A 576716-nucleotide genomic window follows, 5' to 3' on the forward strand; every position below is an offset into this window, starting at 1 on the left:
TACACAAAAATAGGTAGATGGGCGTTTCAATAAAAAGGGTTTATTGAACAGTCTTATTTCTCGGGCAAGAGATATGAGCTGCTACAATCGAAAGACAGAATGCGAAGTATAATACTTACAGCGTTAGCAGTAAGATAAAATAATACTGCAATAACATGGTTTGTAGCTATGACATATATTCATAAAAATACATACATAAATAACACAGGCTAAAATGTGAATATTCATCTGGTGCTTCTAAATAGTTCTACCCCAGTGTACCTAACCTAAGTAGAAGGTAAGAAGTAGGTGCTAGTTTCTAAAGTATAGCTAGCTATAGTTTAGTTTTGCAAGAGTTGCCATGAGTCCCTCTAGGTTCTAGTCTGCTCCTTACCTTAGAATGAGAGAGGTTGAAATCTCATTCCGGGTCTCGATCTCTAACACCCCGCAAGGGGAGTCAGAAACACTGGTGCTGGATTCTCTGCAAGGAGAAGGACAGCGCCTGGTCAGTGCATCAGGCGGGGACTCCAATTCCTTCTGAACTTGCAGTGGCGAGCCGCGTAGTTGTGCTGTGAAAGTAGGCAGCCGAACCATCATTTGCCATGGCAAGTGAAGGTATATTTATACCTCAAAGGTGTTTAGGAAGGCCAGTATCAACGTAAAAGTTAGGCAGAGGAACATCATGAATGAACCCCTAAGGAATAGATGTTCATGTATAATAAATGAGTTCTTGGAGAAATCATAATCCAAGTAAGGGGAAGTCCTAAAGGCTTATGAGTCTGGTTTTCCAAAAACTCGTTGTGACGTGGATGGACGGATGTAGGTGACCATGCCTGTATTTGGTTAGCATGGATAATGCCTAAATAATTGTTGGCTTTCTATGCCTTAATAAGGGCAATGTGAATTGTGCCTATATAAAGGCATAAATCGGGAAACCTATATACAGTATCTAAATCAACACACAACACCCACTCCAGTTTTGTACGAACGACATTACTAAATCCTAAACATGTTAAACATATCTAAAATAGAGTTTTGCATGATTTGCTAAAACGTGTCTGAAAACATGTTTCTAAAAATGCATATATATATGCACATGATGAAATGGCTCATAAATACAGAAGAAAAAAGGGCCGAAACCATTTCATGTCAGATTACATAAATCAATTTTTTATTGACAAGGTGACATATTGTCTCTGGAGGTTATTCAAACAATTCTGTTCTCTATGAATAGTTCTACTATAATCGGATTACTGTGCCAAAAATGTTAAATACAAATTCGGAGAAAAAAAATTAATCATAGGAAAAAAGTTCCAAAGTTAGTTTTGAAATATGAAGGTCAGATTCAGAGTCTTCCCGGTACACTGTGTGCCAAATCAAAAGTCAGTGTTCAGGCTTGGAAAAAACACGAAATCTATTTCTGTAGACAAAAAGTCATCTACCGTTGTAGGTGAGAGTTGGAATACCTTGTTTAGAAGATTACCAGCACATATATGTGAACTATCGCCTTCAGGATTGGAAGCATCAGCAATGTTCATATCCGAGGTTACCTATGTGCCTGTTGACTCCTCCCATTCCTCAACAGTAGCAATTTGCGTCAGTGAGAACTCAATGAATGCCGTCATCAGGATTGGTAGCCGTTGGGGACAATACAGAGCATGGGCTGTTACAGGGTCCAGCAGAGTAACGACATCCGTAGGCATGACTGATGGGAGTGTTAGACAAATGTCTAGCATGCATCCTTCACCGCAAAGCAGGCAGCGTAGAAAAGGTAAGATGCAATCTTACCAGATTGGTCTGAATGACAGAAGCTATGGTATTTAATTCTAGTAGACGAGGTAAACCCTCAATTTGGATGATGCGCTCACAACACTTCATCTCCAGTAGAGCTCTCTCCACGGCGAATTGAGTGTTGCTGGTGATTTGGCTTGCTATATTATAGCAATAGGAATAAAAACAGGATCCCTGCAACAAGTGCTAAAAGTAGCGGCAGTCTGCCAAACACAGAGTGCACAAAGTTTGGAATGATTCCGAGGACTGCTTGAAAAGGTGCTAACAGTCCTCGACACACCTTCCTAAATACGTGTACAATACCACTCGTATCAGACATGTTTAAGATACGTCCCAACATTTCGGAGAAATGTATAGGGCAGTTTGTATTTAAAAGGGCATGAATCTCGGCAGAAGTCCTTGCGACTTGTAGATCATAGGTTTCTTTGGCCGAGGTCAGTGGCACTGTTTGTTGCAAAAGAAGGGCTTTCATTCTGCTTAGAGTATCAATTTGTATAGAAGAGATGTTCAGTGAAGGCCGTAAAGGCGACTCCCTGACTGTCTCTATTTGTGGAAACAAGACTTGCATACAGCAGGTGACCTGGATGTAACCGTTACTAGATATGGGATACCTGGCAACATGCCACAGCAGCTGTGATCATTCAGCATAATGTAACTTCCATTCAAAAGTTGGCCAAAAATTGGATTAATCACTGCAGCTGGTGAGCCTTGCAGGTGACAGGATAAGTTTGTAGTGGAACTGTCACAGGCCCAGTGTAAGTTAATACCCTAACATAGGAGAGAACTGCTTAGTGCGTTTTTTACAGTTAGTACAGCTAAGAAACACTTCATGCCCCCCACTCCAACATCTGTGTGTGTAAGGTAAATCCCAGGATGTCTTCATGTATTCTTTACCCAAAATTTCAAATTTGCCTGCTGGTATACATTTTAGGCAATACTGAAAATGGAAAGTTGTAGCAGGCAGAGTAATTTTACCATGTATGATCCACTCAGTCGCTGGTTTCTCTGCCACTGTGAATGGTAATTTTTCCAGTTTATCAATGCTCGGCACCATATATTTTGCTACCCTTTGTGCCAGTTTGATCTGTTTATCAGTGAGATTGAATTCTGAAAACAGTGACGTAGTGCTAATTAAACGCCAAGGCACAGAGCCTGCATGCAGGTTTTCTAGCGTCCAGCCTATTAGCATGATAGAAAGTAATTGAGACTGACCATGTTGCAACATGACTAAGTCTTGTTCCATAATGTCTATGGCAGAAGACACAATGCTGTCCAATGACTATATCCTGGACGACAGAGTCGTTAACCCATTGTCTACTACAGCAAGAGATTTCTCTAAATTAATACAATCATATATGAAACGTTTTCGACACGGTTTTCTTGGTCCTAACAAGAATTTCCTAAGGTCTGCGCCTTCTTTAAGTGAAGATAATGTTGTTTTACATCCTCTAGTGTAGTTCCCTGTGGCCAATCAAGGCATAGTTTCCCTACACTGTATGTTGTTACTACCCCTGGATGCTGTCTTTGAACATATCTTGGGTCTGGCCTATTGATAGTAAGACCCTGTGTTTTGTTCTGGAATCGATCTTGACAGTTGTTTGTGTATATGGGCCAGAGCAACCATTTGTTACAATCTGGATCTGATCTGCTGTGATGCAAAATAGTATGTACATCGACCTCCCCCTGTGTAGTGCTATTACTTGCAGGTGCAGGTATGGGAGGAGTGTTCATGTCTTTGATCTTTGCTATCCCAAAGCAAGACGTTCATTGGACAGTGTCATTCAAAAACATTATTTGCTCAGGGATGATACAGGCTCTAAACAAAGCTTCTACCCCCTGCACTTGCCAATTGTTAGAAGTCGGCCTCAGGGGAGGGCAGGAAGTGTACCTGACCACCCTGGGACCCACCTCCCTAGGTACGAAGACGAGCACTGGAGGGAGACTTCTCAGGGGGAGAGTCTCGAATCTAGGATCGTACACACTACACAAGCACAACACGACAAAGAGACACCACACCATAGCTTCTTAAGAACGTTTCTTTATCTCGTGATTCAAGGGATCTTTATGATCAGAGAAAGCTGGTAGTTACAAGTGGAGGAAGAGCTCAAAGAGTCTCAGTCAGAGTCAGTGTCAATGTCGTTGCGTATCCGGCGCACAGCTCTCAATCCTCGAGCCGGGGGATACGGGGCGATCTTTCAGGGTCCAGCCGGACCAGAAGAGTCAGGGAGCAGCGAGTCACTCAGCAAGGCTCCAGCAAGATGTTGCAGGTCTTACGATCTTCAGGGGAGCCACGAGTCACTCAGCAGGGCTCAGATGTTCCAAAGTTGCAGGGGAGCCACGAGTCACTCAGCAGGGCTCAAGCACAATGTCGGAGGTCTTACGATCTTCAGGGGAGCCGCGAGTCACTCAGCAGGGCTCAGATGTTCCAAGGTTGCAGGGGAGCCGCGAGTCACTCAGCAGGGCACAGGTGGTTCCAGCAGAAGTCCTTCTCTGCCAAACGAGCCACGACCACGTCAGCAGGGCTCTCGTTGTTCAATAATCGAATCTCTTGATCGTTCCGGAGCAACCCCAGTTAAAGGACTGCTCCTCTTTGATCTCCGGAGTTCAGGTCTGCAGGGGACTTGGCACCTGGGGGCCGCTTGTTGGGGTTTCCTGCCACGCGGCCCTTTGATCCATTCAGGTTGGTTTTGGGAGGAGTCCCAGACACACAGCAGGCATGGAGCCAGCTGGCTCGCAGATCCGAGGAAGTTGGCTGTCGAGGCGGATCGCTGGGTGAACACCCGGGTCCCCAGGGGCCCCATTGGGGATTCTCCCAGCACCAATCAAGGACCACCCCGCCAGAGGGGAGGGGGAAACCAAGGAGGACCCAGGGACGCCCAGTCTGGTCCCCAGCGTAGCCCCCCCCCCGAGAAACTCACCGCCTAATTTCCCCACACCTCCACCCGCCACTACCGGTCCCCCGGGTAGGCCCCACAAGGTAACCATCACATGTTTTAGATGTCAGAAGCCCGGTCAATACGCCAGTGATCCCCTGTGCCCCATGGCCCCACGTATCCCTACCACCACTCCCCCGGCCAGTCAGATAGCGAATATAGCCCTAGGGGAAGAGTTTGAGGACACCGAGGAATGGGAACCTGCTGCCATGGCTTTAGTATCCCTGGGAGATAGGGAGATGGTCCCCGGGAACACCCTGCCCCCCAACACTGAGAAGTACCGCCAGTCCGTCATCCTGAATGGCCACCGAGTGGAGGCCCTCCGTGACACCGGAGCCAGCATCACAGGTGTCCTTAGCCATTTAGTGCGAGAAGACCAGATCCTCCCCAATATCCTGTGTCCTGTAATTTCAGCAGATAACACGGAGAGCTTGTGTAAGGTAGCCCTGATTCCATTTGAATGGGAAGGAGTAGCAGGTAAATTAAAAGTAGCAGTCCGGACCTCCCAACCTGTTGACTGCCTCCTGGGGAACGACCTGGAAAGTTCTCCATGGAAGGAGGTCGAGCGCCGCACCCACCTTGGTATGATGGGTCTTCCTGAGTGGGTGTGCGCCACCACCCGATCTATGGCAGCCCGACTGCCCCCCGACAGAGAAACCGAGGACGACCCAGCCAGCCTTCGCCCTGTAGGATGGCGACCGGGCCGATCCAACCGAGGCCTCCGACCTCTTCCCACGAGGAGAGGAGGTCACTAACGACGAAGCCATACACCCAGACCCCGCACAGATCACCGAGCTGGGTGATCTGCCCGAATTGGCGCAGTGGCGCCACGAGGGGGGCCCCTCCCGAGAGGAGTTCTGCCGGGAACAAGCTACATGTCCTTCCCTGGTCGGACCACGGCAACAGGCCGCAGCCCAGGTGGCGGGCAACCAATCTGGAACCCACTGGCTGTACTGGGAGAATGACCTCCTTTACAGCGAGCAGAAGTCAGCGGAGCTAGGGTCAGCCCTGGTGCTGGTGGTACCCCTATGCTTCTGCAACTTCCTCCTGTGTTTGGCCCACGATGTATCCCTGGCGGGCCACTTGGGCCAAGACAAAACGTATAGCCGCCTGGTTACGCACTTCTATTGGCCCAAGATGAAAACGGACGTAGAGGCCCACTGCAAGTCCTGTCCCACGTGCCAGGCTAGTGGAAAAAGTGGAGGAAAGCGCAAGGCTCCCCTCCAACCATTTCCCGTCGTCAGTACCCCCTTTGAACGGGTCGGAATTGACATTGTGGGGCCACTGGACCCCAAGACATCTCAAGGTCAACGCTTCATCCTTGTCCTAGTGGACCATGCCACTCGATACCCGGAAGCCATCCCCCTACGTACCGTCACGGCCCCCGTGGTGGGCCGGGCGCTGATGGGAATCTTTTCCCGAGTAGGATTTCCCCGAGAAGTCGTGAGCGACCGCGGGACGAACTTTATCTCCCGGTACATGACATCCCTTTGGCAGCAATGTGGAGTGTCCTATCGGTTCACCACTCCGTACCACCCCCAAGGAAATGGCCTAGTAGAGCGGTTCAACCGGACTCTAAAGGGGATGATCATGGGCCTAGAGGAGCTCCTCCGGCGTAAGTGGGACGTCCTGCTCCCCTGCCTCTTCTTCGCCTACCGGGAAGTTCCCCAGAAATCCTTGGGGTTTAGCCCGTTCAAATTACTGTACGGACACCCTGTCCGGGGGCCCCTCAGCCTAGTCCGAGAGGGTTGGGAGACGGCCCCCAGCGACCCTCCTCAGGAGGTGTTCCGATACATTCTGACCCTCCGAAATCAGCCTAGGAAGTTCCGAGAACTGGCCGAAGCCAACCTGGAGGCGAGCCAGGAAGAAATGAAGCACTGGTACGACCAGAATGCCACTCTGGTCGAGTTCCAGCCAGGTCAGCAGGTAAGGGTCATGGCCCCAGTAAAACCGTGCGCCCTTCAAGATAAGTGGACAGGGCCCTTCAAAGTGATCGAGCGGAAAAGCCAAGTCACATACTTGGTGGACGTCCATTCCCCCCGGAATCCCCTGCAGGTCCTGCACGTGAACCGCCTCAGGCCTCCCTTCGTGCGGACGGAGTTGAGCCTGCTGCTGGCCACAGATGACGGGGCAGAAGAGGAAACGGAGCCTCTCCCTGACCTCCTGTGCAGCAAAGAAAAAGATGGCTCAGTGGAAGGAGTGAACCTCTCTCCCTCCCTCACTCCCCAGCAACTCGAAGACTGCCGCCAGCTCTTCGGGCAGTTCTCAGACCTGTTCTCTCTCGTCCCCAAGGTAACCGACTGGTGTGTCCACGACGTGGACACCGGAGACAGCCCGCCACAGAGCCTACCGAGTACCCGATCGAGTCCGGTCCTGCATCCAGGCCGAGGTCTCGAAAATGTTGTCCTTGGGGGTGGTCGAACCCTCAGATAGCCCCTGGGCCAGTCCAGTGGTGCTGGTCCCGAAAGCCGCTGCCCCTGGTGTCGCCTCTGAACTGAGGTTCTGCGTGGACTACTGGGGGCTCAATGTAGTCACCCGAGCAGACGCTCACCCAATTCCCCGCACAGATGAGCTTATTGACCGCCTCGGGTCAGCTCATTTCCTCAGCACCTTCGATTTGACCTGCGGATACTGGCAAATTGTGCTCACAGAGGGAGCCAAGGAGCGGTCCGCCTTCTCCACCCCGGACGGACATTATCGCTTTCACGTGATGCCCTCCTGGATGAAAAACGCCCCGGCCACTTTTCAAAGACTGGTAAACAAAGTCCTGGCCGGGCTGGAAGAGTTCAGCGCCGCATATCTGGACGATATCGCGGTATTCAGTTCAGGATGGAGCGAGCACCTCCGGCACCTCCGGAGAGTGTTGATGGCCCTGCTCCAGGCAGGCATCACAGCGAAGGCTAGCAAATGTCAGATCGGGCAAGGATCGGTGGTCTACCTGGGGCACCAGGTCGGAAGTGGGCATGTCGCCCCTCTGCAGCCTAAAATCGACGCCATCCAAGCCTGGGAACCCCCCACCACCCAAACAGAGGTTCGGGCCTTTCTGGGCCTCACCGGTTACTGCCGGAGGTTCATCCGAGGGTACGGCAGCCTCGTAGGTCCCCTCACAGAACTAACGTCCAAAAAACAATTTGTCTACAAAACAATTTGTAGACAAATGTTCCCATAGCATGAGGTAAGTTAATTCTTCCATGGTGGTCACTTTGCTGCCCTTGACCCACCCGTCGAAGGCTCTGCTGAAAAAGTTCCCGTACTCTACCCAGGTGGTGCCAGGAATGTTTTTGCAGTCCCGGAACCGCTGGCGGTACATTTCTAGGGTGAGGCCGTTCCTTTGTCAGGAGGGCCTCCTTCATGTGGCTGAAGGAAGTCTGCTCGGAAGACGGGAGATCGAGCAGGGTGTCTCTCCCCTCGCTCAGGAATCGACCCCACAATCCGGCCCCCAAATCCTTCTGTGGGACTCGGTGGGAGGTCATGGCAACTTCGTAGGCCTTGAACAATTGCTGGATATCGTCATTTTTTTAATACTCTTTGACCACATCCTTGGGGATGTGGACCTTCGGCTCGGCCGGGAGGACGGTCTCTCGGTTCCCCAGGGGCCGGTTTTCTTCGGTCCTCGCCTTGACTTTGAGCTCCTTCAAGCTTCGCTCGTGTTCCAGCTGAAGTTTCCTCCCTTCATGCTCCCGCTGAAGTTTCTTCTCTTCTAGTTCTCCTTGTACCTTCATTTGCTCGACCGCAAGTTTCTTTTCTGCTAATTTTAGTTCGCCTTCGATCTTTAGTTTTGCTAGCTCGAGCTCATGGTGGCGACTTCTTTCTCGATCTTGGAGCGCTTCTGGGGATAGGCCCCCGTCTAGTACAGAGCTTCGTACCGGGCTGCTGCCGTTTTCTGTCTGGGGGAGTCCCGGTCTGTCGGGCTGCGCCGCTGCTCCTTCTGTGCGGGGGGCTCCGGACTCTATCCAAGCTTTTAATGCTTTCTGCAGGTCTTCTTTTGTGTTGAGGCCAGTGGTAGCGATTCCTAGTTCTTTGTGCGTGTAGTCCTCTAGTTGTTCCACACGGAATGCCGTACTTGCGTCAGCTTCAATGATACTCATGGTGGTTTCTTCTGTTGTCTTTGCTTGGTAGTGCGTTGGTCGTGTACTGTACGATCTCTAGATTGAGGCTCGTATCCAGTCGCTTGCCACCAATGTTAGAAGTCGGCCTCAGGGGAGGGCAGGAAGTGTACCTGGCCACCCTGGGACCCACCTCCCTAGGTACGAAGACGAGCACTGGAGGGAGACTTCTCAGGGGGAGAGTCTCGAATCTAGAATCTTACACACTACACAAGCACCACACGACAAAGAGATACCACGCCGTAGCTTCTTAAGAACATTTCTTTATCTCGTGATTCAAGGGATCTTTATGATCAGAGAAAGCTGGTAGTAACAAGTGGAGCAAGAGCTCAAAGAGTCTCGGTCAGGGTAGGGGTAGCGGGACAGTCTTATAGGATCAGTGTCAATGTCGTTGCGTATCCAGCGCACAGCTCTCAATCCTCGAGCCGGGGGATACGGGGCGATCTTTCAGGGTCCAGCCGGACCAGAAGAGTCAGGGAACCGCGAGTCACTCAGCAAGGCTCCAGCAAGATGTCGGAGGTCTTACGATCTTCAGGGGAGCCGCGATTCACTCAGCAGGGCTCAGATGTTCCAAAGTTGCAGGGGAGCCGCGAGTCACTCAGCAGGGCTCAAGCACGATGTCGGAGGTCTTACGATCTTCAGGGGAGCCGCGAGTCACTCAGCAGGGCTCAGATGTTCCAAGGTTGCAGGGGAGCCGTGAGTCACTCAGTACGGCTCAGGTGGTTCCAGCAGAAGTCCTTCTCTGCCAAACGAGCTGCGACCACGTCAGCAGGGCTCTCGTTGTTCCAGAATCGAATCTCTCGATCGTTCCGGAGCAACCCCAGTTATAGGACTGCTCCTCTTTGATCTCCGGAGTTCAGGTCTGCAGGGGACTTGGCACCTGGGGGCCGCTTGTTGGGGTTTCCTGCCACGCGGCCCTTTGATCCATTCAGGTTGGTTTCGGGAGGAGTTCCAGACATACAGCAGGCGTGGAGCCAGCCCTCCGGGGACCGGAGGGGTGATCGAAACCCACTTCTCGAGGAGATGTCGGAGGTGTGATGGATACTGCTCCTCCCTCTCTCACTCGCGGGGAGCGCTCTGTCCTCCCGCCAGGGTGGCGCCTCTCGGCCTAGGCCGCGCTGGCTCGGGTGGCTATGTTAGGTGCCGGAAAGTGGGCACACAGGGCCTATGGGCCGGGAAGATGGAGGCACGGGCTGGGAAGTCCGGGAATGGTCAGGCCTAACCTGGAGGGAAGGGTGGGCTGGGTCGGGGGACTCAGGGGTCTGTCGTGGTGTAAGCTTGGAAGGGTGTTGCTACGGGTCAGGGAGGACCACGCCACGAGGCCGGGTCTAACACCAATCATTTGTACCTCAGACAGATTTGTGTCAATGTTGTCTTTCCAAAAGTCAAACCCCTGTCTAGACAGTTGGGCAATAAAGACTGCAGAATAAATCTGTTTTGTATTGGTTAACATATTCTTCGTTCCTGTTTTGTTCACATTTTTAAAGTAAAATGTTTCTGGATTTGACGAGTTGAACCCTGAAAAATATGGTAACTTCATTGCAAATGTTTTTGAGCTACCCTTTGGAGGTGTAGGACAATGTTCCTATTGGTTATACATAAATACATTTCTAGGTGATACACTTTTATGCAAGAAATGATTACCATAAGGGTTATAACAATATAGCTGTTCATAGTCTGATGAACACTCTAAGTATTCATGATTACTGAATGCTGCAGACATTTCTAGATCAGACATCATGTTATTAACAGTCTCGAAGTCCCAATCATCAGAAAAGGTACTAGAGGTAATAAAGTCCCTTAATGAAATTTTAAAGAAGTGTGGAATCTTTAAAAGTTCAGACGGCCCAAAAATGTCATATTTGGTTTTGTCCCAAACTATACCATCTGGTATAGGAACGGCTGTGATATTTACTGCTGACAAGTCTCTTGCTTCACAACAGGATGATTTGTGTGGATGCAGAAGTAAGTTCACTCTTTTACTTTCTGTGTCCATTTGAATCTATTTTCCATTTATCAGCATACCCATTGTCATTACCAGAGCTAGTGAAAGAAGAAAGAAAAACATTCCCAAAACAATCCAATGTTCAATCCATGGTGAAACCAGGGTAGTCTTTTTCAGGTGATGAAAAAAGTCTGTTGCTTGTTCTTCGAAGGTTCTTTGTACTGGCGTCATTTCAGGTTCTCTGGGATCCCAGAAAACGTATCAAAGTTAATGAAATAGCCAGAGGCAGTTCTGTCAATGGTTGAAATTGCATCCGGATTTGTTGAAATCGCTGGAACTGGTTGATCACTTGTTACTTCGTTGTAGACAGGTGTTTCAGGACAAACTGTTATTTGGGTCTCAAGAGGGATAAGTTCCATAGCAGTGCTGCTCAGTCCTTCATTTCTCACTGTAGAATCTCCTAAGGTGATGAGTCTCATTTTGAACCTCTTAGATTGTAGCTAGAGGAGTGTGCCTGATACATTTTTCGGGGTCCACTTGGCCTACTGCTTAGCATCAGCCACATAGTGTGGTTTGATCAGGTCGATGGACACAAATCTTTTCTCCTTTTTATCAGCAAGGGGAGGCAAAAGTACTGTTCTTGATCCATGGATTGTTAGGACAGGTACCAGTTTTCTGCAAGAAGGCCCAAATTCCTTCTTTTCTGTGATCTTTTCTCTGACTAGATCCCCAAGCTTTGGGATCCAGACAGGCCTTGCAGGAATGGCCGGATTTTTCCCAGTCGTGGTTGGCTTCAGGAACACGTTCCTTTGTTTCGATCTTAGTTCATTTAAGTCCTTTAAAACAGCCAAACAATCTTTGATATCAAATTCCTTATTTTCCACCACTGTGCCTTGCATATCAAGGTCCGGTACAAACATTCTAGTCACAAATAGGACCTCATATGTAGTGATACCCCCTCGGGAATTTCTTGGCAAATTATTTAATGAGGGTTGGACCCCATAAAGATGTTTCACCCACCCATCACCCGAGCCTAATACCCTAGCTGTTAAAGACTGCTTCATGTCCAGGTTTTTTCTTTCCACAACAGAATTTCCCTCAGGATGGAATGGAGAAGAATACCGCAATGCTACTCCAAACTAGCCATGGCTTCTTTGTAAGCTCCAGAGCTAAACTCATGGCCCTTGCCAGAGTGTAGTGTGCCTATTGCGTATATGCCGATAAAGACTCATACATCTTTTATAACAGTTCGCGCATCAGCCATATCCACAGGAGCCTTGAGCACAAATCCACTTCAACCATGATATATTTATTGTTACCATCCCTTTGTAAGGGACCACAGTGGTCCAGGTAAACACAAGCTAATGGTTTATCTGAGATTAACAGGGGCGTCTGCGCAGGACGTTTCACAGTAGAGACTTTCATCTTCTGGCATATTTGACAGTCCAAAACATAGTTTCTGGTCTGTTTCCTAATGCCTGACCACCAGAATCTCTGTTTTAATAACGACAATGTGGCGGAAACAACTGCATGAGCATAGACAAGTCCTTCTTTTGCTGCTAGGATTAGTCCTAATCTATGTTCCATGTTTGGAATTACCCTATCCCCCACTCCAAGGATTCGAGCAAACGGAACATTGTTCGTATCAATTATATACGAGTATTTGAGTGGAAACTTTTTAGGTAACGCTGCACCGCTGCCTTTGCTTGAAGGATTGACAGCCAGTATTATTTCACTGTCTATTTTCGTTTTTGAACAGGTGATTGCAGCTACGGAAGCCGTTTGCGCAGCCCCCTTCGTGGCTTCAGCAGCCAATGAATTCCCTTCAATGTGAACGCCATCACGTTGATGACTCAGCGTGTGTATCACATGAGTGTTTTGTAGTCCGTCTCGCAACAGAACTACTTGTTCCCAAAGCGTTTTGTGCTTGGTTGTACCACCTTTTGCATCTTTGAAACCATTTTGAAGCCTATTCTGTAAATATTCATTATAAGATTGAACACAGTAAAAAGAATCGCACACTATGAGTGTGGGGAATTCGCGATCCATATTTTCAAGTGCCATTATGAATGCCTGTAGTTCAGCTCGCTGAGCTGTACAATCGCCTAGAGATTGCGTTTATGGGACCTATGGTCTGAATTTGCCATCGCGAATACAACCTTTAATGATCATGCAAGCTGCACTATAAGCATGTTTACCATCCGTAGCGGGTTGTGCAGACCTGTCAGTATAAATTATAAATTTGTACTTGTCAAGAGGGAGAATTTCAGTAGGCAGAGGACATTCGTGTTCATATTGCAGGAATGCTTGTGTTTTCAAATAAGGATCAAAAACATATTTAACATAAGTTGCAGCAAGAGAATTAACCCATTGTATCCATTTCGTATGTAAAGCTTTTGCACTTGGAATGTTCGCTTTTGTAACTGCCTCTAAGGCTGGTAGGGGGGTCATAACCATAATGCATTTCCCCTGTGCTAGGTCTCTTTCTTTTGTTACAGCGCTTTGAACTGCTGTCAGAATTTTTTCTGTTGAAGTAAATGTAATTTCTGCTTTTGTGTACAAATGTTATTTGTATGCAATCGGTACTTTTTCACCTTCATTAAAAGTTTAGTAGGTGAATCCGCATTGACCCGGAATGATTCGGAGATTCGGATCACTAAGTTGCATACGTTTACGCATGTTTGTAAGTGTTTTGTCGCTAACATGTCAGCGTGAAGTGAAAGCAAAATTTCCGTGTGGTCTTGTGTCCAATGTATGATTTTAAAATCAGGTTTGATTAGTTCGTAGAGAAGTTTAACCCTTTCTGCATAATTTAGAATGTAAGTTCTTCCAAAATTCAGGAAACCTAGAATTGACTATGTTTTTCTGCGTTTTTGGAGGTTGAAGCAGCGCACATTTTTCTAAAAAGTTGGCTGCCAGGCTTTTGCCTTCACTTGAAATTTCATATCCTAGGAAACGGACATTGAGGTGGGCAATTCTTGATTCCTTGAAATTGAATATGTAGCCCTCAGAGGCGAAGCCAAGTATAATGGTGTTCATCCTGTTCAAGTGCCTATCCAGGTCATCGTCTGTCAGATAGATATCATCAATGAATGAAGTGGTATGCACACCATTTTTTTCTCTCTATATTCGACTGCAACCGAATTTGTATCATTTACTTTTGCCTTTGCGTGCAAACTGGATTGTGCCTCACCATCATGCACTTTGCATAAACAACAGCGATAGGGAGCGCGAACGCCACGCTCCACTCCAAAATGCACTGCAGTTATAGGATACTCGATCCAAACCCATATTAATCCATTTGTCCATCTTAAATGTTAATCCGTGCTTTAATCAAAAAATGTTTTATCTAGTTTTTCACTTTTTCTTGCGCTCATTATCCACATATATAACCAATTGCGTTTTTTGGAAACTTTACGTATCAACATGCGCCAATCCAGGCTTCTTTGTGAATACGAATCCGACACAACAAGTAGTTCCAAGCAGCTTCTTTATTCATAACCCAATGCATTTCGGGCAATTTTTTGCCCTTCGTCTGGGGTAGCTGAAAATTACAAAGAAGTCCATTAATATTAATAACCTCCCTTCAATTTGAATTAATACATGTAGCATAGCTCGACTCTAACAACTTGTTTACAGATGCATTGTATTATTTAAGTTACCAAGTTCACAACCTTCGATGCCTTAGGTTACTTATTTTGCTTCAAGAAACATAATTAAAACCAGGATGAATTTAAATGCCAATGTAACATGCTGAGTTCTGTTATTTGGTTGTATATTAAGTTACCAAGTTCACAACCTTCGATGCCTTAGGTTACTTATTTTGCTTCAAGAAACATAATTAAAACCAGGATGAATTTAAATGCCAATGTAACATGCTGAGTTCTGTTATTTGGTTGTATATTCATGGTTACACAAAATATAATACCAGGTATTTTTCGAAGAGTATTGAACTCTCACTATTTCTTAGTGTTTAACATGTTCATATGCTCAATAAAAGCCAAATGCTTTCTTCATCAGGCAAAAGTAAATGATACAAATTCGGTTGCAGTCGAATATAGAGAGAAAAAAATGGTGTGCATACCACTTCATTCATTGTTTATAAATATATCGCCATACGTTGGTTTTGCACCCGAGGACTAAAATGTTGAAATTTCTAAAGAACTGACCGCGAGCAAAAGCCACATACAATTTAACAGCAAGTTCCTGGCAGTGTGGAATAAAGAGGTCGCTTGAAAGGACAAACACATGGAGTGCAGAAGATGGACTTATGACTTTAATACATATATTGTAACTGAGAGGAAATAATGCATGTTGGGATTAGTAGTTTACAAGAAACATAGGGCGTGTTAAACACACTTTTTATTGGTAGCACCTGTAGGGTGGAGCCTTCATTAGGCCGACGGCTTAGCTGTTAGTGGGAGAGCTCGTTTTTCGAAGCTTGGACTCATTCCTGTCTTGGGAGGATAAGAACACGAGAGCAGGTATGCTCGGCGCATTGATAAGAGTGGGGTAGATAAATGTTATGATGAAGAAAGCATTTGGCTTTTATTGAGCATATGAACATGTTAAACACTAAGAAATAGTGAGAGTTCAATACTCTTCGAAAAATACCTGGTATTATATTTTGTGTAACCATGAATATACAACCAAATAACAGAACTCAGCATGTTACATTGGCATTTAAATTCATCCTGGTTTTAATTATGTTTCTTGAAGCAAAATAAGTAACCTAAGGCATCGAAGGTTGTGAACTTGGTAACTTAAATAATACAATGCATCTGTAAACAAGTTGTTAGAGTCGAGCTATGCTACATGTATTAATTCAAATTGAAGGGAGGTTATTAATATTAATGGACTTCTTTGTAATTTTCAGCTACCCCAGACGAAGGGCAAAAAATTGCCCGAAATGCATTGGGTTATGAATAAAGAAGCTGCTTGGAACTACTTGTTGTGTCGGATTCGTATTCACAAAGAAGCCTGGATTGGCGCATGTTGATACGTAAAGTTTCCAAAAAACGCAATTGGTTATATATGTGGATAATGAGCGCAAGAAAAAGTGAAAAACTAGATAAAACATTTTTTGATTAAAGCACGGATTAACATTTAAGATGGACAAATGGATTAATATGGGTTTGGATCGAGTATCCTATAACTGCAGTGCATTTTGGAGTGGAGCGTGGCGTTCGCGCTCCCTATCGCTGTTGAGATAGATATCATCGACATATGACAATGCTTCGTCATCATAAATTTGTAGTAACTCTGATACGCTTGCTGAGAATAACCCCAGGCTATTCTTGAACCCTTGAGGGAGTCGACAGAAGTAACCTTGGGTCCCCATTATAAGCTGTCAAATACCTACTTGCAATGTTTTGACAAAAGAACCCGTTAGAAATATCTAATGTGGTTTTATATTTCCCCATTATTGAGAAAGCTGTCAAATACCTACTTTCATTTTTTTATGCACAATATTATTCTTTAATGCTGTACTGTGTGCATTTTGCACTGCAAATGTTTTAGAACAAAAGTTTAGGTGTCTGTAATCCAAAACTAGACAATATATATTGTCTTGTTTGGAAACAGGAAACAAAAGATTGTTTATTGATGAGGTGCATGTTTCAATCACCCCTTGGTATTCAAGTTGATCTAAGATCTCACTGACCTGTTTTTTAGCTTCTTGCTTAATTGAATACTGCCTTTGTGCAGTTAGTTGATTTTTAACTGGATTTTCTGGTGAGGTGAGTCCTCATCCCATCCTATATGATTTTTATATAATGCTGGGGCTTGAGCCACTGCCCATTTCCTGGCATAAGTATATTTTAAATGTACTGGAACATGGTTGGAGAAGGCTGGCATAATGATGTCTTCAAAAAGAATCAATGACCAAGTATCATCTTAGATGGGCCAACCATAATAAGATTAACAGTTCGGTTTGTGATTATAATCCGACTGACTAACAACAATCAGCCTCCACCTGCTGCGTTTCTTGTGGTATTCCTTCATAAGTTCATCAATTTATAAATATTTCCTTCCATCGCGTCTGTAAACAAACCGGCGCCTTTAAGACGATGATGTGATCACGTTGGACACGTGATCGGCAGCACCGCCTCACACGCATTCCGCACTACCTGTGTTTTAAACCAGCGGCTCCAGTACCGCGGTTGTTGATACGGGCGGCGGATGTGGCTGTCGTAGGTTTTCCAGCGGGGAGCCGTTTGGAAACTAGTAAGTTTATCTCCACTTTTAGCAACAACAGTCCATTATTGTGTTATTAGCGGTTCTGAGATGATAGAAAAACTCATTCCCGTTGTTTTCACGTTATTTCCAAACGTGAAGATTTCCTCCTGCCGCTACGCCCATGGGGCTCACTAAACCATGATATGATGTAAGTGTCTGGCCGATTTTTCCTCTTTTGGAGTGTACTGTGCCCTAGATGCTCTTTGTGAAGGTGTTTCTGGTGTTATCACTTTAGTTTCCAAACCATATAGATGGTTCGTTGAGCACTGTTTTTATGTAAACACTTACTTTTAGTGGGTATCCTACGCACAACGGACAAAGTTAAGACGTTGTTTGAAATGCTGCATGCACAATAGTTACATTACAAGCATGTTTTTTCCTACTAATAGTTTGAAAGAAATTTTTTTTCTCAAAGCGCACGTAACATGGTCTCAGTAGGCGCATGCACATGATCAGAGACTACCAATGTAGATGTATCTTTTCAAGGGCTTGTAATGTGGACGCCTTTGTGTATTTGTTTATTCTTACAGATTTTTTCCGTTTCTCCTATAATGAGGAGTTAATTGAAATTGGGGAAGAATTTCCTAAAGGAGCTTCGACAACTGCAGGTCGTATTGTTCCTTGTAACCACTCTTTAGGTCTGAGCGCTTTAGGGTGTTCCGACCATCGAGCGGTATTGTATTTTACTTCTTGGTCCTGACGAATGCTGAGCTGAGTTATTGGTCAATAAGCAGAAACATGTTGACCGTATTTTATCACTTTTCTTTTTCTTCTTTCACATAATCAAGGGACTCATTGGTTCAAATTTGCACAACCTCTTAGTAGTCCTGAAAAATAATCACGTTTTTCAAACATTGGTTTTAATAGAGTTAGAGCTACCCTCTCATTAAAATAGTCTTGAGGAGTAGTCCACACTCTTTTTAACGCACTTTCACTTTTCCTAGCAACTAAGGAGGACCCGATGAAGACAACTGGCTACCAGCGTTAAGCTGGGGCCTGAAGGTCTTTTTAGCTAGATCTCTGAGCACGTGCACTCTATTTTTCCTACTGGAATAACAATCCTTTTCTAAGGTTTAGAAGTATTTTGAAAATAATGTTTCTTGTCTACTGCATCTGATGTTTATATTAACACTCTTGTTGTTTGGTATATTCAAAAAGAATCCACATCAAGATTTTGTGAGAGTGGTCCCTACAATGGTGGGGAGCACACTGTGTTTTTTTAATACCCCTCAAACACCAAAAGGACACTTGGTGTCATTCTTCATCATTGGGGTCTTCGTACCCCTCTACGGGATGCGCGTGCTACTGACCAGCACTTTTATAATTTGGCTATGTGTGGTGCGTGTGGGGTTTCAGTGTGTTTAAGTGAGTGGTGGGTTCTGAAAAGTGGCAAAGTGAGGTTAAAAAGTACTTGGCACGTGAGGTCTACAAAAACTTTAATGGGCCCCTGTCCTGGTATTGTTAAAAGGGTGAGTGTGAGGTATTTTGTATGTTAATGTACAACGCCTCGTGTGTGCGTCGTCGACATGTTTCGAAGATAGGCTTCTTCTTCAGGACGGGGTGCACAGATCCCCACCTTACTCACGTCCCTCGAAAATTTTAGATTGTTTACAGAAAAGTGATATTATGCTAAAACAGGCTAGTATGTGCCTATTTGTCTGTTCCAAAGTTTCCTCAATGAGAACCTGAAAAGAAGGACAAAAAAACACAAAAGGAGAATATTTTTGGTATTATCGTTGTAATATCCAGAAGTGCAGGTTCAGTGACCTAAAAAATGTGAGGGCTACAACTGCTAGACATAATATGTCATCCTATTGTGGTGGTGTGCCCTGTAAAAAAGAACACATACAAGACACACACAGCATATAACATAAAACACACGCTCTAGTCCATAAACCTGTATGTTTTGATGAATCTTATCTTATTAATCATTTCGAAACAATTGTGAGCATGCTTGCTGCCAAAGTGCTGGTTGGCACCATGAGCCTCCAAACGGTGGGGTTGAAGTGCTATTTGCACCCTGCAAAAATAAGGTATACTGCTCACTCTGTATGAATGCCTCGTATTTACTTACTTCTGGTGGTGGCAATCGAGATTGCTTAATGGATAGTTATACTCACTGCTACAGGACAATTTCTGCGCCTTGCTTTCCCCGACCGCGGCTCCGCTGGTAGTGAAAAGAGCCCGGTATCTGAGCCTTAAATACCCTCATCAATTGCCGTGAATTGTTTTCTTAATTGGTCAAAAACCAGGAAAAAGTTTTGGGCCATATAAGGCCTTTCCGGGCTGCCAGTAAAATCATTGCTGCCTCCTGTCTAGTGTGGTGAATGTGGCGCATGCACCGTGCATGATGCGGTTATTACGCATGTGCTTACCTAATGACAAGGTGTCTCGGGTCCTGCGCATGCGCGTGAGGATCCCGCAGCACAGCACTCGCGGAGTGCTCGTTGTTGACAAAGGCAAATCGTTACTGCACCACATGGTATCTGTTTGATGTTGGCAAAGTCAATGTGAAGCGCTCACGAGCTTCATTAAAATGTGCTAGATCACTAGAAACAGAGGTATAGTTATTAAATGGTCAATACAAATAAGCCAATTTATTGCCTCTTATGAGGTTGTAATGGATACTAGTCATAGAGAGATTCTCCAGAGATATATCAAATACAGGGAAAGGTCACAGCGATGTGCTCAATCTAATGCACAGGGTTCAGACTTATGGGGGTGTAAGATTTGTACAAATAGTCTAAAGAAGTAATTTTTCATGTGCATATTATTATGGTTCGATGTGTATGAGCTAAATTACAGTGGAGCTGTGCAGATGGCTGGTTATCAGCACAGACACCTAGAGGTACTGGTATCAGTGTTATATAGTCTCGTATCAAAGCGGTAGGGGGCAAAGTTAATTCAGATGACCCCACAGTATATCGTTGTTTAGGCCAATCATGTGAGTGCCTAGCCGGAACACCCAGCATTGCTCTTTTTCAAAAAGTCCTTGCTCAGATGGTAAGTGATCAATTATGGTCCAGTGTTGGTCGTTTACAAAGTGCATTTCATTCAGAAAGTGTGTCAACATCTTAGTTGTGCTTTTCTTGCACCTTACATTGCTCTTATTCTCACTGATCCTAGTTTTGACTGGTCTTGTTGTCATTCCGATATATTCAAGGCCACAAGGACACGTAATCATGTATACAACATGTTTACTTTTGCAGTTTGTGAATTTTCTTTGGTCCCACGTTGTTCCGTTCCTAAATTCCAGATGATGCAAAAAAGTGGGCATCAATCTTACAGATACCAAAGAGGGGGCCAAAGACAACAAAAACCTTTCTACCCCAGACAAAGGGGATGGAGAGGCTATCAAGGCCCACCCTTGTACCAAACGTACCAAGGTCAACCAGCATTCCAACAATACCAGTATGGACCACCACCCATGGGACTTCACTATCAACCATGGGCTCCTGAATATGAAGGCAGTTTCTACAGGCCACAGCCATTTTTAGGGTCACGTCCTGGAGGGGCAGGAGCAAGACGGACAACAATGTAACATGGCAAGAAGGGGACCAAGAGTATCCCTGAGTGTCAACCAGAAGCATGACAGGCGCCCTCCAGAACCAACCAGCAGGAGGGGGACCTAGTAGTCAATATAACCCCATGGGCACTCTCAGACATAGAAAAGGCAGTCATTAATAAAGGCCTAGGCTTTGTACCTATAAACAAACTGGATGCTTTCAAACTCCATGTCGAAATGCAGGGTTTTGTGAGAAAAATCAAGCTACAAACGTTCTTTCAAAACAAAGAAGACACCTCCGTACCCACTGACACAGGACTAAAACCGAAATCAACTTTCACCCCCGATGCAGACTTGCCAGTTGAAGTACTCACTTTTGAAAAAGCAGTAATGACTGATTTGAAAAAACTGAACACGACCAATATGAATGTGTTCCACAACACCAGCAATGTAAAACAAGAAGCCATAAAACAACTCGCAAGTAACAAAGACATTATCATAAAGCCTGCTGACAAAGGCAGAGCTATTGTTGTGCAGACAGCTACTGCCTACAATCACGAATGTTTGAGACTCTAGGCAGATACGAGGAATTACACTGTCCTACAAGAGAACCCCACAGAGGTAATTCGTATCAAGATATCAGGAATGATGGAGGAAGCCTTGGCCCATAACTGGTTATCAAAATAAGAGGCAGATTTCCTGATCCAGAAGACACCCAAGACACCGTACTTTTACACCATCCCGAAAATACACAAAGACCTGGACAAACCTCCAGGGAGGCCAATTGTTTCGGGCATCGGTTCCATTTTGGAACCTCAATCCCGATTTGCAGATGCCTTTCTACGCCCCCTGGTACAAGCCACTGACACATACCTGAAAGACACTAAAGCGGTACTCCAATTGTTACAGAACTTACCTTTTGACCCTTCAACCCAGCTGCTACTGAGTTTGGCTGTGGAGAGCCTGTATACCAGCCTACCCCATGATGAAACACTCTACATCATTGAGGAAGTTTTGTTCTCCACTCCATGGAAATATCAAACACCTAGAGGGGTGGTTCTTGAGTGGATTTCCATCGCCCTAACAAACAACTTTTGTGAATATGAAAATACACTATACTTACAGAGCCACGGTACCAGCATGGGGAGCACTTTCGCTCCGAGCCTGGCGGGTCTCTACATCCACCACCTAGAGACACACAAAATCCTTCACGAAAATAACCCCTTCAGAATCAACATTTGTACGTGGAGGCGTTACATAGATGACATTTTTGTCATCTGGGAAGGGGACATGCACTCTGTGACAAAGTTCATGGAGTGGCTCAACACACAGAATGCTTTTCTGAAATTTTCTAGCTCTGTCTCACATGAAATGCTGGTGTTCCTTTATCTAAACATCTATCCAGAAGGTGATTTTCTAAAAACCACCACCCACTTTAAACCTACCGCGAGAAACTGTCTCCTTAGGTATGACCGTTTTCACCCACGACACCTTCGTGACAACCTACCGTATGGCCAATTTCTCCGCCTCAGGAGAAATTGTTCTGAGGTGGGTGATTATAAGACACAAGCGGCAGACCTCAAATGCAAACTCCAACAGAGAAATTATCATGCCCCTGTAATCAACAAAGCCATGAAGAGAGCCAGGAACAACAGAGAGGCTCTCCTGGAAGAAAAAGTGCAGAAGAAGCCAAATAAAAGACCCATTTGTGTGACCACCTACAATACACATTCCAATGAAATCTCAAAAATCATAAATAAACATTGGCGTACTTTAGTGTGTAGTGACCTGGATTTTGAGAAACCCCTCTTTGCATATAAGCGAGGTAGAAATCTTAAAGACATTCTAGTCCATACCCGCCCTCAAAAAAAGCATCAAGAGCAACCCACGTTACACGGGATACAGGGTCATCACCCCGGTGGTAATTGTAGCAGTTGCCACTTAACAAAGAAAAGCAGGCACCTGGAATTTAGAAACGGAACCACGTGGGGCCAAAGAAAATTCGCAAACTGCAATAGTAAACATGTCATATACATGATTACGTGTCCTTGTGGCCTTGAATATATCGGAATGACAACAAGACCAGTCAAAACCAGGATCAGTGAGCATAAGAGCAATGTAAGGTGCAAGAAAAGCACAACTAAGATGTTGACACACTTTCGGAATGAAATGCACTTTGTAAACGACCTACCTTGGACCATAATTGAACAACTACCATCTGAGCAAGGCCTTTTTGAAAAAGAGCAACGCTGGTTGTTCCAGCTGGGTACCCACGTGATTGGCCTAAACGACGATATACCGTGGGGTCAGCTGAATTAACTTTGTCCCCTACCTGCTTTGATACAAGACTATATAACATTGATACCAGTACCTCTAGGTGTCTGTGCTGATAACCAACCATCTGCACAGCTCCACTGTAATTTAGCCCATATACATCGAACCATAATAATATGCACATGAAAAATGACTTCTTTAGACTATTTGTATAAATCTTACACCCCCAAGTCTGAACCCTGTGCATTAGATTGAGCACATCGCTGCCACCTTTAACTGTATTTGATATATCTTGGAAGAATCTCTCTATGACAAATATCCATTACGACCCAAAGGAGGCAATAAATTGGCCAATTTTTATTGACAATTTAATAACTATACCTCTGTTTCTAGTGATGATCTAGCACATTTTAATGAAGCTCATGAGCGCTTCACATTGACTTTGCCAACATCAAACAGATACCATGTGTTGCAGTAACAATTTGCCATTGTCAACAACGAGCACTCCGCGAGTGCTGTGCCGGGGTATCCTCACGCGCATGTACAGGACCCGAGACACCTTGTCATTAGGTTAGCACATGCGTAATAAATGCATCACGCATGGCGCATGCGGCGCATTCACCACACTAGACAGGAAGCAGCAATGATTGTACCTGCAGCCCGGAAAGGCCTTATATAGCCCACAACTTTTTTCCGGTTTTTGATCAATTAAGAAAACAATTCACAGTGATTGATGGGGGTATTTAAGGTTCAGATACCGGGCTCTTTTCACTACCAGCAGAGCTGCAGTCGGGGGAAGCAAGGCGCAGAAATTGTCCTATAGCAGTGAGTATGACTATCCATAAGCTACCTCGGTTGCCACCACCAGAAGTAAGTAAATACCAGGCATTCATACAGAGTGAGCAGTATACCTTATTTTTGCAGGGTGCAAATAGCACTTCAACCCCACCGTTTGGAGGTTCATGGTGCCAACCAGCACTTTGGCAGCAAGTATGCTCACAATTGTTTCAAAATGATTAATAAGATAAGATTAATCAAAATCCTATAGGTTTATGGACTAGAGCAGTGGTTTCCAAACTTTTGACTCCTGAGGACCCCCATTGAGCCACCAGTGGAAGCCGGGGACCCCCAAGCAATTTGTAGGATTTAAATTTCAAACAATAAAACAGTAATTCAGAAAAAATTGACACACGTGTACACACAAAACAAATACTCAAATTACTAATGATTTAGGGGCATATTTACAAGCCCCTATCACCATGGGAACATCACTTTTTGAGATGTTACCGTGGCGATAGGGGCTTTGCCTTATGTACAAGGCAACGTTAAGCCACTTAAAGTGGCTTAATGGTGCCTTGTAAATAAGACCCCCTTTCACCCAATGCTTAGCGTGAAAAGGGTGGGCAGTGGGTGTTGCGATGGGCGTTTCCCCTGCAACACCCATTGATTTTGACGCTGCCCCCGATTTACAAGAGCAGCATAAATGGGAAGCAGCGCCAAAATTAAGACCAGGGAAAACCTGGTCTGAACTTGGCGAAACAAGGAGAAATGCTTCATTTCTCTTTGTTTTTGCAAAACACCTTGGATTGTTTATGTTCAGGAAGGTGACCCTTCCTGCACATCAACAACCTTTAAAAAAAGGAAATGTTGTAACTTCCATGTGTGCTGCATTAGGCAGCACACATAGAAGTGACAAAATTACATTTGAAGATTGTTTATGTGCAGGAAGGGGGACCTTCCTGTACGGTAAACAACCGTTACAACGCAACTATTACAACAAACTACTTTTACAACGCAACTACTACAACGCAGGATCCATTACAACAAATGCCTTCACAACGCATGACATTACATCGCAGATGCTATTACAACGCATGCTATTACAACGTAAGTATAGGTAAGTTTATCTTTTTTTTAAACATTTATTTAATTTTAAAAAAAATATTTAATTAATTTAATAAATATTAAAAATAAATTAAATACATTAATTTAAGTAATTTTAAAAAGTATGAGTATAGGAGTATATGTTTTGGGGTACTGAGGTATATGTTTTGGGGTATTTTAAGCGTTAAGATATAGTTTTGGGTTATGGGGTACAGGGGTAGTTTTAGGGTTTAGGGATAGGTTTGGGTTTTGGGGTACAGGGGTATTTTTAGGGTTCAGGGCTAGGTTTGGGTTTTGGGGTACAGGGGTATTTTTAGGGTTCAGGGCTAGGTTTGGGTTATGGGGTACAGGGGTATTTTTAGGGTTCAGGGCTAGGTTTGGGTTATGGGGTACAGGGGTATTTTTAGGGTTATGGGGTAGGTTTGGGTTATGGGGTACAGGGGTAGCTTTAGGGTTTAGGGATAGGTTTGGGTTTTGGGGTACAGGGGCATTTATGGGTTCAGTTTTAAAAAATAGTACTTTAAATAAATTAAATTAATTAATTTAAGTAATTTTAATATTTTTTTTAAAAAGTTCTTAAAAAAAAAAGTAATTTTTACCCTTACACTATCTTGCAATTGCCCTACTATTACACCCCCCTGGAGTTAGAATAGTAATTTTTACCCCTACATTATCTTGCAATTACCCTACTATTACTCCCCCCTGGAGTTAGAATATTATTTTAAAACAACTACACTATTTTTAAAATATATATATATATATATATATATATATATATATATATATATATATATATATATATATATATATATTTAAAACACCTACACTATTTTTAAATAATATATATTTACAAATACATTAATAAAAAATTAATTTAATAAATAAAAATAATAAATATTTATTTTTTCCTTTTGAAAAAAAATTATATACTTACCTATACTAACATTGTAATGGCATGCGTTGTAATAGCATCTGCGATGTAATGTCATGTGTTGTAAAGGCATTCGTTGTAAAGGATCCCGCGTTTTAAAAATTGCGTTGTAATGGTATGCGTTGTTAAAGTATGCGTTGTAACGTCATACATCCTTCCTGTACATAAACAATCTTCCCCTGTTAAGTGTAGCGCCAGCACTGGGGAAACGCAGGGCTGCACCATATTCTTGTAAATATGGTGCAGCCCTGCGTTTCTGAAGTGGCGAAGTGTGCTGTTAAGCCAAGGAGGCTAGTGACACTATCCGCCACTTCTGTTGTATTTTATATTGAAAGAATTTGCAAGAAAACAAAAAAAGTTAATGGGAAGGTTGGTGCTGCATATCCGTGACTTTTCAGTGGTTGCCTTTATTTCGCAGTACAAGGCTCCAGCTCCTGCCCGGTAATTGAGCCTGACCCCTACAAAGGGGGCTTTGGGAGGCTCTCCCCTTAAGAAATTTAGGAAATAATGGTGCATTCTACAACAGATTTATCATTATATATTGAATGGTATTAGCTTTTAAAGAATAGTAAATGAAGATCTGACTATGCACAAGAATGCGACAATCTTTCTGGGGGTTCTTCAATGATTCTCCCACTATCACCCTCCAACAGTGCCTTTCATCGCTCCATAGCCTCTCTGTCATATGTATTTCATTTTTTATAGCATCTCTCATACCATTGTAGGATGTCAGAGCACTTTACATCACACACATGTAGAGGCAATGAATCATATGTGTCAATCAGTGTAGAGAAAATGTTACATAAGGCAAAGGGGACTACAAGGTGTAGAATTCACATGTAATTCATACTGGTAGGTATTTTTAAAGAGTGCTGGTCTGGAGAAGCACAAAGTCAGGATTCAGAACATAGCACAGTGGTTAGCATTGGCTTTAACAATAAAAATGTATTTCAACCCAAATAAACCTTTTTAGAAGCATCAGGATAATGAAAGACTGAGAAAAAACATAAGTCACTAACTTGTACTTGCAGTTTGCAAGCAGCTGTTTGATGACAGTTTCCATATAAAATACTGTTTTTGAAAATGCATGATACAAGTTCTTTGCAGTAGGCATATTAGCCCTCTGTGCTACATTAGTTCAGTAAAAGCTGCCACTGGACAAAACTCTATTGTCTCTCCAGCAGGGACATTAATCACGGTTGTTATCTTGACACTTTTATTGTTCTTTGAACACAGCTAATTAAACAAGATACTTTGCAGTGCTTTTAAAACTGCTGCCTGCGGACCCCCTGGGAATGTGTCAGGGACCCCTGGGGGTCCGCGGACCACAGTTTGGGAAACACTGGACTAGAGCGTGTGTTGTATGTTATATGTTGTGTGTGTCTTGTCTGTGCTCTTTTTTACAGGGCGCACCACCACAATAGGATGATATATTATGTCTAGCAGTTGTAGCCCTCACATTTTTTAGGTCACTGAACCTGCACTTCTGGATATTACAACGATAATACCAAAAATATTCTCCTTTTGTGTTCTTTTTGTCTTTCTTTTCAGGTACTCATTGAGGAAACTTTGGAACAGACAAGTAGGCACATACTAGCCTTTTTTAGCTTAATATCACTTTTCTGTAAACAATCCAAAATTTTCGAGGGACGTGAGTAAGGTGGAGATCTGTGCACCCCGTCCTGAAGAAGAAGCCCGGCTTCGAAACATGTCGACGACGCACACACGAGGTGCTGTACATTAACATACAAAATACCTCATACTCACCCTTTTAACAGTACCAGCACGGGGGCCCATTAAAGTTTTTGTAGACCTCACGTGCCACGTACATTTTAACCTCACTTTGTCACTTTTCAGAACCCACCACTCACTTAAACACACTGAAACCCCACACGCACCACATATAGCCAAATTATAAAAGTGCTCCCGTGTAGTCGCTGGTCAGCAGCACGCCGCATCCCGTAGAGGGGTGCGAAGACCCCAATGATGAAGCATGACACCAAGGGTCCTTTTGGTGTGTGAAGGGTATTAAAAGAACACAGTGTGCTCCCCGCCATTGTAGAGACCACTCTTACAAAATCTTGATGTGGATTCTTTTTGTTTAATTAATTCTGTAAAGGGAGAATGGATCCACTTTTTCTCTCCTCTCCCCTGTTGTTATATCTATATATAATGATGTCTTTGCCATGTGGGCACTTCTTGACAAATTCTGGTGGCCAGTCCCGTTCCACTTGAAGTATATCATAACCCTTCGAAAGTCGCTCCCAAAAGAGTGCTTTCACTTTTCTTGGTATGTCTCCCTCCATCCGGAGTGTTATTTCATATAACTTATGTGGAGAACTGAGGTTTTGTTTTTTTATTCTGAACGTGTTGATTGTCTTTCTACTTCACGCATTCTTCCTTGTGGTCTGACTGTCCTCTTCTTTCGGATGTCTGGCGCTATCTGAAAAGTATGAGAGGAACGTGTATCAGTATCTTGATACCTGTTGAGTTTTCTCAAATTATCCCTATTCCTGAGGTTGTACATTCTTTCAGAGGGCTCCTTTTGAGGAGACCTAACTCGGGATTGAGAACGTTTCTCTTTTGAATGTTGTTTGCTATTATCCCACTTCTTTTTAGAAAAGGTAGGATTGTGTTTAATAGAGTCCTTCTCAGGACTTTCAGACAGGTGCGGTTTAACTGGTTCCCACCCAAACTGTTTCTGCCTAATTCTTCATAGGATTTTTCAATTATTCTGGCTAATTCTTGTGGTTGTTCTGTTACTTGAAATTCCCTTAATTTCTGGCGGATCGCCACTGATGCTGCTTCTCCTTCGATATTAGATAATATTATTGTTGAGACCTGGTCGAAATTTTTCAGTAACTTCACACCCAAATTCAGAGCAGGCTCTGCCCCTTATTCGTTTTGAATCTGTTTCAGGACATCAGGTATTATTGCCATAGACGGAACACCATGTGTTTTAGTGTAGATGGCAGCAAAGACGGTGCCCCAAGTGGTGCAGTCTTCCAGATGCGGTGTGATCCCCATTGGTAAACAGATTGTTAGAATTCTGTGTTTCTAATAAGGGCTAGTATTAGGAAATACTGCTTCGATTTGAGTAATTTTGTGAGCTATCCAGAATGGAATTTGTTCACATTTTGTGGGCATTTTACCACTGACTGTGTGTAAAGTCTGTGGAGTGATTTTTAGTGGTTTCCCCTGGTGAGAGGTTTGTTGTAGAATAACTATTGGTGGTTGGACTGTGAAAGTCTGCATGACATATTGGACCAGTTATCTGTAGATTTTGATTAACTCTTTGAGTTGAGCAAGTAATTCATCATTTGACATTTCTTCGATGTCAGGATGAGGTGTGTAACCTCCTAAAATCAGCCATGTTGCTCCTGGTCTACCTAGTGGACCGAGCCTGGTAATGTAATTTAAATGTTTTAGGGCGCCTTACAACCAGAGCTCATCCTCCTGATATGCGAGTGGAATTTCAACATCCTCTAAAGGAATATATTCCTCAATGGATTATCTTCTTTGTAGAAGTGAAACAGTTTAGTTACTGGATGTGATTCGGGGAATACTATCCATGAGTATAATACCTCTGTCTGGTGAGATTCATGTGCCTCTATTACAAAACGTGCTCTACCACCTCTTGGTTTTAGGCCATGTTTTATAAGTTTTAGAGTGATGGCTCTCCTTAAATTTGGAGGAATGATTATAGTATTCTCATCGGTTTCATTAAAACCTGTAAAATTGAAAGCTGCTTCGGCTGGAATAGCCGCAGCTCTACCGGTTTCGGTGTGATTCTCGTTATTAGACATTGTTTATTGAAAAATGCAGAGCAAGTTTCAAGGGAACAAAGATAAGGTGTACAATATTTTGGAACACTGTATCCTTCAAAGTTGAACAAACCAAACAGCTAATACATAGGACTTTCATCTACTCAGCTATGGCGGATATTATCCCAACCCACTCCAGATATCTTATGGAGTATTATGAGTAGAGGGTCTCTGAGAAAAGCACGACTGAGTTACTTCAGCATCTAGCGTTAAATTAGTGCTTTACCAAACCATTGGGCACCATGTAGTGTAGTTCCTATATCCCTGATAGGCTCTGGGCATTGGAACAATATACACTATAGATTTGACTTAGGACTGAGGTCAGTATGTCTCTATCGAGTACATTAAACTTAAATACTTGTGTGTGCCAGCTAGCTCAGAGGTCACTAGAAACTTCTCGAATGAACAAGAAGGGATTAGTCTCTGACAACCGAATAAACATGACAACTTTGTTTCCCTTAGAATTGGAACAGTTCTTCTCAGAATCGTGGAAACAATAGATAACAGTTTCACTCAGTCAATCGTGCATTCTTAGTTTCTACAGAGTTACACAGCAATAGGTAGATGGGCGTTTCAATGAAAAGGGTTTTTTGAACAGACTTATTACTTGTGCAAGAGATATGAGCTGCTACAATCGAAAGACAGAATGCAAAGTATAATACGTACAGCGTTAGCAGTAAGATAAAATAATACTGCAATAGCATGGTTTGTAGCTATGACATATACTCATAAAAATACATACATAAATATCACAGGCTAAAATGTGAATACTCATCTGGTGCTTCTAAATAGTTCTACCCCAGTGTACCTAACCTAAGTGTAGTACGAGGTAAGAAGTAGGTGCTGTTTTCTAAAGTATAGCTAGCTATAGTTTAGTTTTGCCAAGAGTACCTCTAGGTTCCAGTCTGCTCCATACCTTAGAATGAGAGAGGTTGGAATCTCTTTCTGGTTCTCGATCTCTGACACCCCACAAGGGGAATCAGAAACACTGGAGCTGAATTCTGTGCAAGGAGGATGACAGCGTCTGGTCAGTGTGTCAGGCGGGGACTCTAATTCCTTCCGAACTGGCTGCGGCGAGCCGCGGAGCTGTGCAAGTAGCCAGCCGAACAGTCATTTGCCATGGCAAGTAAAGGTATATTTTTACCTCAAAGGTGTTTTGGAATGCCAGTATTGACGTAAAAGTCGGGCAGAGGAACATCATGAGTAAACGCCTAAGGAATAGATGTTCATGCATAATAAACAAATTCTTGGAGAAATCAATAATCCAAGCAAGAGGAAGTCCTAAAGGCTTAAGAGTCTGGTTTTCCAAGAACTTGTGACGTGGGTGGACGGATGTAGGTGACCATGCCTGTAGTTGGTTAGCATGGATAATGCCTAAATAAGGGTTGGATTTCTATGCCTAAATAAGGGCAATGTGAATTGTGCCTATATAAGGGCATAAATCGGGAAACCTGTATACGGTATCTAAATCGACACACAACAGTTCCTCACCACCAAACCACTCAACATTATCTGCCGTCTCACACCGAGTCTTGACAGACAGTCCACAAGAATGTTATTAGAACCTGGTAAGTATGAGATGTCAAAGTTAAATTCTTGTAGGGCCACAACTCATTACTGTATCCTGTGAGAGACAAAGTCAATGCCTTTCTTGGACAAGACCTCCTGGAGGGGCTTGTGGTCAGTATGAATTTTGAACCTTTTCGCCCACAAAAACTTCCTCAGCTTGTGCACTACCCAGAACACACCCAAGCCCTCCGTCTCCACAACCGAATAGTTGCACATAGCACCCCTCAAGGGCCTAGGGACGAAAACATGGTCTTATCCTCCCCATCAATCTTCTGCAAAAGAAAAGCTCTTTGAAGCTCGCGTCAGTCATAAGATAAGATACCTTTGTGGGGTCAAAACTTCCCAGTCAAGGTGCTTCATTAAGGTGTTTCTTGATGCATTCAAAACTCCTCCTCACAGCCCTTGGACCAAATAAATGCATGTGAGACCTAAAAAGACCAGGTTTTCCCTGCAAAGTTTGTAAAGAACTTATGATAGAACGGGGCATGCAAATTGTAAATCGTGTTTACTAATGACACCTTGGGTTTGATGCCTGCAGCAGACACAAAATGTCCAAGGTATTCCATCTCCTTGACATTAAACTTTCATTTGTTTTCCCTAAGGCTGAGGTCAGCATCATACAGCTGCTTCAATGCTGACCTCCGCCTGCCATCGTACTGTTCAAGATCGACATCAAAGTTAAGTACATCATCTTGGCACACCTTGACACCCTGAAGGCCTCCAAGAATGCCCTCCATCGCCCTCTGAAAAACAGAGGCCAAGGAAATCAGTCTAAAGGGCATTCTCAGAAACCTAAAGGTGCCATTGTGTGTCACGAACGGGGTGAGGTCCTGAGAAGAGGGATAAAGCCTGACCTGGTGACAGGCAGAGGTCAAATCCAAGGAAGAAAACAGGTTAGCGCCTTCAAGCGAACACAACATCTCAGTTATTTTGGGTAAAGTGTAGTGGTCAACAATGACTGCTTTGTGGAGATCCCTGAAGTCCTCACAGAGTCTGGCCTCTCTATTGGCTTTGCAGGCCATAACAACTGAAGAGACCCACTCTGTTGCCTCCAGTTGAATGATGCCCTTGGTCAAGAGCTTGTTCAATTCAACTTTCATGCTTTCCCTTACTAACAGGGGTACATTCTGGACCTTGGCTATTTTGGGAACAGCATTAGATTTGACTCTTATCCAATGTACATAATTTTTGAGACAACCCAATTCACCAACAAGGACCTCAGAAAATTCCTTGATCCAGTCTCGATTAGCATCATCATCCACTTTAACTGGCAGCAGTTCCTTTAAGCAGACCAAGGGGTTCTCATTGGGGTCAAGGAAGATGTGTAAGTCACATTGATGGAGCCAATTTATGAGTGAGTCCCCCTTTATTGAGGCATAGATTTTACCAGGGATGATTCTACCCTTGAAGTCGATCGTGTTCGAGAAATAACCCAGCAAATCAATAGTCACCCCACCATACCCTTTTGGTCTAATGACTGGCTTCAATAGCGTGGCTTCCCCCAGCAAACTACACTCATAGAATGTCTTGGGGAACAGCGTAATTTTGGCCCCAGAGTCAAAGAGCATGCTCAAGGGGGCATTGTTAATCAACACTAGCTCCTGGGGACCATCACTAGCATTCCCTGTGATTTGGAGGATCTTAATTTCTTCCACATCCTCCTCATTAAGATCATGTTCTCTGACTTTCTTATGTTCCTTGTCCATTCAACAGCACTTAGAGACATGACCTTTTCTCCCACATGTTTTGCACGTGGCCTTCCAGCCTCGGCAATCTTTAAAGTTGGCCATGTGGCCAGGGTTGCCACACCTGAAGCAATTCCCTTGAAAAAAATAATGGTGTTAAAAGGCTTTAAACGGGGCGGGCCAAGATGGCGGAGTGAGCAGACGTGTATCGCCACAACTCCTGCCAACGGCCCTGCTTCAGCACCGGTTCCGACGCCTCTGTACCCGCATTGTGGGTCTCTGGATTGTCGGAACCGACCACTTAGCAGAGCGGACCCGGTGTGCGTGGCGGAGGCGCGACGGTGCGGGACAACTGCGGACCCGAAGGCGCGAGGTGCCCTTCCCCACTCCGACCTGAAGACGAGGCCGACCTCGTGTAGGACGCGGCCGAGCGGGGAGCCCCATGCCTCGGCGATTCGGTGTAGCCTGAGGCGGGTGCCGTCAACGATCACCAAGAAGCGGCACCGAGGCCCGCAGCAGCGGTGGAGGCTCTCGGGCAGACGGCGGCGCTGAGCGGTCGGCCCGCAGGCGGCGGAGTTGGGCAGGGACGCCGCAGGGCCCAGAGGTCGGAAGAGGCTTGCAGCAGGAGAGGCGGCCGGAGGCGGGAGCCGACCCCGGGAGCCGCGAGTGGCGGAGTGGTGAGTCCCAAGCCTGAGCAGTGTGTGGGGACCCAGGGCAGAGAGCTCCCTCGGCGGGCATACCGGCCCGGTGGTTGCTGGGGCCCCTAGACAGAGTCAACCCTGGCGGAGGCCCAGCTGACATCGGAGGGCCTTGGTGGGCAGCAGTGAATAGGGGCACAAAGCTGGTTCCTGCCGGGGCAAGTTGACTTTCTTCACGCCGAGAGGCGCCCGCCCCTGCACGGCAGCAGGAAGTGTCCCTGGCATCTGATGTTGGTGTGATGCGGCGCAAAGGGGACTCCCACGGACACTAAGAGAGGTGGCGGCTTGGATCCTAAGAAAAGGTGAGGCCCGCCTGCGCGGAGCAGGGGGAGCGGTCTGCAGCAGAGCCTACCGGGCGCGAACCTGCGACAGACCGCGCACGGAACGATCCAAGACGGGGGAGCTCTTGCGGGGGTGACTGGAAAGAACACGCCGGCCCTGTGGGGACCCAGCACCAGTCCAGTGCCACAGTGAAGGTCTGCATATACCGGGGAGGCACACGGAGACCGAAACGCCTGGTGTTAAGGGCGCCGGAGAAGCGGGATGTCGACAGCCAGGCCTCCTTGAGGCAAAACAGTGAAGGAACTGTTCGCTAAAACACAGACCCCCCACCGAAAGACGCAGGGGCTCCGGCACCAAAGAAGATGGACCAGGCCTCTGACAGCGGGACGGAACCCATCACGAAGGCCTTTCTGAAGTCCCTCTTTGCGTCCCTGCGGGATGATATCCAGACTTTTAAGACGGAGTTCCCCAGCGAAATTCGGGAGGTACGGCGCAAGATGAATGGCATAGGGGAGATGGTGGCAGACCTAGAAACCAAAAGTGACAACAGAGACACGGAACTCGCAGCCCAGAAGCAGAAGATCATCCGGCTACACGACCAGCAGGTAGATCTACAGCTCCACCTGGAGGACTTAGAAAATCGCTCTAGACGCCATAACATTCGCATTCACAATGTGACCACGTCCGATGCCACCCAAGATGCGTTTCGCTTCGCTAAGGAGCTTTTCAACCACGTGCTGGGGCGGCCGCTGGACTCTCATCTACAGCTGGATAGAGCTCAGAGGGCTGGAGCGCCCCCCCTGGACATTTTGGTGTGCGTTCAAGACTATCGTACCAAAGAGGAGATACTACAGAAAGCGCGCCAGAAACACCCGATAGCATTCCACATCCCGCTGTTATTCCAGGACCTGGCAGCGCTCACGCTACACAAGCGCCGACTCTTCAAACCATTCACGACTTATCTGCAGCAGAACAACATTCCATACAGCTGGGGCCATCCCTTTCGCCTCGTTTTCAGACTGGAAAATAAGCAATACCAGCTTCGCTCGGTCTCGGAGGCCTGCACGCTGTTAGGGATCGAGAAGCCCGAGGACGAAGCCGAGGCCCAGGGATCCGCGCCAGAAACAGATGGGAGAAAATCGCAGTGGAGCCATCAGCGACGACAGAAACAAGTCAAGAAACCCCCGGCGACGGAGATCGCAGCAGGTCAGCGCGCCGCAGTGGATGCAGTGGCCACGGAAAACGGCACCGGTTCCACGGGATGAGAGACCCGTTGACGCCTAATGACCCGGTTGTCCGTTCTGGCCGCATGGCCGTTGGCGGGAAGGCACTCCCGAACAGACTAGTAAGACTACCTTACACTTACCTTTTCTTCTTCTTTTCATCCCTGGATGAGAGACAATGACAATTTGCAGTTGTTGGGGGGGGGAGTTAGGGGTGGGGAGGGAAACTGGTCCATGGTTCGATTACTGGTATTGACAACACTAGGTCAAGAGGCTGGAGTTACGACGCAGAGGCAAGTTGGGGGTTATCGGCCCCGGCCACTCCAGGGCTACACAAGGGGCAGGGAGTGGGGTGGAACCTCTAGATGAAGGGCGATGAGCTGCTTATCCTCACACTGAACGTCCGCGGCCTTAATAACCCCACTAAGCGCAAGGCGATCCTACTCCAGCTAGAACAGTCCGGAGCGGACATATGCCTCTTACAGGAAACACACCTTCTGACCAAAGATTGTCATAGGCTGATGTCCTGTAAATTTCCCCATCAATTTTTCTCCTCATGCCCGGATAAGAAAGCGGGAGTTGCGATCTTAGTGGCACAAAAGTTCAGGGGCAAAGTGTTGGGGAAGTTGGCTGAGACCAAGGGGCGCCTGCTAGTCTACAGATTTGCAGTAGGCGACAGGACACTCACGATAGGTTCGATATACTGGCCCAATGACAGTCAGGAACACTTTCTTCATAGAGCACTCACGGACGTCACTGACACCACTGATCATCACATAGTTTTGGGCGGGGATCTAAATTTAGTTTTCGACAACACATTAGATAGATCCTGTCAACGCACTACACAGGTGGGGGCACTTACTACAGCGGGCAAAGTCAGAATGCGGGACTTGGGATTAACAGACCTTTGGCGCGAGCTGCATCCTGGTGAGAGAGATTACACGCACTTCTCAGCTGCACACCAAACATATGCACGGCTTGACTACCTGCTAGTTTCCACCGCCACAAAATCGCTCGCCATTAGTGCCGGCATAGGAACTGCCTCACTCTCCGATCATGCCCCGGTTAAGGTCGTCCTCTCCATGCCTGACACCCAACGCCCAAGCAGGATTTGGAGACTCGCTGCTGCAGAGAATGGTCCGCGCTGAAAGCAGTTCTCAGGGTGAATTCATATCACTCTCAACTGCAGAAAATGCAGAACGTCAGGTTAAGAGAGAAGAACTTACACGGCAGACTAGAGAGTTAGAACAGATGCACAGGAGGACGGGGGCCCCGAGAATATGGCGGCAGTTAAAAGCGGTCAGACAACAGCTCGCAGCAATCGACCTAGATAGAGCAGAGTATGCAGCTCTACGATTGCGCCACGCTTATTATACGGGCGGGGACAGGTGTGGGCGCCTGCTGGCACACAAACTTTGCGAGGTCACGCAGCGCAGAGAGGTGCGAGAGATAAGAAGGGGTGATGGTATCACGGTAGACGGAAGCCAAGCCATAGCGGAAGCCCTCAGTACATTCTACGCAGACTTGTACACGGCCGACCCTACTTGCTCGGAGACGGAGACAGAGACTAAGTTTCTGGCAGGTGTCCCCCTGCCGGAGTTGACGCAGGAACAAATAGACTGCTTGGAAAAAGACATCCGACCAGAGGAGGTAATCTCCGCCATCTCCCGGCTCAAATTAGGCAAGACCCCGGGACCAGACGGTTTTCCGGAAAGCTTTTATAAGACATTCTGCAGCCAAATAGCCCCGCTACTCGGTCGACGAGTCTTTACCTCTTCCGCTGAAGAGGGTGCGATACATAGGGATCTATTGGAGGCGTCAATCGTAGTGATACCTAAGCCGGGTAAGGATCCGGTTGACTGCGGAGCATATAGACCAATCTCCCTCTTGAACGTCGACCTCAAGCTATATACAGGGATCCTCGCCTCCCGGCTAGGACCGTATATGGGGGGGCCGATCGATCCGGACCAATCCGGATTTATTCCGGAGCGCCAGACTTCGGATAACACTAAACGGGCCTTTCACCTCCTAGAAAAAGCCGCGCGGACTGAGGGTGAATACATGATGCTGACCATTGACGCCGAAAAGGCATTTGATAGAGTACATTGGCCCTACTTGGAGAAGGTGTTACCAAAAGCAGGGATAGGGCCTAAATTCCGAAATAGAGTGTTCAATTGCTATAAATTTCCGACAGCAACAGTCCGAGTCAATGGGTGCACGTCTCCCCGATTTGATATCGAACGCGGCACCAGGCAAGGCTGTCCATTGTCCCCTCTCTTGTTCGCCCTATATATGGAGCCTCTTGCACACCTCCTGCGCACCGACCCGGAGGTGCAGGGTATAAAATTTGGGGGCGGCATCCACACCGTCAGCCTATACGCTGACGATGTGTTGATTTCCCTTGCGAAGCCCCGAGCTCCTTGCCGGCGTGCATTGCGGTCCTGGAGAGATTCGGCAGCGTCTCTGGCTTCAAAGTCAACATGACCAAATCGGTGGCCCTCGACCTCTCCCTGGACCCCTCTACGCGCACTCATTTACAGGCACTGTTCCCCATACCGTGGACGACGGACACGGTCCCATACTTAGGGATTCAATTAGCACCCTCCCTTAAGACCTCAGTAGACGTCAACTACACTAAGCTGCGACAGAAAATCAGAAACGAGCTGCGATGGAAATATTATCCGCTGTCCTGGCTGGGTAGAGTGGCGGCAGTTAAGATGACAAATCTTCCCCAAGTTCTATACCTCTTCCGAACGATCCCTCTTGCACCACCTCGAGGCTGGATAAAACAGACGCAGCCAGACTTGTCACAATTAAAATGGAACAGGCGGAAACCCCGTCTGAAGCGCCAGATCGCCATGCTGGCACCAGAACAAGGCGGAATCGGGATACCAGACATAGCGACATATTTTCAAGCATCCCAGCTCCGTTTTCTAGTGGAATGGGTCAGATGGGAATCTGGGAAACACTGGTTGTTTCAGGATCAGGCTGTAGCGGGACGGACCCTGCAGGAAATCCCCTTTATGAGACGAGAACATAGGCCTCCCAATCTCTAAGCATCCCTCATCACGCGGGTTCCCCTGGAGATTTTGGACAGAGTGGGGATTAGTCAGGAATTCAGCACCCACCCTTCCCCCCTTACGCCCATCATAGGGAATCCGGAATTCCACCCAGGGTTGGATGAGAAGTCGTTTGCGCGCTGGAGGCCTGCCGGTTGTCGGGCTCTCCACCACGTCTACGACTCAGAAGGGGTGATTCCCTTCCAGCAATTTCGACAGGAATTTGACCTGCCGGAGACGGAAAGGCTCCGTTACTTCCAGGTTAGGCATTGGGCGCTCAACACTGCAGTGAGGTCGGAGGCGAATAGGCACCTGACCAAATTCGAACGCTGGCTGATCTCCCGCACCAATGACAAACAACTGATCTCAGACCTCTATAAGATGCTCATGCAGAAACACAAATACACGTATAATGCGGGCAGGGTGCGCTGGGATCGGGAGCTGGGGAGAACCCTGATGCACAAGGAGTGGGAGGGAGTCTACTATAGAGCACAACACTTGGCCTACCACATGGGCCTCACTGACACACTCACTAAAATCGCGTCCTACTGGTATTACACCCCCGAACGCCTGTACGAAATGGATAGCAAACAAGATCCTCACTGCTGGCGTGGTTGCGGTCAGATTGGCGCATGTACTTTGGGACTGCCCACTTCTACAGGAATACTGGAGCTAGATATTAGGGGAGGTAGACACACACTTTGAAACAGACATTCCACGCTTCCCCGCATACGTGCTTGTAGGTTGCCTAACGCACTGACCTACCCACTGAAATCAACGAGAGGACGATTGATAGCGATCGCACTGGGGTCAGCGGTACAGAGCATAGTGGCGCACTGGCGATCTAAACATGTCCCCACATATCAGGGATGGCTACATCACCTGTGGTTGGTTCTGGGCATGGAGAAATTGTCTCTATCAAGAGTGGGGGAGGGAGCGCGTTATGCGAAATTGTGGAAGCCATTCTTGTCCTTACTGGCGTCTGAGTTCACAGAGTTGACCTGTCCCAAGCACCTCCGGCTGTTGAGACTGACAGATACCGGAACGGAGCCAAAATCACAGTGACCTGCCAGTGAAGACTTTGTAGGCCCTAGGCGGGGGCACAAGTGGACCATGGACCATGAGAGGGAGGGTGGACAGAGTTTGGGGAGGGGGTGAAGATGGGAGGGGGGGACAGGGGTTCGGGCTCGAGATAAGTTGAGACTGTCTACGATAAGTCCTTCCTTCCTTTCTTTTCTGTTTTGTTCTGAGTTGGTTATTGAACTTTTAGGATGGGGGTCTTCAGGTGGCCGATAAGCCGTAAATGCACATGATAGCGCTTGAAGAAGGAGTGCTGGACATTCAGCGGCAGTAATGCAAGATGTCAAGACTACTAGCCTTTCAGCGGGAGGGGGAGCAGCAAGACCTAGGGAAGCGCACCATCCACGTTATGTTTAAGACGCGGCCGGCCCTGGTTGGGTTGTAGGCGGCTTGCTGTGTATAAGTTTGCTTGCTCATAACGTGATCAGGATTTGGGTATTCCTCAACACTGCTTAGCGGGTCTGCTCCCAGACGGTTTTGTTATTTTCAAGTGTCAATTTTGTATTGCCACCTGTTGTACCTTCAATAAACATATGTAATACTAAAAGACTTTAAAGTGGTGCTCGGCTTGGGTTTAACAGATCTATCCATTACCATTTTAACCTTAGTACTCTCCTTCTTATCACCTGAGAGTACTTGCGTATGATGTCAACACAAGCCTTAGAATGCGTGTGACTTTTGGCTATTGTGAGAATCTCTTGAAGTGATGGTGTGACTTTTTGACATAAGGCATCTCTCGTTTTGTCAAGGGTGCATCCCAACATGAACTGATCCCCTAAGCGCTCCTCCAAAGCTGCACCAAAATTACAGGTGGAGGCGAACTTGCGCAGGACAGTTATGTACTGCTCAACTGACCCATCTTGCCTTTGCATCCTTCTATCGAAGTGATAACATTCAAGAATAGTACTCACTTTGGGGAGGTAGTGCAAATCCAACTATTTTATGCAGATTTCGTATTCATCAAGTGTAGCGGAGTCACTATCAGGGAGTTCAGGAAGGTGTTTGAAGACTTCTTGCCCCTCAGACCCTAAGCAAGGCATTAAAAGTGAGGTTTTCCTCTCTGCGCTTAAGGAACTACCACAGACACGAGCGTAGTGTGTAAATAGCTTCTTGCACTTCAGCAAGGGGAGCGGAGGATCACCTGGAGATGTTAAAAAGAAGGTTGGGGCAGTAGCATTCTGCATGATGCACGTTTTATGTTAGAAACTGATTTCCACTTGAGAGTGAACCTCAGGGTAAACAGCTTGTAGTGGATAAAACCACACATTTTCCAGCCAACAAATGTATCACTCCTCTCAGTGAATGAATCCTTGAGCAGCTGTGCGCAAGTAAGAAACTGTAATTAGCTGTGCACTCCAGCGATATGAACAAAACCAAACATAGTACAGGCAAAGAGCTGTGCGCATCAGCAAATGAGGTTTGCGCTGAAGGCTCATTAAAGTGTGGCCCAATCAGCTGTGCGCATCAGCGGAACAATGCGCAGTGCAAACAAAGCTGTGCACCACCAGCGACTGAACTTTGGGCAGCTGGGCGCTTTGAAGTGTGACATGATCAGCTGTGCACATCAGCGGTGAAAATGACGTGACCGTTGATAGAACAGCTGTGCGTAGGGAGAATGACGTATTGCAGTGCAAGTAAAGCTGTGCGCATCAGCGCGCTTTGAAGAATGACCTGATCAGCTGTGCGCATCAGCGGTGAAAATGATGTGAGCATTGCTAGAACAGTTGTGCGTAGGGAGAATGACACGTTGCAATGCAAGTAAAGCTGTGCGCATCAGTGACTGAACCTTTGGTAAGTGTGCGCTCTGAAGGGTGACTTGATCAGCTGCACGCATCAGCAGTGAATATGATGTGAGCATTGCTAGAACAGCTATGCGCAGAATGGCAGACGCCTTGCTTGGAGGTGGATCCCCTTCCTTAAATGGGGTTTGCAGCTCCCAAGATGGCCGCCCGTAACGTGACAACGTTGTGTGTAGACAACAACATTCAGGTTGACTTTGTACACCCAAGATAGCCACTGGTGAGATACAGGCACGTTCGTGCGGAGAGCGAGCGTGTGCAAGCACGAGCATGCACTACCCAATGCGCCTAGGACATCTTGTGCGAGTAAGGCTTCATCGCACGGCAAGGGCCGCCCCCAAAAGGTAACCAAAGGGTGGAGAAACAAGCAACCAGCCTCCGCAGGCAAGTCTACTGGCAAGCCTCAGGCAGGTCCACTGCAGGCCCACTTCCTCCTTTCTTGGCAGGCTTGAGTAACCTTCTTGCTTGAAGAGAGGTTAGGCCGACAGGCAGCTTCAGGTGGCCGGCTCTAGGAACAGGGAGCGAGGAGCCGAAACCCAACTCTGGGAGATGCCGAAGGGCAACCTGGAACCTCAAAGTACTGTAAGGTAGGAATCAAATCTTTTGTTTTCCATTAGCTTGAAATCTTTGGGATCTCTTGTAGCAGGTTCAGCGTAGGTAACTCATCGCCAAAATGTGGAAGTGCGTCCCGCCATAAAGCACAGTAGATAGCGAGGTGAGAACAAATAGGTTTTATTGAAGTTACACAGCCACAAAACCCCATCCAGCAACCAGCTGAGGCTAACTGACAAATCATCCCATTCTAGCCCACTGCCTGGCAACCATCCCCACATTCCAGAACATGAGGATCCAGGACATCACACACACTAGCTACACAAAATGTCTGTTCTGCCACATGCCACCATGGGTGGTAGACATGGATGACAAAGAACATATACAGGCCAATTGCAAAAACACAGCACACTGGCTACACAAAAAGGCCACCTTGCCTCCAAGGGTGAAGGCATGGACAACAAAGAACACATGCATGCTTATGGCAAAAGTAGAGCACACAGGTTATGCAAAATGGAAGCCCTGCCACACGGCCACCAACGGCGAAGGCATGGGCACCAAAGAATACATGGAGGACTATTGGCAAAAGCAAACTTACTACACTAAATGTCTACCAGTCACATGTTCACAGCACCAAGCAAGAAGACATGAACAACAAAGAAAACATGGAGGCCAATGACAAAAGCACACAGGCTACAATAAATGGCTGCCCTGCCACATGGAATGGATAACTAAGTAGACCTAGAAGAAAGGCAAGATGATGGCCTATTGAAAGCACAGAGACACTAGCCACACAAAAACTGACACTTGGTCAGCTAAGAAAGGAGACATGGTAAACAATTAATTCAGCAATGCCAAATACGAAAATAAACACACTTTAAAAAATCATCAACACACAACATCTCAAGGCATCTAAAATGACCCCACCAAAATACACTGTAACACTACCTTAAAACGTAAAATACAAAAAGAAAAAAAAACATATTGAATTTAATTCAAGGCTATCCATAAATCAACAGATGTTTAAAATATATATAGCACAGAAAATGTTTTTTAATATACACCCAATACTAGACTAGGCACCATGAGCAAAATACTGCACAATTCACACACAAGAAAATGGAGGAAAAGTACTTTTAAACCAGGTACCCCAGCACTACAAAAACTTTGCTAAACTTTTCCCCTAGAAAACAAGCAAAAAAGTGAATGCAAAATAGCCCCATACTGCAACTCCAGGCCACCCACAATCACATTTAAAAATTTAGGAAAAAAACAAAAAAAGGTAAAACAATGCTGTTGCATGCCCTCCATCAACAAAACAAACTTATCCAGAAGGTCTTTAACTATCTTCCTTTATCACAAAAAAAATCTTAAAATCCAACGCTATATGCAAGGATTGATGACAGACAGCAATCCACTCCCCTCCAAATTCAAATGAAAAGTGACCAAACAATGGACAGAAACCTTTTAGGGGTTAACTGATGCACCTGGTCCTTAAACCAACAAAGAAGAGATTGGCACGGAAGCTGAAATATCAAAATAATGCATTTATTAACCTTACATGAGGGAGACTGCGTCATACAGTACCCTCAGGCCGCTGTATGAGACAGTCTAAAGAGTACAGAGAACAGGGACCTTTTTTGGCCAGTTTATTGCTGAGTTAGCATGAAGACACAAATACAAATAAGGATACATAAGAATCGCTTAGTCAACAGAGCGGGAGGAGAGACTAAACTGCTTACATCAGTAAGAATAGCCTGATAGTTATATACTAGAACAGGGGTATTGACAGCTACAGGTCTTTCTGAGCATGTGCTCGGCTCAGTGCTGAAGAAGTTAACTATATCACATGACACAAGCAGAATACGAGGGCAGTCAACAGTTAAGAGGGAGAAAGCACATGGTGAGCACATGGCTAACTAAAATGGCTGCCAGGAACACAATGGCTTCAGCTCATGCTAACAGCGATTCCTGCAAACTTTAACAGACAGTCCTTTTAGCATGAGCTAAAGACATTCCTATGATCTAGAAGGAACATACAAACTATTTTGCACATTTATTCTCATAAATTCATCAATATCCTAATCCATTTCTAGGTGGGCATTTACATTATAAACATTTTAATAAGCGGGGATATATTAGGTATAAGCAGGAGCACATAGGGAACAGAGCATTGGGTCATAATTAACACACAGGTTTCAGGTGAGCACATATCTAATAAAAAAACATTTTCAATAGACTTTTTCAGTGTACCTTTTATGAGGGCTAGAGTATCAATTAATATACTTAGGAAGAGGGCAAAGAAGAATTTCGCAATTGTTTAGCAAAATGTTTCTCTTGCAGAATAAACATTATTCCTAATGCAAATATTAAAGAAAATACAAGGATTATTACAAACACTATCTTGGCTGCATGGGACCAGGAGGACCACACAGGGCCATAGGAATTAGGACGAGGAGCCGCAAAGGGCTGCTCCTCCTCAAAAATGGGACGACCAAAGGGATACATTGCTAACAAAAAGAAGTCCTTGGCAAATTGAAGCTGCTGTACAACCAGCCACAGGGGTGTCTTTTCCCTGTGCTGTCTGAGCCTCACAGACAGGCTCTTGTTGTTCCCATGGTGGTGCTGCACAACTCGCAACTCAAAAAAACAATCACAGCCCAGTTTGAGAAGAAAAAGTCTTTCTTTCAGGATAGGGCAATCACCTTCCGGGGCAAGTAACCTCAACGATCCTGTCCAGTCTCTCAGGCATTGCACCAGTTTTCTTTACTTTAATCTAACAGGCACCAGAGACACAGCACCTGTACCCTAAACTCAAGTCATTCCCTAACTCCTGTGTTGCTCCGCTGGCACACTGCTCTTTTGTTGGGGCCACAGATTGTACCCAGTATGCCCAGGCATTCCTTGATCAACAAACAAAGGCGCAGACTTGCATTCACTTTGGGACCAGGATTCAAAGCGTAATGCTGGGATCTCTGCAGCAACCCTTGTTTCAAATGGGGTCACCTCCAGCAAAAGCCTCCTTGCCGTCCTTGTCAGTCTGTGACTCTCTCAGCTGGGCATCAAAAACTGGATCCACGACTTCTCCATTTGGATTTGTAACCCCGTCTTTCGCCCAAGACAGTGGCAGGGGTACACACTTTACATCACAGTGCTTCCGGCCTTCACTGAGGTCCTAGTTGCCAGCGACGCCTGTGCTGGTTACCTTCACCTTGGCTTCAAGCTGGACTGGTGCTGATTCCCCAGACTGGATCTGATGTCAGGGCCCCTCTGGCAATGGTTGTAAGGCAGCAAATACCTATTGGTGGATAGAACAAAAGGTCTTTAGACAAGGCATGCAAATAATCAACATAGAGGATAGTCTCAGAATACTTCCTTAGTCTTGGGGTGCCCCATTTATCAGCAAGGCACCCAAGAACCACTTCATTTATCTGAGAGTAAAAAAAAAACACCCCAGACCTATTGACAAGTATAAAAAAACTTTGGTGAACTGACAAGAGTAAAACGTTACATGAATTGATTCATTTCTCCCAATCCCCAAGCAGCCAAGGAAGTCTGTGTTTATTTACTAAATTCTTGAGGATAAAAGAAAAACAATACAGACATACTCTAAATCCTTACATTTGTGTATTCCTATATTATTCATCTGAAGAACCTCAAGAAAGGGAATTCTTAGAACAACTTTTGTGCTTCTTCTCTTAACACGCTTGTGTTTCATAAGTCATAACTTTTCACTACTTGTACAGTACGGCAGACACTTCTAAAATGATTTTTCTTTCATAAAAACAACTACATTGCATGCTTAGGACCATGCTCTCATGTGATAGGCACAGCTGGAAAATCTAAAACTGCTAATTTATTAGGGATTCTTATTACATACATAACTAAAAAAAAAATTTCAACATGGAAGGTACATGAATTTCGCCAGCAGAACATGTTATGACAAGCAAACTCCTATAAAACAATATTTTCCTTTCAAAAATGTTTGCTGAGTATCACATTGGCGTCTTTCCTGCATTCTACTTTTCAGATCCAGACTATGCAACATCATTTTCAAAGGGAAAAACCCTATTCACCAGCTCTAATAAGGGCTGTCAGATTATTTACACAGACTAACTAATAAAAGACTAGAAATACCCTTGCAAACCTGTATATAGCATGAGAATAACAAACAATAATGGTGTTATCACCTGAAAATATTAGAACAAAAACTACCCACATCTAGTTCCCCTTAAAGGTCAAATAAGGCGAACAGCAACCTAGACTACTCAAACAGTATTACTGAATAGCCAAATAAATTTCTCATGGCCGTTTACTAGACAGCTTTAGACAGGCTCAAGTGGGAGAGTGAGAAAAAGAGAGAAAACATAAATGTGCTTACCCTTAATTTAACCAGGAGCTAACCTTCTTTCCCCCATTTCGACAGTAGGATCCCTGAAACAGGTTTACCTTCTGTCAACACTATCTACCCCTATTTTTTGCAGCTGGACACAAACAAACTTGTAGGAGGTAAATAGCACATTGAGCTAGCTAGAAAACATTAATAACCAACTACTAATTCCTTTAGCAATTGTACTAGTGTAACATGAGAGCACATGAATGTAAACTGAATTCCATTGCTTCCTTATTGTAGCTCTTGCACAGTAATCTTTAAACTAAAACATTAGTGCTATATACATGGCAGAGCAATTCTCTGCATATGACCTACAAACGCTACTATCCCTTGATAATGTTATTCAATAGGATAAACCCCACCTGCATATCTCCTGCACTTGCATTATATCTCAAGAAAACAGTGATATCCCCATGGGTTCCTAACAGAATATGCAATATGTTCTGTAGCTAATGTTACCTAAAATATTACTTCTAGTGCTTTACCCTGCAGTCTGATAATCAGGATATTTAATTAATACAAAGAAATCAGTTGATTAAACTACTCTTCAACAATACAAGCTTCCATAGTGTAATGTGGAAAACACATACTGTCACAGTGGCTCCCTGCATGGAAATTGCACGTTTAGTAGGGCTGGTTAGTTCTAAAAACAGACCTTGGCCTCTGACCCTTAAATCTGTTGTCCCCTGACTGAGAAGGGCTACGCCATGCAGACTTTCCATTCAAAGCAACTATGGAGAATCACAGCTGAAAGGCAGTCCTGTTTCGTACCTGTTTGCTAATAATTTAAAGGTAGGATAATAACTTCTGCTGGTTTCTTTATGCTTATTTTCATTTGTGTGCAGTGTGTGGTAGGCTTTCTAGCAGCATAGAGGTCAGCAGTTTGTTTTGTGCTTGCATGTGTGCATTACTGTAGCTTGAGATCAGTTTGAAAACTGCCCTGGGTGGCAGAACTGCTTTGAAAAAGTAAATGTTGCCCAAATTCGACTTTGGTGGTGGAGGCACAAAAAATGAATAACCTACAATGTTTTGGCATATTAGTGACCCCCAGGGTCTCCCCTAGATATCCCAGTAATGGGGGATCAGAAATGTATAAGATACACCCTTATAAAGTAAGTTTTTGTACGCCTGGGTAAAGTGAAATTTCGCATTGCACTCCCCACAGTGTGGTAAAGTGCCGCTCAAATTCAATTTTGATGCTAGGAGCATATATATTATGCACAGTATGATTAATAAAGATCAAAAACGATTTTAGTGCAATTATTTTTAATTGAAATGTTTTTTTTTTCATATAGTCAAAATTCTTTTTTTCGTAATGATCACCAAGCCTTTTGATATTTCCACATATGAAAATAAAGCCTCATTCCTTTCCTTTCGCCTTTAAATGTATTTATTTATAACACTAAGCACAGAAGCTTTACTGAAACATGAAAAGCCTGCGTCACTTTTTAAAATACAGTCATTATTTTCCCATCAGATCCACGGATGTGCTTATAAAAAAGGCAACAAGAAAGAAAATCCCTACTTTTAATCTCGTCTCTGTTATCCAAAATAATGAAACTGTCTTTTTTAACTTTTAAAATCAGCGATCTTTAATGCACGCCTTCATACCATGTTTGCACTAACTTAAGATCTAGTTGACCCTTCATTTTTCCTCTGTGGCCTGAGGTCAGGAATAGTCATGTGTTATTTACTTAGCTGTGCTCTGACTAGCAAGCATCAATTTCCACACCTTTCTCAGGAGAAAAACCCTTTGCTGTATTGTAATGTCCTGAAAAAGTTTAATCTCCGTTTGTTGTGTCAGACAGCTTCTTCTCAGTGAGACAGCTTAAACACAGCTGTTTGAAAGCTGTTTTTCTGGTGCTGAAATATGCGCACGGTGTCAGTTTTTTTAAAAGTCAGGCATTTCAAGCCAGTCAAAATCTATCATTTTGTAATGTCGTGTTTATTTCAGGAGCAACCAATTCACTCAGATGATATGAATGCCTTTTTAACATTAATATACAAGGATAAATGCTGTAATATTTTGTATGGAGTCCTAGTTATGCAAACCACACAATTTCATTTTTTCTTCCTTTCTATGAGGCCTATTTTATTCCTATTGAATGTGAATTCTAATTTTGTGCTTTACCACTGTAGCGACTTAATAATGAAAGGTTAACACATCTATACTCTGTTACTACTTTATTGTTAATAGTAGTGTGTAGCTACCTACCATATGCTATATTTTTAATTTCAAAGTGTTATTTCCCCAATGGCACCTGCAGAACACAAATGACAACAACAAACCAAATTGAGCTCATTCCAAACATTTTCAACAAGCAGGGCTACACATTCATAACACACAACACAGTGCCCTTAAGGCTAGTCATTCTTACACAAAAAACCTAGTCTACTTACTGAAACAAGTACTTTCAAGCATGTCAGTCCACAACCACATATAACAACAAAAAACAATTAACCCACAAATCAACACTTAGGACAAAAACAAGAGACAGCCCACAAACTGTACTCAAACCAAACCATTTTTAAATACCAATTGGAAGTCATATTTAGAAAAAGAGCTCTAAAAAAAGCACAGAGATTAAACCAAGAGAAATAGACAGCCAAAATTCTGCCATATTTAAAAAAACAGGTGCAAGCCTCAGACCTTTTTCAAAAATACACTAAATTACTAGTTTGGCTGGCAGAACACTCAAAAGCGCTCTGCATATCACCACTTATGAATCTTACTAAATGCACAGATCCGGATCTTTTGTATAGATATATTTGGTTCCATGGTGAGCTAGTCACCGTGGTAGAAATACCTTTTTTCCTTTAGCTGAACCTATTGAGGTGTCCCCCTCTAGGGGGGTCCGCTGAGTACTTTCTAAATCCATATTGGTACCTCCAAGACAGAAACACTTTCTACAAAGTGTGCTAGAAACAGGCATGCCAAAAATATTGTAGCATATACAATATAATTCACCAAGTGACACTTAACACAATGTGTGCCGTTCAAATTTTCAAAATTTAGAGAATAATCTCATTACCTGCCCTCATTTGCTACAGCAAACAATCAAACAAACAACATTTTGACCAAGTCATTCCAAAAGGTGTTGCTACAGCAACCCTACCAAACCAAAGTCTCCAGCCTACAACTGCCAAGTTCTGAATGACCTAACGATCGTTTTAAAATACTCACGCCAAAGAAGTTCTCAGTCGGTAGCGGCAAACACTGGGGGGGGGAGGGTCAGAGGGGAAAAAAACAGAAACACATGGGTCTGCAAAGAAAAAGAATTGTGCGCAGGGTACCTCCTCAGTAGATTCCTGTCCTGTCCTCCTCAGTAGATTCCTGTCTTCCGTCAAGGCCACTCCCTTGAATAGCCGATTCTCCAATGAGCCCCACATACGGGCGCCAATTTGTAGAAATAAAAACTTTTTAAGGGGTTCACTGATGCACCTGGTCCTCAAACCAACAAAAAAGAGATTGGCACGGAAGCTGTAATATCAAAATAATGCATTTATTACCTCACACGTCATACAGTACCCTCAGACCACTTTATGAGACAGTACAAGGAATACAGAGAATAGGGACCTTTTATGGCCAGTTTATTGCTGAGGTAGCATGAAGACTCAAAAAGAGGCAGTACAAGTGTGCACACAAATACATATAAGGATACATAAGAATCGCTTAGTCAACAGAGTGGGAGGAGAGACTAAACTGCTTATATGAGAAAAGCATTACAGTTACATACTAGAAACAGGGGTATTGACCGCTACAGGTCTTTCTGAGCATGTGCAAGGCTCAGGCTCAGTGCTGAAGGAGTTAACTATATCACACGACACATGCAGAATACACGGGCAGTTAACAGTGAAGAGGGAGCAAGCACATGGCTAACTAAACTGGCTGCCAAGAACAAAATGGCTTTAGCTCATGCCAACAGCGATTCCTGCAAACTTTAACACCAGTGGGAGGAGCCTTCTGGAAAGGAAGATGAAGTTGGAGTTTCTGTGATACTTCCTTACTGTTGAAAAAAAGAGTGAAATAAAAAAATGTGTTTCATGCAAAAAAAAAAAAAAAACTACCTGACCCACCTGTTTGGGTAGAACACCTACTCAAAAAACTATTTCGAGTTGATTTTGTTGCTTCACTAGTCGAGAATCTACTTGAAAAACAGCACTCTGACCCTGATCTCTCCCAAGGACCAGAAAATGGGCAGTTGGTGCCAAATCTCACTCCCCAGCTCACTTGCTGGAGCCTTGTGTTATTCACATTGTAAGCGCGCTGCTTGTTTGGGGAAAAAAGAATTCTGCCATGCAGCAACTGGCAGAATGTGGGCAGAACTTGGTGTGGGTAAGATTAAGATGGAGTTGCCAAATTCCTCCAATTCCGCGAGTGGAATTAAAAATTCTACCCAGGCCAAATCTTGATTAAAGCTCAGTTGTTGGCTCACTATTTTGCATCGAGGGCCTTTCTAGCATTCTGTGACCCACAGGTTATTTCCTAGAAAATGACTATACAGCTACTTTACATTCAATAGAGTACTACCAAATTCTGTTCGCCAAATGTTCACAGTCAATGTTTCTCAGCCATATAAACTTGATGGGGTGCACACTCCGAATTGCAGGTGTTCTAATGGAAAAAGCACAGATTGAGATGATGCACTAACTGTCGCTAGTTCAGGCAACCCTGTCTCTTTTGCTACACCGCCAGTTGGCTGTCATGCCAGTGGCTCCACAAAGACACTTCCAGCAGTCATTTGGAAAGGATCTTCCTCCTGCAATTTGATGAGCTGGTGTAATTATTTAAGTGAAACAAAGGTAGAGCCAGAACAGAACATCTACACATCTTTCCTTATACCAGTCTCTGACTTGAGCAGTCTTTACTTTTCAGGTGATACTGGCAAGTGAGCAATGACCTCTCCTCCATTGGACTTGACTCAGCAATTGAGCAAGGACATGGGGACCCTTGGAACTTTTCAGTCTTCTCAGCACTTTCCCACAATTCTCTGCTGCCTCTGGGCGGCTCCCCACTCTGGGCCCAGCTACTGGGTTCTCATCCATAGGTATTCAGACTCCTGTAAGAGAAGGCAACAATTCTTTTTCAGGAGGCAGAAAACTGCTAAAATCAGTTTAAAACAAAGCGTTTCTTCCAGCAAGGTTTACAGAAACAAGGTGATTTGCGCTCATCTTTGGGAGACTGGCTATTAGCAATGGCAGTCTTTTAATACAGCAGCTGCTCGCCGACGACACAGAAGCAGCTCTAATTGGAAATAAATGGAGAAAGTTGGGACCACTTTTGTACTGTATTTTCAGACAAAGGGTTGTGGATCAGTTAAAGTGTCCTCTGCCGCACAGACAGGTTCTTTGTGAAAGGTGGTTGTTCCTCACAGCAGATAGTGACCATGCTGGGTCCAAGATGGTGTACCAACAACATGGGCGCGTAAGTGAAACTCTGGACCGGACTCTCTTCAGCTTTCCAGGATTGCCACTCAAAGCAAAACAAGGACCCGGCTCTCAGAAAATTCACTCTCACTAGCAACTGTCTCCTCCACAGGCAGACAGATTCCTGCAGAACCAGGCTTTCTCCTCTCACCAGACAGGCATTGCCCATGGTCACTGAAAGACCCACAGCTTCTTCCCCCAAGGCTTGCAGAAATCAGTTCCACTCACCCCTGGGAGGTAAGCTAACACCTTAACAGTATGGGAACACAGCAGTTCTTAATGGGAAGTGAAGCAGCTCGAACTGGAACACAATCTGGAGGTTTCAGACCCACTTTTCCAAGAGACAATGTGGATCCACTCTCTGAGATTAGAAACTAATTTGGCCAGATTTCATTAACAGCTGATATTTTCTTTGCAGCACAGGGAGGTTATTTGTGCGAGAAGATTGCCCCTCACAGCAGATATTGATGATGCTGGCTCCAAGAAGGAATATCCACATCATGGGTGCAAACTTTAACTTCTGCTCAAAGGAAAACAAAAGATCCAAGCTCTCCAAAGAAAGTTCTCTTTCACTAGCTACTGTCTCGGATTCACAGCCATTTCTCCACCATTAGCCAAATGGCAGTTTTCAGGAAGGACTAATCAGCATTCTCATTCTAAGAAGGTGACCCAGAGGTTCTAAAGGTAGACTGGTTTCTGTTTCTCTGGTCTTCTGTATCTCGAGATACACCCACCTCCTCAGGAATGCAGATAATACATGTCCGCTGTATTGAGGCAGTTTGGCAACCTTCATTATGTGCCATTTCAGGCAAGGGGCTTTCCAAAATGGGCCCCACTGGTAACAGCATTTACATAAGCTTGAAGACAATAAGGTGTCTTGCTACCACACAGGTATAAGTTATTGATATTTCAACAGGGAAGTCAGAGCAGGGTCTGCCCATAAGACCCAAGTGACATTTAATTCGAGCAGGCATTGCACTAATATGCTCTTGTCCAATTAAAAAGGCTGTTCAGCTACTGATCACTAAAAAACATGGTGCGCTGCCACCAACAGTCCATGTGCATGGCCACATACCAAGACGATAGTTTTGTGCCCAGAAGGGGTGAACGTTTGGCACCCCTCTATGCCCACAGAGCCAGGCTCTGGGCCTCAATGTCAATTTGGGGCTGAAGCCTGCACTACACTCGCAGTATTTTGTGTGTGCTGAGATCAAAATAAAGTCAGGATTCCAGAATTCCTTGCAGTTGAATCTCTCGGGATAGGGCTACATGCCCTTTACATGCAGGGCGACAGTCCCATTCCAACAGATGGCTCTCCCAGATCAGACTTCCCAGACTCATGCTTCACTTTTTGAGAAGTCTGGTCACCGGATTTGCAGAAGGGTGGGAAAGTCCATCTGCATTCTCATGCTGCAGACTCAATTTATGTTCTACAGTAAAATCTAGGCCTTGCAATGATAGACCATCTCAGCAACTTTGATTTTTGTTCATAATTGCCATCAACCACTTGTGTCTCGTGGACCACCTAGACCACAAACTTGGTACCAAACAAGGAAGGCCAGACCGTCCTTGGGCATTGCATAGCACTCCTTTCAACACCGGCTCAATTCTGTTCCCTATGACATAGTCTGTTAATGATAAATGCCACTGGCAGCTCTCTGCCCTAGTCATCGAGGTGAGCCAGGAGTGCTCCAAACTCCACTGTCTGAGACATCAGCAGGACAAGGATGGGTTGACTGTAGTCAAGCTCATTCTGTACAGGTGCATTTCATAGTGCCCCCTTCAGGTAGTTATAGGCCTTCTGACACTCCGTAGACCAGATATGTTTCTTGGGCTGTTTCGTGGACTTCACAGCTATCAAGGGCGCAACTATGGTTCCATAGGTGGCCACAAAGTTCCTTTAACTGCGAGCCTTAGGGAGGCTCCCACACCACTGCAAAAATCACCTCTGAGATCTCCTACTACAAACACAGAATGTATCTTGGCATACAACTGATTGGAACTTCTACTTACACACCCAATGCCCAAGAGAGCACTGCCCCCGCCTGGCACATGGTTGCCTTGTTGTACAATTTTACCCCGCGTATCATTACCAACACATGTTCTAGGTGCTCCTTCCATGAATTACTGAACACAACGATATTGTCCAAGAAAGCAATGCTGAATTCTTCTGGCTTGAACAAAAGACAGTTCACCAGTAACTAAAATATGTCAAGTATGTTCTTAATACCAAAAGATGTTACCTTAAATTAAGACAGTGTGGGAAGTTGGCCAGTCATATGCTGTCCACTAATTAAAGTGGGCACCTTGCACCAGTACAAACAACCCTTATGATGATTTAAGAGGTCAAAGACAACCTTAGAAAGCCATCCAAATGGTAGCTGTGGAGAGCAGCCTTCAGGCTTAGTCTTGAAGGAGTGTTAAGCAACTTGTTTTACCTGAATGCAACCTTATAGTATTGGTTAAATGAAAGGAGAACCACACAGTAATTATAAAAATATGTATTTATTGATATAACACTATCTAATACGGAGATCATCACAAAGCACACAATATTTAAGCACCGCAATGATAGTAAATAGCACTAATACACAGTGGGCCCCGGGGTGTGACAAAACCATATACTAAGAAAGTGGTATAAGAACCATGACTCGAGTCAAGACAGTGTCAAGAGGATGTAGAATTGCTGGGACCACAAGCAACCGCCCAAGGTAAGTAGATAGGGACCCCACGGAGGACGGGTGCAGTGTGGGAACACAATCGCATGCTTTGTACAACTCTATGTGAAAGTCACGGTTGGAGTTTTAGGACCTGTCCCAGTGGACTTCGAAGAAACCTGGGAAGATTCTGAAGTTCCTTCGTAACCTTCCTTAACGAAGGCGAGAAGGCTGTGCACTAGGTAATCAATCCGATGTTCAAAGAAACTAAAAACCACTCCCTTCTGTAGAATTTCCCTTTAGTTGAATAAATAGGCATGGTAGAAAAAGATCCCATTATTTTCTGACATTCTGCGGCACAGTTTGTCTTGTACTATTAAGGACCTTTCCACCAAACTGTTGGTTTGTAGAAGTGGTAGGTAATAGCAGCTTGAACGCACATCTTTTTGGTTAGAATCATTTTTTTTTTAAATGGGTCCATTAGTTTTGGAAAATTAAACACTAGAAAAGAATCCCAGGAGGGAGCTCACTACTAAACTAGCAGTTGTGGGCATCAGAGATATTGCTTAAATTAATCTCAGCCACTGGTAATTACATGGGGCTGCACACCTTCTTGTTTCTCTTTTACCCACCATATCAACTCAGACAGGGCCCATCCATTTACAAATCCCCCTTGGTCTTACTCTATGTAGAACAGTGGTGTCTCAACTGCCACACCAGGTCCTTTCTGAACCAAAACAGAAGTAACCCCGGACCAGATCCAGCCTATCTGGACCTCTTCAAAGGGGTACATCTAGGTTTCAATAGCACAGTGAGCATATGCATTGCACTGAGAAATGCAAAAAAGCGATGGGAAGAATGCTTGAATTAATCTCAGCCACTAGTAATTACTTGGGGCTGCATACCAGTCTTGTTTTTTGCTCACCATGCCACCTGCGCGTCGGTAGGCGTCGTCGTGCGGCTCCATGTGCGTCGTTGGTACCGGGATGACGTCGCTGGAGCTACTTAGACGCGCCAACACGTCAGTTCTGTACACGACTTCCCGCGCCAGGACTGCAGAGACATGTAAGATACTGACCACTAGTGCCTTGAAACTATGGCCCTGAAAGGGAAGACCTTAACCCTAGAAATGAGTTCGCAGAACGGGGAGGATAGGTGGGGCAGTAAGGAATCTATCACTACTAATGTTTCTTATAGATATATCGTTACCAAAGGTAAGTAGCTTGTGAATCTGAAAGAAACAGGTAGTGATAGATTCCTTACCTTAGAATAGGTACCTCAGCAATACCAACACCGGTGGTGGGTCTGCGAACCAAGATCACACCAGAAAGTCCTGGAGAACAGAACAGCCAAAGAAGCCGTCTCTCCGGACTTGGTTGTCCAGGCAGTAATGCATGGTAAACGTGTGTAGCGAGGCCCACATAGCTGCCTGGCAGATGTCATGCAAGGGGACTCCCCGTCCCAAAGCAGTAGAGGCTGCCGTCGCACTGGTAGAATGGGCACGTAGCCCCACCGGAGGCTCCTTTTTAGCCAATGAATAACAAGCCTTAATGCACAGAACGACCCATTGAGAGATGGCCCGCTTGTGCATGCCCCGGCCAGACCTTTCTTGGCGCCCACGTAGCCAACAAAGAGCTGGTCATCCACCCGGAACTGTTATGTGCTGTTGAGGTAGAATGAGCGTGCACGTTTTGGGTCCAGACGGTGGAGCCTCTCTTCCTCTTTTGAGGGATGCGGAGACGGAAAGAAGGTGAGCAAAGTGATGGTCTTCCCCATGTGAAAAGCAGTGACAACCTTTGGCAGAAAAGATGGACGAGTCCTTAGAACAACTTTGTCCGATGGACAGAGAGAAAAGGCAGTTTAGAAGAAAGAGCCTGGAGCTCACTCACTCTTCTGGTAGAGGTGATGGCAACCAGGAAACCAGTCTTTAAAGTGAGAAGACAAAGAGGACAGTTGTGAAGTGGCTCAAAGGGAGAATACATCAGATAGGTCAGAACCAGGTTCAAGTCCCACTGAGGCATTATGCAAGGAACAGGACGAAAAAGATGAGTAATGTATTTTAAGAATCTATTTACAACAGGGGACTTGAAAAGGGAAGGCTGATCTGGAAGCCATTAAAAAAGGCTGAAATGGCCAAGAGATATCCCTTGACAGAAAGATTTAACAATTGCGAAAATAGATTTTTGATCCTGTTGAGCATTTGTTAATTGCTATTAATAATAGTTATTTTTTGCTAATTTGATTTGCAGGTGAGAGGATTCGAGGGCCGGCCTGAATTGGGCTAGCTATTCTGTTTCATAAGCTCTTCTCCACCTCCGTTCCTGATATTTACAGTGCAGATGGTGGTCAGCTAGTGCCTGCGTGTACCAAGGGGCTGAGGCCTTGGGAATGTGTTTTCTTTCTAGTTGGACTGTGAGGGCAAATTTGTCACCCACTTGGTAATCCAGGAATTAAAATGCTGGGCATCTTCAGTAGTGCCAAATCGGGATTAGTTATCACCTTGGTCCATTTAAGAATCACTGAAGGAATGGTTGTTGGGGGGTAAGGGGGAAGGCTAGCACTAGGAATTAGTTGGACTTGAATCAGCAGTTGGATATTATTGCGGCTGGACTCAGAAGTTGGTCTGACTCCAGGCATTTTGAGGACCTTCTCTTTATTCTCTCACATTTCCAGCGGTCCCTCTGGGACACTCCTCACATGAGGCTCAACAGTTGGGTTCCCCCACCATAGACAGCAGGACTCCAGCAGGACCCGACTCACTCCTCTCTCCTTTTAGCAGGAAAACAGCTCTCAAAGTCACTGACAGACCCACAGCTTTGTGTAGCACGGCCTGCCGAAACCAGGAAATGACACTATCGTCTTTGGAACTTAGGCTATCAATGATACCAATCCTGGAACACAGCAGCTATTCTCATTTGGGTTGAAAAGCATCTCAACATGGAACTAAGTAGAACTAAGTGGAACCAAGTGAGAAAGTTTGGGGCCTAATTTTACATTATTTTCAGGGAGGGAATATAGAGCAACAGTCTAGATTTAGAAACAGATTTTTTCCATAGATTCATTTTCCATCTGCAGTGCCTTCAGGTTCTTCTTGCAATGTTATGTTTCCTTGCAGCAGATAGTGATGATGCTAGCTCAAAGCAGGAGTATCTCCCACGAAAATGGCACAATAAGAGTGAAGGTCTGCATCTGTCTCTCATCGGTCATCCAAGATGCCACTAAATGGAAAACAAGGGCCAGGCTCTCTCCAGAAACTTTTCTTTTACTAACTACCTCTGTTGACTCACTTCCCTATCCCTTCACATTACTCCAACACTAACCAAATGACAATGCTCAAGAAGGACTAATTAGGAACGCATTGCGGAAAAAGATACACCAACTTTCTAAAGGTATTACCGGTCACCAACTCCTTCAAACGTCTGTGTCCAGGGTTTCACTCTCCTCTTTAACGGAGGCAATACTCATCCACTGTTTGGGAGAGGTTTCAAAAACTATCTTGTGCCATGTCAGACCAAGAGCAATCAACAAAAGATCCCACTGGAAACAGCATACATGGGCATCTGCAAACATATTGAGCCCTGCTAAGAAACATGCACATGTACTTGGGATTATCACAGGGATGTCATAGTAGGGTCTGGTCATGAAACCCAGGTGGAACTTAACTTGAGTGGGTCTGTAGGCATCACACTCCCATGCTAAAACTAGTTAAAAAATAAAAAGGCTTGTTCAGCTTATGATCACTAAAGACATGGTACTCTGTCACCACTATTCATTGCACATGGCTAGGAACACAGACAGTAGTCTTGGGCCCAGCCAGGGGTATGCTTTTGGTTGCCCTCCATGACCTCAAAGCCAGACACTAGGCCCCAATGTCAATTCTGAGCCGAGGCATGATGCCTATGTGCAGAGGCCAAAATAAAGTCAAGATACCAGACTGACATGCAATCGGGTGTGCGGAGAAGGGGTACATATCTTTTATCATACAGAGGAACATTATTGTCCTAAGAGAAACTTTCACATACACTGGAATTTACACAAAGCTTTTTGTAACAAATCTATAACAATTTTAGAGAGTGGAAACAGTTAATTTAAAAGTATTTTTATTTATGTTTTATTTAGCGCTGGCCTGCCCGGGGGTATCGGAGCGCTTTGCAACAGTTTTTGTGCAAGTGTCATTCAGTAGAGCAGTATTATGCATATTGGTTCGGAAGTCCAAGTGTGATGAGCAGCATTGAGTTAGTACTTGAGTCCTGAGATAACCTCATTGAGTGCACGTTGTCTTGGGTTGACCCTCCTAGGGGGGGGGGGGGGGGAGGGGGGGGGAGAACCAGTAGGGGTCAAATAGCAAGGAGGAGGTAGGTCTTAGTAATACAATGTCTGGGCACGACGGCGAGCAGGAATTTGTGTTTTCGGCGGCAGCTATCCATTCGGGAAGGAGGAGTCAAGGAAGAGGACTTTTAGGTGTTATTTAATTTTGTGAAGGACGAGATCGTCCTAATGCTGACTGGGATGGAGTTCCATATTTTGGGCGCGTTTCTGGCAAAGGACCGCGCGGCAGTTTTTTGTTTGCGTGTTTTCATAGGGATGAGTAGTAAGGTGCTGGAGCTCCTGAGGTTTGTCTGACCAGCCCTCTTGAGTTTAGCAGCCACATACTCAGGTTTTCCTGTGTGCAGAGTTTTGTGCGTGAGGCAGGCAGTTCTGAAGCTGGCACGTAATTTGATTGGGAGCCATTTTAGTTCTGTGAGTGCTGGTGAAATGTGATTGTATTTCCTAATTCCAGTGACCATTCTGGCTGCGGCGTTGAGAGTAGTTTTGAGGGGAGCTAAGTTGGATTTTATTGTACCAGTGAGGGTGGCATTCCCATAGTAGAGTCTGGATAGCACCAGTGATTGGCAGGGCCGTTCCTAGCCATGGGCGGTATGGGCAGCTGCCCAGGGCCTCGTGCTGAGGGGGGGCCCCTCCGCAGGCCCCGCAGTTGCGGGCAGCGCCAGCCCAGCGAGAATAAATAAATTGGCAGCAGTGCCAGCGGGAATACATAAATTATAATCATGGGCAGGAGCAATAAGCGCTGCTACACTCTCGTCGAGCTCGCGCAGGGCAGTAAAAGTAAGGCATGGAAGGAGGTCGGGAAAAACACTGTCTGCGACTGCGCAAGCACCGCATGCACCGTGACGCATGCACCCCACCACCTAGCTTGGTGGTGGTGGTGGTGACGTGACGCCGGCCGGCCTTGCTCATGAGTGACTGACAGTGGGTCCCAGGGCCATCAATCTGGTAGCGCGCGAAAGGCCCTGGGCATGATTTTATGGCCAGCCCCTGCTCAGCGCTTTATCCAGGGCTACTCTGCAGTGTGAGATCTGAGGTGTATGACCAGGACCGACGAGAAGCACTAAAGTGCAAGTATAAAATCGAGAAATGTCCCCCTGGCCTAGAGACCCGGATTGCCTGACCTGGACGTCATGTGCAGCGTGAATCTCTGCAGACACGTCATCTCCTCTCGTCGACCTAAGCTGCCATTTCCTCCCAGAATTATCATGTTAATAGCAGCCAGGACACCCCCTTCACACACTAATCCTCTCCCAAATTATCCGCCGCTCCTGCTGAGACACCTGCAAGCAGTGGGGGTGGGTGGGGGCATCCTGAAAGGGGGTACACAACAGAAAGGGGGTAATTGAGAGCAGAGCCTGGGGTTCAATGCCATTTCCCGGGGGAACGCCCGCCCACTGGCCCTTCCTTTCCCGAAGGCGGAGAACCAACATATACCGCCCATACCACCATTGCTACACGTGTATGAGGGTCTTTTACCAAGGGTCATCCCAGTTAGAACTGTACCCAGGTTATACAGGACAAGTGATCCTCCCTCCCCCCTCTTGATTAGAAACACACATTAATATATTCATTTAATCTCCAACAAAGATACTGGTATAAATCATGGAATGGTGCCCTTGCGAGCACATTGCTAACCCATAATCAACAATAATCAATAGCACTAGACTAACCACTACGCTTGGATTCCAGAACAGAGTTTTTTCCCAATTAAAAACGCTTCAACACCTCTTCAGGGGAAGAAAGCACGACATGAATACACTTGCAATACAGTACGATAACCAAAGCATTCTGTTTGTGCTCTCTTCACTACTTTTTCTGAACAGAATTCATATCTGCTTGTTGTGAATTAATTTCTAATTCTGCATATTAATCAAATCAATAAAACATATTTATTTACATCATTGGCCTTTAAACAACACAACACAACATTTATATTCATTACATTACGCTATATAAATAACTTATAAAACATTATTTTTTATAAGAAGAGAGCAAATACATATATAATGGTAAATTCCATCTAAAAGAGCATAAACAACTACCCATGTAAAATACATTTTCCAGTAATGGTGAGTTAAATAAGTGTCACCACTCACCGCAGTCTCGTCCAGAGAGAGCTGAGTTGCTTTCCCTCGAGACGATTTCTAGTGCAGGCCTGTGCCCTCTCTGGTGCTCAACTCCTCTCTGGGATGTGTTGAGTGGTACCTTCGGGTCACACAGCCATAGCTACCTCGAACAACATGAAGTACAATGAGCTAGAGCGGCCTGCCGAAGATCACACAAAGTGTGTGCATGCCACAATAACATCTAGCTCGCTCGTCTAAATGCCACAGACCCAGGGTGGTAATTTCAGGATTACATGATGCCAGCGAGGGATCGGGGGTGAATAGGAACTCTACCCATCGACCAGTGATGCCCAGCTTCCACACGTGACAAAGGCTTGGGAGATTTCTCCAGCCGGTGTTTTTGCATCGGGAAAGGATACGGTATCCGGGCCCAAGAGAGGAAGAGACAGCACAAGCTGCAAGACGGAGAAGCGAGCGACGAGAAGCGCCCTTCCTGCTAACCTCCTGGAGCCCGTTTGAAAAGCTAAATATTTAACGCTTGAGAGGTCCAATTTTGACCTTCTTCTAAGAGTAGACATTAGTCACTCTTCACACAGAACTCACCTGGTCCTGAAGAAAGCCCTACCGACCTTAACAGGCGACCCCTGGCTGAAACATGTCGACCATTGTTTAAACACCAGAGGATGGAATATGTATGAGTCCTAATTACTTCTATAAACATATTCTGCCATACCCAAACCTACAATCCAATCCCGGACAATAAAGTGCATTTTTCCTGGCATGATTGGATTGTTTTTATAGATTCACTCACACATCACCCACTAGCACTAATCACTACTGTTTTTAACCTAGGGTGTTTTCCTCCAGGTGGAGGGTGCATACCAACTGACCCCATGATTCTGCACAAACGTGTAAACGAAGGCGGAGAACCAACATATACCGCCCATACCACCATTGCTACACGTGTATGAGGGTCTTTTACCAAGGGTCATCCCAGTTAGAACTGTACCCAGGTTATACAGGACAAGTGATCCTCCCTCCCCCCTCTTGATTAGAAATATTTGGAGCCAAGGAACTTGGTGGGATCACAAGCTTTCCTTCTCCCCAATCTTGATTGATATATATTAATGTGTGACCATTAGTAGAGGGACAGAGGGGGTCTGCTCTTTTATTTTTCTTGGACCCCAAAAAGCCCTCAGTTCGCCAAATTGAAGTCAGTAAACCAGCAACCTCCATGGATTATGCCTTGGTTTAAAAGTATAATTTTTAGTGTGAACCCTTAAGAGTATATTGAACTTCCACAACAATATTTTTCCAAGAGCTGGTTACAGTGTCCCACAGAGGGAATCCACATGTGGGTTGTCACATCCACCAGGATGGAAACAACCCGAAGAAGAACCTACCTCCTGTACTGCAATCTCTCGCTTCTGACAGAAGACACTACTCGCTGAGCACCTGGACTGCCAAGCGCCCAAAAACCAGCTGTATGGATCTGTGAGCTAAATGCTTGCTGCTCCCAAATGCGGTGTTCTAAAGATCATGACTCATTTCCAGCGTGGAAGATTCAGCCTTTCACCGGTCTGAGGTGGGGAAATTGTTGGTTTCTCTTACCCATAAATTGGAAAATTGCACCATATGTTATTGATTGCACTTAGAAACAGCAAAAAAGTCGCATTTATTGCTTTATAAAAATGAGTGATTATTATTTATTTAGCAAATGCACCCCACATGCTTAACTTGCGGCTCTGTCCACACCTATAAACGGGAGAAGCCAAGGAGCCCACTTACTAGAGACTAAGGGGCAGATTTACAAGCCCCTTGAGCCTCTTTTACGCCACTGTTGCGTCACTTTCTGTGATGTCACTTAGAGGGGCCTCACATCTTCCCTTTCGCCCGGGGCCTCAGAAGGCCTAGGACCGGCACTGATGATTGGGTGGCTTGTTTGAGTTCTTTGGTTGTGATGAATGGTTTTACTTTGTTGAGTTGCTTCAGATTGACAAAGGCACTCTTTGCAGAGTTCTTGATGTGTTTGGCCATGTCGAGTTTTGAGTCTAGGGTGATTCCTCATGATTTTACGGAGTTGGTCAGAATGCGATTGCCGTTGAGAGCATCCAAAGCTTTTAGCCATTCTCAAATTTGAGGGGTCTCTTCTTTGTTGGAGATGAGGAGGATCTCAGTTAAGACTTGGTTGAATTTTAAGTGGTTAAGAGACAGCCAATGTTGGATTTCTTTTAGTGTCATTTAGTCTGTGAATGTCATCGATGGAGGTGGTTTCTAGATAGATCTGGGTGTCATCTGCATATAGGTGAAAGGGATGTTGGCTTTTTAGGTCGAGCCTAGACGAAAGCAAAAGCAAAGCTTTTGCTGTCTAGGGCGACAACTTATGTTATCATTCTGGGGGGAATGTGGACAGCAGACTGACACGCGCTTCTCCTGCCGGAGATTTTACCTTGTGGGCGTGCATGGCGCTGTGCCCCTCTCGTGCCTTTTGATTGTGGCTAATACAGTCTAACTGTGTGCTTTTGTCGGGGTAAGGTAAGAAATTATATTGGCTAACAAAAAACGGGCGTGGATCAGACAACACAACTGGTCTTGCAACACAGCTATGAGACCTCGCCAGTGTCCACACTAAGTTTGCTTCTAAAAGCAGCAGACCCTCCCTTGAGTCACAATCACGCCAAACCATGCGTGCACGGATGAGGATAAACAATGCGCCAGTAACATCCTCTGAGAGCCGCCCACCCAGGGACTGTTGCACCCACTGGCCGAGCCTGGCTGCAACCAGAAACCAAAGGCGAAACTACAGAACAGATAAGCAGCCACCAGAACAAACACAGGAAGGAAAAACATGGCCAGCGACGGCCAAACCCTGGGACACCTGCAGGGGCACCATAACAACCGGCAACTGGGAGCGGCGCAGCCCTGAGCCATGGGGATCGGCTCTGGGTATTGAGGATAGCAGAGAGGGCGAGCGGGATGAGGAAAGCGTGGCTGACGGGGGCGAGGGGAACACAGACATTAACTTTACATCTGCCTTCATGGCCAGGTGCAGCGTGGGATGGGTGCAGTTAAAAAAAAAAGTTATGGGGAGCTTCAGCCGTGGGACCCCACATCGGTGAACGGGTCTGGAGTTTGACCACTCTCTGTACCACCTTCCTTGTCGGCAGCGCTACTCGCTTTGTGTGGGGTTGCGCACCAGCACCAATCGCCCGCGGCTCCTGCCAGGTCACCCATTGAGCGCTCGGACTCACCGACTTCAACCAGCAGCAAAGCGGCCGAGGGCAGCAGATGGGCTGGGATCCCCATACCACAGGCGGCGGCTGGAACGAGAAGCAGGGGCAGGCGACCGATCCGCATACTCGCTCCCAAGCGGCCGCTGCCAACTCCAACAACAGGATAGCCTGAGGCGGCAGCAGCAGGTGAAGGCGCGTCACTTCCGGTCGGACAGCTAGGGATGAGGCGTGCACGAGCAGGAGCAGCTCTGAGCTCCCGTGTGTGGGAAGCGACTCCGCGCCCGCGCCCATGCCCTCTGGTAACTTTATGTTGCCTCGCATGAAAGGCATTTCTGTCCTCTTTTCGACTCGCCGGTTTCAGCCGGGTAGTGAACACTGAGCGAAGACTATCTATCACGTCTCCCAAATTCACACGGATTTAACAACAACGGGGCTTGAGAAGGACAGAGAATATGATTTTTTTTTTCCCAGCACATTTATTAGGAACAATCTGCTATGTTCTCTGGTTTCGTTAAAGAGAGTGCACAGAATGTGTTCCCACTTGAGCTTTTTTTTTTCTTCATTTCTTGGAGGGGGAGTTATTAACTGTTAACACCCATTTTTTTCACCTGCCCCTTTTTAATTTGTCGATTTCTTTTATTTAGATAACTTTGATAACACTTTCACGTTGAACAAGTATGTAAGCACTTTGGAGATATCAATTTAACCAAAACAAAAGGACACGTAACCGCTCGAGCTATTGGGGTGGCCATTACGCAGTTATTTTTTGGCGCTGTCCTCCCCAGTATCCTCCTCCATGAACTCCCTCACCACCACTTTCCATAGCCTCTCTCTCTGCCGTACGTTTTTTTAACATAGAGTTACCTGAGCTTTAAGTGGGCCGGGTCCTGCCTGTGCTCAGCACCTGCTGTTCTTAATTTTTGCCCTCACCCTCGGTGAAAACAAAAATCTTAACTCTGCAGCAGTGCCACCCTTCCCCTTTAATGTAACTTAAAAGAGACTCCTTATAGTTGTTTCAGAGTCTCATGTCAGATCTTAAGCATTTTCAAAGTTATATGTAATCAGGCCGTGTTTGGTGCTTATTTATCATATGCAGCTAACAACCATTGACCAAGCCAATAATCCACAAGTAAACCATGTTTGGCTTTAAAATTGTGAGTCTCCCGCTTGAATCGGGTCTATTGGCATGTATGGATGAGGCAAAACGGCAACTAGACAAAATTCAGAACTCTCACTATTAGGCACATTAATCATCAGAGTTATCTTGATAATTTTTATTACATGATGCACAAGGAAGATCATGTGCTGTGAAAACAAAAATAATTTTTAAACACAGCGCTCTCCACCAACGTCAACGACAGGTGTGGCTGCACCAGTCCCACCCCACTAAAGTGAGTCCTGCTCCCAGCAATTGGGCAAGACAAGCATTTCCAGAAATGGGGTGAGAGTTAAACTCCTAACCATTATATGAGGGAAACGATCTATGTAAGTGGTGGGGTGTTGGACTTCCCAAAATTCCAGCAAGCAAAACAATTTAACAGATTTTTTGTAGAAGATTTAAGGGTGAGTAGACTCCTACCCTGAGAATTTTTTGAAACTTTTGGGATCAAATCTGCTAAACTGCCGCAGTCCCTTATGGGCATTCAGGAAATATTCCAATACTTTCACGGTGAACTATGGAAGCCTGGCCTTTCCTAGGAGCAGATCTCATTTTTATGGCTCGCCTGGCGTTGCAGCACAAAGCGTTGCCGCTAGCGAGCCTTATGGTCATTGTGTTGCCTCCTCAAGTGGTACAGACCGGTGCACGAGCAGACACCGGTCTGTGAACGCGCGAACCGCAGGGAACGCCAACGTGCACGCTCACGGCGTCACGCTCCTGCCCTCCTGCGTCTCTTCCAAGGCGCGGTCCAGGCCGACTTGTTTGGGTTGTAGTCGTCAGAGAAGGATGAAAGCGCGGGCGCGAAGCGGGCCGTCAGATGCCGCACGTCCCGCACCGTGGTCATGGAGAGGAAGGGCAGGCTCCACTGCAGGCTTCAGAGCGACGTCAGTTAGGCTGTATTTAACCCTTGTTTAAGCTTGTTTTTACACTGCACTTATGAGCAGAGTACAGCAAAAACACTTCACAAAATGGATAAACGCAATTTTAAATATCCCCTACGCGCCATGGGGTAGATAGATGTGTGTGCATATTTGTTTATGAATCCTCTGGGCTTTGCATGGGCGGGTGTGCTCGCAGGACTTATGCAAGCGACCGACACATTTCCCGCCTCATGCAATAAGTGGCGAAGCTGGTGGTGTAGGAAGCTGGCGATTGTATCTATTCATCTATCGCAGTGTGTCTCCGGTGCATAGCTCAGCCAGCATTTCCAGTGGACTTTTGTTAAAACCCTAACAGGTTAAGGACTGCGCCCCCGCAAACACCCTTCTTACAGGTGATAGAGAAGCTGGACGCCCGATATCAATCATAAAACATCCATTCGGTATCAGTACGAGTGCAGGCGGACACCATGTAGTATATTTTAATCTTGTGTCAGAGCGCACAGTAAACGTATGTTTTTATAGTTGCCATCACTTCAGTGTATGCAAGTGTAATAAAATGGTCTGTAGCCGAGTAGTATTGATTGATGATGGTTTATTGATGGATTTCAAGGTTAAATCATGTAATCATTCAAGTATCATTCAAGTCTCTCCTAAGCCCCACCAGGAGCAGCTCTCTTGCTACTCAGCCCTCTCTTCCAATTGTCATCCATCCACCAGGCACACCACACATTCCATATTACCTCACACACTCAACATTCTACCATTCACCCAGATAGGCTGAGTAGCAAGACAGGTTAATTAGAAAGGCACATGGTATCACCACCTTCCCCCTTAGAAGGAACAAACAAATGAACAGTGTAAAAATGAGAATGGTCATTCTACAATTAAACTTGCATTGAAAAACTTAACTATCATAAAACATAAAAGTATACAATGCGACCACCCCTTCCCCCTTTACAGGTAAAACAGAAATGGATTGATAATACATATTTTCGCAAAAAAAAAAAATTCAGAAGATGTAAGGAAAGGGATTCACCGTTACTCACACAACATGCCAGTTGGCCAGACCAGCAAAGTGAAAGAAACGGAGAAGTCACAATTAAAATACGCGAAAAAGAAAATCACCAAAAAGTACTCAAATTATAATTCCTATAAAGTGACGTGTGCACAACGTACACTAAATAGGAATATGTTGATGAAATAGATGAGTCACGTGCATAGAACAGAAATAAATATAAAATTTGTTTGAACAAATTTGTGACAGTCATAAGCATATATGCTAACGTGTAGCATTTAACTACAAACAATACATATGTGTATAGCATTGAACTTACTATACACATTAGCAAATTAACTTTAGTATGCTATATTTTAACTATTAACAATACATGTGTATAGCATTTAACTTACTATACAAATTAGCAAATTAACTTTAGTATGCTATTTTTAAAATGTATGTAATAATCTTGAGGAATAGCAAAGTAACTTTAGAATGCTACATTAATAACCTTCTAGAATACAATACTTAATATACAAATTAGCAAATTAACTTTAGTATGCTATTTCTAAAATGTATGTAATAAAAGTTGGTAGCAGGAACCATTCATTTCCTAAGACGAAGACGTAAATTGAACTTCCATTTGTCTATTGAGCTCGGGACTTTTTCTCTGGTACCATCCTTATTTAATAATTCATTAATGACTGATTCATGCCCAGGTTCTGTTTTCCTCCTCTTGTTCCCCTTCCCTGAAGGTAGTAGGGAGGCAGCATGAATATTGATTAAGTCCTTGACGCTCCATTGTACCAACCAGGTAGCGCTGCACTGTAAGTAGGCAGGGACTGGCATACTTAAGATGTATGCGGGCATGGACTGGCACGTCCTATGTTGAGGGCGACTGGTGGTAGGTCACTGGTGGGGCTAACTAAGGGGTGCAAGTAAAGTTCAAATAGCTTGAAAAATTATTTTTTCTTACTTGAAAATCTTGATCATGAAGTTTCATGGAGATCCTTGAAGTGGCAAGCCGTGTAGGTAAGTCCAAAACGTCGCCAAATGTAATAAAATGATCTGTAGCCGAGTAGTATTGATTGATGATGGTTTATTGATGGATTTCAAGGTTAAATCATGTAATCATTCAAGTATCATTCAAGTCTCTCCTAAGCCCCACCAGGAGCAGCTCTCTTGCTACTCAGCCCTCTCTTCCAACTGTCATCCATCCACCAGGCACACCACACATTCCATATTACCTCACACACTCAATATTCTACCATTCACCCAGATAGGCTCAGTAGCAAAACAGGTTAATTAGAAAGGCACATGGTATCAAAACCAGGATACTACAGCAAGCATCTAAATTGTCCACCTTTCAAAGTGTAGCTATGATCCCTGTAGTGTGAAAATCTGGTCCATCATGAACTTTACCTTGAGGGGCAGTGGGCTTGGCACGCGTTGCGGACACGGCTCACAGCAGGACACAGACCTGTGTGTTTTTTCCTAACTAAAACTGTCGCTTTACGCCACGGTCAAAGCTATGGCCTCCGAGGCGTTACACAATGACATGGAAGGGAACAACTACAGTGGCCCTTGGTGTGGTATTTTACCTGGACTGTCCCTCCCAGTATATTCCTCCGTTTACTGTCCCTCCTTAATTACTCTGAATTCCCAAAGCAAACACGCCGCTCATTGTGCCGCAGATAGCGCGTGCTGCAAACAGCCCCCTCCCCTGTGGAATGTCTTTGACCCGAACGATGGATTCCTCTGAATAGAAAAACAAGGTTCTAGCGGGGGCGTCATTCCTCCTGCTGCCGCCACGAGCATCTACAAAAACAAGGCAGGCTGGAATAATAAACAGCGCGCCATGAATGGCACTTGTAAAAGGAGCCGCTCAGCGGGGCAGAGGCGCTTATTGCATCCCAGCGGGAAGCGCTGCTCGATTTAAACACCGGACCACCAGACATTCTGACAAAATGTCTGCGCCAGGGACAATCTGAGGTTCACGTACATTGTTAACCTGCGTCCTCCATAAAGCCTGTAGCATTGCTAGCTTTTTGTATCCTATCCTATGCTGATTTAGAGGCAGATGTATATTCAATGACGGCACACGAAACAAGAATAGAACTTGGCATGTATATACACTGTCAAATGCAAACTGGGTGCTCACAGTAAATGTAAATACGTTAGTTGAACCCTTTAAATAAGTCCACAGCAAGTTTTGCCCTACATGCCCCACATTTTCTCAATTGGAATAGTTGCCTTTCATTTGTTATGTTCACCTTGGCAGGGATATGGTAGGTATACAATATACTAAGGTGATGTCCCTTCCCACAGGCCTGGACATATGGTTGCCTTTCAGGTTAGAATGATAGAGAGCGGGAACACCCAACATTTCAAACAAGGCTAGAACGGTTTTTTGAGTGTATTATTAGGGTGCCAACAACAAGAACTGTTCACAAGCCAAACAACTTAAGTCCCTAGGCATCCTCAATTAGGAGCATCTTGCTTTTCCTATTTGAGAACGGTATGCAGCATCATGCTGGTTGACATTTTGTTATTGTTATGTAGACATCCGCGGGCGGAATTATAGCTCAATGGTAGACAAATAATGCAGCATATTATGTTCGCTTTTCTTGCCTCTGTTCCCTGATTGTGCCCATTTTCTTGCCTCTTCTTGCTCTGTTCCCTCATTGTGATTGTTTTTCTGGCGTCTGTTCCCTCGTTGTGATTGCTTTTCTAGCGTCTGTTCCCTTGTTGTGCTTGCTTTTCTGCCCTCTGTTCCCTCGTTGTGCTTGCTTTTCTGCCCCCTGTTCCCTTGTTGTGCTTGCTTTTCTGCCCCCCCCTGTTAACTCCTTGTGCTTGCTTTTCTGCTCACTGTTCCCTCGTTGTGCTTGCTTTTCTGCTCCCGGTTCCCTCGTTATGCTTGCTTTTCTGCCCCCCCCTGTTCCCTCATGGTGCTTGCTTTTCTGCCACCCCTGTTCCCTCGTTGTGCTTGCTTTTCTGCCCCCCGTTCCCTCGTTGTGCTTGCTTTTCTTCCCCCTGGTCCCTCGTTATGCTTGCGTTTCTGCCCCCGTTTCCTCGTTGTGCTTGCTTCTCTGCCCCCTGTTCCCTCGTTGTGCTTGCTTTTCTGCCCCCAGTCCCTCGTTGTGCTTGCTTTTTTGCCCCCCCAGTTCCCTCGTTGTGCTTGCTTTTCTGCCCCCCGGATCCCTCGTTGTGCTTGCTTTTCTGCCCCCGTTCCCTCGTTGTGCTTGCTTTTCTGCCCCCGTTCCCTCGTGCTTGCTGTTGTGCCCCCTGTTCCCTCGTTGTGCTTGCTTTTCTGCCCCCCACGTTCCCTCGTTGTGCTTGCTTTTCTGCTCCCGCTGTTTCCTCGTTGTGATTGTTTTTCTGACCTCTGTTCCCTGTATGTGTCTCTGTGTGTGTGTGTGTGTGGCTGTGTCTGTGTGTGTGGGGTGGGGGGGCTCTGTGTGTGTGTGTGTGTGGGGGGGCGGTTTGTGTGGCTCTCTGTGAGTGTGTGGCTCTGTGTATGTGTGTGTGGCTCTGTGTATGTGTGTGTGGCTCTGTGTATGTGTGTGTGGCTCTGTGTGTGTGTGTGTGTGGCTCTGTGTGTGTGTGGCTCTGTGTGTGGCTTTCTCTGTGTGGGGTTCTCTGTGTGTGGGGGGTTCTGTGTGTTTGTGTGGGGCTGTGTGTGTGTTTGTGGCTGTATGTGTGGCTGTGTGTGTGGCTGGCTGTGTGTGTGGCTCTGTGTATGTGTGTGTGTGGCTCTGTGTATGTGTGTGTGGCTCTGTGTGTGTGGCTCTGTGTGTGGCTTTCTCTGTGTGGGGTTCTCTGTGTGTGGGGGGTTCTGTGTGTGTGGCTGTGTGTGTGGCTCTGTGTGTGTGTCTGGCTGTGTGTGTGGCTCTGTGTGTGTGTGTGTGTGTGTGTGGCTCTGTGTGTGTGTGAGTGTGTGTGTGTGAGTGTGTGTGTGTGAGTGTGTGTGAGCAAAAGCAATAGGTCTCGCATTTGCGAGAGATAAAGCTATTGACATTGTAAATGATAATGCCATTTATTTATCTGTTTTCAAAACCAACACATAAATAAAAATGTTGTCATTTACAATGCCAATAGCTCTAACTTTGGCAAGGGCGAGAACGTTGCATTGTAAATGCTTGTTTAAGTAAGGTTGTGAGGGTTCCATGTATATGTTGAACAGTTGAGGTGAGAGCACTAAACCTTGGGGACGCCCCTGCTGACGGGGTGTAGGTCGGAGGTAGTTTTTTTTTTAATATCCTTTGTGAGCAGCTGTGTAAGGAGGAGAACCTGCGTAGGACCATCTCATCAGCACCTACCCTTTCTTGTAAAGCCTTGATGAGAAGCTGGTGATCAACCGTGTCAAAGGCTGCCGATCGATCCAGGAGAATGAGGAGGCAACATTGGTCGGTATCAATGGATTTATGGATGTCGTCTGTGATGTTAAGGATTGAGGTCTTGGTGCTATAGCCTTTTCTGAAACCAGATTGGCTGGGATCAAGAAGGTTGATGCGGTCCATATGCTGATCATCAATAACAAAGGGTATGGCTCTTAAGCAGCGAGGCTGAGCACTTTTAAACCAACAACCACAAAGCATTGCCAATACTGCTACTTATTCAAATTCAAATTTGAAAAGATGTGCTGATCAACCATCACTTCATTTTTAAGCTCATTTGTAGCTTTTATTTTTACATCAAACCTGTTTTTTTCTCAAACTTTCTCAATATAAACAATGCATTAACACTGTACCCACAAAATACTGTACAAAAAGTATATAACAATAAAAAATCTACTTGTATTCAACAGTTCTCACCATCCCACTCGTTCCACATTCATACATCCCATACTCATGACAAATAATAATAATACACTTTACATACTACAAACCAAACATTATTGCTTTACAAAAATCTTCCTTTTGTTAGAAAAAGTGACTATACAATTTTTACAAAATGTCTTCATTTGATAAACCAATTAATTTGGATGAATCCGATTACATAAACATGCATTTTACACCAAGCAAATGTGTGGTTACTCCAATGGTCTACGCGTTTCAAACCCCCTTGATTGAGGTGCTCTAATCAGGACCAAACCTCACTAGAAAAAACACAAAAGACAAAATTCAAAAAGTGACCTTAAACTGACTTTGAAATAGCCCCATCAGTCTTCCAGTCTGCACTGGCTTACCTCTACGTGAATTCAAAACGGATGCCATAAATGAATCGTTAGGGGAGTCTAATGGCCAACAGAACCAAGGAAGGAGAAAAAGGTGAAAGGAGAAATGACCGTCCTGTCCTTAAACATTTATTTATTATTTATTTAAGAAGCTTATAGAGCGCACAGCTACCCCCAAAGGGGGTGTCCCGGCGCTACAGAGTACATGTCAAACAGAAAGAGCGCTACAGAGTACATGTCAAACAGAAAGGGAAGGCTGTTTTAAGGGATAGTGAACAGCCAGGTCTTGAGTTTACGGCGGAACACTTGCTCCGACTCAATGAACCTAAGATCCAGTGGGAGGCTGTTCCAAAACTTGGGAGCAGCCACTCCAAACGTTCTGCCCCCGCTCCTGGCGCGACAAAATCTGGGTACCACCAGGAGACGTAGGCTGTTTGATCTCAACGATCTGACAGATAGAGATAATTTGAGTCTTTTACTAAGATAAAGAGGGGGCTGATCCGTTAATAGCATGGAAGGCAAGGATCAGAACTTTAAACTGGATATGACGGGAGATGGGGAGCCAGTGCAGTTCTTTCCGATAAGCTGCTACAGAATGGCGGAGAGGAATATTTCCGTTTAGTCTATCCAGCTGCATTCTGAACAACTTGTAGCCTTTCAATAAGGTAGAGGGGGGCGCCGGCATAGAGACTGTTGGCATAATCTAGATGCGACGTGATCATGGCCTGGACAACAGTCTTACGGGAGTCCAGAGGAAGATAAGGAAAGATCTTCCTGATCATGCGCAGTTTGCCGAAGCAGGCAGATGTAACTTTATTGATCTGGGCTTTACAGGACATGGTATTATCAAATTGGAAGCCCAGATTGCGGGCTGACTGGACTGGAATTGGAGGGGGGTTCAGAACGGTAGGCCACCACAGGGTAGCAGGAGGGGCCGCATTTTGGTTAAAGAACAGAACCTACATTTTGTCAGTGTTCAAAACCAGATGGTTGGAAGCCATCCAAAGCAGATGGTGCCAAGGCAGTTGCGAAAGTTGGAGAAGTGGGAGTCAGAGTGGTCTCTAAAAGTAAAAATAAGCTGCGTATCATCAGCGTACGAGACCACCCTGACCCCCCACGACTCAACTACCCTGGCAAGCGGGCCTAGATAGACATTAAACGAAAGAGGGCTCAAGGCCGAGCCCTGAGGCACTCCACACAGGAGAGGTTTATCATCTGATTCAAAGGGCCGAAGAAGTACCCTCTGCGTCCTCCCTGTAAGGAACGATCTGATCTAGGTCAGTACAGTGCTTCAGATCCCCAGCTGCTGCAGACGATCCAGTAGTATATCGTGGGACACCGTATCGAAAGCGGCGGACAGGTCGAGGAGGACCAACATGGCCTCCTCACCCTTGTCCACACACTCACAAATCGTCTCCGATACCTCTAGCAGTGCAGTCTCAGTGCTAAAGCCAGTTCTAAATCCCGACTGGGAGTCATGCAGCAGCGGGTTAGTTTCTAGGTAATAGGCCAATTGCCTCTGAACTACCTTTTCCAGGATCTTAGCAGGTTTAGGAAGAAGGGATATCGGGCGGTAGTTACAAAATTGTGAGGGATCCGCATCCGATTTTTTTAGAATGGGGACCTGCATAGCCTGTTTCCACACTGAGGGGAACTGACCCCGGCTTAAAGAGGAGTTCCATATGGAAAGGAGAGGGCTAGTTAAAACCGGGGCAAGATTAGCCATCACTTTGGCGGGGACTGGATCCAATGGTGACCCTGAACTAACCTGACCAAGTAATTTCGTGGCAGTATCAAGCGTAAGCTCTTCAAAGGAATTAAATGAGCATTGCTGAGAGTCAAACTCAGCGGTCAGAGGGGGGGACAGTACTGGTTCAAATGAGGAAGATAACAATGATTTTATCCTGGAAAAAATCAGAGAGCCTGTTGCAGAGGGCCTGGCTAGGAGAGCTCTGGGCCTTCATGGCAGGGGGATTCACAAAGTCCTTCACTATCATGAAGAGAGTTTTGGTGGAATTCTCAGCCTTTTTAATTAGCTGTGAGAAGTAATCTCTCATTGTGGACCGTTTTAGCTTTTGGAATTTATTCAAGGCAGACTTATATACTGTTTTAGACTCAGGATCATAGGACTGCCGCCATTTACGTTCAAGTTGTTGGCATCGACTCTTTTCCTCCCGCAACGTGGGAGAGAACCAAGGAGCAGAGGGTCGGGATCTAGCGGAAGTGATAGGGGTTAGTGGGGAGATAACATCAAGTGCGGCGGTCAGAGCGGAATTATATCTAACCACTTCCTCATTGAGATCTAAAGAAGGATCGAACTGATAAGAGGAAAAGGGATCAATGGTGACACAGGTGACTTTAGGCCATTTTCGTCCATTCTCTCTATTCAGAGAAGAAAGGGGGGGAAGGGAAGGGATGGTAATTTCAAAAGGAAGGAGAGAATGGTCAGACCAGGTAAGGGGCAGTGCAGGAAGAGAGGTAACACAAGGATGATTCATAAATATAAGGTCAAGGGTATGACCAGCTATGTGTGTCAGGCCCTTAACTAATTGGGACAAAATTAATCCTTGCAAGGTTTCAGTTAAAAGGGACGCTTGAGTGCAGGAAGGGTTGTCAACATGTAAGTTAAAATCTAACACCGTAAAATAAGCGTGTCTTAGGGAGAAATCGGCTATTGCGTCAAACAGAGTGGTAAGTGAAGAAGTGGAGGCAGTAAGGGGATTATATACCAGGATACCAGCTAAAATAGTGGTAGCGGAATCCAAGATCGTGAAATACATAGCTTCAATAAGCCCTAGATTAGTGAGTTTCTTAACGGTTAGGTTAAGATGTGATTTTAAAATAACAGCAAGGCCCCCTCCAGTTTTGTTGTGGTCACGATGGATACCCACCGATCGATAGCCAGAGGGAGTGGCCAAGTGTATATCAGGTTTGGAAGTATCTTTAAGCCACGTTTCAGTAAGGAATAGGATCTCCCAATCCTGAGTGTCAAGAGATAGCCATATATCATTGGCGTGGCGTGGCGCGGCAGGGAGCGACAGTTGACTAGAGCCGCCTTTAACAACCTAGGGGGAATCTGGGGTTTAGTGACCTTCAATGAAGGAGGACACTGATTCCAAAGGGGGGCAATCGCGAATTTACACGAGGAGCAGTTATAAGGGAGATCCTCTAAACTAAGAGGACAACAACAGACACCTGGGGAGCAGCTGCCTTGTCTGAGCTGAAGAAGCTGAGTATTAGTCCAAGTAATTTTCGTGGGTCAGGGGGACCGGCGCTAGGCGCGGGCCAGGCGAGGACGGGCGCAGACGGGCTTGCCTTAGGAGCGCTACCCTACCTCCCCCCAAATGGCGGCTTAGCGTTCTACCAGCCCGCGTCAGCGCTGCAATCGGCTGCGCCGGGGGTGAGAGCCCAGTGCCTGAGTCCTGAAACGAAGTAGTCTCGTCAGGAACAGTAAAGTAAGCAGTGACACAGTTTTAAAAAAGCTCCGGTAAAATATGTACAATTTTTAAAATACACGCGTTAATCTCGGCAATATTCGCTAGAAATGAGGGAAAGGTGGAAGATGCCCCCGGCTTCCGCCTCAGGGGAGAGAGACAAGTAATCTGTCTAATGTCAGCAATAAGCGCCTTAACATGAACATGGAACATTCAATTGTATTGCACCAGTGCGCATAACTTACATCTTATTTCAAAATGCCGCTCTTAATGATTCTGCTTCATCGATGGCGCAGGGTCAGAGTAATTCTATATGGGGAAATCAAGGGTGCTGCCATTAGCGGGTTAGTCTAAGGTATGTCCTTTTATCACCATTGGCTATTGCGGAGGTTTCTTACCTTGCCCGTCGTGCTCCGAGATCGGGACCTCTGTAATCTCCGTAAAAATAGTTTCCACTGGTGCTCTGAAAAACAGAAGGGTGGAATATCAATATCTCTGTTTTGAAAATGCCCGTATACTGTGACGAAGAAGGCAAGGGACAGAGTTTACTCCCGAGTGTCTCACCTTACTATTGCGCGAATCTGTTCCGGTTGTTCTGGCCAATGAATGTGCCTGCATTGTCTTACGCTACTTCCCTTGTTTAAGGCTTGAATGTCTATAGCTAATGGCGCTGGGATTTGTAGTTTCACTGCGAAATAGGCGCCATCCTAGCGATATAAAGCCTGTATTCAGATCTTTGGCTGACTACTTACAAACTATTATGACCTGGATCTCGGCTTCACTTTACTTTTGATTATGGACCCTGCATGACCCTACAGTGTTCCGTATGAGCGCAGTTGAAAAAGCGGGGCTCCCCGCGCTTGTCCCTCTGGGATATGTAGTTTCTTCACGCAATTCCGTCATCAATTTGTCACTGTTTGCCCAGTATTCGAATCTGGAGGCAATTATTAAATTATTCAAGCTGCATGCCGCAAGCATTATTCTCCATAGTTTTGAAATATATGGAGTGGAGACTGATCCATGTCTCACGATGTATTATCCTAAATTCCCACTATAACATACTACATCGAGCCAAAGATGTGATCTCATAAAGGTTGTTGCCTGATTACTGCAGAAAAACGGTCTTATAATTTATATAGTTCCGAAATTTAATTTAGTCCTGACACTGCTGTGTCAAATTTTACGATCAATAAAGCTTCTCTTCTTGATAGTTTCTGTTCTCGGTCTCCTCCTCGAGGATCTGTTTCCACATTTGAAATTTCTGTCCAGCGGAGGTCTTTTTCCGTGTGTAGTTTTTTAACCCAATGATTTAAGAGAGGTGCCGTTTCCACATTTTTTCTGATACAGGATTTATGCTGGCTAATTCTCTGGCATATTTCTTGGCTTGTTTTTCCAATATATAACATCCACAGGGGCATGTTATTCCATATACTACAAATTTTGTTTTGCAGTTGGAGAAGGTTTTGTGTTTCCAATGTATTCCTCTGTGGGTGAATAATGAGCCTTCAACTGTTGTCACAACAGGCACATGTGCCACATTAATGATGGCCCTTAACCGGTGTTAATCCCATTAGTTGTCTCAATGTAGGTTTTGGTTCCCCTTTCACCGCCACTCTTACAATATAGTTTGATATACAGTTCTCTTTTTTAAAAGCAAATAAGGGAGCCGTAGTAAATTCCTAATCCAGGTTTTTAAGGAGGTGCCAGTTTTGATTGATCACTTTTTTAATTTATTGGAGTCTGGGCAGAATGTGGTTACGCAAAGTTGGCGTTGTGATGATGACTTTTTCTTTCTTTCCAGCAGGGTCTCACGTGGAGTCCACCAGGCATGCTTCCTAGACCAATTTTCTTGGATATCCGCGGGCTCTCAATTTCCGTTAAGCCAGTGCAGACTGGAAGACTGGTGCGGCTACTTCAAAGTCAGCTTAAGGTCACTTTTTGACTTGTCTTTTTTCTAGTGAGGTTTGGTCCTGATGAGAACCCCTCAATCAAGGGGGTTTGAAACACGTGAACCATTGGAGTAACCAAACATTTGCTTGGTGTAAATTGCATGTTTGTGTAATCTGATTCATCCAAATTAATTGGTTTATCAAATGAAATATTTTGTAAAAATTGTATAGTCACTTTTTCTAACAAAAAGATTTTGTAAAGCAATAATGTTTGGTTTGTAGTATGTGAGTGTATTATTATTTGTCATGAGTATGGGATGTACGAATGTGGAACGAGTGGGATGGTGAGAACTGTTGAATGAATACAAGTAGATTTTTTATTGTTATAAAACGTATGTACAGTATTTTGTGGGTACGGTGTTAATGCATTGTTTATATTGAGAAATTTTGGAAAAAAACAGGTTTGATGTAAAAATAAAAGCTACAAATGAGCTTAAAGATAAAGTGATGGTTGGTCCGCACATCTTTCCAAATTTGAATAAGTAGCAGTATTGGCAATTCTTTGTGGTTGTTGGTCCATGTGCTGAGTCAGTTGTAGGAGGACGCATTTTCAAGAAATTTGGGTAGGAGGGGGAGATTGAAGACAGGTCTGAAGTTATTCAGTTCCTTGGAGTCAAGGCCAGTAGTGGCAAACACTTGGCCAACTTTGAGGCATTCAGGTATGATGCCGGTTCTCAGGTAGCGGTTTATGATCTAGCACCAGAACGGGGCTATGGAGAGTTTCAGTATTTTGGTCAATTGGGTGGGTATCGGGTCAAGGACGTGAGGCGGGTTTGGAGGTGGAGATCAGTTTCAGGATCTCGGTTTCCGAGATGGGGTAGAAGGACTTCCAGGTTTTCATGGGGCGCTTGACCGTGATGTCTACTGTCACTGGGGGAAAGCTTTTGCAGATGGGGTTGACGTTGATATCCAATGAGAGCTCAATCTCAGTGAGTTTTTCTCGAAGTCTTCGCACAAGTCCTTGGAGGCCTGTAGAGAGGATTCCGAGGGCTTGAAGGTTTGTTGTCTGATGATTTTGAACAGTTTGTTAGGCCTGTTTTTTGCGTTGTCAAAGGCGGTGCAGAAGAAGGTGGATTTTTTGCTGATGTGTTTTTTGTTTCCTTCGGGCTTCTTTGAGTTGTTCGTGTAGGCTTGTGGAGGGGTTGCTCCTCCATAGTATTTCTGTAGCTCTTAGTTGTCTCCTTCGTTGTTAATGTTCGTGTTGAACCAAGAACTGGATGCAATGTTCCTGGCTTTTCTTTGTTTCAAGGGGGCTACTTGATCTAGAATGGATGTCATGTTTGTGCTGTAGTGGGCGGCGAGTTCTGTTGTGGATAGATCATCTGTGGAGGCAGTGAGGAGAGAGTTAACCCTTTCCTTAAGGTCAGTCATTTTAATCTGAGTAAGGTTTCTAGTCCATTTGGGAGGTTCTTGGGTCGGGAGTTTAAGTGTAATCGGTTAAGTGAGGTGGAATAGGATTAAGTGGTGGTTGGACCAATCCACAGGCAGGGTGTGGTCTATCGTGACTGTGTCGTATTGGGCCATAATGGCATCTATGATTGCTCCTCTGTCATGAGTATCCTCTGAGCAGTGTTGTGTAAGGTCGTTGCTGTGTAGCACCTCATTCAGGTTCTGGATTAGCAGGTTGTTTTCTTCGTTCCAGTGTAGAGGTCGCCCGGAATTCAATTGTTCAGGTCTCTGAGAGAGCAGTGGATAATCAGGTCGGACAGGTGTTCAGTGAATGTGGAGGTGTTTCTTGAGGGGTGGTAAATAAGGTGGCAGATTAGTGTTTTGTTGTTGCTAGGGTTGATGTTGGCGGCTAGGCACTCAAAGGTGTTGTAGTTGAAGGAGTCTATTTCCGTACCAGAAATATTGTTTTTGTGGATGATTGTTATGCCTCCACCTCTTTGGTCTTTTCTATTTTTGTTGGTGATTACAAAGCCAGGAGGGAGAAGAGTATCCATGAGTGGTAAGGAGTCATTTATCCATGTCTCAGTGATGAATGTCTATGTCGTGGGTGAGGATGGATTCCGCTAGCTTTGTGGCATGCTTGGTGGCTGATCTGCAGTTTATGTGCATGCAGTTGGTAGGGGACGTCTCTGTTATGGGTTTGTTCGTTCGGGTGACCGTGGGGATGATAGTGCGGGTGGCCGGGGGTCTAGGAGATTTTGGGGGGGCCTGTTCTCTTCCCAGTCCGGTGATCACCTGGATTTTGGATTGGAGGGTGGCAGTAGTAGGATTGTCGAACAAGGAAGCAAGATCTGCCGCTTCACTAGCAGGCATTGCATCTCTATTTCTTTTGGGTCTCTGTGTCTGATTAGAGGGGGGTAGAGATCCATCCCGCGTGGGGAGACTTGAAGGCCTCTGTTGAGTGGGGAAGGAGGGGATATGGTGAGGCTTTTGGGGCACGGCAAGGTTGGTTAGGATTTCACTAAGACCCTGGATTATGGTTGCTATCTGGCTTTCAAGCAGGGTGAGCCCCTGCCCAGCTCTACGTCGGTGGGGGTGTTCTGCGTGGGTAGGTTAAACCTGGGGGGCAGGGGGGGGAAGAGCCTAATGTTGTTAAGTTGCCATTTTTTGAGTGAGCTGACTGTGTGGGTTCTAGGCGGGGCCACGGGTGTCGCGTTGAAGAGTGGGTGTTACATTGCATATGGGTCTGGGGAGGTGGTTGTGAGTCACAGACTGTTAAAGTCGTTCGAAGTGGGTTGGGGGATGGAGAGCAGGGGGCGGGTGGGGGTAGTTGCTGGAGGGGGTAGAGGGGTCTTGTTCTCTCTGGTAGTGGAGAAGTGTGGCTCACTGGTTAGAGCGGCAGACTCTGAAGCAGAGATCAGGCCCGGGACCAGGGTTCAAGTCCCGACGCGGCAGGGTCTTGGGCTCAATGTCCACGGACTCGATAATTCTCACCGTGGCGCATACTCTAATCCTGGGTCCCAGGCTGCAACTCTGGGCAATAGCTTGCTTAATCTCCACAATGGCCCCAACAACACTGGGATGCCTGGCTTCACCTTGGGGTGCTCGGAGGGGCATCTCACAGGGAGAGCCAGGAAGGGTTCCACAGCGTTATACAGCGCCGGGATGCCCCGTTGCTGGGGCAGCTGTGCGCTTTACAAGTATACTACATTTACATTTACATTTAGTGTTGGTGAGGATGTCTCTTGGTCGGGAGGTAGGAGTTGTTACTAGGGTGCACCGAAGTGGTGGGTGAGTTCTGTTGGCAGGCCAGGTTGGGCAGGGGAATAGTGCGTGAGAAGGGGCAGTCCAGAGAGACGGGAAGAGGACTCTAGATTGTCATCGTTGGCTTGTATCAGGACTGTGCCATTGGAGTAGATGGTCACTGTAGTGTTCCCATTTCGTCTAGTGCGGTTAGAGGCTGAGAATGTGAGGTTTTAAGTGGGTCCCAGAGGAGGGGTTGGTGTAGGCAGACGTGGCAGATGGCATTGTGACTAGGTAGAACGGGGGACCGGGACCCTATTGGGAAAAAAGGAATAGTGTTTCCGAAGCCGTCCTTTGAGGGTAAAGTGCGAGTAGTAGAGAGATTCGTGCTGTTGCTCTAGGGCTGGTCATTGACTCCCTGGAGCATACGAATGGGGGTTACTCCTAGGAGGCCATTAAATGTTGAGGTATCGAGGGTCAGGCAATGGGCAGATACAAAATGGCATTCATGAAGGTGAAGGTTAGTGCGGCCATTTTTGAGTCGGGCCCCGAGATCTCCGACTCCCGCTGTTGAGGCAGCTCTGGTGTGAAGCTGTTACACTTTCGGGGGGCTATTGCATTATCCTAAGAGATCGGAGATCTAATGGTTAGATCTTTCCCGTTAAATACACGAAGATTCAGCCAGTGGGAGGATGATAATGCTGCCATATTGGGGACAGGCACCAGGAGCCATGTCCTGGGATGCCATTAGATTGGAGCAGCGCAGCTGAGAAGTTTGATCCTTTACCAGGGGGCTATAGTGGAGACCTAGCCCGTTGTTCAGTGAGGTTGTTAGTAGCAGTTTGTGCAGGTATTTCCTCAATTGGTTCGCACGGGGCAATCCGCTATTTTAAAGTCAAGCGTTGGGACTCAAGAGCATTACTAGCTCTGTATCGAGGGTGAGAGATCCCAAGCCTAGTCACAGGGTTCTGAGCAGCTCTTTCCTGGTTCCGTTGCACCGGAGTAATCCCTTTCTTAGCATTTGCGTGGGTCCTCACAGATGATAGTTTCTACAGGTATTTCCTGTTCGTTCACGCAAGTCAGTCCGCCATTTTAAGGTCAGGCGTTTCTACCTTGTTGCCGCGAGCATGAGACCCCCCCCAAAAGGCTAAACACCGGGCTCTGTGCGGCTCTTCCTCAGGTTCCGTTGCACCAGTGAGTAACCCCTATCCACGGTACTCACCTATGTAGATTAGAGGTAGATTAAGAGGTCTCTGTGGGAGCAGAGGGCTGGTGCTTTTGAAGTGAGGGGGCTTTTAAGTCGGCCCACAACATAAATATAGTCATTAAACATTTTTTTAACAGCCACGATTAGCGAGAGTGCCTTTGTTCCACGTTTCACCATCCATAATTTTTTGTCAACCCTGGTTTTAGAACTCAATTGAGTTTTTTCCAGCTTATACATAGAACACAGATTATATATATATATATATATATATATATATATATATATATATATATATATATATATATATATATATATATATATATATATATATATATATATATTCACAGAAAAAACCATAGGTTTTACACACGTTATAGTTAGGAAGTAGCATTTAAAAAACCTATGAAATTCACTGAAAAAACCATAGGTTTGACACATGTTATAGTTAGCTGGAAATTTTACTGACATAAAACCAATGAAATTCCACGTTATAGTTAGTTGGACTCACTATAACTTGCGCGTGCAATGCACTGCTGATGACGTCACATATTACATCACTCATGACATGGTCAGTGACATCACTCATGACATCACTGATGACACCATCCTTGTGACATAGTGACAGACCTCCTTTCACTGTAATGTAACCCTTGAAACACATATTCAAAAATAGAAACTGAAATTTAAAAAAAAATGCAGATACCCATATCAGTTACAACAAGTAATTCAGTAATTCCACCATCTATATACACATCCACTCATACATATACTCACTCATCATATGAAGTGATACACCTATACATCCTGTTACACACCGACAATCATCGAAAAGTTACTCACACACATAGTCACACGTGCAAATAAACTATTGAACATCCATTTATTTGAATATAGAGTTATACACACACTTCCACCTTACTTCTATTGAAATGACACATATTTATTCTCTTAAACAATCACTTATAGAAACACATACTTATTTAAACAGGAACTCTTTCAATCTCTTACTCTCACATATACTCACTTATATACATCAATATTCACATATACTAGATTAAAACATATGTCGTTACTGATAAAGACACTAGTGAGACAGTCATTCACTCACTAACAAACACATATACACACTCATCCACCCATACACTCCTGCACATATGCTGTCTTCAAAACACATACAGAGAGTCAGTCACTCATGCATCTTTGTGCTAAGTAATACCCCCACCAAACCATATAGACACTCATACTGATACTAAGAGAAACATCTAATAACCCATATACATACGCATGTAGCTACTTACCAACACATGTAGCCACTTATACACAAAGTGAAACACTAATATATATATTTAAATATTTAAACATTACTCACTAATATTTATTTTTCAGAAAGACACATATTCACTGGATGGTGTCATCAGTGATGTCATGAGTGATGTCACTGACCATGTCATGAGTGATGTAATATGTGACGTCATCAGCAGTGCATTGCACGCGCAAGGTATAGTGAGTCCAACTAACTATAACGTGGAATTTCATTGGTTTTATGTCAGTAACATTTCCAGCTAACTATAACGTGTGTAAAACCTATGGTTTTTTTCTGTGAATTTCATTGGTTTTTAAAATGCTAATTCAGAAAAATGTCGTGTATGCAACCTATACTTTTGGCAATAAAGTTCTGGCAATATTTTTTTCGAAAACAAGCCGTTTTCTTCACTGTTCAAGTTGCATAGAGACTCCTTGTAAAGCAATACAGAATTCGAAAGTCTGTACCTTGCCTTTTTTTAAACACATTAAAATTTGTCTGTGAATAAAAATAGCCTTACTAAACTTTCGTGCGCGACCCGGTGTGCGCACTCTCGGCAACAGTTGTCAATAAAATGGATAGCGCATTTCCAGGCTTTCGTGCGCGACCGAGTGCGCGCACCGGCCTATATATTTCGTAAAAACCTTGCGATTTGAACTTATTGAATTTCTTCATACACCCCTCAAAGAACTTATAGTACGTCAAAGAGACTGTACCTAGACTTCTTTTTTATTCTTATGAAACTTTTCAGTAAATGGAGCCGAATGTCTTTTTAAACTTTCGTGCGTTACCGGTTGTACACACCTTGGTATTTTTTTTAGAAATATAAAACGTTTCATACTTTAACAATTGTGTGCTTAAATCCAGCTCAGAAGATATACAAAATCAGGATGGTAGTTGGTTCAACCCGGACCGTTTATTAGAGGTAGATCGTCCGACTCCACCGGAGGACACCCCTAATAAAAAGGACATATATATAAAATGCGGACTAGCCGCTGTATCGTGCTAGCAAACTATAACATATAAATCGCTAGAAAAAACAAAAGGAATCGAGCAAAATCAGTAGGCCACTGATGAGATCTTTTTTTGACCTCGCTAAAATAGAAAAATTAGGAACAACCCCTCATGAGAAATATGAAACTAGTGAGAGGAACCGAGCTCGACGCCATGATGGCTGCAAGACAGCTCGGCTCCGCCGCCCACCCCACCCAAAATAACGACAAATATTATAAAGATACACAACACACCATCAAATTAACAGGGTAAAACGTTTTATTAAATAACTATTTACATGGCAGCCTACTGCAACATGAAAACAACACTTTCAATTGGTTCTTAATAGTTTCAATTCTGGAATTTACACGCAGCACTCCACCCACTTCCCTCACTATCTTTTCTACTCTCAAGAGAGAGCAACGTCCTACATCTTTCGGAAGACTTTGGTGAAATGGCTACCGTATCTCATTCATCTTCCGAATGTGACCAAAATGATCGACTACCTTTAATAAGAAAAAAATAAATCTTTCATCTGGCAATTTTTCACTTATCCTGAAGATCAAAAGAAAGTGAATGCACCAAAAGTAACCTGCACGATATGTGACTTGGTTCTCTCAAGAAGAAATCCAGCAAAAAAATATTCCTTTTCCATACATACCATGGTGCGGCATGTCAAACAAGTGCACCCTCTGCAATTTGCAGAGGCAACGACAAGAGCCCTGGCCACGCTATTACCATTAGAGGTGGCCAGCACATCTTCTGATCGACGACCTGTATCTCCATCGAGTGCAGAGATGGACTTCAGATATTTAACTATATATGGTCTATAACCTATGGATTTTTCAGTGATTTTCTTTGGTTTTTTAATAGCAAATATCAAAAGCTTTTTTGTGGAAAATGACTAAAATTAGGTATACATAAGCGGCGTTCATTTATGTTCACCACAGCCATTGTTAAAAGTAAAGTGAAAGTCGCGAAACAGTGGCCACGCCATCTAGTCCCTTTTAGGCCCCATCATGCACGTAAGTAACAGCCATTTTCTGTGTCATGGCCTCTCTGCCCACTACCAATAGCCTATGATTGTTCGAAATTGGTTCTCTTTGGGTCATTCTCTGTTCACAAATAAGCATAAAGTCGCAATACTCTGTTTAGTTTTTGCAGATAGTGAAGGATAGGAAGTGCACACTTTTGTCCCCTTTGTAACCCGTCATGCCTATCTCTGCCCCGTTTGTTGGTAGTTGGTTCAACCCGGACCGTTTATTAGAGGTAGATCGTCCGACTCCACCGGAGGACCCCCCTAATAAAAAGGACATATATATCAAATGCGGACTATCCGCTGTATCGTGCTAGCAAACTATAACATATAAATCGTTAGAAAAAACATGAAACTAGAGAGAGGAACCGAGCTCGACGCCATGATGGCTGCAAGACAGCTCGGCTCCGCCGCCCACCCCGCCCAAAATAACGACAAACACTATGCAAATATTATAAATATATACAACACACCAGCAAAGTAACAGGATAAAACGTTTTATTAAATAACTATTTACATGGCAGCCTACTGCAACATGAAAACAACACTTCTAATTGCTTTTTAGTAGTTTCAATTCTGAAATTGAACACCCAGTACATCCAGAGGTCATGTCCGACAAGTTGTGTGGGGGGATGCCTTGCTAATGCCGCCACCCCCACCACCTTCTGTAGGAAGGACTCTGGATATGCTGGGTCCCTGAGAGGCTTCGATGTCCCTGCCTTGCACAAATGTCATAAGTTCTGGATGTTGAGAGCCATACTTCAGGGTCCGACAAGTTGTGTGGGGGGATGCCTTGCTAATGCCGCCACCCCCACCACCTTCTGTAGGAAGGACTCTGGATATACTTGGTCCCTGAGAGGCTTCGATGTCCCTGCCTTGCACAAATGTCATAAGTTCTGAATGTTGAGTGCCATACTTCAGGGTCCAAGAAACGCAGACTCAGAGGGGGCGCTTGGCTCCTGCCCCCTCCCCAAGTCTTGTTCCCCTGGTATGGCCTGAGATCGCCCCTGACATAGGCGGCCGGCTCCCGGGGTCAGGCGGAACTTCTTGCCTTTTGATGCCTCTTCCATTCTGGACCTTGTCCCACAATCCGTTTGACCTGAAGACACGTCCTGCGGTGCCCTGGTCCGACCATCACATATACCTGCGCCAGGAGACGGCGTGGGGTGCACTGGAAGGGAGAGGCGGCGCGAACGAGCATCTCCCACCTCACCAGGTGGAGGTTTCTTAGCTACACCCCAGCGCTTCACTTGGCCAGCTGAGTTCTGCCTGCTCCTGCAGCACAGTGCCTCGCTCGGCCAGCTGAATTACGCCTGCTCTTGCCATTACACCGTCTCACCCGCCATCCGGCTGAATTGCACCCACTCTTCCGATACAGCGACAGGCGGCTGCCACGGAGCTCAGGAAATGGCGGTCGGCTCCACAGACTTGGGCCTGGCCTGCAAGGATGGCTCTGGGCAACCCTGGAACTCGGACGCTTGACTGCTAGGGCATGAGCCCCATTCCCAAAAGCGTCCCCTCAGCCTTGAAGATTCTACAAGAGTCACCGAGGCCCCCGACTCCTGCAGACTTCCGGTGGGGAGCGACTGCCATGATTGCTCGCGGAATGGCCACGACGTAGCCACGGGGTGCTCTCATGCTGACGCCAGCTTCAGTCTGAAACATCCAGAAACACTGTAGACTACCAATTCGATCAGTTCCGGTGGAGCCCCAACGACGTATCGCGTTGTTGCGTAATCCGTCATATGACGCGCCGCGTTAGCGCACCCGGAAGTGCTCCGGTGCGCGAGGCGCGAAGCGCAGCTTCCCGGAAGCAATGCGGAGCGCGTAACGTAAGCATTTACATTTCAGTTGGTTCTCCCTCACAATATTTTCAATGTCACATAAAAGTCACCCATCACCCACTGCCATCTCTGGCTGTTTCCATGGTAACACCTCATTCTGCACCTGGCTGAAGGCATAGGTCAAAAGTTCATATCTCAACGTTCTACAGCAAAGTAACAACACTGTTTTCCCTCCAGAAACACCTGCCAATCCACAGCTCTGTTACATGTCTCTTTTTTTCACACCCAATAGTACTTTTCGTTTAACATAAACATTAACATGCAACGTACTGTTCAATCTCCACTTCTTACAATCAACCAATCATTTTTATTTTTTAAACCACACCCAGCCTCTTCCTTTTTCTTTATTTAGAATTTCAACTTCTAACTACCATTCCACTTCCAGAACCGATCGGAGGACGACTACAAATCCCTTGAAAATGAAGGTCTGGCTAATAGGACACAGTTATATTCACTGGAGTGAAAAATATGCAGTAAGCAGACGAATTTGCAACCTCAGCTTACCAAATGTACACATAACATGGATTTCCAAAAGAGGATTGAAATGTCACCAATTGATTCCATTGGTGAAAACTTTTATGCATCTCCCAGAACCAGACCTTATAATTGTGCACTGTGGTGGGAACGATCTAGGCACAATCACTGGGGTAGGTCTGGAAATGCTTCTAAAAGACACCTTTCGACAATTGATGACACTTTTTCCTCGATCTGCCTTGGTATATTCCAATATATGCCAAAGACAGAAATGGAATTGGTCCAATCAACATTGTGCACAATTTGAGAAAGCAAGGAGACATGTAAATAAATCTGTTTCTGCGTTCCTCAGAGATTATAGCATGGGTTCTATTTACCACAACAACTTGCGATACCACATGCAAGACGTCTATAGGAGAGACGGTGTTCATTTCACGAATGAGGGAAACAGAATCTTCCTCTGCAACATCAGGCTCTGCATCGGTACTTACTTATAAATGCAGAAAACACTCAATTAACACAAGGGCTCTTTTCAGAGCCACCTTATATCTAAGCACTCAAACTTCTGATTTATCTCCATTTTCACACTCTTGTAAAAAGGTGTGCGCGACCGAGTGCGCGCACCACGCAACTTTAAAAAAAATATATATATATATATTTTCGCCTTTAGGGGCCTTACTGCACACCCTGAGAAAACCTACGCAGCAAAACAATCTCTACCTTCTCCCCTTTCCATATTCCAACGCTTTGAAATCAACAATATATTTACTCGCAATGACAAAATGGCGGTCAACACTTCCTGATTTCCTTCGAATCGAACGTTAACAGACGTCACGCAGCAAAATTCCGCTCGCGCGCGCAGCCGTTTGGGTGCGCGCACGTGTGCGCGCGTATAGATATATAATTGACTTTAACTTTAATTTCCTCAGCAACTACTGAACGGATTTACACCATTCCAAAAAAAGCGTAATCTGCGAGCCGGACTGTACAGTTTTGGCAAATTTCTTATAAATCCATTCACCCGTTCGACCTGTAGCCGAGTCTAAAGGTCCTATGGAAAATAACATGGAGAAAACACGTTTTGGGACCCCCCTTTTATCTCAGCCCCCACTTGACCAATCCCCCCCAAACTTTTAGGGAAGGAGCACAGCGGACCGAGCCATCTTCTTTGAGAAATTCGCTAAGATTCTTCAACCAGGGCCAAAGTTATTCCAAATAGAATATTGAGGATTTCCTATGGAAACTAGGACCTAACTATAACTACCTACTGGCGACCGCCAGTAGGTAATATATATATATATATATATATATATATATATATTCACTGAAAAAAACATAGGTTTGACACCAGTTATAGTTAGCTGGAAATTTTACTGACATAAAACCAATGAAATTCCACGTTATAGTTAGTTGGACTCACTATAACTTGCGCGTGTAATGCACTGCTGATGACATTACATATTACATCACTCATGACATGGTCAGTGACATCACTTATGACACCATCCAGTGAATATGTGTCTTTCTAAAAAATAAATATGTTTTATATATGTATATGTAAAGGTCGAGGGAAGAATAAATGTTTAAATTATTGTCTTAATGAATGTTTTTTTCAAAAAGAAATGATTGGATAACTGGCTTATTAAGTGTATCTTAGTGAATACATATATTAGCGAGTAATGTTTAAATATTTGATTATATGTATCAGTGTTTCACTTTGTGAATAACTGGTTGCATGGATTGATGAGTACCTACATGTGTAGGTATTTGGGTTCTTAGATGTTTTTTTAGTATCAGTATGAGTGTTTCTATGGTTTTATGGGGGTGTTACTAATCACATAGATGCATGAATGACTAACTCTTTTTGTATGTGTTTAGAAGACACCATATGTGCAGGACTGTATGGGTGGTTGAGTGTGTATAGTTTTATATGCAAATAAATGGATGTTCAATAGTTTATTTGCATGTGTGAGTATGTGTGTGAGTTACTTTTGGATGATTGTCGGTGTGTTACAGGATTTATAGGTGTATCACTACATATGATGAGTGAGTATATGTATGAGTGACTATATAGAACTGTTGGTAAATGAGAGAATGTGTATATAGATGGTGGAATTACTGAATTGGTTGTTGTAACTGGTATGGGTATCTCCATTTTTTTGAAAATGTTAATTTCTATTTTCCAATATGTGTTTTAAGGGTTACCTTACACTGAAAGGAGGTCTGTCACTCTGTCACAAAGATGGTGTCATCAGTGATGTCATGAGTGATGTAATATGTAATGTCATCAGCAGTGCATTACACGCGCAAGTTATAGTGAGTCCAACTAACTATAACGTGGAATTTCATTGGTTTTATGTCAGTAAAATTTCCAGCTAACTATAACATGTGTCAAACCTATGGTTTTTTCAGTGAATTTCATAGGTTTTTCAAATGCTACTTCCTAACTATAACGTGTGTAAAACCTATGGTTTTTTCAGTGAATTTCATAGTTTTTTTGAATGCTAGTTCCTAAGTATGTAATCACGTTCTTAACTAGATAGTATCACCGCCTACACGTCCTGAGAAGCGCATGTAAAGTCATGTGACTTGAAAACAAGACTTCCAATTGGTTCTTAGTAGTTTCTGTTCTGGAATTTACACGCAGCACTCCACCCACTTTCCTCACAATCTTTTCTACTCTCAAGAGACAACAACGTCGAGCATCTTCCGGAAGACTTTGCTGAAATGGCTGCCCTACCAGATTCATCTTCCGAATCTGAAGGAAATGAGCGACCACCGTTAAGAAGAAAAAAGGAATCTTTCATTTGGCAATTTTTCACTTATCCTGAAGATCAAAAGAAAGTGAATGCGCCAAAAGTAACCTGCACGATATGCAATTCGGAGCTCTCAAGGGGAAATCCAAATAGAAATTCCTTTTCTATACACACCATGCTGCGGCATGTTAAACAAAGGCACGCTGAGCATTATGCAAAAGCATCGACAAGAGCCCTGGCCACGCTATTACCATCAGAGGTGCCCAGCACATCTTCTGGTGGACGACCTGTATCTCCATCGAGTGCTGAGATGGACTTGAGACCATATCTTGCGAAGGTGCACATGAAATGCAACGAGTGTGGAGAAATTCTTTTGTACGGAGAGCAGAGCCTCGTTCTTATTCAACTCAAAATTGAAAGTCATAAATGCCCCAAGAAAAGATAAATTTCTTTACTTCATTTTCATACTATTACAGACTGAAAAATGTAGTAGCAACTTTAAGAAATCGAAAGCATTATAACACTTCTTTCCCCCCCCCCAAAAAAAAAAAAAAGTTCTTTTCAGAACTAACTCTTTCTACCAAAACGTGCTCCAAGAGCATATTATGAGATATTTTTTCGCTGCTTTATTGTAGTGCGCGACCGGGTGCGCGCACCCTCCTATCGCGTACAGGACCTGACACTCCCATGTGAAGTCATGTGACTTCTAAACAACACTTGTAATTGGTTCTTGGTAGTTTCTATTCTGCAATTTACACGCAGCACTCCACCCACTACCATCACTTTCTTTTCTACTGTCAAGAGACAACAACGTCGAACATCTTCCCGAAGACTTCGGTACAATGGCTACCGTTCCGCATTCATCTTCCGAATCTGATGAAAATGAGCGACCACCTTTGACAAGAAAAACGGAGGCCACGCTATTACCATCAGAAGTAATCAACACATCTTCCGGTGGACGACCTGTATCTCCATCGAGTGCTGAGATGGACTTGAGACCATATCTGGCGAACGTGCACATGAAATGCACAAACTGTGGAGAACTTCTTGTATACGGAGAGCAAAGCTTTACTCTAATTAAACAAATAATTGAGAGTCATAAATGCTCCAAGAAAAGTTAAATTTCTTCACTTTATTTGGATAGTATGACATACTGAAAAATGTCGTCGCAACTTTAAGAAATCAAAAGCATCATAACACTTGTTTCCAAAAAAAAAAAAAAAAAAAAGTTCTTTTCAGAACTAACTCTTTGTACCAAAACAAGCTTGAAGAGCATAGTAGCTGATATTTTCTCGCCGCTTTCTTATAGTGCGCGACCGGGTGTGCGCACCCACCTATCTCGTTGAGACACGCATGTGCAGTCATGTGACTTGAAAACAACACTTCCAATTGGTTCTTACTAGTTTCTATTCTGCAATTTACACGGAACACTCCACCCACTTCCCTAGAAAACCAGTTTATCGTAAAACTTTTAAAGCCTCCTCTTATGAAATATTCGACATCAATCACATAGCAGAGTACTAAATAGCACTATATACACTCCGTCCCTTAATTATAAGAGACGTATTGCTATGTAAAAGCAACTTTTGTTTTCCAAGATAATGTAAAATGCTGAGCCTATTACATAATTTTTTTTCACATATATGTTACTAGTCTCCTTCGAGTACTAACACCGTAGAAAATACCACCAATAGCGGTGATATTTTTTACACCGAGAACGGGCGATTTCTATCGCTTACAGCCCTTACAATTATAAAGTTTCATTTCCTAAGTCTCTGATCTCCAACTGTGCAACGTAGGTCCCCTGTGTGTCGCAATAAGGTCCATAAACAAAAACTACAGAGCCAGCATTATAAACATACACAGAACCACAAAACGACAAGAGCCACCATGCTAATATATATGCTTAATATAATAAACCTCTGAGAATAAATACATATTTCCGTGGCAGCCCATAACACAAATGTGGCGTCCTCTGACTCTGCTCCATTACCAAACACCGTAACTCCCCGCCCCCCTCACTTTTCACTAAACTCCGCACTCCACCCCAGCCGAACCCCCTATTACAAACCCCCAACCTACCCTCCCTGCCCAAACCCACCATGAACCTCAAACCGCCCCTAGAAAACTTATAAGACACAGGATTACTAAAACTCAAAGAATACGCAACAGGCACATAATGTAAATAGTACATAAAGGCACATATTTTTTCCAAAATACTATTTAAAAACATGTTCTATTTTTAATAAATCTATCATGCATCTGACCCTCTAGAACTGCTTTCAAAACGTGAACTATAAACCTCTACTTTTCATTTTCAAACCATACACTTTCTTCTGACCCTCTAGAACTGCTTTCAAAACGAACTATAAACCTCTACTTTTCATTTTCAAACCATACACTTTCAATTACATTATTTTTTTTACACAATTCATGTAATGTTACAAACCTTTTCTAAAATACACCAGTCCGTATCATTTATAAGGATTTATTTTCAGTCTTCATCAGTGACACTTTCTTCACATATAATAGAAATCACTGTAACTTTTTAAACGACAATGCTAACGCGGTAAAAATAACCCTTCATTTGCTTTCCTTTAAGAATGCACACTATGTACCCCACGCATGCGTTTCTTAATCTTTGTATTTGGCAGCGAATACCGACCTTGAATCGGAAGACATGAACAAGATCGCCATTGTCACATTTAAAACTGAACGTTGCATCTGCTCACACACATATCTTTCACTAAGCTAACATTCACAGAAAACAGCATTGATGTAAAAAAAAATTGACCTTGCTTTACAACTCCCTCAAATCACTCCCTTATTTTTTAACGCATCCTCCAGTTAAAAAAAAGCTACTTTTTTAATAACCACTAAGCAATATATAAGTGACTAAACTCTTAGAAAATGTATCAAGTCATTCTGCTTCTCTCCACTGCATAGCCGGCGACCTAATTCTGTGGAGTTGCTATACAACCAGCGGTGCTGCGCCGTTTCCTTTACCATCTTGGGAAATTCAAAATGGATGTCCCTCCTGCCTTCGCAAACGAGCCGGGCCACTTATAACTATTTTGCCAGAGGATGCTTGACTACTACGGCATCTTACCACTCTCGACTTTGAATGCATCATATTGATTATCATTTCGATATTCGTATTTCACCTGTGTGCAGCCTGTATTTCATTGCCTGAGCTGTGATTTCACGTGGGCCCTGGATTTATGTCTCTGCAATTTAGTACCTCCTGAACCGAATTACAATCACCTCATGAATCCGTTACTTGATCATGAACAGCTTTGTTACAACGGAGGGTTTATGGCCTTTGCAGCGATACAAGGAGTTCTGGGTCATTGGAATATATTCGCAGCGGCGCAAGATTTCCTAACAGAGAGCTACATCGAAAACCCACCGAGCTGCCCAATGATGGTAAAAGACGCTCCAATAATGACAGATCATGAATGCTCCTTTGATCTTCTCAATTGGATGGCTGACATGTTTTCAGATGATAACAGTGATTTCATGTTAGAGGCACTTGCTGCATACTTTGCCTACACAATGGACAATTAACTCTTCCCTAACAGCGAGCTACATCGAAAACCCACCGACCTGCACTCTAATGGTAAAAGAGGCTCCGATTATAAGAGATTATCAGTACTGCTTTACTCTTTTCCATTGGATAGCTGACATAATTTCAAATGATAAAACTGATTTCCTGTTACAAGCAGAAACTACCTATTTTGCCTAAACAATGCTTCAATAACTCTCAAACAACCCATTGACGTCCTCATTTCTTTTGGTTTTCTATATTCTTCACGTTATTTTCCATATTTTCTTTTGAAGAACAGACCTATTTGCTTTACTAACAATGGACATTATGATTTCGTGTTGTTTGACAGCTGATTCATAAAGTAATGATGTATAACCACTTGCATTTTCATATATCGTTCCTAAACTGAAAGGCCACAAACCTTCTTCCATTTATTAAAATATAATATACTTCCTTATAAGACTGTACAATGTTTTTTTCCAACTATATTCATTTTTCTTCAACTATAGCGTTTGTATTCCATGTACTACTGACAATACCAATTACTGTGTTTTTTGCAATTTCTGTACTCAGATTACATAATGATTTGCCTTTAAAATAGTACATTTCTAAATAAACATTTCAAATATTCACGGTTTCTCTTTTAATCCATAATCTCAACTGAAATGATTTCATATTGAAAAACTATTCATGGGTTCCACATAACCTTAACTGTAGACACTGAGGACCTTATTTATGAAGACCTTCCGCCGCCGGGGCCTCATTTTTTAAAATGGGAAAAAGTAACGCACCGGTGGCGCAACTCCTTCATAAATAAAGTCCTGAATGTTTTCTTTTCTCAACCTCACTAACTGATACTAGAACCTGCAAGCCAATTACGGCCCGTGAACTCTTTCTTAGTAGGTCGCGCACCTTAAACACAGTTATACCACTGTTAACATTTTTTTTTTACTGTTACTAAGCACCGACACAGTTCCGCTTTACTCAGAGTTAATCACTGCTCCCACGCTTCTACAGGCCAGACGCTATGTCGTATTTCTCTCCTTATCACCCTTTCATCTCCACAATAACAAACAGTTGTCCTCCAGCCACCAGAGAACAGACTCAGATGCAGAGGCACCAAAGAGTGAACCCATCACCAACTGCCATCTCCGGCTGTTTCCATGGTAACACCTCATTCTGCACCTTGCTGAAGGCAGAGGTCAAAAGTTCATGTCTCAACGTTCTACAGCTAACTAATAACACTATTTTCCCTCCAGAAACACCTGCCAATCCACAACTCTGTTACATGTCTTGTTTTTTCACACCCAATAGTACTTTTCGTTTAACATAAACATTAACATGCAATGTACTGTTCAATCTCCACTTCTTACAATCAACCAATCATTTTTATTTTTTAAACCGCACCCAGCCTCTTCCTTTTTCTTTATTTAGAATTTCAACTTCTAACTACCATTCCACTTCCAGAACCGATCGGAGGACGACTAGAAATCCCTTGAAAATGAAGGTCTGGCTAATAGGACACAGTTATATTCACTGGAGTGAAAAATATGCAGTAAGCAGGCGAATTTGCAACCTCAGCTTACCAAATGTACACATAACATGGATTTCCAAAAGAGGATTGAAATGTCACCAATTGATTCCATTGGTGAAAACTTTTATGCATCTCCCAGAACCAGACCTTATAATTGTGCACTGTGGTGGGAACGATCTAGGCACAATCACTGGGGTAGGTCTGGAAATGCTTCTAAAAGACACCTTTCGACAATTGATGACACTTTTTCCTCGATCTGCCTTGGTATATTCCAATATATGCCAAAGACAGAAATGGAATTGGTCCAATCACCATTGTGCACAATTTGAGAAAGCAAGGAGACATGTAAATAAATCTGTTTCTGCGTTCCTCAGAGATTATAGCATGGGTTCTATTTACCACAACAACTTGCGCTACCACATGCAAGACGTCTATAGGAGAGACGGTGTTCATTTCACGAATGAGGGAAACAGAATCTTCCTCTGCAACATCAGGCTCTGCTTCGGTACTTACTTATAAATGCAGAAAACACTCAATTAACACAAGGGCTCTTTTCAGAGCCACCTTATATCTAAGCACTCAAACTTCTGATTTACCTCCATTTTCACACTCTTGTAAATAGGTGTGCGCGACCGGGTGCGCGCACCCCGTATTTTTTTTTCGGGGAAAAATTATATCTTTTCGCGTTTAAGGGTCTTACTGCACACCCTGAGAAAACCTACGCATCAAGACAATCTCTACCTTCTCCCCTTTCCATGTTTAAACGCTTTGAAATGAACAATATATTTACTCGCAGTGACAAAATGGCGGACAAAACTTCCTGATTTCCTTCGAATCGAACGTTAACAGACGTCACGCAGCAAAAAAAAAATCCGCGCACGCGTGCGCGCCTATAGATATATAATTGACTTTAACTTTAATTTTCTCAACAACTACTGAACGGATTTACACCATTCCAAAAAAAGCGTAATCTGCGAACAAGACTCTACAGTTTTGGCAAATTTCTTATAAATTCATTCACCCGTTCGAACTGTAGCCGAGTCTAAAGGTCCTATGGAAAATAACATTGAGAAAACACGTTTTGGGACCCCCCTTATATCTCAGCCCCCACTTGACCAATCCCCCCCAAACTTTCAGGGAAGGAGTGCAGCGAACCTAGCCATCTTCTTTGAGAAATTCGCAAAGACTCATCCACCAGGGCCAAAGTTATTCTAAATAGAATGTTGAGGATTTCCTATGGAAAACAATCCTAACTATAACTACCTACTGGCGACCGCCAGTAGGTAATATATCTATATATATATATATATATATCTATATATATATATATTCAATGAAAAAACCATAGGTTATAGACCATATATAGTTAGGGATTTGCATTTACAAAACCTTATTTTACTCACACAAAACCATTGAAATTCCATATATAGTTAGTTGCACTAACTATATATCGCGCACCCGCAATCCACTGCTGATGATGTCACATATTACATCATTCATGACATGGTCAGTGACATCACTGATGACATCACTGATGACATCTCAAATGACATCACTGATGACATCATCTAGTGTCTGTGTGTTTTTGTAAAGTTTAAATATGTTTTACATATTGAAGAATGAGTGGATGTATGGAAGACTGAGTGTGTGTGTGGCTGGCTGGGAGGTGTGTGACTCTGTGCATATCAATGTGTACTTGTATCAGTGATTGTATAAGAGAGTAAGTATGTGGTAGTATATGTGTGAAAAGTATGGTGTTCTGTGTTTAACTGTATAGATGAGGAAATCGAAGTGTGATTGATTCTTCACAGGACTGACTAGGTGTATGAGTGCATATGATAGTGTTGTAATAATGAGTGACTGTATGTATGAGTGATTGTATGGGTGAATGAGTGAATGTGTGTGTAGACGTAGTAATCAGTGAGTGCGTATGTATTAACTGGTATTGGTGTGTCATGATGTCATCAGTGATGTCATTTGAGATGTCATCAGTGATGTCATCAGTGATGTCATCAGTGATGTCATCAGTGATGTCACTGAAGTATGGTGTTCTGTGTTTAACTGTATAGATGAGGAAATGGAAGTGTGATTGATTCTTTACAGGACTGACTAGGTGTGTGAGTAACTCCATGGATGAGTGGCAGTGTGTGAGTGTCTGCATAGGTGTATGAGTGCATATGATAGTGTTGTAATAATGAGTGACTGTATGTATGAGTGATTGCATGGGTGAATGAGTGAATGTGTGTGTAGACGTAGGAATCAGTGAGTGCGTATGTAGTAACTGGTATTGGTGTGTCATGATATCATCAGTGATGTCATTTGAGATGTCATCAGTGATGTCATCAGTGATGTCATTTGACATGTCATCAGTGATGTCATTTGAGATGTCATCAGTGATGTCATCAGTGATGTCATTTGAGATGTCATCAGTGATGTCATCAGTGATGTCACTGACCATGTCATGAATGATGTAATATGTGACATCATCAGCAGTGGATTGCGGGTGCGCGATATATAGTTAGTGCAACTAACTATATATGGAATTTCAATGGTTTTGTGTGAGTAAAATAAGGTTTTGTAAATGCAAATCCCTAACTATATATGGTCTATAACCTATGGTTTTTTCATTGAATTTCAATGGTTTTTTAAATGCAAATTTCTAACTATATATGGTCTATAACCTATGGTTTTTTCGGTGAATTTCATTGGTTTTTTAAAAGCTAACATCTGTAGCTGTAAAATGTATTATTCTTTAAATCCCAAAATATATTTAGATATTTATTGATAATTTTTTTTTAAATATTTTTTTCTTCGCTTCTAGTTCGCGAACCGGGAAGCTTTCCGTTAGCTCATCTTGATGCCGCGATCTAGTCCGCGAACCGGTCAACGTTACGTTAGCGGAACAGTGACGCGTCGCGGAAGCGCGACGTATCACGTTATCGCGTAATGCGTCTAATGACGCGTCGCGTTAGCGCTCCCGAAAGTACTCGGGACCGCGAACCGGAAGCGATCTGGGACGCGGCGCGCGCCGCGTAACGTAAGCGGAACAGGTCATGTGACTTGTTTATAAAACTTCTCATTGGTTCATTTCACTTTTGGTTTCCAAATGATGTATGACTAGGTCATGTGACCTAAAAATAACACTTTTCATTGGCTCAGAACTATTGTTTTCCCCAAATCATGTAAACCCCTCCTTATTTCCTCACTCTGACTTTCATCTTGGTGAGAGAAAGACCATTTATCTGAAGTTCCACAATGGCTTCCATTCTTGCTGCAGCTGGTGCACCCCCACCACCACCTCCACCTCCTCATAAGAAAAGAGGACCACCTAGTCAAATTATGACTAACAGAGAGGAGGAAGATGAGCAAGAAGAAGAAGAGGACAGAGAGGAACAACAATTTGTCGAAGAGTTGCCCCGGGTTTCTAAACGAAAAACCAGTTTCATCTGGCAGTTTTTCACCATCCCTCCTGGATCAAAGAAAGTGAATGCAAAATATGCCACCTGCCTCATCTGTGATCACAGATTGTCGAGAGGCACAGAAAAGAAGTACAGTATGGGGAACTATACAATGCATCGTCACATGAGCAGGTGGCATCCCTTGAACTACAGTCGGGCTGAGTTAAGGGATCTTGAAGACAATCCGACGGCAACTCCTGTGGCAAGATCTACATCCACATTGTCTTTGACGGGAAGAGAGGCACAAGAGACTGTGCCAAACATCCAACCCAACTTCCAGCATATGAAGTTATCTTGTATTTACTGTGGTGCTATGTTGTCATATGGCAACATGAGTGTCAACCTGATGAACATTGCATTTGAAAATCATAAATGCCCTAATGCACCCAAAAAGTAATTTATTTTTTTTGCTCCAGTTGAGCCGTTTTGAAAGCCTGTTTTTTGTTGTCTCCCCTCCATAAAAAACACAAAAAAAACATAAAACAGTTCTAAAAATACAAAAAAATCAAAAAATGTTCAAAAAAAAAAAAAATATATAAAACAACAAAAACAAAAAAAAACAGTTCTTTTCAGAACTACCTCCCCTTTCAAACAAAATTGCTAGAATGTTTATCACTCTGGCAAGCTCTATTTCTTTTAGTTCGCTTCAAGTTCGCTGACCGGTTCGCGAACTTTAAGCGAACTAAAAAAATATTTTTTTAAAAAAAAGAAGAGTTAGTATAAGGGAAGTAAACAGAGAATAATGTAAAAAGAAAGACAGCTAGAGAGAGTAAATGAGAGATAGTGTCAATGACATCATCAGCAGTGCATTGCGGGTAAAAAGAGAGGAAAACATTTACCTTATAATTCTTGTTACCTTTTTTAAATATTTTTTCATACTTTCAATCTGTAAAACAAAGAACAAACATTTCAAAAAATATTAAAACATGTATTTAAAAATTAGAAAAGACAAGGGAAAAGGTTCAAAAACAAACAGTTTTTCAACAACTTTGACATTTACAGAAGTCTCTGCTTCTCTACGTCCCCTACACAATCCTAAAGATATATATTCGACAGAAACTGTATCTTGATGTTGCTGAACTGGAGCCTATTTTGGAACATGATGTTTTTCTTGCACTGCTAATGTCTCACAATAGTGATGCAATAGCAGCGCAAAAAAGATGTAAAGCCATCATAAAATTGTGTCTAACATTGTAAATGATTGTTTTAGGATGCAAATAAGATGTGTGCTTTCAAGAGCTTTCTTTGAGGTGAGGCCTCTTTTCTTTTTAAAAAAAAACACTACCCAGAAGTACAGCACTCTAAGCATTAAAATTGATATTTACAGAACTCAGCTTACCCATATGTACCACACATTTCTAAATGTATATCATAAGTACAAAAGGCATAACATTAATTATACATGTTAAATGGTTTATTTTTGCTGTTCTCAGAATGTATCAAATTTCACTTAAATCAGTGACTTGAAGGTATTCATCATGCAACAGCGGGGAAAAAAAAACACAATCAAAATGACTGTGTTTAAAAAACCCATACAACCTAAGAAATCTGATTTCAAAACTCCTTAAAATTAACTTACTTTCAATGACGTCGAACGATCTCCTATGAACAGCATCCACTCTGTTGTGCTACAAATATTTTCAGCCCGCCACTTTCTGAAAGAAAACCTCCATCGATACGTGAAATATGTTACATAGAAAAAAAACTTCTCTCATTATATCACATGTTTCCACTAGGCCAAATCATGTTGCCGCGATTCGCAAGTCTTGTAATTCTTCCAATCAAATCCCGACATTTTCTATTTTCGCAACTTTCAAAAATAAAATATTTGAGATTATTTTCACAATCCTGGACTACTAATATCTTACTCTTCTTTGTCACTCATGTTCTCCTTTTCCTATGACACTAATACTGCTTACTATGAAGCAGACTTACTTGCATCAGGTTTATATAGTTGGATTTTTAATCGAGACAGCATTGCAGACTTACATTCCCTCTACTTAAAATTTTGGTTTTAAAAACACCAGGTAAGAATTTTTAAGGTCAAACGGCAATTTTTTTTTGAAAGTTACAACAGAATCATTACAGAATGACCAGCCGTTTCCAGACTTTAAGTAAGCTGTATAATGTCCTGATGTTGTTGATGGACCATCGTGATAGATAATTGCTACAGTAACAAAAGTCCTCCCTGATATTGACAGCTGAGAAGCCACAAATTTTTATATTAAAGTTGACAATTTTGATCCATCAGGCCTACATCGTTGCATCATTAAAATGACATACTGGCCATATCTACGTATAAATAATGTTGACATCATATCACATTTACATTGGCTACACTCCATGTTGTGATCCGCTGCATTTACTAGCTTATTAAAGGACACTGATTTACTGTCTGGCAAAGTTAAATATATAAATCTTTCTGAGTCTACACTAGTAGTACTTGATACCATACAGTTCTCGCAGTCATGCTGCCATTGATAAGAAAGCCCAAACAGTTGATCTACATCTACACCCTCATCTTGCAATATATCAAGCATATACATTAAAAACTCCTGACAATCTTGCTGATTATTTTCAGAGAAGTCTGTTTGACCTGAACATTCATCTAACAGATAACGAACTTCAGACACACTTTCTACTTTTGTTCGATCAGTGCTACATTTCTCTAACACAGAATTCAACAAGCAGCATAAACTTTGTTCTGAATTGAACACAATCTGTTCTTTTAAACTCTCTAGTGAAAAGAGAACATTAACAACGACATTTGCATAGCAGTTGACACCAGAACTGTTTTCAAATTGAAAACCAACAATCTCTTCAACAGTATCCACTTTCTTTCTGCTAACAACTTTCGGTTCATTGACTTTTAGTCTTTTTGCAACAACCTCCCTACTATTACTGCTATTTCTACGTTTCCGGCCTACCACACGTTTCTCAAACAAAGGATATTGAGGCAAATGTGGCGCATACTCTCTTCTTAACCTATTGTATTCCTTAACACAATCTAGATCCGCACAAATGTTTGTGACATCACAGTCAATCAAGTACAATCCCGATAAAGTTCTAACTCGTGACAATGCCACATATGCCATACCCTCCTTGAACACTGAACTGCCAATATTCACCAATGCACAGTCTACACTTAAACCTTGCGATTTATGGATTGTCACCGCATATGCCAAGCAAACAGGAAACTGTTTACGGCGAACATATAAGTCTTTAACAAGCAAAAACCTAGCAGAACAATGAGCAATTCTCTGTACTTCCTCAATGCCATCAAATTTAATTCTTAAGAATTCTATTCCATCTCTATTTCTGTATTTCTCAAAATCAACAACATTACCCATTGATCCATTTACCAGACCTCTTTCTACATGTAAATTCCGTCTCAAAATGATTCGGCAATTTAAACACACATTCAGAGTCTTTTCAAAACCCGCTGTCTTAGATATAGTCTTCTCTAATGAATCCAATTTTGATTTCAAATTGTCTGACAAAATAATAGTTGATCCCATATGCTCTAATTTGTCGATAGCTTCAAGTTTCACAATCTCTTGCTTTTCTAAATTCAACATTTTGTTGTTGAAGATGGCACATTCTGCAAGAGTTGGCATGAGACATATCCCGGATTTCTTCTCAGTAATTTTCTGAAAAATATTCTCAGGCACAATCTCTTGTTTGGGATATAAATTTGACACTAATCGTGCATTTAAAGCTTCTTTCCCATGCTCGGTCACTTTTCCAATTCTAATATCTTGTAGAATATTCTTGTAATCTTCATCCTTTGCCTGACGCATATTTTGATGCAGTTCTGCATAATTGAAGTTTAACCATATATTGACGTTGCCAATGCTCCCTAGGCACTTCCTGGTATCTTCATGCGTGAGTATTTTGAACACAGGTTGACCTTTTACTGGTGTCAGCTGTAGAAGATCTCCGAAAACAATGATGTGTTTCCCACCAAATAAGACATCATATTCAGTTTTAAGTACTTCTTGCATTCTCAAATGCACAAAGGCAAGCATGACATTGGAAACCATGCTTACTTCGTCAATGATAAGTAGTTTCATTTTCCTCAAAACTCTTGAAACTTCACAGCAAGCATCTCCAGATAACTTGTTGTATTGTAATTTGTTGTCATGCTCCACCGGCAGCATCAGTAGACGATGCAAAGTAATACCTTTAATATTATGTGCTGCCAGTCCAGTAGGAGCGGTGACAACACAAGACAGCGATGACTCAGTCCTTTCCTGCAAATAACAAGAGATTGCTTTAATGAGGAAACTCTTTCCAGTTCCCGCTTCTCCACTCACGTACAGTCGGACAGGCTTCAACGACGTACATGAGCACTCTTTCTTCTCATGACTTAATCCGTGCTCAATTTCCTTGGTAACTTCATCATATATTTTCCTCTGCTCAACGTTGAGTTGTTTTTCCAAGTCTTGTAAGTTAACTGAATCCTCCTGAGCATGTGCCATGGCTCTTTCTACTTCATTCATAGCAGTGGCAGCTTCATTTTCGATAATAGGTCCTCCAAGTGGATCTTGACTCAATGAAACAGAACTCTGACTGTCCTGAGAACTGTCTCTGGCAATCTCGGCTGCAATCGTTGCTTCCTGCTCAATTTCCAAAGTTAGCATTTCTTGATATCTAGAAAAAGCAGGACATTCTATGGACTCCTTGGCTGCATTGAAAGTCTTCGTAACAGAGGAAATCTCCAAGCAGTTCCTCTTCTGCACGCCAAGGCTTGAAAAGTTGCAAAAGTGCTAAATAGAAAAACTCCTTTTTTTCTGGAGATTCGCCACGCAATTTTCGATGGTTTACTAATTGGCATTTTCTTTGCTTGACCAGGCATCCCTCACTTCCAATTACAGCATACACTCCTTTCTCAATATCTTCTTTGATGTTCCTCTTGAATATATAATTTTGGAGAACCTCATATAGACAAACATTCTCAAGGTGACTGCTTCGATTTGGATAATATGTATCCAACATGTTGGTCTTCAAAATGTCGGTACTGTTTGGTTCCTTTTCTGCCAAATACTCAATTTCCCGAACAGGTTTTAGAACTCGATTTCGCGTTGCAGCAAGACCAAGACTCGCCCAAACGAGACTCCTGGATTTGGCATAGAGACTTGCTGAAGACAATCGATCAGAACATTCGTAAGCTCCGATTTCTCGATGCGACAACATCTTCAGACTGAAACTGTACAACTTCTTGCTGAGGCTCTTTTCATGGGAAATGTCCTCCCACATATCCTTCAGTTCGGTCTTTTCTTTTTTGGTGATGTAAGATGTCACATACCGAGCCACAGCCATACAGTTGTCAGCCACAAACTGTATATCCATGTTGGCATTCCACGTGGACAAAATCACTGGGTTGTAGTCATTGATGTACTTGGACTCTTCGTTCCTTTTCAAATTGTATGTATTCTTGGGTGATTTCCTCGTCACATTATGTCGCAGCGAAGACATCAAACTGTTCACTCTTCCTTTAGAAATCACCGGTCGTGGAAAGTTGAAACGACATTTGGTGTAAAACTTGTCCTTGTTTCTGAATTTACGACGACAGTACTTTCCACAACGATGGCTTTGGAAACGTAGAACTTGTTCTCTTAGACTTTTCTTCTCCGTTGCGTTTGGAACAGCACACGTAGAATACTGTTCGATGAAATTCATCACTAAGTCATCCGGATCTGTTCCAAATTTAGGTGCATCCTTGATCCACAGCAACATATGTATATGAGGGGCACCTCTTGCTTGGTACTCCTTTCTCCAGAAGAAATCCAACACCTCTCCAAGAGGTGGATTCTTTTTATTTGTGATGAAAGACATCATAGCTTCAAATCTATGATTGAAGTACCTGCATACATTCACAGGATCCAAAGAACACAGTTCTCCAGGTGTCTTGAATTCAATGTTTTCAATATTTCCATTTGCCTCTCGTAGAAATTCAAGTAAGTCTTCCCACCCATACTCGGCACAGCTCAGAGTGAGGAACCATGTTGGAGTTCCTAAGTTCCTCAGCATACATTTTAAATCACCATGACGACGGTACCAGTACTCATTAGTACCACGCTGACACGCCATGAGATTAATTAAGTGAGAATCCAAAATACTGTCTTGGACATTGACTTTATGCATAAAGTCACTTGCCGAGATGTTTCGCATGTGTATACCACTTTTTAAGATGTGGTTCACTGCATATGACAGTCCAGACAGATCGCTTTCAAACAGGAGATGAAACAAATAGGGAATGCATTGCCGAAACCTAGGATCTTCTGCATACAATCGTAAAGTCCGGTATTCAGACGCAGGAATTTGATGAGGTCGCTCATCATATCTTCCTCCTTGACCTGTGGGAAATAGCTGTGGGAAACACCGAGCTTCCAAACTTTCCTCCCAAACACTAATGGGACTCCCTTTGGCTTGTTTCATTTGAAACAACTCAATAGCATTCCCCATGACTTCCTTGGAATGCAAAGGATGAACACTATAATGTTCATATATTTCTTCACTTTTAGAGGCCTCTACTTTCTCAATTTGGCCTGCACACAAATCGCTATCCTCTTCATCACTTACTTCCTCTTCTGCAACATATACATTCTTATAGTACTTATTATTTTTCTTCAAATACACTGTTGCCTTTTTGACTTTCCTAACATCCACTAAATCTTGCCATATTTTCTTATTCTTTGTCGGAACCCCATTAACCAAGATAACCAGAGGTTCCTCTTCCACTTTTTCTATTCCAATTGTGTTAATGTTTTTCTTCAAATCTAGAGGCAAATAAACAACTCTTCCCTTTAATCCTCTCTGTAAATCTGCTGGAGGCAACTTCCCTGTCTTTGGCTCCATTCTTACAATAGCCTGAAAGGGATGGATACTTTGAATCAAAATAGATTCATAAGTATTTAAATCCTTCAATTCAGAAGGAATCTCAACCAATTCCAGATTATTATGAACTGCCCTAGCAGGCATCTGGTTTTGGTTTAATTTATTACAACAATAAGTACACACACGTTGATCCGATCCCAAATCAAAATAATTTTCTACCATCAAGTATGTGGCTAAATCCTTCCATTCACTATTATTTTCCCTTTCACTTTTTGCATATAAATCCACTACCTTAGTCTGATTCTTATAATAAGTGCGTCGACAACATACACAAGTGAAATTAGGCCTCTCACTTGATTTCATCTGAAACGTGGCAATTTCCTTCTGAAAATTATCTGTACTGGAAACCTGTACATTATCTTCCACATTACCCTCTACTTCAGGGTCAATTTGAACATTCTCATCTATACTACCAAAGTAACAAAACTCAATTTCTTCACAAAGATTCTTCACATCTATTTCAGAACCATGCAAAAGAGCAGCACATAACTGTTTAAGCATAACTGCTGGACTCTTAGCATAATACAACATTCTCACTAATTTTCTCACTTTATTATGATGCACTGCTAGCATCCTGAAATGATGAAAAACACTCTGGCATACTCTCCTGGAAAGACAAGCCAGCGAATGACCACGGAAACCTGTCATTTGTCTCACTCTGCAAGGATCTAAATCTTGCAACAACTTCATTTTCTGCTTCAAACTTTTCTTATTAAATGTCCGTATAAAATCACAAAGCAAATTGATGGAAACCTGTCGCACACTGCAAATAGAACTACACTTCCAAATGTACACAGGACCCTTAGGACGTCTTCCTAAAACCTCATCACTTAGCGCCTCTTCTGTCTCTGTTGTCACAAGTTGTTCTTTTTCAACTGGACAACCATCCTTCACTTCATAAGCTCGACCACTGATGTCAACTGCATGCACCAAATCATTATCCTGAAAATAAGTCTCCTCATTAAAAAATGCCTCAGAACTTGAACTATGCATCCATTCTCCGGAAAAAACTTCACAAAAGTTAGTACGATTTACTACTCTCTTCCATCTACTTTTTGTTTTGAAATCAGAAATTACCTTGCTTAGTTTCCTAATTCTATTGATTACCAAAATAAACAACTTTCGCTTAATTTCAAAAGCATGATCAATAATTTTCTCTACATTTTTCTTCTTCCTATAAAATGCCGCTTTCTGTTGGCCTTTCTTTTTAATATTTTTCAATAAATTAACTAATATCCTATTACGGAACATTCGAGTTCGAATGTCCCTAAACTGTTGTTTCCTTCTACTATCATGCACAGAGTTATCTCTTCCTCTACCAGTAACATTTGTGATGGGTCTCTCCTTTCCATTTAAATTATTTTTCTTTTTGTGAACTGAAACATTTTTTTGAGCAAAATTTTTTTTACTACAAATATTTCTTAAGAATGATTTCGTGCTCTTACCCGGACCTTTCTTGGTGTTTTGACAAGTATTTGGGGAAGAGGACTGCTGCAATAAAACATCATCCTGCTGTCTTTGACGTTTTCTAGCCTTTCGTATTCGACTTCTGGAAGGCATTTACCAAACTATGAAAGAATCTGCAGTTGAACCTGTGGAAAAATATAATATAAAATGTTATTAACCACTATTACCAAACAGTAAATAAATAACAGTCATCTAAAACTTAATGCCGTACTAATTATTTAACATAGCAAATATTTGCCACCAGCACTGCATCACAAAAATGACACTCAATGGTACAAAACAGGCATACAACACTCATAAATCACTCCCTAATATTTTAGATCATTAATTCAGGATGACGATAAGATGTAGCCTATCTAAAGATTTGTTTAGGCCCTGATCTTTAGACTGGGGTGAATGTGTGTCATTGATCCACATTCAGTCCATCACCTGTTTTGTTTATTAGAGGTGAGGCCAACACATGGTTGCAGATAAGATTTTCACTGAAAAAAACCAAGGTAAAAAAACATGTGAAGACCTACCAATGAAGTAAATCATTAAATGAAAACCAATACATTTCTGGAAATATGCACTACTAGTGCTTCATAAGATGTTTTGGGTCACATTTATAAGTTATTTGAGTATCTAGTATGCTATTTTACGTTCTTCATGGTGCAAATTTATTGTAAATATACTCCCACCTGCGGTTGGCAAATTTAGATTTTGATTATGGGAGTTAGATAGGCATGTTAATAATTTCCCAAAAATGGTGTATAACCCCAAACAACCTTTGAAGCAAATGCTTTTAGCCATGTTATCCACCTCCCATTGGATAACATGGCTAGGAAGTGCTTGCAAATGTGATAAAAAAAGGCCGCAATGCATGAATATCGCAGAAAAATCAGCGATATTCATGCATTTTCCAGCAAATGCTCTTAGCCATGTTATCCACTTCCTATTAAATAACATGGCTAAGAACTGCTCAGGGCCCCATGAGGAACGCTTTCCATTTAAAAAGGGAAAAATAACATCAAAGACACTAAAATGCCTTCTAAATATGAACCCAAACAACCCATGAAGCAATGTGAAAAAAAACTGCCGCAATGCATGAATATAGCAGAAAAGTCAGCGATATTCATGCATTTTCCAGCAAATGCTCTTAGCCATGTTATCCACTTCCAATTAAATAACATGGCTAAGAACTGCTCAGGGCCCCATGAGGAACGCTTTCCATTTAAAAAGGGAAAAATAACATCAAAGACACTAAAATGCCTTTTAAATATGAACCCAAACAACCTATGAAGCAATGTGAAAAAAAACGGCCACAATGCATGAATATAGCAGAAAAATCAGCGATATTCATGCATTTTCCAGCAAATGCTCTTAGCCATGTTATCCACTTCCTATTAAATAACATGGCTAAGAACTGCTCAGGGCCCCATGAGGAACGCTTTCCATTTAAAAAGGGAAAAATAACATCAAAGACACTAAAATGCCTTCTAAATATGAACCCAAACAACCCATGAAGCAATGTGAAAAAAAACTGCCGCAATGCATGAATATAGCAGAAAAGTCAGCGATATTCATGCATTTTCCAGCAAATGCTCTTAGCCATGTTATCCACTTCCTATTAAATAACATGGCTAAGAACTGCTCAGGGCCCCATGAGGAACGCTTTCCATTTAAAAAGGGAAAAATAACATCAAAGACACTAAAATGCCTTCTAAATATGAACCCAAACAACCCATGAAGCAATGTGAAAAAAAACTGCCGCAATGCATGAATATAGCAGAAAAGTCAGCGATATTCATGTATTTTCCAGCAAATGCTCTTAGCCATGTTATCCACTTCCAATTAAATAACATGGCTAAGAACTGCTCAGGGCCCCATGAGGAACGCTTTCCATTTAAAAAGGGAAAAATAACATCAAAGACACTAAAATGCCTTCTAAATATGAACCCAAACAACCTATGAAGCAATGTGAAAAAAAACGGCCACAATGCATGAATATAGCAGAAAAATCAGCGATATTCATGCATTTTCCAGCAAATGCTCTTAGCCATGTTATCCACTTCCTATTAAATAACATGGCTAAGAACTGCTCAGGGCCCCATGAGGAACGCTTTCCATTTAAGAAGGGAAAAATAACATCAAAGACACTAAAATGCCTTCTAAATATGACCCCAAACAACCTATGAAGCTCTAACAGTACATATCCTGAAATTTAATTCATTTCAAAATTCGTTTTTAAACACAGCATATAAATCAATTGTATACCTGCATTCATGAAGAAATGACTAAAAATGTCCTTGAGACACATGAAAGTGTTTTCTGCAATTCCCTAGCACCATTTTTGGGACACTATTAATATGGCTAGGTAACTCCCATAATCAAAATCTAAATTTGCCAAGCACAAGTGGGAGCGTATTTACAAGACACTTGCCCCATGAGGAACACTTTACATTTTAAAAGGCGAACATAACATCTTAGACACTCAAATACCTTATAAATATGGCCCAAAACAACCTATGAAGCTCTAGCAGTACATATCCAGAAATGTAATTGATTTCTTAAATCGTTTTTAAATGCAACATATCTGTTTCAGCTTACATAACAGACCATGAAATGGGCTCCATGTATCACAATATCTTGTGTTACTGCATGCCAGAATGTTACACCAAATATGCAATTACAATTCCTCTATGAAACTAATTCTATTAGTATATCACTAGAGACAAAACCACATTTTGTAAACACAGCTTTTTTCATCATTTTCTCCTTAAATCATACTATTCTCTATCTAAATTAAATAAATCTTTTCTCACCTTAGCAAATATTTTTTGAGTTTTGAAAACAGTCTCAGAAATACACCAAATTGTCTTCAGCAGAAGAAAAAGGATGCACTCCAAAGGCTGCAGCTATTGAAAGCACAGAAATACAGATATTCATTGCACATATCTCTCATATTAGCCAATCATTCCTCTTCCCTCACTTTTTTCAAATCAAAACCCTTCCCCCCTCTGCCCTGTCTGCCTTGTTTCCATAGCAACGACCTCCTGGAAGACCTCACATGTTTGCAAATTCACACAACAATGTTTCAATTGAACTCTGAACTCTCAGTGCACCTGCGTATCCAGTGCAATCTTTCATTAAATGTTTTTTCCTTGACCATTCAAATTACATCTTTCAAGGAACACATCCATGCACCCTAACTTTCTGTTTTCAGAAATGGAAATGCACCAATCACTGCTAATGAATCATTAGCATTGGAAATCCACAGTTTTTTTTCTTTAGAAACTCCTACTGTTTCAACTGCCCTTTCATTACCACACTTCATCTGACTGCAGCCCAACCTTCACCCACCATGTTTAAGGTCTGGATTGTTGGACATAGTTACATCCACTGGGCTCAAAGGTATGCTGAGAGCAGAAATTTACCTAACCTCAATTTACAAGATGTGGAAATTAAGTGGTTGGGCCAAAGAGGATTAAAATGTCACCAATTGATACCATTGGTGAAAACCTTTATGCATTTGCCAAAACCTGACCTGTTAATAGTGCACTGTGGAGGTAATGATTTGGGCACTTTGACAGGGGTAGGTCTGGAAATGCTTTTAAAGGACACCTTTGAGCAATTAATGGCACTTTTTCCTCAAACTGCCTTGGTATATTCCAATATATGCCAAAGACAGAAATGGAGGTGGTCCAACCAATTTTGTCCACAAATTGAGAAAGCGAGGAAGCATGTAAACAAATCTGTTTCAGCTTACATGAGAGACCATGGAATGGGCTCTCTTTACAACAATAACTTGCGTTACTACATGCAAGATATCTACAGAGGAGATGGAGTTCACTTCTCAGATGAGGGCAACAGAATTTTCATTCTGAATTTAAGACTGTGCATTGGTACCTACTTATAAGTACCTAAATGTACCATAAACCCAAAAGCTCTTCTCAGAGCTACCCTACATCTGATCACTCACAATTATTATTTTTCTCTAACTTTTTTCACTAATTTTCCACAAAATTCGCTCCCCGGAGCGCTACCCGGTTCGCTAACCGAAAGCTAACCTCGCGGAATTTTTTTAAAAAAAGTTTTTTTTTCCGCACATATAAGCCTCCTCAGCCATGCTCAGAAAACCTAGGGGGTCAAGATAAGTCTACCATGACCCCTTCTACCCATTCTAAACATTATTTGCCCTCCATCTTGTATCTTAATGCGACCGAAACACAAAATGGTGGATTCCCGTGACGCTTAAGGTTCGCTAACCGGGCAGCTTCCCGGAAAGCGGTCCAAAAAAAAGGTGGGAAAGTAATTTACATAAAAACGACTAGAGACACTCTCACCAAATATACATTAGCTCATACTACATAACAATCCCTTCCATTCTCACAAATTTCATTGAAATTTCATTTAGCCATTTAGCCTGTAGACCTCTCCAAATACCGTGAGGTAAATTACTTCACAAAACACATCTGAAGTGTTGGAATTGACAACCAATGAAAATGTTACTTTCATTTTCTACTTTTATTACCTGACATTTGATTGGTTATATACCTGTATATATATAAAGGGAGAGAAGGAAACACAGCCATTTTGACTACTACTTGTTGTATATATCATTTAGAATATCAATAATAACATCAACTTGTTTCTAAAGGTAAGTTGTTATTTTTAAAACTGAAGTATATTGTGCACTATAAGTAAATATGGTAAACTTTTTCAGATAGTTATATACTATCCCTCTGTAAGAGTTAGACATTGAGAAAGGCTTCTTTATTATAATTATGGACTGATTTAGGTTTCTGTGGTATAATTATAAATTTACTTAGGCTTCTTCACAGGCACTTTTTAATAGTACTAATTCACGCCTGAAACCATACAGTGCCCATAGATTACTTCTCTGGTATAAACTCACAAATGCCTGTCTGAACTTAAACCCAACAGTGCCCTATCTCTACTGATATATTTATTTTTTATGCAAATTACAGCAATAAAATGGAAGGTGAGCAGAATGTTTCCTTCGAAATTGTTCTGGAGACCAACACAGAAAAAGAAATTGAGGACAATGATGACTCTGATTTCATGGATCAATCACGGGACCATGAATTAGTTCAATGTGTGGAATCAGTGGATCATTTACTTCATTATGATGACGGTCAAATGTTTGAACTTATGTTCACTGAACAAGAACACATATCAGACAGTGAAATGCTAGACGTTCTAGTAAATTTCGAAAAACAATCCGAAAAATAAAATTATATGTAATATTAAAAAATTGTTTGAGTCTTTAATCATTTTTATATGTAATTCATAAAGTAGTTAAATGTAAGAAATGTTATTAAATTTTGAAACACAATCACAACAATAAAAAATTGCTGAAAAAATAAAAATATTAAAAAAAAATCAACAAAACCAACAAATAATTAACATACAGTATTAGAAAAGTCTTTCATTCTTTTATCCATAAAGTTCGCTGCCCAGAACGCTTTCCGGTTCGCGAACTTGGCGCTTACCACGCAAAAAAAAAATTTTTAATTTTTTTTTTTTGGACCCTCCTAGGCCCTTTTAAAACCTCCACATAAAACCTAGGGGGTCAACGAGGATCTACTATGCCCCCTTATGGTAATTTCCCCCTTTGTTTTGGCCTCCTCTTGTCTCTCGATCCTACCGAGAGACAAGATGGCGTCCGCTCCGGACTGTTTAGAATGTTGACAGACACCGGAGAGCCAATCAGCTTTCTGCGCGCAAAGTTCCGATAAGCGAAAAGTAAGCGGACCGGATCGCTGCCCAGAGCGCTGTTACAGATATATATCTTGGTTTGAACGTTAATTTCTCAAAAACTACTGGAGCACATATATTGAGACCTAGCAAAGGCACATCGGGCTAACAGTCCCTACAATTTTGCCAAGTTTCGTGAAAATCCATTCAGCCGTTTGGGCTAAAAGTGAGTCCAACCGCCCTATGGAAATTAACATGGGAAAAACGCGTTTTGGGACCCCCCTTTTTTCTCGGCCCCCCCTCCACAAAACCCCCCCAAATTTTCAAGGGCTGCTCAGAAACAAAATGTGCCATTTTCCTGAAAATTTCAGCCAATTCCGTCCACAAACGCAAAAGTTATTAGGCATAGAATTTTCAGAAATCCCATAGGGAAAAAATCCTAACTATATATACCTACTGGCGACCGCCAGTAGGTAATATATATATATATATATATATATATATATATATATATATTCACTGAAAAAAACATAGGTTATAGACCATATATAGTTAGGAATTAGCATTTACAAAACCATGAAAATTCAATGAAAAAACCATGGGTTATAGAACATATATAGTTAGGGATTAGCATTTACAAAACCCTATTTTACTCACACAAAACCAATGAAATTCCATATATAGTTAGTTGCACTAACTATATATCGCGCACCCGCAATCCACTGCTGATGATGTCACATATTACATCATTCATGACATGGTCAGTGACATCACTGATGACATCACTGATGACAACATCCAGTGACTGTATGTTTCTGTTCATAAAATATGTCTTACATATTGAAGAATGAGTGGATGTATAAGTGTCTGGATGAAGGATTTAGTAGGTGCATGACTGACTGTATGAGTGAGTGATTAAATGTGTCTCACTGAGTGCATGGGTTAGTGACTAAACTGTCTTAATTTGTGCATCATTATGTCTGTTGTTCTGTAAACTGTTGCATGTGTTGATAAGTAGCTATATGAGTAACTATATGGGTTATTGATTGGTTGCCCAAGTGTTTGTATGGGAGACTGAGTGTGTGTGTGTGTGGGTGGCTGGGAGGTGTATGACTTTGTGCATAGATGTGTGAGCAGTTGATTCACTAGATGTATGGTTTCAAAAGTGCATGTGGAAACAGCTGTATGGGCGGTTGACTGTGTGCATGAGTGTATTGGTGAGTGAATGGATATCTCAGTGCTACATGTCAAAGTAAGTACATATGTAAAACACAGTACATGTGAGAGTTGACATATATAAATAACTGTGCATAAGAGCCAGTGAATGTGTGAGTGGCTGTATGGATCATTGTGAACTTGTATCAGGGATTGTATAAGAGAGTAAATATGTGTTAGTATATGTTTGAATAAGTAAAGTTTGTATAACTGTATAGTTGAGGAAATGGAGGTGTGATTGATTCTTTGTATGACTGACTAGGTGTGTGAGTAACTCCATGGATGAGTGACAGTCTGTGAGTGTCTGTTTACACTGATTGTATCTAAGGTTATATTAGAGTCTGAAGAGGTTCATCGTATTATCACATGAATGATATCATCAGTGATGTGATCAGTAATGTCAAATGAGATGTCATCAGTGATGTCATTTGAGATGTCATCAGTGATGTCACTGACCATGTCATGAATGATGTAATATGTGACATCATCAGCAGTGGATTGCGGGTGCGCGATATATAGTTAGTGCAACTAACTATATATGGAATTTCATTGGTTTTGTGTGAGTAAAATAAGGTTTTGTAAATGCTAATTCCTAACTATATATGGTCTATAACCTATGGTTTTTTCAGTGAATTTCATTGGTTTTTTAAAAGCTAATATCTGTAGCTGTAAAATGTATTCTTCTTTAAATCTTAAAATATATTTTACATGTTTTTTATACAATTTTTTTAAATTTTTTTTTGTTTCGCTCCCAGTCCGCGAACCGGTTAGCTTCCCGTTAGCTCAATTTGGAGCCGCGACTCGGTTCGCGAACCGGTAAACGTTCCGTTTGCGTAACTGTTACGTTAGCATGACGTTTTGCGTTGTCGCGTAATAAGTCATTTGACGCGCCAAGTTAGCGGACCCGGAAGCGGACCGGAAAGCGGAGCAAAGCGCAAAACGTAAACACAGCAGGTCATGTGACTCGGTAATAACACTTTTCATTGGTTCATTTCACTTTTGGTTTCCTAATGATGTAATACTAGGTCATGTGATCTAAAATTAACACTTTTCATTGGTTTAGAACTTTTGCTTTTCCCAAATGATGAAAACCCCTCCTTCTTTCCTCACTCTGACTTTCATCTTGGTGAGAGAAAGACCCTTTATTAACATTGAGATATGGCTTCATTAGTAGCTTCAGCTAGTTCTAACGCACCACCTCCACCAGATCCAAGGAAGAGAGGACCACCTGATGAAGTAATTATACAACAAGAAGAGGAAAAACAGGAAGAGGAGGAAGAGCAGGAAGAGCCACTGTTTTTGCCAGAGGAGCCCAGGAGGTATAATCGGAAGGAGAACTACATTTGGCAATTTTTCAAATTTCCTGAGGGCCAAAAAAAAGTAAATGCACGCTACGTGTTTTGCCGTATATGCAATGATAGACTGTCCAGGGGGACTGATAAAAAATACAGTTACGGCAACTACACTATGCATCGGCATATGAGTAGGTGGCATCCAAACAACTATAGTGCTGCCCAGCTACGTGATGAGCAACAAAATCCCCCTGCGATGGCCAGAAGGTCGGTTGTTCAAGAAGTGACGGGACCAGAGGCAAGGGAGATGGTCCCAAACATACAAATGAAGTTTGGGGAAGTGAAGCAAGTGTGCGTGCGCTGTAATCAACTCATTTGCTACCGAGAAAGTAGCATTACTCTAATTATCAAAGCTATTGATAATCATGTTTGCCCGAAACGCCCCAAACAATAAATTCTTCTTTTTTTTGTTGCTCCTGTTGAGCCCTTTTCAATGAATCGTTTTTGTTTCCCCCTCCCCCAAAAAAACAAAAAAATATCAAAATGTTCTGAAAAATAATAAAAAAAATTAAAACAACAAAAACAAAAAAAAAGTTCTTTTCAGAACTACCTCCCCATTATAAAAAAATTGGTAGAATTTTTGGAACTCTGCCAACCTCTATTTCTTTTAGTTCGCTTCCCGGTTCGCACTCCGGTACGCGAACCGGGAGCGAATCAAAACATTTTTTTTTTAAAAAGAACAGTAAGTATAAGGGAAGGAAACAGACAGTTATGTTAAAAGAAAGACAGCTATAGGGAGTAAACAAAAGATACTGTTACCCGCAATCCACTGCTGATCATGTCACATATTACATCATTCTTAACATGGTCAATGACATCATCAGCAGTGGATTGCGAGTAACAGTATCTTTTGTTTACTTCCTATAGCTGTCTTTCTTGTAACATAACTGTCTGTTTCCTTCCCTTATACTTACTGTTCTTGTTTTAAAAACATTTTTGAGATCAATCAGAAACAGTAACATTAATAGAGACAGAGTGAGTGAACAAGAGTGAAGAAGTATGAGAAGAGAGGGACTGAGAAAAATAGTGGAAGGAGTAGAATAATTAAGTAATAGAGAAAGGAATGAGGGAAGTAGCAAACGCAGGAAAGTAAGGATTAAAGAAATGAAGTAGTAGAACTAATAGAAGTTAAATGTGATAGATTAAATGATTGATTCAGGATGACGATAAGGTGAGGCCTCTCCAAAAGTTTGTTTAAGGTGAGGCCTACTCAGGGTTGCATATCAAATTTATGCTTGTTGAAGAATACAGAGGAGATAATACATGTGAAGGCCTACCATTGAAGTAAAACATGTCCACTTCACTCTTGAACAACGGCCTGATCTCTTCTGTGTCCATAGACAAACCTAAACTTCATCTGCACAATGTCATTCGTAAACTTAGAAAACACAAGTAATGTAATTGAAAAACGTGGAGTTTCTTTTGCTCATTTCACAATCACATCACCTGTGTTGCCTTTGCTTAGGTATCTCATAGTGCAGATGTAGTCCAGCATAAAAAAACAGTACCCAGAAGTGCAGCCGTGTATGCATTAACTTTGATATTTACAGAAGCCTCAGTTTCTCCATGTCTACCTCACATTTCTAAATGTATATCATAAGTACAAAAAGTAGAACATTAATTATACATGTTAAATGGGTTTTTTTTGCTGTTCTCAGAATGTATCAAATTTCACTTAAATCAGTGACTTGAAGGTATTCATCATGTAACAGCGGGGAAAAAAAACACAATCAAAATGATTGTGTTTAAAAAACCCATACAACTTTAGAAATTTGAATTCAAAACTCCTTAAAATTAACTTACTTTCCATAACGTCGAAGGATGTCCTATGAACAGCGAACACTCTGTTGTGCTATTAATATTTTCAGCCCGCCACTTTCTGAAAGAAAACCTCCATCGTTTTGAAAAATATGTTACATAAAATAGAAGACTTCTCACATTCTACCACATGTTTCCACATGGCCAAATCATGTTGCAGCGATTTACAACTCTTGTAATTCTTGTAATCAAATCCCGTCATTTTCTATTTTCGCAACTTTCAAAAAGAAAACATGTAAGATTACTTTCACAATCCTGGACTACTAATATCTTACCCTTCTTGCTCACTCATGTTCTACTTTTCCTATGACACTGATACTGCTTGCTATGAAGCAGACTTACTTGCATCAGGTTTATATAGTTGGATTTTTAAAATGACATTATAATTAAAAGCTTTGGACCAATAATCTAGACAGCATTGCAGACTTACATTCCCTCTACTTCATGAACCTTTTGCAATTCCTCAGAGCAAATCCCAAGATTTTTTCCTTAAAATTTTGGTTTTAAAAACACCAGGTAAGAATTTTTAAGGTCAAACGGCAATTTTTATTTGAAAGTTACAACAGAATTGTTGCAGAATGACCAGCCGTTTCTAGACTTTAAATAAGCTGTGTAATGTCCTGATGTTGTTGAAGGACCATTGTGATAGATAATTGCTACAGTTACAAAAGTCCTTCCTGATATTGACAGCTGCGAAGCAACAACATTTTTTATTAAAGTTGACAATTTTGATCCATCAGGCCTACATCGTTGGATCATTAAAATGACATACTGGCCATATCTTCGTATAAATAATGTTGACATCATTTCAGATTTACATTGGCTACACTCCATGTTGTGATCAGCTGCTTTTACTAGCTTATTAAAGGAGACTGATTTACTGTCTGGCAAAGTTAAATATATAAATCTTTCAGAGTCTACACTAGTAGTACTTGATAATGTACAGTTCTCGCAGTCATGCTGCCATTGATAAGAAAGCCCAAACAGGTGATCTACATCTACACCCTCATCTTGCAATACATCAAGCATATACATTAAAAACTCCTGACAATCCTGCTGATTATTTTCAGAGAAGTCTGTTTGACCTGAACATTCATCTAACAGATAACGAACTTCAGACACACTTTCTACTTTTGTTCGATCAGTGCTACATTTCTCTAACACAGAATTCAACAAACAGCATAAACTTTGTTCCGAATTGAACACAATCTGTTCTTTTAAAGTCTCTAGTGAAAAGAGAACATTAACCACTACATTTGCATAGCAGTTGACACCAGAACTGTTTTCAAATTGAAAACCGACAACATCTTCAACAGAATCCGTTTTCTTTCTGCTTACAATTTTCGGTTCATCGACTTTTGGGATTTTTGCTACAACCTCCCTACTATTACTGATATTTCTTCGTTTACGGCCTACCACACGTTTCTCAAACAAAGGATATTGAGGCAAATGTGGCGCATACTCTCTTCTTAACCTATTGTATTCCTTAACACAATCTAGATCCGCACAAATGTTTGTGACATCACAATCAATCAAGTACAATCCCGATAAAGTTCTAACTCGTGACAATGCCACATATGCCATACCCTCTTTGAACACAGAACTGCCAATATTCACCAATGCACTATCAACACTTAAACCTTGCGATTTATGGATTGTCACCGCATATGCCAAGCAAACAGGAAACTGTTTACGGCGAACATATAAGTCTTTAACAAGCAAAAACCTAGCAGAACAACGACCAATTAGCTGTACTTCCTCAATGCCATCAAATTTAATTTTTAAAAATTCAATACCATCTCTACTTCTGTATTTCTCAAAATCAACAACATTACCCATTGATCCATTTACCAGACCTCTTTCAACATGTAAATTCCTTCTCAAAATGATTCGGCTATTTAAACACACATTCAAAGTCTTTTCAAAACCCGCTGTTTTAGATATAGTCTTCTCTAATGAATCCAATTTTGATTTCAAATTCTCAGACAAAATAATTGTTGATCCCATATGCTCTATTCTGTCAATAGCTTCAAGTTTCACAATCTCTTGCTTTTCTAAATTCAACATTTTGTTGTTGAAGATGGCACATTCTGCAAGAGTTGGCATCAAACATATTCCGGATTTCTTCTCAGTAATTTTCTGAAAAATATTCTCAGGCACAACGTCTTGTTCTGGATATAAATTTGACAGTAATCGTGCATTTAAAGCTTCTTTCCCATGCTCGGTCACTTTTCCAATTCTAATATCTTGTAGAATATTCTTGTAATCTTCATCCTTTGCCTGACGCATATTTTCATGCAGTTCAGCATAATTGAAGTTTAACCATATATTGACGTTGCCAATGCTCCCTAGGCACTTCCTGGTATCTTCATGAGTGAGTATTTTGAACACAGGTTGTCCTTTTACTGGTGTCAGCTGCAGAAGATCTCCGAAAACAATGATGTGTTTGCCACCAAATAACACATCATACTCAGTTTTAAGAACTTCTTGCATTCTCAAATGCACAAAGGCAAGCATGACATTGGAAACCATGCTTACTTCGTCAATGATAAGAAGTTTCATTTTCCTCAAGACTCTTGAAACTTCACAACAAGCATCCCCAGATAACTTGTGGTATTGTAATTTGTTGTCATGCTCCACTGGCAGCATCAGTAGACGATGCAAAGTAATACCTTTAATGTTATGTGCTGCCAGTCCAGTAGGAGCGGTAACAACACAAGACAGCGATGACTCAGTCCTTTCCTGCAAATAACAAGAAATTGCTTTAATAAGGAAACTTTTTCCAGTTCCCGCTTCTCCACTCACGTACAGTCGGACAGGCTTCCACGACGTACATGAGCACTCTTTCTTCTCATGACTTAATCCATGATCAATTTGCTTGGTAACTTCGTCATATATTTTCCTCTGCTCAACGTTGAGTTGTTTTTCCAAGTCTTCTAAGTTAACCGCATCCTCCTGAGCATGTGCCATGGCTCTTTCCACTTCATTCATAGCAGTGGCAGCTTCATTTTCGATAATAGGTCCTCCTAGTGGATCCTGACTCAATGAAACAGAACTCTGACTGTCCTGAGAACTGTCTCTGGCAATCTCGGCTGCAATCGTTGCTTCCTGCTCAATTTCCAAAGTCAACATTGCTTGATATTTGGGAAAAGCAGGACATTCTATGGTCTCCTTGGCTCAGTGAAAGAGTCTTCGTAACAGAGGAAATCTCCAAGCAGTTCCTCTTCTGCACGCCAAGGCTTGAAAAGTTGCAAAAGTGCTAAATAGAAAAACTCCTTTTTTTCTGGAGATTCGCCACTCAATTTTCAATGGTTTACCAAGTGGCATTTTCTTTGCTTGACCAGACATCCCTCACTTCCAATTACAGCATACACTCCTTTCTCAATATCCTCTTTGATGTTCCTCTTGAATATGTAATTTTGTAGAACATCATATAGACAAACATTCTCAAGGTGACTGCTTCGATTTGGATAATATGTATCCAACATGTTGGTCTTCAAAATGTCGGTACTGTTTGGCTCCTTTTCCACCAAATACTCAATTTCCCGGACAGGTTTTAGAACTCGATTTCACGTTGCAGCAAGACCAAGACTCGCCCGAACGATACTCCTAGATTTGGCATAGAGACTTGCTGAAGACAACCGGTCAGAACATTCGTAAGCTCAGATTTCTCGATGCGACAACATCTTCAAACTGAAACTGTACAACTTCTTGCTGAGGCTTTTTTCATGGGAAATATCCTCCCACATATCCTTCAATTCTGTCTTTTCTTTTTTGGTGATGTAAGATGTCACATACCGAGCCACAGCCATACAGTTGTCAGCCACAAACTGTATATCCATGTTAGCATTCCACACGGACAAAATCACTGGGTTGTAGTCGTTGATGTACTTGGACTCTTCGTTCCTTTTCAAATTGTATGTATTTTTGGGTGATTTCCTTGTTACATTATGTCGCAGAGAAGACATCAAACTGTAAACTCTTCCTTTAGAAATCACCGGTCGTGGAAAGTTGAAACGACATTTGGTGTAGAACTTGTCCTTGTTTCTGAATTTACAATGACAGTACTTTCCACGACGATGGCTTTGGAAACGTAGAACTTGTTCTCTTAGGCTTTTCTTCTCCGTTGCGTTTGGAACAGCACACGTAGAATACTGTTCTATGAAATTCATCACTAAGTCATCCGGATCTGTTCCAAATTTAGGTGCATCCTTGATCCACAGCAACATATGTATATGAGGAGCACCTCTTGCTTGGTACTCCTTTCTCCAGAAGAAATCCAACACCTCTCCAAGAGGTGGATTCTTCTTATTTGTGATGAAAGACATCATAGCTTCAAATCTATGATTGAAGTACCTGCATACATTCACTGGATCCAAAAAACACAGTTCTCCAGGTGTCTTGAATTCAATGTTTTCAATATTTCCATTTGCCTCTCGTAGAAATTCAAGTAAGTCTTCCCACCCATACTCGGCACAGCTCAGAGTGAGGAACCATGTTGGAGTTCCTAAGTTCCTCAGCATACATTTTAAATCACCATGACGACGGTACCAGTACTCATTAGTACCACGCTGACACGCCATGAGATTAATTAGGTGAGAATCCAAAATACTGTCTTGGACATTGACTTTATGCATAAAGTCACTTGCCGAGATGTTTCGCATCTGTATACCACTTTTTAAGATGTGGTTCACTGCATATGACAGTCCAGACAGATCGCTTTCAAACAGGAGATGAAACAAATAGGGAATGCATTGACGAAACCTAGGATCTTCTGCATACAATCGTAAAGTCCGGTATTCAGACGCAGGAATTTGATGAGGTCGCTCATCATATCTTCCTCCTTGACCTGTTGGAAATAGCTGTGGGAAACACCGAGCTTCCACACTTTCCTCCCAAACACTAATGGGACTCCCTTTGGCTTGTTTCATTTGAAACAACTCAATAGCATTCCCCATGACTTCCTTGGAATGCAAAGGATGAACACTATAATGTTCATGTATTTCTTCACTTTTAGAGGCCTCTACTTTCTCAATTTGGCCAGCACACAAATCGCTATCCTCTTCATCACTTACTTCCTCTTCTGCAACATATACATTCTTATAGTACTTATTATTTTTCTTCAAATACAATGTTGCCTTTTTGACTTTCCTAACATCCACTAAATCTCTCCATATGGGGGCGTGGCCGAGCGCGAAGCGAGATGGCCGCTTAGGCTGTGAGCTCCGCTCGCCACGGCATTAATCCTGGAAATTATCCTGCCTTCCCCGCTTGCACCAGCTTGGCTCTGATCTTCTACGGCGTCGGAAGGTCCGGGGAGTAACTGGCTGAAACCCTGGGGCTCGACGAGACCGGCATCCCCCTTCTCCGCTCTCTGCCGCTTGAGCCGTGACGGAGTCGGGCAGCTGACCGAGGGGCCGGATGCGGACGCCGGCTGTCGATGGTACCGGAGACCGCGGCTGTGCAGGCCAGGACGTCCGGAGGTCCAACATGCTTTAGATGGCATTGGAGCTAAACAGATGAGCGCGGAGACCGAGCGCAACACCAGAAACGAACGCACACATTGAGGAGTCCACTATATCGGCTTGTGAGGTCGTCCCTTTGTTCTCGAAGCTGCTTGTACAGCTTAATGACTCGGAGGTGGGACGCCATTTTGGAGCGGACTTTGCGTTGTGTAACTTGTTTGTTGGAGCAAGCCCTGTGCTTTGTGTGTCCTGGATCTCAGTGGTACGGGGATCGGTAATCCTACTGTCTATCCTGAGCATCACGTCCCCGTACCATGAAGCGCGACTATTGCTTGCGTCTCTCATGGAATGCTCGAAGTTTAAGTGCCCTGCCTGCGGCCGTGGTGGACATGGTGAAATGTATCCCACGACTATGTGCTTTGCCGGCCCCTGTTTGATGCATCCCCTAGGAGCTATTTGGCTGGGGGGCACCGCGTCAACATCTGGCGCGGTCTTGTGAGGGCGCTACTTTGCGGGGGGATGCGCTTAGTCTAGCCTCGCGTGATGGAGCCCTCGATTCAACGCATCCTGATTGCATTGCACTCCCTCCGTGCTGCTTGTGTAAGGGGAGCTGCAGACCTTGGTAGACGGCTGGACGCCATTATAGCTTCGCCGATGGATGGGAACCCTGCTGATCGGACGGTGAGTGGGGCCACAGACAGCGCCATGCAGGAGATTGGAAAAGTGACTATGCCTTCACGGGTGGTCCTGTTGGGGACCCTGGCCAGCAATGGAGGCGGCTTTGGGCTGGCCGACTGCTTGAATGTGACTTTGGGACTTGGACCTGAGCTGCAGGCGGATCGCTTTCACAGAACGGCTCCTATGACCATCGAATCTGATTTGCCCTTATTGTGTCGCGACTTGGTGAGGTGGCCTGGCCTTTTGCTGATGTTCTTACACGTTTGGAAAGATTGTTTCCTCAGCCGCTGGATGGGGAGATCACCCGTGCGGCCGGTTCTGCCTTGTTTGCCTTGCCACCCTGATCTTTTGAAGTACTGTATTACTAACTTCCAGTGGCCACGCTTAGATGGAAGGGTCAAAATGGGTCAGGGGTGACCCCTTCTTCTGTGTTACAAGGACGGATCCTCGGACGTCTGGTGTGCTGACCTTGCTTACTGCTTTATGTAGCGGCGCCGCTATTGCCTGTTAACGAACTTGCTTAACTATGATCGACCCTGAGCTTTTGTGCGAGTGTGGAGATCCAGTGGCTACGTATCAACGGACGGTTCGAGCTGAGACAGGGGTGAATCCTCCCTCTATATATCGCAGGACAGATGCCCGGACACCCATCAGGATGTGGACGCTTTGCTGACCTATACTACGACGCCGCCATTGCTTGTCGACCTGTTAGTCTGTTTGTGATCGAGCCTGAGCTGTTTTGTGCGGGTGGGGTGGGGCGGGAGTCTGGTTGTGTTGACTTTCCCCCTTCTTTTCCCTTATGTGGGTATCTCTGGGCGGACAGGCACGTTAGTTGGGGGGGAGGGCCGTAGCCTCTTCGACGTGCAGGGTGGGGGGGACTGGGGCTTGATTTTCGTTTCTTTTTGTTTCTATGGCCTCTTTTTTCTTGTTCTTTCTCTTGTTTCTCTTTTTCTTTCTCATATGACTTGGGTCAGACGGGGGTCAGGGTTCGGTTCTTTCCGGGACGATTTTTGCGTTTTGTGTCTATGTCTTTATTGCATGGTTTATTGATTCTATGGCTAAGATATCGATTTTAATGCATAGTTACTGAATGATTGCATATTTTGCTTTTCCTTCCCTCCTATACTTCTGCTTGAGGGCGCATATCCTGCCTACGAATTGTCCCACGTAATATATGCCTTTTTGTAGGTCGTCTGATCCTTTCATTGATGCTATATAATGAACCCTCTTACATCCTAGTATACCATAGACAAGCTAGTCCGTAACACCTGAGTTGATATGTTGATAACTGGAGCGATATGCACTTCCGCGCTAGTGTAACCTGCTTGTAATGACCTATGCCAGTAGTTTGATAACGCTGTTTTACTTGTGGATACCCTGCTATGTGGCTCGCCATTTCAGCTACCCGGTCTGACTTTAGGATGATTCGCCAAAATTACAAAATGAAACCCTCTTTATCCTTTTCCAGTGGTTTCTTGCCAGTACATCGTAGTGTTGTTTTTTCTGTCATTTATTGCAGCACAAGATACCTTGGAATGTTTTACAGTGTCATAGCGGCCGGCCCGCAGTGGTTGTAGGCAGACACTGTGTACTATGTTTACGATAAATAAAGGTTTTAAAAAAAATAAAAATAAAAATCTTGCCATATTTTCTTATTCTTTGTCGGAACCCCATTAACCAAGATAACCAGAGGTTCCTCTTCCACTTTTTCTACTCCAATTGTGTTAATGTTTTTGTTCAAATCTAGAGGCAAATAAACAACTCTTCCCTTTAATCCTCTCTGTAAATCTGATGGAGGCAACTTCCCTGTCTTTGGCTCCATTCTTACAATAGCCTGAAAGGGATGGATACTTTGAATCAAAATAGATTCATAAGTATTTAAATCCTTCAATTCAGAAGGAATCTCAACCAATTCCAGATTATTATGAACCGCCCTAGCAGGCATCTGGTTTTGGTTCAAATTGTTACAACAATAAGTACACACACGTTGATCCGATCCCAAATCAAAATCATTTTCTACCATCAAGTATGTGGCGAAATCCTTCCATTCACTATTATTTTCCCTTTCACATTTTGCATATAAATCCACTAACTTAGTCTGATTCTTGTAATAAGTGCGTCGACAACACACACAAGTGAAATTAGGCCTCTCACTTGATTTCATCTGAAACGTGGCAATTTCCTTCTGAAATTTATCTGTACTGGAAACCTGTACATTATCTTCAACATTACCCTCTACTTCTGGGTCAATTTGAACATTCTCATCTTTACTTCCAAAGTAACAAAACTCAATTTCTTCACAAATATTCTTGACATCTATTTCAGAACCATGCAAAAGAGCAGCACATAATTGTTTAAGCATAATTGCTGGACTCTTAGCATGATACAACATTCTCACTAATTTCCTCACTTTATTATGATGCACTGCTAGCATCCTGAAATGATGAAAAACACTCTGGCATACTCTCCTGGAAAGACAAGCCAGTGAATGACCACGCAAACCTGTCATTTGTCTCACTCTGCAAGGATCTAATTCTTGCAACAACTTCATTTTCTGCTTCAAACTTTTCTTATTAAATGTCCGTACAAAATCCCAAAGCAAATTGATGGAATCCTGTCGCACACTGCAAATAGAACTACACTTCCAAATGTACACAGGACCTTTAGGACGTCTTTCTAAAACCTCATTACCTAACACGTCTTCTATCTCTGTTGTCACAAGTTTTTCTTTTTCAACTGGACAACCATCCTTCACTTCATAAGCTCGACCACTGGTGTCAACTGCAAACACCAAATCATTATCCTGAAAATAACTCTCCTCATTAAAAAATGCCTCACAACTTGAACTATGCATCCATTCTCCGGAAAAAACTTCACAAAAGTTACTACGATTAACTACTCTCTTCCATCTACTATTTAATTTGAAATCAGAAATTACCTTGTTTAGTGTCCTAATTCTATTGATTACCAAAATAAACAACTTTTGCTTAATTTCGAAAGCATGATCAATAATTTTCTCTACATTTTTTTTTTCTTATAAAATGCCACTTTGTTGGCCTTTCTTAATGTTTTTTAATAAATTAACTATTATCCTGTTGCGGAACATTCGTTTTCGAATGTCCCTAAACTGTTGTTTCCTTCTACTATCATGCACAGAGTTATCTCTTGCTCTAGCAGTAACATTTTTGATTGGTCTTTCCTTTCCATTTAAATTGCTTCTCTTTTTCTGGACTGAAACATTTTTTGTTGAAATACTTTTTTTACTACAAATATTTCTTATGAATGATTTCGTGCTCTTACCCGGAGCTTTCTTGGTGATTTCACAAGTTTTTTTGGGAGAGGACTGCTGCAATAATAGATGATCCTGCAGTCTTTGACGTTTTCTAGCCTTTCTAATTCGATTCTTAGTTGGCATTTTTCAAATTTTGAAATGATCTGCAGTTGAATCTGTGGAAAAATATAATAAAAAATGTTATTAACCACTATTACCAAACAGTAAATCAATAACAGTCATCAAAAACTTAATGCCCTACTTATTATTTAACATAGCAAATCTTTTGCACCACCAATGCGTCACAAAAGTGACACACAGTGGTACAAAACAGGCATACATCTATCATAAATCTCTCCCTAACATTTTAAATGATTGATTCAGGATGACGATAAGGTGTGGCCTATCTAGAGGTTTGTTTGGGCCCAGATGTTTGGACTGGGGTGAATGTGTGACATTGATCCACATTCGGTCCATCACCTGTTTTGTTTGTTTGAGGTGAGGCCAACACACGGTTGCAGATGAGATTTTCGCTTGTTGAAGAAAACAAAGGAGATTATACATGTGAAGGCCTACCAATGAAGTAAGTCATGTCCACTTCACTCTTGAACAAAGGGCAGACCTCTTTTGAATCTGTGGTCAGACCTAAACTTCATCTGCACAATGCCATTCATAAACGTAGGAAACACTAGTGATGTAATTGAAAAATGTGGAGTTTCTTTTCCTCATTTCAGAATTACATCACCTGTGCTTCCTCATTGACTTAAAATGTCCTTAATACACATGAAAGCGTTTTTTTTTTTATTGCCCTTGCACCATTTTTGGGTCATTTTTAACATGGCTATGTAACTCCCATAATCAAAATCTAAATTTGCCAAGCACAGGTGGGAGCATATTTACAAGAAACTTGCCCCATGCAGAAAGCTCTTCAATTTAAATGGGAAAAATAACATCATAGACACTCAAATGCCTTTTAAATATGCCCCAAACAACCTATGAAGCTCTAGCAGTACATATCCAGAAATGTAATTGATTTCAAAAAAAGTTTTTGAACACAACATATAAATCAATTGTATACCTACATTCAAGATGAAATGACTGAAAATGTCCTTGAGACACATAAAAGCGTTTTTTTTGATTGCCCTTGCACCATCTTTGGGTCATTTTTAACATGGCTATGTAACTCCCATAATCAAAAACAAAATTTGCCAAGCACAGGTGGGAGCGTATTTACAAGAAAGTTGCCCCATGGAGAAAGCTCTTCAATTAAAATGGAAAAAATAACATCATAGACACTCAAATGCCTTTTAAATATGCTCCAAACAACCTATAAAGCTCTAGCAGTACATATCCAGAAATGTAATTGATTTCAAAAAATCGTTTTTAAACACAACATATAAATCAATTGTATACCTACATTCAGTTGGAAATGACTGAAAATGTCCTTAAGACACATGAAAGCGTTTTTTTGAATGCCCTTGCACCATTTTTGGGACATTTTTAACATGGCTAAGTAACTCCCATAATCAAAATCTAAATTTGCCAAGCACAGGTGGGAGCATATTTACAATAAACTTGCCCCATGAAGTACGCTTTCCATTTAAAAAGGGAAAAATAACATCATAGACACTCAAATGCCTTATAAATATGACCCAAACAACCTATGAAGCTCTAGCAGAACATAACCAGAAATGTAATTGATTTCAAAAAACGTTTATGAACACAACATATAAATCAATTGCATACCTACATTCAGTTGGAAATGTCTGAAAATGTCCTTAAGACACATGAAAGCGTTTTTTTGAATGCCCTTGCACCATTTTTGGAACATTTTTAACATGGCTATGTAACTCCCATAATCAAAATCTAAATTTACCAAGCACAGGTGGGAGCGTATTTACAAGAAACTAGCCCCATGAAGAAAGCTCTTCAATTAAAATGGGAACAATAACATCAGAGACACTCAAATGCAAAATTAAAAAAAAAAATGTTTTTTCCCCGCACATATGGTCCTCCTCAGCCACCCTCAGAAAACCTAGGGGGTCAAGATACATCTACCGTGTCCCCTTCTACCCATTCTGAACATTATTTGCCCTCCATCTTGTATCTTGATTCGACCGAAACACAAAATGGTGGACTCCCGTAACGCTGCTGGTTCGCGGACCGAGACGCTTACCGGGAAGCGGTCCAATAAAAAAGGTGGGAAAGTAATTCACAGAAAAACGACTGGAAACACTCTCACCAAATATACATTAGATCATACTACATAACAATCCCATTCATTTTCACAAATTTGATTGAAATTCCATTTAGCCATTATGCCTGTAGACCTCTCTAAATACCGTGAGGTAAATTACTTCACAAAACACATCTAATGTGTTGGAATTGACAACCAATGAAAATGTTACTTTCATTTTCTACTTTTATTACCTGACATTTGATTGGTTATATACCTGAATATATATAAAGGAAGAGAAGGAAACACAGCCATTTTGACTGCTATTTCTTGTTGTACATTACAATTCAATTATCACTAAACTCTTCAACTTGATTGTAAAGGTAAGTTGATAGTTTTAAAACTGAAGTATATTGTGCACTATAAGTTAATATGGTAAACTTTTTCTGATAGTTATATACTATCCCTCTGTAGTAGTTATAGATTTAGATAGACTTCTCTGTTATAGTTATGGATGGAGTTAGGCTTCTCTTGGTTAAATCACAGACACTTTTTTATATTCCTACTTTCACTCTGATACTATACACTGCCAAAAGATAAATTCACTGATAAAAACTGCCTATCTAAAATTAATCCCAACAGTGCCCTATCTCTACTAATATATATATTTTTTTATCCAAATTTCAGGCAAAATGGAAGGCGAACAAAAAATTTTATTTAAAATTGTCCTGCAAGAGAGCAGCCAAGAAAACATTAATCAAAATGAAAATGAATTTATGGATGAAAGTAGAGACCAGGAACTACTGCAATGTGTGGAAGCAGTAGATAACCTCCTTAAAAATGAGGACATTTTATACCCTCAAAGACTTCAAAGTATATTCAATGAGAATTATGAAATTTCTGACACTGAAATGTTAGAAAGTTTAATTATGAAACACAAACACAATTAAAAAAAATGCTTAAAAAATAAAGAAAATAAAAAATAATCAACAAAAACAACAAACAATTAACATACAGTATTTGAAAAGTCTATCATTCTTTTTTCCTTATTGTACGCTGCCCAGAACGCTTTCCGGTTCGCGGACTGGGCGCTCCCCAGGCAAAAAAAAAATAAATATTTTTTTTTTGCCCTGCTGGGCCTTTTTAAAACCTCCACATAAAACCTAGGGGGTCAACGATATCTACTATGCCCCCTTATGGTAATTTCCCCCTTTGTTTTGGCCTCCTCTTGTCTCTCGATCCTACCGAGAGACAAGATGGCGGCCGCTCCAGACTGTTTAGAATGTTGACAGACACCGGAGAGCCAATCAGCTTCGCATCGCAAAGCTCCGTTACGCGAAAAGTACGCGAACCGGAGCGCTACCCGGAGCGCTGTTACAGATATATATTTTATTTTGAACGTTAATTTCTCAAAATCCACTAAAGCACATATATTGAGACCTAGCAAAGGCACATCGGGTTAACAGTCCCTACAATTTTGCCAAGTTTCGTGCAAATCCATTCAGCCGTTCGTGCTAAAAGTGAGGCCAACCGCCCTATGGAAAAATGAATGGGAAAAACGCGTTTTGGGACCCCCCTTTTTTCTTTGCCCCCCTTGACGAAACCCCCCCAAATTTTCAGGGGCTGCTCAGAAACAAAATGTGCCATTTTCCTGAAAATTTCAGCCGATTCCGTCCACAAACGCCAAAGTTATTAGACATAGAATTTTCAAAAATCCCATAGGGAAAAAATCCTAACTATATATACCTACTGGCGACCGCCAGTAGGTAATATATATATATATATATATATTCAATGAAAAAACCATTGGTTTTAGGCCATATATAGTTAGGGATTTGCATTTAGAAAACCTTATTTTACTCGCATAAAACCATTGAAATTCCATATATAGTTATAAGCGCTAACTATATATCGCGCACCCGCAATCCACTGCTGATGATGTCACATATTACATCATTCATGACATGGTTAGTGACATCACTGATGACATCACTGATGACATCTCAAATGACATCACTGATGACATCACTGATTACAACATCCAGTGACTGTATGTTTCTGTAAAGTTAAAATATGTTTTACATATTGAAGAATGAGTGGATATATAAGTGTCTGGATGAAGGATTTAGTAGGTGCATGACTGACTGTATGAGTGAGTGATTAAATGTGTCTCACTGAGTGCATGGGTTAGTGACTAAACTGTTTTAATTTGTGCATCATTATATCTGTTGTTCTACAAACTGCTGCATATGTTGATCAGTAGCTATATGAGTAACTGTATGGGTTATTGATTGGTTGTCCAAGTATTTGTATGGGAAACTGAGTGTGTGTGTATGGGTGGCTGGGAGGTGTGTGACTCTGTACATAGATGTGTGAGTAGTTGATTCACTATATGTATAGATTCAAAAGTGCATGTGGAAACAGCTGTATGGGCGGTTGACTGTCCATGAGTGTATTAGTGAGTGAATGGATATCTCAGTGCTACATGTCAAATTAAGTACATATGTAAAACACAGTACATGTGAGAGTTGACATCTATAAATAACTGTGCATAAGAGCCAGTGAATGTGTGAGTGGCTGTATGGATCATTGTGAACATGTATCAGAGATTGTATAAGAGAGTGAAGTAAATATGTGTTAGTATATGTTTGAATAAGTAAGGTGTGTATAACTGTATAGTTGAGAAAATGGAGGTGTGATTGATTTTTGGCATAACTGACTAGGTGTGTGAGTAACTCCATGGATGAGTGACTGTCTGTTTACACTGATTGTATCTAAGGTTATATTAGAGTCTGAAGAGGTTCATGGTATTATCACATGAATGATATCATCAGTGATGTGATCAGTCATGTCAAATGAGATGTTATCAGTGATGTCATCAGTGATGTCATTTGAGATGTCATCAGTGATGTCACTAACCATGTCATGAATGATGTAATATGTGACATCATCAGCAGTGGATTGCGGGTGCGCGATATATAGTTAGCGCTTATAACTATATATGGAATTTCAATGGTTTTATGCGAGTAAAATAAGGTTTTCTAAATGCAAATCCCTAACTATATATGGCCTAAAACCAATGGTTTTTTCATTGAATTTTCAAGGTTTTGTAAATGCAAATTCCTAACTATATATGGACTATAACCTATGGTTTTTTCTGTGAATTTCAATGGTTTTTTAATAGCAAATATCAAAAGCTGTCAAATGTCAAGTACGTGATAGGTAAAAACGTTTTCGTGTTTATGCACGCTGATGTGCTTTGAACGCTGCCCCCCCCCCACTCCCCTCTTTTCTTTTAGTAGTACTCTCTCTTTGCAGATAGTGAACGGTAGTTAACGCAGACCTTTACCCCTGTTGTAATCCGTCGTACCTGCTTGTCTCTCCATTTGATTGATTATTATCCAAGCATTTACTGTTTTACAATTGGTTCTCTTTGGATCATTCTCTATTTACAAACAAGCACAAAGTCGCAATACTCTGTTTAGTCTTTGCAGATAGTGAAAAATCATGTAAAAAAATAAAATTAATCGAGCAAAATCAGTAGACCACTAATTCGATCTCTTTTTGACCTCGGTAAAATACAAACATTAGGAATAACCCTTCATGAGAAATACGAAAATAGTGAAATGAACTGAGCTCCACACCATGAGGGCTGCAAAACAGCTCGACTCCGCCACCCACACCGCCCAAAATAACGACAAACCCTATGCAAATATTATAAATATACACAACACACCAGCAAAGAAACAGAGTAAAACATTTTATTAAATAACTATTTACATAACTATTTTATACTTTTTATTGCCCGATCCGGCTAGCTCAATCGATCGAGCATGAAACTCATGCACTGATAACAAGCGTTGAGAGTTTGTAGAATGATGGCTTCAGATTTTCCACATACGGTGTAGTGGCGCGAACTGGCAGGGGGCGTTTGGATTCTACCCCTTCTCCAAGTAAGATTTTCATACGTGAATGTTCGTTCATGCTTTTTGTCCCCGAGTTGCTTCCATGTCACTGCCTTACATAAATGGCATAAGTCCTGGTTGTTGAGTGCCATACTTCAGAGTTCTAAGCAGCTCTTGTAGCACTGTTTAAACCTTATTTGCACCTGCTGCAGCTTCACTATTCAAAGTAAGTGGGGTCCATTTGTGGACCTGACTGCATTGGAAAACAATGTGATACGGTGCCTCCCTAAACCGCTTGACGGAGGCCCCCGAGGGGCGGTGAGATGGCGCGGACTGAGAGGGGGCGCTTGGCTCCTGCCCCCTCCCCAAGTCGTGTTGCCCTGGTGAGGCCTGAGATCGCCCCCGGCATAGGCGGCCGGCTCCCGGCGGAATTTTTTCCCTTTTGAAGAATCTTCCATTCTGGACCTTGTCCCACAATCCGTTTGACCTGAAGACACGCTGTCGTGGGGCGCCCCTTTACCGTTTTAGTTGCCATTCCGCCCGCTTTTGGTACTCTGTGCCTCTTCCGCCATTCAGCTGTTTACCGCCCGCTCTTGCGACTACAACGTCTCGCTCACCATGTAGTTGAGTTGCTCCCGCTCTTAAGATTTAACCGAACTTTTTGGACTGCTGAAAGCGGTTGTATTCCGACCGCTGGTTGGTGGAGACATTTTGACTATATTCTGGACCTGCATTGTCGCGTAATGCGTCATATGACGCGACGCGTTAGCGCACCCGGAAGTGCTCCGGTGCGCAAGGCGCAGCTTCCCGGAAACGATCCAGAGCGCGCCGCGCAGCGCGTAACGTAAGCATAACAGGTCATGTGACTTGTTAATAAAACTTTTCATTGGTTCATTTTACTTTTCTTTTCCTAATTATGTAAGACTAGGTCATGTGACCTAAAAATAACACTTTTCATTGGATTAAAACATTTTTCTTCCCAAACGATGAAAGCCCCACCTTGTTTCTGGATGTTTCAGACTGAAGCTGGCGTCACCATGAGAGCACCACCATCTCGTAGCTCCGTCGTGGCCATTCCGCAAGCAATCATGGCAGCCGCTCCCCACCGGAAGCCTGCGGGAGTCGACGGCCCCCAAGACTTTTGTACAATCTTCAAGGCTGAGGGGACGCTTTCGAGAATGGAACCCAAGCCCTGGCAGACAAGCGTCCGAGTTCCAAGGTGTCCCAGGGCCATTTTACTGGACCAGGCCCAAATCCGAAGAGCCGACCGCCATTTTAAGAGTCCTGTGGAAGCCGCCTATCGCTGCACTGCAAGAGTGGGAGCAACTCAACTACATGGTGAGCGAGACGCTGTAGCTGTAAGAGCGGGCGCTAAACAGCTGAATGGCGGAAAAGGCACAGTGTAGCAAAAGCGGGCGGAATGGCGACTGAAACGATAAAGGGGCGCCCCACTACAGCAGACAAGCCTCCGCCATGTGCTTCAAAACTGCATATGTATCTCGTGATATCAAGGTTGGGCAACCAGTACACAACAAGCAGTTACGAGTCCCATTTACACCGGCGCCATTTTGGGCGCGGCCGGGCAGGTCCAGGATCTACTGAAATATAACAAATGAGGCTGACGTCTCTGAAGCAGTTGACGAACAGCAGGACATAGCAAATAAACATGAACTCTCTAAAGCTGTTAACTCACTGCAGGACAAAACAAGTGAACCTGAAACCTCTGGAATAATTGTCGCTCAAAAGAACAACACACAAAACTCTGTAGAGCCTGAAGAAAAAAAAACAGAAGGGCACTGTAGTTTCAGACACACTTAACACTAATGACTAAACAAAGATATCGTCTGTTTATGAAGCAGTTATCATCTTGACAGAATTGACAAAGAAGTGTACAGACACCAATGCTATTAAGAAACACAAGGAAATCCTAACGCATCAGCATTCTCAGAAGAGGTTGACACAGATAACATCTTAAGGAACAAAGAAAGACCTGTTCACTCTTGACACCCCAGGTGCTGTGTATGTTGCACTATAGTGCTGCATCGAGAAAACGGGCAACCCTATTGATGTGGATTTTTCATTATTGATTATTGTAAAGAAATGGCGACTCCCCCCTTTAGCAGATTAGCTAAATGTTTACGTAATTTAGGCATAAAAGTTATATTATTGTTGTTGTTGTTGTTATCGTTATAGTTCTGGTTAATTTCAAAAAATGGTTAAATATATTTACAGTTTTTGTTGCGTTCGTTATATTTAAATGTTAATAAAGTTTTAAAATCTAACTTTGTTGGAGTACTATATATGTTTAAAAAAATCGGGTGAATGGGGCCTTGAATCGGGTTATTGTCATGTGTGGGCTTTGCAAGTGTACTGCTACAAGATCGGACATTTCAAACTCAAATGCACGTTCTTTTTCTTACCTTTCCGAAGCATGGAGCGCAATAGCAGGCAGAGAAAGGGTGATGCACGTGTTGAACACTGCCTGGCCTGCAAATTGCTGGCAGTGCCCCCCCGCCCGCTCCTGAAAGAGGGCACACACACACCGCCGCCCCGAGTACTTCACAAATCTTTAAAAGACCATGCGCTTGTTCATGAGGCTTAAATGGTTTATCACCCCTTCTAGAACCCCTGCATCGACCCTCTGACGTTTCCTGGAAGAATTAGCACGTAACACAATACCAAGCCCTGTCAGCTGAAACCCCCGAGAAATCATGGGGCATATTATCAAGGGGGTTTATTTCCGCTTTTTTGGCTTTAAAAGCCCAAAAAAAAAGAGATAAAATTATCTCCCTATTACCAAGCTGTCGCTAACACCAGTTAGTGACAGCTAAAAGGAGATAGCGACCATCTTGGGCCCCGCTTTGCATATCAGTGATATTTATCACTAATGACATGCAAAGTGGGCGTGCCAAGATTTTAGCGACTGGAAACAGTCCCTAACCATCGCTATCTCCTATTACCAACTTTTGGAGATATTCGCGCTAAGCGCGAATATCTCCAAAACCTAACACCTGCCCTGAGCAGTTTTAGCCATGTTATCCAATGGGAAGTGGATAACATGGCTAAAAGCATTTGCTGGATAATGCATGAATATCGCTGACTTTTCAACGATATTCATGCATTGCGGCCGTTTTTTATCGCATTTGCGATAAACCTCGCTAATAGCAAGGTTTATGTGCGATAAAATTCGCCGAAGTGCGGCGATAATTTTTGTCTCTAAACAAGTTAGAGACAAAAATTACCGCTAGTTGTTGGTAATATGCCCCCGGGTTTTTCCTTGCAGGAATCGGGAAGCGAAAGACTAGCACTGAAATCAGTAGTCTCACGCCTGAATCGGGAGGGTTGGCATGTCTGGATACTCTACAGCTGGGGCCATAAACTACATCCGCAGGGCTAGGTGATAGCCTAGGTCCGGCCTGGACAATCGGACACAGAGGAAGAGGAGTGTCAGAGGGTGCGGTAGTGAATAGGGTGAAAAGGAGGTGTCGGGCGGGCACAGGGTGTGATTCTCAGAGAAGAGCAGCGCAGATGGGGGGGAAGTATATGGCCCATGCATGAGAGAGAGAGCGGGGGTGACCAGTGCGTGGGGGAGAGGCTTGCGAGGGTGGGGAGCCATGCTGAGGATCGGCGGCGTGCAGAGAGTGGCCCTGGTCAAGGCATCTAAAATGGCTGCCGTGCACGACAAAATTGTGGCATTGGACAAAAACGCAAGATGGCGCAGACAATGTTTATCAATAAGGATTCATTTATAACAAAATATTTACTCGCAGTGACAAAATGGTGGTCAACACTTCCTGATTTCCATCGAATCGAACGTTAACAAACGTCACGCAGCAAAAAAAAAAAAAAAAAAAAGCTCACGCACAGAGCAGTTTTTAGCCATGTTATCCAATGGAAGGTGGATAACATGGCTAAGAGCATTTGCTGGATAATGCATGAATATCGCTGACTTTTCAGCGATATTCATGCATTGTGGCCGATGTGCGGCGATAATTTTTGTCTCTAAACAATTAAAACGAAGCACAAAATGGCGAATTCCCGTTTTGCTACCAGTTTGCGGCCCAGTTCGCGGCCCGTGAAGCGCTTCTACCGTGAAAAATCATTTTTTTTTTTATTTTCCCCACGGGACCCTTTAATAACCCCAACAACATTCCTAGGGGGTCAAGAGGGGTATACCTTGCCCCCTTTCAATAAATTCCCCCTTCGTTTTTCACCTCTTCTTCTCTCCCGATCCTACCGAGAGATAAGATGGCGGCCGCTCCGGACTGTTTAGAATGTTGACAGACACCGGAGAGCCAATCAGCTTTCTGCACGCAAAGTTCCGTTTCGCGAAAAGTAAGCGGACCGGAGCGCAGCCCGGAGCGCTGTTACAGATATATATCTTGTTTTGAACGTTAATTTCTGAAAAAATACTGGAGCACATATATTGAGACCTAGCAAAGGCACATCGGGCTAACAGTCCCTACAATTTTGCCAAGTTTCGTGCAAATCCATTCAGCCGTTCGAGCTAAAAGTGAGTCCAACCGCCCTATGGAAAACTCAATGTTAAAAACGCGTTTTGGGACCCCCCTTTTTCTCAGCCCCCCTTGACGAAACCCCCCCAAATTTTCAGGGGCTGCTCAGAAACAAAATGTGCCATTTTCCTGAAAATTTCAGCCGATTCCGTCCACAAACGCCAAAGTTATTAGACATAGAATTTTCAAAAATACCATAGGGAATTAATCCTAACTATATATACCTACTGGCGATAGCCAGTAGGTAATATATATATATATATATATATATATATATATATATATATATATATATATATATATATATATATATATATATATATATATATATATATTGGAAGAACTAAATTGAATTATAAAACCAGCAGGACTTCTCTAACATTCATTCCTAAATTATTTCTTCTGACAATGACGCACTGATTTTTCCATCTGGGTTGAAATGTTTTACTACATTTGAGTGGCTTTAAGAAAACCGCTGGTTCATTCTAAAGACCACCAACAAACAAAATCATTCACAGTTGGGTCTTCTATTAATTCAGGTAAAATCTTAATCCTTAAAATTTTTTTCATGATTTATTCCAATGCACTCATTTGTACTGAGCCATTCACTTTGTTCCAAATTCTTTTGAGATTGCATATTGAATTATTTTGTGAATTGAAAGGAAAATGCTACTTACCAGTATGTATCTGTTCTTGGGATGTAGAGCTGCAAATTCACAAACTGTGCATAGATCGCCATCTGGTGTTGGGATCGGATGTTTGCAGTTTGTGTTGTCCTGGAAAAGTCTTTGGAAATCACGAGATTGATGATTCCTCCTTTGGACCATAGAGCGCATGGGCATCGGCTCCATCTTCAGATTGTTTTTTCGTCAGTGAGGGAAATGATGGAGTTTCGTGAGAAACAGAAAATATGCCCATGTATGCTGTATCTAAATAAGATAATCCTGGAACAGATAAAGGCAGGTGGGCGTGTGTGAATCTGCAGCTCTACATGCCAAGAACAGTTGCATACTGGTAAGTAGCATTTTCCGTTCGAGGCATATGAGCTGCAGATCACACACTGTGCATGGATTGTATAGAAGTACTCCACTCTAGCTGCAACTACCAGTATCTGTTGCAGTTGTTTGAAATAGTGTTTAAAGTACAGCCTGGCCCTCACTAGCCTGTTGCTTTGCTTGCACGCACATCTATACAATAATGTTTTGTGAATGTGTGTGGTGTAGACCATGTAGCTGCTTTGCAGATGTCATCTAAGGGAATGTTCCCTAAGAAAGCCATTGAAGCCCCAATTTTTTTCTAGTAGAGTGGGCTTTAGGGGGAATAGATAATGTACGTTTTGCTTATTGATGGGAAATTTGTATGCATTTAACAATCCACCTTGCAATTCCAGCTTTTGAGATAGGATGACCTTTATGTGGTGGTGAGGATACAAAAAGTTGTTGAGTTTTGCGAAAAGGTTTTGTTCTGTCAATATAATAAAGGAGTGCTCTTTTTACGACTAGGGTATGAAGAACTCTTTCTGCGACTGTTTGTGGTTGCGAGAGAAATATTGGCAACTCTACAGATTGTTTGAGATGAAAGGGAAAAATAACTTTAGGAAGGAATTTGGTTTTTTTCCTGAGAACCACTTTGTTATGCTGGAGTTGTAAAAATGGTTCTTGAATAGTAAGTGCTTGAATCTTATTGACTCTTTTAAGGGACGTAATGGCTACTAGGAAAGCAACTTTCCATCCGAGAAACTGTAATTCACATTTGTGCAAGGGTTCGAATGGAGGACCCATTAGTCTTGTGAGGACAATATATATTTTTTTTTTGGGGGGTTCAAATCTGCTTTATTGTGTGAGACGAAGTGCAATACACAGCTTGTTTTGCCCACAACCCGGAGGCCGGCAGCAGAATGGAATGGTCAGTACACAGTCATGTAGCCAGCATCCTTGGGGCCCGGCGGCGCGTCATACATACATGGTAAACTTGTTCCGCAGCTGGTGGTGTAGGACAAGCAAGGATGAGCAGCAGTTGAACAGAGTTTTTTTCGAGAGAAGATTCTCCCCGTTTTGTTGAAGGTCAGAACAGTAAACAAAACACCCTAACTAGGTAGCAACGAAGAGGCAGTTCATGACTGTGTAGTAGGATAGGTGATAGTGTTCTGGCGTGGCAATCCAGGCAAGCAGAGGTGTGTATGATATCTCGTGTCCAGGACACCTGCCCTAACACAAAAGAAACCAACAAGGGCCGGTTGTAGGAAGGTGTATAAAGCCCTGGAATGTCGCCCGCTGAAGATGTATGAGCGTGCAGTGGGTATGGGATAGAGTATGCATGTACAGAGAGGGGGGAGCGATGGGCTGGCCAAGGCGGGACAGTCTGAAATGTCAGTGACCGCCCAGGGGTACAGGGGGGGCACGAACGAGGGAACCCAGTTAGCCCAGTAGTAACTTCAGGTTAGGTCTAGAAGAGAGCCCAGGGTCTTAAGTTATGACAAGCTGACTTTCCGACTGAGCGCTGTCGTCCGGGCGTGTGAGCAGATAGCGCACCAACGGATCCCAGATGTCACCGGGACGACACGAGGGAGGCAGCAGTTCAGCGAAAGTAGTATGCTGATCTTGGCAGTATATCAAATCTGTAAGCCAGTCCTTGAATTTGGGCGCCCTTCCTCTGCCCCATCGGCACGCGACACGCCGCTTGGCCAAGAGCAGGGCAGTGTCAATGAATTTCCTGCAACCTCTAGGCATCTGCATCGTATACCCGAGGAGGGCCATCAAAGGGTCCGTAGGGACCACCTCCCCCACCATCTCAGCAAGAGCCTCCGTCACTTGCCGTCAGTAGCGAGCCACCTGGGGACATTCCCACGCCAGATGAAGAAAATCAGCATGGTCGGCACGACAGCGCTCACATCGGTCATCATCCGTCAGTCCGAATCTACGTTTCCGCACCGGCGTGTAGTACACCCGCTGAAGGAATTTATAGTGGATAATTTTCAATCTGCTACTGGCAGAGATGCGGGAAGTGAGTGCACAGCAATGGTGCCATTGGTCGTCTGACACATCAGTTGCAAGCTCAGCAGACCAGCGCAGTCTAGCATTGGATTCCGGTTCTGGAGCAGCACTGCGGATTTGACGGTAGAGTCCAGAGACCAAGTGTGTCCCGTCCTGCGATCCTAATAGGAAGTATAGTGGAGGCAGGACCTCGGGCTCATCAGGGTAGTCGGGTAAGATGTCCCTCATCCCCGCACGCAAACGAATGTAATAAAAGAGCTCAAGGGGGGTACGCTCGTGTGTTTTGAAAAACAGGTCTACCGATTTGAAGTGACCCTCATGAAACAAATCACCCCAGCAAGTGACATGTAGTTTATCACAGAGATGTCGGAAACCCGCTTCCGATAATAGGGTAAGTTTTGGGTGATAGGCAAGCGGTAACCTGGGTGAGTAGAGCAATGGGCACGACAAACTTAGTTATGCGGCGCCACGCATCCAAGGTGCAGGAAACTGAGGTATTCGGCGTGGTTATGGACGCCTCAGGACAGTGCATCAGTCCATTGAGCGGGAGTGGGTGCACGATCCAGTGTTCTACCGCTATGTGCGGCATGAAGGGGGTAGGAGTCATGCAGTGGTAGGCGAAGTGCGCCTATGCGCACTGGTAGTATGCCTCAAAATCAGGGACATCAAAACCTCCCCTGTCATAGGGAAGGGTCAGCGTCGACCATTTTAGCCGGGGGCTCTTGCCTCCCCAGAAAAGCCTGCGCAACTCCGTTCGGAGCGTCTTGAAGAAGAAGGCGCCAGGGAAATAGGGAATATTGAGGAAAAGGTACAGAAAGCGGGGTAGAATCATCATTTTTATGAGCGAAGCTCTCCCGGCCATGGAAAGTGGCAGCGTGATCCATCTGTCGACGGAGGCAGTTAATTTGGTTATGGCCACTCCATAATTGGATCGCAGTGTCTCGTCCCTATCGCAAGAGATGCGGATTCCCAAATAACGAAGATCCGCACAACACCACTCCAATGGGTAATCGAGGGGGAAGTCACGTACCGCATCTGTTAGGGGGGGAAATTGCGACTTGGCCCAGTTGATGTGGACTCCTGACACCCCGCCAAATAGAATAAATTCCCGAAGTAGGGGATTGAGATGTGTCTCAGGATATTTAACGTACAGCGTGATGTCATCCGCATAAAGGGATACGACAATTTGCCGCTGCAGGCACTGCACTGCACCAGTTCGATGCAGCTGTCGTAAGCAACAGGCGAGAGGTTCAACCGCAATGGCAAATAACAGGCGAGAGAGCGGGCATCCCTGACGGGTGCCTCTTGTGAGTGCAATAGGTTGTGACAGGCGTCCGTTAATTAGCACCCTAGCCGTGGGATCCGTGTATAGAAGGCGGACCCAAGACAGAAACAATGTAGGGAACCCCATGCTGGCAAGGACCGAAAAGAGTAAGGCCATTCGATCGAGTCGAACGCCTTGGTGGCATCGAGGAATACAGCTGCCACAGGAGTGTCAGGGTGAACCGTGCGGAGCAAGGAGAAGAGGGTGCGAAGGTTATGGGACGTAGATCTGCCCGCTACAAAGCCAGACTGGTCAGGCAATACAAGTCTAGTCATTAATAGCGATAGCCGGGTGGCCAGTACCTTAGCAAGTATTTTGACATCGCAGTTTAAGAGGGAGAGTGGACGGTAAGAATCGCATGATGTGGGATCTTTATCTGGTTTTAAGAGGGAGGTGATCACTACATCGCGCATAGAACAGGGAAGTACCCCGTCAGCAAGGGATTCCGTAAACACCTCGCGGAGCACCGGTGCCATAATGTCGATGTAGGCCTTGTAAAACTCGGCCGGTATGCCATCGAGTCCTGGAGCCTTGCCATTCTTGAGGGACATGATGGCCTTGCGTACCTCATCGAGCTCAAAAGGCGCCGCAAGAAATTCCCTGTCCCCATCACTGACCCAGCATAACACCACATCGCTGAGGTATGCAGCATATGGCGCGTCTGTCTCTGCCGTAGAAGTGTAAAGTGAGGAGTAGTGTGCTGTGAATGTGTTCAGTATAGCATCCGAGTCCCTGACAGTGGTGCCGGAGGCATCAATGAGTTCTAATATGGTATGATGCACCCGTGAGGGTTGCGTGAGTGTAGCAAGCACCTTCCCGGGCCTATCACCTTCACAGTATTTACGGGCTGTCCAATGTTTGCCCCGGTATTTCGCCTCCCTGGCAGCCTCCTCCTCATACCTTGACAGTGTCTCCCTAAAGGTAGCATGCAGTTCTGGGTCAGTGTCTGATATCATGCAGAGTTCCAGAGCCCGCAGTTCCTTTTCCAGTGTGGTAATCGAATGTAAGATATCACGTAGTATCCCGTGGCTCTTAGATATGCAGTACCCCCTGATAGTGACCTTAAACGCCTCCCATATGTGTTCGACTGATTCAACCGACCCCTTATTTCTAGGAAAGAAATACGCTATCTCCTCCCCAAGCTCAGTGCGAAACAGGTTGTCAAGAAGTACGTCAGGGCGTAGTCTCCATTGCGGTCGCGGAGTGTCCCACCCAGGAGTACGGAACCGCAAAAGCACAGGGCCGTGATCAGAATAGGTTCTTGGCAGATGATTCACTCCCACCAGCCCCGCAGCGATATCCCTGGTGACCAAGAAGTAATCCAGGCGTGCCCATGTCCCGGTATGAGAAGTGAAGTGTGTACCCTCCCTTCTATGAGGATGCAAGTGTCTCCAGGCATCTAAAAGACCACCCTCCTCCACAACTCCTTCCAATGCCTCCCTGGCCCTAGGCTTATAGGAGCCAACCCCATCCGCTCTGTCTAAGGAGGGCACCAGCGTTAGGTTGAAATCCCCACCCCAAACTATGTGTCGTGCCCCAACAGCCACAATCTTACCCCATAGAGTGGTAAAAAAGGCAGGTGAATCAACATTTGGTGCATATATGGACACAAACAGGTATAGATCACAGCCTATTCTGCCCCACAGCAGAGCATAACGGCCCTCTCTGTCTGCCACTTCCCCAAATCTTTGAAAAGGCACATTTCGGGCGACGAGAATTGCCACACCTCTTGCATAAGTCGAATAAGAGGAAAAAGTACGGTGTCCGGCCCATCTTTTCGCAAAAGTGGCGCTGCTCTGTGCGGGCAGATGTGTCTCCTGCAACATGGCAACCTGTATATGATGTCTATCGAGGTAGGCAATAACATTTCGGCATTTCTTAGCATTATTCAATCCCCGAACATTCCAAGATAAGCATGTCAGTTGTGCAGTCGCATTCAAAGCAGCCATGGACAGAGCAACAATGAATATGGTAGTGCCCGAGAGGGCCGCATAGTGTAACCACCCCCGCCCTGCCAGTGCCAAAGCATAAACCAGGTTATTGCACATATACACAGTCTAGTCAATGAAAGCCTCTCAAAGCCCATCCTCCCCCCACCCACCCCAGCATCCCAATCATGCCAGTGGCAGCATAGCCCCCCCCCAGGAGCCTCCCCTCCCCCCTTCTCCCCCCAACTGTAGTAGTATGAACAACAATAACAGCAACAGGTCCATGGGGATCACCCAGTAGGGGTAAAACATAGAGTGCGCACAGCCACTTCCCGGTCCTTAGCTCCAGAACTGTACCGCCCTCGGTGGAGATTAGGGCCGAGAAAGTGGTCCTTGGTATACGTTACCACAGGGGTGTAGAGTCCATGCAGGTCCATCGTTCATAAATCACCCCAACGTCCGAAGTCCGAGCCGCTGGGTGAGTACTAGCTGACGTAGAGAAGACTGGACTCGTAGTGCATATGGACAGCTAGTCGTCGTGTGGCACTGGTGATAGGTCGGCATCTTCCTGCTCATCTGCAGCAGCATCGTCTGCCCTGCGTGCCCTTCGTATCGATTTTAGGAAGTCCTCTACTTTTTGCGGGTTGGTGAAAAATCTTTGCTTACCCTGATGGGTCACTCGAAGCTTCGCAGGGTACAAGAGAGCATAGTCTATCTGGGCCTCCCGTAACTTTTTCTTCACCAGCAGAAACTTGCGCCGTTCATCCAGAACCATCGGCGTGAAGTCTGGGTAGACGGAGAAGGTAACCCCGTTATACTGCAGCGATCTTTGAGTCCGGGCCGCTCTGAGGGCAGTGTCGCGATCACGGTAGTTCAAGAGCCGAGCAATGATGGGCCTTGGTGGAAGGCCAGGCTTAGGCACAGGCGCCAAGGAGCGGTGGGCCCTCTCCACAATAAATTGAGGCGAGAAAGCATCCTCCCCGATCGAGCCTCTGAGCAATTTTTCAGCGTACAGTTCAATCCTACCCGTATCTGTGGACTCCGGCACATTGGTGATGCGCATGTTGTTCCGGCGGCTGCGTGATTCCAAGTCCTCGTTCTTTGCCGCTATAATCCGGAGAAAATTATCCTTCCTGGCCAGTTGCGCCGTATGGGTCGAGGCGACATCGGTGTTATCGGATATTCGCTGCTCCGCAGTCGGGATTCGCTCCTCATGGCGGTCGACCTTGTGTACCAAAGCATCCAGCCGGGCCGTGACACCGTCCACCTTCTCAACGACAGTAGCGAAACCCTGTCTCATCTCCTGAATCAGGTTGGTAAGGTCCACATCGTTAGTAGGAGGTAGAGTAGCTTGCGGAGAAGATGCGCTAGGCCCAGGATTCATCTGCGTCGATTTGGCGCCTTTTTTCACGCTGTCGAAGCTCAGCTTAGGTTGGCGATTCTCACTCCGTCCCATGGCGGTGTCCGGCCACGGCTTCCAGGCCGTGGAGCAGAGTGGTAGTATAGCCTGCGTCCGTGGGATATATGAGCACAGTCCACCCAGAGAGGGCACAGCTGTCAGCGGGCAGGAGAAAGCAAACGTGGAGCTGCCAAAGGGACTGTAAGGGGGGCGCAGTCTGTAAGCAGTGCCACGCGTCTTCCAAGCGCTATAATGGTGAGGGGGTCCAGCAGCCAACGGCAGGTGAGTGTGGTATTAGACGCTCCCGGCCCAGTGCCGGCAGGGAAGCGGCCTGGATATGAGTTGCCACTGCAGTTAGCAGGATCCAAACCAGTAGGGCAAGGGATGGCAATTCCCCACTAGGTAGTGCGCTGCAAAGGGTTGCGGCACTCAGGGGGTCAGTCCAGGGACTCTCCGCGTGGCAGCCACGCACCCACAAAGCAGGCGACAGCTTTCCCCACTCTTCAGCCAGAGCGAGGGCTTCACTTCGGCAGATGCGGCGCGTAATGGCGGCGCCGGGTGCGAAGGGGCCAGTCCTAATCCCCGGTCAGTGGGCCCGACAGCTTGCGCTGCTCAGACCAGGACCGTCAGCAGGCGGAGGGTCGGCGCGATAGCTCGGGGGGCCGCTCGGACCTGCAGGTCCCTCCGCCGTGTGGGGAGCAGATCCTTCCTCAGCGCCAATAACGGGAGCCAGCAGCAGCGGGGGGGGCTCTCGCGGCAGAGAACGGCAGCCGCTTACCTCTGTTTGGGCCCCCCCGCGATGTCCCCGCAGGATATCAGTGGCGGCGTTGATCTGCGGCCTAAGGCCTCGTGGCAGTCCCCAGGGTCCCGTGAGCAGCAGCGGCCGGCCACACGCTCACGGCAGCTCCAGAGCGAGTACCGGGCAGGATTTCAGCAGCTCGTAACTCCGGCCCCGGAGCACGCAGAACCTTCAGAGTTGGGTCGATTGTCGACAACGATGACCTGAAGCAGGGTCCAAAATGTGGAGGCGATACAGCACCCCGTGGCGCAGGATTTATTAAGGATTATCTACCAAGGAGCGGGAGCTACGCACCTAGGCAGCCATTCCGCAAGTGCGCCCTCTAGCGCCCCCTTGTGAGGACAATATTTAAATTCCACACAAGTGAGGGTGGTGCTCTGGGTGGAATTATTCTTTTGAGCCCCTGCTTTGATGGCAGGTACTTTGAATAGTGACAAATGTTCTGTTTTGTAAGTAAGCTGCTATAGCAGCGAGGTGTAATCTAATATATATGTATGCTAGGTTAGACCTTTGGAGATGTAGCGGGTAACCTTTGATGTGTTGGATTGACACATCGAAGGGATTGATGTTGTTATTGTTCCAGTATAAAACAAATCATTTCCACTTGGCTGCATAGCAAGCCCTAGTGGAAGGGCGTCTAGCTTCTCTGATAACATTCATGCAATCAGGAGGAAGGTTAAGGTAGCCAAACTCTAGGTCGAGCTGTGCCGGATCTGGGTGTCTGATCTCTCCATGGCTCTGTGTTAGGCGTGGGGAGAGGTGTAGCTTTTGGTGCAGGACTACAGATAATTCCAGAAATGTGGTGCACCACGGTTGTCTGGCCCATGTTGGAGCAACTAGGATGAGAGTCAGTGAGTGTTGTTGCGATTTGGGCACCACCAGTGGAATGAGTGGGAGAGGCAGAAAAGCGAACGCAAATCTGCCTGACCAATTCATCCATTTTGCATTGCCTGTTGGACAATGGGTGTGGATACCTGGCGGCGAAGCTTGGGTATTTGGCGTTTTCTTGGGTGGCGAAGAGATCTATCTCTACGTGCCCCCACAACTGAAAAAATGGTTGAAGAACTTGTGGATGAAGTACCCACTCGTGAGTGTTGCGTTTGACGACTTAACATATCTGCTATGCTGTTCTGTACTCCCGGAACGTGGTGGGCTAGGAGAAAAATGTTCTGAGGAAAAACCCATCTCCATATGCTTTGTGCTAGCTGGGAGAGGTGCAGAGTGTGTCCCGCCTTGTTTCTGTATGTAATACACTGCGGTCATATTGTCTGTGCACACTAGGACAGCTTTGCCCAGAATGTGTTTCTGGAACAACTTCAATCCTAGGAATATGGCTAGGAACTCTAGGTGATTGATGTGGAGCAACCTTTGTAGGGGTGTTCACGTGCCCTGTAGTACGAGTTACTTACCTTCGGTAACAATATATCTGATCGAGACTATTCTAGCCGCAGATTCCTTAGTGGAGAATTATCCCCAGGTGTGAGACTGGATCCGGAAAAGTTTCTGTCACAGCATCCCTGCATGCTGGGGGCGGCATCACGCGACTGCGCCACAACGCGGAGCCATCAGACAATACTGTGGGAGTATAGGAACAGTGTGCGAAAGAGCAGAATAAAAGGAATGGTAACAAACAACACCATAAGGAGCAGTGTCAACACTGCAGTACTCAAAGGCAGGGAAAAGAAGAAAGAACAGAGAACAGCCCTGAACAGCCACCCTGCCAGTATGTAGACAGCTCCCCCTGGAGACAAGGAACACAGGTAAAAATGTCATGACAACAGGTAGCAGGACTACAACCCCAACCAAAAACAATAAAGGGGAACCAGTTCAAGACAAACAAGGAACGACAAACCTCCAAGACAACCCAATCACAGAGTGTGACAACCCCTGTTGGACAGGCCCCAGAAACGGGCTCGCTCCCTCCCCGCATGACAGAGCCAGGGCACCGACCCTCCAGCAGCTACCCACAGAAGTCACCCGTGACCTGTCCCACACGGGATCCCTGCCCCCGAACATCTCTGTATCACTGGCCCGGGCCACCGCCAGCACCCTTGCCCGGGCCCAGCCACCATCTTGGACACTGCACCACGAGGCCGCGTGGCCTCAGCTCGACCCTAACCCTGGGCCTGGCCAGGCCCCGACATCCCGGCACCACCATCCACCCAGGAGGTGAACGGACCACTTGGCAGGTCAATGGGAGAGAGGAGCGTTGATGGCTCTCCCCCGCCAGGTGCCGATCGCCCCCAGCCTCCCCGGGCGCTGGCTCCACCCCCCTGCTGGGTGTCTGGACTCCCTCATCCCGGACCTCCCGACCTCCAAATGCGAGGGTCCGGACATCAAAGGGCGCCAGACCTATAACTGGGGCAGCTCCAGAGCAGGAAGGCAGTTGTATCCTGGAGTCGAGAGACACCTAGAAGAACTCATCCTTGACGGACTGTTGGCGCTGCCGAAGCCCTGCCTTGCGAACTGTCGTCCTGCCTGCTGGCGGTGCCGCGGCCTTCTGCAACCTTTATCCTCGTCGGGACCTGCTGGCGCTGCCGCGGCCCGTTGCAACCACCATCTTTGTCGGGACCTGCTGGCGCTGCCGCGGCCCGGTACCATCTACGATCTCCTCGGGACCTGCTGACGCTGCCGCGGCCCGACCTCCTAGAACACCGAGCTCGAGGATTGTGAGCTACCATCATTTCATCCACTACCAGTTGGTAATAAGACTGTCCCGCTACCCCCCTTTCCTTCCAAGAGACTAGAACCGAGGGGACCCCTGCGTCCAGACCTCCTTGTACCATACTACCGTACTTCAAGATTTGCTTATAAAGAACGTTAAACCTTATCTTTGTGTGGTGTCCATCTGTGGGGGGGAAGTTACTTGTCTGTACGATCGCTGGAGACGGCTCTCCCCGGAGACCTCTCCCCCTGTCCTCGGCCGACCCTCCAGGTCCCGTCTAACAACCCCTCAAAAGGAACAAAGGGCAGAGGTACAGGCAGATGACCCCAACGTAGAGGTTAGCAGAGGGGCCAGAACCCGTAATAATAAAGGGGGGGAAGGAGGGTAGGGAAGAGATTGAAGGTAAGCCTCAATCGTGGAGCATCCAGGGCAGAAGGGCACAGACGTACCTATAAACCCATCCTCCAATGTGCCAAAAGAGGAAAGGAACAAGAAACAGTATGAATCATCCTGTCAAAAAGAGCAAAACAATGCACTCACAGAAGACATAGCCACCCACCAGGAGGCGAATGCAGAAGACCAAATCACAGGTCCTCGTAGAACGGGGAGGAAGGGCGGGCCGTGAATCTGTGGCTAGAATCGTCTCAACCAGATACATTGTTACCGAAGGTAAGTAACTCGTTAATCTGATAGAGACTACTAGCCGCAGATTCCTTAACGTAGAACAGATACCCTAGCCATACCCACGGGGAAGGAGGGTCTGGGAGAGGATCCCACCAGCCTGGACATAACAGAGAGTCCCACTGGGGATGAGTCAAACAGATCGGGCGAGGAGCCCTGTCCCCCCAGGCAAGGGGAACCCCTACAGTCAGAACACCACCGACCCCTAGGGGAATGCGGGAAGAAGAAAAGCAGAGGAAGCCCATGTGCACACTCAGAGGAAATAAGGGCAAGGCAAGAGGAGGCCAAAGCACCCCACGCCCATAAAAGGCAACAGAACCTCCATTCAAGGCCAAAGCAAGGTAGAGAAAGATCAACCTAGAGACTCCAAGGAGACGCAGTAGAAAGAAAGCAACCCCCCCACCCCCCAAATAGGAACACACCCCACGAAGAGGGCAGCTGAGCCTTCCACAGCCAGAAGTGAATAGACCAGATAGAACAGCGCCGACAGCGATAGAGCAGGCGGAAGCAGAAAGAGTAGCCTGGGGGCACCCAGGAAGACCGGGCAGGCTGTGCCTGAAAGGGAGGAACACAAAATCCATCTCAGCCCCCAGGACAGAGAGCAGGAAGGAGAAGAAGGTCCCGGCCACACCTCAGGGAGGGGCCCGCACACACAACACAAAAAAAAGTGGAACCAGAGCCATGACGCCAGGCCGCAGACAGCAGGTCACACCAGGCTAACAGTGCAGCGACCCCGGAGAACGATACCAGGGGCACCACCAAAGGCATTCCAGACCAACAATATGGGAATTGCACCTGCAACTTACTAAAACGCCAAGGAGAGCAGACGCCCGAAGGAGATCACAACTCCCAAGCACAGAACAAACCATATACCAGCTACCACTACCCCACATAAGGTATGTTAAGTCCCAAGACATGGGAACCCCCTTAGGAAGAAACTTTCGCAGCAGAGGAAAACAGAAAGAACCACGGGACACCCCGCCCCGCAGAAGGCTTGTCAAGCAGCCAAAGAGAAAAAACAGAAGGCCTAATCTCAGGGCCAACCTCGTGCAGATAACCCAAACAAAAACACAGTCAAGAAGGCCGGCCAGCAGCCAACAGAACCAGGCCCAACAAGAGGATTTAAATGCACATAAAGCACACAGATCATACAACCGGGGTGACCCGCCCCAACGAAAGAACAGCTCCCAAAAACCAGATCAACTCACAGGTCACTGAGGGGGGAAAAGAAGGCGGAGGAGACCGAAACCCCGCCAGGAACCTCTGAATGGCCGAATCTGCCGGGGCGTGGAACAAAAGAGTGCCATCGAAGGGAAGATCTACCAGCCGCTCCCAAACATTTTCCGAGAACACACTGTCCCGAAGCCAAGCATGGCAGCAAAGGGCAACCGAAGAAGCCATGGCACGACCAAGCACCTCTGAGATCTCCAGAGCGGAGCGAAGAATAAACGCCGCCAGCTCCCGGCCATCTAACGCATGGTGCCGCAAATCAACACCAGCACGCTGCTGAGAAGCGGCAGAGCCAAGGGACTCCGCAGAGTCCCAAAAGCAAGAGGTTTTCCCTAGCCAACACACAGTGTTAAGGGCCCGCAGCCCCTGATCGAATTGAACATATTGCGCCCCCAAGAGTCCAGCCAGCGGGCCTCCCGTGATGGCGGAGACAACAGTGGCGGCAGGGAGGGAAAGGCAGTCTGCAAAAGGGGGCTTCTGGCAGAGGGGTGGAGGAAAAGACACACCGGGTCACGCGGTGCTGGAAGGTGCCGGCGCATAAGGTGTTGGGGTACCGGATCCCCCGTGGCTTGCCCCCATCAGAGAAGAATGGAGCAAACCCTCAAAGGGAAGCAGCAGCTCCCTACCACCAGAGCCCTGGTGGAGAACTTCCAGAAGATGATCCGTGGGGAAATGGGCAGCCGGATCACCCATGCTCAAAATTCCCACAGCCATGGAAACAGCGCGAGCGAAGGCCGCACCCGCCTCCGTGGGGCCCTGCGGTGGGGAAAGCAGCTCCTCCCTAGAACAATGGCTGCAAGCTAAGGCGGCCATCCCCTAAGCCAACAGGAGTGGGGAAAGGTCAGGTCCGGAAAGGAGGAAGAGGGGCCGAGGAGTGGGGGACCTGTGGCGAGAAGTCGTCTTTTGATGATGTCGGGGAAAAAGCCAAGACAAGGTGGCCCGCCTCCGGCGAGGACGACATCAGCAGGTGCCGAACCTCTGGGGAAGAGGAGGCATCTTTAGAAGAGTCCACGACCAGACGCCTGTCCGGTGCGTAGAGTCCGCAACCTGAGGCAGGACGTCATCGTCATCCAGCACCAAAGGAGATGCCGGACAGGTCTCTGCCACATCACACGGCGCAGGAGACCGGAGCCGGGGCGGCTAAGGGACGGCGCCGACTCAACCTCCGAGGCAGCCGTCTGTGTGGAGGGACGAGAGGGACCTGGGGAGTGACAAGGAGTACCCCGCCAACCTCTACCCATGAGGGCACGAGGGACACGCCGACCCCTGTGGCGCCGCCAGAGCCAACTCTACCTCTGACGAGGCAGTCACCTGTATGGAGGGACGAGAGGGGTCTGGGGAGGGATGAGGGGTTCCCCCGCCAGCCTCGACCCATGATGGGACAAGGGGGGTCCGCCGACCCCTGTGGCGCCGCCAGGGCAAGCAGTCGCCAGCGCCGTAGCGGCAACACCTCGGCCTCAGACAAGATCGCTGCCTGTCCAAAGGGCTGAGAGAGGCTCGGGGATGTGACCCAAGCCCTGGCGACCTCCCGCGACACCACAGTGACTCCGCAGGAGTTTGCGGCGAAGCAGAGGCACCGTGATCCAAAGGAGGGACCCTCGAAGGGCCACACCCCAACAGCACCACATCCTCATAGCCAGGTGGCGCCGGAGCGGATGGCCCCACACACTGCAAGGGATCCGCTGACGTCCCAGGAGGGGGGAAGGAGGAGGAGAAGCTAGCGAGGCCTGCAAAGCCGCTGCATGTGTCTCCATTTGGGCTCTTGATGCCCCTGCACCGGGAAATGGTGGATGGGGGATAATACGCAGGATTGCATCACCCGCGGAGAGCCCAAACCTCCAACAGGCTGGAAACCAGCCCTCGGGACAAACTGCAACACTTACCGACAGGTGAGCGGCCTCCTGCGGCTTAGGAGAGGGACGAGGACGACTGCTTCGAGAACCTTCCGCAGAAGCTGATCGAGGTCATGAGGCCGATCTGCCAGAATTTTTATCCGGCGCTCCCGCCACGACTTCAACCGCTGACAGCCTCGCAATACACCAGATCTGTCAGCTGACCTTGAGCTTAGTTCAACTGTTGTGCTAAACATTCCTGTAGGGGACGCATCTGGAGTCTTGCGTTGGGTACTATGAATATGCAAGAGGCCAACATCCCTATTAGTTGCATGAACACTTGAGCTGTAAGAGTGTTGCGGCTGAGATTTTGTGACAAGGCTAAGTATGCTTGCTATCCTGGCTGGACTGTGATATGGAAGTGCATTTGAGATATTTATTGTAGCCCCGAGGTATTGTATGTGGGACGGTTGTAGGTGAGACTTTGGGTGGTTTATGGTAAACCCCAAGTCGTGAAGCAGTTGGATTGTAGCGCGAGTGTGTTGTACGCACTGGTTGTATGACTTTGCTTTTATGAGCCAGTCGTCTAGGTAGGGGTAGACATGAATATGCTGCCTTCTTAGGGGAGCTGCAACTACTGCTAGACACTTGGTGAAGACTCTGGGTGCTGTGGTGACTCCGAATGGGAGTACCTTGAATTGATAATGCTGACCGTCCCCTACAAACCTGAGATATTTCCTGTGAGGTGTGAATAGGAATTTGAAAGTAGGCGTCCTTGATATCTAGGGAGGCAAGGTAATCGCCTTGTGCGTGCAAAGGAAGGACCTGTTGAAGCGTGACCAGTGAAAGTGGTCTGATTGTATGTACAGGTTTAGGGGTCTGAGGTCTAGGATGGGTCTCAGAGAGAAGTCCTTCTTTGGAATGAGGAAGTACAGGGAGTAAACTCGTGTGTTTTGCTGAAGCAGGGGTAACAATGGCCTAGCCACTCCTCCCAACCTGCCCGCCCCCAACCAGGCATACCCTTCTTCTGCTTTCTCGCAGTGCAAAAAGCAGAAAAGTAAAATGCTATTCATACAATTTTTTGTTTCTGCTTCTCGGAGTGCGAGAAAGCAGTGAGGCAACGCCCACGTGGAGGACCCTCCCTTCAATAGTGATAAATTGTATCAACTGCTTGTATAAGCACGTTTTAACTGTGCTCCACTGAACCACATGTTGGTTAGAAAACTGAAGTGTTATGTTGCCAAATGCCTACAAAAAAAGCTGATTTGTACAGCTCGGGCGATCTCTCTGCCACACCAGGCAGTACCTTCTTTAAAAAAAAACCAGCAGACAGCTGTTCTGTATTCCTAGTATTATAACCCGCTTCTGAGGGCTATACAGATTTGTATGGGCTTATAAAATAGGAGAGAGACAGTAACGGCTGGTACAGCTTACACTAGAAGGGCTATAATGCTATTAGAACATTCCACCTTCTAAAGATAGAATGTTTCAAGTTAAACCGAGAACTAGATGCATGCACTGGATGGAGTGTTGGAGAAGAGCTATACCAGACATTATTGGCCCCCAACCATTCTACTCTCTTCAATGGAGTTCCCAACAGTTCAATGTCCTAAATCCAGCATTACAGCCTGTTGCTGAAGAGATATATTGGTTGTTAAAGGCCTGTAGGACAAGTCATAGGCGAACACCACAGCCAAGGGCCTATAAAGAAGGAGAGCATCTTCAACAGCTGGTATAGCCCTAGGTACAATACCTACAAGGCTATTAGAACATTCCACACACAGAATTTTCCAAATTAAAATGGGAGTAAAAGAAAGATATTGGAAAGTCTGAACTGCAGGTCTATAACAGCTATTATTGGACCAAGTCGCTCTAATGTCCTCAATGGAGACATCAACATTTCCATGTTGCAGTCTACTATACATCACTTAACGGTGGACAAATGTTCTGGACATGTAATGTAGTACCGGACTTACCTGAACATGCTTAACTGCTTCAATGCTTCTGTCGGCCAACGGCCGTCGCGAGCACTACTTCCGTAGTGCTGCACACGTCCGTTGGCTGCCGCGGCCCCGCCCACTCCTCTAAACCGCCACGGAATTGCCGCTGCAGTTAAGCGGTTAAACCTGTGAGTTTTCAAAAATGAATGTACTATAGCCTAGTTGCTATTTAAAAGAAAAAAAGCATCAGTACCAATGGTCAACACCACACTGTGAAAATACATTTATGAAACGAATGTGCACAGATTTCAAGGGAAACTTTTCCACCCAACCTCTTCTTTAAAATTCAGTTTTTATTTCAAAACAGACAAAAAGCTCATGCACTCAATAAGGAGTGACAGCTTAGAAACAAGAAACAATGCAAATAACAAACTATCTCCATTTTTCAGTGTAAAAAATATAAAACAGAGTTAAGAAAAGTAATACAAACGTGTTTTAGTAATACAATTTGGGGAATTGTTACCTTGAAATAAATCTACAGTGCTAAAAAAAAAAGGGGGATTAGTTATTCAACAAAGCCAGCAAATGACAAAGCCCCACACACTAAAATTTCAAGCTTAAAGAACATTTTGGATGTGCGTTGCAGATTATTTTGGCAGTGATGATTTAAAAACAGCAACAATTGCAAAACTTATACTTTTTTCCACTTCTAATTAAGAAACTTGCTTCTCCCGCCCAACTGAAGAAATCAAGATGTAAGCATGCAATGTAAAAAGATAGTCAATTCTGGTTTATTCACAAGTCATTCCATTCTCGTATGTAGGAAAGATATGTTACAGTTAAAACTAACACCGCTTGCTGGGTCGTGATTAGGAGCATCTCCACTTTGGGTGTTTCGATCACACATCTGCGAAAACATGCTGTAGCTCCCAAAAATGTTGTAGGACTATTACTACAAAATCCACTAGTGCGATTTGTGAAATGGTTCAAGTTGCCACAAAACTTAAAATAACTTCCAAATCACCTCAAACAATTAGACTCAACATTTACCAATGTCTCTATAAAGCAAAATATTGTTTACTCATGTGCATGTGAGAGTCGGTGGAGGGCCAGCCACATGGGAGCATTTCTGAAGTAGGAAAAGATATGTGTGAAATATCCAATGTAAGGGAGAGACTTCTACTTTAAATATATCCAAAACTGCAGGTTGAAAGACCTGCATTGCTAGCAAGTATGGGTACTAGACAAGTAAAAACGAACATTCTATGAAGACCTATGTTTGTCTGGGGATACAGGGTTCCAACGTGAAACATTTAAAGAATTGAGAATGAATTATTAGTCTTAACAACCCTATTTTTGTTCAGTTAAAGTAAGTAGTCAAAACACAAAATATGATGCTTGAAATATTGACTGAAACTAGGCACTGAAAAGATGAATTCAAATCTCAAGATGTTTAAGTAAATTAAAGAGTTAACTTTACCATAAGTGTGCAATTTTAACCACCAACAAAGTTTGGATTAGTCCTGCCTGGTAGTAGCACTGTGGTCTCTCCCTTTGAATGTGTACATACAGTCATGGACCCCAATGTTGAATATTGATTTATTGCTTTAAGTTTTTTTGGGAAGATTACTTTAGTTTTGATCCTGCCTCTTATTAACTGTGAAGATTGGCATTGCAGTGATGGAAACATGAGCTTTCAGAAAACAACCTGTAAGACCAGTTGACAGAGCTTTTTTGGATATTGTTAAGACAGGATAGCTCAGCATGGTTTCAATCATATGGCTTAAAAGTAGCCTATAGATTTCCGCAGCATGTTTTAACTACATTATCTTTCTTACTGGATCATTGGTTTCTCTTTTCTCAAGGAGGTCAGTTCCTTGGTCAAAAAATAAAGGCAAGTTGTTGGTTAATAACAAAAGAAACATTACATTTATTAACAGACTGACTGTTGCCTCAATGAGAAACATAATATGTGTCCCATCTGTATAAGTGAGGCCAACTCTTTAACAAAGAAAAATAGCCAAGATCTGCATAAGAATATAAGAAAAAAATCATTGGGTGAATGATCCACTGTTTGTTCAATTTGAAGGATGCATAATGAACCTAAAAACAGCCCTTATGTGAAAAGGGGAAGGCAAATTACAACGTGTCTCATTGTGAAATACTCTGGAAAGGGGTTGTAACCAATGGAATACAGCAGGAGAAGCTAATTTGCTCCATACACTGATGGCAAAATCTATTTTCTGGATCTTCAAAAGAATGTTCAAACAGTACAACTATGATCTTGTTCATTAACACCTTAGTGTAAGGACAAAGTAACAAGTCTAAATGTACAGCGAGAGGATAGACACCATCTCTCCCCTTCAAACTGGTGGGCGTTACATGGATTTCTCAAACAGTCTGTGCATTTTTTCAATTCTCTGCTTGCTTCACATAACATAGTTCCCAAAGACTAACTGCAAAGATCACAGCATGCTCAGAAAACATTACTAATGCACCCTCAAACAGAGCTGTGGTTACTTAAAAGAGGTCTGCAGAAGAATAACAATTGATGCTCACACCAAGCTTTCATTTTAAACTTTAAAGATTCTGCAGTTAACAACGAAAGAGCTGATTCTAGGTAAATGGGCTAAGAATGCGGATTATGGTCCATCATTGTCAGATTCTGACTCTCTAAAGGACCAACACTTAAGGAAACTGCAAAGAATAAGCAAGTCTTGTCAAATGAAATTTGTGTAAAAGTAGTTTAAAAAACTGTGGATAATATGCAGAAATTCAAGCTGTAACGTGAAGACAAAAACTACTAAATGCAGCAGGGTGCAGCCTGCAGCTTATGAGTCAAGAAAGATTGAGAAACAAGCCCATTATTTTACATAACTTTCATGCAAATGTAATTGAAAATCTAAATAACGCTAAAAGAAAAATATACAAATTCAGTTAGTATGAGGGCAAGAACATAGGAGCAAATCTGCAGCGAACGAGAGACAGAGAAGGTGCTTGACACAACAGAAAACTCAAGCCATTGACATTCAAAAGCAGGGACAAGATGGAAAAGGACTTTCTCAACACTAGAGATGTGTCTGAGGAGTCACTTTCCGCTCTTCCAAGTACACCGAGGACTCTTCATCTCCTTTCCTACTATTTTTATGACTGAATGATGTATCAACTGCAGAGAAAAAAGGCAAGATTTTCTATTGCTATTCTTTCCTACCACAAAACGAAAATATGTTAAAATGGCTTCCTCCGACGCACAATTTCGTGGAAGAAAATATAAGGTCCGTGCATGTGGCAAATCTAATAAGAAACTCGTAAACCTGTTTTCCACATGTACATCCCTTAGTAAGAAATGTGTTTCTGGGCAATTTGACGCTAAATCTGCAGATGTGTGAGGTTGCAAAACAACAGTGTAAGCTAAACGTGATTTCTTACACCCTTTGCTCCTATCATGCGAAGTCAAGCTATGAAAACGAATATCACTTAGGGAATGAGATTCATAATTTTTGGAATGACAGAGGGGCAGAGCAGATTCTTTAAGAAAATAAGGTAAGTAATCTGGAAAAAGCTAAGATTTACAGGTGTGGAATGTTTGTATGTAGGTTTAGATGAGAGCATCAAGTGCTCAAGCTTTGTTTAATCACTTTTGGTCCATAACGCGACACCATGAAGGGCTCCGCAAAAAGATTGATTGAAATACATTGGATACATTATACAGTTTAGCAAACATTAAAGTGGTCATATTTTATTTAATAAAAAAAGGATAAATATACCGTCAGCACAAACAACAATAATGAAACACCCGTGCATTGTACTGCATCCTGGAATGGTCGGATCCGACTGGAAGAATAAACCCTACTTCAGATGTGTGCCTCATGGTATCTGGATCCCAAATTCACAGCACAACAGGTTTGAAAATAGATGGAGAAAATGATTTAACTCTCCCATATAATGCATATTTACATTTGAGCCTTGGACACTTCTGACAATGTTATTATATGGCAGTGTAATGCAAAATAAGATTGCTTAAACAAGAAACACCTGACAGGTTTATACACTGCTAGAGATAATGTTCTTTTGGAATGACTACGAGGGGTACCATGAAGGAAAAGTGAACAACCACCACTTATAGAACTTCTGGTAAAAATAAGAAATAATTTTCTGACTTTAAAAATCAAACTCTATGGTATTCATACATGCATCAAACACAGTTAGCAATGCCATTGAGGAGGTTATGCACAGGAAAGGTAAAAGGCATATAAACCGCAACAGTGAAGAAACGAACACAAACACATAAGCTGAACATTACAGCCATAACCCTAGCAGCTAAAAAAATTCGAGGCTCTCATTTTATAATTCGAATCCCAATCCCAGACTATGCAAGTAAAACGTCACTAATATAAAAAAACAAAGGTTTGGATTGGGAATTGAAAGGAACAGGAAGCCTCAATGAATAGGCCTGAGAAACAAGAGTTGCAGAGAGAATATGCCAAGATTGGTAGGTACAATAAACCTTGCTTACAATCAGTCCCCAGCATTGAATCTCAACTTTTATCATGTGCATCATATATGCACTGTTGTTTTTACTCCATAAACGCCAATGCCACCAGGTGAAGGAAAATAGATAAGATGCTGTGAATACTGTATAACTACCTGCAAGTTTAGCTTACAACATGATGAAGTAAATAGAGGTTGTAGGAAATCAGAACTTGCATCCAGTAAATGAAGGTGAACTCGTAAATAAAAATAGAAAAACTGCTGCAAGTGTTCCTGAAAAAACTGCTGCAAGTGTTCCTGCATGTAGCACTGTGGAAATGATGAAGTCACAAACCTTTATTGACCTGGACAACCCACAAAGAACGGCTGCACGGACTGTGCCAACCAGCTCAAGCTGCAAAGCACTAAATACCTGGAATAGGTAACCAGCAGACGCCTACAGGAGACCCAAGTAACAGATGTAAAAATGCCAAGTGTTTGAATCCTGTTTTGCTCACTCTGGTATTTCAGGCCATGATGGGTTCCTTGGTCTGAACCCTATCATAGCGATCTCTATACTAAGTACACCAACAGGAGCCACAATGTCTATGCAGGAATAGCACAAATCAATCTTCAGTGATCCTAGAGAAATTATTCATCTGCAATAGAAGAACGCAGAAAACAGACGTTTTGGCAAATCGAGCAGCTTTTCGTGCGATTTCAGTCAAACATGTTTAAACAGAATTGCGAACGGTGGTAAGATACAACTTTTTCATTCCTATAAATATAAACTATTTACAAAGCTGTAGAGAAAAAGTAAACAACGCAATTATAAACCTCCCTCCCCAATTACCCAATATAAACATGTCGCAAACATTTAGTAAAACACTTAAATAAGCAGGTGAATTCACTCTGGATATTCAAAATAACTGCCATTTCTGAAATTTTGTGATATTCATTAGGCAACAGAAACAGGCGTCCTTCAAGTGATAGAATCATCAAATGCTGATTACACCTCTAAGTAACCTGGACCCAGAAGGAGCGATGATCATCCATACAGGGAGGTCTCTTTCGACAAAAAGATTTAGAATACATTTCAAACTCTCATTTGCTTCCTGCACTTTTCGATGGTCTTTTAAGTCAAATAGTCCTGGAGAAACCGCTGGAAGAAATAGGTTTGGCAATCAAGAAACAGTTGGCCATTAGAAAATGAAGTTAAATGGATTCAATTGTAAAACGAAGAAGATATTCTAGCATACCTGATGACATATTACAGACTGAGGTGCCCTATCATATAAAACAATCTTTCACCTTTTAGAATATACTTGGCATTCTGACCATTTCTTTAAAATTCTTCCAAATTAGATACCATCAAAAACATTTTAAATGTCTTATGACTACTAAACCACTACATGTCAATACTTTAGGATGAGTGACGTTCTACTATCGACAGGAAGGATATCCTGCAAGGCCAAAGAAAGAAAATCAAGCAACATTTGACAGCTAAACAGGTACAGCAGAGATCTGTATTAGATGACCACGGTAAACAGTAATGATCATAAACCGCTTATCGGAGGCAGGCACATCAAAACATGAAAAATCTCAACATTATAACATTGAAAAGCACACTTGTTCCACAACATTCACGGCCGCCTTCTGCAGATATATCATATCAGAAAACCTTTCCGCAATGGTGGCATATCTTCCACTGCTGAGGAACTGATGTGGAAGTATTTCCTGCAGGAAGTTTGTGATGCCTCGATCTGTTTGTGAAGCTTTAGACAGACTCTCGCAGCGCTGTTCTTTCTGCAGTAATTATGTTGAGTACTGAAATATTAGTAACCCCTTTGTAGAATACTGCTGCCATATTTGTATTACAAGGGCTGCTCCAACTTTAAGGGGATCGTCTTCAACAAAGTGAAAAAAGCAGGGAGTTCAATATTTCCATTATTTCATATTCTCAGGGCATTTCGTAGCATTCTTTCACAGGAATAAATGATGGGGGAGTAGTACACAGCTTGAGTGAAGTCTATTTCAAGTAAGTGGTTTCTTTTCCTGGAGCAGAGGTGGGAAGTAGAGACATGTTTAATGGAGCAAGGTGTAATCCATGGACCAGTGCACTTAAACCTTGCTCATGGTGAAGAAACATCTTTGTAGACCAGTAAGATAACAATGTCTGATATGAACCATCAAATGTGGAAGCCAGCTTTTACTGCATCAATATCGGACATGAGAGTCCTAGCAAGGAAAATTCCAAAAATCTGAAAAGCAAGAAACAAGACAACTAATTAATACCGACAGGCATACAGTATGGTTTAATCACATAATAAAATTAGTGGAAGATGTTAAGTAATCAAACTGTTCACTGTAGATCTAATACAGTTGTCCATTTGACACAATTGTGGGCTCATCAGATTATATCATCTCAAAGTCGCAGAGTAGAAGCTAATTTTATATGTCCAATTTTCTAAGGGATGATCAAAAAAAATGCCTCTTCGCATTAAATCTCTGATCTCCTTTGCAGCCAGCCGAGTGACCTCAAGAAAGATTTGAGTGCACACATCCCAACACCCTGCAGATCATGGTACTAGAAGTGGGAGCTTGTCCTAACTCTCCTTCCTGACCACGCCATTCCCCAAACAAAAACAACCCTGCTGTCAGTGCTACACAATATGGTATCCGCAAAGACGATTGCTTTAAATGTGTAATTTTCTAGGAACTAATGGTGGCTCACCTAGAACCCAAACTTCAGATATTACAACATACTGCAACACTCAGCAGACATGACAATGTGAGAAGGATTTTGTTACTTACCCTGTAAGCATCTAATCTTGGCATGCAGTGCTGAGGATTCACATGCTTTGCATACTCCTGGCATCTAGTGTTGGGTTCAGATGTGTGCAAGTTGCTTTTCTTTCTTGGTGAAAATGTGCATGGGCATAGACTTCATTGTTAGATTGTTTTCCCGCCGTGAGTGAGAATGGAGTATAATTATCAGTAAAAAGTTGTTCATGCATGTGAAAGCGTAAATAGCAACTGCAACAATCATAGGTGTCCGGGGAAGAGGTGAATGGGCGCATGCTAATCTACAGAACTACATACCAAGAACAGAAGTTTACAGTGTAAGTAACAATCAGTTTGAGGCATGTGTGGTTGTGGATACACATGATTTGCGAAGACTGTATAGAAGTGCTCTCCAAAGCGGTGACTTGTTGGCGTACTAGAACATCCACACAATAGTGGTTAGTTTAAATGTGTGGTGAAGACCATGTAGCTGCTTTACATATGCCAGCTATTGCGAAGTTGCCCAAGAAATCCATAGAAGCCCCTATTTTGTAAGTAGAGTGCGCTGTAAGGGGTAAAGACAAAGTTAGTATAGCTTTGACATAGCATGTCTGAATACATTTAACGATCCATCTGGAAATACCCGGTTTAGAAATGGGTTTCTTTTATGAGGGGGTGCAAAAGCAACAAAGGTGTTTAGTTTTGCAAAAGTCTTTGGATCAGTCACTAGAATACATTAATGCTCTTTTGACATCTAGTGTACGAAGAGCTCTTTTTGCCACAGAATCTGATTAAAGGAAGAAAACCAATAGTTTAACCAATTGGTTATGGTGGAAAGGGGACACTACCTTTGGAAGGAATTTTGGGTTGGTACGAAGAACCACCCTATCCCTATGTAGTTGGAAAAAAGGTTCTTCTACAGTTATTGCTTGGAACTCACTGACACGCCTTAGTGACGTGATGGCAATTAAGGAAGCTACATTTCAAGATAGAAATTGGAGGGAGCAATCGTGTAATGGTTCAAAGGGTGGACCAATAAGTCTTGTGATAACAATATTGAATTTCTACATGGGTGCAGGTGGGACTCTGGGTGGGATTACTCTTTTAAGGTCTTCCATGAATGCCTTAATAACTGGCACTTTGAACAAGGATAAGGGTTGCCTATTTTGTAGATAGGCAGCCACTGCTGCAAGATATACATGCATGGAAGTATAAGCAAGGTCAGAGTGCTGTGAACGCAGAAGGTAACAAATGTTTGTACAGAAGCATTGAATGGGTCAATATTTGGTTACAGCAGTAAAAAACAAATCTTTTCCACTTGGCTGCATAGCAAGCTCTAGTGGTAGGTTTATGTGCTTCCTTAAGAATGGTCATACATTCTGGTGGCAAATTTAAGTATCCGAATTCCAGGACTTCGGCAGCCAAATCTCAAGGTTTAGCTCCTTTGGGTTTGGATGCAAGGTTATGCCATGGTTCTGAGTGAGGAGATCCGGGTTGAGGTGCAGCTTCTAGTGTGGAACTACTGAGAGATCGAGTAGTGTAGTGAATCACGGTTTACGAGCCCAGGTGGGGGCCACCAGAATGAGGGTTAGAGACGTTTGCCTGAGCTTCTGAACCAGAAACAGAAGAAGATGAAGATGAAGAGGCAGAAAGGCATAGGCAAATATCCCTGAACAACTCATCCATAGAGCACTTTGGATTGGGGTTATGGTTTGGGCATTTTGTGTTCTGTGCTGTCGCAAAGAGTTCTATTTGTGGAAACAATCATTTGTGGGAGATGGACTTGAGGGTGGAGTTCCTACTCGTGGACTTGTTGACGCATCCTGCTGATGAGGTCGGCAAAATAAGATTTTCAGCTAACAGATGGATTTTGTGATGTATTGCCGAAAGGTCTGAGAGGCACAATATCTGTAGAATGTGCTCCCCTATTTTTTGTACATAGTACATGGGTGTCATTTAATCCGTTCAGACTAGGAAAAGTCTGCCTATGAGGGGATGTAGAAACTCTTTCAACACTAGGTGCAAAGCTTGAGGTAGTTCATATGGAGATTCTGGTATTTGGTGTTCCAGAGACCCTTAACTGTTACATGTTGTAAATGCTCACCACACCCTGTGTGGCATGAGTCGGTTAGAACGATCTGTGGATCAGGATCAATGACCAGCTGCCTTTTAACAGGTTCTGTGTTCCACCACTGCAGAGAGTGATGGGAACGGCTCTCTATAAACACTAGATAGTCAAGCCGACCCTGTGAGTAAGTCCTCTGTTGTGCAAAAAATTCTTGTAGAGGACGAATGTTCAGTCTTGCATGAGGCACTATAGCGATGCATGATGCATCATTCCCAAAGGACGCATGAGAGTTTTGAAATTTCAAGTATTGATTGGTTTGAAACTGTGGCAGCAATGTTTGAAAATTTCGAATTTTGGCACCATTTGGATAGGCTAAACCTAATTGAGTTTTGAGTTTAGCGACTGGATATGGCTGCAGCTGTGAAGATTGAAGATGGGAATTTTGGACATGAACAGTGAACCCCAATTGATGTAAGAGGTGTATGGTAATCTGAGTGTCTTGACAACACAGAAGGTATGCATGGGCTGTGATAAGCCAGTCGTCTAGATACAGGAAGACATGAAAGTCCTGTCTGCGTAAATGAGCTGCTACCACTGCTAAGCATTTGGTGAACACACTGGGTCAGTGGTTATTCGGAATGGAAGTACCTTGAATTTATAATGTTTTCCTGCTATTACAACCTGGAGGTAGTTGTGATATGCTGGGTGAATGGGGATGTGAAAGTAAGCGTCCTTTAAGTCTAGTGCTGACATTAAGTTGCCTTGCTGTAGAAGTGGAAGCACCCGTTGAAGTGTGACAAGATGGAAGTGCTCCGATAGTATGTAGTGATTTAGAGGCCGTAGATATAAAATTGGCTGTTGGGAACCGTCCATTTAGAGAATAAGAAAGTACAGGGAGTAAAACCCTGACCCTTGATGTGATAAAGGAACTGGCTCTATAGCTCCTTTGAGTAACTTGCACTTCTTGTTTGAGCAGTTGGTGATGATTCAGAGAGCCTGTGGGTGCGAAGTGGAGTACTGAGAGGAGTGATGGTGAGCTCCATTTAATTACCATGTTGGATAATGTCCGATGTTATGGACTGCCAGATAGGGATAAAATGCTGCAATCGACCACAGGCAGGTATAGAATGATCTGGGTAAGGAGAAGCAAGTCACTGCTTGTTATCAGAAAGGGCATTATGCGTGGATGTACCTTTGCCTCGACCTTTTAAGCTATTACCTCTATAGTTGCCTCTGAAATACACTCCACATGGAGAGGTGTGAATCTGAGATCTGAAGGAGGATGACGAGATATCTGTAGATGCCGCTTTGGTACCTGCTCTGTAAGAGGAGCGACTAAACGTACCAGGAGTGGGGGGTTTGGGAGCGCCACCATGGATCTGACAGCCTCAGTGTCCCTGTTCATCTTTTCCAAAGCCTCATCTACCGGTGGGCCGAAGAGGTGCTCTTTAGCTAAAGGGAAATTAAGTAATGTCTGTTGGACTTCTGGCTTAAAACCAGAGATATGCTGCCAGGCAGAGTACAGTGCGCATCTAATGGAAGAATTGGAAATTAACTTCCTTTCCTGAACTAGCACCTGCTGTTTTTTTATGTTCCTCTGTGAGGTATTGGAGGAGTTCCTTCATTTCGTCCGAGTGAGCTCAATCATATCTAGCCAATAACCCTTGTGTGTTTGCAATCTGCCAATGATTAGCAGACTGTGCAGCAACAGGTTTGCCTCATGCATCATTAAGTTTTGATTCCTTATCAACAGGACGGCGTTAGGAATAGTTTATGAATTATCCCATTTACAAGCATTTGAGACAACTAGGGAGTCATGTAGAAGCTGTCCCCTAATAAAATTGTGTCAAATAGTGCGGCCTTATATTCTTTTATCTACCCTAGGGGAAATAATGTGAGCCTGTGCAGGATCTTTAAAGATATCTGCAAGGCACATCATGCCTTTGAGCATTGGAAGCAACAGAGAAGCTCTGTGTGTGGTACACAATGTCACCCGAGCAATTAGTTACTGAGCAATACGTTTTTGATATGAGGTAGTATCAGGAGGTGAGGTGAGGGTTTGGCAGGGTATAGATCTGGATCCCCTGGGGGTCTACTTCGTAATCCTGCAAAGGGTCTGGTGGCCGTGGTGCACCATAAGTGTCATTATGCCCCCCCCCCCATCCCCACCTGGGTCTGTATGTGGAGATCTCAGAGGTGCAATATTAAAGGGATCATGTGGTGAGCGAGGTGCAGAAGGTGCAGGTGGTGGTATTGGAGATGGAGAAGTAGGTAGAATAGGTTGCAGGGGACCAGTAGCCTTGTCTTTTTTTCTTTTTGTTCATAGGCACTGGCAAATCAATGGTGTCTTGAAGAGAAGATTGCCACTTTGAAGAAAAAGGCACTGATGCAGTCTTTACAATAAGGCAGGCAGTATCACAATGGATATGGATCAATTTGTTTGGGATAGAGTCTCTCTTGCATGGTTTCTAAAATAGGCTCTGGAGTGGATTTTGTTTTCGCTACCTAAGGTTTCGGAGCCAAACCGATTTTGGTTTTCCAAAACGGAGTGGTCGGAGCCAAAGAGGTTAGAGTCTCAGCGCAGAACCGGAAGGCTTTGGACATGCATTCAGTGTCGAGGACGGGGAAGCTGAAGCTCTGTACCAAACATAGCCAGATGGAAATGGTGGCCTGGAAGCCTTGTGTTAGGTGGAAACACAACGTTTTGGTGTGGGAAGGTGAGGGGTAGGGGTTTGGGTACTCATGACACCGACTCAGCGGTTTGATTAAAATGACCGGTAGGCTTCACAGTCTTTTTCCCTGTGCTTGGGGATAAGCACAGGTTGAAGACCTGGGGAAGTAAGTTCGTGGGTACTTAGAGTGGCAAAGGGGGCAGAATCGAAACGGAGTCCGTCCCATTAGCAGAGTATCATCGATGGAGCAGAGTGAGGGTAAAGGCGTGGAATGCATCCATTCGACAAATGAAAGTCTTCCAAACTTCGATATGCAAGAAATGGAACGCATTTGAAAAACAATACAGACAAGGGTAAGAGTGGATTACGCACAAAAAGGATCCCGAAAACGGTCTCGAACAGGAGTGCAGTAATACCCGTCTGAACCCAACGGCAGAAAGAACACAAGCGAACAATTGAGTTGATGCCCATTTCACCAAGAGGAGGTGTTGCAGGGATTCTGCACATAAACATAACTATGCGCAGGAAACCAGGACCTCGGTAGATAGTGGTGTACCAACCTATCGCACAAGTTACTACTTGTGTAACGATATATCTATAAGAGACATTAGTTAGTGATAGATTTCTTACCTTAGAATATCCCCAGGCGTCAGACTGAATCTGGAAAACTTTCGTCAGCAGTCCCCCTGCGCGTCGATAGGCGTCGTCGTATGGCTCCGCGTGCGTCGTTCGTGTCGTATTCTCCGAGATGACGTCACTGGAGCAACATAGACACGCCGACGCGCGCTGTCAGTTCTATACACAACTTTCCGCGACAGCAAAGCAGAGCCATGTAAGATACTGATCACTGGTGCATAGAAACTAGGGCCCGAAGGATGACCGTAACCCCAGTAATCAGTTTGCAGAACAGGGAGGATGGGTGGAGCAGTAAGGAATCTATCACTAGACACGTTAGTGATAGATTCCTTACCTTAGAATAGATACCCCAGCAATACCAACCCCGGTGGTGGGTCTGCGAATAAGATTACACCAGAAAGTCACAGAGAACAGAACGGCCAAAGAAGCCGTCCCTCCGGACCAGACTGTCAAGGCAATAATACTTTGTAAAGGTGTGCAGTGAAGCCCACGTGGCAACCTGACAGATGTCCTGCAGGGGGACACCATGTCCCAATGCTGTAGTGGCTGCTGTTGCCCTGGTAGAATGGGCGCGCAGCCCCACCAGAGGTTCCTTTTTAGCCATAGAATAACGGGCCTTGATACACAAGACGACCCAGCGGGAGATAGCCCTCTTGTGAACAGCCCGGCCATTCTTGGCACCTACGTAGCCAACAAAGAGCTGGTCATCCACCCGGAATGCTTGTGTGCGATTCAGGTAAAAGGAGAGCGCACGTTTTGGGGTCCAGACGGTGGAGCCACTTTTCCTGTCTGGAAGGATATGGAAGCGGAAAGAAAGTGGGCAAAGTGATAGTCTGCCCAATGTGGAAGGCCGTGACAACCTTTGACAAGAAGGAAGGACGAGTGCAAAGCACAACCTTGTCCGGATGAACCGACAGAAAAGAAAGCTTACAAGAAAGAGTCTGAAGCTCACTCACTCTCCTGGCCGAGGACATAGCCACCAGGAAGGCAGCTTTCAAAGTCAGAAGACGTAAGGGACAATTATGAAGCGGCTTAAAGGGAGCGCACATGAGGTTGGTCAAAACAAGATTCAAGTCCCACTGAGGCATTATGAAAGGAACAGGAGGGAACATATGTGTAATGCCTTTTATGAATCTCAGTATAACAGAGGACTTGAAAAGAGAAGGCTGATCTGGAAGCCTCAGAAAGGCTGAAATGGCCGAAAGGTTGCCCTTAATAGTGCCCAGAGCAGAGCCCTGCCGGGCCAGAGAAAGAAGGAACAAAAGGACCTCAGAAAGAGGGACACAAAGGGGATCCACAGTCTTGGCTGTGCACCACCTGCAGGCGTATACCGATTTAGTGGAGGGACGCCTGGCTGCCAGAATGACATCACAGACTTTCGGAGGCAAGTCAAATGGAATCAACTGTCGCCGCTCAATCTCCACACATGTAGGCGGAGACTGGGCTGGTTCGGGTGGAGAACCGTCCCCCGAGTTAGTCCGCCCTGGCGTTCAAAGAACCTGCAAGGTGTTGAACCGTCAAGGAAATGCCATAACATTCCAGCCATGTCCAGAGGCGCAGAGCCTCCTGACATAGGGTCCAGAACCCCCCCCCCCCCGCCCTGTTTGTTGCAATACCACATGGTGGTGGTGTTGTCCGTGAACACCTGCACTATCTTTCCCCTGAAAGAGGGGAGGAATGCCTTCAGTGCAAGAAAAATCGCCCGAAGCTCCAGAAGGTTTATATGGAGCCGGGACTCCGCCGGAGACCAGAGGCCTCTGATCTCTGCCTCTCCCATGTGGCCGCCCCAACCCTGGAGGGACACATCTGTCACCACTGTGTGCTCCGGTTGGGGAAGGGAGAGTGAACTACTGCTGACCCAATGCTGATTCGTGAGCCACCACTGCAATTGTTGTGCAGCGCCCTCCGAGATCTGGAAGTAATCGGACAGGTTTCCCTGATGCTGCGCCCACTGGAACTTCAGGTCCCACTGCAGAGCCCGCATATGCCACCTGGCATGGGTGGTTAGCAGGATGCAGTAGGCCATGAGTCCCAGCAGCCTCAAGGTCTTCCTGACCAAAACCCAGGACAAGGGCTGAAAGATCAGAATCATAGCACGAATGTCCTGGACTCGCTGTTCGGGAGGATAAATCCAAAACTGCGCCATGTCCAGAACTGCTCCGATGAAGAGGAGCTTCTGAGAGAGAATCAGGTGCGACTTCGGCACGTTGATGGAAAATCTCAGCAAATGCAGAAGGTCGGCCGTAGTCTGGAGGTGGGCTACGACTGTCTGAGGAGAGCCCGCCTTGAACAACCAGTCGTCGAGATAGGGGAAGACTGAAACCCCTCATCTGCGCAGATGAGCTGCGATCACCACCATCACCTTCTTGAACACCCGAGGGGCGCTGGTAAGGCCAAAGGGGAGCAAGGGGAACTGAAAATGGTCCTGGCCCACTGTGAATCGTAGGTAACGCCGATGGGCCGGCAGGACGGGAATATGAAAATAAGCATCCTGCAGGACCAATGCCACCATCCAGTCGTGTGGATCGAGGGCAGACAAGACCTGGGCCAGAGTGAGCATCTTGAACTTCTCCTTTCGGAGGAAGCGACTAACGTTCCGAAGGTCTAACATGGGACGTAGACCCTTGTCCTTCTTTGGAACCAAGAAGTAGTGGGAGTAACAACCACGACCTACTTCTGGAGTCGAAACGCGCTTGATGGCCTCCTTGGCCAAGAGGGCCGCAACTTCCTGTTGGAGAAGTGCCTAATGATCCCCCGACATGCGATGGAACTGCGGTGGCATGGCTGGGGGTAGACTCCAAGAGGAGGGGGCTAACCCCTTCAAATAATCTCCAGAACCCACCTGTCTGATGTAATGGTGCGCTAGTGGGGGAGGTGATGACGAATTCTGCCTCCCACTGGCGTCTGGTGGGCTTGAAAGGCCTAGAGACTTGGCAGTGGCCTGGGAGTCCTTAAAACGCTCCAATGTGGAATACGCCTTATCACCAAAGAGGCTGGTGTCAAAGGGCATGTTCATCAAAGTATTCTGGACACCTGCAGAAAAGCCAGTCGTCCTCAACCAGGCATGACGACATAACACCACCGATGTGGAATTTGCTCTATCCAGCGAATCAGCGGTATCAAGACCACAACGTATAATGAACTTGGCCGCATCTCTCACCTCCATAAGAGCTTGGGAGAGAATTGTCCGAGTCTCCTCTGGACACTGAGGTAGCACCTGCTAAACTGCATCCCATATAGAATGGAAATTGCGGCCCAACAGACAGGCAGTGTTTACAGACTGCAGTCCGGGAACTTGAGGAAGAATACATGCACTCCCAGGAAGAACTGACAGCAAAAGGAAACAGTAATGCCCCGATTTGGCATCAAGGAAGAATACAAGTCATCCAGTCACAATTATGGTAAGGATAATGTTACTTACCCAGTAAGCACCTGTTTTGGGCATGTAGAGCTGTAGATTCACATGCTTTGCATACTCCTGCCATCCATTGTTGGGTCCAGATGCTTGCAAGTTGTTTTCGTCTTCAAAGAAGTCTTTCCAGTCACAAGGTAAGGTGACTCCTTCTTTGGGTAATAGTGTGCATGGTCATCGACCAATGTTAGATAGTTTTCCTGCAAAAGGGTGAGAATGGAGTGCGTAAGTGTAGAATAGAGAGGTCATGCGTATGTATGCAAGTTAGGAAGAACTGCAACAACTACAGGTGTCCGGAGAGGTGGGTGGGCGTTTGTGAATCTACAGCTCTACATGCCAAGAACAGATGCTTACTGCATAACTATCTGTTCGAGGCATGTGTGCTGCAGATACACATGCTTTGCATAGATTATAAAGCAGTATGCTACCAAAGCGGTGGCTCTCCTGTGGGTGATGCAGTTGTTTGAAATAGCGTCTTAAGCACTGCCTGGCCTACATTAGCTTGTTGTCTTGCTATCACATCTACACAGTAGTGTTTAGTAAAAGTGTGTGGTGTATACGATGTAGCTACTTTACAAAGGTCAGCTAGAGGAATGATACCTAAAAAGGCCATAGTAGCCCCTATCTTGCATCTAGAATGCGCTCTATGGGTATGGACAAAGTTCTTTTGGCTTTTACATAGCATATTTGAATGCATTTCACAATCCATCTTGAAATGCCTGATTTAGAGATGGGATTGCCTTTGTGAGGTGGCGTAAAATGCAACAAATGGTTGTTTGGTTTTTGCGAATATCTTTGGTCCTTTCTATGCATTATAATAAAGCTCTTCTAAAGTCTTGCGTATGTAGAGCTGTTTCTGCCACTGAATGCGGTTGAGGAACAAAACACAGATAATTCAACTGACTGGTTAATATGAAAAGCAGAAACCACTTTGGAAAGGAATTTTGGATTGGTGCGAATAACTCCTATCTTTGTGGAGTTGAAAAAAAGGTTCTTCCAGGGTTAAAGCTTGTTGCTAACCAACTCTCCTCAACGAAATGATAGCAATGAGGAAAGCCTCTTTCCATGAGAGAAACTGTAGAAGACATTTATGTAAGGGATCCAAGGGTGGATCCATAAGTCATGTAAGGACAATGTTAAGATTCCACACTGGCGCGGGTGGAACCCTTGGTGGTATAACTCTTTTTAAACCTTCCATGAAGCTTTGAATACTGGAATTTTGAAACAAGAGATAAATGCTGTCTGTTTTGAAAATATGCAGCCACTGCTGCAAGGTATACAAAAATAGATGAGTAAGCCTACCCTGTTAGCTGTAAATGCAACAGGTAACAGATAATATTTTGTAAAGAAAAGTCTAGCGGATTGATCTTGTTGTTATTAGAATAGATAAATCTTTTCCACTTTGCTACACAGCAAGCTCTGGTAGTAAGCTTTCTTGTTTCTTTTAAAATATTCATACATTGTGGTGGTGGATATAAATAAACAAACTATGACTTCAGGAGCCAAAGCTCTAGATTGAGCTCCTTGGGGTTTTAGATGTCTGATTTCTCCAAGGCTCTGAGTGAGGAGACTGAAGGTGAGATGTAGTTTTTGATGTGGAACCACTGATAGTTCTAACAGGGTGGTGTACCAAGGTTGATGAGCCCATGTGGGGGCTACTAGAATCAGTGTGAGTGATGTTTGCATGAGCTTCTGAACTAACAATGGAAGTAATAGGAGAGGTGGAAAAGCGTAGGTAAATATCTCTGACCAACTCATCCATAGGGCATTGCATTTGGATAGAGGGCGTGGGAACCTGGATGCGAAGTCTGGCCATTTTGCCTTGTTTACTGTTGCAAAAATAGATCTATTTGTGGAAATCTCCAGTGTTCGAAGCAGGGTAGAGGAACTTGCGGATGAAGTTCCCACTCGTGAACTTGCTGCCTTTGTCTGCTGAGTAGGTCGGCGATGTGATTGTTTGAGATAGATCTTGTGATGTATTGCCCAGTTCCAAATGTTTTGTAAGAGGTGCAACAGTTGGAGAGTGTATGTTCCTCCTTGTTTTTGTACATAGTACATTGCTGTCATGTTGTCTGTGTGGACTAGGACAACCTTGCTATCAGGTGAGTTTGAAAAGCTTTGATGTCTAGGAACACTGCCAGAAGTTCTAGGTAGGTGATATGGAGATTTTTTGTAATTGTCGCTCCACAGACCCTGGATTGTGTAATGTTGGAGATGGGCACCCCAACCAGTGAGAGATGCGTCTGCTGTTATCACTGGCTGTGGAATAGGGTCTATGAAATGCCGTCCTTTTGATACATTTTGTGGGTTCAGCCACTACAGAGAGTGATGGGTACGGCTGCTTACCAACACTAGATTGGTTAATTGACCCTGTGATTGATTTCACTGGCTCGCTAGACACTCTTATAAGGGATGCATGTGAAGCCTTGCATGAGGTACGATTGCGATGCAAGATGCCATCATTCAAAGCAGTTGCAGGAAAACTCTGGATGGTAATGTTCGATTGGGTTGAAACAGTAGTACAAAGACAGAATCTTGTGAATTCTAGCTGCACTGGGAGAGGCTAGAGCTTTCAGAGTGTTCATAGTAGCTCCTAGATAAGACTGCATCCGTGCAGGGCACAGGTGAGACTTTTGTGCATTGATGGTAAAGTCCAATTGATGAAGAAAGTGTATTGTTGCCATAATGTGTTGCAGACAACTTTGGTAAGCGCTGGCTTTCATGAGCCAGTCGTCTAGGTAGGGAAAGACATGAATATATAGTCTTCTGAGTTGAGCGGCTTCTACTGCCAGACATTTGGTAAACACTCTGGGAGCAGTGGTGACTCCGAACAGAAGTACTTTGAACTGGTAACGTTTGCCTGCTTTGACAAATATGAGGTATTTGCAATGAGCTGGATGAATTGGAATGGTCAAGTACGCGTCTTAAGTCTACAGTAGACATAAAATCGCCTTGCTATAAAAGAGGAAGTACTTGTTGAAGGTTCACCATGTGAAAGTGCCTTGGCAGTATCTATCGGTTCAACTCTGAGATCTAGAATAGGTCTTAACCAGCCATCCTTTTTGGGGATCAGAAAGTAAAGAGAATAGACCCTGATCCGACGCTGTTGACTTGGACGCTTCCTGGTAAAAGGAGCGCCAAAAGGGACCTCTGTTTGAAAGAGACTGAAGTGCTCTCATAGATTTGGCAACTTCAGTGTCGAAAAGATGTTGCTTATCAAAAGGTGTATTTAAAATGAATTGTTGGACTTCAGGTATAAACCTGAATATCCGTAAATAGGTATGCCTTCTGAGTAAGATGCTAATATTTAGCTTCCTTGCTGCGGTGTCAGCAGCATCTAGAGCTCACCTTATGGCAGTGTTTGAAATGTATTTCCCTTCCTGGACTAAGTCTTGAGCTTTGGCTTTATGCCCCTCTGGGAGATATTGTAGTAATTGCTCCATTTTGTCCCAGTGCGCTTGTTCTTATCTGGCTAGAAGGCCCTGCATGTTAGCAATGCGCCAGTGAAGCCGCTTGTGCAGCTACACGTTTGCCAGAAGCATCAATGAGTTTTGATTCTTTATTTGGGGGAGGAGAACCCCCCAAAGTATGAGAATTAGCTTGCTTGAGCGAATTAGATACTACCAAAGAATCAAGTGGTAAGTAGCCTTTAATAAATACTGGATCTGCTGGGGAAGGTTTATATTTATGGTCTACTCTAGGAGTGAGGCTTCGTGCATGTACAGGGCCTTTAAAATGTTTGCCTGCATGCCTCATCATACCTTTCAGCATAGGGAGTGTCTGGCTCGACCTGTGTGTGGATCCTGAAGTCTCAAATAGAAAATCTGCCTCCAAGCATTCTTTGTGGAGCTCCACCCCATGGTATGGTGCAGCCCGGGCAATAAGTTCTTGGGAAGAGAAATTGTCATCAGGTGGAGATGGCTTAGCAGGGTAAAGGTTAGGATAATTATCCATTGGAGGGTCAATTGTATAATCCGGCCATGGACAGTATTGTCTTTGCTATGGTGAGATAATGGAGAGTGATGAGGTGTGATGTGTTAAGGATGTAAAGTTGGGGAAGAGGAGAAGATGGTAGTGGATGGAAAGGGCTTGTAACAACATTTTTCATTACCAAAGGGATTTTATTATGACTGTTGTCATCGGGAAACTTGTGCTTGGATGGCGTCTTGGCGTGAATATGTCCTGTGTCAGGATTAATATAGTGTTTCTTTTGCTTGGGATCCGATTTGGACGGTATAATGTCTTTTTTCAGATCCGAAGGCGCTGAAGGGACTTCTTTGGTTTCCGGCACCGAAGGTTTCAGAGCAGAGATGGAATGACCTTTCAGCACAGAAGATTATATCTCGGAAAGTTGTTTGCTGCTTTTTGGTGTTTAAGGTTTTGGTCCCAAACCAACTTTGTGCTTGGAACTGAAAGGTTTGGGCTCTGAAATGGATTTGGGCCAACTTGGTACCAAGCCAGAAGGCTTGACAGTATGTTTCAGTGCCGCTCCGAGAGGCAGAGTGTCAGAAACATTGTCTGTCTCGGTGCCGACCTTGGCCAGAAGGTGGAGGTGGTGCAGAAGCTTAGATTTTTTAGGGATGGGTTGACGGGGCTAGGGGTCTCCTGTACTCATGTCACCCTGTTCCTTGCAGCACATCATTGATGTCGAGGTCTATCTCCAACTCTGATTCGGAGTCCGACAGGTCGAAGACCTATTCTTCGCGGCCGCTGTTGGCTCTGGGTCATCTTGCTCTGAGTCTTCACAGAAGATATTCTCCATGTCTTCTATATGATGGCGCTGCAACTACCGATGTCGAGCCCAACGATCACAGAGTTTTCTTTGATCAAAACGAATTGCATGCATTGCAGTCTTGTTCTCTGTGCTCTGGTGAAAAGCACAAGTTACACTCCTGGTGCAAGTTGGTATGCTGGTACTTGGTGTGGCACCAGGGGCAGAATTTGAATTGAGTCCGGTCCATCGGCGAAGTGCAGGACCAACGCGGTTAGGCCAGAAGGCCGCTCACAAAACTTTCCGATGGTAAATTTAGATTTTGTTGAACGAATCGAAAAGCGGAGAAGTGGAAAACTCATTCGAAACAACACCGTCTAGGATAGAGAGGATTGCGCACCGAGAGGAACCCGAGGAACAATTTCGAACTGGAGAACAGCAATACACATCTGAACCCAATGGTGGAAATAAACAATCTAACAATGGAGTCTATGACCATGCGCACAATTACCGAAAGGAGGAGTCACCTTACCTCGTGACTGGAAAAACGTCTTCGAAGACAAAAAAAAACTAGCAAACATCCGGACCCAACACTAGATGGCAGGAGTATGCAAAGCATGTGTATCTACAGCACACATGCCTCGAAAGTTATGCTCCAGGGGATGGACACACAAGAAAAGGAAGGAAAGGCATTGAATAAGAGTCGAGCAAATGAGACTGTCAAGGCCGTCAACCATGGAAAGCAAGGAGCGGACCAAAACACCACTCCAAGTTTTAGACTGTATACAACAGTTATTCGACATCAGAAAGCAAATAGCATAATGTCAGTGAGACCATACAATCGCCATTACTTATATACATTTTTGAGCTGCCCACAAATGTTGCCACCTGGAATGTAGTACGTTTCTGAGGACAGATAAATCATTTCCGGGTCACGATTGGAAGAAAAGCAAGGGAAGAGAGGAGGCTACAGTGCAGCTATTAACATGGCCCTTAAAGCCATTCCTCAATTGTTGGGATTAGTTCTCCAGAAAGGGCACCTGATTGGACACTAGGAGGAAGGAAAGGCTTATTGAGTAGCATATTTCATGGCTTTCTCCAGTGGTTCTGAAGCAAAGTCACTGTGATCCGCCAACGCATCAAATATGAACATACAGAAGAAAGAAAAAAACACTTAACAGACCCAAAGGTAAATGAATTGTAAAAGGTATAATCTAGCTAAGGTTTGAAGAGGCGCTCTAGAGAGCTGCAGCAAGAGGACACACAGGAGGTGAAGCCGATGGCAGTGCATGCATGACATCTCCCGTCTTTAATGTTTTAGCCTTGCAAAAGCCTTAAGAGGAGTTCTTATCTTCCTTTTCCTATAGTGGGACAAGGAGATGTTGTTCTTTATGCATAATAGACCACAATGTCTTAATATTATCATCAAGCACCAGAGAGACATCACATATTCGTTGAACTGCCATTTTCATTAATTGTTACAACGGTTTGTCCTGTATTCAATAGATACTTGAAACGCTCTGTGTTCTTTATCATGTTGTTAGAAAACATTCACACGAATCCAGCAGTGACTTCCCAAGAGGAAATTGTAAATTGTGGTCCAGCTAATTTAAACAATGTTCCTTTCGCAGCAATTCTTTGCATTTTGAACTCGTCACAAAAATGAAGAAAGATGCTGAAAAGCTTCAAGCCAGCTAATTTCAGATTAACTTCTTCATAATTTTATGAAATGCAGAGTTATCGGGGAAATTGAGTTCTTTCAATTTCAAAATGTCAGAATATGCACAGTGGCAACTGTAGCACAAGTTACTTACATTCGGTAACAATATATCTGTAAGAAACAGTAGTTCGTATTAGATTCCATACCTTAGAATATCCCCAGGCATCAGACTGGATCAAAAAACCTTTGACAGCAGTACCCTTGCGCATCGGTAGGCGTCATCTGCAGCTCCGCGTCATTTGTCGGGATGACGTCGCCAGAGTACTTACACGCCGCCCTCGCACGCTGACGTCAGTTATTATACCCAGCTTTTTCGCACCAGAAACGCAGAGCCATGATAAAAACTAACACAGGTGCCATGAAACTAGGGCCCTGAATGGGGATGACCTTAACCCTAGATATCGGTTCGCAGAACGGGGAGGATGGGTGGGGCGGTAAGGAATCTAATACGAACTACTGTTTCTTACAGATATATAGTTACCGAAGGTAAGCAACTTGTGCATCTGAAAGAAACAGCTTAGTATTTGATTCCTTACCTTAGAATAGATACCCCAGCAATACCAACCCCAGTGGTGGGTCTGCAAACCAATGATCACACCAGAAAGTCCTGGAGAACGGAACGGCTGAAAAAGCCATCTCTCCGGACTTGGCCGTCCAGGCAGTAGTGTCTTGCGAACGTGTGCAGCGAGGCCCACGTAGCTGCCTGACAGATGTCCTGCAAGGGGACTCCCCGACCCAGGGCAGTAGTAGCCGCCGTGGCCCGAGTGGAATGGGCACGTAGCCCCACAGGAGGCTCCTTTCTAGCCAGAGAGTAACAAGCCTTGATGCACAAGACGAGAAATGGTCCGTTTGTGCAACGCCCGTCCCTTCGTAGCACCCACATAACCAGCAAAGAGTTGGTCATCCACCCGAAACTGGCATGTGCGATCCAAATAGAATGAGAGCGCACGTTTTGGGTCCAGTCGGTGGACCCGCTATTCCTCTTTCGAGGGATGCGGAAGCGGAAAGAAGGTGGGCAAGGTGATGTACTGCCCAATGTGGAAGGCTGTGACTACCTTGGGGAGGAAAGAGGGTCGCGTCCGCAACACAACTTTGTCCTGATGGACAGAAAGGAAAGGAGGTTTAGAAGAAAGGGCCTGGAGCTCACTCACCCTCCTGGCAGAGGTGATGGGAACCAGGAATGCAGTCTTCACGGTAAGGAGACGAAGAGGACAGTTATGAAGTGGCTCGAAGGAGCGCACATCAGATACGTCAGAACAAGGTTCAAGTCCCACTGAAGCATCACAAAAGGAACAGGAGGAAACATGTGAGTGATGCCCTTCAAAAACCTATTTACAACTGGGGACTTGAACAAAGAGGGCTGATCAGGGAGCCTTAAGAAGGCGGAAATGGCCGAGCGGTAGCCCTTCAGAGTGCCCAGAGCAGAGCCCTACTGGGCAAGAGAAAGAAGAAAAAGAAGAAGCTCTAAAAGAGGGGCAGAAAGGGGATCCACAGCCTTTGCTGTGCAGCATCCCACAAATTTGTTCCACCTGCAGGCGTATACCGATTTTGTGGAGGGACGCCTGGCTGCCAGAATCACATTACAGACTTCAGGAGGCAAGTCAAATGGCCTCAACTGTCGCCGCTCAATCTCCACGCATGTAAGTGGAGACTGGACAGGTTCGGGTGGAGGACCGCCCCCTGCTGCTGTGACAGAAGGTCCTCCTGAAGGGGGAAGACTAATCTGGAGATTGGCAGACATGCTGAGTAGCCCGGGATACCAGTATCTTCGTGCCCAGTCCGGAGCCACAAGCATGACTTGGGCCCGGTCGCGCCTGATCTTCAGCAGTCTGGGCAGAAGTGGTATAGGCGGAAAGGCGTACAACAGACAGCAACTCCACTCGCGACGAAAAGCGTCTCCGAGCGAGTGCCGCCTTGGAAATTCCAACGCGCAGAACTGATGATATTGCGCGTTCTTTTCTGTGGCGAATAGATCTAACCAAGGCTCTCCCCACTGCTGAAAGATGCCTTGCGCCTTTTCAAAGTTCAGACGCCATTCGTGATCCATCACCGACGGCTGAGTTAGTCTGCCCTGGCCTTCGGGGAACCTGCCAGGTGTTGAACCACCAGGGTCACGCCCTGATGTTCCAGCCATTGCCAGAGGCGCAGAGCCTCCTGGCACAGGGTCCACGACCCCACCCGCCCTGTTTGTTGCAGTACCACATGGCAGTGGTGTTGTCCGTGAACACCTGCACTACACTCCCCCGGACAGAGGGGAGGAATGCCTTTAGTGCAAGCCGGATCGCCCGCAGCTTCAGAAGGTTAATGTGGAGCCGGGACTCCACCGGAGACCAGAGGCCTCTGATCTCCGCCTCTCCGATGTGGCCCCCCAGCCCTGGAGGGACGCGTCCGTCACAACTACGTGCTCCGGTTGGGAGAGGGATCTGCCGCTGACCCAATCGCGGTCCGTGAGCCACCACTGCAGCTGTCTTGCAGTGCCCTCCGAGATCAAGACATGGTCGGACAAGTTGCCCTGATGCTGGACCCACTGAAACTTCAAGTCCCACTGCAGAGCCCGCATCCGCCACCTGGCGTGATGCACCAGAAGGATGCAGGAGGCCATCAGCCCCAGAAGCCGCAGCGTCAACCTGACAGAGACTAGGGATAACGGCTGAAAGATCGAAATCAGAGCCTGAATAACCCGGACCCGCTGTTCGGGAGGATAAAGCCGAAACTGCGCAGAGTCTAGAACCGCTCCGATGAAGAGGAGCTTCTGAGAGGGACACAGGTGTGACTTCGGCACATTGATGGAGAACCCCAGCAGGTGCAGGACGTCGGCCGTAGTCTGGAGGTGGCTGACTACTGTCTGGGTCGAGCCCGCCTTCAACAACCAGTCGTCGAGGTAGGGGGGAAGACAAACCCCTAACCTGCGCAGATGAGCTGCGACCTCCGCCATCACTTTCGTGAACACCTGAGGGGGGCTGGTAAGGCCGAAGGGGAGCACGGTAAACTGAAAGTGCTCGTGGCCTACTGTGAACCGCAGGTAGCGCCGGTGGGCCGTCAGGACGGGGATGTGGAAATAAGGGTCCTGCAAGTCCAACGCTACCATCCAGTCTTCCGGGTCCAGGGCAGCTAAGACCTGAGCCAGTGTCAGCATCTTGAACTTCTCCTTCCGGAGGAAACCGTTGACGTTCCGCAGGTCCAAGATAGGGCGTAGGCCCCCTTTGCCCTTCTTGGGGACCAGGAAGTAGTGGGAGTACCAATCACACCCTACTCCTGGCCCAGAAACGCGCTTGATGTTCCCCTTGGCTAAGAGGGCCGTAACTTCCTCTCGCAAAAGATTCAAGTGATCCCCCTATACGCAGTGGTACTGTGGTGGCATGGCTGGAGGGGTCGCTTCGAAGGGGAGGGCTTTGAGGCGGATGCTGCGGGGGTGGATGTGAACTGGCCTCGCCGTTGACCCCGGGCACCGCCACGGCGGTTACCACATCCGCCACTACGCTGGATGTTAGTCTGCGGCCCGTGGCTGGCAGGACGTGTGGGGGCGCCCCTTCCTTGGCCACGAAAGGAGCTAAAGGCAGCTGTTTGCTGGCGCAGGGCCGACAGGCCCAAGGACTTGGCCGTAGCCCTGGAGCCCTTAAAGCGCACTGTCTGCCTTGTCACCAAAAAGGCGACGGCCAGCAAACAGCATGTCCATAAGGGTGTTTTGGACATCAGCCGAAAAGTTGGTGGATCTCAGCCAGGCGTGGTGACGAATGGCCACAGTCGTTGCCATTGCTCTGCCCAGCGAGTTCGTTGTATCCAGCCCACATAGGATGGAATACCGTGCTGCATCTCGACCGTCCGCAAGGGCTTGGGCGAGTTTAGTCAGGGCCTCCTCCGGACATTGTGGCACCACGTCTGCGACCGTGCCCCATAGAGAGTGGGTATAACGGCCCAAGAGGCACGAGGTGTTAACTGACCGCAACCCCAAACTCAGTGAGGAGAACATCTTCTTACCATACTGTTAGTACCTCTTGGATTCCCGATCGGGGAGAGCCGTCGGGAATGTGGTCTGGGAGTTGGAGGCCTGTCTGACCAGGCTCTCGGGAGTGGGGTGGGTGGACAAGAAGCAAGGGTTGCCCGGAGCCGGGCGGTGGTGGCTGGCCACGTTCCAATCTACAGGGGGACCTGTAGCGGGCCTGGACCAGGTGCCCAGAAGAACATCAGACAAGGCCTCATTAAAGGGCAACATAGGCTCCGAAGAGCTTGCTTGCGGTTTAAGGAACTCAGTGAGGAGGTTAGTCCTCACGGCCACGACGGGGAGTTCAAGGGATAAGGCCTTGGCCGCCCGCGTCAACAACACACTATAGGCAGCCCCCTCCTCCGAAGCCAAGGCAGGAGGGGAGACAAAATCAGTGTCTGGCGAAGTGTCCAACCCACTGGCATCCCCTAGCTCACCTGCCCAGTCCTGATAAGACTGGCACTCACGTGCCAGAGGGTCTTCAGACCCCTCCTAATCCGCCTCGCCACCCATCTCCTGGTACTCAGGGTAAAATGATGGGGCCAGATCATAGAAGACAAAGTCTTCTCTCAACGTCGAATGCGGCGTCGAGCGGCTCCGCTCCAGCGTCGGAACCGGGTCGAGGGGGGGACCGGGGACATCGTCGTCCATGGACGGCGACGGCGAGGTCGTAAGGTCGACCAGCGACGACCCGGATCCGGATCCACCAGGGCCCTGCGGCTTCGGGACTGAAGTCTCTGATGGCGCCGAAGCACCGACGGCGCCGGGGTCGAAGCACCCAGCCTGCTTGGGCTCTCAGTCAGGCTCGATTGGCCTGAAGGCGCTGCGGAACCCGACGGAAGAGTGAGTGACCTCACGGCCGCGAGGAACACGTCGATCTCCTCCGGCTTTGCGTTCTGCCGAGGGACCGGCAGGTATGGAGCAGGCCTCGGCTCCGGCAGTGGGCGGTGTCGCCCGAACCCCCGACCGCATCGCGCGAGCGACGGGGGAAGTCGGAAGAGCGATGTTGCCTCTTCGACTTCTTGCGCCTCTTACCTGAGGACTTGGAGCTCGAGGAGTGGTGTCGACCCTCCGAGCCGTTGTGACTCCGGCCCCGCTACCTGTCCCTCGACTCTTTTCAGATCGATACCTCAAACGGCTCGGGCCGACTGCCTGAGCCAGAGGCGCTTGCGGGACCGCTCCCGCCTAGACTTGGACGTCAAGGCCTGGCAGTCGGGGCACGACTTATCGGGGTCGGGCCCCAGGCAATGAAGACACAGTTGATGGGGGTCGGTAACCGACATCGGTCGGTTGCAGTCGATGCAGGGCTTGAATCCGGGCATCCCTACCAGCACCGTCTGAGTCGTTCAACTTCGAATAAAGATCAAAAATGATCGAAAAAGTTTAGCAAAAAATTGACTAAGAGTACCACTTTTTCCGGATCGGTGCTTGCTGGTGCGGAAAAAATAGGAACTGACGTCAGCGCGCGTACTCCGGCGACGTCATCCCGGCGCCAATGACGGAGGCGGAGCCGCAGACGACGCCTACCAACGCGCAAGGATACTGCTACGCAACAATTTCCGGATCCAGTCTGACTCCTGGGGATATTCTAAGGTAAGGAATCTAATACTAACCTGTTTCTTTCAGATATATCAGTTGACAATACAAGCGAACTGGTCTACAGATTAAATTCTACGAAGATAGCTGGATATTTCCAAATATTAATACATTCATTCATTCATAACAGTCCACTGACCTGTAATAATGAGATTCCGAGGAAGACTCCAGCCACAATGTAGATGTTTCTTGGCAACCAGCCCTCGAGAACAGGAATACATCCTTTTTCATAAATTGGAGTACTTCTCGCTATGCTAGTAATGCCCTTCAGAAAGAAATAAACAAATAATTTTCTTTGTTTACTGTTTTAGTTTCAATTTGCAGGAAAACGCACAACATAAGAAGCAAATTGTGATACAGTCACTATTGCCAACATTATTACTTACAACTTGCGGTTATGATAGAGCGTTGAACATACAATACATGTTATCATTGTCTGCAATCAGTCTTACAGTTGAACAAATGCATTTTCAGTGCTTTATTGATAAAGGCAACTTGACTTTCACACTACATTTTGCTTAGGTGCCTTTGAAATAAAAACAAACGCACAGTCATATTATTTGAAGAAATTTGTGTACTTTCCCCAGTTCCTCTGTAAATTCTGCATATATAAATGAGCCCCTGTACCGCAACACTTGAGGCTGTTTGTGAATATCCAGAGCTACACTGGCAGCTGCTCTGACTCCTTTAAAATTCTTAAGAAAGAACAGAAAATGACATGCATTGGCCAATAACAGAGCCTTAAGTTGCGATACACAGAAGTCAAACCACTGATCCTTTATGGGTTCTGGAGTAGCGTGCTACTTGCCGAAAAAACGCTTTGCCGCCTCGTCAGGGGTAGTAAGCGTTATAAAAATGCAATTACAATACAATACATTTAAAAAAGTGGCATTGATAATTCAGTGCCTCTGTAAGACAGGCCGGCCCACATGCAACTCACAAGGCCCATCAGAGGATTGGGCGGCAAACACCCAGCATATTTTCACAAAGGCTTGCTGGCTTCTGGTGTCAGAGTATCATCTAGATATGCAACGTCATTACATGCAGTGTAATTAGTCCTGAAATGTTGTGTACAGTGTGGCATGCTACCCTATGGAATGCTCATCTCTCAAAAAGGTGATGCAGGCTGAAACTATTAAAATCCAGCAAATGCCTCCCTTAGAGACACTACAAGCAGGAAAATGGGAATCCCAGCCCCAGTCGGTTAGCTAGAATGTACCAAACACAGCAAAGCAAACCTTGAATCTGCACCTGTGGAGGTCATGCGGTGGAAACCCCTTTCCCAATAAGAACACGATATAACACCCCCCATTATAGAGTAGCATGTAAATGTTGCATTTTCTCCAGTCTATCTCTCGGTTTGCAGCACAAGGCCAGAACCAGTACTAGTGGATCTCAGAGATCACAAACATATGGGACATATACTCACAGGCAATCTAGCGTCATATCCACACTGCGTGTTCAGAACACTTTGCTGAAATAGAAAATTCACACGAGTAGGTTATATTTCCACAGTGCTCAATTCTCAAGCAACAGAGAGGACTTTCAAAGATTACTCAAACAAACTCTATACTGGAAGTAATTTTAAAGACAGTTTATGTTATTTTGAAAGAAAATCAACAAGCAGCATTGCAGGAATTCAATGGTACCACAATGTAAAGGACACACTTTAAGAGTGTATGTGAAAAATGTAATAAAAACCTAATGCATGGGAGGGAAGGTGTGAGAGAGAAAGGCTGACAGCATTACTTTGTTTTAAAATAATAGGCTTGTATGGGTGCAGCGAGTTTTATATGAGTTTGCCGTTTTCAAATTATGAATAAAAAAAACACAATTAAAACGTGTTTTATTAAAGCCACTGCATGAACGATGCAGACAACCATAAAATAACTAAATAATGAGGAAAAGGGAATTTAGGTCTTGTGCCGTAAAAATCCGTTATTTGGTGCCAAAAATTGGAATCCAAATCAGTGATGGCTTCTCCGCTAAGGCGGAGGAGCGTCACCTTACTGCTTTTTAGCAGTGAAATAAAGGAAAAATAAAACGATAACTGGACATTTTCATCATTTTATTTCTTCCTGCTGCAGCATCTTTGCAGGGCGGGGCTGCCCCGACGATAGGAGCAGGGGGAGTGGTGAGCACACTTTGCAAGTGTGCATGAATGTTTGGCCGGCCTTCTTGGCCGGCCAAACATTCATGCGCACTTTACATGTTCTCCATCCAGGCTGTATTGGGTGGAGAACATGCCCAGGCTCCCACTGCGGGTCTGAGCACCGAACCACGGCGCTCAGACCAATCACAATGCCCATTGCAGCAATGTGATTGCTTATGGGGAGCCTGGGTGGCCTTCCTGTTCCAGGCCGGAACGAGGGACTACAGAGTAGAGATGCAGCAAGAAGGTACTTTTTTTTCCTTTACACTCGCTTTTACCCAGTTAGCCACCATCCAAACTGTGCCAGCCACCACTGATCCAAATGCAGCCAGTTTTCAGTGATAAACATTTCAAAGTCCTTCGACTGATCAGAGTTTTAAAACAGTGGTGTTAAGAGAGTTCATTTCAAGCATCACAAGATCTGTGTCTGGGGTTATTTTACAATCTGTTATACTGACAGAGCCCAGCCTGGCAGTCAGAGTACAAGTATAAAAAATATTGAGTCATACTTATCACATATTGCTAAATCGAAACCTGGCTTTGCATTACAGTAGGCGTCTAACATAATTTAGGCGTCCAATAAATAAGTAATGCTGTGAATGTAATTTGAGAGAACAACAAATCTGCGGAGCTAAAAGCACAAGTTACTACTTGTGTAACGATATATCTGTAAGAGACATTAGTTAATGATAGATTCCTTACCTTAGAATATCCCCAGGCGTCAGACTGGATCCTGAAACTTTTGCGTAGCAGTACCCTTGCGCGTCGGTAGGCGTCGTCTGCGGCTCCGCGTCCGTCGTCGGCGTCGTGATGACGTCGTCGGAGTACTTAGACGCCGCATCCGCGTGCTGACGTCAGTTCTTAGACACAGCTTTTCCGCGCCAGAAGCGCAGAGCCATGCCAAAAACCAACACTGGTGCCATGAAACTAGGGCCCTGAAAGGGGATGACCTTAACCCTAGATATCGGTTCGCAGAACGGGGAGGATAGGTGGGTCGGTAAGGAATCTATCACTAACTAATGTCTCTTACAGATATATCGTTACACAAGTAGTAACTTGTGCATCTGAAAGAAACACGTTAGTGATAGATTCCTTACCTTACAATAGATACCCTAGCAATACCAACCCCGTGGTGGTGGGTCTGCGAACCAATAATCACACCAGAAAGTCCTGGAGGACGGAACGGCCAAAGTAGCCATCCCCCGGGACTTGACTGTCCGGGCAATAATGTCGCGCAAACGTGTGCAGCGAGGCCCACGTAGCCGCCTGGCAAATGTCCTGCAAGGGCACACAGCGGCCCAAGGCAGTTGTAGTGGCTGTGGCTCGAGTGGAATGAGCCCTCAGCCCAACAGGGGGTTCCTTCTTAGCCAAGTAGTAACACCCCTGGATGCACAAGATGATCCACCGGGAGATGGTCCGTTTGTGCACCGCTTTCCCTTTATTAGCGCCCGCGTATCCAACAAAGAGTTGATCATCCACCCGGAACTGTTGTGTGCGATTCAAATAAAATGAGCGCACGTTTTGGGTCCAGACGGTGGAGCCTCTCTTCCTCTCTTGAGGGGTGCGGAGGCGGACAGAAGGTGGGCAAGGTGATGGATTGCCCAATGTGGAAGGCCGTGACTACCTTGGGTAGGAAGGAGGGCCTCGTTCGTAACACAACCTTGTCCGGATGGACTGAAAGGAAAGGAGGCTTACAAGATAGAGCCTGGAACTCACTCACTCTCCTGGCAGAGGTGATGGCTACCAGGAAGGCAGTCTTCAAAGACAGAAGGCGAAGAGGACAGTTGGAAGTGGCTCAAAGGGAGCCCACATCAGAAATGTAAGAACCAGGTTCAAGTCCCACTGAGGCATCACAAAGGGAACAGGAGGGAAGGTATGAGTGATGCCCTTCAGGAATCGATTAACGATAGGGGACTTGAACAAAGAAGGTTGATCAGGCAGCCTCAGAAAGGCTGAAAGAGCTGAAAGATAGCCCTTGACAGTGCCCAGAGCAGAGCCCTGCCGGGCAAGAGAGAAGAAAGAGGAGAACCTCAGAAAGAGGGGCATTAAGGGGATCCACAGCCTTTGCTGTGCACCATGCCACAAATTTATTCCACCTGCAGGCGTATACCAACTTTGTGGAGGGACGCCTCGCTGCCAGAATGTTACAGACTTCAGGAGGCAAGTCAAATGGCCTCAACTGTCGCCGCTCAATCTCCAAGCATAGAGGTGGAGACTGGACAAGTTCGGGTGGAGGACCGTCCCCTGCTGCTGCGACAGAAGGTCCTCCTGAAGAGGCAGACGAACTGGGGGATCGACTGACATACTGAGTAGCTCGGGATACCAGTACCTTTGTGCCCAGTCCGGAGCCACAAGGATGACTTGTGCCCGGTCGCGCTTGATCTTCTTCAGCACTCTGGGCAGAAGTGGTATAGGCAGAAAGGCGTATAACAGACCGCAACTCCACTCATGACGAAAATCATCTCCGAGCGAGTGCCGCCTTGGAAATTCCAACGCGCAGAACTGATGACATTGCGCGTTCTCTTCGGTGGCGAATAGATCTAACCAAGGCTTTCCCCACTGCTGAAAGAGACCTTGCGCCACGTCCGAGTTCAGACGCCATTCGTGATCCATCATGCACCGGCGGCTGAGTTCGTCCGCCCTGGCGTTCAGAGAACCTGCCAGGTGTTGAACCATCAGTGTCACGCTCTGATGTTCCAGCCATTGCCAGAGGCGCAGAGCCTCCTGGCAGAGGGTCCACGACCCCACCCCGCCCTGTTTGTTGCAGTACCACATGGCGGTGGTGTTGTCCGTGAACACTTGCACTACACTCCCTCGGACAGACGGGAGGAATGCCTTCAGTGCTAGATGAATCGCCCGCAGCTCCAAAAGGTTGATATGGAGCCGGGACTCCGCCGGAGACCAGAGGCCTCTGATCTCCGTCTCTCCCATGTGGCCTCCCCAGCCCTGGAGGGACGAGTCTGTCACAACTACGTGCTCCGGTTGGGGAAGGGAGAGGGATCTGCCGTTGACCTAATCGCGGTCCGTGAGCCACCACTGCAGTTGTCTCACAGTGCCCTCCGAGATCAGGACATGGTCGGACAGGTTGCCCTGATGCTGGGCCCACTGAAACTTCAGGTCCTACTGCAGAGCCCGCATCCGCCACCGCGCGTGATGCCACAGAAGGATGCAGGAAGCCATCAGCCCCAGAAGCCGCAGCGTCAACCTGACCGAAACCCGGATAAAGGCCGGAAGATTGGAATCAAAGCCTGTATATCCCGAACCCGCTGTTCGGGCGGGTAAACCCGAAACTGCGCTGAGTCGAGAACCGCTCCGATGAAAAGGAGCTTCTGAGAGGGACACAGGTGTGACTTCGGCACATTGATAGAGAACCCCAGCTGGTGAAGGAGATCCGCCGTAGTCTGGAGGTGGCTGACGACTGTCTGGGGCGAGCCCGCCTTCAACAACCAGTCGTCGAGGTAGGGGAAGACTGAGACCCCCAACCTGCGCAGATGAGCTGCGACCACCGCCATCACCTTTGAGAACACCCGTGGGGCGCTGGTAAGGCCGAAGGGGAGCACGGTAAACTGAAAGTGCTAGTGGCCTACCGTGAACCGCAGGTAACGCCGGCAGGACGGGGATGTGGAAATAAGTGTCCTGCAAGTCCAACGCTACCATCCAGTCTCCTGGGTCTAGGGCAGCTAAGACCTGAGCTAGTTGAACTTCTCCTTCTGGAGGAAGCCGTTGACAGTTCCTCAGAACCAAGATAGGGCGTAGGCCCCCTTTGCCCTTCTTGGGTACCAGAAAGTAGTGGGAGTAGCAACCACGTCCTACTTCTGGCCCAGGAACGCGCTCGATGGCCCCCTTGGCCAAGAGGGCCGAAACTTCCTCCTGCAGGAGCCGCAAGTGATCCCCCGATACGCTGTGGTGTTGCGGTGGCATGGCTTGAGGAGTCGTCTCGAAGGGGAGGTAGTAGCCCCTCCGGACGATCTGCAGCACCCACCTGTCCGAAGTGACAGTGCGCCAGTGAGAGTGGTGATGGCGAACCCTGCCTCCCACCGGCGTCACATGGGCCGAAAAGCAAGAACTAGGAGGGTTTAGAGGCGTATGCTGCGGGGGAAGGTGTGGACTGACTTCGCCTGTTTCCCCAACCGCCTCCACGGTGGTTTCCACGGCTGCCACCGCGCTGGATGGTAGTCTGCGGCGAGTGGCTGGCGGCATGTGTGGGGACACCCCTTCCTTGGCCACGAAAGGAGCGAAAGGCACCCGTTTGCTGGCGCGGGCCGAGAGGCCCAAGTACTTGGCCATAGCCCTGGAGTCCTTAAAGCGCGCAAGCGCGTGGTCTGCCTTGTCGCCAAAGAGGCGACGGCCATCGAACGGCATGTCCATCAGAGAGTTCTGGACATCTGCCGAAAAATTGGCGGATCTCAGCCAGGCGTGGCGTCTCACCGCCACCGTCGTAGCCATCGCTCTGCCCAGCGAGTCGGTAGTATCCAGCCCACACCTGATCGAATACTTGGCTGCATCCCGGCCCTCCACAAGGGCTTGGCCGAGTTTGGCCCGTACCTCCAATGGGCACTCTGGCAGCACCTCGGCCACCGTCTCCCACAGAGAGTGGGTGTAGCGGCCCAAGAGGCATGCGGTGTTGGAAGACCGCAGTCCCAAACTAAGGGAGGAGAATATCTTTTTACCATAATTCTCATACCTCTTGGATTCCCTATCCGGGGGGGGCCGACGGGAATGCGGTCTGGGAATTAGAGACCTGGATGACCAGACTCTCGGGGGTGGGGTGGGAGGACAGGAAACATGGGTCGCCCGGAGCCGGGCGGTGGCGTCTGGCCACGTTCGTATCTACGGGCAAACCCGTAGCGGGCCTGGACCAAGTGCCCAAAAGAACGTCGGTCAAGGCCTCATTAAAGGGCAGCAGAGGCTCGTCTGAGCATGACTGCGGTTTAAGGACCTCTGTGAGGAGGTTAGTCCTCACGGCCGCGACGGGGAGCTCAATACCCAAGGCCTTGGCAGCCCTTGTCAACACCACACTATAGGTAACCCCCTCCTCCGAAGCCACGGTAGGAGGGGAGACAAAACCAGTGTCTGGAGAGGTGTCCAGGCCACTGGCCTCCCCAAGGTCTCCTGCCCAGTCCTCATGAGACTGACACTGCCTGGACAGAGGGTCCTCAGACGCCTCCCAATCCTCCCCTTCACCCATCTCCTGAGACTCAGGGTCGTAATTGAATGGGTTCGGTTCATAGAAGTGGAAATCTCCAAACGGCGTCGGTTGCGGCGCCCAGCGGCGCCGCCCCAACGTCTGAACCGAGTGAAAGGAGGGATCGGGGACGGCGTCGGAGGCTAAACCTGATGGTCCGACGCCGGGGGGAGGGTCGTAAGGTCCACCGGTGACGATCCAGAGCCTGCGGCGCTGGGCCCGAAGGCACCGGCGGTGTGGGGATCGTGGGGCCCTGCGGCGCCGGCCGCGTCGGGGTCGAATCCCCCGACCCGCTAGGGCCCCTAGACGGGTCCGCTGGGCCCGAAGGCGTCGCGGAGCCCGTCGGAGGAGAAAGGGACCTCATGGCCATGAGGAAGCGCTCAATCTCCTCCGGCGTCGCGTCCTGCCCAGGGACCGGAGGGTGTGGGGTGGGACAAGACGCCCGTGACCCCCGAAGGAGCCCCGTGGGCGGTGTCACCCGAACCCCCCCAGGCGCGTCGGGGGGAGTCAGAAGAGCGATGATGCCTCTTCGACTTCTTGTGTTTCTTACCCGACGACTTGGACCCAGAGGAGTGGTGCCGACTCCAGGAGCTGTGACGGCTCCGTCCCCGCGACCTGTCCCTCGACCTCCCGTGGGACCGGGATCTCACTCGGTGCGGGGGCCGACTGCCGGAGTTCGAGCCGCCTGCGGGACCGCTCCCGCCTGGCTTTCCTCGAAAGGGCCAGATAGTCGGGGCAGGCCTCGTCGTCGTGGTCGACGCCTAGACAAGTCAGGCACAGGCGGTGAGGGTCCGTGACCGACATCGTGCGGTCGCACTCCTCACAGTGCTTAAACCCAGGCATCCCTACGGCACCGATCGGAGTCGTTAGACTACGAGAAATGATCAAAAATTGATCCAAAAAGTTAGTCAAAAATTGACTTGGGTAACTACTCTTTCCAGATCTGCGCTGGGTGGCGCGGAAAAAAGAAGAACTGACGTCAGCACGCGGAGGCGGCGTCTAAGTTCTCCGACGACGTCATCACGGCGCCGACGACGGACGCGGAGCCGCAGACAACGCCTACCGACGCGCAAGGGTACTGCTACGCAAAAGTTTCCGGATCCAGTCTGACGCCTGGGGATATTCTAAGGTAAGGAATCTATCACTAACGTGTCTCTTTCAGATCTAACTATGCAATTATGTTGTTTTAGTTCACTAGACACAACCACTTGCATAGCAATAGTATGTATCCGGGCTACTGCTAATGCAAAGCACTGTTGCAAACGTACAGGCTGCTATCAACTCTATGGCTTCCGACAATGTAAACTTAACATCATTAAACAGGATAATGTGGCGGCAAATGTGAAATTTATGAACGAGCTAGGCACTCTAGGAGCTTCAGGAAATGTTGGATTGCTGTGTAAAAAGGACAATGCTGCGATATGGCAATACTGGTGCTGTGTATGTGGCAATGTTAACATTACACCCCACTTTCAGTACTGAGCTGATAAACCTTGTTATATAAAAGATAATGGTACCCATGGGCTAACATCAATACACTGTGGCACCTGTACAAAGCCACATTCCTGTAAATTTTCGAATGCTGAGGACCATCGTTGAAAGAACTTGTGGTTTTAATCGGTAGCCTTTGTTTACAGTGACAGAACATATACATTTTTGCTGATGTCTTTTTGTTACATCAGACCACAAAACAACTACATAGAACAATTGACATATTTAGCTGTATACTGAATCTGCTTTCAGTATCTATGCTTTGTGGAAGCGATACTGTTGCTGCCTTGTCAGCTATAGAGGATAACAGATTCATTAGAAGACGTCTACATTTTACAGGGATCGATGAACATTCCCTATTTTATAGATTCTTGAAGCAAAATTAAGGTTTTTTTATCATTCATATTGAAAGGATTAAATTACATGAGATAACGAAGATGCTATCATAGTTCAAACTAATTAAATATTATGAGATTTAGAACTACAAAAACATGACCTGGCAAATACTGGGCTGTAAAATTGTATCAGTCATACAACAGATTGAGTTAAATGAAAAAGTCCAAAATGCCCATGGCCTATCTCTGTTTTTCACTTCGAACAAGGATTCATGTTGTTCTACCTTTAAATAATGTCAGCGAGCATTCACTAAGGGGCATAGTCTACAATGCGGTGTTAGTAAACCTTTGCTGCAAAGATGCATCTGTCTGCCAATCCAATTATGTAATCTGCCACATTTTTGACATGCTGTGCAACTTCATGCATGGCACATTCGCTAGCATCTGTTGCGAAGCAGTTCTCCAATGACTTGAGCTGGTTCAGCCCCTGGCTATATATGTATATTTTGTTTTTCGGAGCGAAGTCAACTACAGATTAGACTGAAAATCACATTACAAAACTGCATAAGAGTTGCTGATTTCCAGAGGAAAACAGGTACTCCAGGGTGTTACTGTGCTGCACAGTGTCAGCAGTGCGAAAGTAAAACCCCCAGCCTCCACAGACCATAGTTTATATTAGATAAGAAACCCACAAATGGCTGCCTTTTTAGGTGCATGGTTTATCATGCTGAATGTCAACACAACAGAAACTTTAAAGTGTCCTTTAAAAAAACGGCATCCTCCCTGTGTTTCAAATTTTATGGAGGTGTAAGCATGGACTGCATACCAGAGACTAAATTAGCTCTCTATGAGCGAGAGGTAAAGGGATTATTTATGTATTTCTATCCTGGCTTTGGCGTGTTGCCTCCAAGCGGTGCTCGTAGGCAGCGCTATGCATCCATAGTAAGATTTGAATACCAGCAATTCCCTTATGTTGCAACGTTTCCGCAGAGCTACATAATCAGGTTGAAGGTAATCATAAGCAACAGTTCCAGGGTTGGAATGCCCTTTTGAATCTGTGGAAACCAACTAACTTTTATGTTTTGAGGGTTTTCACCAACTCTTCTCTAATATTTTCACATACTGAGAAATTTTGGCAATTTACTCCTGACAATGGCAGACATAAAACTTCTTCCATGGTTGGGAAAGAAGTGGTTGGAGGGAGAGTGAACTTGCAACCACTCAGATTTGCGCATGAGCAAATCTACACCTGCATATTTGCTCATGCTAAAATGCAGTTCACAAATATTTTCTAGGAGTACTATTTCTTGGCCTACTTCTGTAAAGTCTTTTGAATTCACAAAAGCTGTATATTTGTACTTAATTCAAGGACATGGGTGTACTTACGAGACTTTATTCAACCCCTTCGCCACGGGGTAATTCCCCCACGGCGCAGGGGGGGGGGGGGGGAGGGGCGCGGCGCTCGTGACAAGCCCAGCTCGTCATGAGGCACAGTGGAGCTGTGCTCTAATGACTAGCTGGGCTCGTCACAACTTTGCCCACTGATTGATTCTCCCGCACAGGCGGGGAATCAATAGCGCATCGGCGGAACGGGACCCTTATGACGAGCCCAGCTCGTCATGAGCACAGTTCCACTGTGTGTATATACAACAAGAGAGGAAGGGAAAGACGGCTACTCTCCTACCCCTTATTTAAATGACTGTCATCAACAAAAGAGCGCCCAAGGAACACCCGTGAAAAACCCTATCTCGCAATGAAAACAAGGTAAATAAACTACCAAAAAAAGTGAATGGTCAATTAATTTATATGAAGGGAAAAAAAGGGGAAAATTAATTATTTTCTAAAAGAACCCTCACTCACCCTAGAGGTGACATGCTTCATCGTTGGGTTTGTTCACAGGGGGGCTGGCTATCCCCTCCTGTGTGCTACCACGCCTGCAAGTGCAGCGGAGCTGGTATGTGTGAAAGTAGTGATCAGTGCAAAAAGTGTGTGTTTAAAAGATCACAACCGTGCCTCAACAGACTTTATTAGGGGCCAGTTGTTCACATTAAAATTGGTGTAGTCGCTGTATTTTTTAATTTTTGTCCAGGAATATCAAAAAGTGACTGGTCAACATGTTTCTGCTGTAAAAGCTAAAGTCAGCTCAGCTTTCTTCAGGACCAAATTTAAAATAGAAAACAATCCTACGGGGGTCCAAGCACGCTAAGGCCTGCCCACACCGTTAGGAAATGAAAAATGAGGGTAGATAACAAATTATACTCTCCTCAGGATAACTCACGGTTTACCCATCCATCCAACTCCTGTTATTCACCAGGCGTTGTATCTGTAAGTAAAGTGACATTTCAAATCTTATTACATATGCCCTTCTAAATTGTATGACCATTACTCAACATGTATGAACATATTTACTCTATTCATATGTTGAACATCCGCTCTCCCCGTCATTAGTCCCCAGGGAAACTATATTAGCGATGTATACATTGTTATACAGCACCCATAGTGTTAATTCCATATTCCCTACACTCATTAATGAGGAATATATTCTTTTATGTCAAACACAAAAGTTTTCTTTTTTACAAGTGATTCATATCAACAGTAAGTATGGAAATCAGACAAGGGGGGTTTTAAAAATCCATCAGTAGTTACTGTGTAGTTCAGAAAAGATTTTAGCATTTCTTAAAGGATACAGCAAACTTACAGTGTTATTTTATGTGAACCGCTTCATGGGCTCAAAGGGATAGGCAGATCTTCACTCGTTGTCAGTATCTGTTTAAACCCAAAAGTGAACTATTCCGTTTTGGCATAGATTTCCTTCTTTATGCAAAAAATCAACGCACACAAATATTAAGTGTTGTCACTCCCTCGAGTGACCCATTCCATAGTATAGATTACTCACTTCAGACCGCGAGTCTCGCCGCCTCTGTACCTAATCGGTTGCTCCCAATGGCCTGGAACGCGATGTTACTGCGTTTCCAGTCCGTTAATGTTGATTCCGTGAAAAGAGCGTGTGACGTCACGCATCACGGAACGTAAACACCCCACCTGACCGGTAGTGCTTGCCGTGATGGTGTATAACGAAATTTATTAACAGAACTGATTTTTGAATTAGTTAGTTATTTATCTCTTTACTCAGACCTGTTTTAGCCGGGATTTTATGCGTTCTTCCGTTAGTCTGGCGATCGTAACGCGGAAATGGTGCAGGTTGGAATTATTAACCCACTTCCGCCTGATTCAAACAACTAGACCGCTAACCTTTGGGCAATTGGGTTGTATTGTACATTTAGGCTAGAATTTGATAATCATGCAATATATGCAATGGGCTCGGAGTTTCTATATATTGCAACCCTGAATATTTCTCTTTGGATGATGCATATATGTACATATGTGTTTCCAGTTTTAATTATGTGTACATATGTGTTTCCAGTTTTAATTAGCAACGCTGGATATTTCTCTCAGGGTGTAAGACAGTGGGGTACCCGTCATGTGTAGCTAGCTAGGTGTTTTCAGTTTTTACAATGTGATCACAGAACATGTGTCACCGTAAAATATTACCCCACGGGATCTCATCATTCAATCCCACGCGGTGGGAAGACAATCGGTGTATCCACCTTTGTTCCAGTTCGAACAGCCTTTGTTCATTGGCCCCTACCAGATGTTCTATGATGGTCCAATGGAAACTGTCCTGAGAATGTTTGTGCTCTTGGAAGTGTGATGTCATTTTGGTGTTGTTTTTCCCACAGCGTATGCTGCTTCTATGTTCACACATACGCAGTTTCACCATTCTCTTCGTCATTCCCACATATTTCAGATCACATGGGCAAGTTATTAAATATACCACATTGGTAGTGTTACAATTTGTGTGGGTTCTTTGTTCCCAAACTTTGTTGGGTTCGAGAGTCAGAGTCTTTGAAGGGCTCGTGAGCGGACAGACACTACAATTACCACAGGGGTAGTGGCCTGTCACAGGTGGTAACCCCCACATGTTCAGGACACTTTGAGTGGGCTCCTGTCTTTTCTTGGGGCGAGTATGAACTAGGGCGTCCTTTAAGCTCCTAGCTCTTTTATAGGAGAACAAAGGTTTCTCCCAGTTACAGGAATTGGATGTCAATATCCTCCAGTGTTTTGAAATGCTGCGTGCTACCATATTTGAAGCTGTGTTAAATGTTGTCACACAGGTGAGTGGTACTTCCTTATTCTCAGTCCGGGGTTTATCCTCCAGAAGAGCATCACGGTTTTGATTTTGAGCCCTTTTATTGCTGGTTGTCAGGAGCTGTGTAGGGTATCCCCTCACTTGCATTTTTCCTGTTAGCTCCTTAGCCTGAGTTCTATAGTCTTGTATGTCTGAGCAGTTCCTCCGAATTCGAAGAAACTGCCCAAAAGGCAAATTCTCCCTTAGTGGGCGTGGGTGGAAGCTGGTATAGTGTAACCAATTGTTCTTGCTGGTAGGTTTGTAGTGTGTTTTGGTTCTTAGTTCATTTCCTACCCTCTGAATGGTCACATCAAGGAAAACTACAGTCGAGTCACTGTGTTCATGGGTGAATTTTAGATTCATATCCAGCTCGTTGACCCATCTGTAGAATGAGCTCAGTCGTTCCTCATCTCCTCTCCAAATTAATAGCACATCGTCTATGTACCTTTGCCATAGAACGATGTTTTCTTGAAAGGGGTTTTCAGCTGGCAAAATGTGTGTCTTTTCAAAATTGTAAACGTACAACCCCGCTACGCTTATACACCTCCCACAAAAGTGGATTACAGTTCGGAGACCTCCGATGACTCCCAATCGAGGGGTTCTAGCACAGGAAGTGGAGGTAAGAAAAATAAAGGGAGAGGTAGAGGGAGAGGTATGTTTAAGCCATATTAGCAACCTTACCAACAAAGTGGTCCACGTTTCCACAATGCCTTTCCCCCTCAGACTCCATTTCCCCCAATGATGGGCTGGAATCAACCCTTTGGTCAAATACAACCGCCATTTTTTCACCAACCAATGTTTCAGCCGCCTTTTTTAGGGAGAGGCCGGGGCTCCAGGGGCAAACGGAAGGGACAGAATCAGGTACACTGGGAACAGACAGACTCAGTGGGCGACCACACGAGAAGCAAAACTGCAGACCAGAGGGCGGGTCCAAGCAACCAGAGAGTTTAATAACTAACCTCACTGATGTTGCGCTAACTGAGGAAGAAAAAAGTGTCTTAGAAAAAGGTCTAGGTTTTGTTCCGACTCCCACCCTGGATATTTTCAAATTACGGTGTGAGCTGACTGAGTTTTTTCGTAAGTTAAGACTCAAAAGTTTCTTTGAGAAACAAATTAGTGACAACAGCCAAAGGGAACAAAGTGATACCGGTTTCAGAATAAAATCTACTTTTCAACCACCACCATATAGTGTTCCACCAGAAATATTGGCTTTCGAACAAGCCGTGGTTAAAGAGATTGAGTCCTTAGCACCACCTAATCCCTACAAAAATCTAACTTCGGGAGAGTTTAAGGCAATAAGATCACTGCAGAACAACACCGAAATAGTCATAAAGAGTGCAGATAAGGGTGGGGGTGTAGTCATCCAAGACAAAAAAGCCTATGACCTGGAATGTAGAAGCCTGTTAAACAATGAAACAAACTATATCTTGCTGAGAGAAGACCCTACTGAAAGTCTCAGATCAGAAATCATCGAATTAGTCACTTCAGCTGAATTTGAAGGTCTGATTACGAAACAGGAAGCCGATTTCCTCACAACATCGGAAAGAAAAATTCCCTATTTCTATACCCTCCCCAAAACACACTAAGGGATTCTTCCACCCCCGGGAAGACCTATTGTCTCTGGTCTGGGTTCCCTGTTGGAACCCCTATCCAAGTACTGTGATTTCTTTTTAAGACCAATAGTGGAATCAACCAGTACATACATCAAGGATACAAAGAGTTTATTGATGATGTTGAGATCAATAACTTTACCAGAAGGACAATGCTTCCTAGCCACATTGGACATAGAAAGCCTTTATACTTGCATTCCGCAAGATGCGACCATAGAGGTAATTACCCACACACTTGACAACAGCTCCTGGGATTACAGTACATCTAAATCCTTTGTGGTGGAATGTGCCTCTTTGGCTCTCAAAAGGAACTTTTTCCAATATGAAGACCGGCTTTATTTACAGGCTACCGGAACTTCAATGGGGAGCACCTTCGCTCCTAGCGTAGCGGGGTTGTACGTTTACAATTTTGAAAAGACACATTTTGCCAGCTGAAAACCCCTTTCAAGAAAACATCGTTCTATGGCAAAGGTACATAGACTATGTGCTATTAATTTGGAGAGGAGATGAGGAACGACTGAGCTCATTCTACAGATGGGTCAACGAGCTGGATATGAATCTAAAATTCACCCATGAACACAGTGACTCGACTGTAGTTTTCCTTGATGTGACCATTCAGAGGGTAGGAAATGAACTAAGAACCAAAACACACTACAAACCTACCAGCAAGAACAATTTGTTACACTATACCAGCATCCACCCACGCCCACTAAGGGAGAATTTGCCTTTTGGGCAGTTTCTTCGAATTCGGAGGAACTGCTCAGACATACAAGACTATAGAACTCAGGCTAAGGAGCTAACAGGAAAAATGCAAGTGAGGGGATGTCCTACACAGCTCCTGACAACCAGCAATAAAAGAGCTCGAAATCAAAACTGTGATGCTCTTCTGGAGGATAAACCCCGGACTGAGAATAAGGAGGTACCACTCACCTGTGTGACAACATTTAACACAGCTTCAAATATGGTAGCACGCAGCATTTCAAAACACTGGAGGATATTGACATCCAATTCCTGTAACTGGGAGAAACCTTTGTTCTCCTATAAAAGAGCTAGGAGCTTAAAGGACGCCCTAGTTCATACTCGCCCCAAGAAAAGACAGGAGCCCACTCAAAGTGTCCTGAACATGTGGGGGTTACCACCTGTGACCGGCCACTACCCCTGTGGGAATTGTAGTGTCTGTCCGCTCACGAGCCCTTCAAAGACTCTGACTCTCGAACCCAACAAAGTTTGGGAACAAAGAACCCACACAAATTGTAACACTACCAACGTGGTATATTTAATAACTTGCCCATGTGATCTGAAATATGTGGGAATGACGAAGAGAATGGTGAAACTGTGTATGTGTGAACATAGAAGCAGCATACGCTGTGGGAAAAACAACACCAAAATGACATCACACTTCCAAGAGCACAAACATTCTCAGGACAGTTTCCATTGGACCATCATAGAACATCTGGTAGGGGCCAATGAACAAAGGCTGTTCGAACTGGAACAAAGGTGGATACACCGATTGTCTTCCCACCGCGTGGGATTGAATGATGAGATCCCGTGGGGTAATATTTTACGGTGGCACATGTTCTGTGATCACATTGTAAAAACTGAAAACACCTAGCTAGCTACACATGACGGGTACCCCACTTTCTTACACCCTGAGAGAAATATCCAGCGTTGCTAATTAAAACTGGAAACACATATGTACACAATTAAAACTGGAAACACATATGTACATATATGCATCATCCAAAGAGAAATATTCAGGGTTGTAATATATAGAAACTCCGAGCCCATTGCATATATTGCATGATTATCAAATTCTAGCCTAAATGTACAATACAACCCGATTGCCCAAAGGTTAGCGGTCTAGTTGTTTGAATCAGGCGTAAGTGGGTTAATAATTCCAACCTGCACCATTTCCGCGTTACGATCGCCAGACTAACGGAAGAACGCATAAAATCCCGGCTAAAACAGGTCTGAGTAAAGAGATAAATAACTAACGAATTCAAAAATCAGTTCTGTTAATAAATTTCGTTATACACCATCACGGCAATCACTACCGGTCAGGTGGGGTGTTTACGTTCCGTGACGCGTGAAGTCACACGCTCTTCTCACGGAATCAACATTAACGGACGGGAAACGCGGTAATATCGCGTTCCGGGCCATTGGGAGCAACCGATTAGGTACAGAGGCGGCGAGACTCGCGGTCTGAAGTGAGTAATCTATACTATGGAATGGGTCACTCGAGGGAGTGACAACCCTTAATATTTGTGTGCGTTGTTTTTTGCATAAAGAAGGAATTCTATGCCAAAACTGAATAGTTCACTTTTGGGTTTAAACAGATACTGACAACGAGTGAAGATCTGCCTATCCCTTTGAGCCCATGAAGCGGTTCACATAAAATAACACTGTAAGTTTGCTGTATCCTTTAAGAAATGCTAAAATCTTTTCTGAACTACACAGTAACTACTGATGGATTTTTAAAACCCCCCTTGTCTGATTTCCATACTTACTGTTGATATGAATCACTTGTAAAAAAGAAAACTTTTGTGTTTGACATAAAAGAATATATTCCTCATTAATGAGTGTAGGGAATATGGAATTAACACTATGGGTGCTGTATAACAATGTATACATCGCTAATATAGTTTCCCTGGGGACTAATGACGGGGAGAGCGGATGTTCAACATATGAATAGAGTAAATATGTTCATACATGTTGAGTAATGGTCATACAATTTAGAAGGGCATATGTAATAAGATTTGAAATGTCACTTTACTTACAGATACAACGCCTGGTGAATAACAGGAGTTGGATGGATGGGTAAACCGTGAGTTATCCTGAGGAGAGTATAATTTGTTATCTACCCTCATTTTTCATTTCCTAACGGTGTGGGCAGGCCTTAGCGTGCTTGGACCCCCGTAGGATTGTTTTCTATTTTAAATTTGGTCCTGAAGAAAGCTGAGCTGACTTTAGCTTTTACAGCAGAAACATGTTGACCAGTCACTTTTTGATATTCCTGGACAAAAATTAAAAAATCCAGCGACTACACCAATATGAATGTGAACAACTGGCCCCTAATAAAGTCTGTTGAGGCACGGTTGTGATCTTTTAAACACACACTTTTTGCACTGATCACTACTTTCACACATACCAGCTCCGCTGCACTTGCAGGCGTGGTAGCACACAGGAGGGGATAGCCAGCCCCCCTGTGAACAAACCCAATGATGAAGCATGTCACCTCTAGGGTGAGTGAGGGTTCTTTTAGAAAATAATTAATTTACCCCTTTTTTTCCCTTCATATAAATTAATTGACCATTCACTTTTTTGGGTAGTTTATTTACCTTGTTTTCATTGCGAGATAGGGTTTTTCACGGGTGTTCCTTGGGCGCTCTTTTGTTGATGACAGTCACAGTTCCACTGTGCCTCATGACGAGCTGGGCTCGTCAAAGGCATGGAATGGGTTAATAATTGGGCTCCTAATTAGGTTGGGCGTTAACCATGACCTTTTGTGTTTATTACAATTGTGTCGGTCTCACTATCGGCTGGTTACCTTTAGTGTGACAGCACATTCTGTTTTTCACAAGGAACATATCGTCACACAGTCAGTGCCAGGAACTACTGTGGCAAAGTGGGCTTTTTGAAACCAAAACAGTTTTTGCTTTTGCCAATGTTTGTCATAATGGTGAGGGCCTGGCAGCTCCCACAAAAGCTTTACAAAAACCATGCCTAAACAAGTCGCGAGTTGAAAAAAAACAAAAGGCTGACCAACAATTTCAGATCTATTTGGCTTTACCACTGCTAGTTTATTTTTTCCATAATCTTGTTATAACAGGTTACACTGACATTCCATTATGAATATTTTAGGGAAATACTAGCATACATCAACACATTTTACTATATGATGCTACATAGAAATGGCACCTAAATTTTTACAGTTGTTTAGCAAAATGTTTTTGCTTTTTTTAATGAACATTTTATTCTGAAAGCAAAGAATCATCAATCTTGCTTTCAAGCTTCTGCAAATATTTGCATCTAATCAGAGTGCATTCTGGGAGCATTATAAATAGCCTCATATTGCTAAACGTGTGTACATATTTTTATACTGGAACCAGTGTCATTAATGTAGTCTGAGCTTACAACATTGACTAAGAGCCGTCCATCTAATAATAAAGGCTTTGCACTAATGAACCATAAATACATGTTTGAACAGCCTTATCACATAGACACTAATATTACCTTAACTGCAGTCAATGCCTTTCCCTGATCCATAATGTGATACTGTAAACTGGTAGCCATACAGTTGGGCCTACTTGTCCCAAGGACAAAATACACATGAAAATGTGTTGCCCTTGACCCCAGACAATATGTACTGGGCGTGGGTGTATAGAACAGTGCTTAATTTGTAAAATATAAAGTGCAGGTGCTCAAATTTTTCTTTAGGAGGCCACACCCACTTTTCCGGCTCCGCCCACTTCTTCCAGAGGCGGCACCCACTTCCTTTATTGGTTCCACCCACATCCACAAGCCTCAACACATCATAGCCACCTCCTCACGTCTTGAGTTCCACAAGAAACTGAAGACCCAGCTCTTCACATAAGCACCTAAGAGACCTCACACCTACACACACTCCTGCCCAAGTGCCTGGATACCCTCTCGGGTGATTGGTGTGATGCACAAATCAATATATCATAACATAATATAACATATTGGAAGCCTATGATAACAACTAAAAAGTGAGCCAAATTAGAGAATGTAATTTATTCTCCAAATGCAGCTTTAGGAAAGCTCATTGGAGGACTTGAGGCAGCTTTGCAAACTAAGTAGAATGTGCTTGTACTGTGCTGTTTAAAAGATAGGAAGGGGTGAAGGAAGGAATACATTAAAGAAGGTAGCAACAAATGCATGCAGTAACAAGAGTACTGGAGTGAGGACATATATGAGTAACGGCTGAAAGGAGGAGAAAATAAGAAAAGAATGTGAAATGAAGAAATGAAGGAATAGAGGGTGAAAGGAAGTGAATGATGTGTGATGAATGAATAGAAAGAAGAAAGGAAAGGAGCAAGATAAGCATAAGGAGGGGTTGATGATAAGAAAGGAGAACATTAAAGAAGAGGTGAAGTAAGGAACAGAAAATAAAGAAAGTAAGGAAAGAATGGATGAAGAGGAATAAATGCACCAACAAAGGAAGGATGGGGAATGAATGAGGGTGGAAGGAAGCAAGAATGGAATGAGGGTGTAAGGAAGCAAGCAGGGAAAGGAGGCATGGCTGAAGGTGCTGAGGAAGAGAAAAAGGGAAAAGAAAATGATGGGACGAAGGAAAGAAAAGAGGTCAGGGGAATGGATACAAGTATGAAAGGTACTGGGTTAAGGAGGGACAGAGAATGACAGTGTAATATTGCAAAGAAATTGAAAAACAAAAGATTAAAATACATTTGTGTGCTTAACATACCATGTATGTTTGCAAAGCATATATTCACTAAAGGGAGCCTTGACCCAGAATTTAAAATGTTGTTATCCAGCTCATAGGCACACATTTTATCGACCTCAGAAAGATGAAAGACTGAGTTGCATACCAAGATTACAATTTATGACAACAAATACTGATTCCTGGAGTGGATATAAAGAAATGCACAAAAAGGAAAAACATAAAAGGGAGAGTGATGAAGGAGATGTCTGAAGGTAAAGATAGATACGGTAGACAAAGAATGTGAAGAGACGTGAGGAAAACAGAGATAGGGAGTGGAAGACTGGGGTGGAACATTATGGGAATGAAAAAAGGAAAGAGGAGAAAGGGAAGAAGAGCAGTCAGAAGTGAGCTGCGTGAAAAGAGAGTGCAAGGGAAAGATGAGAAGGTGAAAAATGATAAGCAGTTAATGAGGGGAGGTGGTGCTTAAGAGGAAACGTGGAAGTAGGGCAGAAAGTGAAAGAAGAATGGAAAGAAGGGAAGGAGTAAGGTGTGAAGGGTAGGAAGACAAGAAGATACTGAGGAACAGCAAGAAAAAAGTACACCTCTGCTTTATTAAAAATAAAGTAATTAATTATGTAAAGTTGAGAGGTGACAGGGCTGTATCGTTCCTGTCCTGCCTCATGAATGCATAGATGTGCTGTCCAAGACACACAATAGCGATTTAGGGCACCATATCACTGAGTGGCAAGCTGGGGGTTTGCCATTTGCACATTTACTGTGAGAGCACAAGCCATTATTAGTTCTAAGGCCTAGTGAACACGGTGCTCCCACCTTCAGGCTGATCCTGCCACCAATTTAAGGCATGATCTGTGCATTGCTTCTTGGCCAGAGCAATCCAGTCCCCGGAAGGACGACTCTAGGAGAGCCAACATCGAGGCCAAGCTCCCAAAGGCTGCAGATTTGGGGGTCCCAAACCTCGTGCCAACCAGGGGCTGGTAAAGTTAACAGGCTCGTGATCTTGACCATGCAGCAACAGAAAATGCAGTACAAACAAGGGCGGTAGGTGAAGTACCCGATTAACTGAGTGATGAGCCAATCCAAACTTTGCGCAATGAAGTGCTAAACCCAAGCTTGTCTGAACAATGAGAAAAAGCGAGCAGACCAAGTGATGTGCAGATACGAACTTTGGGCAAAAGATGGGCTGAGGCATGCACGGCCTAAAGAGCTGAAAGAAACTTTAAGCACATGACGAGCCAACTGGGAACTACAAGAGAACTTTGAGAGATTATGAGTCAAAGTGAACTTTGTGCGTGCAATAAATATGCTAACACCAACTTTGAACTTGAATGAGTCTGTCTTGACCTCGGAGTGCAGAGAGGTTCTCGGGAGCACAAAGGATGCTTTATTTTGCAATTTAAGTAAGTTTAATTTCAACAGTCTCAGTGCGCATCTGGAGAGTGTCAATAATAAAATGTGCCTGATGTTATTATAGTGCTACTTGAAATATCACAGCTTTCTGGCTCACTGAGCTGCTGCGCTATGTGTGTGCGTGTCTCTCAGCCTCTTGCCCCTCAATGAATGCATGGTGCTCTCTGCCGCCGTGTATGTTAGTCTGTGAGTTCGATTGTGTGGCCTCATTAACACAACACATCCGGCCTGCTTCGGGGGTAACTTTTTTAGGGTGGTTAACTACCTGCTTTTGTAATAACATTACAAAAGCAGGGGTTGCAAAGAGCCAGGCAACTCTACCAACTTTACTCCACACCCCAGGAGCTCATCCACGTCTCCTGAATCACAACATCATAGGGTTCTTTTCATGACATCGCGGCGCTCCCCGCCGGCCAGCATATACAAATAACGCACTATTGCAGGTCTTGTTGCTTTAATGATGCAAATAAACCAAATGTATAACAATTATACCTGTATTGATTGCTGGTGCTCCTATATATTCACTTCTTCTGGACGTTTTACATTGCAAAATGTTTATTGGCAGTCCTGCACTCTTCCAGACTGCCGCGCCCCAGCTAAACCAAAAGCCCGCCTCCAGCCATTCTTCAACGGAAATGAAACTATGTTCCGTGAAAGGCAGGCGCTGCTGCAGTGACATCACTAACGTGATGACGACACGCTCTTTTAGTATGCCTGGGCCAGGGTGGACTTCCTATGAGGACACGCCAGGCAGCAACCACGGAAGGAAAGAAGGCATTTATTTCAATAATTACCGGGACATCGATCTGCCGGAGGAGAGCAACTGCATAGACCCGGCCCCGTGAAATAAGTGCCGGTGCTGAGCACCGGAAAGCACCGGCACAAATTAAGCCTTGGTATAGAAAATTCCACGTCCCTGTTTTCAGTAAAATACATTCACGGCCCTCCAGTGCCAGGTCAATAATCAATTTCTGATTTATTGCTCAGTTGGAAGAAACCATCTGCTCGTTTCGGTGCTCACAGCACCTTGGTCACAACTTCGAGATCAATATGCAGTAAGCACGGAAACAAGATGATGCTTGCTTTCTTGCAACAGAGCACTAAATCAACTCCAGTGGAGGTAATTTACTGAAAAGAAACCATATATCCTACTGGCGGTCACCAGTAGGTAGTTACAGTTAGCACATAATTTCCACAGGAAGATTGTTCTTTTTCCAATAACTTTGGCACCGCTTGACGAATCTTCACAAGATTTTCAAAACTTATAATTTAGTCAGTTCAGCTGCTGAGTTGAAAGTTTCAGGGTGATGTATTAAGCAGCGGCCGAGAAAAAGGAGGGGTCCCAAAAAGTGTTTTCCCCATGTTAATTCTCATAGGGCCTTTGAACAGGCCTACAGACCGAACCACTGGACAGAATTATACTACATTTGGCAGAAATGTAGAATTGGTTATGCAGATTTGATGTAAATCCGCTCTCTCGTTTTAGAGATATTAAAGGTAAAAAATATAGATATATAGAAATGCGGATCAGACAGTCACAGTGCTGTAATCTGATTGGCTGCCAAAACTTCAACCAGGAAGTGTTGGCAACAATCTTGGGACTTGACCTGAGAAGAGTCCTACACAAAAAATATAAAATAAAGAAAAGGCAGGGTTGGAATACCCCGACCCTCTAGAAGTGGTGGTGGGGTCCCAGAGGAACCCTGCTGTGGACTAAACGTTTTTTTTCGATTTTGATTTGAATTCACGGGTAGATCCTTGTACTCACGGCAAAATTGAAAAAATAAACAAGCGCGGTCTCCCGTGCCTGTTTCGAACTCAGCCCCCGGTTGGGCCAGGTCCCGAGGGCATGACTAATTTAAAAAAGCAGGGGGGTCGCACAGGGCCCCCTTCCTATGGCTAATAAAAGCACTGGCGACCGCCACCTTCCTAGGGCACTGCTTTTCATGTATGCGGGGGGTGCCTGCACAGTACTCTCTGTACGTGGGGACCCCCGACTTCCTAGAGCAAATCTGAAAAGAATTGTGTTGTGGGTGGTGTGTGCAGCCCGAGACTGCCACCTCCCCGGGGCACTTATGTATGCGGGTGGACCCGCTCACGCCCCAGGGAGAGCCAACTTCACTGGGCTAAACATACAATTATTACGTACCTTTGTACCGTCACTTCCAAGGGGCTAAACATAAAATTAATGCGGGGAACCCACGTGCCACCCCAGGGACTGCCACGTCCCTGCTGCACCTCTCAGCAACCCAGCGGTGTGAGCCTTACTGGAGGTAACAGGAGGGCTAGTTGGCCCCCAGGAGCCAAGGGGACTTCCGCCCCAAATAATAGTGGTTTGACAGGATGCACTTTTGGAGAGTGGTGGAGAAACTGGGCAAGGCCTGCTCTCAGATCTCAACATTACTGCTGTATGGGACTTATTGGAGGTAATAGGAGGGGTATTTGGCCCACCAAGGACCATCAACAGCCAAGGGGGCTTCATCCCCCTACAAGTAGGGTGCCAGGAGGAGTGTTTGCTGCGTGGTGGAGAAAGGGGACATGCATTTGACAAGTTCTCCGCAATCCTGCTGTGTGGAACAAACTGGAGGTGCAGGAGGGGTAGTTGGCCCCCAGGGACGTCTCTCTCTCTCTCAAGTCTCTATTGTTCCATGGGTTTAATGTAAAGAAATTATCCATCTCTTTAAAGGGTTTTGTGTACTACACAATTGCAATTTCATTGGAGAGCGGCAAATTATAACATTTAAAATAAATTAAAATGAATACATGTCAAACAAACACTGCAGCAGATGACATCACCAAAAACAGCTGGCCAATGCATCAGTGAAGCACAAAATTGAAAACTTCATCAGAAGTCCAGACAGGGAAGAAGCTGATGGCTGTGCAATTCACACAAACAGGTTTTGAATGTGAATAAGCCACATGTTGTATTACAGGTCGTGAAATAAAAAAAGTAGCAACATGGTCGAGATGGGGGTTGCACTGCATTGTGGAAGACTGTTTTCACTTTAAACTAATGCTTAAACATGAAGCTTAGCATCATTTATCCTGACAGTGTAAATTAATGTGATATAGACGCATTGCTGTACACAAATGATGCATATGAATGGTTTTATAGAGTTTACAGAAAGAAATGATATAGTGAAAGTGGCAGCATAACTTGCACACTGCATACGTAATGCAATGTAGCAGGGTCTGGAGGCTTTGTGGACTAATTAGCCCACTGTAGGGGCCTGTGTTTGACCTCATGGTCACAGATTCAAATCCCAGCAGGTCCACTCAGCCTTTCATCAAAATAAGTATTGAGTTGGATAAAAATAAACATTTGTTATTCGGCACCAAGATACCCTGCTGGGTTAACACGCGCTTTACAAAAACAAGTTATCTTAATCCTATAAAGACTACAGCTAAAAGCAGCTAACCCACCTGTAATTCGTTGACAGCAGCTGAACCAAAATGAAAAAAACACTCCCCACAAGGTACAATCATATGTTTTCACACAGCGTTTGATACTGCGCAGCTATCTTGTTGTGAAATAAGTCTTGTGGACATTCTGTAAGCTTCCCTGGGAAAACATTCCACCCATTACTTATTAATGGCTTTGTGTTTAACTCACAGTTGCTTGCTTTATATTTGTTGGCTTGATGTGCTTTAGGCTGTCCAGTATGTCTTTCGCCGAGCAGAGGATAATGGCCTGTTTATTGTATTCTTTTTGCGAGTACTCACTTTCTGTAAACAGGCCTTTACATTTTGTTCCGGTCTTGTCACATTTGCTGTGCATTCAAAGACAGAGGTCCAAAGTCAGGCTCTTTCTTCAGAGGGAACTTGGTGTTTACATTTCTTTCTCAGACTTCGAAGTGAGAGGATTTATGTGACAATCTTTTGGAGTACTGGGGATAGGAAAGGATTTTTCCTAGTACACAACTAAATTTAAATGTCTGTATATGAACCATGCAAATACTTCAGAATATATCAGAATTATGAAAGCACAAAAGAAGCACATTATTTTGCAATTCTGAAGTGTGGTGGAAACAATTTTTTTAATACAATCAAATCAATACACTAGTAATGCCATTTCCACCTATTACCATTTGTTCGCTGTATAGTTTTATCAATAAATCTGTATGTCTGTGCAAAAGTAATGGCCTTTTCATGTGAAAATGTAATGTTTGTAACGGCAGTGCGCTACCACACCTTGCATACTCCAATCTATGCCACTCCACACCACTTCACTGCAGGCCACTCTACACCACTCTGCTCCATTCCACCACCCTCCACTCTATGCCAATGTACTCCACTCCACACCACTCCACTCCACTCTATCCCATTAATGTTTAGTCATGCTCTTCACCACGCATGCCTTTACAACACCATGTGTGTGTGTGTGTGTGTGTGTGTGTGTGTGTGTGTGTGTGTGTGTGTGTGTGTGTATATATATATAAGGTAAAAAAGAAAAACCTTGCCAACCTAATTCCCTTACCCACCCCTATAACCTAAAAACACCCTTACCTACCCCTAAACCCTACATTTAATATATATATATATATATATACATATATATATATATACACACACACACATATATATATATATATATATATATATATATATATATACACACACACACACACACACACACACACACCTTATATACACTTACCGTGCGTTGTAAAGGCATGCGTGGTAAAAGTTTGTATTGCAAAGGCAATGCATGGCAACAGTATTGCGAGATAAAGGATGTGTGGTAAAGGCATTGCTTTGTAAATCCTACGTTGTAAAAGCGGTTTCCCATATAACACATGGCTAAAACACATTGGCATAGCCAATAGCTCTTGCATGGGGTGAATTATTGGCTTTGCCACCGACTGTTTTTTTGTAGTCCTGTAATTAACATCAGTGGCGCATTCCACTCCCCTAATTGCATCCAAGATCGTTAAAGAGGAAGGGACAAAAAAGGAGAGAAATATTTCATACTGCTTTTCATATAGAATGGTAGTAAAGTCCTCTCTAATGTAGGTACTTGAGGGATCTTTTTAGTTAATCATGTAATTATACAGTGTAACTGCACTCATCAACTAATGCAATATATTATTTATTCTCCGACTGCATTTTTTCATGGATGTAACTGCACTTTTAACTAACTCGATTTTTAATTGTAATGCTCATCAATGGGCTTGTATTAAAGTTTGACCTACCAAACTGTACTTGACCAACTGATGGAACTATCAAAATGTTTTCACAAGAATTATGTGGTGATTAACCACATCGCTGCTGTGCATTTTCCCCTCCTGTGCTGGAAAGTGTGATTTTGGTACTTCCATGACGAGCTCAGCTCGTCATCAGCACAGCTCCACTGTGCCTCATGACGAGCTGAGCTCGTCATGAGCATGGAAAGGGTTAAAATATATGCATGTGACCAGAGTAGGTAGATTGCTAAGGACATCTTTTTTGGTTTCCAAAATTGGCCCATTTGTAGTGCGATGAGCTACAACAGTGCAATTAGCGCTAACCTTTTTTTATGGAATAAGGGCAGGATATCCTTTAGCGAAGGATAGGAACTGCTAGCTTCAACAGTCAATGACACACTGTACAGAATTAACTCACAGCTGGGTCTGGGGTACAGCATGAGAAAGGTACGCCACATCTCTCCCGGCTATTGTTGTCAAGCGTGCAGTTAAAGTATTCATTCAAATTCCAGTCATCCGGACTTTGGGCACCACAGCACATATTCTGCAGAGAAACAAAAATACAGTATCGGTTACAGACTAATTTTCATTTAATTAAGCTTTTATACATGCTCATAGCACCCGGGTGCTCTGCAATATGAACAATGCAATGTTTCGAGATTTTGCAGATGCTAAACAGGTCTGTTCCTAGAGTAAATGTTAAAGGAGGTTGCTCCCATTGCTGGACATGTTGCTGAACAATCCTTGTCAGTTTGTCTCCTTTTGGAGAGGGTAAGGTAGACTGTATTCATAGTCTTTGGCAAAACCTTCGGTATACTTTCTGAAATATCTTTAGCTATCTGACTAGGCTGGTACAGGACTTAGGAACTCAGATGGAGGCCATGTATATCAAAAGAATGGGGTAATGTTCAATCCTATTTGTGAGTGACAACTGGTCAGATAGTAACGTTGGCTTTACTCTAAAAAGATCATTTGTGTAGGTCTTCCCCTTGGGCAAATACTAGTCATAGTACAACCACTCTTTGGTCAGTTGTGCTTTAACATTAAAGAGGGAGAGGAGGAACCATGACCAGTCAGCTTATTCTAAAGCTAAGTCCACATGCTAGGACTATTAGATTTATCTAGACGTTGTGATTGTAGGAACTACACATTTTGCAGGAGCACACTAGCTCTTGATTGGTCTCATGTTTGTTTTACTAAAAGTGGATTCCTATTTGTGATAAAGATGTTGCGATAAACCAGAATATAAAAATCCATGCATATGCTGAGGAAGACTGTAAACTAACCAGAGGTTTATTAAAAGTACAGAGCGATCAAGGGCAGCGATATCTTGAACAGGTCCAGGAAGACAAATTGAATCAATAGGCTTGTGTCAAGTAGGCAATAAAGAGGTTAGCCAACCTGTGGAGTAATATTATAGCAAAAGAGAAAATCCAAAAGAAAGAATGCATGTTGTCTTGTAGAGGACAACAAGATTTTAGAGGAGGGTGAGTAAGGAAAATATTACTTACCCTGTAAGCATATGCATGTAGCATGCAGTGCTGTAAATTGACATGCTGTGCATACTCCAGCCATCTAGTGTTGGGCTTGGACGTGTGCAACTTGTTTTTCAATGAAGGAGTCTTCGAGTCACGAATTATGGGGGATTCCACCTATTACTGGTAATAAGCATGGGCATCAGCTCCATTGTTAGATTTTTTTCCTTTCCATCATCTGGTTTGGACGTGCATCTGGCAGCTTCGTGTCTACTCCCTCCACTGTTCTGCATGGCTAACTCTCGGTTCTTCCACCTATATCTGCATAAACAGTCTCCTTCTGCTTCGTCACATCCGTTGACTTTGATAACAGAGTTCCTTACACTGCCCCCAACCTCCCTTACCTGGGGCCTTCTCTTCAGCTTCTTCCACAGCAAACTTACAATCTGTAATGGAAAGAACCCTTTTCCAGACTCTGTCCAAACTGCCATTCGAAATACCACTGGACGGATCACCATCTGGCCTGCCTCATCTTCCGATACAAAACAACACCCCTGTACCTTTAAGATGGACACCTAGCTCGACTTACCATGGCCCACCGTCAGGAAGACAATACCCCTGAACTCTTCGGGGCAATATTTCAAGGAGGAGCCACAGCCAGAGACTTTGGATCAACAGAGTGTCTGCCTCAACCCAGAACTGAGCCCACACAACTGTGAGGCAGAGGAAGTGCTCTTGTCCTACAAAAGACGTTGACTGTGTGAAAGACACAACCCTCCACATCCACAATGGCAATGACAGGCCAAGCACCGACCTCAAGAGGGTCATGCATCAAGCGCCAAAGTCTGTGTTCAGACTTCGGGTCCACCAGACGAAGGCCTCGGTGCAGAGTCCTAGCCAACCACTGGGGCCAAATCAGATGTTCTAGCCCCGTCCATGAGTGCTGACTAAGCCTTTGAAGGCAGCACAGAAAAATGCTTTGGCTCCCAAGAATCCTTCAGCAGCAAAGTCACATGAGGTGCAAAAACAAGCGTCAGCTTTGAAGTGTTGGGAGCCCAAAGCCCCATCATCAGTTGGACAGAGGGCCAATAGAAGCTTTGAAACTATCCCTGGCAAGGGGCTCAGGGTACACACCATACTGTCGCCGGGAATAGAGGACTCAACAGAAAAGAATGAAGCCTACTATTTGAGTTAGCTTTAATCCACTTGCTTCACTAGTACTATTACACTTTTACACACTGCATTATTCACCCACACCACTTTCTCCAATAGGGCCTTTTCAAAACATCAAAAGAGCTCCTCCTAATTTGTTGTAGCCCACACCACAATGCTTTGTGGTGTAAAGAGGAAGCCGATGATGAAGCATGCCACCATAAGTGGGTGAGGGTTTTCATCCAAATAAGGAAATATCCCCGGACACCTAAGTTCACATACTATTACTTTAGCTTCCTAGAACTGGGTGTTTCATTGTGTGTCTGACTTTTGTTGTGCGGAGATAATACCGGCTGGTCTCTAAATTTCCCCTGGCCCTTTTGGTGTGTTTGATATAACTGAATAGACACAGGCACTGTATGAAAGTGTTCAAGTAAATCATAAGAATAAGAAGAGAAATCACAGTTTACAGAGACAACTACACTTTAAATTGAGTGGCCAAAGCTGCTTGTGTTACGAAGAGGAAAGTTACAGTGTTGCAGTTTCTGGTGATGTGCTTATAGGTACACCAACTGTGATGTAGAGGGAAGGGAAGAATCATGGAAATGTTTCTCAAAGGTTTGTTCGCAAGCGATCTAGAAGGAAAGTTAAAGAATAGGTTACTGGGAAGATATTTGTATTAGAGGAAAATATTGGTAAAGTTCACGCCAATTCTAGGAACTAGGAGCAATTCTGTACCAATCCATATGGAATTATTTGTACGGTCCACCTCTGTGTACTTTACGGGGAATTTAGAGACCCAAAGTTCCTAGGAAAGCAAAAGCACCCAGATGCTATTCATCCACAAAATATAGACTTAACCATTTCAGAGTAGGTAGATGTAAGGTACACTTCAATTTGAGATAGGGCCATATGGGAATAGCGATTTTCAAATCCCGATTTTTTCCAAATTACCTATAGCAAATCGCTATTCATAATGTATAAAATTTATATCAACCAATTCATGACTACATGAGGCCGGTCGCAGTTTGCGACCCATATGTGATGACAGCCGTCACAGGGATGGTGGCCTGCTAGGGTTAGCATACCACCATGTCTGTAATAGCTTTTAAATAAAGCAACTTTTTTTTTTGTAATTGCAACCCATTGTCCTTAAAGAAAAACGGAATGTGTTAAAAAAAGAAAATAAATAAAAAAAAGTCTGACTGTTTTTCTTTCTTTCTTTTCTTAAGTTAGGCAGTGGTCCGGGAGACCACTGGCTGCTATTAAAGAATATTTTTTAACATACTTAAAGGGGACCCGATCCAGTTTGAAAATGGGCTACCACAAGTTTTGAACTGCTCATAAAAAATTATTCTTTTTTCAATGAATACATACCATTGCAAAGCGGTATGTGGAAGGGATGCCCTCCTAAAAATGCCCATTCCAAATACCGAATCACAAACCCAAACTGGGATTCTGTAGAATCCCACTTTGTTGGTTGTACATTTAAAAAAAGCATTTGCAGCAGCAAATGGCCCGAGTCTGCAAATTAGTCCATTTGTGAGCTCAAAAATGATTTGTAGATCTGTTCCACAGACATTTAACTCCAGTTAGGTAAAAAGTCATGAACATATAAAAGAGTTTCTTCGTTCCAAAGTAAAGTTTTGTGGGGCTCACCCAGGAGAGATCTGTAGAGAATCCAGCACGTTATTCCTACCCACGTAAAAATATTTGAGACATTCACTAAGCAGTAATTCTCAAAGAATATGGAAAATTAAACTGTTCTTCAGTAGATGTTCTTTAAGTCTGCCCAGAAGAAATTAATGAGTAACATTTAAAGTTCAATAAATCTTAAGAGGCTTGCTAGTGAAAACGTGATTTAACCAACCTGTTTCCTGAAACGTTTATCAAAGATAAACAAAGAAGAACAGTGCACTGGGTGGGTGCAATTATGCAATTACATTTTCTCACCATACAGATCTCATGAGATTTCAGTGTTAAGCATCAACCATTTGTAGCAGCGTAAACAGTGTACTGAATTGTAGCATTTGTTTAGTCTCATACGCCTGATTAAGACCGACATGTTCTCAGCTGTTTGTCTAAGTGGCTACTCCATTTGCTGTGGAAGAATGGTGAGTGTAGGAGGGTGGATACCGGACTCTGGTTACCCCAGGTTTTTTGCCTAGTGTTTAGCTGGTTTTCGACTTAGTTGGCCTGGGATCCTGCTAATCAGGGTCCCAGGCTATCTGCTCTCTCTGCAAAATGGACTCCATGCACCCTAGGTGCATAACCAATTTGGTACTGGACACCTTATCAGCCCCTATACAGTGCACTATAGGTGCCCAGGGCATAGGTGCATCCAAGGACTACCAGGGGCTGCAGCATATCTTTCGCCACCCCTGGCTGGTACTTAAATTGACACAACTGGCTGATCACTCAGCTGGGGCAAGGTGGTGTACACACCTTGCTTAGATATAGTATACCTATATCTAAACCTATATCTGGTCACATATATACCTATAAGTCACTCCTATGGCAGGCCTTAACAATCCTGGAGGCAGAGTGCTTGGTTTTATGTGAGATGGTGCTCTAGCATGAGCTGAGCCTGTCTGCAGCTGTCGGGACCAACTCCCTTAGCTGTTCCGGGATAATGCCATACCATATACTCTTAAGTGCATTATAATCCTCGCGGTTATGTGCTAACTTGGGTTTGGCTTTATCAAAACAGGTCGTGTATGGTGTCATACGTTTTGGAATACTACCCCCTCGCCAGTCCTGGCGACGGGGGTAGCATTCCACCCTTCTAGAGGGAGAAGACATGTTACTTTACTGAAACGCGGTTAATCCTAACCAGAGCCTCAGCATCACAAAAAGGATGCTGCTGCCACAGACACGAGTCTGACCTCCTACTGCTGACCGAAACTTGGCAGGGGAGGCCTGGACAAAGGGTTTCCTGTCGCAGGGAGGTGCTACACCTCCCCAGACAGGAAATAGTGGATTGTAGCAGGGAAGTTTGAAAGAAACTAGACACTGCCTGGGGAGCACAAGGCATCCCCTTGCATTATCCAGTCAAACCGGTTCTGGGGCACACCAGCCCCAGTCCTGGCGCGAAACTGGACAAAGGGAAAGGGGTGCAACCATCCCCTTCCTTGGTCCCACCCATAGGAGGGACCTAGCAGGTAATCCAGCCCATAGATTTGGAATAAAGGTGGGAGCAGTGCCAGCGCATTTCAGATTATCCTGACTGAAACTTTGATACAGAACTCTGGATCCTTCAACATCCCACTCGACGTGGAAGACTGAAGAATCTCTCTTTTGGTCAAGGAGTGACCACCCTGTGCAAACAGGCACCATCCAGCACCTCACTGTTTGCTTTGTTGCAGTTCCCGCCAGAACTCGAGCGACAGAGATCGACAAGACCCAGCTTTCCCACCTTCCAACAGCCCGATCCACAGTCCCAGCGAATCTGAGACCAGTGGAGGCGACCTGAAGCGTGGAGCCGGCCATCTTGGAAAAACCACGAAGTGTTGACCGTGCAGCTCCCGAGGCTCCCTCGACGCTGTGCATTGGGGTTTGAGAAGCCCCAGCCCCGAGCAGCTTTTGCACCAAAGCTCACCCCTCCACACTCACAGAGTGCTGCGTGGGGCCCTACTGCATTTTCCTGCTCGACGCGTTGGTCAGGTCGCTTGCCCGTTGGCTAGTGGCCCCAGTACCGACGAACCTTTGAATTTGCTCTGCTAGTCTTGTTGCTCCAGACTGGCCCTCGCTCCCCTGAAAAGGAGCACCCACTCTGACCTTGCTGGTCCGAGTAAGAAGCGAGCTTCGAATCCTGCGTGGGTTGCCTTTGCCAAGGCTTGTTAGCTCCAATCCAGAAGCAAACACCGCCAACAGCGAGAGCCTTCGTGGGACAGCTCGTGATCCACTCCTGGACATCCTCGGTGCCCCAGAGTCCACGTGGCAGCGGAGACAAGCTTCTCGACAACCACCTGATTGCGCCTGACATTGCCTGGTTCCACCCTGGTCACTGCTGAGTGACCCAGACTCTGAACCCTCTGCTTTCAGGTACTCTACATCTTCGATCCACCCTTGGATCCAACCAGACTCTTCTCTTTAGGACGCCTGCAGCATCTTCATCTCCAGGCACCATCAGATTTCGTGACGAAACCCGACACACTTTGGCACCTATGCACCCGCTTCCTGTGGGTGAGGTAATTCGTGAACGCTGGGGCTCCTGCATTGGTATACACCTCTAGTGTCTAAGTCTAAAGTTTGACAATTCTAGTCCAGTCGGAAGACTCCTAAAACAGTAACTTTGTAACTTTTACGCACCATTGACTTTGCATTGGTGCATGCGTGTGCTTTAAGCGCTGCACCCGAGTTCCTCGGGCTTTTCCCGACTTCACCACTGCTAGTCCCGAATCGCCCCAGCGATTCCCAAGGCCTCGGGCCTTACCACTGTTCGATTAGTGATACTTATACCACTATTTTAGTATATGGTTTGAGTGGCCCCTGGGCCTCATCCATAATTGTGCAACTTTCATATGTTTTACTGTACTTTTGTTTAAACGCTTGTGCTTCTAGACTCAAAGAGTATAGAGGATTATTCTGAAAATAAATACATATATTTTTATAATATATAACTTGTGTGGTGTCCTTTCATTTGATATTACAGGATTGTGAATGGTGAAACAGCTGGCTTCACATGCCCTCTTGAGTTTAGCCTGAAGGCTGCTTAGTCCATGCTACCCCTAGGATAGCTTGTCTATAAGGTTGACTTACAACCACCACCATAAGGGATTGTTTGGACTGATACAAGGTGCCCCCTGAATTGGAGACATCATATATCAGGCCAACTTCACAGTGAGGATATATTTATAGAGTACTTTCTGTTGGAATTGTTGGGAGTCATGCAAGAGGTATGAATGGGTGCTCCAATTGTGTGCCGACAAACGTGCCAAGTGAAGCAGAGATGTATGAGAGATGAAGTCACAATAATGGATACTTACAATTTTCGATGTGTATGGCTTAGAGGATGTTCTGACCGCTTGTGCTTGGTTGGTAGAGCCTGCATTTATACTGTGGTCTTTGAAGGACGTGCTGGGCGTAGTGGAGAAGGTTTGGAAGGGAGCTCTCACTGCAACACGGCACTGTTTTGGTGTATGAGCTGATACAGTTAAAATATTCAGGCTTTTAATACTAGTAAATATGATTTTGAAGCAGATGCAAAAGTGGGTCGAATAATTGGTTAGACAGGATTTGTCTTGTGAACTGTGCAGTTTCCTGGCTTATAGAGAACTACAGAGGAGATTTTGGTAGGAATTCTTTAACAGTAATGGACTATGGTAAAATGAGGAGCGGGAGGGTTCAGGCTTGTGAATGGAGTTACAGCTTTGCGGGCCTGGATGAAATGGTCAAGAGTAATGTTATGAGGTAAACTTGGGTGGTAAACAGGCCATCAATAAGAAGTAATCCTTAACTTATCATTGCTCCTTCTCCAGTTTAATTACTCTCCTGTAGTTTCATCTAAATAAGGCACTGAGAGGAACCGTCTCCAGTGACTGTTTTCCAAGCAGAATATATCCTCAAAGTAAGAAAAATACATTAATTGAAATGAACACGTTTAAAAACCAGGAAACACAAGTAGCAGTCTTACAGCTTTCTGCAGAGAGTCGATGAGATTCTGGAGGTCAATATCATCTCTGTAAGCCTTAATATTGTTCTCGAAGAACTCCTTGACTCTGTCCCTCACCCAGTCCTGGAAAAGGAAAGCCAGCACGGCCACGGCCAACTCCAAGAAAAAGATCAAAACGATGGCACCACAGAACTGAGAGGAGACAAATGTGCAAGTTAATGGTCACACCATCCCTTCAAATCATCATCTCACCCCTTCCTGCATCAAACACTTCCCTCTTCTCAATGTTCCTCAAGTCGGTTCTTGGCAATATGATCTTATGGCACATTAACCATGATACAGTTCTTACAAGGGAATACGTAGCAATGCACTCAATGCTGAAGTCCCACAAGAGCATGAATAAGTGTCAATGTAAGTTATGACATCCACATGACCTGTTACACTTGCCTTCAATTAAACATATTTACAAAGGATAGATGTATGAACAGTGAGTATGAAAACACAAACGCATTCAATGAAAGTCATAGATTCGCTGAACAGGTTAAACACAAAAAGTGACATTTTCAAGTTTCCCTCCAAATTGGGCCAACTACTAGTTTCAACTATACTTTGCAAGGGTCCTCAAGTGAGTGAGATGGAAGGTGTTGCCTCAATTTTGACATTTTCAAGTTTCCCTCCAAATTGGGCCAACTACTAGTTTCAACTATACTTTGCAAGGGTCCTCAAGTGAGTGAGATGGAAGGTGTTGCCTCAATTTATCAGCCATAGTGTCAATCAAGACAAGAATTTAATTGATGTAGAAATCATCCCACACTAAGGTTCTCTTGAAACGTCAACTAACATATTGAAATATATACCACTGTGCAAAGCAAGTGATTATTTTCAGGCCAGTGAAGCTGCAAGACTGTCACAGGGAGGGTAATACGAACCAAGTTTCCATCTTGGTGACCTTCAATCACCACCAACTGAGGACCAAGTTCAGACAAATAACTTGAATGGTAAAAGGGTGAAAGCAGTGCACTGTCCAGTGACTTCAAAAGGATTTCCTCTTTTCAGAATAAAATGCCTTCGAACACACTGATCAAAACAACTTTATTTGATACTCACAAACTTCAAGAGGCAAATATTCTCCCGGAGTGCACCTACACATCCAGCAAAGCCGAGCACAAACATCACCATCCCAACCAAGAGGACGAGGTAAACAGGATCAAAGCCATGGAGGCGAGTGACCTTTGTAATGTCAGACAAAACACCCTGGTACACACAAAAAAAACATTTGATCATAATTAACAATTTCTTCTTCACAAACAATTGTTAATATAAACGCATGATCATGTCAAATTCAGTTTCCACTCCAGATACAAAAGCATGTGATGCTTGCAAAAGGCTGAAAATAGAGAGAACACTTAAGCTAAAATTCCCCAAAAATATTTTAAGAGCATTTCAATTATATGCTATCTGCGGAGGGTGGGAGGTTGATGTAATGAGGAAATTATTTTGTTACTGTACAAGCTGTGCTCGATAATTACAGAAGTTACTTTTTTTGCACCATGTTACACGCAGTGTGTTAAATATGCTAACTGTAAGCAACTCTGAAATTTTTTACGTAAGCATATCATCTTGAAAGTTGTTTTATAGCTGGAATCTTACTGTTTCAGTTTGGAATTTATAAAATGGTTACAATTTGCCATGAAATTCCTGAGTTTTTTGCCCCATGAAAAGAAACTCCTGCTTGGTAGGATAGGATGGGTTCGTTGGATATACTTAAAATAAAGAATTATTAGTTAAAAAAAACACATCAGGAGAAATAAGGCAGTGGGGTTGCAAAGTTCTTTGTGCCCAGTCACAGTCTGGACTCTGCAGTCCAAAAAGGTAGCTTCCTTATTAATAGATCAGGATGCACTTAAGAACATCAGTTGCAGGTTATAAGTGTATATCCCACCAGGAGCATGGGACTTTCATGCTCAACCGCTCGCACACCAGGTGACAATGCCAGACAAACACTCCAAGGACATAAAACATTCCATGCAGCGCCGTATTCATGGTGGTGAAGGGACACAGAAAACACAGGGAAAGCAAGACACAGCAAGTAGCTTTTCTTTCAATTTACAGTCCTCAGAAGATGCAGTGTAGTAGGATGAGATCCTGTGTACTGTACTAAGGAGAGCAACTGCAACTCTGTTTTCTGGTCTAAGTCCTTGGGACTTTGTACTCAGCCTTTTGTGGAAGTGAGAAATGTTGGTATTTTCATTTATGACAATCTCTCTCTCTCCCCTCAAATTACAAATTCTGAATCCTACCAAGGATATAGGCATTCTGAGTCCAAACGTCATATCTTGGGAAGAAGGTCTGATATTACACAGACTTGATAACAATAATTGTTATGATCTTTAACCCTTTCCATGCGGCTGCGATTCCCCTGGTGTGCTGTAAACAGCACGAACAGGGGCGGGCCGTGACGAACCCCAGCCGTCATCAGCACACGAGCACCGTAGTGCATGACGGCTGGGGTTCGCCATCAGTATGGAAGGGGTTAACATCTTGTGATATATCTATATATCTACATCTATATTTGCCCTTACAAAAAAAGCAGTGCTCCAGTTTTGGTGAGATTACAATGCCTGCTAATATGTTAGTGCACCAAGTTCAAAGCATTTCGTACCAGCAAAAGTCATGCTCAGGTGTGGTGACCCAGCCTTTTGAATAACTACTCTGAGGTAAACTACCAGGGACAGACTTCTGTGGACAGGAAGCCCAACTCTAGAAACATCTCACCACCCATCCCCAACCCATTGCGAAGACCTTTTCAGAAACATTAAACTGTGCTGTTCCTCCAGCTCGGTCTGTAGCCTTTTAGGCATTACACCTTCTCATACTATACCAGGACCAGTCCAGATCTTGTGTGCATTAGTGCCAAGAAGCCCTTAGGCATGTGAACACTTTATATATAAAGTAAAACAGTTCAAAGAGAATTTATTGGGGCATTCACTCATAGGAAGAATGCACAGCAAAGGCAAGCTTCTCTGTCTTTATTATATATAGGATTCAAGTTATTGAACCAAGTAAATTCTAATTATGCCAAAGAATGGTTTCCATATTGGCATAAATGATCTCGAGCCACAAAGGTTTTGGCACATATAATCAAAGCTTAGGCGAGCAAACAAGTGATGTCTTCCACTCACAGATCAGACTTAGGAATGTGGACAGTCTCTTGTTGGGGCAGCTACGGGACCGTTACTGTCTGGTAGCGGACAATCTAAAAGTAGTAAAAACACAAACTCTTAAACGTAAAAGCATTCAGATTCTTCAAGTAATGTCGCCCCTAGAAAAAACAAAAAAAATCCTTATTAAAAAAAATCAGCATCTTTCCCGGAAGGAAAAGAAAGGCAACACATACTTATTTCATGGGGTTACGGGTAAAAAAAATTCTACATCAGTGAAAATGTTTTCATGATAGGAAAGAATTAAAAGCAAAACTTGCGTTTATGAATTTATGCAATGCACTGTTCTGAGATTCTGTGACTTGCATAGATTGCCTTATGCACTCTTATTCCGTTTAGTGAATCAGCAAAAATTATTACATTTGCAAGGTAAAAAGGTATGGAAACGGGACTCATTGGCTCCTTGGTCTTTGCTAGCCAAAAGCAACATTCTGCTTCCTACATACGAACAAACTGTACAAACCATCTGGATGGAAGGGGAGCTGCGTAATCTTTTCTGCCTTCATACCAGTCACTATTCAATGTCATCAAAAGATAAAGATGCACCGGTGTAAAAGAAAGTAGAAAACGAGTCCTGCGGCATCTATCTATCGGAAAAACAATTATGTTATCACAGAAGAGAGAATAAATCATTTCCTGGACAAGTTGAATTCTGAAACAGTGATTAAAGACAAAGGGCCCTATTCACTAAAGCAATCTGAGTCAAAGGTCTAACTTTATGACTTTTGGTATTCACAGAGGTCATTTACTAGTCGTATCTTTACATCCGAAGTCGGGCAGGAATCTCCGGCTTGAGTCTTACTATCCACAACTGAGCTGTATTCTCTTGTTCGGGCCATACTCTCCGGCTCGGGCCGTACTTTCCAGCTCGGGCCGGGTGAAGTGTTATCAATGGGCCAGAAAGCAATTTTTACAAAAGGAACTTTAGGAACGTGATAAACATTGTCCCCTCCTCCTCAGCACAATGGCATCTGGGACTTCGAGTCCCCAACAAAGCAAGTCTGGTTCAGCACGTCCCGCATAGCGGGAGTTGAGAAATGCTTAAATGCAGGCATTGCAGGCTAGGATTAACGTTGCCCATTCTCCTCAGGACAATGGAATCTGGGACTTCGAGTCCCTAACAAGGCGAGTCTGGTTCAGAGAGTCAGACTCCCAGCAAATTGTCACATTTTTACTAGAACAGTGCAAACGGGAACTATCAACCTTCCAAGTATCCCAATGAGGTTTATGCCTCACCACGTTTCACTCTTTCCATGTACCAGGCCGTTTTGCTCTGGAATATCTGCTTACTCGAGCTGCAAGAAACCTCTATTCTTTCAAAATGGCCTTCAATGCCCAACTTTTCCTTCTGCTCTGTCGACCTGACGAAACGCCAACCCATTAAAGCCTTATACATTCGAAATAACTAGGTTATTGTTTCTCACTTTTCTGACTTCCCATTAGTGCAAGTGTTTTTACATCAATGCTGACCTCAGTACCCTTCTTCAACCAAGCCCTGTTATCCATTTACGCTGGGATGAACATCTCTACCAAAGTCGAACCTCTGGCATGCTTTTTTAGGAGAAAAGCTACATTCTCTGAACAAATAAACATAACACAGAGATGTTAAAGTTAAAAAGATGTACACGAGTACGTGAATGGGCGACCACCTAACTTTATTAAGAAACTATAGAGCAGCAAAACGATAATAAATAATCAAAGCTGCATTTTAATTGACAACCAGCGGGAGGCAGTAGAGTATATCAAATCACAGGACCTCTTTCCTATGTAACTGAAGGCTCGCAGAACTGCTCTGCAGTGGCCAGGCTTCCATTAAAGGCTCCCAGGGTCCGCACATTGTTGATGCCATAACCGCATAGATCACAAGAGGTATCTCCAATTGACAGCTCATAATGGGATTTAAGATTAAAATCGTTCTATTGTCAGCAAATATTAAGTCACTTGGGGAGGCAAAGTTTTATTTACAATGTTTTTTGACTCATACCTTCTTTGACGTGTATTTTAACAATAAAAACGTGTCGTCTCAAAATTCAAATGTTAGGCGAAAGTGAGGAACAAACTAGATCTTGAAGTTGCAATACAATACAAATGCAATAGTTTATTCGTATGATAAGAAATCAACAAATGCAGTTATGTAAGTTATGTAAACAAAAATGTACAAACAGTGTTTTTTGGGTTTTGTGAATCTTAATCCATTCCCTATTTCATAATGTCAATGAGATATGTGAACTGGCTACTATTATGAATAGTGAGTTTTGTGGTCTGTCAATGAGAAATGTGGTCTGGTCATTAACACGGTTAGTAGCGAACACACTTGCAAGAGGACCAGCAAATTAATACTACGCTTTGTGATTAATTCATCAGACTTCATGAGTGGATAAGAAACCTCAATTGTCAACGAGCTACCAAGTCAAACTTTTAAATCATAATCTACCTTACACACGTTTAGGTGCTTCGAAGTCCAGTTGCGAGGTAGACAAAAATCAAAACATGCTGTATTTTAAGACCAAGCCCTACTGCAAACTCCTTCCTACAAGCGAGGCATCTGTCCCGTAAACAATGACGCACCAGAGTTTGCTAAAAACAAGTGGGAATGCGAACTGCATTTGTCCCATCATGTTCTAACTCACTCATCTCCTTCAACTTCCTTCCCTCCAACCACTACACAATAAATATATTAGAGTTACACCAACTAATGCTCCTTTCATGGGATCAGTCACGAGGGTGCCAAAAGGACAAGTACGTGGCCAACTATAAGCTTGAGCTTATCCACCATGTTGAGAAGCTTTGGGTGGCTAAAAAAAAAAAACAGGCTTTAGCTTCTGAAGCGATGGAAACCAAAACGTCTGGTTCCATTTTCTATATTACTGTCACCAATATTTACAGGTTTGAAAGGCTTATTTATATACGAAGATTGTGACAATATTTAAGTTGGAAAAGCTTCCTAGGCGAAGGATGCAAGGGGTGGAGCCCACTGTACTCTACTTGGCGCTGATGGTGACAGCCGGTTGAGCACAGCGCCGTCTCTTTAAACAGCGGTCTTTCTTACTTAGTTTCTCATTGGCCAGTCTATGGCTAGAAAAATTGCAATGCAGGTGGAAGCGAGACAATGCTCACCCCCTAGCCAAATAAAGGACCCGCTGTAGGCTGCAGCCCTGTGTGTGGTTCTAGAAAGCTCCCTTTACATTTTTTATTACTTGTTATGTTTTGACACTTTTTTACTTTCATTAAAGATTTTACGTGGGAACGGAGTTGCTGGTACTGTGAGCTCTTGGTGCTGTTGATGCAGGTCGCATGAGTCAAGGCCCAGTCTATTTGGGCAGAGCCCAGAGGATCCGCGGTCTTATCTTGTGTGTTGCTTTTTTTGTGTGTCATGTAACTGTGGGTGTAACCAAGGTGACGCTACTCCTATTCAAAAGTCCATAAAGGAACCCCTGGAGGCCAAAGTGGAACTGCATGCTGCCGGCCTACGGTTGAGTAAAGTAATTTAATATCTGAGTAAGTGCTACCTTGCTCCTTCACGTTATGCCCAAAGTTTTCAGAACCCTGGTTGTCACTTTTGTATTTTGGATTGATTCTTTTCGACCGAAAGTGATTACTCGTGTGAACTCCTGGTGTGTTTAGGCATGTCTTAGATAAATACCGAGGTTGATGTTGACATGATTATCATCAGGCAGGGTGGATTCTGCCCAAGGCTGTTGGCTGGTGATCCTTCTATTGATTCAGACTCAGCGCCTCCTCCCCTTTAAGAACACAGGGAAGTTGTTGTCAATGTGCCAACAATTCCTCTCTCCCTTTCTTTCACTCAAGTCCAAGCACATATTCAGTCTGTAGTAGGCGTGTGTACAACCAGGAAGTTAGACGCCAGTTTCACCAGGATCCAGAGCTCTACAGATGGATGGGGAGCGACATGAACGAAAGGCAATCTGTGTCCCTGATAGTTCCCTCATTAACAGAGACCACTTTTATATTGAACAGCTACAATGCCGTTATCCCAGTTTCTTGGAATAACTCAGAAGATACGGTTTACCAGATGCCTCATATGACGATAAATAGGGAAGCCTTATGAAAATGTTAATGTGTATTCGTTAACGCCCACTCGTAACTAGCATACGGGTAGAATGGTTTAGATGCCGCAATGATTACTGAAATAAAGTTGGGGGGCAAATCGAGCTGGAACCTTTCCTATTCCGTTATCTTACCATCATGACGAAGGGTCGCACATCTGATTGGAAGGAATAGGGTTTGCCTTCCTGTTCATATATATATTGAAAAACTTCAACATGCAACACCAATCCGAAATACTAACTCGAACATGCGGTTACTTGGTTCCATCTGTCAATGAGTATTCATCCTCCGAAAGGCTTCAGTAGACTTCGGAAAAAGATCCTACTAGAAGACGGTTTGCTTCTTATCCAACAAAACTTGAAATCGTTGATTCTCTGTGATATTAGTCTATAGTTTTTAGATCCCTTGCTGTAAAGCTGCTTTGAAATACACTACTACCCATCACAAGTTAGGGGTAGACAACTGACAGGTGATGGAGACACCAATGATGTGGTCAGACACCCAATAGATTACATTTTATAAATGGGACAGTAACTTAGAAAACAAACATAACAAACATAATAGAACAACATTTTAAAACTATAAAGGAATGAGAGCATTCAAAGCTCAAGTTACCTACAGTGACCAAATTAGTCGGTCTCATTCTGGTAGCTTTCTGGAGCAGGAGTAAGCCTGATTTGCGTACGGCTGGGTCTAATCAGAGGTGGCATGTTGGGCATTAAATTGGAATGTTACCTAAAACAGATGCCAGTGGTCAGACTATTTGTAAGCATTCCTCCCATCACCGTTTGGGTGTTCATTCTGGTAGCTCTAATTAGATGGTTGGATGATATGCCTTCCTACCATCTTTGTCGAAGAGTTCAGCTGACTAAAAGATTTAAGGTAATCAGGGCAAATAAATCACAAATTTGTTTCACTGAGGAATTAAGGACACTTCACAGGGATAGGAGAAAGGAAACGTGTTTGGCAACAAAAAGTTCAAAATGATGTGCGCAAATCAGAGTTGTAGAATAACAGAAGACTGAGAAAATGTCCATTCAGATAGGCAAGAAAGAATGTTTTGCAGAGCAAATCATAGAATACTAATAATCGTCAAACTCTCTTTCTGGTATTTTGAGAAATTATGAGACCTATGTCTCAAAACTTTCAGCTACTTGGTGTGGCCTCATTTAAGAGCATTTTCAGGTTAAAATAAAGCAAATTAAGGCATAGATCTTCTCATTGATACCACACTAGAGCACAACATAAATTATGCTGTTAGTAAGCAGACGCTGACTGTCCAATCCTTGGAGACAACTCAAGTAAAAACCATCACATTCATAAAATCCCATAAGCCTACCTTTTTTTGGCCACTTGTCCTTGAAGTGTAGGAAAAGAGTGACACAAAGAGTTGGACCTATTAATTAAAGTAATTGTTAACCGCTCCTACAAGGAGGGAATCTTCCCAGGCAATTTGAAGGAGTCATGGGAAACACACAGTCCTGAAAAAAAAAATCTGGCCACTTGTGTGGAGTGGTGTGGCTCACTGGTTAGAGGTGGCAGACCCGGAAGCAGAGAACGGCCCGGGACCAGGGTTCAATTCCCGACGCGGCAGGGTCATGGACCAGGGTCAGCAGACTCGATAATTCTCGCCTCAGTGCTTACTCTAACCAGGGATCACGGCAACTCCGGGCATTAGCTTGCCTCATCTCTACAACGGCCCCCCACATTCGCCGGTGATGCCTGGTTTCACCTTGGAGATACCCAGTAGGGAACATCTCCCATCTCACAGGGATAGCCAGGACGGGTTCCCCAGCGGTCTACAGCGCCACGACGCCTCAGGGCAGCAGTGCGCTTTAGAAGACACATACATTTACATTTACAGTTGACAGTCCTAAAAATGATCTCAAACATTCCAGGACTCTTAAAGCTAGTGAAGAATGTCACTATGATTCAAGAGCTAAATGGCATCTCCTTTGAGACAAGTGATTAGGCTTTTATCAGGGAGGGGACAGAAACCACCCTGACTGGGGTTCAGTCTACTGTTTTGAACATTGTAGACTGGGTATGTGATGAAATGTGGTTTATTATATGGGGGCTGTGCACCTCGCCCTGTAATAAACTCACAAACCTGTCTTGGGTACAGTCAGGTCTTTTGTAAAAGCTAAGCTCCACCATGGGTAACTGTAGCTTCGAGCAGGCTCAAACCTGTGCAAAGGAATCAGTGCAAAGCTCAAACCTGTGCAAAGGAATCCGTGCAAAGCTTTTAGAAGTACCAAAACAATTAAATGTGAAATAAACTCGGTACAAAGGAAATCCAACACCAATCAATAAATATCGGTTTTATTTTTAGGAAGTTTTAGACACCAAAAGAACAAAATCCATTGAACGGTTCCAAAGATACAAATTATTGAGCAAATCGTAAATTTTTCACTAATCACAAACAATTAGTGGTTACTTTGAAAACGTTGGAAAACGTTTGCAAAGTTGTGTTTGTTACTCCAGCCTGGTTTTGGGCAACCAACTCTGGCAGGAAACAAGTCACAGGAGTCAGAAGGCTTAGCAGGACAGTGCCCTCCCAGTCCAGTTCCAGACTATATGGGTGAACCACTATAGACATCAATGAAGTGGTCATGATAAAAGGACTACAGAATGCTGTGGATGCTGATCTGGACAACGGGGGTCTTCCTAATGCCAACCCTCAGTCTACAAACACGGCGGGCGACTTTGGCCACAGCAGTGGCTGTACCTCGAAGTCCAAGTGAAATCCAGCCAGAAACCAATTGTCACTGGTCTACTGGTCTACGGTCATAGTAAAACCAGGGGTTCCCTTCAGCTGAGGCTAGTGTCCCTCTTGGGAGACCAAGCAGCACTTCGATGACTCTCCCAAGTCCAGAAGACTGGAATGCAACTTTTGAGTGCCAGGACTCGGTCACTCAGGCTATATTTCGGCAGTCAGTGGTGATCCAGTGATGGTGGCTACCAACTCGCCAAGGCAGTTTCTTCCGGTTTTGTGGCCCTGGGGCTGTAACAAGATGTCAGATAACAGACTTCTGGAGTTCACCTCTTCTGTCTGGGGCTTGAGCACCGCAGGCACAGTCCTCGCTTTGCTAGCCCAAGGATGAGCAGGTTCATGCCAGTCTTTTGTGCAGCCTCTCTTTGCTTCGTCCAGTGAACAGAAGGGCAGTCCTTCTTCAGTCCTCTCTTCAGTGCAAACGTGATCCGAGTTCTGGGTGCCACTTTTATGCCCAAAACTTGCTCTTGGGGGATACAGGGACTACGAGCCAATAGACTCCCACGTTTGACTCCCCTGATAACGACTTCCTGCAACGTGTGGCATCAAGCTATCCCAGGGTGCAATATGAAGCCCACTCTTAAGATGTAAGAACTCTTCAGTGTGTGGAGCTTGATAGATCAGCCTCCAGGTGTGGCTACCTGAAGGCTGCAAAACCACAGAAATTGGTTTGCAAACTATTTCCCCATCTCTGTCCCGACGCCAACCAGTCTAACAGAAAAAAAATCAGCCCCTTGAGTATATGCCCACTATTTGCCCTTCAAAGGCAGCTTCCCTTTTAAAGCTTGCTGTTTGGGCGCATGCTGAAGCCTCTATTGTGTACTTTCCTGGGAGTCGTTCAAGCCTCCCCAGAAGGATTTCTCGTGGCCAGCAACCGCAAATAGCCACTAGAAATCTTGGGCAGCAGAGTGGCAAATTTCTAAAGTTACTTACCTTCGGTAATGATGTATCTGTAAGAGACATATATTAGTTATAGATTACTTACCTCAGAATTACCCGCAGGCGTCAGACTGGATCCAGATAATTTTTCTCTTAGCAGTACACCTGCGTGTCTGTTGGAGGCGTTGGTCGACTTAGCATAGGTCGTCGCCATCATGGTCGCCGGGATGACATGGCTGTGTCTAGTTAGACACCGGCCCTGCGCGCTGATGTCAGTTCTGACACGACTTTCCATGCCAGAACTGCAGAACCAAGAAAGACACTGACCACTGGTGCGCCACACTAGGGCCCTGCAAGGGAGTCCCTATCCCTATAAGTCAGTTCGCAGAGCGGTGAGGATGAGTGGGGCGGTAAGGAATCTGTAACTAATATAGGTCTCTTACAGATACATCGTTACCGAAGGTAAGTTACTTGTTCATCTGAAAGAGACTATTAGTTATAGATTCCTTACCTTAGAAGAGATACCCCAGCCATTCCAACCCCGAAGGAGGGACTGCAAACCAAGTTCTGACCAGAAAGTCCTGAAGGACAGAACGGGCAAAGTAGCTGTCCCTCCGGGCTTGACTATCCAGGCAGTAGTGTCTGGTGAACGTGTGCATAGATAGAAGCCCATGTGGCCGCCTGGCAGATGTCAATGATTGGGACTCCACGAGACAAAGCAGTAGTTGCTGTTATGGCTCTAGTGGAATGAGCTAGCAGACCCACTGGAGGTTCCTTTTTAGCTAAAGCGTAATAAATCTTAATACAAAGGACGACCCACCAAGAGATGGCACGCTTTGTACAGCCCAACCTTTCTTGGCACCCAAATAGCCAACGAAAAGTTGACCGTCCACCCGGAAATCCCTTGTGTGATCAAGGTAAAAAGACAGCGAAAGTTTCGGGTCTCTCCTAAAGTCAAGTCAATAACCTTTATTCGGATATTTCATTATCCATAAAAGAACACAAATAATTACGTACATGTTCAGAGTAAAAATCTCATTAAAATAAAGTAAAAACATTGTTAGATATTCCTTGTTATTACCAATAGCAGCAACACTGAAATAACAAAGTGCAAGGTGTCATTATTGTCCAGATCAAATTCAAGTCTTTTTCTATAGCATTATCAAATGAAATATACATATGCAAGAATTACCCCTAGAATAGCAGCAATATATACACAGGACACATCTTTCAATCATTAGTTAAAATAAGGGCTTGTTGAAGCGTTTAGCAGCATTATCTAAGGTGCTGGTTTTGTAAAGTGCATAGTGCATAATGCATAATTCCTAATCAATAGTCCATCTAAATAAAGTGCAGAATGCAAGGTCACCCAAGGATCATTAAAATAGGAAGATTACTATGTCTCAGTATTTACAGATAAAAATGCAAGTGTAAAGTACGACTGTGCAAAGTGCTAATATGCAGCGCCTCTAAATACAGATAGTACATATTGGCCTGATGGACATTAATTCACAGATTATTTTAACTCAAGTATTTACAAGTAACAGCATGAATTAAAGTGCGAGTGTGCGAAGTGCAAATAGACCACTTCCTAATGTATAGGAGTTACGTAGGTGTTAATTCATAGAATAACGAGATAGAATAGCAATTTTTAAGAAGGTGCACACACTGTGTATGATGCCATCATCTTTAAGCTGAAGAGCAATTTTATATGCCACTTTAAAATCCTTTATGCCTTTGGCTCTAAAAAATGGTATCAGGAGGGGCTTACTATATTTTTGGTAATAGGAGCAGAAGAACAAAAAATACATCAGTGTTTGTTTTCCTGAGTTCTGGCTTGGGCAGACCAAGTTCTCGACGTTAGGTTGGTAGCCCATGGGGAAACATAATAAATACTTTATAGATCCTGCTCTTCAACGAAAGAGAAGACTACGCTCCCAACATGTGATATCTTTGAGGAGGTAACCAGTTGGTGTACTGGAAGTAGGTTCAGTAACACCTTCTTTTTGGATATACTGTTTCACAGTTGTTTTAACCGATTCAACTTTATATCTGGTCTCCCCATAATGCTTGTGAAGAATATTACGAATTGTCTTCCCAATAATCCCATCTAATCCATTTGGGCTATCAAAAATGTGCTCAAGATTGACTGCTGCCAGGCTCGCCCGTACTTGGACCAGCCATAGGATTTTAATACCCTGATCACATTTTAAGCAGTCAGCCAAAAATTCCCTGGTCAGAGAAGCTTCGGGGTTTTTCCAGATCTTTATCCAGAACAAGACAGGGCGAGACTTAATGTAGTCCTCCAAATAAGTCAGTTTCAATTCGGTGTGGCTTATAAAAGTAGAGTGGAGAAGTGTGGCTCAGGGGTTAGAGGCGGCAGACCCGGAAGCTGAGATCGGCCCTGGACCAGGGTTCAATTCCCTGCCTCGACGGGGCTTGGGCTCAATAATTCCACGGACTCGATAATTCTCGCTCCGGTGCCTACTCGACTCACGGGTTCACACTCTGCGACTCTGGGCAATAGCTTGCTTAATCTCCACAACGGCCCCTCGCGGCGGGATGCCTGGCTTTCACCTTGTGGATAGCCTGTCGGGGTTATCTCACAGGGGAATACCAGGACGGGTTCCCTAAGCAAGCGCTTAGATACCTACCACGGTGGGTGATTTGCGCTATATAAATACATGTACATTTACATTTACAGATGATGAGATTGGTAATCCCAAAAGCCTTCTGCAGAATCTGTTCTCCTCAGCCTGTGCATTTTTAAAATTAGTGTATCCCCAGATTTCGCCCCCATACGTCATAATTGGGACACATTGTGTCCTATAAATTTTTAGTAATGACAATACCACCTCTAATCTTTTAGGCTTGGGGAGGGTCAATACTGAGTTTATAGCTTTAATAAACTTAGACCGTCCAGAGGCCAGGCGTGGGGTCCAAGAGCCGTTGTCTGAGAATTGTAGGCCCAGGTAGGGAAAAGTGCGAGTGCATAGCAGCGAGTCCTGGTCCAGAATAATCCTGTTAATGAGACGTTTTTTGGGGCCACAACACAAAAATGATTTTTTAAAATTGGTACAAAGGTCAAGACTATACATAAAATCTACAAATCCCCTAACTAAAATCCTCAGGGCATTTGGTGTGCGACCCATTAAAACCGCATCACCTGCATAGAGTAAGGCGGGGAGTTTAGTGCCATTTATTATAGGGACGTCGGGAGTTGGATTAGACAAAACATTGTGGAGTTCATTATTATATAAAATGAATAAAAGAGGGGCAAGGACGCAGCCTTGTCTAACACCTCTACCGACCATTATGTCTCCAGACACTGCTCCATCCATACTAATCCTTACTCTAGCTTTTAAATCTCTATGAAGGTAGGCCAAGAAATGTACCAAATTATTATCCAGACCATGATCCAAGAGGTGTTGCCAAAGCCTTGATTTAGTAAAAAAATCAAAAGCAGACGAGAGGTCCATAAATGCCAGGTACAGTGGACTGTGTCGAGCTATGGTATATTTTCCTATTATTAAATTAAGGTTCAGACACTGTTCCACTGTACCAAGGTGACTCCGAAATCCCAACTGGCATTTGTTTAAAATGTTTTCTTCCTCTGCCCATGCCCTGATCCTGTTAAATAAAACTCTTCCTAATAATTTAAGGGTGTTATCAATTAATGAGATGGGCCTATAACAACTAGGATCGGACCTGGATCCTTTTTTAAAAATCGGTATAATTACAGAAGTTGACCATGTACTGGGGATATCAGTTGTAGTTAAATTATTAAAAACATTTAATAACAGAGGGGCCCAGAATTCCGGCTCCGATTTTATAAGGTCTATAGGTAGGCCGTTCGGGCCTGGGGCTTTGTTGCCTTCACTCTGGGATATTGCCTCCTCATCCTCATCTAAGGTTATTGTGATTTCAGTGGGGGGCATATTTGCCAGGGAATTATCACAGTATAATGGGGGTGCATATATCTTTGAAAAGTGGACGACCCATGCTTTACTGGAGATGTTACAGTCAAGTGGAGTGGAAGGGTTTCCAAGAGTTCTCAGGGATTTGGTGGCAGACCAAAAGGCGGTTGTGCTGTCAATTTTGGCGGCACAGGCTAGGTTGTCCCAGTGTTCCTTAAGGACAGTATCGCGCCTGAATCTTAATTCCCTTTTATAATTGGATCTTAATACACGGATAAGAGTGGGATCTCTGGGATGTTCCGACAAAGCCAATCTCAATTCCCTGTTAGCTCTGGAACAGATGTTATCAAACCATTTAGGGTCGGAATTACATGTGCCCACTGGTCTAGAGATTAAGTTTTTTATGCCTGCACATAATTCAGTAAAAGCAGAGACAGCCTCAGGGTTAGGGTTAGGGTCTGACAGAACAAGACATGTCTCACACAAAGTGGGATATGCTTTTACCATCTTTACAAAGATCTCCTTAAAATCTAAGCCTCTCCATTTAACCCTCAAGGTGTCAGTAGAGAGATGTAAATTACTAGCTCCCAGTTCCTTCCTGAAATTAGAGCGACGTGCAACCTTTAACAGGACGATTATAGGATTATGGTCTCCGAAAGTGGACGGCTTTACTTATGCCCCGAGGAGATGGTCTTGTAACGAGAGAGATAGGAAGACATAGTCAATCACTGAAGCTCGTCCTAATCCTCTATATGTGGGCAGTGAGTTTTCAATGGTATTGATTGGAGCAATATCCATCACGTTTAGGAGACTTGAGTTTACTAGGTGGTCTATTAACTCATATCCCCTTTTGCATGGGTCATGTGTGTTTAGGTGAGTGGGATACCCATTAAGACCTCTTCCTATCTTTGCATTGAAATCACTCCCCAGGCAAATCCCTGCCAAATTATACTTTCCTAATAGATTATCTCGGTCCTGAATGAAATTAAAAAGTTCAAAAAATTAGGGTTCGGAGTTGTCAGGAAATCATTATTATAAAAATTAATAAAACAAATAGAAGCACCCCGTGTATAAATTAGGACTTGAAAATTTGTGTTCTCGGTAGGGATAAGTTTTATTCTACCCCCTGAGGCAATGCTGATCCATATTGATAGACCCCCTGATGGTCTGCCATGGGTGGGACTTGCAGGGAAGGTGTTGAAGCATTCGTAACCTTCAAGATATAGTTCTTTAGAGGCCCAGGTCTCTTGGAGCATGAGGACATCAAATGCTCTGATCATATCCACCCACTTCGTTAATTTTAACTTTGAGGCTAAGCCTGCCACATTCCAACTTACGAACTTCAGTTTGGATTCAGAACTATCAACTTGGCGAGATTAGACATCTCAGGGTTAATACAAACCGTCTCATCCGCGTCCCCACACACCATCAGACTATTATGGATGGTTGTATCAGGAGGTCAATCGAGGGTATCTAGATCAGAAATGGCCTAATATGGATTTACATGCTGGGGGTTGGGGGGGGGACTAAAAACTGGATGTTGTGTCGGGGGGGCGTTTATAAAAGAATCCGAGGGATAAAGCACAAATATTAGTTGAGGAGAGGTTGTTGGTTTCCTTGACTGCAAGTATGGATCCAGCAGTCCTCGGGTGTGAGAAATTAATGACAATGCAATCCCCTTTGATGGTTTTTGTTGTGGGTCCCACCCATCCCACCCTACGAACCATTAGAATTTCGAGCATATCGGGCATCCGGTACCTTTTATGTTTAGCCAACCAATCCATACGTTTAAATCTTAGTTGTACCCATGACTCGGATTTGTTTTTCTCTAACGGGGGTACCCCTGCAAGAACTAAAACATAGGGGCATGAAGCAGGTGGTAAGTTCAAAATACCCTTGTTAGGTTCATCGGCCCCTTATCCCCAGCCACAACTGTGCTAGTATTACCGGTCACGCTGCTGTGTGCAGCGTTTGAGTTAACACAGGATGTACCGGAGCATATGGATTTATTACTAGTAATGGTAGTTGACATTGGTTTTACAGTTTGGGGGGCTGGGGGTGCAAGGGCGGGCAATGGTGTCCCTAACAAGGGATTATCCTGAGTATCTACAGGGTTAGGTAAGTCTTTGTTTTCCTTGTTTGGCAATGTAAGTTTCATGGTTAGGCTTTCCAAACGATCTAAACGTTTCCACAACTTTTCAAAGCTTGAATCCACAAACCCTTTAATCCGATTACACACTGGGTCAACAATAATATCAATGGCAGTGTCCCCAAGTGTAAAGTCTGAAAAGCTTGTTTGTGTGGACTTCATTTCCGTATTGTTGCATTGTGTATCCTCCTCGACTACGATGATTGGGTCAGTGGAGTCACAACATGGGTCACTGCTTAGAATTGGGTCTGGGACAGGGTCTGTGTTGGTAGAGTTGCCCCATAACCATTTATTTAGGGTTGCGCTTTGAGAGTTCAAACGTGGGGGTTGTCTCCTTTTAGGTTTAGGACAGGGTGGTTTTGATGCCTTCCTCTTCTTTTTAGTCCCACATTTTTTTCGGTCAGGCATGGGGGGTGCATTCGCTATGATTGAGGAATCAGTTGGGCTTCGGTCAGCCTCGGCGTTGGCATCTTGACCAGTAAAATCTGGTACTTCAGTGTCCGGGGAAATTTCTCCAATTGCAGTTTGTGGTAAGTGTATAGTTACTAGGTGTCTCAGTGACTGTGCCACTCTAGAGTCTGGGGTGTCATGATGGGTAATGCTGGATTGTTTAAAAGAGCCCACAGATAGTCTTCTCTCCGCCATCTGAATTTCATTACTCACCAGGGTCATGGCGTGCTCCAGCACAGTGTTGATAGTGTTTAAATTGGCCACAGGAGCAATGGCACCATTCTTTCCCATTTTCAGCAGATGACCGCAGAGTATTTATACAAGACTTCAGTACCACTCACCCTCACAACTGTCAGACACGAGATGTTAAGGGGACTAGCCCAGCCCTGCCTCCTCCTGCCCCGGACGGCCACAGACAGCCCACCCTTTGCCTGGGCTTAGCCCGGACGCTCCCACGCACGACTCGTGGGGACGAGAGGCGTTCCGCGCTCTTATAGGGCCTCCGGGCGCGTCTGCTACGTCAGGGTATGTGCGCTGGTCCCCGGGGGAGCTGGGTAATGTAGTTCCCTTGGTCTGAACTACGGCCGTTGCCCTCACGGCGGATGGTAGATGGCCATTCCCCTCACTGCGGTAAGGGGGCAAGTAGCGTGCCGTTTCCCTCACGGCTGGATTATTGCCCCCAGGAGCGCTCGCCGCTCCGCGCTCCTACAGGGCCTCCGGGCGCGTCTGCTATGTCCGGGTATGTGCGCCGGTCCCCGGGGGAGCTAGGTCATGTAGTTCACTTGGTATGAACTATGGCTGTTGCCCTCACGGCCGATGGTAGATGGCCGTTCCCCTCACGGCGGTAAGGCTACAAGTAGCGTGCAGTTTCCCTCACGGCTGGATTATTGCCCCGGGTCTCTCCTCTTTGGAAGGGCGCGGAGGCTGGAAAAAGGTGTGCAGAGTAATAGTCTGTCCGATGTGAAAAGGAGTGACAACTTTAAGTAGGAACAAGGGCCCGTTCGATGCACTGCTTTGTAAGAATGGACCAAAAAGGAAGGGGGCTTAGAAGAAAAAGCCTGAGCTCACTCACCCTGCGGGCAGAGGTGATGGCAACAAGAAAAGCAGTCTTCAGAGTGAGAAGCCTAAGAGGACAGTTGTGAGGAGGCTTGAAGGGCGCGCAAATAAGTCAACACCAGTTTAAGTCCCAATGCAGCATTATGAAAGGAGATGGAGGAAAGAGGTGAATAATGCCCTTGAAGAACCGGTTAACAATCCAGGACTTGAACAAAGAGGGCTGATCTGGTAGCCGAAGAAAAGCAGAAATGGCTGCCAGATAGCCTTTAAGAGTGCCCAGAGCAGATCCCTGCTGGGCTAAAGAAGAAAGAGGAGCAGAAAGGGGATCACCAGCCTTTGCTGTGCACCATGCCACAAACGTATTCCATCGACAGGCGTATACAGTCTTAGTAGAGGGACGCCTGGTTGCAAAGAGGACATTACAGACTTCGGGAGGAAGGTCAAAAGCGGTCAACTGTTGCTGCACAATCTCCACGCAAGGAGTGGAGGCTGGACAGGTTCGGGTGGAGGACCGTCCCCCGCTGCAGCGACCGAAGATTCTCCCGAAAGGGCAGTCTGATCTGAGGATCGATAGCCATGCTCAGGAGCTCGGGGTACCAGACTCTTCGTGCCCAGTAGCAGGGCCACAAGAATGACTTGGGCCCGGTCGCACCATATCTTCTTCAGCACTCGGGCAGAATTGGTACAGGTGGAAAAGTGTTGCCGAGCGAGCGCCGCCTTGGAACTCCAACGCACAACTCTGCTGACATTGCAAGTTCTCTTCGGTGGCAAACAAATCGAACCAAGGCTCTCCCCACTGCTGAAAGAGACCGTGCACCTCCTCCGAGTGAAGACACCATTCGTGATTCGCCAAGCATCTGAGCTGAGTTTGCCCACCCTGGTGTTCAGAGAACGTGCCAGGTATTGAACCACCAGGGCCATGATGTTCCAGCCATGTCCAATGGCGAAGAGCCTCCTGACAAAGGGTCCATGACCCCACCCCGCCATGTTTGTTGCAGTACCACATGGTGGTGGAGTTGTCTGAACACCTGCACTGCTTTCCCCCTTGAGGGAGAAAAGAAATACCTTTAGTGCCAAGCGAATCACCCAAAGCTCCAACAGGTTGAAATGGAGCCCGGACTTTGCCGGATACCAGATTCCTCTGATCTCCGCCTCTCCGAGGTGGCTGCCCCGTCCCAGGAGTGATGCATCAGTCACAAGCGTGAGGTCTGGTTGGGGATCTGCCTCTGACTTAATCTTTGTTCATTAACCACCACTGCAGTTGTTGCGCAAGTCCGTCCGAGATCTGGACATAGTTGGAGAGATTCCCCGGATCCTGAGCCCACTGGAACTTTAGGTCCCACTGCAGAGCCTGCATATGCCATCTGGCATGACCCACCAGCAGAATGCAGGAGGCCATGAGGCCCAGCAGCCTTAGAGTCATTCTCTCCGAAATCCGTAGTAGAGCCTCAAACATCGGTATCATAGCCCGAATATCCCGGACTCGCTGCTTGGGAGGATAGTCCTGAAACTGCACTGTGTCCAGAACAGCTCCGATGAAAGGGAGCGACAGAGAGAATCAGGTGTGACTTCAGCACGTTGATAGTGAACCCCAACAAGTGCAGTTAGTCCGCCATAGTCTGGAGGTGGGAGACTACAACCGAGGGGGGGGGGGGGGGGGGGTTTAGGGGTGTTGGAGTGGCCCGCCAGCTGGTTCCCAGACCTGCCTCGCTGGGTCCCACATCCGCAGCCATGCAGAGGCTGGGCAGCTTGCGTGAACCGGTGGCTGGACTCGGCCGAATGTGGTGAAGTGCCCCTTGCGTAGCCACGAAAGGAGTGAAAGGCAGACCGTGGTGGAAGGGAGGGAGGGGAGTCGGTGGTATCCAGTCCACAGAAAACTGTGAATTTTGCTGGATCCCTCCCATCCGCCACAGGTTGGGAAAGAACCGCCCGGGCCTCCTCCGGGGACTGAGGCAGCACCTGCACAACTGTATCCCAGATGGTATGGGAGTATCGGCCCAAGAGGCACACTGTATTCATGGACCACAGTGCCAAGCTGGAGGAAGAGAACAAGCGCTTCCCAAGAAGATACAGCTTCTTGGATTCCCTGTCCATGGGTGCGGAAGGGAATGAGCCCTTGGAAGAAGAAGCTTGGACCACCAATCTCTCGAGGAAGGGTGTTGGGTAAGGAAAATGGGATTGACCAGAGCTGGGTGGTGGCCAATTGTCCGTTCCACAGCAACCCCTGTACTGGGCTTGGACCAAGTGCCCAGAAGGACATGCGGGATGGCTTCATTGAAGGGCAAGAGGGGTTCAAAGGAAGTTGCTGCCGGTTGAAGAATGTCTGTCAGGAGGTTAGTCCCGACTGCCACTGTACGGAGCTCCAGGCCCAAGGCCTTGGCTGCCCTATGCACCACAACTGCCACGGTAGGGGGAAAAAGCATGCCAAGGTCTGGGGAGATAGCCAGACCACTGGCATCACCCAATTCCTCTCCCCAGTCCGGTTCTTCCAGCTGGTCTGTCAAAAGGTCCAGCGACCCCTCCCAGTCCTCATCACCGCCTCAGGGCGATAGTGAACACCTGGGATAAACAAGGGAACAAAAGTACCCTCCAGCGTCGGATTAGACGTTGGCCCGGCTCCATCTTGGGGATAAGGATGGAGATGGCATCGACTGTGGGCATGGCCGGCACAGAGGGCATCGTCACCGGGCTTGCAATCGATCCAGATGCAGGTATGGCTCCACGGGGACACTTCAGTGCCGGAATCGGAGGCCTAGGGCCCCCAACCGACTCTGCAGGGCCCAAAGGCGCACCAGCAGAGTCAGGCTGCCCAAATACGGTGGAGGGCTTCTTAGAACGTACAAAGCTGGGCAGGGGACACTCCGGTTCCCGGAAAAGGAGAGAAGCGCGGAGTCATCTCTGAGTCAGGAGACGGAGACTTAGAGCGACGACGCTACGGGTCCTACGTCGTGTCAACCGACCGACGGGGGGGAAGGCAAATAGAAACTGTGCTTCTTCAGCTTGGCATGACAGTCGGAGCACATCTTCGGGTCATGGTTGCACTCCAGGCACCAGAGGCACACGAGGTGCGGGTCCGTCACGGACATCAGCTTGTGACAAGTGTCACAAGGCTTGAAGCTGGTCCGATGATGGAATATCCCTCGCGCACCAGGAGTAGAAAACTTGAAAAAGATGTCAACCAAAGTAATAAAAAGCTTAGTTAAAAAGTACCTAAGGGGCAAGCTCTCTCCAGATCTGCGCTAGGCTGGCGTGGAAAAAGAAAGAACTGACGTCAGCGTGCAGGGGCGATGTCTAAGTAGACACCACAACGTCATACCGGCGACCAGGACGCCGGACGCGGAGTCGACCGACGCCACCTACCGACGCGCAGGGGAACTGCTAAGAGGAAAATTCTCCTGATCCAGTCTGACACCTGGGGGTAATTCTAAGGTAAGGGACCTATAACTAATAGTCTCTTTCAGATCTGAAAATTAGAGCCTAGGGTGGCAGCAGGAATGTACCACTGAACAAGAGAGGAGGGAGTGGCAAGGCAGTACAAGACCATGAACACATCTTAAAGGCAGTCTGAACTCAAGAAGCATAGAGAAGGGTACCCAGAAGAGGGAGGATGAGGAGAAAGTTTGACAGTGGGATACAGTTTAAAGAGGTGGCAGAGTTAAAGATTGATTTTAGAGGGGCAAGAGAAAGGGCATGAAGGGCACAAGTAGAGTCACGATTAACTTAGGGGAATAGTAAACAAAAAGGGACAAAGAAAAAGTAAGAACAAGAGTTCTGGTGGCCTTGAAAAAGAGAAACGCAAAGACCTTGTGAAGTGGTAGAGTTGAAAGTGACATGATGGGGACACAAAAGGGTGTGGGGAATAAGACACGAGTCCGAAATGACACCCAGATCACGAGCAGAATATAAGCAAAGATGAAGGGGGGGGGGGGGGAGATAAATGAAGGAGCAGAGAGGGATGATTGGAAGATATGAAGAAGAAGAGACTTCAATTTTAGATGGGCTCACCTGACGTGCATGACAACATTCAAGAATTAGAAGCCACAAGACAAAAGAAGATGTTATTTTGGATGATGTGGTAAAAGAGGAAAAAAAGAGATAAAAAGCCACAAATTATCAGCATTGAGTTGGTGAAAAAGGGTAAAAGGAGTGATAATCGCCCAGAGGTGAAGTAAATCTGGAAAATATGGGTTAGGACGCGGTCAAGGACTGACCCCCTGGTTTACCACATAGCAAAGAGGAACGAATAATATGAAGTAACGAGCACAGAGCTGGGTTAGAAACACTAAGAGAAGACCAGATTGCATGTTGGTGATTGCCCTTCACGTTGTGTTAGTTTGAATACAAAGCAAGATCGAAGTTAATTAATTTTAGCTTTACGGCTGCAAAACCGATTTTAAAAACTTTGGGATTACTAAAGGACCATCCCACATGTATCTGGATAACACAGTAAAGTGTTCAACAGAGTGCAAAATCAATTAATTTTGAACAAGATCGAATAATGATTGTTCAATTAAATAGTATAGTTAACAGTTTTTTTCCATCAACCTAACACATTAAGGAACATCAAGCCCATATAGTGCCAGAAGCACAAGGAAATAGTAACGCAGGTTGTGGTTAACTTCTATCTATGGTACGGCAATGCCAACACGCAGGCCTACTTACAAACGAAACCATTTGACTGCAAAAAGCCCAAAATGTAGGCATTTGCCTATTATGAGGCTAAATTCAAAAAGGAGACTAAATTGTGCAAGCTATGAAAGTTGTCCATTGGCTCTCTGTGGACGTTGCAATTTGATTGATTAAAAACCCCATGTTGGGAGGGGGGGGTGGTCTTGCGCCAAGGAAAATGGTGGCTGGTTGACGCCGCTCTGCATCGCGCCCGAGGACTTTCGTGTTGACGGCCGGCAAAAGCATCCTGTCACCTCCCAAAACCCAAGGACTCTTCTCATGACCACCTCTGGACCTCAGTGATATACCTCATAGCCCGCGGGAAGCCCGATAATGCTTCTTTTATTTGAAATGTGCGGTGCGTCTCAGTGACTGGATTTGCTGCTGCCATTTTGCATTCTGGCATTCTCAACGCGCTATCGGCACCACTGCGTTTTCTGTCAGCGGCATGCTGTAACACATGTCAATACTTCTGTGGACTCAATACTTATTATTTTTGCTGCCATGTTTCTCCTCTCGTCGTTCTTTATCCTGGATCTACCAACGTCGGAATTTTCTGAACTTCTTTAATGTTTTCACGATTCTGCACATTTGCTTTTTTGTATCTCATTGTGGAAGCATTGTTAATGCTATAATTATGCAAGAGTAGGTGGACCTCCATAAATTTGACAATATATTTTTTCTTCATTTCTGCTATTTAAGCGACTTTTTTTTGTGTGCAACTCTCTTAAAAATGTTATCCGGCAACTACTCTACTCTTCTCTTATTGTGACGCACGTCTATGGGGAGAATTAATTCTGGTAGAAGCACTGCTTCAACATCCATCCCAACTCCACGTCCTAAATCCACTACAATACATACCTCGAACCCTTTTGCAGTATTGCAAAGTGACAAGGAGGAATCAGAACAAGTCGCACCTCCCCACTTTATAGAAAAAACGACCATTTCGCCATTGTTTACCACTCCTCTTCCACATTCCTTCACGCCAAATGGGAAAAATGTATATGTAATAGGGCATATAATGAATGAAATGTGTATTCCTGTATTGCAACAAAAAATAATGAAAGGTTGCTTCAAATTAACTTAAATCATTACAATGGTGAATGTAAAGTGCAATGACTTGTTGCGTTGTATTTTGAATCTGCAGAAGTAAGTAGCAGTAATTAAACAGGTGACCAGGTAACCCTTTTTAGAAAAAAGTATTACACGTCCCACCCGGCCCCCTTAACGGACGTAACCCCTATAGTTTAAATCTCCTTCTTCTGTGTTATCATCTACCAAGAGAATTAAAAAGGACCCTCCTTCACCGACCACATCTCCACCGCCAGCCTCCTTAGAATTGCTTCTGGACGAGATCTGAGCACTTAAACCCTATATGGAGGAAATAAACATGCGCCTACAAGGCCTAGAGGGTAAATGGTCTACTCTTTATAACAAAATTAACTCAATGAACGTTAAATGGAATCTTTACAAATATCCTTTCAACAAATACAATTGCAGAAGGAATGGGAAAATCTCAAAAAACGAAACCGATGCAACAACCTGCAAATTTATGGTCTGGCTGAAGGATTGGAAGGCTCCAATCCCATTTCTTTTTTTCCAATCGTTTTTGCTGCAGATTCTCGAGGTTCCAGAAACTCCAACATTAAACATACAACGAGCACACAGACTTGGTCGTTCTCCTCAGAATTAATCTATCCAGCGCAATCCAAGAGGCGTAATACTATACTTTTTAGAATACACAGATTTGTTGAAGGTCCTACAAGCAGTTAAAATCAAATCATATCATGACAAGGATCTCAGTTCTTTTTCTCATAGGACTATGCAAAAGTCACGGCAGAAAAGTGAAAAGTTCCTTAGCCATGCGTCCAGCTCTACGTAACTTGAATACCAGTTTTGGTCTACTCCATCTGTGCCTTTATTTAAGTGAGTTATAAGAACAAAGAAAAACACATACGAAGAGCCAGCCTTATTTCAACAATTTCTTGACAGTTGTAGAGAAGATTCCATTGAGTTTGCAAGATCATACTCTACTTGAACATTTCTTCTCCCTTACTAAAGATAATTGTACTTTTACAATGTTCCGAGGATATATTTTTGATTCACTAATCTCCTTTTCTTAGGTCTCCTCCTACCAGGTGCAGTTTCCCTGAGCCACCCATTGTTGTGTAGTCCGTCTGAACTGATGCCCTCCTTGTGGTCTCTCCCGGAGTTTCGTGACTGGTTGTTCATCTTCTCTCTGTGGCCTCAACAACCTCCGCCCATGTTTGAGTCTTCGGTATGTTTTATTGTCTTTTCTGTCTATATTCTCTATATTTTTTCCTCTCTTTTCTGTTCTCTTTCCTTTTCTTCTTTATTTCTTCTATTTCAATATCTTTCATTTCATATCTTGTCTCCTTTCCGTTGGAGTGCTTGTTTTTCTGTAAGTATTACAAATTCATTATTACATCCTTGTTTTGCTGTAATATTCTACAATGTAGTACTTTATATAGTTGATGAATGACGTTACGTGTTATTTCCTGGAATGCTAAAGGTTTGGGTACGCCTATTGAAAGGCAAAGGGTGCTTACCCATTTATCTGGTCTTAAATCAGATATTGTGTTTTTACAAGAATCCCACTTAATTGCATCATAAGTTATCAAACCCAAGTGACAATGGGTGGGAAATGTCTTTTCCTCTCCCGGTACTAGCAAAAGAAATGGGACTGTAATTCTTGGTCTGTTAAAGTATCCCTTCTCGTTCAGGACTCAAATGATTAGGGCAATGGTTAATTGTTCATCTTCAAGTCAATGATATACCTATTACTTTGTTTAATGTATATGCTCCTACTAAAGCCCATGGTAATTTTTGGCCACACATTTTTACTCTTTTGATGTCTATTTCTACACCATATGTTATTTTTGGTGGTGATTGTAACTTAATTGCCGATACCTACATTGACTATACATCCAAAACACCCTTCGTTTCTTCCCCAATGCATTAACACTTGATCACCCTGATTTCCCATAGACCTCTTGTTGTCTCCCGGAGATTCTATAACACAACTCAGTGAGTACACTTTTTTCTCCCCCACTAACCTCTCACAAACACGCATAGACTATTTATTTGTCTCCAAAGCATTAACACAATCTATATTGCAAGCAGATATTGGTTCTATATTGATTTCTGACCATGCTCCTGTAATATTATACTTAGAATTACTCATGGTTAGTGTCACCGGTAAAAGATGGCATTTTAATACCTCTTTTAGCTGACCAAACTTTCACTTCCTCTTTTGAGGACTTCATTACTGACTTTTTTAAACGTAACATATCTTCTGTGTTGTCCTTCTCAATTGTTTGGGACACTTTAAAAGCTTCAGCCAGAGACTTTTTCTTATGTTGCTAAAAAGAAACATCAAAATTCCCGAAAAGGAAAATTCTTAAAACTATTAAACTACTAGAGTCACTCTATACAGCAACTAACTCTAAAGCCAACCTCAATAATTTTATTAGGAAGAAGTTTAAGTATAATAAGTTTTCCACAGACAATGCCTTTGCTTATCTCCTCCAAGGTAGTGCTCGTTATTATGGTGACCAAAACAAATCTGGCAACCTCCTTGCCTCGTACGTCAAGATCAAGAAAGACCGTATCAATATTATGTCTTAAATTCTAACTCTTCTCCAGCAACTAAACATTTTGAAATTTTGGAGAAATTCAAAAAGTACTACACCTTTCTTTATACACCTGAAATTATACCAGACTTTTATGGACATACAAAATTATCTTGCCTCTATACAACAACAGTTTCCCACGGATATGGATTTTTCACCATTGGAACATGATATTTCTATAAAAGATATTTCCCATGCATTAAAACTTCTCAAAACAGGGAAAGCACCTGGTCCAGATGGATTCCTTGTAGAGTTCTACTCCCATTCCTCCAACTCCCTCCTTCCTCACCTCCTTTCTTTATTCTCACACTTCATTTCCTCTAACGCCTCCAGTGGTACCACCTTTCAGGAAGCTCGTATCTGCCAAATCCCTAAAGAAGGGAGAGATCCTCACCTTTGTAAATACTATAGACCAATATAATTAGTTAACTGATTATAACTATTTGCCAAAAGTCCTGCTCTTCGCCTGGAACCCCTTTTACAATCCATTATTTGTAAAGAACAATCTGGCTTCATTAAGGGATGAAATATCTCTGATAATACCAGAACTTTCTTTAATATATTGCACAAATCTAATAAATACTCTCACTCACGTGCAGCCATTTCTCTAATGCGGAAAAAGCTTTTGACCACATGGATTGGTCATTTATTTTCCACACTTTATCCTGGTTCGGCTTTGGGCCCAAGTTTATTTCTTTCATTTCCTTATTATATACCTCACCCAAAGCTTCTATTTTTGCCAAAGGTTCCATTTCTAACGCCTTCACTTTACAGAGAGGTGTCCTCCAAAGTTGTCTACTTCTCTTTATTCCCGCACTAGAGCCCTTCTGTGCTAAGATTAAACAAAACCCTAACATATATGGCTTTCAACACCATAAGCTTCATGTTGAATTGAAAGTCTATGTAGATGATATTCTGCTATATCTGTCTAAGCCAGAGCAATGTATCCCAGCTTCCACTGCAGAGGTGAATGCTTTCTCTTTAATTTGTAGTTATAAACTGAATCATGATAAATCTGAAGTTCTCCATCTTAATATTTTGTGTTTTAAACAAGACTTTGCTTCCACTAATTTCTCAGTGGAGCAGTCGCAGTCGAGGGGGCCTGCGTGCAGAGGCTGCAGGTGACGTCAGGGAGTCCAGGAGCAGTCAAACCATAATGGACGTGGGTTCTGGAGGGCTGAAGAACCTTGCTGGCACTGTTGGCCCACTCCAACTCGGGCTGGAAGCGACGGGTGCCGTGGTGGCTTCAGGTATTGGGTTTTGGTGGTTCCAGAGGCCTCAGTAGCTTCTTTGGATTTTGTTCTTGAAGAGTATCGCTGTTCACAAGACTCTTGAGTCTCTGTAGAAAGTAGGCAGTCTTAAGTTTCTGGAGTCACAGCTACAGGACGAGTCAACTTTGGTGCGGTTTTAGATGAGGGTTTCAGACAAGCCAGTGGGGTTGTGGCCAAGTCAGATGCTCTCTTCGATCTTCTGCATTTGCAGCTCTTCGTTGTCTTAGGTTCTGCTTACGGGTGCCAGGGACTCCCCTAAATACTGAATTTAGGGGCTTTAGGGGAGTGTAGGGTAGTAGCCAATGGGCTACTGACCCTTTGGGTCATTACTCCCACTATATGGCCACTTCCTATGGGAAGTGGGCATAACCATGTCCCAGTAATCCTAAGTATACCATTACAAAAATGAATACTTTTCAAAAGTTGTGTCTACCTCACAGTTAGCCCACCTTAGGGGTGGTACTATCCTGGGGTGGAACGCCTACCTGACTAGCTAATTTTCCTGCCTGTCCAGGTGCCAAGGAGGCTCGGCTTCCTCCCCTGTGAGGGGAGGCAGATTCGCATCCCAAGGGCGGACGCTCCTTTGAAGCTCACCAGCCCAGGGAGGCTAATCAGCAGGTTATCCTGTGGAAGGATGTGTTACACTCTTATCCAATGAGTAAAGACAGTTCCCAACAGGTATTATGCGAAGACAGTTTTGGAAATGTATGCAACATGCATTACAAAGAAAGGAAAACCAAGGAGTCAAATGCTTTTCAGAAAGGGTAATCTTATTTTCAAAAGCGACAGGAAAAAGCTTTCAAGGGTCAATACAGTTAAAGCAGCACTGTACAGAGTGGATCTTGTGACAACCCGGTGACACTTGGTGCAAGTGCTATATACAATCAGTGACAAGTGGGTGTGCAAGTGTTAAAAACAACAGCAAAGGCGACGCATTAGTCAGGGTATAAACATCAAATAATGGCCCCAATAGAGACAAGTAACAATCACTTGAAACACAATTATTTATATGGGAGCACAAGACGTGAAATGCGTCGTAAAATTCAAGCTGTCTAGTCGACGGCGTTTCGATCCCCTTTAGTCGGGATCGTCATCAGGACGGGGTTGTCGATGGGAACAGTGCTGTGGACAGAAAGGGTAGTTTAAGCGCTGGGTCTGGGATTGGCGTACGGACAAGGGAGGGGGAGGTGCACAGGTGTTTGATCCGGTTTATATTACGGACTAAGAAGTGTCATGATGTGGGGGGGGGGTGAGGGCCGGAATGGGCCGGGGGTTAGTGACATAGGGAGTGGCTAGGGTACTACAGGATATGGGGTAGAAGCCGCTATAGCTCAGTCAGCCTTGATGGTCATCAAGTTGGTGAATAGGGTCGCCGCATATGGAAAGTAGGAAACTCACACTTAAGCTCAAGCAGGAAGGCGTAGTTGAAATCCTGTTTTTAGAGACTCGATGGTCCAAAGTTACTGGGGAGCAAGTGGTAGACAGAGTTTTAGAGGAAGGCTAAACATATTGGCTAAGACTAGAAACCACGGTAACTGTAATTACCTGAATGTTTCTTCCGTCTGGGCAGCGAGTAATACTGGCGAGGCCTGAGGGGGGGGAGAGAGGACAAGTACTCAGAGTGAGCCCAGTTCGGTATCAAGAGACCGCCACAAGTGTCTCGATGTAAAGGAGCGCTCGACGCGCGGTGGAAAGTGTCTCTTACCTGACTTAATCAGGGCTGTGGGCCGTTACCGGGGCTCTGCTGTCAAGCGGGGTGCAGGCAATAAATGCGCTAGCTACCTACGGCCGTGTTATTCCTCCATATAAATCGGGAAGTAAACGGCTTGGGGGCGGAGTCACGTGACTCCCAGGGACGGAGAGGGGGAGTGTCCGGCAGAGATACCGGAGTGGTATTGGCTGATGGGAGGGCTGGGGATGGAGTCCTAACAACATTGAAGGAGGACTACAAGGTGGGTAAGGAGGTTGCCTTGGTAACACTCGAAAAAGTCGAATCAGCACTAATTCAGACCGAACGCGCATGACGCGGTGGGGGCGTGTTGTGTGGAATTCAGCAAAGCTCAGGTATTGAACGGAGACGGGCAGGTTGCGAACATAGTTACATTGTTAACATTGGAGTTGCCCCATGGATCATAGTGAGAGACATTTCAGATTGCGAATGTATACACTAGGCATTTTTGCATGATGCATTTAGGATAACGCGGGTCACCCAGATGTCAAGTCTTTTGAATAAGGCTTACTCATGGCATAGAGATTATGGGGTGAAACAAATGATTCAACATATGAAGATAAGAGTCTGGTATAAAACCGGGTGGTTAGATACATGGCGATTGTCTATATAGAGTGACAATTGACTAGGACCTCATCCGAGGTTAAATGATACTGACATTTACAGTGGACTTCAAGGCATTTTTCTATCATACAAAAAACATCGACATCACATTTCTTTGCATCAATCAAGAGGTAGTCAGAAGAGGAATAGATATATGCAGTTGAAGGGATGGACAGAGGGATTAGATGGAGATGGTGTTTGTCCACTCATCAAGGGTATTTAACCCCTGGTTTACAGAGTCCACTCGTGCAATCCATTTGCATTCTGCTCAGTTGAGTAGGGCTGCCATGTTGCCACCCCTGATAGGCAGTGTTGGTTTTTCAATGACCAGCCATCTTAGGTCAGTGTCCGTATGTGATTTTTCCAAGAAATGTGCGACCAGTGGAGCCGTAAGTACTTTGCAGTTAATTCTGCTTTTGTGCTGTATTATCCGTTGTTTGACCATTTGGGTGGTCTGGCCAATATAGATTAGTTCGCATGGACAGCGGATAGCATAGATGACATTTTGGGTCTTACAGTTTGAGTGGTGGGAAAGTTGATGAGTCTGTCCATTATAAACAAATTCCTTGGTGTTGTAGGTTAGCTCGCAGACGCTGCATGATTGGCATTTGAAGTGTCCAATTACTGGGGTCATTCCCCATGCAGCAGTGATGGTATGTTTGTCCGTTGTGGCAGTTGGCCATGTGATGGCTCGAACAAGATGGTTGGCAATGTTATTGCCTCTTTGGTATGAGAAAAGCGGTGGTTCATGAAATTGTTCATCAAACCGTAGCACTGCCCAATTTTTCTTGATTATTTTTGCTACTCTGTTGCTGTCTGGGCTGAAAACAGAGACAAAAGGAATTCTGTTCATGGATTTTCTGTTTTGGTTCGGCACTAGTAAATCCTTGCGATGGTTATACCACGCGCGTTTCTTCGCTTGGTTAATCAGGCGTCGTGGGTATCCCCTGTTTATAAGTTTTATGGCCAGGATGTCTGCCTCTCTGAAGTAGTCCTTGCGCCATTTACAATTGCGCCGGATTCGGAGGAATTGGCCGAATGGAAGTCCATCTCGTAAGCCCCTTGGGTGGTTACTAGAGTAGTGCAGTAGGGTATTTCGTTCTGTTGGCTTGCGGAAGAGCGATGTTCCATGTTCCAAGTTCTATCAGACCAGACTTCTCTCACGTGGTCTTTCATTTGTGCCAACAGTCAGAACCAACTTCTTGGAACTACAATCGAACCTTCTTAAATTTTTCAGACGAATACGACTAAAATATTTCTTTGCTGACAAACCAGACACCGGAACGAACCAAATCTCTCCATTTAGGCTTCCATCTACCTTCAACCCGCCGTCCAGCCAGATGGCACCTGAAATTCTAACATTTGAGCGGCTCGTCCTCAAGGAAGTAATGGATCTTAAAAATTCCCCACAGTTTATTCCGTACAATCTACCCTTTACAGAAAAAGAAGCCCTGAATACCCTGCAAAATAACTCGGAGATTGTCATCAAGCCCGCAGACAAGGGTGGGGGAATTGTCGTTCTAAATAATGCACAGTATGACAAAGAAGTGGAGCGACAACTTACCAACCACGAACACTATCGGGTTCTTTCAAAAGACCCTGTGGCAGATATCAGACAGAAGATTCTCTGTATTACCACTACAGCCAGATACAATAATATCATCACCAAGAAGGAATTCGAATTCTTGAACAACCCCCATCCCCGGACCCCAGTCCTATATGTCCTCCCAAAGATCCATAAAGACGCCAATAACCCACCTGGACGTCCCATCGTATCAGGTTGTGGTTCAATCTTGGAACCCCTGGGGAAGTATCTGGATGCAGTCATTAAGGAATTTGTACCCATTACCGATACCTACATACGCGACACCATGGATTTGATCAATACCATAGAAGACCAACCTTTCGAACTGGACATTCAAACCATGGCCAGCCTGGACATCGAGTCCCTTTATACCAACATCCCCCATCATGAAGGGCTCGAGGTAATCAAAAATCTACTAATCTCTAGACCCCAACCTTCAAAAATCCCTACTGACTTCATCATGGACCTTCTGAGAGTGGCATTACAAAACAACTACTTCATGTATAAAAACATATACTACCTCCAAATCAAGGGAGTATCTATGGGCGTTTGCTTTGCCCCAAACTTTGCCATCCTGTATGTCCACAATCTGGAAAAATCATTGATTCTGAATTCCATCAACCCGTATCGACCCCAAATCCATTTGTGGCGTCGATATATAGATGACATTTTATTGATTTGGAATGGAACAGCCAATTCTTTACAACCCTTCATGACCTGGCTAAATTCCTCACAAGAACATCTTAAATTCACAAGTGAGACCAAATCAAATGATCTACGATTCCTGGATGTCATTATACATGCAGAAGAAGGCAAACTTGGAACATCGCTCTTCCGCAAACCAACAGAATGAAATACCCTACTGCACTACTCTAGTAACCACCCAAGGGGCTTACGAGATGGACTTCCATTCGGCCAATTCCTCCGAATCCGGCGCAATTGTAAATGGCGCAAGGACTACTTCAGAGAGGCAGACATCCTGGCCATAAAACTTATAAACAGGGGATACCCACGACGCCTGATTAACCAAGCGAAGAAACGCGCGTGGTATAACCATCGCGAGGATTTACTAGTGCCGAACCAAAACAGAAAATCCATGAACAGAATTCCTTTTGTCTCTGTTTTCAGCCCAGACAGCAACAGAGTAGCAAAAATAATCAAGAAAAATTGGGCAGTGCTACGGTTTGATGAACAATTTCATGAACCACCGCTTTTCTCATACCAAAGAGGCAATAACATTGCCAACCATCTTGTTCGAGCCATCACATGGCCAACTGCCACAACGGACAAACATACCATCACTGCTGCATGGGGAATGACCCCAGTAATTGGACACTTCAAATGCCAATCATGCAGCGTCTGCGAGCTAACCTACAACACCAAGGAATTTGTTTATAATGGACAGACTCATCAACTTTCCCACCACTCAAACTGTAAGACCCAAAACGTCATCTATGCTATCCGCTGTCCATGCGAACTAATCTATATTGGCCAGACCACCCAAATGGTCAAACAACGGATAATACAGCACAAAAGCAGAATTAACTGCAAAGTACTTACGGCTCCACAAGTCGCACATTTCTTGGAAAAATCACATACGGACACTGACCTAAGATGGCTGGTCATTGAAAAACCAACACTGCCTATCAGGGGTGGCAACATGGCAGCCCTACTCAACAGAGCAGAATGCAAATGGATTGCACGAGTGGACTCTGTAAACCAGGGGTTAAATACCCTTGATGAGTGGACAAACACCATCTCCATCTAATCCCTCTGTCCATCCCTTCAACTGCATATATCTATTCCTCTTCTGACTACCTCTTGATTGATGCAAAGAAGTGTGATGTCGATGTTTTTTGTATGATAGAAAAATGCCTTGAAGTCCACTGTAAATGTCAGTATCATTTAACCTCGGATGAGGTCCTAGTCAATTGTCACTCTATATAGACAATCGCCATGTATCTAACCACCCGGTTTTATACCAGACTCGTATCTTCATATGTTGAATCATTTGTTTCACCCCATAATCTCTATGCCATGAGTAAGCCTTATTCAAATGACTTGACATCTGGGTGACCCGCGTTATCCTAAATGCATCATGCAAAAATGCCTAGTGTATACATTCGCAATCTGAAATGTCTCTCACTATGATCCATGGGGCAACTCCAATGTTAACAATGTAACTATGTTCGCAACCTGCCCGTCTCCGTTCAATACCTGAGCTTTGCTGAATTCCACACAACACGCCCCCACCGCGTCATGCGCGTTCGGTCTGAATTAGTGCTGATTCGACTTTTTCGAGTGTTACCAAGGCAACCTCCTTACACACCTTGTAGTCCTCCTTCAATGTTGTTCGGACTCCATCCCCAGCCCTCCCATCAGCCAATACCACTCCGGTATCTCTGCCGGACACTCCCCCTCTCCGTCCCTGGGAGTCACGTGACTCCGCCCCCAAGCCGTTTACTTCCCGATTTATATGGAGGAATAACACGGCCGTAGGTAGCTAGCGCATTTATTGCCTGCACCCCGCTTGACAGCAGAGCCCCGGTAACGGCCCACAGCCCTGATTAAGTCAGGTAAGAGACACTTTCCACCGCGCGTCGAGCGCTCCTTTACATCGAGACACTTGTGGCGGTCTCTTGATACCGAACTGGGCTCACTCTGAGTACTTGTCCTCTCTCTCCCCCCCTCAGGCCTCGCCAGTATTACTCGCTGCCCAGACGGAAGAAACATTCAGGTAATTACAGTTACCGTGGTTTCTAGTCTTAGCCAATATGTTTAGCCTTCCTCTAAAACTCTGTCTACCACTTGCTCCCCAGTAACTTTGGACCATCGAGTCTCTAAAAACAGGATTTCAACTACGCCTTCCTGCTTGAGCTTAAGTGTGAGTTTCCTACTTTCCATATGCGGCGACCCTATTCACCAACTTAATGACCATCAAGGCTGACTGAGCTATAGCGGCTTCTACCCCATATCCTGTAGTACCCTAGCCACTCCCTATGTCACTAACCCCCGGCCCATTCCGGCCCTCACCCCCCCCACATCATGACACTTCTTAGTCTGTAATATAAACCGGATCAAACACCTGTGCACCTCCCCCTCCCTTGTCCGTACGCCAATCCCAGACCCAGCGCTTAAACTACCCTTTCTGTCCACAGCACTGTTCCCATCGACAACCCCGTCCTGATGACGATCCCGACTAAAGGGGATCGAAACGCCATCGACTAGACAGCTTGAATTTTACGACGCATTTCACGTCTTGTGCTCCCATATAAATAATTGTGTTTCAAGTGATTGTTACTTGTCTCTATTGGGGCCATTATTTGATGTTTATACCCTGACTAATGCGTCGCCTTTGCTGTTGTTTTTAACACTTGCACACCCACTTGTCACTGATTGTATATAGCACTTGCACCAAGTGTCACCGGGTTGTCACAAGATCCACTCTGTACAGTGCTGCTTTAACTGTATTGACCCTTGAAAGCTTTTTCCTGTCGCTTTTGAAAATAAGATTACCCTTTCTGAAAAGCATTTGACTCCTTGGTTTTCCTTTCTTTGTAATGCATGTTGCATACACTTCCAAAACTGTCTTCGCATAATACCTGTTGGGAACTGTCTTTACTCACATGATACACCCATCCCAACGAGGTTTATGGGTCTTCTCCTGTTGTTCTCACACACACTCTTATCCAAGACAGGCTTTGGTCCTGATCTCATGAGAGCAAAAGGCTCTCACCCTAGGATGAGAACCATCTCGAGTGGCAGGCTGGTAGAATCCAGTCAGCAAGCACACCAGAGATTGGTAGGTTTTCAGAGGGCACCTCTTAGATGCCCTGTGAGTGCTTGTTTTGCTAAATACAACACTGGTATCAGTGTGGGTTTATCAATACGAGCTCTTGGTTTCAAATCCCTATTTTCAGGGAAGCCATCATGTAGCTGGGGAAATTGTCTTCATCTGTGTCCAGTACATGGTTTTAGATGGCTTCCCCAGTCACTTGCACTGGCAGCAATAAGACTGACCAGCACAGTGGCATATCTGCTCAGGGAGATATGCCCTGACATAATATTAAGCAACCTGCCTTAGGGCTGCCAGGTCTGCTGTAGGGTTGGCTTCCAAATATCATATGTAGTTGTAGGGGACATGGACACAAGGATGTATGACATATCATGTATTCACTTTGGTGTGCACCAAGACGCGAGCCTGCAATGGCAGTTGTGGATGTGATTGGTGAGGGGTCCTTTAGGGTGGCACAATTCATGCTGCAGCCCTTAGGGATCCTCTTTAGTACCTCAGGCCCTAGGTACCAGGTTACCATTTACTAGGGACTTGCAGAGGGTGCTAAAGATTTGCCAACTGGGGGAACAATTGTACAGTTTTAGGAAGGAGCTCTGGCTCTTTAGCCGGGTTAGAAGGGACACAGTAAACTTTCTTTCGAAATCATATCAGGTACCACCAAAAAGTGGGGGCAACCATGTGAAAAAGGGGCACTTTCCTACATTACCCATGATTTCACACTGTAATTCCTAAGGGATAGCTCAATCTCTGTTAGGTACCCTTGTTGTGCTATGTCTGTCTTCCTTTATGGTCTTAAAAATGCCCTGAAGACTTTTATTCTTTAAGACTAATGGCTTAGAGGGCACTAGCACGCTATATAAATGCTCCTGATCAACCAGTCTTGTGGACCAAATTCTCTCTAAAGGCGAGCAACACGGAAAGAGAAGCCTGTTCGTGATACTGCAGATTTCATGGATCAAAAACCTACTACTTCACCACAACATCATAAAAGGTTCCTGCCAACAACAGAAAAGGATGCACTTGGTGAACGGTTTTGCCACTTATTTCCTAAAACTATGAGCAGCACCATTACTGGTTCAACCTAGGAAATATACAAACCTTATCAAAAGCAACCTTCACTCAACAATCACTACACAAAAACAGTGTGCCCCGAATTACACTAACCCTTGCCAACAAACACCACATATGGCACACAATTGTTTTCAATATAGGACTAAAAGCAAGTAACGCCCTTTCAACCAAGCACTTACAGGGTGTCCAGAAACTTGAAGAATGTTGGACCACTTCAAAGACTTCCCTGGGCTACAAAGCACTAAATAAATGTTGCATATGGGGTACATACTTACTCAACAAGCCAGAAAGTGCAAGAGGCCTGGTAAAGTGTGTAGAAAAGTACTATATAAATAAAAATAGAATACAAACTGGACTGCAAGCCTAGAAAGGTACAAACTTCACACTTTTTCCTTGCCCACAGAAAGGAGCTTAAGCACATGATCTGCTTGCAAAGAAGGTTTGAAAGGGGGAAATTACTCATTCTTTGGAGGAAGACAAGCTTCTTTTCTTCGGCCCGACATTCTGGAGATGCTGACCTAGGAACAAGGTCTGAATGACAGCTACAGCAATTGTAGTGTGATGCCACTGTAGGCAATCAAGATTGCTCAAGTGAAATACATATTGCTTCCTCATGATAAATCCCATAAACCGAAAAGGGTAGAAGCACACAACGGTGCAATGCAAGTGAGAAGCTCTTATTCAACAGTGATACAATATCTACAATTCATAATAGCAGGATTCAGGCTCAAAAACCAAAGGCAGTGTCCGGGGATATCACCTAGAGGAAAAGGCATTCTTCAAGGACTGCATCAATTGAACTCTGAGAGAGACTGCTAAATAGGGAGCAGGAGGAAACCAACATGCACGAGACACTGTTATACTAAATAGAAAAATCAACCTTGACGTCCATTTAAGGATGATATAGAAGGGTGCATGTCAAGGCCTGAGGAAAAATAATAGTAAGTGCAATCCTGCGGAGCAAAGTGATGGGGCTGAAGAGGAAGATGGGAAAGCAGGCATTGGGGCAGGTCCTAAGGAGGCCGGGATCACGTATGCATTGAGCCTACTCAGCTGCTGTATCAAATAACTCTATTCCCACAAAGTACAACACTGTACAAGTACAAAAGATGACCCTGAGTACCTATGCCTCCTCATTTTGAACATACTTCCTCAACAGACCACGTTGTAACAGAACACGAGCATTTCATCACTACTTATATGAGTATTCGCCAATATGTCCCCATTTTGCCTTCCTTAATTGGTAAACAATGAATGTGACTATGGATATTGCCAACATTAATAAACAAGCACTGCCAAAGCCAATAAGTCTCATTTATGAGACCTAATGACTTTGGCAATGATTTTTAACCAAGATGTACCATAGCGCGGCAGTGCAGCATGGTAGAAAATAATATTTTTTTTTTTAAGTGCTATGATGCAGTTGTGTCATTTTGTAGGCACGTGCCAACATGGATAGGCAGGCTTATAAACTGAGGAGAGCCTTTTTTCTCCTTGTTATTTACCAATCCGATATGGATTGGTACATAAAAATGTACTCCAAATTTACTGTTGATATAGCGCTAATGCGCTTTTTTTAAATTAAAAAAACAAACAAACCAGAAAGTGGGTTCGAATGGGAAATGGGCGATGGATGAGACAACACGGACGGATGTAGGACTGGAAAGAAGGATGCAGGAGAGAAGGCCAACTGAGAGGCAACAATGGGAAAGCACACAGACAATTGAGGATGGGTTATGGAAAAGCAAAGAAACAGAGGGCAGACAGGGAAGCACATGGACAATGGATGGTGGGCAGGCAGTGATGGTGAAACACAGACAATGGAGGTAGACAGGCAAGGGGAAGCAAACAGACAATCCAAGGGCTTTGGGGACCAATAATGGCAACAGAGGATGGATGTCCTGAAGAAAGCAAGAACAGCAACTGGGGGAAAGAAACAAAGGGGAGAAAGATGACGGCAGCTGGAAAACACATCGTACTGGGCTTAACTAAAATGAAAAAAGTGGGTTAAAAAAAGAGAGCAGGGAAAGGGCACAAGCAATGGGTCCATACTGAAGAGAAGGGACAAACAGCGGAAAGAGAAGGAAAGCTAATGACTAGTCAGGTGTAAATGTGACTTTGTTCTCATTTTTCTCTAAAGGGATCATTCATTGAAAATGAAATTTACAGTATGGTTTCTTTTAGAGAATGCGAAAACACATAAATAGTGATAAGACACACACAATACACATCCCTACCTTTTCACTCCAAGCCCAAAGTCCAACTGCGAGAAGGACGACTCCAGATAGCTGAAAGAAAAATAACAAAATGTACTTTAAAAAGTTTGATTAAAAAGCCAGGGAACAAAATATTCTTCAAAACAACAGCACGGCCCAAATCCAACAGACATCACGCATGAACACGAATCCATACACATTGGTCAATCATTAAATCTCTACAAATCGGAATAAGATAGTGTCAAGAAGAGACCAAGTGACAAAACATCCAAAGACTTTCCAATAAACTTTGGTGTGTGGCTGTTTTAGCATTGTTAGCATGTTGCCCGAGTATGACTGCAAAAGGATGTCACACATGCACTGGCTGATGTAGGCCTCCCAAGTACCCAAACTCGGGTACTAATATCACTGAGAGCTGGGTAATGCCACAACGTTGAGCACGTTTTCACTGCGGAAATGTTTGTGTATGTAGATTTAACAACAATGCAGCAGCAGAGCTTTATTAATGTATCTGAAAACGCTGTATAATTTAAAAGAGGTCATATATATTATATATATATATATATATAACATAATAGTCAACCTTTGTTGATTACCATATATTGGGCAAACAAGAAAAACGGTTAAATACAGAATTCACTGAGCATGGGTCCTGTTTTAAACTATTGATAGAACCTTTGGTAACCCAAGAAGTAGAAAAACAACACTGGAAATAATCTGTTGTGTGGGGAATACCTGTTCATATTAATACAATTCGGGATAAACAGTGGCCTCTAGGCCTCTAGTCCTAATCTGAGGACAAACTGAGTTGCTATTTCAAGAGCAATTAAACGCATGAAACATTAAATAATGTAAATCGTTGAAAGCGTATTGATGACTATTTTATTATATCAATGATTATTAAAACTACTTCATAGTGATCTCGGAAGCCTGGTTCTTATAGATAAAGTATACAGACCAGAAATAAGTGGTGTGGTTTAAGTGTGAAACGTAACGAGCAAAGTAAGTATCAAAGGAGTGAAAAAGGACACACTTATAGTAACTGTTTGGGCACATATAGTTTTATTTTTAAACGCTATTCCATTCGTTTTTTCTTTAATTGCATTATACTTATACTTGGATATTTTGCGCTCCTTAATCTACTATCAATAACTTAACATTTTTGTGCTGATGAAGAACACTCAATTAAGCTCTGGCAAAGCCAACTGGTCTCAGATTTTCTGTCTATTGGCTTTTGCCACAGTTTTTCGCCAATTCTGTGTAGCACCAGTAATATTAATAACTGGGGATGGGTGTGGAGAGGATGCAAGTACGGCCCCCTAGGGAGGGGCTGTTGCATGACGTGTCCAGAAAGACACTACAGACAGCAAAAACTGCAAGTGGGCCCAGCTCAAGGGCGACATGCAACGTTCATTCATTAAATAAGTGATGCAAAGCAATAAGGCCATCTATTTGGGTTTCAACAGCAAGGGACCATTTGCCTTGTGGTGCATGTGCAATGTAAATAGCGCGTATTTTTGAGCTCGGGGAAGAAGTATTCAAATAAAACGCTGCGATTTAGCGTGTGTTCGTTCTTTCCTCATCCAAGTTTTTCCGTCTGAACTGTGTTGGTGTACTTTGGCACATCAATTATATTGGGTTGCGTCACTGACGATATGTGCAGGAAACTGCCTCAGAAAAGCACATACGTGATCTCCATGTCAGGAAATAAAGGAGCAGACAAACAGGATAACACAACGTGCCAAAGGGCTGATACAGTTCATTGAAAACGAGCTTCGGGGAAGATCCTCACCATGTTAGTATTCACGAATAACTTGACAGCCCGAGACGTGGGTGTGCTATAATGTATGAATGAGGCTGCGCGAGAGCAAAATCACCCAGAAGCCCCGTGTGTTTGTGTGCTTTACCATCCAATCTGAACTTTGATACAAACTATACTAAGTTCATTGGAAGAACTATTAGGCTACTTCTCCCCGGCCTGGCATCAAACAGGCTAAGAAAGACGTGGGAAGCAGATTGAGGAGCCATGGGGAAGTATGGAGGGATGCAAAAGAAATGTGAATGGGGCAGTTACTCCTGTGCAGAACAATGGTGCACTCAACTGCCTTTAGGAATAAATAACGAAGGGTGTGGATTTTGAAGTGCCAAAATGAAATTCCTCAAAGTCACAGCACCTTAGAGCCGTGAGAGGCCCTCCCACACTCAATGACACATCAAACCTCCTCAGCAAGATAACAAAAGCAAGAACTTGCACCAATTCCTTGACCTCGGTGCAGAGGGTACCAGCAGTGGAGCACGTTAACCACGATTTTTCTGGAAAAAGTTTGAGAAATATGGTAGATTGTGGCCTGAAGAGAGAAAATGCATTATGATGAATAACAGAAATTGCAGTGGGGGTTACCTTGTGGACCAGCAACTCCTGACCTTTCCGTGTCCCGCCTGTCTCCCTCCCGCCGCCGCACCTTCAACCTCGAGCGGCCGTTGTGTGGAGGGAGGCCAGGAACTACACCCCCTAGTCTACCTAGCGGCGGAAGACGCCGCCGACCGCAAATCACGCGCCAGGAGGCGCATAAGTCCCTGCACAGACCCCGCGTCGCGGGATCGCTCATGGGTCTGCGCCGGGCTAAGCCCAGGCAAAGGGCGGGCCCTCTGTGGCCCTCAGAAGCCAGAGGAGGACGGGACGGACCACCCCCCTTGGCTTTTCCACATGAGGAGGTAATGAGACTTGGACTCTATACTTTTTGGTGCACCCAAAATTTGACTGTACTAACAGACTTTAATTCTCGTACCTTTAACAATCCCGATTCTGTCACTGCTTGGTATTACCTGTTTACAATTCATTCATAACCAAGCCACTTTACGACTCGCAAGGGGGATAACAGAAAAGCCACCCCTCAGAGGGGTTCACGCCATGGGACACAAGTCCACCACCCAAATGGGATAATACTGCCCATTTCTAGTGAAACAGATGAAAACAATTCTCGCCAGTCTGTAGATAACACACTCAGCCTAGATTCCCCTTCACTAACAGCCGGTATGGCGCAAAGCCTTTCATTGGAAGAGGAATTAAATATTCTATGTAAAACCAGGTATGTTTCAGTGGATTCGAGATACGAACAACAAGGTTCCCGACCCTGTCCTGTTAATAGCATCTGTACATTACCCCCTAATGACTGCCCACTGGAACCGCCCCTATTACCTCAAAAAGTTAATACTCAAAGTATATCACTCCCCCAGGTCACATCAGTTTTAAAGGTAGCACGATGAGGATAAACAATAAGGGAATCACCCAAAGTTACAAAAACTGTCCATAAGCCCCTCACTGGCGCCCACTAATTCCCCCTTAACCGCAGAGGCTGCAGAAAAATTAGACCATCTAGCCCCTCCCTCCCAGCTGGCTTTATTGACCCAGATTGAACTATTGATTAAATCTATTACATCGCCGTTGGTGGAAAAATTAAAGACTCTAGGGGAAAGGCTAACGGGCTTAGAAGAAATGATCAAGGCCAACTTGCCACCTACAAAAAACTTTTTAAACATCTAACCATTCCCAGCCACCTGCTGCCTCCGAAGTACCTACGCCATCTACACAAAGCATTAATGCCCAAATTCAACCACTAGCCCGTAATACACCAGCCCCAAAGGCTCCAAGGATCCCATCTAAACCCATATTAGCACTGTATACTGCTCCTAGAGCAGAGCTCAATAAAGCACCTCATATACAACTACCACCGGAGGCTGCTCCATTTGTGTATGTCCTTTCGGGAGTACCAGCACTCTAATGGAAAAGTCGAAAGACAAGAAGATCTACTAAATAAGGTTACGTTTTGGTTAACAAAAAATAGACCTCTGCCAACCGACCTTAATGGAAGTATAGTGAGTGTCAGAAGGGTGGGCTGGCTAGGTTCTCTCGCAAAAGACATTCCGGGTGACCTAGTGCTAGTTAAATTTAGGAACAGAAATATTGTCCCATATCTGCAAACCCGGCAGGCCCGAGAAGGAGACGGTCCTATATGCACCTGGGATTTACATGACTTTTATCCCAGTGCGTCACACCCCCCCTTTTCCAAGACCAAAAATAGGGCACAATCATTTGATGGGTAGAAAGGCCTGTTTATTGAATGGTAGTAGTTTCCCCGCTTTTACTCGTTTCGAACCAATGTACAACATCTACAAGCATAGGAAGTTCTATTAATTTGTTTGTAGTAAATAACAACCTGGTGTAATGGTAGACCTGTGAATGCTAAGCCTATAAAATGCACTTAAACAATGATGAAATTATTCCCACAGGCTGGGCCCAAGTTTTTTAGCTTGTACATACTTTATGCTACTGTATGTTTTGGTTTATGACTGTTTTTAACTGTACGCTTTTAAGATTTGAAACCAAAGTCGAATAAAGCAAACTGAACCAGAACCAGAAATGTCAGACTATGAGTGGGTTGAATGGGGTACGGAAGAAAATGGGAAGATTAAAGGTGCCCAGCGAGGGGCAATTACAAGGGGTGATGAAGTGTTAAGGGGCATTTCAGAAACAGGAGAAAAGAGATTGAAACACGGCAGAAATCCATAGGAAGCACATGGTCAACACACAACAAAGGAACCAGGCTGGGGTCAGAGGGAAGAAAAATCTTGTTAACAGTCCCAAGCCCTGCTATCTTTTTGTAGGTAGCTGTAGTGTGGAGCCTGAGAGAGGACGAGACACCTTTACATTTCTGGCACAGTGATTGGGGCAGATATCCTCTGGCGCAATCTTGCAGAAAGTGTTCGCCACTGATTGGGCAGTTAATATCGTACCTGGGGGCTTCGGCACAGACCACTGGCTCAGATAATGACTTCGGATTAAATAACTTTTCAGAGATACGCTTGGATGCCTTGAGGGGGATCCCTCCATGTAGTTTGGATGGGGGGGTGTAAAGTTTAGTTACGCTAGTGTGCACTACCTTTGCTAGATTTGCTAGCTACAAGTGCTTGTGAAGTACCCAAATGGTAAAATGCATAACTATACAAAAGTTTGTAAGAAATATATATATATATATATATATATATATATATATATATATATATATATATATATAAATATCAATGTGACATAAGAAAGGGTTCAATTCCTCAAACAATAGTGAAGTGTGGGGATAAACCTAATTTATTCCCGAGGGGTTTCTTCAAGACATCCAAAGCATCTGAAACCTTTGCTTTAGACGTATTTTTATAAAGTGAAGGCAATTTTAGTCTGCTGGTGGCTGGCCTAATAAGTTGTTAGATCTGGCGTTAAGATGGCTTTAGTTGTCTTGCCAGCCTCATGTTGTCAAAATAGTTTATACATATTTTTAAAAAGCGCAAATATAGTCATTCAATGCCTGTTGTAAGTGAATCTACTAGCTAAGAAAAAGAATAACAGTGTTCCTTTAAAATGCAATGTGATTTTGTTCTAACATTTTTATGCATACATATGAACACCATGTTTAGGTGGAGATGTGTTTTCTTTTTATTTCTGTGGCACATGCAATATACATTTTATAAAAAATAAACCACTGCACCAACTGACCAAGGCGACAAGACATACTGGCTTTGCCAAAGCTCGTTTGTAATTTTTTTTTAATGAGAATTTGTTGAATCCAGGGTATCCCATCACGCGTGAATTTCTTGCTTGGTAAATCAAGCTGTGGCGCCTCTTTATTTCCACAAATAAAAGGTGCTGGCTATCATTTGCTTAGGTTTTTGATTGCAAGGAGGGAGATGCGGACACGGGTGAGGTTAAGGCAAGAACTGATGGGGGGTGGGGAGAGGTAGACGTGTTGCACAGCCGGAGAGGATGGAAAACAAAGTGGGGCACTTGCTGGGGAAACAAAATAAGAGGGGGAAAGGATTGAGTGGGAAGAAGTGATATATTGTGTATCCTCCCCTCCACTGTCCTCTTGTGGAAGAAGGTCTAAAACTCCAATAGCAACGCGAGACGGTTTACCCCCAACACGTGTCTCGGTGTTTGGTTAGTACCGTGTGTCTGTCATATAATAATTGCAGGCCAGACTCTGCGCGCACGCGAGAGGCAGGGTAAATATATCCACTAAATGTGTGAAAGAAAGAGAGCCGGTACCGGGAGCTCTGTTCTGAACCAGAAATTGGTATTATCAAATCCACCTCATGGCTTTTTCATACACTACGTAATAGACTCCTTGTCCCCTTACCACACTCTTGCAAGTTCCTGCTGTCTCCCTGTGTGACACCTGTAATTACCCTTTACCCCGACTTTCCGATCTGCGTGCTTCTCCTCTATTGCACTCAAATATCTAATGTGGAAAAAAAAAATTCTGCTCCGCGAAAAATGGGGGTCGGTCGCGCCCCCTCCCCCTTCCTCCAACACGGTCACAGACTACAATAGGAGGAGCCTGCTCGGTTCATGACATCCTCGGACAAATGACGATTGTTTGCGGGAGGACAAAGGGAGGCCTTTATCTCTCACCGGGAAGCTGCAATCTAGAAAGCCAGGGCTCTCCCAGGAAACCCGAGCATGCCCAGGTCTTAAGCCATGGAGCTGGCGCCAGCACAGAGCCCAAAAGAGTGGCGATCAGGTTCCCAAAAGAAAGGCCTCCCTGCCACAGGCACCCAGCTTCTCCAGCGGTTATTCATTGCATGTTCCTGGAAAGATTCATTTCTCGCAGTCTAGCCTCTAGCTACAGACTCCAGTTCTACCGGCGCGCCCATGAGAAAGCCGCAGTTGGGAAGCACTGGTCAACACGACAGAGTAAGCTGCCCTGCCCTGCCTCAAACTGCTGAGACAACAGAGTGGGTTAAAATGCCTTCTGAACATTGCGAATAGCTGACAGGTTTTCAGGCTGCTCATGTGTCATTTCCATGGCTTCGTGTGTGTATGATTACCAAATGTATGACACGTCAGTGATATGTTAACACAAGCAAAGTAAACAATAAAATCTATTAAAACAGACAAACTACGTCAATTACCCTTTTTTGATCATTATGAAGCTCTGGGAAAGCCCTGTTTAGTGGCTAAATGGTACAATGTGAAATCACAGCTTCCCCAATTCACCAAATTGTGGTCCTAAGCAAAAAAAAAAAAATCGCAGTTCCTCCTTTTTCTCCACGATTACATATTCGAGCGCTTTAAAATATGTGAGTTCATGATATACGCTGCACAAAAACATTGCGTTTTATGTAATGGAATATTATTTTACTCCATCTATGATAAACATCTAGGCCACTTACACAGTGTAAATGCGAAGTCTCCTCTCAAAGTATTAGACTTTGTGACTGTTGGAGGATGAGTTGGACAAAGGATTCTAGGACTGTAGCAGCCAGTCCAGGGTCAGAGCACACGTTCCCATATGTGCACAAAGGCCAAAGGAGTCTGAAATGTTTAGGACTTCCAGATATAAAGTGAGGAGGGAAAAGCTGTGTCAAAATCTCAGCCACCACCAAATGTGTCATGACAAGTTGTCAGTATATCCATGACAACCTCTCCTTTACCTGGGGGGCTCTGTGAGTGTACTCATAAGCTGCAGGGTCACCGTTGACTATGGGAATCGCACCTTTGCTATATGAAAGCCTCAAGCAATTCCGAGCATCAGAGAGGAGCTGTAAATTCGTGACAATGCATTTCAATGTAGTGGTGATGCGGGGAAAGTGTTCGTGTCACTCGTGAAGCGTGTCACTTGGCTGGACTGAAATTATGAATAACCTAGTTTGAAGTAGTGGGGGTTCAACAAGTCTTTTGTCTTTACGAGGTTGATAAAGCAACACTGAGCTGGTAGATAATGCAAGTAAGTTTTAACACCAAGAAATAGCAAACTGCAGCACTTTTATAAAATTACAATCTTACTGCAGTAACTGTCGTGAGGAACAGCAAAATAAGGAAGTAATGCTCCGAGTATTCACCTCTACCACACTGCATACATGAAGTATGGGGATAAACCAAAACCAAGAGCTTGGGGGTGGGGCAGACGGATCTGGTCTAGACAGCACAGGCTATACAATCACATTTATTTGATATGAGATTGTGTTTGTTAGTCACTCCTAAAAAGTGGCAAGTAGGGTGACCAACTTCTTATAGGTCACTAAGAACACGGTTTCCAGCTAGTCCGGATATTCATGTGATAACCTAATGCTTTATGGGTGCTGTGGTCTTGTTTTGCTTTTATTGAACTAAAAACACTGAAAACAATTATTTGCAGGTGAAAAGTTGAGGCCCAGAGACAGTGTCCTTGAAGTCCTGGAGTGAGGTGGTCACCTTCGTGCCAAGTGTCCCTTTAAGGCCACAACAAATTGGGTAAAAAGTAGTGCTAAAAGGCTAACTCGTCGATAAAAGTCAAAGATCTGTCTGAAGCAATGGAAAAACACCCAAAAATATACTTTAACAGCTGTAGGAGGGTTAACTTCATTTGAACAACGTATTTATATTTTATGAAGCCTCCTGATTTGTAGGTAGATTCAGTCTGTCCTCATGACCCAGTCAAGAGAGCTCAAGAGTTTGGGACCCCATATTCCCAGTGACCGTGTTTTTTTCATCTTAAGCATCACTGATTGAAGAGTCTTAGCTGCAGTGCAACAGGGTGTCAGCATTCACACAAGCTCACGGTCTATGTTCCAGTACGCCTTGAACAAGATGTCAAGAATCTTAAACTTGAGCCTGACTATCAGGAGTCAATGCACGACCTTCAGAGCACGGTCATATTTTACAAATTCAAACATATCCTTATAGCCTTGTTTTGACATTTTTGAAACATGTTTTGAGCATTTTTTTTAATGTGGCTGGTGCAACAAGCATTGTCAGTGCACAGGGCTTTTGACACTATTGATGACACCATCCTATTGAATAGGTATAGAGAAATCAGTCCTTGACTAATTTAAGTCATTCCTGTCGGACAGAGCTTACAATGTCGCTAACCCCCCCAAGACTTACCATCTCACCTCATTACATGCCTCATCGATCATCATTTCCAGCATCTGTTAAATATCTCTGTTGAACCACTCACCAGGCTCATCGGGTCCTTGAGATTTCACGTTTGCTTCTAATATGTCCAGGTTCTTATCGGTCTTTTAGCAATTTGGGATTGACTGTTCCTAATTTTCTTACCTGTGTGCTGGAAGTCTGGGACGAGATGACCAAAAACTGGATGATTATGAAATATTACAAGAGAGAAACCACGAATGCCGGGTCAGGGGAGGGGCTTATAAGGTGCATCATTCTGAGAGCAAAACATGGATCACTAACTTAGCCTGTGAAGGGGGGTAAGGAATCATTGGTTTAAATCTGAAAAGATATCTTCTTCTGAAACTCCAGCTATTAGCAAGTAAGGGGTTAAATGTACAGAAATAAAAGGAAAAGTACCAAATGAGAATATTAAGGCGATTTACAATGAAATTAAATTCTAAATTGGCTCAGTCACTTTACGCTCAAGTTGAAAGAAGAGTGTTTGTCATGCTATGTTAAGTTTCACAGCCTCGTAGCTGTTGATGATTTTGGTCCCGAAGCACTACCATAGGCCTCTTTCTTTGTGTATCTTAAGTCTGTAGGTGTTTGTGAGGTTTTGGCGCATTTGAGTGATGTAGATAGTCCAAATGGAAGGGGTTTCAAACAAAAGGAGGGAAGGCGGTGTCTCGCAAGTCTCAACCAAACAAATGTGCATTTGGAGTTATACATCTTGTGGGCCTTATCTTAGGATACAGAACAGGTGGTCTATCTATTTGTTTCTTAGGTATGTAGGTAGTCCCTGCAAAGGGGACCTCAGGTTTTGTGAGATACCTCTGTACGCAACTTGGGCCCAACATAATGCGATAACATTGTGTTTTTTCTGTGAACCTCTTTGAAAGAGGGTAGTTTAGACCTATTCTGGGAAGCAGGTGAGTTAATGCAGAGCAGGAAGTGAAGCTGATTAGCAAGGCGTTGGGACATTGGCATGGGTAGGGAGTTAGAGCATTTGCAGCAGGTCAGATTGGTGCTTTGGAGCAGAAGGGGGGACTTCAAAGGTTTTTAAGGCTGCTGCATGTGAACAGATGTGCAAATGGAACGCAGAAGGTCGAAATCTTTATTGTGAGTTACGCTAAAGAATATTATTATCCACTGAGAACTCTCTATCTGGTAGGCACTATCTATCCACAGAATCCTCACCGTCTTAATCAGGGGTTGCCAACCTTTTCAGTAACGAGCTACTTATGTTCAATGAAAATCATCCAGAGCTATTAATACTATTAGTGTTTTACACATCAGACAAGATCACATTAGTGTCCACCCTATGCGAATTTACCAGCCGTGATCTCCCCAGTGCAGGATTGCCAGCAGTAATGTAAAAAAGGATTAGTCAATTTGGAATGCCTATACAAGGGCAACACATAACAGCCAAAGATGCAATGCCCCCTGGCACCACAGTATTCTTATTAGCAAAAAGTCTCTCAAGGCTGCATGATTTATCATTCAAATATCAGATATAAATAGGTTTTGGAAATCATGTTTTCTGAAAATACACACATTTTCATATCAAATGCAGACTTTTCAATGTTGGTATACATATAAAAATTCAACAAAATAAAAGCTTCTAATTCAGTAGGCTGTACTGCACACAGGAGAGCTACTCGCAGGTAGTAGGAGAGCTACCAGTAGCTCACAAGCTATTCGTTGCAGAAGCCTGGTTTAAATATTCCCCAGGCGACAGACTGGATCTGGAAACTTTACAGCAATACCTCTGTGTGTCAGTACGTGGTGCCATGTGGCTCCACACGGACACAATTCCACTACGTAAATGAGATGTGGAGTCTACATAAGCACAACTCCCATGTGCGGATGCCGGTTGCTTTTGCGACTGTCCACATCCCTAGTAATGGAATCTTATTAATGGGTACTGGCCAACCACAGATTGGAGAGGATCAGTGAGGAATCTTCAGTTAGATTGAGTGTCTAATAAAAAGAGCATTAACGAAAGTAAGTACCTTCTGATAGACACTTCTAGCCACAGATTCCTCACCTTTTGAGTACATATGAAAGCAGTACTTATTAGGAGGCAGGTCTTTGGATGAACCCTAACCAGAAGGACCTGCAGGACCCAGCAGGCAAAGTGTCTTTCTTGGCGAACCGTACTGCCCAGACAATTGTGCTTCGAGAACTTATGGAGGGATGCCCATGTTACAGCCGCACAAATGTCCAGGACAGGGACTCAGTGGTAGCAGCTTTGGCCTGGTTGGAATGAGCACGCAGGCCTTAAGGAAGCTGCTTTGTAGCAAATGTTTAGCAGATTACCCAGGCATCAGACTGGATCCAGAAAATTTACAGCAGTGCCTCTGTGTGTCGGTACTTTAGGCAGCAGTTGGTGAATCACTTCTGCACAGCCTTGCCTTTTTTAGCTCCAGAGAACCCAACAAAGTGCTTATCGCCCACATGGTGTGACTAACCATGATCTGTTGAAAAGCTCAGCGCTCTTGTGGATTCCAAGCAATGAAGTCTCTCCTTCTCCTTAGGGAGTGAGGTGGCAAGGCGATGTTTTGACCAACGTGGAATGTGGTCACAACTTTAAGTAAGAAGGAGACCCATGCCCGTAAAATCAGTTTGTTTGGGAAAAAGTTGGCATGGCTGGTTGATACAGCTTGAAGCTCACTCATACCACCATGCCAAACTTACCGCGACGAGGAACACTGTCTTGAGGGTGAGCGGCCAGAAGGAACAGCTGTTAAGTGGCTCAAATGGAGTGTCCATTACAAAGGAGAGGATCAATTTAAGGTTGCACTGTAGCTTGACAAAGGGAGAGGAACAAAACAAATGTTGTAAACCTTTCAAAAAGTGAACAGGAGACTTAAAGAGAGTGCTAATAAGGCAACTTCAAAAAGGCAGGGAGAGCTGAACCGTACCCTTTAATTGGTGCCAGAGCAATGATTTGTGGGCTTAGGACAACACAAACAACAAAACGCCACTTAACTTTGCCCGAGGGGTCTAGCTGCTGAGTACCGCACTCAGCCACAAATCTGCCACAACGTCAGGCATATACAGCATTTGTTAAAGGACTCCTGGCTGCCAAGATGACATTAACCATCTCCGGAAGGGCAAAGGTGTTCAGAATCTCCAAGCATGAAGGTGGAAATTGGGAAAGCCTGAGTGCAGAACCCTGCCCTGCTGTTGCAACAGCAGATCGTCCTGGAGTGGCAGCCTTATTGAAGGTCAAATGCTCAAAGCCAGGAGCTCTGGATACTAAACTCTCTGAGCCAAGTCCAGGGCCACTAGGATGACTTGGGCTTGGTTGGTCATGATCTTCTTGAAAACTCGAGGCAACAGTGGTATCAGTGGAAAAGCATATACAAGTCCCCAGTTCCACTCATGGCAGAACGCGTCTGAGCGAGCAAGAGATATTGGGCATTCTCAGTAGTGAAACAGACTGAGCCAAGGTTCTCCCTATTCACAAAAGAGACCTTGTATCACCTCCGGGTGTAAATGACAGTCATGATCTGCTAGGCACCAACAGCTGAGGTTGTGCGCCCTGGCATTCAATGATCTTGCCAGGTGGTTCACATACAGGAAAATTCCTTGATGGGCCAGCCATTTCAAGAGGTGTGGGGCCTTCTGACACAGGGTCTGTGGCCTCACGTCATACTGCTTGCTGAGGTACCACATAGCGGTGGTGTCATGTAGGAGCATCTGTACCAGCCTCCTCTTGATGGATGGAAGGAAGGCCTACAACACCATGTGGGTGGTCCTCAGCTCAAGAAGGTTGATATGCAGCAGTCACTTCACCGGAAACCAGAGACCTCTGATCTCCAGCTCCCCCAGACGGCCACCCCAACTCCGAAGCGATGAATTGGTGACCAATATCAGCTCTGGTTTTGGAAGAAAGAGGGATCAGCCTCTGACCAAATCGTGGTCCAGTACCACCATCTGCATATCTTTTGCAATACCCTCCGAAATCTCAACTTGGTCGGTGAGGTCTCCTTGAAGTTGAGCCCACTGAGTCTTCAGACCCCACTGCAGCACCGACTATGCCACCTGGCATGTTTGACCATCAGTCTCAGCAACCTCAAAGTGGACGTCACTGAAACTCAAGACTGAGGCTGAAAGAACGGCATTATAGCCTGAATGTACAAGACTTTTTTTGCAACATGAAATGAAACCTTTTCCGGAACGGCTCTAATGAAGGGGAGATCCTGAGAAAGTGTCAGGTGTGACTTCGGCATGTTGATCGTGAAGCCCAAAGATGGACAGTCTGAAGGTGATTGATGACTGCCTGGGGTGAACCTGCCCTCTCTACTGCCAGTCATTTAGGAAGGGGAAGACTTGCTCTCCTGACCCCCGAAGATGGAGTGACACCTCTGTGATCACTTTTGTGAACGCCTAAGGGGCACTGGCAAAACCAAAAGGGAGTGCAGCAAGCTGAAAGTGCTCCTGTACCATTACATATCGCTGAAAATGACAATCCTGCAGGATGTGTATATAGGAATAGGAGTCCTGCAGTACCAACCCCACCATCCAGTCTCTAGGGTCGTGGGCAGACAAGGACTTGGCCAGCAGTGTGGAAAGGAAGTGCATCACATAGCCCTTCCGAACAATTTGCAGGACACACTTGTAGCATGTTATGGCCTCCTAACTCGGCGAGAATGGTCAGATCCTGCTTCCTACAAGAGGGCTGTGCTCCATTAACGGCATTGAAAAGGGGGTTGGCAGGTGAGGCAATGGACCGGGTCACCCGTTGACCGTAACCGCAGGAGCAGTGGTCACCATGGTCCTGAAACTGTTGAGTGCTTTGTGGAGGTTTGATTGTTTAACGGTAGGGGGCACCTCTGCTAATGCAGTGAAAGGAGCAGTAGGTCTGATACTGCTGGCGAGGTGGGGCAGACAAGCCCAGGGAGAGTGCCATGGCCTGGCTCTCCTTGAACTGCTCGACAGCGGAGTTCGGCTTGCGCCCAAACAGGAAAGTTTCATCGAACTGTGTGTGCATGGCGGATGACTGAATATCGCTTGAACAACTGGTGGACTGCAGCCAAGCATGGTGGTGAATGTCAGCAGCCCTACATGCCAAGAGAAGATGCATACTGGTAGGTAGCATATTCGGTTCAAGGCATGTGAGCTGCTGAATTCATATCTGTGCATAGATTACATAGCAGTCCCTCCTGTTAGCGGCGGCTGCCCGTGCCAGCCGCAGCAGTCTGAAAAAGAGTTTTGAGAACAGCCTGTCCTACAGCTGCCTGCTGCTTTGAATGTACATCTACGCAGTTGTGTTTTGTAAATGTATGTGGGTTGGACCATGTGGCTGCCTTACATATCTCTTCTAAAGGAATATTCCCCAGGAAAGCCATGGACGCTCTTAACTTACGTGTGGAGTGTGCTCTTGGAGGAATGGTTAGTGTGTGTTTAGCCTTAGCATAGCAAACCTGTATACACTTAAAGATCCACCTGGCTATCCCTGCTTTGGAAATGGGATTGCCTTTGTGCTGTGGAGAAAAGGCAACAAAAAGCTGTTTTGTTTTCCTGAAATCCTTTGTTCTGTCTATATAGTACATAAGAGCTCTCTTGACATCTAATGTGTGTAGGGATCTCTCTGCGACATTTTCTGGATTAGGAAAGAAAATTGGCAGTTCTATGGTTTGGTTCATGTGGAACTGCGAAATCACCTTAGGCATGAATGTAGGGTTGGTGCGCAGTGAACAAGTTACTTACCTTCGGTAACGATATATCTGTAAGAAACATTAGTTAGTGTTAGATTCCTTACCTTAGAATATCCCCAGGCGTCAGTCTGGATCCGGAAACTTTTGCGTAGCAGTACCCCTGCGCGTCGGTAGGCGTCGTCTGCAGGCGTCCCCTGCGGCTCCGCGTCCGTCGTCGGCGTCGTGCGCCGTGATGACGTCGCTGGAGTATATAGACGCCGCCTCCGCGCGCTGACGTCAGTTCTTTGCACACAGCATTTCCGCGCCAGGAGACGCAGAGCCATGAGAGAACCAACACTGGTGCCATGTAAAACTAGGGCCCTGAAAGGGATGTCCTTAACCCTAGGTATCAGTTCGCAGAACGGGGAGGATGGGTGGGATCGGTAAGGAATCTAACACTAACTAATGTTTCTTACAGATATATCGTTACCGAAGGTAAGTAACTTGTTCATCTGAAAGAAACACGTTAGTGTTAGATTCCTTACCTTAGAATACATACCCCAGCAATACCAACCCCGGTGGTGGGTCTGCGAACCAATACAAACTACACCAGAAAGTCCTGGAGGACAGAACGGCCAAAGAAGCCATCCCTCCGGACTTGACTGTCCAGGCAGTAGTGCCTCGCAAAGGTGTGCAGCGAGGCCCACGTAGCCGCTTGGCAAATGTCCTGCAAGGGGACTCCCCGGCCCAGGGCAGTGGTAGCCGCCGTGGCCCGAGTGGAATGGGCCCTCAGCCCAACAGGAGGCTCCTTCCGAGCCAAAGAGTAGCACGCTTTGATGCAGAGGACGACCCATCGAGAGATGGTTCGTTTACAGACCGCCCGTCCCTTCTTCGCACCCACGTAGCCAACAAACAGTTGGTCATCCACCCGGAACTGGCGTGTGCGATCCATGTAAAATGAAAGCGCACGTATTGGGTCCAGACGATGGAGCCGCTCTTCATCCTTTGAAGGATGCGGAGGCGGGAGGAAGGGAGGGTGATGGACTGCCCGATGTGAAAGGCCGAAACAACCTTGGGCAGGAAAGAAGGTCTAGTCCTCAGAACCACCTTATCAGGATGAATGGACAGGAAAGGAGGTTGGACAGAAAGAGCCTGGAGCTCACTCACTCTCCTGGCAGAGGTGATGGCAACCAGGAAAGCCGTCTTTAAAGTCAGGAGACGGAGAGGACAAGAATGAAGGGGCTCAAAGGGAGCACACATTAGAAAGGTCAGAACCAGGTTCAAATCCCACTGAGGCATCACAAACGGAACAGGTGGAAACATGTGAGTGATGCCTTTCAAGAATCGAGTTACAATCGGGGATTTGAACAAAGAAGGCTGATCAGGAAGCCTTAAAAAGGCTGAAAGGGCAGAAAGGTAGCCCTTGATAGTGCCCAGAGCAGAGCCCTGCTGGGCAAGAGAAAGAAGAAACAGAAGAACCTCCGAAAGAGGGGCAGAAAGAGGATCCACAGCCTTTGCTGTGCACCATGCCACAAATCTGTTCCACCGACAGGCGTATACCGACTTAGTGGAGGGACGCCTGGCTGCCAGAATAACATCACAGACTTCAGGAGGCAAGTCAAATGGCCTCAACTGCCGCCGCTCAATCTCCAAGCATGGAGGTGGAGACTGGACAGGTTCGGGTGGAGGACCGTCCCCTGCTGCTGCGACAGAAGGTCCTCCTGAAGGGGCAGGCGGATCGGGGGACCGACTGACATGCTGAGTAGCTCGGGATACCAGTATCTTCGAGCCCAGTCCGGAGCCACAAGGATAACTCGGGCCCGGTCGCGCCTGATCTTCTTCAGCACTCTGGGCAGAAGTGGTATAGGCGGAAAGGCGTATAACAGACCGCAACTCCACTCGCGCCGAAAGGCGTCGCCGTGCGAGTGCCGTCTTGGAAACTCCAACGCGCAGAACTGATGACATTGCGCGTTCTCTTCGGTGGCGAATAGATCTAACCAAGGCTCTCCCCATCGCAGAAAGATGCCTTGCGCCACGTCCGAGTTCAGACGCCATTCGTGATCCATCGAGCACCGACGGCTGAGTTTGTCCGCCCTGGCGTTCAGAGAACCTGCCAGGTGTTGAACCGTCAGAGTCACGCCCTGACGTTCCAGCCATTGCCAGAGGCGCAGAGCCTCCTGGCAAAGGGTCCACGACCCCACACCGCCCTGTTTGTTGCAGTACCACATGGCGGTGGTGTTGTCGGTGAACACCTGCACCACACTCCCGTTGACAAAGGGGAGGAATGCCTTCAGTGCCAGACGAATCGCCCGCAGCTCCAACAGGTTGATATGGAGCCGGGACTCCGCCGGAGACCAGATGCCTCTGATCTCTGCCTCTCCCAAGTGGCCACCCCAGCCCTGGAGGGACGCGTCCGTCACGACAACGTGCTCCGGTTGGGGAAGGGAGAGGGACTTGCCCCTGACCCAATCGCGGTCCGTAAGCCACCACTGCAGTTGTCTCGCAGTGCCCTCCGAGATCAAGACGTGGTCGGACAAGTTGCCCTGATGCTGGGCCCACTGAAACTTCAGGTCCCACTGCAGAGCCCGCATCCGCCACCGAGCGTGATGCACCAGAAGGATGCAGGAAGCCATCAGTCCCAGCAGCCGCAGCGTCAACCTGACCGAAACCCGGGATAGCGGCTGAAAGATGGGAATCAAAGCCTGAATATCCCGAACCCGCCGTTCCGGAGGATAAACCCGAAACTGCGCCGAGTCCAGAACCGCTCCGATGAAAAGGAGCTTTTGAGAGGGACACAGGTGTGATTTCGGCACATTGATGGAGAACCCCAGGTCGTGCAAGAGGTCTGCCGTCATCTGAAGGTGGTGGACGACTGTCTGGGGCGAGCCCGCCTTCAACAACCAGTCGTCTAGGTAGGGGAAGACTGAAACCCCCAACCTGCGCAGATGGGCTGCGACCACCGCCATCACCTTTGTGAACACCCGTGGGGCGCTGGTAAGGCCGAAGGGAAGCACGATAAACTGAAAATGCTCCTGGCCTACCGTGAACCGCAGGTAACGCCGGTGGGCCGGCAGGACGGGGATGTGAAAATAGGCGTCCTGCAAGTCCAACGCTACCATCCAGTCTTGTGGGTCTAGAGCAGCCAAGACCTGAGCTAACGTCAACATCTTGAACTTCTCCTTCCGGAGGAAGCCGTTGACGTTCCTTAGATCCAAGATAGGACGTAGGCCCCCCTTGTCCTTCTTGGGCACCAGAAAGTAGTGGGAATAACAACCACGCCCTACTTCTGGCCCAGGAACGCGCTCGATGGCCCCCTTGGCCAAGAGGGCCGTAACTTCCTCCTGCAGAAGTGTCAAGTGGTCCCCCGACACACGGTGGTTCTGCGGTGGCATGGCTGGAGGAGAGGTCTCGAAGGGGAGGGAGTAGCCCCTTCGGACGATTTGCAGCACCCACCTGTCCGAAGTGATCGTGCGCCAGTGAGCGTGGTGATGGCGAACCCTGCCACCCACTGGCGTCACATGGGGCCGAAAGCACGGACTAGGAGGATTTTGGGGTAGATGCTGCGGGGGAAGGTGTGGTCTGACCCCGCCGTTGTCCCCGACCGCCGCCACGGCGGTTTCCACGGCCGCCACCGCGTTGAAAGGATTGTTGCGGCGCGTGGCTGGCAGCACGTGTGGGGGCGCCCCTTCCTTGGCCACGAAAGGGACGAAACGAACCCGTTTGCTGACGCTGGGTCGAGAGACCCAAGGACTTGGCCGTGACCCTGGAGTCCTTGAAGCGTTCCAGCGCGTGGTCCGCCTTGTCACCGAAGAGGTGACAGCCATCGAACGGCATGTCCATCAGTGTATTTTGGACGTCTGCCGAAAAATTGGCGGATCTCAGCCAGGCGTGGCGACGAATCGCCACTGTCGTTGACATAGCTCTGCCCAGCGAGTCGGTCGTATCAAGACCACACCGTATCGAATATTTCGCTGCATCTCGGCCCTCAGCCACAGCCTGACCGAGTTTTGCCCGCACCTCCATGGGGCATTCTGGCAGCAGTTCCGCGACCGTATCCCACACAGAGTGGGTGTAGCGGCCCAAGAGGCAGGCGGTGTTGCAAGACCGCAGGCCCAAACTAATGGACGAGAAGACCTTCTTGCCAAATTGGTCATACCTCTTGGATTCCCGGTCGGGCGGGGCCGACGGGAATGCGGACTGGGAGGTCGAGGCCTGGATCACCAGACTCTCAGGAGTGGGGTGGGTAGACAGGAACTTGGGGTCGTCCGGACAAGGACGGTGGCGCCTGGCCACGTTCCGATCAACAGGCGGACCTGAAGCGGGCCTGGACCAAGTGCCCAACAGAACGTCTGACAAGGCTTCATTAAACGGCAGCAGTGGCTCCTGTGGGCATGACTGCGGTTTGAAGACCTCGGTGAGGATGTTAGGCCTCACGGCCGCGACGGGGAGCTCAAGGTGTAAGGCCTTGGCAGCCCTCATCAGCACCACAGAATATGCAGCTCCCTCCACCGATGCCACGGAAGGAGGAGAGATCAAACCAGGGTTAGGAGAGTCGTCCAGACCACTGGCATCCCCCAAGTCACCTGTCCAGTCCGGGTCATACTGGCACTCGCGTGACAGAGGGTCCTCGGACCCCTCCCAACCTTCACCGAACTCTCCATCATCTCCGTATTCGGAGTCAACGATGTAGACCGGCTCCTCGGGGTTCATGGGCCCCATCGGCGCCGGGACCGGCGTCGAGCGACGCCCGTCCGGCGCCGTGTCCGGCGTCGGGGAAGGTAAGGGGACGGCGCCGCCCGGAGCCGGCGCCGGAACCCCGGAGCCGGCCGGAGCCGGCACCGGAGAACCGGCGTCGCGCGGGGGCGGCGTCGGGGGTAACCCCGATGGCAACGGCGCCGGGGAGGCCGGAAGACCAGCCGGCGCCGATCCCGAAGGCCCTTGCGGCGCCGGGGTCGGAGCCGTCGGCGGCGCCGGGGCCGGAGCACCCGCCGGCGCCGAGGCAGGGACACCCGAACCGCCAGGACCCCCAGACGGTAGCACTGGGCCCGAAGGCACCGTAGGCCCCGTCGGAGAACCGAGCGCCCTCATGGCCATGAGGAACGCCTCGATCTCCTCAGGCGTCGCACCGTGCCCAGGGACCGGAGGGTATGAGGCAGGCCGCGCCGGCGACTCCCGCGGAGCCGCGGGGTTGGGGTCACCCGAGCCCCCGGCCGCATCGCGCGAGCGTCGGGGGGAGTCGGGGGGTACGATGACGACGCCCCGACTTCTTATGCTTCCTACCTGACGAGCCTGACGAGTGGTGTCGACTTCCGGAACGCTCGGCGCGGCTCCGCGATCGTTCCCTCGAACGCTCTCTCGACCTCCGGCCGGACCGGGACCGCTCCCGGTCCCGACGTGGGGCCGACACCCGGAGCTCCAGTAGCTTGCGGGACCGCTCCCGCCTAGCCTTGTTGGTGAGGGCCCGGCAGTCGACGCAGGAGTCCACGTCGTGGTCGGGGCCCAGACACCGGAGACAGAGGCGGTGATGGTCTGTGACCGACATCGTGCGCTCACAGTCATCACAGTGCTTGAACCCAGGCATCCTATCAGGCACAAGTGAGTAATTAACTTCGAAAAACTTGGTCAAAGACCGGAGTACTGCTCTTCAGATCTGCGTCCACTGGCGCGGAAAAAAGAAGAACTGACGTCAGCGCACGGAGGCGGCGTCTATATACTCCAGCGACGTCATCACGGCGCACGACGCCGACGACGGACGCGGAGCCGCAGGGGACGCCTGCAGACGACGCCTACCGACGCGCAGGGGTACTGCTACGCAAAAGTTTCCGGATCCAGACTGACGCCTGGGGATATTCTAAGGTAAGGAATCTAACACTAACGTGTTTCTTTCAGATACAACTCTATTTGCGTGGATTTGTATGAACGGCTCTTGAATGGTTAGTGCCTGGAGTTCACTAACTCTTCGTAGTGAGGTAATGGCTACTAGGAAAGCCACTTTCCAGGTTAAAAACTGAATCTCACAAGAGTGTAGAGGTTCAAAAGGTGGTCCCATCAGTCTGGTGAGGACCACATCGAGGTTCCAGACTGGTGAAGGTGGGTGTCTGGGAGGGATCACTCTTTTGAGTCCTTCCAGAAAAGCCTTAATGGCAGGCACTCTGAATAGTGAGAAGTGCTGCCTGTTTTGAAGATAAGCTGCTATTGCGGATAAATGTATACGAATGGAACTGTACGCCAGATTACATCTGTATAAGTGCAAAAAATAACAGATAATGTTTTGAATAGATGCATCCAGTGGGTTAATGTCATTGTTGTTACAATATATGACAAACCTTTTCCATTTAGCCGCATAGCATGCTCTGGTTGTGGGCCGTCTTGCCTCCTTGATGATATTCATACATTCTGGCGGCAAGTTGAGGTAGCCAAATTCTAGGACTTCAGGAGCCAGATCGCCAGGTTGAGCTGTTGCGGATCTGGATGCTGAATGTCGCCATGGCTCTGCGTCAAAAGCCTGGGTGTGAGGTGCAGCCTTTGATGCGGTACCACAGAGAGTTCTAGAAACGTGGTCTACCATGGTTGGCGTGCCCACATTGGAGCAACCAGGATAAGTGTCAGAGTGTTGCCTCAGTTTGCGTGCCACTAGCGGTATTAGAGGTGCTGGGGGAAAAGCGTACGCAAATTAGCCTGACCAGTTCATCCATATCGCATTGCCCTGTGATTGTGGATGTGGATGTGGGAACCTGGCAGCAAAGCTTTGGCATTTTGCGTTTTCCTTGTGGCGAACAGGTCTATCTGTGGATGACCCCACTGCTGGAAGTACGGTTGGAGTACTGATGGGTGTATCTCCCACTCGTGCATTTGGTGGCTGTGCCTGCTGAGCAGATCCGCCATCTGGTTGCTTTGCCCGGGAGGTGTTCCGCCATGTGGAAGATGTTCCTCTGTATGGCCCACTTCCACATGCTCTGAGCCAGATGAGACAACTGCGGAGAGTGTGTACCTCCCTGCTTTTGTATGTAGTACATGGCAGTCATGTTGTCCGTCCGGATCAACACGACCTTGTTGCACAAGTGTACTTTGAAAGCTTTCATTGCCATGAAGATTGCCATCAATTCCAGAAGGTTGATGTACATCTTTTGCTGTGCTGCCCATAGTCCCTGCACTGTGTAGTGGAGTACATGAGCTCCCCATCCCTGGAGAGATGAGTCAGTTGTCAGTATAATCTGTGGCACAGGCTCCTGGAACGGTCGGCCCTTGCAAAGGTTTTGTGGGTTCCACCAATGCAGAGAGTTGTATGCCCGACCGCTCACCAACACTAGGTCTTTCAACTGTCCTTGAGCCTGATTCCACTGACGTGCCAAGCACTCCTGAAGCGGGCGCATATGCAGTCTCGCGTGCGGGACTATGAAGATGCAGGAGGCCATCATGCCCATCAACTGCATGAACACTCTTGCTGGAAGCGAGTGTTGGGGTCTGAATTTTTGGATCAGCAATTGCATGCTGTCTATCCTCACTGAATTTGGCTGTACTTTAGCTGCCAGAGTGTTTATTGTCGCGCCCAGGCACTGTCGTACGTGGGCGGGCTGAAGATGTGACTTTGGAAAATTCCGCGAGAATCCCAGATTGTGAAGGAGATGAATGGTGCGGGACTTGTGGCTGGCACACTGCTGGGCCGTCTTTGCTTGAATAAGCCAGACGTCCAGATAAGGGTAGACATGTATGTGCTGTCTCCTTAGGTGTGCTGCTACTGTCGCCAGGCACGTTGTGAACACCCTGGGTGCCGTCGTTACTCCGAAAGGGAGGACTTTGAACTGATAATGTTGATTTTGAATAGTGAACCTGAGATACTGTCTGTGTGATGGGTGTATGGGTATATGGAAATACGCATCTTTTGGATCTAGTGTTGCGAGGAAGTCTCCCTGACTGAGTAACGGTAGAACCTGCTGTAAAGTTAGCATATGAAAATGCTCTGACGGAATGTAGCTGTTTAGAGGCCTGAGGTCCAGTATGGGTCTGAGAGACCCGTCCTTTTTGGGTATTAATAAATACAGAGAGTACACCCCTGAGCCTTGGTCTTCTACAGGCACGAGCTCTATGGCCCCTTTTTGCAGCATGCGGACGACCTCCTCCTGCAATAAGTATAAGTGCTCTGCAGACATAGGACGGTGTCTTGGTGGTATGTTGGGTGGAGTGGATATCGGCTCTAGACAGTACCCGCACTGGACAATGTCTCTTACCCACCTGTCTGTGGTGATGGATTTCCAGACCGGCAGGAACTGTTGGAGTCTCCCCCGACAGGTGTTATATGGTTGGGGGGCAGTGACAGGGCGTCACTGTTTGTTATTAGCAGAGGATCTGGAATTGTTGTTCCCTCTTCCTTTGATGTTGTTTCCACGGTATCCACCCCTGTTGTGTTTATTGTAGGTGGTTTGTGTGCCGCCTTCATTATAATGTGTTTGCTGTGTGTTTTGGCCTCTTGAAGGTCCTCTAGTATTGGAGCGACGAAAAGAGCCACCCCGAAACTGCTGTGACTGCAGAGCCCCCACAGACTTTGCAGTCTCGTTGTCCTTCTTAATCTTCTCAAGGGTGGTGTCAACCTCAGGTCCAAATAAGTAGTCCGGGTTAACTGGCTGATTGGGGATAGTAGTTGGCATTTCTGGTTTGAATCCAGAGATTCTCAACCAGCCATGTCGTCTTAGCATGACGCTAGTGTTAATGGCCCTGGCTGCAGTGTCAGCTGCGTCTAGCACGCACTTAATGGAAGCATTAGTGATAAGCTTGCCTTCCTGGATTAGTAGCTCTGCTCCCTCCTTGTACTAATCTGGTAGGTGTTGCAACAGTGTCTCAAGGGTATCGTAATGGGACCTGTCATATCTGGCTAAGAGTGCCTGATTGTTGGTAATGCACCAGATGTTAGCTGCCTGCGTTGCCACTTTTTCCTGAAGTTTTCAGTACTTTTGACTCCTTGTCAGGAGGAGGAGCGTCACCTGTAGTTTGGGAGTTCGCCCTCTTACGTGCATTAGAAACAACTAATGAGTTCAATGGCAACTGTCCTTTTATATAAGTAGGGTCCACAGGTGCCGGTCTATATTTTTTTTCAATTCTAGGGTTTAATACCCTTGCCCTTGTGTTCTCTTTAAAAATGTCACCAGCATTCTTGAGGACCCCTTTGAGCATGGGCAGAGTCTGGACGGTTCTTTCAGAAGTGGAAAAGGTGTCGAACAAAAAATCTTCTTCAACCGGGTCAGCATGTAGTTGTACATCATGGTTACCTGATGCTCTTTCAATAAGGGCGTTAAAGGCAGTAGTGTCCTCAGTAGGAGATGTTTTTACATTGTATGCATGAGTGTCAGGGACATTTTGCGGATCTTTTGGGTCAGCAGGGTACGCCCATGGTTGGGTTTGATCATCAGGATCAGTGTCCACATGATAAGTGTCATCTTCGTCTTAGTCATCCCCTGCATCCACATCTGAGTATGTGGGCGAAAAAGAGTGAGGTTCATGTCCATAGGATTGCAGAGGTTCCACAAGAGCTGGCGATGTGGTTGAATCCCTTTTCTTCTTCAGTGGAATCCTATATGACTCCATGGGTGTTTCAGGTATTATTTTCCTTTTATACAAGGACAGTCTACCAGTGTCTGAGTCGACGAACTGCCTCGACTCCTGTTCTTCAGGCTCATCTGTAGCCTGTAGTCCCATCGACACTCCTTTATTGGCTCCGATACCCTTCTTTGGTTCGAACATCTTCGGTCGCACCATCAGTGGCAACCCGAATTTGATTGGTGTCGGAGTGGTTTGGAACGTTTCGACCAACTTTGGGGTCGGGCCTTTTTCGGTGCGACCGTTGTAGCCTTTTCCCTGATGCGTTGGAGTGATTCCGACACCTCTTTGGACACGAATGGGGTCGGCTGCGTCGACTCAACAGGGTCCTTGGAGCCGGTCTTTGGTTTGGCCGCAGGTGTCGACCGAGGATCGACCCCCTCTTTCAGGTCGAGCGCTTTGTCTGTGCCGACTTTCTTCGGTGCCGACTTTCTTCGGCGACGACTTCGCTGGTTCGACAGCCTTGACTTTGGTCTTCGGCGCCCCAATCTTCGGCTCGATGACCTTTTTGAATTTGTCGGTGTCAATGTCCTTTTTTTGTTTCTTCGGCTCCGAGAGGTTTGAGGCCTTGGAACCGACCAGAGTTAGCTGCACTTTCGGTTTCGGCAGTGAAGCTTTCGGTTTCGATTTCTTTGGATCGACCGATGGCATTTTTGATACCGATGGCTCTCTATATGTGTTCGTAGCCGGGCCTTTATGTGTGGCTATAGAACGAGTCTGTAGATCTCGGGTAAGGCCTTGTGGCGATCCCTCGACCTGAGACTTATGGACTGCTTTATCTTGGACTCCCGTATCGACGGTGAGGCCATCTCCTCGCCTGAGCTATCTTCTACAGCCCCAAGGGCCTCTGTGTCGTCTCCTACCTCATCGACAACGTTTTCTGCCTCTTCTAAGATTTCCTCATCTTCGGCGTCATACTCTGAGTCATGGCTCGAAACAGGATCCGAGTGTTCACCCTGATCCTTTCGATCAACGACCTCCTCGTCTTCGGTCCCGAAGATGTTGACTGGCTTAGGCGCTGATTTCTGCGACTCCAATCGAGCCGCGCGACGAATATGAAGAGTTTTCTTCGACCTGAACCGGGCACAGGCCATACAGTTGGCCTCGTTGTGATCCGGGGACAGGCACTTGTTGCACACCGGGTGGACATCGATGTGCGGGTATTTTGCCTTGCAAAGTGGACACCGTTTGAATGGGCTTCTTTCCGTCGAAGATCGGTTTGAATATGGAAAGAAAACCGGCAGATTCCTCGATGTCCTTCCGAAGCAAAGTTATCGGTACCGAACGAAACTATACCGACGCTGTTGAAAGCCTTTTGGCTTTGTAGAAAGTTTTCCTAACTTGAGCTAAGATAGTAACATCCGAACCCAATGGCGGAAAAAAACAATCTGAGGATGGAGGGGATGCCCATGCGCACTGTAGTCCAGAGGAGGAGCCACCTATCTCGTGATACTTCGAAGACTCTTCTAGGACAACAATGTGCAATCATCCGGACCCAACACTAGGCGGCGATCTATGCACAAATATGAATTCAGCAGCCCACATGCCTCGAACCTGATATCACCGCACAGAAATTGATCCCATAAAAGTTTCCAGATTGAGGCTGATGCCTGGGGATTTCTCAAAAGGCAGGGAATCTGCAGCCAGAAGTCTCCGTTAGAAATTGGTGGTATCATGAGGCAATGGGTCTAGTGTAGGACAACTGGTGTTCGTGATGGAAACAAGGATATGTGAACTGTGGCATTCTTGTGTACAAGCAGTGGAAATGTGTTAGGAGGGGAAAAGAATTAAACGAGGTAGGATCAGGCGTATGGAAAAATTAGGAGGGAATAAGGAGGTGATGAGTGTTGGGAAAGATGTATGAAACGCAGTGTGTGGTAAAGGGTGTTACAACTGTGTTGGTTTGGAGTGGGAAGGACATCCAGGTATACTTTATTCTACACATTTGTGTATTTTCATGCAATCATCAAAATCTCCTAACTGAACTGGTAAACCTAGCATACCTGTTTGAATGTTATTGTATTTTTTTGTGTGTGGTTCTGTGGAGAAAGTGAACTGTGGAAGGAGTGTTGATGGTTGGAGTTGAATTCCATGCCTAGGTGTCCATTCGCTTACGGACTTCATCAGTAAAAGCATTTGGGGGGTGGGAGGGAGAGACCATCTCTCTATATTTATCAGGTAATTTGTTTGACAGTTGGAAGGGTTTTTACACGGAGGTAATGGCAAAAAACAAATATTCCAGAAATCTGTCACTAAAGCGTATAAGTGTGCCCCCAATTTGTTTTTCAAAGGATCTGTAGCTTGCCCTCAGTATACAGTTAGGGAAGTAGTTGAACATCTTGTCTTGCATTAAATTAGTACTGTTACCATGGTAGCATCAGTCTTTGATGCAGGTGGCTTTGAACACTGATCGGTAGGTTTGAGGCAACCAGTGTATGTAGGGTTAGTGAAGTAATTGTGAAACGGTCCCTTGAATGGTTATACATTAATCAAAGTCCAGCTGCGGCATTCTGAGCAACCAGTTTCTCTACAGATGATGAGCAAAGTGCATTTATCAGTCAATCACAATCAGACAAGGCACACTAGCATTGTGCACTTCACATGTATGCCCAGTGGTGGCTGCCTCTGAACAGGGGTGGTGAGACAGGGAGGTATGAAAAGATGAGGGAAAAAAAGTACCTGCTTTATCTCCACCTCCGCCGCACGCCTCTTCTCCGTCTTCTTCCAGCCTTCTGCCTGCAGCGTGCCCCCTGCACCGGAAGCACTCCAGCTTCTGGGCTCTGCCAGCCATTCACAACGCTGCAGGAGCAGCATTGTGATTGGTCTGGGCGGCCTGTTTGGCCGCTCATGCATTGCCTGGGGAGGCTGAGCATGTTCCCCACGGGGGTGCGCAACACAGCCCAATGGAGAACATACTAACTACGCATGACTGTTTAACCAGCCCTAGAGGGCCGATCAAGGCGTCATGCGCATGTAGGAAGGGAGTGCAAACCACTCCTGCTCCCTCGGCAGCGAGCCAGTCGTGCCAGAGTCACAAAGAAAAATAAAATGATAATAACTTCTTGTTATTATCATTTTTAGTTTCCACTGCTCAATGAGCAGTGGGGTGACACTCCTCCACCTTAGCGGAGGAGCCGCCGACACTGTGTATGCCGCCATGTTATATGACAGCAGCATAAACAGCAAGGCTGAATCCTGTTGATACATAAAAATTTACTAAAGTGGTCTTGGTACTTCCACTACTACTACAAATGTAGTAGTAGTATTTGTATAGCGCACCGAATCGACCCCCGAAGGGGTATCTCAGGCGCTAGTAAGCATATTGCTGTGGAACCTTTCCTGACTTTTTCCTGTGAAGTGCCCACTCCTGGGCACCCCCAAGGTGAAGCCAGGCATCCTAGCGTTGTTGGGGCCGTTGTGGAGATTAAGCAAGCTATTGCCCAGAGTTGCCGAGTGGGACCCATGATTAGAATAGGCACCGGGGCGAGAATTATCAGGTCCGCGGAAATTGAGCCCAAGACCCACTGAGGCGGGAATGAACCCTGGTCCCGGGCTAGACCTCTGCATTAGGGTCTGTCGCTCTAAGCATTGAGCCACACTTCTCCACATCTGTGATCCACACCATAAACATTTTAAAAGAGTATATTAAATCTATGGTTATAAAGTCAACTAAAGAGTATCAAAAGTCATCAAAAGAGTATATGAAATCTATGGTTAGAAAGTCATCTAAGAAGCACAAATCCACCCAAGGACGGCATATGAAGAAAACATGAAGACAAATTTGTTCTAGTTGGCTAAAATTGTTACAATGTCCCCCCATGGATCAGTCACATGCAGTCAAATTAGAAAATTTCACACCACGCAATTTCATGTTCACGCTTTATAAAGCAGGTTAGCGAAGTGCTTATGCAATTTCCTTGTTTCTTTGATATTTTGCTTTTCTCCTTCATGTTACCTACGATTTATGGGATCTCTTAGTTTATAATGCCCTGTGCTTTGTTGGAATTGGGTTAGTAAAACGTGGCCGTGCTTTATTTTCATGTAAAATTCAAAATAACTACAACTAGTGACCAAGCAAAGAAAGGCACTAACCACACTCCACCATTAACCAAATAAATGCCCCTTTACTTAATGTGAAACGTTGACAATATCCGCAGACCGTGACCTGTGCAAGGGAACCGCAAACCTAAGGGCCAATTGAAGCTAGGCATACATGTTTCTAGTGGTGATGGTGTTTTGGGGAGCAATCGCGCGCTGAGATTCTAGTAACTATTTTTGTTATCTGTGCTGAGGCTGAAACGCTATTTTGCAATGCAGAGAAAGTGAGACAAATTGCAATTTAACAGGGTTTGTTAGCAACGGCTTCATAATACACTTGGGAACCCGGTGTTATTCCGTGAGGTCATTTAAGATCTTCTAGTGATAAAAATAGCATAATTCAATATATAGGCTAAAATATCGCAGCATAAGAAGGATATTTAGGACGGTTTCATATGCATTAATGGAAAACGGAAAAAGCACACCTGCGTAAGCCTATATCATTACAGTTTAATGATTTAAAAAATGCAAATTTATAAAGCAGAAATCACAACATTATTTTTGATGAGCCAAATAAATATATCCCAGGAGGGAGCTACTACCTACACAATATCTCAGAGAAGGACGGGTGACATTTTGAGACCCGTAGAGTAAACTAGAAGTCTGCAGGACAGGAAGATCTACTCAATGCTGCAAGGTTGCACCTTACATCCTATTGTTGCTGCTCGCACTGGTATTCTTACCTTGTGCATTGGTTCAGGAGGGCAAGCTTCAAGTCAGATATTCAGGATAACGAGTGACTATGCAAATAACATTTGTGCTTTATAAATAGGTCTTATATAGAACTCCTATTTTAGACGGAAAGGAAACCACCCCACAGAACCGGAAGGTGGGAGGGCAGTCACCTGCAACTTCAGTAGGCTTGTGTGGCACCTGTGGGCCTGCAGGGCAGGGATGCAAAAACAGGAGTCCTATAGACCCAACACAACCATCCAATGTCCGGGATACAGGGCAGACAGAACCTGGGCATCCCTGTTCTGTGAGCATCCTTGAATGTGTCCTTTTGTAGGAAGTCGTTGAGAGGGCGACGATCCAATATAGGACGAAGGTCTCCATCCTTGTTCGGCACTAGTAAGTAGCGGGAATAACATCCAATCCCAACTTTCTAAGTCAGAACCCTCTTTATGGCCCATTTGGTCAAAAAGGCCTGAAACTTTGGCAAAACACATATGGTCCTCTGAAAGCTCCTCAGATGTAGGTGGCAGGTGCAGCTGGTTGAAAAAGATCAATTTGACATACCCATCTTGGATGTGTTTTGCCACCCTGACTAAAGTGCCTGGCCCTGCAACCAACAGGATAACTGTGTGCTTCTGAGGGCGCACTAAAAGAGGCTTAAAAGGGGTGAATGAAAGGGCGGGTGATTGGGACTTATGCTGCTTTTGATGGCCTGGCAGTTGCGCCTATGGCTCGCACCTCAAAAGTGCTGGGACACCTGTTCGGGTAACATGGATTGACACTACCGATAGGTCATGTCTCCGAGATATCCCAGAGAAGTGTGAAACTGTTGGGGGAATTGTCGGACAGGTGCCAAAAGGCCCAAAGAGAATGAAATGGCTTGGCTTTCTTTAAAACACTCCAGTCAGCCTTTTCACCAAATAGGTAGTAACTGTCAAAAGGCAGATCAAAAATGATGCCTGGACGTCCACAGGGAAGCCTGTGGATCTAATTAATGTGTGATGCCGGAGATCCACACATGTCCAAATAGCCCTTCCGAAAGCATCAGTGGTGTCTAGGCCTGAGCGAATGCTGAACTTAACTGCACCCAAGCCATCCAGAATTGTTTGGGCCAAGGAAGCCCGTAACTGTTCTGGGACTGCCACTAAGATCTCACCAACTATATCCGAGACTTTGTGGGTGTAATAATCCAGGAGGCAGCTGGTGCAAACCGACCTCAAAGCAAGGTTGGCCGATGAAAATATTATCTTGCAAATGTTTCCATAAGTTTGCACTCTCTGTCAAAAAGAGATCGGAAATTGGTTAGGGTTCACTCTGCTGATAGAAGCCTGCACCACCAAACTCTCAGGAGTTGGACTGCTTGGTTACAAAAAAAAAAAAGGACCGCCTGAGTGTGGTCTATGTTAATGTATGACCCGGTGATTGACCTGAGAGCCAGAACATGGTTTTGCCCATGAGCCCAAGATCAGTGAGGACCTAACTGAGGGGTAGAAGAGGTTCAGTTTGTGCCTGGCAAGGCTGAAGGACCTCAGTAAGGGCATTAGTATTGACCTCCTTGGTGAGGCAGCCAAGGACTTCAGCTGCTTCCCAATGATTGTAGCAAAGGATGTAGTTTTTGTTTTGCTGGTCTAGGGGAAATGGACCCAGTATTGAGTGAATACCCAGCCTGCTGACTTCTTGTAGATCTTTATAGCCTTTTTCCTCCTCATCCGGTGGGGAAATGTCTTCTCCATTGCCATCTCTATATGACTGACTCTGATCGAAATCCAAGCCAAAAAGTAGGCGTAGTGTCAGTGAACGACTGCGCGATAGTGGTATAGTGCTGGAGTACTGCCTGTGCTATGTCATCAGGGCTCGACAAATCCGCTCACCATTTGCGAGGGAGAATGGATGAGGACGCGCTATTTTTAGGTCCTACTCGCCCTTTCTGGCGAGTAGGAAGACAAACTAACTTTTGTCCTCGGTCTTTGAAAACGGAGCAAAAGGGACAAGATAAGATTTAAAGGCATTTTTATTGCTCACAAAGGGACTGAGCAATTAAGATGCCCTTAAATGTTGTTAACTTGTCACTTTTGCTCAGCTTTCAGAGACAGAGGTCAAGTAGGTTGCAGTTAGGTCGAGGGGATTTTCCAAGTTACTAGACAAGCAGGACTAGTACAATTTTTCAGATTTGTCGAGCCCTTCTGGGTGCGGTCTCAGTTGACCTTGAGACAAATTCATCTTGGAGTCTGATAACACAATTGGTTGTGGATCCACCTCTCATCCAAAACAGACACCATCAATGTCCAAAGGACTGGGGCAAATTTTGGTGCCATAACTACTTCAGAAGCGGAACACAAAGCAGGTTCAAGGGGCACAGACAGCACCAAGAACAGATCCAGTGGCGAAAACTCGACTGGAGGTCTCTACGGATGCTTGGCGCCCTGAGGCATGCCAGAGGAAGACAAAAGCATGCCACAATTGCAAACAGGACCTCTCTAAAGGCTTCAACCTCCTACAAAGTCGCTAGACCAGGAAAATCAGGGTGCATCAGGACCAAGGTTAAAAATGGCGCCTCATTGGAATGGGAGCGAGACCTGGAGACACTCTGACTTCCTCACACCTTCTCTGGAGAACGAGTGTTGGAATGTACACAGTATGGCTTGGACTTCTTGAGTTTCATTTTGGACATCTATCACAAAAAAGATCAGCCACAAGAACAACTACAGGAGCAAGAGAAGGTCAGACCGGAAAGCGCTGCGCCTGCAGGGTGTGGTAAAGCTGCCCACTGTGTGTGACCAGGAGCAGATTAAATACATTGGGGGAGCTCATGCAGGCGTGATCTAACAGCCTTGATGAATATCTTCAACCGATTTGACTATGCAGGCGGAGAAACACCTGAACTCAGGTGTGTGAGAGCAGAGAGACGAACACATCCAGCCCTTGCTGATTATAAAGATTCTTGCTGGAGGCACAAACTTAATACAGCGCTACCAGGTAAGGCACCTAATGGCCAGACCAAACGCCCCTTCATTCTAGAAACCTTGTGCTCAGCCGAGACGCACCAAAGCACATATCAAAGAAGCTCATATTGATATAATACAGCAGAATGTGATTTCCATTTATCTTCTGTGATGAACCGGAAGACGAGAAGGACCCTCACCAATGTTCTTATTCTGCCTTTGCCCCCCCTGGCACTACAGCCTGCCATCTGATGGATGCAAATTAATGCTGGCCACCCCCCTGGCCAGACCACCATTTACTGCAGCCCCTTTCCTATAGCGAGGGCTGGTCTCCAGTCAGCGATACACTGTGCAGTGCATGTCAATAACTGCATGGATTTGGTGCTACAAACATTCAATCTACTTTTGCTGAAACATTAGCCAGCGGCACCACTAGGGCAACAGCGACATGTCAGAGGCCACACATCAAACAATCCTGAAGGAAGTCACAGTCATGAGTGCTAAGATCACTTCCTTTGATACTAATAAGACCAAACTGGCCTCAGACTTTTAAGTCCGACTTACAAGCCATGCATTTAAGACTAGACAAATGTGAAAAATGCCTGGATGAAATGGATCATCTATATGGATTTCAAACACATTGGGCGGTGGAATCAAAAGAAAAACAGACTTGGAAAATAGCTCAAGCAGGGATAACAGTTGTCTCTATGGAGTGCCTGAAGGTGTTGACATATTATACCCAACCTCTATCAATCAATCAATCAATCAATCAATCAATCAAAGCATTTGTATAGCGCGCTACTCACCCGGAGGGTCTCAAGGCGCTTGGGGGAGGGGGGTCCGCTACTGTTCGAACAGCCAGATCTTGAGTTGCTTCCTGAAGGAGAGGTGGTCTTGGGTCAGGCGGAGGTGGATGGGGAGGGAGTTCCACGTCTTGGCAGCCAGGTAGGAGAAGGATCTTCCTCCCGTTGTGGCTCTTCGGATGCGGGGAACGGCGGCGAGGGAGTGGTTGGTCGATCGTAACTGGCGGGTGGGAGTGTAGGTCAGGCGGTCGTTGAGGTATCTGGGGCCTTGGTTGTGGAAAGCTTTGTGTGCGTGGGTGAGGAGTCGGAACGTGATTCTCTTGCTGACGGGGAGCCAGTGCAGGTCTCTCAGGTGTCCGGCGGTGTGGCTGTGTCGGGGGGTGTCCAGGATGGGTCGTGCTGAGGTGTTCTGGATGCGCTGGAGTCTTTTCTGAAGTTTGGCTGTGGTTCCGGCGTAGAGGGAGTTGCCGTAGTCCAGTCGGCTGGTGACGAGGGCCTGGGTGACAGTCTTCCTGGTTTCGGTGGGGATCCACCGGAAGATCTTGCGCAGCATGCATAGGATGTTGAAGCATGACAAGGAGACGGCGTTGACTTGTCTGATCATCGAGAGGGAGGAGTCCAGGATGAAGCCCAGGTTGCGTGCGTGGTCCGTTGGTTTGTGTGCGTTGCCCAGGGCAGGGGGCCACCATGAGTCGTCCCAGGCGGAGGGTGATCATCCCAGGATGAGGACTTCCGTCTTATCTGAGTTCAGTTTCAGGCGGCTGTTCCTCATCATATCTAAATTCCTCCAGGTCTCATTTATGGTTTAAGTGGAATTCCACAGGGCACTCTGTATCTGGCGCCACTCTTCTAGTACCACGGATCAACCTGGAAGCCATGAAAAAAAGTGGAGATCGGTTTCTATGTGAAGGAAGCAATAATTATCCCTTTGCCCATGCTTAAGGAAAGAAGGAGCTAAATTCGGCCTGCTTGATCCAGCCATGATGATTGTAAGACTCCTGGGCCGTACTTCAGAATTTCATGAGCTTGAGGATTTAGAGGACTTTCTCTCCAACAGGAAGTGATGGAAACCAGGACATAGCCATGGACTCTCCTCTAGAAAGCAAACCTTATGGCTCACAAGCTCATGTATAGGGACACAATACCCTGGGCTCTAACCAGAACAAATCAGGCACTACCAGGCGGTTGTACAGGGCTGGTCTAAACAAAATCCTACATTTTTTAGCCCAAGAAGGGGACCGGTCGTGTTCCTTTTAAAGGAGCAACCATTTGAATCCTGAACATTAGCCCGCTGGTATCTTTCGCAGCATAGTCCATTTATTTCAATCCAATACTGTTATAATCCCTGCTCTCTCAGGTTAGACTGGTGGGACAAGCTTATGGAGATGTTCTCTACCCCGTTGCTCCTGGCGGGTGCCTTAAAAAAACCACAAGAGGGGAAACTGGTGTATGCGCATATCATTAAATATTCATGCTCCCTGCAATCTCTTTGGGTATACCCATCTGTTACACATTCAGCTATGCAGTGAAGGGGTTGAGGCAGGGTCACTGGAAGTATGCGGCAAGGGAGGGCTATATTATGCAGTAGGGTTGAGTAAATTAGGCAGCAAGAAAAGGCAGATTATGCAGCATCATGCTGCACACATTGTGATTATATTACTTCATTATTTTGTCGTTTTTACACTTGTTAGCAATATATGGGCATTAGTTCCACCTCATTAGTACCAGTTTAACACCCAAATATAGAAATAAGCTACAGAAAGGTGATCAATCAACCTTTCTAAAGGGCCTCCCACTGCACTACATGTTTCACTGCATTTTTACTGACCTTTGAACCGTCTGAGGAAGAAAGTTTTTTTTGTCTTGTTAAAATCTGCAAAGTATACAACAGATAATGGATTATGTGACAAATGCAGCAACTCTCTAACTATGCATAAATCACCACGGCTATGCAATCGCATAATTCCTGTGGCTCAGGGCTGGGAATATGGAAGGGGTGGGGGCATCAGGCACCACTGAGTCAGATAACATTGGCCTGGAACTTAACTTTGTTCCTCACTTCCCCTTGACCCCTTCTGACCCTCCCCACTATCGTTCTGGATCAGGACTGTGAAGTAAGGGCATTTAGCTGTGAACCCTGAATGATGCAGGTAGAATCCATGGGTGGGCCAGCAAGGAGAAAAGTCCAGCAGACTACAGTTATCGGATAGTCTACTGTCCCTCTGCAACCAAGATCAAGCTTATAATGGCACAAACATTTCCATAACCCCGCCCCCCATAATGGTTATTAATTTGAACTCCCTCACAATATGACTAGTGTCTTCCCTCTTCACCAACTGGGACACTCACTTGAGTTTCTCGACAGATACAATCCTATAGTAACTTAAAGAATCCCCAATCACTCTCCTTATGCTTTTGTTGCGCTGCAGACACAACCACCTCGTCCTCATCTGTATTATCTCAAGGAGTGTGAATGGCCTCACTAACTTTGCCAAACGTAACAATATACTGACTTACCTATGACATCATAGGACTGACATGGCTCTCTTACAAGAGATAAATTAACAACAAAGGAGTGACTATGAGAAAAAAAGTGCTATCAAAATTAGATAGTGAGGTGTGCTGTTATTTCGCTCTGTACTGCAAATGTGATCAATACTCACACACGTGCATGTACAAAGTGAATTCTCTCTTTCTCCCTATGAATGCCCAACAGGTCTTCCTCCAAGGATGAAACCTAACGGGTATCGTGATCACCCAGTGTTAGAAGGGGGAAAAAACCTTGCTTTTAGAAGGACCCTCACTCACCACTAGTTCGTGAAATGCTTCATCATTGGGTCCCCGCTGGGGTGACCGAATGTCCCCCCAGCGTGCTACAACGCCTGATTACAGCGGAGCAGGATGTGGTGAGTGTAACAGTGCCCAAATTAGGAGGGGACTATAACTGAGTGTATAAGTGTATTAAAAAAATGCAAAAGTTGTGCCTTTACAAAAATCTTTAATAATGGCCAACCTGCATTGGATAAAAACAAAGTGGACGGACTACCCAAGGTTCTGAGTTAAGGAACCGGAGTCCTAGTAAGTATCAAAAGTTGGTCAACATGTTTCTGCTGCTTATGTTGCAATTTGCTCAGCATTCGTCAGGACCTACACAAAAGTCCTCCGGTGGTGTGCGCGAGCTAAGGCGTACCCTCCCGAGAGGCTCAAAATGTGAAAAATATATAGAATACCGCAGAGTTTCCGTAGTTACCCTCTACGATTTGTAGGGATAAACCAAAAACTTCACAAGAGGCATGCTCACGCCCCTTCGGTTAAGACAGCGCGGGTCTCCTTCACGCGGTGTCTACTTCGGCACCCGCGGCTCCATGCTGTATACCTGCTCTCTCGGCTGCTGTCTTCCGGGAATGAAGCGTCTTACAAGAGACTCTTATACCCAGACAGAGGTTGCCAAACTGAAACGCAACTGGGTATTCACAGTGGTGTGTATTACCGTACACATTGCTTGGCAAAAAAAGCCACGGGTACTCCTGTTGGTGCCGGACGTTTTAGGGAATGAAGCCTCGCCATTTTAACCCATAAGCCCCTCCCTCACTGGATAGTTAAAACCCGGACCGACTAATAGCAGATGCACCTTAAAAGAGGGAGAGGGCTTAGGCACATAAGGTCCAATATTCAACAAAGCGATCATAAGATTACTACTGAAAGATGGGATGAACTCTTTAGAGTGCGGACAGTGTCACCCCATTTCCCCTCAAATCTTGGCAAAAATGCTGGCAACTAGATTATGCGTAGTGATCCCTTCCCTAAAACGTACTTGCTTCTCAGGTGGGGTTTGTGCCAGGTTGCTTTTCAAGGAACCACATGCACACTGTGGCACATATACCTTGCAATTCCAGGCATAGAAAGGAAGAAGCAGTGGCAGTCTCCCTGAAGTGGAGAAGGCTTTTGCGTTAAATTGCCATACATGGTAATGGATCACAATTGGCATACTTCCTGCCTGCCGTAAAAGACCCGATGTGGGTAACCATGAAACAAGCCATACTCTTCGGGGGGGACGATGTCACCACTATTTAGTCAAAAACACACATCCCTCAATTGCCAAAGCTATGATCCGGACCATGCTCCTGGCATTAAAACACTCACACTCCCTGTTACGTACTCTTTAGCTCCACTGTGGAATAAAGCAAGCTTGTTACTGGGGGTGTGTGTGGGAGGAGGGGGCAGTGTTGTGGAAAAACTGGGAGGAGAAGGGTATCCATATAATCAGCCAATTAATTTTAAGCTGTACTGTCTTAAGCTCCCTACCCAACCTCCCCCCCCACCCCCCCTCACCCCCGGTAGGGATTCTCTCACACCACACGCTTCAATGGTACACTCTTATCTGGATTTATGGAGATTCCACAAGGTTGTGGTCTCCTTTATCTATGGCTACCTCATTGATCATGTATAATATAAGCCAATCCTGGCAGTTACTAAATGAAATGGGAAACAAATAGTAGGGCATGACTACTCCTCAGACTTATGATTGGCACTGACGGCATCCCAAAATCCAGATTGAAATTTGTATACTTTGAACTTCTCCATAACTGTATCAGGCCCCCACTAAACTGCACGGGACGGGTCCTACAGCCACACTCCCAATGCTGGAGATGTAGTAGAGAAGGCTGTGATATGAACCACATATTATGGTGTTGACCCAGGCTTACCGAGTTTTTGAAAGAGGTATGGCAGACACTTGCAAAGCCAAATGTCTCCATAATCCCTTCCACTAGCCGAGCTTTGCTATAGGACATGACGGACAGTGCAGTTCCCACAAAATATAGGAGGAGGTGGGCAGCTATGGGTTTGGAAACAGCAAAACTATGTATCCTGAGGGACTGAAGGAAACAGACGGCCCCTGACAGGGTGCTCTGCCTTTCAGAGCTGCCCAAAATAGCAGACTGCGAAAAGATAATTTACAGGATGAATTATCAAATTGAATGGGACTACCAAATATGGGAACCTTTTGCCTACCATAAAAATGAATATTGTCTGATAGGAGGAGTGGAAGGTTACACAGGTCCAATAGAAAGGTCAGAACATGGATAAGCTTGACAGTACTAGTCAACCAAATGCGACGTATCAAAAAAGGGGAAAAGATAATCGAGAGGCTAACAAAACCAATTAGTTGGTTTGCGGTTTATCTAGAGTATGCCCTGAAACCACTGACCACGGTGGGGTGGGGACTAAGGCAGAGGAGAGAAGTGTGATCGATCGCTTGATCATTATCCTACACTGATTACCGCTGTTCACAGATTCTTTTGAATTACTGTTTGTTTTATGTATTTAATGTTGGTAAACACGGATATATGCCCTGATACATTTCCTGTAAACCTGCCCTTATGCTTTTTAGATACATGATGCATAATTCCTCAATCCCAATTCACAACGCGTGTATTTTGAAATTACTGGTGGGGTGTCCTACATATTTTCCGTTAATGCAAAACTGTAAAAGGTTAAATAAAAAATGCAAAATGATCAGCATCTTCAGAAGTTGGAAGTCATTTCTTCAGTATAAGAGGCACATTAGAACATATATGTGAGGTGGAAGGCTATGGGAATATTAAAGCCGTCCTGGAGACAACGGTGTTTGCTCTTTCTTTTTGAAGTCAACTAGCCTGTTGTGGGCTTTCTTGAAGGAGGGCAATGCTAATGAAAAGTTAACAGAAATCCCACAGCTCCCAAAGTCAAACACAATTAATTAATCTACTCACCACTACCATCTAACCAATGGTAGCAAGAATAATCTACCAATGTACTATTAGATGGGCAAGCTGTATGAACTAGGTCGAGATTCAGCTAAAAAAAAAAAAGATAGAGGGAGTTGGTACTTCTGGAAACATAAGTGCTAGTCACACCCCTACCCCAACAAATGCCCACAAAAGACTCACAACATGGTTACCATTGTGTGCAAAATAAAAGAAGGTAAGCACCACTTGCTTCTGAACTCCTCTAGTATCTTGAAAAATAACAGAAGAAAACAAGTTACTTACCTGTAACTTTGGTTCCCCAGTATTGGTAACTTTTATAGATTCCCATGCGCCCACCCTCCTCTCCTGGGAAAGCTCTGCCTTTCTTTACTGAGATAGTTGCTGTTACACAACGGCTACGAAAATCTGAGGCTCTAAGGCTCTCTCAGGAGGGGTTTATGGGGTGAGGCTATTCTGATTGGTTGTTGCAGAAATTTTGGTCTCTTTTACAAAAAGAGGTGGATAAGCTACAAAATGAGATGAGGCCTAGGCCTAGTTTTCTCTTTTGTACTTACTGCTATGGTATTTTTTATTTACAGCGGCTCCTATTCAGACGACGGTGAATGATACAAAAGCATGGGAATCTATAAAAGCTCCAATACTGGGGCAAACAAAAATTGTGGTGACTTGGAAAACAACCTGTTGGAGTTGCCAATGTGTACAAGTAGAACAATGGATGGTACACTTCCATAGTAATGAATGCAACAAGCAATGAATGTGCACACCACTTGTACGCAGTATAGCTTTTTGAAAAAGGAGAGTAGTGGAATTATGAAGATGGGTGGAATTTCCTTGTTAGTAACCATCACAGAATGTGGGAAGAAGGCCATCAAAAACATATCTATGTAGAGAAGTCGAGGAAGCAGCAATAGCCATATTTTAGTTGTACTTACAATGAAATGTTCCAGGACCAGGTGCTGAAGTAAGCAACCGATTTGGGTAGTACAGAAGTGGGTGCCAAAACATCTTTACTAAGAACGATAGGTGATGATGATCCCATTCAGTCCTCAAAGGCAGAATGTTCTAATAACCTTATAGCCCTTCATAGCAGGCTATACCGGCCATTAAAGGTCCACTCCCTTGTTAAAGGCCCTAACCGAAACGCTGGAGCAGGCTTTAATGGACAGTATGATCCGCTACAGTGGGCTATGAGGCTATATTGAACCTCAGGGAATAATCAAAAAGGTCACCTACTTAAAAGTAATTCGCTGGTATATTAGGACAAGCCTTGGAATACAGCAGAGATACGTACTAAAGATCGCCACACACAATAAAACCAGTGGTATACGTAAAAAAAAAAAAAAAAGATTGTGAGAAGTTAGATAAAATAATCCTCAGTGAGAAAGTTGCAATTCTAACTAATGGTGTTTTTCGACAGAAACCCTCAGATGAGTTACCATGAGAGCTGGTTCTTCTAGTGGCACTACAGAGGAGACTCCTTAATAAGTACAGAGTTTTATATAGATGACCCACACAGTTTGTTGGCCCCGAGAGTTGTTATATAAAAGAATGGGTTATGGCATCATCAGGTTTTGGTTTGGTAGGGCCCCAACTTGTTTTTTGTGGGGATGGGGAAGTGATAGAGATGGTTTTATTAGAATTCATGTTACACCCCCAACTGAAGCCTGGAAGGATTTGCTTCTAGAACTATATACATGGACTTTCCATTGGAGCAGTCATTGTAGGCGGGTACACATCAGCAAAAGGTGCACAATATTATACTTGCACACACTGTTTTGGATTAATTTCACTTGCAGCATGTTTTAAAAAATGAACAACGCTTGAAGACACCAGATAGAGCTGGTGCTAACCTTTGCCTATTGCAACATTCATACACACTAAGATGGCAATATCAATTTCTTTTAAGGCTGCTTTCAATTTGTTTAAGAGGGGATTGAGCATCTCAGAGTGAGCACTCTACTTCCACTGCCAGAGGCCATGAGCAGAACTTTTCTGTATTGTAACTAAATGCACGTAATGCAAACTACAGCTGACCAAGCCCATTTTAAGTGTGTGGAAACTACCAAAAAACAACACGGCCAAGTCTGGTGGCCAACGGTCAAGACATAAGGCAAACACAGATAGTTCAGAGGATAGATTCGTACTCCGGTCTACCCAGGTTCAAAGCGCTGTGGGCTGGCAGAGCAGAGGAAAGCGTTTATTGGTGTAGACTAGAGATCAAGAAATTGGAGGGAATAGAGTATTTTGATGCACCAAAGCGAAAAGATTTAATGTGAGTCTCAACTGGACAGTCTGTGTGTAAATGTTACCAAATACTAAAATGACACCACCTCCCAGTGTTTCCATTGTCACCTACAACTGGCTAGTGTTTCCACTGTCACCTACAACTGGCTGACAGCGATTATTTCTCCCGTGCACACCAGTGAAGACATTGAGAGGGAAATCTGTTGTAATAATATTTAGAGACCAAACAGTGCCGTTTGCATTGGACACCGTACCTCCGCAAATGTTTACCTAACTCGTCTTCAGCTTTTCAAATTCTGTAGAGATTGTTATTTTACTATTCTAGAGAATTTAACAAGAGGAACCAAGGGTCGCTCAACAGACATTTCCTGGAACGGAATTATATTTGGGGAAGAACTAAAGCAGGAAACAGATGGTGCTGGGTTCCTGGAGTGGAAAGGTATTAATAATGCAAACTTTTCTGAAACAAAAGCCTCCCTCTATATCATATAGGTGAGTAGTAACTCAGATAAATTGGATGCAATGAAAACAGGAAACCGTTTTATCAGAGCGGAAAGCTTTAACAGGTCAGAGAAGAACGGTTGGCGTCACTTTGCTCACACAATGTACATACTAGGAATCCAATCAACATAAAAATAACACTTAAACAAATATAACAGCAGAAAAAAACAGGCGTTAACTCCCTAAACATTTGCTACAAAAATAAATAAATAGTCTGCATGCACAGTTCAACAGCACTAAATCTGTGGTTTGGCTGTCAGGAGGAGTAAGAAACCTGGAAAAACAACCTTTATAAGATGAATAGCAAACACTTGCCTATACATACATTGAAGAATTATTTCTGTTTATGGTAAAACAAAACGTTGTTATACATGGGTATGGTCTCGGTTTGGAGGAAAACCCCAGCTCTACTTCTCGCCAAGTAGATCGGACGCCCTGACTCCAGTCACTGTTAGAGTCATGAAAAAGATGAAAACATTTTCACCAATATGTAATGGGCAATCTTAACCGTAGCACTTTCATACATGCAAACAGACCCCTGATTTTTTAAGGGCAAAATGGCGTTATTTTAGGTGGCTCACTCCTAAAATCCCACCCACTTCAAAGTAGATCAATGGCGAACATTTTTATTATCTCAAAAGCGCCCTCTTAGAAAGTTCAAAATGTTGGTCTGAATGCAGTTACCAAATAAAATATTTATAAAATTCTAAGAACAGTTTCCTTCTGTTACCACTGATGGCTGCTCAAGACTCTTGAGAATCTTAAATTCTTTACAAGCTGCGCACTTACAAGCTAAGAAAGCAGTTGGCATAACTGTTCAAGAAGCCTGAAGTATATCAATATGAGTTTGTTGGAGTTAATGTTTTTCAAGGAACCTAGCTTTCTCTTTTAAAATGTGCCCATGTTCTCTTGAATAACAAAACGATCACTGCAGAATTTAGGGCAAGTTGCTGAATACCAGCTTAAGTCGCCTGTTAAGCGGCAGTGCAAACAGTGCAGCATCGCACCATTCTTTTCTCCAACTGCCTCCATTGAACCCCCCCCCCCCAAAATGGGACCCATTCATAGCACAAAAATGGTCATCTGTTCCAGCCTTGATGAGACAAAATTGGTGTAACATGGCGGTAGGAGACCAATTTATTGATCAGTTACGGTCCTTCACCATTGTTATCACCTATATCAGGTTATTTTGGGGACCATGCTGTGAGAGAACAAGTTACTTACCAGAACAAGTTACTTACCTTCAGTAACGCTCTGTTGGAAACTATCTAGCCACATATTCCTCACCTTTTGAATATTTCCCAAGCGTCAGACTGGTTCTGGAAACTTTTCAGTAGTAGCTCGGCGTGCTGGTAGGTGGCGCCATGCAGCTCCAAACTGACGCCATTCTGCTCTGGATATGAGGAGTGGGTATACATAGGCGGCACTCCCACGTGCGGACATCAGTTGCTTTCGATGGTGTTCATGCCACCAGGCGGAGAGCACCAAAAGCTAATTGTTGTAATTAGTGTGCAGAATCCTGGACTTGGGACCTTACTAAAGAGTACTGTCCACTCACAGAATGGAAAGGATGGGAGAGTGAGTGAAGAATCTGCAGTTAGATACCGTGTCTACTAGAAACAGTGTTAACTTCAGTAAGTAACCTCTTATAAAGGCTTCTAGACGCAGATTTATCACCTTTTGAATAGATACCGAACCAGTACCTAATTAGAGGAGTGTCTGTGAGTGGACTCAAATCAGACCGTTCTGTAGAACAGAGCGTGCAATATTCCCTTCTTGACGGACCTGACTGTCAAGACGCAAATACTTTATGAATATATGGAGAGACACCCACAAACCTGTCTGGCAAATGTCTAAGGCAGGGACTCCGCACGCTAACGAAGTGGTAGCAGCTTTGTAGGATGAGCATGCAATCCTTGTGGAGGCTGCTTTTTAGCCACTGCCTAGCAGATATTAAGGATTCTCTACTGCACAGCCTTGCCTTTTTTCTTCTTCCAGCGAAACTCACAAAGAGCTGATCGTCCTCATGGTGGTCTTTGGTACGATCTATGTAAAAGCTCAACACTCTTAGGGTCCAAGCGGTGGAATCCCTCCTCCTCCTTGAAGGAATGAGGCAGAGCACAGAAAACCAGGAGGGTGATAGCTTGACTGACGTGGAACGTCACATCTTTTGGTAAGTGAAAGTTCACAAACGCAGAACCAGTTTGTCTGGGGAAAGGGTGGTGTACAGCAGGTAGACACAGAAAGCCGAAGCTCAATCACTTGCCGATGTAATTGTGACAAGGAATACTATCATGAGGGAGAGAAGCCACATGGGGCAGCTGTGAAGTGGCTCAAAGGAATTACACATCAGGAACGTAAGGACCGAATTAAGGTCCTACTGTGGCACGACAAAGCAAGAGGGAGGCAACAAATGTTGTAACCTTTCAAAAAGCAAACATGGGGGCGTGGCTACTCGTCCATGCTGTAGGAGGTAACTTCCGGAGCTCCTGAGCCCTTCGGTGCCCCAGGGCACTAATATCCTGTTTTTTGCCTACAAGTGGACCTTGCTGTAGTGGAACCAACTGCTCAGAAACTTGTGAGGTGATCATTGAGGTTTGTCTGCTTCCCGACGCTGGCAAGAGGCTAGGTACGAGTTTGCACGCGTTGGCAAAATGGCGCTTGCCATTGAAGCAGTCCTTTAGTGGGAGCCTAGGGAACGGAACAACAAGCAACAAGTCAACAGGCATGCATTGTGGCCGAGACATGGAGAGGGGGACTTTCGCCTGTGAAGTACCCTGTGTTAAGGCTCTCTGGAAGGGCCGTGAAGCAGCCCACCCTCATGAGGGAGATCAGCCCACCTAGTAGCTTGCTACTAAGGACGGCCACAGGGCCTGACATGAGGGAACTTACCTATGACTGAAGACTGCTTTCAACAAGTATTTCTGATATTTGCAATTTGTATGCCATAAAAATGCCAATAAAAAATAATTTACAAAAAAAAAACCTGAAAAATGCTGCGGGGAACTGGTGGTGAGGACGGTGGCGCAATAGCAGGGATTGGCTCATCCTTCCCCCGTGCCGTCCCGTTCTATGTGCTGCAGCACCTGAGGAGGCTAGAAAAACATGCAAGTGGCCGCAAGTCCAGCCGAACAAAAGATCCCAGGAGGGAGGGGCTGGGGGGAAACAGTGGAGGCAGTCGTGTAATTGCCCAGAATGCTCAGCAGGTGGGGGGCGAGCAGTGGAGGGGGTGAGATGGAGAGTGAAGGCTGGTGCTGGATGAGAGCTGAACCCTGGAGGAAGACTGATTATATGACTTGGTATAAATCTCCAATGGCCATACAAAGCAGGGGAGAACTCTACATTGGAGATGCCCCCCACACCTAGGGAACAAAGACTGTTAACATAAGGCCTGTTGATCATCTTAGGGGCTGAAGGGAACCTTCCCCCCCATGCACAATCTTTCCTTGCTCCTCTCTCCCTCTCAGGCTCACAAGAGGTCGAGAACAAGATGTTCAGGTCATGTAGGGAAGTCCGGGAGAGGATGTGACCCAGAGGATAGTACGGGAGATGCTCTCTTCTGTGCGGACCTACTGGGTAGCAACGAAGATGCTGGGATAGGGTTGCATGGGGGACACGCCTGGACAGTGAGACGCTACAGATAGGGAGCCACAACCTATACTAAGCACTCGGAGGAGCGCCCTTATTATGCATTTTGTGAGTGGACTTTGCAGCGGAAGAGTTGTTGCACCAGAGGTTAGCAGGGCGAACTTGGTGAGCCGCAAACATATCCTGGGACTGGAGAAGACCAGCGACACTCCAAGCCCACCACCTACACCAGTGTAGGCGACAGATGCTGGGTAAGAGCGTCTGACAGGAGGGTGATATGGCTCGAGGGAGGATTGGGGCACATCTTTGGAATTACACAGAGCTACCAAATTAAAAGCAATAAAGGACACACAAACGATCATAGAGAAAGAGCAGCAGTAGTGAGTGAAGTGGACCTTCTAAGAGATGACCACAGGAAACTGGCTGCCTGTTAAGGAATCAGAAGATTAACTGGTCACTCCCCTGTCACAAGTGAAAGACCTTACTGAGAAGTGTGCAGCCACGGAGATGAGATGACACAATTGGCAGGCAGATTGGAGAGGGCGGCGATGAGGTCCCACCACCACAACACTAAAATTGTAGGTGTACCGGAGAAATCAGAGGGGCCCAATATCGAACTTGTTGTGGAGGAATGGTTGGACTGTCCTACAAGGTAAAACTATTAGCTTCTTATCCATGGAGAGGGCACACAGGATTCCGTTCTATCCACCAGAGCCAGAGACAAATCCACGTCCGATCATAGTGAGACTGATGAATTTTAGGCATAGGGACGTCATCCTTCAAGCGCGAGGAAACATGGCCTGACCTATTGATGGACAAGAAGTACATTTGTACCTGGACTACACTAACTTCGTCCAGTGGCAATGGGGAGCATTTGTACCTGTCAAAAAAGTAGTATGTCATAGAGAACTCTGGTACTCGCTTCTCTATCCAGCAAAGCTGAGAGTGGAACACGAAGGGATGGCCCGATTCTTCCCAAACATACAGGACGCCTGGTTGGGACTTGAAAATAAAAGTTTATGGTTGGGTCCCCGCCTAAGGAGGAAAGGGATGAAGGATGGAAAACAACGCCGTCAAGGCGAAGGAACAAAACAGGGAAGAACAGTGTTTCCTCACCCACTAAGGAACAGATGAAGGCAGAGCAGGAATGAACAGTCAATTAGCTGCCGCAATACATAGATGTTCTCAGAAACAACAGATGGAGACCCCTCGCTTCGGAGGGTGAGGGCAGTAGCTCAGAGCGCACAGAAACAGAGCACGAGACGGAGGAACACAGAAGCTGGTGGTTACACCGATGACATCAGAACACTTGGGGTAATGAGGGACTGGCTCTGGGACAGGGGAGCTCTGGGTGACCCCAGGACTTTGGTTTATTGAACTAGAGACTACCTAAGGCGAGAAATTGACGCATGGACTGCCTGGTACGAGTGGCAGACAATTTCATAAGTTTGTTTGCTTAATGCTTTGGTTCTGGTTTTAAACATACTGTGAAATGGGGTGGGGGTCATTCTAAAATCACTACGCAGTAGTGTAGGGGGGGGGTAGGTTTAAGGTAGTTACACAACACCATGACGCACCAGAGGATGAGGGAAACCTTAACAATGTTATCCAGGGGGAGCTATACCCTGTTAGGGAAGAGTCAACTGTATCCACCATGACACACACACACACACACTCACACTATTATCATGAAACGTTAAAAGCCTGCGTAATAAAGTGAAGAGGAGTTTGGTGTTAAGGGCCATTAATAGATATAAAACTGATGTAGTATACTTGCAGGAGACTCAATTAATTGACATGCACTATTGTGGTATGGGGAGAGGGCGGTATAACCTGGTTGGATATGTGCAATTTACATCTGGCTCGCGCAAGGTGATGATCCTGATTAGGAAAACACTCCCATTTCATACACAGTGCACATCGACAGACATACAAGGAGGCTATATTGCAATACTGGGAGAGCATGAACGTGAGGAGATATTGCAAGTTAACGTTTCCACCCCACTGGGCCTTCAGCAGCCAGTGCTGAGGAAAGTGAGAGTTATCCTGATGGAGGCCCCGCCAGCGCTGCTGCTACTACTGGGCGGAGATTTCAATCTGACAGTTGATCAAACAACAGATAGGATGAGCCCCAGGTTGAAGAGGGTAGACACGAAAGGGAAGCTGGCGGGATTCATGCAGGCTATGTGACGTACGGGGAACCCTACACCCAGAGGGGAGATGGTTTTCCTATTACTCCGGGGTACACAATATGTATTTCGGGCTCCGCTATCTTTTTACCATAGGCGACTCTCTCCAGGTTTTGTGATGCAAAACACCTGGCTTGGGCCATTCCCTTTTATTGGCAACTTTGTTTATTAAGGCACGATCCCTCAAAGGGTCATGGGAACTGGAAACATGGTGGCTTACCAACAAACAGGAATTTAAAAGTCTAGATAAGGCATCTAAACAATACTTCAAGTAAAATAAACACTGAGTGAGGAGTTCAGTAACAGTGTGGCATATAAAACCAAATTAGGGGTGTCATTATCACTGGGGAGATAGGGGACCAACGAGGGAGGCACGCTAGGTTAACCACTTTGGAGGAAGAGCTGACACAGAGAGAAAATACACAGACTCCTCCTTTCCCCCTCCACATGGCACTAACAAGCATTTACAATGCAATGGTCTCGGAATTGTTAAAGTTAGAGCTATTGGCATTGCTCATGACTTTATTTTTATTTATGTTTTGGTTTTTTAAAACATAAATAAATGGCATTGCCATTTACAATGCCAATAGCTTAATCGCTTGCAAATGCAAGACCTATTGCATTTGCACCCACACACACAGACACACACACACATACAGAGCCACCCACACAGTCATTCACATAGAGCCACCCACACACACAGCCACCTACACACACACACACACACACACACACACACACAGACAGAGCCACCCACACACAGCCACCTACACACACACACACACACACACACACACACACACACACACACACACACACACACAGAGCCACCCACACACACACACAGAGCCACCCACACATAGAGCTACCTACAAAAAAAAAGCTGCATACACAGAGCCACACACACACACACAGAGCCATATTATTCGTACATCCAAAGAAGGAAATTCAGTTCTGGAGCGATTGTTAGAGATAGTGAAAGCAAGCTTTTGTGCTGTCCATGACAACCCACCGCAGGCAACAGTACTATTTTTTAACTGGAAAACATGTTTGTATGAAATTTTGTAGACTCACAGTATCAAGTATTTTACTTTTTCAAGGTGCTCAGCATCTTGTCTTGTGATAGATGTACTGACGAATGAATGAGTGTTAAAATGTCTAATGGCAGCAGTTTACATATGGTGGTTTCTGCCACAGAATCGTCATTGCAGCAGCGCTGGGTTACCTCTTACACCCTCGACCATTAGGTTTTGTAGCCACCTGTCTGCACGCACGGTGTAAGCACAAAGGATGAAGGAACCTCCCTGCAGCCACGCCTCTGCTCGGATCACTGTGCATTGGTGGCCGGTGCAGCTGTTCTCTTGGCCTAGTCCAGGCCTCCACCGTGATTAAGAGGCCACCTGCGTCACAACCAGGCCCTAATGAGGAAAAGTGCTGGTACTCAATGGGAGCAAATGAAAAAGTGCCAGTACTCAGTACCGGTGAGTACAGGCCCATTTAAAGAACCGATACCAAGGAATCCCTGGAGGTCCAACCGTGTCCTCCTCATCCCCTCTGCACCCTGCATTGCCATTCTCTGCCGCTTGCGCATATTTCTGTCCCTCTGTCCGCCTCCTTCACTAACCCGCCCCCAGTCCAGCTCCCCTTTGCCTACAACAGGTGATCCTAGAATGTCTGATGCGAACGGGTGGTGCTCTATTTTGGAGCTAGTCACAACTGCAACGCCGCAGCAGACCCAAAGCGGCATCATAAGGAAAGACAAATAGATATCCACTCGCTGTCTATTTGTCCACAGTGACTTTAGAAAACCCGGAAATCGCGGCTTCGCCGCCCAAACTGCTTGAGCTCAATCAGACGCTCTCCATCTTCCAAAACGTTTTCTTTCTCACCTATGCCCACGAGAGTCCCCTCCCCCCTGCCTGGCCAAAACCCTAGCGGTACCAACCACCTTGCTTAGTTGTATTTAATGTACCCTCATCTTTTGCTCCATAATAATCCGGACCAAAAAAACGCACCTTCTAACTATCTCACCTTAAAATTAACCTCTTATCGCTGCCCAAATTCACCCACCCCTCCAATAGGTATATGTCAGCGCCCTGCCTGCCTCAATATTTCCACATGCTGAGAGAGAGAGACCCCTTGGAAATCCACACCCCGTCCCTGCGTGCCCAAACCGGTGTGATCCTGAGCGGATCTCATCATTATGACGCACCTCTCTAGGCCGTTCTATAGCGTAATGTATTATTCTCAGGGCTTTTCACACGTCAAAGAAATCCCGTTTTGCATTCATATTGCATTCCGTGCAGCGCATACCAGGCAGCCTTTCAAGGCGCCTCCTCAAGCTGTGTTCTGGGTACAATCTCCTGATACGCGAAGCCAAGGTAGTCATTTCAATTAAACCAGGGATGTGGAATTCCTATAGCCCGACGCCCAGGACATACTGTTTGGGGTCAAGGGCAACAAGTTTTAATGTCTATTTTGTCCTTGGGACAAGTAGGCCCAACCCCCTGCAGCACAAACCCTTTGGCTGCCAGTTTGCAGTAGCACTTTAAGGGCCAGGGAAGGGCAATGCCTTAAATTAAGTTATTATTTGTGTGCCTATGTAAATGCTGTTCAAACTTGTATTTATGGTTCATTAATTGAAAGCCTTTATTATTAGGGTGAGCGCTCTAAGTAAATGTAGGTTCTGACCGTACTACGGATAGTGGTTACAGTATAAAAATGTGTACTCATGGTTTCAAAGTTTAGCAACATGAGGCTATGCATAATGCTCCCAGAATGCTCTCTGATTAGATGCAAATATTTGCAGAAGCTTGAGAGCAAGGTTAAGAACTCTTTGCTTTCAATATAAAATGTTCCTAAAAAAAATGAAAGTAGGAAAAAAAAACATTTTGCTAAACTACTGTGAAATTTCAGGTACCGTTTCGTTGCAGCATCATTTAGTAAAATGTGTTGATGTATGCTAGTATTTTGCAAAAATATTCATATTGGAAAATTAGTGTAACCAGTTTCAATAAGATTATGAGAAACATAAAAATAAACCAGCATTGGCAAAGCCAGAAGGTCTGAAATTAGTGTCAGCTTTTTAATTTTGCCAATACGCGACTTGTTTTGGCATGGTTTTTGTAAAGCCTTCTTGATGTGAGAGCTGCCGGGCCCTCACCAGTACAACAAACATTGGCAAAAGCAAAAAAAAAATTGGTCTAAAAAAGCACACACTGCCACATTAGTTACTGCCACTGAACAAAACTACTTTGTGTGCCAATATACTCCGTGTGAAAGAGCTTACTCACAGTGAAACCAGCCGATACAGAGAGAGGGGGAGAGAACTTTAATAAACACAAAAGGTTGTGGTTAACGCCAGACCAAATTAGGGGTCCTATTATTAAAGAAAGTCTCAAAGTGCACCCTTGGTATTTGTCCTTGCATTAAGTGCAGCTATATGGCTTTCGTGAATTTACAAGAATTTATAGAAGTAGGGCAAGAAATGTACTCCTGGAAAATATTTGTGAACTGCAGTTTATCATGACCAAATATGCATGTGTAGATTTGCTCATGCGAAAACCCGAGTGTTTGCAAGGTCATTTTCCCATCAACTACTTTTTTTCCCAACTCTGGAAGAAGGTTTACGTCTGCCATTGTCAGGAGTAAATTTTCAACATTTCTCAGTATTGGAAAAGATTAGAGAAGAGTTGTTGAAAACCCTTAAAACATGCAAGTTAGTAGATTTGCACAGACTTAAAGGGCATTCCAACCCTGGAACCATTGCTTACCACTACCTTCAGTCCCAGTATGTAGATCTGCAGAAACGTGGCAACATAAAGGGATTGGCAGCATTCAAGAACCACTATGGTATAACCACTGGCATAATCAGAGAGGCTATATAAGCTCTTGTATAATGAGATTGCTGCCATAATTTGTCGCCGAACCACATGGCACCAAAGGGACAAGTGGATTTTGTTAAAGGACAAGTAGATTTATGAAGCAACTTGCCCCATGGACAAGTAGATATTTTAATAAATTCCACACCCCTTTAAACATTTAAAAGAGTGGAAGGGGAGCCTTTTCAGGTTATTGGGTGTATTAAACACCTATATTGAACGTCAGAAGCGGTAAAACACTAGCCAGGCAGCTTTTATGCTAACACACATTTAGTTTACCTGTGTTCCCAGCCGTACCCTTAATTACATCGACCAAGCCTTTTGACAGCCCCACCCCCGTTTTTACTGTACCGTCCATGCTCCCTTCACATCTCTAGCATTTTACAATGTTAGTTTTACTATTTGGACGAGCAAAACCCTTTCGTTGGCCATTTTCTTTCTAGTTAAAGTAACCATGTTGCGTTTTGTGAAACGTCATTTTATATGCCCTTGAATTGTGTATAATTATGCAATCGGGCTCTATAGGTACATTTCGTCCACAGATATGCCACCATTACACCGATTGGTGCCTCGTTGTTGAGGGTGCTTTACCAGTTTGTGTCTTCCCCAGTCATTTAGTTCGCCATTAACCAATGCGTGCCCGTGATTGCAACGGCAAAAAACTCCCAGTCACAACATCAACGCGTGTGGTTGTTTTGATGGGATGGGGCGTGGGTGAGCCCTGCCTGCTCTCCATTCTCATGATGGCCGCGGGCAGCCCTTCAGACAAGCACTGCCATCCCCTAATCAAAACAAGCAGAGGCAGCATGGCCGCTAGAGGGAGGGGTGCGGGCCCGGGGGAGCGGCAGAGCGCGACCGAGGAGAGCTGCAGCAGAGGGAGGGCTGGGGTCGAGAGCGCGACGGAGGAGGGCAGACACAGACAGCGGGAGGGGGGCAGGATACAACCACGCGGGATGGGGGGGGTCTTCAGAGGTGACCGGGAGCGGCAACACTAGGACAAGGGGTAGACCAAAAAAGTAAACAACAAAAAAACGGAAGACGGAGACAAGCCACGGACGACGGTACACGGAGACGACAGGTAGACATACAAAGTAAATAAAAAAAATATTACAAAATGCTGCTTACCTGCTCGCAAATCGATAAATCCATCCCGGCAACAGAAATCGCGCAGCCCACCCCTGCAACAGACACGTTAGGAATGACAAAAACATGCCTTGAAAATAAATAAATAAATAAATAAAACGCACACCGCTGCATGACGGAAAAAGGGGCGGAGCTTAAAAAACACAGAAACGCCCACTAATCTGCTCCAAGAATGATTGACATATCTCTCTTTCAATGGCTAGCCTCTATATATGGAGCTAGTCAATGGAAGAGAGAGGCGGGTTCAAGCCCCAGTACTGGAGATCAAAAAATCTCGCTTGCGCGACCCTGCTGCGCAGTGTACGCTAGGCCGAGACCTAAAAAGGGCAGAGTATCAAGCAGTAGCTGAACACGAGGCAAGAACATCCTATTTGGCAACGCAGAAACAAATCTACGAAGAGTGGAACAAAACAGGCAAGTTTCTGACATGGTTTGGTAGTAAAGAATGGAACAGTAACATTCAGAGAATGAACGACTGACTCCAGGGACATAGTGAGCTGGGCCATTGGCCTTTATAAATGACTGCCACATAATAAGATTGGGGGAGTGATCAAATAAAAAAGACTTCCAGACAGAGATCATAGTAGATAACGTCTCCACTGCCGTGAATCAAACGCAGTCAGGGAAAGCCCCAGGGCTGAACAGATTCCCAACTGAAATGTTTAGGAGGTTGCAAAGAAGGAAGATGGCCCCACTTCACACTGCATATGTTAGGGTGTTCCAAGAAGAGGTACTACTAGACAATATGCGCACTGCAATGGTTGTAATAATCCCGAAGGCAGGCAAACCTCCAGACAGATGTGATTCTTACTGACCTATATCCCTTCTGAACACGGACATCAAGATTTTGGCAAGACGCCTAGTGACCAGATTAAGGGCGGAGGTCATAGAGCTAGTACATCCATACCAGAATGGGTTTATACCGGGCCAATCGACTGAGTTGAATTGAGGAGGCTTCATAATAACTTGGCAGTAGCCAGTGACTCGCCTGAGGGGAAGGGGATAAAATAAAGCCTTTGACTCAGCCGAATGGGCCTACCTCTTCAGGGTTATGACTAAAATGGGGTTTGTCCAAAGTATATTAGGTGGGTTAGACTGCTCTACAAATGACTGAAGGCAAGAGTGCGGGTTTACGGTTACATGTTGAAGGAGATTACTGTGCGAAGGGGAAACCAGCAAGGATGTCCACTCTCGCCAATGTTATTTGCCGTGGCCAAAGAGGTCTTGGCGGCCCGGTTGCCAGTGAACATACAGGTATGGCTAAGTGGTGGTTGAGCAGATGAATGTATTTCTCAGTACGCCGATATCTTGCTATATTTGACCAACATGGCTCAATACGTAGAAAGACTGCATGATATTTTCCACATATTTGGGGATCACTCCAGTTGGGTCATAAATTGGGACAAATCATTGCCTTTCCCGATAGAGGGATGTACGCAGGGGGTCACATACACTATACCACAACAGGTAGGAACATCAAAGCTTAAATACCTCGGACTTTGGATAACTAGAAGTCCAATATCATTGTACGAGACAAACATGGAACCCCAAAGCAAACGTTTGGAGTAGGACTTAAGACACTGGCAACCATTACCACAATCTATGTTGGGAATGGCTACGATGTTTAAGTTGGTGGCGCTTCCGCGATTCCTATATATGCACTCCCGAACACCCCCTAAAAAACCAGGGGGTTTCTTTACTAGAGTAGATGCATTAGTACGGATATTGCTGTGGGTGGGTAAACAACAGGTCTGGGCGTAGTTAGCAAAACTCTGCGATGTGGAACTCCGCGTCGTTTCAAAATAAATCTGCCAAGTTCTGCGAATGGCGGAGTTCAGTGCGAACTGCAGTTTGTGCTGGTATTCCTGCCGCTCGAGTAGAAATTTACAGTTTGCGATCAAAAACTTACAGCTCGCGCGCTTAAACTTACCGAAACTTACCGCTCGCAAGCGTAAACTTACCGGTCGGGATCGCAAACTTAGAGGTCGCGAGCGAGGAAAAAATACAGCGGCACATCGCAAAGCAGAGTTTCTGCACTCTGCGAGCTCCGCGGAGTGCAGAAAACTCTGCAAACTCTACGAACGGAGCGAAGTTTACCGCCCAGGCCTGGTAAAGAACCGCGGATAACCATGAGAGTCTTTCAAAGGTCAAAATATGAAGGCGGTATTGCCATGCCAAATGTGAGGAGACACTATGAGGCGGCTAGAGTAAGTGTGGTGAACGACTTGGCATACGTAGACTGGGGAGACCCAGCACTATACAGGGATAACCGTCACACAATGCGTTCCCTGCGACAAGGACTGCAAGGGAAACGTGGAAGAAGTTAACCAGGGGAATGGGTTGGAGCTGCCAGCTAACTCCAAAAACACCCCTGTGGGTGGGCTCCAGACTGAGGCCGTTAGCAGCATTGCAGGGATTTACTGGTTGGGATGCCATTGGTTTATCTACATTGCAGGATGTATGGGATGCACACGGGATAGTCCCTTTCTCCTGTTTACGGAAAGAATATCAGATGTCGGAAACACAATGGCTACACTATGGCCAGCTGCGACACGCACTCAGAGAAGGTGTGTCCTTACAAGAAGAAAGGCAGGAAGCCTCCCTGTTACAGAATAGACTCCTGGGTGGGCGGGTGGACAAGAAACCGATCTCAATGAAATACAACACAGTGATGATAAAGACACTAGACAACCTTCTGCAGCTGCAAGGTAAATGGGAACAAAACCTAGGGGTGGTGGGCAAGGATAATTAGCAGATAGCATTGGAGTTCCCTATGACGTTATTAATAAAAGCTAGTTTTAGACTGATCCAGCTAAAGATTATGCATAGGGTATACTAAACACGCACCCTGCTCTGCAGGACTGGTAGGGCGGGAGATGCGTATTGCCTTAGAGGCTGTGGTTTAGAGGGCACTTTTATACATACCTTGTGGCGTTGCCCCGCTTTCACTAATTCTGGGAAGCAATAGAGAAGTCATTAAAAGAAGCACCTGGGCTACCCTTGGAAATGCAGTCCAAGCTGGTAGTACTGGAAATATGTGTCCCAACAGCTCATCCACACAACCAAAAACTGCTAGTAGACTTGGGTTGTATGGTGCCAAAGCGGAAGATTGCAATGTGGCTCTGAGTTTCCCTTACACACAATAACGGAGTTGAGGAATTAATTCTGTGGAATACAGGAAAGAGAAGTCTATAAAGGAAGAGATTGCATGAAAAAGTTTGAGAAGATATGGGGGCTGGGATATGACCATAGAGTAAGATAAGGGGGGGGGGGGAGATACCTTTGTCATCAGAGTTCACAAGATGCAGAGAGCTAGGAAGAATTGTAATATATAATATATATATATGTGGGTCTTTCACATCGGGGGCGGAGCCTCGGCCACATGGCTACAGAAGGCAGCAGGACAGTATCCTTTGAGTGGAGGGAAGCATCCAGGACACTTGTGGCGCTGAGGAAGGCAAATTAATGCCTATATGCATTCACCGAAATCTGTGAGAATAAATGCTTCCCTGCTGTCCCCAGTTGTGGCCTCTACAATTTTCTTGCGAAGGAGGTAGTTTCGATAGATATATATATATATATATATATATATATATATATATATCCTTCCAAAGATCCCGGGCCCGTGGAGGGATGGTGCGTTGCCGGTGGAGAAAACCGGTAAATCAATATAAATCGAACAAGGGGTTACCAATTGCGCTCTCAGGTTGTCGCAATAATCCAGGCAGAATACCAAAGTTAGAAATGGGGGTTTATTAACTTCATAAACCCTCTGTGGCGCGTTTCTACTTCGTAAAGTCTTTATCACACAACGGGACAGCAATTACCAGTTACTTTCATACACTCCCTGTAAGTAGTTAACACAGAAGACAGACACAATGTAGTCTGAAACAATGTACAAGAAATCCCATGGCAGCCATCTCTCAGTGGTTACAAAAAGGTTAAAAAGGGGGTTAAAAGCAGTTCTAATGTATACGTATACCTAAACATTGCTAAAGCCACATGGTGTGATATCAACCCTCTACTAAACCTCAGCAGGTTCACAGGCTGGTGTGTGTAGAGCGTGCTGTCCACTGCGGGGTCAGTGGTGGGGCATGCTGATATATGTAGTCTTGTGTTGTCATGTTGGCTGTAGAGCCCTGCCATGGGAGGTTCTACGCTTATGCAGTAGTGATAAGTAAATTCCTTAGTGGTATCCAGGCAGCGTCAAAATCGTGCAATGCTCTTTCTAAAATAAAGATGTCAAATGAAGATGTCAATGTCTGCATATATTAACCATGGGAGTTAGGACGAGACAATGATGCGCCTCGGGCTGGGGATAAAATATATAACAAAGTTGGGTGGTACAACGGGTAGACTTATTGTGCTGGCAAAGTAAAACAATAGATGAGATTTTGAAGTGTGCAAATTACTGTGGGGATGATATTGAGGCAAGGCATAAGAAGCTAAAAGAAAATGCTGTGGGCATAAGTGAAACTAGCAGAACAACAGGAAGTTCAATTAAATAGTCAGACTGATGGTCAGATGAAAGAACAGAATCAGCGTGATAATGTGGCGAATAATGGTAAAACAAAAGGACGTATGAGTAGAGAGGATGCAAGAAGAAATGTCCATGTCATGGGTGCGGAAAGCTTGGACAATGGAAAGAGTGTAAAAATATTTAGAATATTAATGGCCCAACCCAAACTTTAACTCCGCAGCTGCTGAATGGGGTGCTTATGAATGAGCCGCAGCAGGTAGTTAATCAGCTTTGTCAGGTGCCACCTGCGCCAAATTTTGTAAACCAGCTAAAGTACAGTGCAGACGTCGGATTTCAAGGAGGAAGTGGCGAAAACGAGCAATGACGGTGCCTGGTGGGGAAGGAAGAGGAATGCGTACTTGGTGCATCCTTACCAGTAGATCAGTCAGGTCCATTTATTGATGGGAAAGTTAAAGGCAACTACATCACGTTTCTGTTGGATACTGGTGCTACCAGTTCTACTGTGAGAACAGCAGACATCCCAAACCTACCCCTCTCAGGAGAAGCAATCCAAGTAGTTGGAGTCTCGAATAAGCACATTAGAACCCCAGTTACAGAACCCATGGAGGTTCACATTGGAAATTTTAAAGATATGCACAGATTTGTGGTCTGTGATTCTAGTCCAGTGACTTTACTAGGAAGATATCTGTTGTGCAAGATGAACTGCACAATTTATTACACACGATAGTGTTGCTCTCCAGACCCCTGATGAAGACATGATATACAAAATGATGTTAGCTAAACAAGGCACAGAAGTCGAAGAAATGTATTCTTTGATGACAAAAGATGATTTACCAGAACTCAAAACAACTGTGATTCCAGAAGTATGGGATTTCACAGGACAAGAGATATGACTAATGGCAAATGTAGACCCAGTGAAAGTAAATGAGAGAAGGTGCAGTTTACCCAAACACCAGACAATACAAAATGAGTTCAGAAGTAAAAGCAGGAGTGGATTCACAAATTGATCAAATGATTAAGCAAGGCATTTTAAAAGAAAAAATTAGTAGTACTTGTAATTTGCCTATAACAGGACTTAAAAAGCCTAGTGGAAAGTACAGAATAGTGCAGGATTTGCGAAAAATTAATAACATTGTAGTGTCCTGTTGTGCCAAATCCAGCAGTGATTCTTTATCAGATCCCTTGGAACGCAGGCTGATTTACTGTAATTGATCTGTGCCAAGCCTTTTTCTCAATTCCTTTATATCCAGATAGCCAGTACCTTTTCTCGTTTAAGTTTGAAGATCGTATCTTGGCATGGAATCGCGTTCCCTAGGAGTATACAGAAAGTCCCTCAATTTTTTATCTGATACTGAAAAAGGGCTTAGAAAAATTAGTCATGCCCAGAGATTCAGTTTTAGTGCAGTATATCGATGACTTTCTTGTAGCATCGAAATCCAGAGGAGACTGTGTTACCGATTCCATTACTAAATCATTTGGCTAAGGGAGGACACAAACTGTCCCCAGAAAAATTGCAATTTTGTCGAACAGGAGTCAAATATTTGGGTCACCAAATATAAAGAGGAGTGAGAAAACTAAAATAATCAAGCAAATGCAATTACACACAGACACAAAGAGAGATCAGAATGTTTCTCGGAGAGGTGGGGTATTGTCGACAGTGGATTGTAGGTTTTTCCCAATTAGCAAAGCAATTCATTCAGATGACACGCAAAAGAGTAAGAGACCCAATAGTTTGGGATGATTAAAGTGTAGAAGCATTTGTCAAATTGCGACATTGTCTATGTGAAGCCCCCCACGATGAGGCATGCCTGATTATTCAAAAGAATTTGCACTGTTCTTTGTGAGAGAGAAGGTTATGCACTTTCAGTCCTAACCCAAAGACATGGATTAACACCTTCAATGCTAAAGGTATTCTCCCCCGGTACTGCATTCCCTGATTTACCATTGTTCATGACGAGCTCAGCTCGTCATGAGCACAGCTCAACCGTGCCTCATGACGAGCTCAGCTCGTCATGAGCATCGAAGCGGTTAAGTAGAGGTCCAGTTGCATATTTTTCTGCTACTTTAGATACTGTGGCTTCAGCATTACCTGGCTGCTTAAAAGCAGTAGCTGCTACTTGTATGAGCCTAGAACAAAGTGAGTCAATAGTGATGGGACATCCAGTGAAAGTTTATGTTCCACACTCAGTCGAGTTTCTATTAACAAGAACTCGAATATCTTACTCCCATTCGGATGACTAAGTATGAAAGAATAATTTTGGGAGCAGAAAATGTGACAGTGATCAGATGCACCATGGTAAACCCAGCTACTCTATTGCCAAATTCACGTTGTGAGGAAGTGAAAGATTAAGCTGGACATGGTCCCGCGCCGACCTCTGCCTCTGGGTCTGCCGCCTCTAACAGTTGAGCCACACTTGTCCACATGATGAGATAGAGGACAATAAAAGGGAAAAATGGATAAAGTCAGGTTGTGGCAGGCAGGCAGGCAGAAGACGATGTGTGGGTGTATCCTGATTGAAGACCAGTCATGCCAGATTGTTTACTTTCTCAATTTGCAATAATGTACCATGGAGACACACATGTAGGCAGAGACACCATGATCAGACCATGATCATACCATTTAGACAAAATTGGTATAACCCAAGGTTCAGGGTAGTCGCAGAAAGCCTTTGCCAGAGATGTTTAACATGTCAACAGATAAACCCAGCGATACAAAAGGGGATGATGGACGGAGCGTTTGAGCAAATCAAAAACTCACCCCCAGACAACTGATCTGGGTTTAATCCATCACCATTCTTTAGCTCACTCAGCCACCCCAGTTCAGAAATTGCAAAAATGCAAACAGTCTGATCCTGTGCCTCATGGGAACAGTCCAGCCCGAACTGCCAAGCCATGTCTTCCCTGGACCGGAACACAAGCATCCTGGGACCGGTTTCGGATTCATAATCCTCATCAGCCAGGCTATCTTGAATCCAGTGGCCAAGTGAGCAAGGGACTCACGTCTGAGCATACCCTGCCAACTTAGGGCGAACAAAGCGATACAAAAGGGGATGATGGACGGAGCCTTTCAGCAAATCACACACTCACCCCCAGTCAACTGATCTGGGTTTAATCCATCACCATTCTTTAGCTCACTCAGCCACCCCAGTTCAGACATGGCCATAAACTCAGATCAGTTGACTGGGGTCGAGTGTAATATTAAAAATATGCAAGCATTTTAAATAAGCATTGGAATAGCCAATAGGTCTCGCCTTTGGGACCTTATAAGTGGACTACTGTTAACACATTTGCAAAAAAAGACACTAGTGCAGAAGAGACCTACCTTTCTAGGTAAAGAAAAGGCAATCCAAGCATACGTAAATACAGACTGAAATGACACAACCTAATCCCTGGTAGAAGTGTAGCCTTGTAAATATGTAACTGCATGCAAGCACACCACCCCCTCCCCCATTAGCTATGCCACAACCAAGTCTACCCTGAGACCCTTGCCCTCCAAACACACTCCGTCTCCCAACCTGCTGCCTGAAAAACAATTTACTTAAGGAGAGCACACCTTTCGGTTCTCCTTTCAGGATGAATTGACCTTTGTCCCAAAAACTGGACAGAAGCTTAAAATTAAGGAAAGCGGCGGGACACCGGACAGTTCTTGGAAAACCGGGGGTATCCGCGGCGTACGGTCACCCTATCCAAAATGCACTTGTGTCTTGCTGAGTGGGCGTGGATCGCTTGCTGCCCATCTTCTGTGTTTTGGATTTGTCACTCAACCCCTGTGACTTCAATGACCTTACACTGATGGCAGCACCCCCACTCTGAAAACTGTTGTAACATCACTGTCTACTGCATGCCAGGCCGATTAGCTTTGCCAAGGTTTGTTAGCCGTATCAGATAAGTAACAATACTGAGAAGCTAGAAGTGAAACGTTTTCCGTTCTGACAGTGAGTGTGGATTAAACATTACCAAGGTCTGTAGAAGGAGTAGTAGTCTCTGGGGTAGTCCTTTTCTCCTGTTTTCCCCCTCACTCCTTTGCATCCGCCGACAGCGCACTTTTTCTTCACATGTCTAATTCTATCTACATGTTTGATCCTCTGCAGCTTGCACCCCCTCAAAAGTGCTTCCTGTATCTGCTGTAAGCACTACGTTTTCTTCTACTTTCACCCTGTCCATATTTAAACAGCTTGCACCTCCTTCACATTCTAGCCCATACACACAATTACGAGGCAAATGAGTGCATCCCTATGCGCACGCAGCAGAGAGGCCAAGGATCGGTTGTTGTGTAGGTAGCTTTAATGACGCACTGAACCTCGCACCACCCCAGTCTTTATTGTAGGTCACTTTTCATTACCTCTTCTAAACACTCAGTTGAGCTCGCATACGGAACCCGGTTCAGTCAGAACAATACCAGACAAGCTGTGTTAAAGTGAAAACCGCAACATCACAGTGTGCGCATGTGACGGCGCTGTCTCTGAAGGGTCTTTAATGAGAAAGATACGAGACGGAAACATGAAGCACGGCATTTTTACAACTCTTCTTAAGATCGATGCTGAAAAGGTAATATTAAAATAACGAAAGCAACAATAAAGCCATGCAAGAGACTTCATTTCAGGAAAGGGTCATGTGCTAGCCTACAAGTAAGGAATGCAGCTGCCACCCTGCCCGCCCCTGCTCGCTCCCGCAAGCAAAACGCTGTGGAGTGAACTTGTGCTTAAGAGCCTTTAGCCACTTGCAGGCTACGAAAAGTAAATGACACAGGCAACAACCAACCTAATATGTGAGGGGAGTCAGACCCACACAGAGAAGTTTAAAGTGCTACCAAGAAGCCTCGCAGAGCAGCGCATGCGCGCAGGCTCGACCTAAAAAGGGACATTTTCGCTAAATCTTACCAAATCATATTAAACACTACAATTCGAGCGCTGCTTATGTATTCAAAATAGTATTATGGATTTTTTATTTTACAAAGAGCTTTTCCAAACAGCAAAAGTCTGTGCTACAAGATTCCCATCATTAAACCTTTTGGAAAGAGGAGTTAGACAATGTGCAGAACACCCGTTCATTCACAGCTACCATGTGGCCTTAACTTTAAATGACTAGTCCCATTGTTCCCTACATCGGTGCATTATAAATGCCAATTTCCAGGCTAAATGCTTTGCTAGCCGAGTCAAAGAATGCATTATGTATTTTAGTGAAACCATCATTACATTATAAAGAGACCGTACAAACTTATGGAGGTTGAGAGCTAATGGCCCCGAATGGCCCCGAAGACGCAGAGGCGATTGCTAATGTTTGAAGGCCCAAAGTCAATACCAGCGCCATAGCAAATGGTTCACTATCCACATCCCAAGGTAATGACTTTACCAAAACTTGCTGATTCTTGTTCCCGAGGTTTCACATTTTTGCTGCTTTATTTTTCCCCTTTTCTGTCTTGTGCTCTTTCCAATACCTGTTTTTCTTCGTTTAAACTGTTCACGATTTACTGAAAGGGGATCTGGTTCTGATTTGATTAACATCCAGTGTCGATTGATGATTTTTTTGGTTTCAGTGGAAAATTTCAAAACGCATACTGTTTTTTGGTTGGTGGTTTTTTCAGTTTGTTTCAATAGTTTATCACGTGGTAATTTTGCAACTTTCTTGATGGATTCTTCTAAAATCTCTTTAGGGTAACCTCTTTCCAGATATTGATCTTGTTGTGTAATCATAGCTTTCTCCAATGTTTGGGGATTAGAAGTGATCCGTTTAATACGAATAAACTGTGATGTAGGTAGAAACCAAAAAAATCAAAAAAATCATCAATCGACACTGGATGTTAATCAAATCAGAACCAGATCTACATCAGCTCTTTAGTGAACGCATAACATTCGCACATAGTAGATCTATGAATTTAAAAGAAATCTTGAATACCAAGAAACCAAAACCCATTCAATACAAAGGAATGACCAAATGTCTAAATTGCACTCACTGCAATAATGTCATAATTGGAAATACTTTCATGCACCCCGCCCAAGGGTATGAAATCAAGCTTAAGTATACAGGTACATGTGACTCAAAAAACCTGATCTACGCAATCAAATGCCCCTGTGGTAAAATATACATTGGACAAACAGAACGAAAAGTCAAAATAAGGATATCAGAGCATAAGAGCAATATACGAACAAAGAACATGAAATCCGCTCTTGCCACCCATTGGATAGACTGTAACCACCAAATCGCACAATTGAAATACACTAAACTCGAGATATTGCCGCAACGCTGTGACAGGGACTCAACTAAACAGCGTCTGCAAGCTGAATTTTTCTGGATCAAAAAACGTAATGCATTGCAACCGATCGGAATTAATGATCGAATCGAAATGTCTTGCTTTCTATAAATTTTGTATATATGCGCAACATCAGACTTGTTAGGCTGAGCCTACTTCCTCATTAATTGTACTATTGATTATGCTATAACTTCGTTTTTAACACATTCGGATTGATTTTCCATTTATTGTTAAATTTGTTTCATTTACCCAAATAAGTTTTATTTTCTCGGACCATGTTGTTACATCATGTTTATTACACTGTTACTGTTGTGAAGATAGTCTTTCTTCCTCTCGCTCTTGCATTCAATACACCACCTCGTTTCCCTTTTCCATGCGTTACCAGCATTGACCAATGACAGCGTAGCTCACTCGATCATATGATCGGAATTTTTAACGAATGCAACTAGACTTCATGTCTAAGTACGTTATTTGGTATACCATCCCTCTATTTTCATAAAACCGCCTGGTTTATCTGTAGAAACGTTCGTTTCACTTTTCAATTTCTTTCGGTTAACATATCGAACGTACGGTCCATTTCCGTACGCTCGCGATCACGTGACTTCGTCACTTTCCTATATACACCGACCTGATAGGTTTACCCAATATCCATGTTCTTCCGCGTTGGGAAACGCCGACCGAGAATACAGCGATCATCTTCAAACCGTAAGTTATAGCGTAGCACGCTAACCTCCCGTAATTCCCCGAACTAAAACCCGCACTTTTGTTTTATTAAAAGCTAACCCTTTGCCACACTCTTTGGCCGATCCCATATACTTTACGCTTTTAAAACGGACTGTTACCCACTGGTTAGAACCTGTACTGAGTGTATTGAGAATGTTAAATCACAGACAGTAACGTTATGTTTGAACATTTAAAACGGTACTTAGTGAATGCTAAGGTCTTGTATGTTTTTCGTTTATTGCAGGCCCCCGACGAAGGGTTTTTGACAAACCCGAAATGCATTGGGCATATTGTAACACTGTAAAACTCCAATGATTGCAAATTAACTTCATATTGGAAATGATGATCATTACGAACACATGCTTTATGAATTAAAATAATTGCCATGTTCTAAAAAGACAGTGAAATCTCATTTTTTTCAAACACGCTATCCAAGCAGTTGAAGTTGATGAAAACCCATGGGTTAAAGTTGAAAGTGCGCGTCCTTTGTGTTCAATCGATCACACTTGATTCTCTATCTGCAAAGGTACTGACAGACACAGTACAACAAGGATAGCGCCAACACAAATCGAACATTACTATTCTTATCAAACCAAGGCGCACGAAGATACTAATAACGTCTATTCTTGAATAAACATACATTTAAGTGCGTGTACATAGAGAAACACATTAACTTGTCCCATATGCTTGGATCAGACAGCTAAAAATCTCATTGTCTTTCAAGTACTGAATCCACGCAGTTGACTATGAGGTTTAGGGTAGTTTTTTTTATATTGTTGAATTAGTACAATTGCAGTACCTTTCACTAACTGTAAAACTAAAGAAAAACTCAACAAACTGGTTGCCTAAACACCTTGGATTCCATCACTCTGCTGTGCAGATAAAATGTTACAAATAGGAGCACGAGCTTCTAATTGTACAGAAATGGCAAAAAGAGTCTCAGGAAGAGTGAATTATCTTTAGACTGCTAAAAGTTCAAAGCAGATTGGCATTTACTTCAAACATGTTACACGACTAAAGTGACATTCCAAAGGTATGACATGAGAAACGAGCATTGGCATAGCCAACAGGTCTCGCCTTTGGGACCTTATAATTGTTTAGTCATCCAACTCAATATCCTTGGTGCAATAACATTAACTTTTGCATAGTTAAACACTTATAAGATCCCAAAGGCGAGACCTATTGGCTACGCCAGTGCTTGTTTACATAAAGAAGTGCGATTGTTAACCATCTTTTCGGCCTCTAGTTTCATATCGGAAGACATAAGTGAGGCTCACTCAGAATATGTATTCATTTACTATTTAATTAAGGTATTTGATAAAGCACTGCCCACCACATACATTCTGCCTAAGAGCACAAGAGAGAATGGAAAATGTGAAGCAAACAGCGGCGGCCAGTACAGGTAAGCGTGGTGAGGCTGGGCAGGGTGCAGCAGGGGGGAAAGCTGACAGACGACTGAATAGGTATTTTTATTTATTAAATTATATCTATTCTGTCATCTGTCGACTCCCCCCCCCCCCCCCCCAACCCCGCTCTGTCCCGCAGAGTTGCCCTGTGCCAGCCACCGCTGGAAGCAAGCCATATTGCTTAATATGTTCTGTGTATGTCTGAAGGACTCAGTGCATATAATTCAAGGTCTACAGCAGAAGGAATATCTTGAAGATGATCTCGTGTCATGCGCGGAGTCTTGCAGGGATAATTGGTATTGAAACGTTTTAGGCATAATCCAGAGGCGCTGATCAAGATCACACCAAAGCATCTGGAGGATTAAGGGCAAATGGAGAGCCAGCCAAAGACTGAGCAGAAAAGATGGTTTTCAGATGTTTCCTAAATCTTAGAAAATTCTCTTCAATTCCTAGAGACGCATACTAAAAGCCATGTTATTGTAGGAAGTGTCTCGGAGCTCCAGTGACACTAATAGTTTCAGCTAATATACCTGCTTGCCCGGGTAAACATCAATTGTTGCAAGAAATACAGCCAATAGACCACCATAATGACATTGGGGTTGGTTTGTTTGAGGGAAAAGTCGGAGCTTTGGTAAATCTTTTTCCCATGTGTTTAAGGAAACTTTGCCTCCTTGTTACTGTTCAGGGTGGCAGTCATCACCATCATAGATTGAGATGGAGGAATCCAGGGTCCAAAGATTAGACTGCCGTAGGGAGACCAATACTAATTGTCCAAAGACTTTGACACCATGGTGTGTTGCTTTCTCAAGATGCCCTGTGTCTGTTTAGGGGTCTGCGTTTCCATGTCCCGATCTGGCTTCAGTGGGGCATACGCAACCCAGCAAAGCACAAATGCCCACGTTCTCCATCCAGGGTGCAGAGTTTGTGATATCCAGTGCTTCAAAATAATTAGCCCCAATAAATGGTTTGACCTGGTATGGGGCTGGTCTTCAGAGTCTCTGGTTCCAACATCCAGAGAGAACATGATCGGGGTTCAGGTCCGTCCAATGTGGCTTGTTACTAAGAGGGGATTTGGAAGATGAGACCACAGGAGCTTCACACACTTCGAAAGGCCAGATGCAATGCTCTTGAGTAAAACAGGCACTGGGGTGGAACCAGAATGGTTGTTAAAAATAAGTAGCTAAAGTCTGCGGCTGGCCTTGAGGTGCCCCAGAGTGAACTATGGACAATATAAGTTGAGAATAGTGAAATGGAGTTGCGTTTGTGGCCTGTAATGTAGCAAAATATCCAAGGATTTAGGACAGCGTGCAATTCAAGCCCTCACGTGGGTCCGAGCGGACCTGGTAGGGATTTGGCAACTCCTGGTCCAGCTAATCCTAAACTCATGGGTCAAACAGGTCTGAAATATCCACTATGGAGACCACTTTCCACGCAAAGGGTACAGCCTGATGGAAATCCAAAGAGACTGAGTCCTGAGGAGATGGACCACCGATGCCAGAGGTGCCTGGGTGCATTTGGGAGACTGGCAACTCGTACTGCTGGTCGCACACTCCTGGGTACAGGTGCCTATTTTTGTTTTTTCAGACTCAACCCTAAGTGTTAAGCAGATCTAGTGTGGAAGTATTTATTTTTTACCTTGATTGGTCAATGAAAAGATCATTTTGCCCTATATTATTTAGTTTCTACTTTATTTTTGCACCAGTCCGTTAGAGGAAATATCAATGGATAATATCCTACCTAAGGTGCAATTTTGTGCAATTTAATCTGTATGGTACAGCACTATTAAACCAATTGCCTCGAGACATAAACACACTTGATCCTGATAGTCAGCCTTTTCTAAGAGCTCCCAATCTTCACTGATTAAAAAAGCTGAGACAGAGAAACCACAACTCCTGGATCAAGGGTCGCCTAGCCGGTACCCAGCGTCTCCTCTACGATGAACCTCAGTTTTGAGTCAGTACATATTTGGACAAACATAGAAACAGCGCACTAATTCCTTCCGGGTCCCAGACCTGCAGTGTGTTTTTTTTTCACTTTGGAAGTTTCTCTCTGGTTGTTGTTCACCCTGGCTCCAGGTAGTTAGGTGTGCGTGGCACAGAGCTGATTAAGTCACTCAATGCAGCTCTGCCATCACCTGCCAACCATGAGCCTGGTATGCAGTAACCAGCCCCCCTCAATATCTTTGGCAGTAGTAGATCAAACCCAGAGAAGAGTGAAAGCTTGGGTTTGATAGCAGGAAGTGTCTGAGGAGGAACTGGGAGGGTGTTGGCGCATGTAATCGGGCATCAGTGAATAATCTCAAGCACAGACATTAAGCTGGCAGAATTTTTGGAGGAAGGTTTAACACTGGGACTGCTGGTACAGCCAACAGCATTCAGCCAAGCTGGTGAAGTCAAGGACAGACTCGGAGTCAATGCAGGGGAAGTTCTGCCACTCGTGCTTTACTGTTCCCCAGACAAGAACAAACTTGTCACACTCCTAAAAGAAACTATAGATGGAAACCAAGATGACAGGTTTCATCTGAAGCGCGCACCTCGGAGCAGCAGAGCGGAGAAAGACAAACAGCCCGGAGCTAAAAGGCCCACAAAAAAAAACCACTCACATAATTGCCTACCGCACAAACCTAACTAAAGTCAGTCACATTTATTTATATTTTTTAAAATCACATGGAAGAAAAGAAAACTGAAGTACCATCCGCAAAACTGAAAGTAAGGGCCAGGGATGCGGAGGAAGAGATAAGGCAGATGGCAGCTGCGCGCGGGCACACGAGCGTGCACGCAAGCTTGAGGCCATGAAAAGCTTGTGGGTAGCACTTTAAAAACCCCACGCCAAAAGTCGAGCAAGCAGCACATGCGCTGCTCTAGGCTCGACCTAAAAAGTACTAAACAATTTTATTGGCACACTTTTCTTGTTGAAGTATTACCAACTGAAGAAGAAAACAGCTCAACATTGCACAGAACTGAATTAACAAGCACTGGCAATTCCAACAAGTCTGGCTTATGAATGTAAGTGACTTTGGGGCATTTATGGGATTGGCTAATCAATAAAAGTAATCATACAAACCCATTTAGTCGCCCATCCTTGGTCGCATGCATCCTATAATCCAAATACAGGATCATTTTTAGATTTAACCTCTGACACAACCACAAGAACAAAAAAAATTTACAACATATGAAAGATAAATTAAAGTAGTTCAAGTAGAAATAAGAAAGCACACATCCTTGTTGCCCTGTTACTATGTTTAGACGGAAGGTTAGGGTCCTGTCTCTGACCGGCTTGGACCACTCCAATATACCAAACAAATAAGATAGCCAATCAGGTTTTACTTATTTCTTATTTGATCACACCCAGCCTGCAAGTACTGAGCGGTCAATATTTATTTGTGTTTTTTTATGTTCTTGGATTTTTATATTTTCTTTTTTGTATGTCATAGAAAAAGAACAGTGATCAAACAAAGAATGCATTCAGAAAACAATGTGTGCAAAATATACAAGTGTTCAATATGTACATCATCAATACTGAATTTCAAACATCCCAAAAATACATTACAACAAATAAATTGAATTGATGCTATGCCTAAAAGCAATTTTCGAGATAGGCACCAGTCCTTCAGATTATATAACAGAAGACAGGCAGACAACAAAGTTCATAGATAATGCCTGCCAGTCAGACGAGAAGCAAAGAAATAAAGTGGAACTATAAAAAGAAGAAAACTGAAAACAAACCCACAGGCCAACCAGTCCGGAGACTGAAGCGCACTTATGTTCATGTGGATGTGATCAGAAAGTGCAGTCATTCACATGAAAAGAGAGCCAATGACTGATGTTGACTGAACCATTACCCTATGTACTATGTGGTCATAGATGAAAGCTGAATTTAAATGAGACAGACAGACCAATGGCAGAATAGGGGTGATCAAATCACCCTCTGTGTATTTATAAGGATATATATGTTAATATATGGATGAAAGTATTAATGAAGTATTATTTTTACTATAGGATTCCGGCAGATCGCTAACTCTGTCAGGCCTCCTTCCGAGATTCTAGACAAAAATCATACCAGAGCAAATCTCCTACTCCTGGGGTCTGTCAAAGGGGGTAACCCACACCAAAATATTTCCCTGCAAAGGTAATCCGTTAGATTTCTTACAGCAAAATACCGGACTGCAGGCTTTAATTTGGTGCTAAAACAATCTACCGTTAAGGCATATTGGCTTTAACATGCGCTACAGAGAAAATACATCGGACCTATTCCATTTGTCGTAATTTTTCGTAATAAGCAGATTGGACCAATGGCCTTTGGCATAAGTCACCGGTGAACCAATAAGGCCTTTAGCATTTACCAATGGCTTCATACTATAACCAACACAGGCTTATTGAAATGCACATAAACTGGCAACCATCATGCATAGTTATAATTTTAGAAATATGTACAAAATTACAGTTGGCAAAACAATATACAACTCCTCTCAAGAGGGCTACCAAGAATCACAGTAAAAATCTTCTACTTAAGTGTTTGCCTGAGTGGGTGGCCAGCACCAAAGCCTTTCCCTACCAAGGCAATCTGTGAGAGTAAATGTAACAATACCTGCCTGTGGGCTTAAGCACAGTACAGTAACAATCCATCCTTAAAAGACTACTGTCTTTAACATATGCTGTTCCCAAAAATTATGTTATGCCTTCTGCAATCACTTTTCACAATAAACAGATCAAACCTATGGAATGTGCCATACCTTTCCCGTATGAACTGATAAGCCCTATACTCTTTAGCTTCACACCATAAACAACGCAGATTTGCCTATTCGAGGGCAACCATCATGTATAGTTATTAAATTACAAATGTGTAGAAAAATATGGCTTATAAAGCAATACACAATCATTCTCATTAGGTCATGATCAGCACAATTACAGTGAAAACACCCACGGTTTGTCAGAATGGGTGGCCAACACCAAGCCTCTTGCTTACTATGGTAACCTGCCTAGACACATTAACATATATGGTTATAGCCTGTACCACAATATGACAACAACCCACTGTTAAAGGCCTACTGGCCTGAACAAACACTTTTCCTAATAAATAGGCTGGCCTACTGACTGGATCAGACATTTTCACTATAAGCAGATCGGATCTATGGAATTGGACATAACTTTTGTCAGTGCATAAATTAGGCCGATAGCATAACCAACCATAGTCTACAGGTTTGAGCGTAAGCTTTCCCACAAGACAACCATTGGGCTCACAATCATAAAATGAGAAAGGTATACAAAAGTACAACTGGCTCAGCAAAATACTCTCTAGCTAAGAGGGCCTAACAGGGATTCTCAAAGAGCAAATCTTTAATATCCTTGGTTTGTCACAGATGTATCCAACAAAAAAAGCCTGCCTACTACCATAACCTGTGAAATTCCATGTGACAAAATCCTTCTCTACTGTCATTCATAGAGTAATAACAATGCACTTTTAAATAAGCTAAACATATGCAAAATATAACTGGCCGACTGCTTTTATAGTTGCATTTCATAATAAGCACATCAGGACTGTAGCCAAATTTATTTATTTATTTTATGCGATTTTTGGAGCGCGCAAATACCCAGGAGGGTGTCTCGGCGCTAGCGTAACAGAACTCTTCCTGTGAAGAAAAATTGTAATTTATGCTGAAAACAACCAAGTCTTGAGTTTCTTTCTGAAGTTAATGAGCGTAAGAGCGAATTTAATATGGAGGGGTAACGTATTCCAAAGTTTGGCTGTTGAAGTGGTAAAACATCTGTCTCCCCAATTGGCCCTTCTTGTACGTGAAACCCTCAACAGATGGGCTGATGATGAGCGTAGAGTTTTTGAATGCTCAAGCGGGCAGAAGGCTTTTTTTAGAAATAGTGGGCCTAGATTATTGATGGCTTTGTAGACTATGCATAAAGCCTTGAATTTAATCCGACTCCTCACTGGGAGCCAATGCAGCTGTCGGATGTAAGGGGAAACGGATGTGAATTTGGGGATGGTTAGTAGAGTCCTGGCCAAGGCATTTTGCACCGTCTGCAGTCTGTTGAGGACCTTTTCTTGGGCGTTCAGTAAGAGGGCATTGCAGTAATCTGTTCTCGAGAACACCAAGGTACTAATTAGAGTTTTGCCCGCAGACGGAGGTAGATATGGAAGTAGTTTTTTGATCCTTTTTAAAATATATAAGGATGAGGAGACCACAGAGTTGGCATACTGGAGGAAAGTCATTTTGTTGTCAAATATGACTCCTAAATTGCGTACCTTGGCTACCGGTTGGGGGGGGCGCTCCCATCTGAGATGGCCACCATTGGGGGGGACCAGCAAGGTTGCAAGTTCCCGAATGTCATCACCTCTGTCTTGTCAGAGTTTAATTTAAGACAGTTAGATGACATCCAGGAACTTATTGCCTTCATTCCCTCTTGGAAGTTAGCCGCGACCGAAGTGCCATCATTGTATACAGATAGCACCAGTTGGGTGTCGTCCGCATAGGTTGTTAGGGCAATTCCATAAGATGTTATAACCCTCGCTAAGTCCGAAACATAGATGTTGAAAAGTGTCGGACTTCGCGAGGAGCCCTGTGGTACTCCGCAAGGGAGAGAGAAGGTCTGGGAGGTGTAATTGCCCATCTTAACTGTCTGAGGACGGTTGACCAAGAATGAGGCAAGGAGTTCTTTAGCTTTGTTTTTTATTCCTAAGGCCGAGACACGGTCGAACAAGGTGACATGATCGACCGTGTCAAAAGCTGCGGAGATATCTAAGAGTATTAATACAGCGGATCCTCCCTTGTCCATTGTAGTTCTTATCTCATCTGCTGCTTTGAGTAGCGCTGTCTCCGTTCCATGACCTTGTCTAAACCCAAATTGGGTGTCGTCAAGTAAATTGTTATCGTTTATAAATTTCGAAAGTGGTGTGTTCATGATTTTTTCGAAAATCTTTGCAGGGAAGGGAAGACAGGCAATGGGTCTGTAGCTGGTGGGAAGAAGAGGGTCCAGAGTGGGCTTTTTTTTTTTAAAGTGGCTTGATAATAGCCTCCTTCCAAACAGATGGATAGGTGCCCGTTAGGAACATTGCATTGCAAATTGTGGTCAGGACAGGAGAGATGGCTTCCGGGATGAGATTAAGGATAGCGGGTGGACACGGGTCAAGGGGAGACCCCGATTTAGTGCAAACAACAAGATATCGGATATGTTCCTGCGTAGTCGCTTCGAAGGCCAGAAAGTTTAGTGCCTTATTGGTAGGGGATGCCATAGGGGTGGGAGAAGGGGAGGAGTGGGAAAAGGTCGAGAAGATGGAACTAACTTTATCCTCGAAGAATTTAGCTAAAGAATCCGAGAGAGACTGTGATCCTTCTAATCGCGGAGCAGGGGGGTTGGACAAATGAGTGACCACCTGAAATAGTTCTCCTACAGAGTTTTTCGCCTGGTTGATTTGGGCATTATCTTGCCACTGTAACCAACTCAGCCCTATAACCAACTCAGTCAAAGCCCCTCTCTTAGTAATACTCTGACAGATCCTTTTTGTTGATCACAAAATTGACTTAGTTTAAAGTTGCATCCTTCTTGTATTATGTCCATAGATTACACACTTTTGACTTAAAATTATGGTTCAAGTTTCCTGCAGGAAATATGGACTCTGGTTTTGGAAAATGTGTTTGAAGCCAAGAGAAAAACAGAGCAAGGCAATATATATTTTATTTTCGGCAAGATATTTGGGGATGTATGTATCTGCACATTTCAAATAAAGAGAACTTTCTGCTTTCTATTGTGAAAAAAACGAAATATATCCTGGAACATAGGTTGGCTTAAACGAGTTGAAATCTTTTTTCTCTGTGTTATGCCAATTAGAAGGCAAAGTGCTAAGATGGAGGAGTCAATGATCTGGCAAGTGTGTGAATAAACTACTGGAGAAATGGGGATAGATCGTTGTTGCACATGGACTTAGTAACTCATGTGTACTAAAGAACTGATTGGCAAGTCTGTGGTTAGTGCCTAACCAATTGCAGAACAAAGGGGGGAAGAATATCAACATATCATACACTTGCATACTGTTTACCAAATGAAAAATGAAATAAAAACACACATTAAATCTATGCCGCATTTTTTTTAGGGGGAGGGGGGGGGGGTCACATACGCAAAAACAATAAATTCCCCCTACAATTGTCTACACATTTAAAAGGGACTTCCCTCCTCCATCCTCTTCACAATGAAATCAAAGCAAACCCTTAGGGCAGGCTCCAGGAAGTGGGAGCAGGGTCAAGAAGGCTGTCAGGACACAGTGAGTAAATCTACAGTCCACGTTGGGAGGGATCAAAACAGGAAACACATTTCAGTGTATTGGAGAAACCTAGCAGGGCGCAAGCGGGACATCCTGAGAAAAAGGCTATAAAGTCACATTTTTACTTGATGTTTTGTCAGTGGTTCTGGAACTATTTCACTGTAGGGGGTACAGGCATTAATTAAATAATTTCGAAATCCCGATCCAACAATCTCAACTCCCAAAGAACTTGAGGGTGCTGCTGTAACTCTCAAGCACGGCCAGTTCCAACACATATGTCAATACTTTTAGAGATGTGTATAGTGCATTCACGGCATGAAAGGGGCCAAAAAAAGATGAAGACTTTGTACTATAATGGAGCGGTGGCATCTCCAGAAGTTGATATGGCATCATCGCAGACAGTTTCTTCTTCTAAATTTAAGGTTTTCTCAAAATGAAGCAATAGAACTTCCAAAAACAGCAAAGGTACGGCCTTTCTCAAACCATATGCAGATATTTTAGCTATCGACATCAGTTTCTCACTAACACAATGCAGAGATATTGTAGTGAGTTTCAAGAAGTAGTTAACAAGCACAGATCCCATACCGCTTCTAGGCTTCAATTCCAAGTATCCCAAACTGTTGAGGAAACTTGCAGCCTGCAGGAGAGCACAATGGCTCATGAATGATTAGATATTACATGCATTCAAAAGGAGACCACACCTGAAGCAGAGGGCTACCAACCAATTTGACGAATCTTACGTTGGCCTCTGAAACACCATATTTTGAACTGAAGCCAATTTTGCAAGGCTCGTGAGAAAGAATGGCATTTCGAGCATCTTTATGTTCATAAATAATCTGGTTAAAATGTACTCTGTGTGGGCAAGACTGAAACTTGCCTTTACTGAAAAAAGCGCACGTGTTGTGCCAATGGCAGCCACGTGTTTAGCTAGAACGCAGTCAATTAGAAGGGACCTATTATTAGACACAACGTGAGTAAATATTAACAGGACTTCCTAACTAGAAGCAAATGTAAATTTAGAAAGAAGGCTACAGAATAATTAGGTTGGCTTAAAGACATGCTAATGCAAATAATGCATGTGGTCTAGAGACCGGACAAATAATTTAAGGGTGAAGAAAAAAAATCTGCAAGAAGTGCCACTGGAAGTATGAGATTCTGCGCCTGTGCCTTTTTCCGCATAATTATGGATATGCCGCATTTATCACATAATTCATGGTCTGCATAATCTGCAGATTTTAACGAAAAAAATCGTTTTGAAAGCAAACGGATCAAAAGTTACTAAAACATGCCAACACCTGTTCCAGCGCAGTAAACAGCATTTACTAAGGTTGGCACTTCAGATATGGTATAAATTAAGACATATCTGGGTATAGGCTACTTTTCCCCATTTGCACCAATCTGGGATTCACCGGGTACCCAGTCTTGTCTGGGATACTCTCTGGCAATTCCGATAAGAAGAGCAGGGTTAGAGAGGTGGTCGGACCAGGTAGACTCGGATGGGGTTCTCCCTTGGGAAGTACTTTTAGACAAGATTGGGTCCACATTTTCTCGATTTAAGTATTTTCAGTTATGATCTTGGTTTGAGGCAAAGAGAGGAGAGGTGGAGGGCAATTGGGAGCTAGAGCAGCTATTTCAGAGAGTTTCGTTGAGGAAAAGAGTTATCATTTTGGTATAATAGCCTTTTGGATGCGGTAGATCATGAAGTTCCCCCGCAGGTAGCTGCCTGGAATGCCACTCCACTTCTTCAAAATTCCGAAAACTTGTTTGACCTCTCTGTAAAATTGATGTATAAATACATTAAGCCTGCTACACTAAAGAAAAAACATTTCTATGTTCTAAACAGGTTATATTATACCCTGGCGAAGATCGCTGAATTCGCAGCCCATTCTACCTCAGTATCAGCATGCCCGAGGTGCCACATCAACAAGGTGGATAATATGCACATGTTTTTTGAGTGTGCAGAACTGGGCAGATATTGGAAGAGGTGGGAGAATCCTTGACCGATATTTTTCAAATGCATATAGTGGTGGATTGGCTTGAATAAGCAGGAATATATAACATCTCTACAGCCCCAGATGGGTTTGCTTCTTAATCTGGTGGTGTTGGCCAGAAGGGAGATCTGCATGAAATGGAAGGATTCTGACCCCCCAACCAGAGAAAGTTGGATTAAATCCGCTCTGCGTATGGCGAGTTTAGAATATGAAGAATCACCAACAAATATCTGGTCCCCCCTGACATCGTGGGGACAACGCCTGCATATGATAAACGGTTAAGGTCTGGAGAGAGCGGAATGTAAGTCCAATGATTACGCCCAGTCCTCGGGATAAAGAGGAAGGCCGTGGATGGCTAGACCGAAGTAGTAAGCCGGAGGGAGCATAGTTATCATTTAAGCGGCTTGTTAAAACTAATGAGTCTATGGCGAGATGAGGAAAAATAAAAAAAGCATTTACTAAGGTTGGCTGGTCATCTTTCAGTTGTTTACAGATTTAATTGGGAACTAAACCTGTACTTATAAGGTGAAATCTTTTCTCAAAGAGCCCTACCGTGTGCAAAAATGACGAAATAAAGAAGTAATAATATCACAAAAATGTGGCAGATTATGCTGCATAATTTGAGTTTTTTCCAACTCAATTTGGTCCTCCGCTGCCGCATAATTTGGTTCTCTGTCGCAAAATTTCAGTTGCCCTGCATATAAGTAAACACACATGGTCGATTGCAAGAGTGCTATGCATATTTTATGGGCAAAGACACTTGCATAATCCAGTTTCCAGAACATAATCTTCTGCTATTTTAAAGAAGCTATTATACTACGGTAAAAAGGCTGAACTTTGCTTCTTAGTGCACTCTGGCACATCACACACAATTTCTGACCCGCGAAATGGCAAACAGAATTACACTTCGGGTGTCCAGAGCGACAAACCTATCTGACCTGTGCTTGAAGAAGAAGGAAATGCAGCCCCCAGATTAACTAATCAAATGCAAACTTTCGAATGAGAAGCTTCAGGGAGACCTGTTCCGCTCTGTCATAGATTTCCAATTACTGTGAGGCATGACTGTTGACCCTACAATCGCTCTTGTGTCATATTTTGTGTCATATTTTGAAGAAATGCTAATGATTTTGGCCTTTTAAACTGCTCAGCTTTTAAACGTGTAAAATTCCCACAAGCATTCTCGCTGTTTCATGGAGGGCTCAAACTCAGTTTTGGAAGTCAGAAAATAATTTCTCTAGTGAAATTGTATAATAAAAATGCCACGCTTTAGCGGTTAGAGAGGGCGGTCGTTCAATTCTAAGGAACACTATCATATCCTGAATAGCACCCCGCTCATGAACTTGTGTCTCTGGAAGGGTTGTGCCCACCTCAGAAAGTCATAGGAGAGGTGTTGTATATATGTGGGTAGGGTACACTTCGAGAGATTATAAAGAAAGCGTCTGCAGACACTCATTAAATTGGTAGGGACTTTCTGCCTGGTTTAATTTTATGATAATACCATGTTCTCATATAAATTTACTTTTTTTTACAAAGTCATTTCTCTATCTAATATTTGTTGACCCTAAAGCAGCTTTCGAATTAGTTGACAGAAAGAAGCTGTGGAAATCACTGCTTGGTTTAGGAGTTGATATGGAGACTACCTGGCAGATGATTCCTTAAACATTCCCACCATAGCCAGTAGGACGGTGCCAATATTATATGCGGACGACACAGTTTTGATGGCACAAACAGAAAATGCCACCCATAGGCTGCTAAAGTACTTTACGGAATACTGAGATAAGAAATCATTGACCATTAATGGTAGCAAAACGAAAAGCATGGTATTAAGGGTCGATCCCCAATTCTAATCGAGAGTCCACAATTGAATGTACAATCTCTCCAAGTAGCTGAAAATAACTTCCTAAAAGCTCTGCTAGGGCCGGGCACTTCCTTAATGGCGCCCCATGCGGAGCTTAATTTTAACCCTCTATCAGAAGTAGAAGCCTCAGCCAAGTCTTTTATTGGGTTAGACTGATAAGAAATCCTAAGGCAGCAATATACTTGAAAACCTTGGAGTCACTTTCAGAGGAGAGCATGGGTGAAATACATGGTCGTCTCATTCACAGAATACTGTATCCGAGCCGCAGAGGAGGACCTTGTGGGCAGACCCTAGTGAAGTTAGGCAGGACACAGCAGATCGGATAAAAAACCTGTACTTTGAATGCATGCAGACAATGACGCGCCAGGCACGGAGGTCAGGATCTATCTTTTGTAATTATTTTAGCAACGCCTATGGCTTTCATTGTACTGTGTCCCTGTATATGATATATCCTTAACGCAAGCCAACACTGTATGTAAAATACAATCTGGGTAGCTTACAGACGAAGGATTACTGAATCAGAGTTCCCAGGCTCACTGCTTGTTCTGACCATTTCAATTGCAGTCTTGGAGGGTTAGACAACTTAACCAATTTACTTTTGTTCTGAAAAAAATACAAGACTGCACAGCAGCGATAGCGCCTTCCTCTTTTTAAATTCATGGGGTTATATGTGCCAAATTGGCATTGGCGCTCTGTATCAAGCCAGATGACACGTATCCTGTTAATTCCATGGGGTAATTTTTCGGGGTTCCATGGTTCCGTTTGAGAGAGCTGCCCACTATGCTAGGTATCAGCTCATGCAGACAACTCATGGGAATGAAATCACGCTTTCATAATGTATTGTACTGTCCTTACTGCTCACACTGCATGCCTTCCCAATGTTTTTTTGTATTCCGCCCTGATACATTTGGTGAATTAACGGATTGTTTTTACTGGAAAGGAATTTAGTGCTCAAATGGTATTGTGAGGAATTTAGTGCTCAAGTGGTATTATGAGGAATTTAGTGCTCAAATGGTATTTTGCCACTTGACAGATAATACTGTATATGTTTTTTAGGAAGTACGTTTCCGACTGAACTGAATATTTTTGTTAACTTTCTTTGCACTTTTACATATTTGATGAATTTGTTGATTAAATGTACTGGAACTGAATATAGTTCAAATGCTGCTATATCGCCCAGCTAATTGTATTATGTATGTATGTATGTATGTATTCCCTGCAATTGCACTTTTATATATCAGATGAGTGGTTCTCACCACAATGGTATGGAATATAGTGCATAAATTGTCACCAGATGAATTGTTTCTAGGACAATGGTATGGAATATAGTGTCTAAATGTTACTATGCCGCCCAGGTTATTGCACTGTATGTGTTTTATAGAAGTAAGATTTTTGTTTTTAACCCCTTCGATGTGTGTAACAAGGTCAGCTCGTCATGGGCGTTACCTGCGCTGTGCGTGTGACGAGTTGACCTTGTCACGTAACGCGGGATTTTTAAAATCGCAGCGCTCAGTGGGAAAACCGCTAGCCCGCATGCGGTTAATTGTTCATAAATTATAGTTTTTCATCATGGTAAGGCTGACAGCTGAAACAAACCAAAAAAAATACCAGTGCTAATGTTTTATCAATTTTCTCAAAATTACATTTTATACTCTCGATTGAAGTATAATAAAAATGTACAACTATCTCATTGGACCGGTCAGAACCAAATCACTTTGCAAACCGTCTCAAAACTGATCAGTTCTCCTTGACTTACCCCACAGAGTATCAGTGAGACTCCCATCTAGTTCTGCAGCTGTGTGGGCCTCCAAGCTAACCACAGGGGTGCAAGGGCTACAAGAATCTAGGCAGGTGAAGGGGGCAATCCTTTTTGACTTGCAATGGTTTCACAGAGTTTACAAAAGAACTTGGCACGTTAAAGGAATTTGTTAGGCCAGGTTGCTGCTAAATGAATAAATCACGAAAATCAGAAGAGCCACAACCTGAAAATCTGCTGCCAAACCATTGACCATAAAATAGTGCCAAATGGAAGCCTAACACAGTCTAAACGCTAACATGTTTTAGCATACCCATTTTGGAGGTTTTAGGCAAGGCAGCCTGCAATACAATCAATCAATCAGGGGTTTATAAAGCGCGCTACTCACCCGTGAGGGTCTCAAGGCGCTGATACATACACGAGAATCATAAAAGGACAGTGGATTAATTAGTAAGGGGAAAAATGGCAAGTCTGATCATTAAAGTGTGACGAGCACGAAGCAGTTTCAATGAGGTAAAACTCACTACGGCCACATCTCTATTCTTTCCAATGGGTTTCAGCAAAACAGTCAATGTGCCAGGGGAAGCAAATAAGATCAGACCCAAAGTATAACGAGGGGCATTGCGGTACAAAGGCGTTGCCACGATTCTGAGGAGGAAGGCACATCCTGAGGGTGATTGCAGTCAAAGGCCTTCGTACGTCTGTGACGAGGCAGACTTAATGGTCAGTGCTGGCAGCTGGGCACGCTGGTAGCAACAATATAAGGGCTGTTTAACACACTGTGAAGAGGGCTTCCATCATTGTGCCTTACACAAAGGAGTATTTGCGTTTTCATAACAAGAAAAGTATTGGATGGAAGGCAAATTGCAGGCTCTTCAACCAGAGGGAAGTCCATTTCTCTTTAGTGTTACCTAGAATGCTAACAAATGTGCCGGATTAAGATCCAACTTATAAATGACATGAAAGTGCGAGATTACCACGTCTTCTAAAAGGCAGTTTTTAACAAATTCTACATGTAAAGAAATATTACATCATTGTAAAAAATCTTCTGCTTTCTTAAATTCGGTTATTGAGGACAACTCTTGACCCTCAAATCTGACATTTGTTTTCTTTTCCAGGCATTATAATCACCCTAACCACTAGAGCCATATTCAAGTGCAAGGTGGCAGAGACCATCTGGTGCGAGACAAGATGAGGAATGCTTTAAAAAAAGTCCATTCGAAACACAAACCCATCTGTGCCTGCCTCCAAATTAAACACTTTTCCAAGTCTTACTAAAAGACATCTATATTGTTAGTCCACTATCCCCTTTAAAGGGTCATCCCATGTGTTATTAGTAAAGTCAGTATGCTGAAGGAACGTTTTATGGTTTGTGGGAGCAGTACATCACCAGAATCTTAATACAGGTGAGGTTAATGGAAAGCCTGAAGAGGATATTAAAGAAGGAGCTCACTTCACCCATCACCATTAGACCAGTCTAAGATCGTCACAAGGAGAGAAGTTGACTCACTCACCCAAAATATGATGTTATAACTGAACAGCAGATATTTGTAACAGCAGCTCACTTCCGCAGTGGAATATCGGTAATAGTGCATCTTCTAAGGCAGCAAAATCTGCAAAAAAGAAAATGAGAAACAAATGCTAAATGAAATACCCAAAATAATGATTGTCTCACAACTGAAACAGCCAAGAATGAACACCCTGTTGTCAACTGCATCTACTGAGGGGTGAGATCTAGTATGGAAGAATACACCTAGCTTTTAAGCTGTAGCTGTGAATTTCTCAGAAGCCACATAGAGACCTTCTACTCAAACGTGGACAATGTAAAAGGTGTCACTCGGTGGGCTAGCAAGGAGGGCAGTTTTGAATAGGCATTTGAAGTACACAATTGATTACCAGGGTTCCTTCTATAAGAATGGCAACCCCAGTGCAGAAATAGGATTTGTAGCATCTCCTTCCTACTTTTGCAACGTTAAAATACTCTACGAGACGTTCTGGAAGGATTTGCAGATTGTTTCCAAGAAAAAGTGATCACAGTAAACCCACAGGTTTTGCACTTAATATCTGAAAGGGATGACAACATTTAGATGCAATGCGACAATTGTCTTTCACACTGCGGAGATAAACATTTCCTTTCAGAGCTTTGAATGGGACACAGATTGGCCTCTTGCAGCACACACAGAATCTGGCCATCTTAAGGAGCAGAGGGTGTATCACAGAGCAGAAGTTCTTGGCAACGGTTTTATCTATTAACTCACTGCCTGGTGAGGAAGTAGCCAAGCATCTACAAAGCCAATAGGTCACACCTTTATTACCTACTGGGTTTGCCAATGCCTTTGGCCATGCATTACAGCTTCAGGCTTTTGCTAGATGACGTGCAGGAAGGAAGTAGATACATAGTAAGACTGAGGCCGCAGTGGTAGCGAAACGCAATATAGCAAGATTATGGAGGGGCACCGACCATACTGAAGACTTACCAATTGGAAGCAGGATCTAGACTGGTGTCATCAGGAAGATAAAATTGTGTATAAAAGTTGGGGTTGCCCCAAAAAAATGGGGAAATATTTGGAATCCATGGGCAAAGTACAGGACATGATGGGGCGGGGATGGACTACAGAGGGGGTATCTATGGGTGTATGGGGTGCCACATCCACAACGTATAGAAATTGTAAACCTTGCTACTATAATTGTCAAGCCAGGTTTTGATCGTTACATATTGCTTGTATTAGTAGACCGCACATATGTTTCAATAAAAAAAAAGTTACAAAAAAAGGTAAGACTGAGGTTTTTGTTATTTAGTCTCTGAGGATTTCTCCAATTTGTTACATTTCGCAGGAGTATCTCCCCAGTAGGGCTTGGAAACATCAGGATTCTCTGGTGGGATCATACACTTTACATAGGGAAATCAAACTCGCATCACTGCAAATGTTCCTTTGGGAGAAAGGAGAGAGATAATGGTGTTGACACGAGTGGCCACAAACCCTCGAATTACCATCTCTGAATTGCTAAACATGGGAGTTCTTTCTCATTCTAAGATCCGTTTCATTCCCCTAGTTAGCATTGTGGTAGGCTTCATATGAGCCTTGCGTATGTAGTCAGCAGGATAAGAGTCAATACGGTGACTTCAACTGCCAAGTGGTCTATCAGACACGGATCGTATTATATAGCCATTAGGATGTTAACAATGCTCCATTTACGTATGGCAATGATTTGCACCAGTCACTATGACATGTCTTTAGCAAGATGCCCTATGACTGGATGAGATGAAAGGGCTTGCTAGAAACATGATTTTTTTGCTTGGCAGCAAAGGGTGTTTAGACAGCCCATTCTATGGCACAGTCAATATCACTTCTACAATGTCAAAGACCGATGTCACCTCTTCTAAAATGTCTCTGTAGCATTCCATAGGATGTAAGCCACAAGCTCCCCACCCCAAATTTGATACTAACTAATCAACTATGTCCCAGCCACATCCACTAAAACAGCCCGTCATGCAACAGAAACAGTTATCGGTGTTCGGGAGGCCTCCACCGTGATGAGGTGGGATGGGTAAGAAGAAAATACTTTAGAGGAATCAAATCACTACGGCTTTAATATAGGTATTATTTGTTGACTTGGTATAGGTAGAAGGGAATACCTTGACCAGCCCGACCCTCTGGAGTACTGTTAAAAGTCTGCAGAAGTACTAATACAAAAATCAATCCAATAATGCTAAAAAGTAGAAAGTGGGCAGTGAAAAGAGACAGATATGTTGCACAAAGCATCTAAATTCTGGAACTCCTACCAGCAAGAACTCTTCCTGTCAAGTGGGTGTTATTTAAGGAAACGATCCAGGACAATCAAGAAATTGCAACGTCCAACAGGACGGAGCCTTTTGAAAGTTTCCACATTATACTACTGAAGCAACTGAACCCAACATGGAACCCAATATGAGCTTGAGAAACTACCGAGTGAAGCGTTGCATATACAAATGTCGGTGAGGTCAGAGGGATGAATCAGGAGACATTTACACACCATGGGCACACTTGTCTTCCTGCCCCACACCTCAACAACAAGATCTAGAGAAATGCTTCTAATTAAGCCATTTCTAAAGAGGTAATAACACAGAAACAGAATCACAGATGGGTTTGATTTCAGTAGCAGCAAAACGTCAGCAATTCGAGGGTTTACATTTGCCATCTCACGAAACTTTTTTGCAGTTATACACACTGGCAGAAATAATGAAACTCTAACGTTCTGTAGCAAAAAAATATACACTCAGCTCTACCAATCATTACCTCCAGCCCACTCTTGACATACTTAGATCATTCTCACCAGTGTTTCATATTCCCCTCCCATCTTTACTTTCATTCTAATGTTGCTCTCCGAATCTGCACATATTTACTATCACTGACATGCCCATCTTTACTTTCACTGACATGTTCCCTTCCTTCATTTTCCAAAACGTTACTTATATGTGCTCACTATCTCACATGGCTCCTTTCTATTTTATTTCCATTCCTTTTGCACCTCCTATTCTAGCCATCTTCATTTTCATTTGACCCTTTTATAGGTGGCCGTGAATGCTCATAACTACACTTATTTACGTTCAAATCCCTAGCTCCCACCCCACTTGTCCCATATATAGTTCTGTTGCTTTCTGTACAAACTCTACACAAACCTGCTTCCAGTGCCCCACAGGTCCGTTTCCACCACTCCCAATATCCCATAAGAACCTCTCCTCTTGTCCTTCCCACATACACATTAATTTCATAGTGTTCCCACCTTCAACCCTCCAATTCTTTTCTCTTAAATTCCTTGACTGCCTCAACTCTCCCCATCTTTAGTCACAAACGACATCTCTATATACGATCAAAACATAGCAGCAGTCCCCAAAAGTGCCTCTTCCTTAGGAATGCCCTATCTTTCATCCTATACTTCATGCCCACCCTCTTACCGCCAGAGTCGCTAACCACTATCTAGATGGAAAACAGTTACATGCAGACACTGCACATTTATGTAGGCAGGTTTTGGCATTTATAAAGGGCAAACCAAGCTGCTACCAATAAAGAACTGTATACGGTGCATGGTCCAGTTGCATACATTGTGGGAGAGGACCGAGGGAGGAGGTAAAGCAAGTGAAAGATGTGAACAATCAATCAGCCTAAAATACTGTTCCTTGAAGATGTGAGCTGGAATAATACTGGATACCACGGATAGAAAAACTGGTCAAATGCAAAGCGGAACCCCATGACTGCACAAGAAATTTGATTAGTACTGATGCTTACAGAAAATAAATACATGCATGCCTGGCACTCAAAGATTAAGAGACAAACATAGAAGAACCCAAGCAAAACAAAAACTACTAGGCTTGACCAAGATCACCAAAATAGGTGCCCCAGTTCCTCTTCGAAATTTTGCATGTGATTTTTAAAGCTGCGCATCCACATTTTGCATTTATTTTTTATTTTTGGTGTCTCACTTCAACGTTTAACAGAAGGAACCAATATGTTCGGTCAAAATAACATACAAGTCAGACTCCTGATATCATGCCATCAAAAGGTCAGAAAAAGTAAGGTCCCGGCTTTTGTATAGAATTGGTGCTTCTGTTATCCTAGGCTCTAACGTTTCAATGTCGACAGTTTATGGCATCATGGCACTGAAAACTGCTCATACCATGCAGCTATATGAAGTAGTATCATGGCTTTGCAGCCTTATATACGCATTTTTAACATGCATTATTCGCCATTTCAATAGCCTCTTGGTGCTGACAGAAAACAATCTTTTGCACATGAGAACCATAGGTGATTCTTACTCTGAGACTGGACAGGTCTTGACTCTAAGGTATGCAATCTTAGTTGCTAAGCATTTATAGGTCAAGCCACAATACATACCTCGCCAGCTTTCTCTTTTCTAAGAAGAAATATAAAATCAATCCAAAAACTATCCCAAAAAAAAATTAATACATATAGAAGGGAGGAGGTTCTGTCTGCCACTCATTGATTGATCTTTTTATATTTTGCTTACACCCAACATTTCAGACAGCACGTGTTGATGGGTCAACCTACCGTGAATGACGCCTAATCGTCTGAAGACAAATGAAACATCATGTACTTCAGTGCCAGGGCTGACGAGCTTGATGTGCCTGGGCTGATAGTCACTCCTTCACCTTTGTGTTTGTCAAATGTTTTGAACATTGCATACGTTTGCAAAACTTGTCTAGGCCAGAACTACTCCTATTGGTATCCTCTAACACACAACAATCACACATTATACAGTCCACAAGCTTACCTGGTGCAGGGAGACAACACAGTCAATCGGTACAGTCATGATATCTTGGTCACTGTAACCTGGCTTTTGTCTACCTCTGCAGATGTCCTAGGCCTCCGGAACCGAACTACAGCACCCAGCATAGCGACAAATCCAAAAGAACGGGTATTGTTGTCATCTACAAATCAACATGGACTGACGTTGAGCTCCACTTCCTACACACCACTGCCATCTCTTTACAGCCCAGATTAATATCAGTAAGGGCTCAGTCCCAACTCCAACCACCCCCCAATCCCTTTATGACTTCCAACTTCATTACCACAGACTGAACTGGCTAATGTAAACCTCTTGTTCAGTAACTTTAACCACTCAAGTAACACAACAACCAATACATTGAAGTACGTTTTTTGCGTACTAGAACTGCCAAGATCAAACAGCCTGCAACTTTATCAACCAACAGAAAAACATCAGCTAGTTTCAGGTAAACAGCCAAGCATCAACTACACCTGCCCTGCACCACAGCTCCTCAAATACACTAACCACAAAAGCCACCAGCTTCGATTTTATCCACCTCTGACTCTTCAAAGCAATCAAGCACAGTGTAAATTCCCCTCCCCAACCCAACCATTTAGAATTAAAAGGAAAAATGCAAAACCATCAACAACTTCTTCAAAAAGAAGATCATAATTACAGAAATCAGTGACAGGTTCCAGCCATCTCTCCAAGACTATGACCTCAGAACAGACTAATGTGAGCCCACTTCTTACCCCTCTTCATGGAGGACCCGTAATGCCTCGATTCAGCTTAAAATCATTTTAAGTGAAAGCAGAATTTTCTAAGTTTCAGTACTGGTGAACACCTCTAGTTAAAAACCTCAATCTATTCATAAAAAAAAACTACTGATCACTCCTGCATCCAACATTCTTCAGTAACGTCACTGGAGCACTAGCTACCACTCAATTACATAGAACCAAATCAAGAACAACTTCCTCCTCAAAGACTACCTGCCCGGATGCAGCACCAGACAGCCATCTACCAATCAGCTGAGGCTGCACTTCAAATCCCTGATAATAATATCCCATGTCTCCTCAACCATCTAGATTGCTCTGCAGTTTTTCACACGAGTCAACCACTTTAAGTGGCACATAGCAGATGCGGACGTCGCTCCTTCTACCTAGCACCAAAGACATGGAACAAGCTACTTTTCATCTACAGACAGCTCAATCTCTTTCAGAGTTCCGAAAGTCCCTGAAGACCTGGCTATTGGGCTAATCAACTGGATCCTTCCAGCGCCTGGAAATACTCACGGGTGACAAGATGCACTCTACAAATCTGATTGTTTACATAGTACAGTTGTGGATGTAACTAACTAAAACGTCAATAGAGATGACAGACAGGGGGAAAGCACCCTAAATAAAAAGCTGCATGCCTGTGTTAAAAGTAGGTAAGCACATTGCACAGACAGGAATAATATCGATACGGTTAAAAAAATATAATAAATAAATAGTGCGTTGCAAAAAGCAGAGGACGAACACGTACTTGATACATGCTCCAGGTGGAGCTAGCACAAGAAAGGAAGAAATGTCTGCGGGAGTTAAGCTAGCAAAAGATTCCAAACGAAAGTGACAGCATATACAACTAATGGTATGCTGTGGGCGGGTTGTAAACTCACTTAATTGTACAAAATATTTCTAACAGCAAATCTCATTTGCTATGTATTCAGGACCTAAAATCAATTTTTGGAATAACACCACCTGCCATGCAGACCATGCCTGAATATCTTATTCGTACTTGTCGCTCAACCATAAGAAGACAGTTTGTGTGAATCGCCAGAAACATTCAACCGGAATGTATACATGAGTACCTGTCAACAATAAACATTAACAACTTAATCACGCAACTGGTCAGCTGCACCAAATTTGTAAAGTTCAACATCACTACCACTCTCAGCATCAGGGCACACCTCTCAAAAAGACACAAAGAACTTGCCAACATTTAAAAAATCCCATGCAAAGTGAAAGCTTTTCTCCTTGAAGAACACCTAAACAACTCTTGTCCTATTTCAAGTCGAAAGGAGGTACACATTCCTCACCGAAGGTAAAGAATCACATTTGATCCCCCAGGCATCTGGAGCACACTGGACACCGCTACCTAACTAATCAACGGTGTCAGAAAGTTTGTCAAAATCTTACTCAACGTCAAATAACTTGTGTGCTCCATTTAACTTAAACATTTCCTTCAAACCCAAAGCCTTATATCTGCATACTACACCTTATAAGGCAAGCACGATGAGAGTTTCATGGTACTGACAGCATCAAACTCATCACGCTTAAGATAAAAAATAAAGGAAGGGGAGTACAAGATATAGGAAACCTCCGAAATAGGTTGTGATTGATATCAAATAACATGCCTTCTCATCCCTGATTTGAATCTTGTCCTAGTCTATCTCTCGCTTCCCCCAGACAGAGGGAACACTGTGGAAGCCTGAAGCACACTCAGACTCCCCTGGACTAGTGGCACAAGTACCCTGCAAACTGCAGCTAAAACAACACTCCAGATCCGAAGAATCGCTGGTCATCGGGCCATCCGAGGGATTGCCAAACCCAGATGGTCTAGTGAATTGTGGGAAGTGTAGTCCTGCCTTCCACAAAGTTACAGGCAGTTACCACGATCCCCAGGACCACTGGACGTCTAAGTTACTTTCCACTCTACTTATTGCTGCCAAGGATTGTTGTTCGCCAGTCCGGCAATCGACCTCTTCACTCAACGCTGCATTTAGAGGGAACTCCATCCAACCTTCAATTAATGTCAGCAACCACTCCTTTGTTGTGTTGTTACTTCTTTTCCCCCTGCAGCACTGTTTCAGAATAAAAGCAGCTCTCCTGCGGCTCTCGTTCAGCACCAGGGACAGTGGGGACAATTCTGCACCCAGGCCCCACAGGCCTTGTAACATCTATTGTGGCTTAGTCCTGTGACCCGCATCACTTTTAGTCTGCAAGGGTACCACGCAACTAGACCTGCAAGTGACCGCTTACCACTAGTAGTTTTTTCCATTGACCTCAATGATAGAGTATCACTGTTTTATTCTGCAATGATTTTATTTTTCTTTAAAAATCAATAGCTCCGGTTATATGTATGATATTCCATTGGTTTTGGTCTCTAAATTAAGATAAAAATACAATCTTTTTTTTAATAAATTGGTGTCAGACTTCTCTCAAGTCGTGTCAATTAATTATCTTCCATGTTGGTACTCTGAAATGCTTAACACATGTTCCTCTAGAAAAGCCTGACTGTGCTTTGCCACACTACCAGGACTAATCTGAGGGTATACTAGTGTGAATCCAAGGACCATCTTTGGGGTAATGAGATAGTATTACAGGTGAGGTCTCACTCCCACACCACATAACACTCCACTTTCCGACACAAGACACAAAAGCTTCTCTTACTACGCTGGAACTTTCTCTGCACCTAGATAGGGCAAGCTCCCACACACCAGCTGTTCAGGACGAAAAACCTTATTGATGTATATTTAACCCAGATGATCGACCAGGCTTTTCCTGTCTACACCCCGTTTGTCATCCTTCCTTCTCTATCACCTCACCTTTGTGCAGTCGTTTATTGCTTTGTACCTACACCTTTGCCTTATAATTCCACATACTGACATGTTCAAACCATTATACATAACACTCACTCGACAACAACGTACAGAACACAGGAAATCATGATGTTGTTTTGTAGAAACCAGACTCAGTAGTGCATCCGCCTTCCTTTTTTCAACATCTGTTGTTTTTCTTCTTATCTCGGTAAGTCAAATTCTCGAGGGAGGATGGCTTGGAGCTGCAGACAAATGTTCTGTGATATGGCACGAAACAATCTGCCCACACAAAATATATGCCCTAAAAAAAAAGCTTGACATTTATGTTCCTGTTTTTTCCATCACTCTTCAAGTTTCTTAAATAATTTTTACTTATCAAATATATAAAATTTACATTAAAACATCGTCAAAAATCTTACGCATAAAATATCAGACACTTGACAACAACCCATAGATTATAACGTAGTGACATATTTTTTAACCACTGCATAAGTGTTTTTTTTCCCAAGCAATAGAAGACTAGGACAAGAACAGACTTGATGACAGACAATAAGTCTTGCATGCTGAATGCCAATACAGACCTATTGGCTTTGCCAGAGCTTTATGCTATGAAGCGTAGCTCCAAAACATTTTTTAAAGGAAAAGAAGCCTGATGACATACATGCCTTATCACACATGCACAAGTATGCATCATGTCACTACAGCTGCCCACTGTGATGTGGTATGGATGCGTATGGGTCACCACACATGATATATGGCTTGATTTGGCTGCCATTTTGTCCAAGGTAGCAGAAGCTAATCGTGGAGTAGCAAATACAAATATAATAAACCTGTACAAAAGCACACTTTTTAAAAGAAGCAGTTGGGCAGCAAATTGCAGCTGCAGCCCCCCCCCCCCCCACAAAATGTAAACATTTTTTTTTCTTATAGAATAACATTTTGCGATGGGAAAGGCTGTGGAGCAAGAAAGGTGCTAGTGGGAGAGAATTCACCACTGTGGCAGAGCATCTGGTTATAAGGATGGAGGGAGAGCGACAGAGGAGATTGCTGCTGGGAAGGCGAAATAAAAAAACATAAAAAGCAAAAAGAAGTGATGCAGAGATCGGTTGGGTAAGCAATAGATGAGCTGGTGGGAGGAGGGAGCAACACTGAGCGCTGAAGGGGACAGGTATCAGAGTGGAAGCTGCAAACAAGGGAGAGAACAAGAAACTACATAAGTTCCCATGGAGTGCTGTAAAAAAAAAAAAAAAAAAAGGTAGTCCCCTGAAAGCGAGCCTTCCCTCCAATCAAAATGATGTTAAAGAAGTCATGTTTCAGGGAAGGAACAAACACAAGAACAGAAAGGAAAACTACTGAATAACAAGCAAGCAAATAAGACAGACAACAAAGCCAACCAATGGTAAGCAGTGGGATGACCCAAACACCAATGTAAATAATGGTGCTTTCCATAATAGGTACTGGACTACGGACAGCTAAAAGTTTTCTGTAGGCAATATGTAAAATCTGAATGCTTACCTTTCCCGCCTGGAGCTTCCATACCCCAAATATGATGCAATACATGCAATCTGTGACTCTAGCTAACTGAAAACTTGGAATACTGCTGTGAAGCAATGATCTGGTAGACAGGGTGTGGTATAGACTTTATCAACTACATCAATTAAGTAATAACCAACTGAAATAGGGTGTTATGAATATTCCACATTTTAGGTCAAAGAATCTTTGTATTAGTGCGTAACTTAAGCCTTTTGTTGCATTTTTGGGAAAAACAGTGATAAAGGGAGAAAGCAGGGACGTAATAGAACTGCTTAAAGTTAAGTAACGAGACATAAAATGTAGAACTGTGGAAGAAAGAGGCTTGAGATGTATTCGAGAATTGATACTCTTGGGATTGGGCAAACATGGCATGACTGCACTGGTGATGAGCTCCTAAGAAAGCCTTCCTTTCGTGGCACTTATTTACTTGTTTTAACAAATTAAGTACTATTTAGCGGGTCCCTCGCATAGTGGGACCCCTCGTAGTTATTGTTCATTATTTTGCTTGAAGCCTATCTATGAAAGCGGGTTCCTCTATTTGCAGTGCATACCGCATTTCATCCCTTCATATTGCAAACTTGCAATAGTTTCTTCCAAGCCAGTAGATATTGACAAATACAATGACAAACGGACTCAGCCGTACATAACCCAATGAAAACGTGAGTGCTCCTATAATATACCTTCAGAAGAATACTGTAGACCATGTGTCTAAGGAGTCACAACATTTGATTGGTCAAATTTAGGCCAGAGAGGATAAAAGAATGTTTCCTTCAGTAACACCAGTAACATATTAAAAGAGTGTCTTTTCACATGGGCAATATTGCTGACTGACTCTACTAAGAAATTCATAAATATAATGTTCCAACTACTTTGATTTTCAAGCTATGTAACGGACCATCAAGCATTTTACATTTTTTAGATAAATATTTAGCTTTATTAAATTCTTAGGGGGAGTGCGTACCATTGAATAATGGAGGAGCCCAATGACAGGAGAAGGTCAAAATGCTTTACATGTGGGTATTTATGAATACAGTTCAAAGAATGTCTCTCCTTCCATGGAGGAAGACCCCTTCACCATAAGCCTCTTTATTTTACAAGTCCCTTAAATGAATGTCTTTTATCATGCAATCCTCCTGTATCATTGCCTCCTTTCGTTCCTTCTTTTAGTCTCTCTACTTGTCTTGTTCAGTTACTAAAAACATTAAAAATGCCATGAACTGGTCATAGTAGTGGCACGCTGTACCATACTGCCATACAAATATATGGGATGAAATACCCTTCGCCATATGTTGTAAGGATATACCAAGTCACTGGGGACTCCCTTGGCCAGATACAGGTACAAAGCCAAATGTGCATTGGCAGCATCAGGTACTACAGTGCTCTATGGAAAACCCCAAAACAAAGTGGCAGGAATGGGCATATTAGCTACAGCAAAAAAGAAACTTGAATCTGCAAAAAATATTTTACAGTGCATTCCAGGAATCAGATTCGGAGTCCGGTTCTGCTGAGTCCAGGGCGCATCGAGGGATACCTGGCACGTGAGACATACAAGGGTGAGGAAATCCTGAAATTAAGGTTCTCCTGTATTATGAAGTAGAGGTTAAACAGAAGAGACAGGAATAGGAACAGTCAAAATGGAGAAGTGCTATGGTAGAAAAGGAGGCTTACGCCAAGAGCGAGTTTATTGGGATGGGTGCATCATGGGCTAAGTTTGTGGAAGTGTGCTACACAAATAGCCAAATCTGCAAGATAAAGAATTTTCAAATTCAATTTAAAATGAACTGGTAGAAAGAAAAGTGACAGCTGGACTTATTGGTGGGAGTGGATAATAGTGAGAAGAGTTTCACAAAGAGTCCTTATTGGGTTTTATGGGGCACAAGGCCTGCAAGGCTTACGGTACAAATAAATTGTTAATATAAGATGTCGGAAGAGGAGCATCAACAGTAAATATTTCGGGAGGAGAACAACACAAACATTGCTTGTGATGTTGCTCACTTCCCTAAGATAGGGATACTAGCAGCTGTTTCAGACACTGGGAATATCAGAAAACAATTGATGAGACCGGACAGCAAGGTGTGCAGCAGAAGTACCCGGGGTGAAGCAATCAGTGCACCAGGTTGCAAACGTGTTTGCACCTGCTCATCTCCATCATGAAGGACTGAGAGTAGGGATACGGGTTCAAGGGACAGTGTGGGTGAAAGGGGTAGTAGATATCAGAGATGGCATAGTAGGACACTGCTGACGCCTTGGCCCTGGCCCAAGAAAAAGGAAGAAGGCAAGCACCCCAAATCCGATCATTTTTTAGCCGATGGAATTCGAACGGGAGGCACTTGGCAGCACTGCTGCCTCCTCTACCTACTGAGAACAAAAGTGAGAGAGGCAAAGGCAACCCTGGCCCTTTTGCTTCCAGCTCGAGCAGCAACATCCTGGGAGTCAACCGCAATGGATCCAGTTCACACAGGGAAGCATTTACATAAAACACATTTCTATTCTTCGAAGTGCACTTCAGTGGGAGCATTTTCTTCAAGAATAAGGAAGTAAGTTTCTAAATATACTGTATAGTGGTTAATCATTTCCATATGCACTGCCCAGTTTTTTTGAAACGTCATTGCAAGGCTCTTGCTTTGGGTGATGTTTATGTATTACATAAAACATATATATAAGAAATGTTGTACTAAGAACAAAAGGATAAGGAGCATATAAACAACTTGAAGTGTAAGAAAAAATTTATTAAGAAAATTGCTAATTAGAGGAGTGCTTAAAAAAAAGGAAGCGAGAACGCACATAATCTGTGGCAGGCAAAAAGCACTAAAGAAAAACAATCATCAGACAATGAGATACGAGCCAGAGTTCTCCAGCTAAACGTTAACCAAAGAAGCAAGCTTATTCTTGTGCAGAACAAATTACTCACAAGGGTATGGGACTGAGCTTCTGCCTCAAACAACTCTTCCCTAGAACTGACTCACTTATGCTTCGACGTAGATTTTCTAGCCACTACTGGACATACTGAGACACTGTAGGTCTCTAAAAGGATTTCTTCACATTCCCTTATTTATGAGGCAGAATTTACATTTCTAACAAAATGTTCCACAGAAGAACAGCAGTACATAGTATGGTAGGCGGATTTGAGAGAAAACTTGCACCAGATGTACATATAAGTACAGCTTTGAATGACTTTTCTTTACAAAAGAAAACAAGCATTTGCAAGAGTTGGAGCTATGGGCATTGTAAATGGTAACAGTTTTAACTCTTGCAAATGTGAGACAAATTTCTTTTTTTGTCAAATCCCCCATGCCGCACTTGCATGAAGGCCGCTTCCCATTCTTTAAAAAAAGCTGTGTCTAACAAAAGGTGTGTGGCCACTATTAAAGTGAAACCGTGGCATGGGGGCTTTTACAAAAAAAAAAAAGCATCTGTTTGTCAAGCACATTTTTTTTTTGTAAAGGCCCCCATGCCCCTTTCACATTAACCCCGGTCTGTTCCAGGATTCTGCTGCAATGGGTAGGGATGAACCCATATGTTCTGCTACCTCAGAGACACGCATGGATGAATACAATTCGGGACGCATCGGCAGCCCATCGGGCCTTTTTGAAAGTGATACATCCAGCTCTCCATCTAGTGAACTTACCACTATCCTACAAGCTATCCATACATCACAGGCTGCAGTGGAAACGAAAATCAGTGCGGATGGGTGTGGCATTGCTGCGCCAGGATCTTCGAAACACCACTGCATATATAATGAAAGTCGGATCTCCACAGTTGAAAATGACATTTTCATTCTCAAGACCCAGGCCTCTACGTTACTCACCCACATGGCCGAGCTCCATAGACGCCCTGAAGATGCTGAAAACAGTTCCAGGCGTAACAATGTGAGCATCACTGGAGTTCCTGAAGAAGCCGAGGGTGTTGAACCACAACGGATAGCGTACTATGTAGAATGCTGGATTAAATAGGGATGATATCTTTAAGGAGGCTCGACAGCACTCAGACCTCATGTGTGGTAACACTAAAGTCCTCCTTTTTCCTGATTACACCTGTGAGGTGCAGCAGTGGCGTCATTTCTAAATGGAGGTTAAACAGAAACTCAGGATCTTGGGATTTCAATATCGTCTGTTTTTCCCAGCTAGACTCTGTCATTCATGTCAACAAATCATATTTTTTTGATTCTCCAGAGTCTGCATAGCAGTGGCTTACGGAGAATTGTCTACTACACGGATCCACTACCTCCTCTTTACGCTGATCAGACTCTCCTGACAATCTGGAACTGCGGCTGTTGCCAACGCCCCTCAGGCAATACACTGTATCTCAGATAAGACGTAGAATTTTTAGATGGGAGTCGCTCTCATGATCCCCCCAGCTACAGCCACTGCCACCATCTCAGCTTGCTTTGAACCCTGCCTCCGAGGCTGAGGAAGAGGGACTGAAGGTAGACAAACCTCGGACTTGGATGCCCTTCGATCTGGCTGTATATTGTTTTTCTTAAGGAACCTTTTCAGGACGACAGATGCTGCTAGAGTGGGGAGGGGTCGGAGTTGGGGGGCCGAGCCTTATGTTTAAGTTGTTGTTTCTTCAGTCTTATTTTATGCATTACATATTAGTTCACCATTTTCCCTTCTTTTTGGATTGTGACACACTTATTCAATAACTGTGAATGCAGTTTTGGAGTGGCAAACACTCGTAGCGCACCATTGTCATATTCTTCACCGTACTACTGGACCTCAACAGGTCTTGTCCTTTAATCACCCACTGTCTACAATCACTCCCATCCCTTTCAAATATTGTCTTGGAACGTTAATGGTATACTGGACTGAGTGAAACTAGTCGCGGACTTCCCCTTTGCCCGAGCCATCTGCCTGAGGGGCTGTTACTTCAGGAGACTGATATAACAGTCTATCATGCAGGATATTCCCATGGGGCCAGAGGAGTTGCTATCCTCAAGTGACGTTCCTTACCCCTCGCAGTTATTCCCACAAAAAGCCTGACCTGCAGGGATGCTTCAATGCTTTGACAGGAACGTTGGAGGGACAAGTGGTTATTTTGATGAGCGTCTACACGCCGCCGGACTCTTGGTGCCTGCCTTCAAGACCTCTCTAAGCTTCTTCTGCATCTTCCACAGGGTCTTACTGTAATAGGAGTTTACTTTGACCCCGTGCTAGATCCAGAATTAGATACCACTGGATAACCTACCAATTCTAGACAAACCGAGGCGTACCATCTCACTGACTGGACACTACCCTGGGCCTTTGTGATGGCTGGAATACGTGGCATCAGCAACTTTGCCACTTTACACACACCTCAGCGGCTCATCATACTTACAAAAGATCGAATTTTATTGCCTGCCCAGATTGTCTATTATTAACCCAAATTCATATATAGCCACGTAGTATTTTGGATCATTCTGCTCTATTTCTTCATCTTGGACCCCCTACATCAGGCCTACGGCCCAGGTGGTGTCTCAATGCCTGGTATCTTAAGGATAAGACATTTGTTCAGTCACTTCGCACTGAACTTCAAACTTATTTTAATAATAAGGACGGGCGGTCAAATTGGTACCTTCTGGGCTGCTAGTAAAGCAACACCACGGGGCTTCGCCAACAAATGCAATAAGGCCCAGGAACATGAGCGTTCCTCCCTTATCACCCAACTAGAAGCATGCATGCATCCCTTGAACAAAGCCTTGCGTCAGATCCCCAGAAAGAATTGTCCCGTCAATTAGGTCTCCTATGCGAAGACATCCGTCAGCATTCCCTTAAGGGACACTTACAACACTTTACTTTGTATTTGTGAGGCAGGTGTGTCAATTGTTCATCTTTCCCACTTTCAATGGCCTAAATTCAAGAAAAATCTGTTTATCAAAAAAATTAATTAGTACTAATTGATGACCTTTTATGAATTGATAGTTAAAAGGAGTAACGCTCGGACCTCCAATATTCTAATGATTTATTATGGTCGACAGCTCCCATATTTCAAATTAGGGTACAAGTACATTCTAAAATGGTTGGAATCCGAAACACAGGGTTCACAAACTCTAAAAAGGACATCATGGTCTTCTCAGGACAAAATATCACATTTTGGTGATGCGCACCAAAAATAAAGATACAAACTGACCCACTGGTAAAAGTTGGTCTGTTCCTCCTGCAGCCACTGATGACAAAGAGTGCGGCTACATGCCAAACCCAATGCTATAAAATGGCTAGAAAGTTGTTTTTTTTAAAGATCACAACTTATTTATTTTTATGTTTAAGGTTTTATATAGGTATACAGAGAGGTTGAAGTGGGCAGGAACTGTTGCAAATTATGTACTCAAGCTATTTTTGGTTTGTAAGCTTACTCCCCATAATGTTTTTGAATAAATAATTTTCCCCTAATGTTTAATTCTAGACTAGGCGGGTGTGAAAGAAATCACATGTGTTTACCAGAGCAAAAGGGTCTTCTCTGCATTCAAGACTTTGTGGGCAGGTGTAATTCTCAGTTGGATAAACGCGTGTGTAAAGTAGAAGATGTTCAAAGCACCACTTTCCTATTAATGGAAAAGGAGATATGCAAGAACACCCTTTACAAACAAGGGCAACTTCAACCCAGCAAGGGTGAGATACAGAGGATACTTTAAAAGGCCAGGGTCCCACTCAGCAGAGGAGTGGAAAGTAAGGTAAAGTTGAGAGAAGCTTCAGTTAGCAGGTATTGCTATAGGGATGAGACAGAAGCAGAGTAGGCCTCGAAGGTCTCTTGACATCACTTTCTATGCATTCCTGCACAATGGATGGAAAGAGCCAAAAAGTGGGCATTGAAGGCTTTTTGGGTTATATCCTACAAAAAAAACGTCCACAGAAGGAAGTATACATGTACTGTACAATTATGAAGTGTTTTGGGAGATGAAATATGTTTATTTCTGTTGGTGGTATTGTCCAGCAAGCACATTTCACACCTAATGAGCTAGAAAGCATAGACTCGAAGCTTAAAAAAATTAGGTAACAAAAGAATGGTAACAAGATAAATGCACTAGTTTCCTTAAGGAAACAGCAATGCATCCTATATCCGATTTCGGTTTCTACCACTTTACCAGCTCTGAAGATGTGCAAGCATCCTCTCTTGGAGCCAGCTATATTTCAAAGCCAAAGTATCTCACGATTCGAAGGCCCTTTTTGCAACAGTGAGTCTGCCTGCGTTTTCTATTGAGTTCAGTCACACGGACAGCACCACCTCACGAAGTACTCCCGTCTCCCATCCCCTAAAAACCAAAAAAAACTATGCTTATGTTCGTCTTGATTTAAGCAGTCACAGGTTACAATCCTTTAGAGACAGTTCAGTGATTAGCCTGCAGAGAACCATGTGTCTGATATTAATACCGGTCAGAAACCTCAGTGGGCATGTGCAGTGGTCTTCGTGTATCCTGGAGGACAGAAGCTCAGGAAGTTAACACACCTATTGGAAGGATGCGTATGTAACCTCTTAGTCACAAATTACAATCATAATGATATACATCATGGTTTATTGAACCTTCTGCTGAGACCTGTGCGCAACTTTCACGTTCCATGTCCAAATACTCGTATAATGAAAGCGGTCTCCCAGCAGTGTTGAATATTTTAAAATCAGTGAATTAAATAAAATTAGAAGAAAAGAAAACACATAATACTCGCATTTTGAAGATGTAAATGCCAACAGTCTATGCTGTAGAATTCAAAGGGAAACAAGATTAGACGTTAAGTGGGTAGCAGGGCCAGTCATTTTATATGCAGTTACCTATAGACAAAAAACAACTACTTTGTTAGAGGATGTTGTTCTCATTAGCCACCCCTCTGACTACGCCACCAAACCTACTGATTCCTCCTCAGTGCCCTCCAGATCACTGTTCCTATACGTTCTCTTTAATATCATTCGGCCACTCGGTTTATCAACCCAAACATCTGCTGCCACCCTGGAGTGGGCGAGATTTCACCACCGCAACATTACCGCAGAGTTTCACAACACCAGTCTATCTCAGTCTGCTGACGGCGCCACAGGGTCAAATAAACAGTTCATGAACTCATGAAATGCCCTAATAACTGGAAATGCTTTCGAAAGCATCCGAGTAGCATCATGGACTGAATCACTGTCATCGCACGTAAAATAAAACAGGAACTCGCACGGGAAATTGCACAAAATGCTGCTTTCTTCACACTGAAAAGACAGGCAAGGACCGTATTCTGATGTATAGTTGCCACAGCACAGGTGCCAAGGGTTTACTGCGACGCAAGCACACTTCCTAACGAATGCACAAACACATGTAACATCAAATGTACAACCCCCACCAATCTCCACACAATACCAAAAGATGTGAGGGGCACGAGAGGGTTTGAGCTCTGGTGAAATAAATCAGAAAATAATTTTTTTTAAAAACAAACATTTGCACGGCCAATTGATTTCGACCTTTGTGACCAAACGGCTTTCAAACAGTTTTTTTTAATCCCGATGCTATCCAGCAGTATTCAAGTTTTTTAAAAAGCCTTTGATAAGGCCACCTGCAACACTTTGTTGGTGAGCCCACCACATACGTGCGTGCCTACAAAATGACCCAGACACTTTTTTTTTCTCTTTCTTTTTAGTTACCGATCCAAGTTCTGGAAAGGAAAAAAAAAACACAAAAGTTTTTTTTTTCTTCCAAATAAAGTGGGGGGGGCACAAGCAACAGGGGACCTAGAAGCAACACAAGGAAGACAGGGAAATGGAAGCAACGTAGGGAGGGAGGTGTAAGCAACCCAGTGGACAGTAGGCGAAACCAACACATATGGAGAATCAAAATGAGTGTGTGTGTGGGGGGGGGGGGCAACACGGAATGCGTGGAAAGGTAATGGGGAGAAGCACGTGGGAGAGCAACAGGCAGAAAGACGCACTTCGGCAACAATGAGCAACACAAGTGCTAAGGGAGAAAAGTACACGAGGGAGTCTGCTTGAGGACACCGGCACCTCATGGAGTGCTTACCACACAAGAAGCAAGCATTGAAAATGCAATAGGTCTCGCCTTTGATTAAGTTAAAGCCATTTGCTTAACTAATGGTATTGTATAGCAAAGCAAATGGCTTCAACTTCATAAAAGGCAAGACCTATTGCATTTTCAATGCTGGTTATCAATTGCTGTAGGATTTTTAGTGTATCTCGTTTCTTTCCTGATAAACGGTTTCAGTATTTCTGAATGCTTTACTCTTGTTCTTTTAATAAAGCCTGACTGTTTAATGTCACAACTACCTAGGTTTGAGCTACGGTTTTTCAAATAAATCTGACTGGACCCAGTACAGGTAGTAAGTTTATTACATGCTGAGGTCTTGCAACCACACCATAGAATAAGCCACTTTCCTCACACACTGCATCCGAGAGCCTATATGGCATTTACTCTGTATTGCTTTGTTTCTGAATTTTTGTAGAAAAGGAGTCATCTGGGTGTCCCACGATGATCTTCGAAGCTTTGCACCCGGAGTATTGGATTTGGAAACTGGATTATATTGCCAATTGGAAAAGGTTTTAGAAAAATTCAAAGTATTCTATCTCAGATTTGTCCAGTCGTGTCTATGATTGTTTGTAGTCCTTGGGATACCCAGGATTTTGGAAGCACACACTAGACAAGGAGTCAAAATTGATAACATGTGTGTCCCCCATGGTAGAAAAGGTGGCACCAGAATTTTGTAAGGAAAGTGAATTGTGAACCATGCATCTAGAGGGTAGTATATGGGTTTACACGTTAGAATTCATCCCAAAAGCTTTGAGTAGGATTGCTCGGGGAGGGGTGGCGTTGGGTGTCTAGTGATCGCTTGTGAAAGGAAGCAGGGAGGGAATGATCTGCCCCCCACATTACTATCCATCCCAGCCCCAAAAGCATTCGAGTAAAGGGCAAAAAACAAGGCAAGAGTGAACAGACATGGCTCAGGAGATGACGGGGAGTAAAGCACTGACCTCAGTGAATAAGAGAGAATGGCAAATAATGGAAGCAACAAAAAGAGGAACGGAAGTGAGACAGAGGCAAAGTCCGAGAGAGGACCTGGGGAACTGGGTTCGAGTCTCGGTAACGACGCCAAACATCCTGTGATTCTGGGCAAATCACTTAATCTCCCCGTGCCTAACAAAAATGAACGTGTGTCCTCATGTAACGTAACTGGTGCTATGTAAAGCGTTCTGATACTGATTCGGTTGCGGGTCAAGTTCGCGCTATATAAAACTGCAAAAAAAAAAAAAAAAAACAGAGAGGAAAAGAAGGCAACATGAAGAAAGAGTGAGAAAGAAGGACAGGAAGAAAAATGAGGGAAAGTGAAAAACAGAAAGGGAAAGAAAGTAACTATGAAAAAGAAAACAGGATACAGAATGAAGGGAGACAAAATAAAGGGAAAAAAACTATATATGTAGCAATGCACATATTTATTAGCATGTATAAATTTGATGGCGCATTTAGACATCGGTGGACAGCCCAGCGTACTCTAGGGAACGCCAAGCGTAATAACTTCCCCCACCCTGACAGACAACCCCTACGCCGGCCTGCAGAGAGCTTTACTTCAGAGAAGCCGACGCCGTGACTGCTCCTATCAAAGCATTGAGTGTCGGCGTAGCCATTGCCATGGGTCATGTGGCCGCTCAGCAGGAGCAAAGTCCCAAAGTGAAAGCTTGTTTCTGTAAAAGAAAATACTAATGACCCAGAAACCCTGGGAGTTTTCTTGCTGGATGCTGAGGCAATCTTGTATTGCTTCCTTTCAGGACACTAGACTCTCGCTGGCGAATAAAACGTACATCAGACTGTGCGCTCTAAATAGTGTGGGCGGTCTATGTACTCACACCTTCGGCCACAAGTCTGTTGTCTGGTCAAAAACCAAGCAGAGAACGGAGAAATAAAAAGCGCGTCAGCCATTGATGAAGGCAAACGCGTAATACGAAGAAAAAAGTGCTTAGCGGCTAATTAAGAGACACTGTCTCCCGCCGCAAGTAAAAGACCAAATCCTGGTGGGAGGGGCCAAAGAGGACAGGGTGGCAACCCTCAGTGTAATGATTGCCTCCGGTGCAATCATTACACTGTGTTTTGCATCATCCATGATTCAAAACTGCACACACAAATCAAAATTGAAGGCAGACCCGCGACACAACTTCTAGAATCGTATCGATTTCAAGAAGCCCTCATATGACGAGAGCAGCGCATGGGCTGCTTTCGCCAGGTCGAGACCTAAAAATTGTGCTTAAAGAGCAAGCCGTGGTAACAGATGCCAGCCAGTCAGAGATGGTAAAGAGGAAATGCGCCATGATGGGGACAAACACCAAATTGACAAGCTGGGAAACAAAGAAAAAGCAAGCAAATTAAAGTGACAGGTAAGCCTTAACAGTGGGTAGGCTCCAAGCTTTTCTATATTCTTGGTAAGCCACAATATGCCTCGCAAAAGACAGCAAATGCACGGTCTAGTATGCTCGTTCTGGACACAGGTGCATAATGAGAAAAGGAAGAAAAGCACACACAGCAGCACCGAAGTGAAATCAACCACCCACCTCAGAAAATATATGATTTCTTATAAAGACACAGAATGACCCGAGCTCCAAGTCAGCTACCAGAGAACACAATGCTTCCAAATGTACTGTTTATAAACAATGTCTCATCCGGATTCAATGAAAAAGGCAGATACACAGGTAGGTACACGACATTACAAGGTAGCAAAGAAAGGAGAGACTCCTGGTATTTTTTCAAAAGTGCTCTTGGCATCATATATTAAAACATTAACAGTTCATACAGGACAGTTATAACAGCACTGTAGGCAGGAAATGCGAAGGCAACCTGTAACCGGGAGGGGTGGCCCCAGCCCCCTGTATCCCGGAGTGTGCCCGTAAAATGTGACCCCCCCCCCCCCCTCCTCTTGTTTCCGCAGGTATCCGAGACCCCAAGCTGGAACCGAGTTGAAGAGAAGTACAGCTGTGATGAGGAAGTCATGGAACACGGTCCCTTTAACTGGCCCAGAGCAGGTAACGAGGAGGAGGAGACAGCCATTGCCTTAAAAGACACCCAGCTGCAGGAACAGGTGTGTCTAAACACCGGAGGAGCGGTCAGAGCGGATTGGAGTGGAGGCGAGGCGTGGAGCAGAGGAACAGCGTGGAGCGGAGGAGAGGCGTGGAGGAGAGGAGCAGCGTGGAGGAGAGGAGCAGCGTGGAGGAGAGGAGCAGCGTGGAGGAGAGGAGCAGCGTGGAGGAGAGGAGCAGCGTGGAGCGGAGGAGCAGCGTGGAGCGGAGGAGAGACGTGGAGCAGAGGAGAGACGTGGAGCAGAGTAGCAGACGGCGGCGTGTACAGGGACGAGAGCGTGGTAGCAGTGGAGGAGAGAAAGGAGCAAATCGAGGAGATCCCAACATCGGAGGCGAGAACAGGAACAGAGGTTGGCGGTGCTTCGGAAGCGGGAGCGGCTGAGGAGTCGGGAGTCTCACTTGCCGAGAAGGAGAAGCCTGGAAGCCGACGCCTCGGGTACCTACGGAGACCAGCGGGAGTTACAGAGCCAGGAGGAGGACAACGGACACACGCGTCGCCCAGCCACTCCCCCATAGGGGCGTGGCTAACAGAGGTGCGTGAACGGGTTGCGGGGTGGATGCGGCACCAGAGGCGGGGAGTACCATAAACCCTTAAAAGTAAATCCCTGTGCACGTCCCTCACTTTCCACATAAAGACCTCAGCACTGAGTGAACCCTCACCCCCTATCCTAACTCAGACAGTTGTGCCGTACATTGTACTTATACCTCCTATGTTTCTGTCATTCTGGGCCAAGACGGATCCCGAACAGAAAGGAAGGCGGAGCCCGACCAGGCGTAGAGAGGAGGGAGTAATCGGCAGGAGTCGGAGGGAAAGAAGCCGCTCTCCTCAACTACTTCACATCAGGCAGACCTGTACAGACAGACTGTTTAGCTCAATAAAGCTGAGTTTGAACCCTACTAAGACTCGTCTATTGCCTATCCCCATCCAGCCCGTCAGACAACCCAAGGGGACTTTGTGCACGCAGTGCTTGTGAAACAAAGAGTGACGGCGCGAGTGACAAGTGGAAACACAGCGAGGGACGCAAGGTGACAAAGTGAAGAAAAATATTATATACGAAAACAACGGTTCCTCTTCAGTGATTGGAAGACATAGAACTGTTTGTGAATCAAAGTTGAGGGTGCGCCGTGAGTTGCGCTGTATGATCGGTCGACAGCGTTTCGATCCTCTCAAGTTAGGATCATCATCCGAACCGGGTTGCCATTTTTAAAGGTGATAAGGAAGGAGCAAGGGAGACAAAGTAATGTCGATAAGGAGGTCAGGTGCTGTACAAGGAGGCGGCTGTAAAAGGGGTGCGGCAGCCGTGGTGGAATACGTGGTGAGCGGAGGAGGAGACCAGGCGCAGGGTCGGATCCCCGATCCACTATTTGGCTTCTGGAAGGATGACCTGGGAAGCAACGGGGAATGCAGGCAGGGTCGGAGCCCAGATCATCTGTCAGGGTCCCGGGATGGGTACCATGGAGGGTGAGTTACGGGCCTCTGAACTAATGCAGAAGCTGTTGGGTCGCTGCAGTGAAGTCCTAGCTGCCACAGTCGTGTTCGGTCTGGCTCATCGACGAGAGTAGTATCCAGACCCTGCCTGCATTCCCCGTTGTCGAAGTTGCTGCCGTCGTCGACTGTGGACTCGTCGACGAGAGTAGTATCGCCTTTGACGGTAGTGACGTCGACGGTGGGCTCATCAATGGATCTGCATTATCGTCGACTGTGTACACGTCGACGGAAGCTGTATCGTCCTGGATGGTGGTGGCATAGTCGACGGCATGGATGTCGACGACGACGTAGGCGTCGACGTGATTGGCATCGTCGACTGCGATAAAATAATCATTGATTGTGCCGTCGACGATGGAACTTTCTTCGGCGACGAATCACTCACCTTTTGAGGAGATTTTATCGTTGACGGAGCAGTTTTCGATGTCGACGGAGGCTCAGAAAGGGATTTCCGCTGCTTTGAGGCAGTTTTCAGAGAAATCTTCACCTTTTTTCCCATTTTTACCTCTGAAGAGAATGAAGGCTTCTCTTTTTAGAGGAAGAGTGACCAATCTCAGAGTGAGATTTCTTCAGGGTCTTACTCTGCTTCTCAGGGGATCTCCAGATCTATCCCTCTTCTTGGCCTGATCGGTGGACGCCTGAGGACATTCTTTATGTGGATCCTCAAAATGTCATCTTTTCTTCCCACATGGAGAACAAGGCAAGAACAAGCTTTTCTTTGAAGAGTCAGACATACTTTCTCACAAAGGTAGCTAAAGTAAGGAACACACTGAGCAGAGCTCAGGGAGACTCCCTGTCACACGAGGTGCTGTAGAAAATCTGAGGGTTTTGCCTCTCTGTGGAATGTTCCAAGAGGGTGCTGCAGCCTGATTGGCTGTGTTCCAAGTTTGGTTCTTTTTGCAAAAGGACTAAGATCGGCTAATGTGGTGACTTTGCAGTCCATAGTAGCCTATTGTATAATGTTATTATGACTATAATATATATGTTTTGTTACACCGCGAGACTCCCAACTTGTCGGAATGGATGATTCTAAGCATGTGAATCCATCCTTGGTTCCACCCCCTCCGCCTGGGATGACTCCTGGTGGCCGGTCACACTGAGACATGCTCCCACTCCCACGACCAGGCATGCAACCTGGGGTTCGTCCTGTACTCATTGCTATCAATGACCCAGCAAGTTCACGCCATCTCCTTCTCCTGAATCAACACCCTCTGCATGCTCCACAAGATCTACAGATGGATCCTCAGCGGAATCAGAAAGACGGTCACCCAGGCCGTCATCAGCAGCAGGCTAGACTAAGGAAATGCTCTCTACGCGAGAATCACGGCCAAACTTGAGAAAAGACTCCAGCGCATACAGCACGTCTCAGAGCGTCCCATCCTCTACATCCCCAGCCACAGCCACATCACTAGCCACCTGAGACCTGCACTGGCTCCCCATCAACAAGAGGAACCCCTTCAAGCTCCTTACCAACGCTCACAAAAGCACTCCACAATGCCGGACCAACATACCTCAACAAACTACTCCCCTTTTACACCGCGAACTGTTAGCTTCGCTCCGCCGACCTTGCCCTCGCCACCGTTGCACGCATCCACCGAACGACCACCGGCGGCAGATTTTTCTTACACCTCGCAGCCAAGACAGGGAACACCTCGCCCATCCACTTGCGACAGACCCAGGACCTGCTGACCTTCAGGAGATTTCTCAAGACCTGGCTGTTCGAGCAGTAGCTGCACACACCCCCTTCCTCCCCCTTTGGAGCCTTGAGACCCTCACGGGTGAGTAGTGCACTTTACAAATGTTTGTTTGATTGATTGATTGATTGAGGTATATCGCGGTAAGTTCGCTGTACCATGGTACATGGAGATAAGAAGTGAATATGCGATTGGCTAATGACTGTTCTGCGGTCTGTGTTTTGCTGCGTTCTGGGTAAGGGTATTATATGTAGGTAAGTATTAGGTTTATTGTCACTCACTACCTATTACCAATTTAATTGGTAATAGTTAGAGATTTTTATTTATACATTTCTATACATTTTTATAGCAATCTAAGATGAACTCTTTTCTTTAAGTAGATAGTTTATTTGTAGTTATTAATGTGCTACTCATACTTTTTTGTACATATTTAAATATGTTACAAATAGAAAATACACTTCCGTACGCTATCCTAGTAAAATATAGTGTATTACAGTATATTTCTAATTAGTTAATTTATTTTGGTACTGCGGTACTTCCATGGTACTACTGAGGTACTCCACATTTTTTTTAAATATATAGAAACTTATAAATGCTTTTCCCTATCTATTACCACTTTACTTAAGTAGTAAGAAGCCGGGGAAAAATACTAAATTGAATACTTACCTATGTCTGAAAGCATAATGCAGAACATAGGTAAACAGTACCTAAAAACAACATGGCTGCATTTAAATTTTGTAAAGGCAGTCGTTAGCCAATCACCAAATGACCTGCCATCACTATGTACCATGGTACTGCAGAGAAATTTCGCCAAACTACAGCAACAGATATCACGAAGATTAAATGACTTATAACTTAAAAAGACTTGCTCTACTTACCTGTAGTACCCACAAAAATCATCTGTTTACCATAATGTCAAATTTTGTTTAAATACATTCAGCCATTTTCGTGCTATGTTAAATACAAACGTTTATGTAAAATGCATTGGAGTGCAAGTGTGTTTTAGGACCCCATTTTTTCTTTGCACTCCCCTGACCAAAATTAGCAAAACTTTAAATCCTCCCAACAACGTAACAGGTGCAATAGGTCTGCAAAGTTTATCGGAGATTCGCCAAATGGGTGCAAAGTTATTAAGGGACAAAAATCTGAGGAATTCCTCTTGTAACCATAACGTGATTGATTATATATATATATATATATATATATATATATATACATACATACATATACACATGCATATACATTCAGCAGCTTAAAGCGTTGAGCCGCTTTATCCATCACTTGATGGAAACTTGCAATGTCCACTGGAGGAGAATCCCCTGGCGTCTCAGGAGGGTGGGGGACACGACGTCTGAATTTGGTAGTCGTCCCACTCAAGCCATGTGACTGGCGTCGTCATCATGAACTTCACCATCCTCACGTTCTGAAGGAACGTCGTCATCGGCATACACAGTTGTGTGTATCCGAACGGACGTCTGAACCGGAGAAGAAGGCATTGGTGGTTGTGGTAGTTGAGCAGCAGCAGAAGCCGCAACAGATGCTGGAGCTGTAGGCACTGGCGAACCCTGTTGAGATGTCGGGAAACGCCGGTTGTATTCCTCCAACATATGCTGGAGATTGGAGATGAGAGACAGAGGCAATGTCCCAGTTGGAACCTGCACGGAACGTTCCTCTGCCTGAAAATACTGTTTTTCATCGTCCTCACCATAGTTCTGGCATTAGATAATTAAATCATAATGACTGCGTGCCGCCCTGAAGGAATCATCCACATCGTCCTCAGAACCAGAGTCCTGCTCTGAACCTGTGGCAAACAAGGGTGAAGGAGGCTGTGGATCACTTGGGATGGACAGCTGGTCAACAGGCATCTTGCGACGTTGGTGCAGTGGGTCGACGGTGGATGAACCAGACCCGGAGGAAGAAAGCGGCACCAAAAGCAACGAAGCAAAAGAAGATGCAATTGTCGTCGACTAAGTCATCGGCGGAGCAGACGGCGATGATGATGGCATAGGCGTCGACGTAGCAGTAGCTGAAGGATCCACCGTTGACGGGGCCGCCGATGGGGCCATCGTCGACGGTGCCACCGTCGACAAAGTTGTCGTCAATGAGGCTGCCGTCGATGGAGCACTCGTCGACGGGGCCGACGAAGAAGTTTTCTTTACAACTCTTGTCGAAGATTTTGCTGACGACGAGAGTTTTCTTTGTCGATGATGAAGCAATAGGTATCGTCAATGAAACAGTCTTAAAACTGAGGGATACCTTCGTTGACATGGATGACTATGTTGCAGTCGTCGACGATCCGGAAGCAGATGTCGTCGTCACAGTCGCCGTCGACAAGCCGGAGACGGCAGATCTCGTCGTCGGGACGATCGTCGACCCTCCCGTCGACAGAGACATGTTTTTTAGCAGAAACATGATGGGAAGAAGCAGTAGACGCCTGAGAGCCAGGTCTTGTGGACGTAGCAGGAGGAGGTGAAGACACCGCAGGAGCCACAGAGAGAGAAAGCTTTCTCTTTTTCAGGAATGGAGAGGGCAAATCCTGCACACTGCTACGTTTTAAGGCTGCTTTAGAAGGCCCAGACACCAGGTTTTCTGCGTCAGAAAGTGCTGAATCCTTATCCTTAAGTCTTTGAAGCCACAGGAGGGGTCGGCCTTCTCTGTCTTCAAGGGTCTTAGTTGAAAAGGTTCATTTGCCAACCTCATGGTCGGGATAAAAACAGTAAATACACTTCTTGTGGGGGATCTTCAGAATACAGCCGCAGCTTCCCACAAGAAGAACAAGGTCTAAATGAAGACTTCTCACTTGAAGACATATTGAAAATCACAAGAAAAGTTGAAGAAGAAGTTGAGAAAACTGAGAAGAGCTCAGCAAGACTCCCTTCACACGACGTGCGGTAGAAAATTTGAGGGACTGAGCTCTGAGGAGAAGGTTCTGGAGGGGTGCTGGCGCCCGATTGGCTGTAGTTTGGACTAACATAATGACAGGAATATGTTACAAGTGTTTTTTCTCTCTACCATGTATTCCTTTGTAGGAATTAGGTCTCGGTATTTACTACCTTTTCTAGTGTGTATTTTATGTGTTATGTTTTTACATACATATGTTATTAGTATTTTATTGCTATTTTATTTACCGTGGGACTTCCACTTCGACAACGGGGAATATTCAAGCATGTGAATCTATGAAAGACACCCTAATACTGGAGAACATCACTGTTCACATCTTAAATTACGTTATTGATTACATCATTCACATAACCACTCACACACCTACTCACACCCCCATAGTCTCTCATACACTCACCCACAGAACCATTCACATACCTAATCACAGATCCATATAACTTGTCACACACCCACTTCACTTATCAATGCAATCACTCACATACCCACCCACTCACCCATACAGCCGCTCACACAACCACTTAATCAGTCATACAATCACTCAGACAGCCACTCACCCATACACCATCTCAACAGATCCATTGAAACACCCATACAACTTCACACACCCACTCACCCTTACAGCCACTCACATTCCAATACAGCCACTCACACACCCCATCACTCACACTCCAATACAGCCACTTACACACCCACTTAATTAACGAAACACCAACTCACACAGCCACTTATTCATACGTACATTCACTCACACACCAACTCACACAGTCATACAACCTCTCACACATGGATACTACGAGTCACAAAGCCACTCAGTATAATATACATTACAAACAGCGTCACTCATTAGTACTACAGAAAGAATATTTATTTAACTTATGGAGGAGCTTAGTATACATCTTTAGGTTTCAGAAACAATCATGAAACACACTCACAGGATATCATCAGTGATGTCACTGACCATGTCCTGAGTGATGTGATATACACACACACACACACACACACACACACACACACACACACCCTTACCCGTTACCCTTACCCCTCTCCCCCCACCCCTCCCTGACCGCAGCACCAAGGCTAGGGGGTCACCCTTTTCTTAATTTTTACTTTCGGAGGGATTTGATGGAGGCAGAATCCCAAAATGGCTGCCAACACTTCCTGGTTGAAGTGTTAGCTGCCAATCAGATCTCTGCACAAGATCATCAATATTCGCAAATGCTTTGAGCCTCTAGATATATAAATGTGGATTTTCTTTTATATTTCAAAAACTACTTTTCAAATTTATAACAAAAATGTTTTTTACGGGAACAAGAGTTTTCTTTCTGCCAAATTTGGTGTAATTCCGTTGAGCTGTTCGGGCTGTAGTGTTGTCTAAATTTCCTATGATAATTCACATGGGAAACACTTTTTTGATTCCCCCTTTTTGTCAGTCCACACTTATTGGATCACCGCAAAACTTTTCATGTACAATAAGACCCAGCAGGACACTTATTTTGTTTAGGGCAAGTCAAAAAACGCTTTTCTATTGAAAACTAGGTCCTAATTACAACTACCTACTGGCGACCGCCAATAGGATATATAACTAACTATATATATATATATATATACACACACACATATATACATTTATATATACACATATATACATATACACACATATATATAAATCATGGAAGCTTCGGTTTGAGGTCGCCATCCCTTGTGGGGTGGCTGAAGCAGGTAGAAGACCAGAGAATTTAAAAAACTGCTCAATCTCCTCACCAGGAACGGACACGGATGACCACAAGTGATTAGTGTGATTTTCCCTTATTATTCTTGGCAAAAGCGGGCTAAATGCGTTTCAGCTCATAACCTCAAAGCTCACAGATAGGCATAGTTTTACAACATACAGTTTTTAAAGAGAAAGTGCATGTGACTTACAGAGTGAACAACATAAAAAACTTACTACATATCCTTCTTCGCAGTCTTTTCTCATATGTAACTCAGTGTAGGGTCATTGCCACAACAAAAAAATAATATATATATACCTACATACATAAAAATGTTATACAGTTGTTTTTTCGTCCACTACTCACATGGGAGGTAAAGATGTGATAATTGTGTGTTGTAAAATATAATTCAGACCACCGGAGGAATTGTCCATAGAATTAATATTTTTGATAGACATCTTTTCTAAATCATCTTTTGTCTGGCACAAAATTGCATTATGAATATCATTGATTTAAGTCCTAGTGGGTAGAAATACTAATTTTTAAACATTCGGTTCGAGCACTGTAAACCGCACCATCTGCGCGACTATAAATTTTTATTCCACAGGATGCCACTAAGGGGTCTCCTGCAAACACGCTCTAAAAATAATGAGTTTAGTTGACCAGAAATATTTAGCATTCTTCTGCTTTATATCACTAGGGCACAGGCCAGCAGCAAGTGGGGTACAGAAACAGCGCTTGTAAGAATACCAAACGTATATGATCATTTAAGAATCATATCTGACCTCGAAAAAAGATAGCGCTTGGGAGAGGGCTTCGCAGCCATTAAGTTGTTGTGATGTGGGCAAAGGAAAAGACGACCTGGGCAGAAAAGCCTCTCCATACACTACCATAAGCAACATACATGCATTTAGTAGCAATCTGCACTGGACAAAGCTTTAGAATCCAGCGACCTGATAGTTACCTGGGAGGGCTGTGTGCAGGTCTCAAAGAATCAGTTGTGAAAGTATTTGCCTTCTGCAGCTGTCCAAAAAGCTATGAATACACAGAGCTTACTGCATAAAGAGCAGCATTTGTATTTGCGGGAGTAATTTTGCACATATTTTGTTTAAGCATATAGTTATTCCTGTTCGCACTTTTCACTTATATTCACTCTATTCTGACCACCCTACATTGGTAGCCTATCTGGTGTAGCAAGCTGGACTCAAATGACACCCTTATCTATTCTGGCCCGTCCAGGATTCAGTATTATTTTTTTCTTCATTTCAGCGTTCAGACCACAAGGGTGAGTCGACAGACAAAGACTAATGACAACAAACGTGACTGAAGTTACTAGGTTGCTTGTGTCAAATCACAGAGGATTTTCCAAGTTCCTCTGTGGGGGGGGTGGTGGTGGTGGTGGTGGGTGCTAGCGTCCCAGAGGATCTATCAACTCCCCCTGACCTCGCCCACTCTTGTTGCTCTATGACCATAAAGTGGGAAGTATTTCTGCTCTCAACAAAAACCCATCATCAAATCTATATACTGGCACAAGAGTACACCTATGTATTACAAGTCAAACATCTGCAGTGTTTGAAGGTTATATAAAAATACACACACACCAACCAAAACCCCTAGAATGCAATGTGCCCTTTGGAGTACATCTCATGTGCCCCTACCCTAGCCCAGCTAAAATGTATACAAAATATGGCCTGTCATATCCTGGTTGCAAAATGCTCACGACTAGTCCTAGTGCAAAATGTATGTGTATTCATTTTTTAAGTGACCAGTCTCATGAGGAAAAACATTAAAGTAGCCAACGCATTTCTTTTCATATCGGGACTTCCTCTAGATATGTATATTTGTAAAATTATCTTCATAACTGAAATTATTTCCAACGAGTTCTCCAAAGTGGGCTAAATGAATTCTGTTTCTTCCTTTAAAGCACGTGCAACATCCTACTCTACCCATCTATCGTCTACTGCGGAAACATCAATTTGACTTCCAGCTGATATACATCCTGCTTCAGTACCACAGTAGATGGCTCAACACACTTCGTTTGGGTGTTGTTTGCTGGTCCATGGGTTATTTAATCTTCAGGATTCTCACTACAGTATCAAGACGAAGAAGTCAGAGTGTTTTCGGCAGACAGAAAATACGTTTTCTTATATTACTTTACCACTTCAGCACAAGTGGTAGGAGCTACATATCTAAAAGCGCCAACCTCACTGCAAGAAAGGTTTGGATTTCTGACACTGGCCACTCCCAGGAAGGGCAGAGATGCATACTATTTCTACACAGTTGTCTTGCACCTCAAATATGGTTCCTGTTTTTTGAGCTGGCACCTTTCCATAAAAAGAAAATAGATATCAAGCAGCAGTGTGGAGCTATGTAATTTGTTGACAATGCTCGCACACGATTCTTTAAATTGTGCACGTGATTACACCAACTATAAATATATTTTACGAAGCCTGTGCAGATGAGGTAGTATTGGTTTGTGGAATTTTGAATGACTCATTTTATTAGGAACCAGGTCCTTTTTAGAAATATTAAAAGGTTAACTTAGTCACATTAAGTAGAACACAAATTTCAGCACCTGGCACATTCACCCTCAGGCATCTTGTACTGCTATGCGAAGGACACTTAGCCGACGAAATTGTAACATCACCTTTTAAAGTAGGTTTCGGCTCAGCTTAATTTACAATCTTGAAGGGAACATTTATTTTTAGACGTCAATAAGAGAAGAAAATATGGGATGACAGGACACCTACCGTGCAAACTGAAAGTTTACCAGACTACAGCGCATCTCAAGAACCCCCACCCGCACACACTCACTCACCCACCCACCACCCACAGGAATTAAGGATGACAACAGAAATTGAGGATGGATAAGTAATGAACAGAGCCCTCCAGCCTTTTCAAATAACCACCGCAATCCTACACCTCTAACCCAATGAATAAGGTGTATCCACCAAACCCAATACCCTTAACACACCATCACAATGTGAATCAGGTTGTGTCTGCAATGGTGTCTCCCACCCCAGCATGTGACCAGACTCCCAAAAGTTAGAAGGCAGATGCAGACCTCCATACAATTGTATGGAGGTCACTCATGGGTTACAAAAGAGAACATATATTGATTGAATGCGAATACAGCAAAAATACAAAAGTCGGGTCAAGATACAAGGCAGAATTATGTTCTACACCATTGGCAATAACAAAACATGCCAAAGGCCCCATCCCATATAGAACGGCTTTTAGGAAACATTTCCCAATATCAAGGGCACTGGAGTAATTGCTCGTCTACACATGCCTGCACACTGGCTGCACTATAGATTGCGCCAGTAGAGACAATGTTAAACTCACCTCAGCAGGCGATAGGAGGTATCGGGTTGTCTTTATTTAATACACTATGAACTGGATTGCTACCTACTAAAAACGAAACCTTTCGACCAGCTTTCAATTCCCATACAGCTCAGAATTCTTAAGGGATCGTTGCGCTGCCTGGAAAGGCCATTCGCATAAATGAGTCTGGCAGGATTGCACTGCTAAACCTTCCATCAGAGCTGGAGTACGTGTCCCTTTAGTAGTAAGTAAATCAGTTGTCCACAAAAGCCCATTTCACCACCCGGCGGATCTTCTCCAGAGGAATGTCTCTCGAATGTTGAAAATTAGGATGTGGCTGCAGAGGAGCAAGCCTTTAGGAAAATATGTTTACCGCATCACACAACAAAACAGAACCTGCTTGCAATTCCTGAAGATTAAAACGTTTACTAATGTGATTAAATTTGTTCTGCCAGCTTAAAATCCAATAGATTTTGCACATCCCACGTACACCTTTATTTCGAACTTGAATGTACGAAATCTGAGAAGAAACACTGGCAAAGAAACTGTTTGGGTGAATTCAAAGTCAATAACTCAGAACTAAAGTAGAAATCTTTTTGAATACCCACTGTGTAAAGAGAACCTCTTTGTACAGGGGACAACAGCATTTTTGTAGTCACCAGAAACATGAATATCTGCAAACATCTTACTTAAAAGGGTTCATGCCTCTACAGTTTAGACTTTCAATACTCTGTATCCTGCTTCTGGCATCTCTTCTACCATGTCTCCAACCAGATCCAAAACGTTCCAATATAAGTAGTGTAATTGAGGGTACGCCATGGCAATATCCACCAGAGTTTCGAGTGCATCTAGGGTCCACCACCTAAGCAGTCGTATGTTACTGTAACCCACATTTACAATGTAAGGATAGCCAGGTGGACAAACATCCAGACAACACATACAAGGGGTAGTAATTTGCACTCTTGGCTGTCATCCTGAAAATCTCGTATAGATAGGGCAAAAAGATTTAACGATGTACATCTCTGGCTTATGTTATTCGAACATACATTGGCAAATAACAGCCTCGATGTATGCAAACCCAACACTTCTTTGATGATTTACCAACTCAGAACCAGGAAACTCGGTTGCATGCACTCTGCTCTTGATCGCAAGGTAACTGCATATCGGCGTTCCCAAAAAACTTTCTAAATGTTATCTTCAGTAAAATCTTAGTTCATAAACTGTGGACTAATCTGCGTGATAGAACAATGCGACACGCAGCACAAACATCATTTACTGCCAAGAATTCTTGGTTTCTTCATGCAAAAGCAAAGACAATTTGATGTCTGTGCTTTTCTAGTCTGAAGATGTACCTGATAGTTACTGATTAACAATTAGTTCTGCAGCACCAAACGCGCAATGGCTTGCAAAGTGACCTGTCCTGGTAACAGTCTACACAACAGGAAGGTCTGTATAAACAAACATTGGCAAAGCTAATAGGTCTTGACAATGCAAAATCTATTGGCTTTGCCAATGTGTTTTAGCCATGTTGTACACCAGCGTGACTTTTGTGGCGTAGAGTGGAATGGAGTAGAGTAAAGTGTCATGGAATGAGACTTGCGAGTGGCGTAGAGTGTTGTAAAGTGAAGTGGAATAAAGTATTGTGATGTTGCAGAATGGAGTAGCAGACTGTGGAATAGCGTGTCACTGAATGGAACGGTATAGAGTGGAGTAGAGTGGCGGGGCAGAGTAGAGTGGCGGGGCAGAGTAGAGTGGCGGGGCAGAGTAGAGTGGCGGGGCAGAGTAGAGTGGCGGGGCAGAGTAGAGTGGCAGAGTAGAGTGGCGGGGCAGAGTAGAGTGGAGGGGCAGAGTAGAGTGGAGGGGCAGAGTAGAGTGGAGGGGCAGAGTAGAGTGGAGGGGCAGAGTAGAGTGGAGGGGCAGAGTAGAGTGGAGGGGCAGAGTAGAGTGGAGGGGCAGAGTAGAGTGGAGGGGCAGAGTAGAGTGGAGGGGCAGAGTAGAGTGGAGGGGCAGAGTAGAGTGGAGGGGCAGAGTAGAGTGGAGGGGCAGAGTGCCGGCCGGAAGGTGGAGCAGAGTGCCGGCCGGAAGGTGGAGCAGAGTGCCGGCCGGAAGGTGGAGCAGAGTGCCGGCCGGAAGGTGGAGCAGAGTGCCGGCCGGAAGGTGGAGCAGAGTGCCGGACGGAAGGTGGAGCAGAGTGCCGGACGGAAGGTGGAGCAGAGTGCCGGACGGAAGGTGGAGCAGAGTGCCGGACGGAAGGTGGAGCAGAGTGCCGGACGGAAGGTGGAGCAGAGTGCCGGACGGAAGGTGGAGCAGAGTGCCGGACGGAAGGTGGAGCAGAGTGCCGGACAGTGGAGCAGAGTGTCGGACAGTGGAGTAGAGTGTCGGACAGTGGAGAAAAATTGTGCCGTTGAATGGCGCATAGTCTAGTATTGTGGCGTACACTGCGGTGGCGTAGAGCACAGGGGGAAGGGCGCAGAGCAAAAGGGGAAGGGTGGGGAGAGGCGTGGAGCAGAGGGGGGATGGAGGAGCCTAGAGTGACGTGGCCTAGAATGGTGTGTCGTGGAGAGGCCTAGAGTGGCATGCCGTGGAGAGGCCTAGAGTGGCGTGCCGTGGAGAGGCCTAGAGTGGCGTACCGTGGGGAGGCCTAGAGTGGCGTGCCGTGGAGAGGCCTAGAGTGGCGTGCCGTGGAGAGGCCTAGAGTGGCGCGCCGTGGAGAGGCCTAGAGTGGCGCGCCGTGGAGAGGCCTAGAGTGGCGCGCCGTGGAGAGGCCTAGAGTGGCGCGCCGTGGAGAGGCCTAGAGTGGCGTGGAGATGCCTAGAGTGGAGAGTCGCGCCATGCAGAGGCCTAGAGTGGAGAGTCGCGCCATGCAGAGGCCTAGAGTGGCGAGTCGTGTCATGGAGAGGCGTGTCGTGGAGAGGCCTAGAGTGGCGATTCATGTCGTGGAGAGGCCTAGATTGGCGAGTCGCACCGTGGAGAGGCCTAGAGTAGAGAGTCGCGCTGTGGAGAGTCATAGAGTGGAGCGGCGCGCCGTGGAGAGGAGTGGAGCGGCGCGCCGTGGAGAGGAGTGGAGCGGCGCGCCGTGGAGAGGAGTGGAGCGGCGCGCCGTGGAGAGGCATAGAGTGGAGCGGCGCGCCGTGGAGAGGCAGAGAGTGGCGTGGCACACCATGGAGAGGCTGAGTGTGGCGTGTCGTGCCGTTGAGAGGCATAGAGTGGCGTGTCACACCGTTGAAAGGATTAAAGTGGCGTGTCACGCTGTTGGGAGGCATAGAATGGCATGTCACGCCACTGGGAGGCATAGATTGGCGTGTCGCGCAGTTTAGATGGCATAGAGTGGCGTGTCGCGCAGTTCAGATGGCATAGAGTGGCGTGTTGCACCGTTGAGAGGCATAGAGTGGAGTGGTGTGTCGCGATAGCGTGTCACAGAGTCAAGTGGTCCATCGCAGCGTGGAGTGGCCAATCTCAGCGTGGAGTGGCATGGCGTAGAGTAGACTGGCATAGAATGGTGTGTCATGTCGTCAAGTTGAGAGTCGTACAATGGAGTGGTGTGTCATAGAATGGAGTGGTGCAATGTAGTGTCATAGCGTTGCGCAGCATAGAGTGGAGTATAGTGTAGTAGAGTGAAGTAGTGTAGAGTGGAAAAGGCATAGTGTGGAGTATGCATGGCATGGTAGCGCACTGCCAATACAGACAACACATTTTCACCCGAAATGACCTTTACATTTGTACTGAAATCGGTTTCCTGATCAAGGTATACAGTGCAAAAACGATAATGTATGGAAATGCCATCACCTAGTGTTGTACTGATTATTTTGATCGAGTTAAAATATTTATTTATACTATACTTCAGAATTACAAACAAAATTGATTAATGCGTGCTTTCCTGATTCAGATACATTCTGAAATATTTGCACAGTTCATTTACAGATATTCAAATTTCGTGTGTGCTAGAAAAAAAGCCTTTCCTTACACAGAAAGATGGTCACGTAAATCCTTGCACTTTGAAGGCAGAGAAAGAAAAGTAAACACCAAGCTCCCTCAGAAGACCAAGCCTGACATTTGATCTCCATCTTTGAATGCACAGCAAATGTGTCAAGATTTAAAGGCCTGTTTAGAGAAAGCGAGCACTCCTGGAAGACTACATTAAATAGGCTCCACGAGAGGGACCAACTGAAGCTGACTGGCCTTAAACAAATAAAGTCATCAACCAAATGGGAGTTACAAAATAAAAAGCCAATGGGACGCAATGGGTGGAATGCATTCACAGTGAAGCTTTCAGAACATCCCCAAGAAGCTGTGCTCTCTGGTAGGCTTTGACGTAAAAGGTGCTATTAAACTAGACCTGTGATCTGGTGAGCCTCCAATAGAACTGCCAAAAATTAAAACAGGAAAAAGAAGCATGTAGTAGCAAAATTAACCTATTTTTATACGGAGTTTAGCGCATTAGTTCAGCAAAGTAAGCAGACCGTATCAAAAGCTGTGTTGCAAGCTGCTTTACATCCTCAATCCCACTCAGTATTTGATCCTTCAGAGCTCGACTACAAATCATTTCGATTGATTTGGGTAACAAACTTAAGTCTTCTATTTAGTCCCACGGAGGAGACTATCATTGTGGAGTACTTTTACAAAAAAAAAGGGAGTGAAATTATTTGTTAAAATATGCTAAATCTAGTATTTTTCAAAGTCAACAACACTTCTAAAAGTATTTCAATTCCACATCAAAGCAGATAAAGTCAAAATCTGTACATGGGTGATGGACAAAAAGGCGACATATTTCAATTCCGGCATAACCATCATAATCTCACTCTTCCAAAAACCCAAACACTTTCAAATGACCAACACTCTGTCTTGAAAATGTGGCAGCTCAAAAAATATATATTAATTCTGACGCAAAACCGCTACTACTACAGTTACAGATAGTTCTGCTTTGCAGTAGGCTGCATCCACCCGTTCTGGAGTTTGTCAGAATCCATCATTGCTTGAAGATAATTGAGAACCGAATAACAGGTGTTTAAAAGAACGGTAATTATTTTATTGTCCACGGAAGGGTAAAACACTTCGTGAGAGCACAAAGTTTGGAACCTATGACTGTGAGGTAAAACACAGATCCTGGAGTGGCTACGTTAATCCATTAAACCGCCAGACTGTTTACTGTTGCATCCCAACTAAAAAACACATCCAAGAAAATGAATTCTTTGGCATGTTCCAATTTGTCTGCTCGCCCAGTGCACTGTACAAATTACATTAGCTTCACGGAGAGCCGTTCCACAGGCTGCTGCAAGATTTCTGATCAACACAAAAAGCTTGAACATTATCATCCCTTCTCTTGCTGTCCTCAAATGGCTACCTACTGATGCCGCATACACCACACCTTCACATTCCCAAAAACCTCATTTAATAGTCAATAATGTCTGTAAGTTCAAAAACACAAAAAGAAGAGATTTCAGTGCTTCCCACGTTTCAAGAAATACAACTTGCACAAAGGCCTCAGGTTAACACTCCTTCAATTTGGAATGCTGTGCCAGAATATAGCTGCAAAACTCCCTCTTCCTCAGCTTTCAAAATGCCTGCTAAAGTACGCTAATAGAAAAACATCGTCATCTGGCTAAATAGTGCCCTTCGTCCTCCCCTCCCAACCTCTGTAACTGTGCTCTTTTAAGATTTGTCCTACTTTTCCCCACTCTTAGGGGCTATGCTCGGAGAATTCAATTTCCCTTTAATAATCTGAGATAATTACTGGTCGATCTGTTACTTATGTAGTTTACTCCTAGTTGGCACTCGACTATGTTCTGCTGACATTTCTGACTAAATACTTTTCGCTGGACAGCAACTACTGTCAGTATGTCCACGCATACTGACATTTAATAGTGGTCTACCAAGGAGTTGCAGCTATCGGACTGATATACCCTCTCGTCATCCCTCCTTGTGAGCCAATTTTAACCTAATTGTTCAGTCTTTCTTCCACTCCGGTTATTGTAAGCACTCTGTAAGGAGAGTCTAAACTTATTATTCTAAATACTTTATTCTTCTTACTGCAAGCGTTTATGTACAGCGTTCTGTAATGGTTTCATTCAAAATGTCTGCTAATCTTATTAGTGCAAATTTTCAGTTCCTAGCTCAGAACTTGTTTTCACCATTAGCTTCATCAGTTCACATTTCTATAAATGCTTCGTTTTATGCTTTGAAACCCGGAACAATGGGGTTTGCTAGATGCAACAATGAATGAATGAATAAATAATAACCAAATAAATAGCTCGGTATGGGACTCCTTCACCCTCATGCGGACTTCTTTATACAAACTACCAAGGTAGGGATTAGCTCGCAGTTAGTAGAGGTAATTTTTAGCAAAAACCGCTCTCCTGGCCTGGCTCAGATTACCAGGATATCCTCCCTGCTGCACAGTCCAGACGCACTTACGTCATAACCCATATCTACCCCCCATATGCTCGACCAGGAAGCAGGGCTCAATGGAAACCTCGAAAGCTCCTTATCACCTCATGCAGCTTAGCCACAGGACTACAAACAAGTTATCAACATCAGACCAAGTCGGCACAAATGAACTCGCCCACAGTAGAAAACTGGCTTATGGCTCTACTTAGATAGCAACGAGGTTCTTCACACACTGATCAACAATGGAAAAATTAAGTGGGACAAAAGTAGTTGAAAAACAGATGTTTTCTTATCTCATAATACAGGATAATGGAGTAAGGAGGTGCTTTGAGAGAGGACTGAACTAACAAGAACAAGACTCGCGGAAAAAATGTTGTGGCCTAGCATGTTGTCCACTAGGTGGTTTAAGGTTAAGAAGGGAAACCGGAGCAAAGGGCCATGCAGCAGCAGCAGAAAAAGCATGAATCATACCAATTCAGGATTTAGGGATAGTTCCCAAATGAAAATTTGCACTTCCTGAGGAGGCTGACTACACGTGTGTTTACTGCAGTGTTAACCATATGTCACCCCTCCTCGAAAGTTAGGATAAGGTCCCACTAACTGCATTGAAGCCCTCGTCAGAATACCTTGTGCGTGCTCTCCAACCTTAAGTACTGCATTCCTGGGGATGGTGTTGACACATTATGATGTACCAACCGCTCTATAATAGCAAGTACTGTCACATGTAAGGTTTGCCAGTTCAGGAGTACAGGCACTTTCTTGTTAAAAGTAAGGCAGCTCATGAGTGCAAGTACTGTTCCACTAGTGACTAAAGGTTTGGAAGGTCAGGAATACAGGCAGTGTAGCGTTAAAGGTATGGAAGCTCAAGAGAGTGGGCACAATTCCATTTAACATATAGACCCTGAGTAGTACATGCAATGTTGCTTAAAAGGTGTGGTAACTCAGAAATGCAGGTGCAGCCCTGTCGAAAGGTAGCTTAACTCTGAAGTGCACGTGTTGCCCCACTAAACACATGGCACTCAAGGAGTGCACGTATTGCCCCATGAGTGCTGGTACCGTTTCATTGCAATGACAACAGTCACATTACAAGCAACGATAATGATTACTATTGATCTGAAAGCAAAACAAGTTAAGAACAAGTACTTCTAAGAAGCATGATGTCATGCAGTAACTTCTCCACCAGCGAGAAGTGTGAGCACGCGCACATGGATGTTCCTGGCGTCACTGCAGCCTGGAAAATCACAACCCTCTATGCCAGGTCACAAAACAGAGCCCGTTAGAGACCCGTTTCAATGCCTCCTTTAAAAAACTGCCGGCGCTCGGGGAGTTAAAAAAAATACCATGTAAGGGGGCAGGTTATGGGTACACATAAACCCTGGCTCTTGTAGGGAGGTCCAGAGGGACCTCCAGGACCAAAAAAAACCAAGCATTTGCAACCCAATCGGTCTAGCATTTACGCGAGTTTAAGCTATTGGCATTGTAAATGACAATGCCTTTTATTTAGGTTTTAACCCCTTCGCTGCGGGGCTAATTTCCCCACAGCGCGGGGGGAGGGGGGCCGCGCACGGCGCCGCTGTGCTCATGACGAGCCCAGGCTCGTCATGCAGCACAGTGCTCGTGTGCTGGTGACGAGCCTGGGCTCGGCATGACCACGCCCGCGCAATGGAACGCTCAGCACAGCGGGGAAATTAGCCCCGCGTGTGAGCGTTCCACGGCTCATGACGAGCCTAGGCTCGTCACCAGCACACGAGCACCGTGCTGCATGACGAGCCTAGGCTCGTCATCAGCACGGAAGGGGTTTAAATACGAAAATAAAAGGCATTGATATTTCCAATGTCAATAGTTCAAAGTAGCGTAAATGCAAGACCATTGCTTCGCAAATGCTTGTTTAAGAATGTGATTGGTTTCTGGAATAGTGGTGCTCTGCACAGAAGAAACAAGCAACCAAGTTAACCCTTTTTACAGCTGAGAAACAGGTGACTGTGGTGCCCGTTGGTGCGTGAGTCTCAGAGACATCCCAACGAGCAAGGGGAGCAATATACTTTTGTGCCACTAAAATAGCCCATTGAAGAATGTGTGAAAATTAAAGAAATACACGCAGGATTGAATCCTGTCGAAAAACTGAGTGCGAAAGAAACAAGTAACACGCTCAAAAGAGTAGATGGCTTCAGACGTCCTAAGATCTACCTGATCGTTTCGGCCGCCCCCAAGAGCATGCGATTGAGCCTTACCGCAATCCCACAACCCCCAGCTACAGCACACCTCTCGAATACGCTAACCATGTGATGGTCTTAGATGGCATCATGCATGTAACATGGTACAAATTAAACATGACAGTATGTAGAGAGGTGTAAGCTGTTTTACAAAACATTGTGTAGGGCTTGGTCTGTCTGTCCGACCAAGTCCATGCAGCAAAATGTACTCAAACGTGCACTAACAGTATCCCAGGAAGCACTGTGTAATAAAACAAAAAAAAACTAAAATAGTATCTACAGCTTCCCCCTTCATAAAAAAAAAAAAAAGAAACATACCAGGATTTCGAAAGTGTTTACAATTTTGCGAGGTGTTGCAAGTGAAGGTTAAATGTTCCCGGTTGCATCACAGATTAATTTTACTAACATGACAAAGGCGTAGTTTACTATCATTTCTTGTGTAAGTGTTGAACCCCCAGGAACTGCAGCTAAAGAGCAGTTCTCTCTACATTTTTCAAACATGCAAATTATACATTAAAGAAAGAATGAACGTATTTTATAAATATCTGCTGAAATCTTTTGGCACCCAAAGTTCAACTGTTGCACCACTTATTACTTCTAAGGAAAAAAAGAGGGCTAACCCAAGTTTCTTGCATTACATCGGTCAATTACAAATGTCAATTTTATTTTTCGACCCAACATCTTTGTAGAGATATTCCTCTAAACGTTTTTTGCCTTCATCCCGTTTTTGCCGAATTCGTTTTTGCTGGCATTATAACTCTGTGAACTTTAGCACTGCACATGGTAAGACTGGCCTACACCGGGTTGGAACATTTATTTCACTAATAAGTCCCCCATTAACGGTACTACATGACCCAGAGTCTAAAAATGTAATGCTACTAGAGGGCTGCAGGACTCATTGTACTATCCACTAACAGCACGGGAAAACATGTTTCAGGCCTGCTACTGCAGCCGGAAGTACACTGTTAAAACTGCCTTTCAACCTCTCTAAATACTCATTTTGCAAGGCCTATACCTTCATTTTTAATACTTATAAGTCACCCCTAATGTAGGCCCTATAGGCTCAGGGGACAAAGTGCATGCTATTGAAAAGGTAGGACATGTGCACTTGAGTTTAACAAATCGTGTAGGGAAACGCTTGTGAAGTGTTTTTTCACTGTTGGAAGGCTATCTCTCCCATATACTAACACTGGGTTACCTTATTACACATAAGAGATTTACTTTTGTTTGGGAACAGATGGAAAAATGCTTCTTCCACTCAAGTGAATTGTATTTTAAAATCCGCTTAATGGCAAAGTCGGATCTTAAGTTACTATTCTGAAATGTCACTTTTCGAAGCGAAGATTGCAGGACATGCCCAGACGTGGGTCCCTTACTCACTTTGCAACTGGATTCAAGGTAGCCAGGCTGATGAGGGCTGTTAGCCCAAAACTGGTCCCAGAATGCTTGTTTCCAGTCCAGGGAAGACGTGGCTTGGCAGTTCAGGCTACACTGTTCCCATGCGGCACAGGGTCAAGACTGATTTGCATATAACTTTTTCTGAACTGGGGTGGCGAAGTGAGCTAAAGAACGATGATGGATTCAACCCAGATCTGGGACTGGGGTGAGTGTCTAAAAAGTGTCAGCGCTCTGTCCATCATCTTCTTGTGTTCACTTTTCGAAAATTGGCATCTTTTTGCCTAAACCAACCATGCATTTCTGCCAGTGTCCTGGTCACATGACTGAATGGCTCTCCTGTAACAGGTTCTGTATTCTTTCCAGAAAAGGGGACTAAAGAGGCTCAAGTGTGACAGTGGTGAGTCTTCTCGACAGATGGCTGGGGAGGATCCGTACCCTACCCTCATTGCACGTCAAAGGGCCCTGCCTGCAGCATAGAACATGCATTTGCAATGCAATAGGTCTTGCATTTGTAAGAGTAAGAGCTATTTGCGTTGTAAATGACAATGTATTTTACCTGGATATATGATGTTACAACGCATACTATAATGTGTTTTAGCTGGGAGTGGAGTAGAATTTTGTGGATTGAATTAGTATTGTTACTAGTGGAATTGTGAGGTGTGGAGTGCATGAGTGTAAACTTTTATGCCAAAAATTATTTTTATAAAAGCATTCCAGATGCACAGAACGTGTACAAAACTCATTAACAGCAAATGGCAGACAAAGTGGGTCTCTGAAGACAACGGGAGCCTAGCAGGGAGGTGTTAAAGTGGGGGCTGGTTATGGGAAGCAACACTGCATTATTAACATATGCTTTCTTAAGCTGGGCTTCGAGTGTGATGGTCACTTATTGTTTTAATTGGGAATAAAAAAACAAGGTAAACAGAAAGAGAAGAAAGCTGATTTTTAATTTATAAACTCCCTTTATGTGTGAGGCCGAACAGGCACTGATTTTCTACTGTCCTAGAGAAAAAAAGTAAACAACCAACACAAGGGAGAGATGTTGGGGAAATTAAAGCAGGACATGGGCAGAGTAGTGTGGTAGGGGGTGGGAAAGCAATTAGAAACAACTGGGATGCTGGGTGGTGGAGGAAGGGAACAAACAAGCGACAAAGCAGCAATGGCAGGGCTGAATTAGGGACTGCAGAAAGTTAATAAACATGCCTTGTGAAAGAAGCATTATTTTAAATAAAGCAATTTGTAAAAAACACTGCTCTCATATGGAGTATTAAAAAAGAAATAGCCAGGGTCACTTACCTTGGCGTTTTACGTCTGGTTGCATTTGTCCCCATTGCAGTTACACATAATGCTATGATAGGCAGGCTGTGGCAGGATAGAGCTGATGCTCCACCTTTAGTTCCGGGGAGCAGACAGCTGGTAGTGTCCTCGGCTCTGAATTCAGTGCATCTTAGCACACTCATTTGCAGGAATGTCTATCATCAGGAGAGAGGGGTCAGTGGGGGGCGAGGATCGTCTGTAAGCATGGATGCTTGCTGAAAAATGAAACTAGGAGGGGACGGCTTTAGGGGAGGGGTAAGGATAAGCTGAAAACACAACCTGCAATCACTTGTGTTCCTGCAATCACTTGTGTTTTCAGCTGATCCTAGTTTTGTTTCCAAAGCATAACAAAGATCAGCTGGAAAAACAAGCACTTGCAAACTAAAGTAAGATCGGCTAAGTTAAGTGAAATAAAAGGGTGGCAAATAAATGTTTGGAACTTTTTAACATGGTAATAATGCAGCCCAAAATGGCCGCAAGGCTGAAAGATGAAGCAGGGGCACTTATGGGAAGTTCTTGTAAGCCTGCTAAGTGAACAAACAGTGCAATGCGGATTACGTGGGAGGAAAAAAAAAGTGAGGCTGCAGGCATGAAGATTTGAGTCTCGGCGCACGCTCAACAACTAATGTGGGCAAATCACTTGGTCAGTATTGAAGGAGGCCCCCCTGCACGGCAAAACGACCCGCTGCTGGCAAATCACTGTCAGCATGGAGCATGGTGTCTTTATTGAAGCAGGCCCCCCACTGCAAGGCAAAAACACCCACTGCTGTGACTGCTTGCAAACGCAACACTGTGTAGGTGGAGGAAAAAAGCAACACGAGGTCTGGGGTTGGAAAAGCGAAAGCGCCGTAGGCGACATGCTGAAAAATACAAGCAACACAAGGTCCGGTGTGGGGAAAAGCAAAAGCGCCGTAAGACACGGATACAATGTGCAGTGTTGGAAACGCAAAAACGTACTATGTAGTAGCACAAACACAAAATGAAACCCTGCAACTTGCCAAAGTGTAAGCAGCTGTAAAAGCAAAAGCGCCATAACACCCTGATACTATGCGCGGTGTTTGAAAAGCGAAAGCGCCATAGGAAGTAGTAGTACAAATGCATAATAAAGCCAAGCAACTTACCAAAGTGTAAGCAGCTGATGTGCAAAATCTCCTGTCCGGGTGGGCGAGGAACAACAGAGACAGGGTGGGAACAAACAAGCCTGTCTTCCAGTAAGAAGCGAACGTGCAAGCATCTCAGAACCACAACGGGCTAGGCGAGACCTAAGGGAGACAGGGCGGACACCAACCCCACTTCCAAAGAAGCTGGACACAAAACCAACGACAATAGATCTTGCTACAGCGAAGCAGCGCATGCGCTGCAGCGCATGCGCTGCAACGCATGCGCTGCAACGCAGGCGCTGCAACGCAGGCGCTGCAACGCAGGCGAGACCTAAAAAGGAACCTAACACCAGGCCTGCCATTGTCGTCGTCACCCTCAGACAGTTGGGAGCAAGGGGGAAGAAGAACTGACCAGGACCAGTTTTGGGGGTAGGCCAGGGAATTCCCCTCACAAAGGCTGGCACCAGGTATAAAAGTGGCACATTCAGAACCTCTCCTCAGAACCCTCCTGGACCTGTGAAAGATTCAGAAGGACTGCTGTCTGAAGAAGGAAGAATGGATCAGCTTACTTAAACCCAGCCTCTCCAGAAGTGACTCCAACCGTCCACTAGCTGACAACCTGTTTCAGGTACAGATAGACAAGCCTCCCCGCAACTGCACAGCACCAACTTGGCCTGCCTCTGGCCTGCTGCTGGAGCAAGTCCAGATCCCCAAGTGGTACTCAACAGATCCTGGACCCTTCACTGGTGTCACAGTACTGCTCCTGAATTCAAGATGAAGATACAGAGCTTAGGGCTCCTCGCGACAGATAAGTGGCCTCTTCGCACAGAGAAATGACGGCCTGTGACAACCACCAAGGCAAAGCTCTAGGCAAAGCTCTAGGGGATGCTGCACTTCCCAACGACCACCAACGCAAGGCTCCAGGGAAACCTACACTTCATACAAACAGCAACTTCCTACAACGACCACCAACAAGAAGCTCAAGCAGTGACCACTCAAACAACCAACTTGCTCCTCACTCCACAACCTCCATACGCCCCCGCAAGTGCTCGAGTGCTGCATAAATACTTGCCTCCAAGTTTAGCCTGACTACTGTTGTGCCAAGTTACGAGGTGGTAAACAGGTAAATTTAGCGGCTTTTTTTTTTAGTTCATCCGAACAAGGATTGGGTTTACATTTTGAGTGGGACTTCCACCCCTCCCAACTAAAGATCCCATTTTTTTAACATATAAGTTTGTGAAACATAATTACTCTACAATTTCAGGTTTTATATACAATATCAGTCAACACATGCAGCCGGCAGTGGGAACCTTATAGCTTGATGATTAAATGTTGCTCTGGCTGACCTCTTTTGTGCTCAGTGCACAAACTATCCTTACAGCAAAGCAGCTTTAAGGTATAGTCAGTATGACATAATCTACCACAAAATCTCCTGCTGACCTCACTCCATGGCCACCTTCTCCCCTAAAGCGAACATAATTTATGTAAAAATCATTCCCAGTCTCACATACGCTTTATTTCTACTCTACTGCTCTACTGACACTCAAAATTATAATTAGGAGCAGAAAATTACAAGGAGCGCCAACTCTGAATACATGAAACCAAGACAATCACCACACGGCAAAACCAAATCACAGAAAAGTCGCATGGTTAAAGCATGAATTAAATAAAGTGGTTGCCACTTTAAAACCAAAGTGGATATCCAAAAAAAAAAAATCCACACAATAAATCTCTCCAATTTAACAATCTAGCAATTCATCTTCTTGAAGAGAAATTATTTGTGGACTGTACGGCACTCATCAAAAGAAAACACAACATACTTCAGTCAAGTGTGGCAAGTTTAATTAATCACAACATTACCGCCTCCTTTTTAGCAAAACGGTGGGCAAAGTCGCCAATTGGGTTAAAAGGAAAAAAAGAAGGACTTTGCTGCGTTTATCACTCAGAATGAACTTCCATCAACTTGTAGGCAGCCAATCATGAACACAAAAAAACAATCGCTCAGTACACAAACTGTTCCCAAACTGTTTAATTCAATATGCTACCCCAAATCCTGGACTGTTTAGGCACCTTATAATTCCATGATCATGCGTGGACTTCCTTTATAAATTAGATTCCAACAAATTCAGACTTAAGACTCTTGTGAGGCAGAGTAACTACGTCTATTAAATTACAAGAAACTGTTTCTGGACAGATCCCTCTGCGGTTTCCTCAAGAAAGCTCTGTGGCTCCCAATACACTGGAACAGGATGCCCTGCAGAACTTTTGACTCAGTTACCATTGTGTCTTCTCTGATCTGTTGCCTGGTTTCACTCTTTGCCAAACTGACTCCAACCTGAACCTGACAGGAATTTTGTCCTCAACCATCCCCATAAACGGATTATCTCGAGGTTGATAATGGTCACAAGCTTATTATTGTTCCATAATAAGTATCATGACCCATGTCCAGGAATAATACCAGTCCAGTGCAGAAGACAGCTGCTACTGCAAGCATCTCACAAGGGCACAATCCACCACATAACACAGATTATTCGCTAGACCAGACTAGTGAAATGCTAGGTGGATAGAAATTGGGTCCGGATTATCAAATCGAATCTGTTGTTTCTACCCTTGGACAACCTATTTTCCTTAGACTAGTCATCCTCTAACTCAAAGAGCTACATGTGCCACTGACTGCTTGATAACCTCTCTCTTTCCTGCACAGACACTGAAGTTGGTAACAAAGTTTGACTCAGGATTTTGACTCAATGTGCCTGATTACTGTGGTTAGCGGATATTAAAGATGTTCAAACACCATCGCACTGTTAAGTAAAAGACCAACTCCACACCATGACAGTACAAAAATGCACACGGATACAGTGGGGCATGCACGTTTACCATATACATTGAAACCATTAATAAAAATTTTCAGGAGGAAGGTAGGAAAAAAATTTGAGTCTGAGAAATGTTCAATATATTTGCAAGATTCACAAAAAAATGGAGTAAAAACCACATGAATTTGAACACTGAACTGACTCGAAGGACTGACTGGGAGATACACCAAAATTATGATAGTATAGAAGTTTAGGAGGATTTTCTAAGAGGTTTGGTTTTCACGTAGCACTGGAAATCTAGGCTATCTAAGCCTTATAACACAAAGACAGGAGACGGTAAGGTGAAAGATTAAGTGCATTAAAAATATTGAAAACATGAGGGGAGAAGGAAACTGTGGAAAGAGGAAGTGAAACAAATTAATAAACAATTATATAGCCACAGATCTGGTGGCACAGGAAATGGTGGCTCATCTGCTTGAGAAACGAAGGAAAGTGATCTTATTAAAAATTAAACCATGTATGGAAATCCAGGACGTTTATAAGTAGTCTTTGAAAACGCATGCATCACAGAGATTAGTCACAGTAGTTCTCCATGAGTCCGTATCGATAAAATACTATACTTAACAATAACTTTGTTGGTCCAGTGCCCGTAACAGTGTGTAGTATCCTGTTCATGTGAATGTCCTGCCATTATCTCTCTACTTGCTCATCCAGTGTGAATGTGCCACATGGAATGTTGGGTAACTGCGAGGTGAAGTGTGATAGTTGGGAGTGCACATGTGTACACAGCTTCATGGGACTTGATTGTGACCGCATTTACCAGCATACTACAAGTTTCAAAGCTACAGACTTCCTGTTTCGTTCTTTTTAATGACGTTCTTGCATTTTACAAAGTGAAATTTGGCTCGATTTCTTATCTAGATGTCCAGTTGGGGGGAAGGATGAGCTCATCCCCATGCTCTATTATCAATTACATTCTAGGTTCCTGTAAAGTCGCATTACATGACATTGTAGGTAATATATTTATAGTATTTGCCAGATTCTTGTTAGGGTCAGTACGCCTTCTGGAATGATTTTGTGTCTTGGCTCAACATACCTGGAATGCAGCTCGAGTAGCTGTACTTCGCTTTGGGGTCTTTCAATGTTGCCTATGTCTCACAGTAACACCTAGTTTTAGCTACTACTTTGTTTTTATGCCACTTCTACTCAGTACATCAGACTTCTTGTCATTTTATCCTTTCACAGGGGTCTTGTGTTGTATGACCCTCACACAGGGTATCTGCGTATGAGTGTTCGTTCCATTCACTTTACAGGGCTCGAAAAATCAAAACAATCTTACTGGACCTGCAGGTCTAGTAACTTCAAAAATCTACTCGACATAACTGTAGAGCACTTGACCTCTGAGGAAATAGCTCAAGTTAACAAGATTTAAAGGCATTTTTGTTGCTCATTAACTTTGTGAGCAATAAAGATGCCTTTAAATCTTGCTATCTTGTCATATTTGCTCTGCTTTCAGAGACAGAGGTCAAAAGTCAGTCTTCCTTTCTACTTGCCAGAAAGGGACAGTAGGACCTAAAAATACCTCACTCTAATTAAATCTGGCTCGCAAATGCAACCTGATTTTTCGAGCCCTTCTTTAGCGATTCACCCTTATTTTAGGGGGTAGGTATTGGGTATCAGTCTCTTTTACATTGACTTTCCACTCCTTTGCCTCAGGGTAGGTTATGGGTGTCAGTCCCATTAACATTTTCTTCCCTTCCTCATGTCACGCGGTAGGTCATGAGTGTCCATTCCATTTACATTATCTAACCACTCTTATTCCAGGGGTAGGTCATGGGCATCAGTCCTATTTACACTATCTATCCACCCTAATGTCAGGGGTAAGTCATGGGTTTTAGTCCCATCTTCCAGTACCAGCGGTACATTATTACCCTTACACAGGGTGTGTCTTATTGGGTGTCAGTCCCATCTTTGCGAGTGGTTATCCTTTCTCGTGGGTTGTCTCTGTGAGTGCCATTCCCATCTTACACTATTCTCGTCAGTAATCTTTTTATTATCAATCGCCTGTTGGGGTACAGTTTATTTTGAGTCTTCACCTAGACTTTGCAGTTCATTTACTTGCAACGTTATGCTACCATTGTATTACTTTCCATTTTGAAAATAGGGTAGGATGAATGATACTTCTTGTATTTTCTTCTCATCTTCTCTGTTTCTTGCTTGTTCAGTTCTCCTAGAGTTGCCTTCTCTTTCTTTCATCCTCAGAATCTGAACTACATTTGGTTGTTGTCTTCCTTTGTCCAAGGTTTCCCCTCATTGTAGTGTGCTTCACTTTCTTCCTTGTTTAGGCGGATATCTTTCCGTCTCCACTTTGTGAGTCTGGGTGTTAAGCATGTGTTTAGTTTGTGTCGTGCTATGTATTTTCTCCTTGCATTCTGGTCTGGCCAGCCAGTGTGTTTGGGGGTAGTCATTGGTTCTTTTCCGTCAATCTCTTATCTCGTTGTTTCTTACACCTTACTTTTTCATTCTGTTCTTATAGAAAGGGACGATGGGTGATATCTATCTGTGTATATTTATCCTTTCCTTCCTCTTCATTTACTTCCACCTATCTTTCTGCTCTCTCCTATTTGTTCACTTCACTGCATCTTTTCTGCTCCTCTCTTTTATTCCTTTTCTTGGTTCACTTCATTTTATCTTCTTGCAGGTAACCACATTTATGCTTTTGTTATATAAGAACGAGGGATATGCAGTATCCTGTTCATGTGAATCTCCTATCATTATCTCTCTGCCTGCTCAGCCAGTGTGAATGTGCTGTGTGCTGCATAGAATGTTGGGTGCTGTGAGGTGAAGTGTGACAGTTGGGAGACTGGGCTGAGCAGCGGGCAGGCTGCTCCTGCTACACTAGAACTCTCCTACATGTAACTTACTTCAATAAATCTATTTAAACTACATCCTACCAGCGTGGAACTCATTACTGCACAGTGTTAAGCAAGCAATCTGCAGACAGCAGGCTGTGAACTCAAGTACAGGATAAATTGACAATACAGTGTTAACAGATGGCTATAAGATGGTAGCACACTGTTATTCCACTGGTGGACTTTAACCTATCACTGATTTAATTGTGTAAGACAATTTTTTTAACTGGAAGCAAAGCAAAAAAGGCTACAAGTTCCATTTATGCAAGTGGCGTTCTGTGGAAATAGTCATCTGTCAACCACAGGGCTGTATTGAGGGGCAGAGCCATCATCAGTCCTGCTTCCTCCATTTTCATTGATCCATTAGATCCTTGGTCAATGAAAAATTCAGTTATCAGAACGGCAATAAACATTTTAACGTATAGTTTATGTTCTATGATGCAGTCAAAATAAATGTGGACAAATAATGCTATTTGTAGCAAATGTAATGAACTTACTGCTACAGCACAAAGATGAGATATGCTGTTTTTGCTATAATAAAGCTGTATCTTCTGGGTCTTCTGTCCGTCGATCCTCCCCTATTTCATTACAGCCTCACACTATGCATCTATGTAATATGACTATATTTTGGGTCTGCTTAAATAACTTTGTTTATATTGAATAGACATTTAAAAAAAAAAAATGATACAGGTTGTGGTTTTGGCATGATCCAAGATGGACGTGCATTGACAGCTCTGCCGTTAGAAACTGCAGGGAGCACAGAAATTGCTCCAGGTCCATATGAATTTGGTTCTTGGCATTGGGGAAGGTCATTGGCCAACAGTGAGACAAGACTGACCCTATAGCGGATGGGGAGTGCAGCAGCGGCACTATCAGCGACTACCGCATGTTTCCCAATGTGGCGCAACGTGAGAGTGGAGATGCATCCCTGAGTCTCCGTGGAGATAGTCTGCTTCTGATGAATCCATGCAGCTGAGGCAGTGGACAGCGATCCCCTTTTTGACGGTCAGATGCTCTGGGGTCCAGTGGGGATGATCTGGTGCAGCTCTAGAATATTCAATAATCACATTTTCACATAATCCCTTAAATACACAGGTGGTCTGCGACTCCTGATCACTACGCAAAGTCTCAAAACCACCTCCTCTGCAATCATTACCATACCATACTCTCTCCTGGCACACCGGCTTTCTATCATGTCCCCATCTTCCATCATCATCATCATAAAACCACTAATGCCACTAGTGTTCGGGCTTGTGTTCTGAACGCAATCACCACTTATCTGGTATAATGAAACTCTCAGCTTATTCTTCTTGTCGACATTTTCAACATGCCATTCATGGACCGCTCTAACCATGAAGGGTCGCCAAAATTTGGACAGGCCCTCTTCCACCTGTCTCTTTGTGATCTTTACCCATTCTCCTGCCTCAACCCTACACTTCTTAGTCCTTAATATTGACAGTACACACATGCATCAACAACCAAGCTGGTAGTAGCTTGGTACTTGGTTTACTTCCCCTATTGCAATCCAAAGGAAATATTTTGGTAACCTCATTCAAAGTTGAGCGACACTCCCAAACTAACAACCATTTCTCCACATTTTCTCCTCTTTGGATTCGCATCAAAATGGTACCTTTTTTTGGGGGGAGGAGCCAAGCTGGCGACCGCGATGGCCGCTTAGGCTCTCAGCTCCGCCGTCTTCCCTGATTTGCGTACACATCCTGAAACTAATCCTGACCCCGAGCCGCGTTTTCGTGAAGGGGAAGTGTTGCAGCTTCCGGTGACGTGCTCCCGAGACTTCCACCAGCGGTAGAACCGTAGAATTGTTCCCGCTCTATATCCGGCCCTCAACAGCCGTGAAACCGGGGCTTTGCGTGTGAGGGATGGCCAGCCCCTGATGCAACAACAACGGCCGCCTGCAACGGGGAGGAGTCGGCCGACCGGAGTGATTCACCCGCACTGCTTAACCCTTGATGCAATTCTCCAGCCCACCAAGCGGGTCGAGTGCCGGCGGAACATCAAAGAACCGGGGGATTACACTTTATTTGGGTTTTTCCGCCCATGCACCGCTCGGATATTCCTTCCATCTCTCCGGACGTAAATGTGGGCGCCATTTTGTGCAACTCTGGATCTGTGCTTGGGCTCTGAGGGCTCTAGCGTCCGGTAGAGATCCTGTCGCCTGCTGAGGCCGCGTCTGTAACATTTCCTGAGACGCCATGGAGTTCGCCACCCCTGCAACCGTGACTCGATTGTGCTCCGATGGGAGGCGAGAAGGCGCCCGATCGGATGCATGGGACAGCGACATCCTGACTAATGTGGCGAGGCCTGTTGAGGGGCCCTCGGTGAGGACGAGTGCCGTGGATCGTGCTCATGGGACGACGCCAGGGATCGGGGATGTTATTGCTTCTCTCGGTGCCCTTCGCGTCGCCCTGGACTGCTGTGCCCGCGACCTGGGGAGAAAACTAGATGCCATTATTCCAGCTGTGAGATACGCTCTACGGGACTGCTCGTGCGTCCAGGACACTGAGCCACACCCTACACTTGAGCGTTGTGTCATGATTCTCCCGGTGGGTATGGTGATGTTGGAGGGCCAGGATCCTATAACGACTACGGGACTGTTTGCTGCCGATGGGGATTGGGGCTTATTGCTGCGCATGGAACTCTCTCACGGTGCCCTTGACTGCAAACTGTTGTTTATGGCTGGCTTTGGTGGGCAGCCCACCGAATTCTCCTGGTCACCTTTGTCGCTCACGTCGATTAACATGGCGGCTGGCCGGCTGTACTCCGTTGGTGCACTCGATCGCACGGGACAGGGCTGAGATTGCTTCCTTGATTACTGGTGTTTGATAACCTGGTGACTATGTGGGGCACGCACTGTATTGACAAACTGATTTCGCTTCTGTGTTGATTTGCTGGTCCGGGGCTCGGGGGGTGGGTGGCTGGGAGCTGGTATACTGATTTCTCTCCTCCTGCGCTTTCTTTCTTTCTTGCCTTACTACATTTCGGGTCTCTTATTTAGGGCGACAGGCACACTGCTAGGGGGGGGGGGGGGGGGGTTAGGTCGTGGCCTTCTGCAGGGGTGCGGGGTTGATTTTTCTTTCTAGTTCCTTGCTTCCTCCTTGGTTCTATGGCCCTCTTTTCTTTTTCTTTTTCAGCATTACCGTTTCCTATGGTTCCTGTAGTATTTTCAGTTTTTGAGGGGTGGGGCGTTGGTTTATTATGAAACGTGACTGTGCTGGGGATTATCCCGATTTGTATGCGTAGCCCTTTTCCCCTACTGCAATTGTGTTGCTCGTTGACCTTCCACTTTATGCTGGCTAACTGCAGGACCTGGAACGATTGTTTGGCATTGATCCTGTGATTCTTAGATTGAAAAAAGAACCTTCCTTAATCCTGACTGCCTACATACATACATACATACTTGCATATACGTTATGTCCTGATCTTGCTGGAACACCTGACCATGTGCTGCTATGTTTTCTCAACATTGATTTGCTATCGTTATGACTTGCTTCGTGGCCGGCCAGGGTGGTTGTAGGCCTCTGCTTGTAATTGCTTGTACGAATAATAAAGGTTCTCCAAAAATTTAAAAAAAAAAAAAAAGGGTACCTTTTACCAAGCGGTTAGCCCTTTCCACAAGACCATTTGCAAGTGGGTTGTAGAGACAGACCCATCTATATATGCCCTCATCCCTTGTAAAATATGTTGGGTACCATTGTCTATAATGAATATAAAAAGATCATAGGATAATGAGTATCAAGAGGGATCTCTTCTCTAAACACTTCTTCTAACACTTAAATATTTCTCGTGGTCACCTCTCTCATGAGTTTGACCACCAGCCACTCAGAATGTATATTATTCATTACAAGGCATATTTCAATTCTGATATCACTCCTTGTATTGGCCCAATAAAGTCTGTACAAACATTACACCACGGTTTTCCAGGATCCTCAGTGTGACCTACCTCAGACTGGACCCCAGTCCTCAACCTCTTCTCGCTCTTTGCAGTCCTGCCACTCTACAACACAACTAGTGGCTTCCTCATCCATCCCTGACCACCAGCATTTCTCTTGTAATACCCTTTTGGTCAGGGTTTGTCCCCAGTGCCCTTCAGGAGTCAATTTTATAATCCTTTTCCTTAAACTTTCGGGAGGAATAAACTGGTCTATTCTCATCACCACCTCTTGACCACATTACAAATCTTCACAAAAGGTCTTACACTGAACTCATTGAGCTTTCCCTTCCACCACCTTAATAATCATCTCAACCACTTCCTTTAAAACTTCATCACATTGCATTTCCTTCTTCCAATCTTCCACAGTAAATGCCCCATCACGGTTTTCTTCAATATCTGCCAACCACGCTTCAGCTTCTTCCTGTTCCTTAGCCACCACTGCTTCCTTCTCCTTACATTTCCAATTTAAGGAGAGAGGCGTACCTCAATCCCTGAATATTTTCTACCCTATATCGGTATTCTTGTAATCTGGCAGCCAGTCTTGCTAGCCTAGCTGAACCCTTTCCTTCTTTCCCTGGTGTCAAAACGTTTAATTAAGAGTTTATTGACTGTGCAGAGCATACATTTTAAACCCCACAACTATGTCCAAAAGTATTAGCCATTCCAGGCTGCAGATAACACTTTCTATCACAGAGCAATTGCATTCCGTGTCAGTCAAGTAAAGGGAATGGAAAGCTACTGGGTTTTCCAAATTTTTGTGCACCTGTGGCAGGATAGCTCCAATGCCAGAGGCACTGGAATCCACTTTTAATATCGTCCTGAAGCAAGTGCCAAATGGCACCATAATACCTTTGTTGCATATCTCTTGTTTAATATTATCAAATGCATCTTCTTGTTCTCTTTTCCACTCCGAAGCGCACCACTTCCTCAGCATGCCTCTCAGACTTTCAGTTTTTGTCAGCAAGCCTATCAACATTTTGAAACATACTCCACAAGACCCTTGAAAGACTAATTGCTCCTTGTCCTGTGGAGTAGGAGCCATTCTAATAGCTTTGAGAAGGTCTACTTTGGCCGGACACCTTCACTAGTTATACTGTGCCCCAGGTACTCTATTTACTGCACTAGGAATTTATACATTTCTTTCCTTAAGGTAAGACCAGCTTCCAATAACCTTCTCGAAGTTGTTTGAGAACACAAATATGCTCCATTTCTGTCTTTCCAAATTCCAGAATATCATCTTGAAAACAGATGACATTCTTTACATGAATACTTCCGACATCATTCGCTAAAAAACACTGGGCATCCTGGTGACTGGAAAGTCCCCTCCATGGTTATGAATGCTGTGAGATTTTTTTTTGACCTCTTATGTAACTGAATCTGATGGTATGCGTTTTTAATGTCTAACTTAGAAAAAAGAATCCCATATTCAATAACATGATTTCATTTATGTCTGGCAACGGGAAACTGTCTGTAACTATTTCATGGTTCACACTTCAAGTCTACGCAAAAGCGTAATCGTCCATCTGCCTTCTCCCTAATGACCAAGGGTGAAACCAAACAAGTGGCTTCTACCGGCTCAATTATACCTTCCTTGAGCAGCTCTTCCAGCATCTTTTTAACCTCGTCCCTTATTACTATCAGCACTCTCCTCACCTTGTTTCACCAGTAGGGCTTCCTTCTCGAACATGATCTTGTGCACGTAACCCCTAATCTGGCCTAGCTCCTCCTTAAAAACATCTTTGGCTTTAATAATTTTATCAACACTGATTTCTCCCACTACCATTACTTGGTTGGGTGCCCTAGGATTTATGACAATATGAGAGTCATATTGGTGAATCCATCCTAAAATTGGCAGTCCCTCTTCCGGCACGTATACTTTGCCCAATATCATTCTCGAAACAAACTTTATGGGAGCAGAAAGAAGATCGTCACTTTTTTGGATCCCAGGTATAGTACGTTACTGTAATCTAGCACCTTAGATGCGGTGCAAATATCCCTCCCCAGTGCTGCGCTGTCCATTGGAAATAGTGCTGAATGGACGTCCAATGGACGTGCGCAGCACTGGGCAGGTAGTGCTGCCGTCGGCCAACGCCCCGACGCAGCACTTAAGAGGCTATCCTAGATGTGACCAAGGCATGAACCACTATTTTCTACGCCACGAGAGGTATCATCCATAAGATTTTTCTCAGCCACTTTAGGACATTGAAGCATGTGGCAGCCACCTTGGTGACTTGTTTCATTGAGAGATGGTTGTCAATGATGAAGCCCAAATTACGGACCTCGTGTACGGGCATGGGCAAAGTACCCATTTCAGAAGGCCAATGATGCGGTCCTCAGAGGTCGTTTTTTCCCTAAGATCATAACTTCCGTCTTGCCTCCATTAAGTTTGAGAAAGTTGTTTTGCATCCAAGAAACAATTTTACTCAAACCTGGCTGAAGGGCCGAGAGTTCAGATCCCTTAGATGAAGAGAGGTAAAAGATGATCTGAGTGTCATCAGCATAGGGAAAAGGGGACAGCCCATCTTCCTCAGCAACATCTGCCAATGGAAGGACATCGACATGGAGCAGCAAAGGTCTCAGGATCGAACCCTAAGGCACACCATAGGGCAGGGGTCTTCAATCTGTGGGGCACGACCCCCAGGGGGGTCGTGGAGTACTGGGAAGGGGGTCGCAGATTGTTATTTTGCCTTAGTTGCGTCGGCAGTGGAGGCCTAATTCACCCGAGGGGTGAAAAACAGCAAAGCCTCATTAACAAGTAAAAGGTCTTTTAAAGATCTGTGAAGTACTCTGGTGCAGCTTTCTGTGTGTCCCTGAAGGTGTTTCAACCCAGCTCACATACACGAGGGGGGGGAGAGCTGGGGGAGGGTGGCTGGGGGACGAGGCTGTAGCCCTTTGAGTTTCATGGACGTTGCGCGCCTGGAGCTGTGGGTCCCGCCTGTAAAGCACAAAGCACAAACCCTCATACCTGGCGCCTGTGCAGGAGAAATGTGCCTGAGAGTCTGTTCTTCAGGTGAGATGTTGTTACAGCCTGTCCGCCCCCAGCAGGGAGGCACAGAGATGCCCTCCCATGAGAGAGGACGAAGAAGGAAGAAGACGCAGAGAGATACTGCCCCCCCCCCCCCTCTGCTCCCCCACATGAGAGGCACAAAAAGGGTGGGTGGATGAATGGATGAAAGGGTGGATGGATGAAAGATAGATGTATGGATGGATAAAAGGTTGCATTGATCATGATGGATGGATGTGTGAAAAGGTGGGTGGATGAATGATGGGTGAATGGATGGATGAAAGGGTGGATAGATGAAGGATGTATGGATGGAAGGAAGGATGAAATGGTAGATGGATGTATGGATGGATAAAAGGTTGAATGAATGATGGATGGATGAAAGGGTGGATAGATGAAGGCTGTATGGAAGGATGAAACGGTAGATGTATGGATGGATAAACTGTTGCATGGATCAAGATGGATGGGTGAAAAGGTTGGTGGGTGGGTGAAAAGGTTGGTGGGTGGGTGAAAAGGTTGGTGGGTGGGTGAAAGGGTGGGTGGGTGGATGAAAGGGTGGGTGGGTGGATGAAAGGGTGGGTGGGTGGATGAAAGGGTGGGTGGGTGGATGAAAGGGTGGATGTATGGATGAAAGGGTGGATGCATGAAGGATGGAAGGATGAAAGGGTGGATGAAGGATGGATGTATGGATGGAAGGGTGAAAGGGTGGACGGATGAAGGATGGATGTATGTATGTATGGATGAAAGGGTGGATGGATGTATGGATGAAAGGATGAAAAGGTGGATGGATGAAGGATGGATAAAAGGGTGGATGGGTGAAGGATGGATGTATGGATGGATGGAAGGAAGGATGAAAGGGTGGATGGATAAAAGGTTGCATGGATGAATGATGGATGGATGTGTGAAAAGGTAGGTGGATGAATGATGGATGGATGGATGGATGGAAGGATGGATGGGTAAAGGATAGATGTATGGATGCAAGGATGAAAGGGTGGATGAATGAAGGATGGATGGATGTGTGAAAGTGTGGGTGGATGAATGATGGATGGATGGATGTGATGAGGTCTAACAGGCGCATTTATGGTTGTCGATAGTTGTTGATGATGAGGAGTACCAGCTTCTAGAAACTTTTGTTGGAAGGGGGTCCTTAAGCCTAAAAAGGTTTTACAAGGGGGTCTCGGCATCAAAAAGTTTGAAGACCTCTGCCATAGGGTGACACATAGGAATTGGAGCTGGCCGCTGTAGAAAAGACCTGAAAAGTATGGCCGGTTAGAAAAGAGCTAAGCCATTGCTGGGAAGAGCCCTCCAGGCCCAAGGATTACAATGCTTTCAGCAGAACAGCATGGGACACCATATCAAACGCAGCTCTGAGGTCCAGCAGAACGATAGCTCATCTAGCAGGTGACTCAGCATTTCGGTGACTCCAAGTAGAGTGGATTCTATGGAGAAACCAGCTCTAAATCCAGATTGAGCGGTTTGAAGACATTTCTGGGACTCAACAAAAGAGGTCAGCAAAGTATTGACACGTTTTTCAAGGATTTTAGATAAGGTCGGAAGCAACGAGATGGGACGGAAAATAGATAACTTTATCTACAAAGTATTGCGCGAGTTCCTCACATAAAGCACCAGTAAGAACAGATGGAGTGGTCTGAGTTTCCGAGCCGGATAATTCTTTTACCACCTTGAAGAGTTTTGGAGCAGTTTTGGGCTTGAGTAATTTTGTCTAAAAAGAACTCAGCTCGAGCAACTCTACAGAGACTGTGATATTAGCTTAAGGCATTTTTGTATGCCAATTTGGCATCTATCTGATAGTTTTTTTATCCAGTGTCTTTCAAGGGTTTACATCTAGATTTTTCAATATTAAGTCGGTCAGTGAACCAAGGGGCTGGTGGTCGAGGATTGTTAGGACGTTTATTAGACAGAGGGAGGCAGGTGTTAACTGCCTGTAAGATCCAGTTTTGGATGGAATCAAGATCCGTTGTGGATAGCTTTCCTACCTCTGGCCTACTGTCAGTTAAAAGTTTATTCAGAGCTGAGACATCAAGTTTTGCCCAATTCCTAACTTGTTGTTTAGGCCCCATAGAGACTGTTAGATGACAAGGCGAGACTTTCAGCAAGAAAGTAACAGCGAAATGATCAGACCAGTATAAGGGAAGGGCAGTGGTGAAACTGAGAGCAGACAGATTGGAGAAAATAGGATCAAGCAGATGGCCTGCCACATGGGTCGGACCTGAATTACAAAGTCAAAAGTTCAATGCTTCTAAAATCAGCAATAAGTGACACACTATGAGCATTTAGGGTCTTCTAAATGTAGATTCAGATTGCCCAAGATGGTAAAGTTGGCTGCTTTCAGAATGTAAGGGGTTACTAGGTCGGGGAAGGAATATGCCCAAGGCCCAGCTGGGCCCAGAGGACGATAGAGCAATATGCCAGAAAAAGTGAACTTCGTTGTGAGCATGATTATTTAAATAGTAGAGCTTCACAATCAGTGGCCATAAAATCGTCAATTTTGCAATCAAGAGTGCTTTTATAAATAATCGCTATATCACCCCCAAACGTTAGCTTCCTATCCTTCCTAATAATTAAGTAATTGGATGGAAGTGTTGCTGCCACATCAGGACCTGAACTATCTTGTAGCCAAGTCTCTGTTAGAAATACAGCGTCCAGTTGGTTATTAGTCAAGAGATCAAAAATATTATCTTTGTGTTTAGAGAGTGATCGACGATTAATGATGCAAAAAGTGAAATCTTGATGGGCTGGGAGTGCACTTTTTGATGTAGTTTTTCCTGGCAGCTCAGCATAGTTAAAATTCTCTGTTATACTGTGTTTATGTCGGACATTTCTGCTGTCCTCATTACTTTACCTAGGGCAGGTGAAGGAGACCCTGCAATGTTTGTAATCAGAGAGGGCTTCAACCATTTTAAAAGCTTTACAGTTGGAGGAAGGGGTCGAACGGAGCCCGTACAGGTGTTGAGCAGTGTAGATCCATCTCGCAGTATTTGTTGGACCAGGGGATGTGGCCCCTGGTCCCGGTCGGGAGCAACGGGCTTGCCTTTGGCACGCCCACTGCGTGGGTCTGCTCCCAGTTCATTAAATGTTGAGGCGTGACACAGCTTAAGAAGCTTGAGTGCTAACTATAGCTAATGTGAGGCACAACCAAGATGGCCTCTAGGGAGCAGAGCCCCGAATTAGTGAAGTGCGGAGTGTCGGATGCTAATGCAGGCAGCTATTTTAAAAGCAGAGTCAAATTCAGAGCTAAAACAGACAATTCCTGATTCACATAATTACAGTGAAATTAAAACAAATTCAGCGTGACAAGCAGGACACAATTAAGAGAAGCCTACCAGGTTTTATATCCTTGGACTGGATTTATATCCTTAGGGGACAGAACGATTCAGGCCATTTTCCCAAAATAATGCTTTTGGTATTATAATACAAATGGAACCTGCATCTACCATAAGCTCCAAGAAATGAAATACTTCTACCTTAACACTCTAATAATAAGATATTGGATCTCTTGAGAGAACTCTCACATTTCTGTCATGCTATTCTTGACTGAACGTTCCCTTTGCACATGTGCGCATTATGTCCCCTACGTCCGCACTTCAAGCACTATTTGTCACAACGCAGGATTTGGGATCTCCTTCACTGAAAATTACTACCACACCTAAAACAACTTTTGGTAGGTTGCTTTAGACCAGGGGTCTCCAAACCGGTCCTGGAGGGCCGGATCCATGCCAGATTTTTTGGATATCCCCATTGAGATACATGTAGTTATTTTAAAAATCTGGCATGGATCCGGCCCTCCAGGACCGGTTTGGGGACCCCTGCTTTAGACTGAAATTTTTCTGAAATTTCTTTGAATTTTTCTTTACTTATTCAAAAGCCCCCATACTCTCCTGCTCACATTCATCCTTGTGTATAGTGGACACTCCTGCTCCTACTTCGGTTATATATCTCCAACTCATCTAACGCATGCAAAATTCTGATTACCTACTATCTTTTCAATTTGGATGGAGTCTTTCAATTTGTATTTTTTATGCTGCCCACAATCGCTCTTGAATATTTTTATTCCTACAATGAACTATCAATTGGTCTCTAATTAGTTCATCAGTCATGTGACCAAATTGACATTTTGTTCACAACTGCCTCAATTCTCTGACAAAGTCGTCAATAGACTTCTCTGGTGGGTACATCTTGTAATTGCTTCGTTAGTCTCTTTAGCAAACCTAGGCTCCAAACGTAACTTTGCTTCTTTATAAATATCTTGTATTGGATGAGCCTCTGTATCTAGAACAACAGGCAAAAATGTGGAAATGTCCTGTCACTCCTTCCCTGATACACTCAAAAGCAATGTTTTTTTCCTTTCTACCGTAAAAGGTTTTCCTTCAAGAGCTAATAAATAATTTTCGAAGATGCCTATCCAATCCACCCATATTATGGGGTGAACCTTGATGTGCCAGAAAAATTGGAGGAGTTATAGAACTGATTTCCATGTGTAATGACTTTCACGTGTTCGTTGGTGACTTTTGGATAGGACTTTTCCTCTAAAGAGCGGGTTTTCCTTTAGTTTCCTTCTTCTAAATGTTGATTGGCTGCTCAGGAACCTACTGCCTTACGGCTGTGCTGCGAGCTTCCTGTCAGTATCACTGTGGTGAGTCTCAGCAAGGAGATGAGAACTGGGGTGGTTGTGTATTTTCCTTCACGATCCTTTTTTATTTACTGAAAATTGCTTGAATTGATTTTGGGCTGAAAGCGCTTAATGACTGTATGCCCGCATGAGCGAGACGCGCTGACTTTCACAAAGGTAACAAGCACTGGCTTCCAACAAACGGCTCTTTCCTTTGATGATGTGGCCTCAATCGGTCTTGGCAAGGCTTGCACTTTGACAAAGACTGTTAGTGGCACCTGGTTGCACGGGCTACTCTTCACTCACGCTCCTTCCGACGAGCAGCTCTTATATTTGACGGTGCGTACGCACTCTGTCTAGCGCGCTGCTGTTGCTGCCCAGAACGTGATTCAGCTCTTGGTGCTGCCCGCTTCAACCTTGCGGCCTGCTTCTCCCAGCCCCCCCCCTCATTCCTTCGGGTGCGTAGCGGGGCTGCACGGCGCCCGCTGTTGCTGTTTTGGCGTTGCGGGTGCATCCAGAGGCGCCTGCTCTCTTTTTGTGTCGGGCACGCCGCCTACCTACGCTGCAGCCAGTTATCTAACAATTTGCATGACTGAAATGCTGGAGTTCCGGGTTTGGAGCTGCTGATTTTCACATGTTGGGGCACTATATTCTTACCTTCCTTTTACTGGATATAGATTTCTTTCTTTATGTCTTCTTGGGGCCATCTTGCCTCCCCATGATTCCATAGTTGTCTTCCCAGAAGTCCTTGGGAAGTATCTGCTCTACCAATTCAAGATGGAGACCTTCCTATTGCGTCCACTATCCTTTTCCTAATTCAAGATGTTGGTCACTTACTTCCTATTTGGTCACTTCCTGTTCATGGGTATTTAAAGTGCTGAATTCTTCATTTCTTTGTGTTGCAACACTATGTGCTCCTGCTGGTGTGTCCTCACTCCTGTTGGTATCCTGTGCTCCTTCATGGTGCATCTGTGATTCCTGTGACCTACCTTGTTCCTGATTTGGCCTTCTGTTCCGGTTTGGATTCCTGGCCTTCTTTTTCTCCTTCTGGAGGTTTCTTTCCTGTCTCTTAATTTCTGGAGTTCCCACTTCCACCAGAGGTTTTCCCCACAGGGTTTTTTCCTCTTGGGGCTCCTTTTGGAGTTCTGCTTTGGCTATTTCACCCTCAGTGGCACCGTGGCTATCAGAAGAGGTCCTCCTTACCTCGGGCAGACCAGAACCCTCAAGAACCATATCCAAGAAACTCTCCAACACACCAAAGCCAACGATTGTCCTGCCTTTCACAAATGCGCTTTGTTGCACACACTCCTCTTCCCTCATGCTAAGGTTGCAGGCCTTGGCAGGTTTATGCGTTTGGCATGTTATGTGCTTCCCTTATGCCTAGTGTTCTAGCCTGTGTCTCAACATTTCAAAATAACACTGCTTAAATAGTATTTCAAACATTCCCGATAATACAAGCAAGTTAACACAATGCTGGTGCTGTGACACAGCAATACCCCTTGTTGAAGAGAAGGACTTTCCTGGGCAATATGACCCTGTCTGAGACCCCAAGCACTGATTGGTCCTTTGACCACAAGGCAGACTAGACTGTATGCTGGCAAATCGTCACTAAATTGTAGTGAAGAAACACTGACCCCCCCCCCCCCCCTTCTCAGTTAAAGGGTAAACTGAGCTTTATGTAACAGCCTGCCTGAAGCGTGGATTCCCTCCTGCCAGCAAAGTCCAACTGGCACGATTGGAATCCACAGTCCAGAAGGATCCAACAACAAAGTACACAAAACTCAGCACATAGGATGCCTTAAAGGCGTAACAGTATTATATAGCAGACGTGCCCAACCTTCACAAACCCTAAGGAGGGTGGCATTCTGAAAGTGGAAAAGACTCCAGGGGCCTGAATATTAATGAATAGAAGCCTACAACTGTAATTGCCGGGATACAATAAGATGAGCAAGAGTCACCGTAGGGACTCTGGCGCACACATTTGATTGCAAAGAATTGCTTGTGAAGGGGCAGCGTGGATGGGACTTGCCAGGCCTGAAAAATAGATTTGTTACTCGTTACTGGGGCGGCCTAGAACCTCACCGTAGGCCGGCTATGTGTGGGTTAGCGCTGGTCTGACTTCAGAGGTGCAAAACATAGGCTCACTTCTTGCAAAAGCAGACTTTTTGGCAAGCTTACAGAACTTCAAGACCGAACCTCAAGAAGAAAATCCTGGCGGACATTTTTTTTTAGAGAACTTCAATTTTAAAATCAGCTCTAGGGGAAAACTGCAGCACTTAGAACTGATGTGGACTCGGCAGGCTCCACAGGGTGTTAGAAACAGAAAGGCAATGTATGGTCCTGCAAGCCCAAAGATCTACTTTGATCCTTAAATGCAAAACCTTATAGGAGGAAAACGATGCTATGGGGAGAAAAATAGAAGATTTAGAAAATCATTGCAAGGAGAGATAATCTACTTATCTGGTGCCTGAGAGGGGGGGGGGAGAAGGGACACATATGGAGAGTTATTAAAACCCTTTTCACCTCCATTGCTGACATAGACCCATCCAAGTTTCAGTGTGACAGGATGCATCGCGTCTGGCAACGACACACAGGGGAAATTAATGGGCCCCGCAACCTTCTGGGATTATTTCACAAATATAAATGTAACAAAAACATCCTTTAAGCAGCCAGGGCTAAAGACAGTTTCGCCCCATGACAGATCATATGAAGCAGAACAAAATACGCTTTAGGTAGGTCTTCCCATTTGCTATCACTTCTGAATTTAAAAACCGAACCTACCAATTTGATGACTTAAAGGAGGTGGCGGCTCATGCCCTTAGAATAGAGCTTGACGTCTCACCAGCACCTCAGGGAGAATCCACTCAAACAAGGACTACGATTCCACTATGGCAGGCAACTACGCGGGATCACCAAGCAACTCACTAGAAGACTACAAACCATCCAGAACTCGGCTGCCTGACTCATCCTCAATCTCCCTAACAGACCTCACACCACACCATACCTTCGGGAACTCCACTGGCTCCCGATAAACAAAAGCATTAAATTCAAACTCCTTAAGCGCACATTCAAAGTATCTCACAACTCAGGCTTCATATAAATGAACAGTTGCATCTCCATCCACCAACCACCTAGACAACTCTGCTCCACAGAACTTTTACTCGCACACAGAACCATATCTGGAGGACAAACATTCTTTTACATCATAGCTTAAGCGTGGAACAGCCAGTCACTCTGCATCATAGCCTCATGCTCTTCTTTAATTCCGCAAGAAGCTGCAGACCTTACTACCATAGGCAGGGTTAGGCAAACACCTGCTCAGCGACAGGATACCGGGTGATACAGGCTGATGTGTGCTCTACAAATACACAACATATCTACCACGCACAAGGACAATGTCCCCTACCCCTTTGGATACCAGGAGGAAAGAGACAGAGAGAAGCCTGAAAAGACCATAAACTTTCCCACCACCTATTCACACTGCTGCAGTCACTATTTTAACATCCATTCAACGAGATCAGATACCAATGAGATACTGTACCTGCCAGATTCCCCAAAGTGATGATTCTTCATGACCTCCATACTCTGCCATTGCACGAGTTATTCCTGGGCACAGAGAAGAGACCCTGAACTTCAGCCAGAAGCCTCCAATGCACCACGAGTCTATTCTATCCTTGAAATTTAAACCTAAATATTATCTTCTGGTTCTCTACTCACCGGCCCAAAGTTAAATAACAGTGAGTTCATTAGCAGGCTTGCAGAGGGAGATAATCTGCTAAGGGCCTTTAATGTGAGTGGAACCCCTAAATAGACAGAACGGGGAAGTGATTCCCTACTCAGGGGCTTTACAAAGAAGCTTAAAAATTAACTACAGATATAGGCCTCAATGATGTGTGGCGGCACCCACACGATGAATGCAGGGATTATACATTTTTTCTCATGTCCACAGATGGTTTCCAGTATTGGCTACATATTTCTGACTACCCCATTACTAAAGCTGGTCTCTGGTTCCAATATAGATGCCACAGCATTATCAGATCACGCCCCGGTATCTCCAATAGTGATGTGGAAGGAGAGGCCCATGATTGGTAAGAGGTGGACCTGTCGTTAATGAGAGATCCAGTTCTCCCGGATGAAACAAACACCCATATTGCCAACTACTTTAAAGATAATGATACACAAAAGACCCCTGTTGGTCCTCCTCTAAGGCACCTTTAAAATGCTCACATGGGGAGTGTGGATTAGCAAAGTGGCTAATCTTAAAAAGCTTAAACGTCAACATAGAGAGAAGCCAGAGTTGGAACTTAAAGAGTGGGAGTAAAATATAGGACGTCCAGCACACATCAAAAACGGAGACAACCGACTGCTGTTAGGAGACAAATAAAAACTCTAGATACAAACAAGGCTGAGCTCTCCTTACTAAAATTAAATCATTCTTATTTTGCACATGTGAATAAAATAGCCCCCCACCTAGCCGGATTATTACGAGAGAAACAATAAAGGACTTTTGTCAAAGAAATCCCTCTTAATGACCCTATAAATGTTTCAGGAAAAAAGGGAAAGGTGCAGCTTTCCACTCCTTTCATTTGCGCTCATATGCTGCAGAGGGAACCGCCCATGTTTCACAAGGCAAATACCTAAAGTCCTGCCAAATACCCATGGTGAGTGCTCAACGTAAGGCAAAGTTAAAAAGAGCCTGGCTCCGAAAACGAGCTAAAATCAGCAATTAACTCCCTCAAACTACACAAGACAAACACAGGCCTTTACAGGTAACTTCTACAAGTTCTGACCGCTATTCTGTTGAGTTTGCAAGTCTTTTTTTCTCACTAAAACAGTTCTCATTGATAAATTAAGCCCCTACCTCCCTTTTACACAAGCATGGTAAAGAGTACAGGTGTATATCTTATCGGTATGTAAAATATAACAGCAAGAGACCCCCTGCCCCAGGGGAATAGGGTACATCTTATCGGCCCATACCGCTCCTAAAATTAGAAGTTTACATTTTTGCAAAAAACTTTGTGACCTTACTTTAGACTATTATGCCCTACCTTCTACACTCTGATCAATCAGATTTTATAGTCCATCAGCACATACACAATAACATTAGGCGATGGGTCTAACTGGCCGAAAAAGCAAAACAAGCATTTACAATGCAATAGGTCTCGCATTTATGAGAGTTTGAGCTTTTGGCATTGTAAATAATGCCATTTATTCGTTTGTTTTTTAAAATGGATAAAAAAGGATTTGTCATGAACAATGCAAATAGCTTAAACTTTTGCAAATGCGAGACCTACTGCATTGCAAATGCTTGTTTACATTACTGCTGGCTACCCTGCCTGATGCACTGAGGTTAATATGGCTAGTATTTTTTTGAATGATTTGGCTACTAATGTACTCGTTTTGCTGTCACTATTACAACACTAATACTATCAGTAGCAAAGTATGTTTTTCGATGATCATAGGTAGCTTGTATTACAGAGAAGGTTGGAGACGCTTGAGCCAGACGCGACAGGTGTCTGCGTGCTTGACAAAGATTGCCTTTGCAGGGGTGCCTCAGGTGAGGGGCGTGGCCACATCAGGCACGCCAAGATGCGGGTGTATTGAGCATTAGCTACATATCTGTGCAGGACATGCCAGGCGACGTCTTTACAGAAAGCCCCATTGTTAGGGTAAGGGGGCGGGGCAGGCTATACAGGACAGGTTGGGAAGGGGTGGGTGTGCGAGAAGGGGGCGTGGCCATTTTAGTGTAGCACTATAACTAACAAGTACCTGGTTTCTTGGCACTGCAAAGGTCACTCTGGGCGCGGTGGGAGAACGTGCAGTTGAGTTATTCAAGTATCTGGTGAATTTTTATTCGCATTTTAAGGACATAGTAAAAACTTCTTCCAAGAATGTAATGAAAGAGAAGCGACAATTATAAGGGATTATCGGCAAAGGATAGCTGTTTAATCCGCTGCGAAGCCACAACATGACAGAGCGTGCGCTATACGAACGACAAATAACGACTAAAGTATTGTGTAGGGAGGGTGTGTGCAGGTGTACTACGAAATCTAATGCGTCAATACACACGGGTAGCACATGTAGTCTCTAGTCCCTGTTGTGTGGGTGTATTTCAATTTATAATGCGTTTTATTTGCCATAATCAGACGGTGCGTCAGTCAGAGCTGGGAATATTCACGCATGAACCAATGGCAGACACACTGATTATTTCATGACACCGAAAAAAGAAGTGAGCTAAATTGCGCTTCGCATAGGAGGTCCGTGTGTACACACCCTACAGACACGGTGCCTGAGACAGCTCCTGAACGCACCCAGTGTTTCTTCTAGGCGTGAATACAAATCTTTGCTTCCTTATCAACTCTAAAAATGCACCCGCTCTTCTTCCCACACAAGCAATGATCTTTTCTGTTAAAAATCAAAAAAATATCTCACAGAAGTCTTAAATCGTCCTTTCCCAAAAAGAATATCGCCGCCAGGGTGCCCTCCTTCGAGGCCCCACTAATGTGAAGAGATGACTGCATCTTTTTGAACTTTCATCCACACTGCGTGAGCTCCTCTCGGAAATTACAAAGTGCCTCCCGATGCGTGGTGTTATTACAAATAAAAAATTACGTGCGTGGTTCACTCGGGCCTCCTAGCACCACCACTACATACACAAGCACCCCTTAAATTGTCGACTACCAGTAGACATTGAAGTTATTTTCAAAATTATGGGTGAAACGTGCACCAATTACACAGCAACGGCCATGGTGTGGCACAAACAGCGTGAGCAGGTCCTGAACCCCCAAAAACAGAACATTTCACAAACAGAGAAGTAGAACTACACTTTTGCACCGTCCAAAGGGCTCTGAATGCTTCCGTGACAACAGCCGCCATATAGAAAACATAAGACAATCAGGTTCTAAGAGAAATTAAATGCGACTTTTACTCAATCTTCATTATCAAAATATCTTTTTTGGAAGGGGCTGCGGTCTTTTTCTCTTGAGCACATGAAAACTTACCAGACAGTGTAAACCGGGACTGTCCCAGCAAACCTTTGTGGCCCAGTCACCCTACCGTGAAAATAAAAAAGCCTCCCTTCTGCTTCCAACTCTTTCCACCTAGGCGCACCTGCAGCCAGACACCTCCCCAATCAGACGCGCTGGTCCCCCTGCAATCCTTGAAGACGTGTTCAGTGCTGCGATGTCACCGTCGTTTTGGGGTGTATATAGGAATGCTAGACACCATAACCCTTCTCGCCCAAATGTATAGGAATTGGATGTTAACACCAACTGCCTTGAATGTATGTATGTATGTATTTGCATAATGTTATTCCACTTTTCAACAACGAGATCGATATTAGTTTATTTTTCTGTCAGGTTTGTGGTTTCCTTTGAATGGTATTGCTTCTGGTTTGCGTATTTTTTTGCTGGTGCTGTGTGTGAAAATGTTTTTTTTTATTTAGGTCTTTATTTTTAAGGTTTTATATAGCGTGAACCAGACCCTTGCTGGTATCGGAGCACTTTACAGGGTAGGTGTAATAGTTACATAAATACAAAGAAAATAACATGGGGTTAAATGCTGGTCCGTGATGTTAAAATACCTACTATCATAGTAAAATGTTTGTTTGGATGAGAGTCCTGGGCCCTTATGGGACACATTCATAGGCCCAGTGCAAGCAGAGAGCTGAGTGCGGCTCCTTGTGTAAGTCCTTGTCAGACACAGGCCTGCACAGGCAAAGCGCTGAGTGCGACTCCTGGTGTGAATCCTTGTGAGACAAAGTCACAGAACCGGCCCAGGGCAGGCAGAGAGTGTGGATCCGGATGCAAGTCCTTTTGAGACGCATCCATAGGCCAGGGGCAGGCAGAGAGTGTGGAACCGGATGTGAGCCCTTTTGAGGCACAGCCATAGGCCCAGAGCGCTCCGAGCATGCTTCCGGGTGTGTTACAGCAGGTGTACCGACCCCCTATTACATGAGATCTGTCACAACAGCCTAACAGTACCGCGAGAGGTGAAAGCGAGAGACAGGCCTCAGCAGAACAGCAGACACTTTCGACATTCTCAGCATAGGTTATGAAATAGCAAACGTGCTTCTATGATGCAAAAGTGAATCACTTTGCGAATTCACTGAAAAGCAGATATTTGGAAAGAAGGGCCTGTTTCAGTTACACGCCCACACTTTGCCTCTTCCCTCTTATGGTTTGAGTGCCTGCAGATTTCCCTGGAGACTGCAACGTATGTGCACTTTGCAGTCAACCTCTTGGGCTCCCAGTGACCACCCCACAACCAACCACTCACCAGAGACCCGAAGGCACAGACTTAAACAAGGGACACAGTTGGGGTTGTTGAGCCATGAATGCACTGGAACCGAGAAGATGAAAACTGTCAATGTGAGGTTTCAACACATTTCCAGCGAGGAAGGGAACGGCCCGTTTGTTTCCCCGAAGATTTCACAGATTCCTAGAAATGTTTTTGTGTGACAGATGGAAACCGGGGAAGCACAGACATAGTAATTCACACACAAGAACACACACTCAGACACAGGAAAAGAGACACACAGATGCACACAGGAGACACTCGTTTAGAAAATAGAAACACACAAACAGAAAAACATGCGCAGACGCGTTAAAAGAAAAACGGACAAACACACAAGCAAACAAATATACCAAAACATACAAATAAAGACACACATATGGAGAACATAGACAACCAGAGGCTGACAGACACACAGAAGGCGAACGAGGACACAAATACACATTCAGGCGTACGCAAATAAAGAGACGTACACATAAATGTTGCCAGGTGTACGGTGACAGAAAAAGTCTCAAGCCACACAACGCACAGATCTATGCACACATATTGAGATAAAATGGAAGGTGGTCTCGAAAGCGATCGCTTTTGGAAAAAACAAAGCAGCAAGTGGTGCGCGCGCACCCATATGCTTTCAATTATCATGCCTGTGTCTGGCCACGATAATTGAAACCATATGGCAGGAAATGCGCGTAATAGACACTAATAGGCCAGGGGCGGAGCTATGAGCCGGCCTCTGGCCTATTGTGTGCTATCTTTAAAAGGAACACGCAGGGAAAGGCCAATAGCAGGCCGCAAAAGTAAAAAAACATGTACAAGCGTGTTCATTTCCATGGTCCATTTCGAAAACCCGGACAAAAGGACTCTCGCTGCGCGAACATTGCTGCGCAGTGTAACGCTAGGCGCGAGACCTAAAAAAAGGTGTCCCCTGAAAATCTGGTTTCTTTGGCTATAAAGGAAGCTTTCGTCTAAGTGGATTGGGGTTTTTTGGTATGCGTTCTAAAACGCATAGGTACTGGCCATCGCTTTGAATCCATCGTCCTCTCAGGATATCAGACAACAAAATCATGACCTCTTCTTAACAACAACACATCTACACCATTACCACCAAGCAGAGGCACAATTTAGGGGTGTCCTCTGTACCCTTACTTTTTACTCTCATCATAGAACCATTTGCATCACATATTAGAGGAGATAGGAAGGTTCCAGAACTCTATTTTGGGAATAAAGAATATAAGTTCAAGTTGTTTGCAGATGAGGTTCTTCTGACCCTAATTGAGGGTAGAAATCGCTCCAACGGCTGCAGGATCGCTTGGTGACCTTTGAGGTGGTTTCTGATTTCAAAATAAACACAATTAAGTCTGAGGTCCTAAATATGACACTTAACCTGAAGATCCTACTTGTAATTAGGGACATCTCCCCTTTCCAAAGGGTTGAAAGGTCTGTTACATATTTAGGGGTCAAAATATCCACATATATATCAGGTCTCTATGGGCTTAACATGTTACCCCTATTTGCGGTCATCTGATCGCAAAGGGCGTCTCTTTCAGTATCATAATTAGGTTGGATAAATGTACGAAATAAATATATGTCTAGTAGAGACTCCTTTGCATGCTTAAAGTCCTACCTATAATGCTACCTAAGACTTTCTTTGCTATGCTGAAGACCACATTTCTGCAATACATCTGGGGTGGAGGTAGAGCCAGAGTGGCTTAAAAGATTCCATATACCTCATGAGAGAGAAGGTCTAGCTATACCCGACATATATACCTACTATGTAGCGTTCCAACTGCACATATTAGTCAAAAGGAGTGTACAAGAATTAGAAAATCACTGGCTTCACATGGACATAGACATAACCAGCCTGACGCTACCGGCCCTTATATGGAAATCCAAAAAAACGACAGACCACCGAATGTATCTACTACCCCCACTAGTAGGACCCAGTAGCAACTGCTACCCGCAGTACGTGCAGTCCACATAGGCAATCCAAAAATAAGCCGGAAACAACAATTTTTTTCCCTACCTAACTCATGACCACATTTGTCAAGATTGTTGTCAACACAAACTTCTCAGCAGACCTGGAAAACAAACCACCATGTTTGTCACCAGCCAAATTAGTAGTAGAATAGGCGTCTCTACAATTACAGTTTTCATTCACAAGAGCCCTACATGAAAAACAGTTTTTTTATGGTTTGAGAAATTAACTGCCTGGTAGTCTCTGCACAGAGTGATGTAGTAATATCATTTACATTACATCATCAGTGGACAACATAGAATTTCCAGAATTTCTGTTATCCATGTTAGAGTACGTGCACAGTGTTGGTAGTCTCGCAACACACAAACAAATTTCGGAGGCACATATGTCTGCCAAAAATACTTCAGAGTTGTTGGTGGGTCGTCAATAAGGCACATGTACCCCACTCCTTGTACCAAAATGTAGCAACCCCTACCCAGAGTACTTCCAAAACGCATAGGAAATCCATAGATGAGCAGGAGATAATGTTGATGTTTTGTAAATAATCCTTTAATGAAAAGGATCCACGACTGCATCAAACTGCGACGGATCCAAAGAACAGCAGGCTACTGAGTAAAGCCTGAAGTTCCAGAACGAATTCCGCACTTGATGTCATTGTAGCTACAAGAAGGAAGGAGTATGACATAAGAGACAAGGTCATAAAGAAAACATATCATACACTGTGCAACACACAAGCAGAACGTTTAATAAGCATACTATGCCAATTACTACATAGCCTTCAAAAAAATGGGACAACATCAATAATAAACTTGAGATAACTACATACCCATCCGCTTATACACAATTTCACTTTCACCTCCCTTTCACGACAGCCTTATTCCAGGTCCTTTCGAAAACTGGCGTAGTGAAAATTGCATAATAGTAAAAAATATGTACCTTAAAGGAATACTGAAATCTTTCCTAGACTCAAAATGAGTTTAAAATGAGTGAACGCGAGCGGTGACGACATACTCAAAATAAGACATTGGGAGTCGCATCCATCAAAAGAGGCCATAATAAGAGACCTACTGCCAATGGAACAGTATATTAAACATCACTGGTTCTAAAGGGGTAATTCCGTCTCTATATCACCGATTTCCCAAAACCCACATATGGTAATTTTGCATCACATTTTAGTTGTTAGCAGTTATGTATGTTTTATATATGAAATGTTTATTTTGAGATAGTTAAACTGAAAAGGCTGTTTTCTTCAGAGTGCAGCTAATAATTGACACAGACTAGAAATAGAACGTTTAGGGTTTGTTTTTCCTTTATCAAAAATGTATCCAAGAAACAATGTACAATGGTGATGGCAAATTGGTTTATACGATTCTGTGGCTTCAGCGTTTAATTTATATTTATGTATTTACCATATTTGCCACATTATTAACATCTTTGTGAAGTTTGGAAATTATGTAATTTGTAGCTCGAATGGACGCAACTAATACTGCCAGAGATGGTGTGTACAGTTGGCCCTCCCGTTTTGATGTACAATTTAGATAACATTGTTGCATAATCTGGTCCTCCATGTCGCATAATCCTAGTAGCTTGACTATGTTAAAGTTCTGTAGTGGTTTCTAGCATCTTCATACAACGACCAAAATCATATTTCACAGGCACAGTAAAAAAGTTTCCATATTCCATGGTTACCTCTGAAATTAGTGTTTTAATACCCCTATATTGTGTGCAATAGAGTACCCAAACAAGTAATAAAACATATATATTATATATACTCTCACAGTAAAGGGGATTGTATTCCTTTAATCACAAAACTAATTTTGTGCCAGGAGTGGAATGGTCTGACGTTAGTAGAGGCTCATTTGTCAGCGTCTGCTTTTGTTTATAAATGTAAAAAATACAAGTAGGCTATAAAAAGCTAGATGTTTTTCCCAGACCTATTTTAGTTCAGAAACCTACTGACATTCTACTCAAACACTCTTGTACACAATAAAAGATACATACCGTAATGGGTGATTTAACATTATACATCCGGGGATGGGTTTCAGGCAGTGACTCATGTAGGAATGTTGTATCTGTAGGCCTAGCACTGCCAGCATCACCCGAGCTGCAACAAGCCCGTCTATGATTAATACCAACGTCATTGGTGTGCGCACGTCAATTATTTACCACTGACAACTACATGTACATTAAAAAGCCAGCTCTCTAGGCCCTTCTTCACAGAAGATAGAGAGAGTGAATGGTCAAGGTTAATATAGTTCGAGACGCAGAGCCAAATAACACAACTGGTGCGCAGTAACTGGAATATCAAAGCGCATTCTGACAACCAAATGTATACAAGGGATAAAAGACCCCCTGCCGTAAATTATAGGGACATTACAAGTCACAGAGGAGTTCCATAATCACATAGAGGAACGAGGCAGAAGGCAGAGTTCCTTTATTAAGTTCCGGAACTCCGAGGTGACTTGCAATATCTTACATGTACCAAAGGGTACTTTATCCCATATAATACTCAGACACACCATCACCTTTCTCCCAAACCATATAACACCATGGTGCATAGAAAGAGCGAGCATGTTTATAAACATAAATAATACAAATAAAACCTCTAGTGCAAAATTAAACACATTAAAAACCTGCAAGTAATTTGTTGCAAACAGATAGTAGTAAGGTTCACTCGGAAGGTGTATAAACATGCAGAAACATTCTAGCTTTTCTCTAAGGAGTGGAAAATAAACATGTTCTCCTTGCTTGTTATTTTAAGCTAAAAATAAAATAGAACAGAAGAAAGAAAAAAACTTTTCGTTGCTATAAACTGCTGCTTAAATTCTGCTCAGTGACCTGACCTGCCTTTTACCTCTGGTGCTGGCTCTGCAGAAGGCATTGTGATGTCAAAACTCGACGGTAATAACATAATAGTGAAGTTCTGTCTCTGATGTATTTTCTTTATAAATTGGTACTAGGTGCGTCACAAGTAGCCAATTACAAAGAAATTAGAGACTGATATTTATACAGTGATTACAGAATCCAATGTATTATATAGAAATTACAGACTGGCATTGAAACAAGGATTGCAGAAGCACATATACTATAACAAGTTCATGAGGAGAAGGACGGTGCACCAAAATGAAGTCAAAAGGTTTCTAATATATCCAAATATATCCATTATTCTCTTTTCAATTTTAAAATTTAACCTAGGCCAATGCGTTTCATTCCATTGGAACTTCGTCAGGGGTCAAATGTCTGTTAAGGTTCGGAGGGCCCACAACACATAAGTTCAAAGTCAAATAAGGCCTGGTTTCTCCGTAACCACAAGTAGACAGGATAATGCAGCAATATTCCCGCTTAGAAATAATAGTATCCTGTGGCCTAAATTAACGGCCCACAATCCTCCGTATTGACCTGGAGCTTAAGTCACTGAGCAATATACACTCCAAATATGTAAATGACATCCGCCGGGCCAGGGTAGCGGCCATCTGTCCTTGTCAAAGTGTACGTGCTCCTCCGTAATTCCACCAGGAAGCTGGGGGACTGAGGAAGAACTGTAGAAGGCATATCAATATATTAAAATGTGTCATTTAATCACCACCTTGGATATTCTTCAGTAGGAAGTCAGCAAGAGCCGTCTGAGGATTATTACAAAGTAGGCATTTGCCAACTCCAATCATGCAGACAGAGAACCTGCCGCACCCAAGACACTGGGCGAGCATGTGGACCAATGCACAGAGGAATGAATGGTCATTGGACTGGGGAGGGTGTTAGGTGATCGTTAGTCCTGGATGGGTGCGATTATGCAAAGGGTTAATGAAAGGAAGTGAGACTAGTGCAGGTGTAACTAAGCAGAGAGACTGAGCAAGAGAAGATGTGGGTAGAAAGAAGGGCATGACAATACTCAGAGTAAATGCATAAGGTGAAAGAGTTTGAACACAGCATGCTGATAGCCCTTAGGTCAGAAGCAGGGCTTTCAGTGGGGAGGGTCCAAAAAGGGTGCGGTCTAAGAAATTAAACGAGGAATACTTCCCAAGAGGTGTGGTTTATGTAACTATGGCCACGTCTGAAACATGTAAACAAGCAAACAGCTACAACTGCCACACCGGAACCCTGCTCTGTGAGGTCTGCACAGAGTCCAAGGGTTAGATGAGCATATGTTCCGAGTCCATTTATGACCCGCTTACAGGCACTGTGAGAAAAGTTCTGTCTTCGACCATAGACCCACAACCCGAACTCTCAAAACCCTAGGGGCAACTTTGTTCACAGAGCTTACTTTACGACATCAATGTTGCATGAACACTTCGTCTATGTGCTTTTCAAAGCGACTCGGGGGACGTGGCTGAGGTGCTGTGGCCGTGTCCACCCCCACGACGAGTCTCCCCGCGGCCCCGCTCCTTACTCCATCTCCTATTCGCCCATCTTCCCTCCTCCCCGCCTTATTCTGCAGTGGTGCGTGAAAGCCCTGGTGACAAGCCGCTTTGTTTATTCTGCTGCCGTTTTACTTTGATATAGGGTATGTCTTGTTATTGTCCTATTATTTACTGTTTATATTTCAGATTCGGGCAATCAATCATACCTACTGTCACACTGGAAGTTGTATGAAACATACCGTAGCCCCGTGTGGCTCCAGTGCTGTCTTAGTGCGCCTTAATCTTGTACCAAAAGCTAATAAAAATGTTTAAAAAATGTGTCTAAATGTTGGATAAAAAAAACTACAGAAACGCATCCCGGAAAAAAACAAATATCCTTAGGGGATTAAATAAAACGAGAAACGTAAACAGGCACACATCGCTGACGTGAAATACCTCAAAGTTTCTTACAGTCATTTTCAAGAAACGGATCAGCATGTTTTACTGCAAAGTTAATGACATAAATATAAGACGGAACAGGTTTACAAGTCAGGTGTTAAATTACTGGGAAGTCTGATCCCTGGTGGACCCGACCCAGTTAAACCACGCTCAGAAAATCAGCACTTAATACGAACTGCGGGCGCGGAGGTCCTCGTTGCTGCTATAAACGTTTAAAAGCACAAAAAGGCAACAGCATCACGCGCGGTTGCCATCGTAACAATCATTTCCACGTAATTACCTCCCCCTGAAGTATGTGCTGCACAAATATCCAGTACAGAGCCTTTACCGCCACCCAGACCACGCCCCTTCCGGGTTTAACAGCTTAGAGTAGTAGATCATTCTGTGACAGAGCGCTCGACTGAATGTCGTCGACGCTCCCAAGCGCTTCAAGAAAACGGCCGTGCACCGTCTGTCCTTCTCCGGGAATGAAGTATTGCTGAGAAAGCACAACGCATTCCTTTTTAACTGCTCCCGAATCACTCCTTCTAAAAATACACTGATATTTCTACTTTTAATACGTAGGTCTCCCATCTCAATTATACGTCTCCAAATAAGTTCCTTTCAAAACCAAGAAACACTCGCTTTCGAAGAATGCAAATCTACCTTGAATGAATTCCTGAGTGACGATGCTGTGATCGAAAAGTATTTCATAAGCATTGTAGTTCAGGATGCAACGCACACCAGCACCTCACTCTATATAATTTGCTGTAACCAGGTGCTGGTATTGTGTATGTATCCTTTTGTATATAAAACGTGACAGTAAATATTTACGTGAGGCGCTCCGATAAAAGTATATGATCTCTGCAGGTTTTAGTCAAAGAAAAGAAATATTGGGTTAACTACCCGGTTTCAGATCCCTACGCGCCTCGTTACAGACACACCCCAGAACAACAAAATAACCAGAAAATCATAACTTCCCAAATGCCCTCATCAGACCTCTCAAAACTCAGAAATTCCCTAATGGGCATTAGTGACCCCTGTAAAGGTCCAATTGAGGTCAGTCACAATGTTACCCAGAATGACCAAACCCACTAAATTAGCCAATGGCAGTCAGACATTGAGACGAACAGCAGCAGACACCCAGTGCCTGGACTGTGTCATTGCAGGCGCGTGGGGTAGGGCGGAGCCATGTGCTTACAAATCCCAACAAACAACCTTTTTATAGTACTTTGGCAGGAGTGTACAGCTATTCTAAGAGAACCCAAACGACTTGAAGCGGGCCGGTTCAGACAAGCTGCAGACACGTCTTGCAAACTCCAGTGCCTCACGGAGTTGACACAGTATCTATCAAGCTGCCTCGCCTCTCTGTTCCTCTTAGAATCCCTTCATCAGAGTTGTCATCTTCCGGAAAACAAGGCCTTGTAGAAGAGATCTCCGACCCCTCTCTACCATTAACCCCACGACGACAGACAGAACACTGAAGGCTTTCAAGGCCTTCGGGCAACAGGACATTAGTCAGTCATGAATCATAGCCAAGTCACCCTCAGATGTCGTCAGATCAAAATCAGCATAACTGATAACTTCACTTTAACAGCCCACGCTATATAACATTGCCCAGTAAACAATTATGTTCACATTCTCAAAGTTGAATATTGGTTTAAAAAGATATACACAAACGTCTGCAGAGGGAGCTGAACGCAATAAGATATAGCAGTGTTTAAACAGCACATCAGCCTTATCTATATCTATACAACTGCAATTTCTAAAACCCACCAATAAAACCCTTCTCTCCGAAATCCATTGCTCTTTCGCATTGAAACTTTGTGAAACAACTTCAAATGAGTAAATTTTCAAAAGTGTTTTTAAAAATGAAAAAATCAGCCAAAAACAATTGTGCTCAGAAAAAACATAAGTATCAAGGTGTCTAATGGGGTTTTCACTCGAACACAGAATGATAAGACACCATATATAAAACCATATGATCCCTGCAGATTTTAGGTAAAGTATCCCGTTTCAGATCTTGACATGTTTCGTTAAAAAGGCAACCTAGAAGAATCAAAATTACCAGTAAAATGTCCAAATCCCCTCATCAGCCTCTCACAGCTCACAAAATCCCCATTAATGGACATCAGTAACCCCCCTTGAGGTCACCCCCCCCCTTTAGGTCACAAAGATATACAGATTGACCAAAACCCTTACAGTATTACCCAATGACCCTCACGCATCGAGACAAATATCAGCACTCTCAAATCAAATCACCTAAAACACATTCTCATAAAAGAACAATGTCCATCAAGGAACCACTTCAGGGGACAAGGCAAGGAATGCAAGTGAGTAGCAGCTTGGCTTTTAAGGCCCAAGATAGAAATCCCTCAAGATAAGGTGCAATCCTGGGGGCTGAGCAAATTGCCTGCTGAGACATGGTCTGACTGCAACATGAAGTTGCTAGCAATGTAGTGGGTGCCTGGAAGCCCTGAGGCCAGATATGGTGAAGAAGTTCAGAAAGTAGCAAGGACAACTCTGGTCTGTTTCTGTGGAGAGCAGCGGGTGTAGGGAAAATGGTGTGGGGGTGAACCTTGCACGAGAGGTGAGACCAAGAGGGGAGGCATCCTGAACAGAGGGGTTCTGGGCTAGATTGACACTTACCTTGCCCTGTCCTCCAGAAGCCATATTTGCAGAAATACGATACTCCATGGAGGTGGAAGGCGTATATACTCCGAGGCGACCACTGTAACGTAAATCAAGGAAGGCAGATGTTTTATTCCAGGGGCGGTTCATCTTCATGGGCTCCAGGGCGTTGCCCTACCACAGAGCCACTACAAAATTATGTTATTACGCTTGTAATAATTTCATTTAGCAGTGTTCATGCAAACACGACTTTCGTGTTTACATGAACTCTACAGTATGCAAGTCAGCCCTCTTGGCCTCTCCACCAGGCTCCTGAAGACACGAGAAGGGGGCTGAGGGAGCTGAGCGATGATCTAGCTATAGAGTGTAGTTCAAAAACACAACTCTCCAGGTGGATGTCTGCTTTGTGCATATCGAAGGGGCGTAGTTCAACTACGATCCCCTCACACAAGCACAATCCATTTTATTTAGCAGACATACTGTGCATGCCTCAGGGAGCATAGTAGATCTGCTAAAATGTGGCTGTGTAACAGGGGGGAATCGGACCTAGGGCAGGGCGGACCTACCTAATGACTGGGGAAAGGTATCCAACTCCGTCTCCCCTCTTATCTCAGCAGCAGGATGAGTGAACAGACCCGGATTTTCAGATTCCTACCAATGTCGGAGTAAAGGAACGCTGTTTCTTTAACTGAGAAGATTTCTCCCTAAGCCACGTCCCCAGTGATGACGAAGGGGAGGTTTGGCCTTCAAAACCCGGAAGAAGGGGGATATCGGTGTGTGCGTATACCGGAGGAGTCGAGGAAGCAGCAGGAATCGAGAGCGGACAGAAGGAGACGGTGTTCCGAGGAGCAGCTGAAGAGAAGCGGTCACAAGATCACCAGGAGGCCAACGACCCTGTGCGTCGCCCAGCCACGTTCCAGGAGGAGCTTGGCTATCGCAGGTACGCAAGCGTTTCACAGGCTGGGTGGGTAAAAGGGGGAGACCACCTACCTTGTTCTAAAGTTTCTGTTTAACCAATATTTCCGCCCTGAGCACTGACCTCACATATCTAGAAGTGCTGTGCACCGTGTGACTCCTCACTTCCCCTTCCCTCATCAGCACCGTTTGAATGCCCCACACATACCTAGTCCTTTTGTTTTCTTTTCCCGCTGCACTGACACGCCTCCAATTGACTGGACTGTCTTGTGCTGGAGTTGGTATGGAGAGGGCGGATCTCGCCGAGGGACCGAAGTACTCCAGAGAAGCCAAAAGAACTGCCATTACCATTCTACAGACCGGTCTCACGCCGCAACCGTGTACTAAGACCAATGAAAGCATCTTTAACTCCATCCAATCTCCAGATTGTTTCTCCTACCCCTCAACAGGCTTCTAATGAGAAGCCACAGAGAGCAGAAGGGGCAGACTCCCCAGCACTGTCCCAGCGTCTGATAGGACTGTGCTTCCTGTCCTATCAAGAAGCTGGGAATGGGCTGGAGGTAGATCTTCCTCTGAAACCTGGCCCTGTTGCTCTGTGTGGTTCCTCGTTAGGAATCATGGCTAAATGGTTCCTATGTCCAGCACCTGATTCCTGCTCTGCTGCTGGCCGGGATCCTCTGAGTTGCCATAAGAGGAAGAAAGGTAGGCAAAAAAAATCAGTGTAGTTTCCCTGTGTATGTGTGTGAGTGGCTGTGTGAGAATGAGATTGAGTGTGTAATAGTTTAATGTGCTTGAAAATGTCAATGAGAAAGAAAGAGTGGGAATCAATGAGTGATTAAGAATAAGGGAAACCAAGGGAATGAGTAAAGAAGTGTGGGCGAGTTAGAATTAATGAGCGAGGGGGGAGATGGTGAGAGGGAGGGAGTAAGGGGTGTCCATCAGTAGTGCAACGTGAGCAGTTGCATCAGGGTACAGAGTCCTCAGCTATGGAAGCAGAGCACCTGTACCCCAAGAGTTCAAATCAGAGCCCGTGTACACCATAGTTGTTAGTGATAGTCAGTGACTATGAAAATGTAAGTGTGTGTGTGTGTGTGTGTGTAAGTGCGTTTGTGGGCGAAAAACATTGAGTACGAGTTCATGAGTACCCTTGTGTCTGAGGTAACCCAAAGCAAATTTTGAAAACAGTGAGGTGAACCTGTGACAAGTATTACACCCCACCACTTTCAGAGATCATCCGCCGCCACTATGTTCCACTGTGGCCATCTTGGAAGGCAGTACATTTCCATGGCCTTGAGGGCTACCGGAGATGGTTGAATGTCAAGGTCCTACCTCACCGACACCACACAGGCAAACTCAAGCAAGAGGCAGCACAAAGAAAGGGAAAGAGTGTGGGGAGATCCCGTAAGATGCAGGAGACTAGGACCGGAAGGGATTTCTAGCACATTGGATGTCAGAAGTTCTGCCCATGGCCACCAATGGCCATGGGCAGAACTGGTGGAGACTTATGACAATTATAAAAATCACCCAAGATGAAAATAAACAACAGAGTGATAGAGCGTTCACAAACAAAAGGTAAATTACCAAAGCAAGGGGCCCTGCTCACTGCTTTTGTAGCAGAGGAAGTGTGAGACCAATGGAGCAAAGTTAAGGATGTTTTTTTCTGCAAAGCTGAGCGTGACTTTGGGGGGGGAAATAATTATCTCTTCTAGGAGAGGAGGATGCATAGAGGTTACTTAATTCAACAGATTCAAATTAATGTGGTGCGTGAGGCAAGTACAAATTTCAATTTCAAACTCCCAAGAAAGTGTAAGCACATCTCGATGCAAACAGAACCACCCCTTCGTGTTGTGGCATAAACCAAAGTATCATGCCCAAATTAGGGAACCTTGAAGTAAAAACCAGGATATTAGACTATGAAGGAGCCTTAGACGTGATCAGAGTGACAAATAACGCTAACCAAACAATGGCCCACTCAGACTTGCTTCATGTCAGAACCCACCCAAACTCCCTTTAAAACCTCTTTCTCTTCCTCCATAAGTCTCTGCATCAGTTGAAGCTTCCATCAACTCTTTTCTCTCCAACAACCCATCCGGTCATATGAGATTACACTTTCTCATATCTGATGTCTGCTGGGACAATTCAGGAAAAATGTTCCTGGCATCTCACAACTTGGAACACAGGACAGTAGATGGTGTCATCGTAACCCAGGTGACAACTATGATTCTATTCCAGAGGTCTAAAGGAGTATTCCTAGAACAAGATTCCAAAGACATTCAAGTCATTGTTGGGATACATTTGTGTATGAGGGGAACAAGTCAATTGTTGTTCGATGAGGTGGAGCAAATAGCAGTGCATAGTTGTAATATTTGAAAATATCAATAAAGTATTTTTTTTAGAAAAAATATAATCACTAGGCTTTCATACCCACAATACACTTAAGCACCCACAACATTCTTCAAGGGATTCTACAACAAACCATGAAGGTGGCCAACGTACAATTCCTATGATGGTCTACTAACTCTCTGATAACCCCGGAAACTCCCTAATCAGTTTCCTCCCATCATTCAAAATTTTAAATGAATACCCCAGTCTCACTCTAACAAGAGACACTCACAAATCACAAAATCGTCCCAACAGCCAGGGCTGTCCAATGTAGGTCTCCATAAGGGTGGTATCTGTAGTAGATTACTCGGAGACTTCCCGTGCATAACAGCAGGTTTATTGTAATAGCAAAACAGCAGGCATCTTCAACACGAGCTGGCCAGGCACAAACTGTCTCAACCTAGAATCCCAGGAAGAGTCAGAGCCACCTACTTTCTGGAATATATGACATAAGGCTAAACAAAGGGAAAGCATGGAAACAAAGGTAGGAATAATATACAACACATCTTCTCTCGTTGAAAACAAAACAAAATTAGAAGCAAGAAAAAGAAAACAAAAGAGAAAAACAAACCAAACAGAAATAAGCTAGAAAACAAAATGTTAAAGTGATGAAGGGAACACACCTCGACTCATTAAACATTTAACTAATCACAACAGTAATCATTTAGATACAAGGGTGGTCTAAGAGACCTTTGATACCTTGAAAAGGTCTGAGAGGAACCAGGACAAGGAGAAGGAGCAGACTGATTAGAAACCCCACTACTGGACTGAGAATCAAGAGCATCACCCCCACCATCGCTTCTCCCTGAGATTTGCACAGAATTCGTGAGGTAGAAACATGAGAAGGAATGAACATGTAACCAGAACAAACATTCCTACAATCACGCTGAACCTGGACAGGAACAGAACGAGAGGCAAGAGAATCAGCACCAGAACAAGCTTTCTGATAAAGAGCCACTCTCCTCAAGCTCCACTTCTCCCCATTCGAAACAACAACATAATGGGGATAAACCATCCTTACAGTAAAGGGACCTCAAAATTTTGACAAACCACCAGAAACTCTGCTGCCAGATTTCACTTTTACAAGGTCACCCTTAGAAAGCTTATTAGAAACAAACTTCGGCAAATTCCCACCCGAACCCCTATTTGAAGAACTAGAAGAAGACACAGACTCATGAACATTCCTTGTTAGATCAGACTGGAGCACCATATCTTTAAGCCAAGAGGGAGTTAACTTAGTGCCTGGAACCCTACCCCTCATGAGTTCAAAGGGAGACTTGAGCTGAGCACCATGAAGAGTAGTACAGTAGGCATAGACCATTTCACGTACAAGACCACAAACAGAAGAACCTTTGGAAAGAGCCATCTGAATTGTACCTTTCACCAATCTATTTAAGCGCTCACACAAACCATTCCCTTGAGGATTAGAGAGAGAAGTTCTGTGATGAGAAACACCACAATCAGCTAAGAAGGTGCGCATATTATGCGAAACTAACTGCGTGCCATTGTCAGTGATGATGACATTAGGAAAACCTTCTAAAAAAAATTAAGATTTCAAATGTTTGATGGTAGTATCAGTGGTGATATCCTTCAAAAATTCAACAGACAACCACTTGGAAAAACAATCCACATAACAACAGCAAACCTCTGAGACACCGGTAATTCTTCCATTGGGCCTATAAAATCCAGGCAAATGGTGTGCCACGGAACCTCAGGAAATTGCAACACACCCATCTGAGAACCAACAGAAATTTTTAACCTTTTCTCCCCCACCTTACACGTAGGACAATCCTCAACCCAGGAAGAAACCAAAGAGTCCATTCCAGGCCACCAAACGTTCAACGTAAGTCTTTGTTGCGTTAAAGTTTTGCCAAGATGGCCCTCATGCGCTATAGCAATAAGCTTAGACCTTAAATCAACAGGAGGAACAAATTTGTCTCCACGCATTACCACATTGTCCTCACAGACAGACAAATCATCAATAATCTTTAAGAAAGGACGAACAGAGACATGTACACAACTCTCCCTAATACCCGTTGAAACACACTCGCTACCGATATCAAACCAAAGGGAAGACGAGTGAACTGGAAGATTCCCTCCAGAGTAATAAAGGCGGTGAGGTGCTTTGAGGACTCGTGAAGCTTGACCTGATGGTAAGCACTCTTCAGGTCTAGCTTAGAAAAATATTTTGCTCCCTGAAGGGTGGACACCATTTTTTTTTTTTTTTAACATCATTTTTATTGCATCACCAATATAAAATGTACAGACAGGATATTCAGTACAGATGGCATAATAGGAACTGACTCAATTGAAAACATTCGATCTTCATCCGGAGGGATCATCCCGCTCTTGACTCGGGTAGCTTCATCTCTGTCTTGGTCTCGTACTTCTTACATTGTCCGACCGCTTCATTTTGCACATAACCCTGGAATGCTTTTGTAATTTACGCCCCTCCCCCTCCCCAAATTTCGGTGCCCCAACATCCCTCCAAACCAGCTTCCTACCCGCCCTCCCCCGTGGTCGCGCTGCGCTTGAGTAACCATGTATTAGTGCCCGGTGTGTTGTAGGAGGAAGCAAACAATCGCTAAGGTGTGTTCTCCTGTATAGTGTTAGGGTCTGCTCCAGCTAGTTCGCTCTCGCCATCCTGCCCCTCGTCGTCCACATCCCTGAGCGCCTGCACCATCACCTCCCATGCAGTCGCCCTTTCCAGTGCTCTCTCATCATTCGACCTCCAGGCCATCTGGTATCGTAGGGTACTATCACACGCGGCCCATCTCAGGCACTCCCCATACCATCTTTTATACGTGGGCCCCACTCTGGACTTCCAATTTCGTGTGATCTCCCGCTTGGCCAAGATAAGCCCTAAGTCTATAAATTTACTTGACATCGTATTTCTAGGTGTGTGTGGGAACCAGTGAAGGATGCCAACTGCTTTAGTATACTGGATATCCCTGTCCGTCGCGCCGTTAAGGGCCCGCCCAACTTCCTGCCAATAGTCGCCTAAAGAGGGGCAATCCCACAGCATATGACATAGATCCGCCCCCGCTGTATTACATCTGGGGCAAGCAGCGTCGGCCGTCCCAAAGTACTGTTGGATTTTCCCGGGCGTGAGGTATGCCCTGTGGATAACATAAAAGTGGATCAATTGGAACCTGGCATTCCTCGAGCTCTTCCGCGCCCGTCTCAGCAGTTGGCCCCAGGTCGTGTCTGGTATCTCCACCTGGAGGTCCAGCTCCCACTTGGCCTTCAGGGCTGCCAAAGGTTGCAAGGCCTCCCGCTGCATCCTCGAGTACAGGCACGTGACGGCCTTAAAGGTTCCCGCCGCCATCATGGCGTACTGGCAAGCCATCGAGGTGCCTGGTTCCTGCAGCCCTTCCCCCCAGTGGGCTCGCATGGCGCCCGTGACTGCCGCGTGCAGCAGGTAGTCACCCCTCGGTAGGTCAAATCTCTCCTGCAGGTCCCGAAACGGCAGCAACACCCCATCTTCGTAGAGGTCACCCAGCACGTGTATTCCCGCCTCCTCCCACCCTAGCAAGCGTGACCAGTCACCTCCATGTGGGAGGGCAGTGACCATTCCCAGCGGTATTTCGGGGGCATACATAAGGCGGACACCCGCCCGCCTACGGGCCCGGTCCCAACTTAGCCGGAAAGTCTGCTCCTCGACCGTCAGGTCTCCCACTCGGAGTTTCTGGTGCAGCGTAATATAGGCCAGAACGTGTCGTGGGGTGCCTTCGACTCTCGCGTCCTCGGGACCTCTATATACTCTCGCCACCTCCTGAGTAAAGGTCTGCAGCTGCGCGGCTAAGTAATATCCTTCGAAGTCTGGCACTGCCATACCTCCCTCATCCTTGGGGCGGAACAGCGTGTCGAGCGCTATGCGCCTCCTACCCGTGCCCCACAGGAACGCTATGATCAGTGACCTCAGGCGTTTGAAAACCGAGCTCGGGATCCATACCGGCAGTGTCCTAAAATAATACAAAAGCATGGGCAGGGCTATCATTTTAAGCAGGGAAATTCTACCAGCCAGGGAGAGCGGTAGTGTCGCCCAGAAGTCCATAGATCCACGCAGGGCGTTAATACAGCGAGTTATGTTGCCGTCCAGCAGGTCGGACGGGGCGTGGTAAACATAAACCCCTAGATAATGTAGGCAGCGCGGCTCCCACCGGAGTTCCTGAGCAGTGAGTGGGCACGGTTCTCCCTGCCTCAGGGGAAACAGACAGGATTTAGGCCAGTTGACCCTCAGGCCCGATAACCTACCGAACTGCTCCAGTAGCCTCCGCGCCCCCTGAAGTTCAGCGCCTGCATCGGCCAAAAACATCAACAAGTCATCCGCATATAGGGAGATGAGGTGTGGCCTCCCCCTAAAAGGCAAACCTGCGTAGTGGCGGCCCAGTCTGGCTACCGCAGCGAAGGGTTCCATTGCCAACGCAAACAGTAGCGGGGATAGGGAACAACCCTGTCTAGTGCCACGCCTAATCGGATATTGTCTTGAGATCAGTGCACCCACCCGGAACCTCGCTACCGCCACAGTGTAGAGGACGTTGGTCCACTGTATATATCCGTCTCCCAACCCGAAGCGCCGCATCACCTCATACAGGTACCCCCATTCGAGGCTGTCAAATGCCTTCTCAATGTCAATGGACAGGACAAATGGGGAGACGGTGTCTGGCCAGTCCGCACCCATCAGTCTCGTGAGTCTACGGATGTTATGAGTGGTATTACGTGTCGGTATGAAACCGCACTGGTCACCATGAACCAGGCCCGTCATGTGCACTAGCAATCTGTTGGCCAGAATTTTACTGAGGATCTTGTAGTCCGTCGTCAACATAGACAACGGACGATACGAGGACAGCGCCGCACCCTCTCTGCCCGGCTTCAAGAGTGGGATCATAAGGGCCTCGCACATAGAGCCCGGGAGTCGGCCCTTCTCCTGCGCCTCATTGTATACCTCGCGCAGCCGCGGAGCAAGATGCTCTAGGTATTTGCCATAAAATTCGATCGGTAGACCGTCAAGGCCCGGGGTCTTGTTTCTCGCCATCTGTTTTACAGCACAACCTATTTCTCCGAGGGAGATGGGTCGCCCTAACTCTTCTGCCTCCGAGTCCTCCACTCGCGGCAACTCTATCCCGTCCAAGAACTCCTCAAGCTCCTCCGTCCCTCCCGTATCCCCACTCAGATAGAGCCCCTCATAATAAGCTCGGAACTTGTTCAGGATCCCGGGTTGGGAGTGGCAAGGCTCCTCCCCTGGCTCCTGGATCCTCATGATCGGCCCTCCCCCCCGGATAGGGTTAGCAAGCCAAGCCAACATCGCCCCCGCCTTATCACCCTCCGCATGCGCCCTCGTCACGTACGCCTTGTGGTCGAAGCTACGCAGCCGCTCTAGCTCTACCGCCAGCCCCTCCCGCGCCCCGCTAAGCCCCTCCTGCAGTTCAGGGTGATTCGGGCGTCTCCTCTCGAGATCCCTCAGCCGTGTCTCAGCCTTATCTAAGTCATCCAACAGAGTCTTCCGCGCCCCTGCCGTGTGCCCAATACAGTGCCCCCGCACCACCACCTTGAAAGCATCCCATTCAACCGCCCTCGAGGAAGCAGAGCCACTGTTCTCCTCAAAATACCTCTCAATACGTTCACTCAGGGCCTCCCTGAACAACAAGTCGTCCAGGGTGTCAGGTTGCAGGTGCCATGTTGGTACGCAGTTAACAGTCACCATCCATTCCAGAGACATCAACAAGGGGTTGTGGTCCGATATCGTCCTGGCCAAGTATTCCGCCCCTCCCACCGCAGGGAGCACACATTCCGAACAAAGAAACGCATCCAGCCGTACATGTAAATCATGCAGGTGCGAGTGAAAGGAGTAGTCCCTAGTGGTGGGGTGCAACGCCCTCCATGCATCCGAGAGGGCCCAACTCCCCTGCCATTCTAATCTACGCTTGGCGATCCTATGTACTGGGGACGCGCGCAGCGGGGGATGGGACCTATCTAGTAGCACATCCTCAACTGAGTTGAAGTCCCCCCCCATGAGGACCGGCCCTGCCAAATAACCCGCCAATTTGCCCGAGATGTTAGACAAGAAAGCAGGCAGGTCTACATTAGGAGCATACACATTACAGAGAGAAATCATCCTGCCTCTCAGCCTTCCTTCCACCGCCACATACCTGCCCTCTGGGTCTATCGACGACTTCGAGACCTGGAAGGGGACCCCCGCCCGTATCCAAATCAATGCCCCCCTCGCAAATGCTGAAAATGTCGTGTAGAATAACTGCCCCCTCCAGCGCCTTTGTAGAGCCGCCCCTTCCTGCTTATTTAGGTGCGTCTCCTGCAGAAACGCTATATGAACCCCCCCTACGCTTGGGGCGTGGCTAAGCACGCAATGGCGGAGGACGTGTTCGGGTAGAGCTCTGTGAAAAGCTCCCCTTCCCCGAGCCAGTTATCCGACATATTTGCATCAGAGCCGCCGGAAATTGCGGGCGGACACCCGCGGAGACCATCCTGGCAGCCAGGCCGACTTTTGTCCTGAGGCTCCGTCGGGCCGGACCCCGGCCTGTCCCACGGCCCTCCTGCGGACCTTGTGGCCACCTGATCGGCGGAGCGGTCACGAGAGACCGAGGTCTGTGCCGAGCGTCAAGGCCCCGGCCCACACTCCTGGAAGGCCGCCAGCGGACTGCCGCCGTACCAGCAACGACCGGCCTCACTGCCGCTGCCCCTGCCCCGGCCAACAACCCACGGCAGCCCAGCCTGGGAACACGACTTGCCCGGTGAGAAGGGGGAGAGGCGGGAGACCCCCTGGGACGCAGCCCGACACCAGGCGCTGCCCGGAGAGCTGCAGACTCACGGGCGGACACGAAGGGCCCAGGGAGGAGGGGCCACACACTGCACACCGCCGCGCCAGGCCCGCGCTCCCCGGGGTCCACCGGCAACCCGCTACCGCAAGGAAGGCGGCGATGACCCACCACCCGGCACTCGCGCCGCAAGACCGGTGGAGCTGCCACCGAGACGCATGAGAAGGCTGTAGAGCGCCAGCCGGGAGTCACAGGCAAAGGTGCAGACACAGAGAGACTGGGGCGGGAAACCACACGCAGCTCGCCGCCACGGACACCGGTCAGGCCCGCAACTGATAGCCGGTGGCACGGCGGACGTCCCCCCCCCCCCCCCCCCCGCAGTGAAGACGTGCGCACAGGCATTTGCGAACTCCCCCCCCCCCCCGCACAGGCACACGTGCGGGGAGGTAGGAGGGCCAGGAGGGAACGACCTGCCTAGCGCGAGACACCTGGACCACTGGAGCGCCCGCTACCACGGAGGGGCGAAGTCCCGGCGGACCCCGCGAAAGCGCCGGCCGCGGAGGAATCAGGACCAGCGAACCCCCAACCTAGACCGGGGGTGGTCCCGGGGGAGCCACCAGAACGGCGGAGACGATAAATCTGCTGGTCGTTCACCACCGCACATGTCAGGAGGAGTGCGGACCCGCACCGGGACTGGCGGGGCCCAGCAGAAGGGGAAGACGAACAAGCAGCTCGACAAAATGGCAGCTGAGCAACTGGCCACGAGACTTGACAGCGTGCTGGCGGCAGTCGAACGAATGGAGCAATCGCTCCAGCAGACCAGGACCTCCCTGGAGTCCAAGATAGACGGCGTGGCAGTGGACCTGACCCTCCTGAGAGACGATCACAGGAAGCTGTCCGACCGAACGAAAGCCCTGGAAGGCACAGTGAAAGAGATCGAGCCCAAACTCACCCAAACGGACAAGCACGTGCAGGATCTCCTGAACAGGGTAGAGTTTCTGGAAGACAGGGCCGAGGATGCGGAAGGGAGGGCGAGACGCAATAACATCAGGCTCGTGGGTGTCCCGGAAAAATGGGAAGGGAACCACCCTGCGCAACATGTGGAAGACTGGCTACGGACCCTGTTGCCAGAAGGCACGCTCTCGCCCCACTTTGTAGTAGAACGAGCGCACCGAGTACCGACCAGGCCCTACACGACCGGCACCAACCCAAGGCCACTACTCTTCAGGATACTGAACTACAGGGACCGGGACGCAGTGCTGCGGGAAGCAAGGAAAATGGGCGAAATCCGCATAGACAATGCGGTGATCATGTTTTTTCCCGACTACACCATCCAGGTGCAACGCCAGAGACATGACTTCCTGGAAGTCAAGAGGAGGCTGCGCATCGCAGGCCTCAAATACTCACTGCTCTTCCCCGCGAAGCTGAGAGTGGTGGCGGGGGACAACACGTACTTTTTCGGGACCCCCGGGGAGGTCAGCGAGTGGCTGGACGGAGGCACGGACACGGCGCCCAAGACCCATCGGGGAGGCGAGACAAGACCCAGGCGACGCGGCCCACGACACCGCCGGAGGCACGGAACACAACAGTCCCAACGGGCAGAGGGAGGATCACGACACTCTCCCCCGTTGGATCTAATGCTCCAGGAACAGAGGGACGCTCTACGGAAAGTTTCCCAGCTCAGCAACCCACCCTCCCAGGAATCACACCCCGAGGACGAGCAGCAGACAGCGCCCAGCGACGACGACGAAGCCATATACGGGATCCCGAACTCCCAGATTTCTGTGGACCTGCCGGTGGTCACGCCGCAAACCTCGGACCTGATTCACTAGCCCCACCGGAGCAGTCTGGAACAAGGCCGCCCAGGGGAGGGGGATGCGGCAACGACCGGCGAGACGCTGAAGCACAGCTGGCGCCGGGTGCAACTGGGAATGCACTCCTCCACCCCACTTGCCTGCCGAATGGACAGCGGACCACAGACACAGTGAGTACTGCCTCAGCGGCGTTGAAGGCTGATGAGATTGAAGATGGTGGGGTTGCCCCCTTGACCCGTGCTCATCCTTGGCCGGCTGCAGGTGTGGCCTAGGGGGGAGAGGCGCCTTCCCTGACTGGGGCCGAGGGCTCGCACGGACCTACGGCCCTCCCCCCCAAGAGAGACCGAGGCCCACACAGACGGGGCTCCTTGGGACCAGAGATACGTCATGTACCGGTCCGCAGCCGGTGGCCAGCATATGGCCTGCACCCTGAGGCTCGGGGATGGAGCCGCGACTCCATTAACTGACTTAACTTCCTCTTAGCCTCAACCGTGCCTATGCGCACTGCCCCTTAGACTGGAACTGTTGTCCCTCTCAATTGAGATTATGGACGGTGGCCCGTTTCGCCACGGTCCCCTTGGTATTTCAGTGGGTTTTGCCCACAGTTGGTTAACGTTGATTATTGTTTTTCCCCCACCTAATGTCTTCCTGATCTATGCAAAGTGTACTACGAGGGGTGGAGATGGGCATGCTGAGGAGGGCAAGGGGAGGGCCTCTAGTGGGACGGCTGTTTGTCCGAGGGAGGGGGAGGAGAACGCACCGCTAGTATGACTTCGATTAAGATATGCACCTGGAACATCAGGGGAATGCACACACCTGCGCGCAGATACCAGATATATTCCTACTTGAAAAGGCAACATATACAAATCGCACTCCTGCAGGAGACACACCTATGTGGGGCGGAGGTGGCTGCACTGCGGCGCAGGTGGAGGGGTCAGTTGTACGCCACGGAATACTCCTCGTTTGCCAGAGGGGCATTACTGTGGGTTAGGCCAGGCACCCCCTTCACAATGTCTGAGGTGCTCATTGACCAGGGGGGGAGATATGTACTGGTGAAGGGCCGGATGGACGGACAGCCAGTAGTCCTGGCGTCCGTTTACTCTCCAAACACAGACCAGGGAAGCTTACTGACACACCTATCGGAAAAACTGGCGCCCTGGCACGGAGTCCCCTGGGTGCTGGGAGGTGATTACAATACAGTGCTAGATCCTGCGCTTGACCGCTCGACCCCGCCCAGGCCAGATGCCACTTCTTTGGGGGTTGCGCAGGCGTTCGCACGATGGGCGACACAGTGGGACCTCAAGGATGCATGGCGCGCACACAACCCGGACACCAGGGTATACTCATATTACTCGGGGGCACACACGCTACATGTCCGCCTGGACAGATTCATGGTGACAACGGAGATGCTACCGCACATTACTGAGTCACAATACCTAGGCCGGACACATTCAGACCACAACCCACACACGCTGACAATAGCATGGGAACGCCCACATCCACCCATACCCTCGTGGCGGCTACAACCCGCCCTACTGCTCGACGCACCCTTCAGGGACGCCCTACAGGCCCGGGTAGCGCAGTACTTCGCCGAAAACTCGGGCACGGCGTCCTCCCCAAATGTGGAGTGGGACGCCTTCAAAGTGGTGATACGGGGGCATTGCTTAGGCACACAAGGGAGCATCCAGAAAAAGTTGGAGGCGGACCTAAGCAAGGTGGAGGCGGACCTGCTCCGTTGGGAGCGGGAGGCAGTGCTAGGAGCGAGTGACCGGCTACGAGAGGCCCGTGAGGAACACGCTGCGCTACTAGAGAGACTGAAACACGTCAACTTCGCGGCCCACTCAGCGCGGGTGCACCAACATGGCGACAAACCGGGGAGGCTGCTGGCTTGGCTGGTCAAACAGGAATCCCGCACGGAACCAGTGTCCGCCATTCGGACGACTGGAGGGGAGATTGTACACACACAAAGCAAGATCCACCAGGCGTTTGTGGGGCACTACCGGGCCCTGTACAAGTCACAGCTGAGGGTCTCAACGGCCACCATAGAGGGCTTCCTTGCTGACATCCAACTGCCTTCTCTGACGAACGCGCAGCAGGAGGACTTAGGGGGCCCATTCACCCAGGAGGAATTGCGAGAAGCCATCTTCGCAATGTCCAACGGCAAGTCCCCCGGCCCAGACGGCCTGCCCGCCGAGTTTTTCAAGGCCTGCTCGGACATACTGGTCCCGGAGATGCTCAAGCTCTACGCACACGCGATTGAGGACTCGGCGCTCCCGGACTCTCTAAATGAGGCGAACCTGGTTTCGCTGCTGAAGCCAGACAGAGACGGCACATGTATGGGGTCCTATAGGCCCCTGGCCATGCTGAACACGGACTACAAAGTGTTCACCTCCCTGCTGGCCCGCCGCCTGACCCTGGAGGTCCCGGCACTGGTGCATGCAGACCAAAACGGGTTCATGCCGGCGAGGAGCACTTCCCGTAACCTGCGGCGTCTCTTTCGGGTCCAGGAAGCGGCCACACTACATTGGCCGAGGTCGGGGTGTCTAGTATTAGACCTGGAGAAGGCCTTCGACTCGGTGGAGTGGCCGTACTTGGGAGCGGTGCTCAACAAGCTCGGTGTCGGGGATGCCTTCATGGATATGGTCGAACTGCTATACCAACGTCCGAACGTCCGTGTGAGGACGGGCAAGCTACTGTCGGAGACGGTGCGGGTGCGCAGGGGTACCAGACAAGGCTGCCCCCTGTCGCCCCTTCTCTTCTCCCTGGCGATCGAACCCCTGGCGGCCCTTCTGAGGGACAAGGGAGCGGAATGGGGGATCCCGCTGGCGGACGGAGTGCACACGGTCTCGCTCTACGCGGACGACCTGCTACTCTATGTGCGAGACCTCACGGCGGTGCCGGCAACACTGTCGGACATATTCCGGGCGTTTGAAGGGGTATCGGGCCTCAGAGTCAACTGGACTAAGTCCGGAGTATACGCCTTCAGCCCGGACCTGGAGGAATGTGAAGTGCACCTTGGTGGCGCCCAGCTCACCTGGTACCCGACCACGTTCAAGTACCTCGGGCTCCACATTTATAGAGACCCGCAGAATATACTGGAAGGCAACCTGGTACGCGCCGTGTCCTCGTTGAGGGCCCAGATGAACTTCTGGAGGACCCTGCCGTTGAATGTACCCAGCCGGATCGCTCTGTCTAAAATGATCGCGCTACCAAGACTACTCTATCACTTTGCGAACGTCCCGCTCTATGTCCCCACAAGGATCTTCCGCGAACTGGAGGTGATGCTCCGAGGCCTGATCTGGAACACAGGGCGCCCACGAGTGGCCCTGGCGAAGTTGTACTCCCCGACGGCGGAAGGGGGGCTGGCGGTCCCCAACATGGAGTTATACTACCTGGCAGCACAGCTGCAGTGGGTCACGTACTGGCTTAGCGATTCACACCTCGACGACACCGCCAATGCGGACCACCAGTGGACACACCCGCAGGTGTGTGCCCTGTTTCACCCACTGACCAAAGGGCCTCGCCCCCTGCCCTTGCACGTGGCCGTAGCCCGCAAGTGTTTCCTTCGCTGCCTGAAGTTGACAAAAGACGTCAAACCGTATGCCCCCGCCCTTCCCCTGCTGGGTACCCCCCGGAGGAATGGGATGGTGTCACCGCGTAGCATGGAGCCCTGGATGGCTGCCGGAGTGGAGACAATGGGAGACCTCTACGCGGAGGGGGGCCTGCTTCCTTTTGCGGAACTATCGGTGAGCACTGGCCTGCCAGCGGGGCAATTCCTGCTCCACGCGTCGGTGGTGAGGGCGTACACGGAGTCCTGGGGGGACATCCAGGAGGAACCACAACTTCATTACTTGATCCAGTACCTACATGTTATGGGCAGGGGATCACACATTACACACTGGCTGGCACAGGCGCTCCTCATGCACACTCAGAGGTCCACACAACCGATCAGGGACAAGTGGGCGACCCATCGTGGGAGGGGGTGGACTGACAAAGAATGGAAACTGGTCCTAGCCAGCCCTGTGAACATCCCACGTAACTCCCGCTTCCGCACCATTCAACTGTACATACTACATCAGGCATATCTGTCACCAGATAGAATAAATAAGTATTTCGCGACAGACACCACAGCCTGTCCCAGGTGCGACCTGCTGGATGCCGACATCCTACACATGCTCTGGAGCTGCCCGACTCTGTCCACATACTGGGGGGAGGTGACATCGCTCCTGACGCACAGCACAGGCCCGGGGCTACCCAACACGTGGGAGGCATGCGTTCTCGGGCTATACAAGAGAACTAAACAAATTAAAACAATAGCCCGATTCTGGGACCTAGGCCTCATCACAGCCAAGCGCCTACTCACCAAGCACTGGAAAAGTAGAGAACCACCAACCCCCGCACACTGGTACACATCCTTTCTCAACTGGGCCAGAGCAGAGGGCACGGCGCTGCGAAGTGAAGAGATAGCGAGTTTGAGGCAGTTCCCGATCGCACAAGTATGGAATGATATCCTGGTGTCCCTGCGGGAGGAAGGCGTGGCCAGGGGGCTCACGCAGAGACAGCTGAGAAGGATAGGCGCCCCACGAGCGGCGACACCCTAGACAGGAACATGCGCCGCGTTGGCCCCCCCCCCACCTCCATGTAGGCAGCACTGATTCCCCCCGACGCACAAGCCACGACCAACGATCAGCCGCACACACACGAGGACCCTCCATCACACAACAGCCCGAACGCGGATCTTGGCAACTTTGCCCTGACCCAACCCCCACGAGTACACTTTCCCCCCCCCTCCTGTCTGACCTCCCCCACGTAACCCCAAGTCAAAGATGTCGCACTCCTGTGCTTGCCAGATGCGTGAACACATACCGTCACACAGCGGCGGTTACGCGCCACTGACTGGACACTCGGCAAGGAACGCAGGAATGGATGCCACCCACCGAACATGCAACAGGGGCGACACTTGCGTCTGCCACGCACACCGTGCACTGAACCGACGAACGGGGGGATACCACCGCCCACGGACCCTGTCCCACACCAGCTTCACAGCTATTCACACACGCGGGCCACAGACCCCACATTTCACTGCTGCGCCGCCGGCGCATGTCCAACATGTTGATGGGACGTTGGTGCCGTGCGCACGGACGCTGTGTGGCACGGCACTGGCAACACAGACACGCTGGGACATACTGATATGATCACCCCTGTTTATGTTGAAAAGTTACTGGTTGAATTATAGTAAAATGTAAAATGAGACGTCAATTATGGAACAGATTGTGTGCGAAATGTGCAACGTATATATAATCCACCAGTGAAGAAGCACGCCGAACAAAGAAGGAGAAGATGCATAATGCCTTCCTCTGTAACCCTATGCCTGTACAATTCACGGACTTCTTGCAGCCGGCCCACAGGGTTGTAGGCTCTGCTATTTGTACTGCACTTTCCCTTTTACAATAATAAACGTCTTCAAAAAAAAAAAAAAAAAAAAAAAAAAAATGAACCCCCCTACGCTTGAGGTGCGCCTGAACCTTATGTCTGCGCGCCATGGACTGCATACCCCGCACATTCCAGGTCACACATTTCAACGCTCCAGTACTAGCCATTCCCCCCTACACAACCGGACCATACAGCAGAGAACAGTGTTCGCCTAAGTCCCGCGACCACGGGCCCCCCCCCCACCCTCTCCAACCAGGAAGCCAAACCCCTCCAACAACTACAACCCCCTGAGCAACCCCAACTGCTCGCAACTCCCACCCCCCCAGGACAGGCCCCCCCGCAACTGGAAGTACCCCCATCCAAACCAACACTCCCGACCACCCTTCAAGAAAGGTGGTTATATTCGCAGTCCCCACTGCGATGACCTTAGGGGCCAGTAAGGCGCGGCTCAATGCTATAAGACCTCCAACAAATCAGCCCCGCGCGCTCCACCCCACAATCCCCACATTACAGCTCCCCAAAACCTCAATCCATATCGTTCCACTGCTGCGGGTCCAACGCCCCGGTGTCCAACCAGCGAGTCCATTCCGCCAAACCAGTTCAACACGCCTCCAGTATCTCTCCCGAGGTCTGCGGCGTCACAATAGGGCCCCGGGCTCCACCAAATTCTGATTGTCCTGTCTCTGAGCCCGTGCCCGGGTCCTCCGAATCCGTACCCTTCCCAGACTGAGTCCTGGCAGTTCTGGATAAGTCCACCACCGCCTGTAGGGCCGCCTGCCTCTCCGCTCCCGTCTGCGACATCGAAGGTTTCCCGGTCCTCTTGCGGTTCCTTCTGATCCGTTGGGACTGCCTGATCGGCTTCGCCACCTTAGCCTCTTCCTCCCTGACCTTAGCACCGTCCGTTCCTGCCTTATAAGTGTCCCACCAGTCCCATGCATCCGCGGAGGTCGTGAAGAATAAAGACTTCTCATCCACCACCACTCTTAGCTTGGCAGGAAACAACAGGGAGTACTTGATGCCTTCCTGGCGGAGCTCCCGCTTGAGGGACAGGAAGTTTGCCCGGAGTCGCTGAGTCTCAAACGTGTAGTCCGGGAACATGGTGACTCTGTTGTTTTCCACTTGAAAGGGCCCTGCCTCTCTCGCCCTCTGCAAAAGCCAGTCCCTGTCCCGGTAATGGAGCAACCTGAACACCACCGGGCGAGGAGGAAGGCCCAAGGCCGGCGGACGCGCCGGAACTCTATGTGCCCGCTCCAGGGAGAAGAAGGGGGACAGACCTTCTGGTGCCACCTCCGTCCGCAGCCAGTTATCCAAGTAGCCCACCATGTCGTCGCCTTCAATTTTCTCCGGCAGGCCCACTAGGCGTACGTTGTTGCGCCTGTTCCTGTTTTCTGCATCCTCGGCCCTCCTTTCCAGCATCTTCAGACGGTCCATCACGTCGGCCATCTGGGCCTTCACCGTTGCCTGGGCCGGGGCTAAGTCCTTAACCGTGGTCTCCACGGATTTCACCCTGTCCTTAAGTTTGTCGTGGTCGGCCTTCAGGAGACCCAAGCCCGTCGCCACCTGAGCTATGTCTTGTTGCAGGGCATCCTTTGTGGTGGCGATGGCTTCCAGGATACGATCCTGCATCCGCTGTAACGCCGCTTGGTCTCTCTCCGCTCCTTCCGCCGCCTCAGTGTCGGTCGCGCCATCTCCCTTCCCCTTCGGCTTCCCCATCTGGGCTGGGATGGGCGGTGGTCCTCAAGTGTGTTCTTGGTCGCCCTCCGAGCGTCGCCGGGCACCGTCTTCCGGCCGGGTTCTCAGGCCCAGAATTGTCACCAAGAAGCAGGAAGCACCGAGCGGTCGCGGCCCGGCCAGCGCCAGATGCGCCAGAGGTCCGGGGTTCTCGTCTCCGGGTCACTGTCGCACCGTTGTCGCCCTAATCAGGAGACGGTCCTCAACCACCGCCCAAGGGCGCGCCCAAAGTCCATCCGGCACCTGGGGAGAGGCGCGACGCGGCCGTCAACACCTCTAGCGTGTCCGGGAGCGGTCTTCAGTGGGTCTCCGGGCAGATGTCCCCGTCACAAGCGATCTCGTGTCATCGCCGCCATTTTGGGGTCCACGACTTCTCGGCTGAGTTCAGCTTTCAAAGTTGAGATACTGCTGTGGGAAGGCTCGGCGTCGTCCTCCGTGGGTCCCGGACCCTCCGCAGTACCGTCCAGTACCGGATAGTGTCCTTTATCTCGGGGTTCGAATGAATTTTCAGGATATTTTCCGGGATCGGGCACGGAGCTCCGAGCTCACGCTGCCAACCTCCTCGGCATCCAAGCCACGCCCCCTGAAGGGTGGACACCATCTCAGAGATATTAGGCAAGGGAAATGTGTCAGCGACGACACACTTATTCCATGCCCTGAGGTCAACACAGAACCTCAATTTTCCATCAGCTTTTTTAGAAATGACCACCGGAGAAACCCATGCTGATGCCTCCGTGGGTTCTATCACTCCACATTGAAGCATTTCCTCAATTAACACTTTCACATCGTCACAAATTGAAATGGGAACCCTTCTCACACGATGCTGCACAGGTAAGCTATTATTCTTAAGTCTAATGAGGTGAGAGTAACCTCTCAGTTCACCAAGCTCATCTTTAAACACAGAGCTAAATTCGTTTAGAATACTTTCAATAGAATCATCTTCCACAACCATGATATGATTTTTGGCTCTAGGGTTGATAACAATCTATAGATCGTACTGATGTACCCAGCCAAGGATGGGAGGACCATCAAGAGAGACATACACCTTACCAAATGTAGATCTCTTCTCAAAAACAATTTTAGACTCAAAGAAACCAAGAATTTCGATCTTTTGACCATTAAAACCCTTAGGAGAAGTGTCACTCTCTCAACCTAGAATCCCAGGAAGAGTCAGAGCCACCTACATTCTGGAATATATGACATAAGGCTAAAGAAAGGGAAAGCATGGAAACAAAAGGTAGGAATAATATACAACAGTATCCATGCACTGCGTTTAGAATTTCTGTATAAAACAAAATTGCATACAATCAACTTAAATGCTACTCATTCACAGTCCATGTTTATCCAGAATATCCGGAACGGATCAGACCTTCCTGCATCGGCGGGTAACACTCCTGCATCAGTCATGTCTCCAAAACTCCTCATGATAATCACTTACTGAAACTCTTATTAGTAACACCACCAATGTTTCTAATAAGAGTTTCAGTAAGTGTTTGGGGAAACATGGCGGCGGCAGGTTGAGCCGCGGCAGCTCTCTGCTTTTGGACTCCCGTCGTAAGCAATGATCCCGAGGGTTAGACCTTACAGCTGAAGCTGAACTGCCGACAGCGCGGTCTGGATCAGCTGGTGTTCTCTGCTTTTTTTTTTTTCGAGGTGGCCGTTCGTTTTTGCAAGTTTTTCAGGTTCTGCAGCTTTCCAACAGCGGAGGTGTCTCTCCGCCATTCCTTTACAGCCTATGTGCCTGGGGGAGGAGACTAGTGAAGCAGCTCCCCTAGCAGCGGCAGCGGAGCGGACCGGTGTAAGACGTTCCGCTGTAGCGGTAGTAGCATCTTCGATCCCGGCAGGCGACTCTGGGCAGCCGGTGCAGGGACCCCCGCATTTGCTGGCGGGGGGATTGATTTGGATCAGAGCCGCCCTGGAGCTCAGGAGAGGTCGTCGAGTACGCGACACTCTGCCGAGGCAACATGCTTCCATGGTAGCGTTTTGGGAGCGGGCTGACCAACGCGAAGGGGAGAATCTGGACGAGGATTTTCATCAAGTAAAGCAGAATCCACAGCACACGCAATACAGCCGGCGCTGCAAAAAAGGTGTCAGAGGTATCGCTGGTAACGGTGGGGAAGGGGCCAGTGGGTGTAATCCAGCTACCTTGTTTTCTGAAGGGGTAACAGCTAACACGAAGGAAACCACCAGAGGGGGCAGAGGGGGCAAAGGGAGGGGGAAAGGAAAGGTGAAAGCAGCTTTAAGGAAGAAATGCGCCTCCATTATTTCAAAAGCAGTATGTAAATCACCTATTCCCCAAACCTTGGTACCAAAAGATACTCCCCCCGCCTCTGAAGTTATTACAGCCACCACTATTATTGATGTTGAGGATCTGGACTGCACAATTGATGGTGTGAGGGGTCCAGGGTTAAAGGGACTTGATGCTGTTATTGACGCTGACACTGTTACTGTCACGAATACAGCTGGAATTGAGAATAAAAAACTATCAACCTACTTAACAGGTCAGGTTAAGGCAAAGCGTTCATTTACCCCTAAAACAGCCAAAATAGCCAAAACTAAATCAAAGACCTTGGTCTCTACCTCCAAAATAACCCCCTCACTGCGTTCCTACTTTAAAGTGGTTCCCCAAGTACTGCGGTTAGGAAACGAAGGTGATACTGCTTTTGAAATTCGGAGAGCTGCTAAATTGGTGTTAGGTTCCCCTATTGCGGATATGGAGGATTTGGAGGGTGCAGCGAGTACAAACACCCTTACAAACAGCAATATGGTTATCCATAATAACACTGATAAGGGTATGGAAACCAACGACGATCAACTTCTCTCCCCTACATTAGGAGAGGTTAGTCAAGTGGGGCTAGTCGATTGTCAGATCCCTTCTAATTTGGAGCAGGCTAAGCCTTCAGTGCCTTCTGTGTCTTCATTGGTTCTGTTCAATCCCTTAGCTCCACCACTACCGCTTGCCCCTCCGAGCATAGCAGCAGGGCTAAGCCTGCAGTCAATCCTTCAAGAAACTGGCTCTAAGGCCTCTACTAGGAACCAGGAAGATCCTAGCTCTTTCCAGGATACCACCCAGGCCTTGAATAGTGATCTCGTGTCCACACTGCAGGCCTCTTTCCAGACAATGTTTACATCTCTGGCGGCAGATATTAAAAAGGGGTTTGAGACTTCCGCATCCAATCAAGCCGATATCCGATGTTACTGTCAATCACTGGACAGTAAGCTAGGGGATCTTACCACTAGAACGGAAACACTTGAAGATTCTGTCACGGAAGTTAATATTAACCTGAACGCCACAAAAACTGAACTAACAAACCTCAGACAGGAAAACCAGAGTTTGTCCGATAGGATGGAGACTTTGGAAAATCACGCTCGGAGGAACAATCTACGAATTCTGAATATTCCCGAGGAGAAAGAGGGCTCTGACATCAAACAATTCGTGGTTTCCCTGTTAAAAGAAGCGTTAAGACTGGACTTCTCTGAGCAAGAAATAGCTCTGGATATCCAGCGCATTCATAGAGAGCCTTTTCGAAAGAATCCTCAGAGAACCAAACCCAGAAAAGTTTTGGTCAACTTTCTTACCTACTCTCTTAAAGAAACCATTCTGAATACAGCATTGAAACAGAAGGTGGTTAATGCTAAGGGGTTCAACTTTCAGATCAGATCAGACCTGTCTAGGATAACGCTGGATAGGCAGTGGGAGCTGGGTAAGAGGTTGGAAGCGTTCAGGAGTCAGGGGGCCGTAGCCCAGCTGGTCTTCCCTGCGGCACTAAGAGTAATGTATAAAAACACAATGCACAATATAAGATCAGTGCAGGCCGCAGATGAATTTCTCTTAAGTATGGGTAGAAGGTCGGAGTCTCCTAAGTAGTTTCGGTCTACTTTCTTATACTATCTGCTTCTCTGTATATACTAGTTACTTTTTTATTTCCCTTGTCTGATCTCAGTCGAGTCTTTGAGGCTTGCTTAGATTATCTTGTAAAGGGTTTAAGTTTCTATTCCTTGTATTGAGATAAGGAGACTAAACACTCTAAATACAAAAATAATATACAATAATATAATACTATGGGAGGTATATAGTACACAGTGAAAAGCATACGTGTAAAAAGAAGAAAAAAAAAAAAAAAGATAAAGATAAAGAGAAAATAAAAAAAAAATGGGGGTAAGAAGAAAGGAAAGGAGGAAAAATTAAAAAAAAAAAAAAAACTTCTATCTCCTGTCAAAAGGTTCTTCTCAAACTGGGAAATAATATTATATTTATTCATGATTCTCTTTCCCACCTTTTGATCTCTTTAGGTCTTCCCTCCAAATTTTGGTACTTTTTCGATGGTGGCGGGGGTTCATAGCAGGGTGCTATCTCTCTGGTTATCCAGATAGATAGAGTAGGGGTTTCCCACCAGTGGGGGGTCTGGGGGGGGAGGGGTGGTAGGGGACGGGGAAAAAGCAAAAATTGTCCTCTTAAATGTCCTTTAAAACAGTTCTTGGAGGGGAAAGTTATGAATATGTACAATTTAGTATTCATAGATTGGCAGTATTGGCCCCTGGTTCTGGTAACTCAGTTTCAGTATAATGCATAATATACGCATTTTATCCTGGAACACTAATGGTCTCCGCACTACCCCAAGAAGGAACATTATCATGCAATATTTACGAGATTCGGTTGCACAAGTATTCGTGCTCCAGGAGACACACTTGGCAGAGATTGAAATGCAAAATCTGCTCTGTAAGAACAAATGGATAGACTTTGGGGTCATTACTTCACAAACTTCACACATTAGGGGGGTGGCCATTCTTTTTAAAAAATCTATCAAGGCAAGGCTAATTTCTAAACAGGTAGACCCTTATGGTAGATGGGCAATAGCCTCTGTTATTGCTTTGGGCTCAGCATTCACGATAGTAGGGTATTATGGCCCTAACCAGGACGATCCATCTGTTTTAACCACACTTTTTTCTCACTTGTACCTATTCCCAGAACCTGTTATTTTGGCTGGCGATTATAACATAGTATTGGACCCAGTATTGGACAAGTCACCCTCCAATAGGGCTAAATCCCTATCCAAAACTAGGATGTATATATTAAATAACATGAAAGCATTGAATTACATTGATATTTGGAGGAAACTCCATGGGTCTCAAAGGGGGGTGACATTTAAGAACTTTAAATTTCACCACCAGTCTCGGATAGATTTTATATTGATTAGCCATATTTTAGTTAAACAGGTAAAATCAATCTCTCATTTACCTTTTCATCTTTCTGACCACACTGCCATCCTTTTGGAGCTTGACGCTGTTTCTAGGCCCTCTTTAAGAAATTGGTCTTTTGATAGATCAATTCTAGCCTCATCCAATATGGTAGAAGCATTAATACAGGAATCTAAGTCCTTTTGGGTGATTAATCAGGGGACTGCCTCACCCGGGATCACCTGGGATGCCTTTAAAGCCACGCTAAGGGGTTATTTAACCAACTTATCCTCATATAAAAATAAGACCTACAGGGATGCAGTAGCCTCGCTTGAATTAGGGATTGCTGGCCTTCAAGAAGAGATCGATCTAAATCTAGGGTCCCCACTAGTGGAGCTGCAAGATAAATTAAAGGTCTTGAAAGGAGATCTCTCCTCAGTTCTAAATGCTCGGGTCTTAGAGAGATGGGAGGCTAGTAAGTTGGCCCACTTTGAATATGGGGAGGGTGCCGGGAAGCTCCTGGCCTGGAAGGCTAAGACAGATAGGGTCCGAAATAATGTTAGTTCCATTTGTAAAGATGGAGTTCTATTTTCTACAGATGAGGAAATCAGTGGAGCTTTTAAAAGTTTCTTTACGGATATATATCAAGAGGATACAACCTAGTCAAGCAAGGGACTGGCTAACTGGTATATCTCTACCATCCTTAAATTCAGAACAAAGGGTTTTCTTAAACCGCCCTTTTACACAGGAGGAAGTAAACCTTGCCATCTCTAAAAGTAAAAAAAATAAAGCTGCAGGTCCCGATGGGCTACCTTCTGAAATATATAAATTTTTGTCCCCTATAATTCTTGCCCATCTAACAGACCTCTTTAACAGTATCTTAGTCGATGGTGCCTTACCTCCTGCATCCTGGGATAGGGCCTCTATAACCTTGATTTTAAAACCCGGTAAACCCACAACTAGCTGTGGGTCATACAGGCCGATCTCAATTCTTTGTACAGATTATAAACTCTTTACATCGGTCCTCGCAAACAGATTGGGGGAAGTTGCAAACAACATCTTACATGCCAATCAGAAGGGATTTGTAAAAGGAAGGCAACTCTATGAATTGACTTACGACCTTATTGGAGCAATAGACATGGCCACATCAGCATCTTTACCTTTAGCAGTCTTTACCCTTGATGCAACCAAAGCTTTTGATAGGGTAAACTGGGTTTACCTAGAGGAAGTGTTGAGTAAATTTAACTTAGGTGATAACTTTAGGCGAGCTATTAAGTTACTATATAAAAGCCCTTCTGCCTCACTACTTGTTAACGGTGAACTTACTGAGCCATTTAACATCTCGCGTGGAACTCGTCAGGGGTGTCCTCTCTCACCACTCTTGTTTGACTTATATATTGAACCTTTTGCTCAGTTAATTCGGGATAACCTTAATATAAAACCTTTTATTTTTGAAGGATGGGAGAAGAAAGTAGCATTGTATGCGGATGATGTTCTTATTTTTTCATCCGAGCTGAACTCGTCCTTTCCTACCGTTATATCTATAGCGGAAGAATTCGGGGCTATATCCGGATACTAAGTCAATGCATCCAAAACTGATATCATGGTTTGGAATCATCCTGTACCGACTGTAGGAGTACAGCCCAGCTCTACCCTCAGATATCTTGGGTTAAACATCTACACTGATATCAATAAGATTGTCCCCCTAAACTTTGCTGAAGTAGCTAAGGCGGCTCGAAGATCGATGAGATTATGGTCTGCTCTCCCTATCTCTCTAATAGGCAGGTCTAACCTCGTCAAAATGTCCATTTTGCCCAAGATCACATACCTATTCAATACAATCCCTCTTTTTTTTGATTCATCCTTGATTGCCAAACTTCAAACTGAAATAAATAGATTTATATGGAACAGTCATACGCCTAGACTATCTTGGAAGAAGATTAGACGTCGTCGAGAAAAAGGAGGTCTTGCAGCACCAGACTTGCAACTCTATGGCTGGGCCTTCCAACTCTCACATACCAGGATGCTCTTAAAGACCCCTAATAATGCTGGATGTGGGAAGCTATTTTCAGCACTTTTAAGGGGGGAAAAAAATCGGGCTGACGAATTTTCTATTAAAATTTGGCGACCCTAAATATTTCAAGAAGGTCAAACTAAAGGTTTTAAGGGACCTGGCTAGAACATGGGCTAGTCTAAGACGAACACTCAAATTGGATTACTATTCTAGTAGGGCCCCCCTTTGGGACTCCCCAGGTACACCGTCTTGGCTCTTAGATAGTTTAGCTCTCCCAATTAGGGCAGCCGGACTTTCATCATGGGGGGATCTATTTGTTGAAGGAACTTTACTCACATGGGAGACGTTGAGCCTAACTATAGGAACTCGTTTTTCACGATTTAAATATCTCCAAATGCAGAGTTGGTCACAGGCCTATAGCCAAGGAAGGGGTAGGTTTAAAATAGGTATCGAGAGTAATCTTCTAACCCACCTGATGGATAAACCACCTTTTAAAAAAGAAATTACATTTTGGTACAATCTTATTCTAGACGAGACTGATGGCGAGTTTCTGTTACCCCTTTCGCTTTGGAAAACCTTTATATCTGACATTGACGTGGAGGGCCTATGGATAAAATCATTTAGGATTTTGGGTGAGATCGTTAAACCATCTTGGCTCCGTCGCAACCATCTGTTTACTCTGCATAGGGTGTATTACTCTCCATTACGTCTATCAAAGTTCCCCAATAATGATCAAGTGGCATGCCCTAGATGTGGCTTGGTAGCAGCATCAGATATTCATATGTTTTTTGAGTGTCCGTTTATATCATTATTTTGGAATGAAATCTGTGCTTCTCTCTCGTTAGCAATAGGCTCGCATGTTAACCCTAGTCCCATGCTAATTTTCTTTGGCATTATACCAGAGCTAGACGGCATGTGTAAAAAATTGGTTTTCTATAGCTGCCTGCTAGCCAGAAGAGAAATATGCAGACGGTGGAAAGATAAGACACCCCCTCTCTTTACCGATTGGCGTGCAGCAATGCTACAGATGTCTAAATTAGACATGGCTAGGGAAGGTAACCAACACAAGAGAAGATTTTGGCTGCTTTTGAATTGGTAATGGGGTTTTTTTTTTCCCCCATGTCCTATGATTTCGCTGCCTGTGGGGTCGTTTTCTCGATCCTCGCCTTTTATACATACCCAACTAGGGCGACATCGGTCACAATCTGGGTTGTATTGAGCAGTACGCTAGTCCAGTTGGTACCATTATTCGATCATTGAGGTGTTGATGCTTGGCACTGCGGGATACCCCGGTAGGATCCAAGAAAGTCCCCCTCAGTTAATCTGGGTCAGTGTCTCAGTAATCCCCTCTAAACTGATCGTTATTGTTTGGTTTCCAAGGGCAAATATGAGGACACAAAAAAAAAAAACACCACCAATGTTTCTCATGCTCTTCAGAGGAGTTATCATACACTGACGTTTAGAGAACCACAATGTCCTTTAGGTGATCACTCACAGTGAATTTCAGGGGGTACACCGTCCTAAATTCCAGGTTAGTGAGGACCCAGAAAAACACAGTAGGAGAAGAAGATGGGGTAATAATGTTTCATTAGGAGTCGAGATTGTCCAATGTGTCTTAGCAGTGCAGAGGATGGCCTCCACTGGCACTACATGAACTTGTTTGCTTGTTCTATTTAAGAGCAGAGGTAATGGGATGCCCTCTTGTTCCCATTTCAGTCTTGATAATCTTGGGAACGGAGTGCCCGCTGAACATGCACTTTTTCCTCAGAGGGACATGCAGAATAACAAAGCTATACTACAAGGCTTATGATAACAGAAACGAGAAAATGAACTGATTCCCAAAAATATATTGGACAATGCAGCAAGAGACAAGGTGCAAGGGGATACCCCTTAAGTCACACTAACTAACTAGAGGAACAGTGGACACCCGAACGATACTGAAGACTGGTGCAGGGAAGAGTACATGCATAAATATATCCTACACCAGTACAATGACTGTCAGAGAGGTAGAGAATATCTTAATGCTATAACTACCTTTCTAGGAGATGGGGTGATTCATCTAAAAAACAAAACTTGTTAAAAGCAAAACATGACAGAGCGTGCCGATTATGTCGTGACTGGAGAGGAGTACTGCAACACATTCCTCTGGCACACACTCAGCAACAGAATTATGGTCACCAGATACACCCTAGTACCCAAGCACACAAAACAGCGAGAAGTAAAGCAGTGTCATCCTTTAGGAACCCATACATTTGTTAATCTTCTCCTGTGGTATGTAAAGCTGTGCTTGACTGTTGTGGAACGGGGTAAAAATGTACAGGTTAGTTGCTGCTTAACTGTTCTCTTTTAAGGGGCTGATTATGATGTTCTCTACTTAGGGGCTGATTATGAGTAGCAAAGTGCAGGGGCAATGGAATTACTGCAGTCGTAATCACCTATTCGGGAAGGTAGTTTCTCCACCACTCCTACAATTCTGAGGCTTCCCAGATGACAGCAGGATGAATCTGTGCCCAGAAACATCGGTGAGAATCCAAACCTGGTAAAATTGCAACAGTGAGTGGCTGTTCCCTATCACCCTCCATAACTTCCCATACCTCCACTCCAGGAATACAGTTACGACCGACTCGTGATCCAAGTGTCCTCGAAAATAAAAATAAATCAAATATTTGACTTCAATTTATTGTCCTCTTAAAAACATTTTATCTGTATAACTGCGAACTAAAATGTACCTATGCTTTATGCTTTCAGAAGGTTGTAGCACACTTTCACAGCTCTACTCTAATATTCATACAGGTCCACCTGGGGAACATCCAATCTCATGTTACTCGCTCATGTAATCCAAAATACCTAAACCATCAAACTAATCTCGGTACAACTGACCAATGGAAGTAATCGTAAGCCATCAGGTCAGCACAGTTCTATATTGGAGTTCAACTGAGATAACATGACCCGATCTAATGGAAAGTATTGCTGCCATCGAAACAGAATTACTTTTTTATACGACTATCCCCTGAAGGTACGTAGTACAAAGCCCATCCTTTTTTTCCACTATGAATGAAAGTGTTGTTTCTCTGATGCTTCTTGAACTTGAGCTGCCAGGAAGGACTTCATAACCATCATCCAATACAATAGGTTATCCAATGGTTAAAGATAAGACTAAATGAGAACCAACATGAGAATAGGAAAGGGAGTTTCCTTAATAGTAAAAGCTGCATATCTGCATCTTCTGATCTTTCCAAAAGAGGCAGAGGTAGAAAAATAAAATCCTCCAGTTAATTGTCTCTCATTCCGAAAGAGGTCAATATGGCGCTTAATACGTTTTAAAGCCTTTTGTGTGACTTCTTTAGTGGAGAAAAAATCATAGTAGATGTAAAATAACCTTTCGAAACATACACAATCTGAATGCTATGCAAAATGTAGAATACAGGAAAAGGTTACTTAGCCGGTTTTCATAAACCATCGCATCCCATACTGTGTGATAAATAAACAAAATACATTTTGACAATATACCTAAATACTTCACAGCTAATGTCTGCACCAGCAATTTATCTACACTAATATCCACATATAAAAATAACATCTGTGTGTGGTTTATTTGACATGTGACTATAGCCAGAGCAATTGACCGAGGGCAAAGAATACACAGTCGTTTTCCCCAATGCACAATTACCACCCTATATTTAGTTGGGGAAATAATGAAAATCGTTTACACGTAGTGGAAACCAAGACTATTTCGGAAATATTTTGGAGACTGTGGTTTCAAAGAGGGGTCACTTGTTTACTTATCCAGAACTAGAGATATTCATAATGCCAAAGGACTGCCTTGGGAGTCGTGATGAAAAAATATTTGTGCATATTTACATATGCAAACATTTATGCCAAAGGGAAGTGATGTAAAGTATTGCATATGCAAAAAGAATAGATGATGGACAGAATGCTTCACAAATGATTCACCCGTCACTGATATGGTCTAAACCCATAATTTTATTGCATGCCACGCCATTCCAGTTTAGAGCCAGCCCCATGCAAATCAGTATTGACCATGCTCCCCATGGGAACAGTCCCGCCCGAACTGCCAGGTCAGGTCCTCTCTGGACCAGAAACAAGCATCCTGGGTTTAAACTGGGGTGACGTGGTGAGCACAATAACGATGGAACCCAGATCTGTGACTGAGGGTGAGTGTTTGAAAAGTTTTAACGCTCCATCCATCATTTTATTGGCAATGTTTGTATGCGCCCCTTGGTGTCTATGGGTATGGCCAGACGTGGGTCCTTTGCTTGCTGCACCATTGGATTCAAGCTAACCTGGCTGATATGGGGTGATACCCCGATAACCGTTTCAGGATGCTCGTGTTCAGGGAGGACCTAGCCTGGCAGTTCGGGCTGGACTGTTCACATTGGGAACAGAGTCCAGACTGATTTGCCTATGTCTACGTCCAAAATGCAATGACGTTCCGAGCAAAATAACTATGGTTTTAACCCAGATCTGTGGGTGAGTGTTAAGGAAAAGTTTCAACACACCGTTCATTATTTTATTTTGTGATGTGAAGTATGGCATGGCACTGAGTAATCGAAAAGTTCACATAATATGGAAGAGCAACTAACTTGTCATGCGTGATTTTAAGCCTTTTTTAAAGCAACTCATGCACATTCCCGCAATTCAATTTCTCACCTAATAAAACCGAGTAATACGACCAGGAAATGCATAGAAAAAGTTACCTACATAAATTATACAAGGATTTTCCTTCCTCAAATCCCCTTAGAACAGCAGCATAGAACAAGCTTTGTTAATTATTTCATTTATATCGGAGGAGCAGCAATTAAAATCTACAACAAACAGAAAGCAATCATTCTCGGTTCGTGCAGAATGTTTTGGTCCCACACATATTATAGAAAGAGGAAAGGCCAGTATGCCATCAACGCCAAGCGTAGTTCTGATTAAAGACACTCAATTCGAACTCGCTAAAACCGTTTCTCCATTTTAGTGAGTGCTGTGCCCCGAGAAACCTGGCACACTAGACGAATACTTACAAACAAAGACACCCCTAACTCAGTTCACACCAGCTCCCAGCAAAGAATATCTTGCCTCTGTACAATTCTGGGATTTATACGGAAATAAATGCCAGGCTTACATGAGGTTCTCTACCGTACAAAAAATAAGTGTCCATGAAAGAAGAATGCTTGATGCCCGAGGTGGTACTCGGAGGAAATCTAGTACCTTGCTAACGGGGATTTCCCTGTAGTTTTAAGGCAGCACATTATTGAAATGGTATGCATTTTAAAAATGGGCGCATTGTTAAAAAATCTGGCACAGGAATTTAGTGTCCCTAGTTATGTGTTACTGGAGGCAAAGGATCGGGTCTCTCATATGGAGGCTTTCTGTATGAATGAAGGGATCTACTGCAGGTATATCTTATCCTAATAAGCTGACACACTGCTGCATGCTGAGAAGTTTATCTTGGGGAAATGATCCCTATGATGGTCTCAAGCGGTTTTGTCACACTAAACATTATGGCAATCTTATACTATGTATAGAACACAACTTTGCAACCAATATGATTAAGATATTTAGAAATATCTCATCAACCACTAATACAGCAAAAAAAAAGGAAATTGTGGTGCCAGATGTTAATCTCATCAGGAACATACCAATACCAGTTTCACATCCTTTGTTCTAAATATCACTTTGGTTGCAAAAAAGTTTCAATGTCCAGGAAAAACTGCTTAAAGCAGTACACAAATTGCTCGCTTTATCACTTTACTAGGCATATATCAAAACTAACAACTGGCGAGCATTTTAATAATTGTATCTGGAAATTGCCAAACTCCTTGTTGCCTTTGCTTTCATCTAATGACTCAGACGCTGGAAAGGGCACAAATAATAAGCACAAACGTGTGTGATCTAGGTACAACTTTGAAATACAATTAAAAGCAAACCAACTGCCAGTTGCTTAACTTTATAAAAGGTAAAACCCATGCTTATACGTGAGATGACATTCTGCTTCTCATGTAAGATGGCTTCAAGAAAGGTCGGAATACTATGATAAATAACCTGTGTTGTTCTTCAATGCTGGTCTGAGCTTACACTTGTCTGTGCCACACTCCTGCCACTCCGAGGCTGCCTATGGCGACTAGAGGAGGCAGGTGTAAGGAGACAGAGAAATCCGAAGAGGAGAAACAGAATAAAATACTAAACTAGATCCCTAGAGTGCACTTGCACAACACACGGGTCAACACCACTCATGAGAAGCACCCCTGAAGGCGATGCAACACACAGACCTACAAGCTCAGGGTGAGCGTTACAATCTCCGAGTAAGGTAAATAGCCTCTGGGAGAGGATCCCTAGCAGCACAAGTTTAAGGTGGAGGAAAGAGTCGGATTTCGGAAAACGGTGTAGAAGTCAGAGGTAAGTTCTTGGAAGGTGCCATGCTCCTTTGGGGCATAGAATCTTACTAGGCAAGTCAGACACTTGGGGATCAAGATTCCGAGAGGAATCGGTGGTTCTATGTGAAACACAAGCTCCGACATGCTCGGTGCAGCACAGATACCGTGGACTTTAGTTGCCTAAACTGCTGTATAGCGGTGGTGTTAATAATCGTGCCCCTCCCCACAGTCTTTACCACCAGACTGCCCGAATACTGAGTCTCCGTTCTCACCCCGGCGCTCACTCCTCAGGCTCTCCTTCCCATGGGCTCAGTCTCACGGCTCTGCTATGATCCCCTCTCTTCGTTCTTCCTTCTTCTTCTTGGCGGGCGACACAGGAAGCGGCACTGGAGCCGAAAAGCAAGCCCAACCGCCAACGAAAACATGAACTGATCCTCGACTCCAAACGACAAGGACGAGCTAACTAATCGAATGCTAAAAATGTCTCCCAAAACACGAAATAACGGATTTATTTATTTATTTATCTGTTACTTGTGGTTATCACCATCTAGTGGTGGTATCGTATACCGCTACAAGAACTGATCCACACAGCACGTGAACAGCATAATTGTGCATCTTCTTATTTAAACGCACTGTTTAAATAAATCCAAAAATAAAAGATTAATTTCCTTTCTTTTATACAGTGCTAGTTTAAGGCTTTTGGTTGCGCTTGGAAAGAAATGGAGGATTTCAATTCGGAACAAGTTTCAATTTCATTACCAATTTTCCGCCAACTCAAGTACATGCTTTGAAACAATACTGAATTCTATGTTAAAGATTGAGGCAAAAACAGATTAAAATGTGAGATAGAGATAAAGTTTGCTTCCCTAGGAGCCCTTTGAGAGGTTAAGTCCATTATCTTCGTGGCTCTCATAATGTATTTTTCAGTCTGTCATCATCGCGCAATAAACAGACCACGCAGTGTCAGCGTAAAAGGCCATTTTATTAGACCAGAACTGCGTAATCTGTACATAACAGTAAAATCATGTGAGACAAACAAGGACCCCCTGATGCAGTTCGATTTCCTGGGTCAGGGCAAATTGCATATGTGAGTAGAATACCCAGGCAAATTATAGGAAACAACTAACACATAAAGAGTGGCTAAACCACAAGAAGAAAAATTACATTCCACTATTATTTGTACATATCAAAATACAAATTTAATACACGTTAGAATCACATTCAATAAAATTGATACATTATTATACACAAAAAGATAAAAAGGCATTATAGCATTTGCATAACTTCAATCATACATGTAATCATTTTTTAAAAATTTGTTAGATGGTTTCCTGTCTCCTGTCTACGCGTTTCGACACTGTAAAAGTGCCTTCCTCAGAAACCAGAAACGCCGCCTGAGCTGGTCCGCCGAGGAAAACAGAAATACAGCTGCTTCAAAGCGCCACACTACCCCTGCGTCAGCTCTGTAAACACCGAGCCACAGAGACGCTGCTCCAGCCAGGCTGTTTTCACGATCAATAACAATAAAGGTTAATTATATCAGTAGAAATATTGGGACTAACCTACAAACACACATTGCTAGCAGGTCGTCTATTCGGAAGAAACTACTTAGATTTTTGGCCGTATGTACCCTGAACCCTATTTGACTAATACCGAGCCATATAACCTGAGAACAGCGATAATTAAAGATCTGCCCATAAATACGATTCGGCCTACCCCGATACTTATACCAATCCTTGTGGTATCGTGACATCCAACTGCAGTAATAAGTGATTTCTAGTTCGTTTCTGTCTGAACAATTGCACGATGGTACAGTCCTGAGGAAGGCACTTTTACAGTGTCGAAACGCGTAGACAGTAGACAGGAAACCATCTAACAAATTTTAAGAAAATGATTACATGTATGATTGAAGTTATGCATATGCTATAATGCCTTTTTATCTTTTTGTGTAAAATAATGTATCAATTTTATTGAATGTGATTCTAACGTGTATTAAATTTGTATTTTGATATGTACAAATAATAGTGGAATGTAATTTTTCTTCTTGTGGTTTAGCCACTCTTTATGTGTTAGTTGTTTCCTATAATTTGCCTGGGTATTCTACTCACATACATAACAGTAACATCAACATAGTAATAACAGCAAACCCCCCCTCACACTCCCCTCTCCTTCGTTTCACTCGTTCCGCTCCATCACCAAGCCCTAGAGGCTCCAACCATGCATTATTCTTGCCCCTCAATCACTTGTCATCCAGCCCACTCCTTGCGTCCTGCCATTCACGCTTCTATCCGCCCTACGAAATCCCCCCCTAAGGGATGGGTGTGCCCGCTCTTGACCCCCCTGTCCCTTCAAATCCTGCCTACAGCAGCTCTGGCCTAAACTGGCAACGCTATGGACCGACCCAAACACACCTCCAGCTGCCGGGTGGGTGGGTGGCCTTTTTAGCTCCCTCCCGATGGTGCCAGGCGCAGGAAGAGGAAGTTATCTTCCTCCCCAGCGCCTAAATACCCACCCCCTAACTCCTCCCCTTCCCCTACCTGGCCTATCCCTGCGCGAATGACCCCGGGGGAAGACTAGTCTGCGACTCTGCTTCCCCCGGGGCCCGGCATCGCGCAGGGGTAGTGTGGCGCAGTGTCAGCGTAAAAGGCCATTTTATTAGACCAGAACTGCGTAATCTGTACATAACAGGAACATCAACATAGTAATAACAACAAACCCCCACTCACACTCCCCTCTCATTCGTTTCACTCGTTCCGCTCCATCACCAAGCCCTAGAGGCTCCAACCATGCCTTATTCTTGCCCCTCAATCACTTGTCATCCAGCCCACTCCTTGCGTCCTGCCATTCACGCTTCTATCCGCCCTACGAACTCCCCCCCCAAGGGATGGGTGTGCCCGCTCTTGACCCCCCTGTCCCTTCAAATCCTGCCTACAGCAGCTCTGGCCTAAACTGGCAACGCTATGGACCGACCCAAACACACCTCCAGCTGCCGGGTGGGTGGGTGGCCTTTTTAGCTCCCTCTCGATGGTGCCAGGCGCAGGAAGAGGAAGTTTCCTTCCTCCCCTGCGCCTAAATACCCACCCCCTAACTCCTCCTCTTCCCCTACCTGGCCTATCCCTGCGCGAATGACCCCGGGGGAAGACTAGTCTGCGACTCTGCTTCCCCCGGGGCCCGGCATCGCGCAATAAACAGACCACGCAGTGTCAGCGTAAAAGGCCATTTTATTAGACCAGAACTGCATAATATGTACATAACAGTAACATCAACATAGTAATAACAACAAACCCCCACTCACACTCCCCTCTCATTCGTTTCACTCGTTCCGCTCCATCACCAAGCCCTAGAGGCTCCAACCATGCCTTATTCTTGCCCCTCAATCACTTGTCATCCAGCCCACTCCTTGCGTCCTGCCATTCACGCTTCTATCCGCCCTACGAACTCCCCCCCAAAGGGATGGGTGTGCCCGCTCTTGACCCCCCTGTCCCTTCAAATCCTGCCAACCAGTGAAACCCCCTGTAGGGCGGTTCACTGCCCCACCCCCCTTCCAGGTCTGCCAGTCCGCACACACATTCCCGCATTCACTCCCTGCGACACCAGATAGCCTCATTCCACAACTTGCTCACCACATCTCTCATCTCCATCATGTAATACGCATTACCCAGCTGGGACAAGTGCACCCCGTCGTCCCTGAAAACTCAAGGCTCCTCCAGTCGTATCCCGCCATGTGCAATAACCTTAATGTCTTTGTCACCACAGTAGAGTCTCATTGCCCTATTGAGCTTCCTTCGTGCTTTCTCGATGGCCCCATGCTTCATAGCCCCTCTCCACACTTTCCTGGGGACCAACTCAGTCCAGGCAATGCAGGTCCCTGCAAGCCTCGCTTTCAAAACCTCCAGGTCCCGTTGCATGAGTTGTAAAAGTGCCAATCCGGACAATTGCACCAGGTCATTCTCCCCCAGATGAATGATCAACAAATCAGGACATCCCCTCTGTGGGAACATCTTCGCGAGCCAGGGCAGTAGAGCCCCCCATCGCATGCCACTTTTGCCCCACCATTGTACCTCGTGCAAGTGTCCTTTCAGTCCCAGGTTACGGCCGTAAACCTGCTGCTCCGCATATTTGGAAGCCCAATGCACGAAGGAGTGCCCAACAATCCAAGTCACCGTCTTACCGCCCGGTCCGCCCACGCAACCTACGAAGAAAAAGATGTTAGAACAAGAAAAAACAGCCTGAAGCACCAACATCCTGCCTGGGACCAACCTACTTCCTCACATACCTCTCACAACAGCGCGACTTCCATCGCCCAAGTTTCCTAATCCTATCCCAGGACCAACCCAACCTGGCCGCCGCTGTCGCAGCCCCAATCCGGAAAGAGTGGGTCCCAAAACCAGCCTCATCCATGCCCAACCGCCTCAAAGCCTTGCGCAAAACAGCCAACAACTGGCCCGCCGTCACTCTTGCGCCAGATGCATGACAAAAAATCTCCCCGTCCCCAGGAAAGTTCGCCATTCCAACACTGGGCAAACCGCCCCGCCGGTCTCATTCAACCACACCCACCTGCCCCTGCCCAACTGATCAGTCTTGGAGCACCGCAGCCAAATACCCAAGCGCCCCCCATCCACTCGCACCTCCTCAAACAACCTGCCAGCCCCTCTCCTCGTACCCAAAAGCTCAGACACCCGAAATGCCCCGAAAAACATCCACACCATACACAAGCGAAAAAGACCCACCTCAACCAGGTCATAACAACATTCCGGCAACACCCCAACCAGCCGGACCAACAACTCAAACATCACTGCCTCCCTCAGCCTACCCCCCCCCCCCCACTCCCTCGTTCCCTGCCCCAGCCCGCAACATTCTGCTCAGTATCACATCCTTGGTTGGGTCAAAGCCCAGGAACAAAACACAGTAGAAAGATATCCCCGCCAATTTACCAGAGATCGTAGCCGCAGTCAAACCCCGATCCATGCAATCCAACACATAACCTCTCAGCCCTTGTCCACTTCCGACTCCACACCCACAACGCCAGTCACCGTCCAGCCCATGAAAGCACTAAATTCAGACCATGCCAAACGATAAGTCCTCCTCGTGGTCACAGCCAGCGAACCCTCCACCAGTCTAATCATCCTCACTCCCCCAAGGCCCAGATGCCAGCCGGCAGCTCGGTCTTGCATGTATCCGTTCCCGGTGCCAGGTGTCGAAACCGCTGCCACTGCGAACGAGACAAAGCATCCGCAATGTCATTATTCGCCCCAGGGACATGCTTAGCCCGAAACACCACATTCAACCGCAGACAAGCCAATATGAACCTCCGCAACAGCCACAACACTCTCAGGTCCCTCGCCCTCTGATGATTCACCAGCTCCACCACCGTCATATTGTCTACGTGGAAGAGCACAGATCTGTTTCGAAATTCCTCCCCCCACACCACCAGCGCCACCAGCAAAGGGAAGAACTCCAAGAAGGCAATGCTCCTGCCCTGTTTGATCCAGGAGGCCGGCCAGCTCTCCGCACACCACCTGCCATCCCAGAAGACACCAAGCCCTGCTGACCCAGCCACGTCAGAGTAAATTTGGCAGTGCCAGACCGCCCTCTCCTCGTCAAATTCCAAAGACACACCGTTGAAGTCCTGCAAGAAAGTAATCCACGTCCTCAAGTCCGTCCTCACTCCCATGGAAATCCTGACCCTGTGATGTGGAAGCACTGCCCCCGACGTGGCCATGCCGAGCCGCCTGCAGAACGTCCGCCCTGCCCGCACTACTCTACACGCAAAGTTAAGGAAACCCAGAAGTTTCTGCACTGCCCGCAAAGGAATCCGCCGCTCCCCCACAGCCCACTCCAGACATTCCAGGATCTCCGCCACTTTGGCCGCAGGAAGGCGCGCCAGCCACTGCACCGAGTCCAGTTCGATCTCCAGGAAGGTGAGGCAACAGCTGGGACCAGCCGTCTTCTTGGGCGCCAGAGGCACCCCAAACTGAAAGGCCATTTCCTGGAATCGCGACAGGGCCCTGCCACAATCCCCGGTATCCGACCTCCCCAGGAAGAGGAAATCATCCAAGTAGTGAGTGACTTCGCGACACCCACTAACACGCACCATGACCCACTGCAGAAAAGTGCTGAACAGCTCGAACAGAGCGCAGGAGATGGCGCATCCCATGGGCAAAACCTTGTCCACGTAGATGGCCCCCCCAAGCTGCATGCCCAAGAGTGAAAAATCCGCCGGGTGAATAGGCAGTAAACGGAAAGCAGACTTGATGTCACACTTCGCCAATTCCTCTCCCGTCCCACACACCCTCACCAGGTGGATCGGATCGTCCACCGACGCGTAGAGCACTCTTGAATCTTCTACTGCAATAAAGTTGTTCAGTGACTGGCCCTCCGGCCATGACAGATGGTGAATCATCCTGAACTCCCCTTCCTCCTTCTTCGGCATCACCCCCAATGGGGATATGATCAGGACCTGCAACGGCCAGTCAGTAAACGGGCCAGCCACCCTTCCTTCCTCTACCTCCTTCTTCAACTTAGCAGACACTACACACGGCAATTCTTTGGCAGATCTCAAATTCTCGGCCCAACGTCGATCCCTGGGACCCTGGTAGCCCACCCTAAAGCCCTCAGTGAAACCCCAGAAGAGCCGTGCCGCAGCCTCCTGATCCGGGTAGCACGAGAACCACAGGGCCATCGCCTCCACCCTAACCGGTGTAGGCGCCCTTCGGTCCAGGGTGGCCCCGCCCTCTGGCGTTCCTCCATTGCCCCGAGGGTGTGGTGAGCGTGAGGCACTGCGTAAGGGCATGCTTCCCGCCACACTTCGAGCACTCGTGTTTGAATTTACAGGGATACCGGGAACAATACCCCTTATTGTAGCTCCAACAGGCCCCCGTGGAATAACCCCCCGGCTTGGACTGCTGCCCGGAGACAATGGTGCTGGGCACTGTTCCACCCCCCCACCCCGCCTTGGGCGGGACGCGGCGGAAAAGACAGATACACCACCGGTAGGCCACTGGCCTTGTGTGTGGACGCAGTGGAGTGTGAAGATGCCATCCACTGAACCCAAAGTTCCTGATCCACCTCCCCCCAACTCTTCTCGGGATTCGCGCTAACCCTAGCTCGAAACTCCTCATCATAGCTTAGCCAAGCAAAACCCCCGAACTGCATCTGGGCCTTGCGAATGATGTCCATGTATTTAAAAAGCGCAATCGCCCTGTCCAAATACTTCTGGCAATAAACACTGGCATAGATCAAGAACGCCGACGTCCAATTCTCCATTGTCACCGGTACCCTAGGGCGCCTCGTCAGCTCCCACTCCTCCTCCTTAGACCCCTCCTTAGCCTGCACCTCCCTATGAAGCAACTTAAAGACATCCACAAACTCATGTTTCCAGATCCGATCCTTGAGCTTCTCCGAGAGATGCGACCCCAAAGGCATCGCCAGCCCCATATATGGGAGCTTCTTAGGTACCTTCACTCCCTTCTCCTCCTTACCATCCCCTTTGTCCGTCTGCACCCCCAAAGCCACCGACTTACCATCCACCTTCTTACCATCCTCGGGTGGACCGCCCGATGGCTTCTCCGCCTCCCGCACCGAACCATCCCCCACACCCACCGACCTGCAAGTCCTCTTCCGCCCCTCTCCTCCCCGGGGAACGTCCTCCCAAGCTGCCCACCAGGCTCCCTCACCTGTGAGTGCCGAGGTCCGCTCCCGGGGCCGTCCTCTGGACTCCGTCACCTGGACCGCCGCCGTCCCGGCCTTGGTCTTCGTCGCCGCCTTGTCCTGTAATACACCAAGGTCGCCGTTGTCCGCAGCGCCGCCTAAGCCTTCAAAGTCATCCCGCACCTCCCCGTCCTCCAGCTCATCACTCTCGGCACCATAATCCAACTCAAGCACCGGTTCCAGATCCACACCCAAATTGTCCACCTCTTTCACCGCTCGCTTCACACCTTTCTGCACTCCTCCGAGCCCTCGGTGGAGGGACAGCCACCGCGGACTGCCCTACTGCTTCCGTCCTGCGTCTCGGAGCCGTCTTGCGCCCCGTCAGGCACCCCCGGGCTCTGCCGACAGCCGCCGGCTTGGATCCCCTACCACCCCTCAGGTCGCTCCAACCTGAGTGGGCCCCAGCACCATCGGGCCTCAAAGCCGTCCTGGCCGTCCCTACTCCTGCCATACTCCCCCTGGGGGGGTAGCCCTGCACTGCCTTCCTAGCCCTGACCCTCCTTAACTCTTCCTCCCTCTCCGCTTCCCTTTCCTCCTCAGAGGTCGGGGTTGGAGGGCCCTCAACCTCATGGCCCCACACCGCACCCCCCTGGCTCTGGTCTCCTCGGCCCACCTGACCTCCTGAATCTGCTCCAGGATCCTCTCACCCCGGGCCCTGTCTTCCCAGGAAGTGGCGCCCCAGATCTGGGGGGGGGGAGGGGGCGGGCAGTAGCCAAAAAATTCAGCCCCCGGGGGGAAGAAACCCACCTGCGGAAAACTAGGAACCCAGCCAGGCCCCCCCATGGGAACCAGGGTGGGGGGCCTACCCCGGCCCCCCAGGTCCCCCGCCGCCTGCCTTACTGGGGCAGGGGTGCCAGCCCTAGAGCTGGTAGACAGGTCGATGGGGGCCTCCTCCTCCAGCCCCCCTGCTTCCCTCGAGGTGTCCCCAGTCAAACCATCCCCAGGAGCAGAGAGAGCCGGCTGCCCGGCAAGCCCTGGGGCCCCATCCCCACCCGGTGCTCCCTCCAGTTCCAGAGCAGGCCCAGAAATGCTATCTGCCTGTCCCTCCTCCTGCATAGCGCCGGCCGGCACCTGCAAAGGCCCTTGGGGCGGAAGCGCGGGGGGCGCGGCCCTCACGGCCGCCCCCGAGGCCCCAGGCAAAAACTCGATCGGAAGGAAGGCCCGCGGGGGCAGGCTCCTGCGTTTCCCGCCCCTCGCCGGGTCCCTGGGCGCTCCACCCCCCCCCTCCGATCGCTAACATGGCCTGCAGCGTCGGGCTCGTCTTCCTGGCAGGCCACCACTGCGGCCTTGACCCCGGCTGAGGCAGCGCGTGTGCCCCTGGTGGCCCCCACCCACGCCTGACCTAAGACCCCCGGCTGAAGCAGGTCCTCCCGCCCGGCCCTCGCTACAGTAACAAGGCCTCCCGGACCTCATCAGACGACACCCCCGACATCTTGCCAAATGCCACGCTACTGGCGGAATAAAGCTGAACCGGCTGCCGTAAAACAGCCCCCGACGCCGATCGGCCTGACCCAGAAACCTGCAAACTGCACTAAACTAGAAAAAAAAAACACAGCCCTAACTAACCTTCCATTTTAGCTCCCTCCCGATGGTGCCAGGCGCAGGAAGAGGAAGTTTCCTTCCTCCCCTGCGCCTCAATACCCACCCCCTAATTCCTCCCCGGGGGAAGACTAGTCTGCGACTCTGCTTCCCCCGGGGTCCGGCATTCTGCTGAAGACTCTACTCCTATCTAACGTCAGCACTTGCTAACAGGTGCCGGCAGGCTTTCTCCTCTTGTTCCGTGCATGGCTCTTGACCTCTGACATTTCTGCCGGTCTCTGCCAGAATTCTTTACATGTGCAATTTTTGCTCTAAGGTTTAGTTCCTGGTCTGGATACCCTCCCTGTAGGAGAGTAGGGTCTGCTTCCTATGATCACCCCCACTTTTTGCTTTGCTTTACTGGTTTTTCGACTTTAGTGTGGCTGTGGGCCTGCTGATCAGACCCACAGCCCAGCTGTTCTCTCTCTAAATTCATACCATGTACTTTAGGTACATATCCAATTGGGAAGTAGGTCACCTTTGTGAGCCCCTGTATAGTGTACCTTAGGTGCCCAGGGCATAAGTGCATCCAAGGCCTACCAGGGGCTGAAGCATGTATTATGCCACCCCTGGCTGGCCATCCACATTGACACAACTGGCTGATCACTCAGCTGGGGCAAGGTCGTGTAATCTCCCCTTGCTTAGATATAGTATTCCTATATCTAACCTTATATATAGACACATATGTACCTATAAGTCACTCCTATGGCAGGTCTTAACAATCCTGGAGGCAGAGTGCTTGGTTTTATGTGAGATGAGGCTCTAGCATGAGCTGAGCCTGTCTGCAGCTTTCGGAACCATGTCCTTATAGCTGTTCTATGATATAGCCATACCATATACTCTTAGGTGCATTATAATCCTCGCAGTTAATGCTAACTTTGGTTTGGCTTTATCAAAACATGTTGTGTAAGGTGCGCTTTGGAATACTACCCCCTCGCCAGTTCTGGCAACGGGGGTAGCATTCCACCCTTCTAGAGGGAGAAGACATGTTGTTCCTGTTAATCCCGGTTAAAGTTAACCAGAGCCTCAGCATCACAAAATGGAGGCTGCTGCCACAGACACAAGTCTGACCTCCTGCTACTGGGAGTCCTTCCAGCGAGGGAGGCTTGGATAATAGGTTTCCTGTCTTGGGAGGTGCTAGCACCACCACAGACAGGCCATAGTGTATTGGGGCAGGGAGGGATGAATGAAATGAGACACTGCCTGGGGCACACATGGTGTTCCATGCATAGTCCAGGTGAAACCAGTTGCTGGGGCACTCCAGCCCCAGCTCTGGCGCGAAACTGGACAAAGGGAAAGGGGTGTAACCACCCCCTTCCCTGGTCCCACCATAGGAGGGACCTAGCAAGTAATCCAGCCTCTTTGATTAGTATAAAGGTAGGAGCTGAGTCAAGAGACTTTAGATTTATCCTGAAGTGAAACTTGAAACAAAACTCTGGACCTTCAACATTCTACTGCAACTAGAAAACTGAAGAGTCTCCCTTGTAGTCAAGGAGTGAGCACCCTGTGCAAACAGGCACAATCCAGCGATCTGAGGTTGCTTTGTCGACGCTCCAGCCGGAGCTCAAGCACAGAGCCCAACAAGAACCAGACTTCCAGACTTCTTAGACCCCGATCCACAGCCACAGCAAAGCTGAGACCAGTGGAGGCGACGAGAGACATGGGACAGGCCATCTTGGAAAACTTGCTCATTGCTACTTGTGCAGCTTCTGAGGCACCCTCGAAGTTGTGCATTGGGGATTGAGAAGCCCCAGCCCCGAGCACCTTCTACACCGATGCATAGCCCTCCACACTCCACGAGTGCCACGTGGGGCCTGCTAGTGTTTTTGTGCTTGATGCAACTGTCCGGTCACTTGCCCGTTGGCTATTGGCCTCTGTGATGACGAACGTTTGAATTTACACCACTGGCCTGGTTGCTCCAGGCTGGCCCTTGCTTCCCTGAAAAGGAGACGCCCCCCAGACCTTGCTGGTCTGCAACAGAAGCCATCTTTGATTCCTGTATGGGTTGCCTTTGCCAAGGCTTGTTGAATCCAATCCGGAAGTCGACACCGCGAACAGCTAGATCCTTTGTGGGACAGTCCGTATCCAGCTCCTGGTTGTCGTCAACGCCTCCTGGTCCACGTGGCTGCAGAGACAAGCTTCATGACATCACCTGATTGCTTCACGACATCGCCTGGTTCCTTCCTGGTTCCTTCCTGGTCACTGGCTGGTGACCCAGACTCTGTCCCCTCTGCTTTCGGGTACCCTTCATCCTCGATCCGCCCTTGGATCCAACCGGAGACTTCTCTCCTGGTCGCATGCAGCATCTTTTCACAGGTCTCCATAAGATTCAGCGACGAAACCCAACACAACTTGACACCTATGCACCCGGCTCCTGTGGGTGAGGTAACCCTAGTATTCCAGTGCTCCTGTGGATATTGACTATCCAAGTGTCCTAGTTTTCAGTAGCTTTCTCCTAGTCCATCCGGAAGTGTCCTAAATCAACTAGTTTCTAACTCTTACGTTTCCATTGTATTCCTGCGAGAACCCACATGTGTGTTAAGACACTGCACACGCTTCCCGTGGGCCTCCTGCTTCCTAACCTTTGGTAGTTCAGTGTAGCCTCAGCGATTCCCTAGGCCTAGGCCTACTCCTTGTTCGTGACGTGGTTCTTATACCACTATTTTAGTATATGGTTTGCAACGCCCCTAGGGCTCGACTGTATTTTGTGCAACTTACTGTATGATAATTAAGTACCTTGTTATGTGCTTGTGCCTCTGACCTCATAAAGAGTTCAGAGGGGTTGTGTTAGTAATAACTACATATATATTTTATATATAACCTGTGTGGTGTCCTTTCATTTGGTATTCAAGGGGTTACATATGGCAAAACAGCTGTCTTCACATGCTCTCTGAACTTTTAGCCTAAGACTGCTTTGTCCATGCTACCACTAGGATAGCTGGTCTATATGGTTGACTTTACAACCATCACCATAAGGGTTGTTTGGACTGATACAGGGTGCCCACTAGAATAGTGGACATCACATATCAGGTCAACTTCTCACATTGATGTGCAGCGGTTAGGATAAGGGCTTGCTGTTGTTTTACCAATTGTAATCTTAAGATATCATTTGAAAGATCACATTAGGTACCTATAGGTACATATAACAAGTCTTATAATACTTAAGTTCTACTGAACTTAGTTGTTGTAGAGCAAAGTGCTTAGCACACCCTGACTACAACTCCTAGAGAGGTTTAATAGGTAACACTTAGTGTAGGTAGGTGCACACACCACACCTCACTTGATCATGTCTCTGAGAGCATAACCAAGTGGTTCTCTCCTAATGGAGGTAGATCCTTTAAGGATACCTTCCATATATGATACCCTAACTTTCCATGATTTAAGGCACTTGTGCACTTCAAGAAAGGTAAAACAGGGTTCCAACCCTACCCTCAAACACCTGATAGAGCTCATGGAAGAATATGATGCTCAGAAAGCCTCTAACCCAGGCCCCTCGGGTAATACAGATGAGGGCCTACCTTCAACATATGATGCCCCCGACCCTGCTCTGATAGATGAGGATGAGGTAGAGGAGGAAGATTCTGGGGAGGAAGTAGACCGCCAGGTCCTTGTTAGAAGACTTAGCCAGACTTACCTAAGCCTACATGGGGCTGAGAATGGGGTAGCCCCATACAGGCCCCTAAGTGGACTTAACCAGAGGTATAGGAGGGGAAGATCCCACTCTAGGGAATCTCTCCACTCTAATGCTTCACATGGTTCTAATGCCTCTGCTCAGAGGGGAATGACTTCTCCTCAGAGAAGAGAGCATCAGGCCAGAATAAGAGAAGTCAATCTGAGGATTGAGAGGGAAGAACTTGCCCTCGTCAAAGAGAGACTTGCTCTTGCAAGAGAGCAAAAGTTAAGTGGGTTAGAACCCACTGGTGGCAGCAATATCCCTAAGGATAAAGACAGGGCCTATGATAATAGAAACCTGAGTAAGATTGTGCCCCCCCCCCCCTACAACGTTGGGGATGACATCCACAAATGGATAACTGCTTTGGAGAGGGCTTGAAAAGTACAGCAGGTACCCCAAAGTCAGTGGGCAGCAATCTTGTGGCTCTCCTTTTCAGAAAAAGGAAGAGACAAGCTCCTCACAGTTAGTGATGATGATGCTAACAATTACACTGTCCTGAAGAGTGCTCTGATTGATGGGTTTGGCCTAACCACTAAACAATACAGGTTGTTGTTCAGAGATACCCAGAAGACACAGACTCAGGACTGTACTGATTTTGTTGATTGTCCCCTTAAGGTTCTGGAAGGCTGGTTGCTGGGAAGTAAAGTTAAGGACTATCCAGGATTGTATAATTTGATCACGAGAGAACAAATACTTAACAATTGTCAGAACTAGTCATTGCACCAACACCTGGTTGACTCAGAACTGACCTCTCCCCAAGAATTGGGAAAGAACGCAGACAAGTGGGTCAGAACCAGGGTTAAGCAGAAAACCCAGAACCAAGGTGGTGATCAGAAAAAGGCAGACCAAAAAGGTGGGGATCAGAAACCAAAAGACCAGAAGTCTTCAACAGGCCCCCAAAAAGCTTCTAATGAGGGGGGTTCCAAAACTCTAAGAAGAAGAAAGATGGCTCAAAGAAACCTTGGTGTAACTTTTGTAAATCTGCCTCTCACTGGTTCAGTTAGTGCACCAAGAAAGGCACAGCCCCTACCACTACTGCCCCTAAGGCAACTGCACCCCCTAGTCCAGCTAGCAGTGGTAGTTCCCAACCCAAGGCTTAAATAGGGTTAACCCTGGGTACTGAGATGGATTCTGGCCTAGTCAGGATACCAAATCAAGCTGTTCTGGTCTGTGATGTGGACATGGCTATGTCCTCTACTGTGAGTCCCAGTACTCTGGGCAAGTACAGGCAAACACCTTTAATCAATAATAAAGTAGCTCAGGCCTACAGGGAATTGAGCAGTGAGCAACCCAAAATATCCTTGAGGGCTTGGGTAATTTAGTAGAGGGGTAAAAGTGCTTTCAAGGGAATTCGTTTAAGCAACTATTGATAATTCAAGTATAACTAGGAAGGACAAATCAATGATCCTTATGCGAATTCAATTCCACGAAGTGAGTCAATAATTTAAAAAAAACACAATTCATCAAAATACAAAAAAGACTACATGGATAACAAACACAAACACAAAAGGTGTATAGGAAAAAATAGAATTTATCAAGTGGCAAAACAATTAATTTCATATACAGATATAGTTCATTCAAAATAGATTAGGTCTGCGGGTATACTACCAATACGTTAATAAGTAACTCAACAGAACCTAAAAACACCAATCTAAAAACCAGATGTATAACATAAAGTAAGGATGAGGTGGAGGTCGACGTTTCGGTCTCCTAGAGAGCACTTTGTGAGACCATCTTCAGGACTGGTGTCAATTGGGAGCTGTATATTGAACAAGTGTAATCTTAATTTAAATGCTGGATAACGTTAGTTTTTCGGGTTGGAACGCTAATCCAAAGAGCGGATGTTGTTAATCCCTGTATCAAGGATGGCCCACACTAATACACATTTGGTTTCAGTAACAACACGGGTCAAAGGCCGAGCACATTCAGTCTATGAGTAGTAGTCCAACATAATACGGACAAATCAAGTGAGTAGCGGTGTACGTCGATACACAGAATGAAGAGGAACAATGCCGAATCTCTAAGTCCAATAGTGATTAGATTATGTCAAGAGGTGCGTTGCGGTACAGGCGTGGTGAACCGAGTGGAAATCTTGATCACAAGTCGGCAAAATGGAACTTCAGGGTACTTGTTGTAATTCGGCAAGTTCTCTAAAAGATCGGCAAAAGGAATCCAGCTCATACCCGGATTTGTCCGTATGATGTCATACATCTGGTTTTTGGATAGGTGTTTTTACGTTCTGTTGAGTTACTTATTAACGTATTGGTTGTATACCTGCAGACCTAATCTATTTTGAATGAACTATATCTGTATATGAAATTAATTGTTTTACCACTTGATAAATTCTATTTTTTCCTATACACCTTTTGTGTTTGTGTTTGTTATCCATGTAGTCTTTTTTGTATTTTGATGCATTATGTTTTTTTTAAATTATTGACTCACTTTGTGGAATTGAATTCGCATAAGGATCATTGATTTGTCCTTCCTAGTTATACTTGAATTATCAATAGTTGCTTAAACGAATTCCCTTGAAGGCACTTTTACCCCTCAGGCCCACAGGGACACATTTGCCAGTGTCACCATGGTGACGCCTAACTTTGCGGACCCTGGACAGATTGTACTGGGTGATAATTACCTGGTGACCAATGCTAGCAATGTCACTGCTACTCATAGTGTGGCAGTTGTTAACTTCTCCTGGGGAGGGGTAACTGGCCTCAAAAGAGTTGTGGTAAGTGCAGACCTCCCTGTAGAATGTCTGTTGGGCAATGATCTTGAATCCTCAGTCTGGTCTGAAGTGGAGTATAGGACTCATGCAGAGATGTTAGGCATATCAGCTCATATCCTTGCTGTGACCAGGTCACAGGCCAAAAAGTGCCAAACTGAACAGGCCTTGGATCCTAAAACTATGGACCAAGTGCCACCAAGAGAAAGAGCAGTAGGGTTAAGGTAGTGCCTTCCCCCTTGCCTCCAAGTGAAGATCAGCCTTCCCAGGAAGCTGATAGTGAGACCCCTGAAGGAACTGTCATAGAGTCATAGAAGAACTTGAGCCTGAACAGGTTAAGTTTCTTAGGAAAGGGGGACCTTCAAGGGCAGACTTGAGGCAGGCGCAGTTAGACTTCCCCTCTCTTGAACCCCTCAGACAGCAAGCTGCTTCTGGGGCTGCTGGGAATGCTACAGGTACCCATAGAGTTTACTGGGATGAAGGACGCCTTTATTCAGAGGCTAGAGACCCCAAGCATGGGGTTTCCAGGAGGTTGGTCATACCTCTGGCATTCAGGGGCTTCCTTCTTACCGTAGCCCATGATATTCCCTTAGCAGGACACCTGGGCCAGAACAAGACTTGGGACAGGCTTGTCCCTCACTTTCACTGACCCCATATGTCAGAAGATACCAAGGAGTTTTGTCGCTCTTGTGTGACCTGCCAAGCCAGTGGCAGATCAGGTGGCACAGCAAAGGCCCCCCTTATACCACTACCTGTGGTGGGGGTACCCTTTGAAAGAGAAGGAATTGACATTGTTGGACCAATGGATACCCAAACAGCCTCTGGGCACTGATTTATTTTGGTGGTAGTGGATCATGCCACCAGAGACCCAGAAGCAATTCCCCTAAGGACCACAACAGCCCCTGTTGTTGCAAGAGCCCTCCTGAGAGTTTTCTCAAGAGTGGGCTTTCCGAAGGAGGTTGTCTCAGATAGAGGTGCACACTTTGTGTCTGGGTACCTAACTGCAATGTGGAAGGAGTGTTGTGTAAATTACAAATTCACTACACCCTATCATCCACAGTGCAATGGCCGTGTTGAAAGATTTAACAAGACCATGAAGGGCATGATTAAGGGTTTACCTGAAAAGCTTAGGCGAAGATGGGACATCCTTCTGCCCTGCCTTCTGTTTGCTTACAGAGAGGTCCCACAAAAGGGGGTTGGCTACAGCCCTTTTGAACTTTTGTTTGGGCATCCTGTAAGGGGACCCCTATGTCTTGTGAAGGAAGGATGGGAGTTACCTCTCAAAAAGCCTAAACAAGACATAGTGGACTATGTACTTGGTCTCCGCTCCAGGATGGCTGAGTATATGAAGAAGGCTTCTAAAAACCTTGAGGCTAGCCAAGAACTTCAAAAAGCTTGGCATGACCAAAAGGCTGTGCTAACTGTGTACCAGCCAGGACAGAAAGTGTGGGTGTTGGAGCCAGTGGTCCCAGCAGCACTTCAAGACAAATGGTCTGGGCCCCACACAATTGTTGAGCAAAAGGGAGAGGTCACCTACCTGGTGGACCTTGGAACTCCCAGGAGCCCCCACAGGATGCTCCATGTCAACAGACTCAAAGCATATGTTGACAGGGCAGACATGGGCTTGCTCATAGCTACAGATGAGGGGCAGGAGGAAGAGAGTGACCCTCTCCCAGACCTGCTGACTCAGAACCCTGATGATGGTTCAGTTGATGGTGTGACCTTGGCTGGCAGCCTCACTGGCCAGCAGCAACAGGACTGCACACAAGTTCTCCAGTCCTTCAGACATATGTTTTCTGTGACACCTAGTCAGACAAACTGGTGCACCCATGAGGTGGACACTGGTGACAGTCTGCCTGTGAGAGTAAAATCTACAGGCAACCTGACCACGTCAGGGACTGCATAAAGACAGAGATACAAACGATGTTGGAGCTAAAAGTTAGTGAGCCCTCAGAGAGACCCTGGGCCAGTCCAGTAGTCCTTGTGCCAAAACCTCACACCCAAGATGGTAAGAGAGAGATGCGGTTTTGTGTGGACTACAGAGGTCTCAATGCTTTCACTAGGACAGATGCCCACCCAATTCCCAGGGCAGATGAGCTCATAGACAGATTGGCTACTGCCAAGTTCTTGAGCACATTTGACCTGACAGCAGGCTACTGGCAGATCAGACTAGCTGAGGATGCAAAAGCCAAAACAGCATTCTCAACCCCAGGAGGTCATTACCAATTTGTGGTGATGCCCTTTGGCTTAAAGAATGCACCTACCACTTTCCAAAGGTTGGTGAACCAAGTTCTCTCTGGGTTGGATGACTTTTGTGCAGCTTATCTTGATGATATTGCTGTCTTCAGCTCCACCTGGGAGGATCACCTGATCCACCTGAAGAAAGTTTTGGAGGCCCTGCAGAAGGCAGGCCTGACTATCAAGGCTACTGAGTGCCAGATAGGGCAGAGTAAGGTTGTGTACCTGGGCAACCTTGTAGGTGGGGGTCAGGTTCAATCACTGGAGAGCAAGATCCAGACCATAAACGACTGGGCTCCTCCAACCACCCAGACACAGGTCAGAGCTTTCTTGGGCCTGTCTGGTTATTACTGAAAGTTTGTTAAGAATTATAGGTCCATTGTGACACCACTTAATGACTTGACCTCAAAGAAAATGCCAAAGAAAGTTCAGTGGACAGTCAGCTGTCGGAAGGCTTTTGATGACCTGAAGCAGGCCATGTGCTCTGCACCTATTCTGCAAAGTCCAGATTACTCCAAAGAATTAATTGTCCAAACAGATGCTTCTGAGTTGGGTGTGGGAGCTGTTCTTTCACAATTGAATAAAGATGGTCAAGACCAGCCCATTGCTTTTATTAGCAGAAGGCTGACCCTAGAGAGAAACGTTGGTCAGCTATTGAGAGAGAGGCCTTTGCTGTGGTTTGGGCCCTGAAGAAGCTGAGGCCATACTTGTTTGGTACTCACTTCAAGATTCAGACAGACCATAAGCCCCTCTTGTGGCTAAATCAGATGAAGGGTGAAAACCTCAAACTTCTTAGGTGGCATCGCTTGGCTCACACTGCTTGCCTGTGAAGAATTTTGGTGCCTGGGTTATCGTAGCTCTATTGCTCACTATTATATCGCTATTGCTCACTATTATATTACTATTGCTCGCTATTGCTAATTAATTAGTGTGTCCTTTGCTCGCATTTATTTTGTGCAAGTTAGCGCTCGCATTGCTAGACTTTTAAATTTAGAATTATTGCTTGATTGTGCCGGTGCCACAGCCCATAGCTTCATTCATCTCGGTGCCCCAATCTCGTCCTGTTTTAGTATTACTTTCGCTGCCATTTTGTTTGTTGTGACTCGTAGCCAGCCTCTCCACCCCGCTCCCGCCTCCCAGCTGCTCCTCCCTCCCACTGACTGATTAGGCTCGTCCCGTTTGAAGTAGCGCTGTGACCTCTCTGACTCTGTGAGAAGCAGACGCTCCCCACGCTCCCTGCCTGAATATTGCAGCGCTTGGCTCACACTGCTTGCCTGTGAAGAATTTTGGTGCCTGGGTATCGTAGTGCTATTGCTCACTATTATATCGCTATTGCTCACTATTATATTGCTATTGCTCGCTATTGCTAATTAATTAGTGTGTCCTTTGCTCGCATTTATTTTGTGCAAGTTAGCGCTCGCATTGCTAGACTTTTAAATTTAGAATTATTGCTTGATTGTGCCGGTGCCACTGCCCATAGCGTCATTCATCTCGGTGCCCCAATCTCGTCCTGTTTTAGTTTTACTTTCGCTGCCATTTTGTTTGTTGTGCCTCGTAGCCAGCCTCTCCACCCCGCTCCCGCCTCCCAGCTGCTCCTCCCTCGCCCCACCCCCTTCCACTATCCACTTATGAAAGATGCTTTTACGCGCAGCGTTCACGCGCAGCGGTCGCGCCCTATGCGCGCCGAAGGCGCGCCAAAGATAAGCCCGTCTACGCCCGTCCGCACCTGGACCGCGCCCAGCGCCAGACCCCCCTGGACCCCGCAAACCCCTCTCCACCCGCATTACTTACGACTTCGCTACCCTCTCAGCTCTTAACCCTGGCCGACTCCCAAACTGCTACGCAGCCGCCCCAGGACACAGCCATGGACCCTTTACCTGCCTCTCCTGCAAGTTCGACTGCATCAGGACCCACACCAAATCCATCAACTCCAAACAGAGCTCCAACACTAACCACCTGAAATGCATCCTGCTCAACACCCGCTCGGTCCACAGACACGCCATTGAACTCTGGAACCTACTCGACACTTCATTGCCGGACGTCGCCTTTCTTACAGAAACCTGGATGAACGCCTCATCAGCGCCCGACATCGCTATAGCCATCCCAGATGGCTACAAGATCATCCGAAAGGACAGCACCAACCAAACAGGAGGAGGCATCACCATCGTCCATAAGAACACCATCCGCATCACGACCACTTCAGACGATGACCTCACTACCGCCAAACACCTTCACTTTCAGATCCACACCGACCCCAAGACCACTCTCAGAGGCACCCTCATCTACAGGCCACCTGGACCCCGCACACAATTCAGTGAAGACATCACTGACTTCATCAGCCCTCACGCCCTCCCCTCCGAGGACTACATTCTACTAGAGACCTCAACTTCCACCTGGAAAAGAAAAACGACTGCAACACCACCACCCTTCTGGACAACCTGGCCAACCTCGGACTCGAACAACTTGTTGATACCCCCACCCACTATGCCGGGCACACGCTCGACCCAATCTTCACCTCCAGCAAGCACATCTCCTTCAACCACTCCACAGCTCTCCATTGGACGGACCACAGCTGCGTTCACTTCAACTACAAAAAAACCTCGACCCACAACCTCCCACAACCAATTCCCCGAAGAAACTGGAACAAAATTACCACGACCAGCTCTTCACATCGCTTCACCAAACCCCTCCCGCCAAGTCATCGGACCCAAACCAAGCAGCCACCAACCTCACACATTGGATCACCCACAGCGCCAACGAACTAGCACCCCTGAAAAACCGTCAAATCATGCAAGGTAGCAAAAAAGCCCCCTGGTTCAACGATGACCTTCAGAAATCCAAGAAGTTCTGTCGCACCCTCGAGAAAGCCTGGCAAAAAAACCCAACCACTTACAACCTGACCACCTTCAAGAACGCCACCCGCAAACACCACCAACTGATCCGATCCACCAAGAAAGCAGCATTCAAGGATCGACTTGTCAACAACGTCCACAACAGCAAGGAACTATTCAACATTGTCAATGAATTTACCAATCCCACCGCCGGCACCAACGATATCACTCCCTCTCAAGACCTATGCAACTCCCTAGCCTCATTCTTCCACAACAAAATCGCCGACATACATAACAGCTTTGAAAACCAATCCGAAGACCAGTCCACTCCACCCACCTGCGAACCAAAACCCCCCTCTAACAACCTTTGCGCCTGGAACTCAATCACCACTGAAGACACCATCCGCCTGATGAACTCCATCCACTCAGGATTGCCAACCGACCCATGCCCGCACCACATTTTCAACAAAGCAGACTCCATCATTGCTCCCCATCCCTGAGACGTCACCAACTGCTCCCTCAACTCCGCCACCTTCCCGGAAAGCTGGAAACATGCCGAACTCAGCGCCCTCCTGAAGAAACCCACAGCAGACCCCACTGAACTTAAGAACTACCGCCCCATCTCGCTCCTCCCATTTCCTGCCAAAGTCATTGAGAAAGCCGTCAACAGTCAGCTCGCCGCCTTCCTCGAATCCAACGGCTCCCTCGACCCATCTCAGTCCGGCTTCCGAGCCAAACACAGCACAGAGACCGCCCTCATCGCAGCAACAGACGACATTCGAACACTACTGGACAACGGAGAAACAGTTGCCCTCATCCTACTTGACCTCTCCGCAGCCTTCGACACAGTCTGCCATAACACCCTCATACAACGCCTCAGCAACATCGGAATACAAGGAAAAGCATTGGACTGGATCATCTCGTTCCTCACCGGAAGAACCTAGAGAGTCTGCCTCCCACCTTTTAGATCAGAGGCCACCGAAGTAATCTGCGGCGTACCACAAGGATCATCTCTCAGTCCCACCCTCTTCAACGTATACATGAGTACCCTCGCATCCATCGTGCGCCAGCACAACCTCAACATCATCTCCTACGCAGACGACACCCAGCTGATCCTCTCCCTCACCAAAGACCCAAACACCGCCAAAACGAACTTACACGAAGGAATGAAAGATGTAGCCGAGTGGATGAAGAACAGCCGTTTAAAACTGAACTCGGACAAAACGGAAGTCCTCATCTTAGGCTCATCCCCCTCTGCATGGGACGACTCATGGTGGCCACCGGCCCTGGGAACCGCACCCATACCTACGGACCACGCGCGCAACCTAGGCTTCATCCTAGACTCCTCCCTCTCGATGACCAGACAAGTCAACGCCGTCTCTTCATCATGCTTCAACATCCTACGCATGCTCAAAAAAATCTTCCGTTGGATCCCCGCCGAAACAAGAAAAACGGTCACCCACGCACTGGTTACAAGCCGACTGGATTACGGAAACACCCTCTATGCCGGAACCACAGCCAAACTACAGAAAAAACTCCAACGCATCCAAAACACCTCAGCTAGACTCATACTAGACATCCCCCGCCAAGCTCACATTTCCGGTCACCTGAAAGACCTCTACTGGTGCCCCGTTAACAAGAGAATAACGTTCCGTCTACTCACCCACGCACACAAAGCCCTCTACGACCTAGGACCCGAATGCCTCAACACGCGCCTGTCCTTTTACACCCCCACCCGCCAACTACGATCGTCCAATCAAGCCCTCGCCGCAATTTTGCGCATCCATAGATCCACCATGGGGGGAAGATCCTTCTCCTACTTAGCGGCCAAAACCTGGAACTCTCTCCCCACTCACCTCCGCCTTACACAGAACCACCTCTCCTTCAGAAAGCAAGTAAAAACTTGGATATTCGATAAGTAAACTACCCCCCGCCCCCCTCAAGCGCCTTGAGACCCCCTGGGTGAGTAGTGCGCTATACAAATGTTAAACTTGAACTTGAACTTGAACTTTACAGTGGAACATAGACCTGGGACTGACCATGCCAATGCAGATGGACTCTCCAGATATTTCCACTTAGAACATGAAGACTCAACTGGTCAAGGTTAGTTTAATGTCCCTACGTTTGGAGGGGTGTAGGAGAGTAGGGTATGCTTCCTATGGTCACCCCCACTTTTTGCTTTGCTTTACTGGTTTTTCGACTTTAGTGTGGCTGTGGGCCTGCTGATCAGACCCACAGCCCAGCTGGTCTCTAAATTCATACCATGTAATTTAGGTACATATCCAATTGGGAATTGGGTCACCTCTGTGAGCCCCTGTATAGTATACCTTAGGTACCCAGGGCATAGGTGCATCCAAGGCTTACCAGGGGCTGCAGCATGTAGTATGCCACCCCTGGCTGGCCATCCACATTGACACAACTAGCTGATCACTCAGCTGGGGCAAGGTTGTGTAATCACCCCTTGCTTAGATATATTATTCCTATATCTAACCTTATATATAGACAGTTCAGTTCAGTTCAATAAACTTTACTTCGATTCAAAAACAGAATCATAAAAGTATAAACAGATTAAAAGAAATATTACACATTACACAGATAATTTAAAAGGACCATACAGTTATGTTGACATCCATAAACATATTATATATCCATAAGTTGATTTGCAATACATTTGGGATACATGTAAGTTAAAAGATCACATATATTAAAAAAGAGATTTTATAAAGTGCATGTGCAATCCATAAGGATACCAATCTACACACGGATCTCATAGATATAAATCAAAGAGTATTCCATGATGATAGTCAATATCGATTTCTGATGGTGAGCGCCAGTCTAATAAAACTAAGCACAGCACTGCATATGGCTGGAGTTGATAGTGAGAGTAAATATTTGTATCCCTCTTTGTAATAGCGGGATACAAGGGTTAACAAAACAGGCCTAATAAATCGATTTCTTGGATCTTTGTACAAAGTACAAAAAAGAATAAGATGCACAGTGTTTTGTGAAACTTTGTTGTTACAGGGGCAAGGGGGTAGTCTCTCACACCACCCCACTTGCTTTGGAAAAGCAAATAGGAAATGCAGTGTGTTAAGGCGAAATCTAGTCAAATAAAAGCGCCATTGGATATGCGCAATATATGAAAGGTAAGGCCGCTGCTGCAACCTTCTCCTATCATATACCACGCTCTCGCTATTTCTCAACATGCCTAACCTGGTGCGATAGGCCTCTTTAATTATTAACTTGGTCTCCCTACCAACAGTTTCAGGGTTTAACCCCTTCGCTGCTCATGACGAGCTCAGCTCGTCATGAGGCATGGTTGAGCTGTGCTTATGACGAGCTGAGCTCGTCATAAACAATGGGAAACAGTGGCCTGCAGCACAGGAGGGGAATTGCCTTAGCAGCGATGAGGTTAAATAAATATGACTCAAGCCTATCTTATAAAAGGTTTCCCTGACATATAATAAACATAGGATCTTCGCAGAATACTCAAGCTTAAGGCAATCTTGCAATATTTTCTTTGTGAGTTTCAATTCTTCAGAAATCCAAACCTTGCTCCAATGCAGCACGGGGGAGACATGGATAATGTCACTCACAAATTGAAGACCCACCTCAGTATGGCAGAAGATGTTTGAGGTACCAGATGGGACAGATAAGAGCCGGCTGTCCTTTAGTTCTGAGGCTTTTCCTAAATCATCCCATGCCTTTTTCTTTAAATCTAATTTACGCTTAATAATAGCATCTCTGTACATTTTCCTTGACCTTCTAACTAACTCCCTATCCCGTAGAACTTGGTGTAGTGCCTTCGTTAGTCTAGTTTGTGCTCTAGAACATTCTGCATCAAACCATTTACAAGCATTTCCTTTTTTTCCTCCCACAGTTTTTAGGAGGTAAGAAGCCACATTACCTAGAAGAGCCTCAAAGTTCTTAATTATTACATCCGGCTCATTAGAGGGGGTTAAGCAAGCATCTATCCTTTCTTTGTTTGTTTTAAAAATCTCCACCTCTAGATGGCTTGCATCTACCTTATCCCACTTTAAGTGACCCCTGGTTCTAGCTGAATTTGATTGGGTGGGCCACAGTCTGAACTCTCTTAAAAACGGGACACAGACTCAGAATTAGGGGGTTATGATCACTAGCTGGATTTGCCTCAATCTGAAAATCATTGATAAGATGAATATAATTTCTAGAGACAGAGCAAAATCAATTACGCTCATCTGACCTCCTGTACCATGGAAAGTAGGTATACTCAAAAGTCTTGAAAAGTTGGACATATCCAGGACACAAAGGTCATTAATCGTTATGATATTATTTAAAGCCTCTCCTTGTTTTGAGTGCTTAAAATGTGCCAATGGCTGGTCACTTAGATCTACTAGACCACAGACTCTGGAACTACTAAATTTACACAAACTACCATTAAAATCTCCTACCCACATGATAAAAAGAGGAAATATAGTATTGGTTACTTTAACAATCTCATCCTGTAGTTTTTCAATAACCGTTGTAACATGGGTATCGAATATGTTATAGTACCAATTAATTAAAAGCAAAGGCACTAAAATTAAGTCCTTAATCATAAACAGTTGGTACCAGGGAGATTCCACCAGTGTAACAGTTTTTATCATATTTTGCTTTACAGAAATAGCTGTCATGAGACCGCCCTTGGCTCTTCCAGCATGTGAGGGTTCGGCACAAACATTGAAGATTTGGTATCCATCCAGGCCAAGGTCCCCTCTGCTCCAAGTCTCCTGGAGGCCGATTATATCGAAGGATTCGACAAATTTTAACCATACCGGGTCCTCTAACCTCCGTGAGAGACCAACTATATTCCATGAAATCAGGTGCAAAGGGCAACCCTCAGGGGTATTGTTACTTTCAACTGGGTCACGTCACTCTAGCTCGGAATTGCTACTATTGAGCTAGTGTCTGCAACCAATGGGACCGATTCTACCTGTCTGGTATTAACTCTCCCACCCTGATTTACTGCAATATTGGTATCATCTATATCCAGGGGTACCTTTACTGTTTGTTCGGCCGTGTCTCTCCCTCCCCAGGCCACCATGAAGGAAACAGTCGACGGGTTGGGATGTGAATGTATATTACTAACCATCTCTACTACACTTCCAGCTGCTTTAACTGGGTTTATCCTCATTGGGCTGACAATCCTAGTCCTATCCATATATTTCGCCCCGCTATGAAGGGAATGAATGGTCCGAAGTCAGTCCACCCCCTCCAATCCCATGAGTGGATCAAACCTATTTCTTAAGGGTAACCAGTCCGAGGTGTTAAAACCCATATATCTACCCCTACCAAAGTTCTGTGTTTGTTGTGGCAAACTAGAAGTCACATGAGGGTAGAAATAATCTAGACCTAATGATTGGATGTCGCCTAATCTGGCAAACCTTGGATCCCTACGTATGTAGTCCACAATCCATGGGTCTCTGAGATTAACAATTATGCAATCTCCCTCGAGATCCTTAGTACTATGCCCCAACCATGCCACTCGCCTCACGCCTAAAATCTCTGAATTTAAGCCCGGGGGTAATCTCCTGTTCCTACTAAGCCAAATTACTTTATTCTTTAGTTCTCTATCTGATTCTTGATGTTCTGGGTTAATTTCTGGTACCCCTGTTAGAATAATAGTCAGAGGCATAGATTCCGGAGGGAGGTTTACACACGGAAGCCTCTTTCTGGGCACTTCTTTACCCTGCGATGCATTACTCAAAGGCTGTATGACCCCCGGTCCTGGATCTAGAACCTGTTTAAAACAGCCACCCTATCTACCTCAGTAGCTTTGGACTTTCCACATAACATGCTTTTTTGCCCTGTGGCTAATTGAATGTTCTGAACTGCAGGAGTTACATTTGTAACAAGTTGGACAGCTTTAGGAGGTTTAGCAATTCCTGACGGTATGGCTGGAGTGGCTCTAGCTTCATTACTTTTTGTGCTCTTAATTAAGGCATCAAGTTTTGAAGTATTCCCTTTGTCATTAACTCATTAACGCTCTCCCCTTCCTTACCTTAAACTATAATCTCGACCTTACATAGTGCACACTGAGGGCATAAATGTCCCTGTAAAATCTAAAATCTTGAATGTAATGGTTTTATAATAATTTCTGTTTGGCCAGGTACTCAATACGGCAAAATTTGAACACCGTTATTGATTGACAAGTAATGTGAAATTGTGATGTTTATTGCTGTGAATTTCTTTTCTTTTCTTTATTCACTTAACACTCTGATCACGCTCCTTTGCACGCTCTATTTGGGCAACCTATCTGTTGGGTTTTACTGATCGAAACAGCTCATTATTGTATAAAATAAATTCAAAAATATGAGACAATGAATTAAATACATTGTATCTCTGTTTGGGTTGTAGTGGCTTGCTGTGTTCTTTTCACCTAAGACTATTAACTAAATTGGAGCAGATTCAGTTGAAGTGCTCTGGAATGTCAAAACTAATGAATGAAGATTGATTGGGTCAATTATCTTTATCAATAGGTCTAGGACCACTGTTTATTTATATCGTAGTATACCCAGGTCCATACCTTATGGGCTATCCCATTTTCTTTAATGGCTAGGTAGTTACCTAGGCACAAAGAGGAGGGATTTACAGTTGTCCTATTGTCTATTATTGTTGGGTTCCTTGCGTTTTTCTATTGTTGTATCGTCATATGCCTCTCATATATTGTGGCCAAGTATAGTTAGGATTGTAGGGTATTGTTATCCACGGGGCATCTTGAGCAGTAACCAAGTAGGTTTACCGAGAGACGAGCAGAAGCCGCAAGTGACGAATACTTGCCGTCTTGGAAGTTCCGATGCCCATGAAGCGGCAGTCACCGCCTCAAGTGTTTTTCTCCTGAATCAGGAAAAGACACACGTTTTTACACCAGATCACTATTTTGTGGTCTTTAAATTGAACGAGGGCAGGGCGCACCTTAGCGTGTGCGGACCACCCCATCCAATCTTCACGGTCCTGACGAAAACCAAAGAATCTTTTTTGAATGGTTGAAACATGTAGACCTAATTTTTTCTTATAATATTCACATAGAACACTTCGCTATTTTTAACGTATTACACTTTATGAGACACCAAAGCCTTCCTAGTTAGGCACGGGTGCCACACTGGTTTTATAAGGGTTCAAGCACTCAAGAATAAAGTCTTGAAGTGAGTAGTTTTGGCCCTTTTTAACTCACTTATCACTGTAATTTTATGCACATATAAAAGAAAAAAGAACCCGCTCCACTGTAGTCAGGTGTCGCAGCACACCCTATGGGCACTCAGCCTATGGGGTGGGACCCCGATGATGAAGCATGTCACCAACCAGATTGGTGAGTGAGGGGTCTTCTTTAAGGACATGCACTGTCCTGTAACGGGTTGGGGCACACTGTGCTGACCTGAGCTTTAAGCTCTAGAAGCAGAGATTGTTCTCTGTTCTTTCCTTCAGGGGGTACTCCTCCATTGTTGTTACATATTGTTAGTATTTGTCAGACATAATCTTTTTTTTGTGGGTACTGCAACACTACATAACTGACAGTTGTTGGTGCTAACGTTCTGACGTTCTGACAATATAATAAGCACCCTTGAAATACTTACAGCAACCATACCAAATGTCTTCTTACATTACCGCCCATTTATCATGGACTGGCTGGCTGACTTATTAATATTTGCCCTGTATTGCATAATACCTCCCCTTTGTGTCCTGTTCCTGATGTCCTCTGACATACCAATAATATTGTTCCTATTTCCCCTGTTACTCTTCTGGGATTAGTGTAATAACACTGCACATAGTCACAGCACACAGACTCTCTGACAGCGATGCACGCAGGGTCGCCAGAACTCGCGTCATGTTTTATGTGTTTGCCTCAACTGTACGAAGACTTCACTGTTCTGCACTATCTACTTGATGGCCTGGACCCCCTAGCTCGGTCCAGGGTGGCTTCAATTCCGCCTAGTCGCCTCTTCCACGCGATTATGGGATAGCCGGAGATTGCAAGGAGACGGAACTACTAATCCTTCTTGTAAATACTTTCCTGTCACCCTTCCTTCTGTTCATGGGACGCCAGTAATCAGCACTCAGAACACTCTCTCATTCCTACTTATGAAAGTTTGGGTGAACTTGAATCCATTGATTTGTCTGTTTGCCTGATGAATGGCTCCCTCTGCTATCACAACAGCTGGAGAGTGGCTGAGAAGCACATGATAGCGTTCGTTTACCCACTGTTTTGTCTGTTCATAGTATAGCACGAGACTCCACCCATCTGCCTGGTGTATCTGAATTGTCACTGAACTACGAGGAAGGTTAGTGCTTTGATAGGTTTCATTTTTCGTTGCCCCGCCCATTGCCATTTACATATGCAAGTTAGCATCATGTGTCTAACTGATGAAGTATACACTTATGCTCTTACGTTATTTTTTATTGCTCATGTGATTATTCATTTATATGTGTGATGATATTTGGTTTCCTTAGCTTAGCTCGTGTGCCTCCATTTTGTGTATTCCTCTGTGTCTGCGAGTCGCACTCGCTCATCCACCCCTCCCGTAGGAATAAGAAAATCACTAATGCAGCAGTTTTCGTTTCTCAGCTAACTGTGGCTGAAACTAACAAGTTTCTTATCAGTAGTGTTCTCATGCACCAGAGACGCTGAGGCCCGGCTCCGCGGCCTTGGGCAGAGATAGCATATGTTGCTTTTGAAGGTGCAGATGCCTCTTGTATGATGCCATTGATCCCCTCTCTGGGGTTCAGTACTTTTCCAGAATGGGCGTGTTCTGCTTCACTGTACCATGTTATAATGTATTACTGTGATGATATGAGTTAGTCCTCTCGGCGCACTCTTAGGGGTGAGGTCGGACAGGGCCCTCTCATATGGGAGTTGGTGGCCTAATAAAATTACCTTGTTCATTCTTCTCCACTGTCCGGCTGACTTCTTACTGAGTAACTATAGGTGAGTGTGGTAAGTCACTCGGGTGGATTTGAGCCACGCTTATCAGATGGCGCCCGAACAGGTACCCCGCGATAAGGATCTTTCTCACCCGTAGGTGGGTAGCAGAAAACCGGGGACCCGCTGGTCAGCACGGTGGGTCTGGGTACCCATTTTGATGCCGAGCTTGGTTCTCGCAGCGCTGCCCCACCCTGCTGATCGGGAGAGGTCCCGGTTCGGATCTTACGCCGGGGTCCAGAAGGCGGAACCTGGAGCTGACCGTGTTGGTCTTGGCAGCCGGAGGTGGAGAATGGTAGAGGTCGGTACCGCATACGGAAGGTGAGTGGTCCGCCTGTTGTTTGCGGGAGCTGGAGTGCTCCGAGAGACTGGGGTGTCTCTAATGGTTTGAGGAGCCGGTGTGCTCCTGGGGCTAGTGTGCTCCGGGGAACTCAGAGTGCGAGTGGTGCTCTGACAGACTTAACGGAGGTTGGGAGGACATTTTGTTTGTGGTCATCCGACCGGGTGGTACTGTGGTGGAGGCGTGGCTCATTGCGGGTAGGCTCCGGAACTCACCCTGAACCCCTAAGGTGGCGGTTCGGCGGGAGTGAGTCCTGAGTCCCCTGTGGTAAAGTGCGCAGCGATCTGTAGTGCCACCCGGGTGACGGATGTGTTCTCCGTCCTCAGAACAGTTAGTGTACTGTTCGGTCTGCGGTAGGGTCCAGGTTCCCCAGGACTTGGTCGACGGGCCTTGTCCCATTTTGGTAACACATGTTTGGCAGGATTTTGATGTACAGGATGTGTGTGTGTGTGTTTTGAATTCAATGTATACCATATGTGTGTGAACGTGTTAGGAGCCAGTGAGCAGAGGTAACGGAATTTGTGAGACGTGTGATTGCATTGTGGTAAAGATGCCGTGCTTCAGTAAGTTGCGGTGTTTTGGATGCTGTTGTCGTGTATCGGATTCTAGATTGGCCGAAAGCCAGCCTGCCCCTCCGGAGGGCACGCCTAATTTTGACATGTACGTGAAACACGGATTGCCTCCGATTTAGTTTGGTACCTTATGGCATCGATACACTAGCGACAATGTGGATTTGCAGTGGCCCTTGACAGGTTCTTTTGAGGTGGCTAAATTGGATTATTTGCAAGACAAATTGTTTGCTAGGCGTAGTCGTCAGAGCATGTTCAATTCATTGAGGATGTGGCAGAAGGAAGTTAGGGAACGTAAATTGAGAGAGGAGAAGGCGGTACAGAAGAAGGCGGCACAAACGATGGCACAGAAAGTGAGAGAACATACCAAGAATGAGAATGAGCAACGCCTTGAGCGCGCAGATAGACTTTGCAGGTTGAAAGAAAATAAAAGTTATGTAGTGCGAGAGGATGAGCAGGATGAGATAGAGGACGTTTTGAATGCCCGACCCCCTCCCCCTTATGCCCGGAAGCCATTGTACCCTGCATTGCCAGTTCCGGTCTCCCGTGGTGGGGTCCTGGACCCACAAGCGAGTGCCCCACACCCGTCCGGCGCAGCGCCTTCCACCTCCCCGTCATTGCCGGCGCCCCTTGTCTCTTTGCTCACGACAGGCTCACCCGCTCCCTCCCAGTTTCCCCCAGCACTCCCTGCCGTTTCCGCTAGTGCTACCCCTAGTCAGGAGTTGTCGACACCGAGTAGAGGTGTAGGGGGTGGGTTGCTTTCCCAAGTACGAAAACTGCTTACGCGTTCTACAGTTGGCTTAGACGAAAACACAGTGGTGGCCAATCAAGCCTGTCAGTGGGCCAGGAATAACATTTATTCGTTTGAAGACATTTGGTCCACAATGAAAGATTTTGAGCCTCTGATGCAGCAGCATGCTTTGTGGCACATGTCGAATACATTGATAGCGCTATGGGAGCAGGGGTACGGAGGAGTGGCTCCCGCGACCCTACGGGATATAAAAAATGGAGCTTATAGAGCTAACACTGGGGTACGTGAGGTGATGCGAAGTTTACAATCCATATTGCAATATAGAAATGAATTACCTTCTGCAGGTTCACCCCACTTTCCTGGGATACATCCAATGCGTGAGGTGCATCCTATTTTTCACCCTGAGGTCCCCGAGGTGTTAGATCCGGTAACGAATGCCGTCACTAGGGCTCGTATAGATGCCCATTTTCAGGAGCAGTGGGTATATACACTGTGGAAGAGGAGTGAGGTGTTAGCTTTGAAGGCTCAGCTACCAGATTCTAGAAAGAATCCGACAGCCTATTATAAGGAATTGACAGAAGCCACATCCTCAACTGTTATGACTTTAGCTGACATTGAATTGTTTTTTGGACTATTGGTCCAGGTGGACGTGTGGAGGCAGGTGAAGGGTACTGACCATGCAGAGGAGTTAGGTGGTACGTGGACGGAATTGCAGGATTGGGACAAGGAATGTAAGCCAAGGGAGAAGCCGAAAGCGGAGATTTTGGCATTGCCGGGGCGGATTATTAAGTATATGCACTTTCTCATCCCCCCGAAGAAAGTGGACTGGGATAAGTTGACAGCCTGTAGACAGAAGAAGGATGAAGCTGTCTCTGATTTCTTTACCAGGTTTGAGGAGACGTTTATGGACTTCAGTGGACAGGATATGTCTCAGGATGGAGGGTTACGACTTTTCGTTAACAGGTTTGTAATGAACTTGTTACCGGAAATATCAGCAAGGTTGCAGGCGTCGGAGAGTACGTGGATGATGTCCACTCCCTCTGGCATCCTTAGCATGGCTCAGTATTATGAACACAGAGAAAATTAGAGTAAGGACAAGCAGGAAAAGAAGGCTAAGGATTTGAAGACGAGGGTTTTGTTGCAGCAGGTATCCAGAGGTCGAGGCAGAGGTGCTTCGACTGCGACAGCGGGACGAGGGGGCGGTGGTTACGGCAGGGGTGACAACAGAGAGCGATTGGGACCGAATCAATGTGCAAAATGTAAACAGGAGGGGCATTGGTGGAGAGATTGTCCTCTGTTTCAGTCGAATGCTGGCAACGGCAGAGGGCGGGGCCGAGGTGATTCCCGGAGACAAAATGGGCAGTCTGATGGTGGTGGGAGACAAGGGGGTAATTGTTTCGATGGCAATACGGACAGGCAACATTTTCAGAGGGGAAATGGACAGTATTACAACGATGATTATGCAATGCATGATTTAACAGGATTCTCTCATAACTAGGACAGCGTAGGACAGAGCGAGGGGTCAGTTTCTGTGGAAATTGATCAACGAGGACCCTATGTGACTGCGGATTTATCAGGGTACCAACAGAAATTTTTAGTAGTTACGGGTGCTATGAAAAGTTCAGTGGCTCGTTCTCAGGTCCCAGGGGCGGCTCTGTCTGGCAAGAATAATATCTCCGTGGGGTTCTCAGGTACTCCGGTGATTAGCCCCATCTCCAAACCACTTTCTCTTACGATTGGCCCTTTCACTGTTGATTCACCCTTTTTGCTGACTTCCAATTGTGGCGAAAATTTGTTGGGTTTAGACTTACTGAAGAGGTTTCATGCCACCATCTATTGTTCCCCGGACGGTGTGTACCTTACGTTGGGTCCTACTGTTGCGCGTGTGCAACAATGTTTTTCCAAAGATGAGCCTCTACCACCTGAATTTGAAGGGGTCCCTGAGAGTTTATGGGCCAACAGTGATACAGATGTGGGAAGAATGGACATTGCCCCCGTGACAATTAAGGTTAAGGTGGGAGCCCAATTGCCTAGAATACCCCAGTACAGGATATCTAGGGAGGGAGAAAAGGCCCTATTACAGATAATACAGGATCTGATTCGGTCAGGAGTCGTGGAGGAGACGGATTCCAACATATGTAACAGCCCTATCCTCCCGATTCTTAAAAGACGGTCACCCGATGCTAAAGATGATATACCTGATGTTTATAGGTTTGTGATTGACTTACGCCACATTAACAAGGTAGTGGAGCCTCAATACCCGGTGGTTTCTGATATCACTACGATATTGACAATGATTCCCCCATCAGCTAAATATTTTTCTGTTCTGGATTTGAAGAATGCTTTCTTCAGTATTCCCTTACATGAGCATAGCCGTTATCTCTTCGGATTCTCATTGGCTGGCCGAAGTTTTAGATTTAAGAGAATTCCCCAAGGATATACAGAGAGTCCTAGCATTTATAGTCAAGCACTAAAAGCACAATTGGATGATTTGGAACTCCCCGCAGGCAATGTTATGTTACAATACGTGGATGATATCCTTATAGCATCAGACACTGAGGACGGTTGTCGGGATGCTACGGTTAAATTGTTACATCATCTGGCACGCAAGAGCCACAAGGTGTGCCTTCCTAAATTCCAATATTGTCGAACGGAGGTAACCTTCTTAGGTCATCTCCTTTCGAAGGAGGGGAGGAGGCTGACACCGGAGCGCATAAGAGCGATAACTAACATGGCTGTACCTAACATGCAGCGAGAGGTGCGCGCGTTTCTGGGCATAACCTCGTATTGTCGCCAGTGGATACCCAACTATGCCTTACTAACAAAACCCCTACTGTATCTGACTACTAAAGAGGTGCGCGAACCCCTACCCTGGACCCCCGCATGTCAGGAAGCTTTCGAGTTACTAAAAAATGCTTTATGTTCTGCACCTGTTTTGGGAACACCTGATTACCAGAAGCCTTTTGTGCTTTATGTACACGAGGCGGAAGGTTGCGCGTTGTCTGTCTTAACACAATGTTTTGGGGGGAAGCAGAGACCTTGCGCCTACTTCTCTGCGATGCTCGACAATGTGGCAAGAGCGCTGCCGAGCTGTCTGCGGGCCACAGCGGCTGCTGCGGTCTCTATTAGACAATCGGCAGGGCTCGTCCTGGGTTCAGACCTCACAGTGATGGTACCACATGCTGTGGACTTTCTATTGAATAGAACGCAGACGCAGCATTTAACTAGTGCTCGTCTTACTGGCTATGAAATGACCCTTTTTGCACCCCATGCCACGATAAAGAGGTGTGCCACTCTGAACCCTGCCACGTTGCTACCCATCCCAACAGACACAAAAGACGATGAGATACATGATTGTTTGTTTCGAACAGAAGAGGAGACGAAAGGGAGAATTGACTTGATTGACAAACCCTTAGATGATCCAGACGGGGAGCTGTATGTCGATGGGTCTTGTTTTAAGCTTGCGGACGGTACATCGACGGCAGCATATGCAGTTACGACTTTACAGACAGTAGTGGAGACTTCTAGGATCCCTTATCATTCGGCTCAGGCTGCAGAAATAATAGCCTTGTTGAGAGCGTGCGAATTGAGTGAAGGACTAGACGTGAACATCTATACTGACAGCCAATACGCCTTCGGCGTGGCTCATAGTTATGGGCGACTGTGGGCAGAACGGGGATTCCTGACATCACATGGACAGAGAATACAGCACGGCCCACTGATATTACGACTACTTACAGCATTGACGCTACCCAGACGACTGGCTGTGATAAAGTGTAGTGCACATAAGGCAGTGGTGGATGATGTGGGACGGGGTAACGCTTTTGCAGACCAAACAGCAAAAGAGACTGCGAGGACGAAACTCCCACGAATGTTTGTGGCAGGGCCAGCTAGATGGGTACCAGACGTTAACATGTTTGCAGATACTGTACAGAGTGTAAAGAACATACAGGAAAAGGCGCCGGAGGATGAAGTGAGGACATGGAAAGATGGTGGGGGGCGATTGGATTCTGATGAATGTTGGACAGATGTGACCGATAAAAGACGATGGTTACTCCCAAATGCATATGCTCTCCCAGTGGTGACAATGGCTCATGGGCCGGCACATATTAGTGCCAAGGGTATATGTAAATTACTAGACCCAGTGTGGAGTAATAAAAATATCCCTAAAGTGGCGACTCATTTAGTCCAGCAGTGTATGGTATGTTTGAGGCACAATCCAGGAAAGGGAACGCCCGTACCAGTGGGAAATTTTGCACCCCCTTCTTTCCCTTTTGAGGTGATCCAGATGGATTATATTGAAATGGAGAGGGTTAATAATCTCAAATATGTCCTGGTGGTTGTATGCTCTTTTAGCAGATCGGTGGAGGCATTCCCAACAAAAGATTGCACGGCCATTTCTACAGCTAAAATGTTGATAAAAGAATATTTTTCCCGCTTCGGATTGCCTAGGGTGATCTGGAGTGATAATGGCACATCCTTCAATGCTGAATTGATGAAACAGATATGTAAGGGCTTACAGATTTCCCAAAAGTTCCACGCGGCCCAACACCCTCAGGCCGCGGGACTTGTAGAGAGGTTTAACGGAACACTGAAACTCAAAATGGCCAAAATACAAGAGAGTACAGGACTCCGTTGGCCAGATGCCCTTCCTTTAGCCCTGCTTTCTACCAGAGTGACAGTTAATTCCAAAATGGGTGTCTCCCCTTACGAGGTAATATTTGGCCGTCCTGCCAACGTTTGGGGAGTACCCAGACCCAAGTGTTTTTCTGAAATAGAGTATCCTCTGTTGATAGACTACTTGTATGCTTTGACTAAAGATCTTTGTTCTATTCATCAGCAGGTAGCAGACACCCTGAAGCCGTTGCCGGAGGGGCCCGGACACTCCATCCTACCCGGGGACTGGGTAGTCGTGAGAAGATATCAGCGGAAATCCTGTTTGGAGCCCAGATGGTCAGAGCCGAAGCAAGTACTTTTGACTACGCGTACCGCACTTCGAGTTGAGGGCAGGAAGGCGTGGACCCATGCGTCGCATGTGAAGAAGGTCCCTCTGCCGTTACCCTATGACAAATGGGTAAGCGAGGGCGTTGCTGATGAGGAATGCGAGCAAGTGCCCAGTTACATTCCTTTCTCTGATGCCTCACTGAAGGGAGGGGGGCCGAGTGCAGCGAAAAGAAAAAAAGGAAAAATTGCAAGCTCCAATACTCCCATTGAGAATAGTCATCAGGCATCGACGGGTGCAACACTTGCCACAGATACACCCATTTTGTTCACAGATCCTGAAGTGCGAGGGATCACTCGTTATAATCTGCGGCCCAGAAAGGGAAAAGGCATAAGGGACTGAACACTGGAAGAAGGGCTTAGGTAAAACACTGGAACAGGTGGCGGAATGGACATTATCTCACAAAAGAGGATTAGTGATAGGGATGGACTTGTAAGAGCCCTGGTGTTTGGCCGAAGATTCTGTTTTACAAGACATTAGAGTGGTGTCTGGGCCCAGATTAGTGCTCCTGAGTTGCGGCAGTTGTGCAACTTTGACGAGGGATTAGGGAATGAACAATAGAAGTCTACCTGTGAGGCTTTAACGGACACAGGGACGAAGATCCCTTTCAAGGGTTGAAGAACCCCTCTGGCCGGTTTTAGGACTGTCTGGGACTATTTGTATTAGTTTAGTTTTTCTTCCCTGTTTTTTTTTGATTTTTTGATTTTTGATAAAAGAAATGTATCCCTTTTGGTCGTCCTGTCCCTGATGAGGAGCAGCCTTTTGCGGGTCCTCATAGACCCGAGCCTGCTTCTCCATGGTTGGCCTTATCACGAAAAGGGAAAATAGTGCTCATCATAATAGTGCTTATTGCTTTCCTTGTGACTCTCGGAATACTGTTCTTCCTGGACAAGGCTTATCCTGTACATGTGTTTGCCCCTACACCTTCTGCCATTCCTGAACATAACATGATCACTGTCGGCTATGGTGAAAGAAGTTTGCGTAAAGGCTACAAAGATAATGTTTTTATTAAAACTTTACATCATGCTCATGCCGTGTATAATGTTACAGATTGTTGGGTCTGTCGGTTACTACCCTCTGCTGCTTATAAGAAGGACGGATTTCTAGCACTTCCTTTAACGCCAGTGAATAGTTGTGTGGGGTGGTACACTTTGATTGGTATGGTCAAATATTTCGAACAGCCAGATTTTCTAACTCCCCGACTACAAGACAGAGGATCTACTATGACAATGCGAGTACGGGGACAATGGGTACTTGTGGTTGCCTGAAGGTTGGGGTGGGGTCTGTTATCTAGCTTATATGATCCCGCCTGTGTATGTGGCACCTTCTGACTATCATAAGACTCACCGTAGGTTTACAAGCTCGCCAGAGCAGCGTAAAAGGAGGGCACTTCAAGTTGACGACGTGGATCAGACTGATACATCATTACAACAATGGACTGATTTCTCTAAGGGTCTCTTGCCTTTCTGGGGTCCGATATTTAACAGTAGGGCCATCCGTAGGTTGTCAAGGGTGATGGAGAAAGTGGTGATTACCGAAGCAGACATTGCTACTAATATGTCTGTTGAGATTCAGGCTATGAGATTATTCACGATCCAAAATAGGATGGTGTTAGACATCATCCTTGCTGATAGGGGTGGGGCCTGTCGCGTCATCGGGACGTCTTGTTGCGTGTATATTCCTGACTCAGCTCCGACAGTTAACTTAGCAGTACAGAAACTCCATAGATTAGCGACTGAACTTCATCAGGATAACGGAACATGGTCACTACAAGGGTGGCTTTGGGGTGTTTTCTCCTCATGGGGTTGGAAAATACTGATGGGACTAGTTGGAGTAGTGAGCGTACTCCTGACATGCTGCCTTTGTGTTTACTGCCTTCCCCCATGTTGCTCAATGTGTGCCAGTAATTTGCGACCCTCCAAAGAGGTGACTGGTCAATATCCAGCCTCCACTGCTATTGAACTTCCTGATGTTCGTTGGATGATGCTAATAGACGAAGATATTTTTGATTAAAGTGTGCCCCGCCCCTAGAATGGAATGTAAAGGCGCTACCTTTTTTGCTAATAAAGGCTACGCTCCAGTTAGCCAAATGATGCTAAAAGGAGGGTCTGATAGGTTTGATTTTTCGTTGCCCCGCCCATTGCCATTTACATATGTAAGTTAGCATCATGTGTCTAACTGATGAAGTATACACTTATGCTCTTACGTTATTTGTATTGCTCATGTGATTATTCATTTATATGTGTGATGATATTTGGTTTCCTTAGCTTAGCTCGTGTGCCTCCATTTTGTGTATTCCTCTGTGTCTGCGAGTCACACTCGCTCATCCACCCCTCCCGTAGGAATAAGAAAATCACTAATGCAGCAGTTTTCGTTTCTCAGCTAACTGTGGCCGAAACTAACAAGTTTCTTATCAGTAGTGTTCTCATGCACCAGAGACGCTGAGGCCCGGCTCCGCGGCCTTGGGCAGAGATAGCATATGTTGCTTTTGCAGGTGCAGATGCCTCTTGTATGATGCCATTGTTCCTCTCTCTGGGGTTCAGTACTTTTCCAGAAGGGGCGTGTTCTGCTTCACTGTACCATGTTATAATGTATTGCTGTGATGATATGAGTTAGTCCTCTCGGCGCACTCCTAGGGGTGAGGTCGGACAGGGCCCTCTCATATGGGAGTTTGTGGCCTAATAAAATTACCTTGTTCATTCTTCTCCACTGTCCGGCTGATTTCTTACTGAGTAACTATAGGTGAGTGTGGTAAGTCACTCGGGTGGATTTGAGCCACGCTTATCAGCTTGTGCTTCACACATTTTCCACACTCATCTATCATGGTGGGAAACACACTCTGCAAAAATAATTTAGACAGCAGTCAGCCAGCCCCCCAAAAGACTCCCCGGCATACAATGTGGCCCTAAGCCAAGGACTACACTCCATACTATTTATACATAAATGGCATGCCCTGACAGCTAGGAGACCGGACTTACAGTTCCCGCATCAAGGAACATACAACATCAAAAAGTTGTCATATTTGAGACAAATGTTGAAATTAAAAGGCAAAAAGATGAGGCCAGCAGAATGGGTATATTTTTTTCAGTGGGATCTGGTTCTGCGCGACAAGCGCGCAACTAATGATGTGAAATCGAAAGTCCACAGGGAATTATTTCCCCCCCCCTGGCATTAGCGCTTCACGCTGCAGACCATCGCGGCATTATTGAATCACGCACCAATATTAGGGTGTAGGATTCTGCTTCATAGGAACTTAACCATCAACACACCCTGATTGGTGTTGGCAGACTACTTGCCTCCCCCCTCAACGAGTGGCCGACTGTAGGGCCGTCATCTCCTGGGGACCGAGCAGGGAAATTAGTGGCAGCCATCTTGGAGAGGGCTCTCCTCTTCTGTCGCACGGGCGCCGCTATAAAAACAGAGGACGCACTCTAAGCAGGAGATTGCTGATACTTTGACCCCTGAGGCGTGAGCCGGGAGGTTGATATTTTTAACTGCTCTTAATTCGTTTTGCGCATTTCCCTTTGTGCCCTTCCCCCCCCCCGGCATTAGCGCATCACGCTGCAGACCATCGCGGCATTATTGAATAACGCACCGATATTAGGGTGTAGGATTCTGCTTCATAGGAACTAAACCATCAACACACCCTGATTGGTGTTGACAGACTACTTGCCTCCCCCTCAACGAGTGGCCGACTGTAGGGCCGTCATCGCTTGGGGACCAAGCAGGGAAATTAGTGGCGGCCATCTTGGAGAGAGCTCTCCTCTTCTGTCGCACGGGCGCCGCTATAAAAACAGAGGACGCACTCTAAGCAGGAGATTGCTGATACTTTGAATCCTGAGGCGTGAGCCGGGAGGTTGATATTTTTAACTGCTCTTAATTCATTTTGCGCATTTCCCTTTGTGTCCTTTCGCCCCCCCCCCGGCATTAGCGCTTCACGCTGCAGACCATCGAGGCATTATTGAATCATGCACCGATATTAAGGTGTAGGATTCTGCTTCATAGGAACTAAACCATCAACACACCCTGATTGGTGTTGGCAGACTACTTGCCTCCCCCCTCAACGAGTGGCCGACTGTAGGGCCGTCATCCCCTGGGGACCGAGCAGGGAAATTCGTGGCGGCCATCTTGGAGAGGGCTCTCCTCTTCTGTCGCACGGGCACCGCTATAAAAACATACGGCTATGGCTCCGCGCAGCGGACGCGCACAGCGGGCGCGCCATACGCGCGCAGGAGTCAAGCCAGAGTCCTGCCCGTCTGTGCCCGTCCGCGATCGACCGGGGCGCGGGGCAGGACCCCCTGGACCTTCAGAGCCAGCTGGTTCGCAGGGTATGTATAGGCACCGATTATGCTACACAAAACTGGACCTATTATCATTATGTCAGACATCGCAAAATAGTTGCTCACATACCTTACTGGCTGAGTCTTTACCCCCCTATTGCAAGACATATAATCAGATCTTGCCATTAGTTATAAGGGAGGTGAGGGAAGAAGCCAAGTTAAAGATGCTACTACTGAATTTTAGGTCTATGAAGAAACACAAAGTCGAGATATATGATCTACTGGTAAACAGAGACCCGGACGCCATGTTTCTTACCGAGACATGGCTGGAAGAAACATCTTCCCCGGATGTTCTCGAAGCTGTCCCCCCTAGTTATAGTCTACTTAGACTTGATAGACAAAAACAGCAAGGAGGAGGGCTAGCAATAATTTATAAATCAGAACTAGAGTGCACTTTACTTAAAACTACCCTACCTAACAGCGAAAGTGGCCTCTTTACCATAAAAATAGGCCCCAAAAATGTTGTCAGTGGATTACTGATATACCGCCCACCAGGGGGTGCTGCTCAGTTTGGAGACCAACTTATAGAATTAATAACTCAATCAGCAATTAGATACAAAAGGCTTCTCATCCTGGGAGATTTAAATCTTCACTTTGAAGACACAGATTGTAGAGAGGCACAAACGGTGGCTGCAGCACTGAACTCCGTGGGGGTCAGTCTGCTCTCAACAGCCCCCACGCATCAGTTAGGCCATCTCCTGGACCCTATTTTTTGTAATTGGGAAGGCATAAAGGTTCTACCCCAGGTCCCATTGATTTGGTCCGATCATAGCATCATTCCGTTTGAAATAGAAGATGAACCCCCAGGAATCATATCAAAAAAACCCTTATTACAAAAGCGCAGAGTCTGGAAAAAATGTACTCCAGAACTGTTTAAAAGCGCCTTATCAGAGCACCCCTGCCCCTAGGTAACACTTTACAGGAGGCATGGAATAGTTATGAGAATTGGATGTCAAATGCATTAGACAAGGTAGCACCTTGGACGCTCAAACCACCGGTAAGGCAATCTAGAACTGCCCCATGGTTCTCAGAAAAACTTAGATTGGCTAAAGCTCAATGTAAAGCTGTAGAGCGGAGATGGAGGAAGAACTATGCCCCAGAACTCAAATTATGCTACAAAACGGAGCTAAAAAAATACCAGAAATTGGTGAGACTGGAGAAAAGTATCCACTTCAAAAGCAGAATTGAGCTAGCAGATAACCCCACCAGAGAACTATTTAGCATTTACAAAGAACTCACGGTTCCATCTAGACTTGAAGCTCAAGACACTTACTCTACTGAGATGTGTGATCTTGTAGCTGATTTCTTTGTAGATAAGGTTGATAAAATTCATGCCACCTTTATAGATAGTAATGATCTCTTAAGTAATCATGGGGATATAAGAGCCATCTCCACACAGAAATCCCATCTTGCATGCTTCAAAACTCCTGAAAGACATGAACTTTTAGGTATTATTAACAGTATACAATCTGGATCCCCCTGCGACGCGTGCCCACCGGCTCGGTGCAAAGGGGTTATGGAGAGTATATTAATTGACCATATTAGTCCCATGGTGACACTGTCCTTTCAGGAGTGTTACGTACCTGAGGCGTGGAAAACTGCTAAGGTCATCCCACTAAAAAAGAAGCCCAATATTCCCATTTCTCAACTCCAAAATCTCCGCCCCATCTCCCTTCTACCATTCTGCGCTAAAATTGTGGAAAAGATTGCTAACAGACAGCTCATGAAATATTTGGAGGAGGAAGCCCTCCTCCACCCCTCACAATCGGGATTCAGAACTGGCTACTCCACAGAGTCAGCCGTTCTGTATTCCACTGAGCGTCTCAGGCAGATAGTGGATGAAGGTGAGACAGCAGCGTTGGTCTTATTAGACCTAAGTGCAGCGTTTGACACCGTGCTGCACACAATGCTGCTGTCTCATCTCTTGGACATGGGGGTGACAGAATCAGAGCTTGCTTGGCTGCGTTCCTTCTTGGCCAATAGAAGTTTTCAGCTGCACTGCCCACCCTTCAGATCTTCCCTCTGGAAGGTAAGCCATGGGGTTCCTCAGGGCTCAAGTTTGAGCCCTACTCTGTTTAATATCTATATGGAACCCCTGGCTCACATTGTGGAGGCTTTTGGGGTGGGAATTGTTAGCTATACCGACGACACCCAGCTGGTGTTTAAGCTCACTCCCGACCGTAAAGAAGACGCCATTAACTTTTCGAACTGTATGTCAGCAGTAGCAGTATGGATGAACAACAATTGCCTGCGTCTGAACGGCGAAAAGACAGAATTACTGGTGGTCGGGAGAGCAGCATCAGCTTGGTCTCGCCTATGGTGGCCTACTGAATTAGGGAGTCCTCCTATTCCCGTGGAGTCGGTAAGAAACCTCGGTGTTATGCTGGATTCAGAACTTTCCTGCAAGGCCCATATTAGCAGGGTGACAGGGAGGTGCTTTGGCATACTGAGGGTTCTCCGAAAGGTTTTAGATCTCCTCCCTACCGGAGCCAGAAAAACAATTGTCCATGCGCTGGTGACCCCCCACCTCGATTATGGGAACGCCCTGCTGATAGGGCTAAGTCAAAAGGGTCTCCACCAACTTCAGTGCTTGCAGAATGCCGCTGCATGTCTCGTGCTCTGACTTTCACGCAGAGCCTCTGGAAAGACCGCCCTGGCCAAACTCCACTGGCTTCCGGTTAGGGAGCGGATTAAATTTAAAACCCTTTGCTACGCGCATCGCATCGCCCAGGGCAAAGGCCCTGATTATTTAAAGAACCTCCTCACTATACATCGCCCCACTCGGAATTTAAGATTATCCGGTACAATGTTGTTTAAACTTCCTCGTATCTTCAGGGCCAGAATGGGCGGCCGCTCCTTCAGGTACCTATCCTCCAAACAGTGGAATGCACTCCCGCTTCATCTTCGGATGGAACCATCTGAATTAAGATTCCGGGGAAAACTTAAAACGTTCTTGTTCCCTATCATGTAAACCCCCTAGAGCTTTTCCATAGCTGCCTCTCGAAACCTATCAGCAGTTAGCGCGGGGACACACTGTTATTTGTGTAGCCAGGCGCTCTACAAATGATTTATTATTATTATTATTATTATTATTATTATTATTATTATTATTATTATTATTATAGGTCAAGAACAAGGTGCTAAATGAGATAAGTTAGCAGAAATAAATGAGGATTAGAGAAAAGTGCAAATGAATATTGTAGGAGTATACCCATGCATGCCAGTAGAGAAAGAAAAGCAGGGAGGTAAGGCCGATAAGGGAGATGAGGACTCAGTGCTAGAAGACCTTCTAATGGGGCGAATAAGTCCACAACAGTCTCACCCTCCGCTCCCACAGAAAAACCCTCTGAGCGAACTCAACAGCACAAGACATATGTTGTAGCCTTAAAACGCAAGCTTATTAATGAAGAGGCTACCAAAATAGACTTGGACACCGTCCAAGACATTGCTGTTCTGCAGCTAATGAGGACAGAGGCAGTCCATGCCACTAGCAAATATAGTGATAAGAAAAAACTGCTGCAGGCTCAATGTACACAAAGAGACATAATGCAACCAAAACTAATAGACCTCAAATGGCTACAACAATTCAACGACACATCAGCAGACGACACTATGTCATTAACACAGTGGCAGTGTCTGGTTTAGGACGTTTGGACATACGTACTGCAAACAGTCCATGACATTGGATTACTAGAACAGGCAATAGTAGGGACTCAACAGCATGCACCACAGGCTAGGCGTGACAGTTTCAGTAAAACAAATAGTGCTACTTCATCCCCACATGGCTCGCCCTCAGCACAAAAAAAACTACTGACATCAGACACAGCCAAATTCCAGGATTTACTACAACAGATGGTGAGAGGAACACTGGCAGTAGATGCCTTCACACAACACCACAACAGACTGTACTTAGAAAAAGTCCTGTCACTAGCACGAGCACAGTTAATGGAAAAGGGTGCCCAAGCTCACAATGCTTATGTCCAAAGAGCAAAGACCGCAGGCCCAGATACTTCAGGGGTAGTTCCACCACTACCGGCACAGTATGAATGGGATATAGCGAGGTTCAGCTTCACAGACTCAGACCTGCAAACATACAAAGAGGAAGACATGAAAGACAGACTACAATATGTGGTAGAAAAACTGTAACAGTGGAAGCAGTTGGTGAACACATTTGCAGTGTTGGAAGTAGTTCAGACCCTCAACCCTCACACGGGAACACCAGCTTAATCAACGGCTGCCCCACCAGCACTAATAATGCCCCTTCGAGAAATACCACCTCCACCAGGTAGTAAAGAAAACGAATCAGCATATGTCCATGTCTCTTGAACCTGGCGCCGTACAAACATGAGGAGTTTTTTTTTGAGCAGAGTGAAAACGTAACAATCGTCTTTGGAGGGAAGCATCGATAAGCAGTTCTCAAACGTAGCGAGCGGCCATAACGAGGGAACATCAAGTCTGAGGTGCTAGCAAGTCTAGTTGCGCAACCGTCCTTTCATTGAAGGAGCTTCACTTAGGGGTGAAACATCACAGAACTTAGATTATTGGGTTCTACTGATTTGAACTCGGCGAAGCTGTCCACATTGAATGTTCATTGGTCAACAACATCAACTGACACATGTCATTTTCCCCTGATGAAGGGATCATTCCCAAAATGCATTGGGATTGGAAGACATTTTAATCTTATATTTTCGTATTAATTTCAATTTTTGTTTAGACAGGAAATCATATGTCTAGCTCAAGGTACAATTTATTTATTATGATTTAGAATTCCGAAGAATTCCACATAAAATACATAAATAAAACATCATTTCATACATGAAGAGATGCAAACATAAATGTAAATTGATACTTGTATATGGCACTACTCACCCGCAAGGGTCTCAAGGTGCTTGTACGAATACCGCTGTGGAACCCATCCTGGCTTTCCCTGTGAGGCGTCCACTCCTGGGCACCCCCAAGGTGGAGGCCAGTTCAATTTTATACTAAAATACATCCAGTTAAAAGTAAACAATTTCTTTTCTTCACTAGTCTAAGCCCTACAGTGGTCGACATCATTTTTAGGCAGATGCGTTTGCAACAGAAACAGACTTCTTTCGATTGGAACACACTATGGACTATCACAAAAGCCCACTTAAGTAAGGCACACAGAAGGGGGCGCTAGAGGGCGCACAAGCTAATGGCCGCACTTCTGTGAGGCTCTGGCTGCCTGGCCAGAATCATCCTCCATTGATCCGCTTTCCCTGCAGATAGACGCCTGAAACTTGCACCGCTGCTAGCAACACCCGAGCTGCGGTGCCTGTCCAAATCCGGAGAAGATCCGAGGTTCGGAGCCCGAGCTGTGGCGCTGTGAACGAGCCCCGAGGTGCGCTGCTGTGGAAGGCTGCTGTCCAGAACCGGGCGCTTGCCACTTGAGACCGCGGCTTCCCACGAGGCGGCTGGGCCTCGAAGTCGCGTAACTCGGCCGGAGAGGCGGGCGGCCTGCTGAGCGATCGCCGGAGCCTGGCGGAGGTGAGTCTCGCCCTCCCCTAAGGACGCTGCGCAGAGGGGAGAGGCTGCTCGTAGCGCCAGCGCCCTTGATACGGACGCAGACTGAAGAGTGAGTGTACCCCTGGTCCCTACGGGGGCTACTGCAAACCTCCCTGAAAGCACCTCTCCTCACCTGCACCTACGCACAGCGGCCTGGGGAGACGCCGGCGATCGCAGGCCAATATTGGCGGTGTCCCTGTCGCGACCACGGCGTGGGCATATCCACACACGCCTCGCCCCACTGCCCATCATTGTCCGGGGTGCTGCCGCTGAATTGGACTGCTGTGCTGAGCCCAGGGAGGTGGCGGCCCGACTGCCGGCGTGGGTGCTCCTGAGCGACCCTGTTTACAGGGCCAGTGTGAATGGATATACGAGAGGCTTATTGAACACTGCTGATCAGCCACTGCTGCTCCTGTCTCTGGGCAGCCATATTGAGGACGACCGTTGCGAGTGATTTGATTTCGGAACGGGTGGGCCCACCACTCACAGGAACCACTCACAGGAACCACTGGGTGCCGGCGGATAGGTCACCATGGGCAAAAACGATGCCAAGCAACCCAAACTGTCCTTCGAACCTGCGCCTGCAAAGAAACCAACACGTGGCACGACAGGCGCTGGGAGCTCCTCGGGTCCGACGAGCGCCGAGACACCTCCTGCGCTCCTGACACCCGAGTTGCGCCTGATAATAGAGGAGATGCGACAGGGCTTCGCAACTGTCGTAGATAAGGTGGATCGACTGTCCTCTAGGATGGATGGCGTCGTGCAAAAAGTGGAGGTCCACGAAGAACGGCTATCGGAGGCAGAGCGACGCATTTCCGCCACGGAGGACACTGCCGCGACACATGAAACGCGCCTCACCTGCATGGATAATGTCCTCAGAGTGATAGCGGCGAAGAATGAGGAGTTGGAGGCGAGAAGTAGACGCAATAACATCCGCGTCACGGGGGTTCCGGAGTCCACCAACACTGGGCGCATGGAGGACTATGTTGAACGTATACTGCAAACTGCGGTGGGCAGGGAGGCCTTCTCGACCCAATTCATCGTTGAACGGGCGCACCGCTCTTTGGGCCCGGTCCCCAAGCCAGGGGCGCCACCGAGGCCTATCATTGCCCGGTTACTTAACTACCGAGATCGGGACGTGGCGCTGCGAGCTGCTCGCACGCACCGGAATTTGTCCTGTGATGGTGTACAGTTCTCCCTATACCCAGATTTCACGCCCATGGTGCAGGACCAAAGGAGGAAATTCCTGGATATGAAAAAGAAACTGAGAGACATGCAGGTCGACTACGCACTTTTGTACCCGGCACGGCTCCGGGTGACCCATCAGGGCAAACAACACTTCTTCACGAACCCACAGCACGCCGAGGATTATGTTAAGAGACTCCGCACTGATAGGAGAGACAGGCGGAACGAGGGAGAAGATGTAGCGGGAGGAAATCCTGCCGAACAAGATGAATCATAAAGGTACCCTTGTATTGGCTTGGCCACTCGACCCTATCACACTGCGGGTGCAGGATCTGGGCACTGCTGGTGGTTTAACTGGTATCTAGGCCCTGGTTTCTCTTGGGTGGTATTATCCTTCATAGGGAGACATAGGTAGTTGCCCTCCTGCACCATGGACCTTCAGCAGACTACTGATCTTGCTGGTGCGAACTACTCCACTGATTGACTGATGTTTGGGTTGCACGCACTGATGGCACTACAGGTGACTTTGCGAGTGGCAGCTGGAATAGGGGCGGTACCATTGGAATTATTGATGTCTTCTATGATTAGGGGGCTGTGGGTCCGGCACTGTTGTCTTTTGTCAAGGTTTATATCTGCAGAACTACTGCACGCCAGGCACCACCCCTGCTTCTCTGTCTTCCCCATATGGTATATGCGGGATGGGAGGAGAGTGTTGGGGTGAGTGGATGTGTACCTCTGATGCCCCCAGGAGGGGATTCCCCACATGGTTTTTCTATGGTTATTGAATTGAGGACGGGGTTTGGGGTGGGGGGAGGGATCATAGTACTGGCAAGTTTGGGTTGCTTCAGTGGGCTGGGGGAGGACTTGGGCAGAGGGGTTTATGTTGCTATGTGTGGAGAGAGGAGGGATGTTCACTAGTTGGGGTGGGAGTTGTTGAGAGAGAGAATGTTTGTGCAGATGGTGGTCATGGCATGTGTGGTCGGATTGGATTTACGGGTTGTATCAGCATGAATGATCGAAAGAACCGACGGTACTGTACGATGAGGTTATTGGTACATGACGCGGCACCACGGAGTGCCGAGGCACTCTGCATTTATTGGTTACAGGAATGTGATGTTAAGCACGGGTGATAACGCCTTGAATACTGTATCTGTACTGTCCTGGAATGTTAGAGGCCTTAATGACCCGCGGAAATGCAGAAATGTACTGGGGTATTTAGACAGACACCAGGTGCAGATAGCTATGCTCCAGGAGACTCACCTTAATCCGCGATGTACCCCTCAGTTTGCAAGTAGATGGGCAAATGTGAGAGAGTTTTCCTCCTATTCCACCTATTCCAGGGGTACGGCCATATTGATTAATAAAAGACTGGCGTTCCAGAAACTGGGTGTTCGGACGGATAACGAGGGGAGGTACGTGATCCTTTGGGGGAGACTGGGCACTGATGTGGTTATGCTCATAAACTGCTACGCACCCAACATTGACACACCAGGGTTCTTCCTGGCACTATGGGGACATGCACTAGAAGTCGAGGCCACACACGTGGTCTGGGGGGGGGACTTCAATCTCTCCTTACACCCGGGGGTGGACAGGTCGGACGGTAGCGGACAGTACAACACGAAAGCTAGAGACGCGCTGCAGGGCATACTGACGGAAGCGGGATTATTAGACAGCTGGAGACACTCACACCCGGCAGCTAGGGAAGGCACCCACTTCACCACACACGCGCGCTCATGGGCCAGGATCGATTACTGCTTCATCTCGCGGGGACTAGCTGGTGGCGTCGTCAAGGTGAGACATCTGCCTCGTACATACTCGGACCACTGCCCCGTGTTGACTGTCCTGGATTTGCCTGGTTATGCAAGAGTACGCCCGCCGTGGCGGCTTTTCCCCTCGGCCCTCCTTGACCCGGTCTTCAAGCAGGAACTCGGGGAGGAAATTGAGGCCTTCTTCCCTAGGAACAAGGGGTCTGTTGATAAGGTCGAGACGATCTGGGAAGCTTTTAAGGTTACTGTGCGAGGTGTTACAATATCTAAGAGCTGTGGAGTGTTGAGGGAAATTGTGCGCACGCTAACGAGCATTGAAGCGGAACTCAAGGCGTTAGAGGCGGAGATGGTTAGTAACCCTTGCCCTGACCTAGCGATGGCATTCAGAGCTAAGTTGTCAACATTTGAGGAGGAAGCAGCCAGGGAAGCCAAATTCCGCGGCAAGTACTGGACGGCTAGGCGTTATTGCGAGGGGGATAGGCCGGGAAAGGTCCTGGCGGCACTCACAAGACATCAACGGTTTGCCACGCACGTATTGGAAATCTCTGATGGTGCAGGCAGAACCTACCAGGACACTAAGGGGATACAGGACACCTTCCTGCAGCACTATAAACGGCTGTATACCACAGAGCAGCCTGGGGAGGTGGAACTCGGTAGTTTCCTGGATGACATTGCACTGTGTTGGCTGAGCGATGGCGATAGGGCTTTCCTGGGATGTCCCTTTGAGATCGATGAAATCCGTGAAGCGATCATGTCACTCAGTAACAGCAAGGCGGCAGGGCTTGGCGGCCTACCGGCTGAATTTTATAAAGGCTACATCGACATAATGGCACCGGTGCTGAAGGAGGTGTTTGAGGAGTCGTTAGAAGAGGGGATACTGCCGGGCTCTATGAGGGAGGTGGCGATCACTTCGCTGCTCAAGCCAGGGAAAGACCCGAAGGATACCGACGCCTACAGGCCCTTATCGCTGCTAAACTGCGATGCCAAGATTCTGGCGAAAGTGCTCGCGACTAGACTATCCCTACTTATGACAACCCTGGTGCTGCCGGATCAATCTGGATTTGTCCCAGGGAGAGCTACGTCCTGTAACCTCCGCACCCTGTTCTCCCTCATACCTACCATCTCGCCAGACCTGCCGGTCGCTGCTGTGTTTTTGGACGCCACCAAGGCGTTCGACTCGGTCGAATGGGGTTACCTACTGGCCATTTTGGGCAGGATGGGCTTCCCCCGGATCTTCATTGCCTGGGTGACATTGCTTTATACCTCTCCAGTTGCTAGGGTCGTCGTCAATGGAGTGCTATCAAAGCAGATGCCAATCATGAGAGGGACTCGACAGGGCTGCCCCTTGTCGCCCCTGCTTTTTGCCCTAGCAATCAAACCCCTGGCTTGCAGGATCCGGCAGCTACATAAGGCCAGCGCCTTTAATTGTAACCAGAGACAGATCGGCATATCTCTCTATGCGGACGACGTTACTTTGTACGTGCGACACCCACAAGAACACCTCAACCCACTCTTGAGAGAATTTGTATTGTTTGGTGGCATCTCCGGAGTGCACATCAATTGAAATAAGTCGCAATTCTTCCCCCTCACGCCCTCAGTAGCCCAGTTCCCGCTTGATTACCCGTTGGAGTGGTGTAGTACGGACTTGAAATACTTGGGAATAGTAGTATCACTCAATAAGGAGGACACGGTCCGACTGAACTATGGGGTGGCCATCTCCAAATTGGCCGATAATGTGACTCGCTGGCTAGCCCTCCCGCTGTCAATGGCGGGTAGAGCCTCCCTGATAAAAATGGTCATCCTTCCACGTTTCCTGTACCTCTTTCAAAATATACCTTATTACCCGGGAGCCTATTTCTTTAAAAGACTCCGGTCTGAACTGCTTTGCCTTTTCTGGGGCGGAAAACAACCGCGCCTCAGCTGGAAAGTGCTGACACAACCGTATGACAAGGGCGGATTCGACGTGCCAGACTTGGAGGTGTATTACCTTAGTGCTCAGGCTCAACATGCCTACTACTGGATTAGACCCACTCCCTTTATGCCTCAGGTTGCAGCCGAGGATTGGATAGTTCACCCGTTGCCGCTCAAGGGCATGCTGATGGGCCTGGTTGGCAACGTCGAGACGCCTGCCACCACTGTTACCTGCACCATGGACGCGTGGCGTAGAGTGACCAGACTACTGGTAGCCCCCATGCTTTACTCACCGGCGCTGCCCCTTTCGTACCATCCGAAATTGTCACTCCTAACGGAAAATGCATTTAGTTCCATGTGCAACCGCATCCAACTTCATACCTGGGGTGATCTGTTTCAGGAGAAACGGTTCCGCACCAAGGAACAGTTCTTTCAGGCTACCCCCCGACGCCAATGGAGGTGTTTTATTACATCCGACTCCGGCAGGGTATGAAGGAGATAATTCCTGGCTACCCGGAGGAACCGGGCACGGTTCTGCCGCTCCACGGCATGCTTATGTCGGACGGCAGACACTTGGTGTCGAAACTATATTCAGCCATTCGGGAGCAACGCCCCCCTGTTCTGTCCAAGGCACGACATGCCTGGGACTCTGACCTACCCGCTGCACTCACTGACGAGCAGTGGAGATACTGCTGCTTGGTTACTGCCAGAGTTTCCTCTAGTTGTAGACTGAAAATAATCCACTATAAATTCATACAGAGGTATAACTATACCCCAGTCAGAAAACTGCGATTTCGACTCTCGGATGACGACAGATGTGCGAGATGCCGTGCGGAGGGCGCAGGTTTCCTCCATCTGGCCTGGGAATGTGGAGTAATACAGGACTACTGGGAGCAGATACATGCTGCGCTCCAGGTGATGATCAATGGCCCTCTTCCCAGTGACCCGGTGGTGATGCTGCTGGGATATACCAAAAATGTTCCCAAGTCGGATCGCAAGTTTGTCGATCTGGCACTCCTTCTTGCGAAACGGAGAATTGCTTGCAGATGGGGGAGGGGGAGGGCACCAAACTTTAAGGAATGGCTGGACGACCTCACGTATTGCCAGGACCAGCACGGCGTTTATGCAGACCTGATGCCTGCCCGCTGTAAACCCACCGACTTCTGGTCCCCCCTACAGGTCTACTGGTTGTCTCAAGCGAACCACAGCGACTCCTCTGGAGATGACGAGCCGGTACCGGGCCTGTGAGCACTCGTATGCACTACACGCTACACCCGCCTTATTGCACTCCACACGATAGCAAGAGCCTTGGCCCGCTGAGCTCCGCCTTTAATTGTCCTCCCATGGACAGCTCCCGGGGGTGCGAAGCGGGGCCACACACACTTGGCACTCAAATAACATACTGATATACCAGGCGATATGGCTGGGATACTGGGTGGGGTTGGGGAGACCGTAGGCTGGTGTTACTATGGACTGCTCTCCTCCTTGCCGGAGGCGATACCTGAACACGAAGGTGGGGTGGCCCCCCCCCTCTGCTACTTGTTCAGCTATGTTGGTTGACGGATGGATACAGGCACGGGGGCTTCTGGCTTCAGGACATCGAAGGACTATAACTATGCTGTCCCTCACCTCGTGTAGATGATAGTTGCCCGCTGAATGTACCGTAATTGATACTGTATTGGATTATTGATGCTGTTACTGTCATGACTCTGTGATGCACACTGCTAATAAAAAGGTTTAAAAAAAAAAAAAAGTAAGGCACACAGAAGAAATAATATGCGGTTGAAATCCAAATATACAAATATCAAGCAAATCAAACAGTAAAAAAGCTTCTTTTAGGGAAATAATCACAGTATAATACTAGCAACAGGAAATGTTTATAAAGTGCTTGAAAAAGTGCTAATGCATTAAGTATCCTCTCCGGGACATTTTTTTACCAATGACTAATTAGCAGCAATGTATCTCATGAGATGCACGTGGTAAATCATATGTCATAAAAAAGTGCAAGTGCTCTGTGCGATTTTTGGGGAAAATAGTTTCCAACCTCCCCTAGCAGCAGTATAGATGATCTAACAAGCAAGTGTTGTCTACTTAAGGCAACTAGCATGTCATACGAAAGTGCAGGTGCTCTTTTACGATATTTTAGCAGCAGTGTAGATGGTTTAACATAAAAATATTATAAACACTCAAATCAATTTAACGTATTACTCTCTTAAAAAACATTAAAAAATTCTTTAAAAAAACGAAAAATTTTAAAACACATCAGTTTGGATGGAGGGAACAGAAGAAAATTACGGGCCTGTTCTGATGTTGAGATGTTATACTTTAAAAAAACATTCCTTAAGTATCTGCGTCGTATTGAGTGAAGTGCAGGGCACACAATCAAAACGTGATTCAAATCTTGTACACCGCAATTACATAGGTGACAATATCTTTCATATGTCTAGCTCAGGGCATTGAAAAATGGCAACTGATTGTTGATTCATAATTTGTGTAAAATGAGTTTAATTAAATGAATGAACCGTGCAAATATATTGAACGAAAATTAAATAAGAAAGTAGCAAACACAAGAATTCGATGAATTAATTTAGGCAGAAGGAGTTCTGCCATAAAGCTGTGCGGGAAGGGTCTGGTGACGTCGGTCACTAGAGTGGTTCTTGGTCTAGGCAAGACATTATGTGCTTTACTAAAGACTTTCCCAAGCTCAGAGAAGAGCCAAGGAAATGGTACGCTGAGCTAGACAGGATGGCGGTTTTGGGAGGACTGTTATGGAGAGATTTTGACACTTTATTTAATATAATAGTTCCAAAGGTTCTGTGGGAGGAACGTAAAAGGAAAGTCGAGTGGCCAAAAGGGGAGCCAGAAAGTCGAAAGGGAGGAGCACCAGGAGATGAAGTTGATAAGAAATACAGAGAAGTAGTGAAATACCTAAAAGAGAAAATACCAGAAGACAAGTTAGATTGGAACAAGATCACAAATACCAAACAAGAAAAAGATGAGTGTGTGAACTCGTATTTTGACCGCCTTCTGCAAGTCTATCAGCAGAACATCACACTAAAAAATCCAATGGGAGAAGCCATGCCAGCCTTTGTCACCAATTTTGTCCGAGGCCTGAGACCGCCTATTAAAACACACCTACAAACATCGTTTGTTTGCTGGCAGCAATAACCCATAGAAAAGGTGCTGGCAGCACAAGATACTGCTCTTATTATCAGTCCAATGTACAGACAATGGAAGCAGAAAAAATAAAGAAAGAAAAAGTCAGACTAATGGTAGGACAAGAAAGGATCTACACAAGTCAGCAAGGAAGAGGGAAGGGCCGAGGGAGGGGGAAGGGTACAGGAAGACCACAGAATGGAAGGCTTGCTTCAACTGTAAGGACCCCAGCCACTGGAATACAGACTACCCAATATGAAAAAAGAAAAATGCTGAAGGCAGGCCCACACAGAATACAAATAAAGTGGTGTTGGTTGGATAGTTAGTAACCACACTTACTTTTTTAGATTCCACACCCAACACAAGAGACAGAATAAAATTGCATATCTGTGTTGTCGTGTGGTTTTATATGTTGTTTGACACTTTTTTGGTTGTCTTGTGGTTTTCTTTCACTGCATACTTTCACAAAATACCTTTCTTTTGTGTTTCTTGGACACATTTTTCTTTTCCGAGCTTGATGGTGCCAATGATGAGAACAGGGCTATCCTGGTGAGTACCTGCCAGGTTCCCGTCGGTGGTGCGCCCGTGAGGTGCCATCTCGCTCCCACACACTTTTTTTGTTTGTCTTGTGTTAAAGTTTTGACACTAAGGTGTGTGTGTGTGTTCCTCGTCTCGCAACTTGATTTTTACTGTAAGGGAATGGGCGAATGTTAAAGGAGGCACACTTTCAGGATATACCGACTACCCCAATAATTAATGGAAGGGGAGTACGTTTGTAAAATTCATGCAACATATGGTATACCTAAAAAAGATGAATTTACAAGTGCCTACAAGGTCTAGGTCATTTGTGTATTGATTCCACACAGAATAGGGGACAGGATTAACAACAATACCAGCATAACACCCAGCGCACAGAGTATGGAAATAATGAACAGCATGGATACATGTCTAACGACATGCCTCCAACACAGCAGGATTGGACAGGAAGGGACGGGTGAGAACAGCAGGACAATGGCTTCCCACGCCGCCCCAAGATTTATTCTAGGGATGCCTGAAAGTGGAAGACTGCCTAGTAGCTCCAGCCATAGGAGTGGATCATATTTAGAGGGTACAGTTGTGGGCAAAATTGTACCCTTCTTGACAGACACAGGAGCTCAAAGATTAATGCTAAAAGAGTCAGTGACGCCTTACGTACCACTTTCAGGAACACAGGCGTTCGGAATGACAGGACAACCAATAGATGAATATCTCACACAGCCACTGCAATTAAGGGTAGGCACCATAACTGTCTACCATCAGTTTATCCTCAGCAGATTCTGCCCAGTGCACTTGCTAGGTCGGGACTTGCTTTGTAAATTGCAATGCACCATACCCTCCTCACCAACGGGGATCTTTATAAAAAACAGACCTAAAGGTCTGATGTTACAAGCTTTCATGACCTGCACGGACCCTGTCATACCCTCAAAGCTGCACCAACTGTGTGCCACCCCAAGTCTGGGCTATCAGTGCAAATGACGTAGCACAGGTGTTGAATTACCCACCAGTACAGATTAAATTAAAGCCAGGAGCCCCCCTCCAGAGAGTACCACAGTACACAATTTCAAAGGAAGGGGAGGAGGGCATAGCACCAGTAACACAGGACCTCCTGAAGCAGGGAATAATAAGGGAGATACGCTCTAGCCAATGCAATACACCAATTCTCCCTGTCAAGAAAGCATCTAAGGGCCCAGATGGGCCTCCTGTATACTGTTTTACACAAGTTCTGAGGAAATTTAACAAAATAGTGATACCTTCCTTCCCAGTAGTTCCAAACCCGCAAACAATATTGTCCAATATCCCAGTCACAGCTACACACTCCACAGTGCTGGATTTGAGCTCTGCCTTCTTTACCATCCCCTTGCACCCAGACAGCCAGTATCTTTTCAGTTTTAGTTACAAAGGGAGGAGACTAGCATGGGAAATGTTCCCTCAAGGCTTTACAGAATCACCCTCCATCTTTACAAATGCACTAAAGACAGATCTGGTACTGAAGGGAGGCTCAACTCTTATCCAGTACATAGATGATTTACTGGCCTCACCTTCGAGGGATGCTTGCATACAGGACACTATTGCCGTCCTGCGCCACCTGGCAATGAAAGGTCACAAGGTTTCCCCCAAGAAATTACAGTTCTGTCTCACTGCTGTGACATATTTAGGACACAAACTGTCTGAAGGGGCCAGGAGATTACTACCTGACAGGATATCAACCATTACCCACTTTCCCCGGCCTCACACACAAAAAGAGGTTCGGGCATTTTTGGGGGTGGCGGTATACTGTCGTCACTGGTTCCCAAATTTCCCCTTCATTGCAAAGCCATTACAAGCACTAACGAACAAAGAGATCCCAGACGTGATACCTTGGCCACCAGATTGTGACAAGGCATTCAACAAACTCAAAAGTTTACTGAGTGGAGCACCAGCGCTAGGCCTCCCAGATTACAGCAAAGATTTCCACCTGTTCTGCCATGAGAAGGGAGGGTGCTCACTGGGGGTGTTAAGTCAAAAGCAGGGATCCTACTACCACCCAGTGGCATACTACTCAGCCATACTAGACCCAGTGGCCTCTGAGCTACCGCCTTGCCTTCCAGCAGTGGCAGCAGCAGCACTAGCAGTAGAACAGTCTGAGAGCATAGTGCTGGCACACACAATGATTTTGCATGTTCCCCATGTGGTGGAAACACTGCTCACGTCCACTAAGACTCAGCACCTAACAACTGCACGACTGACTAGGTATGAACTGATACTGTTAGGACCACACATTGCCATCAGGAGATGCACCACTTTGAACCCAGCAAGCCTTTTGCCAACAAAGCACCAGCTGGATGATCTAGAATCAGATTATGCCCTTCACGATTGTGCATTAGCCATTGAGAGACACACGAAGGTGCACCCAGACTTTAAAGACACACCACTTCCCGATGACCAAGGGGACTTGTTTGAAGATGGGTCATGTCTTCAGGATGACAAAGGAACTTTGCAGGCCTTCTATGCAGTGGGCACAGCTAATAAACTACTGGAAGGGGGAAGGCTGGCAAATGCCAAGAGCGCACAAGCAGCCAAACTTGTGGCACTAACGAGGGCATGCATATTGGTTAAAGAAAAAAGAGCGAACATATACACAGACATGCCGTCAAAGTGGTCCATGACTTTGGCCAGCTGTGGTCAATGAGGGGATTCCTCACATCAGCAGGCCAACAAATACAACACGCCCAATTGTTAAGTGACCTTCTCCAAGCCCTGTTATTACCATCAAAAGTGGCTATCATCAAATGTGCAGCACACACTTCAGCCAAGGACTAGGTGTCAAAAGGAAGTGCATTCATTGATGGGGAGGCAAAGAGAATAGCACTTACAGGCTGTCAGCTAGCTATGGTACAGATAATAAGCAACAACAATGACACAGATACTACCACAGATTCATTACATTTTGATCCCATACGCAGTCAGAGCAAAGTGGAGAAAAATGAAAAGGAGGAGCGGGCAAAAAGTGGGTGTGTGCAAACAAAGGAAGGATTATGGACAGGGCCTAATGGAAAAATATGCCTACCTTCATCCATGCTTTCCTTCATGGCACACCTTTTTCATGATCCCACACACGTTGGTTGGGATGGCATGATCAGGTTATTTTCCCAAAGTTGATACAGCTGCAAGTTTCGTCAAATAGCAGAAAAACTTTGCAGACAATGCACTGTCTGTGCACAGTATAATACTGGAAAGGGTACACCAACTGCAACTGGCCACTTACCACCGCCCCACGGACACTTCAAAAGTCTCCAGTTAGACTTCATTGACATGCCCCCCGCCCAGAAGTACAAACATGTTTTGGTAATAGTATGCATGTTCAGCAAGAGGACAGAGGCCTATCCAACAAAGAACTGTGATGCACATACGGTTGCTAAATGCCTCCTGAAAGTCTTATTGCCACGCTTTGGAATTCCATCCCTTCTGAGCTCTGACAATGGACCTGCGTTGATTTCCCATGTTAAAGGGGGAATATGTAAGGGGCTTGGAGTCACACAAAAGTTATTCTGTACCTATCATCCACCAGCAGCAGGTGCTGTGGAGCGGTAGAATGGGGTGTTGAAGAATAAGATTGGAAAAATGTATGCATCAACTGAACTTTCATGGGTAGATGCACTACCACTAGCCCTGCTGGCAATGAGAAACACACCAAATAGGGTAACAAAGCTCAGTCCCCACTAAATAGTCTTCGGCCACCCCATGAACATTGCAGGCCATATGTCCACAGCTCCACTATCGATAAGATAACAGACAATTTGCTTTTATGTTACTGTAAGAAATTAACAGAAACCTTACATTATCTTCATCGCTAGGTTCTGCAGGCTCTTCCAGAAGCAGCAACTCCACCGCCACATGATCTGCAGCCCGGTGATTGGATCTGGGTACAGGCCCACACCCGATGGCACTGCCTGCAGCCAAGGTGGAAGGGACCGCACCAGATCCTGTTAAAAACAGCAACAGCCGTCAAGTGCAAAGGGCTGACATCCTGGATGCACAGCACCCACACCAAGAAGGCAGCAGGGCAAGACAGTAGAGATCAAGCTCCGCTACCGTTTCCAGTGGCAATCGAGGCACCCTGCAGGTACAACCTTCGCTCCACCAGACAAGCAAGAATGGAGAATTAGTGAGGAAGAGGCAGTTCCCTGCTCACTGCAGGCCAGGCCTCCAACAGAAGAAACCACATACCAGAGGCAGTCCCCTGCTGCAAATTAACAGGTCAGGCCTGGGTATCATCCTTCTGAAACAGTGCCAACTGTCACGTGCTTGTAACCTCTGACAGTATACAACACAGCCACCAACGATCCTTTTCAAGAGTTGCTGGGTCTGCGCCAATTCAATTCCAATAGCGGTGCAGAAACTGCTAGTTAGTGTTGCTCGAGTCTGTACAAATAGAACCTGTAGTGATACAGACCCTGCTAGGTAGATACCGAAGACAAAGCTATCAAGGATACGCCTATAACAAGAATAGCATCATCTGATTGCAAATGCCAATAATAAGGTCTGGAAGACTCAGATCTCTGCGGATACAAGTGGAAGAGTTAGAACTAATAATTTGCATAACACTGCTGTCTCCTGGGATAGAGATAAAGGCAGTACTGCAATTGACTGTGCCAAATCCTCCCCTATTGAGTAGACTAAGAAGCCAAATTTTGCATGACATTTCATTCCCCACTTTCGGATATCAGGTACCAGCGCAAGATATTTCAGCAACACGTCTTGACATTTTAGATTGCGTGGTTTATGCAATAGAGGACACTGGTTATGGCCTTATAAGAGACGTTGATTAAAGGCACTGGTCAAAGTAAAGAGAAGAAATATAAGAGACTATTACAGGACACCTCTACAAACGCCGCAAACATGCCAAGACCAAGGGCAGAGGAAAAGAAATGGCCATCAGTGCTACTGGCAATATTATTGCAAGTTCCAGGAAGAATAGTGACTGCACTGATAATAATATATGCAAAAGATGTGGAAATACCGTTCCTTAATTTTGAGGTGGGGGATGGAATTGGTTCAAATGTAACATATGAAGAAAGGAAAATTAATATGACAGAGCAAGACATTCCGGAGGAGGTTGATATTAAAGGAGAAAAGGAGAAAATGAACAGGACTTATGGGACGAGTACAAAGGAAATAAATATGTTGAGATGTTGAAAATGTATGTACGCATTATGAACATATCGGGATGTTATGTTTGCACACATCTACCAACGAACGAACACAGAAAACAGCATGAGCTACAATGTCCTACCTGTCTCTAAATATGTGCGGTGTGTCCGAATGAACAATATGCTCTTCAGACAGCATAACATGTCCATTACTGTTGCAGTTTGCATGAAGGGAATAGCAGTAGGACTGGCAATTGCAAGGCCTAAGACGCAGAGAGTGCCATGCATGAACATGCAACCAACAAAAAGAGATCAGGCAATGCTCAATACATTTGACAAGACTACTAGGAATGAGGAGTGGAAAGACAGGGATGGCTGGGATGGCTTTGACAAACGGGTTGAGGTAAAAACCCCAAGATTTAGGGTAAGACAACAGCTCATCGTGCCTTCATGCTTTCAGAATGATAAATGGTCGGTCCCTAAAAAGCCAGCTGTGCCGGTGCGCCCCTTCAAGCAACCATGCACAATATCATAACTAGTGCAGGAAAGGGAAGAATGGAAGAAATGCAGTTTCAAGTGTAGCATTGCAGAGTTAGCAAGGGGTGAGCCAGGATTAAGGGAATGCGAGGAAAGAAATGATTTAGCCCTAGGACTTTCAGAAGGTGAATATTCAGTAACACCATCAATTTTCGTTGGTGAGAGTAACTGCACACACACAACAAAGTTATCACGAATTAGGAAGAATGATCAGCGCTCGTCACCTGGACTAGTAGGATTCAAGGGACTGTTCTTTGTCTGTGGCCAATGGGCATACTTCTATTTGGTCCCGGGATGGTATGGTAGTTGCTACCTTGCCTCCATCCTGCATCAAATTACACACTTCACTGACCTAGTACCGGTTGAACGCCAACAGCACCAGACAGGAAGGGTTAGGAGGACACCAGAATGGCAGGATGATCTACTGACAGGGATAGGGGCAATAGTGCCTGGTGTAGGGGTAGTATATACCTCCATATGAATACACCAGTTAGCAAGGATGATTGAAGATCTTGCAGATTCAACAGTAGCTGCTTTGGGTAATATCACTGAAGAACTCACTGCCATGATAGCAGTAGTAATACAGAACAGGGTTGCTTTAGACATCATCCTGGCAAAGGAAGTGGGAGTATGCCACGCCGGTTCCATGATGAAATATCGATTACAAAAACACCGACCAACACAAATATCGTCACTAAAACATCGTCTACATAAATATCGTCACCATATACTTAAACAAGGATTTACACAAATATCGATAATTTTTTATCGACTACATTAATATCGTTAACATTTTTATCGAGTACTAAAATATCGACTACTACATTATCGACAATCCTTGAAATAACATTACCATCTACACTAATATCGATTACACAAATATCGAGTTACTTAGTACCTAATTAAATATACAAAAAATATCGCCTTCTTCTCTATAACCTTAAATACACTATACCTTCAACTAATTTACTTTTTTATAATTATTTAAAAAATAAAAATGCGTTTTAAACATATATCTATATACTATATAGTTTATAAATGTATATATAATATTTATAAATACGTTTGTAATATAAATGTTACTAATAATTATTATACACTCATAGTTGAATAGTTTTATTAACATTTCACATAATTTAACATTTTTAACATTATTAACTATTATAATGAAACACATACAAAACATTTTCTAATATAAAATAGAACAAAATAATTATTACTACAGCCTCATTTAAAAATAACGGTTTTCAAATTCAAACTAAGGTTCTCATCCAATGAATTTAAAATACATGTAATTTAACCAATCAAAATGAACAATTAATTAACTCACTACTATAAAAACAATCACATACTTAACTAAAATTACAATTTTTGGCCCAAACTTGGAGAAAAATGGTTACTTTGTTGAAGAGAAGAGAATACACACCTACAACAACTACTACAACACAGTCTACTACAACTCAAGTAAGTGAAGTCCCATTTTATGTTGTATAAAAACCTCACAAAAAGTAGCTAGACTCCCTGTACTAAATAAATGCTCTCTCTTTTTTGTAAAATAGAACTAAAACATCCTATCAACAACAGCCATAATAAATAAGGAAACGAAAATATGAACAGCCTTATCAATGTCTACTTAGCAAATTTTTAAATAAATAAAAATATAGCAAACTGAAGTTCCAAATGACTTGATATAGTATGAGCTACAAATATATCCAATTATAATAAATTACTAATATTAACTTTTTTTCCAAAACATACAATCTTCATCTACCAATCTACAACTACACAAACAACATCTTCTACTAAATTAAGTAAGTATACCCACTGTGTCAATGAATAATCTGAAACTAGAAACAAACAAGTATCAATCTATATCATTAATTACTAGTATTCTCTACCACAACTACAGGCCATTCAACAGAGAAACTCTGAATATAAGAACAGAAAACATCAGAATAGCTGAAAAACAACATAGTAAGTACATTTTTGAATTTCATATTTTAACCTAGACATTTAAATACATTTTTTACACATGCACTAAAAACACATATATATGTCTTTACAGATCTACCTTACAAATGGCAGAAGGAGCTATTTTTCTAACTTCTCAAAAGGGGAAAATAATGCTCCGCTACATGTGTTATACATACACCCAAGAAAGAGTCAAAGAGAATAAAACCCATTGGAAATGTAGTAAATATTATTCAACTGCATGCTATGGTAGAGCAACTACTGTTGATAACAATATTGTAAATGTACGTGAGCATAACCACCCACCCACCCAATGTAACAGAAGTCGAAGTCAGAGAAGCATTAGAGACACTGAGAGAAGCTAGTACAGGCTCCCAAGAAACAAGCACCACTATTTTGAAAAATGTTTTGACCAAAGTCCCTGAACACGTAACAGGACAGTTACCTTCAATCCCCAACTTGAAAAGATTAATAGCTAAAACAAAACGAGCTTCTGATCCAACTCCACCACCACCTGAAACTTTTCAAGAGATTAAAATATATCCAGAATATACTATTACCCACAATGAAGATAAATTCTTAATGTATGATAACCAAAGTCATGATAAAAGAATTTTACTTCTTGCTACAAATAGCAATTTGCAAAAACTAAAATTGTGTGAAACATGGATGATGGACCGAACTTTTAAAGTGTGTCCCAAACCTTTCTATCAACTTTACACCATCCACGGTGAATACCAGGAAACTAATATCCCTTTAATTTATACACTGCTGCCAAATAAAACAAATGCAACCTACGTAGAAATCTTAACAACTATCAAAGATTTTACTGATAATTACTATCCTCAAAGAATCATCATAGACTTTGAAATAGCTATGATTCAAGCTATACTTAAAATATATCCACACACTTCAATACAAGGGTGTTATTATCACTACAACCAAAGTATATGGAGGCACTTACAAAAATCTACTTTAAGCATAGAATACTCTACTAACAGTAACTTTGCTTACCAGATTAAAAAATTAATAGCACTGGCATATGTCCCAACAACGGAAGTAGCTAATTATTACAATTTATTACTTGACAGCCCTTTCTACCGCAGTAATGAGAAAAAATTAACCTCCTTCTTAGACTATTTTGAAGACACCTGGGTGGGAAGATTACATCGTTCTGGTCACCGCAGACAACCTAAATTCCAAATTCCATGGTGGAATGTATATGCTAGTGCTATAGCACAGAAAACCAAAACCAACAACGCGGTAGAAGAATGGCATAATGCCTTCTAAGCCACAATAGGAAGAACACAAACGCACCTCATAAACTAATCCAATGCAACAAAAAAGAGCACAGCTACCAAGAACTAAGAATCGAGCAATCTCTATCAAAAATAGAGCCAAAACTAAGTAAACAAACATTTAGGGGTCGATTAGGATCGCGGACGGAAACGTGTTCCGTCCGCCGAGGAAGGTGGCAAGATACTCCGGACCTGCCCGCGGAAAAACCGCAATAGCGATTAGGATCAAATGTGATAGAAACGCCGATCGCGACGGACGGAGCACAACAATCTCCGTCCGCGGCGGTCGAAGTACACCTGAGGCCGCGGCAGGCGGACGGAACCTAAAAAACACCGACCGCCGCGTACGCACATGACCAGGAGAACAACAACCTCCCCCGCGATACCTTCGTAGTGTCCGTGTCCGCAATTAGGATAACTCCGCAAGTACCCCGGTAGCCACCGCGATCCACGTCCACGGCGGTACCAATGCTAGGAGAAACCGTGCACCACAGCGGAAGTCCAACATCCCTACAGTCAAACCAATGGCATACATAGCGACAGAATTCATCACCAAACACAGGAAAATGAACGACCACCCACCTGACACATCTAAACCAAACACAAGACACAATGACCCACCCCCAAGAACTGCATAAACCACACCTGCCAACACACCCACCTATCACCTGACTGCCAATCAACATTCACACAGGGCCAACACACAGACTATAAAATAACTCCCACCCACTCCAGAAATCCTCTGCATCACAGCATAGCTGCTAGCAGGAGACACCACTTAGCCAACAGCATAAAATATATATCATACACATATCCCACACCCAAACACACCCTGTACACAAAGACCCACCACACCATACCCAAACACCACACACCAGCACCTCCTAATTCACACAAACACACACCCCGAGCACCATGGCACCCAAGAAAAATCCGAAATTCACCGACACCGAGCTCAGGGTAATGGTCGATGAGATTATTCGTGTTGAACCCCACATCTTTGGATCCCTAGTGCAGCAGACCAGCATAGCTAGGAAGAACAGCCTGTGGGACCGGATCGTCACCAGGGTCAATGCCTCCGGGACCGTCCCGAGGACGAAGCAGGAAATCCAGAGGCGGTGGCACGACCTCAAGACCCGAGTGAAGTCCATCAGAGCCAAGAACTTCCTCCGGGCCAACCACACAGGCGGTGGAACCCCCCGGAGCCCCTACAGTACACCGAGTGGGAGGAGAAGGTGCTTACCATCCTGCACCCTGAGACCCTCGATGGACTTGATGAGGGAGAAGAGGCTGGTAAGTACCAACCAAGCACCACAAACACAACAACACGGTGTGCCTCACACAACTCTGAAGACACATCTCCCAGACCCCAGCCATGCATGCAGTCCACATACTCACCAACGTCTAAACCACTCCTACAGGCCCCCATGTCCATAGAGAGGGTGGTGGTGGTGGGTGGGGTGTGTGAAGGGACGGAACTACAACTCCCCACAGGCCCCCATGTCCATAGAGAGGGTGGTGGTGGTGGGTGGGGTGTGTGAGGGGTCACTAGTCCAACTCCCAACAGGCCCCCATGTCCATAGAGAGGGTGGTGGTGGTGGGTGGGGTGTGTGAGGGGTCACTAGTCCAACTCCCAACAGGCCCCCATGTCCATAGAGAGGGTGGTGGTGGTGGGTGGGGGGTGTGAGGGGACGGAACTACAACTCCCAACAGGCCCCCATGTCCATAGAGAGGGTGGTAGTGGTGGGTGGGGTGTGTGAGGGGTCACTAGTCCAACTCCCAACAGGCCCCCATGTCCATAGAGAGGGTGGTGGTGGTGGGTGGGGTGTGTGAGGGGACGGAACTACAACTCCCAACAGGCCCCCATGTCCATAGAGAGGGTGGTGGTGGTGGGTGGGGTGTGTGAGGGGACGGAACTACAACTCCCAACAGGCCCCCATGTCCATAGAGAGGGTGGTGGTGGTGGGTGGGGTGTGTGAGGCGACGGAACTACAACTCCCAACAGGCCCCCATGTCCATAGAGAGGGTGGTGGTGGTGGGTGGGGTGTGTGAGGGGTCACTAGTCCAACTCCCAACAGGCCCCCATGTCCATAGAGAGGGTGGTGGTGGGGTGTGTGAGGGGTCACTAGTCCAACTTCCAACAGGCCCCCATGTCCATAGAGAGGGTGGTGGTGGTGGGTGGGGTGTGTGAGGGGACGGAACTACAACTCCCCACAGGCCCCCATGTCCATAGAGAGGGTGTTGGTGGTGGGTGGGGTGTGTGAGGGGACGGAACTACAACTCCCAACAGGCCCCCATGTCCATAGAGAGGGTGGTGGTGGTGGGTGGGGTGTGTGAGGGGATGGAACTACAACTCCCAACAGGCCCCCATGTCCATAGAGAGGGTGGTGGTGGTGGGTGGGGTGTGTGAGGGGTCACTAGTCCAACTCCCCACAGGCCCCCATGTCCATAGAGAGGATGGTGGTGGTGGGTGGGGTGTGTGAGGGGTCACTAGTCCAACTCCCAACAGGCCCCCATGTCCATAGAGAGGGTGGTGGTGGTGGGTGGGGTGTGTGAGGGGACAGAACTACAACTCCCAACAGGCCCCCATGTCCATAGAGAGGGTGGTGGTGGTGGGTGGGGTGTGTGAGGGGACGGAACTACAACTCCCAACAGGCCCCCATGTCCATAGAGAGGGTGGTGGTGGTTGGTGGGGTGTGTGAGGGGACGGAACTACAACTCCCAACAGGCCCCCATGTCCATAGAGAGGGTGGTGGTGGTGGGTGGGGTGTGTGAGGGGTCACTAGTCCAACTCCTAACAGGCCCCCATGTCCATAGAGAGGGTGGTGGTGGTGGGTGGGGTGTGTGAGGGGACGGAACTACAACTCCCAACAGGCCCCCATGTCCATAGAGAGGGTGTTGGTGGTGGGTGGGGTGTGTGAGGGGACGGAACTACAGCTCCCAACAGGCCCCCATGTCCATAGAGAGGGTGGTGGTGGGTGGGGTGTGTGAGGGGACGGAACTACAACTCCCAACAGGCCCCCATGTCCATAGAGAGGGTGGTGGTGGTGGGTGGGGTGTGTGAGGGGTCACTAGTCCAACTCCCAACAGGCCCCCATGTCCATAGAGAGGGTGGTGGTGGTGGGTGGGGTGTGTGAGGGGACAGAACTACAACTCCCAACAGGCCCCCATGTCCATAGAGAGGGTGGTGGTGGTGGGTGGGGTGTGTGAGGGGTCACTAGTCCAACTCCCAACAGGCCCCCATGTCCATAGAGAGGGTGGTGGTGGGTGGGGTGTGTGCCATTGCCGACTGAATGTCAAATATAAACAAATGTACACGTTTAGGCAACATGACTCATCCTCACATTTTTGTTTTGCAGGGGATCCTAATCTGACAGCTGCAATTAACACCAGGCCTCCAGCATCCCCACACTCTGAACTTTCAGGGGACGATTGGCCAGCCACCTCCGGGGCTGAGGATGGTGCCGGCTCAAGCAGCCAGCCAGGGACCTCTGGCTCGCAGGTCACACCTGCACCAACAACAACTACGGCCTCTGGCATCCACCACAACACCGGCTACTGTGAACTGCCCAGCTACCTCCAGCACCACCTCCACCACCACTACTACCGCCACTTCTGCCCCCGCCACCCTGCCCAACCCACCGGCCAACGCTGGGGCAGCGCCATCCCAGCCACGCAGGGAGAGAGTGAGGCAAACCACAAATGCAAGGCCAGATCCTGCAGGCAGGAGCACAGCAGAAAGAAGGCATGATGACACTACACCCAATGCCGTGCAACAGTGTCTTGAAGCACTAGTCAGGGTGGAGGCGGGCTATCTACGTGGCCAGGCACATGCAGACCGGGCCCACCAGGACTTTGTGGACAACACAGCGATGTTGGGGGCCATCGAGAGGCGGCTTGGCCAACTCGTGGACATTTTTAGCACGAGGATATCCGCCAACACCACCCACCACACCCCCCCTCAAACAACGCCACCGCCAACAACACCGCCACCGCCACCTGCGCCCCTGGCGGCGGATGTGCCACCTGATCAGCCAGCGCCCCCAGCTGACTCCGTCCCGACACAAAGTCGGAGGGGCCGTCCGAGGCTGGAAGTGGGCGAGAGCAGTGTCGAAGGTCCTGCCACACGCTCCAAGAGGAGCCGACAATGACTCTTTTGAGTACCTGAGCCTGCCATCCACCCTGCCAACTATCCGGTCCCACCTGGCACAGGCCTGCTGCACTAGGCACACACCACCCTATGTGGTGTCTGCACGGACATCTCATCTGCCATTACCTTGGACTCTCACTCCCCCACCCCTTCACTCATTTGTAAATATGCACCTACACCTATGCACAATCTGTAAATAAATAACACTTACTCACACAATGATGTGTTGCCTCCATGTTTATTCACATGATTGCATCAGAAACAGATGTAACCAGGTTCAGGGATCCAAGTGGTACAGAATCATGCCGCAAGGGAGTTACCTAGGGAAACATAGAAAACGCAAACACACGTTAGGAAACACCATCACACTCATCCCAACTCACTGCAGTGCAACTTTCAACAAACCACACACATCACTACACGAATGGATGACACTACACACATCATGGAGAAGTGCATGTACTCATAAATGAAGAGACACACACACATGCATACATCACATAACAAAACACATAGATGATGCCCAACACAATGACACAAGAGCAGCAAACCTACACAGGGCATACACAAGCAGCACAAGAGGGGCACACTCACAATCAAGGGAAGTAGCGTTCAATGAGCTGGCGCCTCTGGTCCACACCTTCCTCCTCACCACTATCCTCATCAGTCGACATGGGTGAGTCGGGAGGTTGAGGAACTTGCTGTTCATCTGGGTCCAAGATCAGTTCAATGTTATTGCGCACAGCCAGGTTGTGGAGCATGCAGCAGGCAATCACAATCTTGCATACTTTGCCTGGTGCGTAAGGCAGGGCCCCTCCAGTCTTATCCAGGCACCGAAACCTAGACATAAGCAGGCCAAATGTTCGTTCCACCACTCGACGTGTCCTACCATGGGCATCATTGTATCGCATTTCTCCTGCTGTAGTGGGATTGCGTATTGGACTTAGAAGCCAAGGCCTGTTTGGGTAAGCCGAGTCGCCTGTGTTTGTGGAAATTAGAGAGAGAGAGAAACATCACTACCTGAACATGTGGCCACACAAAGCCACACAGATATCACTCCTGTCACCACAGCATACTCACCAACAAGCCAGGCTTGTGCCGGACGCAGATTTGCCATCAGTTGGGGGACAATGCTGCTCCGCATGATGTGGGCGTCATGTGCAGAGCCAGGAAATCTTGCACACACATGTGAGATTATGTTGTCGGCCTGGCACACCACCTGCACGTTTAGGGAGTGGAAGTGCTTCCGATTCCTAAACACCTGCTCACGTGCCCGTGGTGGAATGATCGCAATATGCGTGCCATCAATGGAACCCACAACGTGTGGTATGCGACCCAGTGCATAGAAGTCTGCTTTGACCGCTGCCAACTCTGCCGCCTGTGGAAAATGTATGTAGTCATTCTTGTACAGCATCATGGCTGTCAGTACATCCCGAAGTACCGTGCTGAACATGGCCTGTGACATTCCCCCGGCATGTCCAACAGTGTACTGAAATGTGCCTGTTGCAAAAATATGGAGTGCCGCCATCACCTTTTGGGTGGGTGAAATGGAGCCTGGATAGGTTCTTCGCGGCTGCAGGTGAGGAGACAATTGGTTCACAAGCTCCAGCAATCGACATCGATCAAGCCTGAATTTCTTGATCACCTCCTCGTCCACCATATCCTCCAGCACAGTGTATGGGCGATGGACATTTGGAGCCCTCCTGTGTGGGAGTAAATGGAATGGAAGTCAATTGACATACAACGCATGTCTGTGCAACTCACTCACATGTCACCGCACTCTATCCAACATGTAATAGGCAGTGTTCAATTAGCATGTGTGACATCTCTGATTGTCACAACAACATGGATTGACGTAGCAATGTGCACCCACTAGCTACATGATGTGTTGCAACATGTGCAATGCACTTTGTCTCACCTCAACATCACTGACAACAAGACATGTGACATGACCCAAAAGTGACGGACATTAGTGGCACACCGATGGGCATGGTATGGACACACATGGGATAGAGCATGAAGTGTGGAGTCACGCAATCACGCACACAACCGTCATCATGCAGCTGCAGACAATGAAACAAGGTTCATCGTCAGCTGACATGCAATCATTGACGCCGCCATGGCGGTGCACTGCTTCCGCTGTTTACGTCTGGCCATACGCGGCCCACGTTCAACATTCCCATTGTCTGCATGTGCACAGACCGTCACGCTCACACACCGGCAAGTGCATGTGCTAGACACCGGGACGGATGCATCATTTGCAACAAAGTTGTAACAGTGGCGCCACCATGGCGGGACACGTATTCGGCGGGGGAGGTGGAGGCCAAAACATCCATAAGCTGATGTCAATGCACATGGCAGTTCATGACCCCCCTTACAGTGACATTGCATCAGCCAGCCTACACCGGCCGGCCCAGCCCTGCCCATGACCGCCGTTCCGGCCATGCCAACTACCACCGCTTCAGGCCCCCTCCACTACCGCGGTGCCAGGCCCAGCCCATGACTGCCGTGCCAGGCCCGCCAGGGCACGGCGGTAGTGGAGGGGGCCTGAAACGGCGGTAGTTGGCATGGCCGGCACGGCGGTCATGGGCTGGGCCTGGCACGGCGGTAGTGGAGGGGGCCTGAAGCGGCGGTAGTTGGCATGGCCGGAACGGCGGTCATGGGCTGGGCCTGGCACGCCGGTAGTGGAGGGGGCCTGAAACGGCGGTAGTTGGCATGGCCGGAACGGCGGTCATGGGCTGGGCCTGGCACGGCGGTAGTGGAGGGAGCCTGAAGCGGCGGTAGTTGGCATGGCCGGAACGGCGGTCATGGGCTGGGCCTGGCACGGCGGTAGTGGAGGGGGCCTGAAGCGGCGGTAGTTGGCATGGCCGGAACGGCGGTCATGGGCTGGGCCTGGCACGGCCGTAGTGGAGGGGGCCTGAAGCGGCGGTAGTTGGCATGGCCGGAACGGCGGTCATGGGCTGGGCCTGGCACGGCGGTAGTGGAGGGGGCCTGAAGCGGCGGTAGTTGGCATGGCCGGAACGGCGGTCATGGGCAGGGCTGGGCCGGCCGGTTTAGGCTGGCTGATGCAATGTCACTGTAGGGGGGTCATGAACTGCCATGTGCATTGACATCAGCTTATGGATGTTTTGGCCTCCACCTCCCCCGCCGAATACGTGTCCCGCCATGGTGGCGCCACTGTTACAACTTTGTTGCAAATGATGCATCCGTCCCGGTGTCTAGCACATGCACTTGCCGGTGTGTGAGCGTGACGGTCTGTGCACGTGCAGCCAATGGGAGGTGTGGACATGGGCCACGGTTGGCCAATAGCAAGTACTGTATGCTGTTCACCGCAACACCAGGGCCAATCATTGGCCCAATTCCAAACACGCTTTCACGGCTGACCAATGGCTGGCGCCGTATGCCACTGACATGGCCACAGGGCCCTATATATGTGTGATGTGCAAAAGCATACCTTCTACAATGACCACCGACTGCTGCCTGTGACTATCACCTCCACCTGCTGCTGCGGAGCTGACCACCGACTGCTGCCTGTGACCATCACCTCCACCTGCTGCTGCGGAGCTGACCACCGACTGCTGCCTGTGACCATCACCTCCACCTGCTGCTGCGGAGCTGACCACCGACTGCTGCCTGTGACCATCACCTCCACCTGCTGCTGCGGTTCTGACCACCGACTGCTGCCTGTGACCATCACCTCCACCTGCTGCTGTGGAGCTGACCACCGACTGCTGCCTGTGACCATCACCTCCACCTGCTGCTGCGGAGCTGACCACCGACTGCTGCCTGTGACCATCACCTCCACCTGCTGCTGCGGAGCTGACCACCGACTGCTGCCTGTGACCATCACCTCCACCTGCTGCTGCGGAGCTGACCACCGACTGCTGCCTGTGACCATCACCTCCACCTGCTGCTGCGGAGCTGACCACCGACTGCTGCCTGTGACCATCACCTCCACCTGCTGCTGTGGAGCTGACCACCGACTGCTGCCTGTGACCATCACCTCCACCTGCTGCTGCGGAGCTGACCACCGACTGCCGCTCTAGTGCCATACTCCGTGACCTTGGCATGTCGAGAGTCAAAGAGATCCGGTCTCGTCCCTTCACCGCCGCGGAGCTTGATGTCCTAGTGGACGCTGTGCTCTGCAACTACGGACGCCTGTACGGCGCACCCGGACAGGTGGTAAGTGCAGTGGGGGATAAGTTGTTGTGCATGAGGTGTCATATGACACCTGGGCTCTGGAAACTTGGCGGTGTGATGTGTGACCAACAAAAGATTCGATATGTGCATGGCTGCAGAGAGAAATGTGTTGCTCCTATCTGTGTGACTGGCCAACTGTCCACTGACTTCCACCCTTTTGTCTCCCATCATGGTAGGTGAAGCTGCACCTTCGCAAGGACGTGTGGAGGAGCATTGCACGTGAAGTACGAGCAGCGGGGGTGTCCAATAGACGACATACACACTGCCACAAACGCTGGGACGACATTTCCAGACTGAGCAAGAATGTAGCGGAAGTGACACTAGGGATGATTCCAAGGACGGCACGTCTGGCCCGACGCTCAATGACCCCTCTCATGCACCGTATCATAGCTGTGACGCATCCTGACCTGTCCGAGCGGTTGCGTGTGGATGAACAGCAACGTGGCGGTAAGCATACTGTCAGTGTATGTTGCTTGTGAGTGCTATGCATGTATAGTTGCCTACACACATTATGGACTTCCGTCGATCGTGAGGCTCGTTCCAATGGCATGTTGGTGACATTGCCGCAGTAAAATTTCACTTCCCGATGCGGCATGTTGAGACGCCACCCGCTAAGCGGTTCAGTTTTCATGCACATGCTGTAGTGCTCCGTCACCCCTTGGCAACACTTGTGTGCAGATGTAGTTCCTCATGCCCAGTGTGCATGCTGTACATGTATTACGGCCAACGCCACTTAATTCCTGTGAGGATGACTGGTTGGGGTGGGCCGTGTGCAGGTTGGGGGATCGATGGACATTGTCATCATTGGCTTTAGGGATTCCGTAGCCGTACTGTACGTGAGTGTGCCCATGACTTACACCAATTTCCTGTGTATTTCAGCTTTGGCAGAGGGCACTCAGCCACAGATGGCGGAGATGACAGAAGGCAATGCATCCGGATCAGACGTCACGCACACACAGACTGACACTGAAGGGGCCAGCGCCGGAGAGGGGGACAGGACCGTCCCGGAGGACTCGCATGTGGAGACAACATCGTCATCATCTTCCGACAGTGTTGGTGAGTCAGCACTGTTGTCACAGACTGGGAGTGGGCAATCAACACCTTCGGTCGGGACACAGCACACAGGGCCCACCCTGCCGCCAACTGCACCATGTACTGTTCGTGCACGCAGGAGTAGGGGGAGCAGAGTGGCGTTCGGTGTCGGCACTGCTGCCCCAGCCTCGGTGAGCCAAAATGCACTTTGTGCAGAGGCTGTTGATCTGCTGCGACAGCTGTGTGTGGGGCAGACCAATATGATTAATGCTTTCCAAGACCACGATAGGAAGTTGGGGCAGGTGGTGGCTTTCATGGAAGGTATGCATGGCGATCTGGCTGGTCTACACAGGACAGTGCAGTCATTGGCTAACAGTGTGTCGTCTGCCATTGTACAGTCGCATGGACTGGGTGCTACTTCTGTTCCACCATCTACAACTCTGGATGTGTCAGGGGGGAGTGAATTTTCTGACCAGGACTCTAATACAGGTTATTGCACTAGAAGCAGCGTCAGCCAGCACGTCAAGGCACGGAGGCCTCAGACCCCATCCCCTAGGTCAGGTAAATCTGTTCACAAGGACAACATCAGATATAGTGGAGTACACACACGTGAAGCAAAAGAGGGGTTGGGTGTAATGGCTACACATGCTGCACAGCCATCCCACACACAAGGTACTACCAAGCCAAGACTCACTCCCACTTCCATTGACACTACCTTGTACGAGGACATTGAGAAGACGAATGAATCTCTTGAGGGCTCGCATACTCCCAGTGCCAGGGAGACTAGAAAGGAAGGAGCCACTCCCAAGGGCAGGGAAACTAGGAAGGAAGGAGCCACTCCCAAGGGCAGGGAAACTAGGAAGGAAGGAGCCACTCCCAAGGGCAGGGAAACTAGGAAGGAAGGAGCCACTCCCAAGGGCAGGGACACTAGGCAGGAAGGAGCCACTCCCAAGGGCAGGGACACTAGGCAGGAAGGAGCCACTCCCAAGGGCAGGGACACTAGGAAGGAAGGAGCCACTCCCAAGGGCAGGGAAACTAGGAAGGAAGGAGCCACTCCCAAGGGCAGGGACAAGGACAGTCACAAGACAAACGCACCTAAGAAGAGCACGGACACTCCCAGGGGCAGGGACACACACGGGGAGAAGGTGTGTCCTGGGGACATGTACACCACACACGACAAGTCTGCTGCCTGGAACAGGGCACCATCCAGGGAACAGGGAAAGTCAGCAGACAACAGTACTCCTACGGAAATTGAACATCCAAGGCCCAAGGCATCTCCCATGGACAGTGGCGCTGTCAGGGACAGGCATACATCACCCATTGTTGCACTGAGGCAGCTGTTTTCTGGGAAACGGAATACAGATGTCTCCGCAGTGGAGTCACCCCTTACCTCCACTCCCATCAGGGCTCGTCAGGGACGGATGCAGGTGGACCCTGTAGTAGCATCCCCCATGACACATGTTGCAGAGGCCACAAGGCAGCCACACAGCAAACGACAAGCAGGCTCCAGCACGTCCCCAGAGAGCATTCCCCCCCAGCAGATGCACCTCCCATGGTGGGTGAAATTTCTTCTCAGTCCGGTCCACTTGTAAGTCCTGTCCTGTCCAGGGTGCAGGCACATGTCCAAAAGAAACGTAGACACACAGCATTGACACATGCACAATCCGATGTCGGACAATTGCAACTATCCCCCGCTCCCAGAGCCACCCTGCCTCCTGGACCATACAGCCCTGTGGCTCATCATTTCAGTGGTCCCAGTGGCGCTGGTGCAGTTGACTCGCATGTGTCTGTTAGTGGCAGGGTATCAGTCGAGACATATCCTGTATCAGGTGCTGGCAGTGTATCTGGGTCTATGGGCCATGTGTCAGTCACTCGGGCTGTGGCTGTGTCTCACACTCCTGTATCAGGTGCTGGCAGTGTATCTGGGTCTATGGGCCATGTGTCAGTCACTCGGGCTGAGGCTGTGTCTCACACTCCTGTATCAGGTGCTGGCAGTGTATCTGGGTCTATGGGCCATGTGTCAGTCACTCGGGCTATGGCTGTGTCTCACACTCCTGTATCAGGTGCTGGCAGTGTATCTGGGTCTATGGGCCATGTGTCAGTCACTCGGGCTGTGGCTGTGTCTCACACTCCCCTATCAGGTGCTGGCAGTGTATCTGGGTCTATGGGCCATGTGTCAGTCACTCGGGCTGTGGCTGTGTCTCACACTCCTTTATCAGGTGCTGGCAGTGTATCTGGGTCTATGGGCCATGTGTCAGTCACTCGGGCTGTGGCTGTGTCTCACACTCCTGTATCAGGTGCTGGCAGTGTATCTGGGTCTATGGGCCATGTGTCAGTCACTCGGGCTGTGGCTGTGTCTCACACTAATGTATCAGGTGCTGGCAGTGTATCTGGGTCTGTGGCTCACGTGTCAGTCACTACATCTGTGGCTGTGTGTCACACTCCGGTTTCTGGTGCTGGCAGTCTGTCCGATGCGGGTACTTCACGCAATCCACCTGATAGTGTGCTGTAAGTTGCTGTAGTGTGCCCTCAGATGTACTGCCTCTGATGGACCTGTGCCTTGCCATGCACTGTTTGTGCACCTAGCCCCTCTCATGTGCTGCCTCTGATGTACCTGCTCTGGTGTCCACACTGCCCTGTTGCTGTTCTCATACTGATGTACTGACTCTGATGTACATGCTCTGGTGTCCACACTGCCCTGTTGCTGCCCTGTTGCTGTTCTCATACTGATGTACTGACTCTGATGTACATGCTCTGGTGTCCACACTGCCCTGTTGCTGTTCTCATACTGATGTACTGCATCTGATGTACATGCTCTGGTGTCCACAATGCCCTGTTGCTGTTCTCATACTGATGTACTGACTCTTATGTACATGCTCTGGTGTCCACACTGCCCTGTTGCTGCCCTGTTGCTGTTCTCATACTGAGGTACTGACTCTGATGTACATGCTCTGGTGTCCACGATGCCCTGTTGCTGTTCTCATACTGATGTACTGACTCTGATGTACATGCTCTGGTGTCCACACTGTCCTGTTGCTGCCCTGTTTCTATTCTCATACTGATGTACTGCCTCCGATGTACCTGCTCTGGTGTCCACACTGCCCTGTTGCTGCCCTGTTGCTGTTCTCATACTGATGTACTGACTCTGATGTACATGCTCTGGTGTCCACACTGCCCTGTTGCTGCCCTGTTGCTGTTCTCATACTGATGTACTGACTCTGATGTACATGCTCTGGTGTCCACGATGCCCTGTTGCTGTTCTCATACTGATGTACTGACTCTGATGTACATGCTCTGGTGTCCACGATGCCCTGTTGCTGTTCTCATACTGATGTACTGACTCTGATGTACATGCTCTGGTGTCCACACTGCCCTGTTGCTGCCCTGTTGCTGTTCTCATACTGATGTACTGACTGTGATGTACATGCTCTGGTGTCCACAATGCCCTGTTGCTGTTCTCATACTGATGTATGCCCTCTGATGTACCTGCTCTTGTGTCCACACTGCCCTGTTGCTATCCTCATACTGATGTACTGCATCTGATGTACATGCTCTGGTGTCCACAATGACCTGTTGCTGTTCTCATACTGATGTACTGACTCTGATGTACATGCTCTGGTGTCCACGATGCCCCGTTGCTGTTCTCATACTGATGTACTGACTCTGATGTACCTGCTCTGGTGTCCACACTGCCCTGTTGCTGTTCTGATACTGCATTGTGCCCTCTCATGTGCTGCCTCTGATGGACCTTTTCAGTGCAATGGACTGTTGGTGCACTTAGCCCCTCTCATGTACTGCCTCTGATGGACCTGTGCCTTGCCATGGACTGTTGGTGCACTTAGCCCCTCTCCTGTACTGCCTGTGATGGACCTGTGCCTTGCCATGGACTGTTGGTACACTTAGCCCCTCTCATGTACTGCCTCTGATGGACCTGTGCCTTGCCATGGGCTGTTGGTGCACTTAGCCCCTCTCATGTGCTGCCTCTGATGTACCTGCTCTGGTGTCCACACTGCCCTGTTGCTGTTCTGATACTGCATTGTGCCCTCTCATGTGCTGCCTCTGATGGACCTTTTCAGTGCAATGGACTGTCGGTGCACTTAGCCCCTCTCATGTACTGCCTCTGATGGACCTGTGCCTTGCCATGGACTGTTGGTGCACTTAGCCCCTCTCCTGTACTGCCTGTGATGGACCTGTGCCTTGCCATGGACTGTTGGTGCACTTAGCCCCTCTCATGTACTGCTTCTGATGGACCTGTGCCTTGCCATGGACTGTTGGTGCACTTAGCCCCTCTCATGTGCTGCCTCTGATGTACCTGCTCTGGTGTCCACACTGCCCTGTTGCTGTTCTCATACTGATGTACTGACTCTGATGTACATGCTCTGGTGTCCACACTGCCCTGTTGCTGCCCTGTTGCTGTTCTCATACTGATGTACTGCCTCTGATGTACCTGCTCTGGTGTCCACACTGACCTGTTGCTGCCCTGTTGCTGTTCTCATACTGATGTACTGCCTCTGATGTTACTGGTCTGGTGTCCACACTGCCCATGCTCCATCCTAGACTGTGATGTTACTCCGATTCTGCGGAAATAAAATTGTGATTCATGTGTCGTGGTTTGTCGGAGTCATTCTTGTGTGTGTGATGCTGGTGTGGATTTGTATTTTCTTGAGGGCGGTGGGTTCAGATACATGTCACTCTCCCCTACCTGGGTCACGACCCTTGGAGGCGTTGCCGTACACAAGAATATGTTGATTTCGGGACATGTCACTCCCCCCTCCCTACGTCACGGCCCTTGCAGGTACTCCTCTCCAGACAGCGAATGGTTTGTAGCCTACCTGCGTCGTCCTCGATGGTGGGCCAAGACTAGGACGTAGTGGATCGCGAAGAGTATCGGGTAAGCGTGTAGTGCAGGGTCCATGTCGGCGAGCGGCTCGTGGTGGGTATGGTCGCTGTGGAGCATCCGCAGTGTTCAGGCAGGTTGTTTTTCCGCTGCGCTTTTATGTGTATTTTCCGCCATCTTGATTTGGAGGACGGTCCTAGACGTCAGTCCGTACGGCGGAGTCTCTGGATAGGTTACGTCCGCCGCGTGGTTGGGTGTGGTGGTGCGGCGAACCGTGTTCTACCGCCGCGGACGGATTTTGGCCCGTATTTCGTATCCTGATTTGGCGGCTGGAGTGTCCGCGACGGGCGCACGGAAAATAGGCATGTTCCGCATGCTCTGGGTCTGCAGAGGCACTTCCGTCCGCCATCCTAATGAGCCCCTTAATATGTACGAATACCTACAACAAAAAACAAGAATGTACCCAAGTATCCAAGGTCTAGAATACTTAGACCGAATAGCAAAATCTATCCTTTAACAAAATACAAATAAGAACGCATCAAACAATAAATAAGATAGACCATTTATTGTTTAATTAGTTACATTATGTCATGTAAAAATAAATTAAATTTATTATTACAAGACATAATAGAACTAAATAAAAAACAAATTAACCAATAAGCATAATCCAACCCAAAAAATAAATAAATAATAACTTACGGTTCTGCAGCTGTAGAATGTGTTGCAAGTAGATGCTTCAACACGAATACAACCAAAAGCAATCCACATCATAAAATAAATCCCCACTAAATGCAAAAAACACAACTGTATAAAAAGGGTCCAACGTAGCAATCTTCTGGATAACGGAACCATAAAAAACCCGAAAAAAATCACAATAAAAAACGCTCCAAAATCCCGAAAAATAAGGAAATGTATATAAACATTTCCCTGTATGTTAAAAAAAAAACGAGATCAAATCCATCTGGTCATCCAAACGAACACCTGTAAATTAAGTACAAACAAAACCCACCCGCAATAAATACTAAACCCTCAAAGCCAAAAAATAACATAGAAAAGACAGTAAAATAAATAAAGTAATAATTTAATACAATAGAGTAACATGACATCCATATTAAATAGCAAACTAACTACGCTATCACTAACGTTCTTAAATAACACGTACTTTTCAAGTAAATAGTAAAATAAAACACATAGCAACACGTACACACTAAAACTAGCTCAATACATTCTTAAAATTAACTTAAAAGTAATGAAAATTAAACTTACATTAACAAACACGAAGCAGCTCCCAACCGCGAGGTTCCGTCTTCTGAAATGACCCAAACAACGATGTAGATAGACTAAAAAGTGAACTACCCAAAACAAAATGGCAGCATAATAAAAACAAAAATAGGACTTAATACCCATTATAATAAATAAAATATGTGTACTAAATTGAAAAATATTTTCCATAAATTGTGATAATTTTCAAAATGTTTAAAATAAACATATGAATGATGTAAAATATACAATAATTATTTATTATATTATTATATATTAATAAATTATTGTATATTAAAAATATGTTTATTATTGTAAAAAACACAATTTTATTATATAAAAATGTGAACTATTTTATGTATATACTTTTGAAAATGCCAATTATATGTAAATTAATTAACATATTAAATTTTAATTTAAAATTTAAAAAATTAATATGCTAATTAATATAAAATTACAATGTATATTTTACAAATACTGCAATGTAAATTTTCTATAAATAAAAAAAAATTGTTATAAAAATGTTTACACTTTTTCCATCTAGAAAAAAAATAATAAAAACAGTTTTTTTGAGAAGACTATATTACTATTGTACTTTTAAATGTTTGAACTTGTGATGTAAATTTTAAAATGTTGTAAAAATCTATATGTGTTTGTTTATTTAAATATTATGAAATATATATCTGTAATAATAATTACAAATATTGGCCACGGGAAGAACATGGCGGCGGCAAGTTAGCTCGCCGCGGTGCTCCGAGATGACCTGCCGGCAGGATCGTCTCCCGCTCTGTAAGAGAGTGTTTTTCTAAATCTGAATTTCGGCTACCTGCAAGTAAATGCCTCCGGGGATCCGCTGGAGTTGTGTTTAGTCTGCCGGTAACGTTTCTTCATCGCCGGGCTCCTTTCCTTGCACGGATGCGGCGTTCCTCGCAGTACGGCTGGCGCTGCTGCGGAGTCCTCTCTCTGTATCCATGGCGCCAGGGCCGAAGTGAGGGCGGTGCCGAGGACGCCGAGGTAGTGGGTGTTGTGGGGGGTCTCGAGTGGAGCTCTTCAGTGCAGGCAAGTGGAGCTTGGGCAATTGTTTTTTTCAGGGTGCTGGCAAAGGTTTGGGAAATCAGCTATTCAAAGGCTCATCGGTCTGTTCAGAGAACAGATGTTTAGCCTCCTCCTCTCCCTTTCTGAAAAGCCTTCCAGTACTACCAGTCACTCCTGTACCCAGCCCAAGGATCTGTGCAGCCGCGCTGGAGTTAAGGAGAGGTAAAAAATTAAGAAACCCGATCTCCCCTCGGGGTTCATTAGATTTAGAGAATCCCACACAAATAATTGTAACCTCAAACTTCAAGGAAGTATCACAAGATCAGCTCCGATATATACAGCACTCCTGTCCTTTTGCCGCAGTGGAGGGGTCCTTGGTACATGAACCGGGCGGTGGGAGTCTTACAGACCTGTCGTATGTAGAAACCATTCCTACTCCTCCAGACTGCACTACCGGTGTTGAGGACAATTTACAGGCTTCTCCTATTGAAATTACTCCTAATATTCCCAACACCTCAAAGACTATTGATAGCTCACCTAATACTCCCAAAGGCGGGCTTAAACGAGGTCGAGGTCGCGGACGTAAAAAGAAACTCGGAGCAAGCAAAGGCGGAGTCCCCGAAGGAGGAATAGAGGTTGGAAAAGGAGTCAATACACCATTTAAGAAAAAATCATCTTCTTTTTTGAACATAGAACTTAAGTCTAAAAATACAAATGTGAAGAGTAAAACTAAGGTGAAGACTAAGGATTCTAAAACAGTGCTCCCAACTGGCTCAAAAACTACTCCTTCACTTCGCTCCTATTTCAAAGTTGTTCCTCAGATTTTACATCTCCCTGAAGGGATTGACGATACAGGTATGGCATCCCCCCCAGAGGCTAGTTCCTCATCTTATTGCCAACCCTCCGTGCCAGCAGATACATTATCATGTGGGTTGGAGGACGTAGTTGAGGAGAACTCTAGTCAAGCTATTGAAAGTGCTGTAACTACTGATCTTGTAGGGAGCCTGCAAGGAGCGCATGATCCAGAGATAGAGCAACAGCCTGCGCAGCCCATGCAGTCTGCTCTGTTAGCGCAATCTCCGCCACAATCTTCACCTGTGGTAGAGCAGAGCTTACCCCAAATTCGTACTATAGTACTTTCAGATGAGGCTGAAGAATCAGATTTTACTGAGTTAGGAGGCGCATCTGGGGGTGTAGATATGGATAACTCTGCTGTCCCTGCCCTACTTGACCCCAACTCATTATTGGTCCCTCCCTCTTCTTCTCCTTCTCCGATGACAGCAGCCTCCATTCTAGAGATGTTTTCAGCTCTTACCCTGGAGATAAGAAAAGGATTCACGGAATCATCTGCTAATCAATTAGAGTTTAAAAACTACTGTGAAACGCTTGATAATAAAATTGAAGGGCTCACTATAAGAACTGGAGTTCTAGAAGAAACGGTTGGTGCCCATTCAATCTATTTGGACCAAGCTAAAGGGGACATTCAGAAACTCACAAGGGAAGATCTGACTCTCAGCGAGAGGATGGATACTCTTGAAAACAACGCGAGACGGGGGAACATCCGTATTTTGAATGTTCCGGAAGGATCTGAAGGGTCAGATATCAAACAATACATCATGTCCTTACTGAAGGATTCACTGAATTTAGAGCATACTCTCGCAGAATTGTCGGCTGACAATCAGAGGGTTCACAGGAATCCCTTTAAACTGAATCCTCAGAGGTCTAAACCTTGTAAAATCTTAGTTAATTTTCACACATACGTTTTAAAGGAATGCATCCTAAATATGGCTTTGAAACAAAAGTCTTTGTCTGGGAAAGGTTTTACTTTTTTGATAAGATCGGATCTTTCCAAAATCACACTTGAACAGCAATGGGAATTTGGGAGGCGCCTGGATGCCTTTAGAAAATTAGGTGCAACAGCTCAGCTCATGTGTCCGGCAGCCCTTAAAGTAATGTACAATAACAAGATGTTTAGCATCAGGTCTGTACAAGCAGCTGATGAGCTACTAATGGATCTGGGCAAAGGGGCCCGTAAGGTTTAACATTAGGCGCCCATTACTCCACCTCAATTGCTTAAGAGGACTTTCCATTTAATCCTCTACTTTTGATCTGGAAAATCAAGATGCAGACGTAACAACTTATATGCACTAGTTAATATGCTCACAGTCTTATCTAATTCTTCTCTTTTTTCTTGAAAATGCTCTTTTTTTTTTCTTCACTCTTTATCAGTCATTTGAATAGTAGGCGGGTGATCTTTCTTGCTGGGGGTCAACCGGTGGGTCACTATCTACTGGACACTGTTCCGGTTAGATAATGCAAGGGTTCTTCACGGGGGAGAGGCTCTCACCCTGCGGGGGTGAGCGCTAAGGGGTGGCAAAAATATAAAAAAAGTCCTCAATAACCTAAATAGTAGCTTTTGGAATGGTAACACACATTACACACAATTACTGTAAGCAAGTCATGAACGTGATCATAAATATTCTCTTTGGTACAGTATTTTTAATCATCTTGGTCTACTGGATGAGAGATCAGTAGTGTTGGTTTTCTCTCCTGGAACGTCAACGGCCTCCGCACCAAGCCCCGAGCCAATAGAATCCTACAATATCTGAAGGACTTGGATGCGCAGGTCGTGGTGTTGCAGGAGGCCCATTTAACTCATTCAGAACTGATTGCACTTACCAAGAAGAATAGATGGATTGATTTTGCGGTCTCTACCACTCACATTTCCCATACTAGGGGGTAAAGCTAAGTTGATTTCACAGGCTGTAGATTCTTCTGGTAGATTGGCCATAGCGTCAGTCTTTATGGTTGGGTTTTCAGTTACAATCGTCGGCTATTATGGTCCGAACCAGGATGACCCTTCTTGTCTGGAAACTGTTTTCTTGCAGTTACTTTATGTTTCAGGACCTATAATTCAAGCCGGAGATTTTAACATCGTGTTGGACCCCGTCTTGGACAAGTCTCCTAATAATCAATCTTTCGTTTTGTCTAAGACTAGATCCTTCCTATTAGACGCTATGAGGCAGTATGGGTTTGTGGATGTCTGGCGACAAAGGTCAGGAAAACAACAAGGGGTTTCTTTTCGGAATCTTAAATACCATCACAAGTCAAGGATCGACTTTATTTTAATAACTCAAAGACTGGTTGATTCCGTTAAAACAATAGATTACTTTCCCTCGCATCTTTCAGACCATTCTGCGGTTAAATTGGTATTATCGCTCCGTAGTAAAAAAAACCCAGACTATGTGGTCCTTTGATCGCTCTCTCCTTACTAATGATGAGGATATCTCATATCTTAAGTCGGAGACTAGGAACTTCTTTTTATTAAACAATGGTTCTGCCTCAAATAGAATTATTTGGGACTCATTTAAAGCAACTTTGAGAGGGCTGATTGTTGCTAAAGTTGCCTTTCGGAGGAAGAATTATAACGAAAAGATTTCTTCCATTGAAACAGAAATGGCTCGTGTTCAACTTGAGATCGACATTAATAGCACAGCTTCAGGGTCTATTTTTGATCCTCTTCACAATCAATTGCTGATTCTGAAAGGAAGCCTGGCTTTGATTTTAAATCTGAGGGTTCAACAGAGATGGGAAGCCAGTAAGTTGGCGCACTTCGAATATAGTGAAGACTCTGGTAAACTACTGGCTTGGAAGACCAAAGTAGATCAGGTCCGGAACAACATCGCATCTATAAAAGTAGGAAACAACAACTTTTCTTCAGATGATGAAATTAGGAGGGCATTTAGGGAATTTTTCCAAGAAATATATCAAGAAGATAAGGTAATCACGGCTGAGTCTATTAAGAGCTGGTTGAACAATATCACTTTACCCTCTTTCTCTTTTGAACAATCTCAACATTTGGATAATCCCATCACAGAGGATGAGGTGAGACCTGCCATTAGGAAGGGTAAGAAGGGGAAGGCGTCCGGACCTGATGGGCTGCCAGCTGAGTTATATAAAATCCTGGACTCAGAGATCGTTCCCTTCCTCACCAATTTGTGTAATCAAATACTTTTAGAAGGAATGCCCCCTCCGACATCTTGGGATAATGCCTCTATCACCCTTATTTTAAAACCGGGTAAACCTAAGGAGGCCTGTGGGTCGAATAGGCCAATTTCCATTCTGAACGTGGATTATAAAATCTTTCACACAGTTCTATCCTCTAGATTAGCCGCTATCGCACCTTCTGTGCTTCATTCTGATCAAAAGGGGTTCCTGAAGGGGAGACAACTTTATGAATTAACCTATGATTTAATTGGTGCCATAGATATCGCAAAAAAGTAACAATCTCCCATTGGCCGCCCTTATGCTAGACGCAACCAAGGCTTTCGACAGGGTTAACTGGGTGTACCTGTCGGAAGCCTTGGCCAAATTTGGTGTCGGGGAAAGGTTCCGTAGGGTGATAGGTCTGTTGTACAGCAATCCCTCTGCATGCCTTCTCGTCAATGGTGACCTCTCAAGCCCTTTTTCCATCACTAGGGGAACCCGACAGGGATGCCCGCTTTCTCCCTTGCTTTTTGATTTTTATATTGAGCCTTTTGCGCAATATCTAAGGGAGGAGGTCACCATCAAACCCTTTTATTATCAGGGTTGGATGAGGAAGGTAGCATTATATGCCGACGACGTGCTTATCTTAACATCAGAAGTCACTACTGCTCTTCCGGCTATCTTGAAATTGGCCCACGCTTTTGGACAAGTGTCGGGATATGAAATTAATGCAGCCAAGACTGAAATGCTTGTTTGGAATGATGAGAACTCTGTAACAGAACTCCAAGCAGGCAGTTCAATGCGATAACTAGGCTTAACAATAGTGAAGGACATTAATAAACTTGTCCAAGTTAATTTATCTACAGTTCTTAAAGATTGCCGTAAGCTTCTCCAATCATGGTCGCATTTGCCTCTTTCATTACTAGGTAGAGCCAACCTTATCAAAATGTCTATCCTTCCTAAAATTTCCTTTTTATTTAACACCATTCCTTTATACTTTGATCAAACTACTTTAGCCAAGTTCCAATCTAATATCTCATCCTTTATCTGGAATAATCATCTTCCACGGATCGCTTGGAAAAAACTAAGACGGCGATGTGATAAAGGGGGCTTGGCGGCTCCAGACCTAAAAATCTATGCTTGGGCCTTTCAATTATCCCATTCACGAATGTTGTTGAAGGGTCCCGTAGTCTCGGGGGTGGGGCCCATGTATGCAGCTATGTTGGATGGGGAAGAATTAATCATTCTGGTTTTCTTTTTAAGTTTGGTAATCCTAAGTTTTTAAAAAAAATTAAACTGAAGACCCTACAAGTTCTTGCCAGAACCTGGGCTGAAGTCATGAAATCCATAAAATTAAATTACTTTTGTGAAAAAACTCCGCTGTGGGAGTTGTCTGAAAATCCTGCCTGGCTTGATGACACTCTAGCAATCCCTTTGAGAGAGGCAGGCCTGGAAGTGTGGGGTGACCTCTTTTATGAGGGGGATTTACTCTCGTGGGAACATCTGCAAGCCAAGGTTGGCCCCAATCTTTCACGATTCAAATACATACAGATCCATAGCTGGACTGTCACCTATGAAACATCTCCCGCCAACAGGAATAAATGTAAACTCGGAGGGCATAGCCCATTCATCTCTGATCTACTAAGTTGTGGTCCAGCTAAAAAAGAATTATCTAAATGGTATAATTTCATTCTGGAGGAGTCGAATGGAACATTGTTAAGCCCTCCTGGCTTCGCAGAAATCATATCTTTACCCTGCATAGGGCATACTATTCCCCTCTTAGTCTATCTAAATTTGCGGGAGGACAGTCAGTGTTTTGTGCTAAATGTGGTTTGATTGCTGCATCAGATACACACATGTTTTTGAATGCCCACTATAAACCACATTTTGGGAGGATGTTAGTAACTCCCTCACATAATCATTGGGAAGACTTATCACGATAGATTTGCCTCTAATAGTATTTGGTGTCCTAGAAGGCGTACAATATCCAGCCAGATGTCTAGTCTTTTATGCTATCGTGCTAGCAAGAAGAGAAATCTGCAGGAAATGGAAAGACTCTTCACCTCCTACTTTTAGAGATTGGCAAAACTCAGTCTTGCAGACCTCATGCACAGATCTGGCCAGATCTGGTAATCACAGTAAAAGGGCCTTCTGGTATCTACTTTCTTGGCTTCATTGACTCATCCAGGGTTTTTTGTTTTTTTTCCCCAGGTCCAATGATTGATCTCCTATGGTGCCTTGATATTTTGTACCTATGGAACAGCCGTTATCCGGTTCATGCCTGGCCCCACTTGGCTGCTAAAACTACCCCAAGGTTTGCCGCAGATTAGTAAATCATGGACTCTGTGCCTTCCTGGAATACAGTTGACAGCTGAGGGATAGTTGGCCCCCACAAGACTCGTGTCCCTTCCAGTTTTTCAGATAAACTGAGACAGCTATTCTCTGTTAATTCCTTTTGGTACTTCGTCTATATGGTGGTTATGAGGACAAAAAAATAATAATAATAATAATAATTACAAATATTAATAATATAATTTTAATTTTTATTTCTAGTTATATTTTTAAAAAATTAACAATTTTTATTAATGTAACTTGAAATCCAACATAACTCATTGAAAGTGACTGACAGTAAACCATAATAATTTACTATTCTAACTCCAAATCCAACATAACTCAGGGAAAGTGGTGGACAGTAAACCATAATAATTTACTATTCTAACTCCAATCCAACATAAGTCAGGGAAAGTGCTGGAAAGTAAACCATAATAATTTACTATTCTAACTCCAAATCCAACATAACTCAGAGAAAGTGCTGGACAGTAAACCATAATAATTTACTATTCTTTACTATTCTAACTCCAATCCAACTTAAGGCAGGGAAAGTGCTGGACAGTAAACCATAATTATTTAATATTCTAACTCCAATCCAACGTAAGTCAGGGAAAGTGCTGGACAGTAAACCATAATAATTTACTATTCTAACTCCAATACAACATAACTCAGGGAAAGTGCTGGACAGTAAACTATAATAATTTACTATTCTAACTCCAATCCAACATAACTCAGGGAAAGTGCTGGACAGTAAACCATATTAATTTACTATTCTAACTCCAAATCCAACACAACTCATGGAAAGTGCTGGACAGTAAACTATATTAATTTACTATAGTAACTCCAAATGTAACATAAGTCAGGGACAGTGCTGGACAGTGAACCATAATAATTTACTATTCTAACTCCAATCCTACATAAGTCATGGAAAGTGCTGGACAATAAACCATACTAATTTACTATTCTAACTCCAATCCTACATTACTCAAGGAAAATGCTGGACCGTAAAGCACTATAATGTATAAATCCTACTCACCCTTCACCCTATACACTCAACTAATAACTACAAAAACGTAATCTTTTAATTAACATTTTTTTTAAACATTCTTAATTTTACATTTTAAATTTTGAATTTTTTAAAAATTATTTTCGCTCTAAATCTAGTTTTTATTATACATTAACATTCATTTTAAATATTACTACCCACTCTTATCCATCCTAATGCTAATTACCCACTAATAAAACACTCACACACTTATTTTACAATTAAATTGTAATTTACAGATTTTAATTCAATTTCCAATTTCACATTTAATAATAAAATTTTGTTTTCATTAAAATGTTACATATTTGAAAACATTAACACACATTATTATTATTTACTACCCAAACTTATCATCTATATAACATACAATCCACTAATACTAATATAACACACTTAATTTAATGTAAAATTAAATAAAATTTAATTTCAAATTTCAAATATTTTATTTCGAAATATTTTTTTAAAACAACCCTCGAAATAAACAATCACACTTTTATATTTCATGTTAATTTAAAATATGAAATGTTCTAATTTTAAATTTCAAATTTTGAATTAATTTATTTTTTAATACATTTATAATAAAAACAAAATTAATTTTTAAATTACTACCCACCCTTATCTCCTAAATAACCAACAACCCACTACTAAATCTTTTACATACTTCTTTTTAAAAATTTCTTTTACATTTCAAAATTATTAAAAATTAAAATTTTCTATTTTAAGTATTCATTTTCTTTTTTTTAATTTTTACAATTCTTAATTTTTTTTTACCAACTATTTCAAATTACTTCCCACTCTTAACCCCTATAAAACCAATAACCCGCTCCTAAATCTTTACAATAATTTAATTTTTAAAACTATTTTTTTAATAAAAATAACAACAATATACATTAAATTACTAAAAATGTCACTTAAAAAACTTCTTTAAACATTTATATAACAAAACTAATTATAATATTGATATTATATACAATGATATTTCTCTCAACTATATTCTATGCAACGATATTTTTACATGTCGATATTTCTGTTATTCTAAATAAACGATATTTACAACAACGATATTTTTGTTGTCGATATTTTACAAAATCGATATTCTTACATCGATATTTCTGCTAGTCGATATTTTCCTGTCGATATTCCAGCTGTATACCTGCCACGCCATCTACCAGGTGTGCTGTTCCTGGATACCTGACAACAGCCTCAATTTAGATAAGGCAATACATAACATAAAAGACATAAAGGACGAAGCACCCAGCATACACACTGGAGGGATGTGGGAACAGCTAATGCTGTGGTTAGGAGACTGGAGATCATGGATATTGGAGGTGATTATTGTAATAATAACAGTGCATAATGATCCAAGTTTGTCCAGAATGCTGCATAGCCTTTATATCCTGCTGTGCACAATGTATGCCACACAACCAATGGCACGGTCCTCATGAACATCACACCAATACTGATGATGAAGGAGAGGGGAAGGTGGTAGACATTGGGAACTAGTGATTTGGTATTAGGTGGAGCAATGCAGAAACCATCTTTCTTTATGATACCAAATGCAGTAAGCTTCTAGGCCCTGTTAAGTTGACATGAAAATCACTGCATTAGATGCTTGCACTTTTAATTGGCTTCAGAAAAACGGCTTTAGTAACGCAAGGCTTGCTCGAAACAAGATACGTGACAAAGGAAGATGCTCGCTTAAACACAAACATTTCAGCATATCCCATTTCACAATATTTCTGGTCATTACTATTATGTTGCAATTATTAACTGGAATTGTACCAGACTGATATCTTACATTAGAGTGGAAAGTCCCAGAAACTGCCTACTTGTGACGCGTGGTCAGCAACAGTATGTTTTGGACCTTCAATGGTATATACCTGCTTTGGCCTTTGCTAAATGGTCAAATGAACTATGCTTAATTTGTGCTTCGTATGTTATGACGCTACATCCTTTGTGGTTTGGGCCTACAAAGACTGTCAGAAACGTCACCTCTTTGGACATTGTGACTTTGCTGATGTCTCCATGCTGCACGTTAATCCACTGTTTGTTGGTCTCCAATAAACCTTGCTATCTTTTGTGCTGATAGAGAGTTTTATGTGTGGAATTATTTCTTATTTCAGCTTCTACAGTAGGACTGCAACTGCACCGCCCATCGCTCTATCCTCGGGGGTGCCAGCCTGGATGACCCTGCAAAGAGCGGGAGTAGGAATTTGTGGTCGGTGACAACTTGAAATTCTTGGCCGCACATATATAGGTGGAAATGCTGACACATCCATTTTATCGCCAGAGCCTCTCTCTCGATCTGGGCATACCTAGTTCTGGTGTCTGTGAGGGCCTTACTGGCATAGGCTACCGGCTTCCAGACTTCCCGGCTGTGTTCCTGAAGAAGGATCACTCCGAGGCCAACAGGGCTCGCGTTGACGATCAGCTCCGTACGCCGCCCCGGATGGATGTAAGACATTACCATCCTGTCCAGTAGTGCTGCCTTGATGTTGTTGAACACAGTATTGGCGGCCACAGTCCACTCTCACTTGTGGTCACTGCGTGTGAGGGTACAGAGTGGTTCTGACAGGGCAGCGAGGTGCGGACTGAGTTGTCCACAATATGTGGCCATGCCAAGGAAGCTTCTCGCTTCTGTGGGGTTCTTCGGGGTGCTGGCTGCTCGGATGGCTTCAGCCTTCTTGGGATCCACTTGTAGTCTTTCTCTGGTGAAGGTGTATCCGAAAAAGTCGACGGATTCTTGGTAAAATGCACACTTTGACTTGTGAAGGGTCAGTCCGCAGTCTACCAGCCTCTTCAGGGTGGTCCTGAGGTGAGTGTGGTGATCTTCTAGGGTGTCCGAGAACACCTGGATGTTGTCACTGAGGTTAATCACGCCTTGCAGCCCTGACAGTGCTTCCCTGATGGCATTTTGAAAGACTTCCACTGCCAGTGACACCCCAAAGCTCAGTGTCTTGTACTTCCGGAGGCCAATGTGCATCAAGAAGGTAGAGATGTATCTACTTCGGGTTCGAGCTCTAACTGGTGGTATACCGCATTCAAATCCAATTTTGAGAACCACTTGGCCCCGCTCAGGTCAGCCACTATGTCGTCAATGGTGGGCGTGATGTGGCGTTCTCTCTTAACCGCCGTGTTGGGTAGCCTCATGTCCACACAGAGCCAAATGGCTCCGGGCTGATTGGGTTTGGGAGCCATGACCAGCGGGGACACCCACAGGGTGGGGCCAGAGATTTTCTCAATCATGTTGAGATCTTCAAGCTTCCTCAGCTCTTCCTCCACCTGCATGCAGAGATTAAATGGCACTCTCCAATGCCTTAGGGCGACTGGCTTCACTGTGGGGTCGATATGGAGTTTGAATCTTTTCCCCTTGAGTTTTCCAAGACCCGTGAACAGTGCTGGAAACTCGAATGGCTTCGGCATGGGAGTCTTGGATCTGGTGGGCGATCTTCAGCGGTATGGCAGCTAAGCCGCCTCCCTTCCTTCTGTCCGTGAAGTGGAACTTGGTCTCCGTGGTATACTTCCCGCTGACAACTTTGGCATGCATGACTCCACAAAGGGGGAGTGGATCCGTCCCTCCGTACGTGTAAATTCGAGCCTTTGAGGGCATCAGCGAGGTATACGGCTCTGAGTCCATCACATTGAGAGGGGCACCTGTGTCGATGAGGGCTTTGACGGTCGTCCCTTCCACGGAGACTGAGCACATTGGTAGTGGCCTTCGGCGATTGTCTGTCCTGCTGACATACAACACGACAAACACTTTGTCGTCTTCATCCTCGAGAGCAAGGCAGCTTTCTTGCTGCTGGATCTCCCATGTTGCTGGCGGATCGTCGATAGAGACCTGGCAAAGATGATGCAACATGTCCCGCGGGAATGTCTGACATAATATCGACAGACAAAATATCGAAATGCAAAAATATCGGAGCAAAAATATCGACAGCAAAAATATTGGAATCCTATCTTCATTAAGGTAAGTACAAAAATATCGAAAAAATAATATCGTAGTACAAAAATATCGGAATCAAAAATATCGTTTTTTTAAATGTATTAATAATAATGTAAAAATAATTTTAAAATACATATAATTTTACAAATATTAAATAAAAATATTAAAACAAAATTAAAACTAATACATATACATTTAAAATAAATAAAACACTTAATAATTTAATGTAATTTTAATTTTTTTCATGTAATTTATTTGATTTAATGTAATATTTTTTTGTTTTTACCCTGTACGCCTGTACCCCAAAAACCCAAAACTGACCCTGAACCCTAAAAATACCCCTTTACCCAAAAACCCAAAACTGACCCTGAAACCTAAAAATACCCCTTTACCCAAAAACTGAAAACTGACCCTGAACCCTAAAAATACCCCTTTACCCATGAACTGAAAACTGACCCAGAACCCTAAAAATACCCCTTTACCCAAAAACTTAAAACTGACCCAGAACCCTAAAAATACCCCTTTACCCAAAAACTAAAAACTGACCCTGATCCCTAAAAATACCCCTCTACCAAAAAACTGAAAACTGACCCTGAACCCTAAAAATACCCCTTTACCCAAAAACTGAAAACTGACCCAGAACCCTAAAAATACCCCTTTACCCAAAAACTGAAAACTGACCCTGAACCCTAAAAATACTCCTTTACCCAAAATTAATTAATATTATTTAATTACCAATTAATTATTAATTAACCATAACAATAAAGTAAATATATTAGCACATTTGCTGTAATTAATTTAATTTAATAATTAATATTATTTTTCCCAATTAATTAATTAAGAATAACAATAAATTATATATAAAAAAATTACTATAATTAATGTAATTAAATAATTAATATTAATTAATTACCAACTAATTAATAATTATAAATATGTACAAAATTATATTAATTAACTAACTAATTAATAGAAATTAATTACCAATTAATTATTAAGTAAAATATGTACAAACATATATCAATTAATTAATTATTATTAAATTACTTCCCACCCTATTCCCCTATAAACCCATAACCCGCTACAGAATATATTTCTCAATTAATCAATTAATTAAAAATAATTAAAAATTATTTCTCAATTAATTAATTAATAATTCCTACTAATTAATAATTAATTTAACATAATTAAATTACTTCCCACCCTATTCCCCTATAAACCCACAACCCGCTACAGTAGTAAAAGACAATATTTAATTAAATTACATTAAAAATAAATAATAAAACATAATAAATACAATATAATATACACTAAATTTATTTAAAAATTGATATTAGTAACATCAAAGTTATTAATTTCGATATTATTGACATCGATATTTACAACTTCGATATTACTGATATCATACTAATATCGATATTAAGACTGTCGATATTACTTACCTTCGATATTTTGTCCCATCGATATTTAAACTTCCATATTTTTGTATATCGATATTTAAAAATCGATATTTTGTCTGTGTACCGTCCCGCGGGCTCGAAGGAGCCTGCCTGGATCGACCGCTGCAGAACACTTTGGCAAAGTGTTGATGTTGCCGCAGCAGGAGCACGTCTTTCCTCCCCCCCGCAGATGGCTGTCACTGAGTGATCCTCACCACGATAGCCACATTGCCTTCCTGGCTGCGTTATTGGCGTTTGGCGAGCTGTGTTGTTGCGCCGCTGGATCGCCCGACCCTCTTCTCCTTGATGGGCGTGTGTAGAGCGGCTTCCATTTCTTCAGTCCAAACATCCGACATCTCGTGCGACCGGGTCAAGACAAGGATTTTGTCCAACGAGATCCCAGGTTGACAAAGGATTCGCTTCTGCAGGAGTTTGGAACCGCATCCAAGGATGATTTGGCCTCGTATCTCCTCCCTATGATCCAGGAAGGTGCAAGTGCTGGCCAGCCGGCGCAGCCGCGCGTAAAACATGTTGACCGACTCCGTGTCTGACTGCCTGAACTTGAACCTCTCGAAGTCGGGGTTGAGTTGGGGGTCAAAATGTCTGTTAAGCGCGGCGACCGCTGCATCGTAGTCGTCGTCATTCCCCATGTTGGGGAGCGTTTCATAGAGGTCGTACATTTCTGAGCCGCCATAATAGATGAGTAGAGACCCCTTTACAGTGCCATTGGTATCCCTGGTGCCTTTAAAATAATGGTTGAGCCGCCCAACCCACGCTTTCCATCTTGGCACAGCCGTGGCAGGGTCTGAGGTTTCACTGAAGGGTTGCAGTGGTGCGACGGCTGTTTGACCGTGTCCTGGGGGTGGTGCGTTGGCACCCCAGTCCGGGTTTCGTCACCCAGCCTGCTGGCCATCAGCGCCGTTCGGAGCTGGATCGCCCATGGTAACTTTGTGGCTGCGTGCTGGCGCGGTGGCGTAGTCCTGGAGCTAAGGGATTGCAAAGTTGCCTGTTTGCTTTCACGGGCCACATGTGGCTGACTGATCTGTGGTGGGCCTTGACATCGTGGGTGAATTGCCAATGCAACATGCGTCAACCGAGGCACACAAAGCCACCCCGGTGAGTCGGTGCAAGGATCTCAGTTTGAGCTGGTAGATAGGGCTGTTCTCCCTGTTCGACTGTCCCCACTGGTGCACCTTCTTGTATATGCCCTTCCCAATCTGTGAGCCTTTGGTTGGTGCTCAGCCCAATGCAGGCAGCAGGCAGTACACGAGGCAACTGAGGGGTCTGGGGCCTTCCGAGGAGCAGGGCCAATGAAAAGGCCTACCTGAAGTCATTTTTCCCCCCTGGCGGTGCAGCCAGTGCAGGGACAGTGAGGCTGCAGTAACGCCGCAGGCCACCGCACGGATGCCTCGGGGAGGCATGGCACTCACTGCAGCAGGAGCCTGCGCCGCCGTCTGCACACGCTCCCGGTGCACAGGGAGACACGCGGGCTGGCGCAGGGTGCAGCGGCAGGGTGATCAGGTAGGTTCACGTGAGCCTCTGTGGTGGTGGCAGCAGCGGCGATGCGCAGAGGCATCATGCAAGATCCACAACCTCCGGTGATCCGGAGCATCACGGGTGGGCTCTGCAAGCTCCCCGCTGACTGGAGACAAGGCGGAAGTGCACCCGTGCAGCGCAACTGGTCTCATCGTCAATGTGAGAGGGTAAAGGTACCTTCAAGGGATTTTGTTCGTATTATTTATAACTTAAAACAAATATTGGTAATTTATGACCCAGAGTAATTTCGGTCAGTCGTGCAGATATGCAACAGTGATTAATCATTTAAATTATAGTAGTCACACTAGGTGATCTGAGCATAGAGAACAGAAGCAAAACGGGTGTATATAAAATATTTGTATTTAATACTTTTCAAAAGATTAACAAGCATTTGCAGTGCAATAGGTCTCGCATTAGGAAAGTTTGAGGTATTGGAATTGTAAATGACCAAATCTTTATTTATGTGTTTGTTTAGAAAATAGTGAAATTAATACCTTTGTCATTTACAATGCCAATAGTTGTAATTTTCGCATACGTGACACCTATAGCATTCCTAATGCAATATGTGTTGTATTTACATGACTTAGATGTATTAATATTACAAATACCAATTTTTTAATTTTATTAATCAATACTTAAAATAAAGATTTTGTAATTTATAATAGTAATAGCTTAAAGTTTTGTAAATAATATTTTGGAAGATTATGTTTAGTGTATTTTATTGTGATGAAATCCCAAGAACGGAAGTGAAATATTAAAAAAAAATTGTTACAGTTGTGATAAAGCTTGAAACATTGAGAGAACATATTAGAACCATTTGTTGATGAACTGTTGCACAGAGTGATGCTGTTGCGTTCAGTGGTGCTAAGTGATGCTGTGGCCTTTAGTGTTGCTGATTGATGTTGTGGCCTTGAGTGGTGCTGAGTGATGCTTTGCTGTTGAGTGATGCAGTGGCATTGAGTGATGCTGTTGAGTTTATTGGTGCTGTGGCGTTGAGTGATGCTGTGGTGTGGAGTAATGCTGTGGCGTCGTTGAGGAATGCTGTGGCATTGATTGGATCTGTTGCGTTGAGTGATGCTGTGGCATTGTTTTATGCTGTGGCGTTGAGGGATGCTGTGCACTGAGTTGTGCTGTGGCGTTGAGTGGTGCAGTGGCGTTGTGGGGTGCTGTGGTATTCATTGGCGCTGAGTGGTTCTGTTGCGTTGAGTGCTGCTGTGGTGTTGAGTGACGCTGTGGCATTGAGTGATGCTGTGACCTTGAGTGATTCTGTTGCATTGAGTGATGCTGTGGCATTGAGGGATGCTGTGTCGTTGAGTGTTATTGTGGCATTGAGCGGTGCTGTGGTGTTGAGGGGTGCTGAGTGATTCTGTGGCGTTGACTGATGCTGTGCCACAGAGTGATGCTGTGGCGCTGAGTGATGCTGTGGCACTGAGTGATGCTGTGACGCTGAGTTATGCTGTGACGCTGAGTGATGCTGTGGCGTTGAGTGTTGCTGTGGTATTGAGTGGTGCTGTGGTATTGAGTTGTTCTGTGGCGTTTACTGTTGTTGTGGCATTGAGTGGTGTTGAGTGATGCTGTGGCGTTGACTGTTTCTGTGGCATTGAGTGGTGCTGTGCTATTGAGTGTTGCTGTGGCATTGAGTGATGCTGTTGCATTGAGTGATGCTGTGGCATTGAGTGATGTTGTAGCATTGAGTAATGCTGTGGCATTGAGTGGTGCAGTGGCATTTAGTGGTGCTGTGGCATTTAGAGGTGCTTTGGCATTGAGTGGTCCTGTGGCGTTGAAGTGTTGTGTTGGAGGGTGGAGTTGGAGGGATGATGTGGAGGGTGTATTTTGATTTGGAGGGTGGAGTTGTAGGGTGTATTTGGAGGGTGGAGTTGGTGGGTGTCGTTAGATGGTGGAGGGTGGATTTGGTGGGTGGATTTGGAGGGTGGATTTTGAGGGTGAATTTGGAGGGTGGATTTGGATGTAGGATTTTGATTTGGATGGTGTAGTTTGATGGTGTAGTTGGATGGTGGAGTTGGATGGTGGAGTTGGATGGTGGAGTTGGAGGGTGGAGTTGGAGGGTGGAATTGGAGTTTGGAGTTGGAGTGTTGAGTTAAATGTTGCCTAACGCTATTTACGTGTGGAGTTGGAGGGTAGATTAGTAGTTGGAGGGTGGAGTTGTAGTTGGAGGGTGGAGTTAGACGGTGTGAGTGTGAGTGGATGTGAGGGTCAGGGGGTGTGAGGGTGAGGGGTTATGAGGGGGTGTGAGGGTGTGTGATGGTGTGTGAGGGTGAGTGAGGGTGAGGGTGTGAGTATGAGTGAGGGTGTGAGAGTTGTGAGGGTGAGGGGGTGAGGGTGTGTGAGGATGAGGGGGTGACGGTAAGGGGGTGTGAGGGTGTGTGATGATAGGTGAGGGTAAGGAGTTTGAGGGTGAGTGAGGGTGAGTGTTGTTAGGGGGCGAGGGTGTGAAGGTGAGTGAAGGTGTGTGAGGATGAAGGTTGAGTGTGTGAGTGTGTGTGGGTGAGGGTGAGGGGGTGTGAGGCTGAGGGTGTGTGAGGGGGTGTGAGGATGAGGGGGTGGTGGTGAGGGATGGTGTGTGAGGGTGAGTGGGTGAGGGCGAGTGAGGGTGTGTGAGGGTTAGGGGGTTGAGGTTGTGAGGGTGAGTGAGGGTGTGAGGGTGAGGGTATGTTCATGAGTGATGGCGTGTGAGGTTGATTGCGGGGGTGTGAGGGTGTATGAGGGTGTGAGGGAGGGTGAGGGTGAGTGAGGGTGTGTGAGGCTGAGGGTGAGGGTAGGTGAGGGTGTGAGTGGGTGTGAGTGTGAGGTGTTGTGATGATGCCTATAAGTGATCAGTTTTTCTCAGTGAATATTGTACACTTCAAATGTATTAATGTTGTGAAGCATTGTTTCAGAAGCTAAAAGAGACCTATGTAATATTTTTGGATTATTTGAATACTTTATTTTTTGCCCTCCTTGATTCTTGGACGTAATATGTGTTGTTGGTGTTGTTGGGATGAGTGATACAGGTGTTGCGCTGATTGATGCAGGAGTTGCGTTAAGTGATGGAGGTGTTGCGCTAAGTGATGCTGATGTTGCGCTGTGTGATGCAATGTTTGCACTGACTGATGCAGGGGTTGCGCTGAGTGATGCTGGAGTTGCGCTGAGTGATGCAGGGGTTGGGCTGATTGATGCAGGACTTGCGCTGAGTGATGCAGGGGTTGAGCTGAGTGATGCAGGGGTTGCACTGAGTGATGCAGGTGTTACGCTGAGTGATGCAGGGGTTACGCTGAGTGATGCAGGGTGTGCGCTGAGTGATGCAGGTGTTGCGCTGAGTGATGTAGGTCTTGCAAGGAGTGTTGCTGTTTTAGCGCTGAGTGATGCAGGTGTTGTGCTTAATGATGCATGTGTTGAGCTTATTGATGCTGTTGTGTTGCCGAGTTGTGCTGCGGTGTTGCTTTCAAGATGTATAGTGATGTTGTTGTGTTGTTGAGTGGTGCTGTGGTGTTGCATAGTGGTGTTGATGTTTTGGTGAGTGCTGCCCTGCTGGCGGTGTATGAGTGTATTGTAGTGCTGCTTTGCTTAGTGTGTGATATTTTGTTTTTTTCTGAAGTGATGTTGTGTAAGTGTGAGTTTTATTGTTGAACATGTGTGTTTATTTATGTGTGTGTTTTATTATTTTGAGTGTGTTGTCTGTGCTAGTTTTGTGTTGAGTGCTTGGATTTTATATATTTTTTTCAAAATGGCGGACGCAATGCGTCCCCTTTACGCTCTGTACGTTTTGTAGGTTAACGTCCTAGTTCCCCGCCCTGTTATTTGTTTATTAACGTTTTTCTTCAGCCAATCGCAGCACTACGTTTTGTAGCGTTGCGATTGACGTGTGTCAACAGGGATTTCCACAGTTCTTCGAGAATTGTCAGGTGCGGAAGGCGTGTTGTGCTTCCTGTGCTTTTGCTGCGTAATTTGACAGGTAAGTGTACCTAGTATTACTATAATGTAACTTTTGTGAATGTACTATTGATTGTGTGTTTAAATTTGCGAATGTTTATTACTGTTTTATGTTTTTTCGAACATTGTGTTTTGAGACTGTATTTTGTTTTGCCTATGTACATGGTATCTAGGTATGTAAATTATTTTAAATGTTAATGTCCTATGTATATATGTTTGTGATGAAAGTTAATATTGCAATGTATTAATTTACGTTCTGTTTGTTTTACATTCGATGTCTTGAACTAGCTGCGACCTTATCTTTTGTAATCTTGTTATTATACGTAATGTGTTCCCGGTGGTGACTGATGCAGGGTTTGTGTTGATTGATACTGGTATTTCCGCTGAATCGAAAAAGAAACACATCAGTAATTTGTCGAACATTATGCATTTAAAAAGTTATCAATTTTTTTGTACGGTATACATAAAATTGCACTGCAAAAGCTTCGCTTGCATTAACATAGATGCACAGTCATTTTGTCTGTGTTTGCTCATTTGAGACAATGTTTAGATCCTTTAACATTTTTCACAACAGATGAGTATTAATTGCTATGTTTAAATTTGTTTACTTTTTTCAATGTTTTTTTGGTTGCGCATTTTTATAATGAAATGTCACTGTATATGTTTGGTAATTAGTATAAGTTAGCTATTTTGTGATGGTGTTGTGGTGCTGACCAGTGTTATGGTGCTGATGTGTACTGCTGTGGTTGTGCTGAGTGGTGCTGTGTTGGTGTCTAGTGATAATGTTGTGGTGATGGGTGACAATGTAGTTGTGGTCAATGGTGATCTGGTGGTGCTGAGTGGTCCTGTGGTGGTGCTGAGTGATAATGTGGTGGTGCTGTATGATAATGTTGTTGTGATGATTGATTCTGTAGTAGCGTTGAGTGATGATGTTGTGATGGTGAGTGGTCTTTGTGTGGTGAGTGATGCTGGTGTGGTGGTGAGTTATGCTGGTGTGTTGCTGAGTGATGCTAGTGTGGCGCTGAGTAATGCAGTTGTGGTGCTGAGTAGTGCTGTGGTGATGATTAGTGCTGCTGTGTTGGTCTTCACTGATCACCACCACAGCATTACGCATCACCACAACAGCACCATTCATCTCAACCACTGCATAACTGAGCACCACCAAAGCACCACTCAGCACCACCACAGTATCACTCAGCACCCCTACAGTCCCACTCTTCTCTTCCACAGCATCACTCTGCAGCACCACAGCAGCACTTTGCACTACAACATTATTATACAGCACCACCACCTGAGTGGTGCTGTGTGATTTTGGGCTGGTGCAGAGTAATTGTTTGAATTTTGTGCAATTAAACAGTTAACCTATGTTTTTAAAGGTATGCCTAAAATTGCAATGGAAAAGCTTAGCTTGCATTAACATTGATGTGCACTTATTTTGTCTTTAATCATTTGAAACAATGTATATCTCTTACATTTTTCTCCACAGATGTGTATTAATTACTATTTCTAAATTTGTTTACTTGTTGCAATGCTCTTTTTGTGGCGCATTATTATAATGAGATGTCACAGTATATGTTGGGTAATTAGTATAAGTTAGCTATTTTGTGATGGCGTTGTGGTGCTGATTAGTGTTATGGTGCTGATGTGTACTGCTGTGGTTGTGCTGAGTGGTGCTGTGTTGTTGTCTAGTGATAATGTTGTGGTGATGAGTGACAATGTATTTGTGGTGAATGGTGATTTGGTGGTGCTGAGTGGTCCTGTGGTTGTGCTGAGTGATAATGTGGTGGTGCTGTATGATATTGTTGTGCTGAGTGGTGCTGTAGTACCGTTGAGTGATGATGTTGGGATGGTGAGTGGTGCTGTAGTGGTGGTGAGTGATGCTGGTGTGTTGCTGAGTGCTGCTATTGTGGCGCTGAGTAATGCTGTTGTGGTGCTGATTAGTGTTGTGGTGGTGATGAGGGCTGCTGTGTTGGTTTTCACTGATCACCACCACAGCATAGCGCATCACCTCAACAGTACCATTCATCACGACCGCTGCATCACTGAGCACCACCAAAGCAGCACTCAGCACCACCACAGTATCACTCAGCACCCTCACAGTCCTATTCTGCACTACCACAGCATCACTCTGCAGCACCACAGCCGCACTTTGCACAACAACATTATAATACAGCACCACCACCTGAGTAGTGCTGTGTGATTTTGGGCTGGTGTTGAGGGATAATATGGTGGTGGTGAGTGATGCTGTTGTGGTGCAAAGTGATGCTGTGGTGTTGCTGCTGAGTGTTGCCTGTGATGGTGCAGAGTGCTACTGTGTTGGTGCTGAGTGATGCTGTGGTGGTGCTGAGTGATGAAGTTGTGTTGATGCAGAGAAGAGAGGTGCTTGTGTAGCTGTAACAGGATATGTTTGAAATGTAGTCTATGTTTGCTATTTAGTGATGCTGTTGTGGTGGTGACTAGTGCTGTAGTGGTGTTGTGTGTACTGCTGTGGTTGTGCTGAATTGTGTTGTGTTGTTGTTGAGTGATAATGTTGTGGTAATGAGTGATAATATTGTTGTGCTGAATGGTAATTTGGTGGTGCAGAGTGGTTCTGTGTATGTGAGGGAAGCTTGCATGACATGCTTGTTCTGTGTACGTGATGGAAGATTGCTTGGGTGCTACCACACCTTGCCTTTTCTTTTTGTGAATGAAGCTGGCACTAATGTTGATTTTGCATGCCTGTTTTGTGTATGCGAAGGAAGCTTGCACTGATGCTGCTTGCATTAGGCCTGTTCTGTGTATGTGATTGTGAGGGGGGCTTGCATGCCATGATTGTTCTGTGTACGTGAGGGAAGCTTGCTTGGAGGCTGCCACACCCTGCATGTTTTTGGGTGAAGGAAGTTTGCACTAATGTTGATTATTACATGCCTGTTATCTGTTTGTGTGTACATGCCTGTTCTGTGTATGCGAGGGAAGCTTGCACTGATGCTGCTTGCATCAGGCCTGTTCTGTGTATGTGATGTGAGCTCGCATGCCATGCTTGTTTTATGTACGTGAGGGAAGCTTGCTTGGATGCTGCCACACCCTGCCTGTTCTTTTTGTGAATGAAGCTTGCACTGATGTTGATTGAGCATGCCTGTTCTGTGTATGCGAGGGAAGCTTGCACCAATGCAGCTTGCATTAGGCCTGTTCTGTGTATGTGAGGGAAGCTTGCATGACATGCTTGTTGCTTGCATTAGGCCTGTTCTGTGTATATGAGGGGAGCTTGAATGCCATGCTTGCTCTGTGCACGTGAGGGAAGCTTGCTTGGATGCTGCCACACCCTGCATGTTATTTTTTTGAAGGAAGCTTGCACTAATGTGGATTATTACGTGCCTGTCCTGTGTTTGTGAAGGAAGCTTGCACTGATGTTGCTTATGCCGTGCCTGTTGTGTGTGAGGGAAGTTTGCACTGATGCTGCCCGCACTGTGCCTGTTCTGTGTATGTGAGGGTAGCTTCCACTGATGCTGATGTCACTCTATCTGTTCTGTGAATGTGAGGGAAGGATGCACTAATGCTGATGGCACCCTGCCTGTTCTGTGAATGTGAGCGAAGGTTGCACTGAGTATGTGAGGGGAGCTTGCACTGTTGTTTCCTGCACCACACATGTGCAGTGCACGTGGGTGAAGCTTTCACTGATGCTGCCTGCACGGCCAACATGTTTTGAAAACAAAATCTGAGCACTATTTAGATCACAAATCATGCAGGCAAAACGTGTGATGAAATGTTAAAGGAGCACTTGCAATACTAATATATAAACGTAATGTTTACTGTAATTGTAGCAGTAATTTCTGTGTCCTATAAAAGCTTATTTTTTTTAAACTGCATTGTGTTTCTTTACTGGCATTCAGAGTGCTGGTTTGTGTACATGGCCTAAGCATGTACTAACGGCTGGTGTTATGTGTGGATGGTGGGTAATGGTGCACTAACAAATAGCAGACAAACAAATACAATTTAACCTGCATGTAATTTTTGATTTTGGTGGAGGGGCCGTTGTGTCTTAGCCTGTGTTTTGCGAGTTTCGTCCCCTTTAGCTCCAATTTGCATTTCACAGCGGATGGCCGCCAACAGATTAGAATCTTTACGAGCAAGCTTAAAGCACTCCAGTATCCTGGTGTGGTTTCGTCCCCAGACGGTTTTTTGGGCCCCCTCGCGAAACAAAAAAAAATGTTGGTCAACTGTTGGAAACAAATGTAGAGGTCAGAGCGCGCATGAGAGGGAGGTAGGAGGAGAACGTGCAGCTGAATGGGAGAGAGCATGTGGTCTGCGTGTTGAGTTCTTTTAAAAAAGTATAGGAAAGAGCGCGCATGAGAGAGAGGGGGGGGGAGTGGAAGAACGTGCAGCTGAATGGGAGAGAGACAGTGGTATGCGTGTGTGCGCGCCAACAGATTACAATCTTTACGACTGAGCTTAAAGAACTCCACTATCCTGGTGTGGTTTCGTCCCCAGACTGTTTTTTGGCCCCCTCCCGACTGTTGGAAAAAAATGTAGAAGTCAGAGCGCGCCTGAGAGGGTGGTAGGAGGAGAATGTGCAGCTGAATGGGAGAGAGTCTGTGGTATGCATGTTTGCGCGCTGGAAAGACAGAAGATGGGATGACTAGGCAGCGTGGCTGTGAACAAATGTAGAGAGAAGAGCGTGCATGAGAGGGAGGGGATAGAACGGGCAGCTGAATGGGAGAGAGTATGTGGTATGCGTGTTTGCCCGCTGGAAAGGCAGAAGATGGGATGACTAGGCAGGGGGGGGAGAGAACGGGCAGCTGAATGGGAGAGAAGCTATGGTGTGCGGCGCTTCAAAGGCAGGGAGTGGCATGACGAGGGTGGGAGGAGTGAGCAGCTTGAATGAAGCATGCAGAAAGTGAAGAGCCAATGAAAGCTCTTGTAAGCTCGTGGAAAAAAAGCATCTGGGTGAAAAACACGTGCTTGTGTTCACGTGAACTGCCGCCCTTGAAAGGCAGGGGGTGGCATGATGAGGGTGGGAGGAGTGAGCAGTTTGAATGGAGCGTGCAGAAAGTGAAGAGCCAATGGAAGCTCTTGTAAGCTCATGAAAAAAAAGCCTGTGAGGGAAAAGTGCGTGCTTGTGTTCACGTGAACTGCTTGAAATCCGCCGATGGTTTGAGAACTTATTTTGCACACTAAAATTCGATCCTATCCATTCCTTGCGGAATGGGATAGGCTCGACCTAAAAAAGGGTACACAATCAATATCAACAATGTTGCAAGAAGTACATATTAAAAAGTTGAATTGAACACTTCTTTGGAATAATTGTCTACGCTTTTCTCCCTTGTTGCAATTGATATACTAAATTCAACAGAGAAAAAGCATGAGTCAGTCTCTGTTGAATTTTGTATATCAATTGCAACAAGGGAGAAAAGCGTAGTCAATTGTTCCAAAGAAGAAACACATCTCACCCCATAACACAAAAGGAAACAACAACGAAAAAAAAATAAAACAAAACAAAAAAACTAAAATAAAAAATAAAAAAACAGAAGATAATGATAACATTAAGTACTGTACGTCTTTGGTACAGAAATGGTTCTATTGTTAATTTTAACCCTTGAAGCAAACTTTTAAGAGGTGCAGACAGAAGTATGGAACAAGTGTTCGTGTTCGACATAAGAACAAAGTTATCGTCCATAGCAACATGTTAATGACACACTGTTGCGCCCTTATTGCCATGGTTATTGGAATGTTGTGGTGGAATCTCTGTGGGGTTCCAGGTGGAGGAAACAAATTTCGTACGGGGTAACCCAGTATCCCTCAGAACCTGGGCGGTATAGTTTCAATATAAACAGTGGTTCTGTCGGGTATGAGCCTGGTTGCTTTAAATCAAATATAAATTTTACAAATCTTACAACCTGTGCCTTGTCATATATACATTAATTGAGGTTATTTACAAAGGATAAATCAATAAATGCAAATCCATACCAGAAAAACAAAGAAGGGTCATAAAGGTTTTAATCACCAAGTTTGCTTATCATTCATAAAGCGTTTTTTGTCAAGACCCTATATAAATGCATAGAAAATGAAGCAGTCATCACATGTTATTTTACAATAGACGGCGCAACAATTAAAGTGAGTGAATTGTGACAAATTGTGCATAAGTGATACAAAAAGAAGTGATTTATATACAAGTGAGAGAGAGAGAAAGCTGTTCTTTAGGCCAGTTTTTCAAAAATCAGTAATCATGTAGTCCAGTATGCCATATTATTTAGCTTTAGTATCCTGGATTCTGTCCACTGGTCCTATAATCTAGTGTTGTCGACATTTCGACCCTTTTGACGCCTAATTTGTGGGTCTAGAGCGGGTCTTTCTCAGGACAGGTGAGAGGGGAGGGGTGTGGGCGCCTAGAAATCCTCTGTCGGTTATTACTAGAGAGGTATCTGTCGAGTTGTCATCAAACCAGACGATTAATCCTATCTGGATATTCCAATAGAATCAGGCTCCTTTTACTTGGCGTGATTCATGGTACAAATTCGTTCTTAAAGTTATTGATGGGGAGTCGGACGCTTGTTAATAGTCGATCGAATCCTTCTCGGTGTCTGTTGATGCATTATTCATCGTTAGTCAAATATCGACCGCATCGTATTCAGCGATCAAATCAGGCAGTTTCAAGGTCCGTTAGTGAGCCCACTCGTGGTCTGTGTCTGTCACGGTTTTCAGGTTCGGGGTCTGGCAGTAACGCTGGCACCTCGGAAGCTGTCAGATGTAACGGGTTGTGCTTGTTGTGCTGTTTAAAATAAAGAGTCACTTTCATCTATTTCATCTTCTTCAAGCATCATTCCTTTCATCCAGACGAACCCACTACAATTGGCGACGATCAGGATATGTTAAACACATGCAAGGGGAGAGGGCCGAATCATTTATACTCCAATACCCCAGACCCCCTAAAAGGACTATGATCACAAACACAATGGGTATAAAGAGTTCATCTACATAAGCAAAGGAAAATTCCCAATTTGGAAAAAACTGCCCTCACTCACATACCGAAGTATGTGACATGCTTCATCATAGGGCCTGCTACAAACGCCCTGGTGTAGCCACATCCAGGGCGGAGCATTAGGGAGGGGGAAAAAATAATAAATTTCCATGTTACAAGACGTACAACATAATACGTAAATACGTACAACGAGTAACATACATAAGTGATACCGTGTATAGAGAAACACCTCGTGGATCAGATGTGCGACACAAATAAGTGCAGTAAGGAAGTGTGTTAAAACTGATTAGGGGTGCCAAAAGAAAGAATTACTTTATTAGAACCAATTATGGTACCCTTATCAGGATTAAAAGAAAAGGAAGGATGGGAAAATGTCTTGTTGAGAAAATGAGGTTTCTCAAGACTTCCCTCCTACCACTGCTCGAGTCAACATGTTTCGACCATTGATTTGTGCCCCGAAAGGTCACCCTGGTCTTCTTCAGTACTGTCGCAGTCGAATCCACCGGTTACCCGTGTCTTAATTAGATCCTTGGGTTGCCCAGCTAGATGTAGGTCACTGGAATGCGTACTCTGCTGGGTATGTCTCTAAATCAGTGGAGGAAATGTCCCCAAACAAATCATGGGAAAACATTCACTAGAAAGGAATAAAGAGAAGAAATCGGTGAGAGTGAGTACTCATCCCTCACAACACAAGGTTTAGTCTAAGGGAATCTCTCTTTCATCCTGAGCATTAGTGATATGCTCAGGTTAGTCTCCACAATGCTGAGGTTTATAACTGGGTTCCTCACATACTAATTAGAAAATTCATTGAAATGGGGTGGTCATATTCAACCACTCACAGCATATACATCGATATTAGATTACGAGGTATAATACTTCGCAAGAAATAGTGACACATTCACACCACCATATTCCAACACTGATACTCCGTGCATCCACTACCAACCTATCCTTAAGCTCCCAATAATTAGAGCAGGTCATGAAATTTATTCAAAGAAAACCAAAGATTAAAAATCCCATGTGTGATAATTCGATTCGTCAGGTGGACTCACCGAGTTTATAGCATTCAAAAACTCGAACTGATGGCCGGCCGGGGGGTTTTCTGCCCATGAACACAATCTGCACGATGTAAAAAGACAGCGAGAGCCGGATGAATCACAATGATTAAATGCTCTTATGTGACGGCATTTCTAAGTTTTAGTCAGATGCCGTGACAGAAGGCATCCCGTCCGGTAGTCTTACCGTTCAGTCCGGCAGCACCCGCTAACACATAATCAGGCGTGGAACCACCGCGTAGTTGGAAGACGCGGTGTTCCTAGCTCTGTTTATCCAATGGGCAACGTCGCTGAAAGATGACGTCATCGCCATGGCGACGTCGCGACGTCATAGACAGTGGAGGCCTTCGGGAGTTGAAGTTGCACGCAGCCCGTATTTACTCCCGCTATGTTCCATGAACATGACAGTCCCGAAAAAATATACCTCATATACATAAGGTCCGCATAGTAAGCGGAACAGTCGTATTTTCTCGGAAATGTTTTTTAATATATGCATCTCTTCCTTGCTCTACCATAGACCACGAGGGGGGTCTGTTAACGATTATGGTGTAGAGTCAGCACAAGCGAGAGAATGTTGCAAACCCCTCAGGAAATTTGTAAGAGTACCCTCACAGGCATTAATGGACCCTCATGGAGAATGTATGGGTTTACATAACGTGGAAGTAAATACGCCCATAGATTAGCTCTCGTGCACCATGCTAATGAGTGCGAAGTTCTGTCAGCAAAGTTGAAGCAAAAGACGTAACTGCAATAGCGAGTGTTATGTCTTATATGGAACCCTCAGGTAAGGAACAAAGAAAACAGTCGTTCTTTGGGAAAGAAAGAAAAATAGCATATGTACCCCATCACAATCTTACAAGACTCTGGCAGTACCCTGGGTCCCAATGGTAAGGAATGGTATAACGCTCACTGACCCCCCAATTGCTGATGTTGTGTAATTCATAATGTATACAACTTGATACATTAAAGGAATAGAGTGGAGCAAACCCGATCGAGCGGGAAATTGGGACTGACAGAGTACCCAAGAGCATGCCTCCCTGTCCCCTTCATGATAAACGAACCCAGGAACCCTGACATTCAACAGGGTGATGTCTCTATAGAAATGATGTAATAGTGTATCATCCAGTACCACCCAAATGTAAGTGATTCACTGGAATCTATACAATAGTTGTGGAAAAGTTTGGGACCAGAGTAAATATTAACGCCAATCTGGAGGCGAAAGTCTTCATAGTTGTCTCCCTAGTGTTTGCCAAGGGATCTCATCATTTAGACCCACTATGTGGCTTTTCAAGCGGTAGACCCAACGTTGTTCTCGTTGTAGTAGTATTCTTTGGTCTTCCAGATGATGTCTACTGGGTTTTATCTTCTCGATCACAGTCCATCTGATGTCTTCAATGCTGTGTCCTTGCTCAAAGAAGTGTGACGTGAGTTTCGTGTTGGTTTTGCCATATCTTATGGTGCTGCGGTGTTCCGTGATCCTTATCCGCACTTTTCTACTGGTCATCCCTACATACACTTTTTGGCAAGGGCAGGTCAGGAGGTAGATCACTCCCTGGGAATTGCAATTAGTGTGTGATCTCTGTTCCCAGGGAGTGGGAAGTCCTAGGTCAATGGTGGTGGAGTTGCTCGTCAAATGACAGACGCTGCACGCGCCACAATGAGTGTGACCAGTCATTCTAGGTAGGCCTGTTGTTGTAAGATTCTCTCTCACTACTCCTGGGTCCCTAGGTCTGGTGTGTATCAGAAGGTCCCTCAAGTTTTGGCTCCGTCTGAAGGAAAATAGGGGTGTCTCGATTTTCATCCTCCCTGTGTTCAGGATCTTCCAGTTTTTTAAAACCAACTTTCTGATCTGTTGGGATGCCGTACAGAATGTAGAGACAAACACAGGTTTCTTTGTCTGGGGCCTCCTGTTTATAGACAAGAGAGTTTTCTGATTAGCGGTAAGTGCTCTCTTCTTAGCTTTCTTAATAACTCTGATGGGGTACCCCCTCTGTTGTAATTTTGAGGTCAGATGTTTGGCTTCTTCAGTGAAGTCGTCCTTATCAGAGCAATTCCGTCTAATCCGGAAAAATTGTCCCACTGGTAAATTCTCCCGTAGGGAGCGTGGGTGAAAGCTCTCAAAAGCCAGAAGAGCATTTTTGTCCGTAGGCTTATGATGGACTTTCGTTTTCAGAAAGCCATCGCTGGGTTCGATAGTTAGGTCCAGGAATGGCAAGCTGGTTTTGGTGACGGTGGAAGTGAAATGGAGGAACGGGGTTTGGGCATTGAGCCAATCCAGGAAGAGGTCCGCAGATGTTCTATCGCCCCTCCAAATCACTAGGACGTCATCAATGTAACGTCTCCATAACCTCAGGTTATTTGACCAAGGTCCATTTGTATCCAACACTGTAGTGTCTTCAAAAGCCCCCACATAAAGTCCAGCAAGGCTGGGGGCAAAAACACTGCCCATGGAAGTGCCATGGGTTTGGAGGTAAATCCCCCCTTCGAATTCGAAGAAATTTTTTGTAAGGGCTATTTCGGCCAGATGTAAAATGAAGGCACGTGGGGTTTGAAAAGACCAGTCTCTTCCGAAGAGCAGCGACTCGAGAACCCTCAATGTCTCACGTTGGGGAATATTTGTATAGAGGGCCTCTATATCTAGCCCTATCAGGTATTCTTGATCATGATCAAACGTGACATCTTTCAGTACATTTAGGATATCCAGGGTGTCCCTCAGATAAGTGGGCAAGGCTTGAACCATTGGTTTGAGGAAAAAATCGCAAAATTGCGAGAGGGGTTCAAGTAGAGACCCCATCCCGGAGACAATGGGTCTACCGGGAGGGGGCCTCGCTGTCTTATGTATTTTTGGAAGACAGTACAAATAAGGGATTTTGGGATGTTTATTGACAAGAAACTCTGCTTCCTTTTCAGTGATCCAATCGTTGGTCCTAGCTTCTTCACCATGATGCTAATTTCTCTTGAGATCTCTTCAGTGGGATCATCTCTGAGTTTCTGATAGGTCCTGTCGTCCGAAAGGAGGCAAATACATTCCTGGTGATAAGCAGCCGCATCCATCACCACTATCGCTCCCCCTTTGTCCGCGGGTTTCAGAACGATATCTCTGTTGTTACCTAGTGATCTTAATGTTTCCCTCTCACAGTTGGATACATTTGAATAGTGTCCAGAGTTATTCAAGTTGGAAGTTTCCAGGTCGTGGACCACTGCTTCTTCAAAGGCCGCAATCTGTGGGGGAAGTTGCACCAATTGTGGTGTAAATGTGGATTTCGGGCGGAAGGGAGTGTCCCCAGTATTATTTTCACTGGGATCCCGGTTTTCAAAAAATACCTTCAGTCTTAGGTTCCGGAAGAAGACAGCAAGATCTTGTCGAAGTTTGAAGAGGTCTGGGTGGTGGGTAGGTACGAAACCCAATCCCTTATTCAAAAGATGTTCCTCCATGGGAGTGAGGAGATGTCCCGACAAGTTCACCACTAGACTTGTTCTCTGCTCGTACTCGGGGTCGATACTTGTGCCATACTCCTGGTTATCCGTTGGGTGATTTCTTGGTCTTGATCGGACCAATTCACCCGTGTTGGTGGTTTCTGTTTGCCACGTCCCTTTCCGCGGCCTCTCCCTAAAAAATGCCCCTGGAAGTTCTGGAATTGAGGGTTTTGAAATTCCGAATTTTGGAATCCTTGGTTGTCAAATGCTTGATTTTGGAATGGACCTGGGGGTTGGTAGCCCATCATTGGCCAATTGTAAGCCTGGTTGGGGTAAGGTTGGAAGGGCTGGTGAACAAAAGGTGGTCTAGGACCTCGCCAATTACCCCGACCTCATCCTCTTCTCTTAGGTTGATGTTCATTAGCACTTTCCTCACTTGAGCTACTAGTGGTGTATTGGCGAGGGCGGCCCTGTTGGTTGCTCCTGTTGCCCTCTGACATCTTTTGTTTGGCATATTCATTCGATGTATAAGGATAAACTTTTTCTCTTGAGAAATTCTTCAGATCTTTTTGAAGTTTCGTGATTTTAGAGTGAATCAGATGATCTCTATATTCTCCTAATTCAGTGTTGGTTTGTTCAAGTTTCTGGCTAAAAGATGTCATAACAATGTCAGTTTGTATGCCCGCCTCTGTTGCCTGAATTTTAATTAAGAGGGCGTCAGCCAGTCGTTTCGCTGTTCGAATAATTAAGACCAGCCAATCTCTGGTGCATTTCCAGGACACTAAAGCCCAGTCTCGTCGAAAGTCCTCATCTTCAAGGAAGATGAGAGGTTCATTAGTAACTAGCAGGCCCCTTGGGGCTGCATTCACTCTTAGGTACTCTGTGAGTATGGCTCCATGGAGAATGGTCTTAACTTGTGTTTTCTTAAGCTCTAGAAGAGTGTTCCAACCTTCTCCTTGTGCTAGAACTGCTGTTACTGTGCTATCTCCCAAAAGTGAGGGCCCTGCCAGGATATCAGAGACAATGTCATCACCAAATGATAGCCCCGGAATCAGTGCCATGACGGAGGTGGTTATAATCCAATCGAAAGACTCAAATATGATGTCTGAAATATTTGGGGTAATACGTTAGTTGTTTCTTGTCCCACTCCTGTACTGCCTGAGTGAAGCAAAACAATGAAAGGACAAAGGAAAGGAAGGTATCAGATAAGTGGAGACCAGGATGGTCAGGTGAAGTGATATGTGCCACGAACTTGCCAATGTACAAAGCAAAAAAGTTATTGAATGAAAACCCCTGCGGCTAAGCTGCCGCTCTTAAACTGTTAAACACATGCAAGGGGAGAGGGCTGAATCATTTATACTCCAATACCCCAGACCGCCTAAAAGGACTATGATCACAAATGTTTGTAGCAGGCCCTATGATGAAACATGTCACATACTTCGGTATGTGAGTGAGGGCAGTTTTTTCCAAATTGTGAATTTCCCTTTGCTTATGTAGATGAACTCTTTATACCCATTGTGTTTGTGACGATCAGGATATGACAGCACTGCTACCAGCACTTCTCGTTACCACCTCCGTGACAGATCGTGTGAGGATACAATCATTCTTCTTTTCGTGAGAGGTTTAATATTTCAACTTTAATGAGGTAAAGACTTGAATTTTTTTTCTGCGACTTTGCCTCCATCGAATTTCATTTCTACGTGGCCTGCTTGTGCTGCCATCGTCAATCATTTGTCTGAACACGGCCAGCACGCGTCAATCTTTAACAGCTGTTATATGTGGCCTTCTCACACTCCCCTCACCATTCTTCATTGTTTCTTTACTTCTGCCTTCATTTCTCACACTAGTGTAGCGCTGAAGTTATTTCACTGGCAGGGAGGCAAGATGGCCGCCGACAGACCGTAGGAGGTAGCAGCTCCCAACCTACTCTCCCATGGTGATGTGCCGAAAACCTTGGTTGAAGCAAATTTGAGAAGCTGTCGGCTCCTTTATGTAGAAAATAAGCATATGTAGGAGTATGCCGTATGCTGCATATTATGTGCTGAAGAAGTTATAGCTGAGCCGTGGAGAGTGATGCTTAAGGACTACATCAGCTGGCTTTCTCAAGCGGAGTGGGCCCCACCTCGTGTGTACATCCGTTCCCGTTCCAAGGAAGATCCGAGTGCTCTCTGGCGGATAGCCGGGCAGGTGATTGTGGAGACATTCCGGCGTTTCTATACGGGCTGGGATACTGTAAAACGGGTCATGGCCCCAAAAGTACAGAAGGCGATTAAGGATGTGACTGCGAGAGAAGATGAGGATCTGCTAGCGAGCGATTCTGATATCCCGGCAGCAAATCTGAGAGCAAAAGCCCATCATAGAGCGCAGGCACGAAGAGAGGCAGCCAGGCTGCGTGAAGAGGAAAGGCTGTCTGCAACCGACAGAAGAAAACAGGATAGAGAGGCCGAGAAGAGGAAAAAGGAGCTACCTGGAAAAGGACTCCTCAAGAGCATGGATGTCGGCTCCGATCCTTCGAGGGAAGTCAGTCTGCGGCAGCCTACGCTGTTTGAATCGTTCCTGGTGCTCAGATCGGAGAAGCCGCCTGCTGACGTTACCGGGCCTGCCGGGATTACAGAGCAGCTGAGCCCACTGACTGATGTAGGTGAGGCCGTGCGCCAAGAGGCTGAGCCTGAGGTTGACGTCACTGGCCTGACGAGTGAGGCGCAGCCCGGGGCAGCAGTTGCGATGCAGCTGAGTCACGAAGAAGAGTTACTGGACGCCGAGAATGATGGTAGCAGTCCACGCAGTGAGGAAGTAGGCGAGGCAGCAGCTCCGGTGCAGTCGACTCGGGAGGAAGAGAGTGAGAATATGGTGAATGCCTCGGATATAGAGAGCATTCGCAGTAGTAAGAAACAGACCAAAGTTCCAGTCGGGGAGCAGTTAACCGACCCGAGTCAGATAAGTCTCATGTCTGGGAATGTGGGGGAGGAAGCAGTCCCACAGGGGAATGTCTCAGCAGTTGTTTTAGAGACTGTGACTTTATCCCCAATATCAGTGCCAGTACCTGTACAGAGCACGCAGCAAGCTCAGATGGGCTAGGTACAAGAGAGGGCTGACCATTTGAGTGATGGCATCTTGATAGTGGAGAAGGTGTTGCAATCACTGGGCAATAATGAAGCATCGGGGGTGCCCTTCCAAGCACGGAGCCAGCAGACAAAACAAGTAAAGCTAAAGGTGGTAATATGGAGAACACTTGTGGGGGAGCCGCCTATAAAAAACCTGATAATGCTCAAGTGGTGGATGGGGGGAAAGCTAATGGGGGAGCTGATAGTAGGAAAAATTATCTGCCTCCAACAGCCACTGGCTCACCTAGCGACGACTACTTTTAAACCAGGAATGATGATGATAAAGAGGATAATGAGGATAAAGAAGAGGAGGAGGATGAAGACTCAGCTCTAAGTGATGACTTGTCTACTAAGTCAGATGTTCTCTCATTATCTACAGAGAATTGCTCAGAGGAGTCAGAGATAGATACTTCAGAACTAGAGTCAGAGCCAGAGCATAACACTGCACTGAAGCGAAATCTAGTATGTAAGTCGAGTAGAGCCAAAGGAAGGTCCCGCAGGAGAGCCAAGAAACTTGGGAGTACAACGCAAACAGGGGTAGGCAAGAAACTGGATTGGGACTATGCAGCTACTTTGCAGCTGTACCAGGAGGGTGCAGTTGGTGGCTCCCAACAATCAAGTCAGGCTCAGGCACAGGCCCAAGCGGGAGGTTATGCAGCTAGCTTCGATCTTCTGTTTTCAACCCTGAAGCAAATTCAGGGGGAGGCTCGACTTGAGAGTCGGAGAGCTAAGCACGCAAATAAGAAAATCCAAGGGTCTTTGCGCAAAGTTAATAAAATGTATGCGGAAGTGTCTGGCAGACTGGAGGAGGTGGAGGAGAGGACAGGTAAAGTGGAGGATGAAGTAGTGAAATTACAGGAGTACAGAAACGAGCAAGAAAAGACTTCATCGGACATCGGACATTCTTTGGAAGCTCGAAGACAAAGGCGCAATAATATAAGGCAACTTGGAATTGAGGAAGGGAAGGAGGGGGGTGACGTGCGTGCCTTTGTTGTTGATTTGTTGAAAGGGGCTTTCCCAGAGATGGATAAGTGGGACTGGGATAAGGAGGTGCAGAGGGCGCATCGCTTCCCTTTGATACAGAGAAAGAACAATGTAGGCTCCAAATCAAGGGCAATACTGGTGTATGTGGGAAATTTTCTGTTAAGGGAGGAAGTAATCAGTAAGGCAAAGCCAGTGGCCAAACGAACATACAAAGATATAACTTTTTTGCTCGTCCGGATTTTTGCCACAGTACTGTGAAGAGAAGGTGGCGCATGAGGCAGTTAATAACGCCCTTTCAAAATGTAGGATGTGAGGTATATTTGATGTTTCCCTGCCGCCTCAAAGTTGGATTCAATGGTCAGTTCAGGGTATTTTATTCTGAAATAGTGGCACAGGAGTACCTGACTTTCCTTAGAGAAGGGAAGGCGCAAAGGGAAGGAAAAGCGCAAGATGACCGGGCCGCAGCTATAAGACAGACAGCCCATATGACATAGCAAAAAGGAAGGAAGGGAAGGGAAGGGATCAGCACACCCTGGCTATGCAGGACTAAGAAAGGGATAGTGGGAGAGTGTGGGGGGGAAGCTTCCTAGGGGGTTTCGGCTGTCAGATATAGGTCAGGATTGACCTATTTGCCAGTAAGGGGGGGGGGGGCGGGTATGGGTCTGGGGGGGAGGGGAGGGGAGGGGTGCAGGGCACAGTACGGCAGCAAAAGTTGGAATTTTTCACAGAAGAAGAGGTGGGAAGGAAGGGGGATTGGGTTAGGTGTTTGGGGCTTGAAGGAAGAAAGGCACTATTCAGTGGTTGGCACAAAATAAAAGAATTAAATAAATAAATAAATAAATAAAAAAAGAAGTTATTTCACTGGCAAGCAGCACGTTTGGGTACTCCTCACACTGCCGTTACATGTATTACCATTTTCTACAGTTTTTTTGACTTTCTTACAGGTCAATGTGCAGCCATTTCCAACAGCCCCATGTTAGTTCTTCTTCCCAGTAGATTCTGGTTTCTGTTTTGCGAAGGAGGAGTTATTTCCACAAGCTTCCTTTTCATTGGCTGTGCACTAAGTTGCTCGTTTTTCATTGGCTGTCCTCAAAGTTTTTCTCTTTGGTGAACTTCCCAGCCTACAGAACCTTTTCTTAATTATTATTGGCTCAATATTTGTTCTACACTTTAGAAAGCCAACTTTTACTTGTTACACTGATTCCATCCAGTGTGTATTTTTCAACATGCAAAATATAATTTGCCTTCCACATTTTTTACCTGAACCTGCTGTTCTTAAAACAAAATGTAAACAATGGTTCAAAGGGTTCAACACTGTTTTAGCTGAACTAAGAGTTTTAATTGCTAATTGTGAATTTGATGGCAATATTGATTCTTATTTGAGAGATCAGCTGATTGTGAACTGTTTTATCAAAAAAGTTCAAGAAAGATTACTCTGCTGCAGAAACCCTCCCTTAAATGAAACTCTTGAAATTGCAAGTGGTATTGAGAGATCAGTTGTTGCCTCAAAGGAATTAAATAAGTCTAAAACTGATCCTGAAGGAGGACTTATCAACACTATTGGTACTAGTCCTAAAGTCATTTCTAGTAAAGTCTCTGACAACAAAAGGCAAAGTGTTCGTATTCACATTTGGCCAATGCCAAAAACTGTCCAGCGCTAGCGTCATTTTTCGCGCATGTGCAAAGATACTCCGAAGGTTGCCACCCTTGAACATTTGGAAGATCCTCCAGAGCCAAACATTTGTGCCATTAAAAGTTTTAACAAAATTGTGCTTTCTATAGAATCTAATGTGAGTGATGGGGATTCTCTTTGTAATTGAGTAATTGGTGATGTGGAGGTTCAGGTAACAGTAGGTTCTGGCTCACCCGTTACTTTTGTCACAGATGAGTTAATTTGCAAGGAATGGAACTCTGTTCAATTATCTCCACCGGATGTTCGCACAATTGCCTTTGGAGGGCACAATATTGACACGTGGGGCTATTTCTCTGACAATATTAGGTTCAAAGACAGATCGATTTTTACTAAAGTTTATGTGGCAAAGAAAGGCTACAATATATTAGGATGGCAAGACCAAGGGAAATTTGGGATAGTTTTAAGACCTGGCACTGCTTTTCCCATTTCCTTAGTGGATATACCTGAATCCAATCTCACGTTACAACGGTTATTACTTAAGCACAATGCTCTATTTGAAGAAAGATTTTGGTATGGTACAAGACCTAGAACATAAAATCATTATCAAAAATGATGCTGTGCCTGTCCTCCACAAAGTTAGAAATGTTTCTCTATGCATTTGAGATCAATTAAAACAGCATCTCAAACATATTCTCACTCTCTGACTGCCTTCAACACTCCTTTTGGTGCCTTTAAATTCTTGAGGATGCCTTTCGGCCTCGCCTCAGCAGCTTCCGTCTTTCAGAAACTGATGTTCAGATTGTTGGGTGAATGTAAAAATGTCCTCGCTTATCAAGATGACATTCTTGTTGTTTTCCAAAGACACTGAAGAACACATGGGTTTAATTATGCCTCGGCTCCCCATTTTGAGTACACTAGGAAGGGGAGAGCCTTGAGTCTCTTAACTGATGCTGATCTTTTTTAAGCTAGTTTTGTTAATCCTGAAGATTGGTGCCCCACATTTAAATCCAAGGCTAGTAACTCTATTATAGATTTCATCTTCATGTCCACCATGTTATTGAATAAGGTTAACTTTTATAATGCTCAGGGATACCCTTTTAGTGATCATAACCCGGTTATTTTAATTTTGGATACTACTTGTGGCATCCTGGGCAAGGGAGGTAGGAACCGAGTTCTGAATAAGGTGTTGCCCTGTGATCAAGGGAGAAGGCTTAGATGGGCCAATATAATCCCAGATACATTCCTCGAGGGCTTGTGGGAGAATTGCTCAGATGGTATTACTGTCTGTATTGACCCCCCTAAGCACTAAGGATGCAGTACTCAGAGCTTTCGAGGGCATTTGTAGTCAGATAGGTCTTGATTTAACTACTAAAACCAAACTGAGACCCAAATGTGGCCTTAAGTGGTTTGATGAGAAATGCTCATTTTCTCATCGTTCATTATCCCTTGCCCTGAAAAAACAACCCCGGGATAGGAACTTGATAGCCAGGTGGAGGAAGGAGTATAAGTTAGTCCTTCACAGGCGGAAAAATTAGATTAAGGAAGAGGCATGGACCTCCTTATTGTCTGTGGAGTTAAGTTAGCTCCAGGTTCTGGACCATAATCAGCACCTCATTTTTTTCAGGGGAGGATAATGAAGCTCAGGATTGTAACATCACAGAAGCCCAATGGCTTTCTCATTTTGAGGCGATTTATGAGTCAAGGGGGGATGTGGATTGTATTCCATGGTCCTCCCTATATCAGGCTAGTACCCCGATTGAGTTTAATGAGGGGGAAATTGAGAAAGCCATAAGAGGCACTGCTAGTAACAAAGCACCGGGCCCAGACAGGGTTCCCGCAGATCTCTTTAAAAGGAACCCTCAATTCTGGGCTAAAATCCTTGCTAATGTTTTCAGTGCTGTGGGCACAGCAGGCGTCTGGCCTACTGGTCAAAATCTATCATTATTCCCATTTTTAAAAAGGGGCAGAGAGGGAACTCGCGGTGTTACAGGCCAATATCCCTCATTGACTCCTCTGTGAACATTTTAGGAAAGGTAATTTTATCTAAAATCACAGATAGGGTAAATGAAAAGGATATTCTGTCCAATATGCAATATGGATTTAGATGTGGGAGGAGTACTAAGGATCCGTGTCTAAATTTGCATCTGCTATTAGGCAAATACACAATGGCCAAGGAGGGTTGTCTATCATTGGCTTTTATGGATTTATCCAGTGCGTTTAATCTGGTTAACAGATCAAAGCTCTGGAATATTTTACTGGAAAAGGTTGATCCCTGCTTAGTTTACTTTTTAGCTAACTTCCACCAAGATCTCATAGCCACTGTTATGCTATCCCAGGCCAGCGAATGTACCAGATCTTTTAACCCGGACAGGGGCGGACAGCAGGGTTGCATTTTGGTGCCCCTGCTTTTTACTCTTTATGTAAATGATCTAGACAAATCGCTAGTAGAGGCTGCGTTGGACATTCCGCGAGTGGGAGAGTGCCCAATCCCTGTCCGCCTTTACGCGGACGACACGGTTCTTTTAGCCCGTATGGCAGTAGGTCTACAACGGCTCTTAGAAGCTTTTGGGGGCGTTCATGCTCTCACTGGATCTGATTGTGAACAATGGAAGGTCGTATTCCATGACAGTAGGTCACAGACCTAGAAAGATTTTTTTATTGTAATGGTGTGGAGGTTTCCTCTGTGTCTTCCTTTACCTATTTGGGAGTCCTTTTTGATGACAGGTCATCCTGGGTTCTACAACAAAAAGTAAAAAAGTACGCAGTCACACGAGCTTCCTCATCCCTTTCAGGATTGCATGGCGTCTGGGGGCCAGACCGATAGAGGGTATTCTAAAGTCTATAAGGCCAAGTGTTTGGCTATTGCGGCCTATGGATCCTCTATATGGGGCTATAAAGATCAGGCCAGCATACAGATAGCTGAAAAAAATTTTAAGGAGTCTTTTGTCTGTCCCACAATCAACCCCATCGTATGCTATAAATCAGGAGTTAGGGATAGGTTATGTCACCGATATTTTGAGAACAGCTCCGTTGCTTTGCTGGCTCAAAACTTTGTTGAACCCCGAGTTAACCCTGAATCACATGATTTTACGAGTCTGCATAGTGCTTGATAAGTCTGTAAAATCAAATGGTTGGCGTACGTTAAAAGTATGTTATCTAAACTAGGACGGCCAGAGCTTTATGAGGAACCTGATGAGATTCAGAAGGAGGACGTGCTGTGGGTGAAACGGAATTTTAAGAACTTCTTGTCGGTGGGGCGAGAACCCCAGGAGCAATGTAAACCCTTAGTTTAGTTAGGGCCCATCACTTGTTAAAAACATCTACTAACAATGAACCTTATCCGTTAATTGTTAATAAATCGTACCATTGTTGGCTTCTAACGAAGCTTCATTTTAATTTGATACATCTAACATTGGGGGATTATCATGGATGGTGTAATCCTGAAGATGCTGAACCTTGCCAATGCTATAATTTCTCGCCCCAGGACACATTACATTTTATGATATTCTGTGACTTTTTTTGCAGTATTCGCACAAGATATTTGTTACCCATATTGAGAGGAAGGGGTTTCACCCAGGTTAGACCACCGCTAGTTTTTCTTCAATCTTTGGGTAACCCTGATGACATTTTCAATATTGTATCTTTTTTGGTAGCAGCAGTGAGGATCAAGAATAAGAGAAATTAGAGGATGAGCACATCTTAAGTAACTTCTTCTACTGCTAATTTTAGTTCAAGGGATCTGAATAGGTGATAGGTTTTATAATGAAATGAAACATCGCCTACATATTTTAAATGTTATGTTTAAAGATTTGTAATATTGTCCTTGTCTATGTTCCTTTTTTTGTACTTTTATGATTTTAAGTAATCGAATAAAGTGGATTGACTAACTGACTGACTGATATTTGGTTGTTTTGAGTGAGGTGTTAAAAACTGTAAATTTCTTGTGAACAGTATTAATTACTTAGGTCATCATATTTCTGAATATGGGATTAAGCCTAAGTCTGACCTTGTCAAGACAATCTTGGATAGCCCTCCTCCTGAGAACAAAGACCAATTACGGTCCTTCCTCGGTCTTTGTGAATATTAATCACGGTTTATTGACAATTTTTAGTTTCAAACTGAGCCCCTAAGGAAGTTACTCAGGAAGGGAGGACAGTTTGTGTGGGAAAAAGTTGAATCTTCAGCTTTTAGGAACTTATTCTTAAAGCACCTGCCTTACATGCTTTTAGGGATGATTTCCGATCTATTGTAAGAGTGGATGCCAGTGGGGTTGGATTGGGTGCGGTCCTCACACAGTTGGTCAAAGGTGTGGAACATACTGTGGGTTTTGCCTCCAGGTCTCTGTCCTCTATGGAACGTCACTACAGTACTATTGAAAGGGAGACTTTGGACTTTGTCTGGGCGACCAAACATTTTGAAACCTTTTTATGGGGAAAATATTTGTACTGGTGACCGATCATAAGTCCCTTGTTTTCTTGCTGTCAAAGAATGATCATGACAAGGTCAGTCCTAGACTAGTAAACTAGTAAGGTTGCTGTCCAGGATGTTTGAATTTAATTTTGTCATTAAGCATATTCCTGGAGGGAAAAATGCCTGTGCCGATTTTCTGTCAAGATATCCTTTGGACGAGTTACAAGCCAACTATGAAAATGATTTAGAGTGTGTTGTTGGTATGATTGATGGTTTGGTTGTTTTAAAGGGGGCTATAAGCAAATCTGAATGGGTGGAATGTTAAAAAAAATGATGAATTACAAGAGTTGATTCAAGGTTTTATCATCAAAGGTGGGTCTGGTGAAAGGAACTTATGTGAGGGTTAGCGTCCCTTTCATAAGGTGAAAGATGGCCTTACCATAGAAGACAATACCATTTCGAGAGGGAATTTCCTGGTTCCTCCGGGGGAATTTAGATTAAGACTGATCAACTTTGCTCACCAAGGTCATCTTGGCATGACTGTACAAGTTGCAGCTTTATTATTGGTGGCCAGGGATGGATGTAGAGGTGTAAAGTTTTGTGGGACTTTGTGCAAGTTGGTCCATGGCAGATAAGACTGTGAAGGTATGTAACACTCCCCTTCACCCAGTTACCTTTCCCAATGGTCCTTGGGAAAAACTGGACTGGGAATAGACTTCATTGGTCCCATGTACAATCTCAAAGTGGATATGAAATATGCATTAGTCCTAGTTGACTATTATTCGAAATGGGTTGAATGTACATTTTTGACTGAACCTTCTACAACTACTGTAATTGATTTGTTAAAAGATATGTTTAGCAGGGAAGGAGTCCCCAAAGTACTAGTTTCAGAAAATGGGGTACAGTTTAAATCTCATTTGATGCATTTTTTTCTGAAAAACATGGGGGTCAAGCATTAACTGTGGCTCTATACAGTCCCCAAGCTAATGGTATGGTGGAGAGAGTGAATAGGATGTTGAAAGAGACGATTCAGTTAGCTTCTGTGGAGGGGGAGGTGATTTCTGAAGCTGTTCAAGAAAGATTGTGGAGTTCTCACAATACTCCCCATTATGTAACTGGTATTTCACCCTTTGTCCTTTTAAAAGGAAGTTATAGTAGTAGTAGTAGAAAGGCTTTATTTCGATAAAAACATATCTTAAAAGCGTAGCATTATACAATACATTAACACCTTAAAAGATTCAATACACATATTACAACAGAGATAAAAGCAAAAATAGAAAGGTAAAAGACTACACAAACATAGGAATAAAATCACAGATTATATATTTTCTCTAAGCCCTTTAGATCTGATGGACCAAGCCCATCTTAAAAAATTCGGTAATCCGCATACGTACAGCAACCGAGTATCGGACATCAAGATATGCAGCGCTACAGTATGACGTTTAGTACCCAATACTCTACATAATGGTTTGAGCCAGCATTTCCTCAGAGATTTGTATGCCGGACATGCGAACAGAATGTGTGCAATAGATTCTATTCTGGACTCACAGATAGGGCAAAAAGGTGATGTTTAGAATCGGACTTTCCAGCGGCAGTTAGTTCACGTTCTGAAAGTATTCCATCCCTGAATTTAAAATACAAAGCCCTATCAACGGGCTTCTGAATAATGTCGAGGTAGGGTTCCCGGAAAGCCACATCCTTAATCCTTAAAAAGTCATCTGTTATTCTGCCAAGTTTGGGATCAGAGCTGTTTTTACTGGAAACCCATCTCTAATAGAGTTTCTTTAATGCTGCCTTGGGAGGGGCAGATCTATTTTCCCGGGCTTCAATGAGACCCAACTCACCAAGCAGGGATTTAACATCTTTGAGCCACTTAATTTTGTGCCATCCCAACATCGACATTACTTTAGCCAGTCCCACCGCATACTTTGCTAGTTCTGGCACTCGCCACAACCGAGCCCATAATAAGAGCGGTCGGACTTTTGCCAGATCTTTAATCGAGTGGCAACCCAAATCAAGTAACAAAGGTACCAAAGGGGTGCTCTGTGGGAGTACCATTATATCCTTAAAAAAAATATTTTCAGATCTAGATAGCTGTTCTATATTACAAGTACCCCACAATTCCGCCCCATAAAGTGCCGAGCTGACTCCTCTCGCCTTATAAATGTCGATGACCTGAGCGATGGGTCTGGTTGATGAAGAGCGCTGTTCCTTAAGGAGAGGCCCCACTACTCTTTTGTGGCTTAATAGCATTTTCTGTAGATGTGGGTTCCACTGCATGGTATCGGAAATGCGTATTGTAGGGATTGTACATATGCCTTTGTACACGAGATGTCACGAGCAGTCAAGTGTTCCGGGTTGCTCGTGGCAAGCTCGTGTTAACATAACATGTTGTGATTTAAACTAGCAATGGTGGTCGGTTATGCTCGTGATCTGTGATCCGGCATTACTGACTTGGAGCTTAAGGAAGGAGGATGGAATAAATATCCTGGATCAACTATTTGCCTTCTGAGTGATCATTTCGGACTTCCCTACACGTATGCCTAAATAATCGAATATAGTAACCCTCTCCAAGGACACATGATTCAGGACTGGGGGACGCCCAAGCTTTTTAGGGGGGTTCAGCACCAACTACTTGGTCTTGTCTGTGTTAACTACAAGCCCTCTCCAAGTACAAAAGGACTGGAAATTTTCTAGGAGGTTCTGGAGGCCCACAGGGGACTTAGAAATGAGGAGAGTATCATCAGCGAATAGGAGGGTTGGAATTCGCTCGCCCGCCAGGGATGGTGCATCAGATGGACTTTTCAGCAGGTGCTCCACAACGCCATTCACATAAAGTGAGAACACAGTGGGAGCGAGGACACATCCCTGGCGGACACCCCTATTCACTGGAATTCTATTTGTCTTCTGCCCCTGTGGACCCCACCTCACTTGAGCGAAATTGCCTTGATGAAGTCTCACTAGTATTGACAGAATATTAGAAGGAATCCCCATTTCAGACAGCACTCCCCATAGGCGTTCCCGGGGCACCAGGTCGAAGGCAGTCTTTAGATTGATGAACGCGAGGTAAAGACTGCCTGTACCTATATGGACCACCTTCCAATAAATAAGTAGCAATCTAAATGCCTGCTCTATAGTCCCAGTGCCAGCCCTAAATCCCGCTTGGTAATCCGAAAGAATTTTATTTTCATCAGCCCATTGCAAAATTCTCTCGAGTACCACCTTCCCGACAACCTTCTGGGTGGAGTCGATTAAGCTTATTGGGCGGTAATTGGCAGGGTCGTCCCTACGCTCCTTTTTAAAAATTGGGACTACCTCTGCCCCATTCCATGATTCAGGAATTGCGGCACCTTTGTCGATAGCATTAAGTAAAATGATGATAAGCTTTCCCCATACGGGCAGATCAAAACGGAGCAGGTCCCCAGGAATGCCATCTGGACCTGCTGCTTTTTGTGGCACAATACTCTTGATCGCATTTTCCACTTCTTTTACTGTAAATGGGTAGCTGTCGGTTTCCCCTGAGGATTCCAAGAGACTTTGCGAAGTAAACTCATTTAGGCCACCCTGATGACACGCATACAATTTCGAGAAATGGTCGAACCATGTTTGGCCAGTAATATTACACGTGATGAGATCATTAACGGGTCTATTCTTGGATCTTATGATATTCCAAAAACTGCCAGCATCCCTCCCAGCGCTAGTCTCCTTGAGTGCTTGCCAATACTGGTCCTCCCACTCTTTTTTTGCTTCTGATACAGTCAGCTTATACTCTTTCCTGGCCGACTGAATCAGCGCTTGGGACTTGCATTTAACTGCCTTGATTAGTGCAGATTTCTTATGTTGGCATTTTGTCGTATACCAACCCTGTTTGCCCTTGATCCTTTGTGGCTCTCTCTGTGCCGCACCTCTGTTTTGTACTATGAATAAATTGCCCAACGCTTTAATAGTGTCTTGAAATACTACCGACACCCTTGACGGATCACAGCAGTCTAGAGGGGTCATATCCAACTTGGTCTGTGCAGCTAACAAAAGGGCCCCTATGATCTGTACTTTTCCCTCGTCCAGAGCATCTTTGCACCATTTCAGGTGCCTCCCACAATTGGATGGACGAACTTCTGAGGTTAACATTAATGTGCTTAGTGCAACAGGCCCATGTGCACTCAGCCACAAGGGATGTAAACTCAGAGAGACCGGGTTGTGGTCGCTATCTGTGGCTGAGAGGATTTCCATATCCTGCATGAAGCGCCAGAGCTTAAAATCAAGCAGAATATAATCAATCCTTGAAGAATGATTAACCCTGTTATTGGTATGGGCCCCAGATTGATCTGAAGCAGTTCTGCCATTTGCTGCTCTTAGGCCAAATTCCATAACTAATGTATTCAACTGTATGGCCCGTTGCGACCACCTCTTCATTGGGTGGATTGGTATACCCCTCTTAGCCTCGTCCTCGGTAATATCTAGAATATCCTCTACCGCAAGGGGCTCAAATGTACAATTGAGGTCCCCCGCGACCAAGACATGCATGCTATCATGGTATTCTCTAAGTTCATTTTCCAGGAGTGTAACTGTGGAGGACGAAGAGCCATCTTTGGTGCCCCTGGCGTATATATTGAATATTTATAGAGTTCTCCCCCTCCATGCCCCTCTTACTGAAATCCTTAGAATGTCTGGGGAATTACATTGCTTTTGCGTAATGCTAAATTCCAGGGAAATACTAACCCATATTAGAAGCCCACCCGAAGGGCGGCCTCTCCCTGTAGGTGGGGATACTACTGGTAGAAAGTAGGTAGTATAGCCGACCTTATGGTGGGACTCCAAACTCCAGGTCTCCTGGAAAATACAAATCATATGAGAATCTATCAGGGTATTCCAATCTGGCAGATCTAATTTTTTGGAGATACCCGCTATATTCCAACTAAGAATCTTTATAGTGGTGTCGGCTACAACTAGCTCCTGTGATACAGATGTTGGTGCTGGAGATAAGCTATCTCGTTCCCCTAGGTACTCCGTTTTCGAGTGCAACAGAGTAGGAGCCTGTGAATTAAGGGTACCTCCCAGCCTAATAGGTTGATCTGGTAGGGTTGAGCTGGTTACATGGGAACCGACCTGAACGGCCCAAGTGCCAATCATTCTAGTCCCAATTTTGGTCTTTTGGAGTAATCCCTCTACCTCGAGACTCCTACAGCTGTTCTGGGTAGTTGGGAGTTCAAACACTAGCCTATTAATGGGGCTAGCAACATTAGGAGGGAGAAGACTATCAGGAGTGTAGGGGATCCCATATGGTTCTACAAACGTCCTAATCCTTTTAGGCCAAGTCCTATAGGTGACATTAGATGGCAAATTGCGGGAAAAGTAGTCACCGTGTCAATATCCACAGTCTATCCCATAATAGTCTAAGCCTCTATTGGAGGCAGGGACTGGGTGGGTGTGGTAATTGTTTAGGGTAGGACCACCTTGCGCCCCACCCCCCTCCCAGAATGGATAACAAGGATACTGTATGTGTTGCGGGTAGGCAGGTTGCAAGTGGAAGTGGCTCAAATCATATGTGTCAATTCCACTACTATCATGACCATACCGTTGGTTACATATGAACCTTGCAACCCGATCGTTCCTAAAATTTACAAGGATGCAATCCCCAGGAATATCTTTAGTCCTGTTGCCAACCCGATTAACCCTTCTTACAAAAAGGACCTGACCATCCAATTGACTTGGAAGGGGTCTGTTCTTATTTAGCCAGTATGTCGTTTTGTTTTTGAGTTCATGGTAGGATTCCAATTTACCGGGCTTAAGTTGCGGGACTCCGGTTAACACAACTACATAGGGCAAACATTCAGGCGGTAAATTGATGTGGATTGAGTTGTTGTCGTCAGTCAATGCCGTACCAGGCTTCTGAGTTAGTACAGGTTGATCACTACATTGCCTCGCTATTTTGCTTTGGCTTTCGTCAACTTCCCGACCCTGTTCGCTTGCGCTTTCAGGGAGACCTTTTACCCCAATAGCCGATGTTGTTAGTGGATTTTCCACCTTGCTGGGCAGAACGAGTTGTAGTAACTATTACTGCAGGATTAGTTCCGGACGAGGGCCCAGAGGTTACATCGGGAATTACAGATGCCGTGACACCTGTATGTGTGGAAGCTGCCAGTAGGTTTTGCTTCAACCCGCAAACATCATGGCTATTTCTAGAGTGTAATTTAATTAGAGTCTTGAGGGAAAAGAAATTGTCACGTGTGGCTTGTTCGAATCTATCCAGCCTCTCCGACAATACCTTTACCCTCTCGAGTATCGGGAGTACAAGGGACTTCGCAATTTGCTCTATATGGGCAATGAGAGGAGTCTCGTTTGTAGGGCATATGGAAGTAGGTGGCTTCGGACAAGGGGTTGCCAACTCAAGTGGATTACGGGAAGCCTGGCTACCAGCAAGTAGTTTGTCTCTTGCTGGTACAGGTATACATTTCTCTGGCCTCCCTAAGCCCAGTGTCTTCTCACTTGCGTTATATGTTTTTAATTTAGACTTCTTTGCGGTCTTAGGGCGTCCCCCCTGTGAGAAGGTGGCCTGATATGCAGTGCTCACTATTCTAGTGAACACTATGTATCAGTCCAGCAACCCTTATTGATGATTAGTTGTAAGTCAACCTTATAGACCAGCTATCCTAGTAGCGTGGATACGAGCAGTCTAAGGCTAAAGACTCGAGAGGGCGTGTTAAGCCAGCTGTTATACCACACATATACCCCTTGAACACCAAGTGAAAGGACACCACACAAGTGTTATGAAAATAAACAGTGTATTTATTAAGAATCACAACAGCCCTGTACTCTTTATGAGGACAGGGTACTAAGCACAAAACAAAACCTTTACGAAAATACTTAAGTTAGCACAGTATATACAAATGCCCGAGGGGCACGGAAAACCATATACTCTGAAAGTGGAATGCGAAATTACTAGCAGATAAGTACAGTACTAATAGGCTTTGGAATCGCTAGGACTTGGCTATAGAATCGTTAGATCACTTCTAGGAGACCCAGGGGACTCGGGTGCAGAGTGTGCACTCTCACGCGTGATGCGGGACAAAGTCTATGGTAGCTAGGAATTGCAAAGTTAGTGTTCTCGGGCGAACCCGACCTGGTAGGAGGAAAACGAAAGTGGATCCTGACCCTTGGATAGTGAGGCTATGCTGGGGCACCGAAATGCCGAAGTTACCTAGCCCAGGGGCTGCAGCTGCATAGGACTCAAAAGACGTCGGGAATCCTCGTTGCTGGACCAGGAGCCTGGAAGAAAGAAGTTGCTGGCAGGCGACCAGTGAAGAAAGTTCGATGGATCCAAGCCTGGATCGAAGGAAGATGACACCTGAAAGCAGAGGGGACCAAGTTCGTGACTACTAGCCAGTAGTCAGTGGGCACCAGGAGGGCACCGGATGGTAGCCACCTCGACAAGGTGAGTGGGTGACGCTGTGCTCGGAGATCTCACGGACCAGGAGGCGTTGTCGGCGACCAGGATGGAGGAGCGAGCTGTCCCACGAAGATA

At 45.4% G+C, this 576716-nt stretch overlaps 1 protein-coding gene and 1 pseudogene across 2 annotated transcripts; both read right to left on the bottom strand.

The window, feature by feature from the left end:
* Nucleotides 1-153928: 153928 nt before the first annotated feature.
* On the bottom strand, nt 153929-449650 carry TSPAN14 (tetraspanin 14). 2 transcript variants are annotated; one of them, XR_015295897.1, is made up of 10 exons: nt 449473-449643; nt 336190-336288; nt 255989-256039; nt 217970-218116; nt 216884-217054; nt 209040-209165; nt 183074-183118; nt 181784-181909; nt 158632-160324; nt 153929-158582 (listed from the first exon to the last, which is right to left on the bottom strand). XR_015295897.1 is itself a non-coding variant. In XM_086921992.1 (9 exons), exons 2-9 carry the CDS (start codon nt 336268-336270, stop codon nt 160253-160255), a joined length of 819 nt encoding a protein of 272 aa, XP_086778118.1. In that variant the 5' UTR covers nt 336271-336288; nt 449473-449650; the 3' UTR covers nt 153929-160252. The 2 variants fall into 2 exon arrangements, 1 of the variants encoding a protein (XP_086778118.1); XM_086921992.1 differs by having other exon boundaries at nt 153929-160324; nt 449473-449650.
* Nucleotides 449651-452778: 3128 nt separating this feature from the next.
* LOC147711212 (uncharacterized) lies at nt 452779-453444 on the bottom strand (annotated as a pseudogene).
* Nucleotides 453445-576716: the final 123272 nt, after the last annotated feature.

Source organism: Lissotriton vulgaris, chromosome 5, assembly GCF_964263255.1.
Source record: "Lissotriton vulgaris chromosome 5, aLisVul1.2, whole genome shotgun sequence".
In the NCBI taxonomy this organism is placed as follows: Eukaryota; Metazoa; Chordata; class Amphibia; order Caudata; family Salamandridae; genus Lissotriton; species Lissotriton vulgaris.

Bases quoted from the DNA above. Each gene is read 5' to 3' on its own strand.
- TSPAN14 (XM_086921992.1), bottom strand. From the start codon at position 336,270: ATGCACTATTACCGATATTCCACTGCGGAAGTGAGCTGCTGTTACAAA. The intron at 256,040-336,189 runs GTGAGTGAGTCA...TTTTTCTTTCAG, and splicing joins GTTATAACATCATATTTTGG to CTATCTGGAGTCGTCCTTCT. The intron at 217,055-217,969 runs GTGAGTATCAAA...GTCTCCTCTCAG, and splicing joins ATATTTGCCTCTTGAAGTTT to TTCTGTGGTGCCATCGTTTT.